The sequence below is a fragment of the Ammospiza caudacuta genome, chromosome Z, assembly GCF_027887145.1.
Source record: "Ammospiza caudacuta isolate bAmmCau1 chromosome Z, bAmmCau1.pri, whole genome shotgun sequence".
NCBI lineage: Eukaryota > Metazoa > Chordata > Aves > Passeriformes > Passerellidae > Ammospiza > Ammospiza caudacuta.
The window spans coordinates 37877994-38454709 of record NC_080632.1 but is presented as its reverse complement, the minus strand read 5'-3'; the positions used below and the strand labels follow the sequence as shown (position 1 = coordinate 38454709).

At 36.5% G+C, this 576716-nt stretch overlaps 2 protein-coding genes across 2 annotated transcripts; both read left to right on the top strand.

Moving 5' to 3' along the window:
* Positions 1 to 518057: 518057 nt before the first annotated feature.
* On the top strand, positions 518058 to 528784 carry TYRP1 (tyrosinase related protein 1). The gene is made up of 8 exons (XM_058823944.1): positions 518058 to 518223; positions 518677 to 519143; positions 522072 to 522394; positions 523680 to 523884; positions 524749 to 524916; positions 526295 to 526474; positions 527868 to 528014; positions 528545 to 528784. The coding sequence occupies exons 2-8, from the start codon at positions 518762 to 518764 to the stop codon at positions 528748 to 528750; spliced, it is 1611 nt and encodes a 536-aa protein (XP_058679927.1). The 5' UTR covers positions 518058 to 518223; positions 518677 to 518761; the 3' UTR covers positions 528751 to 528784.
* Positions 528785 to 555600: 26816 nt separating this feature from the next.
* LURAP1L (leucine rich adaptor protein 1 like) lies at positions 555601 to 575517 on the top strand. Its single transcript, XM_058824280.1, has 2 exons — positions 555601 to 555798; positions 574825 to 575517. Exons 1-2 carry the CDS (start codon positions 555601 to 555603, stop codon positions 575197 to 575199), a joined length of 573 nt encoding a protein of 190 aa, XP_058680263.1. The 3' UTR covers positions 575200 to 575517.
* Positions 575518 to 576716: the final 1199 nt, after the last annotated feature.

Below are 576716 nucleotides of genomic sequence, written 5' to 3'. Positions count from 1 at the left end.
CATGTTGTTATGGGACCTTTCTAGTTATAAACGATTTTCATTGCAGTGTGCAATTAGAAACTAGCCAACAGAGTAAAGCAGCAAAACTTGATTTTGGCTGCAAGTTGAAGTTGCCCCTGGGGGTCTTTAATTTATGCATAGCCCTTTTTTGTGTAATCAAGGTTTTTTTGAAATGTGCCCAGTTTTTTCCTTAGAGGGAACTTTTCTCTCCTTCTTGAAGTTCATTCCACCTTGTCTGTGGTATACAAATCTTTCAAGGTTGTTTTGGATAGTTAGTCACATGCAAAATGTCAACATAAATCTTGAATGAAACTTCAAACCATAATTTCCTTATTTTTGTGCACTTACCTTTTGAAACTTGGTAAGTTACAGCCAGAAATTCATTGTATAGTTAATTAGTGACTGTGAACTGTGTTTTTCCTTCTACACAAAAATTACATTCATTAGCAACTACCTTGTCTTTCTATGGAGGTGGGCGCCACCACAGACCTTACAACATGCATGTCATCCTATTCCTCCACTACCCATTCTCTTCCTCCTCCTGCTCCAAAGAATAAGATAGCATTTTAGTCTTGTCTCTGTATGAGGGAGCATTACAGACAAAAGTGTGTGGATTGAAGTGTTGCTAATGAAACTCAATTAGAAAAAAGTTGATCTGATCTTTAAAAAAACCCTGGAAATTGATATATAGTTTTTCAGAAAGTATTTTTCTTTCTTTTTTTTTAACCAGTGATTGTGTATTGTGTACGCAATCTCTGCATGTTACTTAGACTAATTACAGGTACTGCTAATATTTTGCTAGTTCTAAAGCTTTATTTTTTGTTTATCCCCCTTTCTACTGGACTCATCCTTCTACTTAGGCCTTGTGACTCAGGCTTGGCTAATACATATGTAAAATAAAGCATATGTTGAACTGCTTCCTTTGGATGGCTGCATTCTCATCATATGATGATAAAATGTAATCCATAACAATAAAAATAAAAATACCATTCTGTGTTAAAGAAAGCTGCATCAGTTTTATAATTTTTATAAAATTATTCACTGTGGAATTACTTTGATAGTAATGAAACAATAAAAGCAGAGAACTGTAATGTTGTGGGAATTTTTAGTTCTGTTTTCCCAACTCACACCAGGTTTCACTGTTTTAACTCTAGGAGAGGTGAAAAAATCTCTTCTATGGCTTATGTGATTATTCTTCCTAGGGACTAATATAATAATCTCAATTAATCTGTAGACTATTATAACCAATGGAATCAAGCATGCCATTTAAAGTTTCCTTGCTTTCCTCAGTATGATCCCACATAAATGATTTATTTGAGATTATGTTCTAAAGGAATAGAATGTTTAGCTTGTGAATATATTGAAATTTATTAACTCCTATTGACACTGGCTGATCTCACAAATTTGTTTCTTTCTGCTTACTAATAAAGAGGTCATGTGTCACAGCCTATGACAATAGTAATGAGGATTAAGTAAATTAGCTGCCCCCAACTGGCTTTGTTATCTCATTACCCTAAACAAAGGAATCCACAAAATCAATCAGTTCAAAAGAACTTTTTCAGCAGTCTGAAGAAATAAAAACTAGACTAATTATTTCGTCTAGTTTGGATTCTTTCTTGCTTTCTTGCTTACTTGCTTTCCCTTCCCTCCGCCACTTTCTTCCACCACTTCCTTAATTCCTTCCTTTGCCCAACTACAAAATTTGTTCTGTTCATTCCAGTCAACCGTGTATCAATACATATATGAATATGCTTTAAACAAAATTTCACAACTTTATTAATTTCAGTATTCTGTTTAATTTTTTAATTTCCTTTGTTGATTTCCAAAAAACCAGAATTATAATTGATTAAAATATGTATACTGCAGCCAATTTTGATATTTCATTTGCAACTGGCTTTGTGTAATGCACTATTCCTTTGATCTAATAATGAAAATATGCAGGTATATAGTCTTTATAGAAACAAGGTAAAGTGGTTCAGACCTCCTGGGACAGTATGACTACAATATATGAATTTAAATTGCTAAGCTAAAAGCCCCACACTCCATGAGAATTTAAAGACTATGAAATTTTTTTGGCATTTCTGGAAACTTCAAATAATTTTTAAAAAATCCCAAACCTACAACAAACCAACCTGAGGTAAAATCTTCCACTTTATATAGACTAGAAGGATAAAGTACTGAAACAGACACCCTAATTCTGCTGTAATTTATAATTTAGATTTCAATAGAAAAATATGTATCATTTTATTTGGTCTTGGACTGAATTAAACATGACAAGACTGATGGTAATGCTATGTAAACTCACTGTTATATTGGGCAATACCAATATTCTGTTTAAAGAATGTTGTTTCTCCTTTCATTCCTTGTTGCCAATACCAATATCCTTACATAGTATTTCCAAGGGTTTTTTTTACTTCACTATTTACATGTGACAAGTATTGTACTTTAGATTTGTCTTTCACACAGAAAATACCTATCTATTTGCAACTTCAATTATACAAATCAAGAGAAACCTTGGAACAAAACAGGCAAGCAGATGAAATTTTACTTAAAATAATGAAATTGTAATGCCATGATCTCTGACTTCTAGTACTGTGAGGTTGCTACATGGAGTATTTATTCCTGAATGGAAGAGTTTGAAAAGGTAGTCAGAAAAAGCTTCCAGTGAAAAAACTTTGTGCTCGTCCCAGCTATCAGCTTTGGAGAAGTAACATGATTTCAACATGTGTCAGACATATTCGTAAACTCACTTGTCAGTCTTAGAAAGTCACAGCAAAAGTCTTGTTTGTAGAATATGTAGAAGGTGACTAAATGAAACAGTATCAGGGCTGGTAAGGTTTAAAAGTTTTACTTTTTTTTTTTTAAATAAAATATGCTGCTGCACTATCAAATATTGAGTTTTGGAAAGTATTAAAATTTCTTAATGTAAAGATCTTATTTTTAAAGTACTTAAAATTCAAGAAGAATGTACTGCAAATTTTTATAGTCTGCTTGAAAAATAATTTCTTCCATCTGGGCCTTTTCTTTTTGTAAAGAAACAGGAGTTTCAATATGTTGGATGAATAATATCAGCCTATAAATAGTACTATTCTGTTTGTTTCATGTTAACCATGTAAGGTGCTATGCATCACATATACTTGGAAGTTGGCAAGAGGTATTTCAGTGGTTTTGCAGAAGTTTTTAAGATGAAGTAAAACTGCATATTTTAAGCCAGCATTAAATCAAGTTTTTAGAAATAGAATGAAAGTCAATACAGATTTTCAGCAATTTAAAATTTAATATTATAGAAGTCTTTCTCCTGAAGGCCTCCAATGACTGGGATTGCACAGCTTTCTCAGTACCCCTTCCAGTGCTGCATTATCACCCTCATGAATTTTTTCCCCATAATATCCAGACTAAACATTGCAAGACAAAATTTGTGGCCACAGTACCTTTTCGATCACCGACTACTTTCTAGAACAATTCTGTTCCATTACCTTAACATCTTCTCAATTGTTTGGAGATCTGCTGTTCTCTTCTTCACCAGGTTAAACTAGTCCATTTTATTCTAAACTGCCTTTGATCTTAGTAGTTTCTATTGAACACGGCCCAGATATTAGTGTCCTCCTTCAGATGTGCGTGGTGTGCAAAACCAGGTGAAATGTTCTGTGTTAGACCCTGCTGCATAGAGGACTGCAATTTCCCTAAATCTGTTGGCCACACTCCTCATAGAGGAGATAGGTTTGTGTTTTGCTTTACTCACATGAAAGCACGCTGATGGCTTGTGTAGAATTCAGCACTCACGGATCCCCTGGTCTTTTTCAGCAGGACTTGGGCAAACATTTCCCTGCCCTCAGATATAAGCCTAATTGGAGATTTCTTTTCTCCCTCTTCCAACATCAGAAAGGTTCTGGATTTTAACTCTGGCTTGGTCCTCGAGGTATTCCTGATCTCTTAGAATTGAAGTGCTACATTCGACATGCCAAACACTGCTACTGAGCTAATATCATAGATAAAGTTGCGGAGAGCACTTTCAATCTTATCACCCATGCAGCTGATAAAGTAAATGCACAATATCAGCCCCAGTGCCAAGGCATTTATTTTGATAATGACTTTCAAGCCACTGATTAATTGCCTTTTAAATTAAGGGTCCAGACCATTTTCAGCAGTGTAGCTAAAAATCCAGCCCATAACCCCTGTGCTTCCAAAACTGAATGCTGTGGGGAATAAGGTCAGCGGCATTAATAAAGGTATGTTACAAATTCTTGTTAACGAAGCTGGCCATTTAATCATAGCAGGCATGCATGCTGATTAAGTGTGATTGCGGTGCTACTCTTTCTATTTAGCATCTAGTCTTGCATATGTTTTGAAGTACGTTATTTCCCGTTTTCTTTTTCAGTAGAAAAGTAAGACTGACTGGGCTTTAGCTACCTAAATAAACCAAGGGTACGTGCCAAATAATTTTCTTCCATTTGTCAGGTATCTGTCTCAATCACCATGATACTTTGTAAGACTTGTGTAAAACTTTCTGGTCTTGCAATCACATCACTGTTTTTTCAATGCTCAGATAAATTTCTTCTGTCTCATGAAATCTGGTAACCTCTAGCTTCCTTGGTAGACACTTATTTGTTGTTCCCTGTTGGTGACTGTCCTTCTCAAATCATGGTCTTTATTTTTTTTCATTTGGAAAACCAAATTATGTTCTTTACATTTTGTCAGCTTTTATGCCTCCAAAGTTATTTGTTTTTGTTTTAGAATACCAAAATATAAAAAGTCCTTCTAAGGAGTACAGATGAAGGCAAACAATCAGGAGATTAGGTTCGGTATTATGTAATTGACACAGAGAGCATGAAGAGATTAGAAAAAATATTTAAATACTAATAAAAATGGTTTTTGAAAAATGCACAAGAAGTCAGAATGCAGGGCTAGCATTTTGGTATTCAGGTGCAAAAAGGGGCAAAAAAATGCAAATAGAAAAATGTTATTAGTACATGAAAAATCTACATCAAAGTACAGGAATAAAAAAGCTGTGCAAACTGTCACGCTGTAGACCTATAATTTTAAATGAAATTTGAGTTTTCTGAGAATAGAATAAAATATCACTGTAAAAATCCCAATGAAATCCTGTGTTCATTTGCAACAGTAGTTAAGAAAGGTAAGAACTCCAACCAAACCACAAAAACCCCGACAACCAAAATAAAAGAAAATCAGCAATAGTTTTGTGAATAGCATAAAGTAAGCTAATCAGTTTCCTGGAGCTTCAGTGAGTAATGCCCAACTATCAAATTCTTTTTGATTGTTTAATAATGTATCTGAGTTCATAGAGAACAATTAAAGTGAACAATTAAGGTGAACTTGTTCTCTGTACCCTGCCTAGAAAGAAGTCTATTCATAAAATTGAAAGTACTTATGTGTATTTAAGATATGTCCCATTAAATCTTTAATTTCTTTGATCAACATTTTTGTCAGTGATGTGGACAGTGGGATTGAATGCTCCCTCACAAGTTTGCTGGTGACACCAAGTTATGTAGTGCCATTTCCTCTTGTCCTTTCAAACGCACTGGAGGGCAGGGCTGCCATCCACAGGTACCTTGATACGCTTGAGAGATGGGTCAGTGTGAACATCATGAAGTTCAACAAGGCAAATTGCAACATGCTGCAGCTGGGCCAGGCAATCCAAAGCACAAGTACAAACAGTACAGACTGGGCAGAGAATTGAGCGAGATGTTGGTTGCTGAGAGGCTCCACATTACCCAGCAATGTGCACTCACAGCGCAGAAAGCCAGCTATAGTCTGATCTGCATCAAAAGCAGAGTGGCCAGCAAGGGGAGAGAGGTGATTTCCCCCTTCTACTCTGCTTTTGAGAAGCCCCACCTGGGTTACTAAATCCAGCGCTGGGTCCCTCAACATCTCAGAGAGAGCCCAGAGAAAGCCCAAGGAGTTGATCAGAGAGATCACTTCTGCTGTGAAGAGAGCTGAGAGATTTGGGATTGTTCAGCGTGATGAAGAGAAGGCTTTGGGAAAAACTTACAGCACCTTCCAGTACATGAAGAATTCTACAAGCGAACTAAGAGAGACTTTGGATAGGGGCATGTAGTGATAGGAAAAGGGGCAATGGCTAAACTGAGAGTGTGTAGGTTCTGATTAGGTAGTAGATCTCATCATGGACCATTATGCCATGTATTTATGTCATGGCACTGTATTTTTAAAACTGGTTTAGAATATGAGTGTTAAAGACTGTAATTACTTGGTGTACATATATAACCAATTTAAACATCACTGAGCAAGGATAAGCGAATTCAGAGGGAGACAGAAACAGCATGAACTTTCAAGTAGAAAAAAGCATGAAAGCCCCTGTGGTGAGTTGACCTGGCCTACAGTCACACAGTTTCTGTGTGGTGGATTGATTCTGGCTGGACAGAAGGTGCTCACCAAATCAGCTTTAGCACTCCCCTCCTTGGCTGGAGAGGGGACAGAAATTATGACAAAAGACTGAACTAAGGTCAGGGAGAGATCAGCCACCATTTACTGTCATAGCATAATAAACCCAAGCTGGGAAAATTAATTGAATTTTTTAATAATCAAGTCAGAGTAGGATAATGAAAATGTAAAACAATGGTTATAATGTCTTCCATGCATCCCATCCTTCTTGGGCTCAGCTCCACTCTGAAATTTTCTACTTTGTCTCCACCAGCAATACAGGAAGATGGGGAATGTGAGTTGTAGTCAGCTCATCAAACATTGTAGTCAGTTCATCAAACATTCATCATCTCTACTGCTTATTCCTTCTCAAAGCCATCCCCTTCTCCAGTGTAGGGGTCTCTCCCCACAGAAGACAATCCTCCATGAACTTCCTGAATGTGAATCCTTCCCATAGGCTGCAAGAGCTGCTTCAGCCAGGGGTGCAGTCCTTCAGGAGCAGCCCCTTCCCTTTCATGGGATGCAGTCCTTCAGGATCAGCCTGTTGAAGTGTGGGTCACAATTCCTGCCAGAAAAATTGCTGCAGCATGGGCTCCTCTCCCATGTGGTCACAGGTCCTGCCAAGATCCTGCTCTAGCACAGGCTTCCAATGCAGTCATAGCCTCCTTCAGGCACATCCACCTGCTCTGGTATAGGGACCCTTGTGGGCTGCAGGTGGATCTGTGCTCCACCGTGGCTGTGCAGGGGCAGGGCACCTCACCATAGGCTGCAGGGAATTCTCTGCTTTTGTGCCTGGAGCACCTTCATCCCTTCTGCATTGGCATTGGTATCTGCAGAGCTGTTTCTCTCCCATATTCTTACTCCTCACTTCTCTGGCTGTAATTTAGTCTTGGCCAGTAACTTTATCCTTCCTTCTTAAATACACTGCCTCAGAGGTGCTATCACTACTGCCACTGGGCTCAGCCTTGACCAGATATGGGACCATCTTCAAGCAGGCAAGCATTTGCACTGTCAAACATAAGAAAAACTTCTGTCATCATCTCATGGAAGCTAAGATGTGACCTTCTTACAAGCAAAAATTTTCATGCAAACCCAGTATATGTTTGATGATCCCTTTTGCCCAAAGAGAAGGGAGAAAACAGAAGGTGAGGACACTTAGGGATTGAGATGGTGAAAATTTAATAGCTAAAGGAAAACCTGTACATGCAATCAAGGCAGAAAGAGGAATTCAGTTACTACTTCTTCTTGCAGAATGTTTATCTGTTTATAGGTTTAGACACTTCCAGGGAAGTAGGGTATGACCATATGTAATAATTATTTGGCAAGAAAATTACAATAAGCATGGACATCCCCATGTCCCTAACCAGGGACATCCCCCTCCTCCTTTACCTGAGGTTAATTTTTTTTTTCCATGTGGCAAATGTGATTCAGTTGCTCAGCTATATCTCCCTTTGAACCTCTTGCTCAAACACAGCCTACTCACTGGGAATGAGTAGAGCAGATTGGGAAATAGAGAAAGCCTTGACACTGTAGAAGCATTGCTAATAATTAAAGAAATATCACTATTAGACTAAAGACAGCATATATTTATGTACTACTGGTAATATTTTAATCTGCCTTTTGCCTGTTTCTAAAAATTACATTTGGCTAAACTATCTGTTTGCTTAAAAAAAAGTAACAATTATAAATATGTTTTATTTAAATAGCTTAGGTGTGATGAGCTTTTATAACCTGAGTTTTGTGTAAGTAGTATCACAAAATTTATTTCATCGAGTTCGCAGAAACACAGAATCATTTAGGCTGGAAGAGTCATTCAAGACCAAATAGTCCAAATGTCAGCATCACCATAATCACCCCTAAATCACACCCCCAAGTGCCTCATCAAGGTGCCTCTTGGCTATTTCCAGTTACTTCACCACTTGGTAACTTACTCCAATGTCTTAACACTCCTTCAGTGAAAAAGTGTTTTCCAGTATCTAAGCTGAATCTCCCCTATTGCAAGTTAAGGCCATTTCCACTTGTCCTTTCAAAAAAAAAAAAAAACAAACCAACCAGGAAACAAACTAGGCAAAGCAGTATTCACTTTAAAAATACTAAGGAAAAAAAAAAAGATTTTGTATAAATCTCATGTGATTTATAAAAAAACCCACAAAAAACTAGGAAAAAGAAATTAGAAAGCTAAGCCTGTGATTCATCTCCTAAAATTAAGTTGAATTGCCCAAAAGAGAAACATTAATTTAATCCAAAAAAAGACTACAATTTCTTTCCCAAATAGTGGCTGCTATTTGGCAGAGCACTTCATACAGTCATATAGTTTACTGACAGTCTACAGGCAGACCTACTTAGAGACTTCCAAACAACTATTTTCCTCCAGAGATTAATGAATATTCATACAAAATGTAATTTGATTTATTAATAATAATTGTAATGGCAAAATCACTTAAAAGATCTCTGTCTGCTTTATTCTCTAACCATAAAGACCAAATTTTTAGCAATGAAACAGGTTTGGATTTTCTCTACATCCTTCTCTTCTGTCATGAAAAGATAGCAGGCACTCTCAGGGCTGCCAGGTGTCATATACTGGGTTTGCTTCATTTAATGACTCCCCACAGTGTCACACCTGTCTACAGCCCAGCTTGTTTTAGTGTATCTTGTCACTTTCCTAATAAAAGGATCTTTATGTTTCCAAAACAAGGCTCCTTAGTCAAGTATTTCTAGAGATGCTGCAGATAGCACTCAGTCTGAGTTGTTATATATGACCATCCCGAAAGTCTTCTCCTCTGAATTCCATTCCTCTCTCTTCCATGAAAATTTTCAAAAAATTTTTGTTAACTTTTTCATTCTTTTAGAGATGTCTTCTTTACTTCTTGTTATTTTGTGATAGCAAGGGATAATATTTTGGGAACAGAACTTTGAAGTATGGAACCTTGCAAGGAGGCCTGACTCTTATTGCTAGCCTATTCTGGTTATCCACTGGAAACTGCAAATTCATCAGGTCTAAAACAGTTTCCTCAAACCCTTCCATGAATCACTGGTTGGAAGATGTTAGAAATGCCTTCTGGAGTCAAACATTGTCACCCAGAACCTGTTTGTCAAAGACCAAGTCCAGACAGCTTTTGAGTATTTCCAAGGACTCCCAAGATGAAACATTGTCAGTGCTTGGTCATGCTCGTTGGTAAAACGTTCGGTTTCAAACTGCGGCAAAACCTCTCATGTTTCATTGTGTAACCCTTGCATCTTGTCCTTTCATGGACACTACTGAAAAGAGACCTAGACCATACTCACCTAGACCATACTCATCAGTGCTCATATAGACCACACTTCATCAGGTTGTCTAAGAAACTCTTATGGGAGACCATGCTGAAAACCTCACCCCAGTCTAGGCAGAAAATAGTTGCTTTCACCTCACCTACAAAGACAGCCAAAACAGAATGTTACCAAGTTAGTCAAGCAGGACTTACCCTTACTAAATCCATGTCTACTAGTCTTTAATGTCTTTTTTGTCCTTTATGTCTCTCAGAATGGCTTCCATGATTAGTTGTTCCGTCACATTCCCTGGGACTGAGATTTATCACCCTGTAGTTCCTTTGAATCTCTTTCTTGAATTTGAAGTCAAAGTTCAGCTGGAATCCGGCCTGAATTCCTGCTGGATATTTCCATTTCTAGGGACTTGAAAGCTGCAGACCAAATAGAATAAAATTATAAAAAGAAAAAGAAAAAAGAAAAGGAAACCTTTTTACTAAAGCAGGTTTTACTGTTGCTGTATTGTATTTTTATTTTTATTTGTAATTTTGCTGTTGGAATAAGGAATTTTTTTTTTTGGTACAAAATTTTCTTGGACTGTCTTGTATATGACTTCTGTACTTTCCTGACTTTATTCCTCCTATTTTACCTGTATGGGGTCAGTTAATGAATGTAGTCTAAACTGCCTTGGTCCTGGACTTGTTGTTCTTGCCTTCTGAAGTGTATTCTTAGTCCTTGAGTCTCTCTTTGTCACTGTTCTTCTATTCTCTGTTCCATTTTTGTTGTTATCCCTAGCCTTTCATTAATAAATTCAATGTGTTCATTATAAATAGGACTGCTCTCCTGTGTTGCCTTTTTGGTAGTTAGATCTATGCCTGTTTTTCTCGCATGCGGAAACCTTTGTCTCTTGTGTTACAGAAACTTCTTTTGCTTGACATTATCTCAGTTGTTTCTGCCTCTTAAATACCATTTTCCCTGTTAGCTTTTAGATTTATCTCCATGGACAAGAAGCACGCAATTTTTTCAGTTGTGCGGCTCTTGCAATGTGCTGCATTATGATCCCCAAGGTGTCACTTGGTGCTGTGTGGTCAAAACTGTTCAATAGTTCTCCTTCAAAAAGCAGAACTGCTTTACTTTATAAGACAAACTACTGGGTTTCAGTGAGGCCTTCTTAGGGAGTATCTTACCACAACATCACCTACCAAAAAATTAATTCATTATTAGTATGTATTTTCTTGCATAAAAATCAACGTGACATTAAAAAACCCAGACCTAAATTTCTTAAGAGATTTTTTTATAGGATCTCAAAGGCATCTTTGGGGATGTAAAGTGCCTTCTATCCCTATCCTTCCCCACATACATTCTCTCTTTACTACCCAGTTCGTATAACTAGCATGTTGTTGGTATATTTCTCATGTCTCTAATCCACACACAGAGTGTGTATCCTTCTCATGATGTCATATCTAAATTGTGTTCTGATGACTTCCAATTCCCTTACAAAAAAATAACTTACTTTGCACTGAATACTAACATCTTTCCTAGGAGTGAGGAATAAGTTCCTTAGAGTCTGGCATTGTAGAAGTATTATTTTTCATATTTATAGTACCTCCTTTTGCCTAGAAGCTTCCTAAATAGTTTGTCACCTGATATACACAGGGATAGAAGAATTCCATTGAAAAAGCAAAGGCTTCTGTTTTAGGTTGGTATTCCCTGCCTATTTTGTCTCATGGAAAGAAGGCCTCAATTTCAAATTTTTTTTTTTTTTTTTTTGGATACATGTGCTTAAAAGTAGTATATGCTTTTACTAGTACAGGCTCATGAGTTTCTTCACCCTGACTTTATGGTTCCAAATTAAATCTCCCTCAACAATTCCTTCTCTTGTAAATAGGATGTCAAGAGATGTGGTTTGTAGTCTATAGCTCCCTCCATCACGTTGGATATCCGTGGACATTCACACCTGTCAAGGTTTAGCGAAGCCAGTCAAGAGGGCTGGACCTCAACTAATGAGTATTCCATAAACTATTCTTAATACTACACACAACCACAACTCTGTCCTGGATACACCTGATTGTCAAGTTCCATCTTTAGTAATGTGCACTCTAGTGCGGACAGTGTCAATCATTGAAAACCCTCAGTTCGTAATGTATCTAATTTTTTGAATAACTTTTGATCATTGCATGTATGCAGTTTCTGTCATCACACATTCAACAGTCCACAAAGGGAAACTGTATATACCTATACCAATGCCTCCTTAGGTGGCTTTTATTCCTAGAATGGATTCAGACTTTTTTTATCTGGAATCTCCTATATGTTTTGTTTGTGTGGCTGTTCATTTTTTAATCCAGTTATGCTGCACGTGATGATTCATTCTCATTCAGACCACCTTGTAGAACATATGCCTATGAAAGATTAAAATTTACAGGACTATTTATGGTTCTTTTGGGGAGTGGTTGAGAATACTGGAAGGACAGGATCACTTTTGCACTGAGCTTTGAGTAAAGGCTTCCTCTCCCACCATACAAAGGGACCTTTAGTCCCTATCACTGACAGTTTTTCTGGGCGTTTAAGGAGACTGATGCTGAGCCAATAGAAGCAGACAAGGAGAAATAAAATCAAAACAAGATGACAACAAAAACATGTCTCCAAACCCCACAAGAAGACACAAAACATATTTCAATTTAGTTAGTTTCTTAACACTGGAAAATTTTAACTGGAGGATTGCACAAATTAATTCCAGAAAGAAAAATTGAACCCCAAAATATTATGGAATTCAATATTTCTGAGGTTGTATTCAAAAGTGGTCTTCCTTATATATTGAGTGTAGATGTTAATAAAACAGGTTTTTTATCGTTTCATAAACTGTAGTGGAAAATATTCTCTTCAATATTTGGTTGTCTATGCAACTGGCCAAACGATGTTCATTAGTGTAGCTGAGGAATGGTAACAAAAAATTAATGGAGTAATGTATTCAGAAAATATTTTTGCATGTTAAATTGCCTCTAATCACAATAATAATTCCTGAATTCCATTAAATAAGTGGGGTTTTTTTACTCAGTCATTTTAGCCTGAACTCTAGTAGGAAAAGTTATATGAAACTTACAGTTTTCTCTGTTTTTAAGTCCCTTGACTGTTTCTCTTTCTAGAAGTTAAAAGCAAGCTTCAGCTCACGAATGTTAGCAATTAGTTTGGTGTTTCCCTTTCCTTATTCTGATTCAGGAAACATGTAAACAAGTTTAAAAGCCTCTTTTAGAATTTATTGTTTAAATATTCCACTCAGTAACCAGTAAGATCCCGAAGAAACTTAATTTCAAGTCTTAATTATTTTGAGATGTTCACTCAAATTGTGTGGTTATATTATAGGACTGTTTTAAGTTTGTAAAGCCTGATCAAGCTCCAGTAACCTCTGATGGATAAGTGTTCCTGAATATAGAAACATACTAAAAAACCACAAGCCACAGAAAAAGAAAGAGCTTATTCAAACTTGTTGAGAAGCTGTAATTTAAAAGTAGAGCAATGCAATTTACAATACAAATATTTTTCTGTTAATCTCATTAAACATTACAGGCAAACTTATTTTTATAATACTTTCTCTATAGAAAAACAATTCATAATTGTAGTATAATTAATGTAATATAGTTAATGGGACACAAAGTTCTCAGTATGGGTGTGAATCCTAAAAGTATTGTGAAAAATGTTCTGCATTAGTGAGCATATATGTCACCAGATTTATCTGCATAATTCAAAGCCCCTAAATACCTATAGACACGATCAACTGTGATACCTGTAGTGATTTAAGAGAAAAACTATATTGAAGTAGCATTAAAGACTTGGCCAAAATCTGCCAAAACACAGAAGGTTTGAAGATACAGGAAGAATATTCTTCCTTATGTCACCCAAGGGTAATGCAAATGTACTTCCTAATTGAGAATTTTGAAAAGGATTGTGATCTACTCTCTATTCGCCTCATTCATAGTAGATTGCATCAAATGCAGAAATTCAAATATGCAGAAATATTTGCTCCCAGATAAGAAACTAATGCAAGAAAACTCGGACTGTGACCTATGCCCTTGAATAGGTCTTGAATTCTGAATCACATTATTATGCCTGGTGTTATTTAATCACATATTAATTTGTAAAAAATGGAAAAAAAAGTGTATTTTTGCATTACTTATAGTGTTTTTGTCTACCGATCCAGAAATTCCATGTTTCTTTTTAATTCATGAATGTTACAGATACAATAGGCTAAACTGTTCTTCTGTGTAACAGAATTTTCACAACCTTCATTAGGAATTTTTGTAAAACTAGAAGGAAGAAAGAGATGGGACTAATTTCCGAAGTGCTTATGCTGATTTTTATACCTTGTCTTAGGTCCATATCTATTTATTAGTATGACTGATAGTTCATGCCATTCTCAAGTCTAGTAATTTACATTCTCTACAGAGAATGGTAAAATTCCCCTCTTCACTGAATACTTCTGGGATTTCTTAACCAAAAAGATCAGATGGCAGCCAAAAATACTCAATATTTCTATTTTATATCTTTCTATTCTAATGGTAATGGTACTGGAGTTGTTGTCACAGGAGAATAATACCATAATGTCTTGGAAAGCCTCTGGCACTGTTCTCTGTGTAATGAATTTATAAAATAAATTACACCTTTTAAAATTACTTGACTCATCAGGATGTTGTGTCAGATACACTTAATGCCAGCATTTTTTGCATGCTCTGATATCAATGTTAACATAATCATGTATCACATCATATTTATAACAAAAAATGTATTAAAAGCAAAATATATAAAATCAAAACAGAGGATCTTCAGGAATGGCTTAAGATGAAATAAGCTTCTGGAGTTACATAATCTACTTGTAGGTAACATGGGCTTTTTATGCACAGAACATAATAATGTAGGGGGGTATTAGAACCCTTGTGCATCTCTAATGAAGCAACAATGGTTTTATCATGCTGTTTTACCAGGCAATAATCCACTTGCCTTCTGTAAAACATAAAATTCAAAATTTAGCTTATCCAGTATTTCAAATAAATCTTTGTGAGGGTTCTAATAGCATTATTATCAGTATTTTAAGGAAAGCTCTGTTTGCTTTTTGTTTTAGTTTTCGGTTGTTTTATTTTAATAATGTTTTATAAAACAAAAATATAATTACAAAATAAATGAATGGCAAATCATGTGAAAAGAAAAATGGAATGGTACTTATTTAAGTGCAAGGAGATTTTGCCACTCTCAAGGGTGAATGAACAGATGAGGTGTAGTAAACGAAAAGTTTTAATAGGAATAAAATTTGCAGTATGCTGGTTATTTTAAAATATTTCTCTGATAAAAGATTGCAAGTCTCAGTATCCTTATGCCAGCTACTCAATCATATAAGCTTTCCAGAAGGACTCCATAGTCTGACTATTGAAGGAATTTTGATTCATGAGACCATTTGAGTATATTTATCTTCTTCCTTCTTACCAGTTACTTACTTCTCTAAAAAACCCCACAACATTTCAAAAACTCTAAAGTTTGGTAGAATGAGATTGCAAAACTTAAAATGGGATTGATCAGTAAAATGGTATTTTCTGTCCAAGTAAGAAAAACTGGGTTTTCTGTAGTCAGAAAGAAAGACTAAACAGACCACTTACAATATTGTCCAGAAATTCCTTCATTGTTGAACAGATTCTCAAGAAAAAACACCAACTACAAAATCTTCATAATGTACAAAAGGCTTCAGTAAGACAGAATACTAGAAAATATGCTATACTGACAAAAACTACAGTGATGAAAAAAATGAGAACATACAGCATTGATGAGAAACCAAGTCTGAATTGGCAGGTTAGGTAGACAAGACGAATTACTAGTTTTTCTTTGATGTGCAAGTTATTATTTTGGCAATCTAAAAACATTTGGGAGTAAGTGTTGAAAGCATTTCAATAGATGATTTTTTTTTTCTTAATTGCAGAATGAAATGTATTAATGGAACTAGGGCATATGCTCTGATCATGCACTCCTGCATGTTGCTTATGTACATTTTTAAGAGTCTTTTATAGCTTTAAAACAAACAGTAATTTTTATCTGTTTTAAAATGACCACATCAGCAAAGTTTATTGAGTTCTGTTTGTCTGAATCCACTTTGTTCTCTATGCTTTTACCCTCTGTGTATAAAGAATGCAATAAAGGAATAAATGCACCCATAAATACACCCACCTTCATTCAATATATATTCAAGTGTCTGAAAAGGAAGGCAAAAAGAAGAGACTTATTCCACGTAGCGTTTCCATAAAGCCAGCAGAACCAAGCAGAGTATCTGGGAAGACCCAGCAGGAATGCTTCTGTTCATCACATCTTTAACAGTGTGCTGTGGGCAAGATGTTGATTTTTCAGATTATTTTATCCCAGATCTCATAACCCTTTATAGATTAAAGCCATCAGGAAGGAAAGATTGTTCTGTGCTTATCACCTGAAGGGCTCAGAATATCTGTGTTAACAGCTCTGCCAGAAACTGTCCAAGCAATATCCCATAATGTCTGCAGTTCTCAGTCTTCAAGACTAAAACAATTAGTCTTCAGTCAATCACAGATATTTTAAGAGGGTAAAAAAACATGTCTTTTCTGTGTTACTGGAGGTCTATGGAAGTATTTACACAGGGAGAACCAGCACTTCACAGTCTTCCACCAGCCCAAGACTGAATTCCACTAATGAATGTCATGGAATTATAGAAAAATATATCCTTCACAGGTCTCCGTTTCATTCATCTCTTAAATAACCAAACAGCTTGATATTCCTTGTGCACTCTTTCCTGGGATTCTATTTTTCAAATATTTCTTTCACTAATTCTTTTAGAAAGGCTCCTTTACTTTTTAAAAATTATGAAATATAGGCCCACCTGACATACAAAGCTGGGTGAATTAAGGAATACTTGTGTCCATGGATCTCAGCCACCGATACAGCTCATACCATTCTAGAAAGAAATAAATTAGTCTGAATTGCAGAAAAAATGTCCTTTGTTACAAATCCCCAAAACCTATGAAATTTAGTTCTCCGGACATAGTCAGCATCAGTTATCAAAAACAATTCACATTTTAATCACTCATAGATTATCTATTCATTTTACTCCTATTTCATTCTTCTAGCAAAGTAATTAGACATAAATTGTAGCTGGGAATATGTTTTCAAATTTTGATTTCACTACCTAATTTTTTTTTCCCTTTCTCTTTATATAATTTTGTGTTGGTTCCAGCTGGGGTAGGGTTACTTTTCTTCACAGTGGCTGGTATGGGACGGTCTTTTAGATTTGTGCTGAACACAGGGTTGATAATAGAGAGATGTTTTTGTTATGGCTGAGCAGGGCTTGCACAGAGTCAAGGCCTTTTCTGCTTCTTGTACTGCCCCGCTGGAAGCTGGGGGTGCCCGGGAGGCTGGGAGGAGACGCAGCCAAGACAGGTGACCCCAACTGATCAAAGGGATATTCCAGACCCTGCGGCATCATGTCAGTATGTGAAGTGCAGGGAAGAAAGAGGAAGTGGGGGGATATTTGCAGCGATGGCATTTGTCTTCCCAAGTCACCGCTGCACATGATGGGGCCCTGCTCCTGGGATTGGCTGAACACCTGCCTGCCCATGGGAAGCACTGAATTAATTACTGGTTTTGCTTTGCTTTTGGGCATAGCCTTTTTTTTTTTTTTTTTTCTGCACTAAAATGTCTTTTATGTCAACACATGAGCTTTCTTCCCTTTTCCCTCTGATTGTCTCACCAGTCCTACTGGTGGGGGAGTAAGTGAACGGCTGCATGGGGCTTGGCTCCTGGTTGGAGTTACACCATGGCAAACTCTCACCTGGCAGACTACAGAAATGTCATTGTCAACTTCGACAACAACACCAACAATTGACAGTGGGATTACAAGTTACTCCTGAAATCTTTCCAAAAGTGAGGTTTTGCAGAGCCTGAATGCTTCTGTGCAGGACGAATTTTGAATGCTTGAACAGTTTTTCTGACTGACATTTTCCATTTCTTCCCATATAATTTCTTTGAATTAAAAGGTATCTGGTTATGCATTCACCAAAAATCTTCCATTGGTTTAGTTGGTCATAACATATAGGTGCAGAGCCTTGTAATAGTGAAAAATGTCCAGTGAAGATAATTTTTCTACAACATCAACATATATGTTGATGGAAAAGGTAATTTCTTCCTGACTATACAGCTTGCTTTCATTTCAGAAATATTTTTCTTTAAATATCTGACAGCCATTGATTAGGAAAGCTAAACTTTAAATTTTTTACGTGACAAACACTTTCATTTTTTATGTTGTTACCCAAAGACTCTTCCTTCTAGGAATTTCTTCAATCTCCATGAGCCACTGCTAAGGGACATAGATAGACAGGTAGATAGATAGACAGAGAGATGATAGATAGATAGATAGATAGATAGATAGATAGATAGATAGATAGATAGACAGATAGATATCCATAGGTTGTATACTTTATCCCTTCAAATACTTGTCTCAATAGTTCTACAACCTCTGTTTCCAAAACATGGTCAATCAGCATAAAAGTAAGGGACAGTTTGCTAGCACAGGAAACAAATAGGCACATTAGTGCTCCTTCTGGTCAAAAAGTGTATGTCAACTTCTATTCCCATAAACTGTATTTTAACTTTGTAGAACTAATTTTAAAACTTAAAAGAAAAAGAAAAAACACTGTTTAGTTTTATTATTTGACTATTATTAACTTACAGTTCTTGTAATGCATTGGATCTGCACATAAAATGTTTACATTTAATTTTGAGGCAGATAATTTACTTCATGATCGAATTATACCATTTCAGTAGGAATTGTTATAGTTGTAAACCTGTGAGGCTCAGAATTTTTGTCAAATTCCAAATAGCTTATGCAGCCACTTAGTTTAGAAGAAGAGTAAAACTTCATAGTTCTTGTAAAAATGAAAATTAAGTTACTTCTTTTTAAAGCAAATTAATTCTAATATTTTATAGGTGCATTATGTTGCTATTATTAATAGTAGCAACAGCTTTCTTACTGAGAAAAAGCAAAAACAGTTCTCAAAGAAGATGAAGAAAGGTAAGATATTTCCAAATAATTTTCAGTTTCTGAGAATGTTCTCAGAACAGGTCATGAAGTTCTCAATTTTCATGAATTGTTCTGAAAAGAACTTTGGTCTCCTAAACCTAACAAAGATCACTTTAATATTCTGGACTAAAATATCTGAATAAGAGCATTAAAGTGAAAGTGAATGAGTCTCCACACGTATTTATGTATTTAATTTTTATTTTTATGGCATCATTTTACACTTTTCAAGATGTTGTTTATTCTTCAGATTGAAGAAATAATCTTTTTTTGTTTTTAACAATATAAAATTATGGATTTTTTTTTCTAAATTCATGTAAGATGTTAAACTTAGGGGACAACAAAACATAAGAATATATGTGCTAGATGCCTTTCATTAGAAGCCCATTAAGGAAATATTCAGAGTTTTAACATAGGAAAAAAGCAAGAGAATACTGCCAAAGAGTTTCAGCACTCCAATATTCTGAACCTGCAGTCATCACAATGTATTCATTGTATCCAAAGCAGTAACTCCAACAGGAGGAGAATATTGCAGGGAAAAGAGCATTGCTGTCTTCAGGTAAGAGAGAAGACAGGGCAAGACTGACCATAGGTGCACAATGATTGGTCAAAGAAAACAAAACTTTTGGATTTTATGCAATGATTTTTCATTATCTTTTCCTTTTCATTCCTCCTTCCTTTTCCTTTTCCTTTTCCTTTTCCTTTTCCTTTTCCTTTTCCTTTTCCTTTTCCTTTTCCTTTTCCTTTTCCTTTTCCTTTTCCTTTTTTATTTTTCTTTTTTTTTTTCTTTTCCTTTTCCCTTTCTTCTTTCTCTTTTGTTTTTCTTTTCCTTTTTTTTCCTTTTCTTTTTTTTTCCTTTTTCTTTCCTTTCCCCTTCCACTCGCATCCAGCCCCTAGTGGTAATCAAATGCTAGCAGTCCTCCTTTAGAAGGAATCCGGGCTAGAAAGCCTCCGGGTGTATATTCCAACATCACCTATTCTGAAGTTATATCCTTTTATGGTACCTCTGTAGAAGTAAAAGCAGTAGTGAGAGGGAAAGATCCAAGAGGCCTTTTCACCCTGAGGTTTATCAGTGACTTGGTCTTTCTGATACACATTCCTTTTTAAAACAGAAGTATTCAGCCGAGCTGAAGAAAATGAATACAGATAATTCAACACTGAAAAAAACTAAACAAAACCAAAACTATGAAAAAGCAAAGAAACAAAGAGTAAGAAAGCTTTAAGCACTCTCAAGATAAGACTGCTTTAAATGGGAAAAAAAGACTACTAATAATTTCAAATATGAAAAGACAGAATAAAATTTCAGTCAAGTTTTAGATAAAATTTAACAAAGGTTAGAAAAAATGAAGCAAAATTGTTTGCCAAAATGCCTAAAATTATATAGGGAAAAATAATAAGGACATTGATACTTGAGATATCTGGTCAAAGGATTTAAGGATGACGTACATACTACTGGAATCCAGTTGTATCCCTGGTTAACAATTCATGGAGATGATTGCAGCCAGTCCACACAAGTTTTCATGTTTACAGGGATGAAATAGTTTATGAAATGTTTATTACAATGTTTATGAAATGTTTATTACCATGTATACATATATACATATGTATATATATATATGTGTGTGTATATATATCAATATGTAATTCTTGAATGTGAACATCACATTCACAAACATACAGTATACAAAAAGCTCAATAAAGAAAAGAACCACTAATATTTTCAGATTCTGTTATGACATTAAAATCTTGCTTCTCATTGTGATAGAAGTATAAAGTAACAAGAACCTAGGCAGAGCAGCTGATTTATGCAGCTGCTACAGAAAGTGCTTCAATCATATTTATTCATTGTTTTACAGCAATTCACATGTGTATAACATCGAGATTTACATGCTGAACTGCCAGTTTTTAGGGTTTTTTCAACTTATGAATATCTAATATGAATGGAAGACCTTTCAAAAAATGTAATTATTTTCTGCAAAGTGATAGATTATATAGATGGTATCATATTACAAACTTCACACAAATTCAAATAGCAGCTCTAACTATTTTAACTAATTTGGTTTTGATTTAAGACTTAGCATTCCCCATAAAATTATTGCTGGAAAATTTAAAAAAAAAAAAGAGAAAAGAAAAAAAGAGGAAATAAATTCATAGCAATTAAGTGGTCAGGAGCAAAGTGAAGTAGCTACAACTGCACAAAAGAACACTGTAACAAAACAAAGAAGATCTATCTTGTTAAAATATTTGAAGACTTTAACAGCCGAAATACTGAACAGGTTTTTCAAACAAAGCAAAGGAAGTCCAGTTTGACCCACAGTATAGAAGACCATATTCTCTAGCACGTTGTTTTTGAATTGCATTTAAAAAATAAGAAAGAAAATAGTTTTTCAAACATTTTGGGCAAATGACTTGCAAAAGCATCTATATCTCGGCACTAATACACATCTCAGTATATGTTGCTTTACAGCATCTGATATTGCGGTCAAAGGAACTTCTCTAGCATCAAAATTTCACTTGATTATATAATTAAATGTTAGCTGGCAAAAATAACTGTTGGCTAAGCAGAATGCTATATTTAATAGCCATGGTCATTGTAGAATTCAAAAAAATCGTATTTTTCCATTTCCAATTGATCTCTGTCAATGCGTTATGGCTCAGCATAGAGACAAGTCTCTGTGTACCTGTGACATTTTTGACCTTAAACTCTTTATTTTGTGAGTAGATCAAAATACTCTTTTATGCTAGCCAGAACATGTGATAGCACATGATCCAAATCATAACGTGTTGCAGGACAACATTTTTTGCAAAAGTAGCTGAAAGTACACTGAAAATACACAGAAAATTGCATGAGCTGTAGAGATGATGAATCTTCCTCTTTTATGAACCCTTCTTATTTTAAGGGTATTTCTACAACGCATTCATAAAATAATCTTAATATTAGAACAGTGGTATAGAATTCCTTGGAGTATGAAGATAATGGAATCCAGTAGCTCTTCATATTGCCAGACCATACACATCTGCCAAAAACAGATGCGTATTTCACTTTACCCAGAAATAAAAACATGCAAGCATGGAGTACAATGAACGTTAGAGACTGCAAAACAGAGAAAATGAGACTAATTTTCTCTTTAAATTTTCCAAGCGTTCATGGTCTTTTTACCCCTATTTTTTTGATTATTAGGTTAACATTTAGCCCATTGGCCATAGTTTAAACTTCTGATACTGTTTCCAAAAGCTTATGTTCATTAGAAAAATGTTATACTTGCTATTGTAATGTTTACCTCAAATAAGTATTAGCAGTAAATTAAAACATAGTTGATTTTCAAATTAATGAAGAATTGTTTATACGTGAGAGGGGTTTATTTGATTTAAAGCTTATCTAATTTTGCTATCATGTACTTTACCACTAAGATTGATTTAAAAAAGGATTGCCTTGGGCAAATTTAACAGTCAAGCGAAGACAGACAGAGGTGATTTGTACCATGTCTCAAGTAGTGTTGAGCTGACACTGAATAAATCTGTCTTTTAACATTTAATGATCTTTTTTTTCCCCTGTGCTTAAATACTTCGTAACTGAAGCACTACACTGGCACACTTAAAAAAAAACCTTCCTAGCTTTGGTTGCTTCAAGAGAAAAAGTGAAAGGAGTACAACTATTTAAATGCTAGGAAGAAAATTTGAAGAAACAATTCATTGCTCATTTCTTTGTATCAAGTTCATGACTGAAAAATGACCTTTTTCTACTTTTACTGCAAATTTTACTTCAATTTTTGCTAGCATGTATTTTTTATTTTGCCCTTACCATCATGCGTGTTGGAGCACCATTGACTAATAAGCAGTCAAGAGGAGTTTCACATTTTAGTAGGATATATATATAGCTTTGAAAGTAAGCTTGAAGAAGCCAAAGGGAAGTTCTAGGAATTTATCAACCGACAAAGAAAAAAAAAATAGAAGGAAAAAAGCATAATAAATAAGTTATATTAAAAATTCAAAAAGCAGCTTGATTTCAATAGATAATAACTAGAGCTAGTGTAAATTCTGGCTGATTTTCAACTATGTGCACTGTTTTGTCAGCCTTGGTCAAGCTATGAAGTCATGTAACTCCACATTTATCTGTATATTTGGACAGTGTACAAACACCTACTGTACAAACAACAAAAGCCCTGTGTGATGCTCTAGAATTGATTGGATAATACGTACCCATCTCTGAAGCTGGATATCATTATGTCCTTGTTCCTGAAAAGATTGACAGCTCCCTCTGCTGTTCTAATCTTGAGGTGAACAAAGTCTTCCTAATTTTTCTGCAGAAAATATTGGACTTTGGCAGTATCTCAATAAATGGCTGTAAGACTGGTATGCTTTAAACACTGGCTGGCATTCAAATGCCTGATGGCACCTTTAGGACACCTGTTTGGACAACCAGCCTATATCAAAGCAGAACTTGATGGTGTTACTAAAGCAAGGTATGAGAACCAAAACTACTTTTTTTCCCCGGGTTACTTGCTTTTTGGGTTTTTCCCCCCAAACTTTCTATTTCTGTTTGTACAGAAATAGAAAATTTTGGTAAATCTTGGTCTATTTACCGCAGATGCAGACTTATGAAAGCTATGCTGCTTGGCAATTGATTCTGACCACAGGAACTGACTTTAAAACATTGCATAGATGCCATAACATGCTACTCACCATTTTCCTTAAATACAGAAATATCTTCCTACTTTTCTCTGATTTTTATGTCTGCTTCACCATGTTTTATTTCTTTTAAATAATTTTAAGTTTGTGAAGTTAAATTGGTAAACAAAGCGTCTCCATTTAATTTTTGTTATTTTAGGTGTCATTTGCTCATTCTTTATGATGAAACGTATAGGGTAGATTAGACAATATGCTCCACAAAAACTAAAAAGCAGAAAAAGAGGGTGAGTGATGCTTGTTCTTTAGCATGATGCTTAAGCAGTAATGATACATGCTGGACTAAATTTCTCAGGCTGTAATTATCTATGAAAATTCAGATAGTACTGAATAAAACAAAGTCCCTGTAGTGATTGGGAATTTCTTTATCCTAACAAATCCTGTGAAAAGAATAACAGCATGAATCTACATTTTGCCTGTTGACAAATTCAATGTATGATTTTTTCCTTATCAAACTCATACATAATTATGCATGGTTTGAAAGCATTAAAGTACTCAGCAGACACAGTACACTTATATTACTGCTCTACACATTATATACTTGCTGTGTAAACCTGTTGTACTACATATATGATTTCTTGTACAGAAGTTTTGAAACAAAACCTTCTTCTTCTCTAAAAAATTCAAGATACAGATCAACATTTTCAAAAAGTACTGCTGAATATTCCTTTCATGATCTAGTTTATCCTTTGTTTCCTTATCATGCAGAACCCTTCATGGCATTGACCATAAAAGAAAAATAATACAACTAAGAACCATTAAAATTTATATGAGATTTTTGCTTTAGTGAAACTAAGAGGCAGAGCATTAATATCAAATACTGCAGACACATGAAGGGACTGCCGCCTTCCTGTCTTATAGTCTTAGCCAACGAGTATATCTGGCAGTATATATATTTAAAATATCAATAATTTTAAGTTTTTGACCATTGTACAAAACATTTCATGTTATTTGAAACATTACAGGAAATTTCAAATTTTTCTTTTAAAGTTTTCTGTTGGAGATGTAAACTGGGCATTCACGGGCTGCAATATATTAACCTCACCATTCTGTTTCCACAGTGACTTCTACTAACGAGATATTTTGTCACTTAGCATGAATGACAAAAATGTTCCTTCTGGCACCCTGGAGGGTGGGTCTCTCTGCTTGCTTTCTTGTGACTCACCACAGTTAAAAGTAATATTAAATCTGTTAAAGATTTGTCTGCTGCCTTGGACATTACAACTTCTGAAGGGTATTTACAGACAAGTTCTGTATTTATTGAATATATTTTTCCCCCAAGCACAAGTACTGTTTACCAAGTAGGTTCTTTCAGTACTACTGCATCTCAATGATGTCCTAGCAAAAGTGCTAAGTTAATTCTCATATTTAATGTAATTGTCTCTTTCCTAGAGTGAAAGGATAAATCAGTGAAAGCCAAAACTTTTTGCCATTAGGTATTGTAAAATGGAGGGACATAACAATTATTATTAAACAAGAGCAGTTCTATATTAATGAATAAAAGTTGTTGCTTTTTTCATCACTGGTGGCACTGCGCAAATTCCCTTCCACGCTTTAGTATCTAGGAGACATCTCTTGTATAGAACTGTGCAGAGTAAACTCAGGCTGCAGACTGGCTCAATGCTGAATCACTGCCTGATTCAATTACATCGACATGTTGCGTATTCAAGAAAGCTGACTAAAGATGCTGCCAACATGCTGCTATATCTCTGAAATTCTTTCCCAGATTTTAATTGATAATTTATTAAGTCAATGCTGTGCTGTTACAGCTTGTGTTAGACTTTACTATTGCTTTACACTGTCCATAGTAAAATGCCTGTTTCCTTAAAAGGCAAGTAAAACATGCATAGATCTCTTCTACCCTCTATTTTGCTGTATGATGAATTCATATTTTACACTGCCCTCCACCGTTAGCAGGTTTTTGTTTTCCTGTTGTAGCTTCCTGAGTTCACACATCACTAGACAGGTTATGATGTTCTTCTATTCAATGAATACCTACTTACCCAATGATACTGAGTGGTTCTAAACCAAAAGTGAAAGAATTATGCTTTTCAGATGTGTCCCCTGTGCCCCAAAATGCACCACTCTACTTTGAATTGTCTACTCTAACATCTAATTCTGCTTACTCTGTTTTTGAATTACTTAATACTTTCAGAGTAGAAATGTCTTTCTGTTCTCCCTTTTCAATATTATGTCTCATTCTACTCGAAAATTTTACATGCTTGCTCCTTTTCTATAGTGCGATTAACTTGGGCTTTTTATTTTCGTTAATAAGGCTCTGGGTAGTATTTTTTAACTAGGCATTCTTAGCAAATACTTTCTTCTCTAAAGTGTAAATTTGAAGTAATAAATACTTTCAGCTAACATAAGTTTGTATCTATAGTTTACCATTATTCCTGTGTCACTATTGCAGGATTATCCTGATTTCTATTCTGCATTGTAACTCTCATTAAGCCTTAGGGTCAGCATAAGCTTCCCATTAATCATGTTTTTACAAGAACCTAACAAATCCTCTTTAATTTGTACCTAGTTCAGTTTTATAAAATGTGAGGTGGCCAGTTATACATACACAGTGTTGAAACCTTTGCAACTCTTTATTAATATAAATTCATTTGAAGCCATATTTCATTTGAGATCTCCAACAAAGACATCATGTAAATGCAAATGGGGACAATTGCCAAATATATCATCAGTATTTGAATTTTTCAGCCCATTTGCTTCTAACTTAAAAAAATAAACTTATTAAACCATGGTTATACAAAAATTTTTCTCTGGGCAGTGAGCTTATCTTTAAATGGAATGGTGTGTCAAAGTTCCCTGAATAAAATAGACCTACATTTATAGTCTCTTCTAACACAGAGAAGTGTGCACGCATATGCATTATGATTCTTGCCCTACTTTCCCTAACACCTCTATTCAAAGTTGCAACCTTATCTTCACTGTTTTCCTCCTTTTTGCCTATTGTCTTGGATAGAGAGGAGAGACAGTGGATTTTTCAGTGGTGTTTATTCAAAAACCATTTTAGATCGTAGCCGTGATCTCACCCTGCTGCAGGGTGGGAAGAGGCCCAGGAGGAGGGCAGTTTCCAGGTGACTACACGGACACTGGAAACAGAACCTTACCTTTTGCTCCATTCACACAAAGGGAGTGGCACAGTGAACCTTTCAAAACAGGGAATGGAAACACAGAGGACCTCCTCTGTTTTCTGTGGGCTCCCAAGGGACTCATCAGGGGGTCTCCGTGCCACTATCCTGGAAATGACATTTTGCAGTCCGGAGCGGCTTCACAGCAAATTTCACAACACGTTTCTTGCTTTTTTCCACTTGCAGGGAGGGGAGGGAGAGGGACAGGGAGAGGCACAGGCACAGGCACCGGAAAAGGGACAGGAGGAGGGAAGAGAGCCTGCCCAATCTCCACTTTTTTGCTGCTGCACTGTGAAGGAGAGCCCCTGAACCCACACCACTGTAATAGGAGTCAGCATTTTGGCAACAGAACCCCCTGATTCAAACAAAGTAGCTCTGCAGGTTTTGTTTTGCTTCCTTTGTTTTCCTGTTTTTCCTGGGGCAGGGAGGGCTGAGGCAGGAGAACCTCTCCCCCATCTTTTCTTTGTTCTCCTGGGCCATGAGGAATTGCCTGGGCATAGCAGTCATCCTGGTGTTGCTCTAAGAGCAGGTGGGCTGCCCAGGAGGCAGAGGCCATTTTGTCTTTGCTCCAGGGGCTCTGCACAAACGCCTTGCTTTTATAGGCTAAACCGTTTTCCTCTTTTGTACAAGTTTCTTTTCATTGTTCTGATTACTGCTGTTTGTTTACCTCATTTTGGTAAAATTGTGACTCCAATGTTTTTAATCTCTTGTAGTTTCCCCTACCTAATTCTTTTTTAAATATATTTTTCCCCTCTTTGTGTTGGGGGAAGGGAGGGGTTTAGACAGTCTTAGCTTTCCCTGCTGTGAAACCATCACACCTACACAGAGATTAATACAAATATGACGCAAGAGCAGCCTTGAGGAAAGCAAAGCAACAGCTTAACAAAGGATTGTTCTTCTAGGTGCAGAAGGAATCACATAATTGGAATAAGGGTGTAAGATAAGCATGGACAATAAAAATAATTCTATCCAGCATCTCCCTTGGCAAGGAAAGGAGGCGTTTTGACAGTTTTCTATCTGCTCTACTTATAGGCCCAAGCTCATGAGACTGCAACTCTCAGATTTTCCTAACATTTAATACTAATTCATTAATGTGGTTGCACTTCCTCCTTTGCCCTTTCCTCATCAGGTATTTGGATTACATTTTTTTGGCAAGTCTGTGGATGAAAGCTATCTAGGCATAATTCCTAAAAAATTCTATGAGGTACTCTTGTTTTACTGCAGGTCATAGCTCTGTACTGAAATAAAACAAACAAAGAAACAAAACCACCAACCAAAATCTAGCAAAAAAACAAAAACCAGAAAAACTAACACAAAATCACAAAACCAAAAAAAAACCCAAAGTAGGACTGGCCAAGAGGTATGTTTATCATATGAGGTATCATTATGAACAATAAGAATTTGTGAGAATATACCAATTTGTAGTAGTCTGTGATTGCATCATGAGAGACTACCCAAAAGTTTCTACACATATTAAATTTTAAGAAAGTTGCCCATGGCAAAGTGTTGGCAAATGATTATATTAAATGAAGTCTCATATTTCCTATAGCAAAAGAGCATATGCCTAACTGCTGTAATGTTAATATGCACTTACAAAGCAGAGAAAGTAATATAGTGTAAAAAAATTTTATGGATGGTTGACTAGGTATGTTGACAGTAGAAAAATTCGCAGGGATGTAAGCTTTGTAATACTGTCATGAATGTCATGTACATTTATATTAATAGATTAGGTGTGATGACTAGGAAGAAAAAATTACAGATTCTGTGTTTGTTCTGTGTAGAATGGATTCCTTTTATATTTCACATTTTTAAACTATTACAGCAGTTGTAACTACTCTGTGGCTTTCAGACTGATTAAAATAACAGGAATCCCATAATGATGGATCTTGCACTTAGTTAAGTAAGATTCTATTTACTTCTGTCTCCTCATGTAAACAAAGACATTCCAGATGTTGATGGAAAATGCCTGCCAATGCCCCACATGCTGTTGGAGAAAAGACCCAGGAAAAATGTCCTGAAAAAAAATAACAAGGGGAAAAGGATGTGGACTAAGGAAATGATGGAAAGACATTTCAGAGAGATCTCCAAATGTACCTAAGGAAATACAGACATGAAATGTTATGTGCCAAGACAGCAGGAAAATGTCCCTCAATAACAACAAGTCAGTGCAATGAATGGACAGGGGATACAGCTCTTCCAGTGACCCATTATTGTAACAATGCAGCTTAGTAGTGTGAAAGCATCATGCTGCCTTCTGTTTTGATTTACAGGACAGGACAAGATACAGTGGAGAAAACACAGTTGAGGGTGTGAATTATGATTGCTCAAAGATTTCTTTTCTATATACTCAAACAACAAATGAAATCCTTCCACGGTCTTAGCCACCTTTGGACTTTTTTTCCTCCCCTTCCTTTTCTTAAAAGCATTTCAAGATAGCAAGATAGCAAGTGTCTGTTTGTGGAGGAAGGCTGATGCATTTATTTCAGGAGCACATTGATCCTTGTCAGGAAAGTGTATTTAAGTGCTATTGCTATTCCCCTTTTTTATTTTTCATTTTCTATGAGATTAGGGTTTTGAGATTAGGGTTAATTCATCCCATTCCTGCAGATTGTTAGCAGAAGAATCAAAACCAGATTTTAGAACTGATCTAGACAAATAGATTAATTTTCAAAAGAGCTTTAGGAACATAAATGCTACTGATTTTTTAAAAAAAATTATGATGATAAATAAATTTTTAAGTTCATTTATAAACTTTTATAAGAATTCTGTGTTAAATTATATAAATGAGAATGTGCTTTTTCTTTCTTCTTTCTTGTTATCCCAAGGTAATTCCAATACACTGTCTATGTGTAATTTATTAATTTATATTAATTTCATAAAAATTGCCGTAATGTGTATTGAGTTAGCCAGAGACTGACAGGAATCCTGACATATGTAACCTATTTACAGTGAAAGAAACTTCAAAGAAAACTAAAGAAACATTAGATTTAACAATGGAGCTCTGAGCATGAAAAGCCAGGATATAAATAGAAACAAAAGCTCTAAGTCTAAGGAAAGTATTTGTTTGGCTTAAAGAACAATTAACAATAATGGACATTGCCCAAAAGACATAGAAAAAGTTATATATTTCAGAGAAGAAACCATTAGCAGAAACGTTTTTGAATACTGAAAGTTGTTTGATTAATCTCTAAGTCTACAGTAATGTGGTTTAAAAATCAAGTATAGTAATGACATACAAGCATTTTAGTCTTTTATCAAGATTCAACTTTGGAATTATTTGCCTCATATTTAAGCTATCAGAAGTTACCTGAAGGGTGTATCAGGTTGCACTATCTTACTGTGGTCAAACACAAACTTTTAAGAGATGAACAGAGTATTCTTTAGAATATGCTATGTTTCCTTTCTATCTCCTGCAGGTGAAAAACAGTGTGTGTTGAATTTCTGATTGGAGAATACCTTATCTCCCTTACATGAGCAGAGCCATCCTTACTTGAGATAAGCATGAGGAATATTGCATGATGAGTCCACTGAGAGATCCAGCAGAGGAAGAAGTAATAGAGAAGGGAGACTTAACAGTTAGAATGTTAACAACTCTTACAGGACATTTTTTTATGTCTTCTGTCTGTATAAGATTTGTCACAATTTCTTTTCTTAATGTAGCTGAAGAACTGAAGGAGAATAAACTCCCAGTCATGTTTCTAGTTTGTATGGCATCTCATTTTGCATTTCAGTATCACGGAAAGATACTGAAAGTTCATATTTTTTAGACTTATTAAGGGAATTTGGGGATATGAGCAGGCTGATTGTCTTTTTGCTTAATTTTATTTTAATATAGCATGCAGACAGATGAAAATAAAACCTTCTGTTTAATCAAAGAAAAACTGCCTTTCACTGGAAAATATTAATTATATTATGAAAAAAAGAGAAAAATATTCCCATTCTAGGATCTGTGTCTAGATATGGAAATATCATATTACTGGAAAGAATTTGAAATAAAGAATTTGTTTAAAAAACTAATAAACCTCTCCACCCCCCAAATTGTTTAATCATATATGTCAAGAGGACTCTGCCCTCTGTGGTAAAATGCTTCCATTAAATCTTTTTGAAAAATGTATAGGTACGACTGTATGACATTCTTAAATATTGATCTGTTCTAAAAATGCTCAAGAATTTAGCCTACAACCTGTGATCATTGCTGGTAGATGCTTTACTAGAACAAAAGGAAGACACTAATTATCTCTACTATGTCTTTCTATTTATTTCAATTTTTGATTCATTAAAGATGAAAAATAAGATGAAATAAGCACGCTGGAGCCAGGCCAAAGAAAAAAACTTTATTGAAAATGCATTTTGCCTTTTGATTTTAGTGTTATGCCTCAGTCCAATTGGTGGCTTTAGGGGTAGGTTGTTAGATGCACTCTGGATGGTGTGCAAGAGAAACAATAAACTCTCAGGAAGATCAATAAAAAACTGTAGCATGCAAATTTTAGAATATTAAATCAAAATAAGATACTTGTTAAATTTTAAAATGACATCCAAAGTCGAGGCACTTCACAAACTTTAACTTAGCTAACTTGAACTTGTCCATCTTTAGTTTCTCCAGATATAACAAGGCACCTAATAAGGCATTGATTGGAATTTTTTAGTCAGTCTTACATTATATCTTGAGAAGACATTAGGAACAGAAACAATGAGGGAAAGAAAGAGAAAGAGAACGAGAAAGAGAAAGAGAAAGAGAAAGGATAGTGATGAAAAGATGCCACCACCTGTGGGTCCAGCAATGATACTTGATTGTCACAACTTTGAAGCCACGTGTTGCTCAAAGTGACGGTCAGGCTTGACCATCCAGGCTGTATGAAGCCCGTGAAACACAAACTTTAATGGCTCAAGATACACTCAGGCTAGATGGGAATCTCCAAGTACCACCCCTGGCGTGGAGACTTTTTTGCTGCCTCACGTAAATCCCCTGAAGTCCTCTGATGGAAGGCTGACGAATGATTATGGGATATTTGATGGTTTATGACACCTTCTAAAGCATGACAGCTGCCTCTCATGTGACCATCTGCATAGCCTAGCCAATTATTTACATTTCTGTTTGTACCGTTTACTGTTTTGTAACTCTGTATCATAAATGTCCCTCGCAGTCTTTCTTTCAGCTGTAAGATTACTTAATTGTTCTTCATACAAAGCCATTCAATAATTCAGAGCGTATTCAATTTTTCTTGGAAAATTTTTCATTTCTACAAAGAAATTCTTGAAAGAGGATACAAGAGTAACACTCAGTATTCAAAAGGCCAACAAAAAACCCCTAAAAACTATCACAATGAAGTCCTCTGTTATGCTTCCAATCTTTTCCTGATGATTCCCACAATTTCTATTCCCTTTTTTTTTAATTTTTGTTCCTGCTCACCAAAACATACATTTTCAAAGAATACTTCATTACACTGCCAAAACCTTTTGTGTGACCATGGAAAAACAGAGATGGTCACTTCCTATAGAAGATGTTTAAATTCCTTGGCAAATCCATGATGCTGAACTTAATTTGCAATTTCATTTCCCAGTCATTTGATTTTTAAGATTACTTTATCCTGAAGAAGTTAGCATCTAACCTGAAGATAGTTCAGGTATCAGAAATTTCTAGGGAAACTGCTGGTCTTTCTTGCTTGCCCTTTTATATTCTCATAGACCAAGGTACTCCTAAGAAAAATCTTACACAGTCATAAGCAAAAAGTAGTCTAGCATCATCCCAGTAGGGAAATCAAATAGCTTTTGCCAGCTTTTCTTGTTTAAGTATTCTTGATTGGAAGAATTATGTTTCTTTTACGCTGCAGGTGTTATATACAGTTTGGAACAGTTCACATGTGAGGAAAGAATGCCTTTTAGCTAGCCTCAGAGCATTATTATTATTATTATTATTATTATTATTATTATTATTGCTGCTATTGCTATTACTATTACTATTACTATTATTATTTCAGCATTTTTCCACTTTCTTTTCTTTTCTTAACAGTACAAATATACTAGGGAGTGAGTTAAAGTGTTAGCTCCACACTATCAGTCAAATGTGGCTAACAACTAATGCTGTCATAAAAAGCCTTTGTTTAAATATTACATACTAAGCTTAAGAGGAAATCATAAGCTGTATTTCTATTCAACTCAGGAATACCAGAATGGATATTCTGGTATTAATCTTATGCATTGATTTACTAAAATAATAAGGCTTCACAACTGTTCCCCTGTACTGCACCAATTTCAAAAGACTTCTATTTGGAGAAAGACTCCTAAGTCCAGCATGAAACAGGAAAGATCAGATGATTTCACACCTATGGGTTTTACTGCTCTGATCTTCAGACTTTTCGTAAGAGTTTTTACATGTTCCTTCCTCTCCTTATCATGAGATATGTGATTGCTCATTTATCACAAACATACATATTTTTTTCTTATTCAGGGCACATCTAGTTTAGAAAAGGCACAATACTTTGGGTCTTGTCATATAAAATTGAAATTTTCACTTGACCCATTTTTTTAATCCAATTATTCTTTTGTTTCTGAATGTTGGGAGAGGAAATTTTTCCACAATAACATGACAAATATAATAGCTTAAAAGCTTCATGTTTTCCAAAAGGAATTTATGAAAAATGAACCCATGTTAAGTTTATGCTATAATTTTCATGTATTACTCATATTACTCACAGATCTTAGTCATCAGCTTGTGAACATCCACAGAAAAAATGTATGTGTAGAAAAAAGGAAAGCTGTTACAGCTAAAGCCCAAGTGACAGATATTCTTGTAATGAAATGAAAATTGAGAGATTTTACTGGATTTTAGAAGTGCTGAAAGTGAGTATTTGAAGTTAAATTCCTTCCTAATATAATTCCAAAGGATTTAGTGGACTTCTGCAGATAATTTGTTTCTTAATCTACATAAGCACTTTCAGTAGGAATTGAACTATACCATTAAAAAATAATGAAACATTTTTTATACCTGATAAAATTGCTAATACAACTTAGGTGTTAAATACTTGGGATCACTTTCCATTTTGATTTGAAATGAAGATTTGAATGTATTTTAATTAAATATATTTTAAAGAAATATTCTGAAAACCAGGCATAATTCTTGATGAAAGAGAAATTATTTAAACAAAAAGAAGACCCCTAAAATTTCTAATAAATGTCACACTTTAAAAAAAAGAAAAAAAAGAAGATAAATTCCCCCAAAATTTTTTAGCCAGTGTTTGTGAAAAGATGTGTAAAATCCCTTTTTTCTTGGTTACCACTTTCCTGACACTACACAGCATCTTCCAGTAAAGCAGACAAGTTGCACTGGAAGATGTGTTCCAGAATAAGTAGCAAATACAAAGTCTGATGTACATAAAATACACTCCCTCATTCACAGGCAAAATGCTGCAAGATGCAGTATTTGCTTTACAGCTCAAGGCTCAAGACTTTTTACATACTAAGGACTGTGTTTTTTTACAAAAATATAAAATCTATGTGTTTACAAACATGTGAACTAATTAAACAAAATAGTACACATAGTACATTATTGATGAAGTTGGGAGTTTTTTTGAAGAAGATTTTAAGGAGCAATATTACTTCACAAATCACTGTGAAGACAGATAGTCAAATCGCTCATTACTCTAATGATCTTTAACTCTTGTTATCTAGTGATAAGGACATCTTCAGGGACTATTGTCAGCCAACGTGTATATTAGCTATAGAAAATTCTATGAGGTCCAGTCTGCAGATCAATAGGTACTCCTTTGTTATGGCTCTGAGTTAAGCAAATAAATTTATTGATTTGCAAAAATATATACTCATTCACATTTATACCAGTAATTGGATGCCAAATTGTCCAAGAGATAAGACGAGGTAACATGTAAAGAAAGTACTTTATTTTAACGACTGCAAAAATGTTCAACACTTTTTCCCATGTTCAGTGATGAATTCAGGGTCTTAAAAAGAACTGTTCACAAGTACTTATTTTTTCTAAGTTTTATTGTGAATATTGATTACCAAGAAAAAAGAGGAGGAAGACTGGATACACTTAATTCATTTTTGATCCCAAATTCTGCACTATTCTTTTCTGCCAAGAAAGAGGGACATAAATGAAAAAACCAAAATATAATACCGAAAACGTAATGTTTATGTATGTACGTGTATGTACATATACAAAGATGGAGAATGAATGTACATCTAGTACAGTCTTAGATTATCATTGGAAAGCAACATAGCACTAAAAGACTTCTGATTGATTAATTTTTGGAAAAAGATAATGGATTTGATATGTTACTTCCAGGATAAGGAAGTAATAACTTTAAAAAATTTTGGTAATAACTTTAAAAAATAATTCTAATCTTAATACTAATATCTGAAAAGGTAAGAGAAGAAAAGTTCAGACAGGAATAAATAAAATTAAAAAGTAATAAAATAGAAAAATATTTAATAACTAATAACTTTGCACAAAAACCCATGAAGTTTAAATGACAAAGTATTTTACTTTACCACTGAATTATGGTACAAGGTTACATAAATACTATAAGACATGCTTCAAATGATGACACATAAAGTCAGCTGAGAAATCTATATGCAATAATTTTGTTTGTTTCTGTTTAATTAGTTTCCTGTAAAAGAGGAGAAAAAGCACAGCAAAACAAAAAAATAAAACAAAAAAAATATCTAAAACCAAAACAAAAATACGAATTCTAAAGAGAAAGAGAAGTAATGGAGTGTTAATGAGATTCAAACAATAGAGTTATGATGGACTGTGGATAAAAGAAAAAAGCCAGTTTCTGTGCATTTTAATGAGTGAGATCACAATTTTGATGAGCACGCCAGAGGGACACTCTTGTTCTCTGCTTCTACAGTGAATGAAAAGAAACAAAATGAGCACTTTTATATTGAACATTTAGTGACAGATGATGCATCCTTTGAGATCAAAATTAGAACAATAGGGAAGTAGATGCTTGCCTAGCAAGAGGCATGCTACAATATAACTGCAAGGAAAGACAAATATCCAAGTGTTATTATTAGCAATATTTATTAATACCTTAGAATCTAATTTTATCATTTATAATTTTAAATCTGTTGTAATTTCAAGTAGTGAACTATATTTGTGCTTAAATAATTAAGAAACAAAGTTAGAAAACACAAATGGGAGAAAAAATCATCATTCTGCAATTTTTCCCCTTTATATCCCAGTTAATCCATGAAAAACATTCTGGATTTCACATATATGGAAAAACCTTACTTTAATAAGGCTAATGTGGCTGCAAAAAGATAACAATTTGTTTAAAAATTAGTTGATTCGTGTTTTCAGGCGTAAAGAGGTCATACCTCTGCTCTGGAATTAGCCATTGTGCCCAGTAATTTATGGATTATTTTATTTTGCCAATGTCTTTCTAAAAAATAGTTTAAAAAATAAAGAAAAACAGATCAGAAAACTTGAAACACAGATTGGAGAAATGGAGTGAAGAATAGTGAAGAACAGCACTAGTCAAAGCTCTGATATTAAGAAGGACATTAGGAAAAACCTAAACATCAAAAGTAATATTGTGGCTTTGATTTTCTTGTATAAAGTTTAGGGAGAACTTTGAAAATGACATTGTTGTTTTTAATAAATGACACTGCAAGAAACACTACTGAAATAGCTATTTAGTTGACACAACTTTAAATATCTGGAAACATGGATGGGAAAACATTGAAAGGGAAAATGGACATGAGAATTATATGAAACCTCTCTTACAATAAGATGATTGAAGAAATTTTCAACATTTATTTTAGCTTTTTAGTGTCTAAGGAATTTATAATGAAAAAGTCACTTCACCTATCTTCAATGTAGTGCTGCTTCTGAGGTAAAGTAAGGTTTCATTTTAACAATATAAGAAGTGTTATAAATCAATCACTTAATGACTTTGGCATGCAATCAAACACTTCACAGATGGAGTTGAAGGGAAATATTTCAAGTTTAAGAGGACAGCTATGTCTGAGTCTAGGTGAAATTATTCAGAGTTTGATGTCTCTGTGTAACTGAATGGAAGGTTTCATTAATGTCAATATAATGGAGATTACTTTATCTCCCTACCTTAAAAGCATGTTGTAATAGTTCAATACAATTCCAAATAAAACTGTAGCACATTACAGAAAGATGCTAACCTGAAGATGTTGCTATCAGGCCTCAACTTTAATTTAGTGTCTTTAGCTAAGGTCTTGAAGCCCTTTGATAACTAAACAGTTGCAGGTGCGGTAGCAGTACAAGGTATTGGATAGTCAAATTATAGCTATGAATATTGAATTTTGACTGAAAATAGCACACTTTTTGTATGGATTAAATATTTTTTTGGTACCCTGAAGAAAGGAAAACAACAGGTTTATTATAAAGTCAAAAACTTACACTACATATACACTACTATATACTACATTAATGTAACACTGATACACCATTAATGCAAGGGTGAAGATGAACAGAAACGTGATTGTGAAAAATTTTTATTGGAGAAACAGTTGTTCAGGTGTGTGCCACTTGTAATGTGGAAATGAGACAACGTGCATATACAAGGTGAAAAAATACAAATATTTTTGCCATTTTAATTAACAAAAATTTTACAAAATGTTATTTTACCAAATGTTGTGGGTTTTATCTCTGTATTGGCCATTGACTTAACAGTTGGGCTTGATGGTCCTTGTGAGTGCTTTCTAATTTAAAGTATTCTGTGAATATTCTGTAAAGTAAAATTAAGTATTGATTGCAGTACTAGAGAGCTAAGCTTCAGGCAAAAGGCACAAAGTTCCCAGATTTGCAAAATGTTCTGTGAGGTATTACATGCTCCTGAGAGATCATACCTTTATTCGTATGTCTCATTGAAAGACGGCCTCTCAGGCAGAACAATGAGTATCACTTGGCTTGTTTACTGATTGACAGGGAAGTGTGCCACTAGCTGAATCACCCACCCACACAGATGAGAAGGTGGCAGGAATGGAAATAATAAAGTAGGTTGACCTGCCAAGAACTGCAAGAGCCAACCAGGCTGTGAATATAAGATTCATATGAATTACAATGCATTTCTGTGACTTTCTGAAAGAACCTTAACAGGAGAGTTCCACTTGTTTAATTCAGTTGCTGTTACGACTGAGTAGAAAGTCTGAACTTGAGCTCTTAAAGCTTTTCTTTTGCTGTTTCCTCATGCTATATAACAATACCTAAAACTGTAAACATTAAGGAAGATTGGGTCAAAAGGTTATTTTCTGTATGATTCTAATTAAAAAAACATGTTTTTCTATTTAAAATGGCACTATGAATTTTCTGCATGTAAAAGGAAAACAGATTTCTTAGGTATTTTTAATTAGTAGTCTTGTTTCTCATAGAGGGTATACTAACTAACTACTTCTAAAATATTTTAAGCAGAAGGGTAGTCACTATGGAAACAAATGATATCAGGTTAATCAATTAAATTACATTTTGGTGATATAAAACTTCCCATTCTACCCATCTTAATGGTTACATTGGTAATTTGGAGCACTTAGGTAAGAATTTCAAGAAATTAAAATATTTACTGTAGTAGCCAGCTCTGAAAAGTGCTCCTAAGAAAATCCTATGTATCTTAAAAAAGGCAATGCCATAATGCTTAATGTTTGCACTTGTAATCAAATCACAATTAGACAACTTCTATTAAACAATGATGTTAACATTAATTGTTTGCACTGTAGTGAGAAAGAAATTTTTCAAGCAATCATGACAATAACCAGCATCCTATCTATAAAATAAAATTCCCTGGGAACTAATACAGAATGAATCATTCAAAATCTCTAAAAAAGAAATGGGAGACCTGTGAAAGAGCCATATTTTTATGTGACATAGATAGACACTGTTGTAATGACTCACAGTCTATCAATAAAAACCTTTCTCTAAACAATAAACTGATGTTTACATTTATATATATATATATGTATATCACTATATATGACTTAGAGAGAGAAATATATATAATATCTCTAGTTGTTGAAAAACTTTCTACAGAAATATTGATCAGATTGATGCTAATCTTTTCTTTTTTTGAACCACCACACTGCTTAATGCAAATCAAAGATAAATAATGAATAATCAAACAACTCTTTTATTATTGTTTTTTTAAGGATTAATATAAGAAGGTGAGTTATGAACATATAGTATGGCTACCTTTTCAGCAAACCAAATAGTGAGTAAGAATGTCATGTGAAGAAAAGACCTTTACCCTTGCACCTGGGTAAATCTGCACTCCGTTGCACTGTCTCAAGCATAAGTTCCAGAAAATGGAAACCCTGACCTTCTGCTTGCTCAGGTCCATATCAACACAGACACGCAGACACAGACACAGACACAGACAGACACAGACACACACGCACACACACACAGACTTTCTGAGTTGATAAGAATTGAGGCTACTGCTTGTATTATCTACTTCACCATGACTGATTAGCAAAAGTTGCTGTTCCAAGCTTAGTGTATTTTTGTTTCACTAGTCTAGTTAAAAGCTTTGCTCAACAGTGAATTACCCTGTCTGGAGGGAAAGAGGCTTGGAAAAATGAAGCCAGAGCTATTGCAATTATTTGTACTGGCTCTTTTCCTCAGTAGCCTTAAAAAAAATTTCAAAATTGACTAAAAATCCTTCAACTTAAAGGTATCTCTTCATATAGATTAGAAGCAAGTTATTTAGTTCCTATGAATTGTCATCATAAATATGGGATTTGAAATCCATTATAATGATTGCCCATTTTTTTGTTTTCAGGAGAAAATCAGCTGAGTCAGATGAGTCCCCATTTGCTCAGATATGATGACCATTTTCTTCTCAAGTGGACTATCCAGAACTCCCTCAGAGAAACTGTCAAATCTACTGGAAAAGAGGATTGTTTCACAATAAACTAGGAATTAGTGGGCACTTCACTGATAACTGTTACTACTGCATGAGTCAGGAAAAAAGGCATATGTGTGCAAGAGCTTTCAGTCATTCCTTTTCCCGAGTACTTTCTTTCTTGTTGCTGTTTTAGAAGATGTTTTTGTAGTTACATTGGAAAGTTGCAAACACTCTGACTCAAGTCATGTCCCTTTTACTTTCTGGAGTGCCTCACTCTGGGTCTGTTTATGAAGAACCTTTTCAAAGAAGCTGTTTCTCAGACGTTTTATAGCAGCTTCCTTCCCCTTTGTACTGCTGCTGTCATTTTTGAAATGCAAATGGCTGCATTTTGAAACTCTATTTCTACTTTCCATGTTTTAGAATTTTTTGAGTGTAGAATTGCATAATAATCTTTGTTAATTTAGTTTATATTTCTGTCAATATTCAAATACTGCTATGAAATATCTTGATAAATTATTACCACCTGTCCTAGAATCATATCAGTAGTGAATTTAATAATGATTCTTTCATAATTCTATAGAAGCAGATCCAGAATTTTCTCTGTTAAACTTTATAGATTGGCTCATTCGCTACTGAAACACTGGCAAGGTTAAGAATGAGGAATATTTCCATTACATTGACCACCCCATGGGACAATACTCACATAGAGCAAGGGATGGAACTAAAAAGTGAAACTCCTTCTTATGTCTTTCACCAGTATCTCCCTGGTAGCTGCACCTCAGTTTCTCATATATCAGTGGTGTTGGCTGGAAATCTGCTGCACCTAAAGGAGATAAAAAATACATTTAAGCTTACCCACAGCATTCTGGCATACTCCACACTGAGAAAGTTACTCATAAGCTGTTTGCATCTTCATTAAATTTCTGAAATTCCAATACACTTTTACTTTTTTGTTAAATATACATTCTACTTAGGAGTACTATAAATTATCTGGCACCCCACCTAATGATAAATTTAACACTTATAAGTGAATATTTAACAGTAGGTACTGTAGAGAACGAAGAGGCAAATGAATCAATTTCCTGTTTTTCAATGTAATGTAGCCTATAGACTATATTTAATATATTTTGTATAATATGTCTGTCAGTTCAAAAGATAACTAATCAGATCTACATTCGTTTTAGCAGTATTTCACAAAAATTTCCCATTAATTATTTTGTTCCCCAAATATAGTCTGGCTATCAAAACTCATTTTCTCTGATTACCCACTATTTTAGCTTCAATGCTTTTACATGCAAGTTTGTCAAAGTGTCTCATTGTATGCTAGATTTCTGGATATGTAGGATTTCAAAACTGCAATATTATCGAGCTAGGCAGATACCTTGCAATCTAAGTGGCACTGGACAGTCAGTCCTACTGTTATCTGTTTTTGCCTTTTCCTTTCCTGATTTTTCTCACTTAAAAAAAAATAGTACAAGTCTGGTTTTGGTTTTTTCTTTAACCTGCATTCCTCTTGGGAACATTTGATGGCTCTACTGTTTGGTGTTCTTACTTTTAGCTCACTGATGTACTTGTTTGTTTACTTTGTGTTGCTGACAATACTTTTTTTTCAATGTACCAACCACACATTTAGGTGTCAGATTATTCAGAAATTTGCAGAATATGTTCCTGAAATGGAACATGTAATATTTAAAAGAGACAGTACAAAACACAATCAGAAAATACAAATACAGTGTATAGATAGATAGATAGATAGATAGATAGATAGATAGATAGATAGATATAGATATAGATATATAAAAGGACAAATCTCATTCCCACTCTACAATGTTTTAGCTGGTATTCCTGGAAAATACAGACACCATTTATTGCCATTATTTATTCCAATTGGCTTTACTTATTTTCATTTTTGCAAGGCTCAGAGTTTTGAACAGGATTTTTGACATATGGCTTGCAAATTTAAAAATGGCACTGTAATAAATTTTTGGTCACTGATCACTCCAGCAATCAGATTTCAAAAACTAATTCAAGTTACATCAAGCTAAATTCAGTTCTGTCAATTCATTATATTACATAGTTTTCAAGTCCATTTCCCCCAAAGTTCGTTTACTCTCACTGTAGTCTTACTGATATTTGCTTTGTTCTGTTGTGGTTTCCTGTACATACTGAATTTTTGCAATGGATAAATCTTAAATGTCAAGTAAATAATAAAAATTAACAATGAAAATAGAAATTGCAATTCTAAATTTGAAAAATAGGTACTGTTCTCATTGAAAAATTACATTATGTTGAAGTATTCTAATGATTAAAAATTACATTAGTTCCTTTAAGTCTTTTTGGGTTTGGTTTGTTGGTTTTTTTTTGAAAAAGCAGTGAACTACTTGCTTTTAATATAAGCTGTTCTTACAATCCAAATAGGTAAAGGATGATGCTTTATCCAAGGGTCTTTAAGGACATATTCCTACTTCTGCAGTACATTCTAATTTTAGGAAAAACCCTGAACAATGCTTCTGATCTTTTACAGAGTGACAAGGTTTGAATATGCTCACAGTTCACGCCACTACTTCAAAAACATAATTTGCAGCACTTACTGTGGAGAGTTTGGATTTGAATCATGAATTACATCACAGAATTTTAGCTGAAAAAATGCATGATACAAGCTACTTTTGCATAACAACAATTTCCAATGCCTTCTTCATGACCTTGCTCCTCTTGATATATTTCATTTCCGTTGGACAATTTTTGCAACTCTGCTTGCCACAACTTTCTGGTGATTCTGTACTAGTTCAGACAAAAGGACATACTATAAATATCCATACTCACTGACCAACTCCAAATGTCAGCAAATACAGCTATTTTAAATGTGTTACCCAGAAGCATTTGCTTTAGATGGGCATTCTGCAACAGCATTACCACAAAAAGAAAAATTTTTCCTCATTGGAAAGGCTCACATTTGTGCAAGCAGACTCAAAATAGATAGAGCATAATTTCGGCTCAGGGATAAATGTCTTATCTTCTTTGTTCCTGAAGAATTTGAAGTTATGAGTGCCAGACTAAGGCTTCAAATTTAATTTTTGTCCCTTTCCTATAACTAGAAGAATTTTGCTGTTTTAATGAAAGAGCAAAGTTTTAAAGTGTCTCTGTTTACTGATGTGCAAAAAACATTTCATAATTACAACTATTGGGTAAGGTGTTTTTCTATTTTTTAATTTTAGTGAATGATTAGGTAGTTTCATACTTTTGCAGTTTGCTTATTTAGCTGAGTTTACAACTGCCAGCATTTCTACAACTATCCTTATTTTAATCTTCAGTGATGAATTCATCTGGGAATCTTTATTTTGGGAAGGATAGGGCTGGGAAGAGACAAGTAGTGTTTTTTAGGGTTGGGCAGAAGCAGGAGCAGATGTCAGTTCTGTGCCTTTACTGATAGACTTTCATCCTGCCCTCAGTGAATATTCACTTTTCTAAAAATATATTCTTGATAGCGAAGTTTGTGTATTTCACCATTGAATTGTACCCTAGTATTTTGATCTTTCAAGTACAAAAAAAATTTGGTGACATTTGTCCATTCGTAATGTGGTGAGGATGAAATTCTCTGCGAGGTTTACAGCTGGATCAAGGCTTATTCTCCACTATTCGTGCATGCTTTAGTGTCTTATTGCAAAACTCTACTTTCCATTTCTAGATAGAAATTTTGTGAGAGGGAGTTGTATTTAATTTTGTTTGTTTTGTTTGTTTGTTGTTTTTTCCCCCCACTAAAAGCCAACAAGCGATATAAATATCCACAGGGTGCTGCTTCTTTAAATCCAACCAACAGAACAATGTTCCTCTGTGAGGTCAGTCTTACTCAACCTGAGTTATATTAACAAAGCTGCTAGTTTGCCCAGCATGTGGATCAGGTGGTGCTGCGCTGTATTTTTCCATCTGTAAGAAGAAACAGGAAGAGTGTTTATCTCAGAGCATGATGTATATTTCAAGATATTTGGCTTGTCCCCCTACATTACACTGCTGCGTATCATTTCTCCAGATGTCCCATTTTTCTTCTCTTTTTGTTTTATTTCTACTATATTTTCATAAATCAAAGTATCAGACTCAGTTTCAGAAATCATACTCTTTACCATCTAGCTCAAGGACTTATGAAAGTCAGATATACAGACTACTGATGTAAGATGTTTCTCATCACAGAAGGCTTTAATCCCTGCAATAGATTTCTAGCATCTTAAAAAGTCTTACTTTTCAAGGCATTTAGAAACGTCTCCTAATCATAAATATATCAACTTGCTAAAATTTGTAGTTGTATTTATTATTATTTATTATTGTATAGTCACTGAGGTGTCTTTATTATTATATAGACACTGAGGTGTCATCTCAAGTTAATGTCGCTTCTAGTTTCATTCTTCTCTAAAGATGTTAAAAAATTATAAAGATCCCTTATTGGAATGTCATGACATACACATATTTATGTTTATTTTATGCCTTGATAAAAGAAAGAATTTCTTTTGAATTTTTACTTGCTGTCATTTTCAGAATTAATCATTATGCACAATATTATGGTCTTAACAGACAATTGTATTAATATAAACCATTCACTTTCTTAATTAAGATCTGTGGTATACTGTCTGTGAACATTTGGAAATCGTGGTGTGTCTAATATACTTGATAACTGACTAAATTTTAAGCACAAATATTTTAACTTTTAAAAAGTGTTAACAGATTATTATAAATATTATTATAAATAGTGCTTAAAATTTATTCCTATAGAAAACAGCAACAAAATAGAACTGAAGATATGGTTCAATATAATCATTATTAAAACGCCAGAGTCTGCTCCCAAATCTAGTGCCATAAATTATCTACCCAACTTAGGTTTTGTTTTTCCAGGAGATATGGCTAATATGGCATATTTGCAATTTACCTTTACCTTTTCAATTGTGCAGGTTGTGTCTAACTATTTCTAAAGTAAAAAGGTAAAAGGTGTAGACAAAGAGTCTAGAATAGTCATTTCTGAGGAGCTGAACCAAATTGCCCCAACTATAGATTTCTCAAAGATGATACTGGGTTCTGCTGAAGTCCAACACAAGCATCAGGCATGGTCAATGTGATCAGAAAGGGAAAATCCTATCTAATTTGATATCTTTCCACAATAAGATATCACAATCCTGCTGGTGGATAAAGGGAGCAGACTGAATGTAGTTTATCTGGATTTATGTAATGTTTTTGATACTGTCTCAGAATAGTCTTCTGAAGGAGTTGTCCACCTGCAAAGAACTGGCTGCATCTGACCAGCAACGAGCCACTGGTGTTTCTCAAGCATTAACTTTGGGGAATGTTCTGTTCAACATTTTTATAAATGGTGTCTATGCAAAATCTGAATTCACCATCAAGTTTATCACTGATGCTTACCTGAGAGTTGCTTAAGAGACAGGAGTCTTTGCAGAGAGAGCTGGGTAGAACATAGCATTTGATAACCAATGACATGAAATTTAATAAGTGTCAGATTCTGCATTTGAGACAGAGTAACACTGAGCGCAAGTTTTAATTGGGAGAGGAGCAGCAGCTGGAGAGCAGCCCTGGGGTTATCAAGTGCTGTATCACCAACTGATCAAAAGAATTGATTACATTCAGTGATGGTGTGGCCTCATCTTGAGTACTGTATGCACTGTGGTGCTGGGCCTCAAAATTAAAAAATTTTAAGGTCTTTGAATGCATTTGGAGGAGTGCAACAAAGCTGGTGAAAGCACTGGAAAGCATGTCCTGTGAGAAGTGACTAAGTCTAATCACTTGTCTAGTTTGGAGAAAAGGAGCCTGTGAGGTGACATCTTTTCTTTCTCCATCTTCCTGAGTAGGGAAAATAGACAAGATGCTGATCTGTTCTCCCTGTATCCAAGCACATGTTCTATTCTATTCTATTCTATTCTATTCTATTCTATTCTATTCTATTCTATTCTATTCTATTCCATTCCATTCCATTCCATTCCATTCCATTCCATTCCATTCCATTCCATTCTATTCAACTTTAACCCAACAGGGTAATGTCAAGTCAAAACAGGGAGGCCTCAGCAGAGCAGGCTAAGTGTTTAAAGAGTAATTAGGTATAAGTAAAGGTACAGACATTCAATTCTTCTTCAAGACTTCTCTGGTGCTCATCCAGGAGCACTGTGATAGAATACTGATGGAAAAATTCTACCATTTTTTCCAAACTACAAGGAGGTTTACTGTATTCTCATATTGTGTCTAATGAAAACTTCACAAAGAAGGCGGGTTCAATGGATGTATTTAGTTATCTGAATGACCAGTGCACAAATCAGAAGTCAAAACTTGTCAGAGAAATACCTGAAATCATTTTTCTGAGTGGGAAATAAAATGAGGAGTGTAGTAAAGCTGACCTTGGCACCCACAAAAACCCTTGCTCCCCTCTGCAACGGGTTCATGGGTTGACGTAAAGGCTTGGAGAGATCGCTCAATTACCAGTAACGGAAAAGCAGGCTTGGCTTAGAGTAAACTTATTGCTAAGAAAAAAGCAATCAGAGCAGGATAATGAGATAGAATGAGAAGCAAAGTAAGCCCTTAACAACACCTTCCCCCCACCCCTCCTTGTCTCCAGAACTACCTTCTGCCCTGGCAGCGCAAGGAGACAGGGCATGGTAGTTATGGTCATTTCATCACCTGTGGCTTCTCACGCTGCCCAGGGGGAAGAGTCTTTGTCCTGCTGCACCGCAGGGTCCCTCCCATGGCAGACTGTTCACTGAGAGCTGCTCCAACATGAGTCCATCGCACAGACAACAGTCTTCCTCAAACTGCTGCAGCACAGGTCACCCTTCCGCGGGGTGCAATCCTGTGGAAGGACAGGTGGCTCCAGCATGGGAGCAAGGCCACTCTCTCCATAGGCCTCCTGCACGGTCACAGCCTCCTCTCAGGCACTTACCTGCTCCAGGGTGAGGCTTCTCCACAGGCTGCAGGTGGATCTCTCCATCCCTGTGGACCTCCATGGGCTGCAGGGGCACAGCTGCCTCACCATGGGCTGCAGGAGAATCTCAGCTCTAGTTCAGCCTGCAGCACCTCCTGTCCCTCCTTCTGCACTGTCCTTGGTGTCTGCAAAGTTTTTCCTCTCACTTGTTCTCACTCTGGTCTTCTCAGGTCACAATTTCAAAAGCTCAACAACTATTTGTATACCTTTCTTCTTAAACCTGTTATCACAGAGGCATTACCACTATTTTCAACTGGCTCAGACCTGGCCAGCAGCACATCCCTCCTTGAAGCCACCAAGTATTGGCTCTGCTGGATATAGAAGAAACTTCTAGCAGCTTCGTACAGAAGCCACCACTACAGCCTCCCTCTATCAAAATCAGTAGTCGTGCAAAGCCAATACGAGGAGAAAAGAAAGATTTGAGACAGACTTTAATGTGGCAGGATTGTTGGTGCTATGACACAAAGACTTCTTTCAAAAATTGAAGTGTTTTTCCTGCTTTTATGTTAGCATTTATAAGTACATATCAAATTAGTATGTATGAAAAGAGGATTAGTACGTATTAAAATTAATTAGCATGTATTAAAATAGCATTTATAAGTACATATCAAATTAGTATGTATGAAAATATAACTGTTTCATACAGTTGGGAAACAGTAAGAAATTTCAGTTTCTTTAGTACATTAGAAAGTATATTATTGTAAAGGTAGTGCTTGGGGAAAGACAAATAAAAAGTATTGTGCCATATGGGTACTGCTGTTAAATTCAGACTCACAAATTAACAGAATAAAGCAGAAAAGGAAGGAGTTCTTTCACAAATGAATATCTAAGAGCTATATCCCAACTTCCAAAAGGAATATGCATTTTATCAATTTTTTTTCTGGACGTGGCTAGGCAGAGAAAAATAATATATAGAATGAAAACAACACTCGTAACTCAAAATTAACTGACAAAGCCATCATTACTATGACATGTAGTATAGCTATCTAACTAAATAAATAATAATGCAAAATATTTCCACTAACATGTAAGATGCTCCTAGAACTGAAAGTTTAAAAGGAGACATAAAGGTAAGAAAAAGCAAATTAAGAGAATGTGTTGTTTTGGTTTATTTTTTATTTTTTTCTTTTCTGAGGTTCAAATGTGTTTTCAAGGCTAAGAGAGGCAATATGATGTAGATAATACCCTTTCAAGCCTCTGCCTCAGAATTTGTCATAAATTTCTGTATTAGTTACATTTCTTAATGCATTATTTTTAAGTGGTTAGTGATTTAAACTACCTGAACTAGTAATTTACCTAAGAAAAATTTGCAGTAAATGTTTCCTGCAGTGAATTATGAGAAAAAGGAAAAAAATATAGTAGAAAGTAAAAAGGTGTTTCAAGAGTCTTGTTTCCTTGCTCTAACATTTTGAAGGAAATCACAGAATATTTGCATAACTACTATAACTCCTAATACATTTGAATTACTTCTCTGCACAATTCAGACTGAAGGCATGTCTTTTAATGTAAAATTAGAAAATCTTTTTTTTAAAATATGTTTTTATAGCACTTGTGCTGAAAGCATTAGAGTGCTATTGCCAGCATTCCCCTGCCTCTCTCTACCCACTGTTTGAACGGGAGGTATAAGGAGTCAGAAGACTCTTAACTTTTTTCCCTTCATTTCAGGAGTAGCACAGCTTAAATTTAAGTGTGGCATGGTTTTAGAAGGTGCAGCATCCAAAAGAAAGGGTCTTTGGGCAGAGGAAGATGAGTGACAATTAAAAATTTAATTTTAAATATTTCGGTTTGTTTTCTTTTCTTTAAAGGACAGGTAGAGAAATTATATTAACAAGGTGAATAGAGTAGAAATTCATTATTTAAAATGTCTTTTCTCCGTGGCTTTCCTGATTTGGAGAATCCATGTTGTTTAGTCTAAAATGTAAATTCCTTGTGGCTTCCCTGCTTTATGCAAGAGCCACTGTTTGGTTGAAGGTCACCCTAAACTGAGCTAAAACTTAGTTTAGATTCCATAAAACTTACAGTGCTTCAGGGAAGGTCATTATTTTTAGAATAGTGTAGAATAAACAATAGTCCGTAACTCTTGTAGTGCTGAGGTGCTTAGAATAAAATCTTTGAAATTTATAATCCATCTAATAAACATACACAATTGTCTTTTGTGTGTGTTTTAGACCATCACATTGACCATGTGCCTGAAAGCCCTGGGACTCTTGACAGTCAAAGATATTTTAAAGTCTGCATGTGTCAGAAGAACATCATTTAAGTTCAGTTAAAACAAGAGTACATGGTAAAATATGCATAAAGGTGTACATGCTGGTACACAAGGGATGCTTATTTCAAAATGGATGGAATATGTGAAGGCTCTTGGCTGGCAGAGGCATGCAAGGTGCTTTAAGAAAATGACATGCACATGGTCTGTCGGGTAATATAGGTCAGCTAGCTCTCTTGGTTTATTAAGTATTCCAGTGCACTTTGGTTCTGAGGACAGATAGTGGCATGTTAAGCTTGCCAGATGTAAGGCGCAGCCAGGACTGTAATGAGAGCTGGGAGCAGGAGTGCATGTGAAAATGAGAGAGCATTTATCTTTTGGGAGGAAGAGAAAATAAGGAAAAGGAAAATGGGGTAATGCTATCTACTTACAGAAAATAACAGGAAAGGGTACACTTCTTTTCTACACAGGAAACATAAGAAGATAACTATGAATTATTATGTGGGAATGATTGTATTATTTTCTGGATTAATATTTTCCTGACAGTAGAAGGGTGCCCCACTTCCACCCACAGAAACACATGAATGAGTGTCTGAGTTCACATTCACAACACCCAATCTCTCCCCCATGCACCATTTAAAGTAGGGAATATATCTAAATATTTGCTCACTTTAGAGCCCATCATGCTACTCCTTATAGGATTCCAAATATTGTGAATATCTGAATTTCTGTTCTTGCTTCTGCCATTTGTCTATCAAGTGACACTGACATTTGTCTAGCACAAGACCCAAAAGACCCCAGTGTGTTGCATTCAGGTCTTTTTTCCTAAGACTCTCCAACAGATTAAGCAGCCATATCAAAGACACAGTTACATCTCAGAACAGAGCATAGATATTTCTGACAAATAGAAAAACTGTAAAATAGTTTTTGTGCAAAATTGTAAGCCAAACTCTTTCTTACTGCATGTAAGAAAAGCAGACATCTAGACACTGCCAACTTAACTAAACATTATTTCTGCCCCAGCTTGTTAATGATGACAGAAAGTCACTGGGGTTTAGCAGTGAATTTTATGAAGTATCTGATATTTCTCTAATACAGATGGCTTCCTCTTTGGAGTTGTGTAGTATGTCCCTGCTTAGCTTGTGGTCACTATTTAAAAAAAATACTGTTCTGTATACCATGATAACACAGTCATTCTTCTTAAACAAAATACCCAGTTTCACTACCTTCTTGTTGTAGCAGGTTCCCTTGGTTCTAAATGTTACCAGAGATATCTTTTTTGAGAGTTTTCAAACAACTCCCATTTTTTACAGTACACCATGATTCTCCTCTCTTGATCCAATCAGCTTTCTGAATGTTCTTCATCTGACTGCATAACTGCTAAGATCTAGTAAATTAATCAGCTACTTTTATGTACATTTTAAATGCCATGATTTAAGAACTCCTGAGTAGGAGAGTCTCTCAAATGAACTGACTGTTTTCTGAGACCCAGCAGTGACTATACCTATATTTTTTGAATAGTCTGATAAAAATTTTCTATTATTAGCCAGGATTCATGCAGGAAAATAAAGCCACAGCAATGTGGATATAAACTACACATTGAAGAATTTACCTGTCTCCTCTATATTAGGAAAATTTTAATAAAGAATAAATGGAAATAAACAACAATGTCCCTTTTGAAAATAGGGTATATAAGGCTGTTTCAAACATTTTATTTTTTCTTTCAATGCAAATTAAAGGCAAGCTTTATTGAAGATAAATAAAAAAATGTCTGATGGTATTTGGTATTGACTGGTGACCAAGGCAAAATTATTGCTATTTTCCTTCTTCTTCTGAGAATGCGTTTGCAATTATAAACTTAACTATATATTTCACAGCAATCAAGCTACACTTATATCTATCCAAATGTCTCAGTGACATGTCATGGTCCAAGCCCAGCTGGCAACCAAGAACCACCCAGATGCTCTCTCACTGCCTCTCCTCACAAATAGGTTGCATTCTTATTAGAGCACATCCTGTAACATACAAAAGAATCAAAGAACTTGCAAGCTAGGGGTCCTGAAAAATTCTCTTGATTTTGCTTACAAGAAGGGAGTGATGCTGGTACCCTGCGGCTTGGCAGTGGTATCTGTTTCTAAACAAATCCTTATGATTTACTCTTCCTTGGTAAATCATTAGCTGAAACTTGATTTCAATTTCTGTAAATTTTATTTGAATAAAGTTTCTTCCATTCATCTCAGTCCAGCAATGAAATAATTATGAATTGCATAAAATTAACTGTATTCTGAACTAGAGTTATCAAAGGCTTATACACAATTTAGTTTGGGTTTTTCCTGTGGCAATTACTCCCTTCTAGAGAGCAATATTGTGCACAGGAAAGGGTCTTCAGCTGTATTGGTGTAACACTGAAAACAGGATAAAGAATTAACCTGTCAGAAAAGGAAAACAGCAGCAAAAAATATCCACAATGCCATTGCATTTGCTATGCTGGCTCAATATATTCTTATTCCAGACTACATTGACCTTACTGAAGAATGATCTTCACCAGTTTCTATGACACTTTTCCAGGTCTGAGCCTTAACTGGGGAGAAGGATGCTGCTGATTTAGATTCCAGAATATTCAGTCAGTCTGCTTCATTCTGCATTACCCTGCATGTACTGTATCTAATCTGTTACTTGGAAGGGCCTGCAGCTGCTGTTAAGTGATTTATCTCAAGTAACCTCTGTGCCATGACAGCTCTGAGCTACTAGATGGTCCCAGCAGTGATAAGAGCAGCCACACTCAGCACAAAGTGCACAACTGCATATTCATGTCAGACTGGGGTTTGCCAAATAAAATCTGCAATGCTGTGATTAATCAGACAATTTCTTTTCGTACACAAAATTCATTAAGAGAACAATGCAATCTTTGATATCTTGAGGCAACACAAGTGTTCTTTCATAAATGGGCATAAATTTATAAGACATATAGAAAAAGACAGAAAAGTTTCCTTTTTTTGGTTAAACATATTGTTATTCAAATGCGTAGGTTTGTACTAGGAAAATTGATCTCGTTTTATTTTGCAGCCTTGACCTATATCCTAACACCAACAATGTGAAACATTATGAAACAAAGCATTATTGGTGGAGATTCCAGAGATCCATAATGTTTGAATATGTTATTTTACACTACACACTTTTTTTTTGGGTGTATTTTATATGTCATGACCATATTAAAATAATCTTTATAGCATTAAAAATCTTTCTGAAGTTCTTAATAAAATAAAAAAATAAATGCAATGTATGTTTAAAAGGGCATGATGATAAGAAGATATTAAAAAAATTCCTGAGTTGCATTCTAAAAAACACCCCCAAAATTAACAAACACTTAAGACATCTTCAATATGCTTGAATTCCCAAAAGACAGAATTTTTTTGGCTGAGTTGAAACAGGTGCAAGAGATGTCTTATGGTTGACATTACTTCAGCAAATGTACCTCTAAGAATCAGCTTTCCCCTCAACTAAAAGTACTGAATCTAGTAGGGTATCTCTTCCATCAAACCTAAGTAGAGCTGTCCAGGTTTCTGGTAAAGCATATCCTTGCAACATTAAATGTCAAATTGTGCTGAACTTTGTGTCAGTGGATTAATAGTATTTACAAATGAGCTGAAGTCTTATACTGAAGTCTTCCAGGAAGTGATCATTTGGGCTTTGAACTGATATTTAGACTAGAGAAGAAATATACATTTTGCCTTTTACTGAGCATCAAATCTCCCTACTTTCTGACTTCATTGATGAGTGTATTGGGTTTGCATGGCAAGGTTTTGGTGGCAAGGGGGCAGACGTGGCTTTTGTGACTTCTCATAAAAGCTTACACTATGTCTAAGAGAGACAGTGCTGGCTGGCTACAAGAGAGACACATGACTGGCCAAGGATAAACTATCAGTGGTGATGGCAACACTGCTGCAATAATACGGTTTAAGAAGGGGGAAAAAATTGCTGTGAAGCAGAAGCTGAAAATGAGGTGTGAGAATATGTGAGAGAAACAGCTCTGCAGACACCAAGGACAGTGCAGAAGGAGAGGGGAAGAGGCTCCCCAGGCACTGGAGCTGAGATTCCCCTGCAGCTGTGCTGAAGATTCCCCTGTGCTGAAGACCATGGTGAAGGAAGCATGCACCCCTGCAGCCCACAAAGATCCTTGTGGGAGCAGATATGAACCTGCAGCCTGTGGAGGAACCCCATGCTGGAGCAACAGAACAGGATGTTACCCCAGGATGTGGAAAGACCACACTGGAGAAGGGTTGCTGGCAGGACACGTGATTCTGCAAGGGGTTCACACCGGAGCAGTCTGTTCCTGAAAGACTGAATCCTGTGCAAAGACACCCACACTAAAGCAGTTCCTGGACGACTGCCGGCTGTAGGTGGAACCTGAACAGGAGAAGGGGGAGAATGTGAGGAAGAAGCAGCGCCAGGGCCAATGAACTGCGTACAACCTCCGTTGCCTAACCCCTGTGCCACTGTAGAAATAGAAATTAGTGAAATTGAGAGTGAGGTTGAGCTTGAGAAGAAGGGATCGGGAGGGGAGGAATATGTTTTTAGATTTCTTTTTACTTCTAATTACCCTACTCTGACAATAAATTTAATTAATTTTTGCAAGTTAAGTCTGTTTTACTTGTGACAGTAACTGGTGAATTATCTTTCCCTGCCCTCATTGTTACATTTTTGTTTTATTTTCTCTCTCCCCTGTCCAGCTGAGGATGGGGAATGATAGAGCAGTTTAAAGGACATTTGCCCTCCGGCCAAGATCAACACACCACAATATCTTAAGCAAAAATTTGGAAATAGGAATCTTTAAGTTTTTAGTAAAAGTTTTGTACAAACCTAGAGTCAGATTCATTGGCATAACAAAGATGGTATAGCATTGGTATAGCAAAGATGCAATAACTTTAAATATGGAATACCAAGACAAAGAATCAGAGTTCGCAGATGTCTATAAGCTTTCTTTATAGATAGTGTACAAAAACCATGCCCACCAAGAAAGCCAGTACATTCAGTGAAGAATATAACTTCAAGGAAAGAAAAATGTATGTTTAAAATCCTGTTGGTATCCTGAATTTAAGCATCTCCTACAGTAAGCATCTACATGAAAATAGAATTTGCAACTTAAATATGCTTTTTAAAGGTATATGACCTAATCACAAATTGTGAAACAAATGCCTCAGCAACTGTGTGAATCAGTTGCCTCAAAACTTTTGTGCTTTGTGTGATCCAGGTCTCAGTTTTCAAATGTGTCAATATAGAAATTATATTCTACTTCAGTCTGTTTGCAGTGATGAATATTTTTGTCACAGAATTGCGAAGACACATCTTTTTCTCTTTGGTCTTTCAGTTTAAAAATGCTGCAGATTATTTACCTCATTCTTATAAATGTGTATATTCAAAAATTGTGATAAATTATTTGATCACTTTCAACCACAGTTACAGCAAAGCAGTTGCAGCATTTATGCATAAATCCATTTGCTAAAATGATGGAACCTTACATGCATATTTCAACAAGTTAACTGCATTCTTTATTGGTGCTTAAAGTGCCCTCTCATGAAAATATTTTTTGAAATTAAGGTGTTGTAATTGTAGCAGGCTGAAATTTCCTTTTCTGTCATCTTTATGTCATCCATTATCTTCTTATTTTTTTTTCCCTGGCACAATTATATATACAGCAATTATGAATGTTAATATTAAAGTTAGGTTGATCAAAACTGCAGAAAGAAAAGTCAGTAAGTAAATAGCACTGCACAGAAAGTGTTCTGGATTGAATGTCTGATTTCTAAAAGGTTCCATGACAGACATCTGTGGTTCAATCTCTGTAGATTTCCTACTAGTTCAGGACCCTTGTCAAATTTGTTTGTGTACATTTATGTGACGAATGCTTAAATGGAAAATTTCTGTACTGCTTGCTAGTGGTGAAAAAAAGCTAAGTTTAGCTGTTGTTTTTTAATTTGTCAAAAGGCACTGGATATCAACCCAAATTGCAGCATCATTTCTTTCTACATATACATGCCTCTAAAGTTTAGATAAAGTGAATTGTTGTAAAGATGCTCTGCCATAAATTATAGCTGACAGTGGAAGTGATTAAGGCACATAGTTTGATTGCATGCATTAATCTCTACAACTTTCATCAAGTCTAATTTAATTACCCACAGGTAAAAGTTTCTTTTTAATTTATTAGCTTTGTCAGTAATCAGTTGCACTATATGCTATTCCTCGCAAAAGGTGAAACCCAGCAACATGCATGGAAAAATCAGACATTGAAAGTGAAATAAAAGAAGTGAAGTGCCACAGCCCTCAAGTGTACAGTAACAACGCTAAACTCACCTATGAAATGACACTATATATTTAATCAGGAAGGACTAACAGTTGTCTTGATTGAGACCAGCCATCTTCCAGGAAAAAAACTTTTGAGAAGGTTTAATAATTTTTCAGAATTTGAAACTGCTGCTGTTGTTAGAATATCCTGTTCAGGTGTCATCGAGCATACAGATTTATATATTTTTAACTGATTTTATGCCACTATTTGTACCTGGCGATTTGTTGCTTAGCTGACAGTGATCATGAGCATGGATGTTAATTTTAATAACTACTGTTGGGACCCAAATATTCAGCATGGTCATCATTTTAGGTCTCATATACGTGTTATCTTGAATTATCTTTTAAGACATTTTAAGAATTTTTATATCACAGAAATGCCCGTTTCAGTACTCTATTGCATTTGTAGACAGTTACATTTGCAAGACTACTCAAAAACATTGTCCAGTCAGTATTTTGAATTTGATGTTACACAGTCTCATAAACATCCATGTCTTTTACTTACAAAATCCCTAACCAAAAGGAATATTGTAGAGGTTTGGAGAGTATGTGTGTTGGGGGGGGGGGGGGGTTGGTGTTTTTGTTCATTTGTTTGTTTGTTTGTTTGTTTGTTAGGTTTTTTAATTTTTATTTTGATTTTGTTTGTTTTGATTTGGGGATTTTGTTGCTTTTTTTTGGTGGTTTGTTTTTTTGTTTCTCTATGCATTCTATTATCCCAATAACATAGACATAAATGAGTTTTGTATATTTTGTTATAAAACTCATTGTAATTCTGACTAAAACATTAGGAAGAAGATTGGTTTATGTTATTGATTTTTTCCACAATCACATGGAAAAAACAAAGGAAAAAAAATCATTTGGTACCAGTGTGTGATTAACTGTCAATATCTGAGAGCCAAACTCTGCTTCCTATACGTCAATTAATAACATTTTATACTGTGAAATTCCTCAAATAAATGTATTGCTGACAGAGGAATTATCTTTTTTTTTTACATATCTCAAGAATTTTTAGTGCTTACTAGCCCTTAAATAATGCACAGTAAACCATTTCAAACAAATATCATGTTGAAAAGATACACAAGGGAAATAAAAGAGTCTTCCTAAATTGCACAGTACATGCAATTATGATTAAACTTGTTTAGTGAAACATGAAAATAAACTGCTTACTCGTGTCAAATGGATTTAATTACTGCACTTGCTGTCAGACAAAAACCAGCCTTCCCATGATGTAAATCTGTTAAACTACATGGCTATAAATTTAAGAAAATATTTTTTAATGTAGTGCATGTACATTATTACTGTTGATGAGCAGTTAAGCGCAGTAGCTCCCAATCTGTGGGAAAAAATACAACTAATTAGGACCTGCAAAGAAGTGCATGAGTGCGTTCTATGGCACGCCAAACGCCATAAAAGAATATATGGCGCGACTCTAAAGCAATGCCCACACAAGGGCTGAAGGGAAACTTTCAGTATGAAAACTGTATACAAACCATATGATATACCTAGCAAGTAGTAGAGTGACGTGCATGTTTTATTTTTTCTTTTGTTGATCTTTTTTTCTTTAATAAAGGCATTGTTCCATGGAGTTTACTCTAAAGTAAGCTCTGTAATAAAGGCACTACGCCATGGAGTTTACTCTAAAGTTGTTACTTTCCATGAGGCTAAAGGATCATAAGCATTTTGCCTGACTGAGTGGGAAAAGAGCAGTTCCAGGCAGGGGGAGGACAGGCTATTCCCCTGTTGCAGCTCAGATGGCAAACCCCAGGCTAAGTGAAAATGCAGAGAAAGGTGCTGTGGGGACAACAAGAATTCATATTGGACTGCCAAATTAAAGAAAATGCTCATCAAGGCATAAAACAATAATTTGGCCTAAGGCCCTGTTACATGGGAAGAAAATCCATAAGTTCAAAACAAGATAGAAAGTGTAAAATGGATAAAATCAGAGAACAGGCACAACCGTTCTCAAACTGAGAATCAGCATAAGAAAAAAATCTGAAAATACCTAAAATGAAAGTTCTTCATAAACCCATACCATCGTGTAATAATTTGCATTTATATATTTTTCAACTGTTACAGTTTCACGCAGAAAATTACTGCTCCATTGGGAGACAAAAAAAAGAAAAAAAAATATTGCTTATTCATTAAAGCCTTTAATACTTTTGATCAATTTACAGAAGTAGCCTTGCAATATAAGATATCAAGAGACAACTTTAAACCCACCTGAACAAGAAGTTAAAATGTTTATATTGATTGGCATAGTAATTAAAAGCCAATATATTCTACAATAGCTATTCTGTTCAATTTCTCCATGTGGTCCAAAGGTCTAAATCCATTATCTTTAAGCCACCATGGATTATGTGGGTTGTTTTAATGTTATGCTGTTAGCCAAGAAAGTTTTTCACAATTCAGAAATCTCCTCTTTATTTCTTTTCCTTTCTTGTCTGTACAGAATGTTGCCAGAAACATTGTGGGTGTTGAGATCAGTATTAGTTAAAGGCAAATAATGAGAGATAATGAAAATAAAGGTGAGCAACTGATACAGACTTCTACAAGAAATTGCAGAGCTTTAAAAGTCATGTTTCAAACTTTGGAAATATCACAGAGAAATAAACAAAATATTCACCCAGACCATTTAGTTGTGACTTTACAGTCAATTATCTCATTTTTTGCTCTCATGTTGCACTGGTTTTGGCTGCAGTAGAGTAAATTATCTTCACACTTGCCAGTGTGAGTGTATGTTTTGGGTTTGTGCTGAACACAGTACTGATAACAGAGATATTTTTATTTTCTCTGAGCAGACTCTTTCTCTGAGCAGAGCCAAGACCTTTCCTGGTTTGTGTCCTGCCACACTGATGAGGAAACTGAAAGTGCATGAGAAATGGGAAGGGGACACAGCCTGGACAGGTGGCCACAACAAATCAAAGAGGTCTTCCAGATTATATGACATCATGCTAAGTGTATGAAGTGGGGAGAAGAAGGAGAAGGGGGGACATTTGACTTCCCAAGTAATTTTTAGGATCAAAGGAGACAAATAGGGTATAATACAAAAGTTGAATAAAGCTAAAAATGGAAGTGGAAAACTATTTGCCCCATCGCTGTGCAACATAAGATGTTCTTGTTGGCTAGTCATATGAAAACGTAGGCATGATGGGGCCCTGCTCCCCTGGAGATGGCTGAGCGCCTGCCCGCCCATGGGAACCAGTGAATTAACTCCTTGTTTTCGTTTGGCTTGTATGTGTGGCTTTTGCATTCCCTATTAATCTGTCCTTATGTCAGCCCATGGGTTTTCTCCCTTTCACCCTTCCAATTCCGTTTCACTGGTGGAGGAGTGAGACAGAGGCTGCATGAGACTTGGCCTCTGGCTAAGGTTAAAGCATGACAGGTGTAGGTAAGGTCGAATATATGAAGACAGTATAAACAAGGGAATTTTGACTCTTCAGGTATCAGAACTGAACAACAATGAAGAACCAGAAGAAACACTGCTTATTGGATTAAGTTATTGCCTGTTTTCCAGAGATGGGGTTAGATGGTCTCATTTCACATTCCATTGAATGAAATAGGTGCCCCTCACATTCAAGAAACAGATGAGAAATGTTTACTCTGATCCAGGTTCTTCCTTTCTTCTTCATGAGAATTCAAAAGAAGTATTTAAACACCACAATAAACTAACTGTAGTGCACACAATAAACTAACTGTACTGCAAGATTATTTCTGAGATTAATTACCACTCAGAAGTAACATTAATTATAGAAGAAAAGCATTTAACATGTTCAAGAGCAAATTTTACTTGCACTTTTTTACTCTAACAAAATTCTAAAATATGAGGAAAACGAGGATATGCAGATATTCTAGCAAGGACCCACTTTAGCCATCTATCTAATACTGCCAAGTCTCTTCAGAGACCTGCTCTAAATCAAGAGAAACTGGGTATCTTGCTCTGTATAGTGCAAAGTCAGCTTCTGTTGTCTTATTCAGAGACTATGCAGTAATATCGGTCATTCCTTTAATATATGTATTCATGCTGTAACTGTGAAAATGTCCAGTGAAAGTCAATAAGAGAAATTAGATATTGGTGACTAGCAAATTAAATACTGACACTATGTACAAAAGAAATATTGTTAATTTGCCATGTATTTTGTATCTACAATAAAAGAGAAAATAAGAAAAAATAGGTAATTTTTAGGAGCATAGGAGACAAATAGTATGCAATACAAAATTTTAATAAGGCTAAAACTGAAAGTTGAAAGGTGTTTGCCCCAGCCCTTTGCAGCACAATACGTTGTTGTTGGCTAGATATATACGAAAAGTTTGACTTCACTGAAAATAGACAGAAGGATGTGCTTTGGTAAGCGACTGCATTGATTTGAAATTGGAAAAAATTTTAAAAAACTCTCTCTGCAGAACAACTGAGCACTTTGTTGAGTGCAACAACTGAGATCTTAAAACATGTCTTCAACAGATCTTTCAGGTTATTCTACAAATAAGGTATCTTTTTTGAGTTATAAAAATAATTTAATTTATAAAGGAAATTGATGTGTTTATAATGGATGAAGCGCTTTTCCTTAAAAATGAAGGTCTAATGGAGAAATGCATGGGTCATATTAAACACAAAACTTTCTCTTGCTCAGAGCAAATGTCTATGCAAATGGTACGCTGCCTACATAAAACAAACAATTACCAAGATATAGATGTTTCCTTTTTCGGTTCCTTGCTGTAACTTCAGAGGGAATGAGTGGTCTTTTTCCACCAGTAATTCCTTTCCTGGAGTATTTGAAATATGTTCAATTTTCAGGATGCCTTGTTGTTAGCGGATGTTGCTTTCAAATCACTGCATTTTCAAACAGGCTGTGCACTGAAAATGGAAAACATGGAAACTGGAAATTGACATGCTTTACAGAAGCCCGGGACAGAATGTTTCTCTACTTAGTAGCTCAGGCAGAACATGTAATTATTTTCACATCTTCCAGGAACATTGGTTTACTGTTAGATTGCTGTAGCTCTGTGCATGTGCAGTGCATTTTAGCTCTGTCATTCAGAACTAGCTTGCTGAATATGTTAGATTTACTTTGAAATTTCATAAAAGATTACTGAACAATTCTATCCATGTAGAAAACAATTACTTTCCAGTCAAATTTGCCATAAAGTTTTCTCGCTTCATGTCTCCCTATACTGTACAGGTTATTTTCAAAGAGGGTATTATTGCAAGAGTCAGGAAGTTTGGTTGCTGCCCTCACAAAGCTGTTTTAATTAATCCAATTGTTTTGATATATACCATCTTGTATAAAAGTTTATCTAGAGTTATGATATAGATTAATACAATCTGTGGACACTAATACTTCTGCTGGACAATACAAAGTTAATCACAATTTATAGAAGAAGACTTGTTTTGACAATGAAATTTTGAAATTACAAGATTTTGTATTAACAGCTACATATTCTCTTCATAAGTATTTACCTCTACTTTGTAAATACTCTGTGATGAAGGACATTTTTGTCTAAACCTTATATCCAGAAAACTGAGGCAAATGGAAGATTAAAGTCAAAAAGGGAAAGACCCTTAGTCATTGTCAGCATTGCAATGCTATTGTGATAATACAAAGTTCTCATTTTGATGCCTTTCTTTCAGAAAACATCTTTCTGGAAGAGCTAAGTCAATAATGAGGCACAAAGATAATGAATTCATAGAAGCAGAAATAGCTTCTGGTACATAAAGGACAAGAAATCACCTCAAAAGCTAAAAAGCACAGAACAAGCCATAGATGTCTATAATTCCTATGCCATTGATATTAAATGTCCTTCATGGGACTCCTTAGAAAGATACGTAGAAGTTCATATTTCTGCACATATTTAATGACCACTCTATGTAATGATTTTTTTTTATATTTCAGTTTAACTTATTGTTTTCTCTCAGAAAATGAAGGCTTAAAAAATGTAGCATCCTACATTATTTAATATATTCATTGTAGTATCACACAGTAACTTTCAGGTAAAGTGCTGAGATATCATTAGGTTAGATAGAATGTAATGTGAATTGAGAGTTGGCAAGACTATGAGGATCAAAGGTCCATGAACAGTGGCACAGCCCAGCTGGAGGCCAATTACAGTGGACTTCTGTCACAGAACTGATCTGGGATCAGTATTGTTTCACTACTATTTAATTATTTGTTTCGTTGTCTTAATTACAACATAGATGGATAAACATCAAACTCAGCAAATCTGTGGATGATAACTAGCCTGGAAAAGTGGTCAAGACACTGGAAGACAGAGCTAATATACAGAGGGGCACAGAAAGGCTGGAGAAGCACGCAGAAGGAACTGCCTGAAAATCATCTAAAGCAAAAACAAGCAATGCCCAGCCCCTGGGACAGACAAATTCCTGCAGCAGAACAGGCTGGGGCTGACTGGGTGGGAGCAGTTCTGCAGAACAAACTCTAAGCCAGCAGGTTGGCAGTGTCCCCATGCAGGAATGTGGCCTTTTGTCTGGGGCTGCACAAGCAGGGATGGAGTCAGCCAGTCTGGGAAGGCATCTTCCCCTGGCTGGATCTCTCCTGCATGACATTTACATAATGTTGTGTGTCCCTCAGAAGCCACTGAAGCAACCAGGATGGGAGCACTGGACATTCAAAGAGAGGACAGCAAAATCTGGATGTGTTCAGCCTTTAGGAAAATGAAGGGTGAGAGGAAGCATTGCTGTCCTCAGGTATAGAATGTGCAAGTATAGAGAAGATAACCTCTGTTTCCATACTTATCAAGCAGATGAACACCCGAATGGGACTGCAGGACCAATGTTTTTGCCATTGGAAATGTCAATTTCATGACCACCTGGAGAACCTGAACGTCCTAAAATATTTGTGACACCCAATGAGATGCATCCCAGAATTGTGTGTGAATTGGCTGATTTAGTTGCCAAGCCACTCTCCACAATACTGGAGAAGTCATGGCAGTCTGGTGAAAACCCAGGTGACTGGAGAAAAAAGGAAAACATTCACTCATCTTTAAAAAGGGTAGAAGGGACAACCCTGGGAACTACTGACCTGTCAGTCTGCCCTCTGTGCCTGGGAAGATCATGGAACAGATATTCCTAGAAGCTAAGGCTCATGGAGGACAGGGAGGTAATTTGAGAACTATGGGTGTCACTGATTTCAACTTCTGTAAAGCCTTTGAAATTGCCCCCCACAACATCCTTGTCTCTTAAATTGAAGAGATATGCATTTGATGGGTGGACTATTCAGTAGATGAGAAATTGTTCGTCAAGTGACATCCAGAAGGTAGTGGTCAATGGCTTACTCTCTAAATGGAGATTAGTAACATCTAGTGTCCCACAGGGGTCTGCATTGGGAGAAATCTTCTTCAACATATTTGTTAATGACACAGGCAATTAACAGTTTCGGTGCACCCTCAGCAAATTTGCAGATGACACCAAGCTGAGTTGTCTGGTTGACACATCTGAAAATGGGATGCCACTCAAAGGGACCTGGACAAGCTTTATAAATTGGACCATGAGAATATCAGGAAATATATGAAGACCAGGTGCAAGGTCCTGCACCACAGCTGGGGCAACCCATGGTTTTGATAAAGTCTGGGAGATGAACAGGTTGAGAGCACTGCTTGTTGGAAGGTCATGAGGGCGCTGGTGGATGAGAGGCTGGGCATGACCCAGCTGTGGGCACTGCCAGCCCAGAGAGCCACACGTGTCCTGGGCTGCATCCAGAGCAGGGTGGGCAGCGGGGCAGGGAGGGGATTCTGCCCCTCTGCTCTGCTCTGCTGAGACCCCACCTGCAGGGCTGCACCAGCTCTGGGTTCCCAGCACAGGAAGGACATGGAGAAAGTCCAGAGGAGGGACACCAAATGTGAAGGATGGAGCTCTTCTCATAGAAAGAGAGGCTAAGAGAAATTTGATTGTTCAGTCTGGAAAAGACAAGGCTTCATGGTGACCTAATTATGCCTTCTGGTATTTGGAGTGAGCCTACAAGAAAGATGGAGATAAACTTTAGAAGGATATGTAATGACAGGAGAAGGGCAATTGGTTTTAATCTGAAAGAGGGTAGTTTTAGATTAGATGTTAAGCAGAAATTCTTTACTGTGAGTGTGGGGAGGCATTGGAGCCGATTGCCCAGCAAAATTGTCAATTCTCAGTTTCTGGAGATGTTCAAGGCCGAGTTCAATGAGGCTGTGGTTTAGTAAAAGGTTTACTTAACTGTGGCAGGAATGTTGGAACCAGATTATTTAGGTCCTTTGCAACTCAACCCATTCTATGATTCTTTGATTCTATGGACACATAGCTGTACAGTGAAATAAGAGAAACATACAAAAGAAAAGTGAGGTATTCACCTACATATAAAAATAAATTATTTGCATGTTATGGGCAGTCAGAAGAGGTTAGTCATAACAGCTTTGCAACAGCCACCTTTGATTTTATGCAAAAAATGGGAAAAAAATTCTTAAAAAATTGATTGAGTTGTGCTTTCTTTGAGCATGGGACCAGATGACCACCAGAAATTATTTCTGATGTATATTTTTCTATGATTCCTTATTAGAGAAAAATCATCTCCAGTGTGGATATTTTATGTGGCTTGTTTGCAACATGTTGCACTGTCTAGAATTGCATCTACATTTGACAACCACATGAAAATTTTTTATTTTCAAGTAAGACATCTCCAAGGCTTACAGTTCTCTCAATTCTCTTTTAAAAGCTACTTGCACTGTACAAACATGCATCTGGGACTAAAGACACTTTTTATACAGTGATGATGCAAATGCACAAAAAAGGGGAGAAATCCTTTTGAAGATGAAGTATGTTTTTACATATTTTAAGTATTATGGGGTATTTTTCTATGACATGCTTTCTCAGGTACTTCCGCCTAATTTTTGCAAACTCAATGACACCCTAAATATCCAAGATGTTCTCTAATATAATGAAATAGTAAGATTACTGCCTTTTGAAATAGAATAAAATGCATTTATATTTCAAGAGACAAGACAAGAACTATGTACCGTACTGCAAGTTTCAAATTTTAGGTATCGCATTGTGACACCATGTTTATAAATTATTAAGTAATGTAATCTCATGACTTTCTTGTTACCAAAACTGGAAACTAATTTAAAAAACAATGAAACCACAAATAAGCTTTCAAGCTGGGGAGAATTATGTCCATTTTGCAAGGCATGTGGTCTGAAAAATGCCATCTATACTAAGAAGTCAAAATGACTGCATAACATAAAATTAATTCCCCAAGTTATAATTAAACACTGCACTCATCGGTGATTTCTGTATTGACAGCTCAACTGAAATAGGACCACATAGACTCCTGATTCCTGTGATTACCTTTGGGTACCCCTTTGCGACATAATTTTAGAATACTGCCAGCCATTACTCAAACCACATGGTCTCAAGGAGCTTTTAAGCATCATAAAACAGATGAACTTGAAAATGTCAGTATTTGGTGGGATATGGGTATATGAGACCTTAAAGGATTAAAAGATATTAGCAGACAAGATGAATGAATGACAAATGGATACACGAATGTGTGAGGAGACTAAAACCTCTGTCTATCTCACTGTATACAAGTTATTTATGTATTATTATCTATGTATTATTTATTATATTACTCTTCCCTATGTTTTTCTTTTTGCTTCCACTAAGTTTGTTTTGGGGGATGTGTTCAACAGCATTAAACTATGACCAACCAAATGTAAGATATCATTGAAAGAAACATTGCAAGGTAATTAATGGTTTAACTCACTCTGAGTTTTCAGTAATAAATGACAAGTAGAATTTTACTTCTCTTGCAGGGGAGACAAACATTGACAGTTGCATTTTGCTGCTGCAGGTTGAAAGATTGAGCTATTTGCTCTCTCTCTCTTTCTCTCTCTGGACATAGCTCAATGAAATGAAAGCAACAATGGCGTAACGTTGTCTGATGTATCGCAATGTGATACAGAAAAAGTTTTCTTCTGGGTATTTTACTACTTATTTGGTTGAATAAAAGATGCATGATGTCAGACACAAGACCTAAATCACCTTCTGTTCAGGTGTCTTCTCTCCTTACTGATCAGCAGCCTATGAGATAGAAAAAAATCCTTGAGAGATATCTGCTGAAAATTATTTGTGGCAGAAGACTGTTTTTCCCTGCTGGCTTTGCACAACAGTTTAGTATCGTTTTCAAACATTTCCCTTTCCTTATGCAGAGCTTCCTTCAAAGCTCCGCATAGCATTGTTCTTACTTTGCAGCAAAGGACAAACCTCTAGTGATTTGAAGCTGCTGACATCTTCTTTTAGCAGCCGTGTGATGGTGATTATTTTGCATCACAAAGAAAGTCCATATTCATTATAATTTATACTAAAGGCTGCATCATTGTCTGTGGATTTATAGAAGAATTTAAAAATTCAAACTGCATAAAGGAAATGCATTTCATGGACCTAATATACTATAGCCAAAAAGGGAAAATCTTAGCAGTTTCAAGCAACTGGATATTTTTTACACAATTTGTAGAAAACCAATAGATTTGACTGCCTAGGGGAGGCGAAAAGATTAGAGGACAGAGAAAAAGAAACTTATCAAAGATGTCTTTTCAGGATCAGAACTCATACAGTATTTTTCATAGTATTTCTACTCCAAAAGCATAATAAAATTTAAAAATATTTCCTTTATTTCTACATTTTAATTGAATTATATTTATAGTCTCTGCCTCCATCAGCTGTAAAAAATTACTTTACAGCAAAATAAAATAAAAATGTTCCAACCACCTGAAGTTGGCATCAGTGGTTGGTGGTCTGAAAAAAAATCATCTTCCTACATAAATTTTATACAGTTTTAAATTGGTCCCCTATGCTAGTCTTTGTTTGGTCTACAAGGTACCAACTCAAACATCTGACATAAACAGAGCATTCTAAGAAAAGAAAAATCATGAGAAGATTAGAGATTACTCTGTTGGGCTGAGATATTTTTAACTACCAATATACTGTTTGTTGAATATGGGATAGGAAAAGGTTGTTCATCTCTTTATAATGTGAACAGACGGAAGTATTAACTAGTGTAAATAAAGCTATGATCTCTATTTTAAAAATTGATATAGTATTATTGAATTGAAGAGGTCATTTCCATGGTGTTTTCTCAAAAATAAATGTAAGGCTGACAGATGTCATCAAAATATTTACAACAAATTACTGCTTCTTATCAAGTTATTGAAACTACATGTCAGTATAGTATTTGCTAAAGGTAAATAAAGCAGCACTTTATTCCAATACCATGATTGCCAAATGTTTCTCTGAAATTAATCAAAAGTAAGCTTCTGGTAAATACTATAAAGAGATATTACAGCTATATCTTATCTGAAATGCATATTTTAAATTCTCCAGATTTCTAATGCAAAACACTCCATCCAGTCTGACAGCATAGTATAAAATTCTAGATGTCCTATGCTTTTATAACAAATGGTTACAGATCATCTGCTTGTCTATAATGTTCTCCATTTTGCCCTCTTCCTGTACTTTTCTGCATCTCAGGTGCCTATACTAATCAAGAAATGAGAAGGCAAAACATGAGAATTTTGAAATAATGAATAAAAAGAAAATATATAACTTTACCTGTTTCTGAGAAAGGTTATTGCAGTAACACAGCAAACATGGCTGCAGTAGTCTGAAAGTTAGATGGGCAAATGAAGATAAACCAAACATGTTTTGATCTGGCCAAACTCTCCATTTGGTTTAATAGTTTGAAACAAACGAAATATGGTTATCACTCTTTGATCTGATGAATTCCTTAGGCTTGTACATATTTTGTTTCTAATAAAATGGTATGCTGATGGTGGAATACGTATGCCTCTAGATAAAGTGGAAAGCAATGAAGTGTGAATAAAGACTTCCTGCTCCACCAACACGAGGTACCAAGAAACAGGTGTCATTCACTTTACTACTGGCTCTAACTATATCTCATAAAGCATGAAGTTTAAAAGTCCTTTTTTGTCAGATTCATGAAGCTATGATTATATGCCTTGTAATTCTCCACTCTTTTTTTCTGTTCCCAGTTATTCTTTTGGTGGTGGTTTTCTGATAGATCTATCACAGAATCACAGAATGACTGATACTGACCAGCAGACCTTCACATTGTCTAGGCACATCCAGGAAGGTTTCAGTGTCTCCATGGACTGGAATTCTACCATCTCTTGAGGAAACCCGTTCCATTGTTTGATAACCCTCACAATGACATCCCTTTCCTTTCTGTTTAGAATTATTTTCAAGTATCTCAGTTTGTGTCACTTTCCTCTTGTCTCTGGACACCACTGAGAATTTTGATTCTTTCTTCTTAATGCATATGCATAAATATGTATACACCTAAAGAAGAGCCGCCTGAGCCTTTCCTTCAGGACATACACTGAAAGCTCTCCCAGCCTCTCTGCCTCGTGACAGATGTTCCAGTCACTTTGTCATCTTCATGGTTCCCCAGAGGAGTGTCTCCAGTATGAAAGAGTGCTAGAATAGTTTGAGGTGGAAGGGACCTTTTAAAGATCATCCAGCACTGGTCAGGGACACCTTTGACTAAATCAGGTTGCTCAAAAGTAACCCTGATGATGAATGTTTCTAGGGGTGGGACATGTACCACATCCCTGGACAACCACTGCCTGTGCTTTACCACTCTTATTGTAAAATACTTTTTTCTTATATTTAATTTAAATACAAGTTCCTCTCCAGCTTTCTTTTAGGTCCCCTTTAAATCCAGGGAGGCTGCTATAAGGTCACCCTGGGATCACCTTCCCTTCAGGCTGAAAAACCTTAGCTCAGTTTATCTTCTGTAAGAAGAGTCTGAGTTCTCCTCTGGACTTGCTCCAACTAGTCCATGTCTTGTACTGGAAACACAGGACAAAATGTTTCAAGTGGGATCTTGTGATAGTGGAGAAGGGGAGAATCACCTCCTCCAATCTGCTGACCAGGCATTTTTTGATGCATGAGATTGGCTTTCTGGCCTGGGAGCATACATCTCCTGGCTCATATCCAGCCTCTCATCCACCAGCACCCTAAAGTCCTTCCTGGCAGGACTGCTCATAATCTGTTCTTCCTCCAGATAGCATTTGTACTTGGAGTTGCCTCAGCCTGGGTTCAAGACCTTGCACTAGGTCTTGCAGAACCTTGTGATGGTACCATGTGCCCACCTCTTGCCAAGTGTCTCTTGTCCCTCAGGTATATCAAATGAACCAGTCAGCTTGGTACCATCTTTGAATTTGCTGAGCTGTATCTCTCTATGTCATCCATAAAAACATAAAAAAGTACTGGTCTTCAACCCCAGAAGGACACCCTTTTTCACTGATGTCTGTGTGGATATTGAGGTACTGACCACTAGCCTCTGGGTATCACTTTCCAAACAATTTTTCATCCACTGAATATTCTATCCATCAAATGCATATCTCTTCAATTTAAGAGACAGGGATGTTGTGGGGGGCAATTTCAAAGGCTTTACAGAAGTTGAAATCAGTGACACCCATAGTTCTCAAATTACCTCCCTGTCCTCCATGAGCCTTAGCTTCTAGGAATATCTGTTCCATGATCTTCCCAGGCACAGAGGGCAGACTGACAGGTCAGTAGTTCCCAGGGTTGTCCCTTCTACCCTTTTTAAAGATGAGTGAATGTTTTCCTTTTTTCTCCAGTCACCTGGGTTTTCACCAGACTGCCATGACTTTTCCAATATTGAGGAGAGTGGCTTGGCAACTAAATCAGCCAGTTGCTGATTAAAATATCCAGTTGCTTGAAACTGCTAAGATTTTTCCCTTTATGGCTATAGTATATTAAGTCAATGAAATTCACACATGATTCTGGGATGCATCTCATCAGGTTTTATAGAGTTATATAAGCTCAGGTTCCTCAACTGGCCACGAAACTCATCTTATCCTACAGTGGGAGGGCCTTTGCTCCCCCAGTCCCCATTCTGAGGTCCATTCACTCTAGAAATAGGGGGAAAAAAGCTGCAGCTGTAGAATAAAGCAAAAAATCTGTTGAGTACCTCAGCCTACTCCTTGACTGTTTTACCAGTTTACTTTCCTTGCTCATTATGGGGATCACATTCTTTAACCTTCTTTTTCTGGCCAGCACACATACTGTTTTTTGCATCCCTTACCAAGTTCAGCCTCACCTTCGCCTTGACATTTCTCACCTTATACACACACAGCGGGACTGCATCCCTATACTCTTCTCAGTATATCTGTCCCTACTTCCACTGCCTGTGCCTTCACTTCTTTCCCTTTAGTTTGACCAGTAGGTATATCCACGTCCCTCTTGTGCAAGCCAGCCCAGCACTGAACACTGCACCCAGATGTGTCTCATTTAAGTTGAGTACTGGGAAGGGCTGCCTCTTTCGATCTGCTTGCTGTGGTCTTCCTAATGTGTCAGGGTGGTGCTGTCCCTCTTTGCTGCCAGGGTATATTGCTCACTCCGGTTAACTTACTGTTCCCCAAGACCAAAGGGTCTTTCTCTGCACAGCTGTGCTCAAGCTTACAGGACACCAGCACAGGTTTATTTCTCCTCAGCTGCGAGGTGTGTCCCTTTATTTGGTTGAGTTCAGTGTGATTGCTGTCTAACCATGTTGCCAGCATTTCCAGATTTCTCTGCGAGGCAATGCATGCATCTGGTATATCATCTGCTCCTTCCAGTTTTGTTCCTTCCATAAGAGATTGTAATCTCTTTCTAATATAATCAGTGACTTCATCTCAGTGACTGTTGTGCTGCTTCTTACAAAAGCTTGTGGTACTGCATATTTCAGCTTCTACCTAAAGACACAAGCTTGTGTTTTCACTTATGGCTATTATAATTTCATCTGTCTCATTACACAAAGGCATTAAATGGCTTCTGCTACTTTGCACTGACAGAAAGACAGTTGTTATGCTACCAACTCTGATGAAATGGAATCCAACTCATTCCAAATCACAATCCACTATTTTACTGCAGCATTTTATGCTTATCTTCTGCACAAGTCTGTCAAGAATGATAGTAAAAATCTTGGCTTTAAATTTGCTTGCATTGAAATTAACAGGCATCTTACCATTAATTCCACTGGAGCATCTAAGCCAATGGTAAGGATTTAGGAAGAATCCTGCCATATGTGACTTTTAAATATTCATAACTGAGATAAGAAGAAAGATAATTTCTCTTCAAGACTGTGTTAGTGGGTTTTTTTGGGGTGAAGGCTCAATTTGCCCCAATATTCTGTATTAAAACAGAAATCTTTTCATCATTCTAGGGTTTCTCAGAATATGACCATTCGTTTTGCTTTTCAAAAAAATATTTAAGAACAGAAAAAACCTTTGCAATTTTTTAAGAACAAGCAAAAAGTCTCAGACCAGGAGTTTTAGACAAAATGTGATATGGAATTTGAGCATAAAAGTGCAACTTCCACTTCTATGCTACACATATGATTGTACATCTTGGGAATATAGTCAAGATACAGTTGCTATTTCCTTCTCTATCCCACAATTTTAGAGGAAATCTGATCATTTATCATGTCTTAAGAATACCATTTCCCACACCCAGTTCTACATACAGCCTTTAAAAATTATTTTGTAGTACAATCCAAATAAATAAAAGCAAAATTTTAAATAATAAACTATAAGCAGCGTTTCTCAACTTTTTATGTTTTATTCCATGTTACTTTTACACTTGAAGCAAGAACTACAAATTATATTTTTTAAATAGTTTTTGCTTAAAACAGTTGTTTTAAGAATATATTTACTTTCAACATAGGAACACCAGAGTAATTTTTCAGTATCAGAATACCTCAGCTTATATTTTGGCAATATGAACCAATCAACTTGTTGACAGGAAATCAAAGTAGATTTTCAGTCCTGTTATTTTCCTGCATCTTGGGGTTCTGCCTTATTTTCCTTGAGGAATAGGAGAATCAACAATCACACATCCTATTCAACAGGTAATTCACAAGCATTAAGAAAACGCACAAAAACCGTATTTAATGATTTTTAAATATAATGGAATTTTGCTTTATGGAGTATGAAATAAATACTCTGGGGATGGAAACATGTACTTTATATTGTCAAATTTGGATTTGTAGATTTTTTAACTCTTGGTTAGGAGAAAAGCAGCAGAGAAGGTATTCCATTAGGTTTATCCTTCCTAGTTGTTATTTTATTGCATTGAGTTGTTGCAGTTTTACCTATCTTCGAATGTTATTACAGGTTAATCGATGTCGACACAGAGAGTTCTGACAGTAACTACATTCTTCTTTTCCAGCATCTACCAAAACCTTCCAAGAAAAGATCACCCTTTGTTGATTTCCTCTGATTATTCTGAGGAACAAGCACTTCCTAGAAGTTGAGGTAAAATCCTCTTTTCTAATAAAATAAGAAATTTCTGACAGTGAGAAGACTGTTCCGTATGCTCTGTTTTAGAACCAGTGCCTGAAGTCATTATTTAATTATATGTTTCTTAACACCCAGCTGAAATAAAACCAAATTTTGTTTTTATAGCCATTAGTTCAAACTGGTGCAATCTGTTTATAGAAAGTATTGTCAGTTTTTCCCATGTATCAAAGGGGCAGAAAACAGCTGCACTCCACCCTTAGTGATTTTAAAGCAATGTTTCTCTTTAGTTTTCAAGTTTTGAAGAGAAAATCACTACATCAAACTCATATCTATATGATATTGCAGAATTATTCAATATTTTTGCTTTCTTCATGCTTTGCCTCTGCTTATCTCAGTGTTTTGGTTTTGCTGCCACTTGAAAGCATGTGATTGACTGATATAAGGCATGAAAGAATGTGACAAAGAAAGTCGTCAAGTGCCTTTATATCAGCATCTTTTCCAGACAACGTGCTAAAAAAAGGCTCCGCATAAGGAATAGTGTCTTGAAGAGAATATATAATCTATATTTACACTTTTACTTGCATTTTAAGAAGTTCTGCACTTTGTAGAAGCAACATCTATTTTTAAGTTGTCTTATTTCCTTTCAATTTCATTAGTTTCCTTGTCTCCCTCTTCTTCTTTTCACACTCCTGAAATTAGAAAGAGGATTAAATATATATTTGTTGTGTTTGGTTGATAAAGATACAAAATTTGGCTATATAGGCAGTGATAATTTAGCTGCTTTTATGTAAACTGGAAAATAGAAATTTCTTTCTTCAGAATTCAGTAAACACCTCAGACTCTTTTAAATGCAGACCCAGTTTTTTTCTCTTTTATAATTCTATGCTATATTGATTTTTGTTTAAATGAAAGCTTTTTCAAAACAACAAAAATCTCTATTTTAAACTCTAGATATAAAGAAAAATATTTCAAATACTTTGAAAAAAAATTAGTGGATTGCATGAATTTGACAATGATCTTTTGTCTTGTTTATGCGTAAGTAACCACAAAGTGGATATATTTTAGTTACCAGCAGAATAAATACAGCCTGTGCCAAAAGTTAGTGTGACAGAGGACTGCACTGTAGATTTTATTGTATGGTCAGTAAGAAACACCACTACCAGAGATGCTCAAAGGTCCATCTAGAATTAAAAGATTCACCTTGAATTCAGACAAGAAGGTAGATGAAGGAGTAAAGGGCAGACATTTTTTGGCATTACTACAGTGACATGCACATGCCACACAAAGTACCCTCTAGAGCTGACTAATCAGAGGTAGGCTTTCTTCTTTTACATAAATTTTATTGCATTCAAAATTTCTTAAGTGATTTGCTATCAGATGGCAGGCCACACAAAACAATTTTTCAGAACTACTTAATTATGTCCTGTTCCTTGGGTGAATTTTCCTTTTCAAATATTGCAAAATCTTGCCTCATGAAATGCATATGAAATTATAAGCTCCATTTCTAGCTTACCAATTCGTCAATGCGGTTTTGTATGTATGACCTTTTACTTTTACACTGTTAACTTGCTTTTAAACTTGTGCTCCTCCATACTAAGGGTTAGGTTTCAGCAGCTGGCAGAATCAATTTAAGATGTCTGCAGAGGGAGGTTTTCTTATGTTGTATGTGGCTTGGTAATTCAAGGTTTTTCTCTGTCTTGACTCTGCTGCTATGCAGCCAACATAGCTCAATAACTTATCAGAAAACTGTGTCAGAAAAGACAAAACTCTACTTCTTCTTTATTCTGCTGAACTGACTCAACAGTATATATGCAAATACTTTAATGAGAACAAGAAAGAGACAGTTGTGAATAAAGATTATACAAAGGCAAAATTAATACATATCTCTCCTAACTCATAAGAAACAGATTCACATACCTGACCATAACTGACAAAAAGGACTGAAAATCATGTGAGCAGAAAGCAGAATGCCTTACACATCCTACAGAAAGCATATTTTGGAGTAAAAACCAGCATCACACAACTGAAGCGGGTACTATATAATCTATCTATGTGACTGGTGACTTTTATTTCTTCTTCCTTACTGCTTTCCACTAATATCAGATTTAAAGAGTAATACTTTTATAGTATCTAATTTCCAAACAAAAAATAGAGATTGGATACTTTAACTGCAAGTGTATATTTTACAAACCAATCAGGATTGGAAAGAAAATCATACTCAATATTTATCTAAGATCATCAACACAGGTATAATTTTACACTTTGATCTGGAAAAGTTTAGAACGTATTAAAAATCAGTACTGAATGTAAAAATAGAATACTACTTATGAAGTGTTCCACAGAAGGAAGATAATTCTACTATTCTTTACCACACCATGTGTTTAATGTAAATTTTTTAGTAAGGAAGTTTTGCGAAGGGACTATATATTGTCATTAGGTCAAAGAGAAGATGTTGTAGTAATGACCACCATAAATTTATTTCTCTTTAATAACATTGTCACTCCAAAATCTACTAACATGAGTTTATCACAAATATCAGCTAAATAAAATTTTTTCAGAGAAAAATAAAATATGTTTTTTAGTTCAACACATCCTGTTTTAACATTCCCATTGGATTTGGTGTATTCTAATTTTATGGAGAGATGGTTATGGAAAAGGATGTGCTTTTTTCTAAAGCCAACACAAAGAACAACAGCAAAAAAGATTATTAGTAATATTAAAGTGATCAGCAACAATTTTTTGAGTCAGTTGAAAAACCATGAATACCACAGGCAGACCTTGAAAATTAGATTCCAAAAGTCATAACAGCTGTGATGAAAAAATAGCATGGCAGATCAAAATCAGATCACTATACTGTTTTTTCATTGAAACTGGTAGCTTTTACTGAAATGTTTATGTTTCAACAATGTTTTTTCAGCAGTAATATTCTTCAGGTATGTGCTGGCTTTACATCAAGACTACTACCTATCATGGAATAGAAAGTAGTCTGGTGAATATGGATGGAATATATGAAATTATGATTCTGAACCAGGGAATAAACTCCATTACTCCATTGATACATTGGATACACAGGTATTACACAATCCTTAAAATGTTTTAAAGTACTTTGTTTGGGTTTTTGTTTTATTTTGAAATGGACCAAAAACTATTTTGAAACTTTAGAGTGCTTTATTGAGGGAAATGATGTTTCATGACTTTTGCAGGGAAAAAAAAACCAAATGAAAATGAAAATGAACATGAAAAATATTATTATTATTATTATTATTATTATTATTATTATTATTATTATTATTATTATTATTATTATTATTATTGTTATTGTTGTTGTTGTTGTTGTTGTTGTTGTTGTTGTTGTTGTTGTTGTTTCTAAAAGCAGCAGACTGCCAAAAACACCCCAAATCCTGATCCAATAGAAAAATCAGCAGCTAATTCTATGACATAAAACTATTACTGCTAAAATGTAGATATAATTGAAAGACAGAATCCTTTGAATAATATGCAGAAAACATACACTGATGTTCTGAAAAGTGTGTTAAGCCAGTTAACAGAGAGACAGAGCAAATAGAAAACCAAACATGAAAACATCAAAGGGGAACAAGATGTTAGAAGAACAGCAGTCAACTATGCTAAAGATGATGCACTCTCTAACCCCTAAGTAGGAACAAGTAACCTGCTACCAGTTACTTTGGTGCACTTCAATGGGCCAAAGTAAGACTAAAATATCTAGAATGAGACTGTGGAAAATAACTGAAAAGCCCAGTAATGCATTTATATGCTCTATGCCTAAATGTGCACAATCTATTCTACATGTAGATTTTCTGGAACTTGTATTGTTAAACAGTTCACCTCTGAAGGTGTTGCTGTCTTGTGGATGTAAATCAAAGCTAAATGTCTTATTAGCTTCTATGACATGGAAACCTTTCCGAGGTTTTTTCCATATCTGAATTTTATGAAGCATCTGTAGGTGGAGTATACTGATACATGTGCCAGAAACAAGATTAAATAAACTAAAGGAATCTCACAAAGATTTGTAAAGCATTCAGTTTGGAGTTTTTGTTGTTTTTTTCTGTTTGTTTGTTTTTGTGGAGTTTTTCTTGGTTTTGTTTTTGTTCGGGTTTTTTTGTTTTTTTTCCTGCTGTTGTTTTGGTTTTGTTGGTTTTTAGTGTTGTTGTTGTTGGTTTTGTTTTGGTTGTCATTGTTGCTGTTTTTGCTTTATACCTCTTTGTATGCTTATACATACAAAAAAACCAAAGTGATAAAGAATTCCAACATTGAAATTACTAACTAATTTCATTGCATAGCTCCATAAAATCTGGCAGGGTTCCATCAGAAAAGGTCTGAACACCTGTGCCATGTGGGCACAGAGAGGCTGCTGTGGACCATATGCTGGGAAAATGGCCCAGGAAGGATTACCAGTCATTGGATAGGCAGCATGAGAAGCTATGCAAGAAGAATGTCTATCAACCACAGCCTCACAACCCAGAACTATCAGCATTTGAACTAACTGCTGAAATAATCTGATATGTACAGCCTGGTAAGGAAGAAAGGCCTATCAAACCAAATGGTATCTGAATGCATAATTCATAGACTTTAATTGTGAAATATCAATGCAATCAAGGTAATTTACAAACAGTCACTTTTAAACTAAAATCAACTACACATGAGCTAAATAACCAATAATCTGCTTACAAATTATGCAAAGTATAAAATATTGACATTATTACTCAGAAAGGACAGAAGGGGTGAAGATGAGGCTGTAAGGAAAAAGGTAAACAATTCTGATACAAAGACTGCAAGCCCATATGCAGTCTTTGCAAATGTAAGCAGCCAGTTCTATGCAAATGCAACTGAAAAGGTGAGATTCCCTTCTTTCTTTTAAATACAGTATTAGTCATGAGATATTCACGAAGTATTCAATACAGAATGCTGTAGAATTCTATTAAATAGAAAGGATAATTCATAAGTATGGTAATAATTTAGAAGGAAAAGACATGTTTTAAGAAAAACATAGTAAAGATACAGAAATTCAATCAGGATTATTTAATTTTTGGGGTTTTTTCCTATATATTTTAATTACAAATTAAATTAATCCTTTACTTTTATTTTATAGTTCAGTAGGTGTATTGCTACCTGAGTAAACATACAGTTTCAGTGACCTTAAAACAACATTAGTTAGCACAGCACTAATGTAATGGCATTTTGTGTGTCAGACTTGCTAAAAAACAGGTGCCTAATAGAGCCTTTCACATGGGTTTCCTGGCAGAGTTTTCTCATTAAAAAAAAACTAAAACTCATACTTCTGAAGACATTATTTAACTGTAACTTTTCCTCACTCTCCTTTGAAGCAATTTGTCTGGAAAAAAACCAGTTTTTATCGGCACCCAAAAGAGTCATGCCAGAAAAGAAAAGATCATATGTCCTGCTGACAAGCACTATAAACTAGTCCAAGTAAACAAGGATTGTCAGTGGTAAAAAGCTTTCAGCAAACCGACAGGAAGGTTATAATTTCTTGCTTTTCTATATTTATATGTAGTTTCTTTATTGCCTTATGCTCTTGCAATTCGTTTGCCTCTCTTTAACCCCAAATATATCACTGTCTCACAGATGTGGTGATAAAGAGACCTTTTGAGTATTATTAACCAAATTTTCAGTTTCCACAAATAAGCTTGAAGAATTGGAGAAATGATGAACCTTGCAAGAACAAATAATGACCTTCACAGGAGTGAATGACACTCTTCTATTATTAACTCACATTAAGTGTACCTTTATTTTAGACATTGCACTGAAAAAAAAAAGTTTTTGTTTATTTTTCAAATATTATACTGTTTCCTTCTTTTCAACCTTTCATTCTCATTTTTAACCAGTGCCTGGTTAAAAAAAAAATCATCACCACAAAAAAAACCCCAAAAAACAAACAATAAAACAAAACAAAACAAACCAACCAAACAAACAAACAAAAAACCACCAAAAAAACCCCAACCAACTAAACAAAAAAACCCCACCCAAACATTAGTAGCTCCCAAGGCAGGGAAGTTAACCCTGCCTTTGTACAAATGAATGGTTGGCTTGAGCAGCTCTGCAGTTGTTCCTAGATGCAATCATTGCAGAGAAATATGAAGTTTTGGTAGCAGTATTGTTCTGTTTCCGAAGCCTTATCCAGAATAAAGCCTGTCTCCTGGCAGCTATTTAAAGCCTAACCCAGCCTAACCCAGAATAATCTGATAGGCAGATAAATTTTGAGATCTGGATCCAGAAAAAGCAGTTGAATGGCCAACTGCCGCTGAAAGTTTAAGGAGAATCACACCTTTAAATCAGTCAGGTTTTGGAAACTTCAGTATTCATTGAGTTTAGTGAACATTGAATGAACCAGCTCTTCCCTTCAGAAACATTAATGAGGAAAAGTCTCTTCATTTGATACAGAAATAATAATGTAATGCTCTGCCAATATGTGGATGATTATGGAGGGAACGGAAGCGTATTTGCTTTCATTACAATCATGCCAAAGGCGAAGTGCCTACAAACCCACTCACCTCATGTTATTAAGTAGCAGAAGGAAACTCATAAATCACTATTCATTTTGAATCACATAAAATAATCATGTCTAATTGGGACCTTATTATTTCATTATTCATCTTGTTTTGTTGGGAGTAGTCCAAAATATTAAGTCATAATATATAGTCTATCACAAAACACTCTGCTATGTGCTGGCACATATATTGGTTTCAAAGATTTCCTTCCTGTTTTTCATTTGTATACTAGAGACTCTGTTATTTAAGTGGAAGGTACCTCTGCTGTGGACAATACAGTGTTCTGTGTGTGCAGTCAACATAAATGCCTTTTGTTTTGGACTTTGTGATTGTTTGATATTGCATGAGTTTCCAATAAATTATTCTTAATAGTTTGGAATTCTGGACTGATAATACTCATTTTTGTGTTTTCCTTTTCCCCCTAAAATTTTATAGGCAATTTTGTAGCCATTAAATGATTGCATCTGCTTCTTTATGAATAGTTATACTATCCTCCTTATTTGTCTGTGGTTTGGAGGGAGATGTATGAATTTGTTTTAAAACTCTTGACACCTGCCATGGTTTCTGAAGTCCTTCATCTGTATTACAGTTGGATAGTCCATTTCTGAGAGGCACCATTCAGACCCTTTAAAAAACCTGACCTATGTGCTGTAATTCAAATGATCCTTTTAAATTCTCTTCAAGATCACTGAGATCTAATTTCTTAAGAGAAATGTTTTCATATTATCACTGGTTACAAATTATTTTCCTTGCACCACATTTTCTTGAGCAGCACAAGTGAAAAAAAAATAGAGAAGATACAACAAAACATTCAACTAAAAAGGATAATAAGTACCATTTCAGCATTCACAATGGAAACTGAAAATAATCCCCATTAAATACACTCAATAGGAATAAAGAAAGTAGATCCAGAATTGATGTAAAATTGGCAGAGCTTCCCTTAAGTCAGTGGAATTTTGCTGAATTACATCACCTAAGAATTTGCTTTCCTGGGGGGAGCAAAAAGTACTTTAAACTTAAAATAATAATGGATGGGTTTTCTCTGAGAGGACAATAGCTTTTCTATAAAAATCTTCTATCTCTTTTTCCTTATAAATGTCAGGTGAATCAATCATGTAAAATGTTCTTACTTGTAAAATGTAAAATAACATACTGAGGCAAAAAAAGGATAGCTAGTTGTAGAGCAAAATGTAGTTGTTCATTGAAAAACCTATGGATGAATTTTTCTACCTGAAACACCCTTGGCTAATCTAATAAATGTTGCAAAAAGAAAAGAAAGAAACTGCAGAACTAATGTCACATAAAGTGCAAAAGTCTTCAGATCAATTAATAAAAACACCATGAAAAATTTAATTCTCAGGTACTTCTTAGTGATGAAAAATTTGCTTCTCTATCTAGCCACAGTGTGCTGTATTAAGTCATCAAATGCATCCAATACTATTTAAAGCAAAATTAGAAAAGTTGCTTTTAAATAAATTATAAAGATTAAACCACTATACATGCTTCAAAATCATCTTCAGGAAATGTCATGAGGAAAAAGATCACATACCATATTGAATGTTGTATCAAATATGTCTGTAGGCACATTTGATTGTTAAAATAATTGCCTGTTCTTCCATGGTAACATGAATATTCTGTATCTAAATTTTTATAAAAAAAGAAGTTATATGTTTCTGGAAGAATTCTGTAGCTGTCCCTGACTTTTAGTAGTCAAAAAGTTAGTACGAACACAGGAACTTCTCCACAAATGTCCACTGGGAAAATGTTACTTGGTCCTTATCAGCCTTTGCATAATGCTTTAAAGTATTTCTTATACTTGTCACATGTCCAAGGTAGCAATATTTTTAGGGGCATACTTACTATGACAAAGACTTTTCCAAGGCCACTGGAGCTTCAGAATGTTCTAGTGCTGACATTTTGAGTTGTACTGGTTCCAATATGGATTTTTGCTTACGCCACAATCCTTTCAGGGTGTACTTGTGTGATGTGCACATAACCATGGCCACAGACGCTTTGAAGTGTACCTCCTTCCAGGTGGACATACATCCTACTTCACACTGGAGTTCCAGCCTGCCCCCTACAGCAGCCGACAAAAAGCAGTGAAGTCCTAGTCAGCTCCCAAACCAGGCAACAATTAATTGAAATCACCCCAGTCACAGTAGGGCAGATAACAAGGACTACAGCAATCAGCAAAAGCAAATATAATGTCAAGCAACCAAGCCCCATGGAAGCACAAGACCCTTTTAGTTATTAATAGTTATAAATTTGGGCTACCACACTCCAATCAAATCTATTATCTTTAACCCTAGAGCCCTGTTGGGTTCCTAAAATAGACTGCTGTGGTTTAAGCTACATTGACAGCTAAGCACCATGCAAATGCTCACTTACTGCACCTTAGAAGTTGGGATAGAGAGCTGAAAGAGTAAAAGTGAGAAAACTGATGGGTTGAGGTAAAATAGCTTAAAAGCTGCAGAGCAAATTCTTTCTAAAAGCTGAAAAGTAATGCTTTCACCACTTCTGATGGGCAGGCAGGTGTTCAGGCATCAGGAAGGCAGAGCTCCAGCATGTGCTCATAGTGACTTGGGAAGATAAATGCCATCACTCCAAATGTGGCCCTCTCTCTTCTTCTTCCCAAGCTTTATTTATTGAGCTTGATGCCATATGGGATGGAATAATGGCCTTTGGGTTAGTCTGGTCAGTAGTCCCAGGTGTGTCCCCACCCAATCTCTTGTGCACCACCAGCCTCCTCCTTGCAGGGAAGCATGAAAAACATGCTGTTGTTCAGCAGTAACTAAAGCATGACTATGTTATCAACTCTGTTTGCACTGGAAATCCAAAACACAAAACCATGTGAGCTACTATTAAGAAAATCAGTCATATCCCATCCAAAACGACTACAAAAAAGAACAGTAGTGATAGGCAAGGCACCATGGATTATTGATATATATTCCATGTAGACCAATTAAACAGAATTTTGATTCAACAACCTCTCCCTACTTTGTTCCCTCTCAGTCATCACTTTCTTCCTGATGCTGTGTTTATTTACACTTTACAGTTACTGTTCAACATACTGTCCTTCCTGCATCCCATTCATGCTCTGTAACCTTATCTTCTTTTTCCTTACCATTTTTTTATGCTCAAAATCGTACTGATAAAACTTCATGGGCAATCTCGTAGACCACTGTGCATAATGGATGCCAGGAAAAGAAGGCTTCTCCTACTTTTTTGACCAAAAACATATTTGATTTCAATTGAAATATCATACGGATATTCTTATGTTGTCAAAGGATGTGCCTGTTGTAGCCTTGGATATGACTAAAGCTATGAAGCTTTAATTGCTTTTTAAAAATCAAGTAAATAAAACCTCCAATTCTTTCATCTCAGTTTGAAGGTAATTCCCCTGCTAATAAAGGAAGAAAATCTTCAAAATTTCTGTAACATTTTCTTGTAAAAACAAAGATGGTAGTAGTGGTTTGGTAAAAGAACTTACGTTGTGGCATCTTTAGGGTTCCATACTTGACTAATTTGGGGTTTATTTGCCAAATATATATTTAATACCTTTGGATTGCACTAATGAATATAAGTGTAATCCAAAGTCTGAGGGCATGTGACCTTATTTTTGAGGTTAAATGAACTAGCTTGTTGGGACTTCTACACCTTCATTTCCATGTGAAAGGAATTAATGAGTCCTTTATCTCCACTGAGCTATCCTCTTGCTCAACATTGATGCTCATGGCTTTCAGTTTGCTTCATTCTCTTTAACTGTTTTATCATATATATGTTACTAACCTCTTTAGTAATGGATTCCCCTTCTTCTATTTTATGGAAATTATTTTCTTCCTTAAGGTTTATTTTATTATTTAAACTTCTAAATTTTTTCCCTCACTTGGGATTCATAAATACACTTAAGAATCTAACTAAATGTTTGAAAAATAGCTCCCAAAAATTTTGGATTTCCTTTTATTTTTTTCCCCATCAGATCAAGATGTTGCTTTGTTTTCAAGTTTTGTGCACACTCAAAAACATTTTCTGTGAAACTCTGAGAATTAAAGTAATTAAGGATAATATCCAGCTGAATGAGAAACTATTATGACCATTTTCAAACCTCAGTCTTCACATTGGCAGTTGATCATAATGCTGAAGAAGGGTGTGATAAGACTGGAATATTCACATGTGGATCAGTATTTTCTGGGAAAAAATTTAATGTGTTAAGACACGTTTGTTAAATTTTCTCTCAGTTACAACCAAAAGAAAGTAGCATGATAAAAGTGTATCTGGCTGAGCTGGGGTTCATTTTCCCATAGCAGCCCTCTCCAGCTTTGCATTGGCAGCTGAAAGAATGTAGGAGATACACCAGTGTTTTGGCTACTGCTGAGCAGCACTGGCACATCATCAGCTCTGTCTTTCCAACAGCGCAGGGATTTGGCAAGATCCCGGCAAGGGACACAACAAGGAGAGCTAACCAAATTGGCCAAAAGGATATTTCATGCCATATTATGTCTACATAGCCATAAAAAACCAAGAGAGAGGAGTGGGGGCTTTGGGGAAAGGAATTGAGGGTTGCATCTGCTACTGATATTTGCTTTCCAGAGCAACCAATATGGGTACTCAAGTCCTACTTCTCAGGAAGGAGAAGGACAACACCAACTGAAGTGAAGTAGAGAATAAACATTTTGTTTTTCTTAGCTTCTGTGTGCAGCCTTTATTTTTGCTTTATTAAACTGACTTTATCTTGACTCATTGGTTTTTTATATTTTATTTGCTCCTTGTCTGTCCTGCTGAATGGCTTGGTAGGCATATGCTTAGGAATGTCAGGAGATGACTACATTCATTTATTAGCAAAAAAAAATAGTGAGGTAAGCACTGCAAGGACAATACAATGTGTTATTCTTTTCTATGCACTATCATAATCTGCCTGTTAGTTTTCATTCCAGAATCTTTTTTGTGGGTGATGAGGCAAGAGACAAGAAGAACTGAGTTTGTTTTTTAGAGAAAGAACAAGCATGTATCTCTGACAGTTAAGAAAACCTGTATTTAGCTTACAAATGAGTGAATTTGATAAGAATTCAGTGAAGGAAATAAACAGGAAAAGCAGATATCATTTTAGAGACGCTATTCTTCTCCTCTCCGTCTGTGTCTATCATGCTTGAAGAGTAACTGAAGAAGTTTGAATGAGTGTCAATTTATCCTTTTCCCTCGTGGCCATCTGATCAAATCAAAAAGGGCTGGGCAAAAACATAAGCAAGTGACATAATGGAAACTAAGCGACAAATACATATGATGTTATATCCAAAGGTGAAATGAGAATGGATGCAACTAGAAAGAGTTGGAAAGATACAGACCTCATATTTAATAGCGGCTGATGGTTTAGAGGTTTTTAACTTTCCTATTTAAACCAGAAATTAGAGCACTTACCAGAGCAGTTTGGGAGGCGTTACTTCTACACAAAGTGGAGTGCAGTGTGACAGTAAGGCAGGTAAGATGGCACAGCTTCCACAAGAGATGTAGCTGTGACAACATGCAGACAAATTAGGCTGTACAGTCTGTGTTCCTTCTTCTGGGCTGCTTCCACTACTAGAGCTAGTGTGTATGACTGCTTTGGATATGTGTGTAATTTTACTTGAGCCTGAAACTGAGAGACCTTGAGAGCACATAGACAGGGAATAATGGCAGCTGTTCAATTCAAAACATAACACCAACCAAGAAAAGACAATCTTCACTTACTAAACTTGCACAGTCCCTGGCAGTCATTCAGTGCAATTAGGACAGCAGAGATAATAATAAAAGAATAAAAGAAATATTTTTCATAATAGTGACAACCTTCAAAATTTTATTGTGAAAAATGTGAATTAGGAGCACACTATTATTCCTTAATATAGAAACTTTCAGTTAAATGTAACAGCTAAGATAACTATATATGTGAAGGCATTCTTCCTCTTCTCCTCATTGAAAGCCTGAGATTCCACAGTCTACTGCTACCTAAATAACACAGGTGTTCTAAAAATATATTTTTAGGTCACATACTCTTGCTGAGATCCTTGCTGTACAAGTTCTTCTAGTTTAGAGCTCTGGAAGTGCAAAAGAAAGATGATGCAATTAAACTTGTTAGAGGACTAGGAAAGAGATATAGAATTAAATATATGTAATTCTTATCATATGGCAAGATAAAAATGCCTTATTCATAACTTCTTGATTACATTCCTGTTTCAATATACAAAAGTACAAAATTAAAGTTTAGGAAGCACACTGATTTGCAGAGGTGATTCATTTCAGCAAGGGTCAACTTCTTAAGTGATATTTCATTGTCTTTTCATGCTGGGGTCTGGATATCATAAAAAAATATTTGTGACAGACATTTTAAGGTAACCTTGTTTGTTTAAAGGTAAGTATCAGAGATAATTTTAAATTACACCTAAAGCTAATCAAGTAAAACTACAGCAAATATTAGTTAAGGGCAGCCACTGTTAGATCACAGAATGCCAAGCTAATGATAAGATATTAATATCTTATTAAGATATTAATAGTTTCTTCATGCTATAGCCCATCCATGTCATGTCCCTCAGAGATAATGAAGATATTTTAAATTATTCCTCTGTTGTGATTTAAATCTATTCCTCTTTTGTGAGAAAATGTTATGATTTCTAAAAGATGAAATAATATCAATAATGAAAATTCATGCAGAAGTAGTACATGAGACCAAAAATCCTCCCATGATTTCATTTCAGAGATGGCTTCTCTGATGCCATATGTCTTTTAATTCTTCTATAAATACCAAATAGGTTATGAAGAATTTGAGAAAATTAGCCATCTTTACCTAATGAAAGGAGCTGAGAACTCCAATTTAATTTAGTAAGTTGAGACCTTATAATGAAATAGTGGGATCGTTCTAATGAATTCTGATATAACACTTGACATAGAGCACCGGAACTGTGAAATATCTGATTTTTCATTTGAAAAGCCAAATATGTAATTCAACACTTACTGACTTTTTCTTCCCCCTAATTTGAAGCCACTTTTAAAGAGGAAGGTTTATCCATTCCTCTTGGTTGCTGATAATTTTTACTTAGATCAAAATAAATTTTATTTATGAATCAACAAGTTAATAATTATTTTCTGAAGTCACTACTTGCAAATATGTTTCAAGATTTATATTTTCATCTGGATGAGTTCTGTACAAGGAACATGTTATGAACAGAGCAGAATCCAATAAGAAAAACAAGTCTGTGTATCATTAAAACTGGGGTACTAGAAAGAGGGCCCTGGCACTTTAATATAATTATTGCATATTTTACAAGACAAGTCTTAAAAAAGCCATCTCAGCAGCATTTACAATAAACGTACACACACATATGAACAAAATAAGCAGCTACAAATACAAAGAAAAAAATAAAGTCAATATATTTCAGGTTTACTCTGCACATGTACAGGCTTGACTGATATGTAGATTTAGGAAGAGTTTGTGAAACTTCATTTCATGAAATGAAAAAATTATGAAAAAATAATATTTTATTTTATTTCTTTTTTAATACACATGGGAATCTGTTCCCCTTTAGAAAGCTTTTGTATTCCTGGAGTGGGGCAGGGGAAGAGAAATAGTTGTGAGTAAAAAAAAATATTTAAGTGAATCAATTTGAAATTTTATTTAAAATTAAATTAATGGTAGATGCAATTTCTAGACCTGAGTGTTCTGTTTCTCATAGCTTCACAGGTAAAAAAGAGAACTGTGGAGACAGGATCGTGCAACACACCCAATTTAATGCATAATTATTTTTGACACTCTTGCATGTATGAGAAATCTACATTGTTATTTAACTCACTTTTTGGAGTAACTGATTTACCATTGAAGTTAGGCTACATTCTTATATCAATCAAATCTGAGTAGGGAGGCATTCTCATTGAAATAAATGCACATTTCATTCAAGATAAGAATGAGAAATGGCAAAAAATCATGCTCTATGGTATTACTGTGCTGAGGGAGAAGAATGGGACTCTGAAACTATTTTATCAGAAATCTGGCAAGATCTTACTGCTGGCAATATATATACAAATCCTGCAGTGAGAGTGCAAATGTCTGAGATGGCAGAACTTAAAATGCATAAAAAGTAAAATTGGATAGAGGAAGAGCAAAGGGATACTAAATCAGATACAGTGAATTTTTTAATTTTTTTTTTTCTATTTTTGTCAGGAATCAGAAGATCTTTATAGAGACAAGAGACAAAAGCAACATCCCTCCTAAAAAAAAAAAAAAAAAAAAAAAAAAAAAAGGAAAAAAACCAAACAAACCCAAAAAAACCCCCAAAAAACCCCAAAAAGAAACAAACAAAAAACCACCCACTTTTAGCAGTTTTTAGTTAGATGGTCAGACTCCAACTTTTACAGTGAGCTGGTTGACATGAAATCAGTAGATGGTGAAAAAATGCACCAGGTGTTCAATTTATGGGAAAAATATCTTCTCTGGGGATGAGACTTTTGACCTCCTAATTCAATAAATTAAACTAATTGAAGACTAAAATCCTGGCATGCATAAAGATTATCACCATCAAATAGTAACACTAGATGTATGACACTGAAGATTACTTCAATACTTAGTTGGTTATGAGGTGTTGAAATATCAGTAGTTAAACAGTTTAAGACTCATTTGATTACAGCCTATATTGGATGAAAAAGCATATGCAAGCAATTCTACAGTTGCTTCACAGAACTGGTGGATTTTGGCTCTTCCAGTAAAAAATTGGATGACATCCCTCTCAGGTCTGAAGATGACACCCTTCTCCGGGAATAAAATATATTGAAATTACACTTGCCCTCCTATTTTTGTCTCAGAAACTAAGAAATCTGTCATCCTACTGCCATTATTTGTGCAGCAGAAGTTGAATTGGATTTTTCCAAAACAAATGATTAATGTATAAGAGTTTGCAATTTAATACTAAGGTTTTTTTTCCCTGCACAAGCATCTTGGATCCTGTTTTCAGCAACTGATTTAACATATAAATTGGCCAAACTTGGCAAAAGTCAAGAATATTTAATAGGATACAGATGGTACAGCAGAAAGCAATATCTAGAGATTTGGGTGACTTGAATGCTCTTTAGCCCTCTACCAGCTGCTTTGGCTCAAGTGTGAATGAAGACCTTTTAAGAATCAATAAGTGTATCTTATGTTGTGCCTAAGCATTGCCCACCCAACTAAGCTGACACCAAAAACAAAAGCAACCATATGGTTTTAAGTATATTAATGAACAGGGCACTACAGCTTAATACTCAAGTTTAAATATGTTAATTTAATACCATCAATTCCTTGCACATTGCTAATTTCCATTGGCCATCTAATACAAAGAAATGTAATTCTCTCCAGATTTTCAGTTTCAATGGTAACAGAAAATAAAACAGACAGCAATCGCCTGAGGCTAAAAGAAAATGGAAGAGACACTCAATTTCTTTCTTTAAAAACCATAATAAAATCACAGTCAATAGATTTTAGTTATTGGAATCATAAAACAACACTAGCTGCAGTTAAGAATTAAGTCCTTTGGGGCTGTAAGTGCTCTATATGGTGTTTTCAGCTTGTAATGAATGATTACTAATTACAAGGATCAGATTATATTGCAAGCATTTAAGTGCTGATGTCCCACTATAATAAAGCAGAGAACCTCGAGCAGTGTCCTCCTTTCTCTTTTATGCAGCAGCACACTGCATTTGATGAATTGATCTTCAAGTTCCTAATAAACACTAAAACATAAGTGATGGAGTGGATTCCAATTGTAAATGGATTCCTGGGGCATTAGATGCTGGAGGCAATATCCTAACAATACTCCATGCTTTCCTCTACTGTTGACTCGTTATTATGTTCAGAGGCTCTTGTGGTTGTGTATATCAAGAGCAGCATTATTGCCACAGTTCAAACTATATACAGCTGTGAAATCTTCTTGGCAAAAATAAAAGAAAAAAACTGGAAGACGAAAAAGATACTAATCTACCCCATCACAACAGTACCAACAATTATGATCAAACAAATAAACAAGTAAATAAAAACTGGAACATGAGAAATTCTGGCAGAATTCTGGAAAGGGAACTGTGGAGGTGATTAAAAATAACAATACTCAGAGAAGCACTGATCATAGCTCTAAGCCACATGCTATCATGGGAGCTGCCTCAAGCAGGGGCTGGGGTTGGTGACCCAGCTGGTAATCTGAAGATTCTTTCCTACCCATGCTATGACTGTGGTGAAATTTCACTTGCATATTTCCATTACAATAAAGGCGTAATAGCTTGTATTCTGCACAAAATATCATACTCTCCATCGCTGGATCTGAGTCTTCCCCATGCGCAGGGGCACAGCACTCAGCTACAGCTGTATACACAGATATATCTCTGCGGTAAAAGACAACAGGGAATTATCCCTTTCTGCAAGCAGGGACCTACTTTGTTTCCTGGGGGCATTGCTGCCTCCTGTCCTGAGGCACCAGATCCTTTATTGCAGAACTGCTTCTGACTGGTCAGCCCCACCATGTCCAGCTGCAAGGCTTTATTCATCCCTAGTATCAGGCTTGGAATTCAGCTTTGGTGGACCTTGTAAAGTTCCTGACTATCCACTTTTCCAGCCTATCCAGGATCCTCTGCAATCCTGCCTTCCTGCATATTAACCCCTTGCTCTCAACATAAACTAATCACAGGCCTTTACTCAAAAGGTCAACTGACTCATTGCCTCAGAAGTTAGTCATTCATGTTATTATCAGCTTGTCACATCCATATCTCACCAATTTGGTTATAACATACTAAAATACAAAAGACACACAATGCTTAGTACTTTTAACTTCAATTTGACACAGTCACTTTTATGACAAAAGAGAGAGAATATAAACATGTTTACATATTTTAGAATGGATCAAACAGAATAAATATATGGTAAAATTAATATCATTTATGAAATAAAATAATAAATAGATCAGTACTTTTGAATTTATGTTTCTTTTTTAGACATATAAAGTAAATTAAGTAAATTATAATTTTTATACAAACTAGCTTCAAAGAGTATTAAACATTTTCAGCAAATGTGATTAAAAGCATACCATTATAATCACAACTTTAGAGTTTAAAAAGATTTGCTTAACTGAGCAGTTAAGCAAAGAAAACTTTTGACAGATAAGGCTGAAAGAGACATTTCTGCATTTTGTAGGTTTTTTCCTTACATCCAGCATGAGTGTCTTAGTTTGTTCCCACTGCCTCTCATTCTCATGCCCTGTACCACTACTACTAAGCAATATAGTTTAAAAAATCACATGAATTTCACAAGTACTTTCATCTAAAACATCTAATCTACATTTTAAATAACCAAAGACACAGAGTGGGCTTAAACACATCTTGTCCCAGGTGAAAATCCATAATAAAATCTCATGTATAGAATCTCTTGTTTAAACTCGCAATTTCTATGAGACTGTTTTTGTGTTGGTGCCTTTCCAACAGTCACAAATCATGGATGAAAGAGGATCTAGGAGTCCTTATGGATCTAGATCCATAAGGATCAGAATAGAGTCAGAAAACAGAACTGTCAAAAAAGTCCAGTGACTCTTTGGATCACAACTGTCATTATGAACAGGTGATGGTGACTTATTAGCCTTGGTTTTCCTAGTAAAAATAGAGGTGTTTTAAAGTGCTGCTGATAGCAGTGCATTCATGTTGACACCTCATGTCAAATATCATCAACACACCTGCACCTGTCATGAACTACAAAGTGTGCTTCTCAAAAGTTATGAAAATCTTTTCTGATTTCATGACATCATACATTATATTTAGAAAACAATTCCTTGCAACCTTTTTTTTTTCCTTTTCATCATCTTTCAATCAAAATGGACTTACAGGAAAATTTCTTTCATTTTTCCTTCCTTCTCTCTTTTCTCTAACTCCTCTGACTTATTTCAAACATCAGCTTCTCACAGTATTTATTTTTTTCTTACTTTTTTTTAAATTAACTTCTCATTCTCTGCTTCTCTGTTGTGTTCTACTTGATCTGAACTTACTTCATCTAGGCTTCTCCCTTATACCACTGAAGAAAACAAATTCTGAAAGCCAATTTTTCCCAGTTAAAGGAAAAATCACTGTGATTGTCTCCTCCTCTTCACCTCCTAATAATTTTTAGTGCTACAAATAATTTTACTTTTTAACTTTTTCACCATTCTTCAAAATGCAGTGAAAATCACAGACATAAACCTTTGTGGTTAGCTAGCATTGCCATATGACTGATACAGTTTTGCAAAATAAAACCTTGGCTTGTATTTCACTATTGTTTCCTGCTCATCTCTAGCTCACACTTTTCTCCTTTAGGCAACGGGGATATAATCAGTGGACTAGCTTAATATAACAGAATGAAAAATTAAGGATTTTCCTGGTGCCAATATCATTTAATAAATTGTCATTTATTTTCCTCACATTAGGGTTAAAAAAATACAAAAGAGCAAGCACATGCTAAAGGACGCTTAAATGTTCCAGCTTCAACATTGTGCAATTGAGTTCACTGAACCTATTAGTGCCATCTCTGAAATTAATAGGCAGGTTAGCTACATTTTTAAAAAAAAATATATTCAAGAGATGTAAAGATTTAATGGCCAGATCACCTGTACTATTTTATTGTAGAAATAAAATTGCAGACTAACAGATGTGTCAAGGTTTATGCAGGACAGAAAGAAACTGAATATTTAATACTAAACAATTAATGGAAGACAATTATGAGTACAAAAAATAGTAAACTATTCAGCTGCAGATATTCAGGAAATTGTATTCAGAATTATTTAGACAAATAGATATGCCAATTAAGTACATATGGTGGGTAAAACTAGTATTCACCACATATTATGGCATTAGTATAATATTAGATATGCTAATTTGGCACAATTAACCTTTTGTAATTGCTTTAAAGACCTTGTCTAGCCATGCAGAATATTACTTCATTGAAGAAATAACTGATCGAGTATAAAACTAGAGGCAAGGCTTCAAGAAACTAATTATACTGTCTGGACACAGTACATTTTTCCTACTAAGGTTTAAGTCACCTTTATACATTCATATATTCTTCCAGACAATCTTAGTAATGGAGAACGATTGCTCAAAGTTAAATATTTGGTTTTCATTTTTGTCCTCTGAATTTGAGCTGTGAAATGCAACCCAATACTTTCATGGGTTGGGACAGAGGGAAGAAAGATGTTAAAAGTAGACTGTAGTTTACAATTGTGTGTTAAAATTAAGGACACTATTTGCAAATTTTGTGCTTCATTGCCCAACATATGCTGATGCAGACAAAAAGAACTAGCACAGATGTTTTCCCAGTAATATGTTCCGTAGAAACTGGCCAAGTGGCAGAATGCTAGAGATCAATCACTTGAGTAAAGTGACTGTGTGCTAGTATGGGTTTTGAATGAGGTAAGCTACATGGATCAGATTTCCTGAATTAGAATCTTACTCTATATAACAAAAAAGGGAACACAGTTATTGAAAAAAGTTAGCCTGAAATAGTTTTGCCTTTTGATAGTACATCAGATCTTTACTCCTTACTAGGCTGTTATTATTGAGAGGTAGCCCTGCTCTTTAGTTTGTGGTAAAGCCTTTGACATTTAGATTCTTATTGCTGGAATCATTTATTAGTTTAACAAGCACACAGCCCTTAGTTCCACTTTTGAACATTTTGTCTAAAATGCTTTGGACTATTTCAGTGCCATGTGACTCACATGAGAAATGAAGAAATTAATCCAAGAGAAATGTTCATTCTGAAAGCATAAATTTACCTTCAGAGCCTTGGAGACTTTGCTAGTAAGTACTTGCTAACTTTGCTGATATCCTTTGCAAGTATATATGTTTGCAAAGACAGAAGACTAATGTCTTTGTTTTCTTTGGGAAAAAAAAAGGCATATAAGATTAGCACCAAACACATTTCCTATCTATTATTAACATTATTTAAAAACTTTACAAGTCATGTGCTATGACCTTGTTACTGAGCCCTTGCTCAGCTAGTAGCTACACAAACATGAGTAAGTGCCAGTACTGAATCTTGAGCCCTAATAAATGTAGCCAAACAAATAAATACAAAAGTACAACAGTAAAGGAAGGAAAATGTTTTTTGAGGTTTATTGTTCTATTGCCATTTAATGTGAGATATGTCTTGCTAAATTCAGAAAAGCTTTTGTGCTAAGTGGAAATATTTTTCTTGGAAGAAGATTTCCAAGTAACTTTCCTGTTAAAAATTTCATATGGCTCACAAATACCACCTGAATTTATTTGTAACACAAAACATGGCATAAAAGCAAGCCCAGTTAGGTGAACTGAAATACTTAGTCATTCCTCAAGAGTTTAATTGAATCTTGAACTGACATTCCAGAAAAAAATTAACCAAAAATCATACATAGCCATGAAACTTTTGACCTGCAGATCTAAGCTATTCCAAAGGGCCCTATTAAAGACAAGAATATGCTAAAAAATGGAAAAGCAGGATTCACAACATATTTTGAATTCTAAGAAACTGAAACTTTTCTGAACTTTTAAATTTTTTAAGCCTCCAATGATGCTGCACAGAAGATAAAACTGTTGCAACAAATCTGTTCTTTACCTCATCTCTTTCTAGTGGTTCATCCAAATGAGATGAAAAAGGAAAAAAATATGCAGAGGACTGTTCTTTTAACCTTAATCAACAAAATACAAAGTAAATATATTTCTGAATCATGGAAATCTTAATTTCAAGATTAAGTTGCTCTTTTCAATCCTGTTGGCTTTGTCTACCCATATTTCAACAAAAAATGATAAAAATTGCTTTTCAACCCACCTATTCCTTCAAGTATGCAGCTGCCTTGTAGAGAGATGAAGAACAGGGACACAGTGTAGAACATTTGCACAGCTACCTACTGTGCAGTAGTAAGGCTGGACAAGTAGCTGGAGGAGTAGTGCATATTCCAGTTACACTTGTAGGTTCTCTCTCTGTGAAGAGTCAGTAAATAATTACCTTTGGATTTCCAATACTGACACCATGAACGAACATCAGAAATTTAGAAAATTTTACTGAAGAGGAACGTTCCATTGTATTTGAAAAGTCATGGCAATCAGATGAATTCCCAGTGCCTGGAAAAGAGAAGACAACACCAGTTAATATAAAGGGTATAAAAAGGGCCTTTGGAAACTACTGATTAGTCAGCCTCACCTCCATGCCTCATAACATCATGGAATAGACCCACCTGGAAGCCGAGCAAAGCACATAAAAACCAGAGATGTGATAGAAATAGCTAACATGGGTTCACCAAGGCAAATCATATCTGAGTCTGAGTAAGCTGGTGGCTTTCTATGCAGAATGATGGAGCTGCTGAATAAGGAAAGAGCTTCTGGTGTCCTCTCCCTGGACTTGAAATGATGCCACCCACATTTTGTTGTTATGTTGAAGAGATGTGGATTTGATGGATGAATTGTTAGATGGATAAGGAATTGATGGAATGGCCCTATCCAAATTGTTGCTGTCTCAATGTGCAGATGGAGATCAGTGATGTACAGTGTCCCTCAGGGGTCTCTACTGGGCCAGTGTTGTTTATTGATGACATAAACAGTGAGATTATTTGCATTCTCAGCAAGTTATGGCTTACACCAGAATGAAGCGCAGTTGATGTACTAGAGGGCTGACATGCAGAGGGACCTTGACAGACTTGAGAAGTGCGTGTGAACAGCTTGATAGTTGAACAAGGTCAAGTGAAAAGTTCTGCATGTGGGTTGGGACAATCCCCAGTATCAGGACAGCCTGGGGTATGAATGGGTTGTGAGCATCCCTATGCAGAAGGACTTGGAGATATTGATGGAGGAAAAAAAAGTACATTTGCAGCCCAGAAAGCCAATGGCATCTTGAGTTGAAGTAAAAAAATTGTGGCCAGTAGATTGAGGAAGATGATTTTCCTCCTTTACTCTGCACTGGGAAAACCTCACCTAGACTACTGCATCCAGCTCTCGGGCTCTCAGCACTAAAAACCAGACGGATGGGTCCAAGAGGGTCCAGGTGAGGGCTTCGAAAATGGTCAAAGAACAGGAAAAACCCTCCTGTGAATAAATTATGAGAGCGTTAAAGTTGTTCAAACTTTGAATATGTAAGAGATATGTGGTCTTTCAATATAAAAAGGGAGCTTACAAGAATGATGGGGAGTGGCTTTTTATCAGTACCTGTAATAAATAACAGGATTAGGGATAATGGTTTTTAAATGAAAAAGAGTTGATTTAGATCAGATATAAAGAAAAATTTTGTTTACAGTAAGTGTGGTGAGACACTGGAGCAGTTTGCTCCAAGAAGATGGAAGTATTCAAGGCCAGATTGGATGAATCCTTGTGCCACCTGCTCTCATGAAAGATGTCCCTGCCTGTGCCAGGGAGGATTGGAACCTAAAGATTCCTTCCAACCCAAAACATTCTATTATTCTTGAACCATGAGTCCAAGAACCTCTCTGAAAGGCATTAAAATCATCTACAGAAAGGTGTTACTTTTCTCAATGGACTATTGAATCACACCCAATAAGGAGGTATAAGATACCTCATAATTTCTATGTGGCACAATAAATAATAAATCATGAAACAACTCAGAAAATGGATCAGCTTTTTGCAAAATCTTTTTTTCAATCCAAAACAAAATCTGTTACCACTCCAGGGCCCAAGAAATTGGTATTACTGTTTTATACCATGAACCTGCTCTTTCTTCCTGTGGAAGCCACTGAGATTTGATAGAATCTGCACATCTTGAAAGGGACATAAATGGTTTTGCTACTTAATGTCCTCTGAAATTGCATAGATTATAGTAATGAGATGTGTTTCAATGATTTCTTTAAATCTGCATGATATCTTTCACAGCAGAAACACAGAAATTTTCTGTAAGAAATCAATATTTCTATTATTGCTGCTACACTCATAAATCCTTACTGTCAAAAACAGAGAATAAGACAATGGATTAGCTTGCATACTTGATGGAAAATCATCTGAATATTTGTTCTCAGTCAGGTAGAGGCAGTGCAGTTAGCTCTAAGAGTAGTAATATATTTCTACTCTTAGTTTTTTAACTGACATTGTTGGGTAGCTCATACTCAAAATTATTCCTCCTTCACACACTACATAAAAAATTTCATCTAACAGATGTAGAGATACAGTCAGATTATAGTTCAGTGAATACTGCACTTCAAGAAAAATAATGGTGTTTTTCTACTGAAAGAGTAGTCACAACCACTCTTCTCCCACTTATGAGAAGAACACTGCAAGCAGGATTTAGAAAAATTATAGGATTTAGAAAAATTTATTACTGTGGCAATTCACCTGAAATGCAGATGATTCCTTAGCTCTTGGTTGATTCTATTGGTTCTTCACTGGCTTATTTCTGCCATTGCTCCTTTTTAGAGGAACAAGTGCAGACAATGATTTGGACACATGACAGATATGCATCTGGAATTATTGTATTGGTGAAATACCTTTTGGAGCTGAACAATTCACCACACCACTGAGCTGTAACATCTAATTATCACTAGCGGCACAAACTACTGAATTGTTCAGCTCGTCTACAATGCCACTTTATGCATTGCTTCTGTTAAAATGTTCAGTTGTCAATTACTTACAAGCTGATGGATGCCTCCATTCATCAGTCATTTGAAAGGAATACTTATTTGGAAGGAACGGATTACTCTGGGGTTTTGAAAATAGAAAGCTGAAGGGGGATTATGGTCTCTTTTACAGACCCCAGAAATCACCTGGAAAATGGCTCTTGGTTAACCATCTGCTTGACACTGATAAAACATAAAAACACCTCTGAAAAACAAATTTTTGGGCTAATTTCTATAACTTTTTAAAGTGTAAAAGATACACTCCATGATAAAGATACACTCCAGGCTATTTGCCTGTTCTTTGGAGTGACTTAATCTCTTCTGCACTGCAATGCTCTGCAAGCTTGAATTTTGTGGAATTAATTAAATAATTGTTATAAATTTGATATTTCTTTCATATGAAAAAGCATATTTGAAGTTCTCAAATAAAAAAACAAATCAAAACAAAACAAAATCCAAATCCCCACCTAAACTGCATTATGTTATTTATTGTGCAGACACACTTATTTACAAACAAGTATGTCACCCAAGCATGATACAAGAGTTACTTTCTTATTTCTTGAAAACATTTTTTAAACATCTATAAGAAAATTCACAATTATATTTTCTTAGAGGTAGAATCATAAGAAAAATCAGTAGATGACATATTTAAGTAAAATGCTTCTATTTACCATAAGTGCCTCTTAAGTGACTGTGTTATTCTGAAACAGATATATTTTGTTGGGCAAGATAATTTCCCAAGCTTGCCCTTTTTGCTTTGTTTTTACATGCCCTTTTGTTTTGTTTATACAGATACGATTTTGAATTATTTAAAGCATGCTGTGGCCTCCATATTTTCTTCATATCACTTGTAGGTTATAAAAAATGTTTATTTCTTAAACAATTGTAAACATCTGACTCTCCAGTATAAGATGAGACAAATATCTCTTAAAGACACAACTCAGAAGTAGGTTCTATCTATTTCTGTAACCAGCTTATTATTTTGTTAGGTGTGTTTTAAGTGTTATACATTTTCAGTGAAAAAAAAGCCCAAAGTTCTATTACTAAATAAAATCTTCCATTTCAACAGAGGTTCAGTGAGCATTGGAAACCCTTTCATGCTGCCTGAACAGAGCTTCTGTGAGAGGACAGAAAGTACTTCTTCTGTTCTGACACATGGGTTGTAACTAGGAGTGGAAAATATTTTATGAAATGGTTCTAGGAATAGACTTTGTACACCAAATAGAATACATAAGAAAAAGTTTGTTTCAAGTAATCTTTTTTGAGACAACATTTTTTTTTTAATTATGAAAGACCATAATTTATTTCACAGTCTAGATATTTTCCATTTTCATTCTAATGAACTCATATAAGAAAATTCTCTTTACCTTTATGGATGCATCTTTCATCTGTGGAACAAAATATATTTTGCCAAGTATTAATATCACTCATGAAAGTGATAAACTTAAACTTCATTAGGGAACATGAAACATGCTTGCAGAAAGGTGGCTTCAGTCTCTTCACTTTACACTAATACCAGTAATGCTAAATAAGTGTATTAAATAACGTAAAATAAAACTAATTTGTCAATAAACGAAATAATAAATGAATGCTCAGTGAAAATGCAAGTCTTCATTTACTAAAATTAGGCATTGATTGTATCTAAAAAGGCAGCTAGAAAGAAAAGCTTCAATGAATTTGGTTTGTGAACATCAAGACCCTTTAGCAAAGTCAAATACATCTCTGTTCAGACCCAAAAGGGAGCAAGAAAACACATGAAGAATTATATTGACAGGATCACGGCATACACAGACTTATCTCTCATTTAGCAAAGTATTTTAAGTGGTTTTTATTATATGGACTCTTATAATTGACTAAATGGTTTAAAACAAGCAGCAAAAATTGAAAAACCCAGGGAAGGTATCAGTGCACAGTCTCCACAAAAGGCTTTAACCAATAGCAGCATTGGTTAAATACCAATACCATCCAATATATATCAGTTGTGTTAAAGAAAGGGGAGGTAACTTTTTTTAGTTTCCTCTTCCTCCCTGGGAAGTATCCTAAATCCCTGACATAAGATTGGACCTTTCAATTTTTTCAGTACGCCATTTTACATACATAAATATTTATGTGCGTGAAAAGAGAAGAAGCTTTCTCCAGCCTGGAAGTTTGGACTCCCATCTGGGAGTAGGGATAATCAGATTTTATTCCCTGGTTCAACATTTAATTATTTGTGCAAAGTGAAACAAAATGTCAATGGATGTAATTGAGAACACCCTACTTTAGAGATCCTTATATGGTCATGATTGGGAATCTTTCATGTGATGAAGTTATAATCTTCTCAGAGGAAGGAACGGTATCTCCTGTTTCTTCCCCCAATTTCGCAAGTCTGTTTCTTTGTGTTTGTATAATAATGAACACCAAACAAGTTCTCAAAAATTAAATTATTTATTTAAAAGTAAGAACTACTTTTTTTCTTAACACCAAGTGAAAAAAAAATCAGGAAATCTCTTTGGCGCTTTCTGACTCAAACATTTGTTTAGCAGAAAAGATCACACACTCTCACTCAACTCTTTGCAGAACATTCAAGATTGGAACCATCAAGATTGGAAGAGACCTTCAAGATCATCTAGTACAACCATCAACCCAGCAGTGCCATGATTACCCCTAAACCATATTCTCAGGTGCCACATCCAGAGGCTTGAACACGCCCAGAGATTGTCATTCCATCACCTCCCTGGGTAATTTATTCCAGTGCCTAACCACTCTTTCAGTGAATTTTTTGTTTTCTAATATCTAATCTGAGCCTCCCCTAACATAACTTCAGACTATTTCCTACTGTTCTTTTACTTGAGACATGGCAGAAAAGTCTGACCCCCATTTTATTACAGCCTCCTTTCAGGTAGTTGTAAACAGCTATGGTGTCTCCCCTGAGACTCCTTTTGTCCCGATCAAACTTCTGCTTCTCTCATAGGACTCTCATATATTCTGGACTCCTCACCAGCTTTTTTGCCCTTCTCTGGAGATGCTCCAGCATCTCAGTGTATTTCTTGTAGTGAGTTTCATGTTTGAAAACTGGAAACATTACTCTGGGTGTGGCCTCTCCAGTGCCAATGTTGCATTTTTCTGTAGGGAGCTGCAAGTTCTTTTAAAAGGGATAGTCTAAGATGTAATTAAGCCAAACAAGGCAAATATTATATCTGAGAATGGTTTATTGGTAACAAACCATGCACAGCCCTAGCAAAGAAGAACAGAAAAGACAAAACAGAAGGAAGGAAAATTAAAAAAAAAAAAATAGAGGTGGGTGGAGAGGGAGAGAGGAGAGAGAATTTGGGAGCGAGCTGTCACCATCCAACCAGCTGGTGGAGTGCGCATGCTCCCTGCTAGAGGGGAGCCTGGGCAGCTCTCAGAGAGGCTGCACAGGCAGAGCTCCCGCAGCGATGGGCAGCTGGAAATGAGTTAAAAGTGGGGATCTGGCAGGAGATGCAGAACCCTGGAAAAGGTTGCAGGAGGGATTACAGTGGTGGGCAGACTGGATTGGTGAAGCAGTGTGGAGAGCAGGTGGTTCAGGCAGGGATGAAGGAGATAGAGCCATTGGGCAGGAGCACAGGGAGACAGGACAATTGAGGGCTGCAACTGGCCAAGGAGAAGTGGTAGAGCAGGACACAGGCTGGGCACAGGGCTCGGAGGAGATCTCACGTGGTCAGTCAGCAAAGTGAAGTGAGAAAGCCAAGCCAAGTGTCCAGCCAAGCATCCGGCAGCAGTGCGTCCAGCCAAGCATGCCCCAAGAAGCTCATAATGCAGTCGCACAAGATCTGGCTCCTCCCAAGATCTGCTTGGTGGCAGGAGAACATTGGCCAGTCAAGTGTTAGACTGTTGGATTGCAGTCTGTTGGTGGAGATATTTTGCCATCCAGTTAGAGAACCTCTCTAGATGACAGTGTCCTTGGCAATCTCCTCCTCCTCACAGGTAATGACTGCCTATGATTCCATGTGAGATATGAAATGGCTGTCAGGCAAAGTCTCCCCAGAGACATCTTTGCCTAGCTGCCTCCTGGCAGTGGCACATGTGCAGCACCCCCTCCCCTCCCCCTCCAACACCTCTGATCAAACAATGTTGAGAATAAAAATCAAAATTAAATTGGTTCTCTGTTGCCTGCAGGGGTAAAATCATTTCCCTCGTCATGCTGGCTGTACTGTTGCTGATACAGGCCCAAATGCCTTTGGCCTTTTCCACTACCTGGGTAGTGATGATTCATGTTCAGCTGGCTCTCAATCAGTGCTCACAAGTCTCTTTCTGCTGAGAAGCTCTCAAGCTACTCCACCCCAAGCCTGTAGCACTGCCTGCGATTGTCGTGACACAAAGGCAAGAGTTTTTTGAACCTCATGCAACATAACTTTAATATTAAGTCAAAGTTAATTCAGTTAAGAGATTCACTACTAGAGTTCTCCATCATGTGAAAAATATACTGAAAATTATACACACAAATAGCTGAGTTAGAATTATATTTTCCACTGTAAAGTATTTACTTAAAGGAACTTGAAAGGATAGCACACTAACAAAGCATTCTAAAATTTAAAAAAGAAAAATGAATGTGATGAATTATCCAGCCACAGGCTATTCTAATTTCTTATTTCTATGCTAGGCTTAAATATTCATGTACTTTCAGTCCTTATAACCCTCTCATATTCAAGTGAATTAACATGTCAGCAAATATAATGAATATGTATGCAATTAAGCAAGGAGTTAATTCAATCTTTATTTTCTTTCATAAAGTACTGGACTGATAAAAATATGCTTTGGACAATGTAACATAGGAGATAAAGAACAAGGCATATAACAGAACTGCAGAAATTCCAGGGATTTACCAGACTGGGTTGAACAATTCTGCAAAAGTAATGACTTCAGGGGCTTTAACATATGACATCAGAGTCAGCTCTGAACATAAGTCAGGATTTACTGACTTAGCTTCTATGTGAGGTTCATGTGCAAGAGAGTTCTTTCTTGCCAAAAATACAGTATTTCAACTGTAGATACTAAAGGAAGGTTTATAATGTGGATACTGATGGTTTCTAATTTAGAGTTCACTTTACATGAGTATTTTGCAAAATCAAATGACCCATAAACCCAATTTGGACAATCTTACTAATTCACTCACTAGAGTAATCTCAGGCAGTACACCTAATAGAAATAAATGCAACAGAGAATTTTCTAATATGACAATATTAAACATAAATTTGTCATTAAATGTAAATGTAAATCTACCAGATCTCCTTAAAATTCAGTATGTTTTAAAAGTCAAGGTTTCTCTGACAAGGTAACATATATTTCCTGCCTTTTGTGATGGGTCAAAATATTCACTAAGAGTATTCAGTATATCCAATTAGAGCAGTCAGGTTTTGTGTTTGATAGCTGCTTCTATGGGCTACTCAATTTCTTTTAGAACCATAGATTTCTAATTTCATCATTATTAATACAAAAGATGCTTCAATAGGTACCAACTGAAAGAACTGTACTAGGCGCAGCCAATGCATTTAGCTGAAAACAGACTCTCACAGGCTTCAAAAGAAAAGGGGGGGATGGAAATTGAAATGGAAGTTCATTTTGTGAGTGGCAGGTTGTGGCACAAAATGATGGGTGCCAAAGGCCAAGGCCAGATTTCTGAGAAAACAGGTTCTGTGGCTGGTAGCACTCAAAGATAATAGTCTCGAATGGTTTGCTCTGTGAAATGCATGGCCTGGTTTTCAGAGTAGTTCAGCACCCAAAGAAGAAAATGACACTTTCTTTATTCTATATCTCAAAAGTATAAGCCAAAGCTTATGAAAAATCTAACTTTAGTGACGAATTCTGGCTACTTTATCAAATCTATCACCATGTCACTTTGTACAAGGTCACATAAGAAGTCCATCAGAGTGCCTGGAACTGAACCTACATGTCCAGAATTTTAGCATAGTATTTCTTCTGACATGCACAGAAATTCAAGGAAAGCACTACACCATAAACTACTCTCAGTGAATGCATTCTCTTGCTATGAGACAGTGAAAAGATAAAAAATCAGAAGAGAGATGTTGCATCAGCATTTTTTAAAAGAATTTATGCATCCTATTTTTATTTAGATTCAATATGCCTTTATAAGTTGGGGTGAAGAAAGTGATTTTTCTTGTTTGTTTTCTAAGAGATGTGCTAAATGGCCAGGAAATATAGAATACACTAGAGAGTATGGAGACTTCTTAATTCATTGCCTTGGTGTACAGTAAATCTATTCCTTGAACAGCTTTATTTCTTTTATCCAGCAGGATTTCACCTAATGGATGACATGGATATAAGATGGTGACTGTGTAGTGAGTGATGTTACTAGGGGCAAGACTTATCACTGTGATTCAAAGTAAAGAGAAGCAGCTCTTTACAAATAAGTGCTTTGCAAAGAAAATGGGTTTTAAAACAAACATGTCTTTCCCACCTGCAAACAAGTTCATTGCTGTGAAGGATGTAAACTTACAACATTGCTTTGACCGAGTCATTCCACTTCACTCCCACCCAACAACTCCAATTCTGGGTTCATTCCAATCCTGAGTGAAGGAAGTAGGTGAAGCAAGCTACTACCCCTGACGTAGAAGTGATAAATTGTTCCAAATATACCTATGTGTTATTGTCAGTATTGCAGATTTGATGCAAGCCCAAACTGAATTGAAGGTTAGCTTGTCACATTTAAACTGATGTGCTCTTTGATGGCATTTGGCTTCTAGCTTAAGCTAAGATATCAGGGCTTAAGAATAAGACAGATATTAAAGAAAAATGGGGGGTCAGGAATTGTTTGATTGTTTGTTTTTGTCCTAGACAAACAAGGAAAATTCTGCATGTGAACATAATATAAAAAAAAAACCAAAAAAGATATTTGCCTCCATCTGCAAATAAGAGATTCTGGACTCTGAATTCTCCATATCTATTTTTTTTCTCCTTGAAAATTATTACAATTATAAGGCTGAAAAGTCAATAATACTAACTATGCCAAAGGTAAAAGAAGAAAGGTGGTACAAATGACAACTTTAAAGTTTATAATTTAAAACTGGTTGAAGGAAAGAAATTCCAAAGAAAAATTGGGCAGAGAGGGCTGCGGGGAAAGACAAAAGACAGACAGTAACAGTAAAAATGCAAAGGAAAAAGGGATAAAGAGGTGCTAGATGGGCAGTAGCAGCAGTGTGAGGATGGGCAGGTAGTTTTCACTAGTCAAAGCTTAATATGACATTGCCATATAAACTAAACATACTGAGATCGCTTCAAGAATTACCTTCTACCTTTCTGTGTAAATCTGATGACACCACTACAGGATTCTGTACAGTCTCAGAGAATACCAAATGCTCGATTTTATTCTCAAGAAACTGTGGAGGTGAGTCAATCCTTGAGAGAAGTTTTATTTTTTTGTTTAGTGACAATGACATCAGCACGATTAATTCATGGCTGGGCTAAGTTTACCAGTTATTGTAACGACCTTGCAACTCCCTAAGTGCACGGACACACACACACATATGCAGAGACCATAAGGGTTTTACTGCCTGTAGTCAAGGCCATCTTTGACAAGATAGGCTGCCTGGACCTGGTTTACAGCTGTGAGAAAAGGCTGTGAATAATGCCCCCACTCCCCCACCTTGTCTAGGAGCCTTGGCAGCTGTGCCAGCACCTGGTGATATACAGTGCTGGTCTAGATTGTGACTCACAGATTCAGCTCCCTGACTTGACCTCTTGGTCTCAATGAGAATCCTGGCCAGCCCTGGTCACCATGAGGGACTTGACCTGGTCATCCTGTTCCCTTGAGGGTGAACTGCACCTGTTAGGGTCATTTCCTGCTGTGCCCTGCCTTGCCCTGACCTGCCCTTCCCTGCCCTCTGTTGGAGTTGCCCTTGGTTCTACTTCCCCTGAAGAGCACCCTTCCCTGCCATTTTCTGAAAATATGATTCTAAGTCTCCCCTTACTTGGCTGACAAAATTTTGCCTTGAGATATGAAGCCCTAGATTGATTTTTCCAGCTTACATTGTTTCTTCCCCAGTAGGAATATCAAGGGCTGGTTTTGCTTCTATTTCACACTGTATTTCAGCCCAGTGAAGAATTTTATGAGATAAGAATCATAGCATGTAGCTCTCAAAGATCCTCCCCGAAGGTAACAACATGGGCATCATCGAAATATAGTCAAGATAATATGAATTCCAAGTTCTGATGAAAAAAGGCAGTCGTGTTTGTAAATTGACTAGTCAGATGACTGGGAAGCTCTTGAAAATCAAAATACCCAAGAACAGAAGAATTCAGGGATGACTGGAAAAAAATCAGTGTATTCCCAGTAGAAATATCTTATGGCTGAATATAATTCATGGACTGTAAGGTTTTCATCAGTTTTCTGTTATTATTCTGTGCAAAAAAACCTTGCCTTTTATAACATGTGATACAAACAAAAATAGACATTAAGCTGCTGTGGTAACTGTGAGTTTATTGACCTGTAGCCTAAATCCAGAATAAATGCCACAACGTCTGTATCCATTGAAAACTTATTAATACAAAGTCACCAACAGTGAAATTAGAACAGTGATGCATAACTTCCCAAATATCCCTCCATGAATGTGGTCATCCAAAGAATTCAGAAAGAGCTGACTGGTGATAGTTATGGCTTTCGGCATATCTAGGGTGCCTTCATATCCAGAATTTCAAACAATATCTCATACACTTTGTAAAACCTAATTTAACCAAGATTTATAGCTTTATAACAGAGAGCTAAAGTATATAGAGAACATTTTAGCTATCACACACAGAGAACAGCTGCCAATCAGTAAACTAAATTAGTGCTTCAGCACATCTCTAGACCAGAAAACCATGAAAGAGTGAGGAAAGATAAGATAAGAAGGAAGAAGGAGGCAAAAGGGAAGGGAAAGGGAGAGGGTAACAGTAAAGGGAAGGGAAAGGGGAAGGAGGAGGAGAAGGAAAGAGGGAAGCAGAAGTGAAACAAAAAGGGAAAGTGGAAAACCTCACCTCATCCCAGAGGTTCCTGCTTTCCGGAAATACTTTGTGTTGAAACCATGTAGGATACACTTCCCCTCCATCAATTGTTTCATTGGTAGTACAAGCATGGAGTCCCAAAGAGCCCTGGCCTGTCAGACATGAATATCACACAAAATTGTAGATATAATGCTGACTATTGAGGATATCAGAGCATAGATCTCACCTGGAATATGGAGATAGAAAAAAAAGAGTAGACCTGGTACTAGAGAACATTATAGCTATGGTTAGAAATGTCACATAAACATTAGTACATTCCAAATATTTACATTGGTGGCTCAATGGAAGGAATTTTCATTTTCCTGGCCTTTTCAGCAATTTCACTTCTTTAAATTGGTTGGCAATATCTGGCCATGACCCTTTAACTTTTCATTTTCACATGGGAGACCCTTAGAGAACAATCTTCCTCCACAGATTTTAATTAAGTTTAAAATTTTAAGAGAAAGATCAGTCTTATGCCGTGTTAAATACAGAAAATTCAGAAAAGTACAGGAAGAACAAATAGATTCAGTAAAATAAGTATGATACTTTGAACACTTGGGAGAGAGAAGGGTCATAATGGAAAGGACCTTAGAAATCCCTTTTCTTGCTTTCATTAAAATGCCTTTCTCCTACTTAGTTACTGGATGGAATGGTGCTCACAATCTGGGATTTCAAGACTATTATTTTACAACCATCAGCTTCAATACATTTCATGCCCTTCATAACTGTACTTCTGATTAATTAAAAGCCTTTTAAAATTATTCCTTTCAGTATTAAAGCATTGACAAGAAGAGTAAATTATTGTCATTATATAATTTAAGTCCTAGGGTAAATTCACGTGCCCTTTTCCCAATAACAACACAGAAAACTGATTTCATGGAAAATAACTGTTTCAGGGTAGCACCTTCCCAGTATGACCTGTTGATGAGTCCTGAAAGTCCTTAATGTCACTCAACACATTTTTAAAGGAGTTATCCAGGTATCTTGGCAAAAGAGGATCACTTTGCCCATGCAAAGGCAGATTTCTACAGCAGCACATTAGTTTTCAAAATTTGATGTAAGAGAGGTTTTCAACTGCAAAATATTTCTCATTAGGATTTGTGTTAGAAGCAAACCTTCTTAGAAATGTTCACACACACAAAAGAAGCCTACAAAACACTCTATTTTTTTTCTTATTTTGGTTTGGTTTGGTTTTTGCTTTGGTTTTTTGCTTTTTGTTTTGCTTGGGTTTTATTTCTTTTCTATTGTTTATTTTTCTTTTAAACTTGAACAAAAATTTCTTTTAAATGTGTCTATTTCACTAATATATCGCTATGAACTTTTTCAGGGGATTTTCCTTATGTTAATTTTTTTTTATTTTCCTTTTGCCTCATTAAAAACACCCTGAAATTTTTAAAGGAAGACATAACTAATCTTTAACAGTTTCATTTTTTAATGTGAGCTTTTATTGTGTATTGGTATTTTTTCTGATTTTCTTCTGGAAAAATAACTCACAAACCTAAGAAATCCGTATCTTATACTTAGAATGTTGATGGTCAGTCTCAGTCCAGTATGCGAGTTATAACCCTGGATTGGGATCCCATTAGAAATTTTTATATATGGAATTCATGAACCAATAATGATAATATAGGGTTTGTGGTTTCAAACATGTACAGCTCATAAAGTTTGCAAGGTCTAAGGGATTTAGTTTCCAAAATTACTGATTAAATGTTTAATTGCCTTTAAAAAGCAGCATTCAGATAATAATTATACATGTACACAAAATAAAAAAAGCCAAACACAAGCAATGTTCACAATAATACCTAAAATCTTCGGTGATTTTTCATTTTTTTCAGAAATAATATATTCTATTGTATTTATATTTCTCTGCAGAAGATTTTATAATTCAAGGGACAAAAAGAATGGCATAAAATGGTACCTCCAGACATGCAGGCAATTTCTGAGGAGTAAGCCTTTTCTTGTGGGATGAATAATACTTGAGGCATTATTCTTATGTAAATTATGATAAAAGCAGAAATATAATAAAAGTTAAAAAGCATATGTCATATTAAATATATATTACAAGTACCAAATATATAAATTACTAGAATCTATGAAAATAATAAAATTTCTGTTATTTGAAAGACATCTATCCATTGGAAGCACATTCTGGTCTTACAAGAACTTTCCCTGCCACTGCAGTTTCTGATGGCTCCCTGGGCAAAAACCAAAGAAACAATGCCACCACAAATAAGTAATAATTACTTGAAAGCAGCTGCCTCAGTAAACATGGGTTTTTAAAGTTGCTATGATTTAGGCAGATCTAGAGATGGTTAAGGTTAGTTTTAGCCTTTTATAACCTCAATACCTTACAGGTGTCTTAGATTTAATATAGAAAATGGAGGCATATCTTTATAAAGTTAGACTGCTTTTTTTGCCAAGCTAAATATAACATGGGACTATTAATTGGATGTCTTAAGTATTTTCCATACAAAACAGAAGCTGTTACTTTACAGTATATGTCTAAGGGCTGAAATAATTAATAAATTGTTATTTACTTTTAGGAATCTAAAGGGAATGTAATACTCTTAAGAAACCTAGGCAAATATTATGCTTAATCCAAAGTTATTCTGAACCTGAAGCTTTAGCAATTTGAAAATGTTAATTTTCAGGCAAATCCTAGTGTAATTCTGGATAAAAATTTGTATTAGCTAAGGATTTAGAATTAGTTTAAATACACATAGATTCTGGCATAAAGAAATGAACCATAGGTGATTTTGAGATAAAATATTCTGTCCTTAAATAGGCATAAAGTTAAAAAAAACCACGTAAGCAAATAAAAAGTAGAGTATTTATCTTGATAAAGGTACAGTTTTAAAATATTATCAAGCTGAAATATTGTAAAACAGGATTTACTGCAACAATAATTTAAGGTAATAGCAAAGATGTCATTTAAGCAATTTGCAAATCGTATATTTCCTTGCTGTGTTTGCAAGATTACCTTGTGAATCATCAGGAACCATAACTCAAAAAGCTTTTGATTTACATTTTCTTGAGACCTAAAGGCAAGAAAGGACACTATGGATAAGATGAATAACTTGATGATCTACTAGCTTCAATAAAGAAAATGCTGCCTTTTCCCAACTGGCTCAAGTTAGCACCTGACACATTCTTGCAAACTACCATATAGATATACTGCATGGTAAAAGACTGTCTGGATCAGTCTGTGATAAGTTTTTTCATTATATTTATAAATAAATATAATTATGGTTCTGAGAGTGCAAAACCTGAGATGTACAAGAGTTCTGGTTCAGGAATACATTGGTGAAAATAATTTTAATAATTAAAATGTGGTATTTAGACTAACTTTGTCTAATATTTCTGTCTACATCACAGTTTATTTCTGTGGAGGCTGCACATTACTGCTGAATGTCTGCTTCATTCCATTCAGGTTCATCTCTGTCTGCAATTACTGAAACATCAGTGTGCCTTCTTGTAGCATATTAAGTAGTGTGGCTAACATCTGTTCTGTATTTATTTGTTCTTTTTTCTTCTCAAATAGAAAGAAAATGAACACTGGATGTTTATTTATTTATTAATTTTATTATTTACCCCGTGTCTTTCTGGAGATTTCCAGAATATGCTGCTATGGATTTGCATTAGAAATCAGGATCAGGAAAGAAAGCATCCCTACACCTGGTTTAGATAACCGTGGGGATCTTGTTGGTCCTCAGTTCCCAGGGGACACTATTCATGAGAATAAATAAACCACAGGATTTAATCTTAGAGAGCAAACATACACTGTGCTAAAGCAATGGAAGTGCTGACACCAGCTTTCACTGTAGGGTTAAAGATTACTTTTTCAGGAGTTTGCGCATAGTCTACTGAGTTCCATGAAGACAAGGAACGCATCTGCAAATTTGGCCATATCCCATCTGGCAGCCATGTAAAAAGGGAAAACAGGTGTGATATTTTCAAGTAATCTATGCTGTAGGGAAATCTGTTATGTGGGTACGTAAAGCCCAACGACTTGCTTCAGTTTGTGTAACTCTTGCAAATGTACACGTCATAGAAGAAAGTATATTTATTCTGAAAAACAGTAAAAAATTGGTTTTGATAAAAACCTGTGGTTAAGAATACAATCTATGTGAAATGCTTATGCTAGAAAATATCAACCAGTGGTCCTCAGAAAAGAGGTTTCCAGTTGAAATTCAGAATACTTTTTACCTCTTCTTGGACTAGAATAATCTTTGAATAACTATTCTACCATGGCTGGATGCTTAGGACACACATACATTGATGGCACACAATGTCTGTCCAATCCCTTCTCATTTCCCTACAATTCAATTGTCTCATCTTTCAATTTCCTGCCATTCCTTCTCATTTTTGGGTAGGAAAATACAGTTACAGCATAAATATACCTTATCATTTATTGGAATCTAGCAATTTCTGATGCTCAGCTAACTCCAGTATAAATCTCTTCTGCAGAGTCTACAAGGGTTTGGTGTCATCTTCAGATGGTCTAAAAATCCTGTAGGAATTGGGTATGATAACAAATCTTTCCACATTTATATGAAACTCAAAACTTCCCTTTGAGACACTATTTCGTAGACAGTAGCAAATTTAAAATTCCTGCTATTCCTACTACTCTCTCTAACAGAAGGGAATAATGTAAAACAAAGTAATTTCACAAATGACAGTAATCTTATTAAATTGTGAACTTGAAAACTGCAGTGATAAATTCAGTGCAAGAACGTTCTTGCACAAACTGTAATGTAAATGTAAATAATTGGGAGAGTTATCTACTCTTGGAAAGCCCTATATTTTGTAACTTCCTAGTCCTAGATGTACATGGTCCACTTTCCACAAAGCAAAAGTTTTTGGTGCCTTTTTTTAGGAAAAGAAAGGAAGAAAATGGACTCTGCAATTTAGGTTATCAAAAAATAACAAAAAACCAAAACCAAGACAAACCAACCAAACAAAAAACCCCAAACAAACAAAAACAACAACAAAAAAAAATACCACCAGGACACCTTTACTAAAAAAACAAGATCATAAAAATCCAAGCTCTGGTGTCTTTCATCAAATGGATGGCACTCACTACTGAACATGAAATTACAGGATTAAATAACTGCTTCATGATACTTTGATCTTGATTCCTTCAAATATTTTCCAACACTCCCTACAAGGAAACACCAGACTTTAGATCATTTTAAGAAAATAACTTGTGGAACATTCTGGTCATTTCTTTTTCAACAAAGATGATTAATAGAACCTTTATTATGAAATTTGTAATGTCAGGAGAGGAAACAATGCTTGCTATGATAAGAATGAATCTTCCAACATTTCTTTCAGAACAAAAAGCTACACTTCAATCTTTAGCTAGGAGGTTTTTGCGCTGCTATTATTTTTTTCCCCTAAACCTGTTCCCTCACTGGACTCGTGCTACATAATGCATTCTAGGAATAAGTCAAATGCTTCTTGGTAGCACTTAATAGAGTCATAGTGGTGAATGAGAAGCAGTGATTACATGCTAACTTAAGAATAATAAATGAGACTACTGCTCCATAAATTGGAGAATTCCACCATTTCCAAAGAGAAGCACTTAACAGGAAAGGTTGACAAGTGCAAAAATATCCAGTAATCATCCACAGATGTCTCTGTGGATGATGTCTTACACTTCAGATCTTCAAGAGACCTCCCAGTAACTAGGAGCTTAACAGACAAACTGATGGACTGCTCCAAAGAAGTTAGTGCAAATAATTTGTCAGGCAGCGATGTGTTATCTGCAGGTATCTCAAAATACCTGGCACACAGTCAAAAGCACTTTGAACTCCAAGTTCTATTATCATTTTGGCAAGCAGAAACTTTTCAAAGTGAGTTCTTAGAACAAGAAAAATCTAAGTTTCTCTGCACAAATGTCACTTCTAATGGAATGTTTCTGACTTAAAACTTGTTTTGGAGAATTCATTTCTATGAATAATACTCAAGCCTCTAAAACAAACTGCTGTACTAGAGGCATATATTACAGATCTTGGATAACTCTTACAATAAGAAATGCATCAAATCAATTATATCATCAAGAGAAAGTCTTTGGAGTAACACTTCCCCATATTTATTTTATCTGGCTAGCCACTTGTTATTTCTTCCCAGCAGGCTCATGAATGCAGATTATGTAAAGGAAAACACAAAATCAGTGGGTTGCAAGAAACTGGATTTTTTTTTTCCTTCATGGATATTGACCTGGAGCTGTCTGAATTCCAAGAAACTTATTCAAAATTTTTAATGAAAAAACAAATTTCCTTTGATTGTCTCCCTTTTCTATGAAACCCAGTCTGAAATTTTCTTGTCTGCATATGCAACAAAGGTTAAAATAAACTGACCGACAGAAAAACTGACCAACAATCTGACCAGATGAGTAAACTAAATATCAAGAATCATAATACAGTTGCTGTATTTTTCTGAGTTCCTAGAAATCTCCCTAAAGCTGTGATAACCTAGATTCAAGTGTTAAAATTCTACAATGGTTATCTTTGCACATAAAGAAAAAAGAAGGAAAAACAAAGACCTGCACCATCAGCAGTGAGAGTGAAGACTCGGAGGTAAGAAAGAGGGAAGAAGAAAAAATTATTCCACTAGCATTGAAAATTACCAAATATTCAACCATATTTATGAACTTTCTGCTCTGTTTGGAAACACAGTGACAAGCTATAAGGATGAGGAAACAAAAGAATTGTACCAAAAAGAAAACGTATTCCTTAGTTGTATGTTGTTAAAATACTTACAGGTAAATATTGATGTAAAGTGATTGTGATTAGTGACACTTTTTGTGACAACGCAGTATTCTCTTTTCCATATTTGGAATATGTACCATAAAACTGAAAACTGCTGTTGATTAATTTCAATTTCTAACAGAAAACTTCTCAACTACCAACTAATTAGAAATGGATTTTTTTGCAGCTGTAAGATACTGGAGCCCTCTGACAAGACTCAACAAGTCCTTCAAAAACTTAGGCAAAACTAGAAAATTTAACATGCTCCAGAAAGCAGGACTGATACAGGGAACAAGGGGGATATGACATGCAGATATGATGTGCAGCTGGTACCTCAGTTGATTTCAGAATGACAGCAGCAGACAAACTGGGGAGGGGGAAGAAGCCTTCAGCAACTCTGCAGAAATGCAAGAGCTTCTGTGCCATTATTTGCACAAAATGGTTCTCAGTCTTCTGTGGAGAATACAACCATAATTTATAGCAGAGGATCTCAGAAGATTCAGAAAGCCTTTGGAAAATTCTCTACTATTGTAGGGGATATCATGACTACTGTGAAATAAAGCATAAGCATAGGAAAAGAGTTGAGTATTAACCACTGAAACATTCTCAGATATATTTTTAAAAAGTGAGGTCACAATAAAATAGAAATGGCTGTATTTATGACTTAGATCTTTTATGGGTCAGATGTTCCAGAAGTGCAAAAGATTAAATATAAAAGAGGAAGACTAGAAAAACATATATGCTTACCTCAAAGGTTCTGGAGATTAACAATTAAGAAGCACAAATGGAGGGAAAAACATGTGATGGAGTTTAAGAACTATTCTATGATCTAAGCACTTAATGATTTTGGAAGTAGCTCTGGGAGTGCTCTTTCCAGCAAACGGTTTTCCTTCACAGCCTTGGTGGTTCTAAAAGTGCCATCAACCAGAACTCCTTTTGAAGTTTTCTTACATCATGTTGTACAAATTCATAGATTGGCAGAGACTGTTCTTATTCTTCCAGAGAAGTAGCCTGAGCCCAATCTAGCTTTTCCCATATGACAGCATTGAAAAAAAAGCAGAGAAGATGAAGTCAAACAACAAAGTACACATTTCCTTAAGGTTTGTCGTCTTTAATTTTTCAAACTTAACTGTTAGATTAGATGCACAACTTTCCCAGATGAAGTTTTACCTCTTCATCTTTGTGTCCTTTGTTATTTTGTTCTGACCACAAGGGAAAAAGACAGTAAGTTTAGAAAATTTATGGTGCTGATACATGTGCACATCAAAGATGCCGTAACAAAAGCATTATCTATCAATTGTATCTTGAAAATGGAATAAATAACCTTATTAGATGTCTCAAATTGCTGGTTGGTAAACATAGAAAAATGTCACATGACAATGAAATTTGTCATCCACTGGCTTAATGGACAGACAAAAAGAGGGACATATCAGTTTTTGTATTTAAGTAGGGACTGGACAAAACAGGTCATCTAACTACCTTCTCCTATGAGAAAGGGGAAAAAAATCTGATCATTCAAAGTTTTGGAATCCAAGCAAGGGACATTCATTTTACTTAGTGATTACTTACCGAGAGGAAATTCTTTCACTTAAAGGCATTTTTTTTTCCACTGAGTTCTGCTCCCTGACTATACACAATATAAGTTTGTGATTTCCAGTGAAAAACTCCTTGTTTAGCCCTATTTCTTCCTGTGACAGTAGTCTCCAAATTTGCATGAACACATGAGATGACCACTATATCCTGAGTCCTCTCACGATGCAGGCTACCTGCAGAATATGAAGAAGTTATCTAAAAGTCAGTTGTTTTCTATTTTCTTTTTCTTCTGGATAAAATATGGGAGTGAGCCTAATTTCCTCCTTACCCTGAAAATAGACAGTGGCTCAGCAAACCTATGTGACAATTTTAGATTTTCGTATGTGGGTCAATTTGTGTAAAAGCAGACCAGTGTAAAAGGAAGAAGTATCCTCTCTAGCACATTGTGATTGCCTCAAGCAAGTGAAAGCTTGCTGCATTTAAATTGAAGGCTTTTTCCTCTGCCTCTAAAAAGCTTTATTTTAAGGCGTGAGAACAGAGAGTGTCTGTAGGGAAAGAAGAAAGAAAATTTGTCTGGGTCTTCAGGAGGCTCTGTAAACCTTTGGATGTGGAATGAACTAATATCACCTATTCATGAATTTTTAATAGAGTTCCTTAAGCATCAGAGCACACACAGCATTTACCATGAACATCCAGAGACCTGGCCTTTGATGGGAATTCATCTCAATACTTTCAGCAACTGCACTGTACCTATAATGTGCAATTTTGGCAACTTGATTCCGCTATTACCAATCAAGGAACTACATTTTAAAAGTACACATTCACATTCACTTCTTAATTCCTTGTCTGGCTTCTGATGAACAGAACTTGAACTTCATGACAAACTTGTAACCTAGTTGTGAAAGAGTGAATATTTCTTACGTGAGCCCATAATACATGCAAAAAAACCCTTCTGCCATCAACCATCAACTTTCAAGTAACTTAAAAAAGAGACCCATCTACTTTTTTACTTCACTTATTACCTTAAAAATTAATTAAAAAAAAAAAAAAGTGTTCTTTCTATGCATTATGAATTACCAATGAAGTAAATTTAAAAAACCCCACAGATTTGAGAAACAAATGAGAAGGAAAACTTCCCTTCATCCCCTGTTTATCACAATGCTCAATGATTTAAAATCAGTCCATCAGAAGTAGCACCCCTAAACTAGGTTTTTGGTTACCACTTCTGAAAAGACAATAAGGTCCATTGTAAGATGCAGAAGCATCCTGCGCTGTCACTGAAAACTTGGACTTGTTTGCTTAACTGAAATAGCTCTGTCCCAAAGAAGGAAGTACTGACTAAAGAGTATTTTGAATTAACAAAAAAGGTGACAAATATAAGGGCTTCCTTTTCTATAAGGGTTTTCCTATGTAATACCAAAATACTCATGCACATGCAATCCCAAACCATGTGATTATCCATTATGACAGCTGTTTCCAGCAAAACTGTAAATAACTGTATCTATTCTAATCATTATATAGTATAGTATGTATAGTACATAGTATCTGACTTGAAGCTCAGTCTGTGAGGAAATGAAATATTTCAACCATTTTTCAATGTAGAATTCCTTAAGTAATTTTTGAAGCTTCCCACTTGTCTTTCATTACTTAACTACTGTAGATATTAATTTTCCTAATGACTGTATCTCTTAAATGTCCCCTTCTTATGTTATTTTATTTAATAATATTAACAATTAAAACATTTTATATATGTTAATGTATTGAAATGTTAAAATTTTATGTATATTATGTCTGCATAATGTTATTTTTAAAAGTAGATTCATATTAAAGTATTTAAGAAAAGTGAACTCTTGGTGCTTGAAAAATGTTGACTTGTTTTCCTACAAAGCAAAGGAAATTCAAAATCATATGGCTATGTGAGATATCACTTAGTCAAAAATGGTATCTTGTCTGTAAATACAATTTTGCAGCAGTCTCTGGAGAGCTACACTAGCTGGCTTGTGTTATGTGAAAGGAAGGAGAAAAAAATCCAAGACATTCATAATTAAAAGTTTTGTCAGAAGACAAATATGAATCCTAAATTAAAAGAAAGAAGTTAACAGAATTACAGAAGTGGAGAGACAATAACTAAACTGTAGGGGAAAATACATATTTATTTAATGGCTTTTGTAGAGCTTTGACTTTCAGTGCTTGAGGATTAGATCTTCTGTTCATATTTGCTAAAACAGTTTATTGCTGTAATAATTACCAGGCATCAGGAATTAAAAATTACTTAAAATGAGAATACAATACTATCCCATCAAAATATTTGATCATATTTTATTAGTATGTTTTCAGGATCAAAAAACAGACTTCCAAACTTCCTTGAGTTTTCCACTGACTCAGTTTCATCTTTGTTTTTTTTTGTGTTAGAGTGCTAAGAAGTCTGAAGCCAGTACACCCAGAGCCTGGGCGCAATGAAAGTAGCACCCAGGAAAGGGAAATCAAACACATGCTGCCAAAAGATGACAGTTGCATAGGTGATGTTAAGTTTTTTCATAAATTAATTCTGTTTACCAATGTGTTCTGGAGATGCAGAAGAATCCCACCCCTTTTTCACATATAGCATGACAAAGGAATTAAGTAGACATGTAATTTAAATTTCTATCAAGAAATTGAGATTAAAAGAGATATATTTTTCATCTTGAATTTTTGTGTTTAAATCCTGAAATCTCTTTAATTCCATCCCCCAAACTTCAGATAACCATATTCTAAATTTACCAACATATTTTCTTATCTGTTTCATATATCAAATTTGGTGTTGTTTGGTAATTCAAATAAAAAACCATGAGTGCATTTAGAAATTTTAGTGCTATATATGTCAAAGGCTATTCATGGTTGCCTTGAGAATACCATCTATGAATGGAAATTAAACAGAATGCACATTATATCAGATCTCACTAAGCACAAAACATTTCCTAATATAGCTCTAACATGTGAATATGTTGGAATAAATGAAGACAACTTATATTAATTCTGTCATTTTATTTGTAGCTCACATCTCCCTTATGGAGAAGTGGTATATTTCATTTGCCCATATTCTCAGCAGATTCCTTCTGTACGTATAATATATGTACATGCACATTTTTTCTTCTTTTCAGTGCTACCCTATTACATTATTTTCCTACCAAGAGATGGCTAAACATATTAGATTGATTATTGCTCAGTCGTCATCAAAAAAAAAAGCCACTTTCTTGAACTACTATTTTTGTCAATAATCAGTACGCTATGGCCGCTGCACATTAACATTTCATTATTGCTCATCTCTCTGTGCTTGAGTGTAATGGTGTGTGTATTTTCTCTGGAACAATTCACTGAACCAGTGAAAAGTTGACTGTGCCAGAGAGCACTGAACAGTTAAAGCCAGCACACTAAGCATTAGCAATGTAAGGCATATGAAAATGAGGAAAGCAGGGCAATGGATGCATTCTGTTGGCTTTGCTATTTTCTGCACACCTTTGAAACTGAGAGGAAGTCAGCATTCTTATTTTGCACAAACCACAGGACTCACTAGTCCCACTTAGCACAAGTTTAGCAAAAGATTAATTTCTCCTCAGAGCTGATCTAAATGTGTGAGGTTTGTGTTACAGTGTGAGGGGCTGCTACAGAAATATGGTCTTGACAATGTGCATGGGCACTCCTGAAAGACTCTAAGTCTTGTTTCAATGTCTTTTGGATCTTGGCTGTACGAAGTTCTTCAAAATTTGCCACTCATTCAGTCATTAGGAGCTGAAATAATTAGGCTAATGTGTTTTTTCCTTGTCATATTTCAAGTGGACTATATAATGTTTCAGTCCACGACATTCAATTCCTACTGCGGTTACAATAAATTTACTCAAAGTGTAAGCTGTAAGACATATATAACTTATATACATACAGCTCATATAGCTGTAACATTGAATTTCTACATTCAGGGTTTGGGATGTTCTGTGGGTTTTTTACTTGTTTCTTTTAAGAGTACTGCTTGCTATTCATACTAATGAATTATTACCTTGACAAGACCTTTGCATTAATTCTTCTGACTATTTGGATAAAAACCACAAAATGCCCTACCTTCTATTCTGGCTAGCCATACAGCCAAATTATGAGCAGCGTACCTCCATCTGTACAGGACACATGCTTCAGTGGCAGACAGAAGCACAGCATTATAGACACTACAAGTGTAGTCAGCTAGAATTTTAACTCAGGGGAACCTGTGTCAAAGGTGGCACAAACAATGCTCTGTCCTAGAAGGCTGAGAGACAATGCATAGTATTTTGTTTTGCAAGCTCTGTACACCGTTTAGTTTTTCTTTCCTAAAAGGAAAATGGCAATGAAGAGGTGACAAATACATAGTTGTAATGCTAAAGTTGTCACTACCAAATGGTAAGAAAGCTAAGAATCGCACTCAGGACCAACTGTAAGTGAAAAGTTCATACACAGGAAAAGCTCCTAAAACCTGTATGGTGGCAAAGATATTATTTAGCCCTTCATGCATTAACCTGAGTCTGGGAATTCTTAAGATAGTGGAGCTCACAGAAAGACTCTGAAAGTGATCCATTTTTGCACGCAATTATTTTTCAAACCCACTTTCATAAACAAGATTACCTGTCTCCCTTGGAAGCTTTGTAAATGCTACATTTTTTGTACTGGCAGAAAAATTTGGAATGTATCTGGAAGCTCATGCGTGATATGAAGTGTGTTTGGAAATTCATGTATACTCTCTCTAATTAAAACACAAATATAAAGAACACTGGATTTTTAATCCAGTTGTGTTTTGGGAAGTAATGCTTCATTTAAGAAGAATAAACAATATTTAGGGGAATAATTAATTTTTCTATTTTCACGTGCCTTGAAAAAGTTAATTAAATCAGAACTAAATCTTGACAAAACTAAACACCACCAAATGACAGCAAATGCTTATCTACTTTGTCCCATTAACAAGACTCGAAGTAAAAAAAATGAGAATGTTAAGTGTGAAAATTTTCTTAAGTGAAGGTTTTTCCAAACTGTCACATAACATTTAAAAAATATTTTTAAAGTTCTCATGGTGGATAGAGCTCTCCAGAAAATTCATTCTATAAGCTTGAGTGTGTTGGCCTTTAGTATAGTGTAAGATTCTATCTATAGACTATTTGAAATAAGTCAATTTTTCATTGTCTTTAGCTTATTTGAGAAGTCAGGTTTTATATTTGTTCACCAATATGAAATTACTTCATTCACTATTTAAAATTATTTCATCAATTATTTGTATTAAAAAGAAGAAGAGTTTTTTTCTACTACACTTTCATCAGCTACTTAATGTGAATATTTTAAATTCACTGTAGCTGGTCTTTAAAGTTACATTGTTCTTATTCTATTCTTTGGTGGAAAGTTCTAATGCTTCCCAAGCTTAAAAAAAACAGTCTTGCCGGTATTCTTTATTTATAGTTGAAAATGAAAGTCACTTAACAAATGCAATTATTCTTGATCAATTGCATTTATTCCCCATCCAAAAAATAATCTCAGACTTGAATGTGGCCATGGGCCTTTGCAGAAACAGTTGGTTTAAGCTTCAAAGAAAATCCCTCTTTCCCCTCCATTAGCACGGGGATTTTTTGTACAAGAGAGGATCTTACAATGCCTATGATTTGGCAGAATGGCACTGATTCTGTGGTTGTAGGACACTTCCTAGTTAAATAATTATCTTCTTAATGACAGCTCATATAACAACAGGGTAGCAATATGAAAAGAAAGCAGTATCAAGAAGAAAGTTTCTAGAGCAATAGGTTTTTCTTTTCAATAAATGTGGAGCACAGCCATTCCTTCTCTCTGTCCCCTCTTTCATGAGGAATTTTGTCTTGGACAGGCTTGGAGTTACCAGTCTTTTAAGTACTATTCAGTCCTTTAAGTACTATTATATGACGCTTTCCAAACCATGGAATAGACATAATGGCAAGGAACAGATACCTTTTGTAAAGGATAAACAGCACAGTGTAGTGTTTAAGTCATGCATTATTAAAACTGTTTCCCAAGGAGCTGGCTCATTTAAGTAATTAGAAACTAGTTTGTTAGATTTCCATCCTGAGGCCAAGCTGAGAATGGATAACTACCTAATAAAGCTTTTTGCCATGAAAATGGCTGCTTCCCTAGGTTTGATTTTGAAGACTTAGTAAATAGTTTACTATAACAATGTTTAATTTTTGAAAAATCTGGACATGAAGTATAAGAGATGTGGAGTTATTAGGAACCAATTATAAGAGAAAATTAGTTATGTTTATGAGCCATTACAAACTGGCTTTCTATTATTCAGAACATAGAATAGTTTTTATGTAATAGTTTTTATTTGAGAAATCATAAGTAAGTAGCTTCATCTTTCCTTCTGCTCTGTGATATTTTGTCTCCTTTCAGCTGTCTAAGTATTTAATGAACGGACCAAGGTCATCTCTTGCTAATCCATTATTATTTAAGCAACATGTACTTCCATTCTTACCTGGTCTAATAAAACAGGGCAGAGGAAGTAGCTAGGGGTGGTTCCTTACATTAAAAAGCATTTTCACCTTTTAAAGAGTGTTATGAATATTCAGAACAAAAAAAAATGTATCTAAATAATCCATTGTTGAAAATAATATTTTGGCAAGCCAATGGGTGAAAGTATGAACTGAATGAAAATAAGTACACAAGAAAAGAAAGATACCAGAAGCTTGTAGATAAATTACTTCATTTAACTATACTTAAATATCTGCCTACACTTTTGTCATAAAAAGAAGCATATGGTAGTATCCTCATGTTCTATGGCAATATGACAAAATTAGACACTGATTCCACAACAGGAAAATAAAATACTGGAAATTTTTAAAAGTCCTGAGAACATTGTATTTTTCTCTTTTAGTAACCAAAGTTTAAATTAATGCATACTGTTATTTGTAGTTACTTCTTGAGACTTACACCAGCCTCTAATCAATTGTTAACCTTTCATATCAAAGTGAGCCTAAGAAATCACTGACTCCCTCTTTTGCAAAAGTTATGTAGTATAATTAAATACTTGTATACTTTGGATTAAGAAAGGCAGCAAACAGCAGAAAACAATAATGAAAATAATGATTCTCACAGTAAGTATTCATTGGCACAAGCCGAGATAAAAGAACACCATACAGTTTTTACAATAACATATCTTTTCAATTTATTTCTAAATTGATGTGAACAACAGTTTAGTCTATCAAAAGAAAGTGTCAGCACAGACTCTTGAAGAAATTGTGTTTTATGTGCATAAAAACATTTATTTAAATATATATAAAGTATGCAATTTCCCACAGGTGTTTCTTTTTTGTGTTCTTTATTCTTTCTCAAGGTTTTTATATCCAATAACAAAATAGAAGAGTATTAACTGATAAAAAGTGCAAGAGATTAGGAAATCTAAATTATAAATAACATAGCAAATAATTAATGAGGAATGACTGGCTAGAATTTGTACATCTAAAACAATGAAATATCTTTGTGTAATTTTTTCAAGTATACAAAAAGATTGCAGTTGTTTCACATACAAATTTTTAACAGGAAAGTAAACTAATAATTTTTAATACGTCATTCATATTGAAGGGTGCACCTAGCTGTGATAATTGTCTGTCCATATTTCCTTGTGATTAAAACAAACAAGATAATAAAAAAATAACCATTAAGCAGATAAAAGAAAAACTGAAATTTAGACTGTTTTGAAGACATGGCCTGTATTTATATCTATATATATATATATATAAAATGGTCTTTTATATCCAGGAAGACAATGAATGAACTCCTCAGGACTGTTTTTCCTTCTAACCAGCAGCTAAAAGGAGGAACAACTTTTCTCACACTTGCAGACACCAGTTCTCAAATTCTGCTGCCATATGTGCTAGAAACTTTTTTTGCTTGCATTTTACATAATCATCCAGTTTCATAAAGGAGAATCTGCTTTCTGCCTAACCCTTTGCAATGTACTTACTTTGAAGGGATGGCTTTATTTTGATATACTGACATAATTTCATATTTGGAAACTTGGAAGGGGTTACTTTAATCACCAGGGGAAAGCATTCATAATATTTTTTAGTTTAAAATCTGGTCTATATGTTATACTTCTTGTACATATTTTTTTTTTCATTGATTATAGTTTATGAAGACAGTAAACCTCAATGAAAACACAAGAAATTGTGAACTTTTACCTCTCATATCAGCAGTTAAAATAGACAGGTTCTAGGTACATTTAGAAGGACGTGGGTTTTCATGTAAAACTGTGTAAGGAGTATCTGAACTTAATATTACCAATTCTACTTTCAATTAATATTGGAACATGAATGTTCTTTGGAGTATTCATTTAATTCCTCTATTAAAACATTGGTTTTGATATAAACACTCTTCTGCTTTATTATATCATGTCAAAAAAAGGCTCACTTCTGGGTGATAGTGATAGATCTCAACATGTGCAACGGGGTTTTTGTATTACAGCTTACTTTCTGATATATTGACTTAGAGAGCAGATCTCTTCAAAATGAGCCCCTTAAAGTAAGTGCATTCTTCCTCTCATATATTTACCATCTTTGATAAATCCAAGTAAGACCTCATGATAGTAACTCTAAAAATATATTCATTTGTTCCGTGCCTGCTGAATATATGCTCTACAATGGATAGCACAGAGCTAATTTTATGATGGTTCAGATACTTCTGGTCTAGCTTTGAGAAAAAAGGAGAATATTCCTGGCTACTTATGGTCAAAGCTATCATTCTTGCAAATGATGAACTTGGATGCTAGGGTTTGTTGCCTTTTGGTTTCGGTTTGTTTTGTTGGTTTTTTTTCCTTTTTATGATCTATTTCTTTTGAACAGACTTTATCTTTCACTTTGGAGATAACCTAGTATGGTCACATTATCTCATTGCAAGTCAAATAGAATATAGTAGTTATCCTTGACTGGATAAGATGCATCTCAGTTAAGGAAGAAAATGTTGGGCTACAGTGAGGAGCACCTGAAGGTTCAGTAAAGCATCAGGCAAGCATACTCTGAACATTTACTGTGTCAACGTCTCCTGCATATATGGACATAAAAATCTCCTAGCCTTACAAATATGTCTTTGTAGACATAATTTTATTTTCCAGGCTCTTATCCTTATGTGGAAGGTGGACTGCCTCAGTCATCTAATGTATTGTGATTAGGCATATTACTAAGTGGCTCATAACAGACAGATTTCAAAAAATATCCCTCTGCATATTTCCTTTCCCACGAACATGAGCATTAATTTAATGCTTTAGTGGAAGGTACAATAACTGCCTTTATGTGCCCAAGATAGCCTTGGATTTTCAGATTTCCCAGCACTGAGGCCCTCATTCCAAATTGCCCAACTGTAAACAAAAACAAGTTCCCAGAGGGAACTTATTCCCCCTAACACTATGTTGAGAACTACAGCCTTCCATCACTCGAAATTTCAGGAGCATCTACATATTTTCTAAATTCTTTCCCTAAATCCTTTAGGGTTCAGCTCTCCACAGGTTCCCCAAAAATTCACAGCTAGGACTTCCAAGCAAAAATTTCACATGTATTTATTCAGCACTTACTGAGAAAAGATGATCCAGCAGTTTCTTATTCAACTCACAATGTTCTTCTGTACAGCCATCCAAAATGTAAAATTGTCCTCATATAACCCGTCTGCATTTTTTTCTCAGTCTGTAGATCTGTGGCAGTCTTTCTTGACAGATAATGATGCCCTATTTTCCAGCTGCACAGGAGATCTTGTAGGTAAAATGTTCTCATTTTCATGTTTCTCCCATAGAAACAGGATGTTTTCTTGTTCAGGGGATCATGTTCAACATTTCTGATCAGTACAAAGTGAAGCAGTAGAGGAAGCAGAATTCAGTTAAGAGTCTTTGGCTCTGAGTAATCATGAAGAGCCAATGGTGCCAGGAATAAATCACATGAAGAGAAATACTTTGAGCATAGGAATGGAACTGTGAAAACCTCACTAGAATTGGAATGCTCCAGAAACACAGAGAACAACTGGAGAAGATTTAAACAGCACCTAACTTTTGGGTACAGACATAGAATTACAGAATGAGGGAATTATTGCAGTTTTAAAAAGCTACAAAGCTTCAATTCTAAATGGCTGTCTGCTCCTAGCTCATGCAAAACACACTAAAATATATTAGTATAGGAAAACTTGGAAGTAGAAAAAAAAAAAAAAGAAAAAAAAAAAAAGCCCAAGCCAAACCAATAAACCCCAATGTTTTTTTCTGAGCCATAAATCGTTTTGAAAGACAGTTCAGGGATATGCACTAGCCAATACTCCATATTCCACTTCATTTACAAAGACAGTTGCATGCACAGATACACTGAAATGCAGCTCACATGTCAACAGTGGCCTATGTGTTACCAACCAAGTTATTGCAATCTATTGTATACTGATCTATGAAAACCCTCAGCAGGGGGGCCTGGGAGGGACTTAAAAGGTACTATCAGATTTTATGATATCTGATTTTGAAGATATTCTCTTTCTTAGAATTTTCCAACTTACTGCAAGTAAACTAATTATGAAATTAATACCTGATTTCTATGAGCAGAAATATGTATGTTAAACATGTAAGCAACACCCACCTCCCCCACCAAGAACTGCAAACCCACATCAAAACAGAAAAAAACAACCAAAAGACAAACAGTGAAAGAGAAGACACTAGAGATCCAAATTTGCCATTTTGAGTCTGATGAAATCCTATATACATGGAAGGTTTTGTTTGGAAATTCATACACCTATATGGCTTTGAATAAGCTACATCATATTCTGGTTTGAATCATTTGATATTTGATACCAGCTGAGAGAGAAAAAAAAAAAACAAATAAAAATGTAAGTTAAGTCTTCTCAGTCCTGAGGTGCTGAAATTATTACCTGCTCGTTGCTTGCATTTACTGGATGCTTAGCACTCCAAGCTGTGAGGTGAGCTCAACTATGGAAATACTTTTCAGGTTTTGCTGTAGCAAGGATATAAACCTACAGCTGAAAAGCAAGTGTGTGCATTTCTGAAGGAAAACCACCCTTCTCGTGCTTTTCTTTATGACACTGAAATGTGACATTCATTTAATGCAAACTTGTAATTTCTGGGTGTCTTAGGTTATAATGTATAATGTAAAACCAGAAGTATGTATTTTATTACCATCCTCTTAAGCTGTTAAAAACATGTGGAGCAGTGTTCTTTATCTCTTCCATGACTTGTCCCTGATAACTCCCTCTGGGGCTATCTCTGCTAACAGGCCATCAAGCCTCAAAATTACATCATCCCACTGGGAGACCCTTCACCCAGGGGGATGAATCAAGCACTCCTACCTGGATATAATCTGGACTTGGAACACCATGGGCAGCACTACCCACTGGATTCCAAGAAGAAAAGAGCTTCATGATCAATACTGGACCTCCAGAAAAGAACCAAATTCACTACAAGATCACCACTTCAACAGAATCATATTCATCATTCCAACTGGACTGCAGCCATCATTTAATTAGACTTCTATTACCACCCTGACCAACAGGGTCAGGTCATATCCTGACTGCCATTTTAAAGTCAGTGTTTCTGTATTATTGTCTTTGTCTTGATTTTCCTATTAAATTCTAATTCTGACTAGGCATCTGCTGCTGGTTTGCTTTCAAACTAATACACTGTGACTTCTGGTATAGTCCAGCTATCAAATGTAACACTTTGGGAGTTGCAATTTAATGAAATTTGGTTTTCTGAACCAAACCAAACCAAACCAAATCAAACCAAACCAAACCAAACCAAACCAAACCAAACCAAACCAAACCAAACCAAACCAAACCAAACCAAACCAAAAGCAGTCTTTCTGTTCATTTCTGTCTCTAAGGTCCTAATAAGTTGTTCAACTGCAGCCACTTCAGAGATGGACAAATGAAGAACTAATAATGGTATTTTTCCTGAATGGGTGACAAAATATAGAAATATTAGTTTAACGAATATAAAAAATGACTGCGCAAAAGTCACATCAGGTAGATAGTGGAGCAGAGTTTCTTTGGCCTTCAGGCATTAGCATTTAAAAAAGAAAATAGGAATAAAACCTTAAATAGTGTACATAAGGCAAGATACAAAAGAAGATGCAGAGATTTTTCAAAGTTTTTTCATTCTGTTTTATGTTTCTGTCTGGTTGCCAAGGTTTAAATAGGACATCTAGATTAAAAAGAAGAAAAGTTAGAAATGCTTTGCTTCTTATCCTTTATTTAAAAAAGAAGAAAAAAAAGTTTGAAATGAGAAGGCAGAGGTTAGAAACAATATTATCTACTGATAGCAAGGTAGAACAGGGATAGCTTTTTGCGGGGGGGATAGCTTTTTTTACTGTCTGTTGAACCAGGAAATACAGGGTAGAGACTTTACATTTAATTGGTAGTGTTTTTCTGGATTCATTTCTTGTCCAGAGATTTTAAGGAGAAAGGAAATTATATTTTTTTTATATTACATTTTTCTAAATACTTTAAAAGTAAAATTAAAATGCACTTCAAAGAGAAAATATGTGCCTTCAGAAGATGCTTCTTTTATCTAGATAAGGTAAGGAGATGTTGAATGATAACAGGAGGTTTTTAAGGTGATTATTAGTTGCTCAATGGAACATCCTTTATTATTATCTGCAAAATTTAAAAAACAGTTATTTTTTAAGAAAAGAAAGTCTAGAGACTGTCAGAACACATTCACAGTTTTAAGTTTTTGGAAAGTACAAAAGCCCAGACACTAGTCATACCCACACATCTGAGAATAGGCACAGAAACCTCACAAAACATGTTAAATACCAACTCAGTAATAGCATAGTGGAGACCAGACACAGCAGACAGTGTCTGTGTTCTCATAATGCTCAATACTGGCATGGTTAGAAGGTTCATACCCTCAGTTGTGGCACTTGACCAGTCTGAAAAAGCTTTTCCTTGTCCAATAGCTTGAAGCTCAGAAAAATTATGACAAGCCAAGGGACAAGGACCTGCTTCTACAATTAGAACAATACTTACATGAGTTTTCAACTATGTAGAAAGGTGCAACACAAGACATGACTCTTCCACATTATACACACAAACATTCTCTAGATAAATACTATCTCTTCTTCAACTTCTTTAGCATAAACTCTTAGATATTGAAAACCTTCTTTCACATTAAATTTATCACTGATTAGTATTGTTCACAGAGAAAGAAAATTACATTGTTCCAGTCACTGTATTTGACCATAGTGACCACTGATAATAAAAAAATAATGCCAACTTTTCAAAATGCTAAGAAAAAATTTTTCATAGGATGACCATCATGGATTTACTGCTTGCAAATTTCCAGATTAAGGTTATCAAGCATCCTGTGCTTCCAGCCTTGACATCTACCACTGTCATAGGCCATGGAACTGTAAGTGTGGTAAGAAACTATCAGAACAGTTCTGATGCTTCTGTTCTTTGAAAGTGCAAATTTCAGCTTACTGCTGAACACCTTCTGAGTTCTATTAAAAGAATGAGGACACATGCCAGACTAGTTCAGAACTGCCAAGAATCTATAAGAGTGATTTAGAACTAGGAATTTCTATCATGGCTATGATCTTAATCTTGTCTTGAAACTAAAGGGCTATATGCAAAACAAAACAAGAATTTAAAAAAAACCAATCTGAAGATAAAACACGTAGAACTCATTCATTTCATAAAAGAATGTATCCAGTTCCTTCAAGAAAATTATAATGCAGGTAACTTCCATTTCAGTCTATATACAAGTATCTAAGGCACACAGAGGTCACAGGAAAAGGCAAATATTCCAACATTAGTTGGAAGCACAAGGAATGGTGCTGCGAAGTATGCATGTTGCTTCAACATAATTTCTTGATGAATGAGGACTATGTGTACTTGAGATGTCTCTACAGGAGTCTAATAATATTTTAGTCACTAGGGTATCAATGGTAAAGAGGAGACTAGAATAGAAGAACATTTAAGCTAAAATACTTGAGTTGAGTGAGGACTTCTTTTAGCGTCTATGTATTATCTGTCTATGCAGGTACTGTTTTAAGTCACAGTACAGGAAGAGATTAAGCATCAATTTAATATATACCAAATGACAGAAAAAACAGGACCTTTTGAAGAGATTTTGCAGGTAATGCAAGCCCTTCTTTCAGCTTTCAATTGAAGAAATAGTTGCAGCCTAGAGGACATTAGTTGTTGGAAGCTGTGTCCTTGACAGCTTACATACAGTATCTATCACTTAGATATCTGCCATCAGGGACTGGCAGGCATAGAAAAGAAGGTGTTCAGACAGTTTTTAATGCTTCTGGCAAGTACAAACTCCTTTTGGTTTAAGCCCACTGAGGACTTAAATCAGTAACATCCACAATGCAGACTATCCTGACAGTACAAGTACTTGATACTGTAATTTAATGGTTTTCTGGTGTAGTTGAGAATCCCATACTTCTGTGCTGAAATGTCTGTGATATTTTTGTTGGTATTGTTATTGGGTAATTGCTTGAGAGAAGCTTGTTCGTTTGGGAGAAGGGTTATTAGAGGTTAGGACAGTTAGATTTGCTTTTCCGTTTGTTTTTTGGTGGTGGCAATTTGCTTTGGTTTTTTGTTTTTTTTTTTTTTTTTTTTTTGTTTTGGTTTATGTTTATTTGATTGATTGATTGATTGTTTGTTTTTTCTGTTTTATATAAACCTTTAGACACTGAAATGGCCCTCTTGATAATTCTGCATATATCAATAGATTTTGTTTTCATAAAGCAAATTAATGCTTTAGGAAAGTGTCATTTAGATGTCTTTAAGGCAGTGTCTTTGTAGCAGCTCAGCACCTTTCTCTCACATGCATTGATTTCACAGAATCGTTAGGTTGGAAAAAACCTCTGAGATCATCGAATCCAACCTTTGACCAATCAACATCTTGCCAACTACAGCATGGCACTAGACACCATGTCCAGTCATTTTGTGAACACCTCCAGGGATGGTGACTCCACCACAAACCTAAGCACTCTGTTCTGGTGCTTAAAAACCCTTTCAGTACAAAAATTCTTCCTGAGAGATGTAGAGGGATAAACTATATTTCTCAGTTCTTCATGGCTGTTGACTTAGTTTGGTATGAGAAGTAATTTCTTTTAATTTCATGGATTGGCCCCCAGATCCTATCAGCTTAAAGAGATTTTTAAATCAGATATTTTTAAAATCTGATAATACAATATAAAATTTTAGTAAATTACAGTCTGTAATACGCAGAACCTGAATTTGTCCAGTGTTAGACAATACCACAGCAACATTGTATTAATTGCACTAATTCAAATCCGCAATCAATTCCTTAAAATGTGATTTTTTTCCTGTGCATACATTTGATGCTTCTAAACAATGTCATTATCAGAAATGACATAGATAGGAATAGTGCTCTTATAAATCATAGTGTAAAATTTTTAGTTTGTCTTGCCATGTGGTTTCAGCTTGTTTACCAGACCTTTCTATGGAAAAATTTTCTAGTAAAAGAAAACTAGATGGAGCTACAGAGAAATTTGGTGAATATTTTGTTCACAGCTCAGTTATATTCATATACTGCTCTAGTGACTAGAGACAAGTGATAGAGGTCAAAACATTTCAGGCCTTTTGGACACAATAAGTTCATTCAATCTAATTAGAAATTTTTTAGAAACAAGTCTCAAGTACAGAAATATTTTTTCAAACTCCCTAAAAGTATTGTGTTTGCTCAGTGGATTGCATTTAAGAAATTTGATATAAATCTATGTCTTGTTTCAACTAAGGACTCTTTTGAACATATATATGTGGCTCTTGGTACTGCAGCATATGAGAAACAAGATAGAGCATCTGGTTTCTATGATTTGTTTAAACAGTTCAATGATTATATCTTGGTGTTCAATGTAAATGTGAAATTGATTACTCTAATCCCATATATTTACTAGACTCTATTTAAATGGAGCAAACTTTCTTCTCTGGTAAATGATAGTTTCTGCAAGAGATGGCAGAAGTTGCAGTAATATATATTCTGAAGACTTCTAATCTTTATTTATCTCATTGCAAAAGTAATTTGTTGAAGACCTTCTCCAGAAGTAGAAGCAGGTTCACTTAATAGTTCCTTCCAGTACTTTGAAGCTGATTGATTTTATAAAGCAGCTGCATGTCCCTAATCTTTTAACTGCCAAAGGATACTACTACAAGGGGAAACTGAAATTCTTGCTCACATTTGTTGCTCAAAAGTCACCACCTTAGATAGTGACTAAGGCTGCAAAACCAATGGGAAAAGTATTAAATTACACTTTCAACTTGCCTTAAAATAAAAGTCAAGTACAAAATAATTGGGTTTTTATCAGAGTAGCAGTTAACAAAGATAGATAGATGGAATAAAATATGTCAAATAGCACTTTGCAGATTTCATTGTCTTGGCATTTGACAGTTGCCCTATGCTTGCCATTTACTACAGAGTATTTCTTGCTTACATAGGAGGTAGCTACAAATATTCAGTCTGAATAAAAATAGATTTGGAAAAATTACGATCAAATTTTTGGTATAGAAGTATTTTTAGGATTAAATGGAATACAAAACTGCCTCTTGACGAAATCCTTTTCAGCACAATTTTTTCATGATCTTCCACACACAGCTGTTTGTAACGTGGGGAAATTTGGATAGCAATCTCTTTCAATTTCCAGATCCTCACAGGTATATCCTTATTTCACATTTTAAGAGCTTTAACGATATTGTCACACTCTGTTCTTCAGGAAATATTATTGTATACACAATACAATCATTGGACCTGAGGAATTAGCATGACTGTACAGTTATGAACACTTGAAAGTCTTGTTGTGTTCTGAAATCTTTTTTTGAGGACAGCTTGGAGATCTTTTGTGGTACCTTCCTCTGCTAATCTTCCAAATTAAAATTTCACTTTTGACCATCTAAAATGGTAAAACTTAGCCAAAATTGTAAATCCAAGTTGTATGCTTCAAGGACATTTCCTAATTACAGGAAGATATGAGTCTAAAAACAATAGCAGTAAATAAAACAAACTTGATATACCTGCAGAGAAAACTGAAAAGGCAGAATAAATAAATAAATTCCAAGGAAGGGAATGACACTTGGAGGCAGAATTATAAGGAAGAATGTTCTCTCAGTGCAGAAAGCACAGATATGAAGATGCAGACCTGATCATTTTCTCTCTAGCACAAACTCCCAGGGCCTAGGTGCCTTTGAATATGGGTGAGGGGAGAAAAAAGGGTAGTAAGAGGATTTGGGATGGATACTCAGGAGGAGATCAACTTTTTGTTGTGGAAGAGGGAAATGAGGAATAAGAAAACAAGACTGTTATGGCTCACTGCCAGACCACAAAAGCCTTGGGACCTAAAAGCAACTCTATTTGATGGGCACTCAGTACTAAGAGACCACAAGTGTCTCTTTTAGATTTATCCAAGTCCAGTTAAGAGGCAATTAGTTTAATTAATGAGGCTAAATAATTACTTTTTCTTTGGCAAGATTTTCAGCACAATAAGAAATTGCTCAATTTTATTCAGAACAGTGATGTAATTTCCCAAGTTCTACACAATCTGATTTGGGCACACCTAATTTAATTTTATGAATGGTCCCTAGTGTCTCGTACCTATCCTGATACTGCTAGATACCTCTAAAACACAATCAAATACCTTGCAGTACAATATTTTAATTTTCTTCCTTTATTCTTCTTCTTTCACCTGCAGTCTGAGGCCATATATAGAAAAAAAACTCTCTTGTAAACAAATATAGAGAATTCTTCCACAATAGTCTGTGATAAGTCAGCTCTAGAAAAAAATTTACAGGAATGTTTTGCTGTTTTGTAGAAAAATACCTGCTGGAAAAATTCTTGATTAAATTGCATCTCTTAACTTTATTAAAATTCCACAAACCTGATATGTGTAGTATTTGTGAATAAATTTAATTATGTCATAATTCATTCTGTGATAATGTTACATTCATTTTTTCTTGTACCAAATATATTTATATTCAAGACAGAGTTCAAACTAATTGTATGTCTTTATCAATGCAATTTTACTTGTTCTGTACAGTAAAAATTATGCTGAAAACAAATGGGAAGTTTGGGCCTTTGCAAAAGAAAAAAGTAACAGACAGTAAGGAAGAAGCAAAGACTGAATGAAGACTTTTGTCAGCTTGGTCAGAAATACTTACCAAGACTGGAGCGAGTAATTAGTTTGTCTCTAGTTACACCATTAGCATTGTGTGAAACAGGTTTTGTGTTTCTGAGCAACACCACCTTTCTGCCAGTGTGCTTTCTCTCTCCTGCACATCACTATCTACTCCATAAGGAAAGTCAGTATACCTAAGTCTTGATAGACGTGGAGGACTTCTGGGCACATCCCCAGAAAAACTGCAAAATTATGCAGACTAGCACATCTACAATGAAGAAAAGAGAAGAGAGACAAGACACTTTGAACTTCAATAAATATTTTCCGTTGATGTCCTGCTTCGTTCTGGTCTGTGACCATTGGAGGAAAGTCTTCTTCATATAAATATATTTTGCCCATCTAAGAATTCCCTTTACTTTCTGTTACCACTATGGAGCCCAGTATGCATGCAAAGTCATGCCTGAAATATCAGCTTGAATATAATTAGAGTTCAATATAAAGAAAACTGCTATTTCAGCTTTTAGGCACAGACAGACAGACACACACACACACACACACACACACACACACAGATCTGAAGTGATAGAAACATTCCTCTTTCTGCACCAACCCTTTCTAAGGGATATTAATCAGAGATTATGATAGCTCTGATTTCTCTGATGGAGAAAAAGCTCCACCCTGTAGTAGCTGTCATTTAAGGCAGTTTGACAGTTCATAGGTTTGCTTGGTTTCTCTGATCAAATCATCCTGGTACACAATGTCAAAAATTTGGGTCACATAATTTGTAATGTGTAATCTTGAGAGACCTGAAAGATTTGTAGTAGATATGTTTTCTAATATAGTTGTACAATAGTGTGTAGTTTCATTTTGAATAATTTTCAAAAAATATTTTAAAACTCTCGTCAGCCTATACATACTTTTTCAGAACTACTAGACTAAATTTCCCATGCTATATTCTGAAAAAGTCACATAATTGGACCAACATATTCCAAAGTTAAGTTTATTCAGCTAGCTAAAAACTGCACGCAGTTTTGTAATATATTTGTATCTGTAAAAATTTATATCTGTAAATATATTCAGATAGCTATAGCTTAGGTGTAAATTTTAATCATTTTTTTTTCCTGTTCCATGAGCAAAAGAATAGAGGAAAATAAAATTTCCAATATATTTCTAGTTAATTTCTTCTCCTCATATATATTCACAACTCTCTCTCTCAATCTCTTTTTCTCCTCCCCTACCCCATCCCCCTCCAGAACTTCACTACAGAATTCTATTTTAAGGCAGTTCCTAGTCTACTCTCTGTCTCCACAATGATTTCCATTGTTTTTCAGGCTTGTAGAAGTGTATCTGAATGGCAAGTCCAAGGTCTGAAAGCTCCTGTTTTACATTAATGTTTCTTACATTCAGTTTTGTGGGTTTTCTTATACAGCTAATATTGACGCAATCAGTTCTTGTAGATTTTATATTATTCCTATTTTAAAATATATTACCTTTTTCTCATGCAATATAGTCAGAGCATAGTGATTCCCCTCCCCCCAAATAGGAAATAATTTCAAAGTTTGAGCATAACTTTCCTAAATCCTCCCTAGCTCTCTGCATTTTCCATCTAATGTACCTCAGTGTTGTCTACAAAGTAGATATTAAAAAAGCTAGCAGCAGTACTCTACAAAAATACAATATCCTTCCTTCACCTATCCTTATAAATGTTCTAGTTGAAAAGCTCAAGGCATGGGACCTGCAAAAAACTAACCCTTTACCTCCTATTGTCTTTTTTGTGTCATGAAAATATACCAGTGTTACAAAGTATTTGTAAGGAACTATTTTCTCAAATATTATGAATATGAACCAACTTTCTGTGACTATTAAGAGCTATGAAACTGGCATGACTTTTCCTTCAGTTTTCCTGTTCTTGGAGAACTATGTGCACTATAGACTCTAGGAGAAGAATACCTACCTCCTTCTCAGGATAGATACATTGTGTAAGAGCAGCTCTGTAAGTCTCATTTTCCATATGCATCAAGGCTCAATACAAGATTCCCACTTCGAAGGGGGAAAATGAGGAAGCAAAAGGGGAGAATTTCTTTTTCTTTCTTCTTCCATTCTTGAATACTGTACCACAAACTACTGCTCTGGAAGAATTTAAATTAATCCCAGGAGTCCTCAAGAACAGATTGTTAGGTTTTTATGTGTTTTCTCAGTATTTTCATCTATTTTCTCAGTATTTTCATCTATTTTAAAGATAAAATATTCTAACACTCGGAAGTGAAATAAACTGTCCAAAGACAAGTTCAGGGCGGAGCTGGGAAGATGAACATGAATATAATTGTTATACGGCAAATTTGCCTCCCATTTTAATACCCACCCATTAACACAAAATACTAATTCTAATACATGCTCAGAATAAAATAAAATGCGACACAATGGGTAATTTGGTTAGTAACTTCCAAGTTTCTTAATGCATCTGTAACAGCTGTCTTCTACCCCTCATTCTAATAAGTAGTATTTGTTTTCAGTAAGGCAACTGTTAGACCAAATTTTTGTATCAGTTGTGCAAAGAGAACTGAACATAATAATCTGAAAAGTTCAAAACAGTGTGAATTGATTTTTCTTTTCAACATTTCAAGACCAACAAAGATAAAAAGTGATGTCATAAAAAGTTTGATAAAAAACAAAACAGAAAATAAAACCCAAAAACCTACAAGTTAGCATTTTGTTAAAATATGAAGCTTGGGAAAATGAGATGCTTGCATAATTTTGTGCATTACAGAAGCAACTCTCTGTTGTATTTTTCTGCTGCGGCAGTGCCCTCTGTCTTTTAACATACCTCTATACACCTAATTATCACATGATGTACAATGGTTTTGTTTCTTCAGAATCAGAGCAACTTTGGCTCATATTTTTGTTCTTCAAGGTAAACTATTTATCAAATAAATAATAATTTTAAGTCTTCCCATAAACTGGGATTTATTTTCCATCTTCTTATATAAATTCACAAAGTGTTTAAGCCATTCTTTTTCCATGAGACAACTGGTTAAATTCTAGTGTTTATACTATCACAACTTAAATGTATCCAGTTCAGCAACTGACAAAAATTGTACAGACTAGAAAAGAAATTTCACTGACAGTGTTAAATTGAAACTATCAGATGATTTATTAATATAATTAAATGACTGGTTCAGTTGATAAGTACAACAATGTACAGAAGTGTTATTACACTAATTATCACTTAATAATTAAAACTGTTACTGTTAAAAATCCAGAGAGCTTTATGTTGTTTAATATATCTCAGAGAAATTCCTATCCTATTTGTTCATATCATAAACAATATTCGGAGAATTTGAAATTCTGGTCTCAGACAGCCCATCTGTAATATCTTGGCAGTATATTATTGAAAACAGAGAGCACCAGGATATATAAATTATTTGAGGCAAAAAGCTGTTTTCAGTGGAGAAGAGGGTCCCCGGCTATATATGGAAAGGAAAAGGTTAGAAAAGGCAGTGCTGAAAATACCTTAAAATGGCAACATTCTAAAAATACCTATGCACTTTGCTTTTTCATAAACTGTGAGCTTTGAATTCTCTTATAAAAACATATGTTCCACTTTTGCTTGAGAAGACTCTGTTAGTGTGTCAAAATGCTGCATGCTGTTTTGTATAAGCCCTGTGCTTTTGTATGTAACACATACAGGTGATAAATACAACATGCCACCACTTATTATGCTCCTTTTTCATGGGAATTCATTCCTTTTTTCCTCCACCCTTTTCCCTCTCCCGTTTCCTCAGTATTACAGTTTCACCCAGGAGAGCTCTAAATGATGCATAGCTAGAACAAAGGGAAGGGAATCTAGGGCAGTGCCGCAAGACTAGACAGCCTCAGATTCTGCTGTAGCGTGTAACAATGCAGAGTATTAAGCATTTACACATCTGTTTTTTATCAGAATTGCTTATCCTGTACTTTTAAAAAAATAACTCTTTTGATTTTACTGTAGCATGCAATCTGCTCCTAGCAGGAAAAAAAATGCAAAAGTAATATTTCCCACACCAGAAAAATCTTTTTGCTACAGAGATGTATGTGTATATGTAAAAAAAGAAAGAAATCATAAAGAGCAAAAGAAAAAAATTAGATGCCATGGACAAATTTCTCTTTGTTGTCATTCTTTCTCACTCTCCAAAACGCATTTATACAGGATTGTTTGAAATAATTACTCAAGCAGAGGAAAAAAAGCATAAAATTTTAGAGGTTCTATGGCTATGATTAAAAAACTACCTAGATTTTCCTTCTTTCTGAAGCATTTATTTTTATTACTATTAAAGAATTCTCATGGTGCAACATGTCAAACAATATGAAAACATCTCACTAGCTGCCTGGTTCATCAATTTTTTACACGTTTTCAAAAAATAAGGTGATGGGTGAAAATTTGAAATCTAGTGATGTGAAAGTTCAACATATCAAAATGCCTTGTGACAACATATTTTCAGTTCTGTCCCAGCATAACTAACAAGATAAATAAAGCTGCACTAGACCACCTAGTTGGTTGGCAAATTGCCATGAGCATGACAGAGAAGGTGGTAATAGTGATTTAGTACGTGGTTCACTGCCACCTGTGTGATAGTAATGAACTAATGGTATCACACAGTATGGTGCAATGCTGTGCTGAGAAACACAGCTAGTTACCCTGAACCAGTCAGTAGCTGGAATTTGTCTGCCAGGGAGTCCAGGGTGCTTTCATGTCAAATATGGGGAGTCTGGTGCTCAGCAGCACTCCTGAACTGCAGTCCATTCACTTCTGTGGGCCTCTTCCTACCTTACGGGAAGGAAATGTGCACCACAAATGGATGGCACACACCAAGATGTTTCAGTGACAGGTATGTACAGATGGTACTCATAGTCTAGGCTCAATGTTTGCTTCCTTCCCGTGCTTTACAGTAGAAGTATTAATCTGTGGCATGGAATTAAAAATTGTACTCCTGTGAAATGAACTCTCTTCTGGATGCAGTGTTTAGATTCCTTCTGATTCCAACACCTCCAGGTGTATTATAGAGCAAAACAGGCTGATACAATGAGAATGTTTTCCAGATCCACCACAGCTTGGGGAAATTGATTTAAGTCCGTTCATTCAATTCAAACTGTTAGTCTAAAATCCAAGGAAGCAAAACAAAATCAATATAGCCATTTGAGAAGCTGCCAATGCTGGCACCTAAATTCAGGGATATTAGAGTACATGGTCAGCAGCTATTGATCTATGTGCAAAGATCATTAATATGATGCAGTTTCTTCATCCTTACCAGGATTTTAAAATTTCAAGAAGTATATAAGATTTTATTTCCTTTTGTGTATAAAAAATATGTCAGGTCAAAAGGGTTAGGCTGAACAGTCCATTACAGATATAGAAATTACACCTAAAATATTGTTCTATGCCTAGATTTTCTTTCTGGATAGTGTCTCCAGAAAGAAGAAACCAAAACAAAAAAAAATAAATGCCACAACCAGCAAACAAACAAAAAGAACTTAAAGATTTAGCAAAATGTCTCTTGACTATGCAGAATATGTAGATGTATCAACAACATTGCTGCTTAAATATGTTGATACATTTATTAGTTATAACCAAAGAAAATGCAAACTGAACCAAAATAAAAGAAAATTTTAAAAATTGTTTAAAAGAAAGTTTTCTATAGAGCAAAGCTTGCAGCAATGTCTTTTTAACAAAACCAGTGCAACCTCACTGGTTGTAGTTGAGTTGTTCCCTCATCCTGATGCAATAATAGAAAAGCAAGCCAAGCATCTGTGAGAAAAAAGAAAAATTGAAAGACATGCATATTTTTCTTACAGTATGTGATGATATATCACTTAAAGTAAGGCCAAATGCTCTCTTTTCTCCCCTCTAATTAAAAGATCATCCCACTCCCCTTCACTTTCCATGAATGTGAAAGAATTGTTACTATAGTCAAAATGAAAGTGAAATTCAGTTGAAAATAATACCAGACTTTCTTTTCTTAAATCAAATGTGTATTTTTTTTTATTATAAAGCCCTGTCTGAAGTGAGTGTTAGAGTTTGATCTTGAGAAAAGTCCCTAGTTAACCCTCTGGTTTCCTTTTATGTTATAAGGAAAAATAATTATTTTTCACTCTGATGCAGTGAATGGTCAAATATCTGTATTTAAATAGAGTATTTTTAAAACTGTTTATAAAAAAAGAGCTAGGGGGTTCTGGCTTCCTTGAGTGCCAGGAAATAGAGGTTGTTTATTTTATAGAGCTCATTTGTGCTACTGTTCTTGGATATGAGACAAGAAAGTTAAAAATTAGAACTGCACAGGAAGGAAAGCTCAGAAGCATATAAATACAAGCTTAAAATGAGTTATCTGAAAGTCTCATCAAAGGTCTTGGAGAATAATAATAATAATAATTATTATTATTATACAAGAATAAAGGTCTTGGCTGTCCAAAATTTTATAACTTCAACTAAAAAAACCAAAAAAACAAATCAAGACAACCAACCAAACAAATTAAAAGCAATCTTAGAAAACCTGCACAGAAATAGCTGGGTTTATATAATATCATGTGCTTCCATTTTGCTAAATTAATTAACTTTTTCTATTTGTTACCTCTTATGATCTGAGTCATGTCTGTAAAGACAGAGCACTAAGGTCTCATTTCATGAAGCTTCAATCAGCAAGAGATTACAAAGTAAGGAAACCCACAACTCCTTAAGTTCTCATTAAACAATGTCAATATAATAAAACCAGAACCTTAGATATGTAATTTCTTGTCAACAACACAGAATGAGTCCTGACTTGGCCCAATGAGGGTAGTCAAGCTGTAAACCATGCCAAGGTGTACAGGGCATCTAATATGGTATCCTTCTTGCTATTCACCAGCAGGTAATGACAAATGAATATAAAGACTGGTATAGTACTGGGCTGACAATAGTAAAATGCTGGAATCAAAAAGACAAATAAACAGAAGCAACTGAGTCTTTCATGTACTTTAAGGAAATTATCAGTGGTACATTAAGAAGATGAATGAAGAGCAGATGACAGTAGAAAGTCTGGCACGGTCAAACTGAGAAGGAAGGAATAGAATTTCAGTTGCTGATTTATCTTTATCTGTTGTACATACTTAAGGATGCTTCATGGCATGCAGAGGCCATATGACAAGAAGGTCTTGAATGTCAACCAGTTTTGGACCTATTTTAGAAATAAAAGTTTCAATCTAAATATTTTGTGAATAAATTTATTTTAATATAACAGAAAAGTATTATGAAGGTCAGAGGCTTGGCATAAGGAAACAGAAAAGAGATATCAGAGGAATTTCATCCCCTGTTATTAAATGTTACATTTTCATTTTGTCTATCTCATTGTATCAGCCTGTTTTGCTCTATAAGATCAAACCATTTATGGAAGTACAGGGGCATAAGCATTTGCAGAAGAACAAACCGATCTGCATGGTCTATCACTGCCACACCATTGCACTGCCAGGAGCAATTCACCTGGTACCCAACTTTAGATTCTTTTTTCTTCTTCCACATGATTCTCATAGTCTTAAGTTTCATTACCTATATAAACTTTGATTTTAAGGAGTATAGAAATTTTAGTAAGGGCTACACAGACTTTGATCTTAAAGGGTATGGGAACTTTAAAAAGTTGGTATAGGCTCCTTTGATTTTAAAATGTATAGGAATTTTAAAAAGGTCTATCTCCCTATTTTAACTTTGAAAACTTTCAGTTACTCTACTGCCTTAAATCATCTGTTAATGGTCCACAGAGATCATATTCATGCTCATATTTATTAACCAGCTTTTGAATGCCCGTCCCTCTTGCCATGTTTATTTCATTAGTAAAAGTAAATTTATTGCTTGCTTTTCAGTTACACCTTATTCACTACAACTCCCATTTCCACACCACTCTGTTGTTGCAAAACACTAATTCTAGAACAACCTATTTTGTTTTCATTAGATCCTGATGGCTCCTATCTGTGCCAAAGTGCCATCATTTTTTCCTCTGTTAACTTCCTTGTTACATCCTTTTATACATAGTACAGATACAGAATTGTGTATTTTATTTGTAAATCTCTAATTATTCATGTATATTCTCACTTATGAGTCCATGTATTTTCCTGTAGATTCTGAAGCAGTAATTGAATCAATTATAATGAGCCTCTGCTTGTTCATTTGTTCTGTGATATGACTCATCAAAACAAAGAGAGGAATAAGGAGCAGAGGTGTTTCACCAAAGATAAATCTGGACAATTTTGAACTAAATACACAAGGTCCTTTAAGGCACCTAGCACTATTATTAGTAACAGAATCACACATAGCTACTAATTACAAACAGATGGTTCTCTCTGCACTGTGACAGGCAAACAGTGAATTAGAACAGTATTTGAAGTCCAAGCAAGTCCAATAAAGATGTAAAACATTGTTGTGACTCTGTTTTTAGGTCTCTGGTTTTTTCAAATGGATTCTATTGCTTTAGTTACCCTGTAAAAAAGAAAAACCAAGTTACAATTGAGTCACTTGACTTCAGCTAACAGAGCACTATTGCTTTCATGCACACAATTTATCTGATCCCCCTGCAGCAATTTTCATTATGTAACTTGAAAATGCCCCCAGATATTCCCACGGGGTCCTGGCAAGAAATTCTGTAGTACTTTCATCAGTTTTATTTTACAGATATGTATGGAGTATGACCAAGAAGACTAATGATTTTAGCAAGCCAGATCCCAAGGCTGTTCTTCCCTCAGAATAGGCCCTGGGCCAGACTCTGACTGGCATTGCTACCAAAGAAGAGAAAAAGATCATAATGGTATTCTCTTCCTACACAATACCTCCCATGAGGATCCGACACAATTGCAGATCCTGGGTTAGGCGAGATCTGGAGCACGAGTTCAATTCTACAGGAACTAGTATGGGAAGATATGTTAAGAAAGAAATAAAAGCAGGGCATTACCCTTATGTTCACTTTATTCTTTGTCCATTTATGTTGCAAATTCAGCTGGAGAAAATCCGTGCTATATATGTATCTACAGTTTTCACTCCAACAGGCCACTGCTCCCTGTGACAGTCCTCAGCAGTCATATAGTCCCCACCTAAATGACCCCTCGTATTCCTCTTTGCTGTTCTCTAGTCACAATTCTTATCTGTCTATTCAACAGCCTTGAGAGTGGAAGTTTGGGTTTTTTTGTTTTTTGTTTTTTTTTTTTTTTTTTTTACTGCATAGAGGGATGTAATCCTGAAGTGATTTTGTGAAAAATGATGAATGTTCTGCAAATGCAGAAAAGTACTGCTTCTCATAAGTGCAGGTAGAAGAGCAAAATTACCTGTAGGTACAATGAATTCTGCTACTATTTGTGGTTTCAGCCAGAAGCAAGTAGTAATCTATTACCATACTGATGGAGTCACCAGACTTTTAGGAAAAGATAGTAAGAAAAATTGTTGAAAGCAAACTATTGTCAGCTCTAGAATTCCTTATCTTTTATTTCTGGATGTGTTTTAGGAGGAGGTCAGGGGATTTTCCTAATGTTTGGGGGAGGGGAAGCAATTCGTTGTGGGCTTCTTCAATCATTGATATTGTTTAATTCTTCGTTTAGTGCAAATTAACATAAAAATCTTTGAAAATTATTCAACTGAGTACTCCAGTATTCTTCGGTGTAATTAGACTGTTCACATCCCTGCTCAGGGGAAAATGAAAGATACAATCATGGAATTGTTATTCTGTCTCCGTTATAAAAATATCTGGCATAGAAACATTGATACAGGCAAAACAGATGGAAAACGTAATTCACCTAGCATTTCCTATCACTGGAAACTAGAATGCCTGAACTCACAAATAGCTTATTTAAGGGAGCAAAGTTATGTTCAGCTTGGTGCAGATTGCAGAGGGACAACCAGGAGTGGGTATGAACTCTTGAGATAAAGGTGCTCCCAATCCCAGCAGTAAAAAACCCCAAAATTCTTAGATTACTTTTTGGGAGAAAACAATAATAGCAATACTACATACACAATTATTCAGGCGTGCAGTCTACAAAAACATCTGTTGAACTAGCCAGAATCTCCAGCTTTTACTTTTCTGTTTTATTTTTTTTTTCTGTTTTTTCTGTTTTCCTCTGTCTTTTTATTGTTAAAAAATGAAGCAAGTTCCTAATCTCCAGCACTACCTCCAGAAGAGAGCTTACTGCAGGCTTCTGGGACATGCTTCTAGGACAATGCAAAGACAAAGTGACTGAGAAGATTTTTCCTTTTATTTTTAATAGTAATAAACAAAATAAACAAAATTTTATAATAAAAAAAAAACAAAATTGATTTCCAAACATTTTTGTTTGACCCTGCTGGAACACAAGTGTTAGAGAATTTGAAGGAGAAATCAGTTTTCTGATTTTCTGAAGTGACTGTACTGAGTATGACAGCCATAGATTTTCTCCTTCTCCTCCTCCTCCTCCTCCTCCTCCTCCTCCTCCTCCTCCTCCTCCTCCTTCTCCTTCTCCTCCTCCTTCTCTTCTCCTTCTCCTTCTCCTTCTCCTTCTTCTCCTTCTCCTTCTCCTTCTCCTTCTCCTTCTCCTTCTCCTTCTCCTTCTCCTTCTCCTTCTCCTTCTCCTTCTCCTTCTCCTTCTCCTTCTCCTTCTCCTCCTCCTTCTCCTTCTCATTCTCCTTCTCCTTCTCCTCCTCCTTCTCCTTCTCATTCTCCTTTTATCCTTCTCCTTTTCTCTTTCTCCTCCTCCTTCTCTTCTCCTTCTCCTCCTTTTCTCCTTCTCCTTCTCCTCCTCCTTTTCTCCTTCTCCTTCTCCTTCTCCTTCTCCTTCTCCTTCTCCTTCTCCTTCTCCTCCTCTTTTTCTGCTTATGACATATTTGAAACATATAAATTCTGAAGCAAATAAAGATCAACACTTACATCTGTCTTCTTCCTTTCTAACACAAATATCTCTTGTCCTCATTTACTATTGCTAGAATTTTAAAGTATATAGAGTTTAAACTCTCCTATATACACAATCCTACTCCCCAGCCAAATGGGATAGAAGCTTTTAACACTCACTGCTCTCACAGAAGACAGAGTATTATTCACTTATAATCACAGTAAAAAACCCCATATCTGAGCTGCCTTGTTTAGTCAGTATTTCTTGAAGATTGTAGTAGGTCTATACATGCAGATAGATTAACAGTTTTTCAAATATTTATTAAAGTGTTCCCCTCTTTTGATATTGCCAAGATATAATTAATGCACCTTTAAACATGACCATTTGCAATGCAAAGCAGGAAAGGAGCTTGTCTGAATAATATCTTTTAAGTCCTTGATTTAGTTCTGCATAAACTGATTTTTATACAGAGAACACAAATTGTTGCTACTTCATCAATGCCTCATTTTTCTCTTAACAATGAACCAGCAGTGATTAATTTCTGAAGACCAGTAAACAAAAACATAGCCTTAAAAATGATTAAAGCTTAGCTGTAAAATATGTGCATTCACATACTAACAAATGACTGTTATTATAAAGTCAAGCACTGCTTCAAAAAAGAACATTCAAATGGAAGGGAGTATGCAACAATAGCAGAAACTGTGCAGTGCCACAGGGGTCCTTAGGGATTTTCATTAATACCAAATATACATGAGTATGATCCATTGAGAATCTTCTTTTGAGTGACACTGAGAGGTAACTATATGAATAAATTAATTCCTGATGAATTTGGTACAACTCTGCAATCATATTGTGTGAATGTTGCATGTATTTTTCTATCTGGGTTCCACTACAATAAACACATTAGCCTAAGTAACCACAATGACCCTTGCTTTTGTAAACTACAATCCTAAAAAGACAGGGCTTGTAAGCCTTTGTGTACTTCTTGATTCCTAATCTGAATAGAATATTTTGAAGCATAATATTGTCAATTTCAATAGTATCAATGGTATTTGATGGAGTGTTATGATTAAAATAATAAAAATATTTGTTTAAAATATATTCAATAGCTTGTATACTATTTCACATCTAATTTTTCAGTATTGAATCAAAACTATATAAGATATAGTGACTGTGAACACAACATCCCATTTATTTTGTACTGTCATGAACAATTTGGAGATGAAGGATTAAGAACCTGAAGAGTATGAAGATACAAAGAGAAAAGAATACTAAGACACTTAAGAAATACTTGAGTCCCAATGGCAGCATTCTGTGCAAGCACAAGTTGTTCTGAGAGAGATAATGAAGTATAAAAGCAGTTTACCACAAAAACCATAGAGCTGTAGTATATTTTGTCATTTGGAAAGACCACTGGTCTTAACAAGTTAATGCATAGGTTGTATAAAAGGTTGCTATGCAAAATTAATAGGATTTAGCAGATGGTGAATTCAACAAAACAAGCTAAAAAGAGAGTTTCTTTTGATTTAGCTACCAGTGATGTACGCTGTCATGGAATATAAAATAAATGAAGAATATATAAGAAAAAATTTGCTTAAACAAATCAGTGAAGATAAGAAGGCAACAATAAGGGAAAAAAAATCTACCTCTTATTGACATAATTTCATATTTTGTTTTCTGGTTTGCTTGATTAGACTGTGTTTACATTGAAAATTTACACGCTCATTTCTTAACTGTCAGGCTTGTTTTTAGAAATTTGCTCTGTGATAATGTTAGGCAGGAGGTATTTTCTAGTGATGTATGTGTAAAAATATGGAATTTAATCTAAAATAAAATAAGAAATTCCCAGTAAAATACTATTACCTTTGGGCTTTCATTCCAATTTCATAATTTTTATTATTAGTTTTAAATAAAAACATTATTTAAGACTGTCTCACAAATTTGGGATGATTGCACATGACTTAGAATATATTGATGAATCTTGTCATTCAAGCAGATATTCAACTAAAAAGTTGAAAAGATGCGTTTTAAATATAGCTATATATTTATAAAAATTAGTATCAGGGGCCAAAAGAAAGAGTCACTTTTAGAGCAAATCAAGAGAAAAGGCAATAACAGGAAAACTGAAGTGTTTGATTACCTTTTCTGACAAACCAAAAAATAAAGGAATTTAAAAAAATTACTTTCATCAAAATCATATACCTAAACCCTTTTTTTTTTTTTTTTGGTGATTTGTTTTTGGGGTTTTTTTTTTTACATTTTGAGAGTTTTATTCCTTTCCAGTGATCTGTTCTAGAAAGCAATGATTACATTAAATGAATTCATGACAGAACACCTAAACAACTGTGCATTAATCCTAAACCTCATGCAGAAGAATAAGACTCCAATTACATGTATGACTATGTTGCTCGAATTTTTAGAATTGTAAGATCTCAGAAAGCATTCACAGTACTTAGGAACGCAGCTGCTCAGGCACAATACACCCACTCACATATTCTACAGAAGGCATTTATTTTTTTATTTCCCCCTCCCAAATTGCCCTCTTTAATTTGTTCTAAGAAGTAATTAGTTTCAATTAGTCATCATGAGACTTGTTACCATAGTTTAAGTAAAAGAGTAAAAACTCCAAAAACCATAAAGATTGTATAGAGATGAATTATTGAATATTGAATAGTTCCAGCATAATAGGGTTGAACATTCTAGGTTGAAATCAACAACTGAGATTTGGCTTTCTTGTAGAAAGACAAGTGCATTGCTTGAACATCAGGCAGGCTATTACTTTTTTCCATTGGGAATGAATTGTTTTCTCTAGTCAAAGATTCAATAAAGAACTCCCTTAGGCTGTCTATAGCATGCTTGCAAGGAGCTATGAGCTGTATCAGAAAGAAAAAAAAATTGGAAGTGCGACAAATTCAGGAGTATTCTGAGTAAGGTAATATTTCATTCACTTAATGATATAAAGATTGCTTCCCTGATAATTCATCCAAATTTGAAGTTAGTCTGTTATGCCCCTTGTAAGAGATGTAGGCCATCCTGCTAGTGAATTCTTGTCTTGCCTTTTGGTGAATCTTCAATATTCCTACACTCTCACAGGTTTCCCAGAGGACTGTTTTGCAGTATTTTGACTCCTGCATCCCTACATTCTTCCAGAGTAGTCTGAGACTATTTTTATCTTTATAATCAGTAGGAATAGGTTAATAAGCCTAACTTTCCTCAATAACTTTTGGTCATTCAGGAATTACTTTACCTATTAATTCCTGAAGGCTGTCATGCCACAGAAACAATATCCTAACACCTATTATGGAAAGGAGCAAAGTCTGACCAAATTCCAGCTTTGGGCTACAATTTCTAGCTTTGCAAATAGAAAATGCAACCATATTGCCTTGATTTTGCTTCAGGATTTATCATCAAAGAGTCTGTGAAAGCAATGCAAAGCTCCAAGACAAATGTCCTTTCCATAATAGATTTGATTTGTGTACCCACAAATCTCCCTGTTGTTGGAAAACCACATACGTTTCTCAGGAAAAGACAGTAAAATCGCTCTGCGTGTTCCATCTGCAAATGGTGATCCATCTCACTAGCACGACTGCACAATAATGTTCAGTCTGCACCCTAATGAGTCCCAGATCAATGGCTGTGACATCCCTGTTTCAATATCGGTGAGTTTGACCCTGGAACTGCTGCTTATTTACACTGTCTTAAGTGATGCCACTGTCATAGGACTGGCAACAATCAATATTTCATTAGCAAAACCTTTGGCTTTTTCTGACTGGTCAGGAAACCCAATAGTTTGTGTATTGAAAATATGTTTTTTTAAATTATCTTTATGATTTGGTACCTTGAATGTTGATCTACACAATATAAGGTAACTATAATTTCAACTCTCCAGAGTTTAATGCCTAATATACAGGAGTTATGAGCACTGCCAATATTGCAAGATATCAAGGAGAACCAGAGTTATCTAAGGCATCTCATGCTGAGAAGATAAAGTGCAACATAAATAAATAAATAAAGTTGAAAACTATCTGTGCAGGAAAAAGTCAAGTAAATTAGCAAGCATTTAAATGCCTACCTGTACATTTGTTCAAATATCAACACATAAAACCCAAAGATATAAAAATATAAATCTCAGTAAGTTTACATTCTCAACATAGTCCTGCCTCAATTCTTTCCTGCTTTTCCTTTACTATAAAAATTGGGTTTTGGTCTTAATTTTGGAATATATAAGTCAGTACAGTGACAATTACAGCCTTTTTTTTTTTTAATATTATCTTAAAAAGCTGTTACTTGCAATAATTTCTTTATGGGTTCCATGTTGAGAACTATTTAGTACTTGGCAATAATATCAAAAACATTTTCAGATTTAGGAGCAAATGTATCAATGCCATGATTACTCAAACATCTAGAAGTTAATTATTCATTATGTAGATGTTATCCATTGAATGTAAATTCTGGCAGATTACAGAATATTTTCACTATTGTGAAAAACTCTTGAATTATTAACTATGAAGAACTTTAATACAAGAGCTTTTTTTCTGTCTAAGATTTGAGAAGAAATCATTTATTGCAGTATTTCAGTACATATGCTGTGGTTTTAGAACTATGTAACTTAATAAGAAATAATCAAACAAGAAGAAGGTAACAAATCTTCTAAGTATAATACAGAGGAAAAATAAGATGCATGTGTCTGAGGGATGACTTTAAGAAAATAATTTTTTAGGTTATTTTTTGGACACCACTAAAATAAATGCATGACTAAAGTCAACTATTTTAAAAAAGGAGACAATATTTGCAGAAGATTATCTGTGTGCCTTTTTCTTTTAAATAATACAAAAAATTAGTTAGCTTACTTTATTTCATTTTTGGGTATAAAACAATTTACATTCTTTGTTTAAAATTATAAACTCAAACAATCAGTTAAAGCATCTGCATCTGCCAGGACAGACTTTTCACAAACTAGAAATAGCTAGTTTAGCTAGAAAAAGCTAAAAGGGTATGCTTTCAGGTTCTCATTCACCTAAACTATTAAAATTGAAATATTTTATCAGAGAAGAAAAAAACCTAAAATTCAAAAAGTTACCACCCTTTCCCAATAGCAATTTTGAAATTTATGTGAGATGGTCCTAGGTATTTCATCTTTCTCTAAATTACACAACTTGTTCTAACTTCATCAGCTATTCGTAGATAATCACAAATGTTTATCTGTTACAAATAGAACAAAAGTGAGAAAAGGGGCTGAGAGAAATGTATACTCTTAAAGGAGCTTCTGACCAATACGAAGAACAAAAAAAAACTAGAAAGGATTATTTTACACACCAATAATGGTAATATACAGGGTGTAGGAAGGCATGGAAAAACAATCCTGTAGTAAGAAGTAGTAGAGATAATACCAAACAAAAGTAAAACATTTATGCTATGATGAGAAAGACATGAACAAAATAAATTTGTTATGCTGAAAATATGGATACTTAGATGATCATAAAAACAGATTCCAACCAATTATTTTTAATGAAAAATGTTGTAGGCTGTTGTCTGAGAAAAATAGTGAAGTTAACATCTATCAGATTTAATTGATAATTTGCAATTACTGAAAGGATAAGCCATGTGAAATCATTTGAAACAGCAGCAATGTATGTTAAAGAGTTGTGATTGTATCCTGCTGGAGTAAACTAGCTTAAAATGGGAAATTTTAATGAAGATATCTTGGTAAAGAGAGCCACTCTGTTTGTATGCATTTTGTGGAAGACAAGTCGACAGAACAGAGCATATGCTATTGAGAGCAAGGAAGCCTTCAGCAATGTAACCTTAATGTTGTCTCTTTTGTTTCAATAAGTAACACCTGAAGGCAGGTGCAAGTCTTCTTTCTGTGCATAATGAAAACTGTTTTCCTTACCCATCAGTAATTGAAAAAGACAATAATTGAAGTAAAATGGCTTGCTCCAATTCCTTATCTTTAAAGCAGAGCTCTGATATTCAGCAATACTATTTACACAGGTATCTCCCTATAACTTCAATGAGGATAAGCAATAAAATATACAAGCCATTTAAGTGAAGCTATGAAGAACACCTAGATAGTGTATTAACAGTGTATAACATCGAACATTGTGACACCTCATCTTCCCACACCCTCCCTGGTGCCTTATCAGCAGCATAGACAGATGGCCAACACAGCTCTTCTGACACTCAGTCCGCAGACTGACATTGTCAACAGAGACAAGATGCTGCTCACAGTGCTCAAGCCAGGTACAGACAAGTCTTCAATCACACTGCTTTTGGTAGAGCCAAGAGGTTGTGCAACTTCTACCTACATCCAAGCAATTTTTGCATGATTGACTGTTGGTGTCAAATGACCCCAGACATAAAGTGTCCCTGACAGTCCACCAGAGCTATGGCATCACTTACAATCCCCTGTTTCCTGTCATTGATCGCTGTAGGGGTGTATTGTTGCTCATCTTTCTTACTGACTCAATAAAAGTTTGGTTTTTAACACATTGTCAGACTCTATTACTGTTCAGACCACACATTAACTGCTAGATCTTTCTTGATGAATAACACTTTAGAAGAAAACCTAAGCTTAGTAGTCTGGTGCTCTGGCCTGGATTTCATCACCACTTTATGAATCAGATTCCTACACTTAAAATTCCCATGCTGTTCTGAAAAAGTTTTTTATAATAATCTGAAATATACTTTACTAGGGAAGATGCAGGTTTAGCTAGGCCAGTTTGCTTCTGTCTTCTCCATCTGTTTTTTTCCTGAATGGCCTCCTTTTCACTCTCAATATGAGTATTCCAGTCTGGGTCTTCCTTTTACAGAAGGATTCAAATAAGAATAATGTTAATTTCTTTGCTTTTCCTTAATGCTGAGAATAGCAATCAAAGGACAAAGGAACAGCAAACTGACTCTAGATAAGCAGCAGGTTTAGAAGACTAATTTGGCTGATGAGCAGCAGCTATGGTTGTTACTACTGCAGTTCTTTGGTTGCACCACAAAGGAAATGGATATGATTTCCTGTAACTTAGCTACCATTTCTGTGCTATTTTAAAATATCACTGTGAACATTAAAATTGAAAGAAAATGTTTGATTTTTTTTTAAAGATCATACTATTATCATCATACTATTATTTGTACCATTGTTTATTTCCTGTTCACCAGCCAAGCTCTGCAATGTAACTTTCAAGCTATTTACAAGGAATGTAACTATGATTGAAGTCAAATAGCAGTAATATGCTTAGGAATCTTATATTTGATTCAAGCAATGTTTCAAATATCTTCAATTTCTATATTTAAAAAGTAGGGCATTTTAATAACTTTTTTTTTCCACTATAACAAGCTGTCTTTACTGAAAGTGGGTCTCCTTCTGATTTTATTTCAGAAACATTCTGATGAACCAAATTCTCGACTGTTTAATAGAAGACTGTAATTTGACTTGTGACCACAATTGCGTACATTGTGGACATTAGAACACTTCAGGTAAATCAGACAAATTTAAAATGAAAAGCTAAAAAAATGCAGTCATCTGAAACAATTAAAATTTGGAGCCTCATTTCAGAATTATCTGCAGTCATATCATATCTTTCCTACCACAGATGATGCCATAATTCTTAGCCCTAGCAAGAAAAACATTTAAGTATATATTTAATTGTTAGCATATAATCAAGTACATTTGACATCAAAAGGATTTGTGTCTGCTTAAAGTGCATGTCTGAACTAGGGTCCAATAAAACAACATTAGCAAAAATCTAAAATATGTTTGTAATAACACAGCCTTAGAACAGAAGCAAACATCTGTCAACAAAAGATTTGATTATTTTCTGGTTCATATAATTTTTAACTCTGACACTGGTCAGTAATGTTGCTCAGAATCAAAAAGTGATCCATGGGACATGGCAGCTCAGTAGAATGTCCCTTTCTCACATCTTCTTAACTAATTTTTCCCTACTTAGTGCTTTGAAAAAGGTTCTTTCTTCACACATAACAACTGAGCAGCTAATGCTATGATTAAGATATTCAAATGATCTTATAACACATTTTCTGGAGTGCAAGCAGATCAACTCTCCATCCATTTTTTAACAAGTCTATACCATCTTTGATGCATGAATGTGGTTGTAAATAAATTATAAACTAAATAAATTATAAGATTGCTTATCAGATAAAGCCAGTGTCTATTCTTTTCACTCTCTGTGACCTACTTTTTCTATTTTATAAACTCACTCTACCATAGTTCCTTTCTCCCTTCTGCTTATTTACATTCTATTTGCATGGTAATTTTTTCCTCACACAGACTATTTATTTTAAGATATGTCTAATTTTTCTGTTGAAATGCACATTTAGTATCTGAATTTTTATGATGCCACCAAGGCATAGTGAAAAAACATGGCTACTTCAGAGGAACAGAGGCTTTAAGAAGTGTTTAGAACAACAGAGCAGAGATGCAATATCCAGTAAGGCCTATGCAAATTGGAAGTCTAGATTCCATGCCAATATATGTTGTGAAAGTGATGTAAGCCTATTCAATAAGTACTTAATTACTCCTGATTTAATTCTGAAAAGAAAAAGAAAAGAGTTTTCAGGTTTTAACCATGAATTCCCGATGTACTTCAAGTTAGAGAGAAGAATGCAAAATCATTGGTGCATCATATAGCTCTAAAAAAAGGCCAAGAGTACCAAAATCTAAAACTAACATAATCACTGTAGATTTGCCTCCTTTGGGCTTATTTGTCCTTTACAGCAAAGTAAGAAAAAGTAAACATTTGTGATTCAAAATGCTGGAGTGTAAAGGCTGAGTTTTTGCAAGGTAAATTACTTGAGGGAAATATAGTCCCTCAGTTACATCCCACAGGTTACAAACACACAATAACTGACAAGTAGAACATAGAAGGAAAACACTATGCAGTTTTGGGTATCATGACATGACATAGGAAGCACATAAAACTTTTAAAAAGCATCCAAAGAAGAGCTATGACAGCAGTGAAATGCCTAGAAAAGAAACTCTACAAGGAGCAGCTGAGGTCATTTGACCTCTTTGTAGTCCACAACTTTTTCGTGAGAGGAAGAGATAGACACTGATCTCTTCTCTGTGGTGATCAGTGACAGGACTCGAGGGAATCGCTTGAAGTTGTGTTGTGGAGGTTTAAGTTCTCTACCCAGAGGGTGGTTGGGCAAAGGAACAGCTCCCCAGGGAAGTGCTCACAGGACTAAGCTGACAGAGTTCAAGGGCCCTTTGGACAACACTTTCAGGCACACGGTGAGACTCATGGGGTGTCCCATGCATGACCAGGGTTTGGACTCAGAATATTCTACGACCCTATGATACTGGAGTTTTTTAGGTGATTTTAAAATGAAAACATTTATCTAAATTTAACATAATAGTTCAAGAGAATTATGGTTTGTGTTTCTTCACTTTTTTTCATTTTACAGGAGGATAGATACCTCCCTTTGCTAAACTCTTATGGAATAAGACAGCTCTTAAAAAATGTTTTCCTCGGGAGGTATCAGGTATATTGAGTTGCATAGACTGTGTATCTGATTGCTTGTATCTGCATTTTAAGTAATGTTTAATGTTCTTATTCAAGTATTGAATTGACACCAAATCAATTTAGAGTCTTAACAGTGATTTATAGTTCCAGTAATAAATTACATATATACAACCATATTATTATTTCAGCATTGTCCTAGGATGACTTTATGATGCTTGTATCCCCAAACATCTGTTCTGTTTATGCTGGATTTTAAATTCTGCACCTTTAAGACTGGTTCTGAGAGCAAAGTGGGGGGGAAAAAGGTGCACAGTTTGTTTGCAGAAACTGCATTCGCTTCTCTGCATCGCACCTTCTAGATTGTGTTGTCTGCAGCATGGACAGACAGTGGGAGAAATCTCTCCTTTGCTTTTCAGTTAGGTTTTTTTCAGTTAGCTGAGGCAGAGAAGTTCCCTGGCCTTTTTTTTTTTCAGTTTTTCTTGGAACAGATTGGCCCTGCTCTGGACTGAAAACCCAGAGAAGCATCAGGAGCTCACGCCTGTGGCCCACCAGGGCCTGGGACAGAGCCTTTTCCAGCAAGGTCTATTAACAGACTGAGCAAGCTGAGCTACAGCCCACGAAAAGGACCTTCTGAATTCACCATGTCTTCAGAACAGCGAGAGGCTTTATTGTTTAATATTACTCATTTTTTTATGGTCACAATTATTCTGCTTGTTAAATAAACATTTTTTTTCCATTTTTCTCCAAGGAAGTCTTTTCCTGAACTGGGAGGGAGGGACCTCATTTGGAGGTTTACTCCCAAATTTGCCCTAAATCGGGATAAATGTAAGTATGAAGGTGTTATTTAGTGGCTTAATGGAGTGAAAAATAATAAAACTCTTCCAAAACCATGGAAGAGTTAAAAAGAAAAATCTCTTTCAACGGAAAAAACCTCAAATTTTTTCTTTTGCAAACACTTTGTATAAAAATCATAGCTGGTTTTACATACTCTGACTTAATAATTCACATATCCTTTATTTACCTTGACACTATAGATTTTTCTTCCTTAATATTTTGCATTGCTCCAAAAAATAAACTAGATATTTTAAATATTTTAAGTTGTATGTAGTCATAAAATATGTTTTTTAAGCTGCTACTTCTTCAGAGTGCTGACCTTGTTTTAAACATCTCCTGTGTGTTAGAGAGTTTTTGTTATCTTACAGAAAAGGAACAAGTTTCCAGGTTCTTTCATGCATTCCCATATAGCTTTCCTCAGACGCCATACAGGGGAGGCACAGTCAATGTCAATCCTATGTACCACCGCAGCACTGCAAAGCATCCCTACCAACAGCTCATTACAGGAGGAAGTGCTGCTGCTCTGTCAGGCAGTGATGAGTTACACTAACAAGATGGAAAGTGACTACTGTCACTACTTTGTGCTTCATAGTTCTTGAAAGCAAAGAAATACAGACAAGAGTCCACTGTACTGTGACTAGAACACGCTACACTCTGCAGGGCTTGAGCTTTTGTTTTGGGTTGCTTTTATTTGTAAAGTTGCTCTATGACTTAGGCACTTCACAGACAAGGTAACGTCTCACTGTAACAGTTCACAAAATAGAAGTTTCTATGATCACAAAACTGTGCATCCAAAATAATGTGCATTCAATTGGATTTTATCAGAGTCAAAGTCCTACAATTAGGCTGGCTACTTGAAGGTGTGTGTACAAAACAGCCTATGAAAAATTTCCACAAAGCAGTAGGAGTGCTATAATCCTCCCATCAGCTGAAATAACCCTTGAAAAAATAGCAAGGAGACTAAAGTGACCAGGAGTCACTTTAATTGCTCTGATTTCCACATTTCTATGTATTTTTCTTCCAATTACTACTAAGCATAATGTATCTTAAAACAAAGACATGGGTATTTAATGTACCAATGCTGTTAAAACACTAATTCTGAACCCATCCAAAGATTATTTTCACTTGGAGTGAAAATGTAATTTTGTTTTTTCTGATTTATTACTAACCAGTTCTGGATGAAATCAAGAATTCACTGAATTGATTTTAAATTAAAATTAACTAAATTATTTCTTTTCTGTCAAAATTAATGTAAATATTCCTTCGACACTCATGTAAATAAGATCAGTTCAAGAGAAAGGGTGCAATTCTATTTTTTTTTTAACAGCAGTCCAACTTCCTATCATGGTTTTCACCTTCCAGCTTTATATAACTCTCTCATCTTCTATAACTGATTTAACAAATGAAATTAAACTTCATTGTTTTCATCAATTAACACTTCATTATGTTCATGGATTAACTAAATGGTTTAAAATTGCTTTAAGTTCTCCAAAAATCAGAAGTTGTAAGAAGTGATGAACACTTTGCCATGTCACATGCTAAAGAGAAATTCAGTTTCTCCTTAGCAGGACGTCTGTGTAATGAGGATAGTAGAACATGATAATAATTTTTTTTATTCTTATCAAGAGAAAAAGAACAATATAGCCTTAGAGGAGCAGATGAGGCTGACAAAAAGGAAGCAATGAAAAATGCAAGCAGGATACCAGCTCAGCTCTGCAAGGCTGACAAGGCACAAATTATGTAAAACAACAATATTACACTTATTCAAAAGAAGGGGTCAAGGAACAGCCACCTAAAAAAGACACTGAACGTTGAAGACCACCAAGAAGACCCCCAAAGAACCATACAAGGATTTCCAATAAGGGGTATAACCATGTAAAATAAACTGGTATATATGCATCAAGTAAGCAAAGATAGCTAGTGAATATGTAATCACTGTGTATGATAAAAGCTGTTTTCCTAACACTTGGCACACTTGATTAGAGGAAGGACCTTCCGAGTGACCAGCATGCTGTAATAATGAATGCCTGCTTTCTAATACTCAAAACTTTGTTAGAAAGCTTCCATCTGGTCAATTTCAGTATTAATGATCTTCCATTGTGACTCCATCCTTACTACCCTGCTTATTTGGGGGATCATTTTAAAGGCTATTACCTCCTGGATATGAACAACCGTGTAAGTAATTATTGAATTTTAATAACCAGTCTAAGTTAAAACATACTGAAGCATCCTATTTTCTTAATCTTATTGAGATCCTTATGGTGCCTCCGTATTTATAAGTTTTATATTAGTTAGGTTCACAAATATTTGGGCAGTAGAAAGGTGAGCAAGACATAACCCAAAAATTTTATGGGAATTGTGAAAACTTTAAAATATCAGTCATCTGCCTATAATGAAGTTGTCTTAGCTAACAGAAAGAATCCAGGGATTTCAAGAAAAATAATGGCACGCTTTTGCTTTTAGTTCCCAGTGCTGGTACTTTTGTATCTTTTGTACTATAGATAATTCCTACTTCTGTTTCCAGTAATGCTGGCAGAAATTAACTTACAACAACATGAAAGGTGACCACACGTATTTTCTATATAGTCAAAAGGTCTATGGGTATATCTTGCTGCAGAAGAGGAGACATTTTTTTTTTCCATTTCACATTTTTGTTTCAAAATGATCTCTAGCTACTTCACTTGTGTGTATGCCAAAATCGTAGTCATAATTGCTTTAAGGTTCTCACCCAGGATCATTGTCATATCAGACAACTCAGTACACACTTTCTGTTTCAAGATCAAGATCATTCTGTGGTAGCCTACCATGCGTGTGAGTAAATTTTACATCGTAAGCTGGTTTGCCTCCTCCTTCTCCCTTTCCATTTTAATATGAAGCAGTTCATTTGCTTTTATCATTGTCTTCCTTTTGCTTCTGTTTCCACATCCTGTCTTCTATTACTCTTTTTCAACATTAATGGACTAACACTGGAAATCTCATATGGATCCAAATGAATTGCCAGTATTGATCTGCATTGAAAAGCTCCTACATAATGTCACCTCAGTGACCGCTGTATTCCCACAATAATAACCAGCTACATTTCCTGAGGAAACATTTTTATACTTAGTGGCAGATAGAAGCTTTAAATACAATACTTTACAGACTGTGATACTCTACTGTGATGCATTTACAGAACACAGCTGGCTGCAAAACTTTCAAGCTGTATTCCAAGCTCCAATATTGAGATATACAGCCACTACAGTTGACAAAGTTTGTCCTTTACCACATCCAGTCTCAAAACTTCTATGTTAATAGCCTGGAAATGTGAACGTTTTCTGGTAATCTTGCCAGTGTTCTAAGTTCAAATGGCATTACACTTGCTTATTATCCACTTTTCCCTATTATATTGTGGCAATAAGAGAAGATTGCTGAAAAATTAATCCTCCATGCTACTTGGACCTAATTATGGCAAGTATGTTTTATGACAATTGTCAAGAGTTAGTAAGAGTGGATGCAGCTCATACTGGGTGAAGGACTAAGTGATCAGCAGTAAAGGAAAGAATGAAAGGAAATAAGAGACTCACAGTATGAAATCACTGCTGTAAATATTCCAGGGGTTCCAGTTGCTCAGCTGTAATTAAATAAAAAAGACATACTGATATAAAATGATTACCACTATGCATATGGATAGATAATTTGAGAATCAGAGCATGGAGAGCTTTCAGCTTACTCACAGGTATAGTTGCTGTGAAATGTCTCTGACTAAAGGAAGAGTACTTTTGGCTCATACCTAATAAATATTCTAGACAGGCTGGCTAACCTAAAGGGCTAAAATTTGCATGATAGAACACAGGATATCATCACAACTATCCTTAAGTTCTTTCCCAAAAGAGTGAGCATAACTCTAGAACAGCTTTATCCATTACCAATAGCAATTAATTGAGTAATAAAATCTCGGTATCATAAATTCTGAGTTCTTCTCAAGTATCTTGGTTCATACCATTGAAGTGCAGCAACCCTTGACAGAGCCTGGTGAACTGGTGTAGTGAGCCCAGCCCTGTGGTCCCAAGTAACATCAATAAGATTCATAGTTACTAGAGATATATAGTTACCAGATATGACCAAATTCACAGCAAGGTCTTCAGAAAGTTTCATTTCCTTCTCCCACATGACAACGAAATGTTTTTCATTTTCTTGTAAATATTTGTTGCATGTAAGTAACTTCTGTGTTCCTTTCAGGGTTTCTAAATGTGGAGATAATTGTGTGTTTAATGAATCAGTGACAATAAATCATGAATAACTGATTTTCATACTGTGAAGGGTTCTATCAAAGGCCATGAAAAATAAATACTTAGAGTATAAAAATAATCTTTCTTAAATAATTACCATGATTACCATGACAGTTTGTTTTGCCTGACTCAAGGTACATCACATTTAGATTCAGCATTTAGATTAAAATACTAAATTATTTGTGTACATTTAGTCTACAATATTTCAAAATACAAAATAAGTCTACAATATTTCCTTTAAATAAACCTATTATAAAATTTACACAACCCTTTAGTTAGCCTAGAAATTAAGCAGAATTTATTTATTATGAATAGTCTTAAGAAGTCCTGTTTTGTTCTAATTCTCTGCATAAGGTAAATTTTTGGGAATTTGGTTATTTTACTAACTTTTCTGAATTTAATTGCTTTCAGATTTTACCTCCTGTCCTGGTTTTGCATCACAAAAGTCATGCAAAGAGAAGCTGCTAGCAGCTTCTCCGTGTCTGACAAAAAAAAAAAAAAAAAACAATCAGTAATTAAGCTTTGAGAATAGACAATCTGTTAAACCACTGAAAAAGCTGATACAACTCTGTGAAAAAAAAAAAAATTAAAAATTCCGGGAAATCTCTTTTTCTTTTCAGGTTGGCAAAGAGTTTACAAGGCTGGCCCAGCCCCTGTGTCGGCCGGGCTGGGCCGCGTGAGGCCCGGCTCCATGGCCGCCGGGCAGGGCAAGGGGAGGCCGCGGAGCCGGGGCCGGCCAGGCCGCACCAGCTGCGGTGCAGGGGCAGTGGAGGCCACCGCCCACGAAGTCCAAGCCTGGCTGCTGGGATCCATGCCACTCCCCCTGCTCCCCCAGCGAAGCCGGCAAAAAAAACCCAGAGGCGGCTCTGCAGCCCGTGCAGAAAGCAGCCCAGGGCGGACCGACTCAGACAGGATTCTGCCACCGCTGAGATTCACCCACAACCACGGGACGGGAGGGAAGAAAAGCCATCGGCCCTGGCCATGCTGGTTGCTGTTTCCGAGCCTGGCTGCTGGGATCCTGGCCCTCCCCGCAGCGCGGCTGATCCTGCCGCCACCCCAGCACAGACACTGCAGGAACTTCCATCATAAAACAGCCCAGGCCACAGGCTACCCAGCCCGGCTGCGGTCCTGTGACCATCTGCAGCCCCTGGACGAGATATTAACTCTTCCAGTGCTTCAATCCTCCCTCGGCTGAGAGAAAAGGATAAAGTGAAAACATTTAGAGAACCAACATAAAGACGCCAAGGTCAGTGAAGAGTCAAGTCCCAGATGAGAGGAATGAGGAGATGCCTTGATCTTGGGGCTGAAATCCTCTTGTAAAGCTATGGAGAAGGATGCAATTGGTACATCAGACTCTCTTTTTCCCTGTAACCCATTGAAAGTATGGGGAGATGACTTGTTGAAATTGTATATATATCTAGCAAAGGCCTCCATGCTAAAGTAAGCAAATGAAGTAACTGTAATCCCATAAGAAGTTTGAACAGAGAAGGAGAGAAGAGTGATAAAGACCCTGTGCCCCCAGGGAGAGAAGAAGACTTCTGTTCCTGAGTTGGTTTCAGAGATAAATAAAGAGAACCTTTGCTGTTGAACATCTTTAAAATAGTACCCCATAAGCTGACATGGCCCATAAACGCAGCTGTGAGAAAAGTTGTGAAAAATAGGAGGGACTGATTACAGATTTTTTCAGGCGTCCACTATTCGCAGAAATTAAAAGCCACACAATAACTATTTTCTTGTAGAGAAGTCTCCATGAATGTACTAGAAGGACTCCTTTCCCTAAGTGAACTACAGGAAGACAATTCTAGAAGTGCTAAACTAACTGAATTGTTTCTGTAACTTTTGAATGGGAAAGAAAAGATTGTGGAGGGAGGAGAAGTGCTCTAAAAATCTTATTCTGATCCTTATTTTCCTTTCTTTTTTTGTAGTTACTGTAAACAAATTTCATTCTATTCTTTTAAAGTTTTGAGCCTGCTTTGCCTTCCTCCTAATATCTCACAAGAAATGAGTAAGTATATTCTAGTAGGTGCACTGGCATTTGGCCAGCACTAAACCACCACACCACTTTAAATTGATTGAAAATGTCTTTATTCCTGGTAACCAATTGGATCAAATAATTTTAAAAAATTATAAACAAAAAAGAGAAAGTTATCTGAATGCATTTTTTACACACCCACAAGAACTTTCCTACAGAAGATATATGGTTCTGTTTAGCATACAAAATTTTTCCCAGAGTTCTGTTGCCAACTTTGTTTAATTATTGCTTGGCAGTGATAGATCCCAGCTGTTACATGCCTTTGCAACACATGCATTGAACTATTCAGCATATACAGACCTTTTATTTTTTTTCAGGCAAATGGAAGATGAATTTACAAAATGTATTTTAAAGTATTTTTTAAAGAAATTTTAACAAGGAGAATGAAATTAGTAACCCTAAACAATATTTTTAATTACCTCATTAAGAAAGAAAATTAAAACAGTTAGTTGAAACCAAATTATACTAAAACTTGAAGCTGTAAAGAAAAGAGTCTTCAAAAACTTTTGTTGTTGCTGCTTGTACTGTATATATGACCAGCATAAAGCGTCTGTCATTCCTTAATACTATTAATTCAGCGGCTATTACTGGCTTACTGGGCAAACCACATTGAAAACAGTTCTAAGCACTAGTGAAAAGGTTTTTGCTTTCTTTTTCATTAAACAAATTCCCAGAGTTTATTTTGTTACTGAAGACTCCCCAGCTTCCACCAGCCCTAGTATTTTATCAACCTGATCTAAATTCAAATCTTCTGCTTTGTTGTATATTGTGTTCATAGACAAGCAGGCTGATACCTTAGAAATCTGCGTTAAGGAGTTCCCCAACGATGTGTATTACACACAGCACTGTTGTTAAGGGGGTATTTATGGGCTTCTAAGTCAATAACTGAATCCAGGCTCCATATGCCAAATATAACCCTGCACCAGCTGGTTGAAAAGCTGTTTCTCTCCCTCTAAGGGAGAGCTCTGGGTAAAATATTCATTACTTGCAAGGAGGGCCTGGAATTTAATGCTTTTATAAACCGAGAGAAAATTAATTCTATGCTTAAAGGATAAAAGAATCCCTGTAAATTTATATTTTCCTTTTTCTGTACTAGCCCAACACAAATAGTCACTCTGTAGATTTATGCTACTCATGTCACTTGTCTAGAAAAAACTTCCTTTTTCCTCCCAATTTATGAAATAAACACCTGAAATTCGAATATTTTTGTCTAAGTACAAAAAGATGATATTAAATAAGGGTGAATGTCTAAATGTTCATATAGATTTCAAACCTTCACACATTTCATTAGAAATGTTTAGTCTACTAGGCTACCAGCAACCAGGAGGATAAAAGTGTGTGGGTATTTGTGTGTGTGTATTTGTGTGTGTGTATGTGTTTGTATTTTGAGTTCTCAGTTGCTCAAACAGAAAACAGCATCATGTATTGTTCCATGAAGAGGCAGTTCTGTTTTGAGTTAAAAATCAAATGTTAAGCTGTTCCGTATCTTCTAGTGAAAATGCAAAGTCACTGTAAGGTTTTGATTTATTATAATGTTTACATTACATAGGGACTAGGGGAGTGAGAAAAAGGCAAGACAAACCAAAGTAAGCTAAGACAATATAATTCAGCTGGTCTTAACTGAAGAAAATAACTTTAAACATAAAAGAGTGCTTAAACTCCCCAAATTTTGATGTGGGTATATGTTTTCCTCATTTTTTAATCAATTTTTTAGTAAAAAAAACAAATACACAAAAAAACCCCCATGTAAATGCCACCACCCCTCACCAATTATTTGGGGACAAAATCGTTTAAGTTCTCAAAACTGATTGTTCTCCATCTGTGTCTCACATATGTTTAACATCATAAAGGACTTGTTGAATGTCCCCTCTATTCTATTTTGAAAGCTGTCAAATATATTTTCACCACCTGATCTCAGCAAAGCAAAAATAATAGTAAATTTCAAGATGTCTAATTTTTCTGTAATTTCTGAATTTTCTCAATCACCAAATGCAAATAATTTTCTCCAACTAGATTAAAAAGAACCTATTGTTCTATATGAAATCAATATCAAAAATCTGCATGTAGTAAAGCAAACCAACAAAACAAAACAACCTACCTTCTGAATATTACATACCAAGAAACTATCTTAGCATTTTTCCATCAATGAATAGTTTTCTTTCACACTTTAAGGGCCTAATTTAGTACTAAGTTTTATGTTGATCAATGAGATATTGATCAATCAATATTTATAGTTTTTGATCAATGAAATATTGATCACTATTTCTATGTGTATTTTTGAGATAAATTCTTAGACATGTTTTAAATTATAAAACTCTTAAAGGGCCCAATTTGAAATTTGCTGAGTACAGATCACGCTGTGGCAGAACTGATATCCCTAACTAAACATAGGTATCATGTAATCAATTGCCTTTTATCTTGTGACACAATGCTTTGGCTTCAATGAAAAAGGCAATGCTGTGGTCCATCTCCCTTCTCACATCTCAAACTATAGAGCTACCCTGCTTACACGACGACAATTACAATTATATCTTACAACCTAAGATAATACCCAGCTGCCCTGCTACATGGGAATGAAAGCAGTTCTAGTTTCATCTACAGCAGCCATTGTAGCTGCAGCAGATGAATGCAGAGCTGCTTTCTTCCAGCCAACAGGATGTTGCTTCTTCCTCCAACCTGTACTCTCCCGCAGATTTTTTTCTAACTGTTTTCAGTTTAAGAGAGACAAAGTGGCTAAAACTTGGTTTCCACATAGGTGCAGTGGTCTGATTTTTGACTAAAACAATTTCTGTAAATGAAGCTTCATAGCTGTCAGGTGTGAGGCACTGGTTGTGAGAAGCTGTGGGCAGTAACTCAGGCATGACTGTAACAGAAGAGGATGTGTGCTGATAGCCTTGTTCTTCTGAAATAACAGGGAAGGAATTTCAAGTAATCAAAATGGTAGAATTTGTCCAGAAGAAAGCTGCCTGGAAGAATACAGGGCACCATTACTGAGAAAAAAATTTCTTGCCTACATGAAACTTTGTTCTAAATTAAAAATGAAAGAAAATGGGTAGAGGTGGGAAAAAGAGAGGGAATGTCAAGCCAACAACAAGCAAACAAAGAATTAATAGTGCTTGCAATAGGTTTAAGTACTGTACAGAGTTCTCAGGCTGAGTAAGATTGGAGTTAATGATCTTTGGCAATCACATTGATTCTGATCTAGCATGGTGCATCTTATCTGTTTTAGACAGATAGTTAAGGGTGCTTCAAATAACCCTGTTGTCTTTATCATCTCAGCTAATTGCTCATTCTTTATTGTAGTCCCAACTTTTATCACAAGGACAAAGCTACTGTCAGTGGAGATAAATATATAAATAAGAGGGACTCAATCACCAATTAATTAGGGTATGTCATGTAAGGAATTCCAATCTGCTGTGAAAGACTAGCATACTAGTTTAAAGTAATACAGAGGCAAGATTCAGTTAAATATTTTCAAGACTACATTTTCATGGGGAAGAAAATAATGTTTTAAACAAATTTTATATTATGCTTATAAAGTATTAGACCTAATGATGATCTAAGTGTATTATATCTGTATCTACTCTACAGGGCAGAAATAGAGAAAAAGATGAGCAATTAAATAATGAAACAACAAGAACTAATATGCTTTTCATAGAATCATGGAATGGTAAGGTTGGAAGAGATCATTGAAGGTCTTCTGGTCTAACATCCCTGCTCAAGCAGGATCCCCTAGAGCACATTACTCAGGGTCGTGTTAAGTCAGATTTTGAGTATCTTCAAAGAATGAGGCTCCACAACCTTTGTGGGCAACCAGTAAATTTCTGTGAAAGCTGTAAACTCATGAATCCCTTCAATAACCAAACAAAACCAAGTCTCTGTGGTGGTTTAGTGGCAGGTAGTAAGTCCCCTTCTAGTAGCACAGTCACTTCCCCCCATGTGGATGGGGGAGAGAGTCAGAAGGGCAAAAATTTAATAAACTTTTGGGTTAGGAAAAGGAAAATTTAACAAGTGGAGGGAAAAAAAAAAAAAAAAAACAACAGAACAAGAAAGAAAAAGTAAAAGAGAAGTGAGATAAAGGGAATAATTTCTTAGTAACTTGAGTGATTGGCAATAGTCAGCTACTCCAGGAGTACTTACCTTGGGCCCCTGTCCCCTTCCCAGTATTATCAATTTTACTTCTGAAGCAAATCTCATATGATAGAGAATATTCTTTTTGTGAATTCAGGTTAGTTGTCCCAGCTGCATCCCTTCCCAGCCTCCTGCCCACCCCCAGCCTACTTGCTAGCCAAACAGAGTGCGAAACATGTTGTGAAAGCACTGTTCAGCAACAGCTGAGAACATGCATGTGTTATCAACACAGTTTTGGTCACAAAAACAAAACAAACACCATGAGATCAGCGGAAAAATGAAGTAAATTAATCTGTCCCAGCAAAACTGTGGCTGTTTTGCTGTCTGATACACTTCTTGCCACAACTAGTAAGGAGACACCACTATACTATCAAAAGGAGGAGGGGAGGACAAGGAAAGGGAAGCAGAAGAAGAAAAAAAATGAAGAGAAAAAACTGAGGAGGAAAAGGGGAGAAAGGAGGAAATCTAAAAGCAGGGAATGGAAAGGGAAAGGGAAATTCTTCAGTAATTCCAACAGTTGTTTGAAAAAAATAGATAAATAATTCCCTTTTAAAACTGGAACCAGAAAGAGGCTGAGGGCCATTTTCTTAAGCACCTTAAATTGTAATGTTTAATCTCTAAAAGACACGGCTATTTTACTGTTGGGCTATTTTTCTTACTATTTGAATTTTGCTGTTGGTATTTCAGTAAATATACTTGCAAGTTTCCTTGTAAGAATGAGTTGGGATCTTGCGAAACAATAAAACCTTCTACATCCTATTATATACTATGTATTGCATGGAATAAGATGAAACCAAACATTACAGTACAAGTTTATTGCAAGTATAAACTTGGTTAAGGAAGCATCACAAACTAGCTGGTACAGTTATCTCTGTTATTAGGAGGAAATTATATAAAGATACATCTTCTGCAGCTCAATTTGATTCTCTATATTTTTAAGTTTTCCTTTTACTTGTTTTCTACAAGGTTTGAAACTGCTTTTTTCAGTTATTTATCTGCTAAACATTTTCTTCAGCATGTTGCTGGTCACCATTCCTCACCAAAGTTCTGATAATATTTTATTTTTTACTTTCACAGCTTTTTCTTTCATGTTCTGGGACTTCAAATCTGATGTTATTACAAGGCACCCTCTGGGTGGGTTCCCCTGTTGAGGTTTGGAAGAGTGCTCACGGTATGCCCTCAATAACACTGGGGAGAAACATGCCCAGCTTTCCTGACTGTAGAAGTCTGACATCAGTATGTTCAGAAAAAGCCAAGGGATGGTTATAGTCTCCACTATAAGCTACAGCAATCAACAGTAGAGCTGATCTCTTACTGGCACCCCTTATATACCCTTTTTTTTTTTTTCCCAAGAAAGAAACATTCATATATTATCAACATATCTACTCTCATCATTTCCTAAATAAACACACCACCTTTTTTATTCTTCTTCGACTGCTTTGACACCATTTTTTTTGAATTTAGGGTTGCCTTGGTAATTTCTGCTTAGCTTGCAAACCATGAAGTTCTTGTCCACTTTCTTGTAATCACACCATTATCTTGTTAGCATAACTAGATGGCTAAGATTAGCTGTCTACTGTGATATCAGGAGCATGTCTGTGATATCAGGAGCATATGGCAACTTCTCATGTTTCTCGCTAGCTAGAGTAGCCATATAGTCAGAGCAGACTCCTTTTTCTATTATTTAATAGCTCTGACAAAGTGTCTGATACTGTGTTCTGCTGTCTTCCAGAACCTGAAGCAGCTACTGAGCAATTATGTGCCATACTTTAACCCCAGCTGACAAACTAAGTACCATGCAGACATTCACTTTCCATCCCTGCCCCCTCTGAATTTCAATGTCAACTCATCTCTTTCTCACAGTTATGCTTCTCACCAGAATTGACAAGGATAAGATGTCTGCAATGCCTCAGGCCATTCAGATATAATTCCTGAGAAAGTCAGTGAAAGTCTTTGTTTAATGATAATTCACATCATTTTTGCCAGGAGTGTAGTAGATTGTAATTTATTTAGAGCAGGATTCTCTTGTCAAAGAGTACTTCCTCATAGAGAGGTGGATCATAACTGTGTTCATTTGTCTTTTCTTGTTTGGAAGAAGAGAACAAGGTAGAGAAGAATATGCAATCAAGAAAAACAAACTCAAATATATTTTCTCAGGCTACTGGTGCTAAGTTTGAGAATGACCCCAAGTCAGTGAAGTAAACTTTGCAGCTGTATTAAGTCCTTTCAATGGTGGAAACTCCAGGGGGGACAGTGAGAAATAATCTGTCTATAGTGGTATTGTCTCTCTCTGGGATGGGTAGAATAGTGCATGAAGGAAGTGTTAAGTCGTTGTTAATTTGGTGTAAGGCTTCCTGATTTGCACTGCTTCAGCTGCTGTGGCTTGAAGCAGGGCCAATTCATGTATGTTTGCAGCTACCTCTACAGAAATGATTTTAAGGTTTCTTTCAGGAAATAGTCAATTACAAAAATATTTTGTATCTTTCCAATTTTTTTGACAAGCACTTGTTGAAAGTGATCTATTATGTAGTGAAAACAATATGTCAAGAGCAGAAAACAAATGCAAAAATCTTTTAACAATAATCACAAAAAACACAGAATGGGTCTGGTTGGAAGGGACCTGAGCTGGTCAGCTTATCCAACTTCGCTGCTCAAGCAGGGTCATCTCAGAGCACACTGCACAGGATTTCATCCATATGGTTTTTTAATATCTCCCGTGAGGGACATTCCACAGCTGCTCTGGGAAGTGTGTGCCAGTGCTTGGTCACTCCCACATTACAGAAGTTCTTCCTCATATTAAGGTGAAACTTCCTGTGTATCAGTTTCTGCCCATTGGCTCATGTCCTGTTCCTTGACACCAATGAGCAGAGTGTGTCTCCATCTTTTTGACACCTTCCTTTCATATACACTGTAATTGTAGTGTCCACAAAAAATCATAAGAGTCTTATGTTCAGCAGTTTCTTTTAAGAAAGCATAAATCACCTTTGAGATTCTTGTGACTGGAAAAAATTACTCTATTTAACTCTTCATATGACAGTATGAGAAAATAATGTTTTCTTACAGCTTATCAGCTAGGTTACCCTTGATTTCCACTTCCTGGAAGTGCTGACTCAGGATCACTGTAGTGAACTATGGTGCAAATCTCATAGCCGTTATGCTGAAAGGCTGACATAATATTGCATATATATTTTTTATGCTTATGAATAGAATACATTATGACTATTTTAGTAGACTTGATTTGTAGCAGAGCTTAACAAATGCTGGGACCTTTGCTATCTATTGTGAGTCATAGAGAAATTGTGTGTACTGGGAGGTAACTGCATGTCTTAATAAATAACCTTATAAAAGTTAAAAGTCAGCATTTGCTCTAGTGGCTAAAATAAAATCTTGCTAGTGTAGTTCTTCAGTGTTGTAAGGTTAACTGCATTCTTTCCAATGTGGATTGAAAATAAGACTGTTAGTTTTATGCTATACCAGAAGAGCTGGGCAATCTGTGGATAACTTTAAGGCATTTTATACAGTCTACTGGCTGCAGTAGGTACTGGAGTCAGAGTTTATTCAAGAACTGGCATGTTTTTCTGAAGCATTCCATTTCATGGGTGGCAGATCACATTGCAATACGTTGCTTAAGACACATCACCATCTTGCACTGTGATATGTCAGCATATGGTAGAAAGCTGCATTTCATCACATGAATTGTTGTAATGTTTCCTAAAACGTAGCATGAAGGAAAGCTTTGTGACAGCTCACTTACCCATTAAGTGCTAGTATCAGATTTGTAATCAAACATGAAGACAAGAGCAGACAGTAATATGGTTCATCAAGTAGTATAATTATTTCTGAATACCAAGCACACCTCTGGAATCAGTGAAGTATTTCCCTTTTTCTTTCCTTGACTTTCAATTATGGCTATGGTTATCAAAAGTGACAGCTGATGGAACAAATATTTCTGTTTATGTTGTTTATAGTATTAGTATAATTAGCGGTATCAGTCATAATAAACAGGCACAGCATGCAGCAGTGACACAACTGCCATTAAGCAACACTAATGCAGAAGCAAAAAGTGCCGTGAAGAACACTGTATCCAAAGCTGGCTGAAAGTAGTTTCTTGAATCTATGTATATATGCAAGTTTCTGTAACAGACTGCTTTACTGTGTGTAAGTGTCAAATGTTCTGAACAACTGCCCTATGATTCAACTATATCTTATGACTGTTGCATTTCCAGACAACCATGTTATTTATACTTATTAACGTCTATGTACATATACATGTACCAAAAATATACAAAATTAGAGAGAGAGAGAGAGAGAGAGAGAAATGTAGAGATATATGTCTGTAATATAGCATACTGTGCTATAAATAGCATCTGCCTTTTGGGGTTGTTTTGGTAATGATTTGTAGTTTTCAGTGCTGGATGAATACTAGATTTTTCTGTTCTTCCTCAGGTCTTTGAGTAATTATCCAAGAGGTGATCCAGTTTAAGTCAATAAAATTAACTGGGAGACAAAGCAGCTACAAACATCTATACGCATAACAACACAACACAGCCACACATGGGTATTGGATTAATACTGTCTGTTAAGCCCAAGTAGACACAATACAAAAAGGTCAAAAGGAAAAAAAAAAAAAAGAGAAAAATCCAAAAATAGTACTCTCTTCCTTTTATAAACCTGTGCCTGCACTCACAAACTATATAGGTGTCAAAGGTGATTTTCACTTCAGATTTTCTGAACCTTGTATGCAAGCATATCCTTTCGTGTAGTGGGCAGGAAAACTGCATGTCTTTATGCAAGTAGTTTACATGCAATGTGAGATGACACCAATGAAATGTCACATGAGTTGATAATTCCTTACTGATCTGTGTTAAATGTCTTGATGAAGAGTTGTATGCAGGCAGATATACAGAAAACCAAAGGATCATTAATAGCTCAATTTTGCACATTTTTGGGGTTTTCCCACTCAGGCTTTGGTCAGGATTTGGCTGAACTTTAAAATTCTTCTCAGAAAAGCAAGTACTGACTCTAAATTGTCCGGAAGAGGGGGTTGGGATGTAGTAGGGATTTTCATTGTTGCTTCTGAGTTGTACCTGTTCTTCTATAGGCCACTGAAGTGTTAAGCTGGTGCTTTCTGTCAGCTCTAAAACCATTTAGAAAGAAACTGTTTTACAAATAATATTCTGTCACCTAACAGCATTTAAAATTATTCTAAGGAATTCATGCATGCTGAGACTATGGAAAATTAGCCTTCCCTGCCAAATCTTTGCAGTGCTTAGCTCTGCCACCTTTTGACATGAAGTGTGAAAATACAGAACAGGAAATGCTTAGTTAAAAATGGATGTTGTCAATGTATAAGTAATTGACAACATCCTATGGGTTAATGACTGCTCATGCACATGTTACTCTTTTTGGTAGCTATCAGCAAAATACTAAAACAACTTTGAATGAAAATATGCATTGTGTGTTCTTTGACAAAATGTTACCAGCCATAAAGTATCAAGATCAATTCAATAAATCCAATCTGCAAGGACAATTTAGATTTTGATTAGACTGGAGACTAGGCGGTTTGGGAATTTTCGGTTTTAGGAAAAAACATGTAGCTGCTTTTCCTTTTGTCCATGCCTTCTTATCCCTTCAGTCTTGGGGGATTAGAAAAAAAAAAGGAAAAAAAAAGATACATTATGCGTTATGTCAGTTTACACATGAGGATCAGTGAGCTAGAAAAAAACCCAAAAAAACAACCTGATCCTATACCTCAAAGTTGTTCTCATTGTTCCCATTTGGATCCTAGAAGCTGGTCAGCAGCAAATGACTGTATAAAATGTGGGAAGTAAGGTAAACTCTCTGGCAAGTCCCTCTAGGGGCAGAAGTAACTACCTTTGGGCTCAGGACAAAAAATAATGAAATATGCCACTAGAGAATTAAAAGGCAATTATGCCAATTTTATTTTTCTCCTGAATTATTTGTTCCTTATTCAGTGTCTATAAATGGAGAATAAGAAATAAAGCAATTCACAGGCAGGGCATTTCTCTATTTTGAGGAAAATTTAAGGCTTTTCTCAGTGTGCCATAGAGTAACACATATGTCATTAAAGAATGTAATTCCTAAGGCAAATGACATGCTATAAAACATGCCATGAGAAAAAGTTACATCTTTGTGTAAATATTTGGAGATATTCTTCTGCTGGTATCACACAATCCTCAGGCAAGATCCTTTCTCTCTGCGTTACAGAGTAATCAACATGAGGTGTAGGAGCTCCAGAATGGTCTGCCATATGATGTGGTGTCAACAATTCAATAAAGGAGAAGAGAAAGTGGCAAATCAACTTATTTCTTGATGAAGAAGGACACCCCTTAATCCAAATTATTGTTTGGGATCTTTGTAGTATCAGCTACCATTTATTTAAAAAAAAAATTAAAACTGTGCCTATAAAGATGCTTCAGATTATAGTGTTCCTTATTTTGCTACAGAATGGACTTCCAGGGAAGCAATCAAATTTAGGGACAGAACCACATGTTAGGATCTTAGATATTATCTGTGGAATGAGTGTCATTGATTCACTGCAGTCATAGGACTGCAATATTGGAAGGTAAAGTGGTTTTCAGTCACTTTACTTCCAGTGATGGAAAGAAGGCTTGCATACTTACCCATTGTTCCAATAAGACATTAAAATATAGGAATTCAAAAATTCCATTGGGAAAAGAAAAAACACCCCTGTCACATGTATAAAATATGGCCTTTACTACTGAAGAACATTTTCTCAATTTTCCAAGCACATATCCATCATCAGAGATGAAAGAACCAGTCCTGGTAATTATAGCTGCATGGTTTTGGGGTTTTTTTTGCTTTCGTTTTTTATTCAAACACCAGAAGAAGATACTTCTTTTTGCCTAAATTCCTCACACAATTGCACATAAACTGTTTCCTTCTCAGTTTCACACTCAGGTTCTCTGAAGTGTGGTAAACACCTGCAGCATTTTCCCCTTAATCTTAGCCATGAATAATGAGGAGAATTAGACCTAGTGCTCCTAAGAAATATCTGTGAAATATATGATCTCTTTATGTTGCCATATAGGTCAATCAAATCACTTCCCCTCACTTCTATGCAAGGAAATTTGTGTTTATGGTTAGAAATGCAAGTGCTGTACCAAAGACAAAAGTTAAAAATTACAGAGCATAATGAATGCAAGGGCTATGTTTCAGATTCCATTAGTTTGGATAAAATGCTTATAGGAAAACTAAAAATAAATATTAACACAAAAATCTCAAACAAAATCCCAAGTTAAGCAAACAAAACCAGAATGTCGAGTCAGAATGTTCTTTATTTGGGGACAGAATTGTTTTGGTCCAGGTATGATTTCTTGTGTGAGAGTCCAGCATAAAGATGTTTCAAAAGGCATCTTCCATCATTCTACATTGGTGTAGGAGGATCTTTGAAATGTCTTCTGATAGCTGAGATGCTGAAAACAGATTATGTTAGAACAGCACTCTGCTCTGATTTCCAGAGACTTTGCACTGCTTTAAGCCATATAAATAAGGGTAAGTGCCAAAGAGTCTTTTAAATCCCTCATACTCTAAATCTTCTTTAAGTTTCTAACATACTTGTTTTTTGCAAATTCATTGTGGTATCTAAACCATGGAGCTTGCACTTTCTTCTTTTTTTCAATATATGCTGTGTGTAGACATTAAAGAAGTTGTAATGCAAACTGTTTAATACTTCTTTAAATACTTACTTTAAATACTTCTAGCGCAAAATAGACAACAATCTAACCTCTTAAGAAGAAAATATAACTTAATAAAGAATAGTTAATATACACCTGTTAGGTGTTTCAATAAGGCCATTTCCAGGTGATCAGAAATATTTTGCTGTGGAAGAATCATACAGAATCAAAATGTTACGAAAGCATCCATAGTCAATCAAAGCAACAGCAGAGGAAAGTAGGGAAGAACACATCACAGAGACCCGGCTTGATGTGACCTTGGTGAGTAAGGCTAAACTGAGCAATGGATTGTCTAACAGTAACACATCTTGGAAGGAAAGGTGTCTGAGCAACATCTTAAATCGTTAAATCAAGTCTCTTGATTTAAAGAGTATTCTGACATGTGAGGAGTATTCTTCTTCAAGTGAGAGCAAAAGGGAGTGAACATTTTTGTGACTTCTAACTTCAGTTAGAAGTCTTCTATATAAGAAGTCTTTTTATATCTGAGTGTTTAGAAATTATAACTGTATTTCCTTGAACTGCCCTGGAAACAAAAAGTAGTGTGTAGTTATAGAGTAGGTGCATAGTTGCAGTATGAGGACTGCACTTCAACACGACAGGCAATTCTCTTCCTTCTCCTACCCGGTTTGCCCAGGAAGGTAAATGTACTCACCTAAAATTCATTGTCAGGACAGTATGAATCATCAAGGAATCTGTGAATGGACTAAATAAAATCTCAAGTAATTTTACTTTTCCTATGGGATAGCCTAAATATGAACAAAAGTCTGTTTAATCTTTCTTTTAGCAATAAGCATACTTAATGAAAGCTGTACTACTTTGGGATTCACATATTCTGACAGAGGGAATTATAAGAGAATAGAAGCAAATGCATAAATCTTATGTATAAATGTATAAGTGAAATTACTGAGTTACATCTCATTAGATAATTCAGATACCAAGTAAATGAAACTTATATTCACAGTAATTAGGTACTCCCTCTGCAATTTCTGAACCAACTTCATTCTTGCTAAAACTAAGCTAAAGTCATGGTGTTAGCTTTCCCAGTGCAATAAAACACCCATCCTGACATTTCTTACTTGTCCCATGACTCACTAGCATAGGTTTGAATGGCAGTTCCATATTATCATAATTGGAAGTAATGGTTACTCCTACAAAGGCTATATTTTATTTCCTATAAAGGAGAAAAAATTGCAAACCAGACTTAAGAGTAACATTCTAGAGTATTGCTTCCAAAATCCTGATTGACTTGCTCTCCATAGTAAGCACATAATTACCCCAGTAAATGACATAAGGACCATTTTAAAAATAATAACACCAATATTGGGAAACTTTAGTCTACATAATAATAGGATTTTCTGTGTAATTCCTGTAATTTCGAGCTACCTATTTCTAAAGCTTTTATCAAGTTCTATTCTTCTTTTGTTTTTACTTGGCACACCTGGACTTGTAGGAAAAAATTTAAAAGATAAAATAAAAAGAAGTTTAAAAGTACTCAAAAATTTGTCCTATCTATGCAAAAGGCACTCTTGTAGAAAATCATATTGAATTTCATAAACTTCTATTTCTGTTAAACTTTGTTGACATTTTACCAGAGTTCAGATCTTTGGAATTCAGGAAATGGCTGAGTACTACTAATAATAAAACAGTAATAATAAAAATACACTGGCAATATATTAATCCAGTTTTTTTAATGTGTGATATTTTCTATTAAAAATTGCACTAAACTCAGTGGAGCTGTTGATATAACAAAATGCAGTCAGTTATGCAGACAGTGAATTAGATTTTGGAAGAGATTTTGATAATATTTCTATGACACAGTGACCAGCATGTTGGGAGCTGCACCATGCATTCTTTTTTTATCTTAGATATCTATCATTTGAATCACCTGAACCATGAGCACCTTCCTTAACAATGACTTTATCATAATTTCTGAGTCAGGGACTTCAAGCAACTTTTGTCTGTTCAGTTCTTTATGACTCTGAAAGTTCTCCTGAAGGAAGAATAGGTATCTTTATAAAAATGAGACTTTTTTCTGGTCCATCACAGATTCCATTCTAATACATATAGATTAGAGACTCATGTTGTATAATGAAAATTTGAACTGAACCTCTAATCTCCTTATTATATAGATAATATTTTTTTTCAGGAGTGACTAATTTGTTTAACTACCTAAAACACAGATGGATAGGTACAATTTAAATCCCACCCAGCCATTTTCTATTTTTAGCCAGGACTCCCACTGATACCTGAATACCAAAGATTTTTTTAACCATCTAATTTTTTGAACATCTGCTTTTCCAAGTGAAAAATCAAAACAAACCAAAGCAAAATACGTATTTTTGAAACGTGTTAATTTCTGGAAAACTGCAGGATTCAAATGTAGTGTTATTCTGTCCTAAAAGTGGTGGGATCAAAAAACTGCAATATGCTCAGAAGCACTCTAAAACCATTATGCCTAGAAGAGGCCAGAGAATCAGAAGGTTTATATGACTACTATTTATTTAAATATCCCTGCCATAAGTATTTGTTTTTGCACCAAAATTGCTAAGAATTGATGAAACTCCTGACAGAATAAAAGTACTCAGAAACAGAGAAAAAAAACTGTTACAGCTCTGCTATTCCCTGTGACTGAATCTGCAGTTTGGTGTTTAGGCACAAGATTGTAAAACAACATTAGCAGCTGTTAGAAAACAGGGGCTGGGGCAATAAACAGCATTTACAAGTATTATGTGCTCAGTAAAATTTCCCAGTATAAATAGTATTTCAGTCCTCTTGGGCCTATTTCATGGAATTTGAGTTGATTACATAGTCTTTATGGGTCTCATAGAGGCTATCAAATAAAGGTTTGAAAACCAAATTTTTGTATTAAACAGCAAAGATAGGCTTATAGTATTTACATTATAGCATATTTTACTTATTAATCAAGTACTTTTTCAGGTTTATCTAACAGTTATAAGAAAAACTAAAGCATGTTTTTATATTGATAATTTTAATAGAATGGATACTTTATTTATGATACAAAAATATTCCCCTAAATGAAACTAGGTTGTTCTGAACAAATACATAGATGAATACTTTTCAAATAATAAGTATTTCAGTTTTCAAAGAAAAGAGCTAGTGAATATGTTTTAAAGTAGGTGCTTTCAAACCATTGTGGTTAAACAACTTTTCTTAAATCAAGCATGAATGTGATTGAACCATTACATTCAACCTCTTACAAATACTTTTATAACGCATTTCTACTGCCTATGTATTTGAAAAGCTATCACAATAATATACAATGATATTACAGTTTCCAGGTAAATGGATTACTGAGAAAAAATAATCATTCTGAAAGAACAGAATGTTTCTATCTGTGCATCAGGAATAATATTAACATTGGAATGAGTATTTTTTCAGTTTAATTTTTACAGCTTTTAAATTGAGCTATGTCAATAATTGTGAACAAATTTAGAATCTCAGGATGGCTTGACAGGTGTTTCAGGTTAAGTCTCTCTTGTAAGTCAGGTTTCCAGTTGACAAAATCAATGACTTTGAGAATATCTACATGGCTGAACAGTTTGCAGGTTTGCCATCCACCTTTGTGTAGTCAGGTTTAAATTGAGAGATCATCTGGAAATTGTAAAGGAAGGCTTTTTGCATTCAGAAAATAATTCTTGAAGCTAAAGGAGAAAAATGTTCTTTTTCTTGGCCTTAATTTTTCTAAACACAATACTTAGTAACAAATTCAGCAGACTTGTGCTTCAGGCAAATACTTTAATAGAACTTTTGAACTCCTTTACAGTCTTAAAACTGAAGTATATTAAACCTAATGGAATATATAAATACTTATTGCTATTGTAGTTGCCTGATATTAATAATTTATAGCTTAAAATACAAATCATGAATGAAACTGTTAATTATTTATTAACAGTAGTCTGCTAATGAGAGGGTAATGACAATGTTCAAAACAAGACAGTGTGTCTCTTAATAATCTGGAAAAATATAAAAATCACACTGATAGCTATTTCTGCTTCAGAGATTAAAATTTTGTTTCATTACAATGTAAGCAGAAAATTGAGATGCTCTTTCTTAATTCTTAACACTTACATTTTTCCCTATTGATGACTGACAGAAGATAAAAACAAGCTTCAGTTTAGAGAACTGCAGATTACTTTTTTCCTCCTGTCCGGTCCTAATATAGTTGTAATTTATACTGATGCAGACTTCATTTTTCTAATAATTATGACCTGATTTAACATTTTACAAGAGCGTCTGCCAAAATCTTTTGACTTTGATGCTGATTGGTGTAAAATGTGGAATTTACAAACCATTGAGAAATCATTCGATGCCATGCCCTGCAATTAAGAAGAAGTCAAGCAATAATAAAATCCAATTAATTGTATGCCTCCATTTAAAATTTTCAAGCTATAGTCAGAAAAAAGAATAGAAAGTCAAGGGCAATAGTTTAGCAGGACTGAGCTTGGGAGCACTTAGGGGAATAAGAAAGCCTAAGCATAAGAAGTCCCTCTTTCTCTGTCTCCATATAATTTCTTATCTTCTGTAGCCATTTTAATTAAGATGTTAATAAATTTGCTCATAGATTTAATACTCAGTGACAATTATGGGTCATAAACTGAAATAAAATTCAATGCAATGGATTTGTAACTTGTAAAAAAAAACCCCAACTTTGTTGCCTAGTCAACTAGACTAGATTTTTTTTAAATTTTTTGTTTAGTGTTTAATTTTTTTTCCTCCCTGAAGGGAAAGATTGCAGTTTAGAAAAAGATTTAATCTTTAGCCCCCACATATTAAGCAGAATTAATGATCTATTTGCTTAGACACCATATATTACTTCTAGTTTATCCATCCACTGGGTAAACGATAGGCACTACTTGGTCACAATGATAGATTTGAGTGCAGGCTGGGACATCAATCAGTGCTGGCAACTGATTAGTTGTTTGTGTCTTTGACAAGCTCTTCCATCTCACTGAATGAAAGCTTGCTGATTGCTCTCACTTCTCTCCACATTCATTGCCCTCCACTGCCACTATATTATATGGTTAATGCTGATGGTGGAAATACTCCTTGACAGCTAACACTGAATATCTTCCATTCCCTTATCATTACATATACGCTCTTCCGTGTTCCTTCGAGGACTAGAATTTCTAAGTGAGGTCATCCATGCCATTAGATATACAGAGGGCTGGCGCAGTAAGGCTGGGACCTGCCGATGAGAGAGATTTTGTGTATCAGGAAAGGAAAAAAAAAAGAGGTTGCATAATAGCATTATATGTGCCTGACTGTTCCCAATTTAAGAACTGGTTATTGAATACGAGAAAATTATGAGTAAGAAGAAAATTCTTAAGAATGGAAACAGCTGGAAGGCTCTGCTCTGCAGCAGGGTAGCTGCACGCGATGTTAAAGACACAATTAGAAATCCAGTCTCCTTCTGAATTTCTCAGTGGCCAATGGCAAAAAGCTGGAATCTTGCCTGAGACTTTCAAAACTCTTCAGGAGACCTAGTTGATCCCTACCAACAAATAGTATTTAAAAAGTTTCAATCTTTGACGGTAATAGACTAGATTTATAAGATAACTTCAGCATCACTGCATTATCATCATATTTGCTTTTCTGCAACAGATGGAGAGAATACATTAGCTGATGTATTTGAGGAAGTACAGAAGATATGAATGTTGACTTTCATGACATCCAACATTGTCTGGCATATGTTTGACATGTGTGATTAAGCATCAGGAGGACTGGAACAGCAATAAAGATGATCAGTGATGCTTTAATTGATTTTAAAATGCATACTGAGGACAGGACAACAGCAACATGCTTTGAAGAGTCTTTTCGTACTTCTAATAGGAGATTCAAAGTGAATATTTACACCTGCTTTCAACAATTGCAAATTTTTTGATGAAAGATAAGTGGGAATTTTTAGTTGTGATCAGGGTTTCTTGTTTTGTTTTGTTTTGTTTGTTTTGGTGTTTGCTATTATTATTATTATTATTATTATTATTATTATTATATTTTCTTAAGATAATATTTCTAAATATGAATCAGGTACAAAAAAGTGAATACTGTTTTACATATGAAAACCCAGATGATATTGATGGATGTATAATGGAAAAGAAAAACAGGTGTTATTATACCTGGTAGAGTATCTATGTAAAGCCAATTGTAAAAAAAAAGCAATGAAGTTTACATTATCTCTAAGCTGCACATATCAATTCTCTGGAGGCAAATAATATTTCATTTGTCAAAGGGGAAACCTGAAGGGGGAAATGAAGAGAGGATCACTCCATACATCTAAAATCATGCAAATAAATGCATGAAATTTCAGTATTACTAAGTAATAATTTAATGCAAAATCACTATCAGATCTGTATTCCTGCTTTCATTGGGGAATAGATACACATGGAAAACATATCTGTGATTAATGGTCTTCCTTATTCCAGGCACACATTGAAAACCAAGCCTGAGCTTCTGGTCACTTCCGCAGTGAGTGACCCCACCATGACCCCACCTCCTGCTTTGGCGTTCCTCGCTTATATTCTGGTTGCCCTACTAGGAATGCTAGAAAGGATGGTCTCTGCAAAGGGAAAACTATTTGGTGGTGATTTCTGATTTGCCATGGTTCTTTTTGATATATTACATCATTGAAGGCTTTATAGCCCTTCAGAGTAGATTTTCTAGTTTACAGATGGATTCTTACAGACATTCAGAGCGATGAGATGGTTGGACAGAGTAATTTTCTCTGGTTTGTGCAAGCTGTGACAGAGGATCAGGAAAATAAACAGTATGACTGCAAGAGCTTTGGAATATCAGATACCATTTGGTAAAGAAACAAAACAATAGAGACTGACAAGATTAGTACTGCAGCCAAGTGAGTTATGGTTCAAAAAACATCAGCTCTTGTCCTGTATCCATTAAATGAACACTGATAACAGCCCATGCCATTCATACTTGTTGTGCTTTATTACTCAGCTGCAGTCAAGGAATTCAAACATTGTGCATTACTCCTAGTTCGTAGATTTATCTTTAAAGAAATCATCGGAATGTTTTTATACCAGATATTATTTTCCACATTGTATATTTCAGATATCCATTAATGATTCTAGTTATGGGGAAAGGCCATGAAATCCTTTGCATCTCGCAGCTTGAATTGCAACATGGACCTCTAGTTGCTACTGCTCCTATGTGTTTTGCACACTTCTTGTGGACACTTGAATCCATTCAAGCTCAGGTTTCAGATTTTCAATCATTCTAAGACTTCAATGTCATGCTAAATACTACTTCCTATATTGCACTACATTGCACTGCACATACCATCTTGAACATGGGTGTTTAAGACTTATTATTCCAACTGTGGTGCAAAATGGACATGATGTTACAGAAGGAAAGGCTCAGCACAGACCCCAAGGAATCTATATTCTAAATTACAGGGTTGTCACAGTATACTTAGAGTCATAGAACCAAAGAAATGTTGAGATTGGAGAAATCTCTAAGATCACAGAGTCCAAACACTGCTATGTTCACCACAAAACCATGTCCCCAGCAACCTTTTGAACACTTCCAGGGATGGTTATTTTACTACTTCCCTGAGTAGCCTGTTTCAATGTCTGATCACCTTTTCAGTGAAGAATTTTCTCCTAGTATATACCCCATATATTATGTTTCCTCTCTCCTGTCATTTCCTATATGGGAGAAAAGACCAACCCTCACCTCACTACACCCTCCTTTCAGGTATTTGTAAACAGTGATAAGGTCACCCCTCAGCCTCCCTTTCTCCAGGCTAATCACCTCCAGCTCTCTCATCTGCTCCCTGCAGGACTTGTGCTCCAGACCTTTCACCAGCTCTGTTTCCCTTCTCTGGACACACTCCAGTGCCTCAATGACCTTCTTGTAGTGAGGGGCCCAGTGCTGGACACAGCACTCAAGGTGTGGCCTCACCAGTGCCAAGTACAGGGGTCAATCCCTGCCCTGCTCCTGCTGGCCACACCATTGCTGGCACAGGCCAGGATGCCATTGGCCTTCTTGGCCACCTGGGCACTGCTGGCTCACGCTCAGCTGCTGTCACCAGCACCCCCAGGGCCTTGTCCTGTGGCAGCTTTGCAGCCACTCTGCCCCAGCCTGTGGCACTGCCTGGGGTTGCTGTGACCCAAGGCAGATTTGGCACTTGGCCTTGTTGTACCTCATCTCATTTGCCTCAGCCCATCAAAACAGTCTGTCCAGATCCCTCCGAAAATTTTACCGCCTTCCAGGAACACGCCAATCAACACTCCAATTTAACTAAGTGTCGTCTGCAAAATTACTGCAAGCTCACATTTTTATAAATAATTGCTCTTGCAATTTTGCATTTTGAGTTAAAACCGCCCAAATTTATTTTTTTCAGTAAGAATTTTTTAAAAAAGTTTTTTACCTGAAGCAATAACTATTATGTAAAGGGTCAGACTATCTATATTTTTACGCACTTCTTTAAAATGTCAAAGACGCTTTTATGTCTGTCTAGAATGTAATTGTGTCTATGAAAAAAGTATTTACTGGAGCTATGTTTCAGCTCAATGTGTTTAATTTTAATTTTATTTATAGACTATTGCTTGCAGATTAATAATAACATTGCCTATATATACATATCTGAGTAAGGAAACAGTACTACATCCTCTTTATTTCCAACTTTGTTTTAATTCTCTTTTATTTAATGGGAAATTATGACCTTGAATTTAGATTTCCTGTTGGATTAAGCTCTAACAATGTTAATGATACTTACCAGCTCTTTTAAAGCTGACTAATATTTTGAAAATATTAGAATAAAGGACAGAAAACCTTTATTCCCTTCAGCATCACCTCATGGGCCCACTATTTAATAGAGGTATTTATTAACCTGATTTTGTGGAGCGTTGTGTTGCTATATTACCAAGCTTCTTTGGTATCACACTTTACATAATTGACTTAAAACTCAACTCTTCTTATGGAACATTGCAGATCATTAAGTATTGGAAAAAATACATTTAGAATGGATCTTTTCCAAGGAGTGATCTGCCTTTTATTGCTTTTCTACTCTGCGCAGAATACTCAGAAAATTTCTTATTTTTAAAAAAAAAATGAACAATAATATACAGTTCCTGCTGGAAGAGGAATGCAAACATTTTAAAGATTTAATACAAAGGAACATGTAACTTTGGAGTGCAAATATACCTTTCATTAGCTAGTTATCAAATTAGTGTTTTGTTTTTAGCTTGGAGTCTAAAAAGAAGCATGGAGAATATATTTTTTTCACTTATGTATAAAACAAAAATGCTTGAGAATTATGTCGAGTCTATATTTTCACCTTGTGTTTCTGTTTACTCTCAATCACTAAAAATAGAATGGAGGTAAAAAAATGTATGTATATATAAATATATCTTCTCTACAGCACAAAAACAACATCCATAGCTTAGGTCAAAAATGTTCAATGACAATTTTCTTTAAAAGAAGCAGTACACTGCAACTATATAGCATTTGACAAGGTAATGACAAATTACTTTCAGTTTGGGAAAACTGGTGAAGATGCGGATTTGGAAACTGAAACACGTTTTAATAGTTTCTCTCTTAGTTTATGCTTTGACTGGAACAGGTTTTGAACCCCTCACAGAGACAGGCCCTTTAAAATGCTTATTACTGTTGTAGAGACACAAGCATTGAAAAGCATTGAACCAGATCTTCCTGTAAAGGCTACTGGCAGTGCTGTCCCTGAGTTCACTGAAAGTAACTTTATCCATCATGAAGAGTCATATATGCCAATGAACACTGAAGCTGGATTGCAACACAAGTTATTTGGGAAACTTTTTAAAGAGTTGCAGCTGCTGAAACTTCCTGCGATCTAATTTACAACTGAAATTAGTGTGTCAGATTGCAGCTCAGCCAGCAGTACTGTTACAAGTTTTATACGGTAGATTTGAGCTATTTTGTGTATTAATTACACATCCCTTCTTTTAATGTTTCCATTACCAAAATAAACACAGTATTAAAATGCTTTCTAAAAGTAACCAACTTTGCCATGAGCTACAGAAAAAGGCCAGTAGAAGTTTACTTTCCCATAGTGTAATCAGTAAGTTATTGTACATAATACATATGAAAATCCAATGAAAATTTGCCCCTGTGTGTTTATTCAGGACACCAGCTTTACTATATCACCTCCACTCTCATCAACCAGGTGGGATCACAGAAACTCTATTTATTGGCTTAGATCTTCAGCTAGATTCTGGAATATTTATTATGAGGAAATGTCCCAATTTCAATGGAATTAACTCTCTGAGTACAGTTTATTTTGATGAGGTATCTCATTCTAGTAGTACCTTGTGTCATTTTCCTCAATGGGAACAAATCACAGAGAACTACAGTACTCATCTCCTCCTCCTTCAAACACAAAGATACTTCATTTGCCATTGGTATGAGACATATTTTCAAACACATTGCAGTACCCAAGCTTATATTTTTCTAAATCCTCCTGCTTGTTAGATATCCAGCTGTGCTGATGTCAGCTTCAGAATTTTCAGAAGCTGTCCATAAGAAAAAGATTATGTTTCAGAAACATCTTTATATGCAAAGTAACTGCAGTGTATAAAGAAAAACAAAATAAGTGTCTATATTGCCCTTGCCTGTCTCCTCTGTGCTGCATATATATTTCAGACTTTTATCCTGTATCATTTAGCATATTAAAATTTCTGATATTGTTAACAGAGGAAAAAAAGGTAATTTTTTTTTTAAGTGGGCAAAAAAACTACTTCAAAAATATTTTCACTGGAAATTATTTCTCTTATAAAGACACCATAATCTAAATGTAATGATAAAAACTTTTAAAATGGTAGATAATTATAAAGGAGAATGTGGGACATGAAAAATTATTAGCAAAAAATACATTCTTAAGGGCACATTCTTGTGATTTTGAAAATTTTAATGCATTTTTAGTCCTTTCATATCCTTAATTTATGGAAGGACAGATGAGAGATGTCATTTGATGGGGACATCTGAGGGATTGTAAGAGATGGTATGGTTAAACATGTTTATATGGTATGGATAATAGTGTTATAAGCAGCACACCAATTACCATACAGAAGATCAGCATGAGAAAAATCAGGGAAAACAAAAAAGACTGTAATGAAAACTGATTTTATTTGTCTAGCAGGAAAAAAAAAAAGAGATAAATGGAAAGGCAAAGCAGGTCCAAGAAATCACAGAGGGCTGTGATATACCTTGGAAAAATGAGCAAGACACAAAACAATGAGTACATTCAATGAACAGTCCAGAAGAAGTCATCCAAGGCACACAGATAAAATAATGGATTTTTTTCTCCTCTTTTAATAGCATGGAAAATATTTCGCAATGGTCATTCAGTGTTGAAAGGAGATCAAATGCTAATAAAATATCTGACAAATTTCACAGGGTATCTTTCTTGTTATTGTTGAAGGCAATCTTTTCTCCCTGGTCTGGGTCAGAGGCATGGCTAGCTCCTACCACTGTTAAGGGCAGAGCCTGCTGATACCTAAGCTCAAGGTCAGGTTTCTATGCAGATTAGCCATATGCAAATCACCTAATCAAAATTGCACAGGGAGCACACCTGAAACTGACAGCAATTAATGCTGCTTCAAAGAAGGCTGCAAAATTCAAAGGAAGTTAGAGAGAGATGGAATTAACAGGGTACAGAAGTCTGTGACTTCTGCTGACTCAAAAGCTTCTGTGTGCATCTAAATGTTACCTAATAAAAAAGGTAAAGCAGGCTAATCCACTTCCTGACAAAGCTGTACTCCATGTAATGATGGCTTTTGGAACTCTTGTATTGTTGTTTTAGAATAGGCAAAGTGCAGATATTTGATATTAGAGTTTAAATAATTGCATTCTTTGAGAAAAAAATTGGATTGGTAATGAGTAATTTAACTGAATTTTACAAATGTGACAGCTGTTTCCATTCATGCTTCTATAAAGAGGTCAATGTCGCTCTAGAGTTATTGTCTCCTAATAAGATGTAAATTGTAAACCTCAGGCTGAGCAGGTTAAGATGAATCCAACTTAATATATAATGATATTCTGTAATGAATAGAAAAGGTGACATAAGTCCCTGATAAAACTAGCAGTACACATGACCAGATATCTCTCAAAGTACAAATTCTGTATTCATTGCATAGCTGCAGGCTCACTCTGTATTCTGGAGCCATTAAATTGCTGAAAGTGCTTTTTCTCTTGCCATGCTCCAATAGGAAGATAATGCTGCTTCTAATCATGGATTCACAAAGTAATGGGTCACAAGGAGCCTCCAGAGATCACCTGACCTAACTCTTTGTTCATAGCAGGTCTAATCAGAGACACAGCCTCCAGACCTTTGGGGTTCTGAGTCATGAATACTTCAAGTGATATATGTCTTACAGTGTCTCTGAGTACTAGTTCCCTTATTTGATTGATCATGGTAAAAAGTGCTTTCATTACAGAACACTGGAAATTATCAGAAAGTCTCAGACTTCTCATTGTCTCTTGTTTAGTAGACTTGTGCAGTTCTGTTTGGAGTCAGGCTTCATCTTCTCTGGGTTCTCCAACTGGGTAGTAACAGACACTTACCAAGTATCCCAGAATCAATATTTTCTGCAAGGGGAACCAGCCAAGCTCCCTCAGACTTTGTCTTTGGATCCTGAGGGCATTAACAGACCTTACTGGCCCTGGACAGCTTCATCTGGGGCCCTTGAGATCCCTATCCAAGTGCCCGTGTGTGTACAAGAATGATTGCCTCACCTTCATCACCTCTCAAATATGTATTCATCTCAGTCTTTCTTGAAGTTTCCCAAGGCTGCTGATAGAGTACCTAAGATCTAGAAGAGGTGAAAGTCAATGTAATAGTGGGAAAAATAGAGACAACAATCTCTTACCACTTTCACCTTTGCTGAGAACACACTGTTGGATTGTCTTGGTCTTTGATATAATTTTCTCCTTGTCATAACTTGACATTTATTTAGATACTGTCGGTAATCAAACATATATTGAGGCAATGGAAAAGGGTGAGGGAACTATGTGAAAACATTGCTTATCCAAACCTGTGACTAAAGGCTTCTATTTTCTAGTTCCAGTTGGTTTTACTCCTGCTGCTAGCTACTGATGTGAAACTGATTTACAAAACAGCAGCTGAAATGCACTACAGATTAAGATCTTCGTGTCTGTTGAAAACCCTCTTCTGTGACAAGAAGTGGAATTGAAATTTATCACACCATAGCTAGTACCAGTATTGAGTATTTATGATAGGCTGATGATAATTTGGACACTACAACTAGGGCTGATCATTCACGTTCCTTAGAAAACTATGTGCTTGCCAGCATGCAGAAAATCAATTTTGCTGTGCATTGATTTCAGTCCTGTCACTTTAAACAAAGTCAATATAGAGGAACTGGAAGGAATTATATAAATAGAAAAAAAAAGGCAGAAAATAATTTTTATTTTAGAAAATTATTAGCTTACAATTATTTCTTGTGCAGGCTTAGGAGTAAACATGCAGTAACAAATGGGAGACATTCATATAAATTACAGGACAACAATCAGTTCCTCATACCGCTGAAGAAGTAGGACCCGTGCAATCACATCCCCACTAAAAAAGCTGCACTTTTTTGTTGTTTTGTACATTAGACAATTCCACCTGAGCTATTATTTATGGGTAGCTTTGTTAGGCTGTTACACAGCTCTGCGTCAGCAAACAGGCATTAATGGGACTGCCCTGGGGCTCCTAGAACCATCATGCTGCTGAGATCCTCAGGCCTCTGACAGCCAGTGCACTCAGGGGCACCTGCTGTGTTTCTGACAGGACACTGCTATAAACAGGCTGAGCCTTATGTTATTAGGGCATTGCTTCATGTAACAAGATTTAAAAGTCTCTCTATATGTATAGATACAAGTACATATATCTACATGTAGATATCTTTGTGTTCTTTCTTTCTTTTCCCAATATGTATCTCAATAAAGCAGTGTTATTGGTGGAGTAACTGGGGCATGATAGGGTGGGAGTGGGTGCTGGTGAAGCAGTAACAATCTAACCCCCTTTATCAGTTGGTACTTGAAACTTCATTTTTGCCTTTATTTTTTTTTCTCTTGTTTGTCAAAAACAACCCAGAGAATATATGTGTAAATGTACAGTTGCTCTCTCAAAATCAGCTCAAGCTTCTGCTTAAGATAAAATTCAGATGGATCAAAATTTGCAATAGGAGTATTTACATTTTCAGATAGTGAGTTTAAGAGCATTTAGATAATATTGACTTTCAATGGTGTGCATGCTGGAACATTTATCTCTTACAAATGCAAGAAGAAATGTGTCAGTATATTGGAAGCTGTTCTACTAGGGTTACAAGCATCAACACAGGAACCACTTCTGAAACATCTATCTTCTTTTGGAGATAGAAAGGGATTTACTAGTAACTAGACAGCAGAAGAGCAGATGGAGGATTAGGGCCCAGTTTTAAAGTTCTGTTCTATTTTCTTTGTCCTTTTCCTGCTCTGTCCCATTAAAGTCTGCTATAAGTATGTAGAGAAACCAGCAGTTGCTGTGAGACTTTTAAACATAAACTACCCCATGTCTCTCTGCCTTCTATAGATGTCAAGTGGAGTGAAACAGATGTATGCTGATGTGCAACGTAACCTTTACTTTTGTAACACCTTTCTTAGTTACTTTTGTCTCTTTAATTTTTAATTTTCTCTGGAAAAAAAATCCTACTGGGAATATCAGTGCAAGATGGGTAAAGGCTGCTTTCATAGCTACTGTTTAGGTGCCTTCTGCTTAGATGAACTATCTTGATTTGTGCTTTTCTGTCCATTTCTTTTGTTAGAGCACCAGACCTAAAAGCACAAAATAATCCCTTCAACTCCCTTTCCTGCCTCACCATTTAATTCTATATTTGTAAATAAGACTCAGGAAGTGTGATACAATTTGGGAAAATAGCTCCATCTCTGAATGTTGCTCCCTATTGACAGGAGACATAAAAAGAGTATCACAAGATTAGGAACTCAATAAGTTTATCCAGCAGGCTGCTGTGCTCTCTCTTTTAAAAACGAAGCAATATTGAGAACCATTGTGGTAAAAAAAAAAAAAAAAAAAAAAAAAAAAAAAAAAAAAGGAACAAAATGAAAGCAGGAAGATTCTTTCTGCTCTGAAAAGAATTCACTCAGAAAATTTCACCTGGGGAATAGGAAGCTAAGACAAAGCTTTTCTTTAATAGTTTTAGCTTAAGGAGAGGAGGAGACGTGTCTATATCCAACAGGAAAAATGTAGGACAATATAATAAGAAGATATCTATAATTAGCTCCTTGCTTCTGAAAGATCATAGATAACAGTGTAGTTATTTATGCATTTTCAGTGCCCTGGAAGCCTCATTCTACTGTAATTCAGTATATTACATTGTGTGTAAGGGAAGGCAGGTGGGAGTAATAAGGCAGGGAAGGCTCTGTGGGAGCACAGAACCTCTTGTCAAACAGATAGATACTCTAGAAGATCCTAAGATCACAGTTTTCATAGATTTGCAAAGTTTGCCTTTTTCTTCCCTGACAAAAGAGAGAGACATAAAAATTGTGTAAGATAATACCTCTTACTTGGAAAACCTTTCCATGATTTTCTGTATAGACACACTCTAGAAGACAGTACCTTTTCTTCTTTCTCCTTCCCACAGGAAGGTAAATATTAAAAAAAAATTAAATTTAGGAATTTTTGAAAGAAGAAATTATCATATTTTTTTCATTTAACCTGTGATTTTATGTCATTTTTATAAATTCCTATGTTTTTCAAGCAAGGATCCCAATAAAATAAAGGTACCTACATATCCTAGACTGTAGATTCACAGTATTGATGAAGAGCAATATGGCATTGATTCCAAATATAAATCAGCCAAAGGTTTTTCTGAGTCATTCATGAGTCAGTAGAGAATTTTGATTGCACAATCTTTGTATCCCCAGTTCTGAGGCATGTGGTAGCAGTCACATAATAACTGAACTCACGCACTAACTTCTGGACTACAGCAAGAGAGTACAGATGCAATACTTTACATAACTATGTTCACTAAAATAATTATAATAATAAAAGACAACAAAAGTTGGAATAGCACTTCAAATGGACACATATCAAGTGTCTACAATAATGTTAAGGAGGAATTTCATTTGACAAATGCAAGATAACTCTATCTTTTTAAAGGCAAAAAGTGAACCAGAAGAGTACCTTTCTCCCTCTTCCCATGCTACCTTTTTTTTGTTTTCCTTATGACCTGAAACATTTTATTTTTTAAATATTACACCAATGCATCTCTAAATTTATCCTCATTTGAGGATCTATCTCTGCTTATTCCTATATAATTGTTTGCTGTGTTAAAATACTATTTACATATAACAATAATCTCATATTCAGAATTATTGCCATTACAAACATGTATTATTATTCTGTCTTCAAAATTATCCATTTATGACAGTGGTAGAAGATTATCTATGACTTTAAAAATTAGAGCATTACTGTTAAAAATCATCATAATGTTTCAATGGTATGTAGGACTTGAGAGAACTCACTACAGTAATGTGAGTGCGTAATGGCTAACTTCAATCCTTTTGTTCAGACACTAGTATTTAAAGACTTTAGACTTTGAAATGAAGTAGCACTTCAGCATTCAGTTTTAAGGCAAGTGATTTTTAATATTGACCAAATATGATCAAATCTTTTGGCTGAAAAAAAGGTGTGCTATCACACATAAAAACCAGGTAGCCTATTTCAAACTACTTTTAAAAAATAATATGCCATTTTTATCTTGAAATATAAGTGAATTTTTTACCAAGAAGGGATAAAAAAGTTCTTTATTTTTATGTCTATATAAAAGATAATCTAAAGCTAACTCCAAAGGTATGTAATTTTTTATTATTTCTGTGCATTTGACTGCTGAATGTGGGTGGTTTTGAACTCTGCCTCAAACAAGTAAATGTTGAACTTACTTCAACAGGTACCTTGCAAAGAAATGTGCAACTGGATGCATACATATTTTTCCAAACTGTTATATAATGAAAATTATGTAATGGAATATGATTATATGGTGGATTGATCCTGGGTGGACACACCAAGCAACTGAGTTAATCTACCTCCTCAGCTGGAGAGGAGAGAAAAATACAAAGAAAGGCTTATGAGTCAAGATAAGGGGAGGGAGATCATTCACCAATTATCATCATCAGCAGAGCCACCTCAGGGTAATTGATTTACTGCCAGTTGGAATCAGAGTAGGATATGACAAATAAACCCAAATCTTAAGAACACCTTCCCCAGACCCCTCCCCTCTTCCCTGACTCCCTTTCATTTCTTGTTTTGTCTCCCTCCTCCCCCTGGGTGGCACAGGGATAAAGTGTATGAAGGTTGTGGTCAATTCATCGCACATTATCTCTGTTGCTCATTTTTCCCCTTCTTCTGCTTCACTGTGGGGTCCCTCCCACAGTCCCTCCCCATGAACATCTTTAATATGGGTTGTTCCCATGTTCCTGCCGTTCTTCACTCTCTGCTTGTGGGCTTGAGGAGAGAGGAGCTCAGTGTGAGTCCCCTGTGGAGGCCTGCCAGAAAACATGTCCAGACTGGGCTCCTCTCTCCTCAAGCCCACATCCAATTCCATCACAGGCTTCCCATGAGTCACAGTCCTTCGGGCATCCACCTGCCACGTGGGGTCCTCCAAAGACTGCACGTGAATCCTGCATCCCTGCAGCCCTCCATGAGAGACAGCACAGCTGCTTCACCATGGGCTGCAGGGGAATCTCAGCCCCAGCGCCTGGAGCACCTCCTGTCGCTTCTTCTGCACCAATCTTGGTGCCTGCAGAGATGTTTCTGTCACAAAATCTCACTCTTATTTTCTCTAGTGAAAATTGTACAGGTATTTTCCCCTTTTCTAAAATACTTTGTCATAGAGTAGCTACTTCCATTGCGGATGGGCTTGACCCTGTGGCCAGTCACAGGTTCATCTCAGAGCCAGCTAAGATTGGCTCAGATGTGAGAAGCTTCTAGAAGTCACACCTTTTTAACATGACTTGTAGTGACAAGACAATGCACAATAGTTTTAAATTTGCAATAAAGTAGATTTAGATTGAAACTAAGGAAGAAATATTCTATGATAACAGAGAGACAGTGTAATATCTCATGAATGGAAGTGTTCAAGACAATGCTGAAGGGGTCTTCGGGCAACCTAGTCTAGGGAAAGATATCTGTGATCATAGCAGCAGATAGGATTAAATGATTTTTAATTATTCCTTTCAATTCAAATCTTTTTATGATTCTATGACTTTCTTAGGATTCTATATCTTTCTGTGCTGCTGAAAATCTTCAGTTGATTCTAATTTTCTTCGATACGTCTACATTTCACATTCTGCTTTGAACTCTATAATCACTTCTGTGACACTTTTTTCTGCAATTAGAATTAGTCTTTGTCTACTCTATTTTAAAACTAAATATATTAAACCCAGATATTTCATTGAATGCCAAAAACTGCAGTCAGAGAGTTTACTGCAAAGAGAAATTAATTTGGAAGCTTCATGTTTTCAGTTAGGACTATCCAATCTGACCAGAAACCTTTCAGCTTTTCAACGTTTCTTTCATTTACAATAACACCCTTCTATCTTGGAAAGACAAACTTTTTTTTTTTTTTTTTCATGAAAAAGTGTTTTCTGTAAAGTAAAATATTGTCTTCCACAAACTTGTTCTGGTGACTGCTGACGCTAGCAATTTCTTCCATGATTAAAGTCTGTCTCTCTTTACTGTAACTGAATGCTATTGACCTCCATCAGCTTTGCCATTTGAACAATGAAATAAAACCATAAACTATATACTGTATCTGATACATACTGTAGGATGTCACAACATATGAGCTTGAACACTTCATTAAATGCCATCCAGAATATCAATGGCCATTGTAAACACATTTTTCATAGTGCAAATATATCTGAAAGAACTGATAGTGGTTCTCGTTTTAAAATACATTGATTATGTCTATCTGGTGACACAGTATTGTTTTGTTTGATCTTCTGTCACTCTTTCCATACCTGACACATCTAGTGTTTCCTAGTTAGGAATTTTCTGAACTCTGAGAAAAGCAGGAAAAATATGTTTTATTTCCTTGCAGAGTTTGTTGAAATAACATAAAAAAATTTCTTGTAAATGTCTATGGCTAAATTATTATACTTGCAGCTTTATGGGTGAAATCTGTGTTAAAATAAAAAATATCTGAGGCCAAGAAGACTTATCATTTGCAGATATTCTGGAACTGTGGCTGCATTTTTTGGACAGTGCATCAACAACTACACTCGATACAGATATCTCGTAAATATCTTTTCACATTACCTTTTGAAACTTTCCTGCCACTTTCACTTAATTCTCATTTTGTTTCTTTCTATCCAGGTGTTCACCAATTCATGCTAATTCTCTTTCTTCTCCATCCTGGTAGTTTTATAATATCAGAGTGGTGGTGAACATCTGAAGTACTGAAAGCATTCTCTTTTGTCCCTGGACATTTTCTTTTCATTCCTAGGTAATATAAACTACTAGTTACAGCAATCCTTCTGTGATTAGTACCTTTATGTCACAATAGAGTATACTAGCATTCTCATCTCTAAATTTACAAAAAATCTATGTTCTGATGCTCCTTGAAACCCTTGGGGAAAATATTCTTATTTCCCCTTGGATTTTGAAGATGCCTCTTCAGACAGCATGGTTTGCTATAAAACTGGATTTGTGCATAGAAAAAAAAGTAGTTATACATCTTCAATTAAACAACAGATCTGTGGCCTTAAGGGAAAAAGATTGGAAAGGCAATTGAAGGCAAGGCAAGAACCCAGCTTCAAAGGCCTACACTGGATATATTCCACTGACTTGTTTCAGCAGACATAAATATAAAAGCAGGCATTTCTACTTTGTCCTAGCTATGCAGAGCATAATAAAAGGATGTGAAATTAAATACAACACATTAGATAGAAACATAAATGTTGACTTCATTCTCATATTTTCAAAACCAATTAGAGTTTTCCCAAGACACATTATTAAAGCTACTTCAGATATACAAACAGTTCAAGGGAGCTAGTTCACATGAAATCATAGGAGTCATTGATTTCATTGAAAGATTTTTCAAAATACCTATAGGGATTAATACATAGCTGCTGACCAGCGGATAAAAATTCTAATTGAATAAACAAGGACAAGTTTGCAGGTGCTCATTAGCAAGAAATTTTATTTCATGTAGGATTCAACTAAGGTGAACTTTTGTTAAAAACCAGAGGAGAAATAGCTGTCATGAATACTATGTATTCTCTAGTCACTTTCAGACATTATCTAAGAACCTCTCACAAACAGTTATTTCAAAAATTTCTCCTTTAATTGACCATATCTAAAATGTGTAGAATCCCAATGACTGCAGGAGGAAAATAATTCAAATTACCTTTATCATTGTTTGTAAGTTAATAAAGTGTGGAAAAAAAAAATTATGCTGTTGTGTTCTAATGAAAATTAAATAAGGATCATGAAAAGCAACATTTGACATTAAAAAACTGCTTTAAATAGGTGAAGGCCACTAATAATAGAGGAGGTGAAAATAACTACCAGCATGATGTATAAAACTGGAAATATTTGTGCCATTGAAGACACAAATTTGGTACAAAAGCCTCTCCAGCAAAAACAACAACAAAAAGAAAAACCTTCCCCTCTCCCCCAAACCTGAAAACCCCAACCAACTGACAAAAACACTCCAAAACCCACCAAAACTCAAAAAAAAAGAAGTTGAATGAAAAGTCTATGTATCACACTGACTCCAAATCATTCATGGAAGAATGAAGTGTCTTTAAAACTATTTCACAATCAGAAATTTCAAAGGAATTTTTTGACACTCTCAAAGCTTCAAGTTCCAATTGTATTGCAGAGTATGAACCTGAAGTTCCTACTGCAGAACAGTAAATTTCTGATAATAAGGCCAGGATTTCAAAGACTCCGGGAACATATGAAACACTTCTCTTTTTCTTGTAGAAATAAATTGGAAGAATTTTTTCATTCCTTTGTAAAGAAAGGAAGTTTGTTGTCCATTATTATAAGCCTTACAATGATGATTACTCCAGGCATAAAATTAGAAGGGATAAGTAGTCAAGAGCAGCAGAAAATAACTTGCTTTTCAGTAAGGTGTATCGGAAGTTTTAAATTTACTTTTCTACTTCTTACCTGGATTGCCATTGGTATTCTTGCAGTTCATTTAGAGAAATATGAAGAGTCTTTGGACTTTACAGTTATGTACTCCCTCTAGGATTTATAATCCAGGTTTCATTTTTCTGTATTTGTATTTTTGTACATTTATTAGTATAAATTAAAAAAACACATCTTCTCTGTATTATGGTTATAAGACTGTAGATTTGGAAAAGCAGCATCAGCATGCAATTAAGGCTATATTGGCCTATATTCATCACCAATTTTATAGAAAGAATGCTACTGCAGACACTGTGTTTGGTCACCTGAAATTATTATAAGAATGTGTTTTTCGGCTTTTTTGGGTTTCTTTTAATCAAAGCTAAATAGGAAATGTACAAGACAAATACCTTCAAAATCTCTACATTTCAATTTGAATTGCTGTATATAGTCACATTATCCAAAGATTCTGATCTAACATATTTTTTCCCTAAGGAAATTAAGTTTATCCTATACATAATCTTTATTTTCTGAATATGAGATTACCTTTAAACAAAACAATGAAGCATAGAAGAGTAGCACACCATGGAGTACCTTTCCAAATATAGTTTTGCTGAAAAGACAAAAATCTATAAGAGTACAAAAGATTGGTAATATAGGAAAGCACAGTCTCTCTCCTTTGAATACAACCTGAAATTCTACAGTCTTTCTTATTTTTTCTTTTACAGCTCTCTCGCACAACATTTTTTTTAGACAAAAACAAGCTCATTTGTAGATCTCAGACTTCAGAAGATCTTTGTTCTGTGTTATTTTCACCTTTTTCAAGTTTAAAAGGTGAAATTTAAAGTGTTGAACATCAAGCCATACAATTCAAAAAGAGAGGTCTTTAGAACAAGAAAGGATCTTTTAATAACTGTCACAGAATGGCAGTTCAGAAGTGTGACTCTCGCTTCCTAGTCAAATGGTGCTTTCTCTCCACGTTTCATGTGACATCTCCGTTAAGGGGAAATAATGACTTTGTAAGCTGATTCTTTTTGCAAGGAAGATGGATAAGTCAGTCCCTTCCAATGACAATGTATAGCTCTGATCCACCCTGTAGAATTCTTCATTTTTGAAATGTCTTACTAAAAAAACTAGATTACAAAGCTGCTGCACAAAACCTTTCTCATGCTGAGTTCCTGAGAATATACATGAATTACAAGACCAGTTTTTCTGAGATGATGATCATGCCCCTTTCTATTTTTTGTTTTTGTATAAGGGAAAAGATGTTTTGTTTTCTTGGCCCTTTAACTTTTGCTCAGTTTGAGGATTTTTAAACATTTGAAACTCAAAACTAAAGACTCCTATGTATCTATCTGTCCTGTAGGACTGTTAAGTGAAATATAAAGCAGGCACTTATATGTATTTTAGAGAAGGCATTGTAAAACAAAACATTATGAAAATATTGGAGCAAAACGGGTGAAAATCACATGCTGATCTGTGCAGATCTGTGTAGCATAAATAAATTCCTTTTTACATCTAAGGATATGTAATTCTCTAGACATTCAGGCTCTCACTCTGGAAAGATATTCAAGGTTATTTATAATCTTTTTAACTAGCCAGAAAATTTTCATTGTAATTTATCATTTGGAAAGGTAAATACATTTGCTCAAGTAGGTTTTCAACAACATAAAATTAAAACACTATCACTAAATACATGGAGCAAAAGTTTATGCTTTTAGCATTGAAAACACCTCTTGCTTCCAAGATTTTTTAAAAGGTTTAAAGTTTAGATTTATAAATTCTTCTTTAAAAGATACTGAGTAGCCACTATTCAGTGTCTATTTTTCCAGACTTCTTTAATTCTTATCCGTATCAATATTTTACTAGTAATATGAAAACATTTTGATCCTTTTCAATTTCATATTATATAGTCTCTTCGGACATTGAATGATTGCTTAGTTGGAGATCTCAATGAATATGTCAGGAGAGAGACATAGTGTTCATACTGTTTGTGAAAAGTTATGTAGAACTGTAATAAAATATACGGTAAAAGAGAAAAGTAAACTAAAATAAAAATCTAAATTAGAAAACAAGAAGACACAATAGACCAGATTCTTAGACATTCTAGAACAACTCGACTGCCTTACCAAAAGGAAATTACCTTTTCATCAGGTGCACATCCAGTTCCCCACCACCTGTCCTAGATTGTCAAGCAAATTGTATTCTATTACCATCTGTATGACAGTTGTCTTCTTCAGGCAGTTTTCCATATCTCTTCCACAACCACTCCTCCCCCCAGACAGATGTCTCCTGATAATAGGCTTTTGAATGTCACTTGCATGATTGATAAGAACTATAGCATCCATTGTGAGATGCTCTGCCCAGAGGGAGGAGCCAAACATTCCTATCCAGATATAATCTGGAGATTCTGGAATACCAGCTGGGCTTCTCCATCAGATTTCCCAGAGGAGCAGCTTCTACTGGGTCTTCAGAGGAAGACTACACCCCTTCTACAGGATCCCTGTTCCAACAGAACCACATTCCAGGAGGACTGCCACCACAGTTGCAATTGGACCACTACCAGCACCCTGACCAACAGGATGTCAGGTTATGTTCTGACTCTGTCAGTGATATTTTGATTTACTGCATTGTTTATTTTGTCTTTTTATTTTCTTCCCTATTAAAGAACTGTTATTTCCTGCTCCCATATTTTTTGCTTGAGACCTCCTTAACTTAAAATTTATAACAATTCACAGGGAGGGGGTTTACGTTCTCCATTTCAGGGGAGGCTCCTGCCTTCCTTAGCAGACACCTGTCTTTCCAAACTGAGATACCACCAAAACATTGAGAGACAAATAAACATAAATTTTTAGAAGCACTTTTGTTTGAAATGGTTCAATTAACAAGATTCTTTTTCAGGTCCTCATGCTTGCCACTAGGAAACTTTCATAATCTCTAAAATTTTGATATTCTGTGTTCATATATCAGTATGCATATTTATGAGAACATGTCTCACCAATGAAACATTGCTGAATACTAATAAATGTACTAGAGCACTTAAATCTTTCCACTTGGCCTTACTGACACACAGCTCCACAACATTTCAAAGTCACAGAACAAGAGATGGGTCGATGGTCTAGTAATACTCCTGTTTATAGCTGGGCTTCTCACCAGGAAAGTTTAAATATCTCTCAAGAATGGAGACTATACAACCTCTCTGGGTAATCTGCCTATCTTTAGCCTTCCTCAATATTTAAAAAGAAAAAAAAAGGTGTTTTGTGTTACAGGGTTTTCTGCATCTAAATTTTCACCCATTGATTTTTGTAGTGTCAATGGCATGACCAAGTTTGACACATGGGAAGCTTCTAGCAGTTTCTCACAAAAGCCACCCCAGCAGCCCCTGCCACCACCAAAGCCTTCCTGTGCAAATTGGCTTTCACTTTTTATTTCACTATTTATTTTAGACTGTATTCATTTTGTGTAAGTCCTACAAATTAATTGTGTTCACATACAAATCCACATGATTTTTGAAGTTGTGATGATTTGGGAGAATTACAGTAATCAAGCCCTTGAGCCTGGGATGTTGGAATTGGGGTGGGTTCTCGGATTGTCATTGTGTTTTTTGTTTTTGGTGGTTGGTTTTGGTTGGTTCATTGTGGTTGGTTCATTGTTGGGTTTTTTTGTTTGTTTGTTGGTTCATTGTTTTTTTGTGGGTTTTTTTGTTTGTTTGTTTGATTGTTTGTTTTGTCCTTCTTCTCAATTCAATCAGGCTAAAACAACTTCAAAAAATTTTAGAAGAAAAAGAATACATATAGTGGCCAAATAAATGATAACTGGTGTCATGGTGTGAGGAGCCTGCACACCATGACACCAGTTATAGTTTGTGTCTGGTGTTAAAACCAACAGATAGTCAAGTATTTAAACTTTGTTTTCTTTGTGAGGTTTGGAGTTAGCTATACTATGAAACAGCAAAAGTCTCAGTTTCACACTGTCACTAGATGTAATATCAGCATGTGAACGTAAGATGGAATAAGCAGAGAGGGAGGCCTGTGTCAGAAACTACAAAAAAAGAGTGTTGCAGGAAAAAAAATGCAGCAAATGAAAAAGCATGATAGACTGCCTCAGATTACAAAGAACATTACCACTGACTTTCATTCTTGATGTCAGCAAAAGCCCTTGAAATAAAGCTGAAATCAGAAGGACTTTGCTTTCATTAAGACAATGTGAAAGGTGATTACCTATGCAACAGGGAACTCTCTGAGTTTATTAGATTCCTTTGTAAATCACCCCTTTAGATCTTTTGCTTGGCAAGGAACATTTGGAAATGGCATGGATCACTGAAGTATGTCATTAGGATATCTAGCTGTTTAGTAGTTATTCACATCTTTAGATAACCACCAATTATTCAGGATTGTTTATATTGGCTATGCCGCAACTTCTCCAAATGTTTACTCAGTAAACAGATGATGAATATGCTGACGCCAGACAACAAAACCAACCAGGCAAATCAAATAAGTCTCAATATTGTTATCACAATGTTGTTTCCTTCGTATAACCCTTGATAGGGGAAAATTTCTGAACAAAGATGTAGTCTCCTTTAGGTTGAAACAAAAAATCGGGTATTCTTAAATCAAATGGCTACTTTGTAAACTCTGTCTAATTATGTATTATTTTTCAGGGCAGAATTGATAAGACATAATTACAGATTTTCAATCAAACTCATAGACAGCAAGCCCCTATAACTCATAAGACAAAATGGTTCAGGCATTGGTGAGTTATACTGCTACTTTATGAGTGGGATGAAAAAATTATAAATTTAATTATAAATTAAAAATAAGATATCAGTCACTCCCACTAGAAATCATAATATAACAGAAAACATACATATTGAATTTTAATAAAGCTATGAGCTATGGATATTTTGATGCTGAATTTAAAATCATATGTTAAAATGGACTACATAATCTTTCAGGAGTTTTTTGGGTGGATGAAAGGTTCTTGCTAGCATCAATGCTGATTACATCTGTATTATTTTTAAAATTATTAGATGTATTGCCTGATTTGAAGTAAAATCTACAATCTTCTGGTGTTCAAAACTTCTAACTTGCAATTTATAACTTCCAACTTTTTAACCTAATATCAATTAGACAAAAATTTTAATATCAAAACTATCCCTGATAAATATATGTGTATATCTTCGTACATATATATGTGCTTCTATTTATGGAATCATAGCATATAATATGCAAAGATATATTTTAAATTTTAAAAATTATATCATTACTAGATATGTTTAGTTCCTTTCATTGAACTATTGCAATTTTTCTGTCTTAAATGAACATTAATAATTCTGAATACCATAATATTATGACATGAAATAATGTACCATGCTAGCTAGAGTACTTTTTATACAAATTAGTGCTTTCCACATATTTTTTCACTTACTTAAATTGTTTTTGAGTATGAAGCATAAATATAATGAAAGAACTTAAAGAATTATCAATCTAAATGAATGCATTATTTTTCTAGTCTTGGGTGACTAAAAAGGCCATGTAAAATGGTGTAAAATGTCCTTCCCTTCTCTATCCTGGTGTTAATTCATACCAGATTTGATTGGCAGCAGTATATACCCACCAATTTATTTGACTGCATGTGAGAGGAGATGATAGAAATGTCCACTAGTTAATTGCTCTTTGCAAAGCACAAATCACAATCCTAAACTGCCAGAATATTCAGCCACGTGCTGGGGGATCTCTGAATCTGCTTCTAACTCCTTTAATGAAGAATAAATCTAGGAGGGAGGTGCAATGCAATACATGATGTCTCTGAGAACTCAGCTAAACTAAAGGACGGTCATGTCAGTACTAGGGATTTGAGTTTATGTGGGGAGAGGAGATGCTACACTGAGTGTTTTCCTGTGGTAGCCCTGGGTAATGATGAGGCTCTCAGCACTTTCCCAAGATAGCTGTCAATGGGCATGCAAGACCCTGAGACCCTCGATGAACATTAAGCAGTCCAGACTGAAGAATTTTGCGAGCATTTTTGAAGATCAGGTTCCTTTCTTGCTATTATAAATTCCAATATTTGAAGCATTCCCTTTGGGAATAAACCATGGACTAAAGTGAGGCTGTTCCGAGAAAGGAACATTTCTGAGTTGCCAGAATTCAAGATTAACTTGTTCTTATGTTTTAAAGATTGCAAAACATGGCACAGCTTTTCTAGAAGAGATAAGAGGAGATAGGTTGTGGCACATCTGTATCTAGCTGCTGTCACATGTTATCTTGAGTATATGTTTTAGTCATTGATACGTATCAATTGATGTACTTAAAATATCATGAGCAGAACTCAGTACAAAGGTATGTCAATATGTTTATATGTCAAATGTGTCTATATGAAAGTATAATTTAATGCCTGTATCCTGACAAGTTACAAAAATTTTTTTCAGTACTGTATTGAGAAAAATGCCTATAATTATACCTGCCTCTAAAGAGGAAGATGAAATGCAAAGAGATAATAATGTAAAATCATAAGATTGTGCTGTAAAGATAAAAGAAACTAAAAGATTAGAAACATTAAAATTGAGTAGTTGAAGTTGGTCAATATTTTGTGGGACTCTTAATGTGACTGATCAAAAACCATATAAAAGCCCTTGAACATTTCTGTCATAATTAGACACAGGCTAGGTACGCTATAATCTGAAATCAGCCTGACTTCAAATAATCATATTAAAGAAGGATTGTTTCTGAGATATAATGTGACTAATAGAAAATTTTATGTAATCTTTTCCTTTAAGTTATTCATGTATTATTGAAGAAAATTTATGAGGATCCTTCCAGTTGAAACCAAGGAGGGAAGCATTAGTTCTGGAAGTTGAAGTGGAAAACCTCCTTGGAAGGAAACAGTCTTAAGAACTATTTCTAAGCAGTTTTAGAAAGATGGCTTATATCATTGTCTTCTCTGCTGTAATGATCTGAACTAATATAAAAATTTTCAAGGCAATATCTTTAATATATATGTATTTTCACTCAAAGCTAGACTCAAACCCATAACTTGGTTTTGGTAAAAAAAAATGAGAAAAACATTTTTAAGACATTTGGTTGTTCCTGGTCTATATTTGATTTACGTAAGAAATTAAGGCCCTAAAAGATAAAGATCTTTAAAAATATATCTCTATGGCTCATCCAGTCAACAACAATATATATTCAATATAATATTTTGCTATTATTTGTTATCTGGGATATCCAAGCACTAAGTTTGTCATCCTGAAATACCTTTGCCTCCTTGCTCAACTCCTACTTTCTGATGAGAAAGTCTCCATTTAAATTGCTGCTTTTCTGTGTCTATGTACTAATCTCTAAATCATACAATATTGCTGAGTGTACTCAGTTCTTTATATTAGAGACCATTTGTCACAAAATATTTAAAATCAAGACTTTAGTATCCTTAGGAGCATTTCATTCCCTAATATAATAATTAAATGCTTTTTAGGTTTGTCAGTATTTACTTTGCACATTAAATTGACCATCCTCTTATGAGGTGTAAGTATTTCCTAAAAAGATGTATGATGCCTTTAATATATGAAGGACAATATCCTGGAGGGGAAGGAAAAGAAAATAAAATATTACAGATTATGATTCATGGATTATACAGAGACTTTGTCCATGTTTTTTTTTATTATTGTAAGTCAATTTTTTTTTAAATAACAGGTAGTACCAGCTTGTGTATGAATTCTATATTTCAGTTTAAACACATTGAAAGGGACAGTAATCACATCTATAATAATCAGTCGCTAAGACAAAGTACCTCTGCAAGGAGAACATTGCAGGAACAAGGACTTTCATATTGCTGTGCAGAAGCGTGCAGCTTTCTGAGTTTAAAGGAATGAAAACATGTTTTTTGTCACACCTCTCAGTGCAAGACACAGTTTGGGGAACACAGCAAGTCATCAAGCATAGATTGTGTCACTTACGTTACTCTCCTAATAACGCATTGAAGGATCTCTGCCCTGTGCTTGCGATAATTTGCAGTCAAAGGCACAGAGTCTAACCAATACAGACTTAACCAGGGATAATTGTTTTCCTAAACATTTTACACATTGTCCTTTTGAAAGAGTAATCAGTGTTCTTGCAGTAAAATGAAGATTGTCTCTAGCTGAAAAGCTGGAGATCATTCAAGAGTATTGCAGATAGCTTTCTGTAATACCATTAATCGAAATTTGCCTTTATATAGGTTGCCCTTCAAGCTGCTTGGAATATGTTACATAATTTCAAGGGAAAAAGATAAGTAGCTATGTTTTCCCATAAAAGTCTAATTTATTTTTAGTTAGCTGAGGCATGAAAAAAAAGTTAATATTGAAAATACAAATGTTTCTTTTTTTTCATAGAATTTTGAAATAAATTTCAGTCATCAGAATGGCTGTGCAAATTTGATAATCTGATTTATTATAGTTTGGAGTCAAAAAAATTTCTGATCAAGCAATAATGCATTTAGATTATCTATCTAAATGCAATTGATGATGCATTTAGAAGATAAAATACTTCCATTTTACTTTGCAAATTATTGCTTGGTTTTCCCACATTCTCCCCATCTGTCGCAATTATATTTTAACAACTAATCCAAAAGAACAGAGTCATCATATTATTTGCACAGTTTCTCTGGATTAAAGAAAAAACCTTAAGCAAGAAGACAAGTTTAGTGTGAGTCAAACTATTGTCTTAATGGCTTGAGAATTATTTGTTTAGTAATGATTCCATGAGTTTTATGGAGTTTCCTATTATAGAATCTCATTTATACTTTATACTATTTCTCTGGATTCTAATGTCAATGAGCAATCAGTCTTTTTCAGGAAGAAGTACGGGATGCAGAGGTAAGATCGATGCTTTTCAGAAATGCGAGTTCTCTGTTGGGGGAGTGTGACACTGGTGGGGTGTCTTCTTCCTCCTCCTTTTGGGATCACTTCATATGTTTCCCAACATGGTCTGCTTACTGGAAATTTCTTCAATGGTTCTCAGTCGCACATTATATTTAAATTTGATTGTGAAGGAGACTTATTCTTTTGGATTTTTTCTTACATTTAAAGTTGGTTGCACACAGATCCAAAGGTTGTTCTCCTTTAATAAACCACTAATTACCATCTGTGCCTTGTGCTTATAGGCCTGCTGTTTCTGCTACTATTTCCAAAGCTTAGCTTTCAGCTCATGCTTGTATTTTGAGAACTCTGCTACCATGCCCTTTCTCTCTAACAACCCCAAGATGTGGTGCCTCAGTGAACAGTTTCAATATAAAAACTTTATGACAATTCTGCTGTGATTTAGTGTAAATTGACAGTTAATATATCTTGGATTTATAACATTTTTATTTCAGAATAATTATTATTTTATTACAGATTAACACTGGAGAACAGATTTTATCTTAAGACAAATTGTTGTTACTATTATGGTGACTGAAATTCAGTTCAGAATCTTATTACACATTTGGCATTTAGTGTCTGATAAAATGTCAATCTCATTTAAGATTGTCATATAGGTCAGCATATTTTAAAAAACTTTAAACACCAAAACCAAAACCCAACTTAAGAAAATGAAAATGTAATTTAAAGTAAATTAAAAAAAAATAAATATATATTTAAAACCACTTTCTTTTTTTTTTTCAGTTATGAAATCATAGCTTCTGTCAAAACCTTAGCCCAGCTGAGGAATGTTTTAGTTCCTTTGAAGCATCAACATTTCAATATTTTTGTCTTTGACCTAAAGGAAATATGAGAATATTATTCTCAGATTATCCGTTTAAGTGTTTAAAGTATTGGTTTTTTTCTGGAAAACCTTTCACTGTACATATCCTATGCAGAATTAAGGATTCAGTCTAACTTGCTTTATGTAGAGCCAGAAGAAAAGCATGAAGAGAAGGTCTCAAAGTATGTGTTAAAAACATAAGAAACCCCACAGCTTTAAAAATGGAAGTGAGACCATTATTTTTGCACTGACTTAAATATCTTTCTACTGATCTATATTAAAATTCTCTTCACTCTTGCAGGTGATAATCAGATTCTTTAGCTATTTCCCGTATGTTTGTGTATCATTTCTTTCTGTTTGTAACTCAGTGTGTTACTTGTCTCTTTACATAATCTTAACTATCTAAATTTTTACTAACCTACATGTAATCTTGCCTAGACAATAATTTCACATTAATTCATGCTAATGTATGCATATGCAGAACTTGAATTTAGAGGGATTTGAACTGTTATACTAATTATATGGGACTTGGATCCTAAATCATGAACTGTTCACATTCTGTACTTAGATTATTTGCATACCATGTCTATGTAAATGCTCTGGGTTTAGAGCAGCACAAAAAAGGGCTAAGACTTTTTTAAAATAAGGTGACTTCTTCCTTCTTTAAATATAGAAAATTATAATTAATATAATTATTATTCCTGCTTAATCTTATGAAAATATTAATGTCATTTAGTGTTAATAATATGGGCTCAGTAGACTCATATAATTGCCTTAGTCACAGCTTTTTCCCCCCAAAGGTAATTAAAATTGGGTTGGTTGTAATTTGCTCACAATAGTAAGATTCAACCTGGAGTAGATTAGAAGAGCCCTCTTTTAAATACAACCCAACTGTCACAGACATGAATGAAATTTAAATATAGGCTTCCACATGGTCTCGATATTGTAAGAATGTGTGGTTAATTTATTCTTTGATTGGTGCATGGGATGACCAGTAATTAAAAACTCTTAGCCATATGGCTGGGATTTAAAGTTTATATTATAAGTCAACTTGTGAAGTAAATGAGGAAAGGACTTTTCAGGCTGAATAAAAGGTGTCTGTTTTATCTACTCTGTGAAGCTAGAAGCATCAACTACCATCAGCAATTCCTGTTTGTCAGAACTTTTGATGTCTAAAGAGATCCTCTTACCCTTGTAGTGGAAACTGAAAATAAGCACAAAATCAAAAAATATGTTGTAGAAAATATAATTTACATTAGCAAAACATTTAAAATTAAAATCTCCCTCTGAATTAAAACATAAGACTATTAACCATTCTACTGTTTCAATGGAAGTACACATTAAAACATTAAAATGAAGCTATCATATAGTATTTTTTTTTAAATTCCATCATAGTTAAGAGCTTTAACACTACTGAAAAACAAAGGAATTTGCTTCCTAATTTGTCTGGAATCCTTTGTTGTTTTGCAGGAAACCTTAATTTTTCATAGGAAGGAGTGAACTCTCGTACATTTCAGTGGCAGGATTTCTGTAATTTAGTGTGGTAATCAAATGAGGCAGCATCGGTACAAAAGGCAGAATACACACATTTCACATTTGATCATCACTTAGTGCTTACCAAAGCCTGAAATAACAATATTAAATGTCTGTTATTTCATAAATTGTTGTCATCAGTAACAAATCCAATACTATATTTAATTTTAGCATTCTCAACAAAAAATAATAAAATAATACATCATGCATTCATTAAAATTCTGTAAATTCAGGCTAAATCATACTTTAGCTGTCTTCAATAAATGAGCTAGATAATCACATATTTGAGAGGAAAAATTACTCTAAAACTTGAATAAGGAAATACATATTATGGTCATGTTGAAGAATTTAAGCATGAAAAACAGCTGTAAATTTAGGTCCTTCATTTTTTGAATAATGAAAGAAATATATTTTCTTATGATCATAATCATGGAAAGATTTAGGTCAAAAAGACTAGATATAGCTTAGCTCTTCAGTGAGGAAGGGAATGTATCCATCGTGACTAACCTGTGAAAAGAATTACCAGCAGTTGTGCAAAGTCTCAGACAACATCCTGGTTTCTAAGCTGCAGATACATAGATTTAATCGGTAGACCAACCATCAGTGGCTAAAACCCGGCCTGGATCACCACATTTCAAGAGTTGTGGTCAACAAACCAAAATCCAGCTGGAGAGCAGTGACAAGTGATGTTTTTCATCAGTATAGGGACCAGCACCAGCATGAAGAGAAAATTTCTAGCAGGTCAAGGGAGGTGATTCTGCCTCTACTCCACTGTTCTTAGACTACCACCTGGAGCCCAGCTCTGGAGACCTCAAGGTAAGAAATAAGTCGACCTGTTGGAGGGAGTCCATAGGAGAGCCACTAAGATCACAGGGCTGGATGACCTCTTCTGTGACAACAGGTTAAGGCAGCTGAAGTTCTTCACCATAGAGAAGAGAAGGCTTTGGGAAGATCTTATAGCAATCTTCCAGTACCTTGTGAGGGCTTGTAAGGAGATTGGAGAGGGACTTTTCACAAGGACTGGTAGTATATGACAAAGCAGAGTGGTATTAGGCTGAAGGAGAGGAGGTTTAGATTAGATACTAGGCAGAAATTCTTTACTGAGACAGTGGTGAGGAACTGGAGCAGGTTGACCAGTAAGTTTGTGAGCTCCCCTCTCCTGAAGGTGTTCAAGAGGCTGGATGAGACTCTGAGAAACCTAGTCTAGCAGAAGGGAGGTTGGAGCAAGATGATCTTTAAAATTGTTCTATGATTTTTATGATCTAAAACTTACTAAACACTTTCTCCTTAAGGGAAAGAAAAGGGGGAAAGTATTTATACATATACATATCTACTTGTATTAATGTTCCTACTGGTACCTGGAACTTAGGCGATAGTTACGTACACATACATACCTATATATGTACATCATACCTTATAAATAAAAACATATATGGAAACGTAATAAAAATTGCACATACACGTGTATGTACAGATATACATGGAAGTATGTGTACACATATCTATTTATTTGCATTGCATATGTATGTATGTATAGTTTTCTATGTACACACATTGCCTTAATACTCTTCTTTTTCAGGCTAAGACACTTATTTTGTTATTTTAGTGTTTAGTGAATAGACGAAGTTATTCTATTTCTAAGGACTCAGATCTCATTTCTCATAGTGCCAGTTTCTCTGGTTGGATATTTCTAGGGTTTGTTGATTTCTTTTTTTTGTTCTTGTTGCTTTAAATTCCTTTTCTTTTTTTTACATCTATAGTATAACTGTGTTTTGCTTCACAAGCTGTTTTGAAATATCTTTAACACTTAACACAATAAACAGTAGTGCAAAACAGTAATGTTTTGCATTACTGTTTGTTGGCCTAGACTGTTAGGAAAGCCCTTTCTTCTCAGGATAAAATTGAATAACCACTTAAAAATACATGCAATATAATCTATTGTTGCAGAGCTTCAAGATGTTGTGTCTTGGGTTCTTACTAATTTCCCACTCTCCAGTCCTCCTTTGTGCAGTCATTCTGATATGGTGACCTATCTATACTTAACACAAAAGCTTGGTCCTGCCTTTAATTGATCATTAATATGATCCCATTTTCTTCTTTTAGGGTTTTAAATAATAAATTTAAGGGCAAATAAAATAATCTGCAATAGTCATAAGTGGAATATTGTCTGTAAAAGATTACATATGTATGTGCAAGTAACTATGGTGTTTTATACTGGTGAGCCTTGTTTACTTGTTAATTTATTTCTTCATGGTAGGGTATACACATCTTCCATCATAGTTAAGTGTTTAGTGGTTAGGTTAATGTCTGTTCACACAGTACATCTCGGTTCCAGCCCAGATTCAAATGGATACTACACCCTGAGAGTTCTTATACGGTAGAAAATAAGGTGTTTCAACTTTACATACAATTGTTCTGACTACATGTGTATTTACTAAGCTGGTATCAGGGTCTTAAATTTGGACCTGGTGGAGACCTCTCTGCATGAAGAAATTTGATATTGAAATTGCAAGAAGTGGGTCTTTATAAAGCTTCCATAGCAAATGTTTGAGAGTAAACGGACTACACTGCATTTTCCCTAGCACAGGAGTAACTACAATTCCTTCTGTAGCAAAAATTGATGAAGACGTTTTACTTTTGAGAAACAAGAGAATCTATGTCTGTCAACTGGCAGTACTCTGAATATACTAATCACCTTGGTGATTAGCTCTTTCCTCTACAATATTGAGGAGACAAAATAACAGCATCTTCCCAAATATATGATGACTCTGAAACCTTGCAAACTTCAGTCAAAATGCTGATTTTGTGGACTTGGATGTTTTGTTGGCTTCTTTTTCACTGTAACTCAAACTGATGTTGGTTTCTAAAATCTTTCTTAGCTTTCCCCGAGCTCTGTAAAAGCAGTTGCATTAGTAACAGACATTAATGTCAATGAATTTCCACAAGTCAGCTACTGAGACAGTAACACTGCTACTGTCAGAAGAGGCTGATTTTCTCTGTGAGCTTTAGGATCTCATACTACCAAAAATATTTGCCAGTTAAATGATGGTAAACAAAGCAGCACAGTGCACATTGTTAGGCATCGTGATGACTTTAGAGACATGTTAAACTTGTAATAAACTCAAAAGAAAACAGTAGAAAGTCACTCATTAAACCTCCATCAAACACTCATACTTGAAAAACTACAATTTAAGTTTTCTCTTGTTTATTAAGATGCTTGAAGGGATCATTAAGAATAGGATTTCTCCTAAAGAGAGGGATCAATAAGAGTTGGCCTGGCATAAGATATAAACTTATTAGACCACAAGTACTTTCTTCCTTTGCAAGTGCTTGCCGAGAGAATTATTCGCTGTATATAACACCATAGTGACTCCAGAAAATTAAAAGGTCTAAACACTGAAAATTACCACACAGTATAACAAGATGGTATTTTTTCTATTGTGTCCTTAATGCTTCATGTGTCATTTTTCTTTTCATAAAATGTCCATTGTATATAAAAATTATCATTGTACATAAACCTAAATAATAGCTGAAACCAGAAATTTCAAAAGAAAGAATCAGGATAGATCAACCAGGAATTTCCTACAAAAATTGTTTCTGAATGAAATCTATTTTCTATATAATAATCAAATGTTTCCTTATGAAAAATAAGATTTTCATCAATTTGCTGGATGGCACAAGTATTGCGTTTATACATTGGTAGAAGGTCATGTTTTCATATCTCTCTGGTATTCAGCATAGTTTTGCTTTCCCATTCCCCTACCAACTCCTCACCATCCAAATAGTATTTTAAAAAAAGTAAGAACATTTTGTGTTTGACAAGACTATCTGTCTCTAGCTTGGAACTAGAGCTAGCTAGTTTTTCTGGTTTATTTTCCCAAATAGCTCAGCTTGACAGAGGCAGGAAGCAAAGAAATTTTCACATCAAGTGATTAAAGCTTAGAAAAATTGGAAAGAGTAAGAAACAGGATTTTTCATGGAAAGCTTTTGGTAATTTAAAGATATATAATAGTGACAGTTCTCTCATATTACAGTGTTTATTTTGTCTCAGATCATATATTTTTAAGCTTCTTCTGAGCAGTTTTATCAGATGACAGAAAACTTTTGTGTCAGAGAATTATTATTTCTTTTGAAAAGTTTCATGCTCTATATATAGTAATCAAAAGCACAGTTCTTTCTACATTTCAATGTTACTTCTAAAGCAAAGATTATGCCAGTGGGCCATATAAACTGAATTTCTGTGGATTTACTGTCAATGTAACTTCAAAGACTGTTTACATACAGGTTATTGGGTGACACTAAGTATCTTTCAAATAGTAGCTAAGAAATATTTTCCTGAGAAAGCACTGCTATTGGCTATTGGAATGCTCTCCCCTGCCAAAAGACACACATATTCCTAACCACTCCTGTGCCTGATGAAAAAGACCATAGTGAAATAGACAAATAAGAGGTTTAAAAAATTTGGGCAGATTCTTTGGGTGATTATCAGTTTAAATTTCAAACTTTACTAATATTTTCACAGATACTTGTGATATCCTGGGATGAAAAATTATGTTCATGTCTGCTCTGGTTTAGCACACTTGGTTTTTTGTCATGCATTCTGCACAGGGAAATATATTTTATGCTACCTCAGTCTCCATCGAAAAATGCTCATCACTTTAGTTTACAAAAAATATTTGCATGGATGATACATAATAATCTGGTTTTATTGACAAGGTGGTGTTCAAGGATTGGAATAGATAATCTTGGAGGTCTTCTGAACTTTAATGATTCTATTAATAAGAATAATAAATACTCACTGATTTGCCACATTTTAACTTGCATTGTGCATGACCATGATGAAAATTCTTTACAGCTTATGTAAGTTTCCTTTCTAGACTTGAAGAATAAACCTTCTTTAGGTCAGACTATACTGTGATACTTGGTGTTAATTCAGTTTTTGATAGACCCAAGGAGCATCATCAAAATAAAAGAGTTTTCCTTCAGTATTTTCAGCAGATTGCTGTTCATTTTTTGCAATAAGAATGAAATTTAATACTCGCTTTTATCATGTTGCTAGCTTTGCCCTAAATAAAAAACATCTTGATTTTATTTGTGACTGATTAGACTGATTTTTCCTTACCTTCAGAAAGGCCTTGCAGAGTGACTTAAACAAACAAGAGCACTGGACAATCACCAACTGTATGAAGTTTGACAGAAACCAGAGCCAGATTCTGCACCTGGGATGGGGCAATCCTGGATGTATGGACAGACTGAGGAATGAGAAGCTGAAGAGAAGCCTTGCAAAATGGGCTTGGGGGTCCTGGTCGATGAAAAGCAGAACTTGAGTCAGCAGTGCCCTGGCAGCCAGGAGGGCCAGCCCTGTCCTGGGGGGCACCAGGGACAGCATGGCCAGCCAGGCAAGGGAGGGGATTGTCCTGCTCTGCCCTGAGCTAGGACAGCCTCACCTCCAGTGCTGAGGGCTGGTTTGGGCACTGCAATAAAATAAAGATATGCAGCTGTTTGAAAATGTCTAGAAAAGGGCTATGAAGGGGATGAAGGTCTGTAAGGGAAGCTGAGGGCAACCCTCCTCATGGTGCATAGTTTCCTTATGAAGGGAAGAAGAGGAGCCTGTGCTGGTCTCTTCTCTTTGGTGATTGGTGATAGGACTGAAGGGAATGGCATGAGAGTGTCAGTGAAGGTTTAAGTTGGATGTTGGGAAAAAGTTCTACACTCAGGGTGGTTGGGCACTGGAACAGGCTCCCCAGGGAAGCGGTCACGGCTCCAAACTGAGACAGTTCAAGAAGTGTTTGCACAACGCTCTCAGGCACAATGTGTGCTTCTTGGGGTGGTTGTGCAGAGCCAGGAAATGGACTTCCTTCAGTAATTATTGTAGGCCCATTCCAGCTCAGAGTATTCTATGATTTTATGGTCTGAAGAGTTCTCTTCTACAGGAAGAAAAAAAATGCAAAGCAGAAACAAAAGAATTTGCTGCACACACGGAATTGAGAATTCATCTTTTAGAGAGAGTAAGATAGTTTAAAGGAATGAAGCAATCTCTGCACTGATTATTTTAGATAGTGCTTTAAAATATAATGTCTGCTATTATCTTTATGTGTCTGTATTGTTTTACTGACAAGAGATGAACTGTGATGAGCAAAAATTCACCAGTAAATCACAAAATCTTAAAATATTACAAATTTTATTTAACATGCCCATATTTTCTTATTTCATAGCAGTTGTCTTTCAGCTGAAATTGAACACCTCAGTATTTTTACGACAAGCTAAAATAACCACAGGAAATACGTAGATGAAATCTTTTCACTGGTGACAGTATGATACATAGTCTTCAACGTTCGCCCAAGGGGAAGTGGAGGGGCAGGTACCAATCTTTTTACTCTTGTGACTTGTCACAGGACTGGAGGAAACAGCACGAAGCTGATTTGGGGCAGGTTTGAGTTGGATATCAGGGCTGGGCACTGACAGTACTCTCAGGGTCATGGTGTGACTCTTGGGGATGGTGCTGTGCAGGGACAGGTATCAGATTCAATGATCCCTGTGGGCCTCTACCAACTCACTATATTCTGCAAATATGATTTGTTGATATGTTTCCTGAATTTTAGCAAAGAATTCAGAAGTCAGGAAACCTCCACGCTTTTTTATTTAAAATTGTTCAGTAAGGCATTCTGATTAAATTTCTAGGTTATGTGAGACCTTGAGCAAGAATTTGCTCAGAAACTGCATCAGAGTAGTGTTTTTTCCCAGGAGACACAGTTAACAGGCATATCTTTTATTCTACTTCACTTTCTTTCCTTGTCATTCTCAGGAAGTAGAAATGGATTGCTCTACCACTATGGTACATTCTACCAATAAATTGCTGTTCTTCAACTGAGTATTAAACCAGAGATTGTAAAGCAACTCAGAAGGATGACAGTGGTAATCAAGGTTTTACCCATTGCCTACTCATCTCTCACACAGAGAAGAGTATAAATAGGGAGTTGGTTCTGGACTCAAATTCTCACTTTTAATAATTTGTTTCCTGCAAATTGTATCCTATACTAAAACAGCTATTTTTTAAAATTCCTTGAACATGTGATTCACCTCATAAGAATAAACATTATTATTTTTTGTGTATTTTCAATGATTTTTCAAGGTACAATGAAATTAGAAACGAAAGTGGGATAAGAGAAATCTGTGTTTGCATGTAAAAAGTACCTATTTCCTGTGAGCTGTGTTTTTATGAGGACAGGTAAAAGAGTGAACAGAAGGTAGTAAAATTATTGGATCATTTCTATTAAATGCAATTCAATTGAACAAGACCAGGTGCAGTATCAAAATATAGCAGATCTGATTCAGTTTCTTTCAGTTAAAGAGTTTAATTTTCTTCTAGATTTTGAGATTATTGGACATAGCCATTCATCTTCCAAGCGGTGCTTGAAATTATTTAAATTTGCCATTTGGAAATAGCCAATACAAAAGTATACTGTGTATACAGCTTGCTGAAGAGCGTATGTATGAAACACATTATTAACACATTGAAAGGAATTGCCGTAGAACAAATTGTGGGCATATCCTAAAAAAAATACATAGATGGAATTTTTTTCATCCCTATACAAAATGTGATGAAAGAAGGCATATGAGCTGTGTGAAAATATTCCACTCTTATACATCTTGTTGCAAGTCATCTGAGAGCTAGGTGTTCTGGCACTTTTGAATTGGAAAAATATATGAGCTGCAACATGCTGTTTATATCACCAGAAAGCTTGAGAGAATAAGTCCCTCTGGGCTTCTTTGTTGCAGATCAGAAGGTGTCATTTAATAGCACACTTTTACCTTCAAATTGAAAATGAGAAGGAAAAAGACAGATGACATCAGTGAGAAAAACAAAGGTAAAAGATGTGGTATGTAGTTCATTGTTCTTCTTACATTACTTTAGCGCCCTAAGGCATTAATAAGAAGAGGTTCCTGTTCTGCCTGCTCTGTGAAAACAATTTAGGAAGTGTCCACACAACCTATGGAAGTTTCCACAAAGGAAGATTCTTTGGGCCTTCTCTCATTCTTTGACTCTCATTGTTTCTCTTTTACTCTTCCTTTGTCAAACTTATTTACTTAAAAAAAAACCTAATAAATGTTAGTTGGGTTTTTTTTCCATACCTTCTTACTGAGAACAGATTTTAGCAAGAAGAAAAATTACATAGCTGAAATTCTGCTAATCAGTCTTGAAGAATTCTTTGTGGCTTGAACTCCTATCTGCTACAACAGCAATTAAGTAAAACAGGTTATTTCAGGCTTCAAGAAAGCAAAAGAAGGAAATCCCAGAGAAGTTTTCATTTCACGCTGATTTGCATAACTAACTAGGTGGATTCCAGGAATTGCTCTTAGGATTTTTTCCCAAAGGATTTTTTAACTCCAATCTACTGGAATGAATACTGACTCAGCTTTACTTATTAATTCCTTATTTTCAATAATTTAAATTTGAAATTATTGAAGAAAACAGTAATGTAGGCTCTCTTTAAAATCAATAGAGAGAAACAGGCTTTTCATGTGCTCTGTTCTAGTTAGTGGTCTAAAATCCATTTATTGGCAATAAAGAGAAATGGGCACTTCAGTACTGCAATTCATTTAATCCTGATGTAGATATCTGACAAAGATAAATTACTTCCTCAGACTGTGTTACTCTATATTTAGAGTTGTATTACTCTATCCTAACTATAAAGAGGTACTGCTTTCTGTTGTGGGTATAAAATTTGTAGCTTTTGAACTTTAGGAGATATTAAGACCTTTTAGCTTTTAGTGAATCATAGTAAATATTCTTCCACTTAACATGCTTCCAGAAAACATAATATTACAGGTTTTTTTGTTTCACAGAAAGCATTTTTTTTCAGTGATATTGCTGTTGGTAGAGAAAAGGATTAAGCCTTAATGAATGTTTTGCAATATAAGCAGTTTTTAAAAACATTAAATCCTATATATATCTAATGAAACTCGCACATGGCAAGGGGAGCTCACTACTGAAGAACCTTTCCCTTCAGCATTATCTCACCATGTTTCCCCCTGTGAAAGTGTATTCAGCTTCTGTGCTTAAGTGATTTCTACTAAAGACAGAAGGAATGCAGCAGAAACTTGTGGATTTCATCAGGCTGCTTTCATTTCTCTTGCAGATAAAATTCAAGTGTAAAAATACAACTGCAGCCTATGATTTTTTTTCAGTGTTCATAGTCTGGTTTAACTAGTTCTTTTATTTATTTTCTGGTATCAATTTACCTATCAGAGCAAAGCCTTCATAGTGCCAACTCTTCAAAGTACCAATAAAGTACAAAACATGAGCAATATTTCATAGGGGTAGTGAAGATAAACTGCAGTTTTGATTTAAAAGATGACAGCAACACTTTTGTGTAGTCACTTTGGATGACTTTAGTGTTTCCTTGTGAAAATTCAGATTTCAATAAAAATTTATTACTAACTTCAAATAAGCATTCTATGATGTGTGGATATTTCCAGTATTTTTAAGGGGGAAAAAAAATGAAACAGAAGGATGGCACAGAAGAAAATGAGAGAAATTAATTTTATAACAAAATTGATAATTTTAGAATTCATCAACACATGAAATTTGTGATTAATCTTGAAATTCAGATTATTCTTTTCAATGCATTTTATTATAATATTTAATAATTCAGTGTTAGTTTGTATAATTTGCCTTCCAATTTCTTCAAGAAAATGACACTTCTCAAGTGGTTGGGTGTTTTCTATCTCACAATACATTTGCTGTCTTTCTCTAAGTCATGGAAGTTTTAATATCACTATTTTATTTAAAGATATTCTTCTCCCTAGTACGCAAATGATTTATTTTTTGAGAAAGGTGTCCAGGAATAGCCTGCAGGCTATATATGTTATGTCTAAGATTTTCTGCTTTGGCCTTTTAAAGAATCATAGACTTAAAATCTGTACTTTTAAATTTCAGCATCTCTTTCCTGTACCCTTGAGTAGTCACAGCACATCAAGGGTTTTTTGTGTTTTTAAGAGAGGAAGATTACAGCACTATAAAACGATTATATTTATTGAATGTGTTTCCTGAATACATCCTCATTATTTCCAGCTCATTATTCGTAGCATACAAATTTCTCTGTTCCCTTTCCTTAAGCATTCCTATTCAATTTCTGTAGTTTCTTTTTCCACTAGATTTCTCTATCAAATTTGCATTGGCCACTTCATTAAAATGCTAACTCTGTTAAAAAATTTCATTGCAGAGACAAAATAGCAGACTCTGATGAGCCAGATCAGCTGTTTGTGTGTTTGTTGTGCCATTTCCATCAAAATGGACTTCATTAGAGAAGTTCTACTATTTCAGATTTTTAGTCTAATCGAGTTTGTTTTGACAGACATGGGTTTGTAAGTGATAGATAAGAAACACAGATCACAGATTGGAAGACACAACAGATAGGAAAACAAATCAGATCCTGAGGAACAACTGAGGCATTGACTGTTTCAAATATAGATGTTCAGTTGCTGTGTCATGTTAGAAAACAGTAACAATCAATGCCAGAGAGAACAAAGAGGTTTTTTTCACCAATTACATTCTTCTGTAACAATTTCTATATCTTCGACATGGTTTCCAGTACACATCCATTCAAAATTCTTCTCTCTAAGCAGTATTTTTCTAATATTTTTTTCAGCCAGTCTAAGGATTTTCCGCCATAATTTCTTCTTTGAGTGCTGCGCTGGAAATGGGAGCATGGTCTCAGCCCAGTGCCTCGCACAGAGGCTGCCCCAGCACACAGCAAGTGGGGCCAGAGCAGACTGCAGCCATCAGACAGGTCCGAGGTGTGACCGAGGGTGCACAGCCAGACAGTGCCTGGCTGATGGCTGGGGCACAGACCCCACGCAGGGCTCTGGGCCTCAAAGCAACCCTCAGGTCCCAGGGAAGGCTTTTCGTGCAGCTCTGTCTCACAACTCCACTGTTCTGAAAGAAGCCTCATCCAAAATTAACAAGCTTCGCTGTATCAGAGGTGACCTCAAGTTTAGGTAGTCACATTCAGTGTGTGGAGGACATTGTAGGGGTTATTCATGTAAACAAAGCTGTGACACAGATAGTTTTGAAACATTCCAGTACTCTTCTCAGAAGCTGCCTTTTTTCTGGAGTCCTCTCCTTTACCTGCCCTGGGATATACTACCTATATATATATATATGTAGATACAGTGGAAAAAATATTACTTTGATAAATGGAGACAGTAGATTACTTGGGAAAGCTGCAACTGCAAGGTGTTTCTTGAAAAAAATAAAACAGATTAAAGCATTTGTATATTTTATTCTTATTTTCCTATAAGCTGCTCTATTTTTCCAGAAGATAAACTTTTCTTACATAAAAAAAAGTTGCAGCCATTGACAATCATAATGCCAATGAGGTCAAATAGCAAAGGTCAAACACCAAAATTTCTGGAATAGCAATGGCAGTAGGTAAAAAGGTTATAACTCAGGGTCATTTTGGTAAGAAACCTGAAGATGTGATTTACGGACAAGATACAGTGAACACCTCAGTTAGATGTCACTTTTCATAAATGCTTCATTGTCACACACCATACATTAAGCCCAGAAAAAGTTAACAAACACAATTAACTAAAAAATTTGACTAAAATAAAATAACAAACTGAAGCATCTTAATTCAAATAAAGGAAAAGGAATTTTTTTATGTACAGACACTGAGAGTGTATCGCGTGAAAATATATTTCTACATATGCAATACAAATGAGAGAAGGCATATGTAGAACCCATATACTAAACTTCTTATTAAATGATTCCCACTGTCACAATAAAGTGGAACCAATGGGAATCTCTTGTATTTTATTGAAGGCATGAAATCTTTGAATATAATAAAACTTCAACTGAGAATGTGTCTTAACGAATGGCCTTTGATGTCATAAGAGGGGGAATTTTAAACGCTTGATGCAAAATGTTATTAGGACAAGATTTTAGCACAAGTTCCTAACTATACCTGAGTGGCATTCACAGCATTTACTGGGAACTGACACCATTTTTTCACAGCATTTTTTTGCACTGGCACAAGTGTAGATATACTGTTGAGGACTTTGTGCTACAATACAGCACATCTAAAAATTTCTAGCTCAGATACATTACTTTCAGGCCTTTCCTCCACATCAGGAAACAAGAACTCTTAGCTGCAGAAGCAGCTTTTGCTTTTATATCCATGACTGTATATGTACATATATGAATCTATATACAGACATTATGAAAACATTTCCTTAGAAACATATGACAATAATAGAGGTTGCACCTTGTCATTTACACACTATGTTGAAGAAAACAGGGCATGATTGGACTGAAAGCACTGTTCATATAAGAAGCTAAAATGTATATGTGCAAAGTGGATGCTTATGTTAAATCAGCATTTAAACATCACAGGCTATCAGAGAAACACCTGAAGGTGTAATAATTTCTTGGTTACTGCTGTTTTTGTCAAATCTGTTGTGCCATGATAAACATTTTAGCTTCTACTTAAACAGAACAACAAACTTCTTCTAAATTATTGTAAATTAAAACCATGTAATAATTCTCCTGAAATAATATATCTTTAGGTCTTGTACACTTGATGCCTAACTGGGTCCAGATTGATTGTTTACAAGGATTAGTTTTAATACTCATATCTGCAAGTCTTTATTCCTCATCCATGTAATTAGAAAGAAAAAGAATATCTATATTACAATAAGTTCTTTACTGTGAAGTACTGTTACAACCCCAAAAGTTAACTGTTTTTCTAGAAGCAAACTACCTTCCTCTGGATCTACCCAGCATGTACCAAAGCCAGACAATTATCTCATCTATTGAGTTCAGTCAGCAAGAGTGTTTCTTTCCAGCTATTCATCTTTTGTAGCTGTGAACTATCCCATAAACATAAAGCCCATTGTCAGAATGTTTAAGTAGGTTATGCCAATTGTCCCTTAAATTCCAACAAGCGTAAATTGTGCCCTTTTAAAGAAAAAACTCATAGTATTGGTAGGGTTTGATTCTGTTTTCTTCAATCACAGAAAGACACCAATATACATGAGGTTAAAGCAGGTTTCTCAAAATCAGACTTTTGATGTTTCACTCAATCCTCCACAGCACTGTGAGCCTGTTACTCAATAAGTGTTGGAGGAAAGTGAGAAGACTGTGGGGAATGTGCATGTGCAAATGTGTGTTTTTGGGGGAAGGAAAGAAACCATAACCTGTGCATTAGCATAAATAAGCTTAGAAGAAATATGCAACACTCTTCTCGAAACATGCAACACTCTTCTCTCACTCCTGCCAGCATGGGGCTAGGAGCTGCCACTCAGGAGAGTCAGGAAGAAGCTCAAGCTGCTGACAGGATAGAACAACTCACAGCAACTGATGAGCTCTTAGTGTCTTCAAGGAACTAATGTGGGCTTCTGACTTTTGCAAAGTAGTCAATACATTGCACCCACCCACCAAGGAATATTTGAAGTAAAGAGTATTTGAATTAACTAAATTTAATTTTATTTTAATTTGCTAGGGTTGAAGAAGAATAATGTGGTAACAGAGAAGCTTTAAAGCTGCAAAAATGCAACTGAACAATGGTGATTAATCTTAGATGAGGTGTTCTATTACGTTGACTTTCATGTTCCTCAAACTATAACCTGCTTTTCAGTATTATTTGGACATATTCTAATTGCAGTTGATTTTTTAAAGATTAAAAAATTCAGAAGTCAGACCATTACACTCCTAGATAGTCAAAGCTAGACTTAATTTTGATGCAGCATATGAATTCATGATTCTAAAATATCATTACAATGCAGATGACAGACTCTGCTATTCCACGTGAAGTCATATGCAATGTAGACATATTGTAAAATTCCCAATATTCTATCTTCAAATATAGTTTTGATGTTTGAACTACAAAGCACTTTGCATTTAAATTAAATGGTATTGCTCAGGGACACAACATGGTCCTTCTGGGTCCTTCCCAGCTCAGACTAATCTGAGATTTTGTGAAAATTTCTGGTTTATTCTGGTAGAACTATTAAGGTTATGTTATAAAACAGCATATATCCATGAGAAAAGAGGAGCACAAGGGAAAAAAAATTTAGGAAACCACATCATATCATCTCCACCCTCAAAAAGGACGCCAGAGATGCTGAGGGTTGAGGACAGGATGTGTTGGTACCTAGGATAGTGCCTCCAGCACCTGCCAGGCACCTCCCTAGGTCGTACCAGGGAGTGTCAGTTCCTGGGCCAGGTTACTTCCGACACTGTGAGGCTGGGGGTGCTCTCCAGGACTCCCCACAAACTGAGACATCACTACCCATGTGTGGGAGGTAGTTCATAGGGTGCAGGAGCACAAGGCTTATGAGGGTGTGCAGTGGAAGAACCAGAGGAAGGAGACTTGGGGATCAGTGTGATCTAAGGCAGAGAAAGCATAGGAAAAGAGGTTTAAAAAGTGATACCAAGGGCCAGAAAGGTGCGAGCAGAAGATGGCCAGTGTGTCGATAGGGTCATGTCCAGCACCTATCCCATGTGATCCAAACCTATCTTCTCTCTGATCTCCACTTCTATTTCCTGGGCAAGGAGCTCTGTCTCAGGTGGCTGTGGGAGGGGACTGTGGGTCCGGGTGTGTGGGTCAGAGTCCATGTGTCCCTGGGACCATCCCAGCTTCATGTGCTGTTCTGTGATCACCAGAAAATGTGTCACCTGACCTGACAGGAAGGGACCTAATATCCCAGGATAGAGTTGTGGATATCTCCAAGCAGGAAGCACCTGGAGGGCTTGATTCCTGAAGGCAGTAGAGTTCTGAGCCTAGCACTACTACCAGTGTTAGAATTAGTACTCTGTACGTGCAGGTCATATGAGAACACTTGCCAGTGAGTGTGTGGGCATGCATGCATGTGTACGTGCATGCAACAGTGTGAGAGAGACACAGGAGGATCCAGGGGAAGTCCCCTGACAGACCATGTTTAAGCACCAATGCTAGGAGGTTCACACTTGTGTATGTTTGTCTGTAAATGGAATTCTATACCCATGGCAAGCGTACGTATGTGTCCTTGGTGTTTGGATGTTCAGGAAATAGCCACTGGCGGAACTGAAACCCAGGGGAGGCAAAAGGACAGACCATGGCTGAGCCCTGCTGCTGGAGGGATCACCTTGAGGTTTATGTACATATATGTATTCCCACTAAACAGCCTTTGTCTTGACCAGCCAGAGAGGGAAATGGCACGAGGCCAAACGTATTATTTTTGTGTCTGCAAGAGTGCTATGGCTTCTGTCAGTGCTGATCAGTGTGTGTGCATACATATGTACTGTATATGTGTGTTTTTGCAGGTGCTTACTGGGAGTAGGTGCCCAGTAGGTGCCCAGACTTACCAACTCATCTGCCAGATTTGGCATGTCCTCACAAAAACCACAGGCACATAAACTCCACTGGCAGACCATTACATCTGGAATCTACATAAAAGTGATATGACTGACCCATGTTTCAAATTTTCATTTGTTTAGTTATATCAGATTTTAGGTGGCCAAACTCTTTGGCTACTACAAGTCTCATAGTATGTCCAGTTTCACAAGTGCCATTGTGGCTGCACATAGAACAGAAAATGCAGCTGAGCTTAGGAGCTTCAGATGCAAGTGAGATTGTCATATTCTAAAGTCATGTTGGGACAAATTAAGGGTATGCCCTTAACTCTTTGAAAGGCTATGAAATTCATAAAAATAGGATTTGTCTGTATGTTGTAGATGGAAAGAGTCACACACTCCTCACACTCAGAGAATAAGGACAGAACACTCTGACACATACATAAAACAGTGCTACTTTCACCTTACAGCAGAATCGTTCTTTCAAGAGTGTCAGAGGTTACCTGATTTTATAATACAGCAGGGGGAAAAAATCACTAAAAAGAGTCACAAGAGACCCCAAATCTTCATTTTTAAAAATGCTGATATTTTTTTAATACCCTGTTTGGTGAAGAAAGAATAGAATTATGGAAATAAAGGAAATGGCATACTCTAAAATACATTTCGTCTGTGAAAGCATTCAATAGAAGAACACCACTGGACTTCTGGAGGGCAGCCTTCGGCATACTCAGGACACTGGTTTGGAGATTCTCTTAGGAAACAGCCCTTAACAGAAGGACCCAGGAAATCTGGATATATTTAAGAAAGAAATTGTGAAGGAGCAGAGCATCCCCATGTACTAAAAGACAGGCAAGTAGGGTAGAAGGCCACCCAGGCTGAACAGGGAGCTTTAACAGGAGCTCAGGGGAAAAAGAGGGTGTATGACCTTGGAAAGAGAAACAGACAACTCAGGAAGAGTACAAAGATGTTGTTAGGTCATGTAGAAAGATTAGAAAGGTGAAATCTCAGCAAGAACTCAATCTGGCCATTTTTTCAAAACACAATAAAAAGTGTTTTTAATAAATACTTTAATAACAATCAAGAGCCAAGGAGAATTTCTGTTTTTTATTGGACACTGTGGAGAGAACTGCCAGCAAAGAAGCAGAAAAGGCTGATGTACTTAATGTCTTCTTTTCCTCAGTCTTTAATGTAAAGATTGTTTATCTTCAAGGGCAACTGGCCTTCTGAGCTGGCAGACAAGGACAGGAAGCAGAATAGACCCCACAAAATCCAGGAGGAAGTATTTAGTGACCTATTGTGCCACTTAGACTGTTACAAATCTATGGGACCAGATGGTATTCATTCAACAGTACTAGGCGAGTTGGTGGAAGAGCTTGCTAAGCCTCTTTCCATAATTTATTATCAGTCCTGGCTAAACAGTGACGTCCCAGACTCTGGCTGATATGATACCCATGCACAAGAAGGCCCCAGAGGAGGATCCAGGGAACTACAGGCCTGTCAGCCTGATCTCAATGCCTGGCAAGGTTATGGAGCAGATCATCTTGAGAGTGATCACATGGAACATACAGAGCAACCAAGGGATGAGACCCAGCCAGAATGGGCAAAGTCAGGTCCAGCCTTACCAGTCTGATCTCCTTTTATGACGAGTGGATCTGCCTGGTGGATGAGGGGAAGGCTCTGGCTACCATGACTTCAGCAAGGCCTTTGACACTGTCTCCCACAGCACTCTCCTGGAAAAGCTGGCAGCCCACGGCTTCGACAGGAGCACCCTTCACTGGGTTCAGAACTGGCTGGGCGGCCGGGCCCAGAGAGTGCAGGGGAATGGTGCCACATCCAGCTGGTGGCTGCTCATTGATGGTGTCCCCCAGGGATCAGTGTTGGGACCAGCCCCATTAAATATCTTTATTGATAGTCTGGATGAGGGGATTAAGATATGAAGAGTGGCTGAGGGAGCTGGGGCTGTTTATCATGGAGGAAAGAAATCTCAGAGGGTACCTCATTATGTTCTATGACTCCCTTAAAGGAGGCGGTAGCCAGGTGAGGGCCAGTCTCTTCTCCCAGGCAACTACTGACAAGATGACTCCTCAAGCTGTTCCAGGGGAGGTTCAAGTTGGTCATCAGGAGGAATTTCTATGCAGAAAAGGTTGTTAAACATTGGAATGGACTGCTCAGTGAGACAGTGGAGTCACCATTCCCAGAAGTATTCAAGAAACAACCGGATGTGGCACTTACTGCTGTGGTCAAGTTGAAAAGATGATGATCAGTCAAAGGTTGGACTCAGTGGTCTCAGAGGTCTTTTCCAATCTTAGTAATTATGTGATTCTGTGCAAAGTAGTGAAATAATCACTCATCTTCTGGGAAGTAAATGTGGCATCAAGAATGATATTGATGATGACACCGTTAATCTATTCTGTAGGAAAAATTTAAACTAAGAATGTTTCTATTTTCTATTATTTTTTCTATTATTTATAATAGAAATATATTTCTATTTTAATTTAAACTAAGATGTTTCTATTTTCATTCCATCAGCCACCAACAAAATATTGCAACAAGCATGCAGTTAATTGTTTTAGCCTGTTTCTTTAGCCTATGGTCACACCTAACTTTCAAACAGGTTTACTTAGGTGATTTAGCTTCAATGTCTAATATATATTTATGTATATATATTTATAAATACTAATGTACTCTTGAGCAATACATTCAGTGTAGGTAGCTCAGTGCACAAGCTGCAGTGTGAACTGCAGGCTGAGTTCTGTGGGGCAGGATCCCAAGGAGGCCATGAACTGCCAATCCATTCCATAAAGTAAGGGCTCAGGGACCTGGGTCTGGCCAGGGGACTGGCCACTCAGAGCAGGAGCCATTGACTCCAGATTTTCCTGTGCTTAGAATGCCAGTGTAAAAATCCCAGGGGATCCTTTGAATGGCGTCTCTCCTTGGAGACACCCAGCTTAAACTGCTATTTGTTGTTTTCTTGTTTAGTTATTTCATCATAAGATCTAGATGTCTGAGACTCTGCTATGGGATAGATCCAGCAGGGAAAACCTGATCTAATTCTGTGAGTGGAGTGAATGTGCACCTCCGTCCCGGCTCAGGTGGTGTGAGATTGACTGTCAGAGTGGTTCTTGAATGGCTGGACAGGGAAGTCCCCTAACAGCAAAATATCTGTCTATGTGTGCATATATATATATGTATATATCTATATATGCAACATACACATACAGTGCTACACAGATGTTATGTATTTTATAACTACAAATATGTGTGCATGTGCATAAGTCTTTTGTAAACATTTTAAAGTTAAAAATAACTCAGTCCTTATGTGACAATGAAAAAAAATGGGTTTGTACAATTGTCAAAATCTAGCTGTGTAAAGCAAACCTGCAATTATCATCTGAGAAGCAATACTATGTCACTTAACTCAATGCATAAAATATTATGTCTGCATTACATTTGGACAATTTGATATGATGATCATACGCAGAGTGGCCTTTCGTTAGAAACACATTGAGAAAAATCTAGAGGAATTTTTATTTCCTCTGTAATGCTTACGTTAGTAACAGCTTTAGCAACTGGACCTCAGTCTGTTTGCCTCATTTGAGATTACAATCATTATGCCTCCATGCTCACATTGCGCATTCCCCTTCGTTTGAAAACAGCTTCCAGAGCTATCATTCCTAAGTCTTGTTTTCAGGGAGGGGTGGAGCTTAGCACCAGGGTGTGCCTGGGTTGTGCTTCTAAACTACCCACATTAACGATGGGGATCATGGTTTCAGGAAGAAAGTGCAAGCGCAACCCAATAAGTTAATAGTTTTCCTTCCCTCTCTCGAGTGGAGAGATGTCAAGATCATCCTCTGCAGACCCAGTCTTCTGCTGCAATTTCTGGTCCCCTTCCTGTCCCTTCAAGTTGTGCTTCCAAAACATGGTGCTGAAGGAAAGAAACAACGAGCCCGAGATGCAGCTCTGAGAAAAGAAGCAGCAAGCCTGAGCCAATTGGAGTGCATGCCCCACTTAAAGAAAAAAAATCATTGGCAGTGTGTCCAAGCCCCATGTGTGTGCCCCACAGCCAGGAGAGTTGAAGCTTGAGGGGGAAAAGAAGTGGAGGACCAGCAACAGCTGTGGGGAGTGAAATTGGGGCAGACCAAAGTGCAAAGGGAAGAGCTGACCCAAGTACTTAAAACCACAAATGAGCACAGTGGTTTGGGAAAGTGGGCAGCATGATGTGGACCATGGAGCTTTTGGGGGTTTGTCCATTGTTTTACATTGTCTGGGGCTCAGGGATGGGAACCACTAGCCATGGCCCTTTGCCTCCATCTTGCCTTTCCTCACAGCCATGCTGCACAAAGTGCCGGAATGGCCTCCATCTAATTTTTGTCTGAGGAAATTGCATGGAGCAGGTATCACAGGAAAGGTTGCCATGTTGTCTTTGTCCCAGCAGCCATGTGGAATGAAGCAAAGATGATAAACACCTTTTTTGTGGGTAAAGCACCTTCTCTCTTTGCATACTTTTGTTGTTGGTTAACTGCTGTTGCTGTGAATTTCTTATTCCACTGTTTTTTCCTTCATGAAATTGTTATCACAACCCATAGTCTCTGCTTTTGTCCCTCTTACTGGAAGGAGTGAGGAATGGGGAGCAGTGGGAGTTTAATTTGCAGCCAGTGTTAAACCACCACAACTGCTTTCAATCTAGGCAATTGAGGACTAACTTACCAATTCTGTCTAAATCAGGTGTAGTTTCCTCCACAATTGTCTACATAGGTGATGTGAGAAGATTTTCAAAACTGAATACCCCAACAGTATTGTTGGAATTGTCCTTGTTTTTTTACAGGCAGAAAATTCATGTTATGCCAAATAAATGTGCAGTGGTCTCTATCACAAGGAATTCAGATTCTGAAAGCAGCAGGCTTGGGAAGAGCTAAACAGAAATCATTTCAGTACAGATTAAAACAGTTTATCACAGGCAGCACAGCAGAATTCCACATTCTATAAATAGAGAAGTATTGTATTTTATTATATAAACTTGAATTACTTGTCTGGGTCAGAAAACCACCATGAGTCTCCTACCCACCTTCCCTTATAGATACCGTTACCGTCTGCCTAAGACTGCTCTTCTTGATATATGGCAAGTATTTGTAAGTCCTCTGCCCTGTCTTCTACCTAAAAGACTATGTGACCTATATATCAATAAGGTTCAATGTTAGCTTAAGTAAAAGACTGCACTTACAGCAGAGGTCTTTTGGATTTCGCGCTTATAAGATTTAATCTAATACATATTGTAAAGTGTAACATTTTAAATCCTAAATTCTTGCCAAAAACTTCCATATTCTACATAGTTTATATGGATAGAGAATCTAAAAATATATGAGTCAGTATGTGATTTTTAATGCCAAAATGCACTGGAGGCTCAGAGATGACCTATAAAACCTAATGATGTAAGTTCTCACTTACTTGAAAGGAGGGGCCTTAATGGAACTGCTTGCGTCAGTAGGTGCTTATCAGCATGAGCTAGGCCTCCACAATCTGGCGTTTTAAAGAAAATTGCTTCTGTGAGTTTCAGGTGGCACATTATGCAACCTTGTACTGCAGCACCTGCAGTGCATGATATAGAACAACATATGCTTGTCTTATGGCACCATTTATTTAGAAATAGCACACCACACATCTCATGCTAAAAAGAAGAACAAAATAAATCAACACATTTGTTTTCAGAACAACCAACTGTTTTAGGCCCATGATTTTTTTGAGTTTTTTTGCCTTGGTTTGTTTGAATTTTGGGGGACATGGAAGAGCCAGTTAGGGAATAGAATATGCTCCTTAAAATTTTTTAGTACATCTGCTACAAAGTGATGCTTTAATCAAATGAAAGAAAGCATTTGGGAAAAAATAATATTCTCTGAAAATTTTCAGCACATAATTAATGGTTATAAAAGTAGAACTATATGCTTCCCTAGGTGTTAACATCAAAATTAGCAGCAGAAAATACTCTGTGCCTCTGCTTGAAGTGCTGCTTGTGACTATCTTCTTTTTTCTGAAATTAATTGGTGATGAAATTTAATCCATTCTGTTTTGTGATCTCAATGGTGTCCTGTGATAAACATCAGTGTACAGACTCTTTAGAACTACTAGGCATACTGCCAGCATGAAATTTAAGGGTAAAAAAAAAATGTATGTGAATTATTTAAAATCTGAAGGAGGAAGGCCAGAAATTCTCTGTCCAACTGCTTATGAAAAAAATCCTAAGCCATATAAAGGCTAGCCGAGTTGGCAGTAGAAGGACCTAAACATATAATTAAATATCTAAATATTGAGGTGTCTGCGAAGAAAAGAGAAGTGTGTCTGTAGTAATGAAGCTGGTGACATCCGCTACCTGATTTTTCTCCTGGGCATAAGCCATAAGTTTCATATGTGCAATGAGACGAAGCAAGGTAGTGTTGCCATGCAGTTCAGTAATCAATGAAACAACTTTATCAATTCTTACCTGGAAATACTATAAGGAGCAGATTAAGCATGCCAGAAATGTGGTCTGGCTAATTACTAGAGTGAGAGCAAAAGGAGCAATCGAAGGGCTGAAGATGAAGATCTGCAGGGTCAACTCATATTGATTGATTTCCCCCTTTTTATTTCCCTGACAACCAAGTGTTCAGGTGACAGGGACTAAAAGTTGGTTTTTCAGACCATAGGCATGGCAACTGGGTTTAGGTTTACTTTAAGAAAAAATTGTACTTTGCACAAGTAGACTATGAAACATTAGAAAAGAAACAAAGGACTGGAACCATTGAGAAAACAGTAGGTCCAATATGAAAGAGAAAAATAGTATAAAAAGGTAAAATGTCAGAAAAAGTGCAAAACTTGAAAGCAGAAACACAAAGTAGGGATAGAGCTCATTACGTTCATAACTTCTCCAGATGTCTTGTAAATTCCTGTCCAGCAGGTTATGTCACTAAGTTCCTGCATGAGGAATTGTAAGCTTTCTCAGGCTAGATTCAATGATACAAGGCTTTGCTGGCATAAAAAAGCCTAAAGTAATCCTACATTCACACTGACTTCAGAGTTTCTACACATAATAAAAGATACCCAAACACAATAATTTACTATAAAAAATGTTGACCCTACTTGTTGGCCAAACAAGAGTAGCACCAAGAATTATTCAACGCTTACAGTGTAATATCCGACGCATCTAAAACATTTGCAACCAGCATTCAGCTAAGGTGTTGCTTTGGGGTGAAGAGCAAACCTGAATATTTTGCTCCACTATTATTTCCTGGAAGTCAGTAGTCTATATACGTTCTGTCATGTCATGGTCTGACATGCAGAAGTGCTAGTATTTTTAGGCAATAAGGCCATCCTACTATTCCTTGTGTACCTTTTTCTGCAGCATCAGAGTGCCTCCTCTATACAGTACAGTCACCTAAGGAAATATTCTTGCATATGCATTAAATGACAAAATGTACTGTGCTTTGTGACAACTTTTGCTCAATTTCTGCTATATTCTTTACCATTTTCATGAATGGAAGATCTTAGAAGTTTCAAATACATAGTTTCTTTCTTCCCCTTGATAACTTGTACAATTATTTATAATGTTACATTACATGCTTTGCAATGACCTTCTCCTAGCAGCTACAATTCCAGTATCATCTTAAAAAAGATGTTAAGACAGCTGCATTAGGTAAGGAACTTTCTTGTTTCCTAGCATATAAGGCAGGGAATGACCACACAAATTGTGGCAGTAAATATTTTAAAACTATATTTTAAAAACTTCTAGGTTTTCATGAAAATGAAAGATTCCATAATTTTAATATGCACACTCTGCTGTTGTAGGACTCTCAGAGAAAAGCATGAAAAGAATACAAAAAGGAAGGGGAAGGGGAAGGGGAAGGGGAAGGGGAAGGGGAAGGGGAAGGGAAGGGAAGGGAAGGGAAGGGAAGGGAAGGGAAGGGAAGGGAAGGGAAGGGAAGGGAAGGGAAGGGAAGGGAAGGGAAGGGAAGGGAAGGGAAGGGAAGGGAAGGGAAGGGAAGGGAAGGGAAGGGAAGGGAAGGGAAGGGAAGGGAAGGGAAGGGAAGGGAAGGGAAGGGAAGGGAAGGGAAGGGAAGGGAAGGGAAGGGAAGGGAAGGGAAGGGAAGGGAAGGGAAGGGAAGGGAAGGGAAGGGAAGGGAAGGGAAGGGAAGGGAAGGGAAGGGAAGGGAAGGGAAGGGAAGGGAAGGGAAGGGAAGGGAAGGGAAGGGAAGGGAAGGGAAGGGAAGGGAAGGGAAGGGAAGGGAAGGGAAGGGAAGGGAAGGGAAGGGAAGGGAAGGGAAGGGAAGGGAAGGGAAGGAAAGGAAAGGAAAGGAAAGGAAAGGAAAGGAAAGGAAAGGAAAGGAAAGGAAAGGAAAGGAAAGGAAAGGAAAGGAAAGGAAAGGAAAGGAAAGGAAAGGAAAGGAAAGGAAAGGAAAGAGAAAAGAAAGAGAAAAGAAAAGAAAAGAAAAGAAAAGAAAAGAAAAGAAAAGAAAAGAAAAGAAAAGAAAAGAAAAGAAAAGAAAAGAAAAGAAAAGAAAAGAAAAGAAAAGAAAAGAAAAGAAAAGAGAAAAGAAAGCATGTAAATGGTATTAGGCAGATTCCTCAAATATGCAAAATAATGCTTTGATTTATATGCACTCTTCAGACCTTAGAGTCTATAGAACTTTAACAAAAGTAAAATTGTGTTTTATGTTTTTCAGAATACTCTTAATAGAGAATCAGTTTTTACTTAAAAACTTGCCTATAAAACTTCTTCTTCTACCAAAACCAGATTAATTTTTAAACAGCAGAATCTAAGACCCTGTTCCTCCACACTAATATAATTTCACAAGAAGTGTTTGGATTCAGATAGTGTTTGCATTATTCAAAATAGTAGGCCTCCTACAATCAAAAATAAATAAAAAAATATCTTTCCCTAATACAGCCTGTACTGATCAGTAATCGAGTGCTGAAAATTGTGTTCAGAAACACTTTTCCTTTTATTCACACAGCAAATGCAGCAATATTGAAGAATGAGATGGAAAAGTTTGAGTTAAGGAAGTCGATTAGCACTAATCAGTTCCAGCCCATACATCGAAAGTATAGAATACTCTAGTTAAGAAGTTATTTAAATTTCATTATTTTTTAAACCCCATATTTATAACAGATATAAAAAAATAAGATTATTTGAATATTTAGAGGATCAGAAATTTTCTAGAAAATAAGAGAACAATAATCAGTATTTTATGAAATATATATATTGACAATTATTTGATATTTCATGTATAATATTGTATGAAATATAATTTAAAGAAATAAATTGATGTAGTCTCCTGCATATCTATGGAAGGCATGAAAATGCTCTGATACAGAGCATTTTTCCAGACTAAATGGATCAAAGTATAAATAAGAAACGCATTATAGGTATATCAAGTTAATGCTTCACTGTAGGAAACCCTGAAAGCAACATCAATATGTCAGAAAATGAGAAAAAAAGATGAAAAATAATTGAGAAGGGTGATTTGAACTTTCAGAGTGCAGATTCCTCCTAATACAGATCCCTGGTCTGATATAGACCATTTTCTTCTTATTTTGGTCAATTCCACAGGAACGATGAAGATCAAAGATTTAGAAAACAAATCTTATTTGGAGTTTAGGAATGAATCTGGGATAATGCAAATTTGATGCTACGTTCTTTTGACTTTTACCTCCAAAGATATGGAATTTCCTATCAAAACCCATTTCCACTACATTTTCAGCAGTTAGGGGAACTTCTGAGGAATATATCGAGACTACCAAACTCATCACTTCTAGTGAATATGCTTTCTGGTCACTAAAGATGGGAGCTGTTACCATTGCAGAAGATCTTTGATCTCTCTAAGCATGGTATCACATCTCAGCTTTTGAGTTCTTTTGAACTGCCTAAGCTAACAATTTATCACACACTTCATTAGTGTAATGAATAATGCTTTCCTATCATGTATTGAAGTATTTAATTGTCTTTAATGAAAAGGGATCCTCATTTTTCATATTCAGAATTTTCATGAATCTTGACAGCAGTGGTCAAGCTATCTGGCCTCATTAATTCTAAAGGCCTCCCTGTAGCATTAGCACAGAATTAAGATGTTCTAGGCACAGAGAAAAGAGGCATGGCTACACTTTGTGTAGCAGTCGAGACCGTATTTTGATGTAGCACTGTTTAAGGGCTGGAACAGTTCAATAACACCTAATGATGTGGTCAGTCTGAATTGGTATCCCCTGTAGTACACTGACAAATAACATCGGTCTTTACAGTGATGTCTTGTAGTGGTTGTTTATACCTGTTTTTAAAGTTTCACAAAATGAACAAATAGGTATAGATTCTTATCTGAATCTGACAGATGAAGTTCTCTTTTAATGCTAACTGTGTGCAGCCTGCCACCAGGTGATGGATTAGCTGAGGTTCAGAAGCAGTATACCATATCAAAGCTCCCAGTGCGGTGCAGTGTGAGATGACCTCCTGAAAAGTTTAAAGTATGCAGTAGTGAATAGCAAATGCTGGTCTTCGTTTTCTCCTGTCCTTCAAGTTTAAGAAGACCCTGAAAAAGTAGGCAGTGAACCATATGTGGAAAACTTATACAGCAATTGGAAAAAAAATCTACTTTGTTTTTGCAATTTCATACCCTTCTAAAGCTCCTTAGCATTTCCCAAAAAAGCAAATGGATCACAGGATAAATAAGAAACAAATGATAGGCATATAAATTTAACTTTTCATTTGTTAGTAACCCTGAAAGTAATGCCAATATGTCAGAAGGTGAGAAAAATAGATGAAAAATACTTGAGTGTGTTTTGAGCTGTCAAAAGGGAGATTCCTGCCAAGTAACACACCAGTATAAAGGGGATTGAAGAGCAAGGAAGTTGCTGATGCTTTGCTACTCTTCCATTGACTTTTCTCTGAAATGGTAACTGCAAGATTACCTTCTGGAAATTAAGAAAATCTTCACAATTTGAAAATTTCTTGTCATTATTATCTTCTTTCTCTGAACCTTTAGAGTTTAATTTTATTTTTCTATGCCATACTACTTTATTTTATGATATTCCAATCTTCCTGAGCTGCTTACCACAAATGAAGGAGACAAGGCTATATACTATATTTCTTTTGTAATCTGCATCACTGCAGAATTTGCTTCTTAAGATCTGACAATATTACCACATCCTTCTGTAGCTTGTTTTGTGTCTGAGATGCCCTTTGCATGGCTAAAAGCAACTTTGAATAGCTAGTTCCTCAAAACAGAAAAAGGTATGTATTTCCTTCCCTGAAACTGAGTTTTCCTGGGATATCGTGTTCTCAGGTTTGTGGGTTATTTTCTTCCTTTCTTTTCCCTCTTCTGTGGCAAGAAAAAAAAAAAAGACAAAAAGGAGACCAGAATTGTGTGATGAAAAGAAAAGAAAAGAAAAGAAAAGAAAAGAAAAGAAAAGAAAAGAAAAGAAAAGAAAAGAAAAGAAAAGAAAAGAAAAGAAAAGAAAAGAAAAGAAAAGACAAACCAAAAAAAAGAAACCAATAAAAACCCCACCCAAGCTGAATCCCCAACCATTTGTCTCCTTGCTCTCAGTCAGTAGAAAAGAACACTATAGATTCTTAATAAAGCTTGTGCCTTCAGAACTGCAGAATGGCAAAACCCTATCGTATTATTACAATGACCTCTTTATTTCCTGCCTGTCAACTGGAGCACATGAATTTTGAAAAAAAAAAACCCAAAACCAGAAATGCTTTTTTCTTGCAGTTTGTTTCCAGAAGCTAATAGTCCATGCTACATGAGCACTGCCAATTCTCTAACACTTATTTGATGGTACTTTTTGTCTGCCCTCACTTTAATGCTAGAACTCTTAAGGAATATTTTATAGGACACATATTTTTCTTCCACAACAGAAATATCACTAACCTACATATCCTCTGTGGTGTCTAAGTACTTGCTTTATGCTTCTGTGTGCTCCTCAGCTGTCAGCTAGATTCATAGCCCTTGATAAACTTTGTTTAAAAGCTTGTTCTATCTTTCTTCAATATAACACAAAAACCCTGTAGAAAAGCAGTCATTTGATGAGATGATAGCCATCTGAGCATGTAAAACAATATCAGTTTGGGGGAATTTCTCAGCGGTTGTTTATTGGAAGTATGAGTTCCCAGATCCACAAAAACTAAAGCATTCACAAAAAATATTTTTTTTTCTTTTTTAAATATATCACTTAGTGTGAGCTGCCCTGAAAATTTTGTATTCCATGTATCTAAATTTTCATTATATTAGTGCTATTGGACCTTTTGCCTAAGATCTGTATACCTGAGAAGTGAAATGCATATTCACACACATGAACAATCACAAAATGCATTTTCACCTAGATCTCTGGCAACTATTATAAAATTGATATCATCCTAGAATGCAGTGTACTGCAACATGGAGAATGGGATTGTGTTTCTCTGAATACTGTAGCAATGTGAATTAACTAGATTACAAGAAATGCTTCACAAATATCTCACATCTTCCAAACTCATTAAGCAGGTTTTCCTTGCTTTGAATTGTCTAAAGGGATAGCTCTAGAAAGTCATAACAGGTTGCAGTGAAGAGTGCTAGGTGTGGAAGTTGTCACCATCACACAGCCACAGAATCACTGAAAAGATAGGGTTGGAAGAGACCTCTGGAGATCCTGTCCCATCCTCCTGCCAGGGCAAGATTGCCTATAGCAGGTGACACAACTAGGTTACATTCAGGTTTTACATATGTCTAGAATGGGAGACTCCACAACCTCCCTAGGCAGCCGATTTCAGTGCTCTGCTGCCCTCAATGGAAAAGAGTTCTTCCTCATATTGAGGTGAAATTTCTTATGTTTTAATTTATGGCTGTTGTTTTTCATCCTGTCTCTGGGCACCATTGAATAGAGTTTGGCACCATCCTCTTGGTACCTGCCTCTGATCTTCATGCAAAGAGGCCATGAATTTTTCTATTAGCAGGACAAGATTTCTTCATTAGGTACATTAATCAAAGCACTCGACTAAACACCATACTAGTGGTTTTACAGAGAAATGTAGACAGTCCAAATTAATGGGTGAAGGACAGTGGCATGAGTTTCAGCCAGCGCTGGGTACTGCACTTTGTCCACAACAAGCTCACACAGCACTCAGGGAAGACTGGAAAGCAGCCAGTGGAAAAGGACCTGGGGGTGTTGGTCAACGACGGCTGAACACGAGCCCGGTGTTCAGTGTGTGGCCCGGTGGCCAAGAAGGCCCATGGCACCCTGGCTGATGTCAGAAATAATGTGGGCAGCAGGATCAGGGCAGGGGTTATTCCCCTCACCAATGAGTACTAGACAGTACAAGCTGGAAGTCTCCATATCGAATGCTATCGAATAAACCTCGAGGAAGGCACAGTATTAATTTCTGATTGCCCTAAGGCACTTTATATTCCTATGCATCAGTACCTCTGCAAATAAAATTTATTTATAAATAGAAGCCAAGATATTTGAAGTCAAAAGGGTGTGTAAAATTTTGTAAATCACTGAATATTCTAAAGTCAGCTTTACTTTACTTTCATTGTCAAAAGAATGCACTTTGCCTATACCATAAAGTGCCATAAAAGTTTCCAGGTTTTTTTTCAAACAAGCAGTTCTTCTCACTCTTCTTGCCAAAAAGTGCTTTGCTTTAGTAACATATTAAGCAATCTTCTGTGTATGCTTGCAATGTACTTCAGGTGCTTAAAGCTGAGATATGATTAAAAAGATCAGATATTATTTGCATAATACAGGAAAATAATGTGTCTTTCACCTTATTCTTGTGCAGAGTGATGTGTTACAAAAAAAAATGTTTTAGGAATTTTTTCAAGTTGTTATTGATGTTTCATGTAATTCCTCATAATTTATGCTATGTATTGCATAATTTATTTCTTTATGTTACTTAAAGTTTTTTCTTCTGAAAATCGTCATTTCTGATAGACTTGAGAGGACTAAAAGTTTTATATTTTGTGTAGAGAAGAATGCACTCCATTCTTTTGTCATCTTGCATTATAAGCATTGTTCTTATCTAAATGCAAACATTCTTCAACTAATATGATTGCTACAGTTAATAAGGGTGTACTACTCCTCTCTGTAGTCTACCTAACTTGGAAAATACAATCCGTTTGTGGTGTGTTAGCTGACTTTTGGCTTGTTTTTCACCTTGTTGGGATACAAAACAATCTCTTTGAGGCAAGACAAGTTGTCACTTTCAGTTACTGTGGGTGAGTATGATATGGAATGCAAAATTGCACACCCTGTTGTTACAGCCTGAAAAATAATGGGTGTCACCACTGTAATTGTTGATAAAAATTCAGTTTTTGATACTTAAATCAATTTACCTACCTAAAAGTTCTTATGTCAGAGTCCTTTCTAGGAAGAATCCAATACAGACTACTGACCCACAGTCAATCACCCTGTATAATGAATGACGAGTCCGCAAGGAGACATATTATACAATCACAGTATTTTTGTGTTTCAATCCTTACAACGACTTTTAAGGAGTGAAAATTATGTTCAAAATTCATAGTGAATAATAAAGGCAAAAAGTGTCTTTCTCTAAGTTTGTGGTGATTACATATTGCAATAATAACCAGTCATTGCAGGAAGAGGAAAATAGTGCTACTTGTAAAAAATGCAAATGGATAGAAAAAATTGCATTAGATAAAAAATATTGAAAATCCCACAGAAAAAATTATTTTTGCAATATATAAATTTAAAAAATCCAGAAGGTCATAGTCAGCCTGATTGAGAACATCAAAGAGAAAATAGAACAAGAACAGAATCAGCTATATGGGCTATTTAGCTGTGAGAAGTTGACAGAAGACATGGTTGAAGTGAAGGTACTAACCCAGAAACAGCTTAGTACATTTAGGGCAGTGCTGAGCTCTGTGTGGGAAGCTGAGTGAAATGGCAGGAAACTGTTATAGCAGATGAGATCATGAGAATGTTTTTTATTTATTTCTTAACCTTTTTTTGGGCCAAACCCAGAAAAGCTGATTCAAGATGCAATTCTACATGGTAGAAATAATGAAGAACTAATAGTATAGTAAACAATAAGTAAAGGCTCAGAATTAGTATAATTAAATTATTTCTTTCATTTTATGACCTTGAAATAGTGGGGTACAAAGAGAGGAAAAGTGGTTACTATTTAGTCCACCTGAAGCAAGTGCTGACCTTGCTTTCAAGCCTATACAAAATATATAATCAGTGAGTCAGAGTGAGTGGCACAGCCTAATTTCTCTAGCCAAATTTTGTACCTGACATGGAGATGGGGAAAGACAGGAGAGACATTTTTAGTTTACACCCTGGAAGGTTTGTGTAGTTTATAAGAGCCCCTACCAGGAGGAAAGTTCTAGTTTTGTGGCCTGCAAGCAGAACTCTAAATTCTCATGTAAGACCATAGCGACAGCCCTCCTTGAATTTCTCGGTAGTCTTCTGACTCACTACAGCCTCTTCAGGCTGTCTTTCTAATATGGACTGCTTAACCCTGAATTAGAGTGGATCATCTGCCTCACCTGTGCAGACACTTCCATGGGGAGGCAGGGCTGGAATCTAGCAGACTTCACCACATATAAGATTTTGTTTTCAGACAATGTGGTGCTTCAGAGAAAATAGACAAAATAAAGGTGTTAGATTAAGCTGAATAGAGGGTGACCTTGAAAACCTAGCTGAAAATAGATCATCACATTCACCAAAGCTATGGCAAAGGTCCTTGAGTACTGCAGATTGAATTATCAGTAAATTTTAAAAAAGGTGCATAGGCAAACACAAAATTTTTATACAAATCTGATCACACTGTGAATGAGCAACAGTACAGCAGTAAACAACAGCACAATATGGGAAATATTGTATAGCTACAGAAGAGATACTGCAATGAAGAGATGCAGATCACAGCTATTGTATGAGAGAAAGTATTATGACACTATATTGAAAAGCACTTATTTGAAACTGTAGGTATTATTCAATTAAATTACCTAACCAATATTAAATATTTTCTTATATTTTTGCAGTACATAATTATTTTTTTAAATAAAAAGAGTAAATTTGCAGACTCTTTCTATTTTCTGGTTTGACCTAGACATAAATTGTCATGTAATATCAATTTTCCAGCGTATTCTTCTTGATAGTCATGCTTTATTTGAAGAGAACTAACAATGTTTCCTTTTACTCATGAAGGAGAATATGTTCATTTTGGACTACCCTAATTTCAAAAATGAAATATCATAAAAATGTCTACCTTATCTCACAAAAAAACATCAAACAAGCAAAGAAAGAAAAGAAATAAAGGAGCAAAAAATCCAGTTTGGAGGTCATTATTAAGTTTCTTCTGCTGCACCATCATACAAAGGGTGCTAGAGAAAAACAAACCAATAAATCACTAGTACTTATACATCTAACATATATAAAGATTCAGCCAGCTGTCAGTGCAGTAGGGAACCTCAGCTGAATTGGCCTATTTCTTGCCTAGTATTAAATTCCTGTCTCGTTCTCCACTAATTATACCTTTAGAGACTATTCAAATTTGCTAAATATATATGTGTGTGTCCGTGCACACATCCACTTTTTTTTTTTAGCTTTGCAGGATTTTTTAATATTTCAGATCTATTTCTTCTTTCTGTAAAGACAGATATTTAGGCATCATCCAGAAAATCGTTGGTTTGGTTTATTAGTTAGTTTAATACTTTTAAAATATTTTTTCAGTCCATGATTAGTCTGTGATTAGTCCATTTTTAGTCCATGAGGATGTAAGGCATCCTCACATCCTCTAAAGCAGGAAGAAGAGCTAATATAACACCAGAAGAATCTAAGATTAAGAATTAGATTCTTTTGTTATAATCAGCTTTTTCACTGACTTCAGTCTTACAGTTCTTCATCCATACTGTTTTATTTCACAGGGATAAAATAAGTTCATTTTTGAAAAATGCTTTGTGAAGTATTCAGAGTCTCACCCAGAATGATAAGTCTTTAATGGTTATTTTAGCTTCAGAATAGCTGTGTTTGAACACAATGCACCACAGAGGTGAAATGGAGGAGACAGAGAATGAGCAGGAAATATGGTATTCTTTATAAAAGTGAATGTTCTCAGGTCACAGTATCTCTGGCTTTGTATAGAAGCATTTTTTTTCTTTCTTTTTTCTTGTCCCATTTTAGGGATAAAATCCATGGGATACAGTGAAGCAAGAGAAGTTATTTTTTTATAATTTTTCGTTAAAGAATGACAATATATTTGTACCTGGTTCTGTAAAGAGGATGTGGGTGTGGGTTCAAACAGGCCCAACCTCATTTTAAAAAAGATCTAGGGCAATCATATTCTCTACACTCCCTGTGGTCTAAAAGCCATCCTCTTTGTGAGAAGATGCCTTTTCAAGGGAGACAGATGGCATGAGCTGAACTGCGTGGAAAAAGTGTTTGTGCTTTCTCACCACACCTAGAAGCATTGCATCTAAGGTACAATGCTGCTGAATATTTTTGAGGGGGCAGAATCTAAAGAAACCTGAAGAGGGCCATGATTATGCTGGTTTGGCATGACAAGTAAGAACTGAAGTTTCTACTGTAGTTCCTCTGCTTCTGCTTGCTGATGGAACAATTTTTTTGACAATAATTTCATTCATATAAGTGATTTTATAAATATCTTTATAAATACCTTCTGGTGGCTTACAAGTTCCTTAGAAACCTTCAAGAAACATGCCTAGGTTCAACCAAAGGTGAACCTTCACAGGCCTTCCTCTAACTGGTGCCTTCCATCAGACTCAATGGAAAGAGCACAGGGACACCACACACAAAAAATGCTTTGTTGTCTTCAAGTCTCCCTCCAGCAGTGCCTGTGTTTGCTGAGAAAACAAGAAAACAGAGATCCTCCCAAGGTGCTAGCACTTGTACAAAAACACCAGCTGAATTCTTGCGACTTCTGTGACAGGAAGTGCCTATGACGTTTGCTTGCATTTTTGTATCTGCAGAGGACACGATGTGTTTGTACACAAAAGAATCTTTTGCCCCAGGATTAATTGATGTTCACTCAGTTAGGTGGAAATTCCTTCCAGGAAATCAAGATCCCATCTGTTGAGGTAGGCAAGAAGAGATGAAGGAAGGGAAAGTGGTGAGGAGCTTCAGTTTATTTTCCCGAGGACTTTGCTTCAGCTCGTGAAGATACATGGAGTTGTTGAACTTGAAAGTATGAATAGAAAAAGCTCAGAAAAATTCTGCCAGGGCAAAATTTATCATGTTCTTTTTATGTTAATATATATGAGACAATATATCCTATCTTTTTCATTTAAAGGTATCCTTTCTGTAAAATTATCCTAATACCATGTATCTTCAACGTTTGAAAGCCATTTCTATGCTTTTGGAATGCCTGTTTTCAGGAAAAGTTCCAAGCAAATGTGCTGAATATCTGTGCCTATCAAGGGTATCACCTGCACTTGAGACTACCCATTGCCCTTAAGTTTCCTAAGTATAATTTTTCCTTTTTCTCTGCGCTGACACCTTGCCTATTCTATTGCCCTTCTATTGAGAAGCAGTACCAATAGCAGTGTCACACAGAATTGAATGTCTTACTCCATTGCTAAGGCTGATTCTTTGTTACTCATGCTGTAAAGCCTAGTCTTTTCTAAAATAGTTGAGATACAAATAATATCCATGTCAAGGAAACCAGTAAAATTAATCGTGCTTACAAAAATATGTAGATGCTCCCATGGAAAAGCAAATGCCAAAATATTACAGGGTGAATGACTTTCTTCCTCATTACACTTACAGGCTATAGTTCCATTTTGTCATAAGAAAAAAAATTATCTTAAAGCTGAGGAACTTTGTTAACCTACTTAATTAGATGAGCAGCATCTGTTTTCTGCATCTCCAAAGAGAACTAGAAAGAAGCCAAGAAAAAAGAGCTCTAGTTGTGATCATCACGGTGACAGCAAGTTTGTAAGGTCTGGTGCAAGGTTACATAGTGCCTCATGAAAATTCCTACATCCTTTTCACATGATTGATTTTCTGTAAAAAAATGAGGAAGCATGATTTGAAGTGATTCATACATTAACTTGGGCCCTAAGTTTATTTAATCCAAACAAGCTTTTTAACCTGTACCTTTATTTAGCACCAGCATACTGAAAGTTCTCCATGCCTGACTAAGCAGTTCTCCATGTTGTAATATAGTAAGAAATTTACATATTGAAATTACTGAGAAGATTGTCTAGAATACAGTATCTTTTTATCTCAGAAAGTGACAGTCTTAATAAGAAGCACATTTCATTGTCAATATTTTAACATTTATCTCGCTTAATGTAAAATCAATATTTTAACATTAGCTAATTACATCCAGTGATAAGTTACAAATGTAACTTATCACTCTTTTGGCTTGTAAACAAAAGAAAAGACAAGACAAAGCAGCTTTGTACTAACATAATTTTTATCCCATTCTCCCCCTTCCTGAAAAAAATCCTTTTAGGTTGTTTGTATGAGTGTCTGGAGACTTTTATGAAAGGAACGAACTTAAATAATTATAATAGTAATTGCTTAAATTTACATAAAACCTGTCATCCCATGAATTAACACAAGTCTGTCATTTATGAATAGACATATTTTTATTATTATCCAGTGACCATTAGGCTTTCTGCAATCCTTTCTGTTTTTATAGCTGAACTTAAAATAATTAATGTGGCTTTAAATTTATGAATGGTCACATGTGTTCCTAGCTCATATCTGTGAGGCATGCACACATCAATTTCAGAAGTTAAAAGAGAAAATATGTGGAGACCACAAAAAATCTCCTTAAATGAATTATGAACTAGGAATGCTGAAAAAATATTTTATTTTAAACAAGAAATAGAAAGATCTTATAAATGAAGACAAATTTATTTCCTCTAGTTGCCAGTGTCTTATTTCATTCTGTTAAACAGCATTAATAGGTTGCCCTTTACTGGTCACCATTAGAAGCAATTACAAGAAGGAAGCAAAAGAACACTGCCAAATGAAAAACTTGTCATTTTCATATAATGAGATAGTATTTTATTTTTAATTTGTGCTAAAATCTCCAGCCAAGATGGAAATTAAATTGTGCTAGAAATATAAAAGCATGAGGAATACAGCCACTGCCCTAGATGGAAAACATAGCAGCCTAAACAGAGAAGTCAGACAAAGAGAGAGAGAGAAAACCTGCATACTCAGATGCTTCTTCCTGTGTATTTTTTCCCTAACCCCTTCCCCGCCCATTTCTTTTTACATAGAAGCTGGATTGATGTTGACAATATGCCTTTGAAATACAGAAAGCAGTGTGATGAAACAGTGAACTACTCAAGAGTGTGAACTGAAAGAAAGACAGGATTGCCACTTACCATAGCAATAAGCAGTCAGTGTCACAGCAAAATAATATTTCTTCACTTACATGCAGCATTTTTTTATTTGGTTATATGAAAATAAGGATGCACATATGTTCAAAGGCTAAGAGCACAGGCTTCAGTTACTGTAGCAAAAAACATGCTCCTTCTGCCTCAAGGATTTTTTTTCTCTGGTAAATACAGTTTTACCTCTGCATACTGCTTTCTTTCCTTGGGTTTAAGTCCAAGCACCCCTGAACAAAAAAAAAAAAAGAAATTAACTGTACTGCTTGTTTCTTTTTTTTTTTTCCTATATGGGTTATTTCAAAGCACTGAGACACCCAAAAAGCATCTTGCTGATAGCATCATGTTCACTATAGAAATTTTAACTGTCTCTATTGCATGTGTTTTGAGGAAGGGCTGAGAATATTGATCTCTCCATTCCATTGGTGAGTTGTTAATCACAGGAATACTCCTGAATTCATGACTGATTGTCTACTAATGGAAATAAAGGATTTACTATCTGGCTTTGTAAAAGTAGTATTACTGTAGATTACTACAAATGCGTAGAAGCAGAGAATATCATAAATCTTACACAGACATTTTGTGAAATATTTATAACTGCAGTAGTTTTCAATTAGCATACTTTGTGTGGCACTCTGCTCTGCAGCTACAGGAAGGCTAAATTTACACAATTTCTTACTTAAAATTGTCTAAATCTAGTGTAACTGCCATTGCATTCTGAGCAAAATCAACATATAGAAGAGCAAAATGAGGCCACATTGTTACTAATGCACCCTATCAAATGATCCTACTTAATTCATGTGCAGAATGTGCATTTGTTGGGGAAAAAATGATGCAAAGGATATGTGTGCCTGTTGTGGGTAGCAGGCTGAACACTCAGAATTATTCTGGTGATTTAGATCGTGGTAAACACACTCTCAAAAATATCAAACTTAAATTACATAAGGTGCCTGCCTGGACTGATGAAATGGTTTTATGCCTCTACAAAAGCTAGGGAATTTTAATCAATCACTGGGAAAAGCAAATAGATCAAGTGAGTACCTTCCCATTAGCTCTGCAATGCTTGACAGAAATAGGACAGCAGAGAACAGTTTTTCCTGGTGCACACAGGGTTCTGTTTATGTCATCTGAATTTTATTCTGCACTGCTTATGCACTGTTGCCTGGAGGAACCCTGCAGTCTTGAGGTAAATACAGTAACTTAAAGCTTTATCACTGAACATATTCCTGCCAGTCTATTATCAAGATAACGGGCTCTTTTTCAGGAATTGGAATAAAGTTCTATCCACATGCTACCACAAAATTAACAAAATAAGTAACGAATAAGCAATGGAACTGTTGAGTCCACTTAGTGTAAAATCATAGAGTCACAGAATATCTCAGTTTGGAAGGGAGCCATAAGGATCATTAAGTTCAACTCATGTTCCTTGTAGGACCACCTAAAATTAAATCCTATGACCAGGAGTATCATCTTTCATGAATGAAGCGTCATTCCATTCTTTCATGCTGTACTGCTGGTCACCAGCTTTCTTTCTGCAGGGCTGCTCCCAAGACTCTCAATCCTGAATTTTTACATATAACCAGTATTACCTTATCCCAGGTGGAGAGTCAGGCATTGGCTCTTCTGCAAATCATGCAGTTGGCAACTGCTCATCTCTCTAGTCTATCCACAGCTCTCCATCCTCAAGGGAGGGTTCCTCCTAATTTAGTATATCCTCTCAAAACAATTAAAATTCAATTATAGTAACAACAAATTAGAAAAATATTTCTGTATTCACATTCACTTTACCTATCTCATTAGCAGCTCTATGCCAATTATAACCAGAGCTTACCTGATGGTAAACTGAATTAATGCCTACCAAAATGTGTTGAATACATGCAATAAAGTTCCTTGCTAGAAACAGCAAGCAATTAAAAAATTTAGGGATCTGTTGGAAGCAGCACCAAATTCACTTTACTCTATATGTTTACATTTTCATATATTCTTTGTGCTATTTTTATGGTTTTTTCCTAGATTTCAGTTTTTAATCCTGATTTTTGTCAGTTCTGGTCTTTTAATTTAGGATACCAACCTATCAATATTGAAAATGTAGTACTTGGATGTCACTGGCCTGTGTAAGGGAGGGTGTAAAAGAAGGTTTGGTTGATCTGAGTCAACTTATTTCTGAGGTCACACAGACAGTCTGGGGCTTTTTGTGCTACGCTCATACAACAATAGCTGTGCAGAAGCCCTGAATTGTTATTTTTATTCGGGCAAGTAGCAAAGTGTCAGCAAATTCTGAGCTCCATGCCTAACTTTTCAGATAAAGATAAGAAATTACAGATCTCCTTGTCTCACATGACTTTCCTAAATCATATCTTCAAGTCAATTCTGCCCTTTCATAATAGTTTCTTCCATCTATTCTTTCTATGATACATTTTTAGGTCTCACCAACTTTTGTCTCAAGCTTTGGCAGCCTTCAATCTCCATGAGTCATTCATTCCCTTTGGCTAAATGATGCTTATGTCCTAATTTGGAAATTATATCCTGTTGTATCCTTTTAACTGGGTGTGAGCAGCTGCCACAGAGAATGTTCAGAATTATTTTTAATAAAAAATGTTCTCAAAGGATACAGAGTATATCCAGCGAGCGTGATGATCTGCTGAGCTCAACCATGTAGTCATTCATTGTTATTATCCTCAAATTAAAAAAAAAAAAAAATTTACTTAGCCAATTTTTTTTATTTTAATTTTTTTTATTTTATAAGGTACCTGTGCCTGTGCAACTTTTGCTCTGTTATTAAGGTGGCTTGTATCAAGTCCAGCTGTCCTTCTCTTTAAATAATTTGCAAAATATGTGACTGAAATAAGAAGAGTGAAAAGAAAGCTGTGTTTAATTTCACTATATGTGACAAAGTAAAAAAATACTTTGATCTATCTTTTTTCTGTGTGATGTGACTGTGAAGAAGAAAAAGAAGGCCTTAGCCTTCTTACCCAGAGAATACCTGAATTTACCTCACAGGTCCTTCAGCATGGTATAATTCAATAATTCAGTAACCACATATTCATGAAGAACAGTTTTAGACCAAAAATTATTGTAAAGGTTTGCCTTTGCCTTCATGAGCCTGTGCTTCAATGTCACATCTGGAACAGCAATGAAGCAGGGCCTGTTTGAATATTAGGAACCAAAATTTTCCTTGATAATTATAACCAGATAAACTGAAATCTTTCCGCCATAATTTTTTTCATTTCATAAATAATAATTGCTAAATGAGAAAGTGACATAATCCAAATATTCAATTGCCTAAATGTTAACAAATCAACTGACCAATAAGTTCACTTCTTTAAAGCTCCATGTCTGTCGAATGCTTTTCCAGAAAGCTCCACGCCTGTTCAGAAGGTTCTTTAATTTCTGTTTCTTCTTTAATTTTTTTCAGTGATGCTTTTGTAGTTCCTTTCTCTTTCTTACATGCAGACACATGTATCTCTATGGAAAAAAAACCCCGCAAAAAATAAAGCAAATTTCCCTAACTGAAAGAAAGCCAAAATCAAACAAAAGACCCAACAAGCCAAAACACACCCCTGCAAAGTCTTAACACCCAAATATGTTTTTCTTGTAGAAAAGTCTGTGCTTTCAGTGATGGCTACTCCTTCTTTCTAGAGCAATTCACAAGTGGCTTGTTACAGCTGTCCTCAATGAAGGGTGACAATTATTACCTGTCACAGTGACATATATCCAGCCCACAGTTTTGCATAAAGCTAATATTCATTGTCAAGATATTGTGCGACACCTTTTTCTGGTCAATTTTGTTTGCTTTCTGTTTTGTGTGTTTGTTTGTTTTTCTGCAGTTGCCTTCACAGATTACATTAGGAGGGGTTTTTAGCCTTGTCCTCTCTTAATGTACATATATTTTAGTAATTTTTACTCAAGAAAATTATGAGATATATTGTATTGATTTATTACATTTATTCAAGAAATAGAAAGCTCTCCAGACAGGGACAAATTTGAAAAATTGACACTTAGTCTGTGCTGATCAAGTATAAGTGGCAGTCATTTAGAGATATACGTTTAGTAAAATGTGCACTGACACAATAGAGCTAAGAGAAAGAAGGCCTCTCAAGAAACTGAACGTTTTCCTTTTATCTGAACCTTGAAGTATAAAGAGGACACAAATTTTTATATACAAAGAAGCTAGACAAGAAACGTTTCACATGTTTACTAAGAAAGAGACTTGCATACTTAGATTTCAAATCTAGTCTGTGCTCCTCTTTCAGCATTATTTCTTGCGTTTCAGGGAAATGCAGCTATGACAACTAAGAATACCACTGCCATAAATACTATTCATAGGTAAACATTCCCTGCTCATAACCATGTATAGCACCAAGAAAAGCATATTTTTTTTTTGTGTTGAGTTTAGGATGTAATTGAACAGGGAAGTCAAATAATGGAGACAATAAAAGCATTGTCTGCATCTTACAGTCAGTAAACCAGAGCAGAAAGATTTGCTGACATTTGTCTACTCTGCATGCAGATGCTACTTCCTTTGACATGGGGATTCAGAGTGAAAAAATCTCATAGTAATGTAAAAAAGGTTGTTTCCAACATACAGCCAGGGCTTGAAACAGAGCAACCATTTAGTTGACTAGCCTTCTATTGAATGTTTAATAATGAGGATTTTGTAACAGAGATGCCCTCTAAAACAAAACAGGAACAAAGACTACAGAATTTTCTTCATACACTCTTTCTAACTGCCATCAAAGAGCCGTGATTCAAACCCTGCCAGTCATGGCTGCACTTGAACTAATGACTTAGCAGTGAAAAGGCTCTACAGTCTATTACTAATCTCCTGATTCATCTGGGCTTTCAACCCTTTTTAAAAGCTATATTTACTGGGATCAGAACAGTTGCCCTTCTTAGAATAGATTTTATGCTACAGCTCACAGTCCAGAGTTCAAGAGTCTTCCATTTAAAAAAGAATAAGTCATAGTGTCTCTGTATAGTCACTTTCTGATAACAGGGCAAAAACTTGCCCATCCCATTAACAGGATATAATTAAAAATGCCTTTCTCCCATGTTAGGTATCTCACCTTCATGAATGAATGCATAAAGACAAGTGCCTTCTATTTTATCTTATCTCTTTCTTTTTCACATTAATTTATCTTCATAGAAAATAGACAAGTCTAAGTAAATTATTTTTAAAAACATAACACCCAAATCAAACCTGACCAACTATTTTTATGTTACCATGTTAGCTGCTAGAACAAATCAAAAACTGTATTATGAGAGAAATTAAGACATTTAAGAGAGGAAAAATCAATTTAAATAAATACATTTTGTTTAATTATGTCAATAAATTATAATTATTGGATATCACCCATTTTAGAAACTTAACAACAATTTCACAGGACATACAGAATGTATTTTTCCACTGTCTATCTTTGCAGTTCAGACCTATTATTTATTCTCTTGAGGTATTTGAAATTGAGAATCAATGTTACATCCAGATTTTAAATATCCTTCTTATATCATGATTTTCCTGTCTGTTTTGAAGGTCATTCTGTCCCTTTTCAGGGGGATAGATATGTACCAGTGTAGTGCATGTGCACAAGGCACATTTCTGATTTCTGCTGCTGAAATTCAGCACTGAACCCGGAGTGGAATAGAGCACAGGTGCAGGGGTCATTTGGGTATCTTTGGACATATTTCCACAGTAGAGAAGGAGTGAACAGAACCAGTTTTTCTGCACTGTGCTTCACACAGCACATGCCAGATGTAGATTTTTGTGCTGATGCAGAAAGATGAATGAATTTTAGTCCCTAATAGTTATAATGGAGAATATGCTGAAAAGTTCCATGCAAAGGAAAAATAACTTTGCCTACTCACTTGGCATGAGCCTGCCCCTGCTTCTAGATATATCAAATTCTTTCTAGGCATGGAGCATACTGTGGTCTAAACTCAGATAACAGCAGTTTTGTATCATACTAACATGTTGTCATTTGATTTGTATGATCTTTCCGTGGTCGTAACTGATATCTATCCTTATATAAGTTTGACAGACACCTAGGAGAAAGCTGCACAGTTGCTAAGTGCTATCAGAGCACTTGCTCTACTCTTCTCTTCAGTATACTAGCATAATGTGTTGGAGCGCTGCTCCTTTTTGGGTTGGAGAAAGTTGCTGAAATCCAGAGAAAAATATTTGTTTGCATTTGTGTTTCCTAGTCTTTTTAGCAACACAGGTACTTGCTGTATTTTAGATTGTCATTTGCACTATGCAAGTATTTCCTGGGCATATATGAGATTTCTTTTTGTGTTTGGGGAAGGATAGCAGGTATATGTATTCTTTTGTGTAGGACTCTTCTTCAGTTCTCTGTGGGAGATTATACCTGTTCTTCATGTTCAATAATGAAAGAGGAACAGGAGAATATTCAGAATACTTCATTCACTTATATCTTCACCACTGATGTATCATCCTGACTCTTAATGGAGCCTATGTTCCATCTTGGTAAAATGGATAAGATTTAAAGCCCTTTTAAATCCTGTTCAGAGCTTCTTTGTTCAGATGGAAAGGGATAATAGATAAATAACAGCTAGAATTAACTATGCAGTAAAGATATACTGTCTAGGAATATCTGCAGAATGTGAATTATTGTTTTGACTGAACCTCTAAGTGGTTTAAAAATGTGTTTTCTAAAAATATCTGTTGGTATAAGCAAAGATTACTGTATCTTTTTCTTCTTGACTTATTTTCAGCCCCAGGATATTTTAGCCATTTATAAAGCAGGTTGCATCTCTAAGCTTTATTTATGAACACCTATTCAGCTAGGAAAAAAAATCTATTTGCAACTGCCATTCTTCCAAGAGTCACAATATAAATTCAAGTGCATGAACGAACATTACCATGTCAGGAATAGAGTGATTCTGAAGCAGTTAGAATTTTCCTAGAGAGTCTTTGTTCCTAGGATATTTAAAATTGCATTCTGGAACAGGAAGAAAGAAAAGTAAATTATGGTAGAGTTTTTTTCAAATCTTCTGATAATCAAATTATGAAACTTAATTTCTGTGGAATAGTGTTTTTAAGACTTTTGTATACATACACTGAATGGTAGCTTCTGTTTCTTCAAAAATGGTTTTCAGGAGAAACGCCTTCATGTTTTAAGAGATCTGTACTTGAAAATCATATAAAACCACATGTAAAAAAAATTCTCCAGACTTTTAAAATACTGAATGCTATTCTAGTACACCATATAACAGTATTGAACTCTTCTGAGGCTTCTACATCATGCTAAACTGCATGAACGCGGTGTAATATACAAAAGTAATTTGGAAAGAAAGCCTACAACAGAATATTTCCAGGAATATGTAGAGCAGGCAGTCTATACGTACCTTATTAGAAGGAGACAAGGAGTCATAAATGTATGCAGCCACAGAACCACTACTACCTCTTTATTTCAAGTTACACTTCAAACATCTGACCTTATTTATTCACACAGCTATTTTTAGCCTAAGCCTGGAATACAATAATAAAGAGGTAGGGGCAGGTATAATTTACTGAACCACTCCTCAAGGTATCTGGGAAGTCAGAAGCTTCATTCCAGATAGCTTCTTCCTACATTCTCCTGGTCCTTTAAAGCAGCCTGATTTTACACAGCTGATTTTAGTTTACATTTTAAGGTTCATTTTATAAAACTTCTTTGGTGTTTTCTAGACCCACAACTTTGTGATAGCCATAAGTAGCACAAATGACAGATGTAGCATAACATTTTGATGGAAAGCTTTGCTTGTACCAGGATTAAACTTTTGTTGCTGCATTTTGAAAGATATTCCAAGACTTCCATTTCTCTTTAAATTACACCAAGCTCCTTAACAGTTTGATTAGATTAGTAAAATGTTCATTAGCATGTTCTAAATTATATTATTTGATTATTTAAATACAGTTGTATGCTTTTCCTCATCAGCACTATGACTTTATGCTGCAGAGCACTTCTGGTGATTTGTCAGCTAAACTTAGGCAAATAAATCTTTACACAGGTTCAGGACAGGCCTACAGGTCTTCTCCAAAATGTTCTAATAATGAAAGCAGCAGGGAATGAAAAAGGACATGGAAAGAAAACACATTGTTCTGTCCCAAATACCCAAGGAGATTCTTTCAAATAAAATTGTTTATTTTGATTGAAAAGCACAAACTGTAACTACACAAGGCCAGTCTGTAGAACAAAGATTCAAATATTTAAAGGTGGTGTGTCCAATTTTATGACACACTTCTGACAATTCACACAGAGTAAAGCAATACAAGTAAAAACAACCTATCCTTTAGGGAGAGACTAACTTCTGTCTTGAATACTGACAAAACTGGATTCTTTGTTCTTTTTATCACCTTCTTTGGCACACTAAAATTTTAAAAGTAACAAGAAGACACTGATCAGTAAAAAATAGAAATATTCTCATGATATCTTTTCTTAAAGTACTTCTGAAGCTATCCTTAAAAATTATTCTGCCACTTTTCGAATATTGCATACTTCCAGCAGAAATCCTGGATTTTATTAATGGGGATCCAATGATTATCTGTTGGATTCTAAAGCTTAGGGAAAGTTATGTTCTTCTTTAATGATTGTATAATTTTTTGAGATTAATTTTTTTCTATTCTGTCCACCTTTCCTGAATAATCTCAAGTGGATATTATTCTTAATAGCTTCGACATACTGAACTCTGAAAAACAAACTGTATCTCCCATACTGCACCAGAGCCATGGGTTGTTATAGCACCATACACGGTGCACAGCCAAGAGGAGGGGCACACACTGGCCAAACAGGCAGTGTATGCTAAAGGGGAATGGAGGAGCATTAGTGGATCTCCAGCTTTTATATGTGACATAAAATTTATACAACTGCATCAAGATAATTTATGCAGATCTGGGCAGATAATTTGCCTTTGGTAATAATACTCATTATAAATTAATTCCTTCTGGTATTGTTTCCCAAATGAGCCAATATTTAATTTAGTGTAAATGTTTCCATTTTATCTTAGTGTTGAAATTCATCTCCTAGAATCACCCTGGCCTGATTTGTGCTATCATGACTACGCAGTCCACCGTGCTTAACAAGCAGTGAGATCTTTCTTACTACAGCTTTCCCCTACAGCAAGGTGACCACTCATGCTGTTGTCTTGTCAATTATAACAAAATTTTGGGATTCATCTTCCTGAACTAGCACTGCAAGAAACTCATGAAACTCAAATATATAGCCCAGTCCTTTGCTTGTTTGGGCTACTTTTTCATTGTTGTTGCTGTTATTATTTTGGTTTTAGCTTGTTTTGTGGTTTGGGGTTTGTTTGGTTTGCTTTGGTTTTTTGTTTTTTATTTTTTTTTGCAATTGGGACATACTGCTAAAAGTGAGTCCCAATTGTCTAAACATGAGTGGAGAAATGCATACTCTAAACTCTTCTCAGGACAAAAAGGAATTTAAGCATTTTACCTGAACATTGATGATGTTACCAATTAGCATTTTGCCAATCAAGTTGCTATTACCAGGTTTCAGAAATAAGTATATTTAAAGGAATGAAAAATACCTCTTTTTTTTAACCTATTTTCCCCCATATACTACCTTTACAATTGAATAAATTTTAATATGTTCTGCTTAGATTCAGTAACATCCAGGAATTGGGAGTGGGGGGAAAGGGGAGGGGTGGACATGGCCTCTGAGTGATTTCATAAAAACCAAAAGAAACACTCTCAAATTCAAGTGTTTCAAATGTTATAATAGTATTCATTGTAGATTCATTACTGTTATCTAAACAGAAATGAAAATTATCTGCATTTGTCTAGGCAGCATCTGCTCAAATAAACCAAGAATTCATGTACCAGATAATGAGAGCATGGTAAATTAGAAGTATTTAAATTACTTTCTTTTCCAGCCAAGGACATTGTAGTGAAAGTAAAGCAATTTTCATCATATTTTTAAGCAAAGAAAAAATCCATAGAGTATAATGTGGCTGAAAATTATTTAATCTTTATAACAGAAGTTTTCATCATTTTCATCTCTGTGGCTGAATTCTATTCAGAAAACTATTCAGCAAATGTTGTTGGTTTTAAATAAGTTCTGGCAGGTTCATAAAAGAAATGAAAGTGTGTTGTATCAATGGCTTCCAGCTATGAAACAACCCATTGCTTTATCTGAACAATGCTATTGGGGTTCATTGAATTAATTTACTTTACTCCAGAGGACTGCTCACTTGTATGACAACATTGAGACATTCCAGGCTGCTGACTCATTCGTACAATATTCTACTACTTTATTTGATCTTAAAGGAATATTTGAGGGAAATTCAGCAGTGCAATAAAACAGTGTCTCCAACAATGTTCACAGATGCTCATAGTATTTTCTGTTTTCCATAGCACTGCATATGACCTCTCCCTGGTCACCCATATTCTCTTGGGGAAACAGTATCTTTACGTAATGGAGCAAGAACAATGTCATTTATTACAAACAGGGGAATATGATGCAGGTACAAATAAATCTCAGCCAATTTTAAACCATTTTCTTTAAGATGGTGTCTTGGGGTGACAGAGAAAGAAGGATCACAGAATCACAGAATTAACTAAGTTGGAAAAGATCTCTGAGATCATCAAATCCAACCTATGACCTAACATCTCCTCATCTATTAAACCATGATATTAATACCATGTCCAGTCTTTTTTCAAATACCTTTAGGGACAGTGACTCCACCATCTCCCTGGACAGCCCATTCCGATGCCCAGTCAGTCTTTTGGTGAAGAATTTTTTCCTAATGTCTAGCCTAAACTTTCCCTGGCACAACTTGAGACTCTATCACTATTTTCCTGGGGTAAGAGACCAGCTCCCTCCTGGCTACACCCTCCTTTCAGGGAGTTGTAGGGAATGAAAAGGTCTTCCCTGAGCCTTCTCTTCTCCAAGCTAAGCAACCCCATTTCCCTAATCTGCTCTTCACAGGCCTTGTGTTCCAGACCCCTCAGCAGCCTTGCTGCCCTTCTCTGGACACATTCGAGCATCTCAACATCCTTCCAAAATTATGTGGCCCAGAACTGGACACAGCGCTCAAGATGCAGTCTGAGCACAGGGGAAGAATGACCTCCCTGGACCTGCTGGTCACACTGTTCCCAACCCAGGCCAGGATGCCTTTGGCCTTCTTGATCACCTCAGCACACTGCTGGGTCACGTTCAGGGGGAAAGACTTGTACTGTTGTACAGGGCTGTACTTGCTGCATATTGCTAATTGATTCACCAACTTTATCTGTGGCGCAAACCTACACGGCACATATAAAATATAATGGTCTTGACTTCCTAGTCGCTTCTCTACTCTTCCCTTTTTCTGTGCCCCTTGAGGAGATATTTTTCCTTTTTCTTAAAAAATACCATGACAGTCTCCCAGCTTTAAAGTTTTACCATAAAATCAGCTTTAACCACTCAGCTAGTGTTCTTGCTTCTCCGGGCTATGTGTCTTAACAATTTCCAGCACCCTTCTGTTCACAAACTACTTACTGAAAGATAAGAAAAATGAGCAAGAAATTAATAAAAGAAAAGGAAATAAGTTTACAGTGATGGAAAATAATAATGGCATAGAGTATGACTGTGGAAACAGTGTGCTGCTGGAAATATGTGTTTTCAATGTTTTCATCCTGCAGTCAAGTAAATGGGAGAACAAATGGCACCAACAAATGGCATTACATAACTGAAGCTTAGAAACATAAATACCTATGAAATAGCCTGAAATTTAGAGTTCCTATTCGGAGATATAATTAGGCAATGAAGCCAAAAACATAGATATGCACAATTTAAATATAACTGAAAACCGACAAAAATACCCCAAGCCAAACCTAAAACAAAATGAAAAAAAAACCAACCAGAAAACATCCCAAAACTGAGAAAGAGATTGAGTCACATTAATATAAATACAAATTCATAAAGATGTTTAAATTTTTGGAAAATACATTTGTATACACAGATATATACACATACAGAAATATGTTTGTACTTAAGTCTATAGAAATATATGTACATTTAGACACTTATATCTGCACATATGTGTGTGTCTGTCTATCATTCTGTCTGTCTGTCTATGTATGCATGAATAGTGGGTTGACTCTGGGCTGGATGCCAGATACCCACCAAAGCAGCTACATCATCCCTCTCCATAGCTGGACAGGGGAGAGAAAATGTAACAAAGGGTTCATTGAGAAAAGGACAGAGAAGGATCACTCACCAAATACTCTCACAGTCAAAACAGAATCAAATTTGAGCTACTAATTGCATTTATTATTAGCAAAAGCAGAGCAGGATAATGAGAAATTGAATAAAACCTTGAAAAGACCTTCCCCCAACCCCTCTCTCCTTCCCAGCTCCACCTCCTGCCCTCCATGGTGCAGGGAGTCAGGGAATGGGCGTTATGGGCGCTCCATCACACGCTCTTTCTCCCACTGCTCAAGGGAAAGGAGTCCTTCCCCTGCTCCCATATGGGGTCCTTGCCATGGAAGCCGGTTCTCCACAAAATTTTCCAACATCCCACGGGCAGCATTTCTCTTCCAGCTGTTCCAACATGGGCCATTTTTCCATGAGGCAGGCACATGTGTGCTTCCATGTGCCCTTCAGGCACAGCCTGCTCCAGTGTGGGTCCCCAGTGGGGTCACAAGCGCCGCCAGGAAAGTGCTCTGGTGTGGGCTCCTCTCTCCCCACTCTGCAGGCCCTGCCAGGAGCTGCTCCATCGAGGGCCTCCCAGGGGCCCGTGACCACACTCCTCTCAGGCCTCTGCCTCTTCCTCTGTGGGTCTCCTGCATGGGCTGTGGGTGGATCTCTGCATCACTGTGGGTCTCCATGGGCTGCAGGAGCACAGCTGCCTCACCATGGGCTGCACCATGGGCTGCAGAGGAATCTTAGCTCTGGCTCAGCCTGGAGCATCTCTGCTTCCTCCTTTTTCTTTGCCCCTGGTGTCTGCAGAGTTGTTTGTTCCTCTCACAGATTCTCTCTCTGCTATTCTCTGGATGCAATTTCATCTGCATAATAACATCTTTTTACTTCTTAGATGTTATCACAGAGGCATTACCACCATCACTGATGAGCTCCATCTTGGCCAGAAGCACATCTATCTTGGAACTGGCTGGCAATAATTCTGTTGGACGTGGAGGAATCTTCTGACAACTTCTCCCAGGTGTCACTGCTGTAGCCCCCCACTGCTATAAAAGTTGGCCGTGCAAACAATACAGTATGGTTCTTTATTCACTTGTCAGCAGAAAAGAAAAATTACCGCAAGAGTGATAACAACATTCAGTGTGTATGTGTTAAGGTGTGTGTTTAAAATTTGCATCTATGGGGAAATGTGACACAACACATCACAATGATATAATGAATGATGAATAATACACATTTTCATATGATATATAATACAATTTAATCTTTATTACCATTGTCAATATAATCAATACATACCAGTTGCAACTGGCATATAGAGAGACAGCCTTGGTATAATGAAATGAATTTTGATAAGCAGGGCCACAGCAAGTCTGTTCCCATGCAGTGCAACTTCATTAAAGTATCCATGCAGGAAGCAAAAACATAACATTCAGGCAGTGAAATGGAGAGATTGTTCATTCCAAGGTAAGAATTTCTTTAGAGCAACTTTTCCATTTTTCCCTAGAGTTCATAATCTTGAGAAATCAACCACATCATGTTGTGAAAGTCCATTTCTGTTGTCTTAATACACCTGTGAAATGCTGAATCCCTAGCAAAACTGTGTCACTTTCAGAATTTTATCAAAATTGTCCAATAGTACTGAAATTGTGGTACTATATAAAAAGTAGTTATAAAAATATTGAAGAGCTTGAATAATTATTGTACTTTTCCTATATTATGCGTACTGTTAAAAAAAATCTACCCGAGCAGCAACCAATTAACCAAAACTCTATATTTAGAAAATGGGAGACACTCAAATTTTTATGGGGTTTTATGCATATGCTCTGAGACTGTTATTTGGTATGATTCTTCTGTGAGACCAGTTCTTATTCAGGTATGGGAGGGTACTCAGAGGTTGTCACTGGCTTTTCTGGTTCATCCTCTCTTCTGGAGCAGGCAAGTTTTGATATTGCCTTGAAAAGACAAAAAGTATTGTGTAGTCTTTTGCATTTGCAGACTTTCAAGCACTTGATGAAGAGCATAATCAGCTTTATCTTCCCTTTTCCATCTAGGCAAAAAAGGAACAAAACCTGAACTAGAACTTTTTCTCCAAAGCCCTTCCTGTCTATTAGTATCTGTGGCGTTGATAGTGAAAATTTGAGTAAATTTCAGAGCAATCATAATAATTTTTCTTATTCTTCATCCTTCAATAGGAAATTACTCTTACAACAGCCTCTTGCATTCTGCAGAATATCTTTGGTGTCATCCACAAGTGTTGGTATTTTGTCCCATTTCAAGCTGTAAAGAGAACCATAAGAGTGAGACAAGTTCTAAAATTCCGTACCTGTTAGAGTTCTTCACTAAAACAAGAGCATCCCTTCAGGTGTCCAGGGTATTTTTTGTGAAGGAGAATCTTCAGGCCTACACAAAAAATCAGCCACACAACTACAAGGCAAAAGCAATCAACTTGTGAGAGAGAATCCCTCCAAATAAAGTAACAACTAAGCTGTGTTTTGATACTTTCATGTTTTTATGTTCAGACGACAGATAGCTTTAAATATTAAGGGTACTTGGCATTTTTCTAGTTTCTTATGCAGTTCAATTGTCTCCACATATCAGTCATTTGTCTTGGATTAACTCTCATTTTTATTTATACAGTGCTGACAGCCTAAAATGACGTACTTAATTTTTCTTCTCCTCCATGTTTTTCATTACTAAGAACACTTTCCTCAACTGGAATTCCACCTATATATTATTCAGAAATACAGATAATTTCCCAAGCTTAGATAGGACTTTTGTGTTTATTTTTTTACTGTTGTGGCAGAGTAGTTGAGAGAAGGCTCTCAGCCAGGCAAAAGAAGTGGGACACAGTGATTGCATGGATGATTATGATTACATTTATTGCAAATACAATACCTAAATATTGTCAATGCAGTGTCTAAATAACAACTCTATTAGAGTGGATTGCAGTTTAACTAAGTCATAGTCCCAAGCTGCAGTGAGATCACTTGCTTTCTAAACTTCTCAGAGAAGTCTAGGTGTGGCTAGGTCCACTTAGACTCAGATTTGGTCAACAGTCTGTGTCTACAGAGTTTGGCTAGAAACATACGTGGTTGCAGCCTTTGGCTCTGCAAAATTCCAAGCAACAAATTCCAACAATTACCAAGCAACAAAATCCCCATGTAGCTAGTTTAGGATTTTATCTACATATCACAGAATCAGAATCACAGAATCACTAGGATGGAAGAGACATGCAAGATCATTGACTCCAACCCATGCCCTAACACCTCAAGTAAACCATGGTACCCAATGCTGTGGTACTCACATGCCCTCTGAAGAGACAGATTAACTTTCTCAGATTTCTCCTGAGAGAAGCTGTGAGAGAAGCAGAGAAAAGAATGATCAAAACAATTCTTATCTCATTTTCTGTCCCTGTTTTTGTGCCCATGTGGAATGTGTTTTGGAGATTGTTTAACCAAGGTGATTGCTTGATTGGATTCTGGTGATGGTGTTTTGATTCATTGACCAATTGGATCCACATGTGTGTGTTGGAACTCTCGGGCAGAGAGTCACGGCTTTTCTAGTTAGTTCTTGTTAGTTGTGATATAGTTTAACTATCAAGAACTTCTTGATAGTTCTTGTTAGTTTGATACAGTTTAATATAGTTATAGTAGCATAAAGTAATTCATTAGCCTTCTGAAATCATGGAGTTCTGCGCATCATTCTGATATCATGGAGTTCTGCGCATCATGGAGTTCTGCGCATCATTCTTCCTGCCTGTTGGGCGTCATAACACCAATAGAATGCTACATCCAGTCTTTTCTTAAACACATCCAGGGATGGTGACTCCACCACCTCCCCACCACCTCCCCATTCCAGTTCTTTATCGCTCTTTCCATAAAAAGCTTTTTCATAATATCCAACCTATATTTCCCTTGGTGCAGCTTGAGACTGTGTCCTCTCCTTCTCTCACTTGCTGCCTGGAGAAAGAGACCAACAACCCCACCTGACTACAGCCACCCTTCACGGAGTTGTAGAGAGTGATAAGGTCACCCCTGAGTCTCCTTTTCTCCAGGCCACAGCCCCAGCTCCCTCAGTCGTTCCTCACAGGGCTTGTGTTCCCAGCCCCTCACCTCTATTTGACTGGATATTAGTGCTTTTTACTCAGACAACCAAAAGGGAGAAAGATATCCCTGCTGAGGGGTGGGGAATCCACCCAGAAGCTGCTTGCAATATTGAGATGTCAGTTTGCCCAGCTGGCCAGATATGCAGCACATTTTATATCCTTATGCAAGCTCCAAAGTCAATTGCGAATATCACTGTTTCTTCATCTCTGGAATACAGTTATTGAGCATACAGACAGTTCTTCCTGCAAAACCCATTTGGTCTTCTTATCTGAGGACAAACTAGATTGCACCATCACAGTGAGCAGAAAGGGAAATGGAGTGTGTGGGGGTCTGTGGAGGTGTGTGTAAGACACACATGAAGATCCAATTATGTTTCACAGTTGTCAACATTAAGTTATTGAAAATTATTTCCTATGATTTTGGATGCAGACATTAGTAGCTAGATGACATTTTAGTCATATTATTTAATTTTAGGTAGCCACACAAGGAATAACAGCTTGGACCCATTTATCCTTGAGGTTCCCTTCCAACTCAAGATATCCTATCTTTCTATGATTTATGATAAATCAATATTTAGGCTGCTAAATCAGATACTCAGAAGTTAGATACCCCAGTTTCAAATTTGCCTTTATCAGTCTCCTACACATACATATTTAATGAGACTCTTTAACTATAACACCCTTTGCACCAGAGCACTCCTATCTTCAGTGTTTAAGGCAAAGAATACTCACTGTGAAACATCTATTTACATATTTTCTCTGGTTTTATTATTTAGCCCTATGCCTGTCTTATTGAACACTGTTCAGAGTATGTTCTAAAAGGCAGAATTATTCATATGGTTTTTTTGTCTGTGCTAGAAGTTCAGCATAATCAGTGATTAGATTTTTTAAAGCATTCCTCTGAGAAGAAGAACTGGCTGTAGGCATAAGGAGTCTAAAAGGCTACTTAGGGCACAAAGGAATATTTGTTGTTTGTTTTTATTCTACATTCTTACTTCCCACTCCTCCTCATTCGCAATTTTGAAGTATAAGTCTGTAGGAGCTGGCCCTTAACAAGTTCTTACATTGCAACCAATTGATAGCTTAGTAGCTTTCAGTGTAGGAGTAACAAAGGACCTGCATTTTCATACAATGTCAAGGTATAGCGGCAAGGTTTGGAGTACAAGGAAGGAAACTATACATTTAGGAAAGTGTGAATAGTGAAGAGATTGAACTGATTAAATTGCTTATTCAATGTGAAATCTTTTAAAGCAGAGAGTAGTCAGATTTTCTAATTTTAAGACTTGCACCTAGTTAATTTCGGATATTTTATTCTTTAATATGAGTGTTAACATATGTCATTTACCTCATATGACAGAGAAGGCCTAGAGGAAGAAAAATCTCAAGTTCAAGAGTGTTATGAATTAAATTTCTTATCTAAAACGTAGGCTGGAACTTTTTCAGAAATTTTAAATCTGTGTAAAACCAGCTTATCTGCTGATCTTTTCAATTTGTTTATATCAGACTCAAATTTTAAATATTCAAAGGTTACAATGAGTGAGAATTGGGAAATATAGGATTCAAGTTAAATGAGAGATATCAAACAACAGTATTTTATTAAGGGGGCCATTGACATGATTAACAGCATTATCATTAAAATAGGAAATGCTAGTTGAAACTCATATTGCCTGTCTGGTATATTCTTCATTAAGACATTAAGTAAATATTTTGGAAATTTTTGGTCACTTAAAATAGGGACCAGATGCTTCCAAAAAGTCTAAGTTAGTCCCAAAATAGCTTTGATTTTCCAGAAGAAGCAAATCCTTAAATGTGAGTACACCTGAAGAGTAATACATTTTATAAGTCAAGCAGGCATTTTTATGGAGCTACCAGTGATAATCAGCTGTGTCAAATTTGAGCTAAGAGTAAGCTGCAGTTATTGAGACACAAGTTTCTGGAAAGCAACGCTACGTAGATCTCATAGCCTTATCACAGAGTGAGTTGTGTCACCTTATAATGTGATATAGATGATTCTTGATTGAGTAGAAGCATGTAATTCAATTGAAGAGTTCTGCTGACACAAGAGCAGCCTTCAGGTGATTTATGAATGAGAGTAGAGCACTTCATTGAATTACAATCTTGGTATTCAGCTTGGAAAGGGTTTCAATATACATCATTATTGTCATTCTGGAGAGGAGGGAGGAGAGGAATTTAGGGAAAGGAAGAAAACAGATAATAAAACGTTTTAATTGGGAACATGGACAAGAAAATAATTTCAGCTTAGATTTTTAAAATAAAGTTTATAATATTTGGATCTATGTAGAAGTGTGAAACTTGGAATCTTTTGACATAACTTTATGTTTCCCCAAATCAAAACTCAGGGAGTCTTATGACTGTTTCATGATATGTATCATAATTGACTGACAAGTATTTTTCATTCAAAAAGCAATTAGTCCAAATTTTCCTTAGCAACTGTAATTTAATACCACTAATGCAATAAACTAATTCTTCCCTGAAGATTCACTGGCTGAAGAAAGAGGCAACAGCTCCCATGCAGGAGACTGGTGGTGTGTGGAAAAAAAAAAATCATAATGAAAGCCAATTTTCCTTTTCCAATGTAACTTGTTTTCTGCAGGAAAGCTTTCACAGAAGCAAGTGAAAGCTGTGAGATTGCATCTCATTTCCCCACTTGTGTATGCATTATTTTGTATGCAGGCTTCAAGGCCTCTGAGTCAGTTGGATCCCATCCCACCTATGTGCACAGATTTCCTCACACATGAAGGCCTGTGAAAGTGTCCATGCAGCGAGTCTGTGAACTTGACACAGTAAAAATCAGAACACATTCAACATTCAAGAGAACCCAAGAAGTCAGAGTGGCCTTTGGGTTTAAAAAATACAGTGTTAGTCATAGAGAACTGAGGCAGTACAGACATTGTGTAACCCCTTCTGAAACTTCCCTAGAACATACCAATTATTTAGTCCTGAATTATTCACTTGCACACAACTATCTCTAAATATTTTATATATTTAATTATCAATGTGGCTCACCAAGTTCTACTCATGTATTATGAATATCATGCAAGAACATGAACAGGTAACAACAGAGTCGTTTTGAATAGGCAAGGAACAACAAGTAGAGTGGTATTGTTTGCCTTACAGAAAAGCAGTCAGGTACCAGTCTCTCACAGGGGTGTAATGTGAGAAAGTTCAGACATAAAAGAGAAACAAATTAGGAGTGTTGCTTGAAGCAGCTGTGCAAAACAAGTTGCACTGATTCCCTTTTTCAAGCACAATTTTTTCTCAGATTATTTCAGCATCAAGGACATGGATTTTCTCCTAGCACATGTAATATCAAGTAATTCTGCTGCAACAAGGATGGTGTGCCAACAAATAAGGATTGATTTGAAAAGGTGAAGTTTAGCTTAATTTCTACTTGTTGTTTATTTACATGTTATCAAGAGAGTTTTGTTTCTTTTTTCATTTCTAACACTTCACATTTTTGTGATGGTGGCTTGTGACAATGAGCAAGTGAGGGCACAGTCTTGAAAACCGCTATTAATGTAATTTCATAGTGAATATCATATGAACTCTCTGTCTTATCTCAGCATGAAATCAAACAGTTCGCATTATGACCTGCTCTGTCTGTCAAGACAGAACATACTGCATAGAAGACTTGAGATTAGAATGAGGAAAACTGTACCATGGGAGCAAAAGGAAATTTATTTTTACAGGTTCGAGGCCTGCTGTCACTATTTGTGTAATTTGAGGCATGAATATGACCATGGGTTCAGCTGACATAAGGACAGCACTGAGAGAACCAGAAAAAGGAAATGATAAACAAGAAAAATCACAGTTATCAGGGGGTAAACCACCATGAGACAAAACCTGAAGAAAATATAATACTACAGCTAATGTTCAAAAAAATGTATTTTTATAAATTATCAATGGTAGACCAGCAAGATCTGATCATCAGCTATATAAAGCAGATGGATTTTTACCACTGACTTCATAGTGAATGCAATGACAGTTATCAAACTTTAAACTCATTTAAAAAATAATAAAATAGCAGAAGAAGGCCATAATAATGCAAAGAGGAAGATCTTGAAGGGGTAATATATGCAGCATATTGTCAAAGAAGTTGCTTCAGAAATCACAGAATCTTTGAGTGTCTGAGATGGTGCAGCAGCTCTGGAGATCTGTTAGTCCAACAACTTCAGGGTTAGAAGCAGCAGGGTTAGAAGCAGCAGGTTACTAAGGACTGGGTCCAGGTGTGTTTGAGTACCTCCAAAGATGGAGACCACAACTCTCAGGACAGCCTGTGCCAGTGTTTGACTATCCTCTCACAAAAAAACACCTCCACTACCTGATAGCCTAGCCCCTTCAGCAGAGCACACCTCCCACAGATGCCAAGACCTATGCCTCTGTCTCCAGCAAAAAGTCCCAAATATTACTGCAGTTTCTTTCTGCACAGGTACCTTGTCCCTCAAGAGCTTGGGTCTCTGATGTAGCAAAGAAACAGAGAGTATTTCCTTATTGTATTAAAGCACTCATATTTCAGCTTCAGACAGAGGCTCATACATGAGATATTACCTCAAGAAAAAAATTACAGCTAACAAATGATTTGTGACATAACCAGAAATCATTATGAAAAGATTAAAGCATATAATCTGAGATATGTTTATATATACTATAGGTAGAATCATGGAATTGAAAATAATAGGAAAAAAAGGACCTTTCCCCCATGTATTGATTTTGGCTGGGGTAATTTTATTTTCTTCACAGTGGTATGGGGCTGTGTTTTGGATTGTGCTGACTACAGAGTAGATAATATAGAGACAGTTTTGTTGTTGTTGAGCAGGTCTTACTCATAATCAAGGCCTTTTCTACTTTTCATGCTGCCAGGCCGATGGGGGTCCATGGGAAGTTGGGAGGGGATGCAGACAGGACAAGTGTCCCAAACTGACCAAAGGAATATTCCAGACCACACAAAATCATGCTCAGTAAAAAAGATGAGGGGAAGAAGGAGGAACAAGGTGCAAATTTAGATGGTGTTTGTCTTCCCAAGTGATTGCTACGTGGGGAGGGGCCCTGGTCCCCTGGAGGTGGCTGAACGCTGCCAGCTCACTGGAAGTGGTGAATGAATCCCTTGTTTTGTTTTGCTTCTGTGCGCAGCTTTTGTTCCAGTATCAAACTGCCTTTATCTCAACCCATGAGTTTTCTACCTTTTACCCTTCCATTCTCTCCTTGATCCTGCTGGCAAGGCAGTGAGTGAGCAGCTGTATAGAACTTGGTTGCTGACAGGGATTAAGCTGTGACACCCCAGTAACATCTGTGAGAAACACTTACACTTTGAAATAATCTGATTATTTTTTTCCTGTGCAATTTTTCTATAGGAGCTTGGAAAAGGACTGGTATAACTGCCCAAGACCTCTCATGAAGACAGCAATTTCATTTTTTAATCCCACGTTTTTATCTGCTTAGTGTTATCTTTCCAGTCAACAGATAGGCAAAATACAGAGAGGAAACAAGGGTGTCCTCTCTGACACATTAGAGATTTGTCCATTACAGCTCCAGTCTGCCCTGCCAACAGGAAAAATAAATGGCTCATAAGCATTCAAGCCTGGAAGAGTTTGGAGTTGGTTTTCCGAAGAACTGTTGTTATAGTTTGATTTTTTGTTTTGCAATTTTTTTTTCTCAGTTAATGCAGTGTGAGGGAACTTGTGAGCATACAATTCAAAAATGTTATTGAATTTTTAAAGGTCTTTAATCAAACTGATCAGTTTGGATATATTCAGTCAGAGGATTTACCATGTGGAACTGGAAAAAGATTGAGAAGTCAGCAAAACTTGTTTTAATTTGAATCCGTAGTGGATAGTTAGAGTGATGTGCATTTCATCTTATATACACTACATGTGAGTAAATATCTAATCCCATCTTTCTAAACTTGTTAAACTCAGTACTATAAAATAAAATGAAGGAATTGGTAATTGCATTTTCAAAAGTATAGCTAGAGGCCACTGACTCATATGGATTTCTTAATTTCTTGTTCTTAACAATAAAATGGGACATGGAGCTTTAAAGCCCAGCAGGGCTGCTGTGCAGTTTAAGGAAGGAAATGAATTCTGAGAGCAGCGAGTTAATAAGATGCCACTTTTCTGACTCTCTTTCCAGTGTTCTTTACAAAAGGGGATATTCTCAGAAGCTCTCTGAATAATGAGAAATGAATATTCTGAAGAACATAACCAAAACAACTAAACCTGTGAAACAGAATCTGTGAAACTATTCTCCTACAGTACTTACCTCTGCCCTATTAGACATCATTAACAGTGCTCTAAGGAAAAAGATGACATCTTTTTTGTTGTCTGAGAGGTTTGTTTTTTACAGACAAAAACCTTAAGGTGAAGACGTTAACAAAAACAGGGCTCTTAACACTAGTATCTTCACTCTTCTCTGTTTAATTTTTCATGCTTGGAGGTTCATCCTGCAACTCCTTCCTCTACATTGCCTCTTTAACTCTTGCATAATGCTGCTGCTATATTCCCTTGTTGCATTGCAAAAAGTTCCAGTTTCAAAGAGAAACATATCACCCTGTCTTGAGGGACGAATGTTATGGTGATTAGTCTATTCCCTGATCATCATGCCCAGAAATGGCTGCTTAAGGTGGGTCTAGGGGTCAGAGAGAGCCTTGGGGGTCTTCAGCAGACTTTTTTGAAAGCCAGGTGTCCAGGTGCCATGCAGGCTGTGGTTTTTTGTTTAGCTTGTTTTTGTTAGCTTAGGAAAGAAATTTTTTTCCTTTCCCTGGCATTGGAGAGGCTGCAGCAGCAATCCTTTGGCAAAATTTTTCAAAGTCAACTGGACAGTTTGGTTCTGTTCCAAGATGAGAGAGAATGACCAGCAGAGAAGGATCAGCCGGGATCAGCCAGAAAGGTGCTTCATTTTGGCCCCAGACCTCAGAAAAGCCGAGCCGGTGAGAGAAAGCCCATCTGCCTCGTCTGCTGTGAAGAGGGGACCAACATCAGAGATTCACCACGTTCCATCTGGTTTTGCTGGAGCTGCTGTGTAACCCTTTTGTGTTTTATTTTTTCTTGAGAGATGTTTTTCTCTGCATCACACTGCCAGCTGTTGTGGGTTTTTTCTTTTCCTAGCATGTTGGGTTTTTTTGTTCTGGTGTGAGTGTGTATGGAGGGGAAATATGGTCTATTCTATATCGAATATTCAATATCTAGCATTTATTTACCCTTTTTTTCCCCATGCCATATGGGCGCTCGGTTTGTCAATAAACAGTTGTTTTTTCTCTTTCATCCACTAGCACTCATTTATCTTTTTTTAGAAGAAACACTCTTTCCATAGTGGTTTTCTCCAAAATTTGTCTCTAAACCAAGACACAGTCTCATGGTATGGAAAGTGAAATCACTGCCTTTTGAATGCTGCTTCTGATAATTTGCTGATCAGGTAAATTAGTAGAATTTAAGGAATGTAATGGAGAATCTTGTTTTGATTCTTGCTTTATTGAAGTTGTATTGGATATGCGTAGCCAGATTTTGATAGCACAGGGGCTACAGGAGTGGGGCCTGGGAGAAGCTGCCAGAAAATTCCTCCATGTCTGGCAGATTAAAACACTGGTGGCTCCAAGACAGACCCTCCTACCCAAGGCTGCACCTGTTGGATATGATAGTGGTAATGCCTCTGTGATAACATCTAAGAAGTAAAAAGATGTTATTATGCAGATGAAATTGCATCCAGAGAATAGCAGAGAGAGAATCTGTGAGAGGAACAAACAACTCTGCAGACACCAGGGGCAAAGAAAAAGGAGGAAGCAGAGATGCTCCAGGCTGAGCCAGAGCTAAGATTCCTCTGCAGCCCATGGTGCAGCCCATGGTGAGGCAGCTGTGCTCCTGCAGCCCATGGAGACCCACAGTGATGCAGAGATCCACCCACAGCCCATGCAGGAGACCCACAGAGGAAGAGGCAGAGGCCTGAGAGGAGTGTGGTCACGGGCCCCTGGGAGGCCCTCGATGGAGCAGCTCCTGGCAGGGCCTGCAGAGTGGGGAGAGAGGAGCCCACACCAGAGCACTTTCCTGGCGGCGCTTGTGACCCCACTGGGGACCCACACTGGAGCAGGCTGTGCCTGAAGGGCACATGGAAGCACACATGTGCCTGCCTCATGGAAAAATGGCCCATGTTGGAACAGCTGGAAGAGAAATGCTGCCCGTGGGATGTTGGAAAATTTTGTGGAGAACCGGCTTCCATGGCAAGGACCCCATATGGGAGCAGGGGAAGGACTCCTTTCCCTTGAGCAGTGGGAGAAAGAGCGTGTGATGGAGCGCCCATAACGCCCATTCCCTGACTCCCTGCACCATGGAGGGCAGGAGGTGGAGCTGGGAAGGAGAGAGGGGTTGGGGGAAGGTCTTTTCAAGGTTTTATTCAATTTCTCATTATCCTGCTCTGCTTTTGCTAATAATAAATGCAATTAGTAGCTCAAATTTGATTCTGTTTTGCCTGTGAGAGTATTTGGTGAGTGATCCTTCTCTGTCCTTTTCTCAATGAACCCTTTGTTACATTTTCTCTCCCCTGTCCAGCTATGGAGAGGGATGATGTAGCTGCTTTGGTGGGTATCTGGCATCCAGCCCAGAGTCAAACCACTACCGAAGTCTAGGATCTTATGCTTTAGGACCAGTTTTTCCAGTCTTTGACATCAACATCTAACTACTTAAAAAGAACAGACAGACACAGTTAATGTAAATCAAATAATCTAATCAAATCTGACACTACCATGTTTTTTATACGACTCTACAGCTTTTAAATGTTAGTGATGGTAAAACAGAGAGGCACATGTATATGAAGAAAATTCATTCAAGAAATAATTTATAAGAACATGATTTGGTCACCTCAGCTGCAGATGATTTTTCTGATTGCAAAGATCACATTAAAATGAGATTAACAGGCTCACTGACTGCAGGGTTGTATGGAGACCCTAATACTCCTACAAATATAGCTGTGCTGAGACTAAAATATACAGATGGGCAAGAGATATGCAGTCATCTAGAGATCCTGTGGGGGATTATGTTCAAAGGATTACTCCTTCCCTGTAAATTATTCCCAATTACTTTTCCTAGCCGACATCACCAAAAAAAAAACATTTCCCCTAATCACAGTGGAAAATGATCCAAAATTAATCTTCAGTGATTTAGGATTTTAGTTTTTTGTCTAATCCAAACTATCACATTATAATGTTTGATATTGCTATACACAGAAGTTATCTGACACATAATGGAACTGCAGAGCTGTTGAAGAGTTGCTAAGTTAAAAACTATAGCAGCAGTGTACACCAGTCTACAAAAGCAAAGGATTTGGTCATGTGAAAAGAGGATCAATTCTAAAAGAAAATGGGGAAGTAATTAATTTTTTTTTTTTCATAATTTGGAGCCATATTTCATGAAAGGAGAGAAAGTGAACTCAAATAAATATTTTGGTAGTATCTGTTTTTCCCATGCATATTTTTTCTAATATAAATACTACTTAGTCATTTTTACATTGCAAGTTAAACTGATTGTGGAATTGCATTCTTGCTTGCTGATGGCTTATATCTTACAGCAGACTTTGCAGTGAGGGTTATTTGAGCTTATACTCAGTTTCAATGGAACTGCGTTCTGTTTAAAATTTCTTACCCATCATTGGCTATTTCCAGTTTATGCAGGTTAGATACTGCATTCACACAAAATTATGGAAATCTATCCATTAAAAAAAGAATACAGAATAATTACTATGAGTGGTTATATGGGGGGAGGATTTCAATTATTAATATTCTTACGAAGCAATAATAAACCTTGCCTGCTGGGGTTTGCCTGAACAAAAAGGAAATAAACTGAAACTGAACCAAATCAAACCAAACCAAACAAAACCAAAAATATAGGATTAATTATTTAAAGTTATTTCACAAGTCAAATGTTAAAAATCAATGTAAATTTAACATTTGCTAGCATCGCCCAAACAGGACCATTTTCAACACCTTTCCTATAGAACTCACCACATTTTGTTGTACAGGGCAAATTTCTTGCGAGCATTCATAGAGACCAAAGCATTACTTTGCAATTGTTTAAAGTGCTTATGGGAATGCCATGTGAAAAAGCCAGAAATATGTGCCAGGGAACAAATATACATGTCAAAAAGCTCAAAATAAAATCATGGCATAGTTCCTCAATGAACATTTTGTGCTTTTAATTGCCCTCCAAATTGGCAGGCAAATACTGAGAATAATGTTATTCTGATCTTATACACCCCCTCCAATGCTATCAGGAAAAGCACTATCCTCATGACAGGTATTTCAGAAAACAGTATGTAGGAGGTTTTTAGCACAATATATAAAATATGGGTAGGTACAAAGTCCTGAAACAATTTTTTACTCCTCATACACACATCTTAATAGGTCTAGTATTTTAAGTTTCCCAACTTTCTTTTCCTTCTTACACTTCAAAACATTTCCTCTTAGATATTATTAACTCGTCACCATAACTCATGTAAAGTTGTTGTGTGCCATTTGGAAATTGGTACAAAACACTACTAGAGAAAAAATATTGTACATGAAGTGCAATCGCACTTATAGTCCTTAGTGAGACATTCTTCAGTACAATTGCAATTAAAAAGCTTTCTAAGTAGTTGTGATGCCTGATCACATCAGAGAGACAAGGGTTGAACTGAAAATTGGTTGAATGGTGAGGCCTAGAGCACTCGGATTAGTGGAACAAAGTTTACTCGGAGGCCAGCAACTATCTCAGAGGCCAATCTTACATGATTAACCACTTGTGTGATGAGGGGGACTGTTCCCTCAGCAGGTTTGCAGATGGTACAAAACCATGAAGAACATCTGATATGCAAAAGGTTTTCGCTGCTATTGAGATGGATCTTGACAGGCTGGAGAACTGAGCTGTCAGGAACCTTAAGAATTTGACAAGAGCAAGTGTGAAGGCCAGCACCTGGGGAGGGAATTCCTCGTTCACCAGTACATGCTGGTGGCTTCCCAGCTGGAAAGCCCCTTAGCAGAGAAAGTAGTGGGGGTCCTGGTGAACCCAATATTCAACATGGACCAGCGTTGTGTCCTTGGAGCAAAGAAAATTGATAGCATTCTTGGCTGCATCAGACACACCATTGCTGGTAGGACAAGGCAAGGTCTTTCCTCTTTGTTAGGTGCTCATGAGGACACTGGACAGCTGGAGCACTGGGTCCTGTTCTACATTTCTGTCTTGATTTAGAGAGAAACTTAGGAGGAAAACACTCTGGAATGAGTGTTTCCTCTTAAAAATGTGTTCCAAGAATCCCTTTCTGCTAATAAGAAATGAATACCAGTGGATGAAAGTGGGGGAAAAAATCCATTTATTGACCATCATCAGAGTGCACACATGGCAGAGTAAGAGGTAAATACATGCTAGATATTGAACTGCGGGAGCTTACACCCCTGACCTCCCCCCACCCAGACATATCAGAAAAAAGATCCAAAATGGTAGAGGAAAAGAAAAAAACCCTGCCACATGTCAGGAAGAAAGATATTGCCATCTCCTCTCTCAAGGGAAAAAAAAAATGTTCACGCAGCAGCTTGGGAGCTCAGGCAAACAGATGTGAACCTGGTGAATCTCTGGTGTTGCTCCCCTCTTCACAGCTGATGTCTGGAGCACCTCCTGCCCCTCCTTCTCCACTGACTTTGGTGTCACCCTCACATGGTCTCACCTCACATGGTCTCACCTCCTCACCTCCTCCCAGTCTCTGACTAGGAGCAAAAACCCCGTGGCTTTGATATTCTTATGAAATATGTCATCACAAAGGCATGACCAATTGGCCCAGGTTTGCCCAGCTGCAAGTCCATCTTCAGAGCCATCAGGGATTGGCTCTGCTGGACGTGGTGGGAAGCTTCCAGCAGCTTCTCACAGGAGCCGGCTTTGTGGCACCCCTGCTACCAAAACCCAATACATTCAGATACAAAATGTCTCTTCAGGTGTGTCTAAAGCTGCAGTCAGATCTAGTTCCTCAGATTTCAAAAGCTACAGTCCTCCCAGTGATATACAGCAACTGTATATCACATTTCTAGTTCTTCCAGTGCATGTCTAAAATGATGGGAAGGGACCAACTGCTCTGTAGGAGATCACTAACCCGAGTGACAGGTTCTGCGCTAACTGGCTCTCCTTTCCCAACATCATTCTCACACCTTTCTGTGGCTTTGCCTGTGTCTTACGGATACAAGGATTCCTGTTGATTATGCAATTTTCGCTCTGCTGTGAAAATTACCCACACCATTACAATGTCAGTAAATTAAATAGAAGCTGTGAGGTTTGAAACCTACATTTGATTAAAAAAACCCTAGTATAATATTTAAAAATGTCTAAATGTCAAGAGGGGGATTCATACAGAGATAGATGAAATATTCACTTAATCTTTTGCTTATCTCTACAAACTTTCATTCTCTTCCTTAAACAGCAAAGGTATAACAACAGTTATACCAACATGTACAACAACAGCCTCTCCAAAATAGATATAGAATGTTATCTCCAATTATCTAGACAAGAGTATTTTACTTCAGAAAAATCCATTTTTAGTTGAAATTATAGTTTGATCCTTAGTGTTAATCAAAAGACAAAGACAAAAAAAACTGTCAGTGCATACCACAATACCACAATACTGTAACAGCACAGAAAATTTGGCTATACATTTCAGGGCATTCCTACATTAATTTAATTTGCACAGAAATTAGTTACTGGAAAAGATAATGAGATAAGAATCCTGGCCACACGATGAAGAAACAGATGCTGTTCTGAACAAAAAAATTGCTTAAATTATTGTTCTTGAGGCCTTCTACCTCTGAAACATGAGAGTTTTTAGCTACTTATCTCTCTAAACTACGCAGAATTCCAGCAGGTACTATTCTCAATACTATTTCCTCAGTACTTTTTATGGCATTTTGTAAGTATAGTGCTGACTGCTTAATTCAGCAAAAAGCTCACAGATTCCTAAAGGAATTTCAGGATAAAGACCTTAAAGAGACAGGAGTTTAATTAAAGAATCAGGGAGGGTATATCTAGCTAGATGGTTTTATTAGTTCATTTGTTTTGTTGTTGTTTGTTGTTATTTTATTAGGTTGTTTTAAGCTTTAGTCTCAGAATTTCATTGAGTTCTGCTTCTATACCTTGCTAAATTTTCAGAGTCACCTTTTTTAAAAAAAAAATATTATTGGTTAAGTATGAATTTTAGGAATGTTTACTTACTTTGATTTTTCAATTTTTTTTCAGCTGGCACCTAGTCTGAAAAGTATATAATTCAAAAACCATGAAATGATTGTCACTAGTAAAAAAGACTAAATTATACACATATTAAAACACAAAATAATGCTTCAAGTCAGTTACAGAAGGTAATTGAACCTACATTTGTTTATTAGCAATTATGTTGCAAATATACAAATGACATGATATTGGCCCTGGCAGTCTAGGTATGCAATTTCATTTATAAGGAAAGATTAGGTGTTTTTTAATTTAGTGTAAGGGTTTGCTTTAATTTTTGTATTTACTTTGGTGTTGGTTTTAATCACACTTGATTGAATACGTTAAATATCCTTTCTAATAGTTATATTTTGTATGAATCTTTCCTTGTGATCTTTTTCTGTAAATTTTACGTGTTAAGAAGACAGACAAATCTAATTAATAACTCAAGATTGTCTCAAAAATTGTTGATCAATTGAAGCTTCCTAAATTGCTGTTTCTTAATATAATGACCCCATATGATAATACATTATATATTAAAATTCTGAAGGTTGCAAAAAAAAAAAAAAAAAAACCAGGGATTTTCTAGATCTGCTCTATTTTGATAATTTCTAACCTCAGAATTTTATATAAACTATTTCCCTTTCTTACACGGTTCAGATCCTCATCTGCATAGCATCTAGATCACACTTGATCTACTTGAAAGCACAGCTGAGAAAGCAACAACAAATCCTTTAACCTTCAGGATGAGTTCTACCCGCAATAGATACAAATCTCTCCATTTCCCACCAGCCTGCTTTAATCACCATTTTTACCCCACTGTGACACAGGCATTCATCAGCATGTTCAATGGAACTGTTGTCTTCTCAATGAACAATACATAGACGTAACCAGTAAGACCAAGGATCTGCCACTAAACATTCTGTGGAAGTAATGGGCATAGAGACCAAGCGACTATTCCCTAACAGAATAAATCCTTGGGGTTTTTTATTGGGGTGAATTGAACTTCTGAAGCGGTGATTTAAAGTCACTATGAATAGCACACACAGGAGAGACTTGCATGTCATTTCTAGAATAAATAAATGTCATAAATTTTTAAAATCTTGATTTTTCTTAAATTCTTCCTAAGTATAATGGATCTTATGTCTCAGTTCAAAAGAATTCTCTACAAATTGAAGCAATAGCAAATAAATGCAAAAGAACAAAGTCTTTCTGAGCAATGTGGTTAAGGCACACCACTTTCCTAACACACAGAGCTAAAGGAAATTTAAAATCTATCCACCTTAGACTTGTTAGTCCAACCAGACATTGCTGATCAGTGAATTCAAACCTTTGGGTTAAATTGAGCCCAGAATTGGCAGATGATCTGGTTGATATAATGAACTAATACTCACCATAAAGGTTAGCTCTTGGTTGTAATAGGTATTAAAATCTAATGGCTAGGGACAAGAAGATTCAATAAAAAAGACGTGTCACAGTACTGAATCATTTTATTTTATTATATATGTAGTTAACTCTCTTTTCTGTATGCATAAGCAGTATAGGTTAGTGGATTTTGAAATTCTTTTTTGCTGTGGAAGGGGATCCTAGGCAAGCCTTTCAGGGAAGGAAGGCTTGTTTCAGGTCAAAGCAACTGTACTTTACAACAGAAAGCATGAGTGACTCATTCTAGAAAAAATATTATCCTCTTTACAACCAAGAATTTCCCCTGTGAAAAATTCTTCAAGGAAGCTTTGGACCTTTAACATGTCAGATGTCTTTGTCCTTCTGTGCTATTAATGACAGGTTTTCTGGGGCCAGCAAGAGCAGTGAATATTTTTCCATTTCAGATGATGAATTAGAGATCTTCCTCCTCCTTGTCTTTCTAGGCCTCAAATTTCCAAATCAGCAAAGTTGGTTTTCTTTCCCATCTCACTCCACTGGCTACTACAGCATTATACATAACCAGATAAAGCATTCTTTAAAGTCTTTCACTTGACAACTAAAACTAATGTCTAAAGTGATTGTGAGTGAACAATATAAGAAATGCCCCCCAGAAGGGCCTTTGCTGATGAAAAGGCCTGGCTACTCACCACCACTACTCCAGAAACCATATGTCTGATGCCATCCTTTCCCCTCTATTTCAGCATTTTTTGAGAGCCAACTATTTTTTCCCAAGTGTCTGAAACATGATATTTGACTTTCATGCGCATGTCCCTTGTGAATCCATGTTAGAGAATGCACTCCTTAAAGATTAGATACTCTCCAATGATAAATTTCCATGGCTTACTTTCTTTTTTAAAATAGTTTTTCTCTCAGGGAATTAAGCTCATAACTCTAGAAAGAGCCTGGAGGGGAAGAAAAAACAAGAAAGAAAAAGAAAAAAGAGTGTTATCCTCCATTAAAACATTTTCTAAATGTAAACCTTGCTATGACTATTCTGCTTTTTGTGCCTTAATGATTTACAAATCCCAAGAGAATTTAAATCTCATAATTAAGTACATCTAGACTAGCCAAAGGCAACAAAATCCCATAGAGTTAAACAATCCCTTATGTCTCAACTATTTTATAAGCATAAATGCTGGGTATTAACTGTGCATATATGTGTTAGAAACTAATATTTAATCAGTCTATACATCAAATATTAAAACTGAATTTGATATTGCATAATAAGCTCTGCCAATGCTTAAAAAAAGCCCAACAGATAGTAGCTTTTCTGACTGAAATGGGATCCCCATTTAAAGTGTACTTGGATACAGATATCTGAATTAATATAATATTTGTATATTTTTTTGTTAGACACAATGAGGTTATAAAGAATGTGTGAAGGTTGGATCTTACAACTTTATATTCCAGATAAACACATTAAAATTTGCTGAGCCTCTGTAGTGGATAATAATGCTGATGATGACAGCAAAATGAATGGGAAGCAAAGCAGAATGAATTTGGTTAGGGCACTTATTACTGTCTGGTGAAAGGTTAGCATAATACTCAAAATCTTTATTTAAGTATGTAGCAATATTCTTTTTGCTAGGGAGTAAATTCCAGGATAAATGGCCGGTGAATCAATAAATGCTCCTGTTTGTGGCCTGAGAGTTCATTTATCATGAACCATTTATCTCCTCACATACCCTCCCATAAAAAATAGCCTAATTAATTTTCATGTAGACTCCTTAGGTTGTGGTGTTATCAGCACATACTAACAAATCAAAACAATGACAGAAAAGCATATCTGTAACTTCACTGAAAGATAGTCAGAAAGGACTAATTATTTTATTATGTCTAAACTAACTTTCTGAAATAAAAAGACTTAATAATGCATTGACCTCAGTTAACAGTATATTTGTGGAATTATATCAGAAAATACTCAGAACAATCCTAAAGCAATGAGCGATGCCAAAATCATTGTATGGATATTCAGTAGTGTGACAGTGTTCAGAGGGGTGTTCAGAGGGGTTTTCAGGTGAGGGAAGAGATGAGACTGTTGACTCCATGTTCAGAAGGCTTGATTTATTATTTTATGACATATATATATATATTACATTAAAACTACACTAAAAGAATTGAAGGAAAGGTTCTCCTCAAAAGGCTAGGCTAAGAATAGAAAGGAATGATAACAAAGGCAGCTGTCTCGGACTCTGTCTGAGCCAGCTGGGCTGTGATTGGCCATTAATTACAAACAACCACATGAGACCAATCAAAGATCCACCTGTTGCATTCCACAGCAGCAGATAACCATTGTTTACATTTTGCTCCTGAAGCCTCTCAGCTTCTCAGGAGGAAAAAATCTTAAGGAAAGATTTTTAATGAAAAGATGTCTGAGACACAGTAATGCTTGCACTGCAATCCAGTTGGTCTTTATGGAAGGCTTTACTTAGGACACATCTTATTTAGAAGATTCAGGATGTTGATTTTTCATTTATTTGATTTAAAATCTAGTAAAATATTCACAGAACCAGCAAGGAAACATGTCCTGTCTATGTGCCTTTTAGCAGGGTTCAAAAGTCAGATGTAAAAAGACTAACAGTGCCTGTAGGAAAAAAACTTTCAGAAATTAGAAAACAGAAGACACTATAATATTCTATTTGTTTCTACATCACTAGAGAACTGAGACAAAAGACTTCTAGATTAGATTTTTATGTTCAAATTGGTAATAACTAATGAGACATTTAGTAGCCATAATAATTAAAATACTGTATTAGTCAAAACAAAGACTTTCTGTCAGCTTTCATTATCTGGAGTTGGTTTGAGTACTAAAAATTGCACCTCAGCTTGATGATGTGGTTAGGCTCAGAAAATCAGTAAAATTATTTGGAAAATGTGTTTCTCTGCAGTTCTACTTATGCAATAATAAATGCTCTTAGAAAACATAGAAAAAACTGTCAGCCAGTTCACTCATCATCCTAAAGGTAGATCAGTGAGAATGCCTGCCTCTCAGAAACGTGTTTTGTATTGCAGACAAGATGACATTCTCAGAAGTGTGCTCATACTGTCCTCCATGCATCTCTCAAGACTCTTGCATACTATAGTTTTTTGTTACATCAAATTTCTTTTTTTTTTTTTCCTTTTTTTGCTTTTAAAAATTTCATAAAGTTTCTCTTTTCCAGGCTTCAAAACAAAATTTTCTGGCAAACATACAATATAATGTAGGTTTTCATCTGAGGTCAAGACATATTTTATCTAATCTACCTATTTTAGGATTATGAAATTCACGCAGCTATGTTTATCAGTTAACACATTTTTGTGGGGTCCAACAATTAGTAACATTTTAGAAAATATCATTGTCTTTATCACTGCAAGGTGTTTCATTTGCTATACACATTGTACAATCAACAGGCTTTACAAAATTATGATTTAGAAGAAGATTATACTGGTCTTCCCTTAATTTAATTTGCATTGCAGCATAAAGAAATGAGCTGCAGTAACCAAAAAAGCCTTAGTGTCATACATTTTTCTTCTGAAAGGAGAGCTCTTTTGTGAAAAAAACCCTTTAATTCATTATATTAAGCCAAGAAGCAGGACCATTTTATAGGGGGGAAAAGTCTCTCCAAAGAAATGCTAGTTTCTCAGAAAAATTAAGGAAAATTATTAAAATGCCTAAGAAGATCCCATATGTTTTACAATCTCCTTAGGAACATGGAAGAAATACTCTTCACCATGCTCAGGAGGTAGATAGAGGTTGAACGTGTAGCTGCATTGGTTAAATAAGCCCAGACTATAATAATGATGCAAATTTGGAGTAAGAAAACATTCTCAACAAATATCTTTGAAGTGCTAGTTGATTTTAGTTTTTCTGATGTAAGGTGAAAAAGAACTTTCAAGTACTTTCACAAATACCTTTGCATACTGTGCGTTTCTGTCAAACACTTTACATGGAAACAGTTTTTCAGGGTTTTTTGGGCTGAGGAAAAAATCTATACTGCTCACAGGTATTATTGCTTATCTATTGATGGCGTATAATAAGTTTCTACAATTTAACCTGGGTTAAGAACCTTGAAATACTTGCTTACTGCGCTAGGGTGAAAAAATCCACAACAAACTAACAAACTTTAACACATTATTTCAAATTAGATAGGGAGTTATGTCTTCAAAAAGTCAGTTATTTTATATGGGGATATATGTTTACACAGCCTTACTCAGTTTCACAGTGGAACAGCCCTTTTTTGCAACCTGTGAGACACAAAGAGTGTGGTTTTCTCTTCAACAGCAGAGTGAAGCGTCCTGAGGCTTTGGGAACACTGAGTGCCCATAGAGTGCCCACCACGCAGAGGTAAGAAGCAGGCTTTCTTAGTGCATAAAGAGGGTTGCACTCAGTACTTATGCCACTTTTGTCTCCTGAACTGTACCACCTCTGTGCAACTTGAGCTGTGCCAGGGAGACATACCCACCACAATGCACTGCTGATAAACAGCCTGACTAGTCATTCAAATAGCCATATTTCATGTATCTGCCCAAAAGTTTTCAACTGAATATATTTTTTGCTTCTACAATTATCTGCAACTTATCGCCATATTCAAGCAAAATTAAATCCATATGTGAAGTAGCCATATGAAATCCTTGCAGCAGCAAATATTTCTGGATTTTTGTAATACTTGCATCATGAATGGTGAAAAGATAGTGGTAAACCACTACATACAATGCTCTACTGCTATTAAACAGTGTCCTTGAAAACAAGATATGAAGGTTATCTGTTCTACTTTCCTGGCTCTGACTTTCTTTCATTCATCATTATTTCTGACAGTCACTAACACAAAGAAATCTAGTATGCATTTCTTAGAGAGAAAGGCCTTGGCCAAAATGTTTGAAAAACATCACACAAGTCTGCCCTTTTGTTACTTAGTTAATCAGATATGTTTTGCTTCCAAGTTAATTTACTTGTGGCTGGAACACACCATTGCTTACAGTTACACTTACATCACAACACACTCACAGACAACATTTCTATCTCTTTAGATTTTTAAGATTAAAATAATGATAAAAGAAGCTATTTTTTAAATACAGGAAATATAACACAAGGAAGATTATTAATGGATTTTCTAGGAGAGATCTCTCAAGAGAGAAAAAGAATACCTGCGTATGAAATGAACTCATTTAGTCAAGAATGCCTGCTTTGCTTCATTTTCCCCCTTTATTTTAATATCACTTTGACTTTGCTTAGTAGGTAGGTGTAGATCACAAGGTGGGGAAATTTCAGAGAAGTTGTGAATGTCACCCTCAGGAGTCCACATCAAGTACACAAACAACAAAGAACCCAAGCAATCTTTAATCTGGCAAACAAAGGCGTAACAACTTGAACAAGCAGCATCTTGAGCAAAGAAAAGTGGAAAAAAGGTGCAAATTTTAACAGTGGGAATAATTAGCTGTTAGAATAGTTCACCATAAAAGGTAGGATCACCACTGCTCGAACTCTTTGAAAGAGTGTTTGTCTGAAAGAGATCTTATTCAAACAAAAATTGTTAGATTCAATGCAGGTATTATTTCGGATTTATGCAAATTGTTAGAATAATGAACATACTTGTTAGCCTTATTGATAACTGAAAATAAATGCCATTTTTACCTAGTATGATGGAAGCAAGGTGAGTGAAGTTTATCTTATCAATGCCTACATGCTTCAAGAGGAACTAGAGTGGTAACTGCAGTATTTAGCTTCTTGCATACATGAAAAATATTTTGCAAAATATACGCTGTGTGTTCTCAGTGCCAGAGAATGGAAACATATCGTAGTTTCTAATGTAAGATTTTTTTCATCCTTTAATACTTGTAATGTTTTGATTGTACACACTGGTGTACATAACACCAATAATGGATGAATTTTATAAATTCCTTTGAACAATAACTTGCTAATGTCTTCAACAGCAGTAAAGAAAAAGTGAGTTTGCTTGGGTCAATGAATTCAATCACAACTTTTCCTTCAAAGGAATAATCAGCTTGGGATTATGAGAAGTTGTGACATGATGTACATCAGATGAGAAAGAAGATGCTTTTACTTTACTTTTATTGACAGGGTAGTCTATTATTTGTTATGGATGCCATATTCAACATTATTTTCCTCATATTTTGTTGAGTGAGATGCATTTTGTCTACTGCACATACAGCTTACAGTCAGTGGAGAGGCAATTAAAGGATTTTATCAATAACTCTTGTGGAGAACAGCATACTGGGAATTTAAGATGGGCATCTCAGTCTGTACATAAATATTTGACCATAGTGTATACCCTTTCTCCTACATGTGTAGAAAAACACAGTTGTCAAACTGACTGGACAACTGAACAGTTCTTTAATAAACCAAAGCATGCTGAAATTACCTCAGAGCTGTCTAACAAAGTCATACTGCATAGGACACAGTCTCATATGTCAAGTTCTGAACTGACGGATGTGAATAGGAGAGCCTTTGCCACAATTTGATTTGTGCTCAAAATATTGATAAGTGTACCATAAGTCCCCTTATGGACATAAAGAAACTCAGAATCAGCTATGCAATATTGAAAGAAAAATAAAGGAAAAAGAAAAAGAAATATAAGTGTTATGAAATCAAAGACATTTTAAGCTACCCTCTTAACTTTTTTTTAGATGAAAACCTGGGGTGGGAAATGCAGAGATGAAGACAAGGGACTCTTCCCAAATTAAGCAGAAGACCAAACTCCAGACAAAAAGCACTCTCTATACATGAGTTACTCAAAAGAGAAGAGTAGAATTGAAAAGAAGATTGGAAACCTAATGAAAGCATTTGCATGTCTATGATAAGATGTAAATACAACCAGGGACTTCTACTTCAGACAATGCATCACACATTTTTGTACTGTGCAGCACCACTGGGTATAATACAATGTCCTGGATACTTCATCCTCCATCTGTGAAGTCTTTCCCTGATTATCCTGACTTCTCTGAAGAATTTTACTCACTCATCATGAATTTAACCTTGACTAAGTCTTGGTATTAGGCAGTGGATAGGTGTCTTTTTTTGAATCCATAGACACAGAAAATGAAAAGAAGTTTAAAAAGAACACCAAAATTAAGAATAAGCCATTAAAATTCTGGATGTAACATTAAATGGAGACCCTGCAGGCTGCCTTAGAAAACGTCTGAAAATTCTGCACAAATGTGACAGGATTCAAAACGATAAGGAGAAGGGACATTGAAGACAATACATAAGGCTGCATCTCTTTTGTCTTGCCAAATTAAAATACTGGAGAACATTTTTTTTCTCATAGATGTTTTTCCGGTGTGTTCTATAAGGAAAATTTTAGACATGGTCCTACAGTAGTGAAAGAAGAAAAGTTTTCACTTAGGATAAACTCTGCTCTAGTGTTACTCTGAGAGGCAATCAATTAATTTGGCTGTTTTAAGTCACTTTGACAAGTCTGATACCATTTAACAAATATTTAGAAGATATTTGACACAAGAGAAGATGAACCTGGAAAATATAGGGGGGCAGAAGCAATAATTTTGTCCCCTCAAAAGAACATATTACTCTAGTAGGCAAAAGCATTAAAAAGAGTTACCTAGTTTTTATGCTATGGGAAAACTGAAGGAAATTTTTCACTTAATGAGCAAAAAAATGCTATTTTTTTACATTAAGACATTGTCAGGGTATCTGTATTATAGCCAGTTACATTCTGCTTTCACAACTACAAATTTCCAGGTATGATCTGTGTATCCATTTGTATGCACCGAATTACAAAGGTGAATAAAATGCAACATGTGCAGGAGAAAAATTGTGTTGGGTAACAAACATAAACATACTTTCTCACCCATATTTTCCCCCCTCAAATGATTATTTGAAATTGAAGTAAGGTTACTAAAAGTGTATTAAGAACCAATTATTTTGTTGGTAAAGAGAGAAGATGTGCAGTTGAACTAAGAGTGGTTTCAGGAACTGTGTGTTTCACGGTTTCTTTGACTTCAAAAAAATTTCAAGAAAAGGTTCTTAGTGTTGATACTTATGGGACCTTCCAGCTATTCCTCCTCACACATACCTGGCCTCCCTGGTGGTTTAACTATACAAAGGTCAGACTTAACTCTAGAATTTTCTGAGATTTTTTGTACATTATTTTATTTCTCTTAACTTCTAAACAAAATAAAACCAGTATAATACATCCATGGTTCTGCAAGACCAAAGAAAATGCTGCTTAGAGAAATAATAAATCAATTTTAATCTTTCCCCAGTATGCAATAACATGTAACACCCTAACATATGTTCTTCTTGAAAACTGGTTTTAAAAAGCAATTAATTTTACAGAAATCTTGGATTTCATGTTCTATGAGTCTAAAGATAAACAATGAAAAGTATTTTAAGTGTTAGACATTATAGCCATAGAACATGAAGTGTTTAAATATTTTTCTTTAAGATTTAATCACACCAAGAAATGTTAGTTTGTCATAGTGCCATTTCTTTATGTATTTGTATGCCAGTGCATTTATTACTACCCACTGCTGAATTTTGTATCCAGATCCTGAAATGGATGCCGTCCACTGGAGAATATATAAGTATATAAGTATCAGGCCAAGGGACTCCTTCACTTTTTTGTAGCATCTCATATCCTAGTCCTGCAGATTCCTACCTGGATTTGCTGTGGCTTTCATCCAGAGCATTCATAATTCTCAATGGGTTATTTACTTGACCTTTACTCTGCAATTACCTTCTAGTTTGTTTTTGGGTTTTTTTGTTTGTTTTTTTACTTAAACCTCTAACTTTCTATAGTACACTTATCATATGACCAGGGAATTGCAGGTAGGGATGAATAAAGCACATGCAAAACGTGCCTTCATCCCTGAAAATGCTTTGTTTGCCATTTTTCACAAAGTCAAGCTGCATTTTTGTTGAAATTTGCTACTATTGTGAAATAGTCCGTGATAGCCTCCATCTTCAGAAAATGAAGCAAACACTCACAAACCTAAGTTCACCAGCCACGGAGAAAACTAATGTTTAGATAGATGATTACTGTACAAGGAGACTTGATTCAAAGATGGAAAACACTGAAATAAATACCCATAAATCCACCACTTATGTTGATTTTGTGATGTGTTAGCAAGAATAAATGCAAAATGTAGTGTTTGGCTTTTGTAAGTTCTGAACAAATATTTTATTCAGTTTTATCCATGTAGATTTGTAAAATACTTTCCCCACCCCCTCAACTTTTGCTTTGAGTTTCAAGCTAGAAACTCAGATTCTCAAGGTAAAATTGCTGAGTATCACCTGGTTTAATGTTGAAATCTTGAAAATCTGCATATTTCACATCATCCAAAATTGTAACATGACCCACTTTGAATACAATTAATTAGCCAAAAAGAAAATGGATGTTTCTTTCCCCTTGCAATATGAAAATTATGCAGAAACACATTGTTAATTAATCTGCAAAGCTCAAGTATGTTTTGGCCACTCTCTCTTCAGGATATTCTAGCCTAATATTTTTCAGCATGCAATTAGGCTTCCTCACTTTCCATAAGGGACTTTCTTTATTGATCCAATAATTTCAGGTTACAGTAGCTGCACAGTGGAAGTGCTATGAGCCTCATTATTTCTTTGGCAAGCCTCATTGATTTTGATGCTACATGACCATTAATTGCTAGTAATATCTCCTAATCCAGGTGTAATTGATTAACAGTTAGAGCTATTTTTCTGTTTGGTTTAAGAAACTACCCATCCTCATCAGAAAGCTGTGATATCATTAATTCTGCTCTTCTGCTTTAAGTGAAATTAATAATCAATTTTCCTTCTGCTGTCCTTAATTTGTACTGTAATAGGGACAAAACAGTCTATTTAGAATGGCAGGAAAATTACATGGTAAAACAGATTCTTAAGTACTAACTAGAATCAGTTCATTCATGGTGCTGAGTTAAAACAAAAAAAAAAGAAAGAAAGAAAGAAGTAGGATCAGAGCACTTTAAATCAACTGTATAATCAATTATGCAGGACAGTGCAAGTGCAAGTGCCCAGCGCACCTTCATAACAAATCTATTGATCCTACCAGCACATCTATGAAAAAAATACTTTGGGGTTAATTATGTTCGTTTTTGACCTTCAGAGGATCAATTCTAAATATAAATCTTCCCAATTGTACCAATGTATAGCACAGAACCATGTATTCAGACTCATTGCTTAATGATGCATCATTCTTCAGCAAAACTGATTTCAGTGTGAGTGTTTGGTCTGGAAACTGTGCAATATAAAGACCCTGAAACAGCTTTGCAGGCAGAGAATGGTGTCATTTTATCACTGTGTCAGCCTCATGTCTCCAGCACATCATGGAGACTAGTAGCAATCTGATGTTTATTATCTGAAGCACTTATGTTCAAATGACTGAGGACTGATTAAAAAATGAGGTCCTAACCTACACTACATCTCAAAAATTTTTTTTGAATAATGATTAATTTTTTCCGCTTTGATACTTTACCGATGTCTTGTATCTATGCCAAGTCCTGCAGATTGTTCACGGAACTAGCACTTCTGTGCCTGTTTTGATAGGAATAGAGTTTACACAACAGTCTGTAACCAGCAAAGCTTCATACTAATTAGTAAATCACGTTGTTAATACCTCAAGCCTGACCATCGAGTGGCAAACTGCATACCATGCTGCCCCCTGCTGAAGCACAACGAGCTCACTGCTCTTCATGTCTAATACTAAATGAAACAAGATAGTGCTGATAGGTGAAAAAAAAAAACAAACCAAAAACAGACCTCCCAACAGTAGTATGTATGAATTTTAAATTGGTTTTTTTTTTTTTTTCCTTTGGCTTGTGCATTTTTACATGTCTTATTAATAGTTAAGTACTTAATAGCAAGATTGGTTCATGGTAAAGTATAGCCCGATTTCTGTAGCTGCATGGAAATTCAGATTTTAGCACTGAAATAATGTTCTTATTGTATTTTGCATTTTCTTTAGGGACATTAGTAAAATACTCCTTTTGTTGTCATCCCAGTTGAAACAGGTAGCTCTTACTACAGAAAAAAAAACCCCAGCATACTGTTCCCATTGTTAATCACAATAATGAAAACTTAGTGTATAATTCAATATATAGTGTATATGATAGTGAATAATATGCTGGAGATAGTTATTGTGCTATTGATTTTCTGAAGGCACAGATAACAAGTAATACTGGATAGAGATAATGATCGAAAATCAATTGCTGACTAAAAACTGACTTCTTGTTCACATATTGAGTACTCCCAAACAAAGACTACTCTTGGAGGAAAGAAGTTATTGAGTAAGAAAACTGTAACGTATTTCATTTTGATTTTTCTTTCTTTAACTTCTGTTTTAATAACACTCTGAAGTAAAAACATAAGTAATTATGAATTAACTTTCCCTTATCTCTTACCTATGTGCCTACTCAATATTTTAATGTAAGTTTAGTGCAAGGTTTTACCATTCTAACTTGAAAGTAGGCTTTTTATCCATTTTAGAAACAAATGAAGAAGAAAAATAATCATTAATTGGAACAGGCACTGGTTCATTTTAAAACCGAGAAACTGCTTCCCAAACTATCCTGAGAATGTCTGGATTAAACAATAATGCAATATCTTCTAAGACCAAGAAGAAGGAAGGCAAGTAACCAAACAATTGGTTTGTTAATTTTAATTGTTAAATCCGAACAACTGGTTGAAAATACATTTCATGGCTGTCTGATGCGAAGGCAGGGAGAGGGAAACTCATGGCCTCTAACTTATACAGTTTTCCTCACCACTTGCTGTCTTGTCAGCATTTTCCCTGGCATATTTACCCATTGCTGGTCTATGAGAATAGTCTGTAGAAATAGACTGTGGTCTCGCAGATACCCATTTTCACTCTGCTAGCTCTCTTTTGTTCAGACTGATTCCAGCTCATTCCTACAGGCTCACCACTTTGCCTCAAATCAAAGCGTGACTGAGCTGCCTTTGCCTTCTGGGTGGACTATGCCAGCCCTTTGTGCCTCGCTTTAACTTGTGCCCATCTGCTTCCCTGCACTCTGCTTAGTGGAGGGGAACATATGGCCTTAAGTGCCTAACTCTGATTTCTTGCCACACCTTCAATTACATTGCCGTATGTTCTAGCATCATACTGTAATTGCTGATAGTTAGTGCTAGAAATACAAAAGGGGCATTTCACAAGCCATCAGGTTTACTTCTGCTATATAATAAAGCTGAAACAGCTGTCACTGTACGATTCTCTGATAATCTCCTCACTTGCTCTGCACACAAGGCTTTCATAATTTTATGTATTTAAAATCAGGCAATCAATCTTTGCTTATTATTTTTCTCTTCTCATCTCTTTAAGATCAGCAAAGAGAAAGCTTATTTTTACATTTTTCTGTTGCTGCATATTTTCTCGGTAACCTCTTATTCTCCACAGGAACCTCTTTGGGTCCCTGTTACTAGGGAGAATATACATCAGAGATGTCAGAGAACAATGCAACTATTTAATTTTACAAGGATGTTATATTCTAGGGAATGCTTTGCTTTTTTAACTACATTACATTGCTGCCTAACTAAGATCTAAACCCCACTGTTTTTGCTGTAATAAGTAGGACAGTACTCCCTGTGATATTTTTGCATTGCAAGCATATGGTTGCAGTTTAGAAAATCTACTGGAAGAACATTTGTGCAGTGTGCAAGCACTCTGGATTTCTATTATTCATGGTGACAGTATAAAAGCTTCCACCTCCTTTAAATCATGTTTAATGCTGTCTAGCACTTTTTGTCTTTCTGTATTTGTTTCTTTTTTTTTTTTCTTAAATAAATTTTATTGATTACAAACCAACTTACTTAAATGTGGAGAATGCAGATGCCTTAAAAATTAAACTATAACCTTAGGGAAAACCCTCTGTATGGAGGAAAACGAGCATGGGTTTAGTAGCTGGATTGCAGTGAGCATGTAGCACAATGAGGAGTTATTTGTGGCACAAGCTAAGCTACATGCAACCAGCAAAACATTGGTTTAAGATGGTGGTTCACACAAAATGAGGTTGTTCACAGGAACAGAAATACCAGTTTCAGCAATAATATAGTTTACACCCAACACAGAATCTAGTATAAAAGGAAAGGATAATCTACTTCTAATAGGTCTTGCTTTCTAGAGTCCTATTTATCGATGAATACTTATCTGTCCTATTTATCTAAGAGTATGCCTGTATTTAGATACTCATAAAAGATTTTGTGAGGCTGGCCTTCTCATATTAGGTAGCAGCCAGTGATCTTTCATATTTCTAATCTTACAATGTCAGTCCTATTGTCAAGATGGCATTATTATAAAGCTATCTCTTTCATTGCCCTAATGTGTAATTCACAACTACTGAAACTCTAGATGTTTCTCCTGCTTTGTATTGTTGTTTTGTTTGTTTTATTTTTTATTTGGGTTTTGTTTTGCAACTGCTTTACAAAGCTATTTGTTGGTTCTGTACAGAACTCTTCATTTGATATAGCATGCTGTCACCTAAATCAGAAAATCGACTGCTTACTCATTTGACTCTACCAGTTGCTGACCTCTGCTATTCTTTCTTCATGAGTTTAACTAAATTGCACTTTCTGTTGGAAACATGAGTTATTCTTCAGCCCCTTATCTCATGGGCCACAAGCACTATGTCAGATCTGGGACGCTCTATTATAATGAGCTGACATGGCAGCTAAGAATGTCTACCGGATTGTCTTGCCTACATATTGACTTATTTGTTGTTCCTTTTAATGGTTCTGACTAATGATTGCTTTGTTCTTACCTACCAATATATAATATCACATCAAGATTATTTTTTAGGATGACATATGCTTTCTTCAATTCAGAACAACATCCTTTGTCTCCTTTTTCATTTTCAGAGAATAGCCTTTTTATGGGACTCTGTTTGCTTCTATTTTTTATACAGATAGTCAGTGCAAAAGGATGCTGATCTTTGTTGTATTTTCAACACTGTAAAAACATCTGCAAATATAAAACAGATACAAGACTGTCAGCCTTCCTCTCAATCAAGTCCAAAGTATTGCAAAAGTATGATATAACATCAGAATATATTCCATATTAGGTAAAAAATAATTAATTATTGAAGCAACAATTAATAATATCTAGGGTAAAGCAGATATGTATAATTTGGAGTTGTGTCATTTTGTTCTAGATTCCCATTCCAATGAGATTATGCATAAAGGGCTGAGAGAAAATTATATTAAGGTAAAATACGTTCAATAGAAATACACATTAATTATAGTTGTCACCTCCAGGTAGGTTGATACAATTATTTACCATAATTACACAAATCATCTTCAGTACTTACACAAATCAGTAATTACACAAATAATCTTCAGCATTTACAAAATCACTAGTTAGATGTGTTGTTTAGACTCAATGTGTCTCGTTATGCCATTTTTAACAAATTTGTTGGTTACCATTTTGTTCTATAAAATTATCTCTTACTGTAACCATTTCCTCTAATTTGCAGTGGCTTCTGGGTAATTTATAAATTGAGATTCTATAAGAAGAATTATGTGTGGTGTCTGAAAATCATGGTTATTGCTTTAGTTCATAAATTTCAGCATAGGACTTGTACAAGTAAAAGATCTGGGCCTTTTAATCTGTCATTCTAAAGTCAGTGCTTCTTGGCTGCAGAATTACTTCTCTTCAGGCTTTTAAAACACAGTGTCTTTTACAGTATTGAAAATTAAACTAAATTTTATTTAATTAATTGCACCTTTAATTAAATTCTATTTGTTCCTATACTGTTAGATCTGGTTGTGGGTTGTGAAGAGAGGGCTGCCTATGCTCTGCAGTGTCTGTGCTCCATTCTTTAAAACAAATGCAATGAAGTGCTACCCTTTATCTACTAAATTCCACAATACATCAAGAAAATACTAGAAGAAGAAAAACATTAAAGAAAACCCTGACAATAGTGTTGGAAAAAAAATACTGAAGACACTCATATCCTCTGCTGTACAGAATTTTGCTTCATACAGGAGATTTGCCTTCTTTTTCCAAGAATTTGCAAGAGTGACAGCAAATCTGTGACCACATTAGTCATTCTGTCAAGGATGGAAAAACCTAGAAAGAAAAATATAATAATTGCAAAGAAAACAGATGCAGGCCTCCACAGACATAAATTGGCAATGCTGTTTACTCCACACTCTCTACTCAACATGTTCCAGCTGTGCATGTGTCATTCAAGTGTCCAACTCCGTCTACGCAGACTGTTCTGAGTCTCCTGCCTAATCAGCTTGTGGAAGCACAGTACTCCATTTGTTCAATTTGCCTGCACAGAGGAAGACAAGACAGATGTGTTTGAAGCACTGCTAAAAACTGCCCTGAATGGGGTGGATACCAATCTCAGCTAACAAGTGAGCCTTCTAATGCTGCAGCAGTGCAAAATCACTCACATTTGTATTCTGCTGTTTAATGGTGACGTATATGAAGGCGCATCTACGAGAAGCTCGTAGAGGAGAACACCAGATAAGGAACAGAGCTCCAAACAGTTTTTATAGTTTGTACATTGTTTTTGAATTATCCTGATTACTCTCTGTGGCCTTCCTTCTAAGTTTCAGCTGTGAATCTCACAGGAATTGCAGCATTCTATTTTATCTACATTCATCCTTTACTGAGAATGATGTAATATGATAAAGGCCTAACATAAAACAGTTCCTGAAAAGACACTGTATTTCAATTTACTGTAATCTGTAAATCATCACCAAAGCAGCTTTACAATTTGACAACACTAATAGCTCCATACATGCAAGTAATGCAAACAAAGTTTGCCTGAAAATGTCTTCACGCCCCTAATCTTTTTTGTTTCTTATTTGTCATGGCAGTCTCCAAATCTGTGTGAGTTATCTATGGGCTTCTTTTCAGAAAAATATAGTGTTCTGCTTGATATGATTCTGCCTTGAAAAAACAAAAGCTTCACCCACAGTCCAGTATTTCCTGAATACTTAATTTGTTATGAATATACGCAGGCACATTTCAAGGGGAAATTTGCTACTGAGAGTAAAATAATAATCTATTTTGAACTGGCATTAAATATTTAACAGACATTTGCCTTTATAAAAACAACAATGTTCCATAGTTGCATCACTTGTTATCAGAAATTAATATTTAAAATACATAGATTTTTAGTTGTAATGGAACATATGTGTACTTTAACAGTAAAAGGCCTTTGACAAACTTGGATTCATGACAGTAAATAACTGGAAATTACTATTCATTGTCATTCAAAGTCCTATATAAGTATCTGAAATTGATTAATGGAAGCAGAAAAAAATAAGATATGAGAGGAAAGCAAGGGACATGAAAAGATCTTGATTTCACATTGAGCTCTTGTTAAGCTTGGAAGTTGATGTGACCTGGGAGGGACACTTGCTCACACAGATAACGCCAATCATTTAAGCAATCCATTTTTACAGGCTTTTGCCAAGTTGCAGTGGAATTTTGCATCTGATTAGTCCCTCCAAAACTCATCAGGATGTTCACATTCATTAGTTAGAAACAGAAAGAGGGGGGAAAACCCAACCCTCCTAGGTTACAGCACACTTTGCTTTATTCACCTAGTCACACCACCACATGGGAACAATCAACAAACCATACAAAGCGCCCTTGTATTTATGGCTTTTGAGTACTCATCCTGCCAGGGCTTGGTACAAGCCTTTCACATGGATCCAGCACAGGCCCAAAACAGACTAATCACAACTTCAGGAGAATGTTTCTGCTCCAAGAAGACAGCATTGGCTTTCCAAGCAAGTAACACACTCTGCATCAGTGTGAACACAGAACCCTCTCCAAGGGAAGCTTTGGGAACCACTCTGCCATGAAGGGTCACTTGCTGTGTCCTTGGGCTCCTTTGAGGAAAAAAGCTACAAGTCTGTAACTGCACATTTCATTTTCATTTGAACATAAAACTAATTTTCATGTGAGCTTCTACTTTCGTGAACAGCTTGGGCTGGAGAAGCATATACTCTTCTGGCTCAGTGTGATGTTCTCTTGAAGAGACTCACCTGACTGCAAAGGGAATGCTTAGGCCTCAGTTAAGGGTCTTAATCAACCTTATGGTTGATTTTGTAAATCAAAACCTTTGTTTTGATTTTTTTCATTCTGTAAATGATTTTTTTTAGCATGTTTGCATGTTTTTTGTCTTTTGCTTTCTTTATAGAGGAAGATTGCTTAACAAATTGCTGCACTTTATATTGCATCTTTTGTAGAGAACCAAGTGAATAGAATTGCGATGAAGCTGAATAAAAAAATAACATATGAAAAAATTAAAAACATTCTGAAATACAAACTTCAATCTTAGTGAATCATCTATGTGTATAGTCATAACTACAGAAAGTTTGTTAAAGCAATAATATACAACTTCTCTGTGAAAAACAAAACCTGTAAAATGCAAGAGCTTCCAAAAAATGTTTTAAACAAATTTTTGTAACAGAAGTGAATGAAGAAATTATTTTGCCTAGGTTGATTAGAGATTTATGGTAAAAGCAATGATTTCTTCCTCCTCTTCCATAATACAAGAGCTGGAATATTTATTTGTACTGGATGGTCAGTACAATAGGTACTAAAAGAAAATTCATGCCTTATATTATGAACTATCAAAAATGTCCTGAAGTCCAGACATATTTTTCTGCCTTCTAATTTACGTATAATTTTGAAGAAATCATTGAAAAAGCATACTGACAACCAATTAAAAAACTTCAAAACTTCAAAATAAAGAGAAAATAGCAAATAGATAAAGAGCTCACTGAAATTTAGTTTGTTATGCTACCCTGAATAATAATTCTCAACCGGCCTGTTGCTTTGTAAAGAAGCTGGAACAGAGGACAAAGATGTAAACCCCATACTCATCTGACTAAAGACTTAAAATATATGAAAAAAAATTCATAGCAATAATAAAATATTCTTAGAAGGATTTGTAGCAAAATGGGAACCTCTCTTTGGAATAATCCATTTATATATAACTCTAAATACCAGGTCAGGAGTGAAAAACTGAATGGCTCTTTGCTGATCAGAATAGAGTGAGCACAAGTCAGATTATTTGGCAGCATCTAATAGGCACATTTGTTCTCATAGATATCTTCAGAGTCAATTCTCACAGAGCAACTGGGATGTAGGTAGGAACTGACCATTTTGGAACAGTGTAATCTGTAAATTCAATTTGCAAATCTGATACAGTGTCTACCTTTCCCATGCCAGAGCATGGATGAGAGCTAAAATAAGATTCGTCATAAGAATTTGTAGTTCTTCCATTTGGCTTTCTCAGTCAGATGCACATGCAGTCTTATTCCAATTTTTGTTATTCTTTTTTGATGAAAGAAAAGAAAGGAAAATTTGAAAAATAAATACTGCTGTTGGTTTTTTAAATATACATTTCTTTCAAGTGAAGAAAACTATTAGCCTTTAGATAATTTATTGTTTACTTCATAATAATTTAATTATGGGAATAATGGAAATAAATCACTTCAATACATTAAACATCTTAAAAAATATTTAAATCATCAAAGCATATTAAAAATATATGCTTTACTGTTACTTCTTATAGGAAAGTAATTTCACTGCTAATAATACTTTTGATACTCTTGTTAGTAGACAGATATTAGGATATCATTACAAAACAGTATGTTCCACTGAAACTCTGTCTTCATAATAAAAGTGCCAGTAAGTAGCAATAACCATAAAAAAAAAGCATGGGTAAATTTAAAATAAATCCATAATCTGAAGAAATATACAGTGAGGAAATTAGTAGGAGTCAGTTTTGCAGAGAATTAGAACCAAATATTTAGACAGACAAAATATTTTGTCAAAGTAAACTTACAGAGTTTCTGCAAAAAAAGGTGTGAGAACCCCAAAAAGAGCACAAGGACCCAGAATGAGTACTAGAAAAAGCAGTTGACATAGATATTAATGGATACGGGTGTGAAAACTAAAAATAAAAAAAGAATATTTTGTGTCTGATATAAGCCACAGCTTCAAAAACTGGTGTCCTGGTTTGGGATTGCTTTATCCCAATATAGAGTAAGTACAACCAAAATGCAACAACAGGTTTTTTTCTATTTTCTCAAGCCCCACAGTGGGCACTAAAAAGTATTTGTCTTGGTTTGAGACAGACTTGGGAGGAAATTTTGTTAGGAAACTAGGTCTCCTCTAGAAAGCTAATTCAAACTCCCCTCCCCCAAACAGTTTGGGAGGTAAATCTCCTTTGAGAAAAGCTGAAAAAATATTTATTTAACAAACAAAGTACTTACCAACATGAAAAAATTAACAATTTTAAACAATGCAATTTCTCATTGTTCTGAAGAGCTGACAAATTCAGAAAGCTCTTCTGTGAATGGGAGAGAGAGAGTCTTTGTGGGTGTATTCTCACCTTTCTCTCAGTCTCTCTATGTCTGGAGTTCCAGCTGCAGTGCAGTTTGGGGGACCCCCGGACGATAGTCCTGGTATTCCCAGATTGAGGAATAGCTGAACAATTCCAGAAAACTTCTGGCCCCAGCTAACAAAAGAAAACTAGCTAACAGGAAAGGAGAGCTCTCTCCCACTGTCCGTGCTGCTGATGCCTTAAGTTTTATCTTTCATATTTTCCAAATTCTATACTGCATTAGTATACAACTCTGACCTCCATATAAAGTGTTAGCAAGTTCTCCTCACAGTTTAGTCAGACAAAACAATCCTTTTCCAGCCTGAGAACCAAGGACACTGTTGAAACTTGACGACGAAAAAGTGTAAACAACAGCAAATTGAGGAGAGCAATCTGGGAGGACGTGACTTCATAACCTGAAGCTGTAATTGCACAATTGACCCAATTTGTAAATGGACCAAAACTTATAGAAGTGTGAAGACTCCTGGCACATTGTCCGTCTTGGGTGTAGCCTTGGCCAGGCTCTTGTAGTGCTCAAGGTGTATCCTTTGGAGGCCTTTTCAATAAATACCTACTTTATTCCTTTAACTCTGTCTCGCCTCTGTTCCAGGTAGCCTCTCAAGGCATCACAGACAACACAGTTTGTGAGAAGGAATGCAGAGGAGTGAGTGCAGTTTCTGCAGACAAACTCCGTGCTTTTTCTCCCCCCACTTTGCTCACAGAACCAGTCTTAAAGGCACAGAACTCAATATCCAGCATAAGCAGAACAGATGACTGGGGATACAAGCATCATAGTCACCGTAGGACAACTGGGAAAGCAAATACCATGTGAACATGATAACAGATTGTTGAAGAGTGGATTTCAATGAAAAGAAACACTGTACAATAAGAGCTAGTTTAACATCAAATTCAGTTTTCCTCCTTTCTGCTGCTCATTTGTCTATAACCAATGTAGTCCCAGGATAGCTACTCCTTTCCTCTATGCATATGTTGGTTTCTCATCAACAGAGTGGCACAAAATCAATAGAACATTTCAATAAGCATGAGATGATCTTTTGAGGAAGATCTTCCTTCCTAATATTTCCTTTCTGAAACATAAAGGAAAACCGAGACAAACAACCTTCTGTACAATGGTCAAAAAAGATGGAAAGAGTGATGTGGGTAGCAGAATGTTTAACACCGAGATGAAAATATGTTAAGTGACTGCGGGAAAAAAACTGAAATCCTGCCGCAATTAAATGTTCAGAAGGTCTCATAAGTTAGCCAGAGGAAACCAAGAGGACAAACCTCTTCAGCTGGAGCAAATCAGGACAATATGACCTATGTGGTAGCTCTGCCTATCCACCCTTTTTGAACAATAATTTTGCATTTACAGAGCTAAGCCATAGAAAACATCAACCATGATATATTACTGCACACAAGACACTGTAATAAAATGAAGTTTATTTATTTGTGGCCAAAATATTCCAACCTGCCCATATCAGTTTCACCATCCAAATGTAACACACTGCTCCTTGTCTTCATTTTTACACCAGCTTCACAGGTAGTATTGCAACATAAACACACTCTCTGATTTCACAGTATTTGGAAAGTTTCAGGAGTTTTTCTCTAATAAATGTCATACAATATTTTTGTACTCTTATGAGTACTTTTTTTTTTTAGATTTGAGTAGGGAAACTAAGGAAACCCTTTAATTTCCAGTGAAAATATAAGATTACCAGATCCTGAGTTCATATTGCTCTGTATCTTTCTCTAAAACAAATGCATATATACCTAAAGAAAACCAGATTTTTTTTTTCCCAGGGGTTCTTGAAGGAAACTTCTTTGACCTATTTTGGACAAGGTAGAAAGACAGTGCAATTTTGTATAGCTATGTTATTACAGAAAGGACAGAACAAACATTTTCAAAAATGTTTGAGTAGTGCTGGACAGGAGAGGACTGCATGTTGCCATATGAAAAGAACTTTTTGCAGTCTTTGTAACACCATAACTGTCCTTTGTTTCCTAATCTCATTAGGCTGTGTTTTCCTTGTCCCAACTACAATAGTGACTTTTTATCTCTCTTGAGGTATTGACCACTGTATTCAAGTTGGCAGATTGTTAGATTTGGTAGATTGGTAGATTGTTAGAGTCCATGCACCTATTTCATAGTAGAAGCCAGTAAAATTAAACTTCTATCCATCTTTACTTCTCCAGTTGCAACGAATCATTGGCACTGTGTAGATTCCTCTTCAACCCTTATGTTCCCTGCTGCAAAAACTGGAATGATCACTTGGTCTCATTACCAGAGGCTTCCTCACCTCATGCCTGTTACTCAGTGGGCTGACATCCTTTTTGGGAAAAGTATATTTTCCCAACAGGGTATGCTTGGGTACTTGAGCACATACTGAAGGAAGATTCCTTTATGTTTCCTTGAATGGCTTGAATCAGGTGTCCCAACCCCTCTTCTGTCTGCAAGGCAGAAGGAATTGCATCATTGCAAGCAGCACAGCCAGCAGCTCTTTTCCAGGGTGAAAATATCCCTCTCTCTGTGCTGCCTTGATTTGTAATATAAATGTGGGTTGCTGTCTTTCACCTGTACTGGCCATTCTCCTGAGGCACCGCTGCAGCTCGAGCTGCTCCGAAGGTTGCAGGACTTTAGATATAGTGCTGTACTTGAGATTCCTCTCACTCTTTCAAATGCTTGATCTTAGATCTCTGACTGTTACAATGCCACAATAGCTCAAAAAACACTGTTAGCTAGCTTATAAATCAGCTGGCTCCTTTCTTATTCTTTGATTTGGCATTTCTCCGGGGGAGATGGAATACCTGAAAAGTCAAACCTGCACTGGAAAATGCCTTTTTTTTTTTTTTTTTTTCCCAAATCCACTTCAGATCACTTTTCCCCCCCTACCATTATATGTTAATATCTGGGCTTCATTGAGGTTTTTCTGCATTTTTTCCCTGTTTTTTTGTTGGTTTGGGTTTTTTTTTATTCAAGGCTCTATTCTATATAGTCTTCTGTTAATACTCATGTCAATCAGTAACGAAAAAGTGTCTCACATTTAATTATAAAATGCAATTTCTTAAGAAATAAGGCTTATTTAGTCATTCTGCCAGACTGCTATTTCTTCACCATAATAATTTTGAATCTTGGCCAATTTCACTGTAAAAAAGGAGAGGCAATCTAAAAAATTGCCATACTCCATACCGATGGAAAAGCATAGTTGTCACTTAACACTCAGGGCATACATAATAAAATCCACAAGAATGTAAAAGGTCACGATACCAGTTCAAGAGACTGTTTGGCCTGCCAGCTGGCCATTCAGCTCACTTACTAGTAAGCCAAACAGCACATATGTAGCTCCTAATCAACTGTAATACATGTTGTATCTTGCCCATCTAGTATCTAAAAAATTGTTAGAAGGAATAGAAATAGAGAATGAAGAAAATTGAAAATTAAGTGATGGTGTGGACATGGTGGCATAAGATAGCAATTTCCCATGGCCATAGAATGGATATGACCCTATTGCTGTAGAGCTTGCAGAATGTTTGATTAACCAAATGGTATTTTTTGTTAGTGGCCTCTTTGGGGGCTATTTTTTCCCCACTTTTATCCATTGACAACTGTAATAAACAGATCTCATTCATTTTTTCTTTTTTTCCAATTTTCACATGTGGGTTGTTACGGGTTATTTCATATGAAAATACAGCATGTCTTGCCTGAGATCCTTCCTAATTCCTGCAGCTTTTTTTTCTAGGAGCTCTCTTGTTTCCACACCACCACGGGTATGTAGCTTGCTGGAGTGATGGCTGTTACCACGCATAATATATTGTAAACCACTCAACATGAAGAGTTTGGTGCTTCTGTTTGAAGTGGCCAGCTTAGCAAGGATACATCTGCAAGGATTTGGCAGGGCTGTATCCCAGGGGTAGCAGAGCTGAGCAGGACCCCAGTGGGGTAGGTTAAGTGTGGCTCCTGATGTGTTGAACTGTCAAGGTCCTTGACAGTGTCCAGGACCAGCCAGCAGTCCCATTAACCTGGGACAGTGAGAGGTCCAGGCAGGTGAGGTTAGGGCTGGAAAGGCCATGTATGTCAACAGCACAACCAGGCTGTGGCTGTGCTCAAGCTCAGCTCCTGACCCCCGTCATGGAGGGCCTGGGCCAAGGTCCCAGCACAGCTGGTCATGCCGCCCAGCACATCATGCTCTGCCCCACTGGAGAGATGTCCTAGCAGAGAGGAAGCTCAGCCCTTTGGTGGTGCCTATGGAGTGAGACCGCACAGCTGGAGATGGTATTTGAACCAATGTAAAATTGGGTTATTAATGACATTTTCCCATGTTGTTTTTTTGGTTTGGTCTTGGCTTTGTTTGGTTGTTTTTTGGGGTTTTTTTGGTTTTTTTTTGTTTTTGTGATATCAATTTAAGGTTAATTAATTAGAGGCATGGAATATTGGCTAAGAACAGCAAAACTAGGGCAATGCCTAGGCACTACTAGTTAAGCTGGTCCCTCATTCCCCACTTCCAGTGGGATAAAGAGGAGAACCATAAAAGGAAAAACCCATAGGTTGGGATAAGAACAGACTAATAATTGGAAACCACGATGATGATGATGATGATGATGATGATGATGATGATGATAAATGGCAGTAGCAATATAGATATATTATTATTTTAAACTATTAATAAAATATTAATATTGTATGATTATTATAATAATTAAACAGGTGTTGAAATCCCAGAGGTGATGAAGTCTTTAATTGTGTGTAGAAACCTTTACAAAATGACCCTCTGTTACCTTACTGGAAGATGACAGTTATCATAAGGCTAACAGGTACAGCAAGTTAAAAATATCACTTCTCATTTTGGCCAACATTTTCAAGGGCAGTAATTTCCATTGTAAACGGTGACATCTGACATACCTCATTTCCTGCAAATGTAGGATGTTAGTGTAAGATGGTGAAAAATGGGTCCTGTAAGGCTAACAATAGCCCTGTAGTTTATTGATAACCTTGAATGAGGGAGATATCTGGGGATCTGAAGATAGATTTCTTTTTACCCTTTTCTCTTATGGATTTCCATGTTGAAGTTCTGAGATCATACAAAATTTCCAAATATAAATAAATATGTTACTAAGGAATCTTCAGCAGCTCTTTTTTTGAATTAAAATATCACTTGTCATATGATGACTTTTTTTTTTTTTAATTTAATTTTTGTGTTCTATTTTGTATCTTTTTTTTAATGAAACATTGCTTTAGACAACATCAATTACAGCTGAATATATTTTACAAAATTTATTGATCCATTCAGGAAAAAACCCTAAACACTATTAATTTAAAACAGAGATGACATTTGCATCTGTACTTTAGATTGAGGGTCATCTATTGCGATACAATTTGCATGTGCACACAGTCTTTCACCTGGCTGCTATTAAAGAAAGATTCACAAAGATTTCACTCATTTTCTCAGTGTTTATCTGTTTCCTTGCTCAGAGGTAGAAAATCATCAGAAGGAAAGCTGCAACAACAATATCAGGAATTTCAAGCACCTTTTTAAGGTGAATAGGGGGTTAATAGCAGTCTTACACTCAAACAATTCCATCATTCCATGTAAAAACATTTTTGTACTTAGATATTCTGAGTAATTGTCTTTAAGTATAAATGTATTTTTGAGCAATCACACAGAAATAAAAGGGACTCACTTTAATAATCTTCCTAATAGATTGTGATAGACAATTTGAAGTAGCCTGAGATTGTCACAGTGTTTTAAATTCTCTGGTATTCTTTATCACTGTGAAAAGCTTGTGGATCAAAGAAAACTCAATGCCCCAGACAAAAGATCATGAAAATATGCACTGTTCTTTTTCTTTTTTTCTCTTCAGCAGATTCAGAAACTATGAAAAGACCTTATTACTGAAGGAAACTCAAAGTCAGCACAACTACTTGAACAAGGCAATTTAATACTGCACAAAATTATAGATGAACAAAAAAAATAGAAGAATTTGTAGTAAATATATACCCTCTGTTCAGATGGTTTGGAGGGTTTTTTCCCTCTTTACTTTTTGTGGGAAAAATCAGCATATTATGACAGTACTTAGAAAGAAGGAAAGAAAGAGTGCAGGAGAAAATAATACATTCTGGAAAATGCTTCTGCAATTTACAAAAGCAATTGTTAACTCTTTTGTGTGTGCATGTCAGTGTGTATAAATATGTCAATGTTTGTGTAAAGTGAAAAACATAAAAGAAAAGACCTCGATCAGAATTCAGTCTAGACCCTTCTGCATTCTAATTCAGCTCTTTCATCAGCTGATGCATTAAACCTGCTGCTTTTCTGTGAAAATATCATAGTCAGCCTACCCTATTCTCTGTGACTAAAATCCTAGCAGCCTATTCAATAGCCTACTCATATATTACTTAGCAAAATAACAGAAACATTTACAACATTAATGTATTCACTGCTCAATCTTCTTGGCTTTAATTAGCCATTTTGAAGACTGGGCATTACTCTTTGATTAAAAAGCACTTCCTGAAATGAGGGGAAAATCCTCTGGGAAACCCTGTTTCCATACTTGCAATTTCTTCTTATGTTAATCAGGGCTTTGCAGTATGTGTTGACTACACTAAAGATAAAAGACACCAAAACAGACCAGACAGAAGGCAACATAAAAAAAAAAAAGTTTAATTAGCATATATTATTTGCAAGCCTATATGATATCCCCATTTAGAAACCACCATCACTTTAAAACTATTACACCCCAGTTGAGTCTGCACCAAGATGTCAGCTAAGCTGATTTATTCTTTACTTGCTTAAATTAAAAAATTGTTTTGGTAAAAATGAGAAGTTATTTGTGAGCACTGTTTTTGTTTGAAGTCCAAGTCCCATACATTAATTAAGTTTGCAGCCAAGGATAGGATCCTTATTATACAGTATAAAAAGAACATTTTTCAGCAGCCAATTACCATGTTACCTATTTTGAAACAGAACTCTTTAGAGGAAATATATCATTGAAACTATTCTCTGTGCTTCTTAAATAGCTTCGGTCCTCAAATGAACAAAAATGAATTAATCAAAAGGCATTCTAGAACCTTTGAAATTAATGGGAGGCTTCTACAGATGAAAATAAAGAACATGTTTCACCCATGATGCCAAATTTGTGCTCAAGTGTGTGTTCTTCAGCATATCAAAGAAATTTACCGAGTCTGTTGCTAAAGGGAAATGCAAGAGGGACAGGTATTTGAGAACCCTTGAATAAAAGAGTACTCACTAGTACTCACCAGTGCCACACTCCTTAGAGAGTACTGTTCCTAGCAAACTTACAAAGACACGAATGAACAGAACCAAAATGAGGCTTGGATCAGCTGTTACAAGTTCCCTGGTCATAAACTTCATGAGGTCATACACAGAGGATCACTGATCATTCCATCTCACTATTCGAAAAAGGAAGACCTAGACTCTAGAAAATGAATCTTCAGCTGACCGTGTGCACATGCATATGTGTGTACTGAGCATTCCTTCTTCCTGCAGGATACAGCTCCTCGGTGCAGTGAACTCAGCCATGCAACCCTGCATTTCTCTCTGGGACTTGACTTAGCACTTCTGGTTGATATCAGCCAGTCTAGATGACAATCTAGATATTTTTAAAATTGTTTGGCCACAAAAAGTAATATGGAATATCAAAACAAAAGGCACCTGAATAGAAATTGAAGCACAGCTAGTCTCCAAGTCTGAAGGAAGAGAAGGATAAAATTCGCATTTTTATCAGCCTAGTAGATCTGAAAGAAGAAGAATGTTGTGCTTTAAATTCCAACTAGATTTCTAACTTGATGAAGCAAGAAGTGTGGAGGGTACGTTACCCTTGATGAATTCTAACAAAACCTTTTTCCTCCTCAGCAAATTTAAATCATATGATATATTTTTCATTTTTCCAGTCTTTTCTGCTGATTACAAATTATACAATTGCTATGCTTATAGCTAGATTTCATAGTCTCAAAGTTCTGGTGTGCTTTTCATAGGACATATGAAAAGCAATATGAAAACACAATAATTCAAGTTCTTATGAATGTTCATGGTAAACCAGAAAAGATGTCTATTCTCTCAAGGGAAAGAACATCTTTCAAATAAACTCAAAAAGAAGAAAAAAATGAAACCATTATTTATTTCAGTAATAAAAAGAGATTTCTGTGGAGAAAAAAAAAAAACAGAACACATCCTGAAAGATCTCATTTGGAAAATGAAAACAGCAGTTTGTGTCTGCTTTCTAGTTCCTTTTACTCTCAATAGCATGACAAAAAGAAATTATCTTTTTCATGTTAAGGGCTTTGTATGTCTATAAAGAATGGATTTTTATTGGACACAAAATCAATTTGTATCTGTAAACTGTTACTCAACAACTTCTTTTGCAAATTTTAATCAACGCTAATGGATATGTGGCAACATCAAACATAAGAATAAAAACAGAAAGCCAAATTTCCTACTACCTTCTACTGTTTACACATATTTTGCAAAAAACAAGGAAGAAAAATAGCAAATCACATTAATTGCTACAGATACATTCAAAAATGAATGGTTTAAACCTGAAAATAGAAAGAAATAAAATTTTACATGGGTTGTAATTTAAGTGAGGCAACTGATGGCCCTTTTGTGTTTCCTCAGCATGCATATAAATCACTACACAGAACACGGTGCAGACAAAAACTGGAGTTGTGCCATGCCTCCCTGCTATGCTAATATAGCTTAGGAAGATCAACAGGTTGTCAGGTGACAGGCCATTTGCATTATTCTGAAAGATCTTATCATCCTATTTCAACCTTACACAAAATGAAATAGAGGCCTGCATATTCAACAGGATTCACCTAAAATAAAATCCAAGGCACATGCAGTATATTTTCAAGTAGTGAGAACATGGACTTTTTGCTGTTAATCTCTTATTTGATACTAATTGTTAATTCAGCCTTAGAACAATAGAAAATCTAGTAAAATTGCTTTGTGTATATTTCATTTGACTGTTCTGAGATTGCTCAGATGCTTCAGTGACTGCTTAGACCAAATTGTTTCCCCTGAGGTTTTATGGAACAATAATAGCAGACTTTTCTAGGGTTTATAAAATTATTTATCATATACAGGGAAATCAAATGTCACTTCAAGCCTAGAAAGCTGAATTTTCATAACGTCATATTGTGACACCAAACCTAATGATCATGTATCAAAGTCTATCCTAAAAGACTAAAGATTTAGGGCAACTGGGTCTAACTGCTGCTTGCTGATAAATGGAAGAGTGATACAGTTCTCAGATAATGAAACACTAAACAAAAGGTGTAATAAAAAATATTTATTTTCACTTTTTGAGCATTGTTCCTTTCTTTAGATAGTTGTATTCCCAGTTAGAAATGTCTAAGGCTTTGAATACTAAGCACTACAAACTAGAGTCAAGTAATATTTTAAAAGCAATATAAACACACTTAGCCTTTTATTCTGCTTGTGAGACCCATACAGTTTGCCCTCTCAGTGAATTACTATTTTGTCTCTGGTCTGTTTATAAATTGTTTTCTTTGTATGCTCTAATACTAATGATGTCTGCATTAGGTAACATTATTTGTAATATTATTCATGCATATTTCTTATTCAACCAGTAATATTTAGGCAGATTGATAATGACTGATCAGGTCAGTCTTATTAGAGTTTATCTATTCCTTAGTGGAAAATTTTCACATTTTTAGGACTACATATCAAATCTTAATTCAGCATTTTAATATAGGTGAGTTTAAATGTGATTTTACATGAAACTTGTGAATTAGCCTCAATGGAAGAAGAAAAAAATCACATAAAATTGCTGTAAGCACTAGCTACTGTCCTTTATCAGCCAAAGGAAACCCCCCCCCAGTCCTAATTCTGAAACCCCATATGTGATGGCACGTGGTGGTGCTGGCACCTCGACAGATCTCCAAAGGTGATCTGCTCCTGTTGTGGTTGTGGCAGCATTAACATCATAATCTATAATTTCATTATGTTTCCTTAACTCACACATGAACCATTTGCCTGCCACAGTCGTCAGAAACAAAACGGACTTAGTGTTCTGCATGAAGAATACTGAAAACAAACAAACAGAAAATCTGTTTTTATTAACAGAGCTGCCAAATTTTGTTCATATTGACTTTCAAGGACCATATCTCTCCTATTTTGCAATTATTTAAACACCTGCAGAGATGAGCTGGTTGCAACATGAAATATGAAGTTGTTTTAATTCACAGGTTTGGAAAAAGCAATATATTTTCATATTAGGGAATGTGTCTTGTTTATCTGTTTCCCAAAAATGCTATTTTCTTCAATTTTGAAATTTTTTTGTTTCATTTTATTAATAAATGGTTTCATCTTTTTTAATAAATAAAAATTACCACTTTCCACAGCTTTTCTTTACATGGGGTTTTTTCCTATTCCTCTTTACAGTATTGACGATTTGAATAATTTAGGAAATCCTAACCTCCCACCTCAGAGGAATAGTGATGATTAAACAGTGATACAAATAGATCTTTGAAATTGTTTACAATTTCTTTTGGATGTATTCATGACTGTGTCTTTCTAAAGAGAATCATAACAAACATTCTAAAGAAAAACTGATGAAACATTACTATTTCTACTTACATAGAGAAATTACCAATGAAATTTCATCTATGTCTAAGAATGGATGTGGTTCAAAAGTGATCTTAGAGCCGTTCTCTTTTTTACAGTATTTGGCACAGTTGATCAACTGAAATTTATGCAAATGCATTGCAATTTATTGAGACTATGAAAATGGCTTACTATCACCTCCCTGTAGTAGCATATATTGCAAAGGGTTTGTAAAAACTGATAAGTTACTGTAGATATTTATTCTTTACTCTCCATATGTTTCCTTGTGTCCCACAAGGAGGTGGAGACTCCTTGTGCCTTTTGCCAAGGCAATTTTTTAAACTTTTTTTTATTATTTTATCAATGTTTTAAAGCAGAAAATGCTTGAGTGAGCTCACTGCAGGGAGCTCCATATGTCTTATCCCATTTATTTCCTAATCTCACAAAATGGAGGTGCAGAACTGTTATATTTACTTTGTAATCAGGCAGAGAGTGTCTGACTATGATTTGGATCTAGTCTGAATATTTTCTATTATTCACCTTATTTAATAAACTGTCACTTGAAAGAGGGAATGATAAGCTTTCACACAATGTATCAAAGGAATGCTGTGCCTTCTTCCTTTATTATTCATGCTAGATTTGAAGTTAATGAAGCGTAACCTCTGAGCTGATATTTTTATAGATGAAAGAGACATCATGTTACATATTCAATTTTTTTCATCAGCTTCTCTGTAACCAACACAAAACACGATTGCCTTGCACTTAATATCTGCTACTGATGGGCATTCTTACTGATATCTTTTCTAATAGTCTTCTATTTTCTCTATATTTAAGGTTCTACCTATGAATGAAAGGCCAAGGGTGAAATGGATGAGGAACAATAGTATATTTTAATTAAAATTTATTGTGGACATAGTCTTGACTGATCCTTTTTTTTGGCTACATTTTCATTTTTCTCCTCCAGATAATGATTCTTACTCTCTGCCCCTTTTTTTTTATTGCTAAAATATTATTTTCATTTTACTGTACCATCAGCCAACTTGGATGTTATGACTCGGAACAAAAAGCCCACCCAGATAGGAACTTCAGATAAAACTCCAGCTGCACAGCACACAACTCATATATTAAACAAAATCAAAAAGAATAATGCATGACATAAGAACAATAAAATGCTGATTGCTGTGCCAGTATGAGGCTAAGGACACGGTTTAAGCAAATGTTACCTTAGGGCATGGATTGTTGTAGGGGAATATTTTATTTTCCTATTATCTGTTGCTTGTGGAGGAAAAAGAAATAATTATACATTTAAATCCTAATTAATAAAATATAGTAAAATGTATAAGCTGTTGCATTGATTTCTTAATTGTATAAGTTCCTCTAGACAGAATTTTGTGATTTTTCTCATGAATCAACTCCAGAAATTCCTGCCTCTGTGGACAGTAAAACTTGTCCAGGAGCACATGCCTACAAAATAACAAACATAGGGCAGATTTGACTCTACGTTTCTTCTTGGATGTTGCTGGAGGTACAAGAATGGAGAAAGGGACCTTTGCACTGGCTTGAAATGGTCATTCTTGTGATCCTAAGAAAAATTCTACCATGAAAAATGCTAACAGAGCATTGAAGCACATTTGCAGTGAAGGAAATATGGTGCCATTTTCAGAGATAATTAAACTGCAGTTCATTCATGTTTTCTAATAGCATACCTCTGTTTTTAGGGCATACCTATTAAAAGTAGAAAATTGACTTGGTGCTCAACCTCACAGGTGAATAGCAAGTAAGGATTTGCCAACTATTTGATACTGAATGGGATCTCAAGTTTTCAAGAAATTTTAGATAAAGCACTTGCTTATTTTTTCTCTTCTTTCTTTATTATTTGTTTATTTGTTTGAGTTTGGGCAATTGGTTTTTTGTGGGAGTTTGGGGGTTTGACTTTTTGTTTTGTTGTTCTGTTTTGTTTTTTCCATAAGCTAGCAGAGTTGAAAAATTCAGAAGATTTCTAAAGCCACACATCATAGAAAGCAAATAAGGGAACAGTAACATTTCATACAGGATAAAGTTCAGATCTGGTGAGTGAGACAGATTGGAAGTCAAAACCTGAAAACAAGACTCCCCTCTATCAATTAAATGGTTGCAATGTTGTTTTTCCCTCTGATCTTGCTTCTAGCAATTCTAACAATAATGACATTTTCCTTGACTTGCAGAAAACTTCACACATTCTGCCCATTCCAATTCCTTTTCTGTGTCTGTTTTCTACCCTGTTTACTATGCTCTCCCAATATCTGTTGATGCTACAGGCTCTATACACTTGCTTGATCTATGCCCCCTGTATTTCCCTATCCTCTTCCCCAGAGCTTATTCCATGTGAATTTAGTGAGGCACTTTAAAGAAAACATCTTTCTCGAGATCCACTTCACTTTGTGGGCAGCATCACATGTGGTGTGCACATAGCAACTGCTATAAAAGCAGGCCAACAAACAGTCTGGCAGAAGATGAGAAACAAAATTCAGTCCTTGCAATTCCATTCTCTTACACCCAGAGCTATTATGTGTGTGCCCTTAGCAAGTTGACCTTGGTTTCTTTCCTCCTTGTGAGTCATTCCGAAGTTAGAAGGGCAAGAAGAGCTGTTGAGGTGGGGTTTTTGTTTGTTTTTGTTCAGCTGGGCTTTTTTTTGGGTGAAAAGCACCAGACTGAAGATCAAGAAAAACACACTTCTTTTTGGTTCTGACTGAGATCTCACATTCTGTGAGGATGTTTAAGTACCATTCTAGCTGTCTTGACTTTATCAGATACTTCAGTAGGAAGATTGTATCGATATTAATAGCAGTAAAGACTATAAACTGTCTTTAAGAAAAGCCACTTTCTAAGATGAAAGAATAAGTTTGCATATGCAAATTGAAGACAGAATTTTAGAGGTTTTAGAGGTTGCAAAGAGAACCAGCATGCTCTCTCTCATGTGTGTTTCTATATTTTCAGTAATAAAAATGTAGTATTTTGCCACTGCCAAACATAAAATAATGTACATTTTGGCTACTTTTGTTTCTTTTTTCTTTTTTATACTCAGAAAATACTGAACTGAGAATGTGAGATGGAAAAAAAAACAACACAGAAACCAGCCACATATAAAGGAATGCATTGACAAATACAATGATAGGTATAAAATACAATGATAGGTATCAAATAAAAACATTTTCATGTCAAGTTTTGTAGATGTCAGTTGTACTTATTTGATACTCTTGATTGTTTCCTTTTATTTTTTTTCTATTTCACTTTCCTAGCACTCAATGTATTTGATTCAGAAACTATTTGCCTTGGTTTTGCCTGTGCTTTGTGGTTGGTGTATTTTAGGAAAAACATCTCTTTATAACTTCTATGATGACTGAAGTGTGGATCAGAATTTCAGAGTTTTATTAGTTTACAAGTTCCATGATAAATTTCATAGGCAAATGAAACATATGCATAGACATATTTTATATTTACTTTCTCTCCATGAAAAGAATGAGAAAAACATGTATACTTTTTCTTCCATTCAACTCATATATAAATCTACTGTGCACTGATGTAAGCCCTAACTGTCACAGAATCAGAAATATAATGCTGTTTAGAACAACTTTAATCAATGATCTGCAAGTCTTATGAAACAAGATTAAATAGAAGTGCTGCAAGCTATGTAATTTTGAATTTCAGTTCATAAGCCAACTAATTCAAATTTTTAAAGAATTATTTTTATTTTTCTGTTACAATGTAGCAGTTTGCAAGACTCCCTACATGTATGTGGATACAATCTACCTCCACAGTTACACATAATTTTAACTATCGACATCTCTCTCTCACCACTAATCATGTATATCCAGACAAAGACAAAAGGAGAGAGATGCCTCATAAGACTGAAAAGAAAAAATGTTGTTCTTCAAGCTCATTTTATTTTCCTTTCTCCATATTAGTCACAAAGACATTATTTTGATTTTTGTAAATGAATGCAAACTCCAGAGAGCAATAGATAGGAGCAACAGTAAATCCATGAAGGTCAAGGTAGCACTCTATATTTCTGCAACATTCCAAATTGATTTGTTATTCTGATTTTAGGAAGTGGCTTTTTTCTAAGGCCTCAAGATTCTAGGCTGTGGTCTATTACACACATAAATCATTTTTTTAAAGAAACACTTCAAGGAAAAAAAACACTAAATAATTTTTAAAAATTATTAGCATTTGTAGAACAGTTATAGGCAAGAGATTTGTCAGCACTTAAGACAATCTTCTGAGAAAAAAAAAGTCCTATTTTGTCTAGTTTACCAGATGAGTCACGTTATAAAATGTAAGGGTGATGAAAAACAGACGTGTTGACCCAAAAATTTGAGCTTGATATTTTACTGTATGTTGTATGCTAAATCATAGGTTATGATAAACTATTGCTGCAGATTCCTCATTGAATTCTGGATGTGGAAAGACAGTGACTGAGATAACAAGCTGACAGAGATTTCACTAAAGTGATTGTGGGTATGGTCTGACAAGTATATCTCATTGCATAGAAATGCCTGATGACTGAGTGTACAGAGCTTCTTGAACTTACAATGAAGTAGAAAGCACAGAGATCAGGGTAAAAAGCCACAGTAAATTTTTAAACTAGAGTCACAGAAATGGATGTAGAGCGATGGTAGTATTTTCTTTTTTCTCTGCAGGTTTTCTTTTAATTAATTTATTAATTAACAAATATTGTGATTTTTGACACAATTTTGTCATTTTTTAGGAAAACACATTTTTAAAGATACTTCTTCAAAGACTTTTTGATGCTTTCATTCCACATCAAGAAGAGTCTGAGGGTTCACAGATCACTCAGCATCTGCACATCTGCATAGAGCATATGTCAGCAAAACATATTTTTTCAGGTCACTGGAATACTTCATGACTCATTCCAAGAAATTATGCATAAAATTCTCATTTCATTCAATCCAAAGATTAATTAATTTAATTAATCCACAATTAATTAATTAATTATTCCACAGAAATAGGCAAGTAACTGACACTGGACGATTACCCGATTTCCTGTGGGTAATCTGCATTTTGTGCAGATATTATTTCTCCATACTGAGAGACAAAATGGCATATCTATGAGCAATATATCTAAATCACTTTACAGATTATCAATTGTAATGGGATATTTATCCCATAAATAATGAGTGGATAGGCACTCATTGCAAATGTAAGGCCATTTTTTTAGAGTTGGGTTTGTCTGGGAGTGATTACAATTGGAATAAACCTTCTCCCCCACAAAAGACATGGTGAGGAGGGAGACAGAAAATACAGCAGCAGAAGAAACTTGCCTTCTCTATAAATTTAGATTCTTGACGCCCTCTTGCTTCAGACTTCACATGCAATGTGTGTGAACCTCTCTTTCTCAAGATAAAAGAAACAAAATTTCGTTAAAGTAGGCTTGTTTAAAATCTTATGTTAACCAGAAAAACTAATTAATAGCTAGAGTATGAACGTTCTAAAAGACAGAAAATTTGTGATATTATTAAATACTGGATTTTTTGTCTCCTATCCTTTCAGTTCCCTTCTTCCCTTCTCCTCGCCTCTCTTCCTCCCTTCCTTCCTTATTGTTTTTCTATTCCCCTTCTTTTTCACAGAGGTATGATACATGCAAGAATAATACCATATGCCAGAAAAATCTCTATACTAAGACCTGCAGCCTGAAGAAAAGAGCTATTACTTCTGATTTTCTTCAGGATAAACAGATGCTGTAAAATTTCCTCAAATACTATCTGATTGCAGCATGTACACTGTGAATTTCAAACACAAAAGCTTTTCTAGCTCCATGCTGTCTCCCACACCATATAGTTCTTAAAGATTTGAGACTTACTGCTTTGTCTGCAGTGGCTTTTAATGTAAAAAAGAGCATCAGTTAAATGTTTAATACACCCAGAAAATATGAAGTGTACTCCGTGGATATTAATAAGGCATTGCTAATGTCTATGACATTTCCTATTGCACTGTTTGGGGGAACACAAAATGAAATTTCACTTATTAAGGGCATGGCATTCCCTGCTTCTTTCTTAAGATTCCTTAAGAATCTTGACAACATTGTCCATTTCTCAGACAGTTTTGATTTTAGTGAAATCCAAAAAAAGTGACAATGAGTAAATGATCCGAGTTGGAAAACATGTGAAGTGCTCTGAGATTTTATGAAAGAATAAGCTCTAGAAACATACATTATGTATACTATTCAAAGTTTTCTCATTGAGCATATTCTTCCTTTGGGCAGCAGATAGATATGATAATAGGAGAACGAAGACATTATCTTCTGAAAGAGGAAAAAAGCACCTCTCTGTCTCAGTGATGAAAAAAGGTGTTGGGTTTTTCTTTTTTTCCATCGACTACTAACATTTCGTATTTGAGCCGGTGCAAGTAAATACTGTGGAAGAAGTTTCAGAGAAGGCCCAAATTTCTTATCAGAATATCCCAAGTCTAATACTTGTGCTGTCTATTGTTTCCATTTGTCATGTGTTGAAAAACTGGTAAATCCTCCTCTCTGCTAATAGAGTAATAAGATATCCTAATATTAGACAGATAACACTTTAAAAATCCCAAAATGCAAGAAAATGAGGTAAAGATATTTTACACTGATTTAAAAACTAGTGTATAAATTATTTTTTAAAAATTTAAAAAACAACTTTTTTCTACAGCTTTCTTCTCTCCTCAGTCTCTATTTACCTTCTGGTGAAGATGGCTCTTTTTGAATAGAGAACAATTATAAAAGCTTAACATGAGACAGAAAATCCTATAAAGGAAACAAACTATGAACTTTCTCCACAGACAAGCTATGATTCTAGAATTTACTTCTTTGTGATGATGGTAGCCACCTTCTAAGAAGGTATAATTGTTTTACATTTGAAATTAAATCTAGACTCTCTGTACTGTAAGCTTATTGCTACCTTAGTTGAGGTACTTTCTACAATGACTTCCAAGCTGTATTCTCTCTCTAGCTTCCCATAGACTTCTGTGCTGTTTTGCTTCTCAGAGTGTAGGATTTGATGTTTTCCATTCATTAATACCTTTTTGCATCAATAAGTCACAGACAACAGTCCAAGTGACTTTGTAATAACCAAGGAACAGCTAATCAGGGAAGCCAAGTTGTTGTCAGGAAGGAGATTTCAGCATTAGGTTCACACAGAGTTATAGGGACTAAAGAGAGAAAAGCCCTTATTCTGGAACAGAAATTCAATAAAACCCATGCTTCTATTCCCTGCCTTGAATACACAAACCATTAAGTTCCTAAAATAATTGAAAATGTCGCTATTGTGTAGATTGAGATCTGGTTGAGTAAGAGTTCTGGATCCTTTAAAGTAAAATTCAGTGAATTTCAGACTAGTACATGACTACAAAAATTGTTATTTTGAGCCTGGAAGTACAATTATCAACCAGAGATGTGAAATTCAAAATACTGTTCACCAGGCACAGTCCTAATCTGTGAACAAATTAGTTTTCAAGAGCACAAGCCCTACTGTGCTGAAACAGACTTACATTCATTATCTGATGATAGCAATAGTCTAAAATCCACAATTTTGTTAAGCGTTACTTTGTTTATTATGTGTTGCCTAATTTAGTAGTCTGATATCCTTCAGGTCTGCATGTTTGCAAGTCCAACAAGGAGCAAAGCTGATTAGGTAGCCCAGAAAAGCCCACTCACATGTTACACATTATAAGTGTATGTATATACCTACATTGATCTACATGTATCATATGCTTAGTGATTATAATCACCTCACAAACATGAGCAAGACTAACAACTTCTTTCCCTCTTTGGCTGATCAGGATGAAAGCTCATTAGTAGAAAATACATATATTCAGGCATAAATGTGTATGTCTATGTGTATGTTTGCATACATGCACATGTATAGTGTGTGTCCATATATGTACATAGGTACATATGTGCATAGGTACATATCCATATATATTTTTTAATATATCTCCATATATATACCCATACATATCCATATATATATATATGGATATGCACACACACATGGGTATTTATGGATATGAAGTGTATGTGTAAGAGGGGAGGGAGACAGTTACCAGCAGTCCTGTGAGGCATTGATGGACGGAACTGATGAGCAAAGGATAAGGATTGATTTGACAAAAAATTATAATACTATCAAGAAAAGAGGTCTTATACAGAATAACCTCAAGAATTTGCATGTAAGCAAGGACAAACCTACCAGGCACCTTTGTGGGAAAAACACCCAGACCCTTTCCCAGGCATTAGCATGCTGGCTTCTGAAGCGTCCGTATGCCAGTATGTGCAGCATGGGGAATAAACATCAGGAATTAGATACCTGTGTAGAGTTACAGGGTTACTTTCCGTGGCTTGTGGGGATGTTGCTGGGATCACAGGAATGTGATGGGATAACCTGTGTGACTGGAGGGTTGCAATGCAGAGATGCATGCTCTCTAGGAGCAATTTCCCGCAGAGAGGCAGGCACCCAGATGACCTGCAGGCACTGCAGCCTCTCCAGCTGCTGGGGCCACCATGACCTGTGCTTCCACATCCACAGCTGGTACTGACACAACCACTTCAACCAGGAAATACTCAGACTGTCCAAAGCTGTATGCTGGATGGAACCATATTTTTACATACATACATACATACACACACACACACACACACACACATATATATATATATATACACATACATATATATATAGTATGTATATATATGCATATATACACATATATATATATACACCACCCACCCTCACCCCCTCCCCATGTATAGACACACATATACACACTCAAAAAAGGACAGACCACATCTGAGGAAACAGGACTATGCTGAGCAGCACAGGGCATGGCCCCACAAGCCCATTGCTCAGCCTCTTTTCACACTCCTTCAAACACTTTTGTTCTCTTGCTCTCTATTTTCCTATGCTTTTTCATCACAAAAACAACCCTCATCCCTCCATTTTTCCACCTCTGTTCCTGTACCTTCCTATATGTGATAATAAATGTTTGGCAATCCCAAAGGCTGTTCCCTGCATCTGAAAATGTGTCACGGGTACCTCTAGGTAGTAACCAGTTCAATTTGTAAGGTGATTTGTGGACTTGTTCTAGAAAAGGATTTTTATTCAAAGATTTTACACTTTGAGTAGTTACAACAGACTCATGCAAGACCCTACATTTAAAAAGTTTGTTCTGTGCCTATGAAAGATTTCCTAATTAATCCTGGATGCCTGTACCAAATCTTCATTGACGTGCCTTTGAACTATTCCCTTGGATCCTATCACTGAATTTCAGGGAGAGGAGATCAGCACTTCCCTTTTTATTTCTCCTCCTCAGGAAGCTGCAGACAGTGATGAAGTAAAATGCTTGTCAGTGCAGAATAAAGTAGAATCAGTATTTTATTTTATTTCATGTGATTATTTTTTCACATAATTTTAACATCTGCTGCATGGGGGTTTATGAGTGTTTGATAATTTCTTGTATAATCTAGTTATGGCAGGAACTTCAATTGGTCAATATTTATGGGCTCCATTCTTCAGAGTCAGCGCTTTCAAGAGACATGATGATTCAACTGGACACATTAATATACATGTATATACCCATACATGTAGAGGTACAGTGGATACACAATTGCACACGTACATAGGGTCTTATTCAAGCTAACTACTTAAATAAAATCTCAGAAAGGCCGATTAAAAAACAAAATATCTTTAAGCAAGTCTCCATTGCTGCTTTTCAAACTTCCTTTTTTCTAGTCAAGGCAAGCTTTGTTAGGGCTGATCCTTCTGGATATTTATTTCTAACACTGAGACAACTTCTTTATATTGATAAAAGGGCACATAAGAGAAAACATAAATATCTTTTTATATTAACCTAAATGGAAATATTTTCTGATAACTTCATTTTATTCTATTGTTTACTTGTAAACTGAAAGATAAGACAAGAATATGCAAAAAAACCCTCCATCACCTGCAACTAAATTACAGGTGATTTAATGAAAACATTCTTACCTTCAACTAGAGCAGTGCTCTGCAATTCTTTCCTAAATTGAGCTTTTTAACCCAGCCCATATGTTTCATGGTAAACAGACAGAAGATTCCCTTTTTGTTGGTCTTTTGCCTTTCTTGTGAATGTTCGTATTTCAGCTTACTGTGGTGGAAATGGGAAGTTGCTTTCTACTCTGCAAAATCTGTTTTATGACGAGTCAAGCAATGTCTTTCTGTCAATGGAACCCTTCCACTATTTTTCCTAATGCCTTAGGAAATGACTGACTACTACAATTGCATTTAAGATGTGAGGCTCCATATCCATATCCTGCTAATATGACAATAAACAGTTTTACCATTCACTGAAATGAGAGTAGGTACACTAGATCTATCTGGATAAAAATTTTTCTTAAACCAAAATTTATGCCAATATATGGTCTGTTGTCATACACAGATGATTTTTCACATTCTTACATTCTGCTATCAATAGATAAAAAAAAATTACCTTATCAGTTTGCTAATAAAGATTATTTCTGCCTGACCTCTTTGTCAAATTTTGTTGAAGACATAATATTCTTCCTTGCAACATCAACTAACAGGGCTTGTTTTTCCTTGGTTTGCTATTAAACACAAGTATGCTACATTTTTAAGAGTTATATTTTCAAAATAATAGGAATAATTATCAAAGAATGAAAGTGGCCCTGAAAAACTACATTTTTAATTTTTATTTTTAATTTTACGGAGAAATTTTCTCTTATTCATCAGGATTACTGTTCTGATTAAAAAACTACTGATCAAAATTTTGTTCTTTATTCTAGGCTTATAGGAATAGACTGAAATATGAGGTAAGACCTCAAGTTTTAGAATACCTTAAATTCTACACTCAGAGAAGTTAGATTTCACAATGTCAGAGTTTTTGCTCAGCTTTTAGGTAATGAAATATAGTCTCTATGTGGAGACTTCTACAGTTAGTCTAAAAACAAGGAGGAATTGTAAATTTCCTGTGTTATTCTTATTCAGTTACTTGTCTTCTGACAAATAGAAGAGAATTGTGCAAGGTTACAACTATGAAAAAGTCCAAGTTTGGAGGAAAATCCCTGAAGGCACCGAAGAAGAAAATATGAGGCCATAGCTATAGTGATTCAAAGTGCTTTGAAGCTTCAACTGTTATGAGTTTCCCACCTGAAATCACCTTTTTTTAATATCCTCTTGTCTTTTGGTTACGAAAAACTAGTAAGGCAATTTAGTTCTTGCAGAACTTATAATCAACAAGGAAAATAAATATTTTACAGATGTGCAACTAAGCCACAGAAATATGAACTAATATATAAACAGTATCTATACAACACTGAACAGAATTTAAGCTGTTGAACTGTTTTCATTAACTTAAAAATTAACAGTTGAATCACAATAGTGTAAGATTGCATAAAATCAAACATTCCCAGCATATTCTTCAATGCTGATAAAATTTAATGAAAAATAGTATTTTTAAAAAAATGGAATATCATTAATGCTTCCCTGTGTTAAATGAGGGAGCATATGTACAGTGACTGAAAGCAAGACTATTATTGTGGAAACTTAGGAAGTAGTTTTGTATACTTTCAGCTTAGTTGGAAGCTCTTTTCTCTTTCTTCTATGCAGCCAGGAATTTAGAATTCTTGGAAAAAGTCATCCCCAAGGCCATGGACTTGTCTTGGAAGGATTGATACAGAGCACTACCCCTGAAGCACAGAATTTACTCTGTTCCAAATTTGAATTTCAAATTCAATGCCTTCTTTCAAACAGTTTGGGTAGCCAAAGCATTTGTGTAGGATATAGAAAAAACACTATAAAGAAGGACAAGGACTTGTACAAAGTATCCTAGATCAAATGAAGAGATGCTAAAAAAGAGAATAAGAGCTTGTTCTTCAGAGATCTGATGTGATATTGCTGTGGTACTGTGCAAAACAGTCTACTGGAGAAAAGAGAGGTAGGCTGGCTGAGAGCAATAAAAAAACATAACATGATTTCATATTCCTAAGTGGGCAATAGACCCAGCAGGGAAGCACCATAAAAGTGCAGCACAAGGTTCAGTAACTGATTAGGCAGTAGTAAGCAGGCAGGTTGTTACCGTATGATAGGAAGCCATTATGGGAAATGATTCTATTTAATTTCATTTCACATTTTATTAAAATGTTCCATAGACAATAAAGCAGACATTATTACGTGAGAGATTTTAAATTGCTCTGATCTCACAGGTAAATGTGTTTTAGGCATCTTAAGTAGTCTTTTGTTTTTCTGATTGTGGTTGTAGCTAGAATGATAATTATTATCTCTCTACTTTAAATGCTTTTTAGATATTTATCATAAAAGTATGCCACTAACTTTTCAGCATAACTCCCAAGGTTCCACAGTGAATTTTGATTAAAGGAAGACAGTGGTGGAGTAAACAGTAATATTTTGGGTAACGTGACAAGTATCATATTTTTTCAACTGATGGATGTTTCTCATCTCACCCAATTTGGGCAATGAGAATATACTATGAGCAAAATAGCATCGTTAAGAATGATGAGTGATCCAAAGCTTTGACAGGGCTCAAGTCAAGCTACTTGTAAGTATACTACTTTTAAGATGCAAGTTAATTTAAAATCTGGACCATTTTTAAACAGAGGGATTTTTAATTCCTTTGGGCCAGGGAACTATGATACAAATCTAATGAACAGGGAACAAATTACTGTTTTTAGGAGAAAAAAAAATATTCATAAAGAATCCTATTCACCTACTATTTTCAGCTTCGCCTCTATTTTGCTTGCTAGTATGAATTATATATATCACATTTCTTTTTCTTTTTTTTTCTTTTTCTTTTTCTTTTTCTTTTTCTTTTTCTTTTTCTTTTTCTTTTTCTTTTTCTTTTTCTTTTTCTTTTTCTTTTTCTTTTTCTTTTTCTTTTTCTTTTTCTTTTTCTTTTTCTTTTTCTTTCTCTTTTTCTTTTTCCTTTTCTTTTTCTTTTTCTTTTTCTTTTTCTTTTTTCACACATTCATAAGTGAGTCTAAAATGGCCCAAAGCAGAGGGAAGTGCAATCTCAAGACACAATGAAGTCTCTCTCTTCAATTGGTTTCACAGACACTGGAAGCGCAAGATAGCCCTGCACAAGATTGCATTTAAAGGAAAAATAAATCCATTGTTAGTGTCTGGCTCTGTAAGAGCCCTTCATTACACTCCAGCTTTCCTAAAGCAATAACTAAAACCACAAATCTGAATTCTACATTACAGAAATTTCAAACCTGAATATTAACCTTGGTGGCTATGTGGGCTTCACAGTATTAAAACATTTATCTTTTATTTACATCACATAAAACATTTTATTTGTGTTTTTCAGATGTAGCATAAATAAAATATCACTGGACTCTCTGTCTGATCAAGGGAAAAAAAAAGAAATTAGTTGCTTACGTTTTCTAAACAAGCAGTAAGAAATCATGGTTGGCAATGTCATTTTTGCTCCTTGAAAATAAAGAAATCTCTTTACCAGGACAATATCCATTTCTATTCTGTGTGGAACAGTGAAGAACTCTCTAGATGAAGAATTATTAAATGAATTTTTTGTTCTGTCAAGACTTTACCATGAATCAGTGCTTGTCTTTAGAATTACCAAAGAGAAGTGGCATGTTTTAAGGTTATGCTCATAAAATTTCATAGATCTTTCCATGGAAGGCAAATTGATTGGAAAAAGCAAAAGGCTTTGCTCTGAGGCTTTGCCATCTCTGAAAATCAAATCCAAATTGAACCTTCCAAAGGATCTGAAACATTTGGTAAACTTTCCCTTACCTGTCCTTCAGAAATTAGGTATCTTGTGTTTCTGACACAAAAACATTTCCATTTTTTGTGCCAAAAATGCAATGTGACTAATTTTCAGGACCTCCTGTGCCAAGTGTGCTCAAGGCAAGTTCTAACAGATTCCTGTGATTCAATTAAAGTGATAGTAGCTCTGCAAAATCATGGTCAAAATAAATAAGATTTTTAAACTTGTGTAGAAGTTTATGAACAAATGTGGGTTTTGTTTTTGCTATAACAAATAATTTTTATATAACTAATCATCCTTTGGCATATACAATGTATTTTCTTGCCTATTTTACACATGTAAGAGAATGTATTTGCAGAAAGCTTATGCAAAATTACCTACCTCAAAAACTACATTATTTTTACCTGTAAAATTAACCAGCCTGGAGATAAATGAAAATACTTCCTTTTTATATGTGAAGATATCTAAAATCTATTTTTAAACTTGAAAAGTTATTTGCTAGATAACTACATGTAGTTATCTGAGACAAAAGATGATGAATAGAAAAAAATGAATAAAAGTAATTTCTCATAAAACTTCCAAACATTCTATGATAAAAATTTTATATTTATTTTTTTCAAGTAGGTATCAGCATAGTCAATGATAGTCATGATAGTGTGTCATGATAGTGTGTCATGAACAAAGACTTGATTTTTCCTGTTTCTAATAAAATTCAAAGGATATAATTTCATTTTGTACCCCAACCCAGCAATAATATATTCAAAACATGCCACTAGCTATACTATTTTCACTGGGTGTAAGAAAGTCTTCTATAGATGGAAATAATTGCAGCAAAAAAAAATTTATAGTGGAGTGTATAAACACAATCATTTCTGTGCTTTCTGTCCTAAGTTTAGTTTCACTTTCTTATCTCTGTTTTATGCAGTTCTTTTCACAATAATGTCCTGTTTTTTCTTACAGTTCTTCAAACTTTGAATCTACTCCCTTTTATTTAGCTCACATTTCCTGCTGTCACTTTTCCATGGGCTCTTCTTTCTCTTGTGCTTCTCCCTATAAAATACAAGTCTAGGGATGAAAAGACACCAGGAAAACTTTGCCCTACATTTCACCTTAGTTTGGACTGCTTAAATATTAACTAAGCAATGGTTCTAGGTCAGCAAAAAAAACTTAAACATCGGGGCGGGTCAGAGGTGGGGGGAGGCTGGGAGGACAAGCAATTCAAAATTCAGATATATAAGGAAGTATAACTAGGTTACAGATGATATCCTTAGATAATGGGGGAAGAAAATAGGCATTCTCATAGGGGAACAATTCATAGAGGTAAAAATCAATTTTTTTCAGCATATGCTCCCATTCTCCATAGTCTTCTGCTTCTTTTCATCATAAAAAAATCATAGAGGAAAAGAGAAAAGATGTCTGGCTACTATTGCCAGTGTCACGTGAAATAAAAGGGGTTCTTTATAAAGCATGTACTAGTGCACAGGTTAAATGTGCCTGAAAAGACTTCCCTTTTTTCATCAATTTGACTTAAAAGTAAATGCAGAAGGATGGGTACAGATTGGGAAAATGGAAGCAAAACAATTAAAACACAGAGCAATTTTAAGCAAAATTTCACTGAGAAGACAGGCTTTGACCCAACCAAATCTCGAAACTTGCGCATTGTATTGCTAGCAGCAAAGCAACTTATTATTTCAGATAAGATATATTTAGGGATTGGCCCAGATCTTGAGGTGAATCAGGCATCATGTGTATTCAAACTGTGAAGATACAAGGCTGTCTTTTAAATTTACTGATACTGCTTCATTGAGTTCTCAGGCTAAGAATACTCTGTTTTTGCTTACCATTAGGTGCTTAGTGCAGCTTTGAGAAGTAAGACCTTTCAGCACAGAGACAGATATTTACCAAAGCCTTAGATGCTGATCTGTACTAAAGACACAATCAAGCCACACAAGAAAACTTGCACTTAGACAGAGAGAATCTTCAGTTGCTATTGAAATTGTTTTAAAGGCCACCTTGCATTAGGAGGCTTTACAAAGATGAAGATGCATTGTGAAAAGAGTAGATACAGTGACTGCTTACCATTTTCTTTATTACCCTAGGCTCTCAGAGAAAGCAATAACAGACATATCCATGGCTGTGACCATGGTGCATTCTGTTTTAACATGCAAGTGGCAACCGAGTTAATATGATTCAACATTTAATTTTGTACTTATATTTTCCAGGCTCATTAGGATGTGATTCCACCCTTGCTTCATCATTTCTTGTTTCTCTTTAGACGATTTGCTTCTGCACTTTTGAAAAGACAATTTAGGTATGGATTTCTTTCTTTTCTTCCCTGAGGGGTCTGTGATTACGCAGAGGTGACTTCACTACTGCACTCTCAACTTGTTTATATGATCAGGCTGCAGAAGGAAGGCAATGTAAAAGGACTATTTTAAGTCTTAATAGAAAGACATTTTTGTAGCATCACAGCACCAGCCCTCTCCCCCCACGGCAGACACAAAATTCCTCTGATAAGGTGTCTGGGAGGAAGCCTTTCCTGCTCACTCTTTGCTTTTCCCTTTGGGAGTCAGAATTATGTCATGTGCCTGTGCAGCACAAGCAAGGAAAACCACTGACTGCTCCTGCCCAATTGCAGTTTCTGGTAGCTTCACTAAAGGCTACTAAGACTTGGATATTCATCAACATAAGGCATCCTAACCATGGAGAAAAAAATGTGGTTTTGGTTTACCTGACAGGTCTTTTCTTGCCCATGTATCATATACCCAGCCTGTTGTGCTGCCTGTGTTTTGAATGGCTTCATAAGAGAACAGAAATAGCCAGAAAAAACCAGACCAGTTTCAGTATCAACTGTGAGGTTTGCTGTAACTGTTCATGAACTTTCTTTCAAGAGAAGACTAATGTAAACTGCATTGACTTTGTATCTCACTCAAGATGCACTATTAAAACATCCATAAAAATTCTACTGGAGAAAATAAGACATGGTATACAAAATATTCATTATCTGAAAAAATGTTCTGGTTTTGCACTAACAGTTCTGATGGATGGTTTTTATTAAATACATTCTTTTTTACTTCATCTCACAGAAGCATCTATCAATCCTTTTTGGTAACTAATTTTATAATTCCTATATGCTTTTTTTTTATTATTAATCAATCCTCTCAAGCAAATTGATTAGATTTAATAGGTTTAACTATTAGATTATTATTAACTTCAAATTCAACTGCATATATTCCACTAGGGTAAGTTGGACATTAAAAATATAAATTAAACTACAAGCATGCCACTAAATGTTCACAGGAAACAAAATAATCAAGAAAAATCACTCTTGTCAATGCAGATTTTCCAAAGGGAGAGTGGGGAGGAGAGTGCGAAGAAAATATAAAACACAAAAAGTTTGTTCTTTTGCAATACATACGACATAAGGTAAAGAACAAGTACAAATATTTTTAATATTTCACCAAGTACTGCATGCAATACTATGAATTATCTATCAAGCTAGCTAGCTTATTGTACTGAATAGCAGAGTAATGCAAAATCTGGGCACCTTTTTCCTAATGCAGGTTTTTTGGTGTTTTTTTCTTACATAAGTGATAGATAGAAAAGCAGTTTTAACAGCTGCCATCAGTTCCATTACAAAGTAGCAGAAGGAAGAAAAAAAAGCAGGCCAGAATAAAGATCCCAGAGATTTTTCTATACAAGAAAAATATACTGTGGTTAATATTGCATCTTTACAAAAAAACCCTAAAGATGGAACCATTCTGTAAAACATGAAGTTAGACGTAAAAAGTCATAGTTTCAAGGTGCACAAAAATAAATTATTACAGGAGCCACCTCTTGGCTTCTGCTCAACAGAACAGTAGTAGCAAATTTATATGAGAAAAACAGGAACATCAGGAGAGTGTTGGTAAACTCTGTCTATCAAATTAGGTTGGTGAGAATTTTTGGCATCTGACACTGTACATCTCAGATTTTAGTAATGATAATGTGAAGATAAGGGGTAAGGATAAAGAATGTTTACTTTCTACCCCATTCAGTAAGATCAAATTTATTAGATAATATAGTCCATTTTACCCTTAAATGTACAAAACAAGCTCAGGCTTAGCTTTTCTCCAATCTGCTGCCATAGCATGCTGATTTCCCTTCCACCCTCTTACATCCTTCATCTTCTGCCAGAAAATTTTCTAGCGAAAAGCACTCAAAGCTCAGGAGAATCCCAGGCCCTGGCGGGAAGCTCAATGCCATCTTCATTCTGATGATCAGAGGAGACCTGAGCAGAACCAAAAGTGTGACAAGGGTAGGCAACAGAAGACAACTCTTGGCAAGGCTTACCAACTTCTCTGCCTCTCCTTTGGCAGATTCGAATCCATATGTTTGATGTGTGCATCCCACACACAAGGCTGTAGCCACTGCTTCTGCTTTTAAAAGAACTTCTGCAGCAGCTTAGGCTGCAATTTTCTGACTAGTGTCTGTCTGTGCGACGTTCTTTAGTGCTTTTTGTGGGCAAACCCATACTGTCAGTTTTCTGAGTCTGTGCTTACAGGAAGGCACAGTAGAAGGTCACTGCATAAGGTAATCTCTGCAGTAAGTGCCACAAGTTGTATATTCTTAGCTCTCCATGAAGGGCAAATATCTTATCTCCAATAGTTACACAAGGTTTAAAATTTATGTAATATCAAACAGCATTGAAAAATTCATTTGCTATGAAAATAAGAATATGAAAAGTAATATTATTTTTCAAAATATTTTTTTTCAAAAGAAAATTAATTATACTGTCCTGGCATTTTCTACTTCATCACTTTGTTTCAGAGGCCGTAATTTACGATAACATATAGAGATGTGAAGGCCACAGACACATGATAGTCCTCCGTGGATTCTGCTGAGTGCAGTATCACATTTATAGGAGAAGTGTGTCTCAAAATCTTACCTACCATTGTAGACTGCTAGAACTTCTTTTTCTTCCCTTGAAGAAGCTTTACTTTTAAAATGAAATTATTTAGATATGCAATACTTAAATTCACATACAAATTTGTTAGGAGCTTCTCAAATTTGCTTACAGACAGCAGCTGTATACTGACTGCCATCAGTGCTGATATATGGAGAAAGAAAGACAGCATGGAAACAGTGCTACAGAGCTTTTAATTGTTAGATGTATGCAAATAAAGTTTTCCAATAAACTTTTCCACTTTATAAATCCAAGGCTAAATATTTGGAGAAGTCAAAATGTCACATTCTTTCTGAATTGGAACCAATATTATTTTGGACTTTGTCACTTGCAGAGCAGAAAGTACCGTTTTATCTGAAATTCACATTAGTCAATTGAGAGATACCTATGAAACTCTGTCTCACACGGAAGATCCCTTATACATCTCTGACAATGAAAAGCTTCACTGTAAATGAAAATCAAGTTCTTTATTATGCAACTGCAAGGTGTTTAAGCATAACTTTACTATCCTTAAAGTTGTATATAGCTTTTGGATCACTCTACTCCTTCTAGCTACATGAAAACAGGGAAGGTTAAAAACTAGTACAGTACTTTCAGAACAGAAACAGCAAACAGTATCTGACTGAACTAACCTGGAGATAGAAAAATTATGAGTAGGCATGTGACACCGGCAATTGTGGAATATAGACAGTAACACATTCAGTTCATCCATCCTTCCAGTTGTCATAATGTATTCCTTGTCCTCCACAAAATACAAGAAAAATTAGACAGAAGAAAGATAATAGCTGGTGGGTTGTACAGTAATTGATAAATGTAGCTTTTATCAGTTAACTTCTGTATATGCATTTAACTGCTACAAAGGCCTACTTTCTTTTCTTTCTCTGTTCACTAACTATATGCTTAGCAGCCCTCATTTGTTAAGAATACTGAAAGTAGTGTGTGAGAACAAACACCTTTTTTCCATAAGAACATGTTTTTAGGGTGTTTTTTTTTCCACAAAAGAAAATCTACAGATTGCAATATCACACATTCCCTCTGGAACTCAGGCAACTCATCATTACCCAGAGCACTCCATAGCTATTTGAAGGAATTTATGTGCCACCCCTTGCAGGGAAAATAAAAAGTTTTCATTTTTTTTCAAGTTTAGTAAATGGTGGCTGTTAGTGACACAGCTCCTGAGTATGATTTATCACTTCTTGAAATTAATGACCCAAGTCTGTTTTTATATTGCATTACGAGACTGACACCTACCAAGAGCTGTGGAAGAATATTCTTTTTTAAGACTTGTTAATTTAATTTATGTAAATTAATTGGCTGAGGTTTGAGAATGGATTGCAAAATTTTGTCATTTGGGCTTCTTTATTATAGAAGAGTCAGGTGTTGAAATTTTTTTTAAAGCTGTGTTATTCTGTTCTCTGCTGGTGTAGCGTGGGCAGATTCTCACTTGTTAATTATACTGAGAGCACAGGAAAGGATTAAAAAAATCTTGACAGAAGAAAAGAATAAAATAATTTTCCCTGGCATGCACTTAGGCTTCTGTCTGCAAGTCTATATGGGATCAACATCCTAAAGCACTATAGATTCAAAGAATAAATCTTGGAATGATTTGGGTTGGAAAGGACCTTTAAAAAGACCTTTCAGTGGTTGGTGACTTTGACACACTGCCATAGTGCCATAGTTTTTCAAACAGGATGGAGAGCACCTTAGCAACTGGATTTGCCAGATCCCTCTGAATCCCAGGATTCAGAAATACACCTCATTATGACCTCTCCTATTAGCTTGTATATGTGCAGGTTCCTGAAGTGGTCTCAGACCCGATGTCCTACTTCATTCCTCAGCCACTGAGTTGAGATTTAGGAATTTGGCAGACAGTGAAAACTGAGGCAAAGAAATTGATGAGTACCTCAGTCTTTTTCATGTCACTGTCACAAGATACCTCATCCCATTTATCAGAGAAAGTACAATGTACTTTGTGTTCCTTCTCTGCGTAACACAACTATAAGAATATATATACTCCTATAGATTCACATCCCTTGCCAAGTATGTATCTTTTTGTGCCTTGGTTTCCCTAATCCCTCAAACACCCTCCAACTACACCCTCAAACAGTATCACTGTATTCTTCCCAGGACACGTGTCTGTAGTTCCACTGCCTATGGTTCTGTTATGCTTCTGTTTGGCCAGGGAGGCAGCTGCGCTCATTTCCTGCTATCCATGACTGATTTTTGTACATGGGAATCAAGAGTTCTTGTGTTGTACAAAAAAATGTCGTTAGGCAGCTCCAAGGTCTCCTCTCTTCCTTTATCCTGTAGGGTAGTTTTTCAGGTGGTCTTATCTATTATTCTCTTAAACAGCAGAAAGCTTCTTCCCTTAGGGTTTAAGGTCTTTTTGCATTCATATAATCCCTATATAATTCTTTCAATTATCTAACCCCGGTTTCTGTAATTTTGGCATTATGACAACAAAAATGAGATACCATGTCTTTCAAAAATTAAGAAGTTTTGGCTACAGGATCACTAGATGACAAAGACAAGATTCTATCAAGTAAGTGGAACAAGAGCAACATTGCAAGTTAATTGTTAAAGTCTCTCTAAAAGAACACAATTCTCACATTTCTCATTGAAATGAAGACTAGAAAAGCTGAATACAAAACAAGAAAGAATATGAATTTCATGTTTGTGTATTGCACAGTTAATAGCACCATTTGTGTTCACTTATTGTTGTTCTCTTCATTTCTGTGAGTGACCTTAACATACTCATGTAGACCTAGTTTCAGATGAGGACAGTATCATGTGCTGCAGAGCAGATTAAGAATCTTCCTATCTATTGGGAAAATTTTACATTTAAACAAACAAGCAAGCCAAAACAAGAAAAAAAACTTTTAAAAAACTCACCCTTTAGGCTGTTCACACAGCAACAAAACTTATTTACAGCTGCATTTATTTCTTTGTGTTGAGGAATACATTTGGTGCAGCTAGCTCCCTGCGCACCCTGCAGAGCACGCTGCAGGTTGAGCTCTGGGTTGAGCCCAAGGCAGGAGGCCATGCCCTGCTGACCCTTTGCATAACAAAGCCTGGGGACCTGGGGCTGGCCAGGGAACAGGACATGCAGAGACAGCAGGAGCTGAGGACTCAACTGGAAGAGCAAGACTTTCCCACACATACTGTGAGGATAGAAAAAGCCATGGGGCTCCTTTGCTCAGGATCCTTCCCCTGAAGCACCAGCCGCAGCTGTTTTTGTGTTACTGTGCTGTGAACAAAAGGCTTTATGGAACCAGGCGTCTGGGATTCTGATAAGGGAAACCTGTGGTTCAACTGGTAAGGAAAGCTGGTCTGACTGAGTGAGTGTGGGGCATGCAGGAAGTTCACCCAGGCACCTGCCAAATCACAGTGGGAATGTGACTGCCAGAGTGGCTCCTGAACGGTCAGACAGGGAAGTTTCCTTAACACTTTCCCTTTAGGAACGAAGAAAACCAAACTAGACATATTTGAATAATTTCTCTGTAGATTTAAAACTGCTTATGCTGAACTAGTATTAAAAAAAAAAAAAAAAAGAAAAAAAGAAAAACCCCAAACTATTAATCAATATCTACTAAAAAAAAGAAATTTAGACATTTTAAAGGCACTACAATGTGAGATACAGACTAATATCAGTAAGTGATAAGGAGTTGCAATAGAGGAATAGTCATGTTCATTGTCATAATAAACCTAGGAATGCAATGAGCAGCTATGAGAGAAGTTTCTATTATGAATAATTTTAAGGGAAGTATTACTAATTGTACAGAAAAATAAATAAATAGTGAGCAAAACAGCCAGAAACTATATATTCATCATTGAAGTGAATTTTAAGTACTGTGGACGGGCTTTCAGATGCATTTAATAACAGGGTTGTCATGAAAGTTAACAAGAAATTCAATAGTTAAATAGGTTGAAGTGATGGATTTGAGTGAAAATTCATCTTTTTATGTCTTTTAGCACTACTGTGCAGAGAAGGTTTATTTTAACTCAGAACAGAAACATGTCTAAAGAGATTGCTGTAACTTAGCAGGAATCTGTAAACTGAACTGCTCATATCCTAAACACCAGCTAGGAGTGAAATAAGCTACCAATTTTCCTGATGAGAGAAGCTGAATCTTTCAGAGAAATCAGGTAAAGGCATGTTAAAATCAGCAGGATGAAAACAGTTTTCACACCAAACATAGGCAGATAAGCAAATAGCAAAGTCTAGAGAGAAGAAGAAGAAGAAGAAAGACATATTACTTGCAGAAAGTATCAGATCTAGAAAACCAGACAGCAATAAAGGGATAACCATACATGATGGAAATTATTAAAAATACTGTCATTGTATTTTCCAATACCTGTTGAATAGGCAAGATGCATTTTAAAACAAAGCCAAGCATTCAACATAAATGTTTGTCAGCTTTCTCCCAGGCATTTGGAAGCTAGCCATCCCAGGAAAATAAAATATTCAAGACAAAATGTTTCCATTTTCTGCCCTGTATCAAATATCCAAACCACTTGACTAATTGAGCAAGATCCCAATAGTTGTCTGATCAGATAAAACACTAGCATCACAATGCTGCTTTAGTTTTTCATAGATGACAGAAAAGGAAGAACACCTTTACACACTTCATTAAATCCCTTTGATAAAGCACCTTCAATACACCTGCTGAAATTTTACTCAGTCAAATACATTATTAGGATTTGGACCCAAGAGCCATGTACAGCACCACCATCAGGACGTGTATTACAGAGCTTGAAATAAGATGCTGCTTGGACTGGAAGCAGTCAGGCAATAGGGAGTGACAAGGAAGGTTATAGAATATAGAAGCTTTAAATTATAAATTCTCTAGAGTCAACTAATCAAATCCAAATTCATCCCACAATGCTTCAATATGGGTCTCTTCCCATTCCTCTCCCCTTGATGACTGCATAATAACGACTCCTTATTTGCACTAATGCTACACTACTGGCTGGGGGAAGTTTACTCAACATTACGCTTGCAAATGTGAATAAAGAATTCAGTTCACAGCCATCACTTTGTTAAGCTGTTGCAGTAGAAAAAAGGGTTATAAGTTTATCAGCTACAACTCAGTTAATGCAAGGAGAGAAATCTAAATTGAATTTGATGGACAGATCTTGTGTTGTAAGCTCCTTTGTAGTTGACATTTTTTTAAGCTTTTTTTCACTTTCTAACTGTACCTTGAGGAATGTACAGCAAATATGCTAGGGAAAAAAATCCATTTAGAATCCGTACAAAACAAGGTCAGAAGGGAGGATTGTTGATAGAATGTGGAAATGGAAATGCTGTCAAATATGCTTGAATAGAATTTCCATAAGACTTCAAGCATTTACAACTTATCAGGCATAAGAAAATGGGACCAAATGTTTCTGCCAGTCATAAATGTTTACACAAGTGTTCTAAGAAGCAGATGTCAGTTGAACTTACTCTGCTGTCCAAGCTCATTGCAGACTCCAGAGAGATGGTTAAGGCTCTCTTTTCCCCAAGAAAATTATTTTTAGAACACATTGAACTGAGCATTGCTATGAATAAATTCATTAAGATTGTCACAGAGAGTCTTACACCTTTCTTATGTTTTTATACTCTTATGACTGCAAGAGACTACAACAGAACTAAATCCTCCTGTGCAAGTTCCATGGTGTCAGGAAGGACCCTAATTGATGATTGTGGTACCAACATGTATTAAACTGGATATTTGACTTCTACAGTGTACTATCAGACACTTTTCATTCCCAATGAGACTTGTACATATGGACCTTACTGCTTGAATAGACCCCAGCGTAGTCTGTAGCTGCACCCTCTGGATAATTTGAATGAGTAATAAACTGAATTTAGAATATGCCTTTCTAGATAGGAGGGACATAGATGTGTCAGCAGTTGAGATAAACTGAGTGGGTAAAGGAGCCCTGCTATAAAGGCACATCCAAATCAGAAAATGGAGCAGAGGTGTGTACTGAGGTTTAGACTCCCTGCAGACCAAAATAATTTCTTCAAATAACACCTCACTAGTGCTTGCTGATCTTTATGCATGCACTTGTCTTGTTAGAGGAAAGACCTTATAAAATAAAAATATGGAGGAAGAACTCAGGCAGACAGTGCTCTATGCATTTAACTCCTCTACAAAATTCAAGGAAGTCAAAAATTTAGAAGTTACAATGGAAAAAATTTACACCTATGAATCTGAACTTTTAATGAGGTTGCTGAATACTTAATTAATTGGAAAATTCAGTTCATGAAGAATCTTTCTTTCTTTGAAAAACAAGCATTTAAGGGGTTACTGCTTAAAAAAGTATCTGTAGGAGAAATTGACATATCCAACCTGCATGTGCATGCATGTTGCATTTAATATGATTTTTCAAAGTCTTGATTTTAAGAAATGAAGTTTAAATTTCATGATATACTGGATTTAGTAAATCCTTTAGATTTTATTAAAATAATTTTATTAAAATGTAGTTCACTTAGAACAGGCATGTGTCACTAATTTAATGCCTGTAAGAGTAAGTGTCAACATTCTTGTATAAACAAGTCTTGCAAAGATGGGTAAGATCCAAACATTTCTGCAACTATTTCTTTCTAGTTTAGCTTGATTATTCTTGTGGGCTGAATCAATTTTCCACAGGTAATTTGATTTTAAAAAATAGAGAATTACAGAACAATTGGTTTCATCTAAATTACATATTTCACTATGTAAAAGATGGCAATATATGGAAGACTTTATGAACCATGTGAGGTTTATTAAAGAGTTAGAAATAGGGTCATAGGATTTTAAATATGTAGTTTTAAAATTTGGGTCATAAAACCTTTTTTTATAGTTTTATTACTAACTAAAAGAGGGATTCAACAATAAACTGCTAATAAATACCTAAAAAAATCTCAAAATCACCTATACATATACTTTCATTTAAAATCTATGTTCATGTTAAACACTTTTGCAGGCTTTTGCAGAGCCTGACAGCTGCATGGGAAGAATTGCACAACTGGGGTGTCATATTTTCCACTCTCTTCTACATGTTCAGCAAATCAGGGCACTCACCTGTATCAGGTAAATTTACGAACCCCAGAATCACAGAGTGGGTGATGCTGGAAGGCGCCACAGGGGCTTATCTGGTCTGACCTCCCTGCTCAAGCAGGGTCTTCCCAGAGCACATTGCATAGGACTGTGTCCAGATGGTCCTTGAATACCCCCAGTGAGGGAGACTCCACACCCTCTCTGAGAAATCTGTTCCAGTGCTTGGCCACTGCAAGGTAAAGATGTTCCTCGTCCTGTTCAGGTGGGAACTTCCTGTGTGTCAGTTTCAGCCCATTGTCTCTCCTCCCATTGCTCGACGTTACAGAGCATAGCCTGGCTCCATCCTCTTGGCACCCTTACTACAGATACTCACAGACACTGATGAGGTCTCCTGTGTTATTTCTTCTCAAGTCTGAACACGCCCAACTCTCTCAGCCTTTCCTTACAGAGAGATGTGTCAGTCTCTAAGTCATCTTTTCCCATTTCTGCTGGACCAGCTCCAGCAGCTCTGTGTCTCCCTGGTCCTGAGGAGCCAGAACTGGACACAGCACTCCAGTTGTGCCTCACCAGGGCTGAGTAGAGGGGCAGGATCACTGCCCTCAAGCTGTTGGCACTGCTCTTCCTAATGAACCCAGGATACCATTGGCCTTCTTGGCCATATAGACAACTTGCTGTCCAGTGATATCCTGTCCTAGTCTGGTTGCATGTCTGTCCTGTAAAACATAGCAGGACTTTTTTTCAATTAATTATGCATTTTGGTTAAATAATTAATAATTATTTTCTGCCTTTCCGCTGCAAGGAAATATACTTGATACCCCTGCTTAAACTTCCTCTAATTCTTTCTACAATGGTTTGCATTAACAGCACTATTTCAACAAAAAAACTGTGGTAAAACACTAACCTTATATTCTGCAGTTTACAAAATGAAGTAAAGAAAGTTAATTTGGATATGACCCTACAGAAATTTAAGGAGAAACATTGTTGTTATATTTTTAGTTATTTGTTTATGGTATGTTAAAATATATGACCTAGATTCATTGTAGTCTCTGAGAGGACTCCAAAATGCTGAAACACAATGGGAAACTTCACCACCTCATATCAAAAATTTCCAGTGTAAAAAAACAGATTGCAACTCCAGTTTTCAGAACCAGACATTTAAATCACATTCTCATCCTCCTATTTTTTAGTGTATGTTAGGATTCACTTATTCTTTTACATAACAAGGGAGAACATATAGTCAAGAATTTCATGTGATAGAGATATTATAAACTTTCCATTTGCTACTTCATAAGGTATCCACCAGTAAATATTAATAATAAAAAAATTCTTGGCTTTCAAAAAAACATTGAAGACTTTTATATGTTGTTGACTATCTCTGACTCTGAGCATATTTTTATGAATCATTTCAGGGATGAAATTAAGGCTTATTTGCCTTGTGACAAGCTCTTGATTCTGTTAGCATGGGTACTGTTCATAAGCTATTTGCTTATGTTTAAAAACATAAATAAGTGTTCTTATTGTACTTCTGTAAATGCTACTGTTGGTATCCATGTCTAAAAAGGGTCAGAGTTCAGCTCCTACTGGACAGAAGCCCTTGTTAGAAAACCCATATCTATAATTCAGTTCAGCTGGGACATGTGTGCTGCTTCTGATACTGTAAGCTCATATTTTCTGTCTATCACCCAACCCTTGAGTGGTTTTTCAGCATTAAAATTAGTATAGTATTTTTTATTTAATTTAGTATTTTCATTCTGGGATGCTTTTTCAAATAAAGTAAGAATTTGCTTATGCATTTCTTACAAATCAAAGATTAAATTTTTGGGACTTTCTTAAATAAAAGCTCAGAAAATACATTTGAGAAAATATTTGATTAACTAGGATTTAACTGTTTCTTATTTGTATAAACAGATATCAATATGTAAATTTAAATTGCCCAGGGTGAACATTCAATGCATGTTAAGTATTCCCATACTTAACTCAGTCTCGAGATATTGCAGGGCTGAAGACAGGGAGTTAGCACTCAAATCATTATTGAAGAGCAACCATCTCACAGGAACCATAACTTTAGGATATAACACAAACCATTGTTTATTTAATCTTTGCAGTCACTGCAGAATTTTATCTACACTATCTTCTGTCGAAAGATTTTGGAGAAAGGCATAGAGAATATAAACACTTCATTCCACCTGACATTAATGCAATTTTAGTCAAAACTATGAAATCCCTGTATAAATGAGATTTAACAAGTAAAAAAAAAAAAAACAAAACCAAACAAACAATTCCTTGATTACTAGGGTCTTTCAGGTAAAAAATGACAAATTGATTCCTCATCTATAACATTACAGCATTAATATAAGATACAAGAATTTTCATTTAGAAGCAACAAAAAGGATAATTACTTCACTTGAGAAATTACTTACTTAAATAAGTTTCAGTTTGTAGAGCTAAGTAGATTAAACATTTTAGAAATTTGGGGTTCAATTCCTAAAGATTTGTATCTTCTCTCTTTTTATATTTTTCCCAGTTTATGGGAGTTCCATATTCCTGTCTCTAATAAATTTTATATATAGGAGGAGGTGCAAAGGAATAAACAAGGGAGTAAATTTATATCTTCTTATATCTTCTAAAACCAAACATTTATTAAGAGTTTTCAGTACTGATAAGAACTGTTGTATGCTTCAATCAATTGAAGTAATTGGGTTCCTCAGAATATGTTTTATAACAGTACAATGGAAAATACTCGTGTGAGATTTTTCTGTAGTTTTGATGTCCTAAAGTGCAAGTTTTCTGTAATTCACATAGAAGTACAATATTTTCTGTCAGCATATACAACTCCACAGTTTTCATCACATGCACATCTACCCTCTGGCTATAAACACCCCTCTCTCCCAAATGCACTCCACCTTGCTTCTCCTCCTCCTCCTTCTTCTCGTCTTCACAGGGTGGCAGCAACATGTCACTTTAGAAGGGACATCGAGTTACTTGAGCATGTCCAGAGGAGAGCAACGAGACTAATAAGGGGCTTGGAACACAAGCCATACGAAGAGCGACTGAGGGAGCTGGGGTTGTTCAGCCTGGAGAAAAGGAGACTCAGGGGTGACCTCATCGCTCTCTACAACCTCCTGAAGGGTGGCTGTGGTGAGCTGGGGGTCGGCCTCTTTCTCCGGGCGACAACAGACAGAACAAGAGGACACAGTCTCAAGCTGCGTCAAGCGAGATGTAAGTTAGAATTAAGAAGCAAATATTTCACAGAAAGAGTGGTCAGATACTGGAATCATTTACCCAGTGAGGTGGTGGAGTCATCATCCCTTGAAGAATTCAAAAAAAGACTGGATGTGGCACTTTCTGCCATGATCTAGTTGAACAGTTAGAACATCGGCTGGACTTGATGATCTTATAGGTCTCTTCCAGTCTTGAACTTCTGTGATTCTGTGATCTGCCCTAGCACACTCCATTTATCTCCTGGTTTGTATTCACACTGATTATGAGGTCTGATTTCTCTTCTGCCTCTTGAGGTTCATTCCTACTTCCAGCTGTTTCCCCTGTGCTTTAGAGAACAGTTGTCATTGTCCAAGACAGCCTCAGTCAACCATGACTGCATCTTGCCTTTCTTCAGCTGTTGATTTTTAAGAGTCTCTAAATACCTTCCTCTGAGAGACAAGAGTGTATCACTGATTCAGAGAAATTGAGCAAGCTAGCTCATTTGACTTTTCACCATGTCACTCTCCTTCAGATAAAAAATAAAACCCTTTTGATTGCAGGAAATAAGCATTGTAGTGGAGAAATGCAATAATACTATATGGGTATTATGTTATGTATACATAACATTTTAGCTAATCTTAAAAATATTAATATTAATAAATTTTTCTCTCAATAAATATGTGATAATATCTAAGAGTTTATTCTGATGGCTTTATTTTATATTGTAAGGCAACAGTAGTTCAAATTTGCGTTGCAAAATTAGGACTTAGCCAGCTGACTACAATAGTCCAGGAGAAATCTCACCAGAGTGAAGGGAAAGAATCATTTCCCTCAACCTGCTGGTCATGATTCTTTTCATAAAGCCCAGAATGCAAACACACACTATTGGTTAATTTCCAGCTTTTCATTGACTAGTACCCCCAAGTCCTTCTTGGTAGGGCTGCTTTTAATCCCTTCATCTCTAGCCTCTAGCATTGATACTTGGGGTTTCCCCTGTTCAGGGGCAGGATCTTGCACTTAGCCTTTCTAAATGCTATGACGTTCCCATGGCCTCAATTCTCAAGCTTGTCCAAGTCCCCCTGGATGGTGTCCCACCCTCCAGGTGTGTCAGCTGTACCACAGTTTGGTGTAGTCTGCAAATTTGCTGAGGATGCACTTGATCCCACTGTCTGTCAGTAATGAAGAAATTAAACAGCACTGACCCCAGTACAGAGCCCAAAGGGAAACCACTGGTTCCTGATGTCTCTGTGTATATTGAGCCACTGACCAATACCTTCTGGATGCAACCATCCAGACAACTCCTCATCTGCTGAACAGTCAACCCATCAAATCCATAGCTCTCTAATTTAGAGAAGACAATGATGTAGAAGACTGTGTCAAAGGCCTTATAGAAATCCCAATAAATTACATTCATAGCTCTTCCTTTTTCTCCACTGATGTTGTCACTCCATTACAGAAAGCCACTAGGTGGATTAGGTAGGGCTTGCCCTTGGTGAATTCATGCTGGCTGTCTTGAATCACCTCCCTGTCCTTAGTGTGTGTTAACAAAGGGATGATTTGTTCTATGATTTTCCCAGACACAGGGCTGAGGCTGACAGGTCAGTGGTTCCCAAGGAGTACTTACCCCTTTTAAAGATGAGTAAAATCTTCCCCTTTTTTCAGACATCTGGGACTTCACCTGACTGCCATGAATTCTCAAATATCATGGAGAATGGCTTGGCAAGTACATCAGCCAATTTCCTTAGGAATCTGGGATGCAACTCATCTGGTCCTACAGACTTTTGTATGTTCCAGTTTCTCAAGTCATCATGAGAAAGCTCTTTTCTTAAGGACTGTGCTCCACCAGTCCCCATTCTACTGTCCATCCACTTGAGAGGTGTGGGAAGACAGGCTGCCATTTAAGACTGAGGCAAAAAAGTTGTTGAGAACCTCAGCCTTCTTCTCATCCGATTTTAGTAGTTTGTCAGTCTTACTTATCAGGACTGGTACCCTTTCTTTGACCTTTCTTTTCCAGCTGACACACCAGTAAAGCCCTTCTTATTCTTTGCTAACCTTGCCAAATTTGGCTCCAGCTTGATCTTGGCACCTTGGTCTTCCTCACTTCATCCCTACACAACCAGACCAACATCCCTATACTCTTCCCAGGACACTTGTCCCTGCTTCCATTGCCTGTGCACCTTCTTCTTGACCCACAGCTTGAGCAGAAGATCCTGACTCTGCCATGTCCCTCTCTTGTTTTCCTTGCCCAGCTTCTTGTACCTGGGGCTATGAGCTTTTACAGTCTGTGGATAGTGTCCTTAAACATCTGTCAGTTTTGTTCTGCTTCCTTGTCCCTGATGGCAGTTGCCCAGGGAGTCCCATTAACTAACTCCTTGAACAGCTGGAAGGTTTTTTCCCTAAATTTCCAGGGCCTCACTTTAGTCTTCACCTCACCCATTTTTGTCAGGGCTGCCAACTCTACCAGTGCATGATCACTGCAGCTAAGGCTGCCTCCAATCTTGATGTCACCACTTAGCTCACTGGTGTTGACGACCACCAGGTCCAGTAATACATTCCACGTGGCAGGGCTATCTATTGCCTGTCCTAATAAGTTATCCTGCAGGACACCTTATGTGTAGATAGCAGATACCTCTCCAGGAGTCTCACAGATTGCCTACAGCACAATGAAGGTTATTTTCGGTCGAAACCTCAGACAAGGTATTTTAAAAATGTGAAGGTCTCCTGAAAAAAGGGCACAGAAAAATCCATGCTTCTGTCATGCTGAGAAAGATAATCTTTTGGAAATGAGAAAGCGTATGAAAATTACTGTTTCAATTAGTATTTCCATGGTAGGATGGCTAGAATTAGATGATCTGTAAAGTCCCTTCCAGTCATAGCATCATTACAATAATTACATTACCTTAAATAAAACTGTTAATGTAAGTAAGATTTTAAATATCTTAAAGCCTATGTACTTATTAATTCAGAAGTGTTTTAAAGCAAACTTACTGGATATGAACTGCAATTTTGTCATGCAAGACATTTTTTTGTCACTCACAACACTTGGCTAATGCATCTAAAGAAAAAGAAAGGCAAAAAAAAAATCTAGAACTGTTGCCCTCTTTTTATCTCATCATTGATCAGTTGGGTGCAATTGTTATAGATTAACATATTTTAAAGGAAATTAATTTCAAACTATTTCTAGTTTCTGTGTGAAAATTATTATTTTTGCATAGAAACTAATGTATTAGAAAAAAATATTCAAAAACAATGCATTTTAGGAAAGAAAAATTAGTAAGGACCGTCAACACAATGTAGTTCAAATCACTTTGGTTCAAGAGGGCAAGCAGGGTTTTGATAAAATGCAATTTAAGATGAGCATGTATTTGAAATATTTTCATTCATTTTTGGTTTAACATGTAGTTTCAACTTAGAGAAGGTTGGCAAAGGTAATATTAGGACAATTAAAATCTAACACCAGGATACCAAAAATTAATATCAAAGAAAATTCATTCCATTCTGCCTTTGAAATGCTCAGAAATTAATGATAATTTGATTTAGGGTATTAGTGCCTCAAATCATGCCAAAAATGTATTTATCAGTGTCTAGTGAAAACAGGCAGCTTTCTAAAACATGTGTAATTTTCAATTACACTGATAAGCATCTCTTTGTTCTAAACATGAACTACAGAAAAACAGCATGGAAATTCACAACTCTTCAGATCTTGTATTTGACCCTCATACTGATCTCAGCAAAGTATCGGTCCCTCTATACCCTTTGCAAATCTTCTAGCACATAGAAATATACTAAAAATCAGTTAAATGAATGGAAATGCATTCATGAATACTGTAGCCTCTCTGAAGAGCACTAACAATCATGATATTTCAATAAAGAAAATACCTAATGATTTTCAAAGATAACTGATGTATCCTTGCTTTAAACCAGATACGTGGAATGAAAAGGATGCAAGATTTTATCTCTGAGAACACCTTTCTGATTTTAAGAGTGCTTATTTATTCCATGTGGAAAGTCAGCCTCTTTCAATGCTCTCCATTTAATCACTAATAATTTAAGATACCAAACCCATCTTGTCAGTAGACTGCTAGTGACTAAATCACTAGCACCTGTAATTGTGAGTGATCTCAATTCACTAATTTCTGAGTTCACTCTTGGTGAATTGTGATTCCCAATGACAGACTGGTCATATTCTGCAAATATTCTGTTAGTATTCTTGACTTTATGCTGTTCAAATATAACAGAATCTGTTTGGTGCCAGGGCCAGCACAGTTTGTCTGATTATTTTGGTGAAATTACATGTAACCATGAAGAAAGAAGACTAATAACCTCCAAAGAGCTAGTATCCCATTTCCTAAGGTGTGGATTCTAGACACTGAGAAGACAGTTTTCCAAGAAGCTAAAATAACAGGGAGGAGACAGAAATTAATCTCCAGCATAAGGTGGATGTTTTGCTGTGGCTTCAGGCACTCACAGCATGCAAAATATACAAAGTTATCATACGTTCTATTGATCTACTAAGGAATACGGAATGATTAGCTTTAATATCTCTTCAGCTACCTCTCTCCTCACATTTCTATAGCTTGCTGTTTCAAATATAAGTAAGTTTGTTGTGAAGGGTGTTCCACCATGTGCAACCATGCAATATATGCATTTTCCAGTGGAAGTCTTCTGGCTCAGCAGAAAGTGGAGAATAGAGAATACATACACTCTCTTATTTCCTTTCTCTCATTTTTGCATGTGAGCCTCTCCAGGAAAGTTTTACTTCAGGTGGGTGATTTGCTGAAAGATGAGTAAGTCACACAGTTGAAAAGAGGCTTATTAATTACTAGTTTTTAAAACAATAAAAAATGTCATGATTTTACTGTGAAAATTTAATAGGACACTGAAATATAATTAGTCACTGTGTAAAAGATGATACAAAGACCTCTTGTACCTGATTACATTTTCTACTTACCTCTCCAGGAAAACCTCTTTCTAAAATCTTGAGGACGAGATCAAATAGAAAACTAGCACTCTGGATAAGAAACAAGTTTTGAAAACCAAATCAGTTGAATATCAGTTGAGATTACTCTGGTATTGGATGGGTCTATAGACTGAGAATAGCATGCTGAGCTTTAGCCTTATGAATTAAGAAGTAATATTATAAAATGCTGCCACCTGTCATTCGGATTAACATTTTTCCTCATGGTTTCTAGAGAAGGGTAAATCTGGAAAATTTCAGTCTTTTAATCTCTAGGAAAGCACAACTTTGAAATCCAGCTTCATTGTGAAATAATTTGGCACAGAACTTTTTATGGCAAGAGAGGCCAAAGGACACCAGCCTACAGATTTGAGGGCTGAGAAATAATTACAAGGACTATACAAACTGAGGAAGACTAAAAGCAACAAGAGTAAAACCCCACTGACTGTGTACAGCTCTGGTGGCCCCAGCATGGATAACATGGACCTGTTGGAGCAAGTTCAGAGGAGAGCCATGGAGTTGATAAAGAGCCTGGAGCACCTTCCCTGTGAAGACAGGCTGAGGAAGTTGTGTCTGTTCCACCTGGAGAAGAGAAGGTTCATGAAGACCTCATAGCAACCTCACAGTATTTGAAAAGGGCCTGCAGGGAACTTGGAAAGGGACTCTTCAGCAGGAACTGTAGTGATGGGACATGGAGTAATGGGTACAAACTGAAAGAGGAGATATTTGGTCTAGATATTGAAAAAGATTTTTTACCGTGAGGGTGCATAGGCATGGAAACAGGTTTCCAAGGGAGGTTTGGGTACCCCAAGCTCAGCAGTGTTGAAGGCCAGGCTGGACAAGCCTTTGAATAACCTCTCCTAGTAGGCCAAACTGCCCATGGCAGAGGGGTTTGGTGAGATCAATCTTTAAGGTACCTTCCAACCCTATGATTCTATGTTTGAGAAGAGTCCTTTGTACTCTTCTCCCAGGTAACATGCAACTGGTGAAAAGAAAATGGACTCAGGTTTCACATGCAAGGTTGGTTGTCAGTAAAACATTAATCACTGTAAGGGTGACCAGGCATTGCCATCACCATCCATAGACTTGTGTAAAAACGTAGTTGTGACAGTTTGGAATATGGTTTAGCCGTGAACATGGCAATGCTGGGTTAACAGTTAGACTTCATGATCTTAGAGGTCTTTTCCAGACTCAACAAATCTATGATTCAAAAAGAGATTTCTCATCACACACCCCAGTAAAGACCAGTTCTTTTGCCAAGTTCATGAGCTCACCAACAGCCTATGTGTGGGCAGAGTATTCATAAACTGAAAAGGGAAAGACATATGCAGAATGTTTGGCTGTACAGAACCAGCAAACAATAACAAAATAAAATGAATAATGCCACTACGTATCAAGAAGCATGCTTTAGGAGACAAGTCTCACATGCATGAACTGAAGGCTGATTGCATCTCCCAGTAATCGCAATGAGACACCATGTAGAGCTACTGGCATAATCATGGAATGGTTGAGATTGGAAGGAACTTCTGAAAGTCGTCTGGTCTAATATCTCTATTCAAGCAGGGCCAACTAGAGCCAGTTGCCCAGGCCCACGATTTTTGGTTATTTCTGAGATAAGAGATCACAGCTTCTCTGGGCATCCTGTGCTCAGTGCTCAGTCAACCCTCACTGAAAAAGCAATTCCTCAGTTTCAGGGGACTTCCCTGTGTTTTGGTTTGTGCCAATTGCCTCTTGTCCTGTCAGCCTATACCTCTTAAAGCAGTCTGGCTTTGCACTCACACCTCAGGTATTTATATAGAATAACAAGATCCCTCCTAAAGCTTCTCTTCTCCAGGCTAGGCAGTTATAACTCACTCAGCCTGAGTTTGAATTTCTCAAGACCATCGCTTTCCTGGCCCTTCACTGGCCAGTCTCCAGAAGATCCATATTTTTTTTTATTCTGGGAAGTGTAGAACTCATCACATAACTCCAGTTATAGCCTAAACAGTGCTGAATAAAGGGGATCCCCTCCCTTAACCCACTGTCAATACTTTCCCTGGAAAGGGGAGAATGATGTTTCTCAAGGCATCATTAACCTTCTTTTGACAATGCCACATTAGTGATTCACGACCACCAGGTCCATGATGGCCCTTTCTGCCAAGTTTCTTTCCAGATCAGTAGCCACAGAAGGCCCTCTGATGTGCAAGACTCCATCCTCAGGTTCAGGACTTTGCAATTCCTCTTGTGCTTTCTGGAACTTCCATCATGAAGTTCCAGAAAGCACATTCCTTTAGTTTGTTGAAATCCTTCTGGATGTCAGCATGACCCTATCAGCCACTCCTTCCAGTTTTGCATCATCAACAAACTTACTGAGGGTACAGTCTGCCCCATCGTGTAGATCATTAGTGAGGTTGTGAAATAATGTTAGACCTAGTATTGACATCTGATATATACCACTAATTACTGGCCTTCAACTAGACTTTCTTATATTGATCAGAACTCTCCAGGCTCAGCCATTAGCAAGTTTTCATCTCACCTCATTTTATGGTTATCCATCCCACACCACACACATAAACAGTTTGTCTGTGAGGATCTTACAGGAGACAGTGTCAAACGCCTTACTGAAGCCCAGGTATACAATATCCCTGCTCCTTCACCCTGTCTACCAGACCAGGCATTTCATTATAGCTCTTTATTAGGCTGGTCAAGTGTGACTTCCCCTCCAATCCATGCAGAGTACTCTTGGTCGTCATCTTGTTCACCTGCCTAGAAATTTTTCTCATGTCTAATTTTTCTCATATTCCCTTCCCAGAAAGTGAGCTAAAGCTGGTTGATATATTACTCCCTTGGTCCTCCTTCATACTCTTCTTCAAGATAGCAGAGACATTTGCTTTCCTTCAGTCTTTGGGCACTCATCTCAATGCCATGATTGCCACAACTGATTAAAGAGTGTCAAGTGTGGCCTCAATTCCAAGCAACTCCCTCAGCACTCACAGCTCCAAAGCATCCCATCGTGGCCCATATATTTATGTATTTTGCTTAAATATTACCTGACCTGAACCTGATCCACCAAGGGTGCATCTTTGTTCTAGACTTTCCTCCAGTCACTGAGTCTTTCTAGTAAAGACTGACACAAACAAGACGTCCAGTACCTCAGAGTTTCCCATACCTTGTGTATCCAGGCCTTCTTTATCACTGAGCAACAGTGATATCCATCTCTCTTTTATTGCCTGTGTACTTGTAGAAGCCATTCTTTTTGTCTTTGACATATGTGTCCAGATACAATTTCATTTAGGCATTAGTTTTCCAAACTTTATCCCTGGTTGTTTGAAAAATGTTCCTGCATTCCTCCTAGGTCACCCAAGCTTGCTTTTATTCCTTGTATACTTCCTTTTTTATCTGAGTTTTCTTAGGAGCTGTTTGTTCACCCATAATAACTTCCCAGTACTTTTGCCTAACTTCGTGTTCATGGGGGTGGGAGTCTCTTGAGCTTGAAGAAGCTGAGCCTTAAATATCAACCAGCATTCTGAGGCCACTCTCCCCTCCAGGGCCTTATGTCATAAGACTTTTCTGAAGCTTCTGGGGTGTGAGCTTGCTTTTCACCTTCCTCACTGCCCCAAGAGTCCTGAGTTCTGCCATCTCATGGGCATAATCATTAGTGATTATGAGGAGCAACAGACCACTTCTCCTCGTGTCACTCAAAAAAGATTATCCTGAATGTACTTCGGGGTTACCTGTGTCCTACTGCATTGTCCCACCACTAGATCCTGGGGTGTTTGATGTCCCTCATGAGTACCAGGGATTGCTGACAAGAAGCTGTTCTTTTATGTCTATAGAGAGTCTCCTCTGTCTGTTCTTCTAGGTCATGTGCCCTACAGCAGACACACATTATAATGCCACCTTTACCTGTCTTCTCCTCACATAAATTCTGATTTGTCTCCTCACCCATTCCCAGATAGAGCTCTGTTCCTTTCAGCTGATCTCATATAAAGTGCATCATCCCTTCACTATACTCATATTTCTGTCTTCGTGAAGAGTCTCTATCTCTCCGTTGTAACACTCTATTCATTAAATTCAATCCATTTCAAGTATGTCACTGAAAGAGATGTCACAGACAGCCCAGAGCAGTTTCCAGGCATGACTAGTTTGTCTTGAATGTCAATAACTGATAACACACCACTGAGACCAGACCAGACTTCCATGAACACTACTGGGATCGTACATGAACAGCTGCAGTGCAGGAAGATGTCTGTACAGAAGATTTTATAAAATCAGTCTTCAGTTCTGTAAAAAACCAAATAAACCCGAAACAAATGAACATTACCAAAAACACAACACACAACACAAAAAATGAAAGTACAGTAAAGTCAGTGTGGGTAAAATTGCAAATAGCCCAAACTAAGCCTACAGATAAGAAAAGGAAAAAGTCCTGTGAAGACTAATTTACCTAGGACACAGGAAAATGTGAGCTGTGAAGACAGCTATCAACTACAACACTATACCACTCATACTGGTATTTGTCTTGGAGAAATTACAGATCTGGACATTTGGAGAATGGCGAGCTCTGACAACATCTGAGTGCTTAACTGCCATCAAGACATGATAACTGTTATGAACCTCACGTGGCTAATAAGTCAATACTTTTGCAAGTGTTTACACAAGAGAATAGTGTGTGGTGGAAAACAGTGTGAAAGAAAATATTAAAGACTTAAGGGTATTTTTACCTTCAATATCAATTCAGGCACTTCTCTTTTAGAGAAACCAATTGTCTTGGACAATATGTCATTATACAGTCTGGGAACTGTCCTGATTAAATAACAGAGTACTAAAGTTAAATCTTCTTGTGTAGAAAACTGTTATAAGAGACCACTTATGTATGTCAACAGTTTCCAGACTCCATTAGCAACAGCGACTGGTTGACAGATTTTCTTGTCAAAGTCCTTCACTGTACTAGTAAAAAAATCAAAAAATCTGTATGACAGAATGCTCTATAACTTTTTTCTTCCTAATATGTTCCACCAAGACACCTGCTGCTCAGGAGGGATGACCACGAGCTAAGGAAATGGTGCTGTGTACAGAACGGATAATTATTTCACTAACTGAAATGGGTAAAAATTCAGTTTGTGTTTCTTGATCTCCATGAATATCCTAAACACATCTGCAGCTTGCCATGTTGTGACAGAAGAGACCACCTTTCAGGATTACCTAATTACAGGTGTATATAAGAACACAAAAGTATTAGAATGCTGATCCAGATCTACATCTTGCTAAGACTTATGATCACACAGGTTCCGTCTCTTCAAGGCCTGTAATATTGACATGAACATATCTTAATACAAAACACTTGTACTTGCTATGTTGTCTGGTAGCCATATTTTCATCAGGCTCCAAGAGTATGCCAAAGTGTCTCCTTTTTCTGGTCTTTGGAGCTGCTACTCCTAAACCACTTACATGGTATTATGAGTCAGGAATGGGTACATGGTGAAACCTTACCAGGGACCATATCTCTAAACTATTCTCTTTTCTTAAAGCAGGAAGCCAGCTTCCTAAAAGAAGAAAATGGATAATGTAAGGATATGTGGAAAGAATCTGCTCCTTGATGTACCTGGTCAGGGCCTTTCTTAGTGCAAAGAGAAGTAATATGAAAAGGAGGTCATGACCAAGAACATACAGACAGAAACCTGACCAAAAAATCATAAGGGAGGTAGTGATGAGAACAAACCTGGGCAGCCACACTACTACTTGGTATGGATATGTGAAGTGTGATAATATTCATTTTTTTCAATCTGACCATATGACTTAGCACCTATTCAAATCTGCATCATAAGAACACAGAGAGATACAACATCCTGAGACATAAAACCTGAACAATTAAAATTAGCAACAATGTGACATTAATGAGAAATAAACATGGTCAGTTGCATTTACTGATGTGCTACCAAGAAATTGCAGGAAAACTGGGACTTTGCTACTGATGAAGACTAAATCTTAGGACCAAGATGTTGAAGGGGGCTCTGAGGGTCAACCCAAGCAAATGGATGAGGGCTAGGAGAAGCAGGGAGGAACAAATCAGAGGGTAGAAGGAAATGTGTCCAAGTGGGTCAACTGTAATATAGGTTTCATTCATACACTTGTCTGGCTGAACCCCACAACTGATCAGCACAGTCTGTCCTTTCTTTTTATATCTTTTTATATCTTCACATGAAAGCTTTTCTTTCTTCTCCCTGAATATTTTCTTAACTATCACTCACTGTACCCTTACTCTCTATTCTCTAGCAATGTGGAGTAACTGACCACAAGACTTGTGTGTGTGAGGGAAATTTGGTGCCAGATACTAGAGGCAGACTGGAGTCAGAGGCTCGCAGGGGTTGTAGGCACACCTGGCCTGGTGTCTGCTACTGGAGCATATTGGGAACTTTTAATCTCCAGCCACTGGGATGAGAATGCTACTATATGCTGCCTGAATGTCATCTATGAGAGGACTGGCATGAGTAGGTGGATGGGTTGGAGTAGGCTCCAGAGGTCCCTTCCAACCCTAACTCTCTGTGATTTTGATTCTTGAGGTGAGTGAGGGGTTCAGTGCCGGCAGCTGCGGCAGCACTAAAGGCAAGTGTGCCTGGTGCTGGCATATTGTATCTTCCCCAAACATGTAGTGTCCATTCACCAGGAAACCTCAAGTCGAATAGCCAGCAGTTTGGGAGGTTTGGATCAGGGTATCAGGCTGGTTGAGCTCTAAGGAACAAACCTGGGAACTCAAATCTACCATTTCTGAAAAAAGGTTATTACAGAGGTTGATGCAAATACTCATGCAGGTTAAGGTCTGAAACTAACTTTTTGAATTAGGCTCATTGTTAAGTAGTTAATTTATAAGGCATCCTGTTCTCTATAAGTAAGGATATTTATTAAATAATTTTAAAACACAAAATAATGGCTTTTAATTTAAAGAACTCCACAAGTGGTAAGTTTACCTTTCAAAAATGTGCAATATGTCCATCTTTTGGGGAGATTGGTTTTGCTTTTAGAATAGATAAGGACACATACATATGCTGAACCTTAATATTTTTCAAGTACTTAGAGAATCTTAGAGTTAGATTGTGCTTTGTGTATGTGGCAGGGGTATGGTAGCAGGGATGTGCATAGGGCTGCAAGGATGACATTGTGGGAAGACACCAGAGGCTGCCCCCATGTCAGAGCTGACTGACTTCAGGACCAGCCTGTGGCTGGCCAAAGGTGTGCTGATCTGTAGTGTTGGAAGCTGGTGATAACATACTCAACATGGAGAAAACCACAGCCACAGCAGCTGTGAGAGAGAGCAGTGAACATATGTGAGACAAACAGCTCTGCAGACACCAAGGTCCGTGCAGAAGGAGGGGCATATCGTATAGATCCTGGGGAAGACTTTGTTGAGGCAGGTGTGCTCCTGCAGCCCATGGAGATCCATGGTAGAGCAGAAATCCACCTGCAGTCCATGGAGGATTCTGTGGCAGAGCAGGTGTGAATGACTTGAAGAGAGCTGCAGCTCGTGGAGAACTCAAGCTGGAGTATGATCTTGGCAGGATCCTGTGGAGAGGATGCCATGTAGGAATAGGTTTCCTGGCAGGATCTGTGGTCCCATAAGTCATTAGAGCAGTCCAATGACCTATGTTGGAGCAGTTCTTGAGGAACTGGAGACTGTGAGAAGGACATTTGGAGAAGTTCATGACTACCTGTTTCCCATAGGTGGAACCCCACGATGGTACAGAGGAAGAGAAGTAGAGATGAAGTGCTTTAAGCTGACTATAACCCACATTCTTCCTGCACCAATTGGGGTGGAGAAGTTAGAAAGAGTGAGTGGAACAAAGACATTTTTAGAGTGCTCTTCCTTTTCATTATTCTACCATATTTCTTTTGAAGAAAATTAATTACCCCAAGCCAAGTCTGTTTCATTTATGGCAGTTATTGCTGAATTTTTTCTCTGTCTTATCTTGACTCACAATTTTTTCATTGTATTTTCTCCCCCTGTCCTGTTGAGGAGGTGGAATCATAGAGTTTGTGGGCAGCAGCAAATAGACAGGAACAACCTACCAAGCTGGTGTTGCTGAGGCTGGAAGGGACCTCTGGAAATCATCAGTCCAACACTCTGGTCATTGACGTTGCAGTACTCTCTGGATGCGTCAGATCCTGTGTATCCTAGACTAAAGACTCCTCAGCCCCTCTGGACCATCTGTTCCAGTACTTGCCCATCAGGGAAAGAAAAAACCAAAAAGAAAAAAAGGGGTTTTTTTTCTGTTTAGCTAGAGTATCCTGAATTTCAGTTTGTGACCATTACCTGTGAGAAGTGGGTCCTTCTTCATTCCCTCCTATCAAATATTCATACACATAGATAAGTGCCTGAGTCTCCTTTAACCTGCGCACTTCCAGCTCTCTCACCCTTGCATCACACTTCAAGCCCTTAAAAGCCACACAGATGTGTCTCATCAGGGCTGAATGGAGAGGACAGGATCACCTGCCTTAGCCTGCTGCCAATACTTTTCCTAATGAAGCTAAGGATGCTATTTGTCTTCATTGCCATGTAGTGCATTGCTAGCCTTTGGTCAGCTTGCTATTGATGAGAACTTCAGGTTCTTTCCTGCATGGTATCCCTTTTCTGCAGGAAAAAAGAAGACCACAATAGTTTCACAACCCTGTGTAGACTGAAAAGCAATAGGACTTGGTCACTTTGATGATACAAAAATTATTCTCAGAGATTCACTAAATAAACTGGAAACTAAAGATCAATATATTCATGTTGTCTTAGATAAAGCTTCCCATGCTCCATAATTTTTTGTCTTTTTTTCTCCTTTACTAGATTCATATTTAAGCTATGTTTGCCAGGTACCCAGAAATATCTGTCAGCAAGTTGTCTCAGCTTAGAAAGCAAAAAACAGACCCTTATAATAATGGTATTTTTACAGTAGGTAGATTGAGTATTGAAGATAAAACTTCTATAATTGAACATGGCTAAATCCATATGTGTAGTCTCTCCCCTACAGAACAGAGCAATAAGCCACTCATCATTACCACCCACAAGGAGCACAAATTATTTTATGGCAAGAAATGTGTAGGAAAAAAAAGAAAAAACAGTGTCAGAAAAATAACTTTATTTGTGAATGAATGATTTAAACTTCACAGAGGTCAAACCATTTGTAACTTGCCAGAAGAAATTTAACAGCCCTGCTCTCTTCTTTGTGACTTGATGTAAACTGACAGACACAGATGTGTCTGGAGTATGAGTCTTATGCCATTTACACCACGATATTCAGTAGCTGCCCTGCTTTAAACAAGGATTATACAGTGTGACAACCTGAATGCAGCCAAGATGCTGCTCTTTCTCAGGAAAGCCAAGAAGAGCAAAAGTGATTTTCTTTCTGTTACTTCAGGGAAAAAGGAAACACTTGTCAAAGGACATGAGTAGGTTTAGAGGGCTACAGAACCTGAAGGGATTGCTGCTTTTGGCCAGACATCTGCCTTTTAAGAGAGCATCACTTATTGAGAATGCAATGTGGCTGAATGAGTCTAGGGAAAAGAGTTAATAAATGCTAAAACTACCTAGGTCAGGCTATAGTTCATATAATATTCTGCAACTTTCCCTTCAGCCAGTCAGAAACCTGAAGGAATAAAACATCTAATGTATTTCACATCCCCTCTTGGGAACATCAGAAAAGGGATGGCTATAGTAGTATAGAAGCAGAGACCAAATTTCAGAGCAAGAATATTCCTCTTTTGCTTATTGCACTTGTTGAAAGTATGTGAGAGACATAGAATCACTCCATTATTATCTTTTGTATCACCTTCTCATTAAAATTCCCATTCCACAGGATTTTTCTTTCAGGATATCTTAATAGGAACACACACAAGAACACACATTTAGCAGATAAGCATCAATTTCTAGTCTAAATATTTTAAGTCCAGACTGCCTGATTCAAAAATGAAAATATCATTCCTGTTTCTGTATTTGTTGTCAAAGTTTTAGCTGCCTCTTCATCCACATATAAACTGAATCTAAACAAAGTCTGAGCCTCAGTCTTGGTCTGCAAAGAACCTGAAGCACTTCAGCTGTGCCGTGATTTTACACTTTATTTTCAGTAATAATTTAACAACTTACTGATGTAAATAGCCCATAAATTATTTTTTTGCCTGTTAAAGGAGTATATGGCTGCATAGCAGTGATATATTATATATAGTGTTACTGTCACAGCAATGTCCAGTATAAGATCAATTGTTCTTTTTGTGACTATAACAGGAACAGACACAACGGTATGAAAAACATATTAATGGGGCAGTTCTTTTGTCTTTTCTTGCAGTATGAAGTGACAAATCTGTTTATCAAATACTATTGAAAATCCTTATTTTATTGATAAACATCATTTAAAGCAAGGGATGCTAAATTACAGACCTGAACCTGTAAACTGAAAACAAATTATTTAAATCTAATTAATTGAATTACCTGAAAAAAGAAGTCTGAGATTTTAAAAGTCTATCTGCAAAGTGTTCCCATTATACCCACGATCACATAACATAGACAAAGAGAAAAACATTAAAAAATATTAAAAGAGGGGCTAAATCCTCAACCTCATGACTACCTATTGCATAATGGTGTAGACCTGAAAGGATTGCACCAATACAGAAAGAGAAAAATAATACTGAATCAGGGAAAAGAAAAAAAAAAAATCACTATTATATACTAATTTTTTTTTTCTGGAGGGTGACTACTTTTGGAAACAAGAAAGAGCCTTTATTACTTTGAGAGCTTTCAAATCTCTCACACTATGTCTGATTTAAGTCTCACAGTTCTTTCAATTCTCTTTTAATTTTCTGACACACAGCTGTAAGTGGATGGAGAGTTGTATTACAGCTGATCTTGTTTTCTCAAACTGTTCTTCATTCTATACACTTTTGCTTAATAGCATAAAATGATGCCAAGTTACTCATAGATGATCTGTGCACATCATTCTCTGATCTTTCTTTCTCACACTCTTCCAAGGATGCTAATAGATCTCTTTTCCTTATATTGCATACTCTAAAGTATATTTGGACTTTTGGTATCTCATATGAATTGCATCACTCCATCTGGAATATTTAGTTCTTCTGCCTCAGAAGTTCTCCTAAAACTCTTTTACTGAGTGCTCTGAGTAATGGCTTCTTCGCCCACCTTATTTTGCTTCATTCCTCTGGTACTTCTTATTAAGTACATCAAACCAAACTTTTAATCTTGAGACCAAAAGGCTATCCTTTATACTCCATTTTTCATTTACATTTGACCTAACTTGACGCTACTTTTTAAGACCCTTCAAATATTTCACCTGCTCATATCTCAACACCACTTCAAATTATTTCCTCACAGTACTGTAGGGCATTTCACCTGCTCATTCTAATTACTTTCCTTAAAACAATCTTCCATTCTGTTTCTTTTATCTCTTTTGACAAAGTGCCTAAAGAAAATCAAGCTGAATATCCCCTTTGCTTACACAGCTGTAGCACTTTTAGCACCGCAATATCTGAGTAGCTTCTAACAGATATTGCTCATTAAACAGAAGATTCATCTCTGTGCTGATTAGAAAATAAAAAACATGTCCCAGATCCTTGGCCATTTAACATTTAGACATGACAGTCCTAAGCTGGGGTTCTTTTTGTAGTTTACCAGTGCTAGAATAAGTTAACTTTACTTATAAGTTCCTGACTCAGAATTATTAATATTTTTCTTTTAAGAATTCCTACAAGAAGAATTTGGTAACAGGTTGTAAAAATCTTGTTTAAAATCTTGTTTAAAACATCATTATTTTTACTGTATCCTAAAGTATTTAATAGGACTTCAGAAATAATATTTTAAGCTATGTCACAATTTTTTCAATGTCTTCTATACACAGGAGTGAAAGAAAAATTTTTACTGCATTTAAATGCTGCACCTAATGCAAGGAGATAGGACATATGGTGTTTTCTGTCTCACAAAGAAGAGATGATGTTGGAATATAACAGCATGTGTTATCAAAAGTCTTTTAATTTAAGAAAGTGCTTTTAAAAACTCCTCCTCCAAGTCCCTCAGATCTCTATGATTTATGACTTTGGTGACTAGAATTCAACACCTAAACATTATAATTCTGTGTTTGCTTTTTTCTGAGACTGTTCATGACTATGTTGATGAAAATGATCATATTCTTGCAGAAAAATTTGTTTTCTGATTTGATTATTACTACAGACAGTAACTTCTGTGGCTTTAGCTTTAAAACACTTTTATGGGGGGAGTGTTGGGGGAGCTGTTGCAAATGAAACAGAAGCTTTGGCAAGTTTTATTGGGCAGACTGTCTTGTTGAGTCAAGGGTTTCAGAAAAGGCCACATGACTTCCAAACCCCCACTCACTGAGGAGGCAGGGTGGCTGGATCCAGACCTAATCCCAGATATTGTCAACAGTTTATGTCTAAAGCCTTATACAACTGTAATAGAGACTTTATGAAACTTTGTCCAGGATCAAAGATTGCACTCCAAATATATTTATATTAATAATTAATATAAAATTAAATAATTATTAAAATTTATCATAATGATAACGATTAGACAGAAATACTTTATTCAGTGGTATTTACTGCATAATATATGTAGCTAGAAGTACTAGTATAGTGCACTATTTATTGAAAAATATTGAAGCAATGATATTAAATCTAGCAAAATAATAATTATGTAGAAATTGATCCTACTCACCTATACCAATTACTATTGGCACATCTCTTTTGCTCCTCCTCAAGAAGTAATGTTTAGAGACATTACCACTCTAGGAAGGAAGCTCCACACACACTCTGAGAAGGGGTGTGTTAGTAGTCCCTGCCATTGAAAATTGGGGCTGGGCTTTCCTGGAATAAAGTGATGATCTGCCATTCATGTTTCTAGGCTGGCTGTGTCAGCTCAGCAGCTTTGGATAAGTGATTAGTACCATGATCTCTTGGTTCCCTTATTAGATCTACAACACCTCAAGGTTGTGTGTTTCTGAAATATTGTTCTTCCTAATAATGTTTAACTTTGAGATTAATGAGTATCTTAAGCCACATTGGAAGACGAAACCAAAAGTATGTATTTTAGTACCATCTTCATAAGCTTCTTAAGGCCAGGTAGGGCAGAGTTCTTTATCTCCTCCATGACTCATTCCTGATAACTCCCTCCAGGTGCTATCTCCACCAATGGGCCATCAAGCCTCATTGCATGACTCAAAAATTACATCATCCCATTGTGAGATGCTCCACCCAGAGGGAGGAACCAAGAATTCCTACCCGGATATAGTATAAGGTTTAGAACATGGGCAGCCCTACCTACTGCTTTCCCAGAAGACAAGAGTACATAACCACCACTGGACCTTTAGAGAAAGACCAGGCCATTCTACAGGATCACTGCTTCAACAGAACCCTGTCCACCATTTAATCAGACTGCTACCACCACTCTGACCGACAGGGTGTCAGGTTGTATCCTGACTCTGTCAGTTTAAGCCAGTGTTTTCTGCCTTTTTTTTATTTTCCTATTAAATTGTAGTTCTGACTTGAAATCTCTCACTGGTTTGTTTTGCACCTAGTACAATGAGTCAGTCTGGTTTCAGCATTCCCCAAGACCAAAAGAAGTGTGACCCTTTCTCCATTCCTCATTGATAATTTTGTACATAGGATAAGGATCAAGTTGGTTCACCCGAACTCCAGGCAAAGCCCTGCTACAGGGTGAATATTGTTCCACAGAATAAGCAGTGTGCTCTCAAATTTAAAGCCTGGAATGTTAAGTGTACAGCTGGTAAAGAAGAAAGGACACAGCAAGCACTGGACTCTAATGATTCAAATTTAAAGATGTTACGGCAACTTAATGTTATCCTGCTAATGATTGGCTTTAATGGCCTTGAGAGAGATACTGATTTTCATGCTTGCCTTTCTACTGAAAGTATCAAAAAAAGAAGCTGACAATATAAGACAGAAAGAAAGTATAACAAGGTAGAAAATATAGAAACTGCACAGCAAGTATAAAAAAACAATAAAAAAGGACTACAATAAATGAGGCATCAAAAAGTTGATTCCAAGCACACACCTAAAAATATGTCAGTGCTTCACAGCTGTCAGATTTCTGCTTTGCAAGATGCTCTGTTATTCTTTAAGCATAAGGATGGAATAAGGAAGAGATGAGGGGGCTTTCTACACTAAACTTGGGAAGGTTTCCCCAGAACATATAGTTGCTTGACTAGCTGCACAGGACACAAAGCTATCATATCCTCAATTCTTAGGGATAAGTATTATGGCAACTTGAAGATTTTATCATCATGCATATCAGTATCTACTCAGCTTTATTCACATCTAGAAGAGAAACTGAGTTTTAGAAATTAACATTGTATGGAGAGCTAAAAAAGTCTGTACAAAAGAAAATACCTGGACTTTTTGAACCCAGTAACTTTTATTTTAAGCTCATAAAATGTACCTAACATTAAATTAAATAGTCATCAGTATTGGTATCAAAAGGCAAGGGTATTGCCATAGAAATGGTAACATGACGCATGATTTTGCAGTGAGATTCCAGTCTCTTTCCAATCATCTTCATGTACTGTAAAAACTGATTATTTCTTCTTTTTTTTTTTTTTTTTCAGAAGTTCTTTTAATTAAAACACTCTTGGTCTTTGTGGGATTTTTTTTCAAAATCAACATACTCTCAAAAATGGTCACTTTTGAATTTTGTTCAAAGATTGTCTGAAAAGTAGCCAACCGAAACTGATTTTAAATCTGTTTTACCGTCATGGCTTACAGCTGCAATTTTTTTCACTTACTTTTTCTGTAAAGAAAAAATTATCAAATCTCTTGTCTTAGTTCGTCATATGCAAAGTGTTTATAGTTTAAGTGAAAAGGTATTAATCAATACAAGTGATTTAATCTAAGTTTTTAGATCTAAATTTTTAGATCCTCTCAGTAGCAATATTGTTTTATTGGCTGATATGATAATTGATTTCTCTTCTGACACACAAAGTAACAAGAAAAGAATGAATTTAGTGCAAGCTCTCTTCTTCCCAATTAAGAATCCTAATAATTTGTTTAAATTATGCCAAAAATAGCTAGAGGTTAATAATGGGGTGAATTCTTAATTGCAATTCTTTCTTGCCTCTTGACATAGACAATATTCACTGTTAAACTTTAATTTGCTACATCAAATTAAATTCTTTGCCTTGAATCCAGAATTGTCTTTATGTTTGCTTAATGGTGCTTTTTCTACCCAGAGATATTTGGCATACATTAAGGAAAACTATTATATAATTCACCCTGTGCTCCTTTAGTAACTATTTAGGTGCCTGTCAACACGAACACTCTGTACTCAACTGGCAAGTAGGTAAAATAAACCGTGAGTCAGAGTCTCTTCTTGCTTACCATGATGCAAATTAGGTATGTATATGTTAAAATCAGTAAAATTACATTTTTGTAGAAATGAGTAATCTAGAGGAGAATTAGTCTGACATTACTCTAGTATTATCAAATTCTTACACACAGAATTATGTTTCGGAAATAGAGCTCTTCCATGGTTTCAGACTTTTCTCTTCAAAGGAATGTCTTAAACATATATCTGCTCAAGACAAACTATCCCTTAGTCATTCCACGTCTGCACAGAGCATGGTATGACAGAACTGTGTTCTCATCTGAAAATTTCAATAGAAATTAATAGGTTTGCCAAAAATAGCCTCAATGTAATCTACCAAGAATAGAAGAAAAAAATACTATACAACCTTTCAGGAGAACTTTGCCATTACAGAAGTCTCAAAATATCCTGTATCTGAAAATGTTTTCTGATATTCAGAAACTTTGCAAAAAATTAAACCATGATTTTTGTGGACTTAATTTCAGAGAACAAAATTAACTGCAGCTATTTTTATATGTGTTTTCATAGTTCCTTTAGGGGGTATTGAGCAATTGGAACTGTTTCATCTTTTAACTAAGAAACTGTTTATGCCAATGTTATTTTACAGGTTGGATTAGGGAAGAAAAGAGTTTAGAAAGCAGTACATCACACTGCCTTGCACTGAAGTAATTGGACTTGATTAATTTTCTCAGCATTAATAATGAAAATAAATGCCTACAGGATCCCAGTAATCTAAACAATAGTGGCATCTAAAGAATTTTGTGCATCTATAGACATATGCCAGACATAATGCCATTAGGGAAAAAGAAATCAATTCAATTTTTATGCTTGATCTAGATTTGGTGGCAATTCATTGATAGTCAGGAATATGTATATCTTAGTGTGTATGACAAAGTTATGGACATGCTTGTTTGCTCAAGGTTTACTGTGTGGTTACTATGATACATTTATTCTATTAAAAGGAAGGTGTCTGGGAAGCACAAGTTTGAATTGCCCAGAATGAACACAAAAAACTATCTGACCTTTTGGGATAGAGAGAAATCCCTTTGGTCTAACTAACTGACCATGAACAGAGACAACAGCTCTAGAAAAGAGAGCATACAGATGGCTCATAGAAGTGTAGGGCACTTCTGAAGCCAACATGGTATGAGATTAAAAAAACGTTTCCTAGGAACACGGACTAGACAGGGTAGTTATCAAGCAGGAAACCACCAAAAGATGCCAAATTGCATTGCACAAGCTGAGGGGTAACAAGCCAGGTAACATGGGCCTTCTTTTTAAGCCCCCACCCAGATTGTTTCAAGGCAGCACATAAGGAATTGCTATATTTCCAAGTAATTCTGTTTTTGTTCAGAATGAAATTGTTCAAATAAAGAAGAGGTTTAAAACACAGGCTTTTTCTCTGATGTATTTTCTTCAAAAAGGAAAAAAAAATTAAAAGGAAGGTCAGCTCCAACTTGAGGATCACAGGGGTTTCATCACAGTATATATCTGCAAGAAGTTTATAAAGAAATAAATCTTACACAGTATAAAATTTAACAATTGGTTAAAGCACAGGAGAGATATCTCTGCATCACTACAGACCTCTTTCATATCTAAGAACAAATCACACAGCTTTCTGTGCCTTAGGTCTACATAAATGAACTAGTGGTTTCCCCCTTGTATAAGTTTGCTTTCATAAGAGTTTGTGGATATTCCAGCAGTGGTGTCCAAGTTTAAACTGTAAAATGGGTAAGGAAAGAGAGATGTAGAAGTTGAAAAGATTGGGTGGTGTTTTAGAAGGCCAATGAAGAAATGTACTGACTAAGAAGCCCTAGTCCTTTAAAAGTTATCTTGCCTGTCTAGTGATGATAAAGTTGTGGGCAAACATCTTCAGGGTCAAAACTTATAAAGTGCAACTTTGCATAGGAAACAGGTTGATTTTACAAACGACTGGGAGAAGCTATTTTAATCAGAAATGGTGTGAACAACACAAATATGACTATTCTCCTGAGTGCTATCACATCCCACTTGTTAGTACAGACTCTGCCAAAATAAGATGTGTTATAATAGAGAGAAAAATAATAAGTCCACATTATGTTTTCTTTAAGAAATGAAGTTCCTGACTGTCCCCTGGCAACTTCTTTGTTCCAATAACTTAGCAGACAATATCTCCCTCAGTGTCCATTGTCCAAATCTTATTATTATTATTCACAATTTGTGTTATTGCAGAGTCAAAATTTCCAGTTATAGACAAATACTTCATGAAGCTAAGAATTATACATGCATTACCAAAAAGAATCCCTAAAGAGCTTCCATTCTAAAAATTAAACCAGAAAAAAGGAATCTGCCTATTTAGTTTGCAGAAAAATTTAGTTTGCTCTCAAAGGATTTTGCTTAGAAGCAGTAGGCAAGGGGTAGACAAGTCATGGGCAGTAGAAAAACAAAAAGAAAAGAAAAGAAAAAAGAGAAGACAGAGTGAGTATCCTCTGGGAATTCTTCACATTCTTCTAGCTCTGCCATTTTGGGAGTCATTTATAAAGATAATTTTAATGTGCATAATTACCATAGAAGGTGACTATTGCAGGTGTTGGAGAACCTTTTGTGTGCTTGCAATGTAATTTTTATTATGGATATTAAAAATGTTATTAAAAAAACTGTCAGGTATGATAACATTTAAACTTGTTTAAAAAAGACACAGAGACTCATTCACATCAACACTGAACAAAGAACCTGTATTTCACAAGCACTGAACTGTGAGGAGCTCAGCCCCACAGAGACATGTAACAGAGAGACTGATGGAGTCTGCAGCCAACAGGAGTAACTGGTTTTGTAAGAAAATACTAATGAACCTCTACTAAGGCTGCAGGAAACACCAGGAATAAGGAAGGAAATACATGTGGTCTTTTCCTTTAGGTATTTATGTCTCTCTCTGCTATTTATATTTTGGGAAGAGAATATATGTGTCACTACATGTCATCATTTTCATAATCTCCAAAGAGAAAATCATATAGATAGGCAGTTTTTCTGAACAATGACATTAAACACATAGATTTTGAGTGGATTAAGATAATCATTCAACCTCCCTCTCAGACTTTCAGTGGAGGGAAATGGGATGAGTGAAAGGGGATTTTAAGGGCACAGGCTATCTTTGTTTTGTTAAGTAAAATGTTTCTCAAAGAAATCCAAGAGGTTGCACAGAAATTCCTTTCCGAAACTGTCATTCATTGGGAGTAAAATTTCATTTACCAACAAAGGCTCCTTGATGTCTGAGGTTAGGAGCCTTCTGAAGCAAAAAAGATATCACACAATGTCTGAACTAGAAAGTGCATAATCACCAGCATTCCACTTAAGAAATCCAAAGCATTACATTCTCCCTTCTGTAAATCAAGTATTTATCACCCGTATCAAACACTCATTACTGCTCCGCACCACTATTTTAAAGGATCTCATAAATTCATAGACTTTAGCATATCAATTTGTCTACCAATCCTTCAAGTACACAGTTCTAACTGTGTATCAGAAAAAAAAATTGAAACAAAAAATTATACAGCTTGACATAAACTGATGACAGAGTCACTTGGAGATTTTGATACAGTTCCATACTGCGGCAGTGATATCATCTGCTGCTTAGATTTCTCTTAGATGGATCTTTGGCATAAAATGCAATCTAGTCTGTCTCTCGGTAAAGCTCAGTGAATAACTGAACATAAACTTAAAAAGTAAAATCCAAACTTGATGTTCACAGATGGGTGTTTCAAACATAGGGATTTGGATGAAACACTGCTTATCCTGGCTATTGCCAAATCTTTCAATAATTAAATTTTCCACTTGAAAATAGAGAAAATATTAACAATCTTTCTTTGCAAAGAACAGTTGAAATTAAAATTGAGACAATACCAAATAACAACTGCAAAGTACCTCAACACTACAAAAAGAATACATACGGAGGACAACATTGATAACTGTCAGGCAGAAAAAGGTCTTTCATAATTATTTTTCCTTTATATTGTAATAAAAACGAAATCACTGGAAATGGTGTTTATAGGTGCAATGCGTTATAAGTAAATTCCACAAATTCTAAATCAAAAGGTTTTGATTCAGAAAAAGTGAGCACTGCTCCAGAATATTTAGTCTTAGAATTACGCCCACACATCTGTGAAAGAAAAGTTCCATGTAATTAATGTAGAATATCAGAAGAACTTAGTAAGAATGAATCTTATGCACATAAAAATGGTTGTCCAATAAATGACTCACAGTCTACAAATCTAGAATTATTCACAGAGATTTTTTTTCCCCTTAAAATTTCCTCATGTGCTAGGTGTTCACTGAAAGACAAAGTCAATTACTCACTTTAATCTAGTTTCTCATGTGGGCATTGTTGTTTTGGTAATGAGTGTAATGCTACTAGTCAGATATAAATAAGAAACTATTTTTCTAAAATTTTCCCCATGGAAAAGCAAATTACAGGTTATTTCATTTGAAGGAGACAGTTCAGTACTAAGTTATTTTCTGGAAAATTTTATTACACAATAGAATGAAATATCACTAAAATTATTTGGAATTGTAAAATCCCTGAAGCTACATTTTTCAAGCAAACCTTCTGCACTTAACTGAGGCATGTTGTCTAAATCTACCTGTAGATAGTACTTCTTATATGCAAATACTCACAGGTGGCAGATTTTCACATTCTGATTTCCAGAAGATAGAGAAATAAAATTGCATCATACTATCTACCTTAATATATTTACAAATATAGGTATTATTTGCCCAACAAGTAATTTATTGTATTTGATCTGAATTTTGTAATAGGCATCTGCCTGTTTTGTTTATCTGACTTTTATTGTATTATCTAACATGTAAACAGAGCATCTGCATTACTATTTTTTTTTATGAGCAGGTTTTGAACTGAATTATCTCCATTACCTCTCTTCAGAATACAACATGTAGGGAGATTGTAGATGGCAAACTGGATTCAATTGGTATTAAGGGAAATTGGTATTAAGATCATCTGCTTATGAAAATTCAGAGCATGGAAGCAATCTAGAATCAGTCAGAAGTAAATTCATGAAGACACATTATAGGTGTCAAATTCTCAGCATTATTCTGCTTTGCTCTACAGGTTTACTCTAATTTGCATTGTGTTCCTTGATAATGTAGACATAGCAGAGACTGCCTCCTTTAGGAGAGGCTTTACCTAGAAATAATTTAGAATGAGAGGCAACAACTACTTCATTATCTGTGTGTCATTTTCTTTATGTAGAGAATTCATCTCATTTGGCATAGAGACATCATTAAAATGTGTCACTCAGTAAAGCAGGATTGTTTGCACCCAAAAAAAAAAAAAAATTAGAGGAACTGATCAGTGTTCCTTTCCAGACAAACAAATTACAATTTTTTTTATAGGGACAATTCTTGGATGTATGCATGGGTTGCGTAGTAGTAACTGAAGGTAACATAATTGCATGGGAACCAAAATTGAATATATTTACTTTTGTTTTCATAAATGCCTAAGTTCTTGAACAAACATAAGGAGTCAGTATTTCTGAATTTTCTGAACTGTGTACATGTCACAGAGAGACCGGACTCACAAGGACTGCTCAAATAATACCAATGTGACAAATTTCAAAGGCTAAATACAGTGAAGGCAGTATTTAATTTTCAATCTTTTAGCTGTCCCTGTACTCAGACTCCAATCCAGTTGCAGGAGAAAATTCCAAGCCAATGCCAGCTGAACTGTGTGAGATAAAGTGTGGTTGAGCAGATCATGCCTTCCTAGTGATACTATTGATTCTGTTTACACAGATCATTTAATGAGAAGCCTCTTTTTGTGACTGGAGTTGCTTCATTCCTAATGGCTCAAAGAAATTTCTAAAGAAATTAATTATTTTCTTTTCATAGAATTGACATAATGGAGTATTCTGGCAGTAACACAAATGGCAAGTAGGAATCATAAATTAAGAATTTGGTGCATTTCAAAACTCTCTTAACATATGCATTACTAAATCTTGGTGTTCTCTCTCCTTTTAACTCTTGTAGAACACAGATGTGAGAAGGCATGAGTATTTTCAGTAATTTCTCTTCAGGCAGTACTGGCAAATTCTGTAGTACATCTGGAAGCAATGGCTGAATAATTCTATTATAATTCTATTCCTGTATCAGTTTTACCTTTCAATGTGCTATTCCAGGTAACATGGTTTCCATGCTGTGGTTACTCAACACTCCTCCATTAAACACACAAAAATATGTTGACAATGACAAGTTTTTGTCCAAACAATGCTGGATGGGTTCCACCACTCTGTCTTCTAACAAACAGCTTCAAAATACGTGGAGAAGGGGCTATAGATTTCAAGTAAGTAACTGTGCAAGTTAAGTGAAGGGCTACAGTACTTGTAGTACTTCAGCATCTCTGCCTAACAATTTGTACTTCTTCTTTCTCTTTTTCTTTCTTTCTTTCTTTCTTTCTTTCTTTCTTTCTTTCTTTCTTTCTTTCTTTCTTTCTTTCTTTCTTTCTTTCTTTCTTTCTTTCTTTCTTTCTTTCTTTCTTTCTTTCTTTCTTTCTTTCTTTCTTTCTTTCTTTCTTTCTTTCTTTCTTTCTTCTTTCTTTCTTTTCAGGTTTTTTTTTGTTTGGTCGGTTTTTTTTTTCATTATTGAAAGATTTCATGTTTTAATAGACCAAATAAACATACCTCATAAAAGGGTTATTGTGAGCAGATGTGTTGTGAGTCAATGATACCAAGCCTAACCTAAAGTACCGTATCATAGGCCTTTCGTTTCTAATGCATGAGGAAATTTAGTTACCATGGCTATAATTACCATAATTTTACACCTATTAATTTTGTCTGTAGCATTCATTTCCATAATCTAGAATTTTAAACAAAAACATGATCATCACTTTTGTTGCTGGCAAGAACAGAATTATTATGAAACTCCTAAATGTCTCTATTTCTGCCTTTTTTGAATGTCTCCAGACACATACCTTCTTATTAAATTCAAACATCTGTGAAATGGCCAGACAGCAAGAAGATAAAAGCAAATGTGAAGCAACCTTCATCCATGCTGAGTATATTATAAACAGGTTTCCAGTTGAAGTTAAAGAGCGAATTAAAAAATACCTAAGGCTATAATTTACTAAAAACATGTTTCTTAAATTTCTGACAGTTTCATTTAGCTGACTAATTAAATTGGCTTGTAGGCATTTCAGTAACATAGTCTTATAACTGCACAATCATTTGGAAAGAAAATGTAGGTGACTTTTCTGTGGAAAGATGTTAGCTATCTTACGTCTCCCCCACTGAATATTTGATCAGTATCAACTAGTCATACTTTATTGAATCAAATGAGAATGTGAAGCTTTAGTTAAAGTAATTTGAAAAATGCACATGCTAACAGTCATATGAGATAAAACATCAAAATACATGCTGCCAAGGAAAGTAAGTGTTCAGGATTTCAAATACACCTTTAGAGGTGTATTTTTTAGGCCTAGTAAAAAAAGTTAGCATTATAAAAGTCAATATTCTCACTGAAATCAATCCAGAATCACCAAACTGCAATAGCTAGCATTCAATACAATCAAACTATATAATCATAGTTTATTTTGTCTTTAAATTGGAAGTTTAAAATATTTTAAAGGGTGCATTATGTCTATATGGTACATAGATTCCAAGAATTCTGTAAACAAAAGTCTTTCAACTAAGAAAGAAGTTGATTTGAATGAAAATTAAAAAAGATTCCTTTCCTGTCTGCATTACTTCACATAAAGAAACACAACAACTGAAATAATTTTTAGAACAGTGAAATTTATTCTTCCTTCCAGCTTTTGAGGGTAAATAAAATTGAGCACCTTCATCATTCCACTAAAATCATGACAGCTACTTCCAAGTAATTTTGCAAGCACACAATCTACTGCTGTATCAGAAAAACTGTACCATGCCATATCCTACAATCTTGTAAAAGTATAACACAGATTAAGTCCTTGATAATGGTCAAAACATTGATATATTATCTTTACTTCTTGAAAACAGCTTAGTATCTTGCCATATAAGAGAGAAAGCACCTGACAAGTTTTAATAACGGTTTTCTTTCACTATAACTGTGTTTTTGCTTTCAGAAAAAAAAAAAAAAAAGACAATGAAAGAGAAAATGTTAAGAGCTGAAATTATGTGATTATTTTACAGAACAGTAGTTCTTTATCATTGAAACAGACAGAATTGTAGTGTATCCCAGGCAGGTCACAACAAACCAGAATAGGAGCAAATTATATTTTTGTATGAGCAATAATGGGAAAGCTTTGAGGGCTTTCTTCATTCAAAAAAAAAAAAAAAAAAAAAAAAAAGAAAAACCAAAAAAAACCAAAACAAAACAAAAAAAACCCCAAACCACAACTACAACAAAAACCGAAAAATTAAAATAGCAAAAATTTCTATTCTTGGATAAGACAATATTGTGGGCATTGCAGGAAGATACAGCAAACACCATTTGTGTATCAACTGAGTTAATGTAACTTATTCAAGCAAGATTTCTCTGCAGGATAACTATTTGAAATCTATTAACCAGAATTAAGGAAGGTAAAATGAAAAACTTTTATTTAACTATGTCCATGATTATGTTAAAATTATTAGGATTCCATGATTACCGATAAAAACATAGTGCAATTTCTCTTCCCCGAACCAAAATTTGTCTATACTATCATGCCACTCTTTCAGAAGCCACAACATTTTCAATATTTTTTAATATAATGTGATAATGTTATTGATTCTCCAGTAGCAGACACTCAGTTTCAAGCCTGCAAGAGTGCACATGACATATTTTATTCCTCTTGAGCTGCACCTCAACATGAGGGGAAAAAACTGCTATGATTACTGTTATTGCTGCTACCTCAGAAGATCACAAGAGATATGAGGTTAGTTCACTTAAAGGAATTGTGCAGAAAGCACCTCCAAGTCATCTTTGCTTCTCTCAACTCCAAACTTTGAGAGCAGACAGTGCAGGTTAGAGTGACTTTGGGGTGTTTGGAATCTCACCGGCTAGATACGTGAGGACAGGGAGAGAACAGACTATGGCTGCTCTGGCACCTGCTGCCTGCGTTGTTGCCTTCTCCTTACTCTGCTGTACTGGCCTAAATTACCTCGGTATTCAAATATTAACTTGTTTAGGGTCATTAGTCTTTTCATGTGATGTACTTAACTTAGTCAAGTTAACTCTGCTCTCCTCTCACAGTTTATTTAGTGAGGATGAAGGTCTCATTTTTTAGAGGAATTGGTCTCTAGCACGGCAATCTTTGATTGTTGCATTGGTTATTGATTTTCAAAGTATTGGCTTAGAGAGGAGGGTCCTAATGGCTCATGAATTCACTGAATCATATTTATCTAGAAAGGTTCTTTTGGAACTTCTAATTAGAAGACTGGAAGAACTTAAAGACACTAGATTAGAATAGAAAAGTTCATCTGGAAGAGACCTTCAATGATCATCTAATTCAACAGCCTGACTACTTCAGGTTGAGTAAAAGTTGGAGTATTAAAGGCATTGTCTAACTACCTGTTAAACAGTGACAGGCATAGGGCATGAACCACCTCCCTCAGAAGCCTGCTCCAGTGTTTGCAATTCTCTTGGCAAAGAGATGTTTCCTAACTGTCGGATCTAAACCTCTCCTGATGCCTCTGTGAATCCTACCCAGGCATCCAACCACAGGATATCAGGGAGGAGTGATCAGCACTTCCCTCTCCCCTTCCCCTCCTCAGTAAGCTGCAGAGAGCAAAGAGGTCCTCAGCCTTCACAAACCCAGCTGAAGCTGTCATGGGAAGGTATGTCCTCTGAGACTGTCCAATGATTCAATTTGCATACAAGCTGACAATCGCCCGATCTCACAGATTCGCATTTCATTCAAGAAATTCTCTGCTTCTTATCTAAAAGGGGGTTTTTGATGGTTGGTTGAGGAGTTCTGAGGGTGTGTGTGGGGTAGTTGCTTTTTGTTTGGGTTTTTTGGGGCTTGATTTGACTAGGAAGCAGTGATTCATTTTGTCATCTGCACCAATTCTATGATCACTGAGCTGATAATACTTTTATATTAATACTTCCTCAAAATCTTAGCACTGGGAATGCCTAAACTTCAAAGTCTAGTGCCCTCAGGATTTTGAGACATCTGCTTGGAGCCAGGAAGTTTGACAGGATTTCCACCTCACTCCAAGAGACATCTAGAGAGCGGTGGAATCTGTTAGTGTTGAAGTGTGGGAAAATGTCCATTGCCACATTAGCTACAAAGCTCTGAAGCTTTAGCATCAAAGGTTTACTCTTCCCTCACTGGCAGCTATTTGTTCTCCTCAGACATCTACTTGTATAGCTGTTTCCAAGCACACCTCGAAGCAGGCAGTGGAAAGCTTGGCTGGAAGACCTAAAATCGGCCTAAACACCCTGTTATCTAAACATCTGCCATGGTGTTCATGACCACTATGTGCACAAGGGGACTAAAATAACAGGGCAGTTAGTTCAAACAAAAAAATGTTAGATACCTTCCAAGTCCCAAGCAGATCACCCTAGTGAAAACGCAAAAAGATGTAAAAACTTTGAGAAAATTTTATCCATACTTGATTCTGTACAACATTCTTATTTCTAGTGTATTTATTCAAACTACATATTTACAGACAGCAATTATACTGAGAGATTACATATGTGAAAAAATCAAGCAAATGGGAGTTAAAATACAGTGAGGGCTATCACATAAACAATAGTCTTCATTGTGAAAGCCACAACTAACTGCAAAGAGAGAAAATGTTCTGAGTAAAAACTCAACACACTACCCTTTTCTTACTCTTTCTCAAAGTTTTTTATTATAGCCATAATTCTAGGGTACAGATCTTTGATCTGATCCAGTAGGCTACTTCTTGCACATTGCATTAAATCTATGTAGTAAAGACAGTAGAATCAGAAGTGAGAATATCTGTATCTGAATATATAGCAACTTTATGATACCTGATTGCTAATTACACTTTATTTAGCTCTAATCATCTGATCATCTCTTTGCTGTCCTGACTTCTTAAATTTCCCACAATCTTTGTCCAGAGGTTCTTTACTGATTTTATTACTATAACTCCTTATGTTTATAATCATAATGCTAAAATTTGCCTTAATTCCATCTATAAATAGGTTAATTAAACCATAGATCTGAAATAAATAATAATTTTTCAAAAAGTTAAACAAAATTAAATGATATATTAAAAAAAAATTAGAAAAAAAAATTCATGATTTTTTTTAATCCCAGTGTGGAAATAGGGCCTGAGCAATACTGTTTTCTGGTTGAGGGTAACCCATAATAACCTTTTTGTGTGAGCAGTGAAACAAACATATGTAAGTGCCTGGCATTTGGCCAGTGTCAAATCATGACAGGTAAAACCTGCTAAAATACCCACCTTACTATTCATGGGGTTTTTTTTCCTTTTTTTTTTTTTCCTTCTTATGCCATGAATCAAATATTTCAAGCAAAAAAAATGAGAAGTTTTATGTGTCTTTTAGTCTTAAAACTTATTTGAGCAAATAATTGATTAAAACATTTTTTTAAATTATTGATAGTCTGACATATTTCTTAAAACATAGTCTGCCCTCTATAAGTAATGATTACAGGACAATATATTTAAAATATACTTTAAAAGAGAGAAAGATCAACACTTTAAGGGCATGATTTCTACAAAAGGTGTCCAAAAATTTTCAAAAAGAATAGTAATATATAGAAGAATTGTGGTAAGGTGTTAATTCCCTGATCTAGTTCAGTCTTTTTTTGGGGGGAGGTTGCAGAAAAGAAGCAAATCACTTTCCTGTCATTGCAACTAGATACAAAAAAAGAATTTAAGATATAAAGGCACTTAGTAAATAAATACACTGACTTCAAAAGCTCCCAATGTGTTCATGTCTTAAAATATGAGTGCTATTACTGCTTTTCAGTATAGAATTTCTTCTGCTGTGCCCTGCTAAGCTGTTGGCCTCCTCAGCGGTTGAGCCTGGACAACTAAAAGAACCTTGAAACAACCTCTTTTAAGACACCCCAGTTAAGAGAAAAGAAAGCTAGTACTGCTAGAAACCATACTGTATCCTGTCTTGATAACAATATTCATCAACAACTGATGGAAGGGGGGAACCCACATAAAGCTTCTCACACAAACAGAGGAACCACAGGGATAATTCTGTTATATGGATTTTTATCACAATGCTTCATATAAAGCACAGAAAAGTTTCCAAAAGTTCACAATCTCAGAACTCTGGCAAACACATAGAATAACTGATGTATAAAAATCTATGGGGAAAGGAAGTAGAATGAGTCTTAAGAAAATGCCAGTCTTAAGAAGGTTTTAAAATCTCTCAGAGCTGCTAATTGCATGGAATTGGAATACTGTTATCAATTATTCCATCTTAGGAAAAAAATGAAATTATGATAAGTCTGGCAGAAAATTTGGTTACTGGGTTTGTATGCAAATGTGTTTTTCAAAAGCTACTGACACGTGCCACATCTGCATATACTATTCTGATACTCTCCTGTTTGATCAGATTCCTGTTAGACCTTTATCTAGCAATCTCTCTCCTTATTTACGGCAGTTTCTGCTCCCATTCTCAGTTTATAACACAATATGACAAAAGGAACTATTTTTTGATTATTATTTTAAGTTTGCATTTAATATATTTAATTTTAAAAAAATCTGTAAACAGAAACAGATACATACGTTCTCTGAATACAGGATTATAATACATAGACTTATAATTAATAACACACAGATTTTCACAATGTGTAGAAGTTTATGCACACATACACACATATAAACTTGTTTATGCTCATACACAGACAAAGATATCGTTTTCACAAGAACACAAGAATGCTGCATATCTGAGTAAATACTAAGAAGCTGCTTTATCTATTTGGGTGGTTTTTTGCTTGTTTTGGGGAATGATTTGTAGAATTATAGGTAAAATGTGTCTCTGGAAGTGAGGGTGACTGATGAAAAGAGATGAGAGGAGTAGGGAAACTCACCCAACTACGAATGTGCTCAGTGCAGATGCTGAATAGCAGGCCAGGTGAAGGACCTCAGAGTCTTTCAAGCTCTGTTTTAGGTCATTCCATTCCAATGCTACCGAAAGTGATAATGAGAATATCACACAATGAGAGAAACTGCATTTTGAACATGTATTTTATCTACATAATAGGAAAAGGGGTATTTTGAAGAAAACTATAATTAAGAGCACTTTATAAAATATATCAAAGAGATGATGGGAAGGATACATACTGTGTACGTCTCAAGTGAGATTGGAAAATTATGATCATTTTAACAGTGAGAAGATCTGTGTGAATGCAGCTTTTAATATATTTTACCTGCTGCTTATACTTTTCTAGTTCATTCCAAAAGAATAGCAGTCAGTTGCTAAAGCAGTTCAAAACGCCAAGTGAGCTGTAACTAAATTGGCAACGAAGAATGACTTTGAGTCACTTCCACAAATGTCTGAAACTTCCTTTTAAAATTTAGCCACAAATAGAAGGAGGAAACCAACATAAGGCTTCTGACACAAAGCAGATGAACCCCAGGGATGTCTGCTGTAGAGACTTTGATCACAACACTTCATATAAAGCACAGAAAAGTTTCCAAAAGTTCACGATTTTAGAACTCTTGCAAACACATAGAACAACCAAAAAAGAAAAAAAAAAAAAAGTAATTGATTACAAGTGTTCTGAAAAGACCTAGAAAAGAGTGAGATGGAGAAATCCAGGTCACAAGCCTCCACCCTGGCATTCATCCCTCTCCAATACATTGGGAAACGCCCAAGGCACCAAGCACTTATACAGACACTGTCATGGCACAAAAGCCAGTAAAACAGAGCCAATGCTTGCTCAGCTGCATAATCCCTGTAGACTTTAAGACTTTGCATGTTAAAATTCTATTCCTAAGATCCTTTGCTGTTGCAGACAAAACCTTTCAAAAGGAGTCCTTGGCGATGCTTCTGAGGATGCAGTTCATGGCTTGAGTTTATTCCCTTTTTTGAGGGTAACCTAAAAGGAACCAATAAGGAGAGCTTTAATCAGGATTTTGTGGGAGAAAAGGGTGGAATTTTGAGTGATAGAAAAGAGACGGGCTGCTTTACTAGACAATAAGATGGTGATGCCTTAAGTTTTAGCTTTCATTTTTCCAGATTCTGTACTGCATTAGTATATGACTCTGAACTTCATATAAAATGTTAGCAAGTTCTCTTCAGAGTTTAGTGAACAATCCTTTTCCAGCCTGAGAACTAAGGACACCGTTGCAGCTTCAGGCCAAAAAAGTATAAATAACACTGAATTGAAGAGAGCAATCTGAGAAGATGTGACTTCATAACCTGAAGCTGTAATTGGACAAATAACCCCAATGTGTAAATGGACCAAAACAGAGAGGTGTAAAAAACATGTGACCTACCACCTATCTTGGGTGTAGCCTTGGCCAGGCTCTTGCACTGCTCAAGGTGTATCCTTTGAAAGCCTTTTTAACAAATACCTACTTTATTTCTTTAACACTGTTTAGCCTCTGTTCTAGGTACCCCCTCAAGGCACCAAGAGGAACACCTGTCATATAGCTCTGCATTGCATTTTCATGGCAAGGTTTTCACGGGAAGAGCTTCTACAAGAAGACACCAGGAGCTGTCCCCATGTCAGAGAGCCAATTCCAGCTGGCTCCAAGAGAGACTCAATGACAGTACAGAGGTTCTGTTGCAATCTGTCTAGTACCATGGTGTGTGGAGGACTCCATGCTAGAGCATATTCTGTTGAAGAGACACAACACTACATCAGGAGAAAAGTGTGAGGAGGAAGAAGCAGTGGAGATGGACTGTTGCACAGCTTATGTTTGGGAAGACAAAGAAGAGTCATGACTTAAGCTGAGTTTGGAAAGAAAGGAGGGAGAAGGTAAAGGTGGTTTTGGTTTTGATTTTATTTCTCACAATCTTATTTTCATGTTAATTGACAATAAACTGCATTAATTTTCCTAAAGTAAAGTCTGGTTTGCCTGTGGACTGGATGATTTCTCTGTCTGTACCATGTCCCATGATCTTGCCTATTTTATTTTCACCCCTTGTCCTGCTGGAGAGGGACAGGTCTTGGTGAATGTCTGAAGTGAGTGAATGTCTTAGTGGCTCTGTGTGGCTCAAATATGGTGTATTGCTCTAAATGTCTTGGGGTGTGACCAGGAGCTCAAATATGGTGTATTTCTCTAAAAGAATGACAGTCAATAGCCCTACCAAAGTATCTCCATAGCATGGTGTCCTAATTTCAAATGGGTTAGAGTTTAGTTCTTTCCAGTAGCTGATACAGTTTCGTGTTTTGGATTCAGTATAGAAATACTGTTGAGAACACACCAGTGTTTTGGTTATTGCTAAGCATTGCTTACCTTTAGTCAGGGATTTTTTCAGTGTCTTGTGCTCTGCCAGCAAGGGAGTGCACAAAGTGCTGGAAGGGAGCATGGTCAGGGCAGGTGACTCAAACTCTACAGAATATCATGCCCAGTATTAAAACTGAGGGAGTTACCTCTAACGGGCACTAGTCATGGTGCGCTATGGAGGATTGCCATCAGTCATTGTGCATTACTTGTTTTTCTTTTTTTTTTTTTACTAATTAATTATCATCATCTGTAGCAGGCCCAGAGCCTGCAAGACTTCCCTGGCCTTCAGAAGCCTAAGGCAGGAAATGCCAAGTCATGGTGACTGGAACCTTAGAAGCCCCTCTCTTCTGCCTTTGGAGCCCTTGTTTATCTATCTGTAAGACTATAGATCACTTTCCTTTAGCCCTTGCTATTGGACAATTTCCAAAACCCCTGAAACCTATATAAAGAGCTGCTTTTGCCCAGCTCAGGCAGAAGAGCTGTCCCTGGGAGCCTTCACAGAAGATTCAATAAAGACATCGCTGTTGAACCTCGCACAGCCTTCTCCTCTCTCTCCCTGTGTCTGCCTGCCTGTGGCACCTAGCAAGCTGAGAGCTGAAATCACAATGCGTTGATAATCACCAAAGAGCTGATATCACTTCAGCTTGCTAAGGTGGCCTGGGGCTGAGAACTGCTTGGGAGCTCGGACAGCTGTGCCAAGCAGGTCAGAGCTATCCAGATCCCGTTGCAGCCTGCTGGGGACATCCCAAACCCCAGCAAAGGCCACATTAATCATCATCATCCTATCCTATTTCACTTTTTTCCAGTTATTAAGCTGTTTGCATCTCAACCTACAAGTCTTACTTCTGATTCTCATCTGCATTCCACTGGGGTCAGAGTGTGAGTGAGTGGTGCTGAGTGAATGCATAGTGCTGGGCTTAAACCAAGACACACGGGTAACAAAAATTGCTGTATACCAAGATAGAGAGACTGCCCTGTCTGTAAACAATGGATTGAATGCACAAAGCTGACTTTGAAAGGCAGCAATGAATGGGTTGAGATTATGGGTAAAATTTGAAGGCTAAGCTGACAAAGGAAATCTTGTGGTTGGTATTTACTGGAGGCTGTGTGATAGAAGGGAATATGGTAATGTAGCATTCTTACTTCAGGAAGAAACACACTCGCAGGCTCTGATCCCACTGGGGACTTCAGTTATCCTGACATCTACTGGAACAGCAACACACCAAGACATATCTTGAGATATTTCAAGGGTATCTTCTTAATCCACTAATATGCAACTAGAAAATAAGTATTAGTGGACCTAAATCTACCTTCTTTTGGTTGAAGACATGAGATCCTTCACTACAGGCCCTTGTAAAAAAGCCCTCACCAACTTTCTTGCAGGCCCTCTTCAGGAATTACTCAGGTTGTTCAATTTGGAGAAGAGAAGGCTTGAGAAAGACCTTATGGCAACATTTAAACCCTTAAATAGGCTTTGTAAGAAAGATGGAGAGAGACTATCTACAAAGGCCTGTAAGGAAAAGGGGCAATAGTTTTAAAATGAAAAGTATTGTTTTAGATTGAGCATAAGGAAGACATTTTTTACTATGCTATTAATGAGACACTGACACAGACTACTCAGAGAATCTGTGGATGCCCCATCACTGGAAAGGTTCAAGTTCTGGCTCAGACTGAGCAGTCTGGTCTAGTGGAGGGCGTTCCTGCCCACGGCAGGGGAGCTGGACAAGCTAATTACGGACTCCTCCCAGCCCGAACTGCTCTTGGCTTCTAAGACTGGCATCTTGCACTGGCTAGCCCACATCAACACACTTTATGTCATTTCACGGGGAATCAAAAATGAATCATACATTAAACATTTTTTAAGTATTAGAAACTGTGTGATAACTCCTTCAGCCATAGTATCTGCATGACCAAGGGAGAAGCAACAATAAAGACACGTGCTTCTGCAGTTGAATTTCAGTTAGGCAAGCTTGAATACTATCAGTAGTTATTAATCACTCAGAAACAATACTGTGAAGACAAATAGAGGAATATAGACCAAAATATAAATTAAGATAAACCACTCTATGTTAAACAACAGATACTACCACTATGTTCCATCAGTAATTTTTAATTGAATTCCCTACAGCTATTTGATCTAACCACAATGATAAAGCCATTGTGATTTTTAATTGAATTGTGTTGGTGTTATGCTAAACTCACATACAAGACACATTTGAAGATGTAATTTTTATGCACAAGGATCACTCCTTGTGAACTGCTTCTTGTACAGCTGCACTGAATCATTGTGTTGCATAATATAAGGAACTACGCTGTTTAAATTACAATTGCAGAAGGGAATTAATTAGTAAATACTTCATCCATGAAAAGAATGCAACTACCAGGCTCTCAGCCTGAAGAAATTATAGCATTTTTATGGACAGACTTTTACAGCACATTTTGGTGGGGATAAGTAGCCAAAAATTTTATATTCATAACAGAATATTTTTGTTATTTTCTGTACAGAAAATGTATTTTCCTGCTATTTATAAATACTAAACAATTAATCAAAAGACTGAACTAATCTTACTTGCATAAAACCAAATCAATTTAAAAACTGTGTTTTCAATTAATTATATGCCTGTGAGGAGAAAATCTGTCCACTCAAATCAAAGATGGCAATTGTCTTTTTGCACTTAACACTAGTATCTATGAAGATCTTGAATATAGAGTCTCTAGTCTTCACAAAACTTTTCTAAAGATTTACACCTATTTATACATCCCCCCTTTAGGAGACATCATTACTAAGATGAATGATGCCACTCACAACCCCACTGAAATGTTCAGAGGTCATTATAATGTACCTCTGCACCAAGATATATCCATCTTTAAAGGAAAAAAAAATGCAAATACTGAAAAATTTCTTAAAATTTTCTTGTGGTAGGTTCTTTCTGTAAATTAGTAGCCTTGTAAAAGGAACTAATAAATAAATTAGTAAACAATAAAAAATATTAAACATCTGCAGAAAAAAATTGCAAGCAAAATTGTATACAATTTTGCCAAAATTATAAAGCTTTTTATTTATTTAGAAAAACAATTGGGTTTTATTACTAATTCACTGCTTTTATCACAGAATCATAGGATGAAAGAAGTTTGAAAGGGCTGCTGAAAATTGTCTTGTCCAATCACCCCTGCACAATGAGGATCACCTAGAAATGTTGTTCAGGGCAATGTCCAGATGCCTTTGAGTATTTCAAAGGTAAGAGATTTAAAAACCACTTTGTACAACCTGTGCTAGTGCTCAGTCACCCTTCCAGTGAAAAAGTGCTTTCTGATATTCAAGTGGAACTTCCTGTGTTTCAGGCATTGCCTCCTGGGCTGTCACTAAGCACGGCTGAAAAGAGCCTGGCGTTGTCTTTCTTGTAGCCCCTCTTCAGGCATTTGCACACATTGACAATATTTCCCCTGAATCTTCATTTCTCCAGCCTGAACGGCCCAGCTATCTCAAACTTTGCTTAGATGACCTGGTCCAGTCCCTACACCATCTTAGAGCTGAGCAGAGGGGCAGATCATCTTCCTTGGTCACTGTCAACATTTTTCCTATTGCAAGTCAGGATACTGTCAATCTTCTTTGCCACATCAGCAAAATGTTAGACATGGAGCCCACCTTGGAGAGGTAACCTAATAAAAGACACAGCCGACAGACCTTCTCTATTGGTTAGGAAACATAGATTAAAAAAGAACCTAAACTTTCAGTATTGATATTTCCTGGTAAGACTGAGTTAGAAGGATATTTTGTTTGTTTTATCTGCTTTGTAAAGATAAGTTCATTCACTGTTTTTCTTTATGAATATGCTCTTTCATACATAATGTATCACACTTTTATTCCATCATCTTTGCATTTTCGTTTACCATGCTTATATTATCTCAAGTTTGAATGATTTGTTTGATCTTGGTTTCATATTAAAACAGTCAAGAACCATTCTTAGCAGCTTTTGAAAATGTGTAACTTTTTAAACAATTTATCAATTATTATTGCAATGAATATCAGTGTGATTGAAATTTGCTGTCAGCAACTGCTGTATGTACTTGAGCACTTGACATATTCTGGCAGTTCTACAATGGTTAACAGTCTGGTGGTACAAAACGAAATGTGAGTTCCTACTAAATTCTTATCCCTTACTATGCCACAACATCACTAGAAAAACAAGGTCAAGAAAAATCTGACCTAAATATGTCACTGAAATGAAATTATCTTATATTAAGATATTTATACATACTTTCTTGGGGGTTTTCTTCTTTTATTCTTTAGTATTTAGTTTGAGATTTTATTCTTCTGTTCTTTGCATCTATTATTTTCCATTATTAGTAGTAGGTATAAATTAAAAAGGCACAGACAAACTGCAGGTACCTTGGAGTAAGGCAGATTACATTAAAAAATTAATGTAAGATTACATTTTAAAAGCTGCTAACTACTTAGTAAACAAAAGAGGTGTTATTCTTTAAGATTTTGTAGTTGTCTGTTTAAATTTACTTCAAGCAAATTAAACTTCTTCCAAGACACAAATAATCTAAATGGCAGTAGTTAAACTGGATATAGCATCTAGAAGTGATCTAATGTGTCGAGGAAATTATTAAGAAAAATTAGCATCTCCTCAATCTACTTACTGCCTATGTTTCTGATCAGGTTTCTGTCTATTGGGATCTTCAGAGCCTTTTCAACAATTTCTCAGCAGTCAGTCACCACTTAGGCAATACAAAGGGCTAGTCTCTGAACCTTAACTGGGGTTACTCCATACCTATCACAGACAATTATATTTATCCGTGTTTAATTTAATAGCATTCCTTTTGGTCTATTCCTTCAAGGTGTCCATGGACTTGCAAAAAGCTGTTATCAACCACATCCTTGTTTGGTTCACCCACAAGTTTTGTGAGGACACAACCACAGAAGAACAGGATACATTGAATGGGATAGGTTCAAGACAGATCTCCCAAGAAACTCACTATTACTGGCCTCCAGACAGAGCATGACAAAAATAACCCTCTGTCCTCAAAACCCCGCAGTCTTTTTGCCCATTTAGCAGGTCAGCTATACAAGCCATAGTGTTCCAGACTGAATCCTTGAAACACAGAATGATAGAATCACCTGGATCAGAAGGAACTTTAAAGATCACCTAGTTCCCTAACCCCCTCGACCAGGTTACTCAAAACCACATCCAACCTGGTCTTGAAAACTTGCAGGCATGGGGCACCCATAACTTTTCTGGGCATCCTGTTTCAGTGACTTAAAACCCTCAAATGATTTTTGTTTCCAATATCTAATCTAAACCTACTCTTTCAGTTTGAAGACATTCCCATGTGTCCTGTCACATGTCCTTGTAGATAGCTCCTCCTAGGTTTCTTGTAGGCTCCATTCAGGTACTGGAAGGTAATATCTTTTCCCATCCATCTCCACAACCTTTCAGTAATGACCAAAAGCCAACCAGCAGTATCCTCAGTCAGCTCTCTCCACAGGAAGATATTTTGGTTTTCTCATGGTTTAAGCCCAAATGGAAACTCAGCCTCACACAGCTGCTTATTCACTCACCTGCAGTGGGATGGGGGAGAGAACCAGAAAAGTAAACTTGAGTAAACCCATGGGTTTGATAAAGACATTTTAATAGGTAAAGCAAAAGTCACACGTGCAAGAAAATAAAAATATTTGATGCATTCACCACTTCCCGTGGGCCGGCAGGTATCCAGCTGTCTCTAGGAAAGCAGGGCTCCATCATGAATAATGGTGACTTTGGATGACAAAAGCCATCACTTCAAATATCCCTCCTTTCCTTCTCCCCCTCAGTTTATATGCTGAGCATAATGCCATGAGTATGAAATATCCCTTTGGTCAGTGGGGCCAACTGTCCTCTCCCGGCTGCTTGTAAACCTCCAACCTACTCTGTGTAAGCACTGTTCAGCAGAAATAAAAACATCCCTGCACTATCAACACTCTTTTCTGCACAAATCCAAAACACAGTGCCAAAGCTGCTAGTACAAAGAAAAGTGAGTCCACCCTAGCCCAAACTAGCATAGCTTCCTATATATAATTGCTCATTTTGAGTGACATCATTTGAAGATTAGCTAGACCTCATATACCGAAAGGATATCCTATCACAGGCCCATGGGTCTAAGCACACAAACAATGTAAATTAATTCAGAAAATTAAAATTCACAGGGAAAAGAACGTATAAAAACTACCTCTACCGCCACTCCTCAGTGAATTCTTCTGCCTTCAACACACATTTGTGTTGGACTTGTAGAGGAGAAAGATACTGTGCAGAAGTATTCTGATTTTTAATTTAATTCAATAAAATCAAAGAGAAATTAGTTTCTGTGCACAGATTTGCCAAAGGACAGGTGTAGCTTTCATTTAACATTCTTATAGCCATATTAGGTACAATGACATGGGTAAGCTCAGATAAATCTCTCCTGGTAGCTCATTCAGAATAATATTAGCACTGAGAACATAATACAAGGGATTTTATTTCCATTTTATGGTCCTAAAATTTATACAATCTTATATAAGAAATATGTTGATATTTAAGTCAACCAAAAGCTTTTGCATAACCAGATATTATTTATTTCCTTGACTGTCATTACCATACAGATTCCCAATGATAACCTTGGAATTCAGGATTTAGTAGATTCTATTATTTTTCTTTTAGGTGCTCCAGCAATTTTGTCTTTCATTTTAAAATATGCTGTATCTGCAAACACATCACAGCCAACACTGATAATAGTTTATAAATAAGCAGTTACTCATTTGCATTTTGCAATTCCTGTAAAAGATGCATTACCCTTCATTATTCTGTTCATGAACCTGATAATAATTTCTACATTGTCTTTTTTAATTGCTTTCTGAGTTCACAGCACTTCTTCTACATAATAATCTTACATTTACATTGAATTCTTTATCCTGAAAGATACCAAAGCCCTTCAAAAAATGTGAGCTGAATTCTATCCTCTGTTTTATCCAAGCACCCACCAGCTGCAAAGAAATTGAAAATCTCTGAGGAGATAATTTGATAACTTCAGTAAAAGAAAATTGATCACTTCAGCAGAAAATAAAGAACTAGTTCAAACTGGTAAGAAGTGTCCTCCTGTAATTTAATTTATTTTTCTTCTGGGATTGCTCATTTTTTTCATAAACAGGCCTCCCTAGCCTGCTGGAAGTTCACATTTAGGTAAAAGATTGTCATTATCAAAGGTTGATTTTTCCTCTAATTTCATGCCAGTTTTCACTGAATTGCTTTATCTCTGCTCTTATATCATGTTCTGCTTTTTTGTACACCCTGAGTTTTTCATAAGCTGTTAAATAGATCCAATAATATGGCAGTTCTACATAATTTCCCATTTACCATGTACAGGGTGGATCCATCATTTTAGTCATCATATTACAGAATTTAGCCAGATCAGAGTATTCTTGTAGCTTTCGCCAAAAATATTCATGTGCTCTCCAACAGTATTTTATGAATCATGTAACATGCATGCTCTAAGTTTCTATTTTCAGACCATTGCATTTGCATGCTATGCAATCTAAAAAACTGCATGAAAATGAAGATTCTACCACCATCCAAAACACAGATTCTGGACAATGTTTTTTAATAATCAAGTGAATCAAGTAAAATAAAATAACAATACTAAAAATTAAGGAATTTTTCAATACTATAGAATATAGTGAGGAAAGCAAAGCCAATGTGTTTTCTGAGGATTTTCAGGACACAGACTTCTAATGGATTTGTGTTTGTTTTTGTTGTTGTTTTAATTTATAAGACTGTTTTATCAAAGGCTTCTTCAAAGGCCATATTTCTTCCAATGTCTAAGGAACAAATAAGCACTCCTTACATACATATTTTTGTCTACAAAAGGATGACATTGAAGACTAGATAAGTGCTGAAGATAGTCTAACGGAGCCATGTTTTAAAAAATTGATGGTCAAAAATAATGTCAAATGGTATTTCTAAAAGCAACTTGCTTTTCCAGCAAATATTTTTCACTTAATTTTTGCACTGATTCTAGACTTCTGCTGTTCCACACTTGCAGATCTACCATGTAGTATAAGTTTCAAAAAAGCTCTATAAAGTAGGCATGAACGTCTCCCTGTTTCTTAAAATACTGCAGTGATCTCCAGTCTTGGTCTGCCAAAACATTTGGTTACAAACAAGTCACATTGAGCACAAAGACATGGCAAATGAATCAAACAAATGAAAAAGTAATTATTCTTTAGAAAGATAATACCCTATTTTGTACACATTTTCTTACTTTCCTTCAGCTAGAAGGATACAAACTTGATGAACACTTTTTAGAAATGTGCTTTATAACACACTAAGAACTTGTTTGGTCTGATAACAAAAGATCAAAAAGCACAGACAACAATGCAATTGCAAGTTTAACAATGGCATGGCAAAACATTTTACCCACAGATAAATATAAATGGGGCAATAGGAGAGGATATTTTTTTCTAATGCAAAATTCTTAGTGAAGCACTGCATTATTTTCTTAGAGTGTTAATGGTTATCTTTCTTAAAGCTCTTCTTTTGTGAGCTTTTTGAATCTCACTGAACTCCTAAGGCACTTAGAACACACTCCTTGCTTTTTTGCACATCCCAGTACTGCTGAATCCACAAAACAGGAATCAAATGAAAAATCACAAGACCAAGATGCTTATTCAGGTTTTGTTACTAAACTGACTGGAAGGTTTATGAACAAACGTGTTCAAAAGTGAATATAAATAATGAATATTCTCAAGGTAGCTCAGTATATCTCATCTCCAGATTTGGGCATCTATGTTCTCTCAGACACATTTATTTTAATTCTTGAAGTCCACTCACTTCAAATATTTTTCTTAGCAAGAGGAACACATAAATCCCAACACCTTTCATCATATATGCTGCTCTCCATGTTTTTTTCTCAGATCACTGAATGACTAACTATTAGTTTCCACAGAGGTTTAATAAGTATGGGTTATGACTGTATACTGTTAAAATAGGAGTAGAATGGGTTTTCAATTGAAAAAAAAAGTATTTGTATAACTAATATCTTACTCATCTTTAGATTTTTTTTTTTTCACTTTTCCAGGAAGAATTCTTATACCTTTTTGCACGAGAAATAAAAACTTGAATGTGCAGCTGTTGTTCATCTGGGCAATCTAGTTTCTGATACTCAGGAGAGACGTGCCACAGACCATCAGCTGTGTAAAGCCTTGAGGGGCCACATATGCCAAAAAGAGAAAATGTAATTGCAATTCATAGGGGACTGTGAAGTGCTAGTATAAAAGGTCACAGCACATCGTCATTTATTCCTCAGTAGCTGAAGTCTGGAAGGAGAAATCTCTGTAGAAATGTAGAAACAGTTATACCCTAAAACAATAAGAGAAGAATAAGAGAGGTCACAGAAGAAGGATCTCAGAGGTGCAAGAAAGGAAGACTGAGTAGGAACTTAATTATCATTCACCATTACTGAAGAGGTCTTCTAAAACCCCTGAGGAAAAGTCTGCTCAGACACAGATGTCCAAGATACTGTCTAATTTATTGTACAATAGGATCCAAAATAATTTCTGTTAGGGAAGTCTCCACATCCATTTATGCTAGGGCAAATGGCTAGTTGAAATTGCACAAGAAACAGCAGGAAACTTCCACGCTATTTAACTCACCTTTTATGATGATAAACTCTTTTATACATCTTTCTTTACTCCCATTCACCATTTCAGCAGTTTCTTCCACTTCATACCTGGAGATATTGAAAGCAAACAGGCTCAGAAACCATTAGATGGTCTGTTTTTAACTTTGGGGACGTGTGATTTCTTCTGGATGGAAACTCACAAATCCTAAGGGGTCTGGAGTGCCATGAGATTGTCAGACATCAGCTTGCTTTTCAAGTTCAGAAATCATTTAAGAAACTACATTTCAGACAATGAAGTTACATACAGTTAAAACAGACTGGAAATACATATAGCTTTTACCTTTTGTAATGGAAAATGAATTAGACTGATTTTAATGGGTCAGAGGATGTGTAAAGCACCCCGCCAACAAAAAAAAAAAAAAAAAAAAAGGAAAAGTTTGGAGGAGGTAGAAAAAGACATTAAATTAAGGAAAAGACATTAGACTCTAAAGTTTATCCTATTTTTTTAAGTTGCATATTGTCAGCAGTTGGATTAAAATAGATTTTAGAGCATCTGCTTTCTGAAAATATTGTTTTAAACCTGCATGTGTGCAGAAGCATTAATAGGAGTTACAGGAATGAGACAATCCTAGGAGAAAGTAATAAAAAGGTTTGCCTCCATGCAATATTTAAAAGCTGGAACAAGCCATTTCTCCCCTACAAGGCAATTAATTGATTATTGCCCTGTTGCAATCAAAACTTACATTTGCTGTCTTCCCACCTCAGCTTTCGAATGCCAAGATAAATGGGGAATAGAAACTACAGAAATGTCATTCCCTCTTCCGGTCCTACACATGCAGTGTGAAACATTTTAAGTGCATGCTTTGAAGGTATTATGAAGGTTTTCTTGATACTTTTCAAAGTACTTTTGACTGGGGCTCTGCCATCACATTATAAACTTTTATAAAAGTGTCAGGAATAATTCAGACCTTTCAAAATGTAACGGAATATCTAGACTTTTCTGTGTGACTCAGCCACTTAAAAGTTTGTTTTCACATTCATGAGGGCTAGAACCTCTTCTTTGTCAAAACAAAACCAGAACCTGTAATACTAATGCTTTCATACCAACTTTTAAGTACTGTGTTTTTCAGTATAGTTTTTTCTTAACCCTGTTCTGAATCTGACAATGATAATATTATCAACAACAGCAACTGTTAAAGATATACATATTCCCACATATAACCTCCTTCCACACGTGACATCAACAAATAACACCAAAGCCACAAATATGAATTTGAACTTCTGACCATGAGAGAAGAAGAAAATATTATGAAATATAAAGCTGGCTTTGCATGCCAAAACCTATCTCAAATTGTCCTATACAACTGACTAAATTACTAAATTGATTTAACTACTTCATAATGCTACTTTATAGATACTGAGAGGGTTTGTTGAAAGCAAAACTAATTCACTGCGGTGTTGACATAGGACTGCATTTATTAAGCAGTCAAAGCAGACAAGACAATCTATCACTATGGGGTGGCAACAGGAGTCTCTGTTGTAAGGGTTCTTGAGATGGCATCTTTAACACCTGCCCCACAGTCCACTCCTCTACAGTTTCTACAATCAAGCTGCCCCTGGTTTTACAGGTCCCTACCAGAACAAATATAAAACAAGACCACAGTAGAGGAACATACACACAACTCAGGCTGATGGAAACCAGTTCAATCTTCCTCTAGCTGTCCTGCGTATGAGGTCAGACTAGATTAATATAACAACCTAAAATTTTCTGGCTTGTTTTGCTCTACTGCCTAACTATAATCTGGATGATCCAATCTGATTCTCTCTTGTTTCAGTACCTGCACAGTGTTGCTCTTTACGGGGATACAGTATGAAGGTGGTACAGAATGTAATCTTATCCCCAAAAGACTTGCAGCTGAATCAATTGCTAAAATTAGGAGCAGGCCTGATCTTAACAGGCCACACCTGTAGCCAACAAGAACAGTGGCATAAAAGAGTGGATTGGTGGGAACTGAAGTCAGATGATTACTGCAAGCACCAGGAACAGTCAGTGCATAGAGGAGATGCCTGTGAGAAACATTGAGGAGGTATGAAACTCTAAGGATATGGAATCCTTGCACTATAATGATAGCAGAACTCTTAATATATAAGACAACATTTCTCAGGTTTTCCCCATACCCTATCATGAACAGACTGGCCGGTGCCTCCTCAATTGCCTGACAGTGCTAAAGACCTGCTGTTAGGTTCCCCTAAAGCCATCTCTTCTCCAGGCTAAATGGTCCCTAGTCTGTAGAAACCTGCTACCTTCACAGAGCTGTTGTTGGCCGGTGCCTCCTCAATTGCCTGACAGTGCTAAAGACCTGCTGTTAGGTTCCCCTAAAGCCATCTCTTCTCCAGGCTAAATGGTCCCTAGTCTGTAGAAACCTGCTACCTTCACAGAGCTGTTGTTGGCCTTTGCTCCCAGGACACACCACAGGCTCCTCCTATCCACCATATCCTACAAACCAGTTACAGAAGAGCTCCTTATCAGCTGGTAAGTCTCCACCACGTACAGTTATAAAGGGATCTGTTCCTTCCCAGGTGTATGAGTTAGCATTTAACTTTGTTGAATATAATTAATTTTCTGTCAATCTATTCCTCCAACTTCTCCAGGTCCCTCTGGACAAAACTGATATTCCTTGTCTGCTGTTTATGGAGCACTTTATATGCAATAAAACACTTCCATAAACTCCTCTATGTTACCAATCAAGATGCTAAGCAGGGTCAGTCCACGTGCTGCCCCACTTGTTACCAGCAACCTAGTAGAGTGCAACTCATTTCAACTCAACCTGCTGAGCTTAACAATCAAATGAGTTTCGTACAAATCTGACTCAGACTGTATTAATGTAACTTGGATAGAGTATTGTGGAAGACTGTCAAAAACCTTGCGGAAGTAAAGGACACCCATTTCACTCTTGATGATCAAAAGTCTGGTTATTTTTTCACATAAGGAAATCCAATACCTTTGATAAATCAATGTTAACAATCCCAGGCACAGAAACGGCTTTTAGTAAGAGCCACTCTGTGACCTACCTATCCTGTATTAACCTCAATTGGGTCTTTTTGATAAGGAAAAAGAAGTGCCCTTCCCTGTGGAAACAGTATGGCTTTCTCCATGGCTGAGAGAACCAATAACCAGCTAGAATTGCCCTACAAATCCATATATTTAAGAAAAGAAGCACAGCCAAAGCTCTGTCTTGTTTCTGGATTTGAAATGGTGGCTGGGCAGGGTAGGGGAGGCTGTGGGGCTGTCTTGGTTTAGGGCAAATTTTGGAGAGAATTTTCAAAGGGGCTCTTCTAGGAAAGCAGATTCAATTGGTCTTTCTCTTTAACTGGTTTGGGAAAAAATATTTCTTTGGAGAAAAGTGGGGAAAAACCTGTTTATAACAATAAAACTTAAACTTTATTAAACAATAAAACCCCTTGTTGCTCTAAAAAAGATGACAAACTCAGAAAGTCCTCTCTCTGGGTTGTAGCTTAGCTTACTCAGTCTTTTATTAGCCTTTCTGGTACTGAAAGTGCCATGGCCCAGGCCTGGCCCGGTGGGCCACAGGTGTGAGCCGCCGGTGCTCTTTTGGTGTTCTGTTTAGAGCGGGTTTAAACAGGTTTAAAGAAAAGGGGGAAAAAACAGTCTAGCTGAGGAACTTTGCCTCAGCTAGCTAAAATTAATTAAAACAAGGGAGATCTCTGTCCTGCAGTCTGTCCATCCACAGGCAACACAGTCCAGACAAAGAAATGTGGAGGACTGAGTGCAGTGTCTGAAAACAAACTGGGCACTTCTTCTCTCCCCCTTTCACTTTATGAAACAAGTCTTAAAGGTGCAAAACTTATTATTCAGCATAAACAGAACAAGATGAGTGGGGATAAAAGCGTCATGGAAGCAAACCAGGACAAGGGCCAAGGCTAGGCTGGGCCACAGATGCTAACATCCTGCCTCCACTAAACCCTGCCCCACCGAGCCCCCGGGAGCAGCTCTGGGCTAGGCCTGGCCGCCTGGTCGGGCCATTTCCTGCTGCCGCTGTAAGATTAACTCTTTCAGTACTCTAGAATTCCATTTAAAAATAGATAAACCTGTGGGTGCCACTTCTCCCAAATCAGATAAAAGGAAAATTGAAGGGATGTGAAGAGAACAACATAGAGACACCAATGTCAGTGAAGAAAGAAGAGTCAAAGCCCAGATGGCAGGGGAACGAGGAGATGCCTTAGTTTTGGGCTGAAATTCTCTTGAGAATTCTATGGTGAAGATGTAGTTGACACATTAGACACTTTTTCCCTTTAACTCATGGAATGCATTGGGAGGATTGAGTGTTCTAACCACAGCCATGAGCAAAGGCACCAGTGCTGAAGCAAGAAGATGTTGAAATAGCTGTGATTTGATGAGAGACTTGAATAGACAAAGAGATGAGAAAGATGAGAAACCTTGATGCAAGGACAGAATAAAAAGACCTCTGTTTCTCAGAGATGGATGAAGAAAACTTTTGTCTCTAGGCCAGAACAGCTTACCCCTAAAATTGCACCCCAATAAGCTGAGATGACTCATGGTGGTAGTTGTGAGAAGACTACCAAATGCGAGAAGGACTTACTGTTTGTAGATTTCTGGGTGGCTGCTATCTGTGAAAATTAAAACCACAAGAGAGCTGTTTCTTGTGGAAAAGTCTCCATGGCATGGCAGGAGAGACTCCTGCCCCTAAGCAAACTGAAGAAAGACTGTTTTAGAGGTGGCAAGCTGGCTGAAAGTCCCAGATTTTGTTTCTTTACATTGTCAGTAGGAAAAGAAAGAGGAGGTGGGGGCAGGGGAGGATAAGTGTTCTGAAGGCTTATTTTGATTATTATTATTCTTCTTTTAGTTATGTTAATAAAGTTTTCTTTATACTCTTTAAAGTTTTGAGTCTGCTTTTGCTCTTCTCCTAATCCTTATCTCACAGCATGTCGAAGGAAGGAGACCCAGACATCCGTTGATCATCATAGGCCCAATTTTATTGATCAGTACGGCGGGTTAAATACAGTTAATAATAAGCTTCATACATATTGCAAAAGTTGAGCTCAGGATTGGTCAGCTTACATATCGGCATCTACGCCTACTTCTACATTCCTATGGTTCTACTTTTGATACTTTTCACATATTCTCAGGATATATTCAGGAATATCTCTACTCCCTTTCCTCATGTTGCAGCAAGGTCACTGCTGACCTTTCCTTTTAGCTTGCTGACTGCTGGCTTTTCTCTTTCAGCTTAACCAGCGGCATTATTTCAGCGTGGCCTTTCTCAGCTAACCAATTATTAATAAATCTCTCCACATTTCCCCCGTTTTCTTCTTGCGCAAGGAGATTAGTTTGCCATGTTTTTGCTATTGTACGGCTAACCATGTTTTGAATACAGTTAAAGATACAAGGCAAAATAAGCAAAAACAGTAAGATTACACCCAGCAGGCCTATAGCATAGATCACAAGGTTCCTCAGCCACGGTCCAAGTCCTAAGCCTTTAAGCCATTCGTCAATTCCTAAACCGTCTTCTTCCTTAAGTTTGTGAAGTCCCTGTTGCAATTCTTTTATCTTAGAGTGAATGGACACCGAATGATCAGACAGATTCATGCAACACATTCCCTCAAACTCTTCACATCCATGCCCTTGTGCTAAGAGCAAAAAATCTACAGCAGCTCTATTCTGCAAAACAGCATGGTTAACACTTTGCACATCTGCAGTTAACATGTCTAGAATTTGTGATGTCTTGTTCAACTCATCCCTTGCCCAGCATCCTAATTGTTTTGCTAAATTCATGGCTTTATTGGCAGATCCTCCTGGCAAGATAGTTGAAACCACCACCTGTTTGAATGTGCCCCAAAACCGTGGATCTCCTATCTTGCTGCAGTCTAAGTCATGTATGCTACGTTTTTTCCTGTTTGAATTTTGACTCAGCTGCATTAGCAAGGACACATTAGGGTGAAACAGTGACAATTTTCCCAAATAACAGGGTCCACCCTGTGGTTTAGCTGGTATACCATTCCACGCCCTGTCTCCACAAATCAAAAATATTCCTGTGGGTAATTTCATTGGTGCTGTGATATTTGTGCCGTTACATTGATTGTAATGCTGTGGAGAGAATTCACTCACATTCAGGGATGAATCTAGGGTGGCCCATGTTTCTTTAGGTTGGTTTAAATTCTGAGCACCCAAAAGTCTGAAGCTAAACCATCCACCAGCTGTAGTGTTAGATACGCTGGCATTTGTACTTCCAAAAAGATCCAGTTCCTCAGGAGGAGAATGCAAAGAGGTGTTAAGTGATTGGATTAGTAAGCATTGACGATAGCCATCACTCTGACCTGCAGTATACCCTTGTTGCACTGGCAATGTGATGTTTGACATGTTAGACATACATAAGGTTTGGTTGTTTATCAAACTGCAAAATTCTCCAGGAGACCACACCGGAAGTCCCACCAGGCATGTTCGAAATGGGTTAGTGACTCCTCCAAGACTAAGACAAAGCGATGATTGGTTAGTTTGATTAGCAAGTGTCACCCATAAATTTTCCCTTGGTTGACTAAAGTGTGTTATTCCTACTGCTTCACTTGCTACAGCATTGAGCAGTATAACAAGAACAAACCTCATTTTTCTTTCTGCTTGCTTTGCTTCTCCCTTTCTTCCTTCTGCTTGCGTTGTTTTTCCTTTCTTCGCTGTCTTTTTCCTGGTTTGTTAGATTGTCTATTGTAAGGCTGAGTTAATTTTTGAATATACTGATCTAATTCTAAATCAGCATCCTTGCTCACAGGTATAGCATGAGATAAGTTTGAAGGCAAATCAGCTTTACAGCGAGCTGCTATGATGCGTGAGGCTTTAGTAATTTCAAATACTCTAAGGTTTTCCTGCAACTTCCACCTAAGATATGCTATAATCACTTGTTCTGCGCTCTCAAAAAGCTGTAATCCTGTCCGTCCTGGCAGGCCAGTACTTTGTTCAAGAGCTCTAACCCAGAAATAATTTCGAATCCACTTTCCAGAACAAGGTTTACACAATAAATAATCTACTGACCTCTGTGAATACCAATAAACCTGATTACAATCTGCACAATGCAAAGCTACCCATGCATAGCATTTATCATTATCCCTTTTGCAAACGTAACAAGGAAGTGAATATAAGTAAGGACCAGTATGAAATTGTGGTTCTTCAATCCAAAGCAACCAATTCAATGGAGGTGATCGCAAAGCCTCTTCTGCCTTTTTACTGTATGAGGCTAACAGCTCAAGGTCTCTCTTTAACACAAGGTGTATCTTATTTCGTAATCGTAGTTCTTGTTCGTTATCCTCCTCAACAACTATATCTTCCCGAGGATCCCACAACTGTAAAAGTGTTCTAATCATAGAAAATTAATTAGCAATCACTGATACCCTTATTCAAATGAGACCCTTCCCCTTTTGCCTTCTTTTTCTTATCTGTCTTTAATCTTGCTGCTCCTGATCTCACTGGTCCTGCCACTTGCAAACTCAATTTTTGCAACTTGTCAATGCAGCAATCTAATGCTCTATCAGGATCCCCTTTGAAGGGTCCTACAATTGAATGCTGTGTTAAAGGCACTAATTTCCTACACCTTATAGAAACTATACGTGATTTACTTTGAACCTTAATTCTATTCACAATACATTGTAGTTCCCATCGATAATAAGCAAGAATTTTCTGTTCAGGAGACTCATAAAGATTTAAAGCTATATATGCATTTTGCCCTGTTTGTCTCCTTAATTCATCTTGCCAACTTTTACCCCACGTGTGCTCTTGTTCACAAATATGACACCACAAATCCCACAATAGTGATTGTTCTATCCAAAAAGTTCTTTCACAACCCCCACAACGTAGAGCTATCCAGGCAGCACAATGTGGATTGTAACAGTCAAGATAATGTAGTTTCGCTGGATTCGTTAAATGAAAAGTTGATAATGAGTCAATAAAACCAATCAGCTCCTGGGCTGTCCGATAGTGACGTGTCAGTGCTCTGTCCAACGCTTCCGAGTACCCCTTCAATTGTAACAGTAGTGGTTGTAGAACTAGAAGCAGTTTCTTCCCCAGTCGCTCCCTGTCCTCCTCCGTAAGGCGATCCACCAGAGGCTGCATCAAAGACAGGTTTAGTCCACTTAGCAGGCACCCACAAAGGCCCTGTAGGTGAGGAAACACAAAGATACCCCCGACCCCAATATAATACTTTTGCAGGTTTTTCCCATAGTCCTGTACTCGGGTTCTTATACTTAACCCAGACCTCTGTTTCCTTAGTATTTTCCTGACCTGACCTCGGATGATGTTTCATTGCAGGGGGGGTATCATCTTCCCCAAAAATGCATAAATGGTTAATCACATACAAAACCTTAGACAAACATGCCTGTGGATCTGCCAAATCTTGATGTTTTTCAATATACTGCTTAAGGGTACCGTTTGCTCTTTCCACTATTGCCTGTCCAGTAGGAGAGTGTGGAATACCTGTCACATGCTTAACAGACCACTGATTCAAAAATTTCCGAACCCTAGCACTTACATAAGCTGGACCATTATCGGTTTTGATACTCTTTGGAACTCCCATAACAGCAAAACAACTTAACAGGTGTCTGATAACATGTGTAGCTTTCTCTCCTGCCTGAGCCGTAGCCCATATGTAATGACTATATGTATCTATGGTGACCTGTACATGCTTGACTTTACCAAATCTGGCTATGTGTGTAACATCCATTTGCCATTTCTCATTTATTTCTAAACCTCGAGGATTTACCCCGATGCCTAGACCTATCCCACCATTATGATAACTACATGTTGGACATGCTCTGACAATGGCCTTGGCTTCTGACAAACTCAGCTCAAAGTGTTTTGCTAAACCTCTTGCATTTTGATGATATCTACTATGTGCTTCTCTGGCCAATGTGTGCTTGTCAATAGGACAAGAATTATCAATGGGTAGGGTAACCAATTTATCTGCACGTTCATTCCCTTCTCCTAAACCTTCAGACCATTTATGACTCCTAATATGAATCACAGAATATGCTGCATTCTTTTCTCGTAAAGCCTTCCTTAACTGTATCAGTAACTCATACAATCGTTTATTATTCACTTCCTTAATTGCTGCTTCCTCTATTCGTTTGGCTACTCCAGCAACATACATAGAGTCTGTGACCACATTTAAAGGCTCCTGTAAGTTGGATACCGCCCATACTACTGCTAACAATTCCAAAGTTTGTAAGCTATCTGCAGGGTCTGCTGTGAGGAGTTGATGCTTCCATTGTCCCTTTTCTTGCCAGGTAACAGCAGCACGCCTTGATTTCTTTCCTGCATCTGTAAAGGCTGTAATAGCTGCTTCTATGGGGCGTTCTTCTCTCAAAGGTCGAGTAATCCAGTTCCATTCTGTCATCCATTGCAAAACTCTAGGCACTAATTTACTAGTCTCTACTTTAGCAGGTGACATCAATAATGCTTCTTGTAAATTCTTTGAATTAATCAAGTACCAGTCCAAGGTTTCTTTTTCCATAGGCAATCTAATAGTAGCAGGTTCTCTACCATCCACTTCAAGAATTCTGAGACGCCCCTTTTTGATTAATGCAGCCAATTGTTCAATTTTTGAAGATATTGTTTTCTTATACTGTAGTGGTGGTGATAACCATTCCAACACCCGTATCTCCCCCGTTTTCTTTTGCAACTGAGAGAGAGCACCAAGCAAGTGGCAAGGGCTATTTCAGATAGTAAGGTCAATGGGGTGGTCGAGTTGTCGACGAGACACATACCCTTGCTGTACACAGTTACTAATTTGCTGCAAAGCAAGATGATGCTCCTTTGTCAGGTGTACAGGAGTAGTAGGGTCCACGCCTCTCAACAAAGGCCGTAGGGCTTCTAGTAAATGATTTGGTATTCCCACAATAGGCTTCAGCCACTGTAAGTCTCCCAGCAACTTCTGTGCATCATGTAAAGTTTTAATGTCCAATTGTCCTGTATCCAATAATCCATAAAGGGTTATGCTTTGATGCCCATAAGTAATTCCAACCTTTTGCTTTGGTCTATTTTGTAAATCCACAGTTAAAAGTGTAACACCAGTAGAGCCAAAACCTTTTTCATCCCGTGTTTGTCCAGTAAGTGATTGTATTCCTGATGTCATTTGTGACAGTGGTACCAATTGTGCAATGCGTTGTCCTTTTGTAATTTTAATCGGAGGATAAAGGGTGTAAGCCATGATTTGTATTTCCCCAGTAAAGTCTGCATCGATAACACCAGGCAAAACAAATAATCCCAACATAGTTGTAGAGGAACGTCCCAGCAATAATGCTCCACATGTTTGTCCATTTAATATAAGAGGGCCCTTTACTCCAGTGGGTATCCTCTCAGGCCGGTTCGTCCTTAGTGTGACGTCTACTGCTGCTGATAAGTCCAAGCCGAGGCTCCCTGTTGTTGTGGGTTGCAGACAGGAGGTAGCAGCGATGTCACGGCAGCTGCTGGTGTCTCCGATGTCAGGCGGCAACTTGTGTCTGTCCCTCATTGCCACATCGGTAACACTTGATGAATGGTCTCGAGCCTCCTTACGTGACTGCCAGTGAGCCTCTTCGGAGAGGAGCAAGAGCAGCTAACACCTGATTTTGAGTAGACTATGCTTTTGCAACCCTAATCCTAATTCCTTTAAGGCTTCTACTATAAATGCCTGTGAAGCTGTTGGCATTAATGCCATTCACTCTAATGCTTCCTCAATAGCCCAATTTGCCCCTAAAGCAGCTAACACTCTTTGGGTTGCTGGATTGCTATTTTGCAAAGCACACTACTTCAATAGGGCCCTGCAACACCAGCCCGATCTATAGCAGTAGCTGTTCTATCAATAAAATTTCCAAATTATTCTTCTCTACCTTGTTTAATGCCCATATAAACCGGTAACCCTCCTGGCTCTTTAACCATGTCTATTGCAGCACGCACTAACCACATAGACTCCCTAAGTTTATCTTCTCCCGATATCATCTGTGCCTCTGTACGTAAAAATGCCTCTAAGCCCATCAGCTCCTTTACTGTTACTCCATGTAATGGGTCATGTGCATTAAACAACAACTGCTGATGCTGAGTGAATATCAACCGAACTATTCCTCTTAAATCATTAGGACATAAAACCTGAGTATTAAAAAGATAATCTAGCATTTGCTTAACAGGTTCACTTTTTACTCCAAACTGACTAACCGTAGAACGCAGCTGAGTTAACAGCTTCCAATCTAAGGGAGTATATTCTGCTATATTATGCGTAAGGTTCCCCTGTGCATCATAGTGTGGTGTGTATGTAACTGGGCATGCAAGACTAGAAGCTATTTCCACCGCCTCACCATCCCCCATTTGCATTACTTCTTTCGCCAAAGCAGCCCAAGCTTCCCTCCTCTGTTTAGCCATCTCCCCCCATGGATCACGGTGTGCCCCTGGGATGGGATCTGGCTCTTTAAGGGTGCTATGCTGCTGGCGCTTTGGTGCAGGCACCGAGTTTTTGCACGGGGAAGGCAGTGAAGCAGAGGCTGGCTCGCGCGGGGGAAGCAGGGGCCCCCCCGCTGGAGCTGACAGTGAAACCGGAGCCGGCTCAGGCTGAGACGGCCCGCGGGGGGCAATCAGCCCCCCCGCCGAAGCTGTAACCGGAGCCGGCTCATTGAGGGGAAGCGGCGGAGGCAAGGCTGACGGCGGAGGCGAAGCTGGCTCGCTCCCACTCCCACCGTCCGACCCGCCCGAAGCCGGTAGCGGAGGCAAAGCTGGTTTGCTCTTACCCCCACCATCCGACTCGCCCTCCCCCTCAGACAGGAAAGGTGCAGACGGTTCCACTGCGCCTATAGGAAAATCTTCCACACTACTTTCCTGGGGACCCTTAGGCATAAGTATCTTAGTTACAGAAGGTGCCAGGGAATCATCCTCACGACCATACCCTATATTCCTCCTATGAGCTTCTGTTGCCCTTTCTGCTGCCTTTCTCTCAGAGACCTGCTGCAGTAACGTGTTATACACCACCCGCCATAACTTCCCGAATTTCTTTGCTGACTTATCATCGTCCAACACTGTATCCCACAATATTTCCCCAAACTTCTTCCACTCTGCTAGCTCATGAACTGTATGAGGGTTAGAAAAAATACCCTTAGCATGGCCATAGGCTAATAACCCTGGTAACTCCTTTTTTAAATCTATCCCCTTTATCCCACGCCGCTCTAAATAGGCGGTAAATAAATCATATGCCGCTTGCCTATCCATACCTATTAATCAGCGCTGTTGCAGCTCTCCAGGCTCCGGCGGCACGTATTGGCTTAAGTCCACCGTTGTGAACCTTAAGGGTGCTTCAAATTCCGGCACCGTCCCTGCTGCAGGGGGACCCAAACCCAACTTCCCGACCGTGGCGTAATCCCTTTTTCTTTTAATCCGAGAAAAAGGGTAGAGATTCGGTTATGCCCGCATTCTCCACCATTTGTCGAAGGAAGGAGACCCAGACATCCGTTGATCATCATAGGCCCAATTTTATTGATCAGTACGGCGGGTTAAATACAGTTAATAATAAGCTTCATACATATTGCAAAAGTTGAGCTCAGGATTGGTCAGCTTACATATCAGCATCTACGCCTACTTCTACATTCCTATGGTTCTACTTTTGATACTTTTCACATATTCTCAGGATATATTCAGGAATATCACTACTCCCTTTCCTCATGTTGCAGCAAGGTCACTGCTGACCTTTCCTTTTAGCTTGCTGACTGCTGGCTTTTCTCTTTCAGCTTAACCAGCGGCATTATTTCAGCGTGGCCTTTCTCAGCTAACCAATTATTAATAAATCTCTCCACAACAGCAGAAAATGAGTAAATAATTTTAGTGGGTGTAGTGGCATTTAGCCAGCACTCAACACACCTCATTAACTGGTGCTGTGACTCAGACTGGCAAACCAAAACCACTACACTACCATAGTTTCAAAGTTGGTTGACCAGTTTCTACTTCCTCAGATATTTATTTTGGTACTTTTTGATTAGATGTTGTGAAGGGTTTGACACTGGCAAAATGCCAGGCACCCATGGTGTTGCTCATTCATGCTCCCCTGCCATAGATGGGCAGAGAAAAGAAAAATTGAATTCTGGGTTCAAATTCAACAAAATGTTCAAGAGTTGAGATTGGGACCAGGAGAAAACACTCCAAGGCCAAAACAAGCTCAACTTAGAAGTACAAAGTGAATTTATTACCAAGAAAATCAGAGAATACTGAGAAGCAAAATAAGACATTAACAAAATCCGTTTTTCCTCCAACCCCTCCCTTCTCCCCACCAAAAGCTCAAGAAGACAGGTGGCAGGCGCTTGGTCAGTTTATCATCCCAGATCTTCTTCCACTGTTCCAGGAGAGGAATCCTTTCCCTATGAGGCTGTGGGGTCCCTCCCATGAGACAGTTCTTTGTTAACTTCTCCAGCATGGCTTCAATCTCATTACCAGCAGCACTCCCAAAGCTGCTGCAATGTGAGTCCCTCCCACAGGCACACAGTCCTCCCAAAATTGCTGTGGCGTGGGTCACTCTTCCATGGGATGCAGAACTCCAAGGACAGGCTGCTCCAACCTGGAGGCAAGGACCTTCTCTCTCCACCAGGTCTCCCACTGGATCACAGCCCCCTCCAGACATCCACCCACTCCAGCATGGGCACCCCCCACGATGGACCTCTGCAACCCCTGTGGATCCCCAAGGGCTGCAGGGGCACAGGTGCTTCACCAGAGTCTCACCATGGCCTGCAGAGGAATCTTGGCTCTGGTGCCTGGAGCACCTCCTCGCCTCACCTCCTTCTGCACTGACTGAGGTGTTGCCATATAGTTTTCCTCACATGTTCTCACATCCTCCTCTTCTCTGGCTGGTAAACAAAACCTGTTTCCCTACTGTTTTGATTTTTTTTCCCAAATACATTGGCACAGAGGCGTTACCAACCTCTCTCATTAGCCCAGCTTTGGCCAGCATCATGTCCATCTTCAGAGCCATCAGGGATTGGTTCTGCCAGACATGGTTGAAGGTTCAGCAGCTTTTCACAGGAGCCACCTCTGTGGTCACTCCACTACCAAAGACAGACCATGCAAAACCTACATAGAAGTGTAATATTGTTTCTCCTTCAAACATCTCAGACATTCTCCAGTTTTCATTTTTTTAAAGATGCTAAGGAGCAGCCCTATGAAGATATTGATCAGCTCTCTCAGAAACCTTCAAAGAAGCTTGTCCATGGATATACTATGGGTCAAGTTCACCAAAAGAAACTCTGGCTTGATCTGCATCCACTTTCTTCTTGAATCTCTTCACAAGTCTTTGCTGGAAAGACTGAGGCTATGAAGGCACTGAGTACCTCTGTCCTGTTTGCATTCATGCTCATTAAATCATTTGCCCTATGGAGAAACAAAAAGAAAGTGCCCCCCTCAACTGAATGGCCCATTCAAGGGAGTATGAGGATGAAGATCCAATTGGACAACATGATAGTGGGTGCCTCCACACCACCTCCCACCCCTGAAAAGAGTATGATTGGTCTTGCAATGGAAAGCTGAAATTCCACTCCCAACAAGAGGGCTAGAGCAGGCACAGTGTATCCAGGTATAGATATCAAATGTCAGCACTTTGTGGGGACATCACTAACCACTATGGCATATACAAATATGCGTATTTTTAGTAGTAATATTTATTGTCATCATGTATAACAATGGTGACAAAAACAACAAAAAACAACTCTACTCTTACTTCTTGTTGTTAGTTTATAATGGATGAACCACAATACTTCTGAATACTTTCCAACAATTAGCAAAAAGCTTAACTTTTTTTTTTGTGGTCAGTATTATTTGCATCTGTATAAAAGTTTTATTTAAATTTTTTCCATATTTACTTGGCTTGTATGTAATGTACTGCAATAACAACTATAAAAGAACTGCTTACCTGTACAAAGCCTCCTAGTTGCTTACAGCGACAGACTCCAAGCCCTCTGTCACTAAGAAATTCTGAGTGACTGTTTTGTGCAGAAGTGACACTAACAGAGGCACACTAGTAGGCTGCATACTTTTTACAGCATTGTTTCTATATTATTATTCCAAATTACATCTATGCTGTCACAGATGGCCTACTTTTTCAGGGGGTTGTGTGTTTTCATTTAATCTCAAGCATCACTAATGTCTTCAAGGAAGCAAAAAAATGAATTAATTTGTTCTTTGGGCACTGGCTAGCTAGTCACTTCTCAGACTGTAAGATGCTTGGTAAAGGGAAGAGCTGTTAAAACTTATATGATAAGTCCATAAGAAAATCTCCAGTTTATAGTTTTAATACATGTGCTAATTTGGAAAACAGCAGGTCAGTAGCAGGCCATTGAAAGCAGATAGTTGTATGTTAACAAATATCAGGTAATGATTGTATGCACACAATTATTTTCAAGAATAATTTACTCATTGGTTTGATTTATCAAATTTCCACCCTCTGATGCTCATCTGTGTCTTCAGAAACTACCATTTAAACACAAATTAGACCTTTTTTTTTTTCTTTTTTTTTTTTGTTACTGGAATCACCTGCAACTTTGCCTCTTTATAGTGTTATAGTGTTTTTAATTTTGTCTACAACCAGGACTTTAATGCTGTGATGTATATTCCAAAGGTGCCGAACAGTCCACAAGGCTTTTTGTGGATTATTCCCAAAGTCTCTGCTGAGAGCAATGCAGTCAGAGCTCTTTCAGCTGGATGCTCAGCTGCTGAAGTCTTTCCAAGGTACTGAGGCTCCTCTTGGGGCTGCAGAGTCACTCTGCCCCACGCTGGGTGCCAAAATATTGGAATATGATCCCAATTATTACCAGGTAGATTGTGCCTGGGCTCATCTGACCCTTGCTGCTGGGTTAAAGGCAGCAACTGTGGTGTTTCACCTCAGAGACACTTTTGGCAGGCTGGGTGTTGCAGCTGGGCACTGAAACAAACCCAGGCTTGTAGAAACTCAGTTTACCTCAGGTGGAAGGCTTCAGGCTAGGGTGAAGAGGAAAAGGAGATGGATTCTACCGGAGGATTAATATCCAGAGTTTTATTCCATGGTCACAGACCTCTAAATCTTGGTAACAGCTCCAACAGAATACCAAGCACATGGTCCTGGCTCAATTTAAGCCTAGGGACAGGGGGAGGGGAAGGGACAGGTGAGCACCAACCAGGTGGGAGGAGGAGGGTGTCAGGGGACAAGGGACACCTAGACAGGCCAATGACCCCAGGCCTGAAGGGCATCCTTTGAACTTGACCAACCACACGAGGCCTTGCTGGAATGTTAAGCCTGACTGACAGCCCAGGAGGGGACGAGGGGGAAGGGGAAGAGAGGTATTGGCACACCTGGGAAGGGACTAGGAAGTCTAAAACAGGAAATTGCAACACACTGCAACAGTATATGTATTCAGCCCACATTCTAAAACTTGAGTGCTTCTATCTTATATGTAAACTTTTGTATCCTTTTTGTCATGCCTTTCTTACTGTATATGTCATTTACTTATGAACCATGGGCTTCCCTGTTCTAATTTATTAACTGTTGAAAGAATTATGCCAGTGATAGCTCTGCAAGATTAGATCCTATGTTTTAAGAAATCTCCCTTACAAATTATACCTCCTTGTAGTTCTTATACTAGCACTGCAGGTTCTGTGATTTTCTTTATAAATGAAGGCAAACTCCTTACTCCATTAAAGGATTGGTAAAATTCCTGCTGAATTCAGTGTGAATAGATTTAAACTCTCATGTCTCGGTTGTCAAATAATAGCTAGCACCTCCAATGATAAACACCTACTCTTTATTTTTTAACCTTGACAACATAAACAGGTTAATGTCAAAGTACAGTCAAATGGCAGTTTAGTTTGATGACACCACCACATCACTTTGATTTGTAACTGTCTCAAGATTTCTGCGCTTTTTAAAATTTTGCTCTTTTCACACATCAGGTTCAGAAATTAACTTATGGAAGGTGAAGATAAATGTTGCACTTCCACGAAATTCCGCAGTGCTATACAGTTAAAAAGCACAGTACCATAAATTGTTTTACCCTTTGAGAATGACTTTTTTCTGTGGCAGTGCCTAACACATTATGGCTGGTTCTGCAAAGCCGTAAGGTTTCCAGCATGTTCATCACCAAGTGACATCAATCAAATATTTGCTGGCAAGCACAATGACTTTAGAGGCACTGGTCTTCACACAAAAATTTATTCTATGACTGAGTTTCATAATATTAGCATTTGATAAGCAAAACAGTGATGAATATTGGCTAATGTGATGACTGGCTAGGTGGAGAGCAGTGGATATGTTTATCTTGGCTGTATCAAGGCTTTCTATACTGTCTTTCATAGTATCCTTATAAACATGCTGATTAGGTATCAGATAGATGAACGGACAGTGGACTTAAAAAAGGATTGCCAGGTAAAAAAAAAAGGGTAGTGAACAGAGGCACAATGTCCAGTCAATAGTGGTATAGCCTGGAGACTGATACTGAATCCAAAATGACCTGGATAAGGAGAGAGGGAATCCTTAGCAAATTTGAATATCAAATAAAATGGGGAAGAGGGACTGATGCTCCATGGCTATGTTGCCATTCAGAGGGTTCTGGACAAACTGGTGAAATGGGTTAGAAAAAACATCACAAGAAAATCACATTTTTTCATATTTCACTATTTTCTGGGGAAAAAAATCAACTGCTTCAGACTAATAACCTCAGTTTATTCTGTTTATCCCTGTCCTAGCCATTCTTGTAAGACTCAAAGCCACTTCTGAGAAGTCTTTAATATAGCTAACGTTAGCTACATGAATTGTGACATATGGCTAAGCAGAAATGCTACCCTCCCTCCCTACATTCTTTCCTCCCTTTCTTTTCCTTCTGATATACAAGGAGACTTAACTATTCTACTCTCTGTGGAACATAAAGTTTGCTACAATACCAAATGGTACAGCAGATTTCTGAAGTGCAAGGTAAAATTCTCTGAATTTGCTATAATAAATAGACCTTAGAGATCTCAGGATCATAGCTATTAAAAAAAATCACATCCAGATGATATAAATCTTGAATTGCAAGGTCAAAAGTCTTGCTCAGTAATGGAAATGTGAAAAATATTTACAATGAATCACACACTCACATACCCCTCTCAAATGAGCTGGGATAAAAAGTATTACATTACCCCATGTTTCAAACCAGCTTTTTTTTTTTTAATACTATATTCTCAGTAATTTGATCTACAAACACAGACTATGATTAGATTTTTGTACAAGGTAACAGGATAATATAACAGCATCATGCCACAAACAAAACCACCTTAACCAGAGTGTTCAGTTTAAACTATTGCATATTTTGGCACTGTTGAGAAAATAACAACCTATAGGAACCTCTTCTCAGAGGTTTCTCTGATTCTAGGCATTTTCCCTGGCATTACATTAGGGGGTCTTACATTTTGCCATTTTTCCATTAATAGCTTCTGCTGACACTCACAGTCCAGAGCAATAATGTTCCAAACAGCTAGCAACAATGGCAGAAGCATGCTGTTGAAAGATGTTAACAAAATAGTCATACATTTCTGTGCAGCAATTTTTAAAGAAAATATCAAGGCTCAAATCTAGATTTTCTAATTCATTTAGACAAGACTTTAATGAGGACTTACCTGATATATCTTCTAGTGGAAAAAGTGACTTTCAAAAAGTATTTCCCAGCCTTGAAAAACATAACAAACAAACAAACAAACAAACAAAAATTACTTCCAACGCAACATAGTGGACTGCAAATGTGACTAAAAATTTCAGACTTAAACGAAGATGGATGAAACCTTTGCAATTTATCCGTACAAAACCAAGCTACTTTTCCCTGAAATCTTGAGCTGACAAATTAGTTTTTAGCAGTAATATTAGCTGTAATATATAAGGTTCAAGATTTTAAAACAAGGTATTTCAACAATAAACTTTCTTACAGTCCCTTCGGATTTTCAGATGTATGACTGAAGTACTTCCAATGCTGATAAACATGGCTGTGTGGAAATGGCTCAGATTCTTCTCCTCTTAACATCTTCCGCAGTCCCTTTTGCACTAACTGAAGCAGTACACCTCTCATGAGCAGTACATACTCATGAGAATTCACTGGAATTTGTTGTTAAAAAAAAAAAAAGAAAACAAAATCCCCAGAATTTAGGATTTATTCTCTCCGACACCTAAATCTTCCACATTGCTGTAAAGCTTGGTGAAGAAAAGGCAATCAATGGTTACCCTAAAAATTCAGTAAGTAATTTTAATATTTAGATTTCAGTAATACTTAAGGTGAAATTGTGTTGGACCTCCATTTGGCTGCATTCTCTGTGCAGAGTTCATCATAGGATTTACTAAGAAAAACCCCATTTTTGCCTTTGTGAAACACCATTTCTGCAGGTTCTTCACTACTGGTCTTAGTTAGACAAATGAAATGTCCGAGACAAATTATATACATACAACTCACATAAGTACATAACAGACATAAAGTGTCTTCCTTTATCAGGCAGACTTTATTTATTTATTTATTCACTTACTCACTTTTTTACATATTTGGTTCTGTGCTAGAGAAGTGGCTAAGGAGGTGAAAGAACATTTTACCAGCACATCACTGTCAAACCATAAATGGGTTTCAGTCAAACTGTTAAGGCAATAAATGCCCTAAATCCTTTCCCTGAAGTGTTGAAAATCTGAAAAGAAAATGAACAGCATCAGCATGACCTGAAGTTAATGCTTTGAAACTGAATAAAAACAGAAATCTGTGTTTAAGTGGAAATGCATCTGAGACAACAAAAACTAACATCAGCAACTCAGAGGTGAATGTCACAACCTGCAGATACATTGACAGTTGTACAGACAAGAATGCTAGGCATAGTATACCTGAAAAGTCTATTAATCTTAAAAAGTACCAGAGCCCTGTTCAGCTTCTCATTCAAAACTACATGAGAACAGTTCAAAAATTTTCATGCACAAATTTTATGTTTTGAGCTTTCTGTTTAGTTGGGCAATGTTAATCACTTTGCTTACAAATTCTACTTTTGCTTTCATACTGCAATTTTTATGCTGTACATGATGCTGTTTTATTCTAAACATATTTATTGGAATTTAGGTAATCAACAAAATTTAAAACAGCAACTGTAGGAGCAACAGAAACAGAAATTTTCTAGTCTGTCTGTCTATGAATATAAGCAATCGACTGTTTATGAAACAAATCAAGAAACCCCTGTGAGATAAATCATATGACTAAGCCCAACATCCATGCTAGTGAATTAGCAGAGGAGCAATTATGCTTCTTTTTTAAGTTTGAAGTAACAGCCCGTGTGAATCTAGTATTATCCTGTAGGTTTCTTGTTTTGATTGGCATAAACCCTAACAGCACCTTGTACTTCTTGGTACAATGAAAAATTACAAGAGTGCCTTTTTTGAGGCACAATTATCTCAAGTCATAAAACTGCACACATTATAGCATCTTCAGGGAATAGCCGCACTACTGTATCAACTTCTGCAGACATACATTTAGCATGGGAATATTTATTTAAAATACTCTTTAACTCTCAGTATTCTTTATTATACCTTTGACATACATCAGCTAGAAAATACTGAGAGCACAAAATTAATATCTAAAAGAATAACAAACACTTCCCAAAAAACTTGGAAGATTGAAAAGTTATTTAGTATGCAAAGAAGACAGGGGGTTTTAACTACTATGGCTGTTATGGTAAAATCAAAATCTATGTAGTATAAAATTTATTGATTCATAAAGGCCTTTTTCCCTTAAAGGCCGCCCTAAATATTATGCTCATAAATAGGTGCGGTGCTTGATCTTCAAGCTTTTTCTCTGGCATCTCTTCCTTTTCTTTCATAATTTTCTGATTCTGCATTTTCCAGCAGTCATGCCCTATACACAAACAATGTAGTTATCCTCCAGTTGTTTTAATTTTCTAAGTGTCTTTCTGCTGATGAAACCCAGTCCTTGGAGTACTGAAGTGTATATTCTTGTTAGAACAACTTCAACAATGAATACTACAAATTTTCCAAAAAGCATTGAGCAGCTAATCTCAAGATTTCACATAAATCATAAAATATGACATTTTACTGCAGTAATCCACAGTTTAAAAAGAACAAAAGAACAGTAATTTGTCTTTGAAATTCTATGGAATCTAAATAGAAATACCAAATATTGCTAAACTTAAATTTTTTTAAAAAGCAACAAACCTGTCTCCTTGCCAAAGACATAATGGGCTATTCTATTTATAAGCTTTTCAAAAGCTGTGCCTGCCTAGTTGCTATGTGTGTCACAAATGTCAATGACCATAGTCTTACAAATCTTCCAGTCAGAGCAGTATTATCATTAGCTTACAGATGAAGATCATCTGAATCATCACAATTGTTAAAAGCTGTCTGCATTTATTTATAAATAAATGCAACATGTGCAACATGTGAGGAGGCTGGGTGCATACCAGAAGAGGTGGTGGGGAATATCTGACATTGACACTAGGCAAATCCCTGGAACCATTGCTAGGCCATGAAAATTACTCAAGAATGATGCTAGCCCGATATTTAAATATCAAAACTCACTGAATTCTCTGGCCCTTAAAGCAAGACTGGTAAACTGTATTCCTAAGGAGATGTTTCTAGAGTTTCATTTATATGCCTTTTGCTCCAATTTCCTATTATGCAACCTTTATCTCAGAGTCTTCTCTGTTCCTGCTGCATGGTGAACTATTCTTGTGCACTGGTCAGGTAATGAACAGCCATCTCCCCATGGGAACAGTGCCTATGGCTGGAAAAGAAGAAAAATAAATCTAAGGTAGCTTACATGTCTCAGAGAGCGAGGGACTTAAGCTAATTACAAGCTGAACTGCTGTATGTGCACTTTTGAAGTGCCTGCCCAACTCCATTTGATTGAAAATTTCTATCAAATTAATCTGAGAAGTATTTATTTTGTGCACTTTAAGAACAAACACCTGGCAATGAAAAACACAGGATAACAATTCTTGTGTTGAGGGTATATGCCTGATCTTAAGCAAAGCTATAGTATAAGCATACCCAAAGTGAGCCACAAGGCTATCGCAGTGCAAGAAATTTAAACTTCATTACATTTTATGAGTTTTAGTCCATAGATTTCACAGTCTTTCATAGAAAGATTTTGGTTTTTTTAATGGCTATTTAGATTATTTTTGTGTAAGAAAATATGCCAGCTGCAGATCCTCCTTTATGACATAATCTGGGCATATAGCACATTCAGGTACTCTGGTGTTGTGCAACAGCTTTGTATGCCACCTATCATCTTGTAACACACAATTCTGCTTAAATCATTAATATTTTGTGTGGGACCAAATGCATCCACAGACATAATAAATACACTTAAATATAAAGGAAGTCTTACAATGATTTATGGAGACAGAGTAAGGCTTAAAAAATTCTCAAAATTATTCTTTTACTTTTTGGAACATGAAGACAGAAATAGACAATGAAAAGTGGGGTATTATTAGAGTTTGGATTGTTACAGTCTAGATAATTAGAGTATGGTACGACAAAGCAAATAAATGTTAGAAGAGAAAGAATAGAAGATATGATGTAAAGAGACTGCCTGGGAAAATAACATTGCTTAAAAAATCCTCATATGTTCTTGGAACATAGCTCCAGAACTTAGCTTCCTAAGCTCCACAACTTGAGTTGCCATTTCATACTGTTTAGACAAAGCACCAGACTTCTGGCAGATTCATTTCAGATGTTTTGCATCCATTCTCTTGTCTTCATGCAGATTCCGCATATTTTTATATTTCCTCAGGGTGAGACTCAGCAGAGCTCGTAAGTGAGGTGAGTAGAGGCAAAATGAACAACCAAACCACCACAATACTTAGCAAAGCATAGTAAATCATCCAGCGTGGCATTTCTGAAAGAGTAAAGGATCTGCACCTGGGTGGATATAGGGCAGCAGGAAGTTAGGTGTCCATCAACCCCCATCCGTGTATCACTAGCCCAGTTAATCACCACTTAGGAACTATTAGGCTGGACAGCATGAGCTCTGTCAATCACAGTTGGTACAATGTAGTGCTGAAAGTGGAGCAGTCACTAAGGATGGCCCTATTTCTAGCTAACTTGTTTTGGCAGAATGTTTGTGTGCATCAACAGACTGAAATGTCAGAGAGCTGAAGATGATGTGGGTGAACGTGAAAAACCGGAGAAGACTGCAGAGAAAAAGGAAGAAACCAGAATAAAAAGTGAGCAAGTAAATATAAGGAAGAGCAGAAGATTAAAGGTATGAATCAATGTTGTAAATAATATTATTAAAACAAAGACACAGGAAGTTTTCCACTAAGAATATATTTCAATTAGGTGTTAAAGGCAGGATAAGCATCAATAAAAATTGATCATTCAGCTTATTAAATTCTTTGTGTCACAAGTGCCCTTTAATCACTTGTTATACCACCCAGTACTCTTCTGTAGTTTCTCTAATACAAAAAGAGGGAAAGAGGCAATAGAAGTCCCAGGTGTGAATAATTTTGTACCCTATGATAAGATATGCACCCCACTGAAGCTGGCCATTAACAAGATCCACAAAGCTCATAACACTTAAATGCATATTCATATCTCTGTATGACTAACTAAAGCTCTAAATAATATTATTATAGATATTTTGTATGTTTACTAGGTGTTCCTGTTATATATAATTACTACCTCTTTTTCACTTTCACAAACAACTTAGGTTTGAGAAGTTTAATCCTGCTTCTGTGGTTTATTATAATTGAGGGTTTGTTTGTTTTTTCCTGGAGTAGGGAGTTCATTCTGAGTACATCTATGCTTAATTACTATGCATCTGTACTTAGCACAACAAAGTAGAGAAGGTGAAACAGGCATGAACAATGGAAAACTCTTCAGGGTGCAGATAAAATATTCTGGACATCGGCACAAGGATTGCCCCTTAATTTCTTTGAAAGAGAATGGGAAATAGGTCTCTTCTCTCCCTAAACCAAAAATATTGTCGACAACTTAGTTATCTAAGGAGAGTGAATGAAACATGCCAGAATGGCATGTTTACAGTAAGCAAATTAGCTCACACCTCTCCATTTCTGTTGCTTATTCTGAATCTATGCTTTGTTTTTCTTCTCTTTCTTATCGTATAAAATGCTCAGAAAAAGCATGTAGCAGGTTTTTCAGTGGGTATATTGGGACAAATTTGTTAGCCAGTCCATTCAAAGAGATGTCATGGACGCAGCAGATAATTCCTTTGTGGTAGAGACATAATGGAAAGATCTCGCAGAAGTAAAGTTCTGAGTATGTCATGCAAATTGTAAATGGCAACATTATCTGGAAATTGGTGTAATTTTATCCATAACTGGTTTGACACTAGCAACCACCATAACTACTTTTAATAGCTTCCTTTAGCTGGCAGCTAGCTTCTGAAAAGTGATACACACAACTAGATGTCTCCTGAAAGACAGAGCAGAGTCCATTTATTTTCAGGTTCATGTCAAGTGGCAACACAGCCACTGAAGAGTTTGGTTTGGAAGTCAGCGTTAAAGGTCATCCAGTCCAACCATTTCCTGCAATGGGCAGGGACATCTTGAAACAGATCAGATAACTCAGAGCCCTGTTTGAACTGATCTTACATATTTTTAGAGATGGGGTATTTAAGACCTCTCTGGGCAACCTGTAACAGTACTTTACCACCCTCATAATAAAAGACTTCTTCTATATATATTCCTTTGTAGTTTAAAACCACAACCTTGTCTCCTATTGCTACACGCCCTGCTAAAGAAGCTTGACCCAATCTTTCTTATAATCCCCTTTTTCAGTGACAAAAGCATTCTCTCCTTTAGGCAAAGCACCAGCTTTCTCAGCTTTTCCTCACAGAATATCTGTTCCAGCCCTCTGATTAACTTTTTGCCCTCCTCTAGAGTCACAGCAACAGGTCCACACCTTCCTCGGTACTGACTGCAGACCTGGCAATAGTACTCCAGGTGGGGTCACATGAGAGCCGCCGAGGAGGAGCTGGCAGTTAGGAGCTAGGGGAGTTAACATAAAATCTTTACAAAGATTAGTAGCTATTTCGCTCTTTTAACGCTATTTTTAGCCCGGTGTTAGCAGCCCGTGTAAGTTTCTGCAATACTGTACAGCATACCTACCAGGAGAAAATCTCCCAAACAGCTCCGGAGCGCTATGGTTCCCTGAGCACAGCCTGTCACACTCATAATCAGACTGTGTTTACAGGAGCAGCAGCGCTCTTGCATTTACAGGCTGCTGAGCGGCGGCCTGGAGACAGCACAGGCGCCGCTGGGCTGGGGCGGGCATTCCCGGGTGGGCACTCCCGAGCAGGGGCCGGAATTCCCGGGTGGGCACTCCCGAGCTGGGGCGGGCATTCCCAGGTGGGCACTCCCAAGCTGGGGCCGGCATTCCCGGGCGGCACTCCCGAGCTGGGGCACTCGGGGCCCGCGGCACCCGCCCCGGGCGATTCCCGGCGCGGCGGCGCCACCTGGCGGCGCGGCGTGAGGCGAGGCGGGCGGGGCGCGGGCCGTGAGGGAGGCGCTGCCCCGGGCGCTGCTGCCGCGGCCCGGCCCGGCCCGGCCCGGGTCTGCCGCCCCCAGCCGCCGGCACCACCCGGGCCCGGCCTTCGCCTTTTTGTTTCACCAGAGCATTACGTCATATTTTCTCTCCACGTGGAGGTAGCCTTGATATAGTATTTAAAGATTCGCCCCGCTGATTGAAATTCCTTGTTTCTGTGCTCTTCTGCTTTTATAGAAGCAGTGAATTCCAGCCCTGAAATATGTCAAATGGGAGAGAGATTTCTGCCTGAAAGACACAACCAGCTTCATTTGCCATATTCAGTGATCAAAATACATACTGTTGGAACAACACACAAAAACAGAACAAAAGGTGGTTTGAGAGGTCCTTTGTTCTCTTCAGTCCTAAAGGAAAGCTTTTGATAGGAAAAAATAAAATAATAAAAAAAAAAGCCACCTGCTATCACAGGTGTCAATTCACCTTAAGATAAGAACTGCACCAGACCTGTCTTATTTTAGTCCATGAACACAAAAGTGCTGCTGGCTGAATCAGATTTGTTTCAGTGGTAGGATGTCTTTAACAAGGTTTTTGCTATCATCCCTGCAGTACAGCCAGGCAGGAAACATGATGGGCTCTATGGGAGAGAGGTGATGAGTAAGGCAAACACAGCTCCGTGGATTTTTAAGATGTTAGGTTTTGTGAGTTACACATATTTATTGGCATTTTTAAAAAGCAGCAAATACTACAATTCCTTTAAGGTTTTAATAGTGGTATGCAAGAATTAAAGAAGAAAATAGACCTATTTCCTTTTCCTTAGAAATATGATGTTACAGCTGGCGTTTTGATATATGCATTTCTGATTTCATGGCAGCATTTTCTCCACTCATCATGCTTAATTTCTTCTGAAGTTTAACTCAGATTCTAACTTTAACCCTTTTGACTCTGAAAATTAAATACTAGGGAGAAAAAGACAATTTCATTTATGTTTAAAGCAGTAGCAATTAAATTAGCTCAGTACTGTACAAATTCAGTGATAGAGTGTACATTTAATGATGGTTACAGTTATTTATATACCCCTATACATACATACATATATATATATATTTACACACACAGACACATGCGCACACACTACATATACACTGTAGAATATCTATTTGCCCATACAGCTTTTACCTCCAGTCAGTAAGATATAATCTACAAAATTAATCAGGGAGTGAAAGACTATAGCAGAAGTGCTAATTTTTCACTAATACAGTGAGCTTCTAAAGATAGACTATATCCTTGCTCGCATCAGAAAACTCCAAGACATGGTTTCTACACAGACATTTAGTGATTCTTAATAACATGGTCTTATCACTTTATGTTATTTGAGTAACTGAAAATTCAATTTTATCCTGCAGCAAAACCAAAATAAATATATAAGCATATAAGTTAGGACAATAGTATTTCTTATAGATTGAATTTTCTGGGAACTTTTGATAGGAAAATTGCAATGTTTCATTTGAATTCAGTATAATGTTTTGTGTGGATTTAGCTTGATTAGAAATTGAAAAATTGACATAGTGTTTCAGGCCTTAATCAGTGCAACTAATAATGTGGCATTAAGGCTCTTAGGCTGAATCAAATTAAGAAACTACTAAGGTTTTTTTCAAGAAAAGTCTTCTTATGGCCCATCCTGAAAGTTTTAATTTTAGCATCACTTTCCTTCTTTTTTCCCAGTTATAGCTTAGCTTTCCATCTGGCCTCTTTTTCTGAGCAGAACCAGTAGCAAGCTGTAGCAGAGGAGATAGGTCAAAACAGTGTATCCACTGAAAAAAGTTCCAGGGAGGTTTGTCCATAATTAAGTGTCCATTGTTAAAAAGGTTGTCCTCTCCATCCTCTATCCAATCTTGGCTTGTCCATCTTCTCTTTATCACTCTGCTCCATAGCAGCACCATTTAAACACTCATGGCTAAGCTGTGGGTAGAAAACAAATTGTTTGCATTGAAAATGACCAGACATAATATTGAATAATCCACATGAGAGAATCAAAGCTTACTCTACTGAATTTGATTTAGCTTCTATGGTGTCATATGATTTACAGCAGTCAGCTTTATCTGCTGAGCTTCTGTGTGCATTTTCTAGGTCTGGTTTGCAGTTTGTTATTAGATCCTGTATGTCCATGAAATTTACACAAAAGTTCCCTCCTCGGGACATGTCAGTGCCTTTTTCTATTGCAACCTCAACCTTTGTAATGGTTGTTCAAAAGGCACTCCAATGATGTAAGACCACCTGCCTTTCCTGAGTGAAAGCTAAATTACTTGCTATTGGTTTGAAACACATTTCTCTTCCTGAAGATTAGTTAGCTCTGCAGTGGCTGCAGTATGGCAATGTGCATGTATGTAATGCAGTTTTTCAAGTAATGCACAAAAAGTAAATTATGACAAATTGTGAAACAGTAGTAAGTACCTAAAGTTATACCTCTTTTTACTAACTGAATAAATCATTCCTTATATTTGTATTTCTGATTTAAAAGTTATGTTGTTACTTCTCAAACACAAAAAACACCTTTCTTGTTCTTTTTTTTATAGGTAGGTGGTGTTACTTAATTTGTTATGTGAGACGTGAGAAACGTCATATTAGTACTTCCATGAGATTGTCGTTTGTGTTCAAAGAAGCACTCAAAGTAGTGCAGGGGCCCTTTTTTCTATTGTCAGTGTCTGCTTTGTAGGCTAATGGACGGAACTATATAGAGGAAAAAAACCACTGTCAGTTGCCTCTGCCAATTCCCTAGACAAACAGAATCTAGTGTGAACCAGCAAAACAAGCCTAGGCAAAACCCATAGAGCTACAGTAGACTAGATTTTGGGAGTGGTTTTTTGTTTTGTTTTGTTATTTGTTTGCATTAGGTTAGGGCTTTGTTTTTTTTTTTTGTTTTTTAATTCAGCCTACAAGATATGATAGAACATTGTAAAAGCCAAAACAGATTCAATATACTAAGCAGCTGTACAGCTTTCTCCCTTATGGATTAGCTAATAATATGTTTTGTTATTTTGGGAAGAAACAGGTTGTTTTCTCTTCAGGTTGCCCAGACTGGCAGTGAACATACAGAGAGTACTATTATGGATCTCAGTGGGAAGGTGGGAAAAAGAGAAACTTAATATAATTACAGAATTCCTAACATCCTCTTATTGTATTTAGCCTAGTAAGAGTTTGGGTTTTTTAAATTATTTTGTTGTTTTTCACAATTGGACTTAATTCAAATTTTTAGTGAGTCTTGGGCTTAATGTAAATCTTCCACTTTCAAGACTCTCAAGGCCACCTCTGAAAATATTTGAGTGCTTGAAGGAAAATTGTATTCTGCAAATACAAAGTACTCCACAAATTTTGGTGCACCCTGAGCCCTCTCAAGTAATTGAGTTCTGTGTCTATATGAGCTACTGACAAATTCATATCATTTTCTTCAAGGTAATCTAGTTTCTCTTGTCTCTCCAGATTACACCTGTCTCTCCCAGTATGGAGGTTCCTCGTAGATCTGAACAACTGGGAAATTTCTATACAGTTTCGCTTTCTCCCTAAGATTAGAAGGAGCAAATTAGATCTCTTATTTAAGATTATGACAGTCTCTGATAACTATGAAACAAATGCTCAGAAAGGTCTGCATGTACACCTTTCTACTGGAACCATAGAATTCTGTTACAAAAATAACTTCTAACACCAAGGAACAAAACTCTTCAGCATGACATCTCTTGCGAGTAGTTAGTAGAGAAATTGGAGAGTAGTCAAACTAGGAAAGAAGGAACCAAATTCTATCAGCATTCATTCTCTGCCAGTCTTTGAGAAAGTGGAGTGCCCTGCTATCATAGTGTACCCAATGATACTTTAACTCTTTGTCCTTAGAAAATATTACACCATCTATTGAATCTGTGAGCTGTAATGGTTGTAGTATCATCACATGATGCCCTTTATAGCATCTTTTCCCATTAGAATTAAAATTTAAGTTCCATTTTAATTTATGTCATTGCTTTTTTATCCTCCTGATATCCTGATAGCCATCATGGCAAGAGTTACATATTTTTTTTCATTGTATTTTATATTTGGTTTTAAATGCTGTGTAGACAATATAATTCTTGCATTTTTTCCATAAGACTCTTTTCATTACCAAGATTTTATTCTGATGGGTTTTTTTTTTCCTTTCTGTCTTCTACTTTTAGATTATTGGAAATAAATGAGATTGGTAATTCCCAGATTCTTGGTACTAGTGATCATATGAGCTTTTATAAATATTATTCTTTCTTGAAGGTAAAAAGTGCTGTATCCAATGCAAACTACACTGACCTATGCTTGACTATGTGTGCAAGATAAACAATTGAGAAAACCAGTGACTATAGCTCAGCTTTCCTTTTGGCATATGGAAATTAATTTCAAGCACCCAAATCTCCTTCAAGATGTGTGCAGGTAAAAGGAACAGTGATGTGTCTTAGGTGCTGTGTACACCAGGCTGGATAAGGGGGCGAAACCAGAAACTTTACTTTGTCTCTACTTTTATAGAATGCCATGCTGTGAACACCCTTAACCTGGAAACTCTCTCCTTTCAGTTTTCCTGGTGCTTTGTAGCTCTGTATTTAGCCTAAGTGGGACACTCTTAAAATCCTGCTCTCAGAACTGAAGGTAATGAAAATATTAAAGTTTTAGTGCTTATGATGTCATTTTCATATTTTTCTCCTTTTGGATCAGTGTGTGGTTAAAAAAACAAAACAAAACAAAAAACTCCAGCCAACAGTATTTTAAAATAAATAAAATGTAATTCCACCATTAAAACCTGAAACTGCTGTATTTATGAAAATTAGAGAAAGAGAAGGAGAGAGAGAAATGTCTTTTACGATAAAAATCGTCTCATCTAAGATAGTATCATTTCCTGGTCCAGCAAATTAGCTGCAGCCTGGCTGATTTCTAAAAATTCAGTACTGAAGAAGAGAAAGGGAAAATTAAACCCCTGGCTCAGTAAAAATTTTCTGTGCTGTGGGTTTTGACAGAGTTTAAAAATAAAACCAAGACAAGGTAAATCTAGGAGGGAATTTTTTGCTGTTTAAATTGCACACTGACCCTTTAAACACTGTTCCAAACACTATAGCCTTAGGCACAGCCACAAGGCATAACCATGCCCTGTAGCTGACTTCGTCGTGGGTTCTCACCTCCCTGCCCAGCCAGTCCTGAAATATCTAGCAACTTTTCTTGCCCCACTTTTGATATGCTTTCATATATCCCAACATAATGAAAAGTAGCTGCTACTGCTAGTGCTTTCTACACAATGAAATACATTGGAGAAGTGAGGGTAAAATAAGCTTTGTTGATTTCCCACCTAGAATTCAGACAACATTTTGAAAATAAGGTTAATTGTCTTATATGCCACACTCTCTGCATTTTCCCCTCACTTGTACAAATGCCCCTCCAATTAAAATGGTGCAGCTTTCTAGATGAAAAAAAATTACTTGAGCTATTTATAACCCCCTGGAGAAGACTTTTAAGAGCCATTTTTAGTCATAAAATGTATTTGTGTGAATCTAGAATCTCAACATTTTAATAGTCAAGCAGAATATTTGGCTTGTAAATGTAGTATTTTAAATCTGACACAAGCCTATTCATGACTAAAAGAAATAAAACTTATTCAAGCCATAAATCTATTTTTAGATGGTATTATTATTTCCTCCCTGTTATTTCATTCTTTACATGGTTCTCCACCTTCATGAATTATTAATGAGAATATATAGGGTTTAATTTATTCATAGTATCTTGTGTTTTCAAATAAAATATAAAATTAAGATAACATGTTTGGGCTGACCTTCTTTGTTCTGTGCCTGATCTGTGGTGCACATTTATGTATTTTTATGGCCAAAATTGATATCAGTCCCATATCCAAAGATATTAATACACTTGGAGTAAAATAATAATCTGTTCCTAGGATTCATGTTAACCTACTGCAATTAAAAAAGAAATCAATGTTCTTGACTGCCTGAAATATAATGAGCAAGGCCTGCTTAAGAATATTATAGTCACAATCTCAGAGGTTTTGTAGAATCATGATAGCCATCAGAAAGACTGTTGAAACAATGTTCTATTCTTATAACTGACTTTGCTTCTTTGGTGATGTCCACCAAAAAAGAAACAAACACACACAAAAATCCCAGAAGAAAAACTGTTATCAGAGAAATTGTTGGGAAAAAATAACAGCAGTAATGGCATGAAATAAAACATCTCCTTAACATTAATTAAAGCTCTGTAGTCAACAGCTTCATTACTGTTTTCTAAATTGCCTGTAACTGTTCAGCTATCTATATTACTTTCTGTCTTCTACTTCTTCATATTTTTCTGGACTCCTTAAAACCGGTATTATTCTGTTGGGGTCAAGCCTGAATTTTCATTGGTAACCATGCTCATTCATGCAGGAAACCTTGTGGTTATTTTCAGTGTAGTAATTGCCTCTGCTTGCCCAAAGTAGTTGTAAAAAAATCCCATCACAGCCTCATTATTTTCTGGACAGAGAAAGCTGAATGCCACAGTTCTACTCTGCAAGGTTTGTCTGACATCAGAACTGAATTCCTCAGACTTCAGCAACTATCACTTACATTACTGCTTATAGCTCTTCTAAGTCTTGGAAGAGTTAATGTTGACTTAAGTTAGTATATAATTTAAAAACCGGCAGTTTCCCATTGATTGCCTTTCTTTTTGATTTGTTTTTTAAGATGCTGTTCCTGCCATGCTGCTCTTGAAGGTGATTCATTACCAAAATTGCTACCTAACCCCAAAAGAGGGAAATAGATTTATTCCATTATTTATATTTTTGCCACTACATGTCAAATGGCTTTCTTTTACGTACAAGGCATTCATCACTTCAGTAATCACACTCAAAACAGATGTTTTTTACTACCTGACAGAATTTCTGGAGATCTGTCCACTGAAACTCAAGTTCTTCTCACCCTTGTGGGAATCCTTAAAATCAGAGGGTTTTGGGAAAGCTGAAAAAGACAGGCATCAGAGACATTAGAAGTGTGATTAGAGCTAGGCAGTACCCTAACTATAAAGTATTGTAATTCAGGTTCTGGACTGTTGCAGCTAAAATGTTACAGAATATCATACGGTCTAGTTAATATATGTCAAGTTTGGGGTTTTTTCTTTTTACTTGTCTATGTCAAGGACTTCTTACTTGTTTGGTTTGTGGGAGTATTTCCTTTCACAGAGAGAAAAATTTAAAAAAAAATGAGAGAAACTTTGATACAATATATACAAAATAGATTTTATCTACTCTTTGAGATATCAGTGTCCACCCAAATTATTCATACTAGCCTAATTCAATTAAAACTAATAGCTCAAGTCTGTAAAAATTGGTTCATGTTCTACACCAATTTCTAAGTCCTCATGTATTTGTTGAGGCTAGCACCGTTTTTGCTCTTGCTCATTAAGACAGAGATTTTTTGCCCACATAATCTCACAAGTTCAAAAACAGTTTGTAGTACAAGACACTCTGCAGGGCACCTACCCTTCAGCCATGGGACTGGCTTGCAGACAAAGCAAGTACACAGAGCCAATATGTGTTCAACACATAGCATTGAGTGGTTTCCAGAAGTAGACACTACCTATAATTGCAGCCATGGGCAGTGGACTTGCCCTTTTGAGGGCTGTCACCAAAACATAATATAGAAAACTCTGTGTCTCCTGGCCCACAATTTAGCAGTCTTATATGGCACCATCACTCTTTTAGTTTTCCTTCTTCCCACGCACCTCACATTCTAAGATTGACGGTGTAACAATGGGAAATATCAAAGTGAAATGCACTAAGCCGTGTGTGTGTGTGTGTGTGTGTGTGTGTGTGTGTGTGTGTGTGCGCATGTACTGTGCAAATAAGCAAAAAGCAAGCAGTGTGAATAAGCAAAAAGCAAGCAGAGAAAATTTAAAAGAATGTATATACCTCCCAGATGTTCTCAATTCACTGCAATTTCTTCCCCTTTGCTCCCCTATCCTACTATTCCATGCATTCTTAACTTCCTTGTCCTGCTGAGTTTTCTGTCTTCAAACCACAGTACTGCTATTGTAATGCTATCATGGTTTTATCCCCAGCCAACCATTAAATACCACACAACCTCTCAACCCATCAGCAGGGTCAGGGAGAGAATCAGAAAAATAAACATAGAAAATTCATTACTTGAGATAAAGGGAGTTTAATAGGTAATGCAAAAGCTATGCATCCAAACAAGATGAAACAAGGTATTAATTCACTATTTCTTATGGGCTGTGCGGTGTTCAGCTGTCCCCAAGAAGTCAGGGCTCCATCACGCGTGACAGTGGCTTGGTGAGACAAACACCATAACAAAATGTCCCCCATCTTCTTTTGTTCCCCACTAAGTGTGATGCAATAAGGTATGGCGTATTCTTTTGGTCAGTCAGGGTCACCTGTCCCACCTGTGTCCCCTCACAAATCCTTGTGCACCCCCAGCATACTCGCTGCTGGGGCTGTGTGAGCGGAAGCAAAGCCCTTGACTCTCTGTAGGTGCTGCTCAGCTGTAATAAAAACATCCCTCTGTTATCAACACAGCTTCCAGCACAAATCCGCAACACAGTCCCATACCAGCCACTGTGAAGAAAATTAATTCTCTCCCAGCCAAAACTAGTACAAATGCATAAATAGCTCTTCCAATAACTTGTTTCTTTCTTGCAATAGCATCCCCAAAAGAAAATGGAGATTTAGCCCATGCTTTTCTACTTCAGAAGTTACACTTGCATTTTAGCAGAATATTATGTTTTTAATTTAAGTTCTAACTGCTATCTGAAACAGAACCTAGAAATTGCTAATTACCTCAGATCATTAGACTTTAGTCCTGTTGGTACCCTTGAATTTATACTCCCATAGCACTCGCAGTCTAAAATGATACTGATGACACTTCAAAGATGTTTAACCCTCCCTTTGATATTTCTTCTACCTTTCACCACAGTCTTTGGTATTCCCATGCCTTCCCTCATCATTTTTTATGTCATTTTTTAATATCATATTTTGTGTGCTTGCTGTATAATTATGTGATTCACCTTAAACACTAGAAAATAAAAGAGTGTAAAATGTATATGCAATACTAGACCTTATTCTTAAGATATCAAAGAGACATCTAAAACATACACTCTCATGCTAAATTACTGTGATTTATTACCCCCATCCTCCCCTGCCTTGAAATGTATGCCACGAGGAATGACCTGTCCTTTTACGTTTCTGTGAAGTGCTCAGCAGTTCCTGAAGGTCAATTATGATTAAGAGAGGGAGAGGGAGGAAAAAGCTGCCATTTAGAGGAGTCCTATGAATTAAAAGAAATTCTAGAAATGGGATGTCTTGGTTTTAGTTTAATTCAGGTTTTTGGATTATTGATTAAACTGGAGTGGAGAGCAGAATACTCTATATACCGTGGTTTAACTCAAGCATCGAGAAATAGGAAGGTAAAGTCTAGAAACCATTATGACCAAAAAAAAATGAGGGGAGGGTAAATCTCACTAACTTTCCAAAGTGTGAGATATTTTCTCTGTATAAATAACAGCTTATCACCATTTTTTTTTCATTTTGAATGAAAACAAGACTTTCAAACAATCTCATTGCTCAAATAACAGTTACTTGTGTGTTTTTACCTGAAAATGCCAAGTATTTAAAGAGTTAACCTCTCCTAAACCTCTTCTTTTTTTGGCTGTGTGCCAGTGACCAAGACAATGTCAGCTGTCTTCTGACTTTAGTTGCCAAGCAGTTCAACTGTAGCTAGTTTTTGATGGTACAGGTGCAGCATTAAACCATCAGGAACATGTTACATAGCAGTCAGTTACAATTGAAAAAACCCCAAACCCTCTAGCACAGTTTTCTGTGAAGGAGTAAGTTTTGAATATGTATGTTTCTGGTAGTTATAACAGTAATAATACCAACAAGTACTAGCGAATAAAATAAAGGCTTCAGAAGAACATCTAATGGTGGATTAATAAGGTACATTGAATTTGTGAAAACTGCAAGCTACACTTCTTATTAAATTCTGGGTTTAATATAGTTTCATTACGTCATGCTCTGGCTCTTGAGTCTCACCAGTTTCATGGCATCAATAACAGTTGATAGTTATGTCCAGCTAAAAAGGCAAGTATTTGCCACACTATGACTTCATAGGTCTGAAAGGCCAGTAGTACATCTGAAGCAATATTAACAGTAGTTATAAGTATAATAATTCACTGTACCTCCTCTCATTTTTGAGTTGCACAAGCAAGCCAGAATACTTAGAATGATTTGCTCTTCTTCAATATGCTTCTGAGACAAAAAAAGATTTTGTATCCAGTTGAGAGTTCATGTCACATGTTCGTTTAAGGAAGCCAAATGTACTGAAGACACCCTGAGCATCTCTTAACCCTTGTGAAAAAGGCAGCTGGGTACAGTTTGTATCTGCCCAAACTTAAATCTACATCGGTATTTTTCTGTGTCCCTGTTTCTATTGTCTGCCATAATATTGTTCATGGCCAACCAGGACTTTTCTAATTTTAGAAAGAATTACTTTTGGGTCTAAAAACAAAGACATATCTCTTTCCACTTTCTACCATAAGAATTGTGACATTTGTTGTACAATTATATTACTAGACAAAAAATTAACAAGCTTAGAAATAAAACCACAATACATTTATAGTTGACCTTAATTCCAAATTTTGTCTATAAGGAGAATTTAACTTTTTAGGTACTTTTGTACATATTTCAACACTTTAGATGTTTTGCACTTAGGTTTGTTGTAATTTTTTATTGGTGTACCTTCAACTATATACTAACCATATATTTGAAGTGAAATTTGTACCAAGAATTCTATTTCTATCATAATTCAGTAAGTCATTTTTAAAGTCTTAAGATGCAAAAGACTTCTATAATCACTCTGTCAGGACTAGAGTTTAACAATATACTTCCCAAGTTTTTTTTTTTTTCTGTAAGGAGTTCTGAGTCCACAAGGAAACAATCCACTATCATGAAACTGAGAAAAAACTGCATCCATTATTGCTCCATCTTCCTGAGGAAAATTAATGTAAATTTACGTATTATTTATTATATATTATTAGTGTAAAGTTATGTATTGTCTTTTTTATTCTTCTTTTTGAGAAAAATAGTACATTGGATTATCCTGATCCCCTGTATCAGGCTAGAGGAAGATTAAGACATTAAAATCTAATATCTGAAGAGTTTTTGTCAATTCTAGAAACATATTTGATTCCTGTCCACCTAATTATGTGTTTTTACATGAAAATAGCAGGAAAAAGTCCTTTGGTAGAAGAATCCATCAGTCATCCTACTCATTGATTTTTTTATTCCTTTCTCCAGTCAATCTTCTTTCTCCTTCAAATCTCTAGTGACTTCTGAAGGCACTACATACACTCTTCTAAATAATTGAAGGCCTTACAACAGTTTCTTTTCCTGAATAGATGTGAGGCTGCATACTGCACAAGGCCGAGTAAACAGAGATTCCTGCTTGCGCACCATGAGAGTAGATGAGTTACCTCGAAAATGGTGTCTGTGGTTTGGAGATTTATTAGCCTTTTATATTTTTTTCTCAGGACACCCATTTGTTTCTAAGTAATGAAGGAACAAAGAAAGAGGCAGTTTTTAAGCCATGGAGAAAAATGGTTCTTGAAGACCAAAGTCTTGCAATTCATATTTTCGTAGAGCAGAATGACATTGGTAATAGTTCTTGGCTATCTAAATCTCAATAAGCATTTGCCAAAATCAGCATGTACACAATCTTAGGAGAAGAGGATCATATTTGTCACAGTTATGTATTGCTCCTTTGATGAATGGCATAGAGATCTGGTGGACTCATGTTCTTTGTGGATATCATATCCCAGTTCGCAAAGGTATGTTTTAAGATCTCTTTCTTGATCTGCTCTAAATTTTATTATGAGCTACCTTATATAATCCAGTCTTTCCAACAAATGAAAAAAACAGACATGTTTGACCTCTCACTAGTGTTGCAATATTCATCATTTTTGAAATAGGGGCTGGAATCTGCTTGTGTGTCACAGTGAGAAATGCAATACACAATGCAACTGAGAAATGTCTTTCTCTATGCAGAGTTTCAGAGTCAAGTATATTAATTTACTGTACCAAATTATTTGTTCTGCAGATGATATTTGGTTCTCTGCCCTCCCTGCACCCAACACACACACGAGACCAATGCTACGATGACATGCTTGCACAGTAAATACAATACGTTTGTTGAAACACTTACAGAATTTAGAAAACCTCTAGAATGCGTTGCTTCTTGTTTCTACTGGTTATACGAAATGATTGTAAAACCATCACTGTGAGACCGAAAATCTCTGATGAATATAAACAAAAAAGGAATCACAGCTTAGAACACACTCAAGCAAACTAGGAAAGACACGACACACAAAAAAAGAAGCAATATATATATTTTGTAAAAAGGTTGTATTTTATGATGCAAACTGCTTATTTATAGTGAAAAAGCTGCTGCTGAGAAATGGCATTCTACCCACATTGTTTCACAGTCAGGTATAGTAGTTTGCTGTGCTAAATTATTAGTTCTGCAGATGCTGGGTTCCCCATCATTATCTTCACCACAGGAATGATACTGCAATGTGGCACATTAGCTTTCTGTGAGCTGTAACTTCAATAGCTCTACACACATACCTCTGATTAATGAAACAGCCTATATATATTAAAAAATCATTTTACCAAAGTGTCTCATCAGAGATTTGTGGAATAGTCATAAATGTTGGCTACCTTAAAACATGGTGCTGAGAATGATTTAAATTGTAGACACTAACACCACACTTACAGTGCACCTCTTTCTTATTCAGTGATGGTACCACCTTGGCTGAGAAAAGAGAAGAGGAAATGCTCAGAAACATTAATATATTCTCCCAAGTTATCCTATATTTTCTATGTAGATAAAAAAACCTTCCTTTTTTCAGTCGATTTAAAATTAATAAATAGCAGAGATATTATTTTTCACTAACAAGGGAACTAATAAATTCATACTGCAGAGTTTCTTCATTACTAGTCAGGTATTTTAATATGTCCTGCTCTAAAACACATGTAGTGTAATGATTTAGGAAAATATGGCAAATTGTGAGTTAAAGGTTAGTTTCTTTTCCTTAAGAAATAAGGGTTTCTAACAAATTCCATTTAATGAGAAATCAGGTTCTGTTGTCATTCAAGATGATAAAACTTTTGTTAATCTAAATTTACAGGTGTGAAAAATGGTTCACCTGCATAGAAAAAGAAATCAAAAGTATTAGTATATTTTCAAGACATGACTGAAAATATAATAGAGACTATCTACAGCATCCCAGCCAGCAGAAATTTGGAATAATGGTAGAGCTCAAACAATCTGATTTATATACCTGCAGGCCTCTGAGAAAGGTAAGCACTAACTACTGTAGGATCAGTCATATAGTAATATCTAACTTTCAAGTAACTGTAAGAAATTCTTCTAAGTCAAAGATTTCAATAAAGAATGGGCTAGCTCACATCTATGCAGGGTATATTCCACTTGGAATCACCAGATATACTTGTCAAGTGTTGTACTGTTTTCTCCTCACCTCTACACTGGATGGAGTGCCTTTGAGGCTTGTCCAGCTTCTTACTATTATCACAGAAAGTGTGCACCACAGCCTGCTCCAGATAGGATACCTTTTTGCTTTAAGCCATATATTTTATGTGTACATGTTATGTGGGCAGATCTGGATTTCCAAAGATGAAATAGTTTTATCCCAGGAAAAAAAAGTGCCAAATCAAACAACAAAATGAACAAAAATTCTTCCTGTCCATCTAGCTGAAAAACTAGAATAGAATATGCCTGGACTTTTTTATTCTGGGAGTGATTACAGAAGATATCCAGAAATTAATGTGGATTAAGAGTAAAAAAGCTCCTAACAATATGAGTTAAGGGACTTAATGTAGGTTAAGAGAAAAAAAGCTCACTGCTGACAGATACTGATGCATTCTACACGAGACTCTACAGAGTTGTCTACCATTGAGAGAAGTAGAACCTGAGATATCAGGAAATTTTATTAGCAAAATCCTAAACAAACTTTAAGGTTTGCAATCAAGTCTTTCTTTCTCTTGTAAACTTTGTTATGTAACCAGTTGTTGCTGTCAACAGGCAACATCTGCTTCACATCAGCCTCAGTAATGAGAGCTGCCTCTTTCTGGTGGGTCTTTAAGCTCTTATATGGATTTTCCTGACTTTGGGAACCTTCAGTCCTGCTCAGTCTAGTGCTCAGCTCCCAGAACTTACTGTAGCTGTCACTGCTGTAGCTTCATGTCACACTGACTGATGATTCAAAGCTTGATGATTCAAATGCTTACATAATTAAAGGGCTGATCATTTTAAAAAGTCCCTGACTATGATGCTTTTCAAGATCCTATCACCTTCCATCAGTAGTTTGGCTCAAAATAACAAATCCCCAGTAACTTATCTGTACCACTTCCCAAAACACTCTTGTTTTCCCTTCTGTTCTCTCATACAACCTCATAACACCTAGTAGATTTTATTAGAAGAATAAATGAGGCAAGAGCTTGGCACTACCAGCACACATAGTTTTTCAAGTTCATCTCCCTCTTCGGGATTTGAGGTCAGTAACAGTGACAGGAAGAGAAGCAGGAGCAAGGTAAAAGGACATCAACTTCTTTGCTTTGTTGGCCTGATAAATTTTATTTCAGAAGGAATTTTGCTGTACAGATAAACAATTCAAGGTCAAGTCAGTCATGGATTTTGTATCTCCAGAAGAGTAATTCTAGTGAGGAAAGTTGCATGCATGCAGAAGGAAATCACTTCTGGCTGAATGACTTAAAAGCTTTAAAAGGTTAGAATCTAAAATTCAAGCAAATAGATTTCATGGCATCTCCTGTATGTTTAATAAAGGAAATGGTAGATCTTTGGAAAAAACACTAGCACAAAAAGGCTACACAAATTTAATATCTCTAAATCATTCATAGAATGTGATTCCGAAGTCCTTTAATTTATACCGGATGACCTACTCTGCTACCTAGGCATTTAATATGGGTCTCAGTCACTAGGACAAAGGTTGTTCTGCGCTAAAAGGTATAAATCCAACTGAATTAATGGAGCCTTCCAAAGCAGTATATATCGGGAATACCTGCCCCTGAATAAGAGCCCAAATGGTACACAGGCATTCATAGTCGAGAACGTAATTTGACCCACTGAGATTGCAACATTTTCGTAATAGTAAAGAATGTAAAATTATGATCTCAACTCTCCCAACTCACCAGTAGTCTGGGGGGAAAGTGGGGAGGAGTGGGAGGGGACACCGTCTTATCTGTCTGTCTGTCTGTCTGTGTAAAGTTTTCTCTCAGAAAACCTGTCCCTCACTTGATCCTCTTAATACAGTCATGTTTTCTAGTGTTTCGTTTTCACCTCATTGCATGTGGCTTTTCAAATGTAGATGACTCAACGAAAAGAACATTACTAAGGGGCCAAGTCATCCTGTCTGGATCAGTAACACTCAGTTGGATGATGTATAAATGTATTGTAATCGAATGTCTTGAAACTTGATTTAGTTAGCTTTATTACAGATACATAGAATGGTTTGTGTTGCATTTGACCTTACAGATCATCAAATTCCAACTCCCCAGAGGTGGGCAAGGAATGTAATACCCTGATATAATTCAGAGTAATTTGCAAAAAAAAGTACACTTATGCATGAAAGCAACAGACCTAGTATTGAATGGAGGTCTTTTTCAGAGAGGCGGTCACGAAGCTATGGAATACATATCAAAGTATGGTTATATTGTCACAGGACTGTGTAGTTCTACACTACCTTCACCAGGGGTTTGGGATTTGCACTTGATTTGACTGCTGCTTGGCTTAAGAAGTCTGTAAATTCGTATTAACTCACTACAAAATGGGGTACTTCCAGATTTATGGAATCCCATTTTTAGTATTCTTAAAAGCAAGGTCCTTTTGTGGGCTTTGGTTCTGTTTGGAGTTTTTTGGGGGCCCACAGATCCTTGTGATCCTTAATCATCACCAGGCACAAAAAAATGCATATAGCATAAGCATTCCAATACTCATTTGTCTTAAGTAACGTTTGCAGAAAAGGTTTTATTCCTTCTTTTATTCCAGAAAAAACTTTTAAAGATTAGTGAAGCAGTTGTTTTATGAATGCTCTTTTCCATAAAACAGAAACTCTAAAACCTGAAAATAGATTCTAGCTCTCTTTAGTGACAACTTAATTTTCAGACTGTTTTGTTATGGACATGTGACTTACACATTTGGAAAAATTCTGGTTTTCTCCTAGTAAAGCTTGAATCATATTTACCAACTTCAATCAAATCTGAAACAAACTTCTAATTATTTCTATTAGAAATAATTTACAGTAATGCCAGTATGGGAAGAGTTAGGTGGGTACTTCTTTTAGAATGGTATTGTGTTTATCAGGAGATGGGAGAGTTCAGACTCTGTGTTGTTTGCAGCAGCAATGAACTGGCCACTCAATAGCCATTTCCTGCTGTACTATCCATATCAAGTGCTGTCCCAGCCTAGTTCCAGAGGATGAAAAGACATATGCTTTATCTTGTCTGCATGGATTACAAGGCAAAAAAGTGCAAACTCATTGAAAGGCAGATTTATTTATTTATAAAATTCATGGCAAAATTTTGAATTTAAAGAACATTTTGTCTCCTGTGGGCATTAAGCACTTGGCTATTATAATCCTTAGATGAGTGGTTTATTCATGATTTGATGTAGTTATTCTCACCTAGTTGAAGTGAGGAGGTAGTTGAGCTATGACATCCCAACTCCAGAGATCCAAAATACTGACTGACAGGCTTTTACTTTTGCACAGACAGGCTCAGAAGTAACAAAAAAATGACACAGATTCTCTGATGTCAATGTGAAGCTCAAGTATTACTGCCTCTCCATTTCTATCCTCTCACCTATCTCCAAGAGGAAAACAGAAGAATCCATCTTAGTAAGGCAGAAGAACATCTGTTTTTGAAAATAGGGCTAAAGATGGAAATCTTTGTAGGTAACTCTGTGTTTCAATGGTATGCTCTGTATTTTCAATAGTGTGTACATTAACTGCTACGCTCATTCTTTATAAACAGCTATTTATAAAACAGATATTTATATTCCAAAGTATGAAATATGGATCCAAATCAACTTCACATCTTAAAAGTTACTTGTATAATTCATAAGTCAGTGACAAACCTAATGAATTAGTCACATAACTGGCACATTAGAGACAGAACTTTGAATTTGGATGCATGTTTTATTTAAAGCTTGGTATGCTATATAAATAAATCATTAAAATATACTTCTGAATCAGACTGTAAATAATAATGTAAAGAACAGCATCTTCTGGTAAAAAAAAATTGTGAGAGAAAGGGTAATTGAATGACTGTGTTATTTGGCTGGCACAGGCAAGTGAGATCCCTCAGTAGCACTTATAGGTCCTTGTTACTTTCTGCCAGTTTAATGGAGTGATATCAATCTAGACTAGACTGCTATGAAAGATTGTTTATACTTAAGATAAGCACCAAATACAGTCCTCGTTCCTGTATCAGGAATAAGATGGGAATTTTTAATCTCTAATTTCTTGAGTTCTCATAGGAGAACTTCAAATCTCTTCCATCATAACTTTTCTGTGGTCCTTTTCCATTTGCTTCTACATATCAAAATGGACAACTCTGCAAGTGGCACAAAAAATAAGCACCTCATTGAAAGCCAGCTTAGTAACAAATTAAAATGTATTATTCTGAATGAGAACAACTTTGTTAAGAGTTTCCATATTGGAGGAGTGGAAAGCAAAAAAGAAAGATATGAATGACATACAAGGGTAAATCTATTGATTTTATTATTTAGGAGATATTTTTACTGCTTATCCTTTTCTATATCTAAGATTCTAAAATGCTCAAAGTTAAGGAAATAATGAAGTCAGGTACATACCAACTCACAAAGTTACAATTATAAACATAATAAAAAAACGCTTTCGATAGAAGGCATGCTTTTTTTCCCCCAATATCACCAAATCCTTGACAGCTTGAACATAATTTGGTAGCCTGAACATAAGTGGTACCATTTTTCTTCTATATGTACCTCTAGACTGACTCATTGCCAGTTAAAATCAGTGACATGGCTTTGGTGAAAAGAAGTTTCTAAGCTCACTGGCAATCAGTAACAGCTTCAAAGTGCTAAAAATATACATACACTTGTTAGATGAATCAAAACCCTATTCAGGCTCTTGGTAACCAAGTGCCTTTTTGTACAATGAAAATTCCCCAGAGTTAGATTCATGAGTCCTACAAGTGCTTATTCTGTATTCTATTAGGTGATATCTAGGTTAGTTAAAATTTCACTTGAAAAATATGTGTGATTTATAAGACATGCTAATTCATGATTGGTAGTAGAGCTTGAAGTTTGTTTCAAAAAAAGAAAGACCGTCCAATTCTCTCAAATTATAAAACATATTTGTAGTCCTGGATGAATTCAACCTGTGATTCTTAATCTCCTTGCTTCCATATATAGGATCTCCACAAATAATCTAGTTTTAATCTGCACATTTGCTTCTTTTCCTTCCTAATCAAGCTATAGTTTGTCCTTATTAAAATCCAAAAGTGCTGGTTCTTAATTCCTCTTTAGAGCCCATAATACTTATTCATTAGAAGTCCAGAGGTCCACTACCTTAATCTTTTAACTACTTTTTTCCTTTACTTATCTTTATCTTTTTACTTTTGACTAAATTTACAGTACATGCTGAAGATTAACTTGTTTTTTCTCTCCTCAAGAGCCTGTAAAGATCACTTACATGAGAATTTGATATGCAGTCAGATTGAAGATGAAGGAAGAAAGAGGGAACAGAAGATCAGGGAGATGCAAAGGCAATAGGCATTAGCTGCTTGACGCTTGTTAGTCATGTGTAACCCTTTGCCCTCACTTCACCAGGGTTCTTAACCTTTTTCTGAGAGATGAAGTCAAAACACGGTGTTCTTACATTCACAAGGAGAAAAAATCCCTTGTTACATACAGTAATAAAGATTGGAAGCTCTCAGTTGTTGTGAAGAAGAGTAAGGAAGGGCAAATAATCTGAAGGAAAAGGAGTAACTTGGTTTTCAGGACTTTTGCCTTTTCCTTGGAGACACATGCAGAACTCTAACAACAATAGAGAAATTTCTAAAGCCAGCAGGTCTGAATTTATGCGTATTTATAAGGAATCTACAAATAATATCACATGACAAGGACCTCAGATGCTTTCCCTTTAAGATATTTAGTGCCTGCAAATATAAGATAAGGTCTCTGAACAAAAAAATTTCGGGGTTCACAGTTCTGTTTCCATGGAGCCCAAATGCTGGAAGAATGAGACATGGATATGAAACACCACAAATACTGAGGAGTTAAATTTTTGTTGCTATTGCACAGCAATTGTAACACATTCAGTGTTCATTTGCACAGAAGTACCTAATTCTCACTTAAATGTTCAAAAATTAAAAAGTTGAAGATTTCATTAATTTTTTTTCATTCATTTGATGTAATCATAAGAGAATCTCATGTCCCTGAAAGGAGAGGGAGGAGGAAAAAGCCTTTACATCTGCCACCTATAGAATAAAAGGCTTCTGAGATTGGAAATTAATTCAAAAAAACTCTGCCTTGTAAGAAAAGCATTTTGTTAACAATGCACTGGCAAGAACACTACATGACTAGGTGGGAAAAAAGAAAAAATGAAGGGATATAGCTGTTGTGTAGCTATAAAATTCAGCTACAGAAGCAATGTGTATTTATCCAGGTTTTAGAAATATTTTTTGTGACACTTCAATTGTCTATTAAATAATGTTTAAAGAAGCAAATTCTTAAGGAGAACTCTAGGAATCAAAGTTATTAGCCTGGATCAAGGAATATAAAAAAAAAATCAGGAAGATCCTTAGAGTTGAAATTGAGTAAGAAGGATATCCTCCATCATCTGAAGACATACGCCTGTTTCAGTTAAGAAGATAGGCCCTATATTCTTCTGGAGAGATCATAAAGTCAAATCCATGTCTTTTTATGTCTTGACAGAAGCTACATGAGCTGTGTTAATGAATAACTGATTATCAATATGTTGCAAGATACATTTGGTAACTCATGCATAACCTATTCAAAACAAAGTGTTCTTTCTACTTTATCAGTAGCCTGGCACTTTTCTAATGCTGCGTGTGATGGCCCAAATAATTAGACCAACAAGGATGAGGAATCAAGTGACAAAATAAAAGTCAAAGCCTAAAAGTTTCAGGCCTGGCCTGAAATTTTAAAAAATCAATTTAAACATATACCAGTCATAACCAGCAGGTTTTAGTAGTGGACAAGGACCTGCAGTGATGATCTATGGAAAAGGTAATCTGGTACTTTTCTGAGCTGGTCATAGCCAGTTGTAGATAGCTTTGCTATGGGCAAAACAAGCCCACTGAACACACAACTGCACCCATCAGAGGAGCATATGGTGCTTCTGCAAAAAATGTATTTATGGAAGGATATTAATATCTTAAACCAAAAGATGCAACAGACCAACACCAAGGCAGGTGTGACACCTGAGTAGAGGTAAGGGGAAAAATGAAGGAGATGCCAGGGTATAAGTGACAACATATCGGGAGAGAGATGCAGAAGAAAAGAGATGTCAATGAGACAAAAGACAGCAGAGTAGCAGTCTTCTGAGGAAGGCTGGAGGAGCAGCCCTAGCAGTTAGGAGCAAAGAGAGGCTCAAACAAGGACTAGGGCAGAGGTTCCTGAGAGGGGCTGTACCAAACACATACCAGAGCAGAATATAGCTTAAAGGCATCTGAGCAGGGACTGGAGCTAAGACACCCAAACAGGGCAAGGCACAGGCAGTTAAACAGGGCTAGTGCTAGGAGACACCTGAGGAAAGGGAGATTCAAAACTGGTAGGTTTTTTTGGTCCATGATAACACAGGAAGGACCTCTTTTCTAGGGGCAAACAGTGCATCTGCAGAACCCCACTGACCCCAGCCCTAGTAACCTAATCTAGTTGGCTCTGCCCTACTCAGTGAAGTAGACTGGAGAATTCTGATGGTACCTTCCAGCTTGAGCTGTACTGTATCTGAGGCTTTAAGGGTTTGTTACCAGCTTAACCATGGAAAGTTCCTCTTTCCAAAACTTCATTAACAACTTTTTAAAATACTTCAGACAGTTTCTAATAAAATTTGAAACCTGTGGTAAATGGAAAATACATGAACTAAAGAATGAGTAGGGCAGGTTCTGTTTTGTATACTTTCCTATTTGTTCCTCTTATCTTGCAGAAATAACATTTTATAGAGATCTGAAGGACTACTGCCAGGTGATGTAGAAAAGTGGGAGACAAAGGACATTCAGTACACTGGGAAAACAACAGAAAAAAATACGTAGAGAAATTATCACCTGGAGAGGATAAAAATGCTATATAATTTTTGCTTCACCTTCTTGATCAAGATGAAGTTGCTGTGATAGAATGAAATTGAACTTAGTTTCTTCCAGTCAACATAGTCATTGCTCATGTCCCAGAGACTTCTGGTATCAGAATGGGTCTGTGACACTTTGAAGCTCAGGATGAAAGTAGTACCCATAAAGCCTAAGACAGTGACAGGGAATCAGATTAAAAACAACTTTTAAAATTAGCTTCTTAAGAATTGTATTGGTGTAGAGAATCTGAAGTCTGGGACTGTCTAAAAATGGGACTATTGCTAAAACTTAGTGTGTTGGGTGTAGCTCACCATCCTAACACTCCTTTTTTAAAGAAGCTGCACTTATTATTTCTTTCCTACTCCTACTTCAGGACTCCACAGAGTTCTTAAGTTATCCTGGTGTTTTCTTTATAAACATAAAAAAATATTTGCCTAGATTAAATTTGACTTTTTTTTTTTTCCTTTTGTATTTTGGCTTTATAGTACCATGAAAAATAATATGGCAAAATATAGTGTTTTGAACAATATCTCATCTTGGATACCATTCTTCAGACATCTTAACAAATACTTCCCATCCCCTCCTGCTATCCAGCTGTCCACTCAAAACCTAAGGATAGAAAATTCACACATTTAAAAATCTGTCTTCCTCATTTTAGAGATCCGTGCTGATTGTAAACAGTTTTTAGGAATTTCAGAGAGAAAAGTTAAGACTACTGAGATAAACCACTAGAAAACTAAAACACCATACCCATATTTTACTGATGTTTTTTCCTAACTTTCAAGTGATTGCTGCATAAGCCTAGAAAATTTTTATTGTCTCATTAATATAACATAAAATGTAAGCAATTCTAGGAACAATCTCACACAAACCTCTAAATAACAGATGAATAAAACATGCATAAAATGTGTAGAAAGATACATGGATTTAGTATTTCAGTGACTGTTTCATTAGCTCTTTATTACTATGTAGACAATAATTGTAATTTTATTATATTTTCAAGTATATAACGGTCAATCAGTTCAATGTAATTTCTCCTGATGTATAACAATCATAAATTAGTCTGTAGTTCTTCCTTGTTTGCTTTCCTTAATAGTAATTAACTTTATAGTAGAAATCACTATCTTAATTTGTTTGGTTTACTTTTTAGCTTTGAATGATCAGCCTAGACCAGTATTTTATTTATCTTATCAAACTCAGGATACATTTCTAAAGCCTTTAAGAATCACACTGCTGAAAAAACAAGGTGCAGTTTAAAATGATTGCAAAGATTAATCTCTCTATAATCCTTCAAATCAATAGTATTGATTTCAATTTAAGATTTTATTTATCCCAATTATTTCATTTAGTAAAGATCTACTATTTATCCAGAAGCAAGACGTAAGCATATCGAGATACTAATACCAAGTAATTTTTTTTCTTTCTCATGTAATCAATCTCCTGCCCAGCACTCAAACTGTTCAACAAGTAGTGAATTTTTCAGCAGAAAAGACATATTTGTTTTATGTGGGAACTCAGCACAACATTCCTGATGTGCAGAGTCACTGAGACAACCCCTGGGGGGCTCGGAAGTCCTGGAATGTTGCCAGAAGTGTTTGGTGGCTAGACTTTGATCCTGCATGGGAAACAACAACTGTTGTTGAGGATGGGAGGATCACACAGGGATAAATGGTGAAGAGATAGATTAGTTATAGAGTGAAAACATAGGTTTTAGAATCTCGGTACAGGGGGGTTCCGGGGGGACAAGATGGAGGAATTAGGGCGTGCCCTGTCCTTCTTTTTCTTCTTGTCATCCATCTTTGGTGGTGATGGTGGCACTTTGAGATTGGTTCTTACTGAATGTGCACTTGTCAATAAGGGTGAAAGGTATTGTGGGGAAAAGGTAAATATCTTACATGTAGTTTTTGGTATAAAGATAAGTGACCGCCCCGAGGGCAGTCAGTGTGCTCATGGCTGACTTGCTGTGCGGACCTCTGTCGGGCCAGGAGAAAATATTGTAGATAAGAATTAATAAACAACACTGAAGACCAAAAAACCTGAAGACTCCTTTCATCCTTTGGAGCGCGGGCTGCCCAAGGACATCCTGAGCCTTTCCAGGCCATTGGAACAGCCGAGGAACGGGACAGTTTTAGACATTATAAATAGTCCCCTAGTCAAAAACTTTTGTGTTTTAAATTCTATTTTTTTATTAAGGTTATGTTTGCAGTAATAAGTAATAATTAGTGCAAGAAAATTTATTGTCTGTAATAATGATCTATTCTGTTGATGGGAGCAACAATCACATCCCATAGCATTGTCAGAATCATAGATTCATAGAATGGTTTGTGTTGGAAGGGACCTCAAAGATCATTTAGGTCCAATCCACCTGACAGTCAGGTGATTGACCTGCTTACTCAAGGTCTTGTCCTGTCTGGTGTTGAACACCTCCAATGGGTAATCACAACTCTGGGCAACCTATTCTGGTATCTCACCACCCTCACTGTGAAAAATGCCTTCCATGTATCCAGTCTAAATCTCTCCTCTTTCGGCTAATCACCATTGTCCCTTGTTCTGTAACTGTCAGTCTTGGTAAAAATAAAAATGTCCATCTTTACTGTAAGTCGCTTTTATATATTAAAAGTGTCCTCAGAACCTTCTGTCCAGGCTGAAATAACTTTGACTCACTCAGCCTTTCTTCATAAGAGACGTGTTACATGATCCCTCTGATCATTCTATTCCCCTCCTTGGGATCTGTTCTGAGAGGTCCATGTCCTGTAATGGAGACCCCAGAAATGAATAGAAATGAATGAAGTATTCCAGCTAGGGTCTCAGCAAACAGAAGCAGAGAAGCAGAACCAAATCCCTCATCCTGCAGATTGCCCTTCTTTTGTGCAATGCAAAAGACAGTGGATTTTCTGTGATGCAAGTGCAGATTGTCAGCCCAAATCTAATTTTTTATCCACCAGTATCTCCCAATCTTTCTCTGCAGGGCTGCTCTCAGGCATTGCCAATACTCTACTGATATTCAGTAATGCCTAAGGGGTTGCCCAGCAAAGTTATAGGTTCCCCAACCCTTGTTGTGTTCAAGGTCAAGTTGGATGGGGCTGTGAGGAACCAAATCTAGTGGGAAATGACCCTGCTGTGTGTAGCAAGTGTGTTTGAACCTGATGATGTTTAAAGGTTTCTCCCAACTCATACCATTCTATGATTCTATGATTTTCCTGACCCAGATACAGGTCCTTGCACATGCACTTGTTGAACTTCATGAAGTTCACATGGGTCCACTTCTCAATTTTCCAGATTTACTGTCAAGCTTGTCAATGTCCCATGGCCTATCTGTTGTAAAGTATTTTTCTTCCTTTGATGTATAGATAGAAAATATACTATCAGACACAAGTTCTCTAAAGTAATTAATCAGCTGTAGAGGTTATAAAGTCAGAACACTGGTTTCATTCTTTTGTGCAGCATATGCTTTAGGTGAGCTCTATATCAATTGTATTCCAATGGGAGTTTTGCTTTCAGATAAGTATTGCATTTTGTTTGGATTTAAATGTTGCTTACGAAGAATTAATTGCAAATCATACCACTTGCTCAGTTGGTTGACAATGTTAATTAAAATTTGTTTAACTTATGGAGTAATTTTCTGTAAGTTAGCTTAAATTCAATATACTAGGGTGACTAATTTGTCATATTTCTGTTCATGTAAGTTATAGAATCTTCTCACTCCTTCATATTGTCATTTTCTGTGTTCTTTATACATTTAGTGATACTATTAATATCCATTTTCTAACAATTTGAATTTTCTATTGAATCTGTGCATTTTCTCCACTGATTGGGCCACCTCTTCTGGGACTGGGAACAGTTCTACACAGAGGGATAAGAGAATCGGCCTATGTTTACCGAGACTATTGCTCACAAAAGTTAGCTTGCTCACACAAGCAAGGGATACAATATTTTTCTGAGCACACTGGTCATTCATGGTCATCTTTTATTTTCTTACCTCTAATATTTAAGAGTTATTGTTTCGCAAGCTGGAATCTTGCACTCTGAAATAGTGGTTTATGTTTTTCTGCCCTTCATGTAGATCTTGGATTTAGCCAAATTTGACATGTTTGTAGATTGACTTCACTTCTTAATTTTCCCCTTTTTGTCTGGCCATCCTTGAGTCTTTTATGAGTATTATCAATCATGTACATTTATGGTAAAATTGTTAAATGATGAAAGGCAAAAACAAATATATAGGATTACAATTAAAACCTGCCTGTCTGGTTACTTCTGTCTGATTGACTTCACTGAAAAATCTATCAAATATTATGACTGTGTTTGGAATGTTTTTCAGTAGGCTATTGCATGAAAATAATGATGGAAAGAATTCAATTTTCAGTTGTGAATACAAAATATTGCTAAACTACCTAGATGACACAATTTGCTGCCAATATGCTTGAGTAAACAAAAATCTTGCAGATTCTCACTAGACTAACGTAAATAATTTCCTAGAAACAAGCAATCAGTCCCAATCAGTTACTGCTTTAGAAATGAATAAATAAAACCATCATTATGAACCAAAATATTTCACAATACTTTTTTGTCTTGCATGTTTTTTTTCACACTTACTTGATTTAAATTTATTAAGGAATACCTTTAAGTTGAACTTTTACAAATTCGAAAAGAATACTTGAAGGAACACTGAAAATTGGATTTTAATTATTTCTTTACTTTTTTAACATCATAAAGTCAACATAACACTTTAAACAAAAATGTATTAAGCATTCAATGTCCTATTTATAGGGGAAGTTATTTTCATTCTTTAGAATCACCTTAAATTTAATATTTAAGTTTGATAAATGTGTTATCTTATTCAGAAAAGGTTTTTTCTCTGGACCATTTGGTAGTGAATAAATTATATGCAATCACCATTAATCTCAGTACTTCAGGAATAAAATAATTAAAATATACCTCTTCCATCAGTTCATGGTAGAGTACTGCACAGAAATAAAACAGATATCCTGATGTCATATATGGTCATATAATCAGATACAGACATAGTAATGCATAGAAAACTTTTGCCTGAGTATATCAGTTCCTTTTCCCTGTTCTTATATCCTATTGAGTTTGCATGAATGAAATGCAAGTGGCTGATAGCATTTTGTGTAGCTGATTCTCTATTCTGTCAGGGCACAAGATATTTTTTCATCATATCACAGGGCATTTAATTGCATTGCATTTAATCCTTTGTAATCCTTTAAATCCTCCATTTAATCCTTAGCACAATGACACCTTTTCAGCTAGTGCTTTGTAGCATGTTTTTAAGGGCAAGGAAGTTAGATTGTGCTTCAGAAGGAATACAGCACTCCAACAACTTCAGACTTTTGATTGTGACATCATGCAGATTGCACAAGTACCATTCACTTACTTGACCTAGTCAGACTGCATATAAACAGCAGCTATTCAGTATGCTCATATGCAACAGTCACACATTTTAAAAAATCCATGACAGTCAGTGGGATTTAAAGACTTGGATAAGCCCCTCTATGGAGAACAGACATTGAAATTGTGCGGTGTGCTTACTAAGTAGTTGTGTTTAATATCATCCAATAGTTCAAGTAATTACCTTTCTAATTTCAAATATTGAAAAACTTCTTCTGAGGTTTAAATGAACAACAAAACCAACGTGCATTTTCATTTGCAATCTTTTTATCTATATGGCCAGTGGCTAAAATGCAGTTTTAGACTAATTAAATTTTTATTTTTCTAGTACCATTTAGCAGTGCCATTTTCCCTAATATTATTTACAGTGGTTTGACATTTTATGTTGTAGTTTTTCTTCGCTTCTTTTTGGTTTTCTCCCAATACGCTGTAATTGGTATTACATAGACTTCAAAGATATCAACCCAGAACGCACAGAGATATAAATGCATGTATATACAGTTATATAGACTTACAATTTGCCACTGTTTTCAGGTTATGGATTCTCTGTAAGGAAAACTAGGTCTATTACCTGAAAGAAACTAGACTACTGAAAAACTAACAGCATTCTGATGTCAGTTCTTTGTACATGTGGTACTTGATCATCTGTTCTTGTAAAAAGACTGAGTAGCTAATGGAGAGGGAATCCCAGAATGTAGCACATGAGGAAGAAAATTCTTTAAAAAGTAAAGCTCTGGGTATAAATTTATTTGCCACCTCCAGAGAAGATTTGTACCAGAGAAGAGGGCAGAAACAAGATTACAGCAACAAAGAGCCTTTCTCAGGAGAATAGTTTGTTTTCAGTAAAGAACACAGATTAAATTTTTTAAACACATCTTGCTTCATAGTAATCCCTGATAAGGTCATTCATGTCCGGACTGCTACCCACATTTGCACATTAATGATTTGGAGATAAAGCAACAAACACTATGAATAAAGTCCTTAAAAACAAAGATATGTGGCTCAAGCCTTAAAAGCTAGATGCACAACAGTAGTATAAAGAAGGCACAAAATCACACGAAATGACTTAACTAAGTGTATATAGCATAAGGTGTATGGAATATTTGTGTTGATAACTGTTCAGATTTTGTTTTTATTTTCTTTGGTAGCTCAGTTTTCTGCATGATACTACCAGAGCAGTATCAGATGTCTATCTGACAGTAAAAAACAAACTAATCAGAACTTTTCAGACAATTTGCAATATAGCTAAATTTCTGAACTGCTAATACCCATTTCTCAGCATTGATGGTGCACTATAACTTGTACACAAAATCAACGAACAAAACAATTTTTGTCATTTTCTCCATATAATTTTCACCTCATATCGTTGTTAAATTCTTTGTTCCAAAAGAAATATGACAATTAATGTCCAAGTTAATTGTTAAGACATGTCTGCATAATCTCTAATACCTTCCAAGCAATAAATATTAACTTGATTTCCAATGGCTAATCTAACAGTAAACTGCTGTTCCATATTGTCTGCCCTAGTTATTTCCATGACTTCATATATCTTCTACCTCCCGCAGAAAACTGTAGCAATTGCTTGCATTCTCTCATTACTCTTTGAAACACAGATGGGTACATACATAACCTGTAACAAAGCATACAAACACAAATATGCAAACAAGGAAGTTGAAGATCATGTATGTGCACAGGAAGGAGCTGTATTTAGGACAATTTAGAAGTTAATTGCTAATCAGTTGAGCAATCTGCCTTATTTTTAAATTAGTTTCATCAGTAAATTCTTAGTTTTGAAGGAGAATATGACAAATGTTGATTATGACTCACTCAGAATTGCTCAATTTTGTTTATATATAAACTGATATGTGAATGGAGGATCCTACCATTTGAGGTTTTAAAATATTATCAAAGAAAAGTGAAAATTCCCACTTGTCTGTCTGTAGCTTAACACAATCTCTGTATCACAAAACCTCATTATGTCATTGGTATTCTTGAAAGCAAGGGAAAATAAAATATATTTAATCAGTATGAATTTAAAGAACTTTTTAACTGCTTGCTTTGGTAATGAAAGAGCATGCACATAGGTTGTCCTTTTTCAGTAGAGGGACCTCTAACAAGAATCTGTTAGATCCCACAAGAATCTTGATTTTCATTAAATTGCTAAACTTTTGTCAGATATTGAGATTTGTGTAATAAACATATTTTGGGAAACCTGTTTCATTTTAATCTAAATCACTCTTTAGCAAGAATGATACAATTAGGCAGTTGTACATTTCTAGCTAACAGTAGAAACCAAGTAACAAGTACAAAACAAATGAAACCAAGCCTTATGTGGAAAAGAATATATCATTGCCTTTGTATCAGTAATATAGGAATAGAATCAGCCACTTCCAGAATAGCTTTGTACATAAACAAATAATCCCTAAAAGTAGAAAAATGTCACATTCAATCCTCAATGCAGGACTCATGTTGCATTAATAAAATTTAAATTTTTAAGTTCGTAGGATTGAATATTTACCATGCCCCATCATATAAATATCTACCTATTTCCCATATTTGTGCATCTCTTCATAGAATATGAGGAAATACATCATTTCAGAACCTGTTTGAAGCAGAGGTATATTATCACTTGATTCCTTTCTTAAGCAAAGAACTATGAAACTACTTTATCATATGGTTTAAGCTGCCTGTCATGGAAAAATTCTTAGTCAATATTCTCAAGTAAAATTTCTTCTTTCTTCACTCACCCTTCATACTTTTGCAGAAGGCTAGCAAAATCTTCAAAATTATCAAAGAAGGGAAAAGTAGGAATAAAATATTTACCTTTTACATCCAAAATTATTTTATTTGGACTGGGGCAGTAAGTATGCTGCAAGAGGGGAAACAGCCTATGCCCAGGGCCAACCCACATGCAATCTTGTGTGTTGTTTAGTGACTTAAGTGATGACAAGGCTCCAGTTCTGATAGCCCAAATAAATGATCACATATTTTTAAATTTGTTTTTAATTAATAAAAGCTACACTCTTTATTCTTAAAAAAGAAAAAGACAGAAATCTAACATTAAAGCTCTAAATGTAGGTTCTACAGTGACTCTGCTGCAAAATACAGGACAGCCACATAATCATAGTTATTCATCATGCCTTCTATAAGAAAAAATAATTGAAAGCACAAAGATTTTTGTGCAGGGAGATGGAAGGGGAGAGGATTTGTGGAGCAACCTGAAAGCAGAGGAGGTTTTGAGAGAGTATAAATACTTGAAAAGATATGTGAAAGCATTCTGTCTTGGAAACAGTCCCTCGTATGATTTCAAAAATGTAAACATATATCCTCATGCACACATGTATGTATGTATGTGTCTGTATGAATTGAAAACTTGTTGGGAATTTAGCTGACTAGAGACTAGAAAAGTACAAGGCTGTGGCTAATTCCAAGTCCTGCACCTGCAAGATAGTGTGTCCTTGGGCCTAGCTGGGTATGATAACAAGTAGACAGAGAGACATGAGAAATAGGGAATGTAGGCCCAAAAGAATGAGGAAGAGTTGATGGTATAGTTTAACCAATAGATTGTTTGGCTTACAGAATATTCATAAGCTTATTATTTGCTGTATAAGTGTCTGATGCTCTCTTCAATAAACGGAACTTGCTTATCACTCATATCGAGTGTCCGAGTCTCCCCTCACCGACAAATGGCTCATCCCCGACAAAGGCCTCATTCTGCGACAAATGGCTGCCCGAACAGGGACCTAAAGGAAGGTTGAACTTGAGAGCCATTCTGCAACAAAAACTTAATGTAAGTCTAGTGAGAGCTAGAGCTAGTCATGAGAGCTCATGAAGCTCTCCCTTTTGTCTCTTCCTAAACAGTTGCAGTTGTAGTTGCAAACTGGGTTACTAATTATGAAAACAGAGGATATGTAAATATTGTTAAGTGGTACTCCACAACAGACTAGCTAAGTTACAGTGAATGAAAGTCTTGTTTAAAGCAAGTTTGGTCATGTTCCTAAGGCTACATTGTTCTTTTAACTGCACTTCCAGATTTCTCAAATGTTAAGCACGCTGAAGTGCTGCCAGGTGACTTACACAAGGCTGGCAGGTAGAAACAAGAATAAATGAGTATCTGATTTGTTGGCAATTCTGTAGTCCAGGATCTTTACACCCAGAAGTCATCATTTGGCTGATTACATTCTGGCCTGCTTTGAGACACCCCTTCAAGTATCTTCAAGCCAAAACCATATGGAAGAAGTACTGACTGACTTGTCCAAATTAAGCCTGGGGATACCAGGCGGCCCTCTGTCTCCAAAACTGAAGGGAAACAAAGAGAATTATACCAGTGAGTGAAGTAACTGGACAATGGCCTATCAAAAACTGCTAATTCCAGAGACAGACAGTGCAAAAATAATGGATGGTCACTCATTTCAACATGATAGCAATGCTTGGGAATATCTATGAATCCGAAAAATATTATGGCTGTATTGTGCTTTGTTCAAAACTGACAGTGTAAATGTGTGCATTCCCCCAAATCCAACCTGAAGGCATAGGAGAAAGGGCATTTCAAAGGCAGTTGTAGATACAAATTCTAAAAAAAAAAAGTTTTACTGTCCCAAATAGGATGATATAGAGCAAGATTTTGCTTTTGACATTAGTCCTTTGGCAGTGCTGCCTTTCTTGAATGTTTTATTCAGACAATCAAAAAAATGTTGACACCTCACCTATGAAAATCAAATCCCTTATTAGGTGTCCAAAATAGGTACAGAAGAATAGAAATATTTCCACTCAATAGCCACTTTAAAGATAAGAGTCTGTTCCTCATTTTAGCAATCTAGTTTATCTAGCTAAACAATAAGCCATGAACAGTCTTGCTTTAGATTTTCTTTCATGTTGATGGAAAGGTGTTTCTAGAGAGTGTTTCTAGAGGTGTTTCTGGAGAATGTTTCAGAATGCTTCAGACTAGAATAGAGAAAGTGCCAAGTTTGTTATCAGTAGTGTTAGTAAGTCAACATCATGACAGGTCTCTAGTAGCTATAGTCAATTTTTGAAAGATGCCATGCAGGACTTCAGGTGTTAGAGAACACTGAAAGAACAAATATGAGTTTATAAGTTTGATCAAGAAGTATGTGCAACTTTATTCCCTTTCTACTTTCAGGAAGGAGATCTAAATTTCACTGTAAGCTCAAACAAAATAAATACATAATATTGTGGTCTTTTGGAACAAGAAGCCAAATTCAAACTTTGATCATATTTTTCATTTGAAATTTAGAAGAAGCTTTTGGCATTGCCAGTCAGCTTTTCAGCAGAAAACAGGCAGTTAAGTCAAAGGGTAGGTGTTATCTGATCTGTATTTATGGGTAGATGCTTTTTTCATCTTCAGTGGGAGAACAGTTCAAGGAAAGTAATAAATCTGGTGGTGCAGTTCCCCCCTTCTGTGTTTTTAGTCCACTTCTATCACCATGCATATCTGAAGTGTGTCTTCTTGCAAATCTTTCCAGCCTACAGCTAGGATCCCTTAGCTTTTCTGCTCACCAATGAGTAAGAGTAGTTCTGCCTTCCCATATTGAGGTTGTCAATGAAAAACATATGTCTTAAAGAGCTCTACATTCTTCTTCTTAACAGTCTTGATGTCAGCATTGTTTTCTTCAGCCATGGCAGAGAAATCTCAAATAGAGAAGGGAGAATGCAATAACCCCTGTATGCTTAAAGAAGAACTTCCTCCTCTGCTATTCTTTCCCTGATCTTCTGACAGAGGTTTACTCATTTAAAGGTGTGATAGCCAGAAGCAGAGGTCTTAAAGATGTTGTAAATCAATTTCTGTCCCTCTCATAATTTTTAGGCTATTTTGTCTAAAGTTCCATCTCTTTTCAACTATTTACAGTAGCTAGAATTCCTTTCATACTGCAACTCCTTTTAGATATTGGGGAAAATAACATTTTCCTTTCTGAAAATATGTTTCTACTATAACTGTCAGGTGAAGTACTTAATTTCTATATGTAAGGAAGTTTAATTCTTTTTTTTTTTCTTTAACTTTGCTTATAATTTTGATCATATGCTTTGTTGGTATAAGGTATTCTAAAATATCTTCTGCTCCCTTACTTATGCTGACAATTGCTAATGCATAGGAATTCTAAACAACTTATATTTAAGTCAATTTTTTGAATCAATTTTTTATCAATATTGCTAGTACAAGATGACTCCATTAGTCATTTCTTCTGGACTGTTGTCGTTCAAAAATACCTATTAAATATCTTAGAGAATGTGAATTTATGAATATTAATTCAGTACATTAATTCTCAAAATAGAAAATGGGAATAAGTCAATGGTAGTCAATATATAAACAGTTGGCAAAGTATATAAATTCAGGAGCATTCAGAACTGATGTAGAAAAGGGGTGGGCCTTTTATTCTTTCTAACAAACACAAAATGAGTTCACATTTCCCTTGCAAATCTTTATATAAAATATGAGCCTTTTTTTTACACCAAGATTTTTGTTTATAAGAGACATTATTGCAAAACCAAACAAGAAGTATATTGCATCACAAAAACATTCAAAGCATTGCTCCAAATGCTATCTCAGTCATGATCTTTCTCCAATCAAAATTTTAATAATAAGTTAGTAACACTTATTATTAAGACCAGAATCATAAAATACCATAAAGTCATGAGGAAAGCCATTTTTATTTATGATGGTTAAATGCAGTGCCATGGAAACATTGATTTCCCACTGTCTGCATTTCCATCATTAGTGCCAGCACACTAATGCAATCCACTTGCAGAAGCAGAGGCTGGGTGAGCACGCTGCAAAGTTCCTGGGAAGCAGTCTAGCCATGGCTGCAGTGATTTGAATCAGACTTAAGTGGTCTCCATTTCTTTCCAGATGTATGCATTTTGACACAAAATGAAATGTCCTGTAAGTTATGAATGTATCAGTTCAGATTGGCATTAGCTTGAGCTTCTTGTTCTAGAGATTGTGATGCTGTCTACTAAGCTGAAAAGGAAAAACATGGGAATAACAACAAAGCCAAAGATTTACTGATAATTCTTCCTCATTCTAAGTTCTGTTATAAAATAGTTTTAACTATACAAAAATGTAAATTATTATGCTTAATCGTGCATCAGTTAGTAAAACTCTTCAAGGAGGACAACTAGTTTGTAAGCCTACAAGATAAATGCTGCCACTGAGTGTAAGAGAAATGGTCTAATAAATCTACTTTGAGATTTGTCTCACTAGAACCATTTACTTTCTTCCAAATATAGTGAAATTTAATCTAGTGGTCCCCAAATCCCATGTGAAAATAAGAAAATAAAAATGTAAACAAAGAGGTTTTTTCAGTATCAACAGTTTCTGTATGAGAAAGTGTTTGAGCTATAAACTTACTACTACTGGCTGTTACCTTGTCTCTTACGCCTTGAATTTCTCAAGATCTGTGCATCACTTGGAAAGAGACCTACAGATGAAATAGGAACAATGGTACTGTATATCAAGAGAGATTTACTTTGTAGATGCAAGATTAACTTGGTAAACCAAAGGGATAACCTCTCTCCGTAGAGCTTGAGCCATGGAACACAGTTTCTCTGGGATATCATTGCAGAAAATTTATCGCTTTTCCCCTATATGTTTTATACTAATTGATATCTAAAGAGATCTTAAGGATATCTAAAAAGACCGTACATTCTCTTGTTACTTCTCATTTCCCTGATAATTTATTTAGATTTTTCTGATTATTACCAAGATGACGTGATTATGACCTCAGCAGGCACTTTGCTTAAGTTTCAAAAAATTGTGGTTTAATTGTTTCAGTTTGGGCACTAAGAGAAGAAACAGTATCCAAATGAAATTAGGTGTTTGAAATTGAAGTTGTGCTTTCTAGGAAAACCTAGGAATAGCTCCTTCAATCTTTTCTTGTTTAGCGCTGTAACTCTGTGATGCATTAATACTGGCCTCATTTTATTATATTAACTTACTAAATGTAATAAATGATGGCCACCAAGAAGGGAGATCTTTCATCTTTTTTTTTGTCAGTACAAGTAAATGTGATGAATTGATGGTTGAGGAACTGCCTAGAAAATGAGTGAGAGAGGATTTTTAGATCTTCTGCAAGTCTTTTCTCCAACATAAATAGATTTCTTCCTTTATTTTCTACTCTTGAACTTGCTAGGCTTTGTTTTTTATTTTGAAAACCCATTTGTGTCTGGCAAGCCATATCATCCACATGCTGTCATTCATAAGTATAAGTATGTTTACTGTCATCCGTGCTGTACTATAAGGGTCAGAATTTTACAAGCTGGCATGTGAATCGGGCCCTGACCTGTACTCAAATGTACATAAAGAGGGAGCTTTTGTATTTGCAAACAATATTTTTTTTTAAACTTCTGTGCTCTGGGCAGCTTTCTGAAAAAACACGCACAACTATAATCACTGTTTCTGTCAAAGAAGAGAGGAAGAGCAGAGGGGTGGAAGGAGAAGTAAATTATGTGTTTTGAACATGATAATTGGGGAGCAAAATATTTTATAGCTGACGACTTTTAAGTCCTTTCTTCTTTTTCTTGGAAGAGAGATTCAGGGATTTAAGAGGAAGACTTTGTCCAGCAGAAAAGACAAACAAAAAACCCAAACGTAAATAAAACCTTGATCCAAAACAAAAAAAAGTGCAAAACAAAAACCTTTTCTAGATTTAATCTGAAATTGTTTACATTACAGACCTATTTTGATATATCTGTTTCATAACAGTGAAAGAATGTCAGGACTTGCATGCAGCTGGCTTTCTGGGTCAGCAAAGAACTGAAGAAGACCTAGAAGTTTATCAAGGCAGAACACACTCATGATGGAGTACAGACAATTCATCTTGATGCAAACAGGCAGAAAAGACAGCATTAGCATCTCTGTAATAAGAAGCAGCTGGGGATATGAAAGAATTTCTTTAGTTATGGTTTGAAAAAATGTGTCATAAAGTCAGAAATCTTATAAAACTGTAAAAGATGTTCTCTGTACTTGTTTCACCAAATCAAAGGAGAATTTATTTGCTCTGAAACAAAATTAGACACTGCTTATAACAGTGACAAAATAGGAGATTTCCATTTTACATTTCTGCGTTCTATACCCTTGTCTTTATACTGTGTGTATTTATAAAATATGCTATCATTTAGGAGAGCCCAATGTTTCTTTTAAAAGATCTTATTTAGTTTCTCAGTTTTAAACTATTTATTTGGAATTTTTTCACAGAACTTGCTGCTGTTTTTACTTTTTATAACCGTTTATATAAAAGGTTTCAGTCATGTCCAATAAAAATGTTGGATGAAACATGGGTTTGTTCACATCAAAACATCAAAACAAAACAGCTAGTTTCATAGAGAAAAGCTGTTATCTTTACACTGAAAATATTTAATCTGATGGAGAAACCACCCACCAATTTATTTGTGGGCAGAAAATGTCTTTGAGACATGATGGATAAACATCTAGATCTTTCCTTGAGACACTAAGCAAATGTACCTCATTAACATATGTCTGAATGAAAGCCAGTTCCTTTTCAGAGACAAATTCTCTTAAGATTGCATCTGCTGAGCTTGTTTTGTCCTGTCATGTAAATCAACCCCACACTTTGTAGGTAGAGGGTAACTAGTATGCTACAGAATTGTGACAGTGTCATGGCATACTTATTCCGTCCTCCTAGAATTATTCCCTCAGACATTGCTGTAGTGGCAGCTGAAATAACAAAAAGCCTAAATTCCTGGTATTTTCAGACTTATATCCAACCTCAGTATGGAGAATTGACAACAAAATGCAAAAATTAAGGACAAGCTTAAGAAAAAGTTAGATGCAGGAGTATTCCTGTTCATGGTATCATAGAGATTCTGTCTGACTAGGTTCCAGAAATTTTCAATTTCTGCTTTCTTGGGCTGCTTTGATCTTTTAACATACACTGACTCCATAGCCCATGTGACTGGCATTTGCAAGTGTCATTAAGTGGACGGAAGTATCACCTTATTGAAAACATTTTCAAATCAGATATTTGGCTTAATTAGTGTCTTAGAGAATCAATACTATGTAAGTACTGATCCTTTGATATCCTTTAATCTTTATAATTTTCAGATGACTGGTTGATGATTGACTTTTGCAGGGGGGAGAGGGGAAAATAAATTTATTTTTCTGAAAAACTTTAAATAAAAATTAGAAATACAAGTGACTTTGAATTATACAGATCACAAAAAAGAGTGCAGCTGCAATTCAAACACCTTCTTTTTAGCAGTATTTTTGTGCATAATTTGAGAGAGAATATTATTTGCAGAGCCTGCAGTATTGCCAGTTTCCTTCAATGTGATATTAGATAGATTTTTAATTTTCAAGGCCAATGTTATGTTTCTGTCTTTACAAGATCTGTGTGATTGAGTTTTAATTTCATAGAAAGCAGATGCAACAAAGTTTTTTGAAGGTCTTGACTGGTTATATTTGTTCTCATCCCTTTCATTCATGCATTAGCTTCATGAGGATGGATTATCTGCATCAACTTTTTATGACATCAAGATCTACTTCTTTTCATTTCTCCAGCAATTGCAACGTAAATTATCATTGAAGTAAGGGTAAAATCCTCTTTTAGTAAAATTAATTATAACTTCAATAACAGCCATAATTTCAGTAAGGGGAATAAGTTAAATTTACTTTACTTTGTACATCGGAGAAACATAGAATCATGAAAAGTGACGAGGTTGGAATAGGCATTAAAGATCACCTACATTCAACTTCCCCTGCCACGGGGTTCCTATCCTTCTGATCAAACCAGGTTGCTCAGACCCCTATCCAACCTGGCCTTGAACACTTCCACAGATGGGGCATCCATAGCTTCTCTGGACATCCTCTTCCAGTGACTTATCACTTCATAGCAAGAATTTCTCCCTAATATTTAATCCATACCTACTCTCTTTCAGTTTGTACCCATTTTCCCTTGTCCTATCACTTACAATTCTTGATGAGTGAGGTTTCCACACAACCTTCTCTTCTCCAGGCTGAACAACCTTCTCTTCTCTCAGCTGTCTTCGTAGAGGAGGAGCTGCACTCCTTTATGAACCTCATGGACTCCTCTGGACTTGCTCCAACAGTTCTGTGGCCTTCTTATGTTGGAGACACCAAACCTGCATGCAGCACTGTCAGTGGGGTCTCACCAGAGCTGAGCAGAGGGGCAGAATCCCCTCCCTAGCGCTTCTGGCCACACTGCTTTGGATGCAGCCCAGGACACGTTTGGCTTTTCTGGGCTGGGAGCACCCATGGCTGGGTCACATGGAGTTTTTCACCAACCATCACCCCCAAGTCCTTCTCCACAGGGCTGCATTCAATCACATCCCCTCCCACCCTGCAGGTGTGTCCAGGTACAGAACCTTTTGCTTCTCCTTGCTGAACATCATGAGGTTTGCATGGGCCCAGCTCTCCAGCCTGCCCAGGTCCCTCAGGATGGGCCCTTCCCTGCAGGACGTGGCTGCCCGCGCAGGCCGCGGCCAGGGAACGTCTGAGGGTGCCCTCGGCCCCACTGTCCACGTCCCCTGCAGAGATGTTGAGCAGTTTGGGCCCTGGTGCTGAGCCTCAGGGACACCACCCATCTCTGCTCTCCCCGTGGACAGTGAGCCATTGACCACAGCTCTGGGTGCAGCCTTCCAGCCAGGTCTTTATCCACGGAGGCACCCATCCCTCAAACCCATGTCTCTCCCGTTTAGAGACAAGGATGTCATGTGGGACAGTGCCAAACTTTGTTTAAATCCAGGTAAAAAATATCAGTTGTTCTGCCCTTATCATTTTTCATAGAAAGTCACCACATTTTTGAGGGTGACTTCCTCTTTGCAAAGCCACGTTGGCTGGTACCAATCACCTCTTTTTTTTTTCCCATTTGCTTTAGCATAGTTTCCAGGAGAATTTGCTTCATCATCTCACCTGACACAGAGGTGAGACTCACTGGTCCATAGATGTCCAGGTCTTTTACTTTCTCCTTTTTACAAATGGAGGTTGAGTTTTACTTTTTCCAGTTATTAGGGACTTCACCTGACTGCCTTTTTTGTTTCAAAAGTGATGAATGGTGGCTTAGCAATTCCATATGCAGGCTAGCTCATGATCTCCTGAGTCTTGTGCACACTCAGGCTCCTTAGATGGGTATGAACCTGACTTTCTCCTACAGTGGATGCACTATCTTAATTCTCCCATTCTCTCTCTACATTTGCCTTTCTCATCATGGCCAGCATGGATGCAGCACTTCCCATTGAGGACCAAGTCACAGAAGCCATTGGGAGCCTCAGCCTTCTCTTTGTCCAGGTAACCAGGTCTCCCATTTCCTTGCAGGGAGTGCCCACATTATACCTAGCCTTTTTTTTGCTTACATTCTATCTTTTGAATCCCTTCCTGTTGTCCTTGATATCCATGGCCAGACTCAATTCTAGATGGGCCTTGGCTTCCCTAACCTTGTCATTTCCTTTTGGTTTTGTCTTCACAATCTACTATGTTACATCAGAACAATGAATCAATATGTCAATATCTGTAAGCTTACTTTAAAATAAACATTGACAGTTTATATAATTTCTAAAAACTAAAATTTATTTTCAATATTTGTTTATGGAATGTTGATGGTCCTGAACAAAATTTCTATCTAATAATTAACAGTATTTCAAAGCCTTCAGGGAGCTGAGAAAGACATAGCATTAGGAAAGCAATGCAAGAGGATGTCTTTCATGCATGTTTGGGAACGAAAAGCATAAAACTGAGCTGTTTTCACATTGAGTTGTTGTCACTAGTTTGAAAATAAAGAAAGCTTCAGTTTTCTATTAAAAAAAGACAGCAAACCTTGAACAATTTATATTTCTTAGAATACACAAGCTTCTTCCTTTCTGACGGACAGTGACTATAGGATTTACCTAAGAAGACTAGATTCAGCTCTCATTCTGTGTGAGAAAAAGTGAATTCCCATTTCATTTTATATGCATAAAATCTCAACACCATAGTGTAAATTGTTCTGCCCTGAGGCTTTTGAACTTATGTCTGCTTAAAGTCTTTTTGGTACATTTAATGTCAGCTAGACAAGAGAAAGAAAATAAAATATTAACTTTTTACAATAATCATTACTGCATAAAAAGCTAGTTTTCAAAAACAAATTTTCCTAAAATTTTAATAATTTAAATTATAATCCTTAAATATTAATTGGACAGGAGACTGAAGTACAGATCTGTCTTGTCCAGGTAAATATCCAAAGAAGTAGACTCAAAAAACTGTTTTTCTGTCTCTCAGTCAGGAAATATTAAAATCTATCTTTTAAGGCACAGTATCATCAGCTGTGGCTAAAATCCACATTAGAATATTTTATTTTCCATGAGTTCTCAGCTCCTAATTACTGGACTATACCATCTGAGTTCATATTGTCATTGCAATTCTGTGCACTTGTATGCAGATTCTGAGCAGAGAAAGAATGAAATAAAGTGTAAATCAGGCATTCAGTATTCTCTTTGGTTACTGTGGAACTTTTTCTGTTTTGAAGTTGTGCAACATATAAAGCCAAAGCCAATACTAAACTGGGCCTGTGGAACAGAATAGCCTGATGTCAGCATTTAAACCTCTTATTTAATTTTTCAAAGATTTCAATTTACCCAAACATCACTGATTTTATAAGTCCTATGTGACATTTGTGGCTCAACATAGATAAAGTGACTAAAAAAATGGAATCCAAGGCAAGTGAGAAGTAAAGATTATTTTCAGTCAAATACTACCTCATATCTCTGATTTCCATAATAGTCAGTTTTCTAATTTTAAAATTTTAATGGTTACCAACAAAGGACTATTTTTATTTTCCATCTTCTCTTTTTTTTCTCAGTAATATTTTACTCATTTGCTAGATCGGCTACTCATACCAACTAGTTCCATAGGTAATTTAGAAACCTTTTACTACATCTCTGTTCATTCTTTTTTTCTTTTCTTATGAACATACCACCCTCCGCCACAATTTATAAAAATTACAAAATATATTTGCTGACTTCTACTGCATATGTTCCATCACTGCTTTGATTTTGACTATTTAGTTTTATCTACTTTTTTGCCCACTACCATACTGTAAATATATTTTCATGGGAAGCAGGGGGCTTTTTTCCTCTGTTGTTGATTCCTGCACTACCAGTGTTATCTCTTCAGGTGGTTACAGGTACAGAGAGCAGAAGGCAGTGACAATCTTCCAACTAGCCTGATGTGTAATCTTGCTCCTACTGATGGTTTTATCTCATCTACCTGGAGTCAAACCCTGTCACATAATTAGTTCATTGTGTACTTGCTCCCCCCGTGGCAGGATAAGTAAACACTGTTCACTGCCAGCCTTTGTGCTTCAGAGTTCCTGGGACAGGTTTCCTGGAAAACTGGCAAAGAAAAGATTGTATTTTATTTGTTTACTTTAAAACAATAAACAGCTTGATTTTTGCCAGCTTGATTTCTTGTAAAAAGCTCTTTCATTATTATTTTTCTGGTTGCACAGATGAAACAATGCTCAGTGTCAACTAGTTTTCTACTGTTTGTTGACAGCCATTAAAAGAAAAATTCTGACATCAGATAGGCTAGAGGCACAACAAATGCTGTGTCATTTCCAGATAAGGTTTTTCAGAGGCATTGGTGTGCTCCCCTGAGATGGCATCTAAAGCCAACCAACAAGGACCTTTAATTGTCAAAGTGAGAAGAGCAAACTGGCTTGATGAAGATAAGATTATGGTGTCTCTCATGTGAAACCTAAAATAGAAGAACCAAATTAAATAAAGTATAATCCTGCACAGAGGATTTTGAAGTTGATTTAATGGCATGCTATCACTTTCACTATGTTTAATACTCTTATGAGCTTACTGAGTTACACACACAGTGTCAATTCCATTCAAAGCAACCTTTATCACAATGCACCAGTTAATTTTTGTCTTCAAGGTACAGTAATTATGCTGACAGATTGCAAAAAATTACTCACTACACACATCTGAGAACGCCACATTGAACAGATTTAAATTTAGTCCTTTCTCTGGTATGATCTCAAGATACTCTGATGATAGTAGCTAAACAAGGAATTGTAACTTTATTTTCACATCCCAAGTAATATAGCTTACAATTTGGTACTCTGCTATCCACCACTACTGGGAAAATTGAGGGATTTGTTTTTATTGAATGTAGTTTTTGCTGCATTTGGACCCATGCTATAGCTATGCAATCCAAGACAAGACATTTGCTTAATTTTTGCTGAAGAAAACAGGACCATTGATAAAAGTGTTGCCTGTATATCGTGGTAAGAACTTAAACTCTTTTTTCTTACTGCAGCAGCAAAAGAGGGTAAAGGTTAGAAAATAAAAGTACTACTGTCAGAGGAGACTATTCTGAAACTCTTTTTCATTTATATTTTTATTAAAATTGTTTACAGGAATAAGTGGTTTAAAGAATATATTTACTCCCCCCCCCAGAGAAGACATGATGGGAACTAGATATTAATTGTTTAAAAATATTGTTTCAAAGGTGTGACATTACTCCAGGTACATTATGTGAAAAAAGGAATTAACTGTGTTTATAATAATAATAAATTGAAAAAGGAAATTAAGTTTATTTGGAAATGTCAAAAAATAGATTGTGTACCTTAATGTCATTGTTCTGTTATCTTTTCCTTTATGTTAAAAAAATACCATATTTATGAAAAATTTGAGACAAGTAAGGTCTGAGTCACCATTTCTGCCCTAATCAAACTGACAGATATTTTATTACCTCAGAGACATGGATAGTCAGAGACTCTTCTGTCCCAAATACAATGTCCTGAACTTTTGATGCCAAAGGTCTATCAAGAAGATCCTAAAAAAATTAATTTTCTCTTATAATCCAAATCATATTTAATCTTTATTTTACACAACCTAAATGAATCAGAAAGCAAAAAGTAAACAGATCTGTTAACAAAAGAAGAGTCCTTGTTGGATTTCTGTCTTTTCTGTCCACCTGAACTGGTTTGCTTCATGTAAGGCTACAAACAAAAGTTGAATTTTCTCTACAAAAGAAGTAGTGTTTTGGTAATTCCTATTGCTGATTCTGTTTCTTCTGTTTTCTGACTACATCACATGTAGCTTTAAACAAAAGCCAATGTGACAAATTATGCAAAGAACCAAGGTTTACCCATTTCTGCAAATTTAATTTCCACATATCCCCATTTGGCTGTTAGCATGTAACTCCAGGTTCAGTCCTTAGTGCCGTGGGCTTCTTAGGCAGGTAAGGCCAGAGTGCAGTGCTGCTGCGCTTGGGAAGGGCATATGATTCCATTTCATTCTTTCATCAAAGTTTATCTCTGTTAAGCACAGCAATACAACCTTCTTTCCCCATGGGTACTGTTAACAGGCTTGTTAATTAGTCATCAATAGCTGTCAAATTGTTAAACAAGCATCTAACACCCAATGGTAAGCTATTAAGCTATGGAATTGCTGATGAGCCTCTGGCTTCAGTAACTTGTTATTTGAAATTTAGAACATGTTCTCCTCCTGCCGAAGTCCTGTGGCAGAGTTTCTGTTCCCTGACTGTATAATCAGGTGATTAGTGGTGGAGAAGTCCTGACTGAAGCATTCTACAGTGAATATTCTGCTGTGCTAAAAGACAGAAAATGTTTGCTTTTCAACACAAACCCAAGGTCATCAGTCACTCTGGTAACACAAATCACTCTATGGATGAAGTGAATGACTTGACTTTAAAATCTGCTGGGTAAAGAAGGGAACGAATGTTTTGTCCATTTTTTTTTTCCTAAGCCACTTTAGAAATGCAGCAGGAAACTGCTTGTTACTTATTGATGCTGAAAGAGAAGAACGAGCCTGCCAAATGGCAGACTGATGACATAAACTTCTGGCAATCTTTTGAAAGTATGTTTCCAAGTAAAATACAAATCCTCACCTACCATTGCAGCAGCCATTATGTGTACTCCAGTAGAGAGATAAAGCTGAACCTTTACAATCTGGAAGCCTGAGCATTTCCTCAGACACCCTCATGTTTTGAAAGAAAACACATCACACTATACAGGTGCAGATTTATGATTAACTCTTGTGGTAAAATGCTTGCCCATGCCTGAAAGAATGATGGTGCGTCATGCTAAGTTGTGCTGCAGTTGAGTTTGAGAGCCATCGATAGCACTTTCTTTCTGTTCAAACAGCATAAAAAAATCACAATGTTCAATAACCATCTAAGTTCTCACTCTGGTGACATGATTTACTGCTGAGCTCTTCAGATCTCCTGGTAAGGCCTAAGTCTTCCACAGAGGGCATACAATCCAGTTAAATGGTTGGCTATTTGAGTGAATTGGTTTTGTTAAGCACAATAGAATTGCACACATCTGGGCCCCAGCTGAGGTCAGTGGGAACCATTCCAATGATTGCAGCAGGCTTTTTGTCAATTGCTTGATGAAATCTTGATTTGAATGTATCTATCTGCATTGCTGATTTTTAAATTGGTGTTTTTGAGGGAAGGGGAAATATTAATAGCTTGCCGTGTTCTTATGGCTTAAGACTGTGCTAAAAATGTCTTCTCACACAACCATTTTATAAAGATTTGATAAAAAAAAAAGACCTGCAGTTATTTTTGGTGAAGTATTGTATGGCAATTTTATAGACTCCAGATAGGAAAAAAAAGACCATAAAAGACCCAGACAAGAAAAGCAAGTGACTCTATACATATTTTCAGCATCATGACATACAGGATTTTCTGTCTGTCAGCCTCTGCAAAAAGAAATATCCTGTCTGCAGATTGCATACATAAAAAACCTCAACAACTGTTGTCTCACATGAGCATCTACATGAGGTACCTCCAGAATCATGTTTGCCATACATGCAGCTATGTCCTGCCACAGTGCTGCAGCCCAGATGGGTTTACTCCTGCATTGCCAATTGGTTTTCTTTGACTGCTGCAGCCACCCCCATATGGCATTAGCCCCCATCCAGGAATCAATGCAGAGTTCAGGCAGCTTTTCTCATTCAGCAATCTCTAGGGCTAGTTGACTGACTTTCATTTCTTCAAATTGGATTGACACTTTTCCCTGCAGCAGCCTCAATGACTTACTGTGTGGGGCCCCACTAGCAGCTTTTCACCTCCTATGTGGTTTCCTATCACATGACAGAATCCATCAGTAAACACAACATAGCGTCTTCCATTGTCTGGTAACTTGATGTGTGATGGTGCTTATTGGGTACCTGTCACCTTCCAAGGCAATGCCCAAAACCTCTGGCTTCTGGACAGGCCTTAATCTGTTCTAGGATTCCTGACAAATTGGGTTTTCCTATTTGGGCTCATTGTGTAATTACTGCTACCCACTTATGCTGTGTAATGGTGGTAGTCTGATATGTTGAGAGGCTGTTTCCCATTTGATTTGCCTTACTCCTTTTGATTTCTTTGTTGAAGGACCTGCTTCTTAATCTAACCTCTCCTTTCCTTCTTTTATTTCCTCTCCTTCTTCTTTTTCTTTTCCCTTTTCTTCTTCCTCCCTTACTAATCAGTGGTATGGGGTTGTAATTTACCTTGTTCATTTTTTCTTTTCACTGCTGGGACATTTACTGTAGTTGTGGTTTGAGTCCCTGTCTCAGCCATAGTGTCCTCAAACACAGTTTGGGTTCCTGCCTCAACTACAGCCCTCTGAAATTACTGGATAGTGGCTCAGCAAGCACAGACCAAGCCCCAGCACAGGGCCATAAGCGGCTGGTTTTCCTGGGGGTAAACAAGGCACCCTTCTATTGGTCAAAGTGGCAGTTTGTTAGGGTTATTTACCTTTTCAGGTGTAAAGTCCCAGGCAAAGGGAGGTGATAACCACTCTAGGGACCTGCCTGAATCCTTCCATGTACCCTGACATCCAGGAATTCAATGCCTCAGAGCAGATTTCAATAGCTCTTTCAATAGCAAAATAAAAGTTATTTTCACTTACAGCAAGATGATGACAGAATCCATGAATTCCATAGCATATAACACTATTAGCTAATATTATCAACAGTATTAAATAACATAAGGATGAGCAATGACCAGGGATGTCTGCAATATAAAATCATTTACATCCACCTTGGGCAGAGAGAAGGAAGAGTGTCCACTCGTCATCTTTTGTGTTAGTATGTTGCCAAATTCAGCAAAACAAACTGATTAGCAAGGTAGCTGACAAATGACATGTGCCACACAGAAGCTTGCTACTTGATAACTAGTATTTACCATTTGCTATAGCAGTATATATATATAAAACTGCCTTTATCTCAGCCCACTGGGTGCCTAAACTGGGTGCCTAAAAGGACTGTAGCAGTTTGACCTCGGCTGGGTGCCTGGTGCCCTCTAAGCTGCTCTACAGCTCTCCTTCCCAGTGGGACAGGGGACAGAATAAGATGGAAAACAACTTGTAGTTCAGTCATTTTACTAAAGCAGAAAAAAAGACAAGCAAAAAACAAACAAACAACAAACAAAGGGAAAAGCAAGTCTCTACTTCTCATCAGCAAGAAATATTCAGACACTTCCCAGGACCTCAGGGCTTCAGCACACATAGGGGTTGCTCTGAAAAACAAACATCGTAGAACAACAAATGCCACCCACCCCGTTCTTCCTCTCTCCCTTAGCTTTTGTATCCAAGCTGATGCAATATAGTACGGGATATTCTTTGGGTTACTTTGGGCCAGCTGGACTGGTTGTATTCCTTACCAGGCTTTTGGCCACTCCCAGACCCTTGATAGGGGCAGAAGAATGTTAGAGGGACAGCACTGCTCAGCAGTAGCCAGAACACTGGTGTGTTATCAACACCCTGCCAGCTATAAATGTAAAACACTACACTGTGAAGGCTGCTGTGAAGGAAAAATTAACACTCTCTCAGTAAGACCCATACAAGCAGTTATCCAGGAACATTGAGATAAATTAGAAAGACATACAGGCATTATTGACCATGTGATTTCTGGAATGTTACACATGAGCAAACAGGAGAACACAAGGGAAAAAACACATGCATTTATATGCTTAAAACAGTGTATACCTGAAATTAATGCAGAGAAAGTAATACCTTCATTTCCGGTTTTGCATATACCTGATTAGAATCAGCCACCTTTCATTTGTGATCTAGAGCATCCCTTTCTTAAGCTGTCTCAATGATTTTTCATACATTGTCAGAAAGCCTAACCACACAGGAATGCCATTTTCATTGCAATGTGAGTAAATCGTGTCAACATTGATAAATACATAATCTTCCAATTGGTATGCTTAGAGATGGAAGCTTTAAATGAAAAGGGGAAGAGGAAATATTCCTAAAGGGCAGTATCTTGGGACATGAAAAGTAGTGCACAAAGCAAAATGAAAACATAGACACATTTCCCTTAGACACCATTGAAAAGTTGGGGAGAAACTTAGGAGAAAGATATGTAATTCTAAACCAGGTTAAATAGGTTAACGATTTTTTTTTCTTACATTAGAGTTACCTATTGAAAATTCCATTATATTACTGCCAAAATGAAGTCTCCTAGAATCTTCATGATGGTGTTGCTAATATTCTTCTGTGAAAATATATTACATGCAAATATTTCTCCACCTTCTTGATTCCTAAAAGTGTCATTTCTAAGCACAAATCATAACCCTTCCCTGCTTCACCTTCCAAACACTTCCCTGTCAATTAATCAGTCCCATTAAAGAATTGTCACAGGTCATCTTGTTGCTTCTGTCTCCAAATAAAATACATAGCATAAGGATTATTTTCTTTTCATGTCTGCCTTTCTTTATCATAGCCTAATACTAGATAATTCATGCATTATTGAGAGGAAGAAATGCCTTTACTATCTGTATTTTTTCATGAACATGCTAAGAGGAATAAATGGTACTAGTCCTGTTAAAAAAAAGACTATCTTTTTATTAGGTAATGTTCCTTAACTATGGTCAGAAGAAAAATCTGTATTATTGCTGTGCCAGGTTTATATTTCTAGAAGGGTTCACCATAAACCACAAACTCAACCAAACTCTTTGGTTGAGTAAGGTGAAAATAGGGACCTGAGTAAACTTTCTTCATCAAGGAAAGCAAGGAATGTGATAGTAAACCTGGATTAACAATGTGCTATCTAAAATATGAATTACTTCAATCGGCAAATATTTCATTCACTTGGAGAACCACTACATTTGTAGCCAGTTTTAAGAGATTTTTTTTTTGTTCAGAAGAACTAGAATGTAACCCTGTAGAAAAGGTAAAACCAAAGCCAACAGAGCAATCATTTGCTTTTCAGCTCTTTGTACAGAGGTAAGTATATATTTCCACTTTACACTGGAATGAATTTAATCCATTATTTTTGCTTCTTAACACAATAAAGACTCTCTATACAAAATGCAGTAAATTAAAGAACTTGTGTATAAAAAGAATCTAATTGACATGATCCACAGACATGATCTAATAGAGCCTATTAATACAAATGAAGTTATACTGGCATATGTAAACTTTGAGCTCAACTACAAATGTGACATCAACATTTTATACATGCCCTTACTCAAGAAAAGGTAGGGTAGGTAGGTAAAGGATCAATTTCACAGATGTCACAGTCTTGATCATATTTTTCTTAAGTTTCATCCAAGCAGTGAATCTTGAGTAAGCATGATATTAAATAGTACCCATTGTCATTTGTAAAAGTCTAAAGAAAGAAAGGATACCACATTGAAGTATCTCTACACACAGTTAAAACACAATCCAAAATTAAAATGGATTTTGAAGCATCAGCAAATGTCTGCCCAAGCTTGTGCCAACCCACGTCCGCTTTGTCTGCAATATTTACTATAGAGACTGAAAACACATTTGACTGTGAATGGTGTCTTGGGGGACTTCATTCCAAAGCTGTTCTTTAAGGATTTAGATAAAATATGTCCCTCAGCTACTAGTAGTTTTCAAGAATGCCCATGCCTGTGGTTTAGCGTATCATAATACCTCTCTGCTACTATCTTTGATTACACATTGGCATTCAAAACACAGAAACTGAAAAATGGGCAACATAAGAACCAACTTATCAAAGAACCAGCATTCCTAATCTCTTTTACCCTGTAATTAAACTCATTTGTGGTGTTGTCATTTGAGATGTTTTTATAATTACTGTTCCTGTAGTCTTGTAATAATTCATTTTGCCTATTTATGCTTATGCTTTTTCAAAATCTGAAAAGAATATATTTTTAATGTATATCATAATAAAAATACCATTTCATATGACAAAAATTTATTAAATTGAAGGAATGGAAGTACTGTTCAGAAAACAAATAACTCATTTAGAATAAATTTGCTAAAGCACACACTATAAAACAGAACTTTCCTGAGGCTCAAAAAAAACAAAGGAGTGTGACCTGTGTGCTGACATGGGTGGCTGATGGGGAGAATATCTCAATATGGCAGTTGGCAGGAGAATAGAAAATTTTCAATTTATGCTACAGACCCCAGTCATCTTTTCCTCTTCTGGTGTCCTCAGTACAGGACAAAAGGGAATAATTTTTGTTTACAACAGATCTTAAAACAATATTACTCGAAGGCCTTTGTATATTGTAACCGGATATGATGGAACAGAAATGCACTAATGGAATAGTCCTGACCTCATGCATCAATTTTGTGTGCTATGGGCCCTGCTATCAGTTTGTTCTCTGGGACTTTACATAGGGAGAGAACGCGTGTATCTTATCTTGGCAATTAAAACCATAAGGGGGGTCTAGGACACCCAGAATTTCAAGCTACAGAAAAGAGAAAAATGCACAACTTCTTTTCTCTTCCAGAAAGTTCTCTTAAGACTAGGATATCATGGAGGGAGACTTCTGATACTCTTTTGTAGATTAATGTAACTGATGTTAAACTTCTTCTGCAAAAAAATCAGCATCAGAGATTATTAGCATACTTATCCCTCTCAAAATGCAAGTGTTTCTACATAATAACACCCAACTAACTCAGCAAAAAAGTTTAGCTTGTGATGTTTCTAGGTACCATTCCTTTTAATTACATATGGTTATAATAAATATTTAGTCACAGACAAGAACAGGTCCAAATTTTCCTTAGATACTTCAGTTCACCATTGGTAGTTGCCTTTACTGATTCTATAGAATGCTTTTGTGTTAAATAATATAACTTGTTCTTCCTGAATAATCACTGCTTTTGAACTTCAATGAATCTCGTATGTATAAGAATCACTAATTATAGATAATTTTCTAGGAGTTTATTTCTGTTCTAGGAAGAAAAGTTGGTTTTTGCTTGAATACAGGAGTGTGTCTCTTTCTTTCTTTCTTACTGAAGCTCCATAGTTTACAGAACAGCCAAAATTACAAAGGAGCTAACTTTATTACCTGCAAGGAAAAACAGTGCTTGGGGCATGAAGGAAACAAGCTTCTAAAAGTGAGAGTATAAATAGACTCGGTGTTTCCAGGCTTTCTTTTGAAAATAATGTTTTTTTCTTTGAAAAGACGTCTGTCAATATGAAAAGCAAACACAGCCAGTGTTTTCTACCACACACAGAGGAAATTATAGGACTGCTACAGGACAGCATTTTATAGCCACTAAGCCTGATGGTGAAAGCAATTCTGAAAATGATGGTGGATCTTGCTAGGCAGGGTAAATACATGAACTGGTTGCTTTAGAAAAAAAAGTATTTCTGGGTTTAAAAGTATACAAACAGTTTCTGAAACCACTCAGTCAAATTGAAGAAATGTAGCAAAATTATTCTCACAATTCTAAATACACTAAACTACCATTCAAAAGGAAAAGGAATAACATCAGGCTTTTATGAGCAGAGGAAAATCTAGACGTCAAATGGAGATTGATGCTTTGACTATTTTCTCTTCTGTAAGAGATTAAAAAAGTACTTTTCCTCTGGGCTTGGAAAAAGTTTACTATCATTTGAAAAATATCCAGGAGTATACATCTTGTTGCAACAGAAATTGAAGGTATTTGTGGAGTTTTTGTGGAGTTAGTAGGTTTCAATTTGCAGAAGATCACTGAATAATTAGTCAAACATCAAATACATTAGAGGTAAAGAAGGTAAATATCTTTGGGTTTTAATCAAACTGGAACTCACTGTGTAAAATTAAGGTTATGCATTTCAAGTTCTAGTGAAGACCATAATCCAACAGGGTCTTCTGTTGGAGACATCAAATATGAAAAGATTTTATACTACTTTAAAAGAGAAAATTAGTTACTTGTCTTCTATATAAATGTCTCTCAATGGGATACTAGGAAAAATATTATTCTTTCAGATTTTTCAGAATGTCTTTTTAATAGATAGAGCAACCATGAACTTTTTTTATATGCCTGTATAGTGTAAAGATTAGATTAAAAACCTAAAAATAAATTTTCATTTCCCAAAAATAAATTAATTTTTATACTTTTTAATTCCATACCTATCTCTAATTACATTTCATTAAGCAAATACTGTGGGATACACTAGAGTACCTGTACAGACATTAAGAAGAAATCATCCAAGAAACCCATCCTTTAGCACCTGGGTAAGCCAAACAATGGGGAAGAATTAATATGGAATTATGCTGGTTTTATAATCTAATTGAAAATCTTCAACTCCTGCAACATAATTTTTAGGTCATCCAAAAATTTTCTTTGTATCTGTTAAAGATTTGGGTCTAAATTTATAATATATAGGCTGCACCACTGTAGTGGCTGACATTGTGACTACTTTTATCAGTCTATTATTCCTACTATTAATAGACTATCAATCTATCAATTTTCACATAATATGAAAATTAAAACACTTATTTAAATTTTAAACTTTAAATGAAACTTTTTTTATTTTTCTTTCTATCATTATGTTTTTATCCCTTGGAATTATTTACTGATTTCATTTTAATCTCAGCTTTCCATCCAACTGAATAAATTCAGGGGTGGAGATTGTGCCTAAAAAATTGTAAATTCAATGAGTAGGCACAGGTACTGGAGAAAATAAACTTTCACCAATAAAATGTCTCCAATAAATTTTAGCAGAAAATTGAAGCTATACATTTGAACTTAATCTAATAACTTGAACAAAATATTTAATCTCTATATAGTAATTTTAAGTACTGAAGATAAAAACATAGAATAATTAAGGTGGTAAAATATCTTTAAAATTATCAAGCCCAAACATCATCCTAGACCTCCACCATGTTCACCACTAAACCATGTCTTCAAAAGCCATATCGACAAGTTTTTTTAACAACTTCCAGGACTGGAAGTTGTTCAAAAAACAAAAGGGTTGCTGAACTTGTGGATATATAGAGATGGGCTTGTATGATTCCATAATGCAGAACACGAAGATTTTTTCCCTAATTTTCTTTATTACAGATTATTTCAAATTACTAATAAAAACTGAGTAAGCTTATGGATTAATAAAGAGAATATATATAATTTACTAAAAAATTACTACCAGATAAGAATATAGATGTATATTTCAATAATAGTAGCAAGCATATATTTCATTATTAAGGTTACTACAAAAATAAACAACAGGAAACTGTAAAATATACCTAATTACTTATATGTGTACATTTATGTTTATTGTTTGAAGTAGTAATTGTACAATGCTCACCAAGCTGCTCCCAGAAGTAGAGCCAACCAATGATGAACAAATTCTCACTTTGGACCATGCCACAGAACCTGGACTCACAGAGCCCTGTGGGGTTGCAGTCTGTCTAGCACACCTTTCTAAAGAGAGGCTGTATTTTGGGGTGGAAGGAAGTAATTTTTATGTGCCAGGGAAAAGAATGCTACCACCTTGGGCAAGCCATAGATGTTGCTAATTCCATATCCCTTCACGACAAAGTTACCTGCCAAGTGGTTGAAGGCAAAGGCCTGCATTTTTGGGGGCTGTTTTTATTTTAGTGCACCTTTCAGTGCATCTAAATGTCCAACATACAGCTAGGCATGTACACAATAAAATGAGTGAGCAATCATCTGAAGGCTCAGGCTCTAAGAGTGATAGTAAATAAGATAATGAGTGTCTGAGGCCAGTCATCAGAGGTTTTCCTCAGGAATCAATTTCAGTTCCAGTTTTCAGAAATGTTTTTGTCTTTGACTAGATATCACAGTTGAGGGCACACTGTTTGCCTATATTGTTAAATTATGAGAACCTGTTGATTCTCTTGAGTGTAGAAAAGACCTCATAGAAAGACCTCAATAGAGAGATGTTTGTAGACTGCATGAAATTAACAAGAACAAATGTAAAAATTCACTCCCTGGTTTCCTGGGTCCAGCCAGGGCAGGGTTAATTTTTGCAGTGGGCAGCAGAGGGGATGGGCAAGACGCAGAGGTTATTCTGTACTACCTTGTGTCATTTTCCGTGTACAGGGGAAGAGCTTGCTTCTGGGTCAGGGGAGCATGCAGCAGTCTGGCCAGGTCTAGTGGTGAGCATTTTGTGTGTACTCTCTTGTACACTTTTGCTGTTAATTTTGTTGCTGTTTGTTTTCTTATCTCATTGCCGTTTCCAGTTACTTGTCCTTATCTCAACCCATCATCTTTATCTTTTGTGACTCCAATTCTCCTCTCCAACCTGACCGTTATTTTCAAATTTAATTTGAAGTATTTCAATTTTTTTCTTTTCCTTCTCTAATAGATGCAGCTGTGTACAAGGGCTCCTTTTCTTCTTTTGTTTTTCTTTGATTTGTTTTCCTGTTCAGAAAGTTTAAAAAATTGCAAATAAGAAATAGTAATTCTTTCCTCTTATAACTTTTTTGCAGGTGAAAGTATTATAAATTCTTACATTTTAAGAAAATATTTCTCTAATTGATATGTTTACTTTGACAGGTGACCTAGTTCTGGAAAGTGCTGAAAATACATTTGAATACAGTTTATTTGAAAATTTATTTTCAATATATGTCCTATTTCTCCTTCAAAATATTACTGAAAGTGCTGCAGTGTACCATATACTATTAAAATTTCTTTGTAATCTGATTAAATCTACCTACCGAAAAGAAAAGTTATAAGTACGCTGTATGTATGTATGGTCTTTCCATCAGTGTCCATATATTACCTCTGTGGAACTTATTTCATGACTCCAAGTCTCATGTAAGAGCAGATGAGCCAGAACATGACAATTTAACTGTGTAGAAAGTGTCTGCTCTATGCACCAGAATAAGAGTCAAACTACACACGTCAGTCCTGTGCTCAGGGTTGCTATCACAAGAAAGACACTCTTGCAGAATGGACTAGAACAATAATGTTTTGCACACTGTGCTCTTTAATTCCTTTGTTTGTTTGTTGGATGCCAATCCTACAACTTCTAAAAATATCGTGGCACCTGGACAAGGATGATGATGATGTATCTCGTATCAAGGCAAAAATCAGGAGTTAAAGTCCCATTAGTTTAATGAAAGAGGATTGTGAATAGATGAAAAATAGGAGTAGAAGAACAGCATTTGAGGTATATTGATATCACAATAATAGAAGTCTTTATACTCATGTATGCACCTTTTACTGTAGATGGATATGAATGTAGCTTTTTTGTCAGATTTATGTAAAATTATTGGATGTTATGTGACAGTTGAAGGTGTCTTAAATGAAAGGATCCATTTCCTTTCACCTTGAAAAGAACATATTAAGGTCATAGGCATGTCAGGACGGAATATAGAGTCTGGGACAGCACAACTGAAAATTGACATATTTTAGAATTTAAAAGGAAGTCTTCAGTGCTTCATTTTAAATAAAATGTAAAGTAACAAAATGAATGAGAAATATGAAGTATCCATTTCCATAACTAATGACACTCATATCTATCCAGTAGTAGGCTGACTATAATTCAAGGGTGTGAGAACAAATTGTTTCATGAAATTAATGCTTTCATTTTGTGTTCTTAAGGACCGTGATGTTGGAACTAGGTTTTTTAAGACTTAGAAAAGGATTAGAATTCATCAATACTGTAAGACCATGGGAAAGATTGATTCAGTGATTAATCTCATGTTAAACACATGGGAACAAAACAGCTGAGTATATTTGTCTCCATAATCCCTTTTCCCAAATGTAATTACAAATGGAATTGATCAACTTGCGTTTCTTCTGAGTCAGTAGTAGACATATTAGAATTGCTAGGCTGTATAATACTTAGTTCAGATCAGCAGTGCTCAAGAAGGTTAGCTACTACCACTGTTTTTTAAGAAAAAGTTTAGATTTCAAAACTTTTCATGGAATATTTTCCAGGGAAAATGTCAATTCTCTTAGAAGAATTACTTTTATAGTTTTGACCATATCCTTTGTATACTGAATATCTTCCCTTCTTAAGGGGACCATTTTTATTCTATGTATTAAATACCTGCTGAATTAGAACATTGTATTCCATGACTTGAAGGGAGTAGAGACAATACTAAACAATAATCAGTCTCTTGTAATTAGCTTTCTTTACTTCGAGGTGAACTTCTACTGTTGCCTTTGCTACTGTTGGTTTCTGTGGAAAAGAAAGAGAGCAGACATGGAGGATCACAGGTATTACAATGATATGAGTTGATATGCTGTCTTGAATCTTAGAGTTGGTTGCCTAGGTTTTTGAGAGAAGCAGAGCTGAGCTTGTTTTCTTCAGGGCTTCTCATTGTTTTTGACCTGATCGGCATATTTACTTTTTTGAGACCTGCTCTATGACCCCATGGACTCTATGGGCAGAATAAGTTGTTCACCCGAAGACTTTTTCACATAGCAAAAAGCAACACAACGTGATACAAAGGTTGAAAAATTCTTCTTGCCCTAATTCCTACCTATTTCAGACCTTGTGTTTCCCCCCACAACACCACAAATGAGCAATAAATAGCTAAAGCTGTGAGGTAAAAAACTTGTGTGAGGTGTGCATTTTTCCCTCTGGGCAAACTGGCAGGTATATCATATACTAAATTCTGTTTTTAAATGTGCTTAACAGTATTCTAACTACAATCCACTACAACTTCATTTTTAAAGACAGATACAAGATGAAATAAAATTTAGATTGCTTAGGTTTAGGTTAAATGATAAAAATTTCTGTGTTCATCTGACACACTTAACAGCTTTATTATTTCCTTCTATGTTCACGATTTACATTTGGTACAGTTGTACAAGCTATCTTTCAGTAGAAATCCAACTTAGGCAGTTGCAAATTTCCGGTGATTGAAAGGTTACAACAAAAATGCAATGTTAACAAAACATAAAATCTAATTTTCTGATAGAAATATAGTCTTCCACAGCATGTTTCTGATCAAGATAATATTTTTTTCCTTAAAATGAGTAAAAAACCTAAAGTAAACAAATTACAGTTACAGAGATTAATTTTTTATTTGTACTTTTTTTCAATAGACATGGTATATTTCTTATGATTATTCCATGGTTTAAACTGTGAGAAAAGAACAACTATATTTTTCTTAGACACATTTGCTACCCCTAAAATTTCAGTTTGTGTGAGAAAAATTGCTTACCATGTACATATACAGAAATATGTACTTTTATACAGAAATATGTATATATATATATATCACACTTTCACTGGTATCTTAAAGGAGAAAGAAATGTTTCCAGTATCTGTGGAAAACACAGTCTCTGATGTACTTTGGATGAAGGGAAAACTGTCTGGTTCTTGTTTTTTGCTGCAACAGCACAGCAGAATTATATTAAGAGCAAAGCTGTCTGTGTTATTGTTATTAATATCAGGAAGAGCTCAAAAGATATGACACTTGAGCTGGAGTCATACAGTCTATTCACACTTTCCCAGGACATCCAAATGATTTGACTCTGAGATTCCTTCGTCAGAGCTGTTTCATCCCCTAGGAAAAATTATGATTAAACCTATATATCTAGACCTATTCAAGGGCCATACAGACTTGCCCCTGCTGAATTTCCTGTGGAGGGAAGAAAAGCATATACTGACCACTCTCACTGGTTCTTGGGTACAATACTAGATGATACACAGCTGTTAAAATATACAAACATACTCGTCCCTTTGGGGAATAAATCTGTGCCAGGTGGAAGATGGCCCCCCTAGAGGTAGAATGTGATCATATAATTAACATGCACATCAGAAGCCTCAATCATTCCCAGAAGCATTACACTGGGAATTTCTAAACTTCCAAATGGTTTTCCTCCACATCAAACTTCTGTTAGCCGAGTTGTATTTTGTGATGGACACCAAGGGTCAGAATGTGGAAAGGTGAAGGAAAGAAATGCTATCCAATGTGTCATTACTGTAATACCAAATAGCACTGTAAAACTCTTGGCAGTTTTGTGCACTATGGGTTTGGGGTTGAATTTGATTTTTAACTTGCTGTTGTGAAGACTCCTCAGTCTGGAAGCAATCCAGTGTACACCATGTGCATATTTTTGCCTTGTCTGTGGTGGGACAATAGTAAAATTCGAAGTAACAGGTTTAAATTCCCTATCCACCTCTTTAATTTCCTTTCAGTGTGTCCCTTTATATAAAAAGAGAACTTCAATTGACACTTTTTTTCTTTTATTTCTATCCAGCCAGCCTAACAATAAAAGCATTAGTTGGCAATGTAAAATCAAGAAATAATTAACTCTTTAATTCCGAGTCCCTGATAAATTTGCCATCAAGATTTGAAACACATCAAAGTGAAAATATGCAGATGAAAGCACTTTTCAACACCAAAACCAAATTACTTCATCTATCTGTTAAGCTTTTGTCATCTTTAATTCTCATGGTCAGTTGTTTTTCTCCACCTCACAATTACATTCTTTTTTGACAAAATTCTTAGCAGATTTTCAGTTTCGGTGACAATTATTTCTGCTAGGATTTCGTTGTAGCTGAAGTAGGGCAGGTTTTCTCCTTCTCACTGTTCTGTCTGAGTGTGGGCATGCTCTCTTGTGTGTGTGTGTGCATTGCAAAGCACAAAGGTACACTGTTATGGAGAGGATTTTTTCTTTAGCAAAATATAACTTACAGTAGCTGCCGATCAGAATGAAGAGGGGAAAAAGCATGGAACAGAGTCATGCTGGAAAGCAGCTCCAGCCACCCGATATCTTTATTAAGCCCATCTGATTAAGCTGTTTATTGTGCAACAGTTTTTTTTTGTGATTTTTTAAAAAGCTACCTATCAGATCTCAAAACTTGTAGGTTCGCTTAACAAAGGATGAAAACAGCAGTCTAATTTACTCTGTAGTTACTCCTCTATATCAAAAAACACCTAAATGTCTAAAGAATGAAAACCTGCTAAAGTGCTTGTGAGAAAGGTCAGTGTAGCAGTCCCAAACCAATACTATGCTTTTTGGGATGGAGAAAAACTTCTGTTAGTAGGAGGGAATTGGATACCCATGACTTGGAATAGAGAGTCTGATGTTGTTGGGTATCTTATTTTCTAGAAAACATTTTTGTAATCTATGTTAGGTCTATGTCCTGTCATTGGAGATCTTTCCTCTTATTGTCATCTAGTGTATTTTGTAACATCACAGTTCAGAATAATTGTTGGATATTTTCTTCAAAAACAGGCATTTATTTTTTCACTATGAAAAGTGCAAGGTATTACTGTCACATTAGTGATATACAAAGAAGTGTGCATCATAGCAGTTTCCCAAAAGTCTGTTTACCCCCACAAATACCTTATCACTGTATTTGCACTTTGAATGTGTATAAATATTAGTGTTGAACTAATGAACATTTATCTGGCATGACTGATCAAATGATGTCTCTTTACAGACAAATGAGTCTTTCTAAATAGTGGAGTGCAGAAAAACCTCCTTTAGGAAAAAGAGTTGACAGTGAGGTTGCAAAAATCAATATTTCAGACTTCAAGAAATATTTTGATCTCTGGATCAGTTTTAGTATGACTTTTAAATGGGAGAGAGCTGTAGAGCTGCTGCTGCTGCAGTGACATCTAATGACTGGAAGACCTTCTGCTGTAATGGTATGGATGAAATATTTTTTCCACATTACTTTATATAGTGTCTGTCACCTAAGCAGCCTGATGTAAGCCTGGAACATGCAGAGGTGACTGCTGAGGGGAGGACACCCAGCACAGAATATTTTTTCTAGGAGACAGTGTTCCAAGCTATTTTGTAGGCAGAGTTTCAAGGCACTAGAGGATGAGAGTCCTGGGGAGACATCCTGAGCCTCTGCACCACCCAGCTTAGGGAGCTGGAAGCTCATGTTATCCTCTCTCACAGCCACCAGAACAGGAAAGCAGAAGTGTGAGCAACCCACCCATGTGCTAGACTTTCAGCTCTGCAGGCAGCCTGTTAGACACCACAGTGACACAACTTTTGATCTCTGCATAGCCGGTGGCAAAGCATCATGGAATACCTATTCAGAGTGTATGCTTAGTGTTTATATTTAACTAGTAAAAAGATTGTTAATGACAGAATTTATACAGAATAATGCACAGAATCTGTACAGTTTAAATGGCAGGATTTATTCAGCATACTACCTCTTACCAAGCAAAAGACCAAAATTTAACCTGTGTGGGTACTAATGAATTCCGTTCAAGAAACTGAGAAAGTTTTCAGGTTCTCTGCTAAGTTACTGGTCAAGGAGCTGAACATGGCTCTGAGCAACCTGATCTATTTGAAGAGGTCCCTCCTCATAGCAAGGTTTGCTGGATTAGATGAACTTCAAAAGTCCCTTCCTACCCCAACAGTTCTATGACTTAATCCTTCTGTCATCATTCTAAAATTCTCTCACTGAAGCTTCATTTGAGTTGTAAAGGTCCTTGCTGCTATTTCTATACTAAGTTTCAAGTCAGACAAGATAGCTTGTTTTCTGGATTAAGGTTTGAATTTAATCAATCTTCTATGATCTTTGCTTGGGCTACAGGTCGGATGCTCAGCCACTGTATAATTTTTTTTTTTGAACGAAAAATAGTGTAGCATATTATATCCTTTCTTGTTAGACCTGGTTTTAAATAGCCAGTTTAGGAACTCCAGTTTTATAGCTTTAATTTTTCTTCAATTAACTGAGATAGTAAAAGCATTATAAATAATTTTTTTCATTTGAGGGACTAGCTCTATTTTATGAATAATTTTCCTAGTAGCAAAATAAGTGGGAAATAGGTCACCTTAAAGTGTCATACACACATACAGTGTACATGATCCTTTCCAGAACACATACTGATAGTAAGCTTTTAGTCATCAACCTACAACAAATCAAACAGGCTGGATTTTGATTGCCACCTAATGAAGTTCTATGCCTTTTCTATTAAAATAAAGGTAATCTTGACAGCTGTTGATTTTTATTTCACAATAGTTTATGATGTTATTGTCACAAGTGACTTATATAATTCAGTGTACAGATAGAAAGCGAATTTGCTTTATAAGACAGAACAAAATGCTCTATGTTCTAGGAAAAAGTACACTGATTTAATTAGAGTTGAAGAGTTTAAAAAAATCCCTTTTTTGACATATTGTTTCAGCTTGCACATCAGCTTGCACATCTTTTGCTCTCTCTACATACCCAATACGAATATATGCATGCATATATCTACAAACGTTTGTGCAATATATTACATGGCAGAATTCTCTCACAATAGTGGCCTAGGCATTCTTGTATGATCTTTATTGTTTGACAGTTTATGGAATAGCTTTAACAAGGAATGTGTGAGACCTTTCATGATGCAAGCAATCCCAGTGTGCCATGACCTAGTACAAGAAAAGGGAAGTGCCAAGAAACGTGTTTCTGCAGAAGCTGTGGTACAAACACGCTCTTCTTACCCACTCAGCTTGTTTGCTCAAATGAAATCAAAGTCATTAATCAGGCACAGTATTGGCTGCATAAATTATTTTTCTCTCTTGCTTTTAAGAAGGAAAGATGACTTGTTTTAGGGTCCTCCTTTCAGCTGCTAATAACTTCGTTTTTCCAGAAGTATTCATGGCCACTTTCCTCACTCAAGGGGAAGGGGTTTAGGGAGGGAGTGAGAGGAGGGAAGAAAATGTAAGATTTAGTTGGTATTCAGTGGCAAGTAGATCACTCAACAACATCCTCAGAAGACTGAACTGTGGCTTACAAACCAAGAAAACTTCTCATTGACCTTCAAATTAAGTACAAACTAGAGTCTCTTTCAGTATTATTCTTCAGAAAAAATTTAAGAATTTTTTATAAACAAGAAAAATGTAATCTTCGAAGAGAGAAACAATTTTAAATGCTTTGATTCCTTTACTATCTGTGTTATTACTTGCTTCAACAGACATTGATCACAAGCAAAAAAATTTGCGTAAATCTATCATTTTCCATTGGAATGGACACAAAACATTAAAGTATATCTGTAGATCAGGAAGACAGTGTTCAGTAAGATAAATCAAGACTATTATTAAAGATAGCAAAAAAATTGACCTGATTTTTTTTTTAAGATTATTTAGGCACATGAAATTGTTATTTATTTATTCATTCATTTATTGAGGAGAAAACTAGGTAAATAGTTAAAAGAATGTTTTGTCAGGTTTATTGGTACTTCTCTCATCATGAAGGCAACTAACTCTCCCAAGAAAACAAAATTTCATTTGTATGTTAGCTGAAAAGAATTTCAAAACTTAGTTTAATGAGACTTTTGCTGAAAGTCTAGTGACAGATAGCTACTAATGTTTTATGCCCTTATTGTAAATTCAAAATAGTTTACTCCAGTGGTCTGCAGATCATATATGAAAAATAATTCTATTATAATCTATCTTGTCATTTTGATATTTCTGCATATGGTGAGTTTGAGGCAAGGACAACTTGGAATAAAACTGTTTTTTTGCTGCCTGACTTCTTCCAAGTGTCAAGTTTGATCAAGCAACAAACAAGTGAAGCATGCTTATTAGCCACTAACCATTGTGTTTCCTAAAAGTATACAACAAATTATAAACCATGAGGGGCATATTTCTTTGTATATCCCCGTTTTCAAAACTTATAATATTTTTTTAATATTATTCCTTTGAACGTCCTAAAGAATCCTTGGAACCTGAGGGCAAGCTACACAGGTTTCTCTGGAGGACAATGAAAAGCATAGATGGTAGGAAAGTGTGGATAAGTCTATGAAATACATACAGCATAATCAAAAAGTACTTCTTCTGAGGGAAATTTCTAATGAGAAGAAATTTAGCTGTAATGATATATTGTTTCTAACATGTACTTTAAATCATGTCTGCAAAATTTGTCCTGTATTTAATCTAAAACAAATGGCAGGACTATTTCATTTAAACAAATGAAGAAAATTTGTTCTGACCTGATTGTCAATCTGCAGTCATATTTTAGATTATGAAAAGTTACCATGATCTTAAATTCCTTCCTAAGACAATAAAAGTCTAGCAAAATTGCTTAGAAACATGAATATTGACATAAAGTGAGGTATGTTTTGACTAATGAGGGATTTTGTCTGCATTCTTGATTATTTATTCATTTGCCTGTTTCTGCTCATAACAAGGTTTAAGTTTCATTCTACAGAATTTTAAATTTTTTTAAAATATTTGGTTGATGTTATAAGTAAAGCTACATTGATCTTTGACCACAGTCCTTTCCTTAAGCTGGGTTATTCCACCTAAAGTGAATGTATGCGCTAATATTCAGTGGAGGGTGTTCTTGTGACACCAAAGAAACCTGCACAACACTCATCCAACTACAGACTTTACTAATTTTTTTCTCTAGCTCTTTATTCTCTTTTTTTTTCTTTTTTTTTTTTTTTTTTTTTTTTTTTTTTTTTTTTTTTTTGTTACATTTATTCACAGCTGACCCACTATTTTTGATGCTGTAGGAGAGTCAGTATCCTAGACATCCCAGGGATTTGAACGACTAGTATAATGCCTGCATGGGAGATGAGAAGCAGAAGTATATTGTTGAACCTTTAAAGAAAGGTTGACATTTTCCTGGCCTTGAGCAGCTCTCTTCAGTATTGAAGCTTTTGCAGCTTTCAGCCCTTTGATTTATAAGCAAAAGTGTAACACATCTTGGCCATTACGGAATCATAAAAGTCTTTTATATCTTCCCAATCCATTTTAACTTTAAAAAAAAGCAAAAAAAGTTAACTCCTTTCCTATTCTGTCTCCATTTTTAATATATTTTTTCTATTTTCAGAATAGAAGTTTATTTATTAATTTTTTTAACTGTTAAAATGGTATGATGACTTTTAGATGTTTATTCTCATTTCAAAAAGTCCTATAAGGATTCTTGAACAAAGTTTCAAATTCAGAAATCAGAAATTAAAACACAAATTTAAGTGTCTAAGTAGTAAAATCAGCAATTTTGATGAGAAGAGAGGGCAATGAAGAAAAACTTTGAAAATAAGAAATTACTTTTTTGTAGGATTCACATCTCATGGGGTTTAAACCACCTAAGAACAAAAACCAAAGAATTAAGCTTACATAAGTTTATTGGTTTAGTGTAACCGTTTCTGCTTCATGTGGCCTACAGGAATCTGTTTAATGTAATCATCCACTCTCACTAATAATGATAACAATTTTGTTCTGCTGCAGCATTAACAAAATTTTCTCTGATTTTTTTAAGTAAGCATTGATTTTATTTGTTATTGATTGAAGTTTATTTCTGCAGCCTCATACAGTTTACGCCAGTTGTAATCTCTCTCCAATCCACAGTAAAATTTCTATCAGCTGCACTGAAGGCAAAATGAGACTACTAGCAGTGCATCCCTATGGTTAGTGTGGACACTTAACAACAATTTCATAATCATACTAATTATTTTACCTGCATTTGTGTCTCTCTCCACTGTGAAAAACAAGCTGGTCTTGTCCTAGAAATTTAGTTCAGAATTGAGATTATGATAATACTGACTTTCAGTGGGATTTACTGATTTTGGTTCAGCCTTACACTAACAACACTGAAACAACACTCACTACTAACCAGCTTCTACAGGTCAATGCAAACCCTGACTAGAAACACATGTCATTCTCTTATTATTATTGTTTTGTGAATAGAAATTGACAAAAACAACCCTTCTGGCTGAAGCTCACCTTACTTGCTTTTGTAGATTTTACAGATGCTCCTTCCAAATCACTTCTTCTATTACTCTTGCAAAGTTTTGCAAGACAAAAAGATTTGAAAAACAACTGTCTATCACTCCTAATATTCTAGTAAATATTCTAGCTAGACAGTAAAAAATTCAGATGAAGGCCAATAGGAGCAAGTGAACTGAGACATATGTCTCAGAACTACATTACTGATTTTTGAAAGACTCAAGAAGAGATTTCTGACTCAATAGTGCACCACTAAACAACCAGAAAAATTTATATATTCAAAATCTCCTCTCTTGACACAGAAAGAATAAAATTTTAAAAGCCAGAAGAATAATGAAATCATAAAAAAGCCATATGAGCCATAAGCTCAGATTTTAGGCACCATCCTGGGTCATAGGTTTAACACTTCACAACCATGCTTGGAAAATCTGGAAGGAATTCAGTTGCACACATGTGAATGTCTGGTGTCATTTGAGGCATCCTATGGAAATCAATTTTTTCTTTCAGGTGTTGCCCTGAAAGGATGTGGAACTGTCAGATTTCACATAAAACACAGTAAGGGGCAGTTTTCATCGAAGTATTTTAAATTACACTTCTATTTGTGAAAATATAAGCCCTACATGGGGTTTGAATGCATTATACCAAATGAGGAACCCAAAGAGGAAATCATTACTCAAACTTAGTTCTCTCAAATTTATTTTCTATTTATTTGTTTGTTTCTTTACAGGTTTTGGTTGGTTTAAAAAAATCCAAAAACAAAACAAAAAAATCTCCACACCATGCCTATCTGTCAACACTTAAAAATTTATTAGAATAACTTGCAGTATTAATTAGCTGGTGAATAAAACCTAAGGTATGATAGAGCACTTCTTTTCGTATTTCCTTCAATAGTCTGCCTATTTATACCAACAAGACATATATAGATGGTATGAGGTAAACTCTTTCAGGAAGTCCAACAAAGCAATTAATGAGTTTGTGTAGTGTGAGAGTTAAGCACAGTTCAAAGAAGTCAAAGGAAAGACTTTAGTGAGACAAATTTATTTATGTCATGTTAAAAAGAACTTCTTAATTTCTCCTACTCTACAGAGTCTCTTAATATCATACGGTTGACATTGGTCCAAAAAAGATGGCAATCAGAACCATTTAAAATGAAAAATGAAGGTTATGAAAAGAAATAATACCATACAACTCATTGTATTTCAACTGAAATAATGAGAGAAAATTCTTAAGACCCTACATAAACCCAGAAATATTCATTTGTATTTATATAGATTAATTTCCTATAGGCAATATAAATTGCTTTGAATATAATATTTGAATTTTCCCATTTTCTTTTCAATTCTCCATTTTATCTTATTTTTAAGCTCTGCTTCAAACATATTTATTGCCTTTTATTGACAGACTAAACTTTTTGTTGTTCCCAAGTGAGCTAACATGCTCTTTCTCTTTTTCATTTTGCTTCTGACTCCTTTGGGCAAAACCAGTGTCTCTCTACCACACTAGAATGTCGAGAGATTTTATTAATACATTAAATAATTTGGATTGGGATTTCCAGATATAAAATGTTGTAATCATAACAATTTCTTTCATACACTGCTATAGCAAAATGAGACTTTGTAAAAAACCAAATTCATAAAAACAGAAAGAGGGGCCACAACATCAGCCATAATATCTTTCTAGCCTGTTATCTTTTCTAATTATGATATCTTGGAAAAACACCATAAAAGCACAAAACTGTAGTATCATTTCCCTCAGGTTCTAGGTACATGCTCTCATTTTGTGTAACAGCCAGTGAATTATTTTTATCATGAGTTTCCCTCGTTGAACTTTCTACAACCATATTAATTTTTAGCATCTGAACTGTCAATTGGCAAGGAAATACATCTTTTCAAAATAATGTGTAAAGAAGCATATCCTCCTGTTCACTCTGAACCTGCTATTCTCAAGTTATAGCTGATGTCCACGTTTTATCATATTTTGAATGCACTATGAACATTCCTCGCTTCCTATGCTATGCACAAATTTGCTGTAGCCCTATTTCTCAGTTTCTATCTTATCTAGTATGAAAATTGCTAATCTCATGGCCAGCTTCTTTAATCAGAGGAGGCTCCAGGGAGACCTTATTTTGTGTGGCCTTTCAACTACATAAAGAGTGCTACAAGAGAGGTTAGTGGAACTTTCTACAAAGACATGTAGGGATAGGGCAAGTGACAGTGACTTCAAATTGAAAGAGAGTAGGTGTAGATTAGATGTCAGGAGGAAATTCTTTCATGTGAGGGTGGTGAGGCCCTGGAACAGGTTGCCCAGAGAAGCTGTGGATGCCCCTTCCCAGAAGTGTTCCAGATGGGGTCTTCAGCAAATTTTTCTTGGTATAAAGTAACAAGGAACAGAAATGAAAACTAGTCCAAAGATTTAGGTAATAAAATTCTTCGACTAGACCAACAGTTTTACATGTAAACTGTCATTTCCTTCATGTATAGGCAGCAATGAGATGGAAAACAGACAACAGAAACACCAAAGTTCAAAGAAAATAATCCTTAAACTAATTTACCATGATTAACATCTAACCAGGATTCAGAGGTTTCCCGATTAATCACTTCATCACCAGATTACAGAATACTTAATGGGAAATGTAATTGTAGAGAATAAAAAATAATAAAATAAAAATATTTGAACAAATATAATCTACATCTGAAATAATATTCTTTAAAGGCAAATCCAGTCACTTAGATGATTCTGATATGTAATTATTCAAACTCTGTGTTTGAACAAGATAATAAAATTTTGACTGATTTCTTTTTATTATTATTACATATAATATTCTTGGCTTGAAGATTGGCTTTGTAGATAAGATTTGTTTGGTAGATAAGACACAAATAAAAGTCTCTTGTGTGAAACAGACAATCATAAAGATAGGGCTGGGCTTGAATATGTTATTCCTTCAGACACTAGAGTTAGTATTCCAGTGTTCAATGGTGTGTTTCTGCAGCAGCTCTTCTTGTGCCACTCCCACTGCTGTACCCACTTGCTAACTCTTCTGCATAAAGGAACTAAACCCCTCCTTCAGTCTTCCTCTCATCTATTTCTAATGCTTTTTTAAAATATATTTGATAGTATTCTTTTAACATATTTTAACCACCAGCTCCTTCCCACGGCTTCTGTGAGCTATATTTGTCTAATTGTTAGCAGAAGTGATAAAGAATTCCTGTTATTAATTTGAGATATTCCCTTAAAAATGTTTAGTATGAGATCGTGTCCCTCAAGTTTTCTTTCCTTGTTGGTTACATGTCACTTCCTTCATATCCATTCATATTTCATATTTCCAGAAATTCTTTCCTTTTTATTTTTCTCTTCAAATTAAAGAAACAAACAAAACGAACTTCTGTTTACAATCTCAATGCTCCTCTCCATGCAGCAAAGTATATTAACATGATTCCTCCCTAGGTAATACTCCTAATTAAATGGTTATAAACATTAACTTGTTTAACTAGTATACCAAACAGTTTCTGTGTTAAAATACATTTTATCCTGCTTGTGTGAGTTTATTCCCCAACTGAGGCAGACATGCTAGACACCAACTCCTGAAAGACTATCTTTTTTTAATCAATATACAAAGGACTTAATGCATTTTGCATTTTGAAGGACCTACACATATTCCAGAAAAAAACAATCAACCCAAAAAACCCCCACTTTTATCTATAACAAGATCTACAACAAATGTCTTAGGACACATCTACAGCTAGATTAGACCAGCTCTCAATGTCTGAACCTCACAAATTATGAGGCTGTTGGATTCTGCTTCTTTTGGTGAAGTTAAGAAATGACAGGCTTATGTGATTTGGAGTGGAGATGTTGTGGTTTTTTTGCCCTTCATGCTGAAAAGATTGAAACCAACACATAAAAAACCAAACACTCCTCCCCACCAGTAAAATAGTAGGTAGGTAAATCCATTATTTGCACAAATCTGCATACAAGAATTCTGTATGGTTCAAAAAGAAACACCTATGAAGTGAAGTTGTTCAAATATGTTTGGGGGGTGTTTTTTTGGTGTTTTTTTTTTTTTTTTGTTTGTTTTTTTTTTTTTTTTTCTCAAAAATACCAGTTTTAAAGTAATAGCAACAATTAATAGCACAGAGAGCAATACCATCAGCTCCTACAGGAGAAGGAATGCCTGTGTGGTATATTTTTACCTTCAATGTCAGGCAGTAAGAATGCAATGCTGTGAGAGAAAACTTATGACAGAAGTTTTCTCTATTGTGTTCTTCCCACTGGAATCACTGGCATACAGCTTTTGCCTGTTCACAAAACTTTAAGGAGTACACATTTCCTGTCTAACCCCAAAACATTTTTCTGCTCAATTCCACAGGAAAGAGTGAGATTTTCAGCAGGAAGGCAAATCATATTTTTAAATCTATCCAGCATGAAAAGATATTAAACTTTGGGCAGTTTTTTCCAAAGGGAATTAATCAAGTTTATTTCCCTTTTCCCTCGTTAATATTCAAAATTCCTTCCTGAAGCTTAAAGCCATCTAACAATAAAGATCCAGATTCCAAAAGAACACCAGAAAGAAGGCAGAAGTAGTGAGACTTTATAAAATCTGTACTTGAGATACTATTGTCAGTAAGTTGGCAGAAGCATCTTTGATTGTCAGAAAAATCATTTTTTTGACAGGAGAGGATAACCACAGTGAGTGTCATGCAGAAAAATCAGAGTTAATGGTCCACTATGAAAATTTTGTTTCAAAACTGGCAGCTCAAGTGCAGACAGGGACTTATATGCAAGATATTAAAAAAAAAACCAAAACCAAACCAAAGTCAGCTTTAAAGTTGTGTATGAGAAATAAAAAATTACCAGAATTCACATGTTTTCTTGCACAAACGGCCAAGGGGGTGAAATCCAAATAAATTGGATAAAGTTTGGAAATGTTGAGGATGCAAACAGATAACAGAAAATATCTGAAGCTGCATTCACCCAAAGGGAAAATACAGAGATAGCCAGCTTTGCATTCAGAAGGTTTAATTCTAGGCAAAATTCTAAAATAAAATTCAATTATGAGAGTTTCTTTAGCAGCTGCGGGTTCAATGTCTAATTTGTGACATGCATCCCTATCATGGCTAAATTAGAAAAGGCATGATGAGTAGACACAAAAATTAAAAGCATAACTGAATAAGGATTAACTGGAAATTTAATGGAGCTTTGGTAGATTTCTGTTGCTAAAGCAAGATGATACATCTTGCCCACTACCTGCCATCAAAAATCAGGCTAAATATTCAAAAGTGCTTCCCAGAAGCATTTTTGAAAGCAAAATGTTCTCCTTGGTTGGGATTTGGACTGAGCACACAGAGAGTTTCCCTCACATTTTATTCCTGAACAGAAAACAAGATTCCAGTCTTCAAACACTAGCTGATGCAAAAGTCCTGTTGGTCTTTCTAGTGGAAAAGGCCTAAAAGAGATGAAGAACACAGGCTAATTGTGTCAGGTTGATGGCAAGCAGAGTAATTAGAAACCTTGCTTCATGGAAGGAAAATTTTGCTCTGAGTCTTTCTGTGCCACTAATCCAAAACCAGCCTTCGTGTTGGCACTTTATATTAAGCTGATTTTCATCTAAACAAGCATGTGCAGAAAAGCAGAATAAAGGCAGTAAAGAGCTGCTCACTGGCATGAAGATCTTTCCTAGCAAGTTCTGGCTTCTGCAAACTTACAGGCTCTCAGAACCAATTTTTTTTAAACAAAATCTCAAGTGAGTTTAAAGTGGTTAATTTTTCAAGAGCTATGAATTTATTTAAATTGTGGTAAGCATTTTAAAAGCTATGAATTCATTTAAATTGTATGTGCATCTTTTATCTGGGCCAGCATCTTTCATTTCCAGTTTTCACTGTGGCTTATATTTCCTGTACTTAAAAATGAGCTCTGTTCTAAAGTTTGCATAGTACATTATGTAGTTGATGGATCAAGTTCACACTGAAGTCAATGAGTTTGACTCGAGGGAAAGTGCTAAGCATATTTCCAGCAGGAACTATGATGAAGATTGTTATGATGACATAGTTCCAATTCTCTGAGAGCTATTATAAAGACGACCTATGTTTCAGACAACTTGAACTTTGAAAATAGCAATTCTTAAAAAATAAGTCCTCAGTAAATCAGTATCTCAAGTGATCAACACAAAAGCAGAAACCTACAGAGGTTTCAATAGAAAACTGGAGCAGAAAAAGCGAAGTTTAAAGCAGAGAGCAAGAAGCAAAACTACTGAAAAAGACAAAGGAAGCCCTGTTCCAGCCATGTAGGGGAGAATGTGAGCTTCTGGTTGAACTTCTGTGTTGATTACCTTGTACTTACTGAATCTTCACAGGTTCTGAATGACAAGTGACTTCTTACCCATAAACACAAGTTATAAATGCAAAACTGAAGCCCACGAATGGAGGCTGTTTTGTGGGTTTTTCCACTACAGAAAAAAATATTAGTCACAAAATTAAGTATTTGCATAATTGAATTCACAAAATGTCTCAGGCAGAAGAGGACCTTCAGGCAAAATTTATTAGAAAATTCTGCCTCTTGTAGCTCCCATTGGGTTACAAGAGGCAGAAAGGAGCCCCTTGCTTTCTAAACCCCTTTCCAGAGAGGAGTCTGGATGCATGTGTATCCAATCAGCCCCAGACTTCACCAACAGTTTATGTGTAAAGGATTATACAGGTGTAACAGAATAAACTGTAAAAGTTTTTCTGAAGAATTAAAGAGGGAACAGCCAGATTAGATATATATATAGAGAGAGATAGATAAATAGATATAGATATAGATAAAGATATATAGATATAGATATAGATGATATAGATATAGATATAGAGATATAGATGATATTGATACATATATAGATAGATATATAGATATAGATATATATGATTTTTTATGATAATGCTTAGACAAAGAGATCTTAGAATTACTACACAGTATGGGAACTTTAGCAACTATTACAGCATAGTGCAAAATAAAGCAAAATTGAACAACTAATAGTAAATCAATTGTATTAAATGTAGCAAAAGTAATTATTAAGTAGAGGTTTATATTACTCACCCAATACCAACAGTCATGGGCAAATGTCTTTTGCTCAGCCTTAAGGAGTAAGCTCAAGGGGTGTCCCCACCCAAGGAGGTACTCTCCACACACACTCTCCAAGGGGTATGTTAGAAGACCTTGGTTTTCAAGTTTGGAATTGGTCTTGATGAAGTCATTGGCTGTCAGTCATACATATCCTGGCCAGCTGCATCACTGCAGGAGCTTTAGATAAGTTAGCTGTAGTATCACTGTTTTGTTTCTTTTGCCAGATGTTTTAGCAGTCTACCTTATCTTCAGCTCACTATCAGGATAATTACCTTTGGGATTGATGAGTCAGACAATTTTAGCATTAATCAACACCAAAAGTAGCATGATTCCCCCTTCTTCATTTACCACAGATAGCTTTGCAAGCAGAGCGTTTTTTGAGTTGTTTTACCTCATTCTAGGCAGAGCATCCTGCCACAGGAAACATTGTGAGGAACCAAAACTATCATTGTCCTATGCACCATATTGACTAGGTGATGAGGGAGATGTTTAGAAGCTGTTAAATCCACTAAATCCCAGAACAATAATTTTTTTAATATCTGTCACTCTTTGTCACATTATTCTGTTCCTATAACCTTGAGTGAATATGACTGAATGATTTATCTTTTTTCTTCTATTCCTGAATCTCTGATATCCTCTCTAAAGCTCCTCAGAATGTGGGGATAGGAATCTCTAGCTAGTGCTGTTGCCATGTCTTGAGTTTTGGTTCAGAAAGTGTATGGATCAAATGAAACAGTATAAATATGAAAGGAGTATTGGGAATGATGTATTTATGTGTTACTCTAAAATGCAAATTGCTGCATCACTTTTTTTATATATGGCTTACTTCACTGTCCTTCCTTTCAAGTCCTTGTTTTTCTCTAAGTCAGTTTGGACTGGTTGTGGGTTTTTTTGTTGTTGTTGTTGTTTTTTGTTCTTTGTTTGCTTTTTTAAATTATTGACATTTCCTCTATTTTTCTCTTGACAGTTTAATCTGTTTAAGAGCTCAAGAAATTTTATAAAGATGAAGATTGGAGGGGTTTTTGTCTTTTTAATCCTAAACCTGAGATATTTGCACCTGAATAGCCAGTCTTGAAATGGTGAGGTGGTGGAGAATGTAATACTAAAGACACAGTAAAGTGTAGCTAGGCTGGAGCATCATGACAGACAGTGAATCAAAGCAAACATGTGAGTATGCAACAAGGGTGCAATTTCATAAAAATCAGGTTTCTTGCCTTCCTCGAAATTCAAAAGGAAGAAAGAATCTCGACAGTATTTCCTCTGCCCATTCTAAGAATAACCGATCCAGAAAATTCCATGCAGTGTAATGCTGCTAGTTTGCACTTCTGTCCACACACAATACTAGGAAACAAGAGAAAAATCTGGCACAGTCCCTGTGGTATTGCAAAACCCAAATTTGCCAGCATCCATATGGCTTTGTTGTATGAGATTGGTAGAATCTTCATTTTGAAAACCTTAAGAAAACCATTGATTTTCCTGGGAGCTATATATATCTTCTACTCCCTGTTCACACTCTCACAAGTCCATTTTTTTCACTTTTAATTGCACTTGAAGAGCTGGAGTTCCTTTTCCCATTTGATTTTCTGTCTCAAACTTTGCCACAGCAACGTGTAGGCCCTTGAATAGACTTTCATTAATCATCACTTGATTTCTCACCTCTTCCCTTTTAGGGAATTAAGAAAAATTACTTCTTTTTCATTCCTTCTATGCTCCCTTCTTAACTGCAACACTTGTCTTGAACTGCTCATTCACTCAGCTGGGTTTACACCCTTCCTGTAATTTTTTCCCTATGTTGGAATATATGATCCCTAATACTATAAATCATTTGGCTGGAAGAAATTCTAAACCATTCTCATATTCAAGTCTCTAAGCTCCTCAATGCAACTGACTTTAGTAATTGTTCCTTTAGTTCATCAAAATTTGTGCTATTTTAAAATCCAGGCCCTTAGTTCCTTCCTTCCTTCCCCTATAGTAAAGTTTGACCTCACAGCTGAATATGCCCTGTTCTCTTTTCTCAGTTCCTTATGCTTTTTATCAACTTTTTGCTTTATGTCCTTGAGTTTCTTGAAGTTTTATTTTCTTCATGAATGACAGTAGTGTAAAGTGAGAAAAGAGGTCAGTTGTCCTTTGAAAAGTTTTCAAGGAGAGCACAGGGGAGTTCTATTTTAAGGGCTCTTTTTCAGGTGTCTATAAAGACAGAAATCCTTTGACTAAAGATATTTAGTCAAAGGATTTTTTTTTTCTCTCTTGTAATGTGCTAGGGATTTTTAATTTTTTTTTCCGTTCGCGTATATTTTCAAAGCACAGTTTGTGTGCCAGTCACTTTAATGTGGCACATCGTGCATGGTACTAAGTGCTCACCTGCAGGAGAAGCTCTAGAGTGAAGATCACATCTCTATCACACGCCCTAACCTGCAAACATGTGCTATTCCAGTGTTAATTCAGACATTTCAATGTAGTTTTCACTGACAAATATTTCAGGTCTTAAATGTAAAATAGTGATTGTTGGGTTTGCATCTCTAAAGGAGCAATTTTTCTTGCTAAAAGAAAAATTTATTTTCTTCTAACTTGACTAAATACTTTTATCCATTACCTTCTGATGCTTTTTGAGGGTCTAATTCTGAGCTCTTTTGGCAAGTCAGGCTACTCAGAGGCAAGTTTGCTTCTTCTCTTGCTAACTGTCTCTGTTTATTTTACTTAAATGAGCAATTGAATGTATTTTCTTGAGTATTGCCATTAAAAGAAAAAAAAGAAACAAAACAAATGAAAGAAAGCTAAGCTAAGCACACCTCTGTTAATTCACCTGAACAAATTTGTAGCCTACCAAGAACTAGACTGAAATTTGAGGATGCTCTTGTCCTGATGAGTTCCAAAGGCATAGGAATGTCTTAGCAGGAAGTGTGGTTATTTTGTTTCTAAATGCCTATATAGTAAATTCTGTAGCCCCTGAAGGAACTGTTGTTTTCTCAGCTGTAGCCTTTGTATTTAGACTAAAGTTAAATGGGGCTGAATTTACCACTCCTGGGATGAAAGCTCCTTTTTATTTCTTGAATATATTATCGCATAAATAATTTAAAACTATCTTTCAGATTGTTTCTTGTTTGTATCTATTCAGTAGTGGTCTAGTTATGCTCGAAGTGACTAGAAGCCTTTTTCAAAATGGTCCAAAACTGCCACCTTCTGGCTGTTTTCACTGCTTCCTACATGAGACAAAAGCAGAGCTGCATGTATTTGGTTTGGTTATGGTTTGGAACACTGGTTTTTTTCAATGCAAATAGTATAGAGAACAAGATGCATAAGAAGAAAGCACGCTTACTGCTTTTACTGTTAGAGAGAGAAAAATAAAATAAGTATCAGTCTGTCAGTCGACCGCACAGGACTTGTACTTTCCTTGGCCTTCAGCTGGATACAGCCTAATATCACAGCTCTAAATCAATTTTTATTTTACTGCACATACTCGTTCTTGCATTTGCACATACAGCTAGCACCCATATCTTTCTGCTTTTGTGTGGTGCTTCTTCCATCGTTTTAAACAATCTATTTTTCCTTAGTTGTGCTGGATTCTGTTCTTTTAGAGCCTTTTTTTCAAGTATTAAATGACAGAATATACTGTGCTTTCCCCACATAGCAGGTGAGTGAAGAAAAGCAAGTACAGTAAATTCTTTCAAAGATGTTCAGAATTGCCAGGATTTTTCTGATGGGTAGCCGCAAGGATTTTGAAATTTGTTTTTCCTCTTATCCAGACACATAAAGTTGCACTCTCAGCAGCAGAAAATTTCATGGCTTATTGTTGGAACAACAGCATGAAAAAAAATTTAATTAATCATTGTCTTTTGTCTGGAGGGCAAAAACAGTGCCTCCCCATGTAATAAATGAAGGTACTCCACAGTAAAACAGATGTTCACTCCCCATCCACAGATACATATTGAAGGTGTCTGGGCAAGTCAGTGGTGTTTCTGTCAAAGACTTTCCAGAGTAATGTATCTAACTAATTTTAGGGGGTTTTCTTGGTATTTGGAAAGACTATCATTGTCCTATTTGGATTTCTGCACATCTCCTTGCAGCTAATAAATTACTAATATCTGGAGGTGCCTAAAAACATAGTACTTAAAAGAATTTAAGTGCAAGCTACATGATAATAACAGGTTTTTACAATATGCAATGTTATGCTGAATTGCGCAGAGGCTTATCCTCAAGATGAAAGAGCAAAAAAAGAGCCACATAGTGTATTACTGTTTGAACTCATGCCCAGTATATTAGATGAAATTCCAGTGGAAAAAAACATAATTTCTTGCATTTTTCAGAAAGTGATAGTTTTTTTAGAAAGCTTCAAAATTTTTGTAGGGCTTACATCTCATATACAAGACAGTAAGAAATATATTCAACCATTCTTCTGTCTTCTCTGTTTAGCAAGGTCCCCCATGTAGACACCTAATTTCTTCATTCATAGCAGCATAGTAGCTCTGGGAAAAAAATGCAAAACTAAAAGCAACCAACCCAAATAATAAGTAAATAAATAAATAAACCCAGGGGAAAAAAAAAAAAAAAAAACAAAAAAAAAAAAAACAAAAACCATGTCTTTAGTTTTTTTACTGAAATAACAGAATACAATAGCAAATTTATATCTTCTTTAAAAATTGGGTGTTAGAACATAAATATTTGCAGAATTAAATATTTTCCTTATTTATGGATTTGTTTTGGTTTTGGTTTGTGACAGGGATGAATATAAAATTCAAAATATTATATTTAACACAGCAAAAGATGGAGGAACTATCTGTGATGACAAACCACAAAGATCCAGAGTAGTTCCTGCTGTTTGGATTTTCTGTCACGAAAAATGAATGAATAACCTACTGCTGACCACTGTTCACCTGTAAATACACATAGAAGCAGTCAATAAAAAACTAAAAATATTTCTTGCAAGTTTATGTTTCCTTTAACAATATCCTCAGTACAAAAAAACCCCCACACTTTAGGGAAACTAATTTTAATAAATTGAATATTTTTACTGTAAAATGCATGACAGATTTCACAAAATGAATATATATTCTTTCAGTTACTGAGGGTTGGTAAATACTATTTCAACTAAAGTCTGTTGCACAGCATCTATTAAAATGTGAAGCAGTACAATAGAAAGCACACAAAAGTATACAATTCTTCCATCATTGTTCCTTTAGGTGATTGCATTTTTGTTTCAAATGACCTACCTTCAAGTTCCAGTTTACAGATAAAGTTTTGGTTTATATGGTTTCTCAGCCTTTCTGTGTAACAACAAACCGTTTTCAGACAAGGCATATTTAACTTCCTACATGGTATATTCGTAGGTCAGTAAGGGTTTTCTTAATCTCTAGAATATTGTAATTTACAAAAAAAAAAAAAGGTGAAACAGTTCTCCATACCTAGGTCAAATAAACAATAACTTATATACCAGCAATATCAGAATTAAATTAATGACAATAGATTCTAAGAAAAATTCAGTATAATTAAATTTAGTTAAATTGATTTGTCTAGCAGGAGCTTGGTAGGATTAGACACTGCATCAAAATGAATTGGTTTAGATTAGGATCAGAACAATCACACTGCAGCAAAGATCAGAGCTGACTCAGATCACAGTTTGACATCAGTTCTGCAGCTAAGTCATGACTGAAGTAAATAAAGCAGCATAGTCATTAAAAAACTGAGGTATAGACAGTTATCCCATGATTGGATTATTTGAAGTTTTTGCCCAGTGAATCAAAGTCTAACATTTTGCAGTTTTCTGATCTGTAGGGTTTGGTGTAATGCAAAGTCATTAGGTAAGAGCTTGAGGACACAGAGCAGAGCTGGTCAGACAATTGTAGTTTAACATTCCATGGAGATGAACTGCCTAGCAAGGCCAGAATTTAAAGAATATCATTTGAATTCACCAAAAGTATCATATATTCTTAACTATCACCTATAACTTCACCTAAATTTTGTCAAAATCCAAGTCTTTATCAATACTGAAAAGTAACATTTAAAATTCTATTCATCTGATTTTTTTCAGTGTCCAATTGCAAATAATTTTGTATTGCATAAAATCACATTAGGACAGAACTTAAATAAAATTGATAAAGTGTTTTAACTAAGGGGGAAACTACAAATAAACAACAATAACAACAATAAAATCACCCTCCATCAAAACCATGAAAACTCTCAATTTTCCATAAGAAGCATGAATATTTACTGGATTGTATTCTTTTCAGAAACTGCATTGTTTTTTAAAAGCCAGTTATTTTGTTATTGCCCATCCCAGAGTTTAACAGAATACATACAGACATATTTCTCAAAACCCTATTTTTAGATTTTTAAGCAATCCTTTAATATTTTCTTAAATGTATCTGTAAAGCAGTATTGTTGTAATTTAACCCTTCTTTTAGAAAGAAAAAACACTTCATATTAAATGCTAATCACCATTAGAGAAGTCACTTTCCACGCCTCTTGCTGAAAATTGTTCTTCCAGCTAAACCAGCCTCAGCCCCAGTCCCACAGCCTCACCTTTGGAATGAGGAATTCCACCCCACTGCCTTGGGAGGTCTCCTCTGAAGTTCTGCCAGTTCAGATTTATGTTCTTCTCCCACTGGGGTCCCAAAATTGGATACCAGAAGTGTATCCTGTTGTGGTCTGGTGGGTGCCAAGGAAAGGGGACAGCTCCTGCCCTTCCCTGGCTCTCAGGTCTATGTTCTATTCACATGACCTCAGACTCTTCACCGCTGCCCTGGTGTGTGTGACTTCAGGGGAGATCCCCAAGGAGGTGGAATTAAGCAGATGCCCCTGCCCATCCATCCAGGAATTACTCTGGCACTGTGTCTCACACCCCTGAGCTGGGACTACTCCACAGCTACACCCCACTCCTCACACAGTCAGACTGGGTTTTCACACCAGCTCAACCCCAGGTTCCCCATTATTTTATCCTAAAAATAATGCAATCATGATGCAATAACAAAATAATAAAATAACGGCTACAGCTGGTGCCTCCAAGGAGGCACCTTCACTTACTAGATGGGGATGGCATTGTTTCTTGCCCTCCAGACAAAAGACAATGACCAAAGGAGCCCCAGGGCTTTTTACCCTTACAGCCACAGAATTAACTAGGTTGAAAAAGACCTTTGAGATAATCAAGTCCAACCTGGGACCCAACAGCAATTTATCAACTATGGCACTGAGTGCCACATCCAGTTGTTTTTTATATACCTCCAGGGACAGTGAGTCCATCTCCACCCTGGGCAAACCATTCCAGTGCCCAATCCCACTTTCAGAGAAGAATTGTTTCTTAAACTGCCCAACCTAAACATTCCCTGGTGCAGCTTAAGACTCATTCTGTCAGAGGCTGCCTGGGAGAAGAGTCTGACCCTCACCTGGCTGCATCCACCTTTTGGGAAGCTGTAGAGAGTGATAAGGTCACCACTGAGCCTCTTTTTTTCCCAGGTTAAACATCTCCAGCTTCATAGGGCTTGTGTTCTAGACCCCCAGCAGCCTTGTTGCTCTTCTCCAGATGCACTCCAGCATCACAACATTCTTCCTAAATTGAGAGTGCCAGTGCTGGACACAGCACTTGAGATGTGGCCTCACCAGTGCTGAGTATATGGGGACAATCCCTGCCCTGCTCCTGCTGGCCACACCATTGCTGGCACAGGCCAGGATGCCATTGGCCTTCTTGGCCCCCTGGGCACTGCTGGCTCATGCTCAGCTGCTGTCAGTCACTTCCCTGAGGTCCATTTCTGCCTGGCCACTGCCCAGCCACTCTGCCCCAGCCTCTGGTGCTGCTTGGGGTTGCTGTGGCCAAAGTGCAGGACCCAGCACCTGGCCTTACTAAACCTCACATTGTTGGACTCAACCCATCTATCCAGCTTTTCCCTCTGCAGAACCCTCCTGCCCCCCAGCAGATGGATACTCCATCCCAGCTTGGTGACTTCTCCAAATTTGCTGCTGGTGGACACAATGCACTCACCCAGACCATCAATGAAGATATTAAACAGTCCAAGCACAGGAAATTTTGGGTTCATCAGCTCCTGCTGTCTCTGCATGTCCTGTTCCCTGGCCAGCCCCAGGTCCCCAGGCTTTGTTATGCAAAGGGTCAGCAGGGCATGGCCTCCTGCCTTGGGCTCAACCCAGAGCTCAACCTGCAGCATGCTCTGCAGGGTGCACAGGGAGCTAGCTGCACCAAATGTATTCCTCAGCTGTTGGTCTGAAAGGAGCACAGACAATAATCTATTTAGATGAGCATTCCTTTAATTAGTATGTGTGAAGAATTACCGCCTATATATACATATATATCAAAAACCACCCTCACGTATACAATCCTCACTGAAATCCAAGACTAAAGCACAGAGCTGATAGACTAGAAACACAATGGATTCCTGAAACACAGCTGTAGGGACTGAGATGCTCATGACATTTTCCTGCCACAGACAGGAGCCTGAAATGTGGGATCTGGGGGATGTGATCTAACTACAGGGTAATACTAAAAGAGGTAGCATGGCAATGGCAAACGATTTGACAAATGAGGATAGGTGAGTCATGGCTCTTGCAGGGAAAATGATGCCTTAGATCCAGAGAAGACTCAGAGTGTCTGTCAGTCAGTAATTTTTGCTAACTTTTTACATCTGAGCCAGGCCCAGCATCTTTTCCAGCTGGGAATACACACTATCAGGATTTTTTCTTAAGACAGAATCTTAAGAAAGATTTCATTGCTTTGTTTCTATAGAAAGGAGCCACACGCTCATTGTTGTTAGAAAGTGATTTTTCAAAGATAGCCATTGCAGGTGACCTCACTCTAACTGCAATATATGATGCAGTCTTGCTTACAAGTAGCTGACAAAACAGTAGGATATTAACTAGCATACCTTCTGGATTTTTGTTGTAACGCTGTTTTTTTGTTTTTTTGTTTTTTTTTTTTAATGAGTGCCATGCAGGAAGTAAACCCTTCCAAGAAAAAAAAAAAAATTTTTTTTTTTGTTTTTTACTCCTGGCTTCACTTCCCCTTGTCAGCTGCTGAAGAGCAAGTTCAAACAGTAAACAAAGAGGTAATGAGATACAACAAACCTACCCTGTGACAGTGTTATTCCTATACCAGCATCACAAAGTGCCACCCCAGTGCTACCAAAACAAAGATTTCAGGCTGGATCAGCATCTCATATTAATCAGCCTAGCCTCAGTTACTTTAGCAAGTTATTTAGGACTGTGTAAGCTAGGGTAGATTAGGCAAGTGTTGATCATTGATGGTTCTGCTTCATTTATGCTATTGTCTCCTGTGAGAGGTGCCTGCCTGCTGCAGTTTCTGAACCAGAAACTCATATGCAACAATAAACTGTTCCTGTGAAAACTTCATACACAGCATTTAGTTTCTGTGAGCATAATAAAAAGACTAAGAAATGTGTTAGCTCTGCTAAGGGCATCCTAAGCAGCTGGGTACAGCAGGCTGTTTTTATTAAGGTGTGATAGTTGACATCTTGCCACCCAAGGAAGATTGCTCATGGTGTATAAACTCTGAACTATTGCCAAGCTATAAATTATCTCTCTTTTCCTCCAGATTTTGACAAGCAGTCTAGGTATAGAAGCTCAGAATATGTGTATGGAAATAAAACAGTTATCCATAGTCTCCCAAGATGATCAAAGAGTTGAATGTTATTTTATGTAGATATTTGCCGGTAACTTTCTATTAAAAATAACATACTGTTGGATATGTAATATTTTAGAAGATAATCCACCAAAATATTACTTAACCAAAAATGAACTTCCTCTTCAGCAGCAGGTCAAATGCATTTACTTTGGCAAAAGTGAGCCATTGAATGAATATTCCAAAAATTAACTGTGATTCTGTCTTAAATTTTCAAGTCATTAGGGGGCATTTCATGGCAGCTTATTGAACTCATAAATCCCTTCTGCACAGACCAAGTAGAATTGTGACATACACAGAAGTAAGTGAAGGACAAAGGGAATAAAAATATTTTCTTGTTAGGTTACACTCCATTGTATGCTATGGTGTTAAAATACTATCTGTTTGCTAAATAAGCAACAGCTAAAAAGGCAAACAATCAAAGGAAATAATTATAACAATTTTGACAGATACACATAATACTATGCCTTAGACCCAACTGCTGGATTCTACTTGCTTTTAAGTTAGCAATGAAACCCAGCCATGCTTGGGACTCAAATGACAAAGCCTTTTCCAAATCCTTTTTCCCGATTCCAACCAGGACAGGGTTCCAGTAGCCAATAGCAGCCATGGCTGGGACCCAGAGGTTATTCTATACCACCTCATGTCACTTTCCAGGGATGGGGCAAGGGCTCCCTTTGGGGTGGCATGGCTTGGTGTGGTTGGGTATTGCCAGGCTCCATGTGGTGAGCAAATCGCGTGTGAATCGTTCACCTCCCTTGTACAACCTCTTATCATCTCTCCTGCTACTCTTCGTTTCCTTATTTCATTTTTGGTTTTGGTGAATTGTTCTCATCTCAAACCATGATCTTTACCTTTTTTGCCTCCAGTTCTCCTCTCCAGCCCACCACAGGGGAATCGAGCCTCACACTGTGGTGGGGTTGCTATGTCGAGGAATACAATTCCTAAACCACAATACTGTTATAAGAGATGAAAATATTTATACTGTGACAGTGGTCTGATAATGACAAAAGCAGCTTAGAGAAAGAGCGTGTGAAGATTTCATAATCAGAAAAATTCAAAGTTCACCTGGCATGACCCTGGAGAGCCTTCTGCAGCTGACCTTGCCTGGTGAGAGGCAGGTGGCACCCGGGGACACAGTTTATTGGTGAACATTGCAGGGTTAATGGCTGGACTCAATGATTTCAGAGGTCTTTTCCAACCTTATTCTATGATTCCACAACCATGCAACATCCACAGGTGTGAGCCAGGTTCAGCCATGCCATTGTTCTCCAGGGCTGCAGTATGCATCACCATATTTCCTAATCCAATGGGTCATCTTTTCACCAACATGCCTTCAAGATGCTGCCTGTCAAACATTCATGTTACTGTTCTGTGTCTGGCTTTTAGCTCTTTAGGGCTCTGCAGCAGAGAAAACAAATCAGTCATAATCAATCCCTGTATACCCCTTATCTGTCACATTTATGAAAATAAAAGCATTGTTGGTCTTTCTAAAAAAATATGCATTCCTGTATTCACTACAAGCAGAATTTCAATGGAAATTTGAAGCAGAAGGTAGCAAGCCTGTTTTCTACATTATTTTCTTCTCTTTTTTTTTTTTTTTTGCCATGTTTTAAAGTTATATTTATGGATTTTCAAATCTGTGATAAATGTTTTATCTAGGCTAGATAAGAGATCAATAAACTTGGAAAATCATCACAGTGCAAAAATGCAGGACAGTCTCTCATCTTGTAACATCTCTCTTGGGAGCTAATATTCCTCTTCCTTGACAATCTGTATTCCAGTGTATGTAAATGGAATCTAGTTCATCCACACTGTGCTAAACTCTTTGGTATATATTCCCATAATATCCTATTTTTATATGGTGTTTATGTTCTGGATGTGAGACAAGAGCAGTTCTACGCATCAAAGCTAAAACTTTCTTTACAGTGTACTGAAGTACAGCTCATTGCAAAGTAGATATGCTGAACTATACTTCTTCCATTTCCTAATGCATACATTTCAACAAAATGTGATATTGAAATAAATCTAAAATAAAGGCCTTGGAAAAACTGTGTAAAAGCACCAAATCTGGTGTTAATTTCCCATTTATTCTACTTCCTTTCCCATATAATAGGAATGTTCAAATACTAATTCAACAGCTCAACAGCTAAATCCAGAGTAATTGTACACTTTTGCACAGTTGGATAGTCAAGGGGAAGGAAATAAATTAGCAAAATGAAGAAACACTATAGTTCTTAATTTATGTTGAGAAAACTCTGTTAGAGAGACATGGCTAAAGAGTGTAAGAGTAAAATGTGCAAGAAAAGAGGGAGCATTTCTCATCTGGAGACAATAGCAGTTCTGAGAAAATGCTTATTCCCTTGGGAGGAGTGTGATTGAAGCCCAGAAGGGCCTACATTGTTGTGCCAAGTTTGCAGAAAAAGCATAGACAACTTCAATTCTAAGCTTTAACTATGCTTTAAACAGCTTTTTCTGCCTCCATTGCTTTTTGGGTGTGCTCAGGTTTTTCTTTCTACTGTTATTTTTCAGTACAAGCTGAAATTATTTCAGCTAAAATTATCTTGTGTAAGGTCTAAATCTTATTAGGAAGGCAGAAAGTGTATGTAACAGAGTAGCACAGAGCCAAAAGAAGAATAGCTGTGACCTTGAGAAAAGAAGCAACTCCAATAAAAAAATAGAGATAACAAAGATCCACATCTAAGAGGATACAGGAGTCTGTAGGGAGTGAGGAAAGAGAATGCAGAAAAAGTAGAGCCTCCCAGAAGCTCTCCCCAACACCAGCTAGAAGAATTGGTCACAGGGAAAAATGGGTCATGAAAGAAAGTTCTTTAATATCTCACAGCTGTGCACAATTGCAGCAAAGTACAGAAAGTACTGACTCTGAAAAGAAGATACCTAGCTACAGTTTTTGTCTTTCCTTGTATAAGCAGACGACATGGAAAATATTGAAACACTTAGCAATGAAATAGTTGTGGTTTTCCTATTGTCTTTGTGAGGGATTCATGGTAGTGCAAACCAGGAAAGAAATATTAGCGAAATATTAGATGTAAAGTCTATACTTAAATACATGCAATTTATATGTGAAAAGAATTATGTAAATAAATGACTGTTTGGAAAATGACCGGGGGAAAAACCTACTGAGAAAATTAACAAACATTTTTTAAAAAGCCTTACAAAAAACACACCTGCAACTAGAGAAATACTGTGTGGGGAAAAGACACACTGTGTAGAAGCAGAGCACTGAAGAAACAAGAGGACAAAACTTCCTGTATCTGTTATTGTAATTGTTTGCCTCTAAGATTTCATAGGCAGCAAATAGCAGACACGAAGCAAAATATCTTAGGTAGAATTCAGGCTTTATTCATCAGTAAACCACAAAATTTTGTCCTAGTTTTTATCTGTAACTAAAGCCTAACAGTTGCAATGCAATTATAATTGCTACTGTGTGAGAAAGTTTTGCTCTGTCCTGGACTGGGGTGGCCTCACCTTGAATACTGTGTGCAGCTTTGTATCAGTGAATTGAGAGGGATAAAAATTAAGTGACTTGTGTGGGTTTGGGGGTTTTTTAGAGAGATGAATTTCATCATTTGCTGTGGACTTCAGCCCCACAAACAATCATCTCAGCACAAATGATAAGAGAGCAGGAATGAATCTCCACAACAGAAATACTGTTTCAAAATGTTTAAACATGCCCTGCTGCTGTGACAATAAGCATAGAAACACAGTAATATTCTCTCTCATTCTCTGTAGGTATCTAAGGAAGATAATGTAATGCTAGCTTTCAAATGTATAAGATAAAAATACTTAGATTACTATTACTTGAAGTCTTCAAATTACTTTATGCCCAGCTTAGCTGAAGTAGATTGGTTTTGAAATACTGTATTTTAGATATAGAATGGTATAATGATAACAAATGCAATAATATTTTTTCTTACTCTAGAAAGCAATATCTACTGGGAAAGTACCCTAAGGCCTGAAGAACACTCATAATCCATTTCATATGATACAAAATAACCCTAATTTTATCAAAAGACTTAAAAGAAATACTTATGCAAAAAGATGCATTTAATCTATAGCCTTTATTATCTAAAATCAGATCCTTAGATGACACCATTTTTCATTTTCAACACTGAACATGGTTTTAACTCTGGAACTGTTATCCTACACTAAATATCAGGCATTTGACCGCAGATACAGTCAGGGAAACTATTTGTTGGTTATATTGCAATGACATGATACACAAATTGATGCGTAGCAAAAAAGAAAGTGAATTTAGAAATAGTATCTTGGGAGATACTGAAGAGCCAGTGGAGTTACAAGCATTCACTGCCACAGTGGTCAGTGGGAGGCAAGAGTAATGCCTCTTCAGCTCTCTCATTGGGCTCACATGTTTTGCTTTAACATGCTTTGAGAATGCATGAGGCTTGTTAGTCTCTGCTGTGGCTTAACCCCGTGTCACACCACAGAACCCTGTGCTTATCCCCACCTCTGGCTCCCGTGATGGGATGGAGGAAGAACACAAAGAGCCAAGGTGAAAGATTAATTAATGGATTGAGATAACACTTTAATTATTAAAAATAAGTAAAAAATAAGCTTTAAAATGTACAGAAAAGAGAAAGAATAAATAATGAAGAGAGAGGAAAATAAAACCCTCATCAGAGAATTGGCTACAATCCATGAACCACCACGCAGATAAATTACTGTCTATTTTACTCTTTCAAAAGGGCCTAGAGCCACTTGGGTAGCTTTCACCTCTGCACACTGACTAGGTTCAACTTCTCCTTCTGAAGTTTCTTCAACATCTTGGGAGACCCCACAAAGGCACTTTCCACTTTTGATGCTTTTCCACAATACAACAGGATCCATCTTTAAACATATTGCTTTTCAGTTCCTGGTAATTTATCACACAGTATGGCCCCTCAGTACAAGTTACCCCCTCTACCAATTCTCCAAAGTTTCAGTCCCGTGATCACTTCCAGGGTTTCTGTGCAGTCAGATTTTCCCATTTGAGCCTGTTGCATTATTAGTGCAATCTAATCTTACTCCATGCAGCATCACAGACATGATATGTCAAACAGACCCTCCTGTTTTTACATCCAGACCAGCACAGGCAAAGATAACAAAAGAAGTTGTGCTTCTATATCAGCTGCTTCTGAAGAAGTTCCAACAGCTTCAAATACTGCCACTATTTCCTTTTCTTTTTGAGTGCAACAGTTTTCACATCCATTATATTCTGGGCTCCAAAAACTTAGATGTAAATCTTTGTCTCTCCAGGTGCTTTCTGACAGAAGATCCAGCTAGGACATTATTCCTGGCTCAGGTATAAGGCATTTTTTTCACATCTTGTCATTTCAGGACTGGCAAAAGGGCTACAGCACAAACTATGTTCCATTTAATTTGCTCAAACTCTTGCTGCTCCTTAAAGTCCCACTCAAAATCATTCACCTTCCAGGTCATTCAATAGAGAGGGCTCACAGAATAATTAGAAAAACAAGAATACAGCCCAGAATATGCAAAAGCCCACAATACCTAAGAAAGCTTGTGCTTCTCCTTCATTAGTTAGTGGTGACAAAGCTGTTATTTTATTGATCACGTCCTCTGGGATATCATAATGTCCACCTTGCTATATTATCCCTAAAAACTGAATCTCTTGTGCATGCCCTTTGACCTTACTTTCCTTTATAGCAAAACCAGTTTTCATAAGAATTTAGATTACATTTCTCTCCTTCTCACACACTTCTGTTGTGCTGTCTCCCACACTGATGCCATCAATATGCTGCGAGTGCTCAGGAGCTTCACCACAGTAGCCTGAACCAATACATGACAAAGAGCAGGACTGTCTTTCCACCTGAGAGCCAGTCAGTTTCAGATGTACTCCAGGATATTCCTCCAGGTGGGATCAAGCTGTCACCTGCACTCCGCTGCCAAAGGGATAGAGTTACCTACATCAGTAGTTGCGTAGCATTTGGCAGCCTTTGGCACAGCTTCACACTTGAGCTCTAGCGTGTCAAGTTTGTCTGCTACAGCAGCACTCTGTGGTGCTGTGACTCAGTGGTTAGTATACTTCACTCTAAGTCTGCAACAGCTGGATTTTTGCAGTGGCCATATGGGATTAAAGAAAAAGATGGCTCTCCAGTCACCAGAATAGTTTTTGGAAGATAGCCAAGGAGTCTTAGCTGATGTGATATTGTTACCTGTGTCAAAGTTGCAATTAAAAACTGTTGTTCTTTCGACTACATCAAGCCCTCAACAAAAGGATATTCTGAGAGACCAAACAACCCAGACAGCTGTTTAACCCATTCTCAAGGCAACTATACCATCCCAAAGTGCACCTTGGTTCCCTTAAGTAACTCTCTCCTGAGATAGTCTCTGCCAAGGATGTTTGGAGACCAGTCACAATAGGATGCTTTTACCACTCATTCCCAGTTAGGCATACCTCAGTCTCCAATGCACACCCTTGCTGGGATCCTCCATCACTCTAGAAACACAGACGGGTTCTTCCCTATTGTCCTATTATCCCAATACAGTACACTGTACAGCAGTTTTTCCCAGAGCTTTATACTAATATGAGGCTGATATGTTAGGCCATGTCAGGTCACTGCGACAGATCCAGGTCTGTGTTAAATAGACGGACTTTTCTGGATGCTGCAAATCCTTGATGCTACTTTTCCGGTCAGAGTGAGGGGCAGGGTGTTTTATGCAGTGCAGTTCTGTGCTTTTCAGAGTCACGATGGACTCCAGGTCTGCAGCTGTGACAGCCCTACAAGCGAAGCCCTGCAGACCTTGCAGGGGTTTTGCAGTTTAGTTGTGCTGGCCCATGTTATGAAGGAAGAGGTCTCTGTGGAGTTTCCTGCCATCCTGTCAGTATGGGCGGCAAGTGACCTGTGTAATTGGACTTTTGTACACTGGGGTGCCCTCTTCCAGCTGAGTGTTGCGGCCTCTCTCTAGTGATGTGTAAGGTCTCAGGCTGCGTAGATTCAGGCCCAGCTGACACACCTGGGAAGAAACCTTTAACTTAAATGCCTATCATTGAGCTCCCTTGTGAATCCCCTAAATGTTGTAGATCTTGCTGTGTGTCTTTTAAGTTGAAGTGAGGATTTTTTTTCTCGGCGTGAAGTGTTTTCTTCATGAAGTGTTTCTGCTGGTCTGTGCAGCACCGTGAAAGTGCCTGATTTCTTAAGGACCTTAGCTTTTCTGCTAGTTTTCTGGAGTTTGTTAAGGACTGACCTGGCGATGGAGTCGACTTCCTCTCCTCTTCCTTGCTGCTTCTAATCTTGCTGCTGAAGTTTTAGCATCCTCCCACCGCTTAAATTCCTTTGCTTGATTGCAAATGGACCATGCACAGTCAAGGGCATGAACTGATGAAAATTTATTCCTTGAGTAAATGAGTTATTAATTGACTGATGGATTGTTGCTGGTCATTGTCTTTGGGAGGCGTTGTGTACTCTTTTGTTTCAGATGCCCTGTACCCTTTCAGTGCTGATTTTACAACATCAATTTTTATTCTATTCTGAGACATTTTTTTGAGGAGAAGAAGAACATTAAATTGGAAATATTAAAATAGAAATAGTTTTAGAGGTTTTCTGTATTTATTTTGGAGAAGGATTTTAGATGTGATATTCAGTGGTGAATTGCACAGAACTATTTTAAGAATATCTGTATATTTTTCTTTTCATTGGGTAATTTTTTTGTTTAATCTTTATTTTTTCCTATGTCTTACCTTTCAAAAGTCCCCCAAAGAGAAATTGTAAATTCAAGGCACATTGAAACTAAAGCAAAAAAATCCCTGGTTAAAAGTAGGGAAAGCATATACATGGGAGAAATTTTGGTAGGTGCCAGAAAGATGTTGGATGGAATAGATAAGTACAAAAAATTCATAAAATTAAAATCATGCAAAGCTTAAATCTTTCACTTGAAACAAAATTTTGCATACCCTTAATTTTATTTCTTTCTCCAGTATCTTTTGATGGTTGTTTAGAAGTAGAATTTCATTGAAAATAAAGCTTTTCTCTTTGGAATTATAATACATTTTTTGTGATGAAGAAAATGTGGTTAGAATTTGTCACCTCTTAAATGACAGCTGTAAATGAAGCATATGCAATTTCTTTAACCTCTGTAAGATGTGAAAATCCAGAAAACTCCATTTGACAAGAAGTGGACATTAACAGCTTTCTTTAGAATTTGTTTTTAAAAATTTTAAAACAAATTTGAAGTTAAATTAAGCATTTGTACATTTCATGTTCTGGCACACCTTAAGCAATCACAACAAACATGCATTAAGTATTAAATTTGCATTGTTTGTACCCTTTATGTTGGAGCAATTTGCCAGTGTTTCTGCTCAATTTTAATCTAAATATTGAAAATAAATATTTTAACTCTAGGAAACATTTGCAGCTCTATAGTGATATATAATCAAAGGTGCATTATTTTCTTATTGGTGATAAGGACTTAAGTCCTGTGTATTATAAAATAATATTATCTTAAACTGCCCAAAAAAAGTCTGCAGTAAACGAATATCTTGACTCTTTTTTTTATGCTACAGCTGTCTTCATTGAAAGCCAGAGAATCAAAGACAATACTATAATATGAAATCAAATGTAATTCAGTGTAACCCTGAATACAACATATATTTATTTAATTACTGTGATGTAGATGGGCTTGTTGATTGTAAAATACATTCTGGTTTCCCAGCAATAAGAAATTATACAGATATTAAAAATTCTACCAAGTAAACTTCCAAGGTACAAAAAATTCTAACTGATTTTAAAATTGCACTTTTTTATTTCTGTCATATCTTCTTGCTACAAATCTTTAATAAAATTTATAGGCAGTAAATAATAAAACATTTTAATTTCCTCATGAACAATATAATATATCTTAGATGAGTACCAACCCACAGAGTATGAAAATAATTCTAGATAACTTATTCTGTACTGCACAGCTTTCAAGATGGGTGATGTGCCACAGTGTCAAGATCTGACTTTTTTGTTTTGTGTAGTTTTAACCTTTTATTACACATATTTTTAAGGACAAATACATTTGTTTTTTAAACTGCTATTCTAGGCCCTTCAGTTATCTGTCAGACATATTTTTCTTGGTATCAATGACAGTAATTTTCATACCCTATTTTGTTTACTTGCATGGCACAGGAATATTTGTGACATTTAGGTTGCTAAGGAGAGTTTTATTTGTCATCTTATATTTGGCATCTTGCAATTCATGTTCATATCAAGTCCTCTTCATTACATTTATCTATCCATCTACTCTGCTGTAGTTGGCCTTTTAGACTGTAGGTCTGGGACATAAATCCATGTGTGCATTTAAAATTCATTTCTTAATTAATTGTAGTTGCCTAAACCTGTGACTTTGTTTCTCCCTTTTACCTTTCCAGTTAATCCCCTTATCCTGCTGGGGTGGGGAGGAGTGGGTGAGCAGCTCTGTGCTGCTTAGCTGTCAGCCAGGATTAAACTGCACTTATTTTGGTGCCCAGTATTGGGCATTGAGGGTTTGAGGTAATAACACATTTTACTAGAGTGAGTGAGAAGGGATTTATATCTGTAAATACTTGTTTGTAATGACATTGATTCATCTGTTCTTGATATTAGCCTGTCTGGTTTGTCATATCCTTTTTTTTTTTTTTTTAATATAAGAAGATTTTCATTTGCAGTTTCCTGTGCACTATGGAGCCTCGTGATGCTATGCCTGGGAGATTTATTGCTAAAACACTCTGGTTTTGACTTTACCTGGTATTTTGGCTCTATACTGAAGTCATTACTGTATTTCAATGATCATCTGATTAATACAATTAACAATACTCATTACTAAGTTCTCAGCATCCAGAAAATCCTTGGGTAGTCAAAATACTTTTATTGGCATTTCTTAGGAATATTGGTTTGGATTTTTAAAGGTTAACATGCTACTTAGGAATATGTCCTACTCCCCCTGGCAGCGTGGGTATGGGTGGGAGGGCATCTCAGAGGATATGGGCAGATATATGGAAAGTTCCTCCCCACAGCTATTTGGATCTTCATTCCTGAACAAGTGCAGAATCCTGACATAATATGTTTGCAAAGAGATGCCCTGGCTGTTTCAAAGAAGCACATTTTACTGCACTGTGCTGAGGCCTGACCAGCACCTACCAAACATTGACCAATACTGTTCAGCACCTTCAAGAATTAAGGTCTCTGGATCTGAAAAATTTCAACAGACACTGTGGCTAAACCAGGGACCCAGCCCTCCTCTCTATCAGTTATACCTATAATTAAAAAGAAACAACACAGGTGAAGTCAGCTTGTTTAATAAGGGATGAAGAGGCTTCTGTGAAGAGAGAGCAGATTAAACAAGAAGACAGTTCTACAGCAGAGCTGTCACAAGAAGAGGAGGAGGAAGTAACTGAAATATTAAGTGAGGAATCATCCAATCCCTGTTCTTAGGTGAGCTTTGAAACATGAGAAAATATCTAAGCTGTGAACTAGGCAAGCAAATTCTGAGCTGACTATTCCAAAGCTGTGATATTTGGGTCAATAGTCAAGAATTAAAGGGTAAAAAAGCCTGGCAGCTGGAATCCCTCGCTAGGGATAAAGACATTGACAAAGAGATTGGGAAAAGAGAATGAGTTCTCAACTATTTGTCAAATGTGAAGGACAGGTATCCCTCCAGGGAAGATCCTGCAAATTCCTAAAGTAAATGAACTAACATTGAGGAAGGTATCCAGTACTTGAGGGAATTACTCGGGGTGGAGGTGCTCTATAATACTCCCAATGACACCAGATACCAAAAGCCTGGACAAAGTCTGGGCCATGTGGCAAAAGTTTATAATAACTTTGGTGGTGTTATATGGCAATAGACTGCTAAGAATGAGCTGGATAGACACAGAATGTATGGATAGATTGGTCAAACAACCCCAGGAATACAAGGAGAATCTCACCTCCTTACAATGACCTTGCACCTTGACTGCAGAGAAATGGATCCAAATTGCCTGAGCAGCTCAAAGAGAGGTGCTCGCTAGTAACATTAGCCAAGGTCTCAGCTATAGACAGTCAGCTTTCTCTACTCAAGGGAGAGGCCACTGATGACATACACTGTGTGTAACCTCCTGATTCTTCCTGTGTGACTGAGGGATGACATGAAGAAGTGGGGTGCTGAACCTAGCTGGACATTAGAAGCTTAGATACAGGAACTGCAAGTTAAAAAACAGCTAGGAGGCATCCATCCAGGAAAACTGCTGCTCCAGTATCAGTTGAGCAGGAGGAAAAGGAGAACTGGATTTACTGGAAAATGCAAACACCATGTAAACACTTACCAAAGATGTGAAATGCCTCATGCAAAACCAATTGTAGAGCATGATCTGTCTAGGCTAGACTGTGTTGCAAGGTTTTCATCCTCACATTCTGTATGATACAACCACACAAGCAGGGACTTGTAGAGCCTCATGAAGAGGCTGAATTATTTGCTACAAATTTTAAAAGGTGATGGACCCCCACCAAAAAAGCAAGCCATCCTCAGTTTCTCTCTGATGACAAGGTAGAGCCTTCAAGACAACAAAGGACACAAACAACGTAGGAATAAGGCTGAGAACCTGGAATATGGGTAAGCCATGATGCTCACAGAACAAGAAAGGAGGAAAAAGAGGCTGTATTGCCTGAAGAACATGTACTAAAGGGACAGTCTACTAAGTTTCTTATATTCTCTTTATCAACGGATCATCTTCACTCTCCAGTGTATCTCTAAATCAGAGAGATATGTGTTTGATGGGAGGACTGTTCAGTGGATGCGGGTTTGGTTGGGGGGTGGCATACAGAGCTCAATGGCTCAATGTACAGATGTGGATCAGTGACAAGCGATGTCCCTCACCGGTCTGTACTGAAACCATTATTATTTAATATCTTCATGAGTGACACATACAAAGGGATTGAATCCACCCACAGCAAGATCACAGTGGACCCCAAGCTGAGTGGCACCCTTGAGAAGCCTCAAGGATAGGATGCCATGCAAAGGGACCTTGACAAACTCCAGAAGCAGGCCCATGGGAACTTTATGAGGTTCCAAGCCAAGACAGTTGCAAGGTGCTGACCTGGATCAGGGCCATACCCAGGATCAACACAGGCTGCAGGATGAATGGATTAAGAGCAGTCCTGCCCAGAAGGAATTGGGGGTGCTGGGGGATGAGAGGCTGGACATGACCCAGCCATGGGCACTCCCAGCCCAGAGAGCCACACGTGTCCTGGGCTGCATCCAGAGCAGGGTGGGCAGCAGGGCAGGGAGGGGATTCTGCCCCTCTGCTCTGCTCTGCTGAGACCCCACCTGCAGGGCTGCATCAGCTCTGGGCTCCCAGCACAGGAATTACCTGTACTGAAGCCCTCTGAAGATGATCAGAGGGCTGGAGCCCTTCTCCTATGAAGACAGGCTGAGGGAGCTAGAGAGGTAGAGCCTAGAGAAGAGAAAGCTCCTAGAAGTTTGTGGATAACCCAGAAAACAAGGGGGTATCCCTTTCCTGAATTATTATATGACACCTAGGAATTTTACAACTTTGGCAATTTTCAGTATTGTGTTAAATTCCTGCACCTTGACCATGAAAGCCTTTATTTATTTTATTGGTTTTGGTCTACACTGAACCCTTTCTTTTGCATTGTCTCAAATGCATTTTCCAAGATGACAGTGTCCTTTGTTATTCAGCCTAGGTTTTTATTCAACACCTCTCCTTGTTGATCTGTTGATCTGTTTCTCCACTAAACGAAAGAGATATTCAACATCCGGTACTTCTGTTTCCTGGGAAACTGCACTCAGTAATTAGATGCTATCAGGCTGGAGAAAGGTTGTCTGTTTTTCATTTAGATATGGTAAATTAGTTGAACTCTTCAGTTTTTATCCTGTTAGGTATTTTACTATTCCCAAAATAACTTTTATCTCTTGTAGAACTGAATTGGGGTACAGCTCAACACATAAACTTGTTTCCCTAACAGGACTGATGGAAATGAGTTTGTATGTGTAGCACCACACAGAGGCTGGTGAAAGAATTCAAGTAGAAAAACATTAATTATGACACAAAATTAACATGTGTGCATTTCAGTGTTAACATTAATTACATCTATTTTTTTCTCTGTTTAAAAAACATGTGTTCTGTTTCTGTATAAGTGTAAACAAAGGGGCATGCTAAATACAGCGACAAAATAAAGCAGACCCTGAAATATTTAGGCAATATACAATCTGTTTTTAGTTGTCATTAGTCTGTGTTTACTTGTCTTTACTTGTCAAGTAAAGTCGTCATGAGGATGGAAAAGCACTCTGTGGCACACACATAAGATGCTGGTTCATTTCCAGAATTCCGCACACTCAACAGAAAAAATATGGTTATATCCAAAGATAAAGTAGCTAATTCTTTAATAGAAGGCAGAGATAAATGTGAAACAAATTATGAGATACAGATGGAAGAAGGGCTTCTCTATTTGTAAAAGGGTTAACAAGACTCTCTTTTGTGGCTATAGAATCCTAAAGAATAAACCTTCTCTTCATATTCTCTATCACTTGGCTCAGAAGGTTGTCATCAGTTCTCTCCAGAAGACTCTCAGCTTGCTTTCAGTCTGCTGTGCTGTCCATCCAACAGATACTCATCTGGTTGAACCCCCAGAGAGGATCAGGGCCTGTGACTCTGAAACAGCTTTCAGCTGTCTGAAGAAGGTCTCATCTGTTTTATTTCCTGACCAAGCAGTCTGTGGCAGACATCCCCATGTATAATGTACCCTTCCACTCCTTTGTCCTTACCCAAAAGCTCTCATTTACTCATCATCCATCCCCAGACAGTGCTCCTTGCACTCCAGCTGCTCTGTCACATAAAGGAAAATTGCCCATCCTTGTGTTTCTAGGAAGTTCTTTCTAAAATCCCTGTATGCATCCATTATAGTACTCCAGTAATGGTTGTAGTCCCATCACATTTCTGTGGTCCCAACAAAGTCATAGCCCTGCATCTCCACACAGATCTCTAACACCTCATGTTTATTCTCAATGTTTCAGCCAGGTACAGGACTTTCAAAAAGGCATCTCAGCATGCTGATTTACAGAGAGTCTCTGTGGGTTTCCCTGGTAATGATGCCATGAGTCACTTGCTTCCATGTAAATATTGCTTAAGCTCGGCTTTGCTGACTATGTATTCCCTTTTTTCACACAAGCCCAAGACCTTTGCTTGCTGACCTTGTTCATCACTCCCTCATATGGCTGCTGCTCCTCTCCACCCTTGTGTTTTGAACTCCTTCCTGTCTAGTCAGACAATTTGACCATGCTCAGGAGCAGAGCAGCAGGATTCTGCGGGGGATAACTCCTCCAGCAGAGATCACCCTCTTTCTGGACTGCCTGAACCTTGCTGTCACCAGCATCCTGTGCCTGAAACTTGCTGTCACCAGCATGCTGTCCCTGCAGCTGCTGGAGACCAGATGACACACCCTCAGTGTAAGAGCGGCTGATAGTGAAGAGAGCAAAGGGAGAGAAACAATCATCAGGCACCAGGTTTTAGAACTTATTCAGAATCTTCATCTTCATGCTCCCCTTTCCACAAGGGGCAGGAGGAGGGAGGAATGTTTTCTTTGCTTTAATTTCCATGTTTGGTCATCTTATGATGCAAGAAAAGAGACCCAGCATTCCTAATACCACACAGAGGAGATTTTGTGCTTTAGCTCAGTGGAATCCAAATACCTTTATGTAATGAAAAGGGAGATCTTTAGAGATATATATAGGGAAAAGAAGAAGATGGGAAGATGGATAAATAATTTATGATGTTTGCTGCATTATTGTCTGCTTCTCTTTCAAGAAGGCTGTAAAAGCCATGACAGTCACTGCTGCTGTGTCCAGGGACAATCCATAACTTCCTGAGATCATTCCCACTGTACAACTTCAAAGCCACTGGACTGAATAATCTATAAAAGGCTTTTGTGTGCAGTGGCCATTTTCTGAATGCTATGGTTTGCTATTAAGTAACCCATAGAGGGTCACTGCCTTGACCATGTGGGTTGCAGTCATGTTGGTGCTGTGTGAACTGAAAAATCACCTATGTTCAGAGCTAAGATCAGTACCTAGTCTTTGTTATTCTGTTCATGAAATGAAAAGAAGCAACCAACAGAGAAAACTTAATGGCCATATTTGAAGATTACTTCTTTTACATTCTTTCAATCTATAGATGCCAGAAAACAAAGTACCAATTCAAACTGTAAATCTCTCGTAAACTTGCAAAGCCATAAGGAGCTTAGTCTCTCTTGTAGACTTCTTTGCATACAATGTGCTCTTGCTTAGAATAGCAACCTTGTAAGCAATTAAAAAAAAAAGAAAAAAGCAATACTCATACTAAAAATAATTTTTTAAAAGACAACATAAAAGATGACAAGAGTGACACTGAAAAAGAACAAACTCATCATTCCACTCCATAGGACTAACCCATACACAAGAACCTCTTAACAGAAAGCAAAACTTCAAGAAAAAAATTTGATGGAATAACATTTCACATGATTTACCAATACCTATTGGCAAGTTGCCTGTCCCCTTGCACTTAAGGATGCATAGGTATACATATAATCCAAGATCTTGCTTATTTTTAAATTTAGTGATCAATAATTAACCAAAAAAATCCAAATACTTCAGGTTGTATTTTATTTTTCACAACTTGTTTTTACATATTAACAACCTTCCATTTGTTTGGTTTTTTTCTCATAAATTTCTATTAAAATAACAATAATTTAAATAAATTATGTTTATATCAAGGTTAGAATTTATTCAAAATATAAGTTATTTTCATTATAAAAATTATGTATAAAATTTTAAATACTTTATGTATAGGCAAAATTCATAAAATTTTAAGCAAGAAGAAGGCTTTTAAAGAAGGCTATTTGTCTCTCATTTTCAATTTTCTCAAATAGTTGTTTTTATTTTCTGTTACAGAATATCTTTATTGTATGAACTTGTATCTTTTATTCACTAAAGTTGTATAAAAGCGGAACTTTATTTTTTTAAACTGATGATCTCCTTATGATTTGAGATAAGCACTGTATGCTCTTTAATCACATACTAACTCATTATATAGTTTCACAGTGTGGTTCTGGATTACTTCGTGTCACTTGATCAGTCATTCAGCAAACCAGTCTGCTAATGTCATCATCAGAGACCTTTCACTGCTGTTTACCAGCTTCAGCTTATGTATCTCCTTTCATGGTTCATTCTTCTCCTCCTTCCTTGGTTTTCTTTCTTTCTTTCTTTCTTTCTTTCTTTCTTTCTTTCTTTCTTTCTTTCTTTCTTTCTTTCTTTCTTTCTTTCTTTCTTTCTTTCTTTCTTTCTTTCTTTCTTTCTTTCTTTCTTTCTTTCTTTCTTTCTTTCTTTCTTTCTTTCTTTCTTTCTTTCTTTCTTTCTTTCTTTCTTTCTTTCTTTCTTTCTTTCTTTCTTTCTTTCTTTCTTTCTTTCTTTCTTTCTTTCTTTCTTTCTTTCTTTCTTTCTTTCTTTCTTCTTTATCTCATTTTTCTCAGGGTTTTTTTTTTCTTTTTTCTCTTTTCTCTCTTTTTTTTTTCTCTTTTCCCTTTCCCTTTCCCTTTTTCTTCTCTTTTTCCTACAGCTGAAAATTTCTCTAAAGGTGGTAAGAATCATGTTTAAAGAGGTTTTCAGTACCATGGCCTTTTATAAGACATTTTTTATTTGACCTGTGTCAGTTAAGATTAATCTCTTCTTTTTGTCTTTAAGCCCTGTTTCATCACAGTAGCTTTTGGTCCTGTTATCCAGAGGTGTGTGTCTATGATTACACCTAGTTCAGAATACTTTTATAATAGACTTTTTAAAGTAGAAAATTAGTGTTATGTGGAGGTGGAAATCCTTCATACAAGACACTTCAGCTTTGAGGTTTTTGGCAGGATGCTTTCCTGACAAATCAGTAAGAGACAAAGGGAGACCTGAATGGAGAAATTGACTGCTTGATATGATCAGAGACTTTACAATTTTTCAACTTCTCAAAAGCAGCCAATAACTCTGGTACCTCACAAAATCTTACTTGTAACAATCTCAAAATGAGTTGTGAATTTGAATGGGTGTCTTCTGTCATCAGTTGCAGGTTGAGTTGGAGAACTTATTTTACACACTGAGAGCCAATACAAGCCTCCACTCACTGATTCAGTAACTGTGGAAAGTAAACCATGATCAGAAACATTTATGTGAATGCTTACCTGAACACTTTTCTCTCCCCCATTTATAAAACTTTCTGCAATTTGTCTGCAGGTTATGCCTGCAGCTTGGGTAGTGAGGCTGTGTGTCTAAAGGCTTCTTTTACCCTCAGCCAGGGTCTCATATCCCTCTGGTCCATCAGGGGTCTCCTTCCCCTAGCTTGCCCTGGCACGGGTAGCACATGGACATGGTACCTCAGACAGGATATACTGGAGGATTAATATTGATGTTGCCTAAACTTTTTTCCCTATTCAAATTTAATCTTCAAATTTTGGTCATAGAACCATGATATGTCTTCATGCTCTAAATTAAAGAGCCTTTGTAGCTAATTTTACATGGAAACACCTTTCAAAAAATTACAAATAAAAGTTGTTTAATTTACAATTGCAAGATGTTCTTGCTTTAACAGTATGGTCTTACAGGCTTTCCTGCTTCTTTTCTTCATAAAATCTGGCAGTACTAAGGAAAATATGATTAAAAAGGAAGAGGCTTTGTGGTTTTTTAATATACTTCCTTGAGCTCATATTATACACTCCCTAAAATCTCTTGTTTCTTCTGTGATTCACCAACAGGTTTTTTTGACACAAAGATGTACTCCCAGAACACTACATAGTTAAGATATCCTTAATGCCTTCATCCTTGACATAATCTGGATGATAACACTTCATTAAAATGCAGTTTTTCCTAGCTTCATAATCAGCCATATATAACTGATCTGCTTCTATTGAAGAGCATTTCCTTGATCTTTAGCTCATCCCTATTGTCATGGAGTAACTAATTTCCTTCCAGATATGCAGGTTTATCATCTTGGAAGATGTACTCAAATAACAGACTTGGTGGTGAAGAACAAAACCTAGAATATCTAATAATTTGGTCAATTTTATGAAAGGTGTTTCACCTTCAACTCTTATCCTCAGACCTTATATTTTTAAATAAGACTGTGTGATATAAAGATGCTTTCCTTTGTAGTAATGCTTCATACAATCTACATCATCACTGGATGAAAATTGTCAAGCTATTAGATTATTAGACATATTTTTTCAATCAAACACATTTTTCAATCTGGGTAGACAAGCTAAGTAGAGTTTTTAGGAATATTTGTGTCACTTTGCTGACCTTCTGTCTGCTTAAACTCCAGCCATAAATGCCTCTGCCAACATGTGAGGTACAGCAGAACAGAAAGCTCACCTCCTTTTCATTCACAATTTAAATGAGTTTTCATTTCAACTCATTTCAGTTTTGTGTTGAAAGGGGAATTTTCCAGGATAAAAATGCAAAACATTATTAGAAATACAATTTCAGGCAATTAAAAAATACTTGTCAGAGCACTCTGCATTGGTAGACCTTATTCTCATCTACCAGTATGTTTGACCCATTTTGAGATTCTGCTTCTTTTTAAAGAAAATACATATTAAAAATTAATGTCTTTTTTCCATGGCAATAAAGCCAGCCTGGAAAATAATCAACAGAATCACAAAGACCCCAGATCAAAGTCCTCAGGAAGTGGTATAACTTGTTAGGTGAATAATTCAGATCAGAAAACCAGGTACTTTTACCCCAGGTAAATGAAGACTCCTAGTACCATCACATCACACCTCTTAGAGGTGCTGTTAAAGGGTTTGGTCTCAGCTACATCTGATGTGCTTCCAGCTGAGCCTTCTGTCACTCAGATCCTGCTAGGTTCAGTGTCCTGAGAGCAGCTGAAGGGAATGCATAATTCTTATCAGCATATGATTGTAATGAACTGGTGTTGTCATTCAAGCTGGTGTAAACATCAAGGTTTTGGCTTTTATGATCACACCACCTTTGAGAATCATGCACTGTCACAGAGAGATATAATAGCTCTGGCAAAGTGGGGTAAGAGAACTTTTTCAAAAGGCAGGCCAGCCTGGTTGGAAGAGTTTTACACTAGGAAAATGGAGGAAATGAGATTCTAAACCACACCCAAGGAAAGAAGTAAACAGTAGAAAGGGCTGGAAAACAGATGGTGAAGAACAATGGTAACAAGAAAGACCCAAAGAATGATGAAACAGGGTGTAAGGGCACCAGTTTAAATACATGCCCACAAATATGTACTACCTGGGAAAAAAACAGACATGACTAGAACTCCAGACACAAAACAGGGATGTTCTTTGAAAATCCAAGGTATGGTAAAACAGCTAACACAACTGCACTGAGTTATGTAGGGGTACAAAAGTTCTTCAAGAAAAACAGAATAAGGAAAGAAACTGCCTTACTACTAAGGGGCATCTTGAATGCCTGGCTCTTCTCTCTGACATCCACAAAAGGCAGTGAGAGCTGATATGGTCAGGTCAGTAAGGACGGCACCATGGTAGGATGGCATCGACTCAACCAGGGTGTGGAGGTTGACAAGCTTCTTAAACCATGGCAGGAATCATCCGTGTCACAAATCTGCATGTCCCTGACATCTGCAGGCAGTCTAGTGCTGTGAGCTTCAGGCACTCAAGATTTGCAGAAGCTGTTGAGGCTTCTGGAATTCACATTCATCGTGATGTGGAGTGATATGCAGTTGAATCTACTTCTCAGTAAACGGAGACAAAGTCAAGCTGGTGGATGTGATAATCAGTAACTGGTTTCTCTGTAGTAAGCATGATATAGCAGAACAGTTATGAAACATGATCTAAACGAATCTAATCTTCCAGAAAACCATGACAATGCCAGAACAAATAGCGCAAAGGTATGTGTTAGTCTGTGAAGGCAGCTGACTTTTTACTGTGAAAAATTGCCAAATGATCACATAATTAGAATGATGTGCTGAGATAATGGTTTTCAAGATGTCCTAGAATTAGGACATAGGACTTAGATAAGTGAAATAATTAGGAAAATATACAAATAGAATAAAGTTTCATCTTGTAAGAAGGATTTCTTTCATGTACCAATTCAATCAGAATTCTACATCCTCAAGATACTGAAATAACAGGCCTCCTTTTTTGCTCTGCATGTGCACACAGTGTGTGTTGTATTTTTTAATAACTGTTATTTTAACTGCAAGGATTATTCTCTTGAGATCACATCAGAATCACATGATACGGATTTTCATTTTCTTTTAGTGCATTTAAACCTTTTTCTGAGTGAAATGAACTGTGTTGACTGCTATGTGTGAGATGTAAATTTTCCATCTTACTTTTTGCAATAGAAATAAGACATTTCATTTTGAGCCAGAGACTGTGGAAGGGGAAGAGGTATAACATGGAGGATGAAATTTAAAAAAAAAATTTAAAAAATTATATATATACACCATATACAATGTTAATTCATTCATTATCATTAACCAAAATATTCAGTAACTGGATCAAAAAAGTAAGCAAACTATTGATCCCTCATTTGACACAACAAGCTGCTTGCTAATAAAGAGAGTATTACCAGCTGTTACAAAATAAGGAAGACCACATATAACTACAGTGATTTTGAAGGAAATATTAAAATACCAATTCAAAATACATAAAAAAGAGTAAAATAACTTGGAAATGAAATTATTTATGTATACATATCAATACATTATACCCCTATATTAAATGTTTAACTGTTTGTGGTAAAGTCTCAAACATGTTAAACATCTAAGGAATTGTGCTTTGGTTTGGAAGGGATCTTTAATGATCATACAGTCCAAACCCTCTGACATAGGCAACAACATCTTTCACTAAATCAAGTTGCCAAAAGCCCTATTTAATCTGACTTTGAACACCTCCAATGATGAGACATCCACTTTTGTGTAAGTTTGAGTAAGCTGTTCCAGCGTATCAAGATCTTCATCATAAAAATTCTCTTCCTTTTATCCAAACTAAATCCACTCTCAGTATAAAACCATTACCCCTTGTCTTGCCTGTACAAGTCCTAGTAAAAATTCTCTCTCAATATTTTCTATAAATCCCTTTTTAAATAATGAAATGTTAGAATGGGGGACCTCAGGCTTTTTTCACTGCAGAGGTGTTCCAGCCCTCTAATAATTTTTGTGGTCCTCCTCTAGACCTTCTCTAAAAGGTCCACGTCATTATTGCATTGAGCCGTATGCAGCACTCCAAGTGGGGTCTCACAAGAGCAAAGCAGAGGCAGAGAATCACCTCCCTCAATCTGCTGGCCATGCTGCTTTTGATGAAGCCCCAGTGCAGTTGTCCCTCCGAGCTGCAGACATTGCCATCTCATGTCCAGTTTTTCAACCACCTGAACCTGCTCTGCAGAGCTGCTCTGAAGCAATGCGTCCCTCTGTACTGCCACAGGGAATCGACTCATTCAGGAGCAGGACCTTGCACCTTGCCTTGTTGAACCTCATAAAGTCCTTGTGGGCCCACTTTCCAACCTGTCAAAGTCCCTCTGCATGCCGTCTCTTCCCCTAAGCATATCAATGGCACCACTCGGCTTGGTGGGATCTGTGTTGGGTGCCTTGGACTTGTGCGTATTCACGTTCCTCACATGGCCTTGAACCTGATCTGCTCTTCCAATCTTCTTCCCCCCTGTCCCTGGACTAAGGTTTGTGGCCTTGAAAAAGACGTGATTACCAATGAAAACAGAGGAAGAAAAGTTGTGGAGTACCTCAGTTTTCTTCATGTCATTTTCATTTATTTTCCTGTGAACAGGAAGAATAATTTTATTAGTAAAGTCTAAATATTTACTCATGTTGATACCCAAAAAGAACTTTAAGATAAAATTTAAACTGTTGGACACAATCTTATTCTCCGTATTCTCTCTGAGAGTACATTTACCTTCACTGGGCTGACACAGCTTAAGGTGCAGGGACAGTTTGAGTAGGAAGGTGCTGCAACAAAAGTATAAAATAGGGTATGTTCATTGATAACACAACTACAAAAATTTCAGCAAATCCCTTCTAAAATGAATTCAACAAAATGAGACTCAGGATTGCAAAATTATGGTTTTGAGTTTTTAAGCATCCCTATTAACAAAAGAATAAAATCCACACAGTATTTCACAATATGTATAAATTTTAGCTGCAATTATATTATAACTTTAAAAAACTTTTCCATCTGATTTGGAATATACATATCAGTTATGTTTATTTCTGTTAAAAAAACACTCAGAGTCTTTTTGTTCTGACTTACCACAATTATAGACTACATATATTAAGTATTATATACTTATTATTATGTATACTACTGTATACATTAGATAATATTTTTTGATACAAGAAATAGTCATTTATCATGCAAGAATTGTTGATTTGCATAAACATTTTAGTTTTATTCTCTTCTGATGTCTTTTTTCAGGCCACTATTAAACCCCTTTTTTCCTTCTTTGTCATAGTAAGCCCCAAAAGAAATTAAATGCACTTTTTTGTTTTGGTATTCTTGACAAGAAATCCATTTGCCTGCGTTTATGAGAGATGATATCCTTGAGTGGAATGAGCACAGTTCATCATTCTGCTCCCCACTGAACTCATGATCTTGAAGTATTCTTGGGAACAAAGACAAATCCCACATGGTTAGATTAGAAGATAATGTATTGATAATAATCCATTTTATGTGTTCAGTCTTGATGAAGACTAATCTAATTACACCTCCACTGAAAACAACATGGTTTTTTGGGTTTTTTGAGATTTTTTTCTTGCTGTTATTATTAGAATTATTATAAAATTCCAAGTATTTTTCTGATATGATTACTACACTGAAAAGATCAATGGATTTTTTTTTGTCTTCATTTTTCTTACTTTTTTGAGCAGAGGTTTTTGAAACCTCTTTATGTCATTCATATATTTGACATCTTCTAAGGCTAACATATGAGATCTTAATACATTATAAATATAGCCCCAAGTACCTCCATTTCACAAGGAAGCAGAATCTGAATACTTTTGGTTAATGGTTGCCTTAATGTATTACTTTAACTCTTGTCTAAAACATACACAGGTCCTTTGTGATATATTTTATTGTACATTGCATCTTAAAATGCTGCTTTGGAATGACAGTGCAAAAAGAAGCTGCTAATTGAATATAAAGTTTAAGGTTTGAATGCTCAACATCTCTAAAAATCAGACCTCAGGGTTGTTCAGGGAAACGAGTAGAACAACTTATGGAATGAAATTAAAGCAGACTCAGATAAAAAGCAATTGTGGTTTAGCCAGGCTCAGTTGTATCTCTCAGGAAACAGTGCTCATCTTCCACCCTGGAGATGAGCTCAGTGTGGATAATCATTCCTGCAGAGACCTCTTTTTTGGAAAATAAGTCAGATATTATCAGAGGCATAAAACAAGGATCTTTGTTACAAATGCCCTTTCATAAAAATAAAAAAAAATTACAGTGTCTAACTTGCTTTTCAATGAAAAACTATTTCACATGTTTTCTTTCAGTATTCTGCAATAAACCTTTTCCATGAGATAAACTCATGACTGGTGTCAATGCCTGCCCATATCTGTCTTAATACCTGCAAGAATTCCAATCTCCTACTCCAGCCATCACATGACCCCAAAAAAACTCTTAATGTTTAATATCTGCAGTGAACATGTATAATTTCTGCCAGTGTTCGGGAGTTTTAGACCTAATGTGACATTTACACAAAATACTGTAATAAAAAAATTAGTTGGTCAATCAGAAGTTTTAATTAGCAGTTTTAATTTTAGGACTGTTTCAAATATTTCATGATAGAAAATGAGACAGAGCTTAAACAAACTCCAATATATTTTCTCTAAATCAGATACAATCTAAAAACTTTAAACCAAGATGATACATATTTACCAGAAATTTTATGTGGCATTGGATTCTGCCTCTCTTTAGCTTAGCATGAATCACTTATACAAAAATCTCAAAATGTTTAAGAAATAAACCTCTTTTTTCTTGTCTTAGTTTACATCAGAAAATATTTCTACTTAGTTTCAATCTTTATTCTTCACACTTTGTTTCAACCTTTATATTCTTATTGTTTGCAATTTAATAGTTGAGTATTTCAATGCTTATAAATTCTGCTGGTTTGCCTAAATAAGCTCCCTGTTTTTCAGGCCTCATCTCTGGGAGATGGAAGTGTCTGGGAGAAGACATCACATGAAAAGTGGATGGGACAGCTGAAGGCAGGGTAGATTGTGCTGATGACAGGTGCTAAACTGACACCCTTGTAATGAGTAACGTCCCTGAGTTTTTTGCTTACCCTTGGATTTGAAAATAAATAGGGCTTCACTGTCTTGTTTCTTAGTTTCCTGATCATTTCCATCACAAACGGTTCATGAAAGAGGGTTTGCAGACATTAATTTGTTACTGACATGTAATATGGGCTCCTGCTACACAGGCCCTGAGCAACATGCCTGTTGGAGAAAGAAAACCAGAACTTTATAGGGGGACTAAACAGAAACAGTTATTTTTCTCTTCTTTCTCTTGTCTGGACCTACATAGGACCAGTTTGGTCTCTCACTCAGATTTGCCTAAAGGATCTCAGACCATATTGCCACCAACCTCTCAGTGTGGACTTCATTGTGATGTTTTGATAAAATACCTATTACCCCCATGACATTCTTTCTGCTTATTTTAACATTCTTGAAAGACTATGGTACCTAACATCACTTTTTCTCATTTGCACATGTAGCTTGACATCAATCACGATATGATTTATATTTTTATAGAATATATAAAAATATATTTATATATATATATATATATATATATATATATATGCTCTTCTTGAGCTTATATTCTTCTTAATTTTAATCTTTCTACTTCTACAACATAGTTTAGGTGAAAATCAGATAGTTGTGTAAATTTCATTCCCTTAAGATGCATAGTCATAATTCCTTCACTGAATTTTAAAAAATGTGGTAAAGAAAATCGTTTCTGGAACCATTTGTTAAATTACAAATAATTTGACCAGAAACATTAACATAATCTTACTGGACCTAGAACAAGCAGAAATAACTTTCCTATCATTTTATTGCTGTGTAAAATATAAATTTGTAATATCATTGCTGCCCAAAGGAAGTCAGACATGCTGAAAGTAACAGTCTGAGGAATTCTTTAATGATTTAAGTCCAATGAATGACACTGTTTTTTTCCTAGTCATTACTTTTGTATCATGCATAGAATATAAATGTTGTTTACATCAAAAAAGTGTGGGAAAAATATCACAGTAGTCTTCCTTTTCCTTTTAACTCAAACATTCCTAACTCTCAATGTGTTTCATGTGACTTTGAATAAAACTGATAATCAACAGATTCAAAGGATCTCCTTAAGACTAGAAGTAGGTATATGATCTTAAGTAAAACAACTCTACCTTTATTAAAATTTCTAAGTCAATACAGAAATTCATTATAAAAAATTGTGTCTCTTTCCCAACAAGGTATCCTCTTTCAGAGTGCCTGTTCCCAGATAAAAACTTGTCCCATTTCTTGCAGAAAAGAGCAGTCCTTGGTGTACTAGCTGAGCAGTTGTAGCAGTGGGGACTCCTCCTCCTGACACTTGTCAGCTTTTTGAAAACTGCAGTACCACTTTCTCCATGAGCAACACATGCAGCATGGGCCTAGAAGTGTTTGAGAAAAATCCTGCAGAGAAGGACTGCGGTTTGAGGGTTGACAAAATGCTCAACATGAGTTGGCAACGAGCGCTGCCAGCCCAAAAAGCCAAACGTGTCCTGGGCTGCATCCAGAGCAGGGTGGGCAGCAGGGCCAGGGAGGGGATTCTGCCCCTCTGCTCTGCTCTGCTGAGAGCCCACATCAGCTCTGATGCTCCCTTCACCAGAAGGAGAGGGAACCATCAGAGCAAATTGAGAGGAGTCCACAAGGCTGATAAGGGGACTGAAGAACCTCCCCTACGAAGACAGGCTGAAAAATTTGGGGCTGTTGTGCCTGGAGAAGCAAAGGTTGCACAGCAACCTTCCACTGTCTGACAGGAGCCTACAGGGATGCTGGAGAGGGACTCTTCATCAGGAACTGTAGTGATTGAACAAGTTGGAACTGCTTATACTGAAAGGGAATAATAAAGAAATTATTTTCAGTGAAGGTGGTGAGTGACAGAACAGCTTTTCCAGAGAAGGTGTGGATGCCCCATTCCTGGCAGTATTCAAAGCCAGGCTGGATGGGGTCCTGAGTAACTTGTTTTAGTGAGAAATGTTGCTGCCCATGGCAAGGAGGGTTAAGTCCAGATGACCATTAAGGCCACTTCCAACCAAAAAAAAAAGGACAGTTATGCTCTAGAACCCCAGACAGAGATCCTTTCTGGGACCTAAAACTCATAGTTTTTGCTGTTCAGTAACAGTTGGGAAACATAAGGAAAACTCTATAATTATTAATCGATTTTGGAATTCGTGAATTGAAATACCAGTGTCTTTTCTAGCTGAAGACTGTTTCATTTGTCAAAAATAAGGCAGCGCAAACCTCAGGATCATTCCCTTCTATGTATTTGATGTTCCAAAGCCTGTCTATTTAATTTAAATGGTGGTATTTAATTTGTGGCATTATCATTACAATTAATAAGCAAAAATAATAAAAATCAATTGTTGTCATCTATTGGTATTATTGTTTAAAAATATATTTTTGGGGCCTTTTAAAATATATTTCACAGAATCTCAGAAAGACTATTCTGAGCAGGGATTTTGCAGTTTTCTGATCCAACCCTCTGCTCAAGCAGAGTCACTTGGAGCTAATTTTCAAGACTATGTTCAGATGGCTTTTGAATATCTCCAAAGATTGATAATCCGCAATGCCTCTGGACAATCTAATCTAGTGCTCTGTCACCCTCACTGTGGCAAAGTGATGCTTAGAAGGAACCTCTTGTATTCATGCTTGTGCCCATTGCCTCTTGCTCTGAGACTGACCATGATGCCTCAGGTTTTAGCTTTTACATTTTTCAGATTCTGTGCTGCTTTAGTGTGTGGTCTGGGCTTCATATAAGGGGATAGTTAGCTCTCTTCACAGAATAGGTAGACAAAACATTTCCTTCTCTAGCTGGGGACCCAAGGACAGCCAATCCAGATTTCAGGCCCAAGAGCATCAACAAGGGTGGACTGAAGAGAGAAAAAGAAGAAGGATGGCACTTCATGAGCTAGAGCTGTAATTGGACAATTATCTCCAATATGCTAATGGACCAAAACTTATAAAAGTGTGAGGCCCAGTGACTGATTGTCCATTCCTTGAGACCATTCTGGGTTCACCTGGGATGTAACCCTGGCTGGGCTCTTGTGCTGCCTAAGGTGGATCTGTTGAGGCCTCCTAAGAAACACCTACTTGACTCTTTAACTCCATCTAGTCTGTGTTCTAGGTCAGCCTTCACAAGGCATCAAGCACACTGAGAACAGCCTGACTTTGTCTTTACCCACTCGCTCGTATTCCTAGGCTATGCACATACACTGACTAGAAACAACTGAAGCCTTCGTTTCTTCAGGGTGAATTATCTCAGGTCTCTTAGCCTTTTGCTTTAGAAGAGATGCTTCAGTTCCTTCAACATTTTCAGGCTTCTCATTGGACTCTCTCCGTGTGTGGCCTATCTCATATTGAGGACCCCAAAACTGGACACAGTGCTCCATGTGTGGCCTCACCAGTGATGAACAAAAGGGTGGGATCACCTTTCTCAGTCTGTGCTAATGTGTCCTAGAATACCATTTACCTTCCCTATGGCAAGGGGATGTTGCTGGCTTACATTCACATTTGTGTCCATGCGGACAACCTGCTTTCCAGCTAGTTGTCACATTTATCACATTTATGATTAAACACAGTTTAATCATTGATTTGACAATGATGGCACAGATTGTGGTTATGAACCAAATCTTGGATGTACCACAATACTGATGGTTAATAAAGGAATCTTATATTTTAACTTTTGCAAAAATGCTGAGCCTACATCTAGGTCTAAGTCTGCCAAAGTACATTGTAACTGTGGTATGGCTTAACTAAAAGAGTCTGATTATCATTAATAATTGCTTTCATTGGAGAGAAATTTATTACATCTAACATTATAGACAAAATTTAATAGAAGACAAACACTTTAAATATCTTAAAAAATCACTTTGTATGATGATTGTAGGGTTTAACTGAAATTTTTAAAAAATATGCACATGCAAATGGTTGTCAAATGTGCAGTGTAAATATCAGTAAGGTTTTTTGAGTAAACTTTTTCATCAGAAACTCAATATTCAGCTCATGTCAGCCAAATTTTATCTTCTACACCTGAATTAGCTGTGCACAGCTGTCATTGCAGCAAATGGTGGAAAATAGGTGCTGTTAGAACACAGAATCATCCTCTGTGTTTAATGTTTTTATTTTGGAATGAGACACATTGCATTCTGAAAATACCTGTTTCTTTCTATAGACTGTAAAATGAACAAGCCATGACTAGTTCACATGCTTATTTCCACAGGCAGACATTGTAAATCCTGGCCCTGGTGCCCAATCTAAATTGGCCATCATGTTGAGCCTTAAGTGTTATTTCTGTTCTCTTATGTATAGTGTATAATTTTTGCTAAATTCAGCACTTAAAAGTCAAAAAGACTTTGAAGAAATAGACAACCTTGGAAAAACACACAAAATCAAAAGACTTGGATGCTTTCAAAAGGAAAATTTCCTTTTTGACTTATACAGTGAATCAAAATTCAGGCATGCTGGTAACTCTCAATTTTCAGAGCCTTGTCGCAAAAATTGCTGATCACTGATACACAGCTACAATTGCTGAGCTTCCACACTAACGTTGAAATACAGCTATGAGAATTCGTTGCAATTGGAAGCGATCAGAGCAATGAGGGAGAGCTTCTCTGAATGAGACTTGCACCACTTCAACAATCCTATTTCCAGTACATTTCACCGAAGAGATCTTCACTTAGAGGAAGAGGATGCCATTCATAGATCTGACATATTCCACTTCCCTATACCCCAATCCCCAGACACTCAATGTCATGGCTTTGGACAGGTGGATAAAAGGCCCTGTTCATTATCTTACTGATTAAATTGTTTTGACAACATTTCTAAATGCCTGTTCTTTCAGTAAATACATTTTCCGAAAGATGATAAAAAATGTGGTTATTAATCTTTTTGCTGTCTCTCCAGTAACAGTAAAAACAGTACCTATTTAACTTATATTTGCTTATTTTCACTTTTCTAACCATGTTTGCTTATAAGAGCAGATGTCAATGTAAAGTATAAAGTGAAATATTGTGAAAAAGCCTCACTGAAGTCCATCTGATCATCCAGTCCTATTATTTGCAGAACTAACCTCCTGGATTTGTTACATTATTCCTGCATGTGAGCAGTCTATGGTACAGGCTTTGCTGCCAAAAATCAATCACTTTAATCAGAGCATTCTGAGCCCACCAAAGTCCATGACAACTCTGTCTCTTGCAAATGTCCATTGAGCACAACAACAAATCACATCACTTTTTACTTCAAAAAAGTTCGACCTTATTTTTTCCTCTGACATGTCTTGCCATAGCAAGAATTAATTGCAAATATATACAAAATTGTGTGCTATATTTAGTCTTAAAACAGTGTTTTTCTTGTCCCTATATGTCTTTATACTTCTATCTTAGCAGCACTTTTTTTCATTTGCACATATAACTTGATATCAATCGCCATTTCTATTTTTAAAGAATATATATAATCATACTACTCCTTCAGTTTATTTTTTTCTTCATTTTTATCTTTCTACTATTAAAACATGGTTTAGGTGAAAATCAGATAGTTTTACATACTTCACTCCCTTAAGATGCATAGTCATAATTCTTATGCTTTAGTATTCATAATTAAATGGATTTTAAAAAAACATTAATGAATTACATACAGTATGACAATAAATTTGCATGACAGTAAAATTTGTTCTGTAGGAGAAAAAAAATCTAGCTTTCCTCAAACTCAATGAACAATTAATTTTCCTTCTGCAAATCAATTATACATTTAGTATATCTGCAGCAGATGGTATGTGACATGATTTGAGTCTTACTTAAAATGTAATACAGGTTTTATTAAAACTCTCAAGTTTTACATCACTGAAAAACTTTTCAAATAATTGAATATGAAGTCTGACAGATATTCTCAAACATTCAGGTACTTTGATGAATACTACCTTCTCTACATTTGGGATAATGTTATTTCCAGTGCTACACTCGCTTACGAATATTGTATTTCTCTATGACCAGCACATAACGAAATCTATTAATCTAAATTAACTCAGTAGTGAGTGAAAACTATGTATTCTGGGAGCAACAGCTAATAATACAGCAAGTTGAGAACCAAACCTCCTTGTTCTGCATATGGACATGTTCTATATTGTTTCTAACTCCTCTTAACAATCTACTCCTTCTAACAATTCACTGCTTCATAATGTGATGGTTATGGAGAAATTTCTTTTTAATACAAATACATGAAGACTTTAGATTGAAATGATATTCAAATGCTATGTGGCTTTTTCTAATTTCACATCAATAATTTTTCATCCTTTGCATTTATTTCTCTTCTCTATCAAATTGAAGCTAATTTTGCTCACTTGAAAGAGACTTCCCTGCCTGTTTCCCTGCCTATTGACCATATTTCATTAATTACTATGAATAACGATGCCATCTATTTTTATCTCGCACAGGCTCAGACATAATTTTTCCTTTTTTAAATGCATTCTGCTTTTTCTTAGGCTTGGCATGATCACCTATACACATGTATAATACTTTTTCTCCTATGTCCTACAAATTTTTCATATCTCTAATGTCTACTAAAAGGACAAGTAATAGCTATCTTGCTATTCTGCTGAAATATACCCCTTTAATACAACAAGCATTTCCTGAGTGGGCTTTTCTTTCTGTTTCTGAAAATGTGTAGTGTCTTGTCGTATGCCAGGTCTCATTTTGCTCTGTGCTTTTTAGCCTATTTGACACCACTCATTCCTAGACAAGGCTTTTAAATACAGTAACAATAAAAATTAATTGATAATTTTATCAATGAGCCCAGCTCCACCCACACACTGCCTTAAAAATATAATTTGATATGTGATTGATGCACTTGCAGTCTTATGGGAGGAAGAAGCATAGGTTGAACAAAAGAGGAACCAAAAGAGGAACCTTTATCTGGAAAATGAAGGAAACTGCCTCCAAAGAGCTATAATGCATTCAGAAAACCTTGGAAAATGCAAAGAAACTGCAACATTTGAAAAAAATTTCATTCTTCCATTTTTCAAGTAGAAATTATTTGTTTATAAATTTATCCAAGAGCTGTCTTATATTTCTTAAATTTGACAGTGTATTTTTTAGAGATTAGCTACTTGTTTTCCTTAAATTCAAGTCTATCCTTTGATGAAAAAGAAATATTATTTACATACCTTGAAAAGTGTGTGGGAGGCATGAAATCAGCTCAACTCTTTGAAACAAGATATAGCTCTGGTGGTAAGAACTTTGTAAGATTCAACAACAAATTGTTATTGCTACTAAAAACAAGACTGAAAATTTTTTAAGGAATCATTTCTACTTGAGATGCTAGCAGACTGGAAGTGTGCTGATGGCAAAGTACCATACAAAACAAGAAATGGTGACAACTAGTCTGGTCAACATAATGTCAATCCCTCCTTTAAAAATATGGGCAATTTGATAGAGTATCTATTCAAAAGACAATGTGATAGCATTAATAGAAGTCTATATCAATAATCTTTAAAAGAGCAGTTTTTCTTCCAAAGCCTATCAAAAGCATATCAACAAGTTCATCCAAAAAATGCAGAAAGATAAAAGCAACCATGGTTAAATGTTCTGTCACTTTGTCTGACAAAAATCAATACACGAAATATTATTAACTAAAAAGATCCTCCTACTCTGAAAAAGCTGCAATTACAGTAATCATCTGTTTCATGAGCACTTCATGCATCAAATAGCTCAACATTTTCTGTACTTATATATGTCTGTCATCATTAGACATATTTCTATTACATGCTTATTTGATCCTCTTGAATTCTTTATTCATTAATTTCCTTGGTAAGTCCTCCTAGTCAATGGAAAAAATTACAAAGTCTTAAAGGATATCTATGACATTCCTGTAAATCATTGTGCATTTTGGAGCCATTAGTGCTCATGGTATTTAGAAATAGCCTGTGATCCTTGCCTGAAATGCACACGTGCAGTTTTGACTTCCACTGCTTCCACAATACTGGAATCAGATTTCATAGCTTATCGTTTTCATTGTGATATGAGAGCCCCTAGGGCTTTGCATTAGTTACTTACTCTCATTTTTAAATATTCATTCAATTAAAGATTTCTGAGCAGGAGGTGGTAGTTTTATCATCAAAAAAATTTCATCATGTTGCCTTTTATTAACTACTCACAGAAGGGAAGGTTAGACAGCATTTCTTTTTTGCTTGTTCAGGGAGATAATCCTCTGAAATATACCCAAAGCAGGACCCTAAATCCTGTTTAGGGAAAAAAATTAAGTGTGTTTACGAGTTGTTATTGTATTCCTTGCTCATTAGATTTTAATATATAGATTTCCTACTATGTTGCAAAGGTTAATAGGGTCTGTGGGTTTTTTTTGAGAAACAAAGTTTTTTGTATGCTAATCAGATAGCTGATAATATACAGCAAGGGATAATATAAATATCCTTTACAAATTATCAGGTACATCAAGGATTTTTATTTGATCTGTGACATTAAAGATATCAAGTATTGATGAGATTTATCAGGCCTGATCAAAAATGAAATTCTCAAGGGTTATGTTCGACTCATGTGACTTAGTACTCCTTAACATCAATTCTTATACTTTTATCAACTTCAGTTAAAGCTGGAATAAAACACTGTTCTATTTTCAGAATAAATGGCTCAGTAACTGTGTGATAAAACAGTCTGCATTATGAAGTGAATGGAGATATCCTATTTGACTTAAAATACTGTGACACATTAAATGGCTTTAATGCATTTGTTCAGACAAATTCTGATAAAGGATTCCATCATTTTTTGCAAAAAAAGTGTTACTTGAACCTTCATATTAATAAATAATAAATACAAATTTTGGTTTCAAAATGTATCTGCAGATATTCCTTCCATTTGTGAGAGGCCTCAACATTCTATGTCTTAGAGCAAGTAATATGTGAGTGCATATTAAAAATCTGTCATGATTTTTAATGTAGTAAAAATCTGTCATGATTTTTAGTGCAGTAAAGTCAAAAGAGAGAATATTGTGTATTTCAGTGGGCTCTGAGAAAAACATTGACACAGGAGACAGCAGCTGTTAGGTCATTTTCTCTTGTCAATAATTAGCTAAGAGGTTTTTTTTTTGCACTGAACTCTTTTCTATTTGCTTTGCAAATATGTCAGTGATTACTCTTTAAAGATAATTTTAAAAACATCATATATTAGCTTGGTAGGATATCTCCCTACAAAGTATCTTCACCTACGAAATATGAGCTATTAATCTATATTACCCAGTGCACAATTTATTTGCTTCAGTCAAATGGCTTTGTGTCTATCAATGGAATAATACGAATTTTAAGAACAAATTAATCTTGTGCCAGTGGTTTTTTTTTCTTTTTTCAAGGCCTGGAACAAAATGCCATGCGATAGTATGTGTAATCCAGCAGGTTTTAATTCATAACACTGGAAGATAATTTTTCATAGAAACCACTTCAGCAAAGGGAAAAATAATGATTCAGTTTATTGAAACATGGAAGACTTGATTCTCACTAAATATAGATTATTGTAACTTCTTGAACATCAATGGGCATATCCTGAACAGTATAATTTATTGGAGCTATGACAAATTTATTCTAAACAATAATCTGACCTCTTATGTCTTCAATTTCAAGGTGTTCTGTGAGGAATAAAATGTGTTAGACATACACTATCTTTGCCCTTGAAAATTATTTGATCTGAAAAGGGAGGAGAGGAGATAATATAAATTGACAGATTAATCTACCTTTATCTGGGGTTTGTTTTACTTCAGGTTTGTTTGGCTTTTACCCTGCTAACTTTAAAATCAGTAGCAAAATTCCCATTTACTTCAGTAGCTTGGCCAAAGTGCATCTACAATAAGAACAAAACACATATCACTTCTTGATTAGTATCTCCCTACAGTATGGTCAGAGGAGGATAAATTTCCTAACATTGCACTGGCAGGTGGAAAGATGAGAGCATGGCATAGCATGACATGCGCAGAGCACTGTTGGTGATGGACACCTTAATTTCTGTAAATTCTGCCTGTGCAGAGACACTCTCCACTTCCAGACCTCACTGACAGCCATTCTAACACTATGTTAGACAATTTCCTATTCTGTAGTTCAGAGTTTTACGTGGTCCAGCTGAAACTGCATTGTGGCAATCAAAGCGGTGTGCTCACTGTATTTGCACACAATACAAAGCTACCTCTAATACCATGGTTGCCCCTAGGATTAAAGCACACTTCAGTTCCTTCACCTTAGGCTACTGAGAAAGTCAGATTTCATCAACAGTCACTCATTAGTAAAACTAATGATCCCAGGCTCAACAACATGCTTTCTTCTTTCTGGAAGTTCTACCCAATTTTGTACCTTTGCCAGTCACCTGTTTCTCTGAAATACTGCTTTCAAACCTCACATATATTTTCAAGAGGCAAAAGTGATGCGTGCTATTTTGCAGCTATTTCAAACTCTTAGACAAGTGCTACTTATTTTCATTTTATGCCTATCTGCAACACTCTTTTAGGTCTCACTCATTTCTCTGTGGCAGTCATTTGTCACCTCTATTGCATCATTTTGAAACTGCAGATCTCTCTAGGCACTGGACTGTGTTTGGTGAAAGCAATAAAGGCTCCAATTACCTATATGTTTCCCTGCTGAAGGTGAACTTTTGAACTACAAATACAGAGTAAATTTTCTGCACTTTACTTTGCAGAAGTAACTACAGGCCAATTTCATTTCTCAGTCATACTTCAGCTCATTGGTATCATTCCAGAATAACAAAATCATGGAGGAATTGTTCATAAATTGTTAGCATTATAACACACATTCAAGTACATGCCTAAAACTTAAGATGAATAGAACATATTATGGAGTAGGTATGACTAAAATTATTCCTTTAGCTTAAATTTTTTACAGCATTTGTAAGATTCATTGTAAAAACTTGATACTTTAAAGAAAAACAGTATCAATATTTAATTTAATTTTGTATTCTTTAATCAGGCTATCAAAACTTCTGATAAAAATCTTCTTTGCTTTATTTATCTTTCCTATACGTGGAATTATAGTTGGTCCAGCTTTCAAGAAAGGTATACATATTCTCTCAAAATGAAAGTAGAATTTAGAATTTACCTTATTTGCAAGAAAAAATAAGTACTTGATAAAAATATGACAGTCCTATTCTCAGAGAGTAATTTAAGTACTTAGTAAGAATCATGCAGTCTGCTGGAAGAAGTTGAGAAAGTTGTTGCCAATAAGAAAAGTGACTAAATAATATTCCTTTAATTAAAATTAATCCATAGTTAAATCTTGCAGTACAGTACAGGACAGTATATGTATGATTTCCTAGAAAAATTAATAATATTGCTCCATGTCTGAGATATGTCTTAGATACAATTGGACTTCCCATATCTGACACAACATATGACACTAGGAAGAGAGGAAAAAATTTAATGAATGTGTGAAAACCTTATGCTCACTCCAAACAAATGTAAAAAAGAAATATTTTTATTTCTATTCATTGGAATGGTATTTTTGATTTCATAAGGTTGCACTAAGTGCAGTTTTATATTCACCACTGGTTCAGTTTTCCATTGTCTAACAAAAAGGGAGATAACATAGACTAGGGCAATAGGTAGTAGAATTATCTGGGAAGTACTGCTTGCAACAGTCAGCATTATTTTTGTAGTATTCTTGTCACAAATAAGCCTGCTGAAGGTTAACCTACACAAATGAGCCAATCTGCCTCCACCTGACTGTAATTCTATGTCTTATTAAAACCAATGGGACTGCGTTGATTTTCATTATCTGAGGCTGGTCCACTGTCTTCCTACTACAGCAAATTGGTTATTTAACAGAGCACTGAGGTTTAGATGTCCATAGCTGCACTCATTAATTCTAGCTCAAAGTAATTTGCTAAGACCTAAGGTTTGTGGGAAAAATTAAATTATGTGCTCCTTCTGATAATATACTTTTACAGTTTGCATGATAAATATCAGTAAGAAAATCTTGTCTCAATTTCACTGCAAGTCTTAATATCAGTAAAAGATTTTCAGCAATGAGTTTTGCATTGGTTGTTTTTCTGAATGGAAGCAGAAAATTAAAGGCTGCAGATCAATTAACAACGCTGTTGTTTGTTGCTCATTCATTTGCAATTTATTTGTAAATGAATACTTTTTTGCATTCACATATTCTGTTAATGAAACTCCAGCATCATTTCCATTGTAAAGTCTGCAGATCTCTACTGATGCCTTGAGATAGTAGTTTTAACTGATTATTGCTTATAGTATGCTAGAAAAACATTAAGTTAGTAGGCTCTTATTTTCTTTTTTCCCCTTTCTCTTCATGAAAATAGAAACAACTAGGTAAGTTATGCTCTCTTTTACAATCATATCACATAGTACTGTTAGAATGTACCAGCTAAAATAGAAGAAATAGACAAATCTCAAAATGTAGTTTACTTATTCAAATGTGTAGAACTGAATAAGCCTATGACAACTGAATAACTACAAAGAGAGAGTTTACATAAATAGGCAATTATCTTCTGCTGTATATGCTCCATGAGTGCCATTGATAATGATCTGTTTCCTGGCACTGACCTTTAATGCTTCTTAAAGGTACTGTTTCATAGGAAGAAAAATGCATGTATGAGTTTCATTACAATCACATGTCTTTCCATGTGTTAAAGAATGGAGCTTCTGAATGCACACTGTGTTTTTATACTTTAAACAAACAGATGCCTGTATTCCAACTCTTAGTAAAGACCACTGGTAGCTCTCAGAGAGCTGATGTTTGACTGTAGGCCTGATGGCATGGGGTGAGGCAGAATCAGTAACTCAGGTTTCATCAAGCACAAATAGAACTGGCTGGATTTTTATAACCTTCTCCAGTAGACTAGGGTACTACCACAGCTAAACCTGTGTGTCTGCATAGAGATCTGTTCTCAGCATCAAGAACTGATGTTTTAAAAAAAAGAGAATGGTGCAAGGTATATGGAAACATATAGCATATTAAATAACTGTCTTTTTGGGTCTTTTAGTCCACACAGGCAATTATTGAGCTAGTTGTTCACACATTGACTTCTTCCTCATTACCTTGCTTTTGTGGACAAGCCCTTTCTGAACTGAGCCACAGAAACACAGATGTGCATTTGGATAATCTCCAAGATCAAATAATTCCAGGCACAGTAGGGGAGCAGGAGTCTTTAAACGCAATATATCTCAAATGGCAAGAACATCAAAATAAAGATTATAAAAAGGACTGCATTCCACCAAACAGTTCAGCAAGATTTCCAACAGGATACCCAGGGGAACATCAGTGGGCAAAGAGGGTTTATGATCCTCAGCAGTGCATCTCTGTCGTAAAACATTCATTGGTGTTTTCTGTGCAAGAGGTTTACAAAATATCTAAATCATGTACACCATTATGAGGGGAAGTTTTATGATGCCAGAAAACCCCAGTCAGTGCATCTGTTTGCTCTGTTTTACTGGGGCTTTGTCTAAGGAGCAGCATTTACCCCTTTAAAGCTTATTATGAATTTGCTGTATTTGCTAAATATTCATGGTGAAAACCCGTATGCTTCTTCTTTGAACTTTAAGTTCTTTTCAGATAAAATCTCAAGAGGTTTTTTACCAGCTCTGATTTACCTTCTAATGTGAAAACAGTGAATTTGTGTCACATGTATCCCAATAGACATGTTCAAAGAGACAAGGTTTAAGCTTGGAAAGAAGCAGGATTAGCTAGTAAAGAAGAGAATGTAGGCTAAAATGGAGAATGAAGTGGAAGTCAGAATAGAAAAGAGGTTCATTTGAGGACTAGGAAATATTACTGTCTGCAAATGGAGAATGAATTACAGAGACAGAGAAGTGTACTAAAAATCTAGGTCCTACCCTGAAGCAAGCATGTTGAGTTATACAAGGCACAGAGGGCAAGGTTCACTGCTCTGGTGCATGGCTGGTTGGCAAGAATAAAAATACAAAAAAAACGTTTCTTTTTTCTGCCAGAATTGGGTGCATTCTCACATTATGACTTGCATACAGGGAAGCAGAAAGAGCAGGTAATCCATTTCCTGCTTGATGCCAGTTACAGTGTGATTGAACCTTTTCCCAGAAAACTTGTTAATGTTTTGTCTTGATGCCAGTTAAGATATTTTTTGACATATCTTCACCCTACTTGACATATCCTCACCTCACTGACATCCATCCTTATTGAAAGCTAAGAAAGAGAGCTTGAATAAGGCCATTTTTGCATAGCAGAAATCATCCTTGCAGTGATTAAAGAAGCAATTTTTTATTTAAGAGATTTGTCAATTTCTTTGTTTGATTTCCCTTCATAGCACCTGCTCAGAACTTAGTATTTCATGAAATTTGAATATGATAATTATATTTTTATTTTAGTATTAAATAAATTATTAAACTAAAGCTTTAAGTTTAAAAATTGGAGTCTTTAATTTTATAAATAACATTGCTTAGTCACTTACTTCATCCTGATCTTGAAAATACCATCTTAAGAAATTTTTCTAAGTGTCTGTTAAATGTGATTTGCCCCACTGTTCTTTGTCTGCTTTCAAATGAGCCTTTCTTTGCAAGTAATTAAGAAAAACCAACAAACAAAAACCAACTTCACATTTGTTCTGTTTTGAATTCAAGTATTTGTCTCTGACCTTTGCTAAAACTTGTAAAATCACAAGGAGATAAGCATGAAAGAAATCATGTGCTGTTCAAGTACTTAAAGTCCAGAGAAATGCACTGAAGTAGAAAGGGGATTAAGAGAGGAAGGAGGGTGAGGCCAAGCCATTCTGTGTTGGTACAAGAAGGATTAGCAGGCAGACTGAACCAGGAGAGAAATTAGCCGTGCTTATTTCAGGTTAGACAGTCATACGACGTGCAGAGATAGAACAAGATCTCAGCAGTGGAGAGGTACCACGAAGAGAAAACAGGTACAATGCATGAGGAAGTATAGCTTTATTTTATGTTGGAGCTGGCACTGGAGAACAGCAAGATAACTGAGGGAGAACAAGACATATTAGTTAAATGCAGAAAAGGCATGAACCGGGAGAGGGAAGGAGGGGCGGAAAAAAAAGTTTCAGAAAACTGGTGCCTTAGGTTTTAGAACTTTGCGGCAGTGAAGCAAATGTGTCTGGCAAGTGTAAAATGTGAATGAACATTTTGGAAGGATTTAGAAATTAGTGAGCAAATATAGATCTACTTATTTGCTATCTTTCATGCAGATAATGAAAAGAACATTAGTATCTGTGGTCAGAGTTGTTTGCCTTTTCAGATAAGAGTGTAGAGTTAGAAGGAATTTTCTGGGATGAAACAGGTAGCCCAGAAATTTGTATCACTTGTTTTTATTCTGCTTTCTCTCTCGCTTCCTCTCTCTCTCCGTAAAGGGAACTGGGTGTTCCATCACAGGAGGGGGAAATCAGTGTGGACAGCCAGCTCTGGGAGCAAGCCGGCTCTGCCTGACCCGCTGTCATGCGGATCCCCACGCTGCTCCACCTTTCCCTGCCACTGCTTCTGACCATGTTGGGCCAAGCTGGAGCTCAGTTCCCCCGGCAGTGCGCAACTGTTGAGTCCCTGAGGAGCGGCATGTGCTGCCCAGACTACTTCCCTGTGTTCGGGCCCGGCACTGACCGGTGTGGCGTGTCCACAGGCCGGGGCCGGTGCGTGCCGGTGACGGTCGACTCGCGGCCCCACGGCCCGCAGTACATCCACGACGGGCGGGATGACCGCGAGCAGTGGCCCATCCGCTTCTTCAACCAAACCTGCCGCTGCAACGGGAACTTCTCCGGGTACAACTGCGGGTCCTGCCGGCCTGGCTGGACCGGACCCACCTGCAGCCAACAGATCAGCATAGGTAAGAGCATCAGGAACATGATATGGAAATTGCTCTTTGTCAGTGCTTCCTTCTAAATGGACCTAGTGGATTTGTTCTCTTTAAGGTACAAAATGTCCATTATATTTATTTAGCATTTTAGTATGTTGCTGAAGTGGTTAAGGCAGGTGCTAGAGGAGCTGTTCAGCATGTCTATAAATTACTTACACTTACTATCCATTAAAAGGAAGAAAAGAAACTTCCAGTCAATGCATCAAAGACCATTAAAGAATAGAGCCATCAATATTGGAAAAAAAAGTTACTAATTGGATTTGGGAGTGAAACAATGTATATAGGCACGCACATGTGTTTGTGAGTGTGTTTGGGAATAATATGTACCTCAATAGGTTTAATACCTTGTGACTATTTTAGCTGTTCTTTTCATTCAAAGTCCCTTAATACAATTCTAAACTGTATACCTGGTCTGGTATATTTTTACTGTCCTGCTGCTGTCAATATCTTTAAAAATATTAGTCATGACTGTGGACAGCTCAAATGAATCAGTCCAGGGTGTGGTAAGCCCTTCTTCAGTTCTCCAGTTTCAGTTAAGTCTAGCATATCACTAAACAGTTCTTTAATTTTTTTAAAAAATTGTTATGAAATCCTTGCAGGTCTGGAAATATATTGAAAATTATAGCGAAATTTAAAAAGACTAACAGGCCTGGGGACAGATCCTTGTTCTCATCTGAAAACCATCTAAATGGACAAGATTTCAATCTTTATTTTTAAATTTATACACTTTTAACTTCAAAGATGTTACTGAAATCCTGTAAAATCCATAATTCCCCCCAAATGAGCAATAGGTTCTGTTGATATGTTAAACAAGAGCTCTCTAATAAAGAGTCTATTTCTGCAGAAATAAACACTGCACAAACATGTAGTGTTTATTTCTGCAAAAACAGAAATCAACACCGACTTTTTCACCAGATAAGGGAACATTCCATGGATGTAAGAGCATGTCCAAGAAAGGGTTAACAAACGACCACTTACCAAATCAAAATTTTAAAAACAATTCCTTAATAATAACTTATTGATGGCTATGGGAAAAATCTCTGAATTTTTTTTCCTATTCTTTGAGCTTCAAGAACTAAGCTAGAAAGCAGAAAGTATTACTTGTGAATTGGGCGTGCTAAGCCAGATTGCACTCTCTGAAATTCTCGCCTATTCTATTTTGCAATGATAACAACTCTGAAGAATAATCAAAGGATAAATGTTACACACAAAGTTGATGTAAAACTAGAGACAGGCAAAGAGCAGTTTTAGGTTATCTTCTAGAATATACAACAGCACATTTTACTTTTCTCACATTAAATCCTTTACAATGCATTAAAACACCAAATAAATCAGATACGTCATGCATGATAACATGAGTTTAAAAAGTGTAATTTAGTTTCCTCTTATGCTCTAGGTTTCCACGTTGAGGTCACCTCTTTTGCCCATTCACAGATCCATTGGCCCATCTGCTCAGATTTTAGAAATAAGTACTGGATTACTGTCAGTACATCCATACTAAATTGCTGTAAAATGCAGTTTGGTGTCTTCATATCTTCTCAGTTCATGACTAACTCTAATAATAGTCACAATTTTTTGTTGTGGTTCAAGCATATACTTTAGGAATGAAAATGTTAAGATGCCTATGTAAATCAAAATTAGATGGACAACTAGAGTTCTCCACTTGAAACACTACAAAAACACCACAAATCAATCAACCAACCCACCAACCAACCAACTAACCAACCAAAAAAACAACAAAACTAAAAACCCATCACTTCAGTGGTGAGGTTCAGTTCATGTCAGTTCAGTTCTGCAAAACAAAAAAATATGTTTCAGGATACACTGTCCTTGGATGAAATTCATGTTTCAGGAAAGACTTTATTTAAATTTCTAAGAAGCTAAAACATCCCTCGCTGAATAATTTTTTTTAAAGAAACATAATTCACTTTTATTCTTCATATAGATTCATGTTGAAGATCTGTTGATTCTTCAACATAATTGATCAGTATCAACATAATTGATCAGTATCAACATAATTGATCATTAATTTGGACAATGAGTTATGGATTTTTACAGTATTTTTTATAATGACAATAAGTAAATATTGAAAAACAATTGTGAGGACTTCTATCTTTATCTTAGTCTAAACTTAGTCAGAGATTTTCCCAGACCAAGTAAAAGAAGGACTGAGGTGATCTGAACTCAGCTCTTCATGCTAAAACACTGCTATTTCAACAAGTCAGTTATCCTCCTTGTTTCACTCTCTATGTGTGGACAATGGCATTTTTTCATTATTTTGAGATGCACTGCTAAAAAGGACTAATATGTGGCAATTGTTAATAATGTCAGGTTAAAGAGATAAAATAAGAGAGAATCTCAGATTAAATAATACTGTACTGTGTAAAATTCAGAATAATTCACTGGTGAATCTGCCATTTTTCCTACAAAGCTTCAAGAATAAAAAAATAATTCTTCATTAAATTGCCAAACAGAGGGTTTCTGATTATTATAAATTAGTTTATAATCTTTATTTCCTGTTTATAGTCTTTATTTCCATCCGATATATTTAAGTTTACTTACAGGAAACTTAAATATATCGGATGAAGTTCTGAAAGGTTTGTATGACAAAGAGTAGTCTTAGTCTTTTGTCTAGTGAGATGGAAAGATAATCTGTAACAGTACTCTTAAAAGTATTAAAATTGCAACGATTGGAGCTCTCTTTTAATTTATTTCAGATTTTCTCAAAATAAGTAACATTATCTATTTATGCTCAGTAAGTTTCCCCAATAAAAAAGGGTGAATACTTGAAGAAAAAGGGGCTTAGCAAGAATTATTAGGAACACAATAAACAAGTTCTCTGAGATCAGGCTTCAGTGTCTATTACTTTGGTAACTTGCTTCTTCTGTATTATCACAGTCAGAAGGAATCTTTTGAATCTAAGTGCAGAAGAAAGGAATCGCTTTGTGAATGCCTTACACCAAGCCAAGATGACAGTCCATCCTGACATCGTTATTGCCACACGAAGACGTGAAGAAATATTTGGACCAGATGGCAACACACCTCAGTTCGAGAATATCTCCATTTATAACTACTTTGTGTGGTCGCATTATTATTCTGTCAGGAAGACTTTCCTTGGTGCAGGGCAGCAGAGTTTTGGAGGAGTTGATTTCTCTCATGAGGGACCAGCTTTTGTCACGTGGCATAGGTACCATCTATTGCAGCTTGAAAGAGACATGCAGGTAAAGTTCCTGTAAATGTTTACTGGTCTTCATGCTATGTTCTGTACAGTTAAAGAACTTCACTCCATATTAAAATAGGCAAAAATGACAGCAGGTTTCCCTACATGTTGAAGTGATTCTGCTTCAATTTTAGTAACTGATTTGGTATACAAAATTTAATAGATTGCATTTAGGCTTCAGTCTGTTGCTTTTATTGAGATGTTTAAATATAATATTTTAATCACAGCAATAGAAAACATAAAATTTCCATAAAAATCTCATGGAAAAAAAGATGTATTCTAGATATAAGACATTTTATTGGACCAACAAAGTTATTTTCAGTGGTGTTTTTAATCTCATGGCCAGTATTCTTGAATAATATTAACCAAAGCAGCAGAAATTCTGAAGAAAGTGATAACAGAGATGGCTTAGGGATTCAGAATCACATTTAGTTTCTGTAACTGGTTAGAGAAATTAGTGTTTTGTTATACCCCATTCCCTAAATCAATGATTCTCTTTTTTTTCCTTCTCTTATGTGGACCTATTCACAAAATGGGTATAGTATTTTATGAACCACCATCCTTCCTAAAAAAACAAGAATTAAGTTTTCAAGGTCAGGACTAAATAGTGTCTGAAATCACTTCAGTCCTTCCACTAGCTTTAATTGCTTTACATCAGGCTGAGGCACAAACTCCCTTCCAAGACATACATTTGTCATCAGTGGCATTTCTCTAAGTGAAAGCCCTGAGAAGTTCTATCTCTCTGTGATTTAATATATATTCCTATTTATGTCAGTAGACTTGATCATTAGTCAAAGTAATTTTGCCTCATTAACTCCAGAACTGTCCAACTCTAACCCATACTAGAGCCAAACAATGCCAATTGGAAAAGCTGGTGCCCCTATTCTTTCTATTTCCTTCAGTTCCACACCTATTTATTATGTGAACTACAAGCACTGTTTTCACTGACAGGCCATTAAAAATATTTGGAAAATGGGGTTTCAGCATTAATTTATGTTTCTCACTGCTCACAATATGGTTTTGTGGCAGAGGTACCGTCTCATTAGTGGGGGAGATCCATGATTCAGTTCAGTAGTACAGCTATCTGCTCTGCTGAACAAAGGTATCAATGTGAAAAACTACCAAAAGCTTCTACATGAATTTTACATAGAGGTCTTCTCTTCTATAAGGCAGGATTCTGACTTTTTACCAAGATGTATTTAGCTGTTATTTTAACATTCTTCTAGCAGTAAATATTATAGCTGTCTGTGTCAAACACATAGTAATACCATATTTATATGGATTAGAACATGCTACAGGACCCCACTTTTGGACTGCCCTACTGGAACTTTGCAACAGGACAAAACACATGTGATATCTGCTCAGATGACTTGATGGGAGCTAGAAGCAATTTTGATGTCTCTCTTATAAGCCAGAATTCAATCTTCTCTCAGTGGCGAGTGCTATGTGAAAATGTGGAAGATTATGAAACCTTGGGAACCATCTGTAACAGTAAGCATGAATGATGAAAGATCTCTTGAGAGAAAATTCTCTTAATAATAAATAAATATAATGCTTAACATTGCAGTTGCTTTTTCCAGCCAAAAGATCTTAAAGTGGTTTTTGAATATTCTTGATCCATGTTTCATCAGTCTGTTGAGATAATACATACTATCAGAAGCTTGTAGAAGAAGAATGATTAAATGCTTTGCCTTCCCTTCTTATGCAGTACCAATTCATCTCTTACACCATAAATAATTACATCTTGCAGTGTTATTTCTTAACTGAAGCTTAACATTTCTTCTGACTACTCCACTTATCACCTTCATGCCGTTCTCTTCCTAAAATGAAACATCCAACAAATCCCCATAATAACTACATGCACCATGTTTTGAACGTGAATAATACCACATTCTAACATACCTACCCAAATTAAAATAATTTTTAAAATACCAGTAAGTTCCTTCATATAAGCCTCATCATGGAAATATGGGGCCAAAAATAAGAATCCCCCAATATTGGGTTAGTAATTCACAAAATTTTTTTCCCAGCTACTCTATCAGGACATCCTCAATAATGTTGGCCTAGGTTTCACCAGGAAATCACATGAAAGTCTGTAGAAAATTTTTCTAAATCACTTAGAGAACAACAAACTTCAGTAAGAAGCTTCTAGATGACTTTTTAAATCCTGGAACAGAGAATCCAGAACACAGGGCCCCATGAGCATTCTTTGCAAAACATAAGGAACTGACCAGTTCATTCAGTGAAAATATAATTTTTGAGGGACTTTTTTTGCCATGATTTAGTCATGAGAGCGATTCATTCTGTGGCCTACTGGTCCACCAACCTTGTTTTCTCTCTTCTTTCCATTTCCAGGTACTGAGGGTGGTCCCATCCGAAGGAATCCTGCTGGAAATGTAGCACGACCTATGGTGCAGCGTCTCCCAGAGCCTGAGGATGTTGCTCAGTGTTTGGAAGTTGGTGTATTTGACACTCCTCCTTTTTATTCCAATTCAACAGACAGTTTCCGTAACACAGTAGAAGGTAAACATGGCAAATAAAAAGAGCTGGAACAACTCCAAATAAGTCAGGGAGCAGACTTGCCACTTTTTCCTGTTGGAAGTATGAGTTTTGAGACAGGCTGTTGGACAAGAAGAACACATTGTTCTTAGCTTTAAGTATTAGCTCACTATTAAGTAGAAATAAACTCTATGTAAATTACTTTATAGCTATAGCTTATGTCTCTTAAAATACATAAAAGTCTCAAGAGTCTGCTGCTGGTATACTAAGTAAAAACTAACTTCAGTTCCTTGGCACATAATTAGTAAGTTGCCTTTGTTGAAAACACAGTCCTTGCCTTTGGATTGATGCTGCTGCATCCCTAAATGAAGGAAACAATGGCTTCTAGCAGTTATTCTTGGATCAGAATTAAAACAAAGAAAAGAAATGAAAATAAATTGAAAGCTGTGGTAGTACTTAGGGCAATAGTATTGAAATAGTAATTGAGCTCTGGGTACAGGATTTACTGCTAGACATGCTAGCCCTACTCTCTGCAACATAAAACTCTTGTTCTTCTATAAGCTCTGCACATTTAAAACTAAACTCTCCAACCCCAGAAGACACATATACACACACATACACACTCCCAACAGAAAAAAGAGCCTAAACATTTGATTTATACTGTTCAGACAGCATCCTAACAACTTCTTCTATACCTTATTAATCCAGAGCTTTTAACAGGAAAAATTACAAAGTGACAGTTCAAATTGCTGCCTATCAATACCTAGGTGTCCAAACATGGCTTTAAAAAATTAACTGTATGTATCCCTCCCTGGAACAATAGTCCAAAGCTTGAACACAGGACGAGTTTTCATGATGCTTCAGATCCTAACATTTGACTTGAGGATTACAAGGTTTTGGGCACAAGGAAAGCTACACTCCATCTTCACTGAAAGAATAAACAATATCAGAGCCTGTGAAGATTTCCAGTATGTGCTCCCAGTATGCATGGAAGTGATGTATGGAAACCTAACAGCTAGCTCATTAGAGTAAATGTCAAGATACATCTGCTTTAGTAAGCAGTTAAAAAACTCATGCAACTATGGTGAAAGATATTTAGGGCCTAAATATACACCTTTATTTTCATGCTATGTTGGCCATTTTTGTGGTAGAACCCAGCAGCTTTGCAGTCCACATTCCAAGCATTCTTTCATAAAGGCTATTTTAATCTGAAAATTATGCATTCCAGGCACATTTCCCAAATGTCAGTAGGTAGAGAATTAGCTACCCATTTGTTTCAAGCAAAGCAACATAACAACATGAATGCATTTCAGAGAAAACAAAAAAGTGTTAATCCGAGATTGCAGCTTCCAAACAAAATCTTCACTGTAATTTTTGTTTTCTTCTTTGTTTGCATATTCAGGGTACAGTGATCCTTCAGGAAAATATGACCCAGCAGTCCGAAGTCTTCATAACTTGGCTCATCTATTTTTGAATGGGACAGGAGGGCAAACTCATTTATCACCAAATGACCCCATTTTTGTTCTCCTGCACACATTTACAGATGCTCTTTTTGATGAGTGGCTGAGACGGCATTCTGCAGGTAAGATGGTCTCATGGACAGAGGCAGGATGGCTGGTTGTCAGTCTTTGTAGCCACAAAAACTCAATTCCTTCTTTTGGGACAGCAAGATGCCCCTAAATTTAGGAGAGAGGATTGGAATTTCAAGAGTTAATATTGTTAACAAAGACAAAGTAGTAACAAGCAAGCTCTCCTCCTCACCCCATTGACATCCAATTGCAGACCACTCTCTGTGAAGGGACCTGGACAGACACAGCAGCCACAATTCAAGAAAACAGTATGTGGCAATACACTGCCTCCATAGAGCAAGGACATTGTAACTCCGGAATGATATTCCACTGTTGTGTGGAGTAAATAACTATTTTCTTCTTGTCAAAGGAAGAACAGGTGCCATACACATTCATTTTCACCACCTTTGTTATATACTACCAGCATTCAATAACCATCACCATATTACTTATAAAGGAAATAGCTACCATTTCTGCCCTTGCTTCTTTAATTCCAAAAAGAACAGAAAAAGGTAATACAGGAGAAAATGAAAAAGTGGGAGAAAGGAACAACAGAAGGAAGGATTTGAAAGGAATGAAAGAAAAAAAATAAAGAAGGAAGGAGACTTACATCAGTGGGCTAGGGAAAAACTCAATCTAACCCTTATGTCTATGCATCATGCAGCAACTGTATTCCTCCACACAATGCAGCACTTTTATTCTCCTAGGATAATCTATACTCCTCTTCCTTCTTCTACAGAAGGCAGCTGTTGCTGCACAACTGAGCCTTCTTTGTGCAGCTTCCACAACCTGCATCATTGAATTTTCTCACATCAGCTCTCAGAGAGCAATTTTATCCCCTTGTGGTTCTTACATGATCTATCGCAAGATTTGGCATCATCTTACCACAAAGTATTTTTTTTCTGTTATGTTTTAAGTTTTGTTGTTGCTGTTGTTGCTGGTTTGATTTGGTTTGGTTTGGGGATTTTCTGTTTTGTTTTGATTTTTATTTCAGCTGACTTTCTTCTGATTTAGCATAATGTTGCAAAAAAAAAAAAATCCACTGGAATTTATATCAACTGTCCTCCTGTTCATCACTGCTACAATCAGGCAAAGCAAGAATGTAGAAAAAAGTCTTTGACATATTTCTCCTTTTCCAAGTGAGAAGAAGCAAAAAGCCCAACACAGGCAAAATTTTTAAAAAATTTGCTGGCCATTTCTGTTCAAAACCAGAGATAACACTAGTGGCCTTGGTTTTGGACAGCATAGAGACTCTTACTTTATATCTGCCACACCAGGAAACAAATCCTTCTGGAACAACTGAAAAAGAATTCTAGGGTACTCAAAACCTTGAGTTGGAAAAAAAATGAAGTAGTGCAATTTATTTTGAATTTATTTACAGAAGTGTGATTTGACTTTCAAATATAGATATCTCAACATACCCACTGGAGAATGCCCCTATTGGACATAATCGCCAGTACAACATGGTGCCATTCTGGCCTCCAGTAACCAATAATGAAATGTTTGTTACTGCACCAGAAAACCTGGGATACAGCTATGAAGTCGAGTGGCCAGGTAAATTGTGCAGCCTAGATACTTCCTCTCCTTTTTTTCCTTCATATCTTTGTCTCTTGAAATTTATTCAAATTTCACCAACAATATTTGCTGTCTTTGTAAAGTCCTTTGTCTCCTTTCCTACCTTACTTTCCAGATGTTTGCTTAGGATTTGGTATAACTACTGGTCAGAGACTGTTCCACCATGAAGTTCCCAGTACCCACCCTAATTTTAGGAGAAGTCCTCATTTGGATCTTAACCTTGCAGAATGTCCTCATTCCTATGTCAAATAGATTCATTAACTCACTGGAGAGAATGCAAATCCTCACAAACAAGGTGGCAGAAGAAAGGTCCAGAACCGATTATAGACTGAGGCAAGATAGACTAAATCTTCTCATATTTTTGAACAAGAATTATCAACCAAAATTTTAATTACTTCTACTCCCCAACTCAGTGAATAATGACAAATGCTGAGTTCCAGTCTGAACTTCAGGTATTCATCCATATTATTTGACTTTTATATCTTTTCCTTTTGTTTTCCCTCTTTTAGGTCGGGCTCTCCGTGTCACAGAGATGATAACTATTGCAATAGTGACTGCACTGGTTCTTGTTGCAATTATCTTTGCTGCTGCTGCATGTATCGTACGTGTCAAGAAAAATAAAGATGACTTGCATCAGCCTCTTCTGACTGACCAGTATCAGCACTACTCAGATGATTATGATGGCATACCAACACCAAGCCAGTCTGTTGTTTGAAGAGATGGCACTTTTTTGCATCTGACTGAAACTGGGGATCTTTTTGCTTTATTTCATAAATGGTGGTCATCCACCTGCTTTAAAATAAAGAGCATAAACTGTCAGCTGTCTAAGTATGTTTCCTTCAGGTTTCACTTCCACTTTCATCACACCTAGGTGTCAATAAGATGTCTTTGCAATGCTAATTCTATGTTGATTATAATAGAAGCTTTCAAGGGTCACTTGCAAGCCTTTCCCATGCATATGTCTGTAAAATTTGCCAAGCATTAGTTTACTTGCCAACAGCCAATGTCATCCGACTTCATCTAACTTTTATACCCAGAATTCTTTTATGAGGTACTTTTGTGAAAAGGTCAAGTCTAGAACATGACAGAAGGAGAATATGAAATACAAGTAAGCACCTTGGCTAGATGAGTAGAATGTGTTTCAAAATAGTCATCATGCCAGACAGAAAGTGACAATGGAAATCTGAGGACAAGGGTATATTTGAAATATAACTTTATTCACAACATATAGTTATGAACAAATAGCTGCTTTAAAGTGGATCTGTGAAAAGATATTCATCGTCAAAGCCACTCCAGTATTTGGCAACTTCAAACAGGCGTTCAAACACAGCTGCCTGCAAGAGCATCCAGTTGAAAGGACAGATGGCAAAAGCCTTAGCTTAATTTTTATTTCTTGACACTCGCTCCCTTCCTCTCTTCCACTATCCCCACTGCAGAGCATTCTCCCCAGCAATGAAAGACCTTGCTTCAGTTGTCTCATGCTGGAATTTAAACCCCCTCTTGTACTTTGAAAGAAAGCCCTAGGCATTAAACTGTAGAAGAGACTTGGGAAATAGCCTTAAGCAGTGGTTGTTGAATTAATTCAACACAAGTCAACAGGAGAGCAACAAACTGACACCTGCCTTTACAGCCTGAGGTTGGGCTTGAGGAATCTGGCTTCAAGCCTCACCTCCTCTCTCTCATCCTAACTAGATACCAATAAATCATCAGATTGTCTTCCTGTGATGTGTTATTGAATCTAATTTAGGAGTCGCTAACTGACAACAGGGATGTTCCTGGTTTCAGGCTATTGAATGCACTCAGCTTTAACTGAATGTTACATCAAGATGTCCTTTGTCTCTCTTCTGTCTAAGCCCAGCTTCACAGAAATGGCAAGTGACTCGGACTGAGCTCCTTCAGTCTGAGGCAGCCCTTCTGGACATAAGTTACTAGGTAGAAGTAGGAGTCACACGCCATGCTGACCTCGGGGGTTATGCAAACAAGAAGACAAGTACTCTTGGCTAGGCAAGTAGAAGATGGGTTATCAACTCAACCCACTTTACCAAGCATGACTTGTGGAGAGCAATAAAAATTTACACATATAACTGATAATGAGAAAGAAAAAATCCACCTCTAGTAACTATGGCACAGTTAATTAGAAACAGGAAATTTTTGTTGTACTCTTGTGCTCTAACTTACAGTCTAGCCACTAAGTATTTCACATATGCAAGCAACAGCTTATGTTCCAACATAAATACCTTTTCCTGCCATTCTTTCTTGTACTGACTAGCAACTTGAAAAGTCATCTACTTTACTGATTTCAGTGGATTAAAGTAGGGTGATGCAACATAGTTTGGATTCGGGTCAAGAGACCTGGTTTTTATTCTTAGATGTTACTGACCTGATGAATGTTCTTAGCTTGCACATTTTTACCTCTGTGACTCATTTGACTAATTTATATTCTGAGAAAAAATAGAGTTTCCTTTCTGAAGCGCTTGTACTTCAATGAGTAAAAAAGCCATACAGAAGCTTGACAGGAGAAGGAAAATGTCAAGGCAAAATCAGATTTTGAGAAGAGGATGTTAGCCATTAAAGCTGTTCAGTCCTTAAAGTAAAAGCAAACACTCATGCTTTGAGGAGGGCACAAGTCTTGAGGGTCAGAGATTAAGACAACTGCCTGCTAGTTACAGCTGACACATCTAAATGAAAGAAGCACAGTCAACTTTCAAGGCCAAGATAAAACAAAAGGGACAGTACGCCCAGGAATTAGAGAAGGAAGAAAAGGGGAGAACTGTGTGCTTTACCCATCCTTGCTAATAGCCTCATAAGTTCTTCCTTTGGTCACTATTTGCAGTAACTTGAACTATGTCTGGGTGTGGAGAAGTTCCTGCCATTCATTGAAGCTGCCCGGTTTTTGTTCCTGAACAAATATGATGGGGAAAAAATAGCTTGGATTTGAAATCTGAGATGGCTAGCATACGAAAAAATTAAGAAAAAACCCCATAAAAACCAGAAAATAGATTGCGTCATAATTGCAGACTTTAGCTTTTCATATGAGGACAAAACAAGTAGGAAAGGTCAGAAGAAGGGAGGAATGGAAAATGTGGGGAAAAAATAACTGAGAAGTCCTAGGTGCAGCAATTATGAAACACATGAGATTACTGAATAAGAACTGATAATGACACTAAAGGGAAAAAAACCCAGAGACGTAATTGCTGATAGATCCTCTTTCCAGAAAAAATTATATGTCTTATATTATATACCATATTAATATTATTTTTACTTATATTGCAGTGACTGTATCAAAAAAACAAAAGCACAAAAAGCAGTCAAACACGCAAACAATTTAGACCTCTTAGACATTCCCTACAATGGGGATATTAATGAAATTTGCATTAATTTTCCCTTCTTAGCTCCTAAGTTTGGTTTTCAAAATTTATTTCTCTTACAGAAAAACAAATTAGTAGATTAGTAATGAATTCAAATAGTGAAATAGTAATTCGCGTTCTCTGGTTTTTGTAAGATGAACCATGCTTCTTGAACATAAAGAGTTAAAAGCTAATGGAATGACAGATAGAAACTGCTTAACAAGACAGGAACTAAACGATACATCTGCATCAAGACAGAAGATAATATTCATCCAAGAGCCCAAAACTAATTTACGAAATTGTAAGTTCATCTGTAAGGTGTCCGAATAATTTTATCAGGTCACCTGGCATAGTGTGCAATTGGCAGTAGAAGTATATTGTGAGGGATGCAAAGTAAAAATGTTCTGTGAAATTACAAATTTATTAAATTAAACTCAACAGCAGACAGCCTTTAAAACAAATGATGGAAATACAATTTGGATCTAACATGACAGATTTATCAAAGTTAGACAATACTAGCCAGCTTAACACCTTTCTGAGGTAAAATAAACCAAAGATGTTATTTAGGAATTATATTGACTTTGAGAGCTTCATAAAATGCCATGTGCTAAAGCCTGAAAAATTAGGAATTGAAAGAGGAAGTGTATGGACTGGGAAGAGAATTAGTGAGTGGAGAGGTAGTGATGTATTACTGAAAGATGTACCAGGGCTAAAGGGCTAGTTCCTGTAGCAGAATTATGAAGATTGAATCAGCCTCATTTGGGTCTTTCAAGAGAAATCTTGTAGTGCACAAAAATGCACTACATGGATGGTCATCCGCTTTAGGACAGTACTGGAAGAGAACATACAGAGGCACAATGATAACCTGCAAAATACTTTGTGAACTTTAAATTTGAAGAAAGATGAGAGGGAGCAAAACAGCACAGCAATGATATCTCCTCTCTTTCCCTAGATTCCAGTAAGAAGAATTTCTATTCCACGTCCAAACTTTTCCAGGAAGGAATGCAAGTATTGCAAACAAGCTTGCAACAGCAAACTCAATGCCACCAAAGTGATACTTGAGAGAAAACAGCAAAGGGAGTTGGCCCTAAGATAGAGCATTGTTCATTCAATAAATGCACTGTATATCCTGAAAGTTTAAAAGATTCTGTGAGCTTCCCCCAATAAAGGCAACATCTGGGGCAAAAAATTTCCTTATACATTGGTATTTCTACATGAAAGAAAAGACTTTCAAAGGCAGATTAAAGAATTTAGTGGAAGTTGCTAGGTGATTAGGCTGTCCAGTTAACATCCTCTTAATGGTGGGTAGTAAAATAATAACTTGTAAAAACTTGCTTTGGGCACAAAGCTGAACTACTTTTTTAACTTAGAGAAACATTTCCAGAACTCTCACCTCATCTATGTGTGGGAGGCTTAAGCAACCCTTACTAATAATAGCTTTATTTACAGATAATTAGAGTGAACCCCAAAACCAGATTTATTGCCAAAGTTTATTCTGATTGCCACTTGAATATTTTTAGTGTTCAAAACATGTCTACCAGCTAAATATTTGACTACCAAAAGAATAATCTGGCAAGGGAGCCTGAGTAAAACTGAGATGTTTACGTTCAAAATGTTAATTTAAAACAAAATGTATGGATCTCGTCTATAGCAACTAAATTTTAACTCAATATCTCATTTAACCTCCAGTTCAGAATGAAAGTGCTGGCCTTAGCAAATGCTTTGTCCAGGTAAAGTGAAAGAGAAATCACTTTCATAATATTTGCTTCTTGGTGCTCACTGGAGAGAATTAAATGAGCACAATTTCAACAAAAATAAACCTTGAATTGATTTCTGTGTAGATTATTAAACATAGAACATATTTGCATTGTTTTGTGTCATCCTCCCAAACCCACCCTTAATACCCAGAGTATGCTTAGGTAAGGCATTTCCAATTACAATTATGTGCATCTCCGTTCCCTCTCCACCCCTCATCTGCTGGGGGCAAAGGACAGGATCTGAACAGTAATTTTACAGTATGCTAAATTTTCATGCACATAGAAAATGACTCCAAGACCTTTGGCCATCAGCCAAGAATGGATTCAGATTTTATAATTCATAACAGCTCTTTGAGAAATAAGACTGGTATCTTGCTAAATCCATGCCCCTGGTTCAGTACAAGAGGGACCCATGGTTCTTGCTTGAAGCTAAAAAATCGGCAAAGGAAGACATAAGCAATGCTGTAGAATCTACCTACCTTAATTTGAGGCTGACCTGGGGATAGGATGACTGCCTAAGAGAATTTTTAAGTTGACCATTCAACCTGTTTACCACTGATGTTAAGTTTTATTTTGCTTCAGTTCAGAAAGTTTCAGAGAAAACTACTGATATAGATAAAAGACCTTATGTTGAAGAGAATTTCTCCAAATAAAAAAACCTTGAGGGAGAGGAGAGAAGATTGATAAAGTGTTTGTATCGAAACTGAAAGTTATCTTGTAGCTGAAATGGACTCAGGGCATTAAGCCTGTAGTTTGCAGGAAGACAATATTTCTCTCTAGAACAGATAATATACTACAAAAAAAAACCCCCAAAAACTCTAAACCAGAAAACCCTTCAAACCATAGCGTGGCATCCAAGGCCTCCAAGTGGAATTTTATGTTATTGTAACACCTTATACAAATAAACATACAGGACTACTTCTCAGTATGAGCAGCATAGTAAATACAAATAATGAAGTAAAACAAAATAGCATTGGCTGATTGAACAATTATGTCTATAATCAAAAGTATTTTTTAATTTAAATGGGGGAAAACATCACCCTTGCTAACATTTACTAAGAAACTGCATTTAATATGTCCACAAAGCATATGCGTTGTATAAAATAAGGTGAATTTTACTTCCCTTTTCTAGTAGTGGAGATTTGGGGTCAGAGAAAAGAGTACTTCATACTTCAGCTTCCCACACACAGAAAATGTGTATTCTGTTCAAAACTATCCCAAAATTATTTCTGACTCAGAGGACAATAGTCATAAATGTTAATTGTGGCTCTTATCCTTCAAGTGTTAGTGAAGTGACAGGAAAAATAAAACTATTTTTCTGGCTATGGAAGATAACATAAGGCAAAATGACAGACAACGAAGGATAATGACATGGAAAGCAGAGTGCAAACACTATTCTTCGTAATCAACCAATAGTGGATATCTGTAAAGAATTCTGTAAATCTTAACATCTCAGGGTCGTGTCCCGTATTATCCTCAGGGGTTGTATTTTCTATGATTCTATAATTTTACATCCCATAGAAAAGGAGTCTTAGCTTTGACATTTGCTTGAGCCATGTAAGGCTGCAGGGGCTTCCTAGGCCTGACTGTTTTGTGACCAGTGGTTCACCTGCTTTTACTGTTTTTTTTTATTTTTTTTATTTTAAAGCTTTACTGCTTTTACTGAAAAGATCCCTTTTGTTTTGCCTCATCTCTCAGCCTTTATCCAGGGGCAGCTCAGCAGCACTGAAGCTAATGGGTCAGGCAACAGGAACAGCAAGGGTTTGCTTTTCAGACCTGTCCCCAGCCTGCACATCGGAAATCTGCACAAAGTTACTGGTCATGAGAATAATGGAGAGATGGACAGGTAAGGAGAACTCCCTAAACAAGGGAGAGAGCAAGACAGTAACTACTTCTGGGGAGAAATTTCCTTCAGGCAGAAATTTATCTTTGTGCATGATGTCTGTTCACAATCTGTATCTTCAAAGGACTTGGGATAGATGGCACCCTGCCTTACTGAAAGCAGGCCCTCTGAATGTGGATGAACTTCACCTATTTGGGAGGAAACTTTGTCTTCTGAAAAAAACATTTTCTTCCAAGGTTTTGACTTGAAAATTTCCATCCGAAGCACAACACTAAATGTTTTGCCAACCAATGAAAAAATGGGGGGAAAAAAAACAAATCCCAAAAACCCCAAAAATAATAAAAAAGAAAAAAAAGGAAAAAAAATACTATTACAAAAGCTTAGCTTGAGGAATGGGAAGCCACAAAGAGAAATGAGAAAACCTAAATGAGCATTGTTTGTTTTAATCAAGTTTTTGGATTATGTTTAAAAAAGGATGAATGAGTACTCTGTTGAGGAAATATTTGCCTGTATTTAAACAGCTATGGGGTTTTTTCCCTCTTACATGTACCTTTCTGTTGAAGTAGCTCTTGCAATACCATTCTAGCACAGTCTTCTTTTCAAGATAGCAAATAAACCTGTTTAGTGTTTCATATCCATGTGTTTTATGCAAAAAATAATGTGCTTTGCCTTCCATTGAATTTCTCAAAAGATACAAATCCAAACTGAAAACCAGCCTCTTCTTCTCCCCCCTTTTTGCAGGCAGTAACCTCTCCTACAACCCCAGGAGAAGGCAGAGAGGCAGCACAGCACTGGATGTCCAGGGGTCCTCCCCAAGAGCTGCGTGTAGCAGCCTGTGCAGCTGTTTTGTCCAAGGCTGTTTTCAGGGACACAGCCTGGCACACTCCAGGCCCTCTGAATCCTTTTGTACAGCCATTAAGAGGCAGATCACCTTCAACCCCTGTGCTCAGGCACTTCTGGGCACAGTTTCTGGTTCCTCAATCAACATATGTTGCTTTTCCAGATGACAAAGAAAATGGAGCCCAGTAATTCTAAAATAACATTGTGTTGATGTTTCAGGTATGCAGAGTCTGAAGAGAAGAGGGAAATTTTTATTATCTACAACCAGATGCTGGTGACATTGGAAGTTCATTTCCAATGTAGGCACCTGTGGGATGCACTAGTGATAGTCCCTGAGAGATGAGCATGTGATAGACAGTGTGTGTACACATGGCTCATCCACCATCTGGGGGAGTGAGGCCAAGACACTGCTGTGAGATCATGACTGCAGCTCAGCTTCCTTCATAGGAACCAGGCTCTGGTAAGGCATCTATGACACCATAAAACTAGTCAATGAGGTACCAGAATGAGGTACCACTGAATTTAGTGCAAATTCTGGATTTGTCTATAGATGAAAGACTGTATTTTAAAAATAAAACAGAACTTCAGAGTAACACATTGGAGCCTCAAAAGGCAAATGCTTTCTTGACTGTCTGCCTGACATCAACAAGCATTCAGTGAATAGATACTTCCCTAAAGATTTTGGTTTTTTAAATTGTTTTTTCATTGTATAATAATGTCTAAGAAAAAAGACTTACCACATGTCTAAACAAACAATACATAAAGCCAGCCTGTATAACCTTCACATTTCTCTGCCCCAGGCCATTTATTGGCATCAACCATGTGCCTGCACCTCTTTTCAGGAAGTGCAGAGGGCAACTTCCATACCAAGGAGAAAAATTATTTAAATTCCTAAGTAGAATTTGGGCTGACACATTCTTCACCTATGGCTAATCATGGTGTCCTTCCATCTAAAATCAGTGCTCTCAGACACCACCTTCCTAGATACAGGTTATCAGAGAAACAAACGTAAGACAAACAAAGGAGAAGAACAGCTATATCTGATCTAGATCAGATATATCTGAAAGACTGCTGTCAGGAGATCCTTCAATAACTGCATTTAGGGCTTTCTCAAATACAACAAAAGTAGGGTTAAAATATCTCACTTTATTTAAGATCCTTAGCCACCTGGAAAATTTTGAATCATCTGTTGCAATCTGTTATGGCATCATCTGGCTGCAATTATCCTGAGCCTGAACTCAAACCTGATTTTTAGGCTTAGTCACCTCCTAAAACTGCAATTTGCCACCTTCTCCTGAGGCAGGTAAAGTTTAGTTAGGATCAGAAAATATCAGGTAAGGTGATTCAGGCTACAGTCTATGCTGTCATCAGAGGCTCTTAATTTAACTAAAGCAAGCTATGGATAAACCATTTCTATTCAGTAGAAGGGTGTCAACTGGAGTTTGAAAGTTGGGCTTTGTAGGGGCTGCCCTGGGATTTAATGCTCACAGTGCCTTTTGTTAATGACATAATTTTAGGTCTAGGCCATCAGCTAAGGCAAAGCAGATGATATCACAGTGCCTGTGCATGTAATTGCAGATTACTGCTGACGGTCTAAATCTAGCTGGATTTTAAACTAGCTGTATCTGCTCAGAGGTGTGGGGGTGGACAGTGGTAGGGGACTCCAGGAAATGAGGGTTACGGGCTTGAGCTGTACTGGAGACTTAGTGCAGACTTCAGTAGTTGTGCACAGTATTATAACTGGTTTGGAAGACTTCATCCATGTTTTACCTCATTTTATAGAAAATCAATGGGTTAATTTAGTGATAGCATTTGGATTAACACTTGTTTCAGTAGGGAGGACACGCAGCAAGAATTAGTTTTCTGAAGAGAAAAGTTTTCAAGACTAGATATGTGCTTTGTAGAGAGGTATGTGCTACGGTATAGAATACAACTGATTTGCTAATATGGATTGACTGTCCAAAGAGAAAATATTAAATCAAATTGATATGAAAAGAAATGAATCAAATTATAAAAGCCTATGGCTAAAGTAATGGCATGGTTTACTATGAGATTAGGTTTCAAACCATCAAGACTTGATCTGCTGTTTTGGCAGTCAGAATCAGGTTTACCAGCTGAAAACCTCCCACATGCTAAATTTACATTTTGTTTCTTTGGCTTCAGAGCAAATAACACTGCTAGACCCCTATACTAAATGGCAGATAGAATGGCTTAGAGTGGTTAGGGCTGACCATTGGGACTAGGGATCAGTCAAGGATCAAGTTTCAGATGAACCTTGCAAAACTGGTCACTGGAAGTTACTGGGGGTTACAGGAACAGATCCACAGACTATCCTGCTTGAACTTGCTGGCTGGATGGAGCAGAGCCACTGGGAGGGATGGAGCTGATGAGGTTGGAGGTGTGCTGCACACTTACTTATATTTGGAATAAATCCCTACTTCCTGCAAAACCAAAGAGCACCACTGACAGAGAATGATTTTGGCTTCACCTTAATCGACAGTGGTCAATTGGTCATTAGTTTGTTTCTACTTAATAAGGGAAAACTGAGAGTATTCAGATGAAAATTGTATGTAACCAAGTTGGGAATAGGCTAGTTCTGGTGTGTTTTACCAATCTAGGCAGGAAATAAATCAGCCTAGGAATTTTAGGGTTTTTTACCTCTTGCTACCTATCCATAAGTGTTAGTGAAGTTATTATTAGAAGCTCACAATAGAGAGAAAATTAATGTTGCTGTTCCATATTAAATATTTTCCTGGTAGAACTGGGAGGGATGGAAAGCAATTCAAGACACTTAAAATAATGAGCTATTTCCTCTCCTTACATCACTTAAAATAATTGTCTTGGGGAGGGTGAAGAGTCATTCCTGGCAATAATTTACTGTGTTCTCTTCATAATATTCCTTTCAACGATATCAAGGTTGTCTGTAATAAATAACTCTTCTAAAGCCGACAGCTTTGAAAACACTGTTCACTTCCCATAATAAATAACAACAGCCTTCAGTGCCACTTTCATTGACATTTATCTTGTGACACTACAGGTTTTTTAATCAGTGCAAGGCCAAACACAGACCTTACTGTGTTTGTGACAGGTCCTGAGCCTGACTGTACAGCTGCTATTGTAGTGAATAAATATCTGCCCCCTTTACCTAAAAAGCAAAGACTAGCTGACATCAAGTGGTGTGCAAACGAAAAAGAGGGGAGAGGTTGCATGAGAAACGCCTTTAAGAGGTCAAAAGTGAATCTTTTAACAGCAAGATAAAAAGTAGCACAGCAATCATGACCTGCTTTGCATGCACTTCCTGACCTCCCAAGCTTTTCCACTGTCTGCCTGGGTACAATGAGAAGCTCTGTGCTTTGAATAATGAGTGTGGTATCTTTCTAGGAGAGCCCAGAAGATTCATGTCAGATCTGGGTCTGAGTTACTGTCATTTCCCTTGGAAACACTACTTGCAAAACTCATAACTGGCTGAAGAGCTATTAATAAGCTACAAACAAAAGGACTGCTCGTAAGAAGACAGAACCCTTCTGCTATTGTCTAGAAGAAATAAGATTTGCCTTATCAGCAAGCCAAATAAGGTTTGCCTAAGCAGCAAGCCATTAATAGCACTTAATACACACTATGAAATCTGTAAATCCAAGCAATTCTTTTGCTTACATACTGAAAGAAATCTACTTCAAGGCCAGATTGGATGGGGCATTGAGCAACCAGTTCTAGAGGAAATTGTCCCTGCCTGTGGCAGGGCGATTGGAACTACTGGTTCGTCCAGGTCACTTTCAATCCTAACCATTCTAGGAGTCTATGAATTCAAAAAGTGAATTTATAAAAGATTAAAATTCAGAGGAATTAACAAATAAAAGAATACAGTATCTTGTCTCAAAAATTAAACAGCTTCACTCACAATTTTAACATAAAAATTAAGGTCCATTATACTTGAATTAAAAACAACTTACATTCAGAAAAATTTTTTGAGACTGGACAGTAATTACACCTTTAGAAACTGTACAAATTGACTGGTGATGTCAAAAGATTTTGACCCATCCTTCCACCACCTATCCCTCAACCCTCCCACAGTGGATGGACACAGGGATCTTTGTGTTGGAAACTGAACCTATGAATCTGTTTCTTCCTGCAGTTCAAGAAAATAGAAATTCTTCCTAGTAAAGTTAAACATGAAACAGAGCACACTCTCAAAGTTTTTAGCTATTATCTGGAAGCCAGGCCTCAAACAGGCCTGCCTCCGGAGGAAGGGTTCAGCGGCAGAAGGCAGTAGTGTGCAAATGATCAGCAGCTTCCTGGCACTGTGGGGAGAACTGACAAGAAGCAAGGGGACAATGCCTAATTTATGGAGTGCACAATTTTTTACATGGAACTTTGTGTCATGGGAAGCAACAATAAAAGAATTTAGTCAGGCTTAATGGGTGTCTGTGCTACACAGTGTCTTCACTGCACTAGCAGTTTTAGTGCGTGGGCCTAAATAGTTCATTCATACACAAAGAACTGGAATGCACCCTCTCTAGAGACTGAGTTAATGGATCCTGGGAATAATACACCTTAGCTCCTGTTGAAACTGTGTTGAGTTCTGGTGATATAGTTTTGCCCTTTATGAGAGTGACTCTTTTTCTTTGAGTTATTTCTGCCTCTAATGTATTACCAGCTTCTGCTGTTAGGAATATAGCTAACCTGATTTATTTTTTTAAATTGATGTCTAGAAATATACAGAATGCTGATGATAAATATATAATTAACAACAATCCTATCTTCCATGCCTTTTTATGATAGATGTGTAGAATACCTTACATCTGTGCTGCTGGAGCAACAAAAATAGCAATGAGCAGTTTGTTCCCTGACATTTTGCTGAAAATGAAAATGGGCACCTTCACATCACTCAGTTTCATAAGACAGAAAAAATTCAGGATCCTGAGTGGATCCTGAAACGTCTTCATGACTCCAGATATTAGTAATGCATTACAACTGTCTTACAAAGGCAGAAAGCTTAAACTGGCCATCCAGGCTGAAGGAAAAGAAAATTGAATACCTTTGTAAGTCATGTGTTCCTTATGAATCAATCTAATAAAGAGAATCTTACACTACTCTTTGTTTATTGGCTATATTGGCACAATTGTATGCGTTATTACTGTAGCTTTCCTTCACATTAATGCTGTCACTTCACAGGCTTTCCTCATTTAATTTCTATTATTTAATTTTACTTAATTGATGTTGTTTTACAAACCAACAGACTTAATTTCACTTCAATATAATATGAAAAGATGCTTCCATTGTAAATGCTCAAGGGGAAAGCAGGGTGTGGTATCGACAGCTCACTGAGTAAACTGGACCTAACTGGCCTCTGCTAGAGCCTAATGCTATATAGATATTTTGACATTACTCACACCTCCAGAATGGCTGTGTTCCCAGGAATAGTTACTGAGCATAAGAGTTCCTTTCAGCAATTCTTCAAGCCCTGAATAGAGTCACATTTTCTGCAGTACAATTCTATGCCTAGCAGCAGTGATAGACATTTCTTAAAATACAGCCTTCCCTTCACCTCAGTATATCCTGGACAAATATCTGAAAATTAATATGCAAACTTACAAGGGTAAAAAAGGCTAGTTCTAATGAAAATTAGTTGTTTAAACTTCTCAGCAACCTACTTTATCCCAGAGGTATAATTTCAGCCATTTAATCTTAGTTCTCTGCAGGGTTAAATCACAAATCCTGAAGCCATAAAATGTTTTTTATTTCTATAAATACATTAGAAACTCTAAACTGTGAAACAATGAGAGCACCAGATGTCTGTCTATTTCCATTAGCAAGACTGAAACCTGGAACAATATTGGCATCACTCAAGGAGCAAGGTTGATACAAGGGGGTATCTGAGGTGGCACAGGGGAATGAATCATGGCACTGACATTTGGCCTATTGAGCACAGTTTCCCTGCAGCAACCTTGGGCAATGCATGTAGCCTGACATGTAGTAAAAGAGTAGATTTTCAGGACAGCTACTTAAAAAAGGGAAGTTTTAAGGATTTGGGGCTTTTTCTCTCTTGTTTTAACAGAGATGCAGAAGGAATGGAGAAATTCAGAGAAACACTCTTTTTTTACCATGGGATGAAAATGAGGGAGATGATAGCTAAAAATGCAACTAACAAATTATCCATTAGTTTGTTAGTTGCATTTTTGGTTTTTTTGGATATATACAATAATTATTCTTATAAAGAGTTTCTCTTCTAGCAACCCATGGACTTCCAAGTAAAATATGTGTAATACACCCCAAAAACTTATAGCTGTTGTTGAAAATATTACCTTACTTACGATCAGTTATCTTTCTCCACCCTAACCTTCTAAAGCCCTCCCTCAATGACTTCTATACCCCCATGCAACATGCTCCTTCAATGATCAGAGGGTCTCTGCTGTATCCCCTTACAACCAATGCAACGAGAAGGCAGATGCACCCATTTATTCTGTCACTAACTGGTAGAACAGAGCCTGATGTTTGCCTTTGACAAGTCCAACTGTGTAATCAGATGCCAGAACTCAAAGCAGAAAACTACTCTTTTGTTTATTTTTACTAAGCCCTCCAACCAAAACAAAACAACAACAGACAATAAGAGAGTACCCCTCCAGTCATCCCTGCCTCCCCTCAAAAAACCCACATCAAATAAAACACAAAGCAAAACCCTAGAACTCAGGTGTAGATTGAAGAGACTAGAAGAGAAAGAGTGGAAGGGAAACAGGCAGACAGAGGAGGACTGGAAAAGGTGTTATGCAATAAAAAGTGAAGGAGATTCTGAAGAATTCAGTAGGTAGAGAGTGAACTAGAAAGGATCTAGGTTCAAGCAGAGAGAGATGGAAAAGAAATGGTTTCTTGGTACTACATAATGGTTCTTAATGGCTTGGAGTTATAACGGGGAATTTAACAGCTGACTGAACTGTAAATGAAAGAGAAGAAATTATTTTTTAAAATTTTTTGGCAAACTATTTAGTGGAACTTGTTCAGTGGAAGGTGTCCCTCCCCCAGATAGGAGGACTGAAGTAGGTATTCTTTAAGATCTTTTCCAAACAAAACCATTTTATGAGTCTGACATCACTGAACTTCAACTGGCACTTCAGTGACAGAATGGAAATTAGACAGTCATTCATAAGCTCAGGACTAGCAGGGAAAGAAAAGTAAGACTGAAACAACAAAGCTTAAAAAAAAAGAGGAACTGAAAGACATGGGTGAGAGAAATTATGTTGAGTCAGGAAGTACTTGAATGTGAGAAAGTAAGTGACTGAATGTGTAAAAGTAAGATGTGGTTGAAACTAAAGCCTTTGATCACATAATTAAATGCAACATTGAAAATACAGAATAACACAGTTTGAGCCGTGCTTCAAAGAGTTGAACTTCTACTTGCAACACTTCCAAACTTCTGAGTACTTAATTTCTGAGTCTACTATTGGAATGGATGCATACAGTTTGCAGGAAAAGATAATTTTGCCAACAACAACAAGGAAAGAGGTAGCAGACCTAAATCTTAACTGAATACTCCTGCTGCCTTGTGTCTGTCCTTTAATTTCAGTTGTTATAGAAGAAAATACACATTTTCTCCAAAGACTTGTACCAAGGTTTAAAGCCACCAAGTACCAGTGTTATAAACCACATGGTTAAGAATGTTTTCATCAGATGTTATAAGGGTTTAGCATTTTGTCATGTGTGTTAGTCTTGGAAATGGTAAGAAAAAATTGCAGGATTCATTTGCAAAAATATGTTTATCCCATTACTTACCTTCCCAAGTCTTTTTCCAGAGAAATACCGCTTATATGCATAGTAGGAAGAAATTAAGTTGCACTAACAACCATGACAATTTAGATACCTAGTAATTTAAAAAGCAAAGTTCAATCAAAGGAACTGGTTTCAACAGTATAAAATTGTAGAATCATGGAATTTTTTAAGGTTGTAAAAGACCTTCATTATCATCAAGTCCAACAATTCACAGCAAAGACAGAAAGATGCTCAATGATTGAGCTAGGTGCAAGTAATCTCTTCAACTAAAATTATAAAATATTGTAGAATAGATGCTTTCCTCCAACAGTGATATCCAGTGTGTGGTTTCTGAGACCACCCTCTTGTACCGTTAGCCAATTCAACTGCTCCTTTTCTTTACAAGTTGCTAAGGAAATTTTAGAGAAACAAGATATTTTACTATTTGAGTTTATCTTGCTAAAAGGACTAAAAGTCGTACTCATAAAAACTAAATACAAACCTGTTGCTGCACGGAAGAATATTTTTGGTACTTGGGTGGCATAATTTTGATGTTTTCATGAGGATAGATGAGCATTGTGAGGAAGGACCCTGGCATTTTGGGTCACAAAGATGGTTGTGCTTTCCATCACAAAGAAAATCTTTCCCTGGGGACAGAGGTAAACATACTATATTTTGGAAGCAAAGTACCAGAAATTGAACTAGTGAGAACTTCTGATTATAACAAAATACTACACAATTCTACATCCAGATAAGGAAAAATAAGGTTTGAAAGATTTTAACTGAGAGACCAAGTTAAATTCATTCTATGGATAGGAACATGATACATAAAGGCTTGAAGTGATTTTTTCTGAGAGCCTCAGAATACCTGGAAAGAGAACAACAGTCTTCTGAACACTTATTCAGTATTGACTGTGTTATGCAAATGCATCTTTTTTCCCCCAGGATTTCCTCCCCTCTTCAGGATGAGAAATTATCCCTATGTAGCATTTCTACATCAATATGTAACAGACTAAAAATCATCTCCACCAACTTTCTCTAATTAATATGTAAAATATCTTTCACCTGATCTTTCCACTATAGATGCTATTTTCTCATTCAGGCTGAGACTTTTAACAGAATAAAACCAGTGCTTGTGTTTAGGTCCAATTCTGTCAGCAGTAAACATGAAAATGGCTGCAGAAAAGTGGTGATATTTGGAAGGGATGTCACAATAAAATAACATTGAATTTCATAGCAAAACCTATCCTCATATTCAAGCTTTATGTTATGATGTATATGTGATATCAGAAGGGCAGACAGTCAAAGGATTTATAAATATGACTAGGCAACTCTCACATTTCTTCCTGTAATGCATCAGAACTGCAAAGGATGAGCATGATTCACAGTAGTTTGTTATTCTTCTCCTTCCTAATGTGTCAGATCTGACTGATTCTAGAAGTTGACTTTGAAGTTTTTTTTTATGCAAATGTGATGAAGCCCAATGCTTGGGTGTGCTGGGAGGGTTTGGCACAAAAACATTGGGTGGTTGAAAACTTTTTGACCCGAGAGGAAAAGCTTTTAACTTTAGATTGTTGCATTGAGTAACATTCTCTTGTTCACTTTATCTAAAAAAATGACAGACATTATTAATTTCACAACTGCTAAAGGACTCTGTTCTGTTGGTACATTGGGATTATAGCTCAATGAAGTTTTTCAGTCAGTGGCTTGAAATACTTAGCTTGTTTCTTAGGCTTCCTTTACCAGCTGGTCTGTATAAACTATTGTTGGTAGATTTCAAGCTATTGTGCAGCAAGGATCTTTCATCAGGAAAATATTATGAACTTCACCATTGGGAAAAAATATTAAACCAGTGAACTTAGAAGTTGTTGAGGTGGCTGTATGCCCTTGGCTGTTGAACAGAATTCTACACAGTCTCCAGTGTTGCTTACAGCCTTATAAAAATCAATACCACTGTAAGTCTGAGATGAATGTGTACCACAGTCTTTAAGGTCCTTGCACTAAACTTGACCTACATTGTTTCATGTATTTTTAAAGCAAAGTCTGGATTGTATAAGTGGTATCTACAGTCTCTTCCCAGGAGCAGTAATGGCTAAGGAAATCATGTATGTACGCAGGTAAAGCAACAGAAAAAGAATAATAATGCTTTAGATACACTTCTGTGTTCTCTGTATGCAATGATTAATGCCTCTGGAGTCAGTGCATAAGCAGTTGCTCTGAACACATTGAAAAATTGAACATGTCCTTGGTTCTGATTAATCTGGGTTGTTGTACAAGCCTGTGAAACAGCAAATGCAGCAGTCCCATCTCCTCCCTTTAACAAAACCAAGAAAATAACAATCAGTGTTTCTGAATATTTTTCCTGCATTCCTTTTTTCTGCTCTCATCTCCCACATCATGCAAGGAATTCCAGAATGGCTTTAATAGCTTTTAGATGTCACTGAGAGAGTGTGCCAAAACTGACAAGTAAAATGCCCTGCTACTTCTCACCACCATATTCATGTTCCACTGTACACTGTCCGATCTTGGACACAGGACAACGCATGGCAGTGGTATTCCTCCTGAGGCTGCTGGGGTGGTAACAGTCTATCAGTGCAAGGGTCCTTTGACAGTTTTTTCAGACTTTCACAGTTCTTTTTTCTTACAGCTGTATGCAGTCTTAAATTTAGGGAAAACCTGCTTTGGGGTGAATCCCACTGTGTACAGTGCCCTACATGAAAGTTCTGACTTTGGTTATTATGACCCAAACTTCTTCAATTCTGTAAACATGCACCAGGCTTCATTTTGTTAGTGGATTTGAGGAATAGTCACCTTGATGATGATTATCATTACCTCCTGTTAGGCCTACTGAGCATACTCACTTGATTTAGCTCTAGAGTATCTTCATTTGTCCTAAGGGAACTAATTAGGAAGCTCAGCTTTACTCTCCCCAGGTAGGAGTCACGCAATGTGACACTGAAGCATGACCAATGAACATCCCTCTCAAAACACCTCACCCTCCTTTGGGTGTTGGTTTGAATAAACAAAAAATGATTGCTTCCCAGAAGCGTCTGACAAAGACTACTGGCACTGTGAGGTAACTGGCTGGCTGAAAGCAGGAAAGGCAGGACTCCTGTCTACCACACCCAATGTTGTCATGTACTGGGAACTCGCGTAATGCTCCTGCAGCCTTTGAAGACAAGTCAAAGGTTCCATTTCTGTAGCCCAAACTCCACAGGTAGGTTATTATGAGAAGTACATTAGTACAGTATGAGAAATCACTCCCACAAAACTGGCTGTACTCCAGGAAATTATTTTCTTTTAAAATTCTTAAATATTCACACTGTGATATAACATATGTCTAGGTTAAATATCAGCCAAATTCTTGCTGTACTATTGGAATCTGACAGATTAAGGACATAGAAAACTTCTATAGGCCTAAGGCACCTGCTGTCTGCCTTTGGACATATTCTTCCAGCATTATTTTTATAAAGGAGAGCCAGAAATTACAGTATCTGAGCATTCAGCTCAGTACAGTGGAGCATTTTATGTTGGCCAAAAGTTGAAATCTGTCTGATTGTCCAATCAGTCAACTGAAATACTTGAGTAGTCTCTGGACTGGGCTAGAATTTTCCACATCACTGAGTCAAATTCATGTTAGATGCATTTTAGCTGAGAGAGCGCCTGACTATCAGTGCCTAGCTTTGCACCTGGATTTGGGAAAATTATAGAATTTCAGAATCCTATTACAACACTTTTGATCCTTTAGAACATCCTAAGGATTGTATTCAATATAAATGGGAAAAAATGTATTATAAAGAGATACATTATTATTAAAATCAATGATATAAATAATTTGAGCTGCTCTGCCTCATTTCTAAAATGTAACATCACTGTAAATAATTTTTCATTTGTTTTGTTGGGTTTTTATACATTTTGAATTCGAGCACTCTTCAACAAGCATCATCTTTTAAGGAAAGCAACAAAAAAGAATTAACTGAAAACAAGTCTCTAAGCCCCTTCCTTCTCAGGCTGCCCAATGTTGTCCCACTTCATGACTTTTGTCCTCTGATTTCCCATGTGATTAGGTTAAGCAATCATTAAAGAAATAAATCTTATGAAGATCTACCATTAAAATAAAGCACTCACCTTACAGGCTTGAAAATAGTTGCCTGATTGGACTACATGTCTGAAGCTCATAAAATCAAGTTGACAATGTGCTCTTTGGAAACGCAAATATGTTGCATGACGGCACTATAGGGTTTCTTAACATTATTTTCACTTTCCTGGACAAAGACAGTACTGTGTTCCAGACCTCATATGTCAAGGTATCAACCCCCCACGGTCTCAAAAAAAACCCCAGCTTACTTTCAAAATTTTTAATATAACATCCACTCTCCAATTTCATATGTAAAATCATGGTTTGACCTAAGGCAAGTCTAAGGCTGTGCTCTGTAGAGTAACATGAGGAAGTTTTTATTCCTTTGGTCTTAAAACCTGTGGGAGATGCAGATGATATCATGTGACAATAGAAAGCCTATCTATCACGAGACTGAACAGTATGGTCTCTTAGGCATACAAGCATTCACATTTTGTTGGACTGAAATATCAAGAGTTTTGGCTACAGAAGAAATTGGATTTTTGATAAGAGTATTTAACAAGGCATTAAAATTAGTGGCTATCTCTATCTGAACTTAAAACAAAAAGAAATAAAGAAAGAAAAAAACAAGCTAGCAAACACTGATATAAATGATCTTACTGAGAGATTCAGAGTAAGATATTCAAAAAGCTCTAAATCTCACCCAAAGAGTGGCCAGCACAGGGCTGAAGAATACAGAGAAATGGAGGACGACTACAGAGATACTATTCAACAAAATTCATGTGACCAAAGCTCAGCTAAAGTCTAAACTGAGCAGCACTTTGAAGGACAATAAAAGGCCTTCTTTTTAGAGTACGTTAACTTGGAAAGAAGAACCAGAGATAATATTGGTCCATTACTTGGTTAGGTCAGTCACTTCAAAACCAGGCTGCAGACAATGCAGAGGTGTTTATTGCCTTTTTGCCTGTGTCTTTAACAGTGAGTCCTAAACTCTCTTTTGGAAGGCTGTGATTAGGGAAATTATAAACTTCCAGCTAACTCTGAGCTTGAGACTCAATGCTCCAAATGGATGCATATAAATTTATGCAGCCCAATGGGACCTACCCCAGTATATCGAAAAACCTGGCTAATGTCATTGCAGAAATGCTCCCCATTATTTTTTTAACAGTGCTGGAGTTTGGAGAGGTCCCAGTCAACTGGAATCATAGCAGATGTTCTTCCTACTTTCAAGAAGTATAGGAAGGAAGATTCTGGTAATTACAGGCTTATAAGTCTCACTTCAGTGACTGGCAAAATTATGAATAAATTTATTCTGAGAGTTAGCGAAAAATACCTGAGACCAATACAGTCATTAGTCATAAACAGCACTGGTTCATGAGGGGAAAGTCCTGCTTCACTAAATTAATTTCCTTTTATGACAAAGTCACCCATCCAGTTGTCCAAGGAAAGGCAGTAATGTGGGTTCTTAGATTTTAACAAAGCTTTTGATACTGTCTCTCACGGCATCCTTCTGCATGAAATGTCCAGCACACAGCTACTCAAGTTCATTATACACTGGGTGAGCAATTGTCTGACTCAAAGAATTACAGTACATGGGGTCATATCAGGCTGGCAGCCAACCACCAGTGGGGTTCCCCAGGGCTCCATTTTAGGCCAGTTCTCCTTGGGAAATAAGTGTATATTGCGGAAGTTTGCCAGTTATACTAAAGTAGGGGGAATTGTTAGCTCCCTCAAGGGTAGAGAGAATTTACAGAAAGATGTGGATAAATTAGAGACATGGCAATCACCAACTGCATGAAATTTAACAAGTGTCAGATTCTCAACCTGGGGCAAAGTAACCCTGGTTTACATATAATTGGTGGATGAGAGACTGAAGAGAAACACAAAAGAAAGACATCTATCTGACAGTTTAGGCAGATGGCAAGTTGGATATGACTCAATAATGTGCCCTGGCAGTCAAAAGAGACAGATGTGTCCTGTGGTGCATCAAGCACAGCACCATCAGCCGGTCAAGGAGGGCGATTGTTCTGCTGTACAGGGCACTGGCGCAGCCCATCTCAAGACCTGTGTGCAGCTGTGGGTGCGTGCCTGGGTACAAGGTTATCAAACTATTAGAGCGAGTCTAGAGGAGGGTGACCAAGGTGCTGAAAGACCTCGAGGGTAAGGCATTTAAGAGCAGCTGAGATCACTTTGTTCACCTTGGAAAAGGGAAGGTTGAGGGTTGTCCTTGTCAGAGAATACAGCTTCCTCACAGTGGGCAGTGGAAGAGGTTACTCTGTTACTTTGGTGACCAGCAACAGGGCTGGTCATGGAATGAAGATTCATCACGGGAAATTCATACAGGACATAAGGAAAGTGTTCTTTACCAAGAGAGTGGATGGTCACTGGAAAAGGTTTCCCAGGGAACTAGTCACAGCACTAAGCCTGTCAGAGTCCAAGGTGTGTCTGGCTGATGCTCTTAAGCATATGGTTAAGGTTTAGGTAGTTCTGCAAGGAGCAGGGCATTGGATTTGATGATTTTTATAAAGTAGGACACTTTATTCTAAAATGAAGACAGAGGATCTGTCCCACGAGATGAAAATGGAATTTACATTATGTTTACTGGTTTTGTTTACTTAAAGAGGAACCTGTTTCTTTAAAACATTTATTAGTTTAGCAAAACTGGTAACCTTGAAGATTAAACAAGGTGACTGCAACACAGATGTATCTTTTAATCTCTGTAATTCAAAAGTATACCCAGTGACTTGCTAACTGCTATACTAATGCAAGGCCAGTGGGAGGTAAGAATCAGGCCATCAGATAGTAAAGCATAAATTAATGAATGCATACAGTGCATTATGTAGTTTACTTTCTGAATGTTGTTTGTAAGTCCTTATTAGAAACTACTTATTTTCATAACTTTTAGATTATTTAGAGTAGGATTTGGAGAAATTTTTTATCACTGAAAAACCTTTTATCAAACTAGCATAAATTCTTTGTAATTTTTCTCTTCCATTTTTATTTTTAAAATCTTGATAATTCAGGTTATCTGAAGTATTTAAAGAAAAATTAATATTTCAGAATTTTTCTTAGGTTTCTTCAAACAGAAAGTCTGAATACAATTGAATCATGACCTTTTTTTTATAGGACACTGCTTGTACAACAAAGGAGTTCTACAGCTCAATGTTGTAACAACAGTCATGAAATCTTAAAATTTTACTTAACAAGGTGTTCGTAGCTCAGGGAGAAAGAATTTCAGTGTGATCTCTACTAACTTACATAATGCCATAAATCAATATTAACATGAGACTATATAGTAGTCTGTAAATATCACTACATGAAAATAGAAATTCAGGAAATATTTGGGGGTGGAGGCAGTAAGAAGGAAAATTGTTATTTGTAAGCAGCTGGTTTTGGCTTTCTTTTCTGAGAAGAGTATTAATGGTGTTTTGTCATATGAACTAAACATATGTGACAAACATGAGAGCAATAAATGTCTTTTCACAGAAGTTCAAGACTGGAAGAGACCTATAAGATCATCAAGTCCAGTCGATGTTATAACTGTTCAACTAGATCATGGCAGCAAGTGCCACATCCAGTCTTTTTTTGAATTCTTCAAGGGATGATGACTCCACCACCTCACTGGGTAAATGATTCCAGTATCTGACCACTCTTTCTGTGAAATATTTGCTTCTTAATTCTAACTTACATCTCGCTTGACGCAGCTTGAGACTGTGTCCTCCTGTTCTGTCTGTTATCGCCCGGAGAAAGAGGCCGACCCCCAGCTCACCACAGCCACCCTTCAGGAAGTTGCAGAGAGCGATGAGGTCGCCCCTGAGTCTCCTTTTCTCCAGGCTGAACAACCCCAGCTCCCTCAGTCGCTCTTCGTATGGCTTGTGTTCCAAGCCCGTGTTCATATGTGTCTCACACAGTATTTCCAGATAGTTATAGTGATAAAATAAGGGTCCTGGTCTAAAATCAATGTACTTTTAAGATATCAGATATATCTCCAGATTTTTTAGTTGACTGAACTAAACCCTTGCAAAGGTCCCTGATAATACATCTTAGATTTTAAAGTATAGATTAAATTATTTCACCAAAAGCATCCAGTTTGCTGTAAAAACATTTTTTTCCTCAAGTTCAGCACAGCACACTTTGTGATTCTAGTTGCTATAAAGGACCTGACACCTAGAGTGGCTGGCCTCATTTTCTCAACCCCCTTGACATGTGTCACTGGTAGCTCCACAGGTGTGGCTATCATACTTTAGTGCCTAAAATTTTTTTCAGTGCCATGGGACAAGGAGCATCCTGAGACAAGAAGCAACAGGACACATTTGCACTGCCATCTGCACAGCCAACATGTGTCTTGCTATCAGTTAGAGCAACTGATTCAGCTTTGCTTTGCTTCTTAAAGAGGAGGGGGACAAAAAATTAAGAGAAATATTAAGAAGAATGCACTTGCCTGCAATAAAATCTGCTTGATAAGTAGGAATACCATTCACACTGCACTTATGCTCCTGTCCCTTGTGAGAAGGGGTGACTCTCATTTTCCTTTCTTTTTTTACTTTCTTTCCCTTTTTCCTATTCATTTTCTCCTTCCTTCCTTCCTTCCTTCCTTCCTTCCTTCCTTCCTTCCTTCCTTCCTTCCTTCCTTCCTTCCTTCCTTCCTTCCTTCCTTCCGACACTTCCTTCCTTCCTTCCGACACTTCCTTCCTTCCTTCCTTCCTTCCTTCCGACACTTCCTTCCTTCCTTCCTTCCTTCCGACACTTCCTTCCTTCCTTCCTTCCTTCCTTCCTTCCTTCCTTCCTTCCTTCCTTCCTTCCTTCCTTCCGACACTTCCTTCCTTCCTTCCTTCCGACACTTCCTTCCTTCCTTCCTTCCGACACTTCCTTCCTTCCTTCCTTCCTTCCTTCCTTCCTTCCTTCCTTCCTTCCTTCCTTCCTTCCTTCCTTCCTTCCTTCCTTCCTTCCTTCCTTCCTTCCTTCCTTCCTTCCTTCCTTCCTTCCTTCCGACACTTCCTTCCTTCCTTCCTTCCTTCCTTCCTTCCTTCCTTCCTTCCTTCCTTCCTTCCTTCCTTCCTTCCTTCCTTCCTTCCTTCTTTCCTTCCTTCCTTCCTTCCTTCCTTCCTTCCGACACTTCCTTCCTTCCGACACTTCCTTCCTTCCTTCCGACACTTCCTTCCTTCCTTCCTTCCGACACTTCCTTCCTTCCTTCCTTCCTTCCTTCCTTCCTTCCTTCCTTCCTTCCTTCCTTCCTTCCTTCCGACACTTCCTTCCGACACTTCCTTCCGACACTTCCTTCCGACACTTCCTTCCGACACTTCCTTCCGACACTTCCTTACGACACTTCCTTCCTTCCTTCCTTCCTTCCTTCCTTCCTTCCTTCCTTCCTTCCTTCCTTCCGACACTTCCTTCTGACACTTCCTTCCTTCCTTCCTTCCTTCCTTCCTTCCTTCCTTCCTTCCTTCCTTCCTTCCTTCCTTCCTTCCTTCCGACACTTCCTTCCTTCCTTCCTTCTTTCCTTCCTTCCTTCCTTCCTTCCTTCCTTCCTTCCTTCCTTCCTTCCTTCCTTCCTTCCTTCCGACACTTCCTTCCGACACTTCCTTCCGACACTTCCTTCCGACACTTCCTTCCTTCCGACACTTCCTTCCGACACTTCCTTCCTTCCTTCCTTCCTTCCTTCCTTCCTTCCTTCCTTCCGACACTTCCTTCCGACACTTCCTTCCGACACTTCCTTCCGACACTTCCTTCCTTCCTTCCGACACTTCCTTCCTTCCTTCCGACACTTCCTTCCTTCTGACACTTCCGACACTTCCTTCCGACACTCCTTCCTTCCTTCCTTCCTTCCTTCCTTCCTTCCTTCCTTCCTTCCTTCCTTCCTTCCTTCCGACACTTCCTTCCTTCCTTCCTTCCTTCCGACACTTCCTTCCTTCCTTCCGACACTTCCTTCCGACACTTTCTTCCTTCCTTCCGACACTTCCTTCCTTCCTTCCTTCCTTCCTTCCTTCCTTCCTTCCTTCCTTCCTTCCTTCCTTCCGACACTTCCTTCCTTCCTTCCTTCCTTCCTTCCTTCCTTCCTTCCTTCCTTCCGACACTTCCTTCCGACACTTCCTTCCGACACTTCCTTCCGACACTTCCTTCCTTCCTTCCTTCCTTCCTTCCTTCCTTCCTTCCTTCCTTCCGACACTTTCTTCCTTCCTTCCTTCCTTCCGACACTTCCTTCCTTCCTTCCTTCCTTCCTTCCTTCCGACACTTCCTTCCTTCCTTCCTTCCTTCCTTCCTTCCTTCCTTCCTTCCTTCCTTCCTTCCGACACTTCCTTCCTTCCTTCCTTCCGACACTTCCTTCCTTCCTTCCTTCCTTCCTTCCTTCCTTCCTTCCTTCCTTCCTTCCGACACTTCCTTCCTTCCTTCCTTCCTTCCTTCCTTCCTTCCTTCCTTCCTTCCTTCCTTCCGACACTTCCTTCCTTCCTTCCTTCCTTCCTTCCTTCCTTCCTTCTTTCCTTCCTTCCTTCCTTCCTTCCTTCCTTCCTTCCTTCCTTCCTTCCGACACTTCCTTCCTTCCTTCCTTCCGACACTTCCTTCCTTCCTTCCTTCCTTCCTTCCTTCCTTCCTTCCTTCCTTCCTTCCTTCCTTCCTTCCTTCCGACACTTCCTTCCTTCCTTCCTTCCTTCCTTCCTTCCTTCCTTCCTTCCTTCCTTCCGACACTTCCTTCCGACACTTCCTTCCGACACTTCCTTCCGACACTTCCTTCCTTCCTTCCTTCCTTCCTCCTTCCTTCCTTCCTTCCTTCCTTCCTTCCTTCCTTCCTTCCTTCCTTCCTTCCTTCCTTCTTTCCTTCCTTCCTTCCTTCCTTCCTTCCGACACTTCCTTCCTTCCTTCCGACACTTCCTTCCGACACTTCCTTCCGACACTTCCTTCCTTCCTTCCTTCCTTCCTTCCTTCCTTCCTTCCTTCCGACACTTCCTTCCTTCCTTCCTTCCGACACTTCCTTCTGACACTTCCTTCCGACACTTCCTTCCTTCCTTCCGACACTTCCTTCCTTCCTTCCTTCCGACACTTCCTTCCTTCCTTCCTTCCTTCCTTCCTTCCTTCCTTCCTTCCTTCCTTCCTTCCTTCCTTCCTTCCTTCCTTCCTTCCTTCCTTCCTTCCTTCCTTCCGACACTTCCTTCCGACACTTCCTTCCGACACTTCCTTCCGACACTTCCTTCCGACACTTCCTTCCGACACTTCCTTCCGACACTTCCTTCCTTCCTTCCGACACTTCCTTCCGACACTTCCTTCCGACACTTCCTTCCTTCCTTCCGACACTTCCTTCCGACACTTCCTTCCTTCCGCCACTTCCTTCCGCCACTTCCTTCCACCCTTCCCTCTCTCCCTTTCCTTCTAGTTTTCTCACTTTTTTTTTGTCGTTTTCTTCTCTTTTTTATTTTTTCCCTTGCTCCCTTTCCTTCTGCCTCTGCTCTCCGTCCCCCTCTCCGTGCCCGGGCTGTCCCGAGGGACTCGGTGTTCCCGCGGCCCTGGCAGGCCGGGCCGGACTGGGCGGTCCCCGCCGTGCGGGGGCGCCCCGGGGCCGCGGGCGGACGTGCCGGGCCTCAGCGCACGGGCACCGCGGTGGGAGGGCCGCGCCGCGCCTCTTCCACCTGCCCGTGGCTTTAAAGTTGCAGCCGGGCGGGACGCGGGATGACTCGGGTCGCGCTGTGCCGGCCGCAGCTACTGGGGCGCGTCGCGGTCTCGTACACGAAGCGGGGCCGTTTTTCTCCATCGCCCGCGCCCGGCCGCTGTTGCCTTTCCCCGGCGGCCGGGGAGCGGGCGGGAAGGGCCGGTGCGCCCGGGAGATGCCCATGCCCGCCGCGGGTCCCCCGCGCGGCGCATTCGCCGTCCCCGGCGCTGCCGCGGTTCTCCGCGCCTCCGCGTCCCGGCAGCGGCCGGGCGGGCGCGGGTAGTGCCGCCGCTGCCGCCTCGGGCCCCTGCAGGGCGAGCCATGGAGACCGGCGCCCCGCCTGACCTCCGCGACGTCGAGCAGAAGCTGGGGCGCAAAGTGCCCGAGAGCCTGGCGCGGCCCCTGCGCGGGGAGGAGCTCCCGGCCCGCCCCGCCGCCGCGGCCCCCGGGCCCCGCCGCCGCCGCGCTGCCGCCCTGGCCCGTCTGGAGACGAAACTTCAGCTCCTGAGGCAGGAGATGGTGAGTAGCCGGGCGCCGGCCGCAGCCCTTCCGCACCGCTCGGCAGCACCGGCGGCGGCCCGGGCCGGGGACCGCGCTGCCTGCGCCCTGCCGGCCGGGCCCCCGCGGGAAGGAGGTGCTGCCTGTCCCCGCAGCAGCAGCCGCCGCTCATCCATCCCCCTGCGGCCGGGCGGCAGCGAGGGCTCTGCTGCCGGGTGGCAAAGCAAGGGGCCCCTCGTCGGCGCGGCGTAGAGCGAGGCACTTGTCGGCTATGTCCCTCGCAGCGGGGCAGTTCGTCAGGGACTCGTAGTTGGCTTCTGTTCCTGTCAACTCGTTCGAAGTACTTAAAGCTGGAGTACCAATAAAAGAAATTAAGCACTATCCCTTTGTCGTAACTGCATTTTCTGCATTGCACCTGTTTCCTGCTCATGGCCAGCACCTAAAGTCACACAGGATATTTTCAGGCTGGAAATTTGGCCTGGAATTCGGGGACCTGATTGCTGGACTTCAGAGACGTAATTAGTTCCAAACAGGCTGATGAAGAGTAATTCTTGAAAAAACAATTATATCTACTTTGGTTGAATGGTATACTTTCTTCTGCCAGTGATCTATCATAGGACTGTCCTGCATGTAGTTCAGATCTTGTTTAATTAGTGCAGGTGCTTGTCCTACTTTATGTTCCCATCTCAGTGAGTTTATTTTGCCATAAAATGTTGCCATAAAACTGGCTTATTTTTTTCAAAGATAAACCAAAAGGAAACTCTGCAAGCAAGTGACGAAGTGATTAGTGAACACTTAGCAGATACGATCTTGGCAATGCAGGTCACCTCAGATATGTGAGCACAGATAGTTTCCATTTTTATTAGTGAGTGCTGTGTAAAGTCTCAAAGGACACTTTTTAGTAGCAGTTCTTTATGTAGCTCCTGTCATTAAGCCTATTTGAACATGGGATGAATTTTGATCCGGTTGGGATGGGGATTTTCTGGCAACATGTTGAGTTAACTTTATGCAACAATCTTGGAACTCAGCCATTTACAGCCAATAAATCAATATTATTCTGTGTGAACAAATTCAATGCCATACCACAAGTCCCTCTGTGGTGCTACATATAGGTACATAATTGTGTAGGTTTGTAAGAGTTTTTAAAAAATAAGTGTGCTGGGCAGAAAGGGGAAGAGAATGGATATTCTGAGAGTTAATAGCCAAGATGGTAATGTTAATCTTGAGGTGTAACTTAGAAATTACACCTGCTGTTGTATGGCTTCATATTATTTAAGAGATCTCCACAAATCAAACTATCAGCATGTTCTGTGGAGATCTTTTAGCCACCTTTCACTACCTAGACCGGGCGAAACAAGAAAGCTGGGGAGAGGGACTTTTGACAACAGCATGGAGTGACAGGATGAGGGGGAACAGCTTTGAACTGGAAGAGGTTAGATGCAGAGATATTGGGAAGGAGTTGTTTACTCAGAGGGTAGTGGGGCACTGGGACAGGGACACTGCCCCAGAGACATTGTGGGTCCCTTTCTCCTTGTCATTTGGAAGGTGTCCCTGCCTGTGGCAGGGAGGCTGGAACTGGATGATCTTTAAAGTCACTTCCAACCATAGCTATTCTGTGATTTTAGGTAATGATCACTGGGAATTTCAGTTAAAACACTGTCTGCTTATCTCATGTTTATATTTTGGTTTTAAGCTTGCACGATGGTTTCACAGTGACCTGTAGGTAGCTTATCATGTATGGGATGTCAGACTGCAAAGGCAGCAAATAAGGTAGCCAAGAGTTTTGACAGAATATGACTGTTCATGTCAAGAAAACTAGGCCTGTTAAGGAAGGGGGACCTGAATGAATTGCCCTATCACCTTTTCCATTCAAGCTGGACTCTTCACTTATTTCGCACTTGCAGATTTCATGTCACACTCTTCTTTTGCCTCTTCTTCCTCTCTGCACCGAGTTTCTCTGTTTTCTCTCCCTGTAGTAAGCAGGAGCATGTTTTAGTCCGTCTCCTGTTTTTTGTCACATCAGTGACTGACTGACTTTTCTTATCTGAACTAATTTCTCATGCTGAGTAAGAGGAGATAAGTTACAATGCTCTTAGCGCTTCTGGTCTGTATGTGCCCATTAAACCACCAGTACAGTGACTAACTGTGAAGTATTGGTACCCTGTCTATACCTTTCCCATGCTCTCAGCTATCTTCTGTAATCCAGAGTGTGAAAGTGAACTACCTTCCTGGGTTTTTTTGCTCTAGTCTCTGGCATCTTCAGGATTTTCCTCAACCCTAAGGGTTTCTTCAGCTTCTCAATCTGTCCCTTTCCCCGCTGTAGTTTTCTTAGTGGACATATTTTATAAATTTAAGAATAATATCAGGTAAAAATTGTGGTTCCATTCTATGTTTCTTTCATCATTTTTATTGCATATCATTTCTAAAATTGAGCTAAAACATCTATTTTCTTATTTCACACCTCTTTCTAGTGCATTATTCTTTGGCTTTGCTGCAAGGCATAGGAAGTCTTGTGTAAGACAACAGTCTTGGACATGTAGAAAAGTAGTCTGCTGCAGTAGTAAACATGCAAAAAATGGAAACAAGTAGAAAACCAAGTGTCATGTGTTCACTTTTTTCTAGTTGTACAATGATGGCAGCTTCTACAGCTTACTCACTGAATTTTGGATAGACCTACCTCTGCTTTTGTTACTTGCTGATTCCAGACTTGAAAAGAACTTTCTGTAAACATATAAAATCCAAGGTTATTCAGGTCCTTCTTTTCTAGTGGTATATAAAAAAAGACAGTGTTTGACTTGGAAATGCTGGCTTAGACTGTGAGCTGCAGTACCTGACAAATAGATGGAGTATATGTGGCAACTGTCTGGGTGAAGGACTTGAGGCTTTCCCTTGTTCCTTCAGATTCTTTTGCAGTTCAAGATGGTTGTTTTTACCTCACGCCTGATTTTGCGAATGGCCACTGAAATTACCTCACGCCTGATTTTGCGAATGGCCACTGAAATCACACACAAAGCACACAGCATATTGTTCTTGAAATACCAATCTGCTGGGCCAGGTTTACTTAGCTTTTCTTATCCTCCATTTTCCCATGAAGGCCATGATGGAGACTATATTGGATCCTGAAAACCTTTGAGTTATAAGGCCATAAATTAGAGAACAAGCAAGATGTAATTGCCAGCGTGTGTCAAAACACTGTGATCTGGTCAAACTTGGGTGGAATGAACACCTCCCCCTATGTGACCCTTGATTCAGTGTGAAATTTGTCACTGTTAAAATCTTTCTTCCTATGGTCTTACAGGTGGAATGTTCCATTGGGGAGCTGAACATAAACCTTTATAGCTGCAGCCTTTTTTCTAGTGTACCATGCTCTGAGGACGCCTTTCAACACATGCACCTTCACTGCAGTAAATAATCTGTGAGTCTCATTCTGCAGCCTGAAATGATACTGCTTGTAAAACCTCATTTCTCATTCTGGCGTAACTCAAAGGGAGAATTTCTTTAACATTCAAAGAAAGATATAGGGTGGATTTTTCCCTTTAAATTCAAAAGTTTCCGAACTCAGCTCTTTAATGTCTCTTTACAAGCTAGAAATATAAACACAGTATAGCCTGCATTACGTACAAAAATCTAAAAAAAATGTCTTACATGAAAATATTTAAGGCAGAAAAGATAATATGTGTCTTGGAAGTGAGGGGTAGATGGCAATGCTGCGGTTTTTAATGAGATTCCTTCCAGTGAATACTGTTAAGAATCAAATTGTGTTAGTGAGTCTAATCATCCAGGTGGGTATACTGAGTGCAGCAGTTTTTAGACTGAAGGATAAATAATCCTGTTTTCAAGGAGCTGAGCATGCTAAAGCCATTTAAGATAGAGGAATATTCTTCATGCTAACTCATTACTTGACTTTTCTTCTTCTTTGTTCTCCTAGTTCAATTTTAGTATAACTATTTTTAAAGGCAATTAACATTGATCCCTAACAAAATGAAACTGGAATTAAGGGAAATGGGATAATTACAATGGCAATCCTTCTTGGTGTTTTCGATAGTTTGGTTTCTTTTTACTTTTTTATTGGTTTTGGGTTTGTTTGTTTTTTAACTATCCCTAGCACATTAATGAAGGTTCAGGTTGAAAGACAGGGCTGTTGTAACCCTATTCTATCATCCCTAAAGAGTCTGACAAACTTCATATTTTCTCAGATTTATTAGATGCACAGTTTTGGAGGATCTGCATTTATTAGTTTCTTTGAAGGACTGATTTTAAAAAATCTACAACTATGACTTGAAATATCTCCTTAACACACGCTGTAGGATGCCACATTCACTATTTTGTATGATAACATCAGTTATCTTAACTGAAGCCAAGATCTGGCTTCAGTGTGTCTCATCAGCAATGCAAAGCTGTATATCCCATGCTGGTTTTCAATTAGATTAATTGTAATTTTTGCTTAAAACCTTGACTGAAGATAAAATCTTAAAAATAAAATTACTGTGCAGGTGAGTTTGATTAACCTTTGTTTCTTAATGAGCCGTTATTCAGCGAATCCCTGAAGTGAGACTCTTAGACAAAAAGAAGGCACACAGAAATAGAAACAAACTTGTCTCCCCAGGTCCTCCTGAAGTTCACTGAAAGAGGGGTTAATCCTCTGTCTTGCTAGCAAGTTCTCTCCATGCTACTCCAGTTTGCATGATGTAGTAGGGGAGTCTGCAATTTTTGCATATAATGCAGATTGGGCAGTGATTATGACAGTGACTCATTAAAATGGTCTTGTCGATTAATCCTTGGGGAAAATAATCAACTCTAATAAGGAAAAAATGCAACTTAATTATAGTGCCAGTACTTTGCCAAGTTTTCCCTTTTTTCAGATCGTCTCTGGTAGAATGAGTTGACCAAGGTTATTTAAATTAATACGTATTTAAACATATGTTTTGACTGGCAAACCTCACTCAGTGCCTGTCAGAAAGAAGGATTTGAATTGTAGAACATCTCGGTGTTGTACTCAGAGTTTATGTCTGTTCTTACTCAGCTATTGCTGCTGCATGGCCAAGAGTGCATGAAACCTTGCTGGTACCTTAGCGAGCAGCATCAGTGTGAGGTCCTTCAGTATGCATGCATCTGTGTGATGTGAATCATCACAGCAGCATCAGGGATACTAAGGTCAAGACTTCCAGTTAGACTGCCCGTGTACTGTGAGACTTCTGCCAGCTTTTTTTTTCGGAAAACATGTATTATAATTTCATTATTCCTTCGTGATTACTTTTTCAAGAGTAGAAGAGCCATTGAAATTGGTTTTTGAAGTCTGATTCCTGACAATTTGTAGTGAAATGATGTGAATACTAAACCACTTCTGCACAGAGTTGTACAGTTTATGGTAACTTTTAGCAAATAGATTATAACCTTTCTGATTAAAGCATCATAACAGCATGGCTTTCATAGAATGGCCTGGGGTGGAAGGGCTACTTCAGAATACCATCTGGTTCCACCTTTAGAAGGGAAGGGAGTCTGGGTGACATTCTCAATCATTCAGTCCATCATGAAAACCTCAGCTGTGTAACTGGGGAGGCTGATTGCCTTCAATCATTCTCATGATTGATTGCCTTTGCTGAAAAAAGTTGAGCTCATGTTAAGATGAAACTTCTCCTGGTCCTCTTTGTATCAGTCCAAATTACTGGAATGCTGTGAGGAGATACTCCTATCCCCAGGACTTCTCTAGGGAGAAAAGACCTACCTCCTTAAGTCTTTCCTCCTATGGCAGATTTTCTAGCCCTTTGATCATCGTAATTTTGTGTGGATGCTTTCTTTTATGTGGTTATTTATGGCAACAACAAATTAAAATTATCTTTTGTGTATGAGCAGGAAAAACTTGAAATGCACAATACCAAATATGTATATTAAGCCGAGGTGACCGCCAACCAGTGCATTTCTACTCTTCAATACTTCCTTTTTCCTAACAGTAAATAGTAAAAGAAAAATAATAGATTTTCAATTCATGTTTTAAAGCTTACTAGATTATTTGTCTGTTCTCTACCCTCAAAGTCAAAACCCAGTAAACTTTCCTCAGGGGATAAGTTTATTTTCCATGTGTTTCATTTCTGTCCATGTCCTGGAAGTGAGGCTGGTTACTGGGATCTGAAGCAAATGAAGATGAAGTTACAGGAGTGAAAAGACAGAGGATCTGAGCTGTTGAAAAGCAGTTGGAATTCAATTAAATTGAGTGCAGTTTCTCTGATGGATTTAACTTGCATTTACCAACATGGAAGTTATGCTTACTATACATAAGCAGTTCCAAAAGATGGTTCTCTGTTTGTAAGGATGAAGAGCTCTGATCATAAAAATACAAGACAATCTCATAATAAAAGAGAAACTTTTTTGTTGTGAAGGCAGACTTGTAGCCTTTACTATCCAGCCTTACTCCCCCAAATGTGGGCTTCTAATTAAAAGCTTTTTCCCATGGTGAAAGTGCTCACGGTAAGTAACTGGAAGCAGCTCTAATTTGGAGGGTGACCAAAATGAGTGACCAAAACACATCCAGAGAGTCCATAAACCATCGTGTATTAAATCTTTGAAAGATATAAACAACATAGTTCAACCTTTCAAGCTTTTTCAAGTCTACAAGGATATTGGGATGGTCATTCATTTCACTGGTCACTTGTTCTGTGTTTCAGAGTCCCTCTGGTGCCTGCCTGAAGATAAAATGTATCTGAGAATCCCCCTCTTTTGAAGTAGCTCTCAAGCAGGTTTCTCTTCTTCCATAGAAGAAGATAAGGAAGGACATTGGAGAGTAAAAATATGTCAGGTATATAAGTATATAAAGTCAACTACTCCATTTTGTCAGGATATGGAAACTCACCTACAGCTTCCATAAACATGGAAAAGAGCGTACTGGCGCACCAATGCAAGTCTGGCCTCAGCAATCCAATCCTTGCCTATCCCCATCAACCTAGCCATTCTTAACCCTTACAGTTTGTCAGGAGAATGGTTTGGCACATTTCTTAATTAACTGTAAACACAAACTAGCTAAGCTGCCAGAGAAGTTATCTGAATGTTTCCTTTGCCATGCTGTACAATGAACTCCTCTCAATGCTGTGTGGCCCTGGTGGGTGCAGTGCCAGATGAAGTGAAAGCATTTAGTGACTTTAAAGCAATGGTAAATTGCTATTCAATTTCTGGGGGTTTCAGGTTCTATAAACACTTCACTGGCATAATTTGTGATTTTGTTTGCTGCTGTTAGATATCAGCTGCATTCATGACTCAAATGCTTCCAGAAGAAGAGCCATTTTGCTGCATTCTGGTTTAGCTGCGAACCCTGTCTCTTTATAGGTACAGAAGGAAACACAGCTAAGAACAATAATGCAACTAGTGTTTTCAAGCTCACACATTTTTACCCCAAGGTAGAAAAAAATAGAACAGCTTGGTTGCTTTGAATTTTTCTTTTTTTTTTTTTCTTTTCTTCCTACAGGATTTCCATTGGTTTAAAGAAGTGTTGTATTTGAGATAGTTGCACTGCTCTTGTTAGCTCACACTTGTTTATGAGCTACAGCAAACATTGGACATTAGTTTCGTAACACTCAGTTTAAAAAACTTTTTAATTTAAAAACTTCAGAGTTTTTAAACTCTGAGTTTTTAAAATCCTTCCAATAATTACGAATTCCTAGGAAAAAAGAGTCCTGACACCAAGGAGGAAACTATGAAGCATTTCTGTGGAAGGAGGAATAGGATCTGTATTGTCTTGCCACCTCTTCAGAAAACTAGTAAAAATCATGTAGACAGGCCTCCATTCAGCCCTGGTAAGGCCATATCTGGTGTGCTGTGTGGGGATCCATTTTGGGCTTAGCAGTTTAAGAGAAGGAACTACTGGAGAGCTGGTCCAGCAGAGGGCTATAAAGATTTGTAGGGGTTTGGAGCATCATCTTCTTATAAGGAAAGCCTGAAGAAACTGGGCCAGTTTAGCTTGGAGAAGAGATAGCTGAACAGGGATCTTACCAATGTAAGACCCTTGAGAGTTGCTGTCAAGAAGATGGGACCAGACTCTCTTCAGTGGTGCCCAGTGACAGGACAAGAGACAATGAGCACAAACTGAAATACAAAAGGTTCCATCCAAATATAAGGAAAAGCTTTATTACTTTGAGGATGACTGTGCATTGGAACAGGCTGTCCAGAGAGGTTGTAGAGTCTGTCTCTCTTGAAATTTTGAAAACCTGCCTGGACTGGATCCTGTTGAACTTGCCTTAGCAGTGATGTGGCATTAGATCAGAGGTTCTTTCCAACTGCAACTCTCTCATGATTGTCTGATTCTGAATATCTAGTGTTCTTCCTGGAGTGAGATTAATATGTACACCTTTATAAGTGTGTCTGGGGAAGACCGGTTCCAGCCACATTGAAAGGCTGGCACAGCCTTTGGAGTTTGGCAGCTAATACAGACCATTTCCATTGTTAGACAAAGGCTAAATAATGGAAGTGATAATGTAGGGGGTTTAGGTTGGATTTTGGTGTTGAAGAGCCCTTTTTGTGGGTAGGAATGTTTTCTGACTAATGAGATTTAGATGGGCCCGAACAGAAATATAACAAATTGGAGAAGTCATTCAAGGGGTCATTGTCAACTTGAGGCTATTTTTCTAGTCTTCTTGAAACTATACAGCTATGAGGGGGACAGATATGAAGGCAGAATAATTTTTACAGGACTTTTCCTGTTCTGTGACTTCAACTACATTTTGCCTTCACAGGGCTATTTTAACCACTGTGACTGTTAATGACTTGTCCACATGTCTTGGCAGAATTGTGCAGTGCACTGAAATATTTTTTCAAGTGGTGTTATGTGGCAGGGTTCTAGAGTTACAGGGTTTGTAGGAGAAAACTCTAAATCCTGCTGCAGCAGAGAGAGGAGAAAGCCTCTCTGCAAGAGAAGAGTGTTACTACTAGCAAACCAAACTAATAGTGGTGTTCTTCAAAGGCCTGTGGAATTTACATCCTCCTTTGTTACCTTCTGCTACCAGTTGTTGTGACTGAGGCAGGGAAATGAAGGTGTGTTGCTGTTTTCCCCATAGCCAGATGAGGTAGCCATCTGTGATGATAACTTCATAAAGCTGCTTAGGCATTCACCAGTGCAGAGCATCAGTCCCCCCATTTCAGACAAGAAAGAAAATGCAACCAAAAAACACTATGATCTTTAATATTTTGTAATTTCTTTCCTTCATTGTTATTAGTTTGTACTCTGTGAAGTTTAATAACAAAATTACTTCAGAAGAGCTGTTACCAGCTCTTTTCAAATACAACCAAACTTCTCTAGCCCAAATTCTGCTGTGTTTTCCTTGACTAGTTCTCTCTTTTCCCAGGTTACCTTTGGTTATTCAGAAAGGCCATATATGTCTTTCCCTAGCCATGTTTTGCAAGTCTTGCACCTTATTTTTCCTCCCCAACTACCTTAGTAGCTAGTACTTCCTTATAGAAGAAGAAATGAGATACATAAGCAATCACCTTGATTCCTTCTAAAGCTACTCGTACATCTAATAATTGCATTGACAGCTATGATTAATATTATTTGCTGAACTAGAATCACTTCATAATGCCCCAGTGCTGTTCTATGTAGAAATCTTTGCTAAGAACAGGTTTAAGTGCAAAGTGTAAAAGAGTATATAAAAGTATATGGCATGAGCTAGAGTTGTTTTGGAGAAGCTGAGGACTGCACTATGTGGTGTGGATATAAGTTATTGATAAGAGAATTGATCAAATAATGTGGAGAAAATGTTACCTACAGTGCCTGATCTTGCCTTGTAGTTAATAGTTTATGACTAGTTACTCTTACTACCTTCTGACATCCTTGCCTGGAAGCATAAGATGTGTGTTTGTTTAATTGTTAGCATTCATTGACAATCACAGCTTGTGACCTCTGGAATGAATTGCTGTGGTGTGTTCAGTGGGAAAAAAAAGGGGTCTGTGGGTTTTTGAGCCAAAAGGGCTCAAAAGTTGCAGCTGGTGTAGTTTTTAACAGCCTGCTCATCTTGTTGTGCTGGCCAGTTTCAGTATTTTAGCTTGCTAGAAATGGTTGTAGCCTGTTTGCTCCTTGATTTTTATTCCTTTGATCCCAGATGCAGGTTAGCTTCTTGCTATTCGGTACCTTCTTAGTAGATGAGAAAGAACTAAATTACTTAATTTTTTGTAGATACCTGGAGGTTTAAAAAGGTGGTTTTGTTTGAAAGACTCAAAATAGGCCATTTGATGATATCTAAAACCTCAAACTTGCTAGTACTTTCAGAGAGATGTAAAGACTGTGTAGGGACCATATTTTAGGAGAATGGTGATTACAGCACTGAGATTTGGATGAGGAAAAAGTAAGCTGAAAGACATGGAATTTCAAGCAGATAACAAAGTGAATGTAAAATGAAACAAAACGCCTTATTTTTTAAGATACTGACTCATTTATATTCAAAAATTTATCATGGGAACTTATCGCTCATAATGTTTTAATAGGGGAAAAATCCCACTTATTAGCAAATCAGTTTCTAGGACTACTAAGGTTTTTTTAGGAGCTCATTTGATAATTTATAATACCAAGGCTGTCTTGAAGTTCTTTTTGATTCTAATTCAGATAAACCTTCAGTAAATAGGACTGCAGGTTGCCTTTACTAGAGATTTTGTTGTTATATTAAAAATATGCTTTCAATAGGATATACCCCATCTCCAGAATACAGAATTGTTTCAAACAGAATTCCATTTTGAATTCTGGGGAGATTCAGGCAATGACTTTTTATTTTTAAATTGTATGTGTCCAGTGGTATTGTGAACGCAGACTTGAATTTCAAGAGATTTCAGATTTCTCTTCAGTATTTCTATTGTTGTGTCTCAGTTTTGATTCAATGAAATGTTGAGTGTTGTGATGTCTTTTTTTATAGGTTTGGTTTTTGGGGATTTTTTAGGTTTTAAAATGTTTTCAAACTTTGCTGTTATCTCTATAGAGGCAGTATTTTCAAACTTTGCGTATACCTGTAAGCAAACCCTATTATCTTCTTTTATTTTAGTTGTATGCTTTTGAGTAATTTCCATAGTGCCAGTATTAAAAGTAATTAATTTTGAAGGGATAAACAAGTATGGAGTGGTTATTATAATTTTTCATTTTTTTGCATAGTGTTTCTAAGAGTATGTTTTGGTCAGGACAGACATAAATAAGGCAGAGAGTGAAATCCAATGAACAAAAAAAGAAATTACATATGTTCTTGAGCCCCAGTGCTGTCTCATGTTGATCAGAAGATGCATGCAGTCCTGCATTGTGGCTGGTGTCCAGAACACTTCATAATGATCCTGTGATCGTCCATCTGCTGTAACACTTTCTGACACCCGCAGCCAAATGCTACAGCTTCATATTGACCTGAATGTTTGCAATGGAGTTATCTTGTCTGTCAACAAATGTGGGTCCATAATATGGATTGCTCTGGACATGTTCACCTTTGTCACAGTAGATACATTTCTAAGGTCAGATGAAGCTTTTTTGACAGAAGTTTGAGATATTTGGAAACATTCAGTAAAACTTTCCAGCAGCATTAGAAGTTTTTCCTCTTCACAAATCCCTACGTTTTCTCACTGCTTTCTTTCATGTTAGTTCAACTAAACTTTAAAAGAGCTGGGATTTTCCTTTTATATTTTTTATCCTTCTGTGATGGGATATTTCTTTCTTTGAATTTTGTGTTAATTCCATGTATTTAAAATGCTTATTTAACATTTGTTTTATTAGGACAGGAGGTGAGGAAATAAGAACATGACTAATTAACTTTTTTTTCCTTCTACTTGCTCTCAATTTTATGTCATGTTTCCTTTTGACAGTCACTTTCATATCTACTTAAGAGATACTTAAATAGCTTCATCTTTTTCAAAGCAAAATTAAGAGATGGCAAAAAACAAAAGAAAAAAATAAAAATATACTTTCCCCCCGGGAATGTTTTTTTATTACACTTAAGCATAGAAGATACCTCAAACACTATAATGTTAGGAGAAAAAGTATATCCTACTGATCAAATGATTCATCCTAATCATTGGTATGTTATTATCAAAGGTATTAATGCACTTGGCAGGCTGCCCACACATACTGCCCAGACAAGGACCATGCATATTTCAAGGCAATGAAAAAAGGCCTTGAGATTCACTTTTTCTATTTTTTCAGAGGTAATATGACTAAACAATTGCACAGCTTGGTGATATGTATTTTCCTGTTAAGTATAAGGGAAACAGTATGCATAAAATTAAAATATTAAAATAGAAAAATGTAAATCGCCAGTACTGAAATATCCTATATCAGATGATGAGCATATTAGCATAACATTTTTTTTCATATATTTGCAAGATTCGTCCTTGGAACCTGCTCATTGAGTTATTTATGCTCATTGCCTACTGAACTAACTTGCTTCTCATGAAGTTGCTCTGCTTCCTAATTATTCTGGTCTGTTTTCCTACATTATTCCGGTGGTGGCTCAGACCTGACCTGCCTGCTTCCTTGCTTTAGCTAATGGATTGGTAACCTCTCCTTACAGTAAAATCCTTTTGTGGCTGATGTGGAATCACATGGTCTTTCTCCTTCCTAATTAAAAGTCACTGTGCTCAGAGCTGTGTTTTGTGGCTGGCAGATTTTACAGACAGACCTGTGGAAATACTTATTGCGAGCACTTGGTGAAGGATTGCAGTGGAAATGCAGGAACTCAAAGCAGGACAATGGCTAGGCTAGAGCCTCTGTTTAAAGTAGCTAACTAAGCGTGCAGACAGAAACGGAGAACTCAATGACTACTCACTTTATGAGCAGTTGGGAGTTCAACCATTGTAATGAACGCTACCTAAAAAATCTGATATGAGGGTTTTAACAAATTTGGAATCTTCAAGAGATACAAGATTATAAACAATCTCTTGCAAAAGAAGTCAAAAATTAAGTGATCAAAACTTCTGTGGTCTGCCACAATGTTTTTATTGTGACTCATTTGTGGAAGTACAGCTGAGAAAGGTCAGTGTAACTTACTTACTTTGCAGAAAAAAGGTAGATCAATGAATCATAACTGCAAATTCATTGTTGAATGAATCACAAAAATTTAGCTTTGGTATCTATATGTAGCTTTTTTATGTGCTCCCTCATTGTCTGAAGTTTACCACAAGCCTAAAAATCAGAAGAAAATAAACAGGAAAATGATACAGCAATATATTATAACACAAGTCCATGCTAAAAGAAGCAAGATGCAGAAAAAGTTGTTGATCTACAATTATTGCTGTTGACTGAAATTTAATTTAGCTAGCTCAGTGTGAGGTAAATCACAGTCAGAGACAGAAGGCATAATGATGAACATTGTAGCACCTCCCTTGACTCCAACAGTCTCATTCTCTTCCAGGCTTTGGTCCACATCTCCGTTGTTTTGAGAGAACTTATACCGAGTTTCAGTCAGGTTGGTTGTGTTAGCTTGAATTTTTGTGGTGTCTGAATTTACCACAGTTAGCTGGCTTTGCTGTGGAGTGCATGTTGCACATTCCCACAATCAGTTACTGTTCCTCCAAAGAAGATGCCTTTCACTTAATGACAGTAAACTTGTTTTCTTACCCTCGGTCATGTAAAACTCCCTTCATTTTTAACAGGAGATGCTGAAGATTCAAATTCAGGAGAAGTTCAAATTCAGAAGTCAGCCTAGGTATTCTGATTTTTTTTTATCTTGATCCTGAAATACCATTGCCATAAGCAGCATAATTATATGAAGAAACCAGGGCAAACACCTTGAATCAGTGGGACAATTTACAAGCAGGCAAGAAGTTTAGAGACATGCACATGCATATGTTTTAATTTAAGTAGGATGTAGCTCCTGCACAGCCTGTTAATCATCCTGTTTGTTAAAGGAGCAGACATGATTTGTTATTTGTGATTTTATTTTATTTAGACATGTTAAATGGAAAAAAAAGAGCATCTCTTTTACTCACTGGTGTTGAGAAGCTGTTGTACTATCACTTTCACTTGCTTACCCTCAAATGGCATGCTTCATGCTTTGAGATGGTGTCTTATAAACAATTCCTCTGTGTGTGTCTCCAGACTTATCCCTGTTGTAAACTTGTTAACTTGGTGACTGCAGTTAAATAAAACTTGAATTCATGTATTTTGAATAAATTGCTTATGGTATTTTAGCTTATTATGGTTTCACAGAATTAGTCTATGAGGTTTTATTGACCATTTTTTTAATCCTTATATATCTTCTTACCATATTTGTATCTTGATAAGACTTGAGTAATTGCCAGCCACTGTTTTATTTTCCTCATCTTTTGCCTCTTAAATTAATTTCCTTAGTTACTTTAAAACTTGTTATTCAGTGTTTGTAATAGTAAAAGTAACACCAGGAGAAAATGGGGTACGGTTAGCTTTTTTTCAGAAGAGACATCTCAGACTGCAAAACAAATTATTATTTGGACATTGATTGTTTGCTTTTTTTAATTGCATCTGGAATTAATTGATGGAATGTGCTATTTTATGAGAAGCTGAGGTAACCTCCCTTTTAAAACTTAAAGGGGAGGTAGGCATAGCTGGCAAGCTCTTCATCCTGAATAAGGGAAATAGAAGAAATTGAACAGGAAAGCAGAAAGCTATCTTTGACACGTCTTAGGAAATGGAAACAATAGTAGCATTAATACTCCTGAACCATAGTGGTTATGCACACCTATTTAGTATGGAAAAGTTCTACAGGTTTGAAATTCTGTTTATAAAATTGTGATAGAGATGGCTGTGGTAGTGTTTAGCAACAGATGGAATTGAATGCAGGAAGTTTCATCTAACCCTCCCCATGTTTGTTACTTTTGCAGGACTTCCCAGGCCTGGGAAGGTCTGAGAGACCTCCCCAGGAGTACTGTACTTTGCTACTGTTTCCATCCATTTCTACTTAGCATTGAATTTGTGTCCAAACTTAAGATGTTTTAGAACACAGATTCCAGAGCAGCTAACCCTAGATTCATTTTGAGATGCAGAGCAGAGCAGAGCTTCTGATCGGAGTGACTTAAATAGCTCCCTGAATCCTGCTGTGAGGACTTACTTCACTGTGCTCTGGCTCAAAGACTTAGCCTGAAAAAAATACTTTCTTTAGGGTCCCTCACTTCTTTTTCTTTTACTAGTAGACTCTTTACAGCACAGAGCATAAATGTATTGAGAAGAAATGAAACTGAAATAATTTAAATAAACTTAGGGATATCTTTTCCTGAAGCCACATTTTATGGTTGCCGTTAATATCCTTGCAGAGTTCCTGTAATTAGAAGAAGCAGCATGTGAAGCCAGCAATTTAAAGGAAAGTAATCTGCGGGAAGAATCTAACGTTTCAAACAGCTTTCACAGCTTACCAGGGTATATTACCAGTCTAGGTTTGCCATTTCTGGAGGGGAAGGTGACCCACTGTGTTTGGAACTGACTGGAAGCTCTGTCTGCAGAACATGCAGCAGCAGAATGCAAGGCTGTTTTGCCCAGATTGTGACTACATATGTGACTATGATCCAAAAGGCAAGTGATCAATGCACTACTTTGGGTGACTGCCAGGAAGCAATAACTGTCTTTGTTAGCAGTCGTGGTCATTCAGAGTTTTATTCTAAAAGCAATAACCTAGTCAATCTTTCTCAAAAACACTGAATTATATTAAAAAATAGCATGGATATTTGTGTGTCTCTCTGCATATATATGTACACAAAAGCCTTTATGTTTATATGTATATCAATTCTCTTGAGCAAATTATGAGAGTGTTGTACATATTATTACAGAAGACCAAAAGAAAGGAAGAAATATTTTGTTAGAACAACAGGTATGAGAGGGAGGCACAGACAGGTGTTTAGTCCAGTTATTCCTTCCAGATTGAAGTTCTGGTTTTTTTCTGAATGTTAATCTGTGCACTTACACTACCAGAATGTGTTACTTGAAAGATGCTGTCACTTTAATTTCATTATTTTCTCTTGCTGTGACTAGCTCTTAATGTCAAACATTTAGTATTCTGTCCTGTGATCAGCACTATTGTGGAAATATATGGAGCAAGGCTAAGCAAAACTATATAAAAGTTAACCTGTAATAGGACATTAGTTTTCACTCTTTTGTAGTTTTCTTTATACACTGTAAGTTTTTGCTGAGAATTGGTCCATAATAACACGCACCTTCCCTATAGTGGTCCTGTGTGTGCTCTAGCTTTAACTTAAGGGATAGCTATAAAAACTGTTCTGAAAAGGCTGTATTAGCTATGATATGCTGTTTAGATTGTTCCTGAAATGCACCTGTTACTGTGCATAACAAATGCAGCTGTCAAGCATGGTGAGATTTTATTGTGTTTAGTCCTGTTAGCTGAACCAGTCTTGAACTGACTTGTTTACTCTAAGAACACTCCAACTTGTGTACTCCAACAACTTCCAAGATAAATGGGTTGCAGCTACATAAGTGAGTAAAAACTCATGTGATTATTTCTGTGCTAGAGCACATAAGGGGCAAAAAATGTCATTTTGACATTTTTGTGTTATTGAACAGATTATGAAATAGACCATATTAAAGAAAGATGACACTTCTTAAACTACATTTTAGTATTTGCTTTAGGAAAAGCACACTCTTGATATGGGAGATTTGGAATGACATGGTAGCTAGGAGGAGGAGGATTCTAGTACTCAGGAATGCAAAGAATTGTTTCCAGTAAGGCTACTCCACAAAAATGCTGAAGCTGTTGCTGTATTTAGAGAAAAAAAAAATATTTCCTGTGAACTGAATCTGAAATATATGAGATGTCTACTTTATCTAAAAGGGACTGTTTCATTTGAGTCATGTTGGTGCTAGTTCTGTTAAACATTTCCTTAATCAGCCCTTTGGGAAACTTGTCTTTGAGCATGTTTATATTCAGCAAGTTGCTGAAGTCTGTAGTTGCATTTGAGAAGCTGGGTAATTTACTGCTTTCGTGACAGCCTAGTTGCCGAGCAAATGGTTTATAGTGATTTATTAGTTAGAGTAGAGGAATTGGCTTGGGCAGGAGAACTACAAAATGGTCAATCTGTTTTCATAACCTCACTTCTCAAACAATGATAGATGGGCAATATTGTTAAAACTATGAATGGTAGGTAGAGCTGTTTTGCACAGTACCAGGTTAGCTGTGTTAAATCTTGTGATACTGGATTGAGAATAATTCAGAAGTCATTCTGAGGACTGGAGAAGGAAGTGGGAATACATATGACGGTTATACAGGCAGTCTGTTACTGGCAAAGCTCAAAATGTCTTTGCATTGGGTTGTCCCTGGCCAGCAACTAAGCATGCACCAGATCACTCCCAGCTGCTCACTCACTCTCTTCTCCTCTTCAAGTGGGATCAGGGGAGAGAATTAGAAGAACAAAAGTGAGAAAAACTTAGACTGTAACAAAGACAGTTTAAAAATTAAGGAAATAAATTAAATGAACAAGTGATGCAAAGTCAGTGACACACCATCTCCCACCAGTAGACCAAGCCGGCCCCCAAGCAGCAGCTGTAAAGGAAAGATTAAATGCAGAGGTTTTATTGCTGAGCACAACATTCTATGGCAAGAAATAACCATTTGATGAATTCTGGTCAACTGTCCCATCTCTGTCCACTTCACGCATCTTTCTCGGCCCTAGCCTACCTGCTGAGGGTGCAGAGTGAAAAACAGAAAAGGCCTTGATTGCACTCCCTGCTCAGCAAGAGCTGAAACACTGGAATGCTACTGACATGCTTTGGTCACAGATACAGGGAGCAAAACCATAACAGCTGCTAGGAAGAGTCCTAGCTGGATCCACTACAATCTTTCAGTGTCTAAGAGAATAAAAATACATTAAAGTAATTTTTAAACAACTCTATCCGGCTGGGGAAATTTGGGGTACTGAGAAGATGGCATTTGAGTATGGAAAGGATCACGTTCAGATTATACTCTTGGCAAAACAAGATACAGTCTTTGCTTCCTGAGAATACTCATTCTGTTCCAGTCCATTGTGTATGAACAATACAGGTACTATTTTTCTGTACAATTGTGGACTTGAAGAATTGTATAAAATATCTGTTGTCTGATGTAATAGGTCTTACTTCTTTTTACTTTATTTTTCAGTTGAGTGAAGAATTTCAAATTTTCAATATGGCAGGGTTACAGATTATTTTTTCCAGTACCTATGATATTTCAGATGAAGAGAAGGAAACAATGAATATAAGGTTTAAGTCTCACCTTTATTTGTCAGCTGAAGTGACTTAAAAATGGTTTTATACAGTTTGCCTGTTAAGGAACACATTAGGATGGTTAACTCAAATATATCTGTGAAATGCAACACTGTAATATTCCACTGTGCATTACTATTAACCCTTCTATGTGTTTGCATCAACCACTACAACTAAGTGAGAAAGTAGGAGTTGGTTCTTAAAGTCCACTTTTTATTTAGTTAGCTATGGCAAATGTTTGCTCCATGCCTGTAATATGTAGTTAACTCTGAACTTCATCACCTTCATCTATTATGGGTTAAAATAACTGAAAGCTACAGTTTCAATAAATTAAATATTTCAACTCTCAGACATTTATATAGCAGATTTTAGTGTCCACTAAGGAGAGTGTGAGTAAAAGTTGAATATCCACAAGCTTTTTTCCAAATTATGCACATCTGAAAATATTAGGTTTCCCAGGTAGCCATAGTAAGGATAACTAGGGCTGAATGCCTAGACATCTGTAGCCATAAGTAGCTTAGAGTAGAGGTAAATAGAAATGGCTTTGTGTCTTGCTTCTCTCATTACTGGAAGGCTATCCCCAGGAGCTGTCATAGCAGCTGTGTTTCTCATCTAAACAGCATTGTACCAGGGTGCATACAAGTTTTTCCATTGACTATCAGTCCTGTTAATGGACTGCTTAGGGAGGCTGACCAGTATTAGTATAGGTATACTTTTGGGGCTTTTTGTTTGTTTGCTTGTGAGGTTTTTTACTAGTTACTGAAATGTATTTGTCCTAGATAGGAAAGATGGAATTTCTTTTGTGTTTTATTGAAGCCCATTCAAGCCTGCTCCTTGGCTTGATTATGAAAAGAGTAATTTTTTAAATTATTTTTGCCTTGTAGGTTAATCTCCGAGCCACTGATGTGAAGCTTATGCGCCAGCTCCTACTCATCAATGAAAGTATTGAATCAATCAAGTGGATGATTGAAGAGAAAGCCATAGCCAGCAGAGGCAGCAGTTTGAGTGGAAGCCTGTGCAGCTTGCTAGAAAGTCAGGAGACATCGCTCCATGGCAGCTGCAACAGTTTGCAAGACTGTAGTGATGGACTGGATGGAATATCAGTGGGGAGTTACTTGGACACCTTAGTGGATGATGTTCCTGGTCACCAGACCCCTTCAGATCTGGACAAATTCAGTGATTCTTCTGTCACGGAGGACTCACAGTCTCTGCATAAGCATCCAAAAATTGATTCTGATGAGTACTACTGTTTTGGTTAATAAGAACAAGTTCCAGTGGGACACAAATGCACTTGTACTTACCCTTTTTCTTTGCTGCTATTTTATTTCATGTGCAAAACCTCCAAAGTCCTCTTGGAAGGAGAATATAATATGATACTTCAATTCTATTGCTTAACTTTTCTATTGCTTCTAATGCATTTTCTCCTTGATGGGTTGGGTTTGTCTCATCCTCCTCCTTCTCACATTTTCTTAATTTATTGTCACAATTATTTTTGCTTTAATTTTTTACAATGCTATATTTACAAGTCTGTAAAACTGGTCAAGGAAAAGCTTTATCTTTAAAATTAAACATCAGAGAATGAATAAACAATGATTAACAATTTTGTATTTGTTGTTAATAAAACATCATCTGAAAAATATATGTTGTCATAAAGTTTCTTGACTACTGTGTCTGGTCTTTCCAAAGACACTGTTTTTATTAAGCCTTAAATCTGAATCTTGAAAATACCTTACAAAATAATTTTCCTTTTCTAAGCAGTGAAATTTGGTTCTTATAAGCTGTAAAGTCTTCCTTTGAAATATAAAGTATTCTAAACTTTTCAGTGTGGGGTTTCTTTCATTTTGCTATGTTCTCTTGTCTCTTGTCTAATTGTTTGTTTTTGTTTTTTTTTTTTTTTTTTAATTCAGCAGTTACCCTGCTGCCTTTTCCTTTCCTGTTTTACAAGTAAGAGTTTGCCTTAACTTTTTTGTGCCTACTAGTGCAGTAGAGAGCTGCAGCTAATCAGTTGTATTGGAAGTACCTCAGAAGTAAAACAGTAACTGTTGCATGTAGAGCCTCTGTTTTGAGACTGGTCTCTGCTTTTGTAAAGATTAGGAGGTAGATTTTTCTTTTAAGTGCTTCAGAATTATAACAAATCCCCCAAGATTTTATCCTTCTATGGTAAGAAGAAAATTAGAGTAAAAGAACTAAAATTGAACAAGACACTCTAACAGATGATGAATCTATATTTCCAGCATAAGAAACAGCAAGAGTTATTGATACTTACGCATCATTTAAAAGTGTTCTGTTTCACCAAGTTTGACAGTATTCCTATTGCCAGTGAAGGCATGAATTCCCTCACTAAAGTTGTGTTTACTAAGTGTAAGGCAGGCTCCCATTTAAAAACGATTGCCCAGATTCTGAAGGAATACAAGTTGATGTATGTGGATTTGGTTAATTCTGAGGTAGTCCAATAAGGTTCTGTTCATCCAAGCCATGATTCCAGGGATCCATCTTGTCCAGTCTTGAGCAACATCAAGTGTAAAGAAAAGGTAAAAAAAATCAAGAAATGGATAGTGGTAATTTGTGCTCTGTGACCAATTCCATCATTTCTCAGTACAGGAGATGTCTGTGTCTCTCAGAATTAAAAAACAAGATGTATACTTTGCTTTGGTCATCATGATAAAGAACTTGGCAAAAAATTCTTCCCAGGATGATTTTAAGAGAATATTGACTGGGAATTCAAAATAAATTGTATTATTTTCAGTTATTCTAATCTAGGGAACAGAACTAAACA

What these genes read in the sequence shown, in the direction of transcription:
- TYRP1 (XM_058823944.1), top strand. Translation starts at nt 518,762, where the DNA reads ATGCGGATCCCCACGCTGCTCCACCTTTCCCTGCCACTGCTTCTGACC. An exon ending in CAGCCAACAGATCAGCATAG is followed by an intron (nt 519,144 to 522,071) that starts GTAAGAGCATCA and finishes GTATTATCACAG; the next exon opens with TCAGAAGGAATCTTTTGAAT. An exon ending in GCTGAGACGGCATTCTGCAG is followed by an intron (nt 526,475 to 527,867) that starts GTAAGATGGTCT and finishes TTTCAAATATAG; the next exon opens with ATATCTCAACATACCCACTG.
- LURAP1L (XM_058824280.1), top strand. Translation starts at nt 555,601, where the DNA reads ATGGAGACCGGCGCCCCGCCTGACCTCCGCGACGTCGAGCAGAAGCTG. An exon ending in AGCTCCTGAGGCAGGAGATG is followed by an intron (nt 555,799 to 574,824) that starts GTGAGTAGCCGG and finishes TTTGCCTTGTAG; the next exon opens with GTTAATCTCCGAGCCACTGA.